General features: G+C 43.6%; 4 protein-coding genes and 1 pseudogene across 12 annotated transcripts in view; 3 read left to right on the top strand and 2 right to left on the bottom strand.

Annotated features, from left to right (window-relative positions):
• The window catches only part of LOC137383482 (general transcription factor 3C polypeptide 1), a 67,836-nt gene extending 41,673 nt beyond the window's left edge, over nt 1-26,163 (top strand). Inside the window, exons 20-37 of one of the 2 annotated variants that reach the window (XM_068056459.1) lie at nt 725-872; nt 1,186-1,321; nt 5,960-6,038; nt 6,878-7,066; nt 7,504-7,664; nt 8,796-8,938; nt 10,485-10,566; nt 11,141-11,253; nt 12,014-12,076; nt 12,873-12,966; nt 14,300-14,472; nt 14,925-15,209; nt 17,436-17,683; nt 19,118-19,404; nt 20,555-21,251; nt 22,627-22,687; nt 23,871-24,063; nt 25,757-26,163. In XM_068056459.1, coding sequence (XP_067912560.1) covers nt 725-872; nt 1,186-1,321; nt 5,960-6,038; nt 6,878-7,066; nt 7,504-7,664; nt 8,796-8,938; nt 10,485-10,566; nt 11,141-11,253; nt 12,014-12,076; nt 12,873-12,966; nt 14,300-14,472; nt 14,925-15,209; nt 17,436-17,683; nt 19,118-19,404; nt 20,555-21,251; nt 22,627-22,687; nt 23,871-24,063; nt 25,757-25,966 — 3,362 coding nt within the window. In that variant the 3' untranslated portion in view covers nt 25,967-26,163. Of the gene's footprint in view, nt 1-724; nt 873-1,185; nt 1,322-5,959; nt 6,039-6,877; nt 7,067-7,503; nt 7,665-8,795; nt 8,939-10,484; nt 10,567-11,140; nt 11,254-12,013; nt 12,077-12,872; nt 12,967-14,299; nt 14,473-14,924; nt 15,210-17,435; nt 17,684-19,117; nt 19,405-20,554; nt 21,252-22,626; nt 22,688-23,870; nt 24,064-25,756 lie in introns of those variants that run through there. The other variant, XM_068056460.1, reaches the window with a different exon arrangement.
• A 27,891-nt stretch (nt 26,164-54,054) lies between these two features.
• On the top strand, nt 54,055-79,740 carry LOC137383621 (putative protein MSS51 homolog, mitochondrial). The gene is made up of 6 exons (XM_068056775.1): nt 54,055-54,227; nt 58,402-58,557; nt 59,992-60,116; nt 62,739-63,302; nt 78,848-78,941; nt 79,518-79,740. The coding sequence occupies exons 1-6, from the start codon at nt 54,055-54,057 to the stop codon at nt 79,738-79,740; spliced, it is 1,335 nt and encodes a 444-aa protein (XP_067912876.1).
• A 25,120-nt stretch (nt 79,741-104,860) lies between these two features.
• Nucleotides 104,861-519,506, bottom strand: septin12 (septin 12). Of its 8 annotated transcripts, XM_068056451.1 has the most exons (11): nt 519,452-519,506; nt 481,441-482,844; nt 261,141-261,332; nt 188,824-188,952; nt 164,037-164,118; nt 161,444-161,581; nt 146,203-146,320; nt 144,378-144,473; nt 134,366-134,462; nt 120,905-120,956; nt 104,861-105,650 (listed from the first exon to the last, which is right to left on the bottom strand). In XM_068056451.1, exons 1-11 carry the CDS (start codon nt 519,504-519,506, stop codon nt 105,500-105,502), a joined length of 2,514 nt encoding a protein of 837 aa, XP_067912552.1. In that variant the 3' UTR covers nt 104,861-105,499. The 8 variants fall into 8 exon arrangements, with proteins under 8 accessions (XP_067912552.1, XP_067912556.1, XP_067912559.1 ...); XM_068056455.1 differs by lacking the exons at nt 481,441-482,844; nt 519,452-519,506 and adding an exon at nt 340,096-340,202; XM_068056458.1 differs by lacking the exons at nt 481,441-482,844; nt 519,452-519,506 and adding an exon at nt 322,994-323,062.
• LOC137383721 (U2 spliceosomal RNA) lies at nt 452,045-452,175 on the bottom strand (annotated as a pseudogene).
• A 41,626-nt stretch (nt 519,507-561,132) lies between the features above and the next one.
• Nucleotides 561,133-566,204, top strand: LOC137383699 (myeloid-associated differentiation marker homolog). Its single transcript, XM_068056873.1, has one exon. The coding sequence runs from the start codon at nt 561,229-561,231 to the stop codon at nt 562,102-562,104; it is 876 nt and encodes a 291-aa protein (XP_067912974.1). The 5' UTR covers nt 561,133-561,228; the 3' UTR covers nt 562,105-566,204.
• Nucleotides 566,205-576,716: the final 10,512 nt, after the last annotated feature.

Raw genomic sequence — 576,716 nt, 5'->3', positions numbered from 1 at the left:
GAAAAAAATGACAAATACAATATTGTGTACATTAGTAGAGGGATGAGGTAAAAATTAAGAGGTTGTACTGTTGCTGTGTAAGGTATTACTCAAACCTTATCTGGCATCCTGTATGTGATTCTGATCACCAAGCTTAAAGGATTCTCTTTAACAGTTTACAGTGGTGAGCAGCAAAGATTGTTGCAGTTATCAGGGATTTAAATTATGTGGAAACACAACCGAAGTTCAGGCTCATTTCCTTTGGAAAAAGGGAAACCTTGAGAAAACCTAATTGGCCTTTTCAGTATAATAAAAGGGATTGATAAAATTCATCCAGGGAAATTCTGATTACACTCATTTAAAAATTAGGAATATAAAAACACGTACTGGAAATGCACAGCAGGTTAGTCAACATGTGGAAAAAGAAGTTTCTATTTCCAATTTGCAGCAATTTCAATTGTTTTTTTTTTAATTTAAAAAAAAAGGGAAGTAATCCAGGTAGTTTGACAGAACTTGTACCCACAGCTTGAATGTGAAAAGTTATCTGGAAAAGTCTTTGAAGCAAATGGTATAAATGGGTTCAATAAACAATTAGATCCACTTAAGGAGTAGATTATTTGAGGGATGTGGCAAATGGGTAGGTAGACAAAGTTGATCTGTCAAAAGTGGACAGGATCATTGGGCCAAATGGCCTTTCCCTCTTTCTAAAAGTGCTTACAATTAAAGCATCTGTTTTTATTTTCAGGAGTTATTCGGTTTCCTCGTTTAAACAGAAATGGTGGTCAGGCAACACAAGAGAGAGCAGAACACGCTGTGCTTAACTCAGTGACGGAACAGGACACAACTGCTAAGAGCACCCTGGAGCACAAATGTTCCCTGCTGGAGTACACCGCGTGCGTATTGCTTTTAATGCATGCAGTCAAATCAGAGTTCATATTAGTCTGTGAATTATTCAAATGAAAAAAAACTATCGTATGCTGTTCAGTTTGTTCGCTGTTCCCTACGCTTTCACCAGTAGATTGGCAGTATTCCTGAAATATGCAGTACATAACATAATTTAGTTGTGTGCGTGAGCGCTCTCTTTCTCTCCCACCGCTCACCATTCATCCTGTAAAATTACATTGAAGGCAGTTTGAGTTAGTGTTAAGTTTCAGATTGGAACCGGCAAATGTTGCTTTTAATGATTTCTATCCTCAATCTCTCCAGGGGTAGTCGGAAGTTGGTGGATGATGGGAAACTACCTGGGGATGGTCTTGGAGCAGCTGGTTTGGATTCTAGTTTCTTTGGCCATCTGAAACGAAACTGGATCTGGACCAGTTACATAATTAATAATGCTAAAAAAGTAAGTGTTCGATACGTAAACAGAAATTTTGCAGTTGACATATCTTTTTAACAGGATATGGTGACTTAAGAGTTGAATAGAGCCATAGTTCAGCTGTCTATCTCTGCATTTAACCACTTTAGCAGCCAGGTGATAATAATTGAAAAACATGCAGAATTATCTCTTACATATTCATCTTCGTGTGATGCCATCAGTAATGATTCAAAGTCGTTGTCCTCTTCGGGGAGGGTTTTTGAGACACCACCGCAAATAAACTAAATGTATTGTCCGCCCACGCGATTTTCCTTTTTTCCTTGTTTTGTTTACTACCCTTATTCCTTTTTCCCCTGCTATCAGTACTTGTCACATTAAACCAGCTTCTGCAATACAGCATCCACTTCGGCTGGCTAAGAAAATAGGTACATGCTACAGCCAGTTCCACTAACCTCTTTCAGAAGTCTTGCTGACATTTTAAGATAGTGGCAAGTTGTGGATTAATGTGCCTGAATTCTGAAGGGGGAAGAGTTTCCTGTTCTATTCAGGGCTGGAGCCTGTCACTTCACCACTACTTTTGTATTATCAATTTGTACAAAAGGTTGAAGGAAGCTGCCTTGAATGACTGAATGTCATTGCAAAGTGCAGAATGACTGCAGCAATACTTACCTAAGGTTGCTGAACACTTAGTCATTCCCCTCATCCTTTTCCTATCACAGTTCCAGGCTTTAAATTGCCTGAGAAATCTCGTTATGATCTGTGACTCGGGCTTACTGAGTGTTTACCCTATAAACACCTGTCAAGCAGCTGGAAATTTAGTTTCAATGGCCTCCAGTGAGTGAAATTCAGAAACTAGATTCAGCCTTTTTACTTTGGGTACTGCAAACATTGATGTGGAGTCGAGTAACAGAAAACTAACAGTACAGATTATTGACACTATTATCCCTGTCTTTATATTGTGAAAAGGCCTGAACAGTACATATACTCTGTAACACTGGTTGAAATGAGTGGGTTGAATAAAATAGGTGGGCAAGCAGTAAAATGACATGTAATTTAATGGAGATCAATATAAAATACTGCCCATAGGAAGAATAAAAATAAGCAACATGCATACTCCATGAAATGTGTTGAAATAGTGAAGGAATAAGCAGAAAAAGACCTAGGAGTCTTAGCCGATTCACTGCTCAACCAATGCAGAGCATCAAGGAACAAAGCCAATAGAACAATGAACTATTGACAGAACAGAACAACGCCAGTCAGAGGGAATTGGGACCAAGCTACAGTGTTCTGGTTATATTGCAACTTGCCTACTGTGGTGAATTCTGGTCGCTGAGGCTCAGGGAAGACATTCAGGTACTGGTGGCAGTTTACAGAATAGCTAAAGGGTGATCTGGGTTATGGAAAAAGGCTGGAAAAATTAGGCTTCTCTGCCTGGATGGGAGGCATCTAAGAGGTGATCTATATGTCCACCAAAGAGTTAAGGAAGTGGTAAATCTGCAATATTACTTTGTTAAATTGTAACGTCTGGATTTTGTTCTGAAGACCAGGGTCCCAATGGTGGGCTGGAAGGTGTGAGAGACCCAGCCTCGGCCCTCCGTTGGACCCCCATTGCAGGTTATCGATGGGCAGGCAATTAACTGCCCAAAGTTGGGGACTCAGTCCCTTTAAGTGAGAGCTGCGACCTCCAAGAGCTGCCAGCCAATCAGAAGGCCAGTAGCTGGTCGCCACATTACCAAAAGGATGTAGATGCTTTGGAGAGGGTGCAGAGGAGGTTCACCAGGATGTTGCCTGGTATGGAGGGCGCTAGCTATGAAGAGAGGTTGAGTAGATTAGGATTATTTTCATTAGAAAGACTGAGGTTGAGGGGGGGACCTGATTGAGGTGTACAAAATCATGGGAGGTATTGACAGGGTGGATAGCAAGAAGCTTTTTCCCAGAGTGGGGGATTCAATTACTAGGGGTCACGAGTTCAAAGTGAGAGGGGAAAAGTTTAGGGGGGATATGCGTGGAAAGTTCTTTACGCGGAGGGTGGTGGGTGCCTGGAACGCGTTGCCAGCGGAGGTGGTAGACGCGGGCACGATAGCGTCTTTTAAGATGTATCTAGACAGATACATGAATGGGCAGGAAGCAAAGAGATGCAGACCCTTAGAAAATAGGCGACATGTTTAGATAGAGGGTCTGGATCGGCGCAGGCTTGGAGGGCCGTAGGGCCTGTTCCTGTGCTGTAATTTTCTTTGTTCTTTGTTCTTAGCTCTGCAGTACCACTGGGAGCAGTGGCCTCTGCTGGTACTGCTGGAGACCCTGCAGCACCAAAGAGTCCGGAGACCCTGGGACAGATGACTGGGGGGTGGGGTTGCTGGGGCCATTTATATAGGCCCCGGAAACTGGGTGGGCGGTGGGGTTAGTGAGGATGCGGAAGGGAATCTTCCCAGGGCAGTGGCGATCACTGCCGGGGGGAGCCTTCCAGGGGCCCTGGATTGCCCCCAAAGGAGGGAACCCCACCCCCAAACTCCGCTAGGCCCAGCTGTGGGCATCAGTAGGCCTAGGGTGGGAAGGCCGTCCTCGGTCTTCCCTGCCTCAGACTAAATTAAAAGGTGATGACACTCCACCTTCCGATGCAATTTTATGGGCTCCCCCCACCCCCTCACGTCTGTTCCCATCACAAAGGGGCCCATAAAATTCAACCCTAAGAGTAGAACAAGGAAACTTAGATTCAAGCTAGTAAAAGTTAAATTTAGATCTGATGTCAAGAAATTCTTTATGCAAAGGTTGATGGTACATGGAGTAGATTTCCAGGAAGAGTAGTGGAGGTGAAATCCCTGGAATCTTCTAAGAATAATTGGAGGTTGAAATGAGGGAATCTTTCAGGATGAACTGATAAGTTAAATGGCCTTTCTCACCCCTAACTATCTTGTGATCGCCACCACTCTACCTCGCTTTCCTTCTTTTAAGACCATAAAACCTACCTCTTCGAGTAAGCTTTTGGACCATCTGTCCTAATACCTGCTTACGTAGATCAGTGTTAAATTTTGTTTGGTAATGCTCCTGCAAAGCACCTAGGCACTTTTTGCTATGTTAAAGGGGCTATAGAAACATAAATTGCAGTAGGGAGAAGAAAATCCCCAAAAGTGTGGGTGCGAGAACACAGCCCTGTTTCACGCCACTTAGGATAGGAAAGGGGTCTGATGAGGAGCCACCATGTTGAATTGTGCCTTTCATATTGTCATGGAATGAGGTGATGATACTTGGTAGCTTTGGTGGGCATCCAATCTTTTCTAGTAGTCTGAAGAGACCACGTCTGTTGACGAGGTCAAAGGCTTTGGTGAGATCAACGAAAGCAATGTAGAGGGGCATCTGTTGTTCGCAGCATTTCTCCTGTATCTGACGAAGGGAGAACAGCATGTCAACGGTTGATCTCTCTGCACGAAAGCCACACTGTGCCTCAGGGTAGACGCGCTCGGCCAGCTTCTGGAGCTTGTTTAGAGCGACTCGAGCCCGTCTAAGAGCGAAGTCGAAAGTACAGAAAGTCCTCATCAGGGAACTCCTCTTTGCTGACGATGCTGCCTTAACATCTCACACTGAAGAGTGCCTGCAGAGTCTCATCGACAGGTTTGCGGCTGCCTGCAATGAATTTGGCCGAACCATCAGCCTCAAGGAAACAAACATCATGGGGCAGGATGTCAGAAATGCTCCATCCATCAATATTGGCGACCACGCTCTGGAAGTGGTTCAAGAGTTCACCTACCTAGGCTCAACTATCACCAGTAACCTGTCTCTCGATGCAGAAATCAACAAGCGCATGGGAAAGGCTTCCACTGCTATGTCCAGACTGGCCAAGAGAGTGTGGGAAAATGGCACACTGACACGGAACACAAAAGTCCGAGTGTATCAAGCCTTTGTCCTCAGTACCTTGCTCTATGGCAGCGAGGCCTGGACAACGTATGTCAGCCAAGAGCGACGTCTCAATTCATTCCACATTCGCTGCCTCCGGAGAATACTTGGCATCAGGTGGCAGGACCGTATCTCCAACACAGAAGTCCTCAAGGTGGCCAACATCCCCAGCTTATACACACTACTGAGTCAGCGGCGCTTGAGATGGCTTGGCCATGTGAGCCGCATGGAAGATGGCAGGATCCCCAAAGACACATTGTACAGCGAGCTCGCCACTGGTATCAGACCCATCGGCCGACCATGTCTTCGCTTTAAAGACGTCTGCAAACGCGACATGAAATCCTGTGACATTGATCACAAGTCGTGGGAGTCAGTTGCCAGCATTTGCCAGAGCTGGCGGACAGCCATAAAGGCGGGGCTAAAGTGTGGCGAGTCGAAGAGACTTAGCAGTTGGCAGGAAAAAAGACAGAGGCGCAAGGGAAGGGCCAACTGTGTAACAGCCCCGACAATCAAATTTTTCTGCAGCTCCTGTGGAAGAGCCTGTCACTCTAGAATTGGCCTTTATAGCCACTCCAGGTGCTGCTCCACACCACTGACCACCTCCAGGCGCTTACCCATTGTCTCTCGAGATAAGGAGACCAAAGAAAAGAAACATAAGTTGTTGTTATGGCATTCAGCTGTGAATGTAAACAGGTAAGCAGAACAATCTTGTTTTTGCTTTAGGCCAGTTTAAAGGAAACTGCTTCTTTTAACCCCGTTTTTCTTCTTTTATAGAGTCTGAATATCCCTGAGAGCAGCTCAGTAAGATTACAGAGTTTCCTGAACAAACATTCCCTTCCCCTCGGGGTTGCAGGTGAAATATTTATTTTGTAAATGAGCCTCAGCACATTATAGTTCTGGATTAGATTTCTCTAATCTGTTGAGTGGTTATCATATTATCCTCGATTAATGGTATAGAATGAGTTTTGATGAAAGGTCACTGACCTGACTCTGCTTCTCTTTCCACAGGTGCTGCCTGACCTGCTGAGTATTTCCAGCACTTTCTGTTTTTATTAATGGTTTAGAACCCTGATATGATCATCATTAAATGTTGAAGTGAGACTGGAATACATTCTGGAAAATGTCAAGAGTCCAGAATGTTGAATAAAAACTTTTAAATTATATTATGCATGCCTTTTAGTGATTTTAAGATGAAGTTCAAGATGAATACAGTTTTTGAAGAGCTTTAACCTGCATACAAATCCCTCTGATGTTGACAAGGTGGAAAAGCATCACAGATAGTGCCACTGAAAATATGGAAGCTGATTTGTGTCTCCTTTTTTCTTGGACAAATCAGACTTAGTAGCATCAAATTTTATGTCTTGCAAGCTGGAACATTCTGATGACCAAACCTGTTGACATAGGACAAATGTCATGATAAACCATGCATAATCACAATCAAATTAGCATGTACTGGAGCCAAATCGAAAATGTATCTACTTTCCAAATCAACTTGAAATATTCTAACTGGATTGAAATTATTCAGAAATCTTCATTACTGCCTTTTGTTTGAAAAGTGAGATGCTGATCTTGTGTATTATTGAAAGGGATGATGGGAGTGAGGTCGAGATAGTGCTAATAACAATTACTTCATAAGCAAAGGCTTCTGCAGTTTTTAATTGCTTTTTATTTCTTATGGGTTTTTTGATCCAGGAAATAAATTCAGTATGTTGGGGGTCCTCAGGTCTGCGCATGGACCTCTTGCTGAGAGAAAGGAAGAAATTCGAATTGAAAAAGAATGCAATGTGGGCAGAAACAAAAGAGTAGCTGGTGGAAAAGGACAGAAAAGGAAACAAGTTGAAAAGGAGAGTGGGAAGAAACAAAGGAAAAAGAGAAAGAAAGGTGAGGTTTCATCACTGCCTCCTTGGCCTTTTAAGCTCTCTTTTAAAAACAGAAGAACTATTATTTCATTGACTGCCATAGGGTGAAAATCGTCTGAATGACTATTTATGTTTTGTTAGTTACTTTATTAGCCAAATTGTATTTGGAGTTGCTTGTGGTAAACTGGAGGATGTACAACGTATTATTCTGTTGCTGAGGAGGGAGTGCTTTGTGTCCCATGGATTGTCTCTTTAAAGCCACAAGGTTTTATTGCTGTATATATTCCAGCCCGGTAGAAAGTATTTTTTGTTGCCAACTAAAGTACAGTGCCTGAAGAGAGTGAATATTCTGCATAAACATTTAATTAAAATTGGGAAGTAAACTGGGGTTCTCTGGCTTCAGTGCTCTCCTGCTTAATCGATGTTGTCCCCACTAATATACCTCACTGATATTTGCAGAGGAAATACCACAACAGGGAAAGACAAAGAGATTTCGCTTCCAAGATGATACTGATAGGAGTGCGCTGCGTCGCATGACTAAACTCCGTGTAACATGGACTGCACAAGAAGACAGTCTGCTTATGCTTTGTCGAGTAGCCAGCCATGTTCTTAACAAAAAAGTAAGGAATTAAATGTGTATTTTTTGAAAAATGCATAACATAAAATAATATTAATGGTCCAGTGAGTTATTGCACTGATCTCTTAACCTCTGAGACCTGGATTTGATTCCAACACTAATTTAATGGGATGAAAGTTTCTGCTGTCTGAAGTCATGCTAGTTCAATGTGAAATGGATTGTCGTCTTTACCCAGTTCCAAATGGATTTGGCCATATATCATAAAGCTCCTCAGATTTGAACTAAATTGGTAATCTCACTTAAGAATAAGGATGCCACATGTGGGAAGTGGATTCATGATGGTTGGAGTTAAGACAGGTTGGGATGGAGTAGAGGGTTTTTTTTTCTTTGCCTACAAGAGAGTATTTCTTTTGGGCCACTGTTCAAGTGGTTGGTTCGGAGAGCAGGTCATATGATGCGTGAGCTTATCCTCAGACTGAAAAAAAAACGAGAAACAAAAAATGCTTCAAACTGCCTTTTCAAATTAAAATCACCTTTAACCTGTTTACTAAACTGCATTTAGTGATAATTCTATGCAACACATTCAGTCCTATAGGGCACCTGTAATGCCAAGGATTGTCCTCATTGCTGTTGAGAATACTGTAGGAGCAGATATAGGCTGTTCATCCCCTCAAGCCAATTCAATCAGATGCTCCCTATGTGTAACTTAATTTGCATTTACTCCTATACTGAAGAGCTGCTATTAGCATTTTCATACGTACTGTTGTAAATGTTTTCATGCAGAAAACCTAAAAATAATGTGGTAATCTATTTTGTTAATTAAGAAATTTTCAAAGATACCTTGAAAGGACTGCAGTCTGTTGGCTGATCATGCAGGAGGGGTTCCTTGTCATGGGTTGAGAACTCCAGCTTCAGATCCCAATTATTACAGGTATCCATACCCATGTCTTCTCCAGATCTTAACTGCCTGTCTTGGGCATGTTCTTTCACCAGATGTGGGGAGAACTCATAGCAATCAACATCTCATCACTTAAACAAAATGTCCTGGTGGTATAGGCAGGAGGAGAGTGCCATTTTAAACAGGCTGTGACAAGACCAGGAAATTTGCAACGGTCAAACTGGGTTAAATACGAACTTACACAATTTTGAAAACTAAATGTCTTGTTGCATTTAGGTGAAAGGACCCTTTATTCCTTGGCAAACAGTGAGAGATGTCATGCACGATTATCTTGAAGTGGCTTTGGATAAAACATCCCTTGCTGTAGGCCGTCGATCCCGCTACATCCTCAAGAATCCACAGACGATGCTTAACTATAGGTGAGACCACTACTACTGAAGAGTAAATAGTGACAAATAACAGTCAGAAAAAGTGCATCCTTTCTGGATGTTGTAACATTGGATAGGTTCTGAAAACAAATCTACAATGTGGTGTTTTAGAACAGAAAGTGAACTTTCTTTGTAACTACCAATCTAAATCCACATTTGTCTAATCTTGCACTTCCCCTATGCTGTCTACATAGATGTTTTTACTGGTCAGGAGCAGAGACTTTACAGGATTCAACTACTGAGTCATACAAGCAATAGTTCTTGAATTGCATTCATTTTATATTACCTGTATCAATTAAAGGACCAATCTTAAGAAATTCAAGAGAACCCTTTTTCTTTCTGCACTCTTCGCACCCACCATATTAACAGTTGCACTCAGGAAACCCTTAATTTTTTGCCTTGAATAGTCAAACATAGGCCAGTGATCAGTTGGAACATTTTGTAACTGAGAAACGGCTAATTTTAAATAGAATAACTCTTCCTTTCAGCCAATTGCAATATGCATACCTGTACAACACAATTTGTTTGGGTAGTCTAAATACAGCTCCAAAGTGGCCATAGTCCTACAGCACAAAACTGACCCTAATTTAGTACTAATTGCAGTAACATCCAGACGGACCTAAGGGAAATGTGGGAGAAAATGTCTTGAGGTTGGGGCAGAGTAGAGGCAGCTTTTTATACTGCATCTAGCTTTGTCATCTGGGGGTTGTTTGCTCATACTAGGTGTCTGAAATTACTTCGTACTCATATGTTATATTTTGAGAAACATTTTTACTGAGGAATCAGTGGTGCTCCTGAGTAATGCCTTCTGTGCATCACCATGTCCTGGGACCTTTAGTGCCACTCCAAGGGTAAGATTATGTAGTAGTCAGGCATTTTCTTTGCAGTGAGTACTGAAAGGAGAGTCACATAGACTGTTTTCACATCCTTCTTGCTCCCCAGAATCACTGCTGTTGGCAGAAGCCAGTCCATCCTCTTCTGGCGGTGGTAGGGGTTGGTGGTGGTGTTGTGGCGGTGGTAGGCGTTGGTGGTGGTGTTGTGGCGGTGGGGGGGCAGGAGGAGGGAAGGAAAGAGGTACAACACCACTGGAAAGTCCAACAAGGAAAAGCCGATAAATACCTTTTAACAGAAAAGGTAGACTTGGCCTCTTTGATCTTTCTAATTCAACTGATGTCCCTGAGATGATATTCCAACAGATGTGGTTATGAAAATTATGTTAATTGTCGAAGATGATGCATTTAAGAGAAAGCTAAATAGGCACATGAGGGCGAAGGGAATAGCAAGATATTCTATTAAGAGGGCTGGGATGAGGCTTATGTGGAGCATAAATGCCGTCATAGGCCACTTGGGCTCAATGGCCTGTTTCCGTGCTACAGACTCTATTGTAATGATACAGTCTGAAACAGAATATTACATGAATCACAGCTGGTTGAATAAACACTACTTCCGGGTTCTCAAGTGTCTAGTACCCACTGGATATTTTAGTGTACATTTTACAGTATTAAATGTTTTACTCATTCTATTTTGATGTTGGCAGAATTTGTCTTGCTGAAGTCTATGAAGACCATGCTTTAATCAATGAAATTATGAATAAAAAGAACAATTATCAGGACGGCAAGGTAAACCGGCATACAGCTGTGCATTATTTTCTTTCAATGTGGACCATTGGATAATCTAGAAAAACGAATCTTTGTATTATAAATACAGTGTCAATTGAAGCATTGCAGACAGCATCCAAAATAATATAAAACTGGCAGACAATTTAGAATACATCCTTGAAATCTCTCCCTGTTGTCAAATGTTCTCAGTTGGTCCAACTAAGATACTTTTGACCTAATCACCGGTAATGATGCAACCTGGCCAATTGTGATTTTTCTGATTGTTCATTGGGTGAGAAATAGGTTTCATGTGATGAGGCCAAATTTTCTGGATGGAAGTCCCAGCTCCAGATTGAACCAAAGTCACTGACCCAAGGGGTTCACACTTCCTTGAGCTGGTGAACCTGAGCTCTGCCTAAGGAATGTTCAAAGATTCCTTTAAAGGACTGCTAGTCTGTTGGTGAGCCATGCTTGACCATGGCTGGAGGGGTCTTTTTTATTTCTTTCTGTGCTATTTGTGGATGGCACCTGTCAGAAAACTATGTCCTTTCAGTCAGATGCTTTTGTGTTAAAACAGCTGCTTGAAATTGTGCAGGTTTGTGAAGAGGAGTTTAAAGAATTTGTAGGAAGACTGAGGCAGAAATTCACCTCCACAATAGGATCAGGAAATATTGAAATTCCAGATACGCTGCAGGAATTATTTGTCAGGTAGGGTTCTGATTACAGATTTTTATGTGAAACTATATGTATCTGGTATAATGAAATAATAGCATTTAATTTTGACTCTGCAGCGCTCTCTGTTTACAATGTGCTCCCAGTAGTGTTGCGAGCACGTATTTGTAAGTTATGAGGGTTTGTAAATAATTATCATGGTCTTTAAATTTAAATGGAAGTTTCAATACTAAATTTAAAAATTGTTTTCTGATCACATTACATGCCTATGTGTTAAGTTTAATATCTTCCAAGTGCACAGTAGGGTTTATCAAAATATTTTACATGGGAGAACCAGGTGTCAAACCAAGTATATGTGGGGAGTTTAATTTTCTTTGGATTCTAACAATCCAAAGCAATGTCTTAAATTTGGAACAATTCCATGACCATATTACATGCATAAAATTTCAGTAGCTAAATGTGGTGAGTGAGAAAATGCACTGACTGGCATCAGCAAGCTACATGTTTAATCTCAATTTGAGTGGAGTCTGGTTCCTTCCATGAAATACTCCAAAATGAGTTCCTGGTATCAGTCGAGTCCATCTGCAAGACATACTGAGCACGCGTGAGGTGGTTCCGATGCTGATGGGAATATAGAGCTTTGGCGTAAGCATTCCTCTACCCTTTCTGCTGCAGTAAGGCCCAAGGCGATGGAGAAAAGAGAGCTTGTAAACCTGGGGGTGAGGTAACTACAAGGACTGCTGCTTTCCTTCTAAATACACGTTCTTCCTTGTTTTGGATTTTATTCTTTGCCCAGGTTCAAAATATTAGTCGTTGGAGAAGAAGGGAATGAAAGCCAGAAGCAGGATGACATTAAAAGGTAATTTATTCACTGTTCTTGCTTCAATGCACATTTTCAAAGATCGGGTATAGATATTGAAATGCAAGCAGTACTGTAGCAAGACAATGCAATTAACTGAATATCACCTGGAAAAACAAAAGATTCCTGTATTTATGAAAGGCAGTTTCTGGTTCTGGTAGTTTTGTTGTCTAGCACAAGTGGAGTTAGTGTACAGAAGTAATAGACATCTGAAATGCTACAAATCATTACAGGGGAGCAATACAACTGGAGAGGTGCTTTTGGTCTGAAGTTCCTCCCCCTCCTCCAGCAAAAAAAAAACACTTTAAGGGGTAGAATGTCACTTAATGTGATAGTGAAAAATGGGTGACCGAGTTGGCAGTCCATTTTACATCATCTCCCATTTTTGCTGTCCATTGATTTCAATGGAAATTAAAATCAGGAGAGATGTAAAGCAGGCTCTCTATTCATTATCACCCATTTTCCAGCCACACAATATGTCCCTTAAGAGTGGTAAGGAAGTCACCGGGAATGTAAAGAGGAGGCACTGTTTTGTCCATTTAAAAAGAACAGTATCATCAAGAGTTGGCACAATAAAACTGAGCAAGTTTTGAGAACTGCAGTTGACAGCAAAAGAAGGGTTTGAAGTAAGTAGATTGTCTCTAGCTGGTAGTGGTTCATTGGCTGCAGCCTCCTATTCTACATTCTATTGGTAAACCAAGCAGTATAAATTGAGTTCTTTTTCTGTATAAAATGTACTGTGTGTCAAACTCATAGATTTGAAGTAAGCTTTACTCTTTTTTTTTTCCTTTTGTAGCATCGATGATATCCATTACTTGGTCCTGCAGAATTTCATTCAGAGCACTTTGGCTCTCTCGGATACACAGATGAAATCATGCCAGTCTTTTCAGGTATTTATGTACCTGAGGTACTGAATCTCATTCAAATTCACATGGCTTTAGTGAGCACATTATCTTTTTAATTCTGAATCAGACTTCTTGTAGGTCATAACTTAAATCATATTTAAGTAAAGAAAGAACGACTTGCATTTATATGGTACTTCTCATGACCCCTGGATGTCTCAAAGTGCTTTATAGCCAGTGAAGTACTTTTAAAATGTAGTCACTATTGTAAGAAATGCAGTAGCCAAGTAGTGCACAGCATGATCCCACAAACAGTAATGTGATCATGACCAGATAATCTGTTTATGTGATGTTGATTGAGGGATAAATATTGACGGGGACACTGGGGATAACTCCCCTGCTCATTTTCAGAATAGTGCTGTGGGATCTTTTACATTCATTGAGAGGGTAGACGTCTCATCTGAAAGACGGCTCCTCTGACAATGCAGGACTCCCTCAGTACTGCACTGGAGTGTCAGACTCAAACCTGGAATCTTGCAACTCAGAGGCAAGAGTGCTACCAACTAAGTAAGATATGGTGGGCCTCATTACTATGCTACTCCATCTGCCTGTCTGTCACTGACCCTGTAATAGCGCTGAGTAATGCATATTGAATAAAGAATTGGTCAAAAGATGTAGTTGCTCTGTCAACAGCTTAGCTGGTTAAGGTGGTGAGCAATTGAACCAGGTAAATTACAAGTTCTGTTGAGTTAACTGGCCTAATTAACAGAACCTCAACACCCCTGGGTTAACTCGGGGATGGCAATCTGAATGTGAGGTTGTCCATGAGAGGACTAGATTGAGCTCAGCTGTGGTATTGCTCACAGGCATAGAGCCCACTGACAGTCGCTGTGTAGATTCACACAAGGAAAATCACAGTTGTTGTAGTAGGCTGCAAAATCATAGGATAAATCGCTGGCCCAAATTAGTTCAGTAGCTAGGCTGAACACTTAAACTTCCTTCTATCAGTCCTCCAAAGCACAGTGCATTTTGTGTCCAATGACACAGTGAGTGGGCTAGGTGTCCTTCCACTGGAAGGATAACAGCTTCTCCCATACACAAGCACCCTGTAATGTTCTTTTTTTTTTTCTCCTTGTCATGGTAAAAATAACTTAAAGTCTGGGGAGTGTATAAGTGGTAAAATACATTTAAAAAGAAACAAATCGTAGATTATGATGCCAAGGGTTTGCAGAACTGGAAAAATAAGCCATGTCCTTGTTATTGTATATTAAGACTGATTTGATTCTAAATAACTTTTTAAACTTGTGTTAAATCAGGATGGAGTCCGTGTTTAGTGTAAATTGTGTATTAGTTATATTGTGTAAAACTGTTATTCCTCTAGACCTTCCATCTATACAAACAATATCAGGATGATGTACTGGTGAAAGTGTTCCTTGAGTTCCAACAACGAAGCTTAGTAAACCGTCGCAGGGTCAGTAAAGCTTTGGGTCCCAAGAAGAGCCGAGCCTTGCCCTTTGCGCCAATGTCTTACCAATTATCACAAACGTACTACAGGTATGTGGTGGAACTGCTAAAACTCCAAACATTTGTCAGTTTTGGTTTTTATGATCTGTACTTAATGTGAGGTGTTGATTTTGTAAACTGCAGCAGAGTATCACTGGATTTAGTATGTGGTGAGTTACATTTAGTGTAGTTAATTAGAAACCTACATTTTTGAGCACTCACTTAATTTTTGGAATTTATTTCAATTAAAAATTTTGAAAGTGCAATTTGATTTTGTTCAAAGGTTTACCCCAAATTGCAGTTCTCCAAGATTACACAGATAGCTTCAAGTATTGAACTACTGTGTAGGTCAGGAGTGGTGCGACATATCTTCTACAAGAGAGAAATCAATGTGATTGCTGTAAAGAAACCTTCGCTGTCTGGTTGATGGGCGATGCCTTCATTTTTATATACACAGAACTCTTCAGCATTTTGTAATGTTTCATCTGGATGATTTGTTATAGGAACTTCGTCTGGCGGTTTCCGAGCAATATTTGTTCAGAGTCGTATAATTTTGTTCAAAAGTTGAAGACTGCAGGAACGGCAGACATCCCCAACACCTTTTCATTTCAGGATAATGAGATCCCTGTTGAGACAGAAATGGTCACTTACCCTCTGGATGGAAATGGTGGCTACTGTGTAGCTACAATATCCTTGTTTATCCTTGGTCTGCTCTCTTTCCACGTCTCAATTCCTGAGCAGATTGTGGTTGTGGACAGCACGCTTGTAGACAATGAAGTTATAAAAAGGTAAGGGGGATCTGGTTATTATAAATATTGGCCCTCCCCCAGCTCTCCATCTATAACTGTATTTTGGATACCTAGTATTAATTCTGTACATCTTTGTAAATCCTACTGTTGTTTCTGTATTTTTGTAGTTCTGTTGCCTGTGGGTTCGGACTTACCTCTAATATGTGTTCAGATACCTCTTAAACTGAGTGAGAGGTACCAATTTCAGATCAGAATTAACTTCAAAGCTAATGCTTTTTTGCAAACCATATTAATTCTACATTTATAATTGGAAGTTTGTCTTTTTTTTTTAAGTTTCTGGTGGACACCCTACTGCTTTTCAGAGTTATTTTTGCACAAAAAAATTGAATTTTCCAATAAGTTCAAACCAGGCTACTTAAATAAAACAGCAAAGTGAGAATTTAGTGTTTTCTTTTTTAAAATTATCAAATTATTTTAATTTTGCAACTTTGTATTAAGAGTGGACTCTAAACTATCTACTGTATGAACATAAGAACTAGGAGCAGGAGTAGGCAATTCAACCTCTCGAGCCTGCTCCGGCATGCAATACGTTCATGGCTGATCTCATCTTGACCTCAACTCCACTTTCCCGCCCGTTCTCCATAACCCTTCAACCCATTACTAATTAAAAATCTGTGTCTCCTCCTTATATCCAGGTAGTTCAACATTTTACTCATCACTGAAATAATGTGCCTAGTTACAGGTGTCATGAAACCTGTCTATCACTGCGAACAAAATATTGACAGAATAGTCAGTGCAGCTGACTACAAATCTATACAAATAAGCAGCATGTGCAGAATTTAAATGTGTAGCTTACTGAACAGTGGTAAGGAATCAGTATGAAGAAGTATTGGTCTTTTTGTTTCTAGTTTTTTGTTGTATTGTGCACAATCCGTTATTTTGTTGCTGTGTTGCAGAATTCAGAAATGAACAAGACAGGGAGTGAAAAATAGATAAATCATGAAGAACTTATGGTTGGGTAGATCTGTACTTAAGTTTTGTTTTTGCAAAATATTTTTCCTGCATCAGCTCAACTGCAATAATTTTGATGAAAGCAAAATATTGCAGATGCTGGAAATTTGAAATAAAAACATACAAAACAAAGTGCTGGAAAATACTCAGCAGGTCTGGAAGCATCTGTGGAGAGAGAAGCAAAGTTAATGTTTCAGGTCAGTGACCTTTCATCAGAACTGGCAAAGGTTAGAAATGTAATAGGTTTTAAGCAAATAAAATGGGGGTGGGGCAAAAGAGAACAAAAGGGGAGGTGACGTTAGGACAGAGGGTCACAAAGAATAACTGACAAGTAGATCATGGAGCAAAGGCAAAGTGTGTGTTAATAGTGTGGTGAAAGACAAAGCGTTAGTGCAGAGAGGGTGTTAAATGACAAAATAATGAACAGCCCTGGCCAAAAGCACAAACATGAAAAAAACAGTGGGTAGGCACATGGTAAAAAAAATTGATGAAACAAACTAAAATTCATTATAAGCAATGCGGTCTCCCCTACATTGGGGAGACCAAACACAGATTGGGTGACTGCTTTGCGGAACACCTCCGCTCAGTCTGAAAATATGACCATGCGCTTTCTGTCGCTTGCCATTTCAACACACCACCCTGCTCTCATGCTCACATCTCTGTCCTGGGCTTGCTGCAGTGTTCCAGTGAACATCAACGCAAGCTCGAGGAACAGCATCTCATTTACCGATTAGGCACGTTAAAGACTACTGGACTGAACATTGAGTTCAGTAGTTTCAGAGCATGACTGGCTCCCCATTTTTATTTTTATTTCATTTTTATTTTAATTTGTTTCATCATTCAATTTTTTTACCATGTAAATGCCCACTGTTTTTTTTCATGTTTGTGCTTTTGGCTAGGGCTTTCATCATTCTGTCATTTAATATCCTCTCTGCACTAACACTTTGTCTTTCACCACACTAAAAAAACACACTCTTTGCCTTTGCCCCATGATCTCCTTGTCAGTAATTCTCTATGACCCTCTGTCCTATTGTCACCTCCCCTTCTTTTGTTCTCTTTTGCCCCACCCCCACTTTATTTGCTTAAAACCTATTACATTTCTAACCTTTGCCAGTTCTGATGAAAGGTCACTGACCTGAAACATTAACTTTGCTTCTCTCTCCACAGATGCTGCCAGACCTGCAATAATTTGAGTCTTAAATTTATTGATTGTTGTAAGGAAATGATTGATTTAACATGCTTTGGTATTTTTAGGTTGGGGAAGGAAGGTCTAGATGACTATGAGGATGATGATCTGGAAGAAACCGGAAATAAGCCCAAATTTGAAGTGAAGGCTCCTCAAGCCTCGCATACTAATTACTTGCTAATGAGGGGGTATTATGCACCAGGCATTGTTAACACACGCAATCTCAATCCAAATGATAACATTGTAGTCAACTCGTGTCAAGTGAGGTTAAAGGTTCGTTCAACACCAGGCCTTGGATGCTTGAGCACCCATAATAGTGAGTCGCTAATCTTTAGAATACTATTTCTTGTTTTATCATAGCCATTTAATCTGTCAATTTAAATATTGATCTCTCTTTTTCATCCTAGATTATGCATGTTTTTTTTTTTCTTTCCAGCTGGTTGTTTTCTACCTTTTTGTGCTTACCTTTTCACTCCACACACATGACACTCAAATAAAGTTGTAAGAGCTTCCTGCCCAAGTTCAGACTGACTGGAAAGCTTTTGATAATAGCATTGCTGTAAATGTTGTGAATTCTGATGTGAATGCTCGGATCATACGATAAACCATTAAAATGTTGGAGATTACCTGCACAAACCGGCAACTGCATTTGCAACATGTGCAGGTATAGAGACAAGGTGGGCTCAGATGTGTGATCAAAATTTATGAAAAAGAATTGCAAAGACATTTAAGTTTTTTTGCTTTGTAGGATACACCGAACCAAACAAAGTACTCTAATTATATCTACTTTTTTTTTCTCTTGTTTTGGTTTAAATTTACTTGTTAGCTTCCAGTCCTGTGGTTTGTCAGCATAGTGTTAACCATTAATCGGAGCATTCAGGAAGACACAGTGTACATCCAGTATCTAGTGCATTCTCCAATGGTGATTAGATAAGTTGCATAGCAGGTCAGCATTTGATTCATAAAACAGTAATTAACAAAACCTTTCTAAGTGGCCAAGAGGACTGTAGGGCCCCAGTGTACAATGGCATCATTGAAACAGGTCTACCAGACCACTAGTTTTCCTGCAAACCTCCAGATGGAGTGTCACATTGTGGGGGTGGGGATGGTCATTATTAAAGCGAGAGGTGTAGAAAACTACAAGAGTAAACTTGCTCTATTGACAGAACTCAGCCTGCCGCCATTATCGACTTGGTATACTTTGTAAGATGGTTGCCTCAGTCTGAAACTGACTGACTTTATTTTTCAATGCAGCTTTAATGCGTAGCCACTGAATATTACTAATTTGACTAACAAGTGGATTGCTAGTGGTAGTAAGAGTTTACTGAATTCTGTGGGATATTGGTTGTTCTATATTTTGTTTACAAAGCCTGTTTTAGAGCAGGATGATGCACAGTGGAAACTGTTCCATTCTTCAAACCCAGCTGGTGATTTTTTTTATTGGGTTCCCATGTCTTATCCTTGTTAGTTTCAAACTTAATCTTTTCAAAAAGCAAGTAAACTTCTCCTCTTACAAGAAAATACATCTGTAATTTTGTCATCTCAATTCTTGGAATAATATTTGCAATGTTTTTGTACCCACTTTATTTTTTTTATGAGCAATTTGATTCTTCAGTTTGGTTTTTCTTCAAAATGTAATGTGGCTTTTTTCCCAAAGTGACCTGTTTCTGAAGGGTTTCTGTTTCTAAGATAATTGCTTTGATAAATGCAGTTAAATCCTAACTACTTTTAACCTCCTCTTTCAAAACAGGTTTACCTGCTTTGTTCCAATCAGCTTCAGGGCCAGATGTTCTTCCTCGGTCATTCACTAAGGTGTTGAGGCCCAGCACTGATGCATATGTTGGAGAGAATGTTAAGAAGCAGTTTGTAGAGGAGCTCGGGTATAGTCCTGACGACCTGACAGCCGTGCAGGAAATCTCCAGTGCAGTTGAAGCGTGTTCTACCTTTGGGATGGAGACAGCAAAACTCGGCAAGAAATTTATTCAGTATGAGGAGTCACTGAATGGAAGAACCAGGACTTTAAAGCAATATCTGCAGGTTTGTCTTAAATACAAAATATTCATTGTCTTAAGGGGCATTTATCCAATTGCTGGGTGTCCAAATGTTTCTGATTTTAAATAAATCTTAGTCTATGTGTTTATAAATCTTAAAATTACCTGCTGATGAGTCCAGTATAAATCAGTTGGCTAAGATAATGACTGCATTTTTTGACTTGCTAATACTTTGACATAAAGTAATGCTAAAGTTTGCTGTCAAGCAATTTGGCATTATGGCCAATGTGTGGGTACTGTAAGAAATATTTTTTAGTGTCAGCTGTGGCATAGTGGGTAGCACTCTCGTCTCTTAGTCAGAAGGTTGCATTATATAAATGTAAGTCTTTTGTTTTAATATAATGTGCCTGTTTTTAGGACAGAAATTTAAATACATTATCACCTGTGCCAAAGCATTAATAAGCGCAGGTCTTGCTAACCTCTGACTTTTTTATTGTCCGGATCTGGGTTTCACTTGGCAAAGCTGGCATTTATTGCCCATTCCTAGCTTCCCTGAGGAGGTTGTAGTGGGCCACCTTCGTAGTAGTTTGATACAGCTGTGCAGTTTGCTAAGCCACTTCAGTGGGCAGTTAAGTCAGTCATGTTCCAATGAGGTTGCCATATTTTGTAATAAGTTTCTACTATTTTCAGCCTAAGTGCTAATAGCATCTCTGACAAGGGGAAATTCATTTTTAGCTACTGTCTGGGTAAAGGGTAATTAGGAATGGACAATAAATGCTGGCCTAGCCAGCGACGCTCATATCCCGTGAAAGAATAAAAAAGGGCACTCCTGGGTTATCCATAATTGCTTCAAATCAACCTATTACATGGAGTTGTTTGAAAAATGTAGAGGAATCTAAAGTTATTTGGTAGCGCTTTATTTTCTCTGCTGTTTGTGTTTTCTCTTCTAACTGCTCATCCCATCATCAAAATTAGCATCTGTTTTCACACTGTACCCTTCAGGACATCCGCAGTCAGCTCAAATGATTGCAGGAGTTAATAGTATTCTTTGCTATTTAAAATGATGCGTTAGAGTTACTGTCCAATCCTAGTCAAAGGGTGTTTTTATAAATATGTTTAAAAACTTGAAGAAAGATATATTTGCAGTTCTGCTTAAAGAAGTTTGATTCAGCACAATATTTTCTGTCATCTTGCAGGATTTGATTGCGTTAGATCAAATGGTAGAAGTTGGTGGCTCGACAGCGCGGCTGGTTGCAATAACACACGCTCACCCATGGCTGCTTCATCCATTACATGTACGGAAAAGTATCAAGAAAACTGTGCCAACAAGTCCTACTGAGGTGGGGTCCAGAAGTAGCACTGAAGTAACCCATTCAGAATTCAGTGCAAAGGGCATTGAGGAAAGTACAGAGGACACTGAAGAGTTTAGGGACAGTATAAAACCTGATCCTACCACAACTGGCACAGAGAAAGAAATTGAGCAGCACACATTGGAGTCCACTACTGTACAGAATGAGGCTGTTCAGTTAAGTAATATACAGGCACTAACTGGAAATAGAAAAAGGACCATTGAGGAAATTGAAGGTGAAATTGTTGACTGTGGCCTTCCTAGTAAAATTCCTCATCGAGGAAATGAGCCTTCTGAGTTAAGGTGGGATTCCTCAGACAAGGGGAAACATCTAGACAGCATGATGGATAAAACAAAGGCTGACTTCCCTCAGCACTACACAGGATATAAACTAATCAAATCTCTAGACCTGCAGAGTGGATCAGGAAAGGCAGATTTTGAACAAGGTCAGGATGAAAATCAAAATAAAGATGGAAGCCATGAGGTGTTCAGCTCTTCATATGACATTAAAGGTCCAAACATCTCTTCAGCAGCTAGCCAGCCAGGTAAGCAGTCGTGGGGGAAGATGTGAAAGTACATTTGAGATTTTCCCAACACAACCCTGCAGCATGTGAGGGTCAGACTGAAGCCACTGTACCTGCAGATGGGCAAGTTCTGCTTAAGGAAAAGAAATCTGTGGTGGGTAAAAAGTAAGCAAGACAAAAGTTTTCAAGTGAGCAAGGTTCAGGACAGACCCAAGCTTCAGGAAGAAGTTAACGTCTACAAAGCTTACAGCACATAACTTGCACTTCAGCACATTAGGGGAACGTTGAGTGTTACTTAAAACTAGCCCAGCTTTTGAAATGTTTAGTTGATTGTCATTTGCAGCTTTGTTTATCAGTACACTTTCTGTCTTGTGTAGTATTTTTGGTGGGATGGGCATGGAGAAGAAACTCTCCTCAATTTTACAGTGCTGCTTGAATTTTATCAATGTTTGTTTCCTTGAAATATTTTTATCAAACTGTAATATCCTGCAGCAATCATGGCATTAAAATATTTGTAATGGGTGGGAGTAATATATAGGTACGATCCTCAACCTGCGCTCAATCCAATCTCCGAACCAGCTGCAACATCTCCATGAGAGACGGGGATGAATTAGAGCAGAGAATTGTGGCTCGGTGAACTGCAGCTTCCCATGGTGACTGGCGCTGTTGAAAGTTTGAGAGCAAGCTGCCCGCCCCTTTTCCCCAAAGATTCAGAATTCAGAAAAAAATTTGTTTTTGGAAACAAGTGTTAAAGCAGAGCCTAAAGATTTGTGACCATTTTTTCTTCTCGCTCGACCACTTACACTGTCACCAGAAATCAATTTGTTCTTTGGGTTGGCTGCAGCTCCATCGCTGTCCTACCACGCATTCATTGAAATTGTTCGGCACCTTTTGCAGGAGCTGGATTTACTGAAGGAATAATGCCAAAGAGGGACAGACAAGATTGCAGATCTTCGTTAAACCCCACAGGTTTATGCGGCATCTTTTTTCTTTTTAATCCATTAGTTTCCTCATTCTCGAGGTTCTAAGCCAAATTTGCTCTGCAACTGACTATAAAACTACCCAAAAGTAGCTCCCAGTAACTGTCTTGCTCAGTGCCATTTTTCCCCTGCCTGATGGAAATGCGCTGGTTCTCCCTGCCCCCTGCTCAAGTGCCATGACACCAAACTACTGTGTACCACACACATTTTTATTTTCTTATATTTTTTCCCCTGTTACTTCTGGGTAATAGAAATGTTCAATCCCTGATTTAATTTATGAAGAATGTGGGAATGGAGAGAATCAAAATTACATTTAAATATGGTGTTCTTGTCGAAAATCACTTGAATACTTTTAGGTTCTTTTTCTCTTTGCAAGTAGAATTAAAATTTAAGTTGCCTTTAATCTTTCCCTGTAGGAGATGATACAGTTAAGGAGAATGTCAAAGTGGAAAGTACAGTGCAAACCCAATCGGACAGGTTGGTGCTTAACATATCACAGCCTTTCTCTGTTAATTGGAGAAAAAAAGGCTTTAACGAGGATACTGAATCTGAATTTGTGTGCTTGTAGAAAAATGAAGTGTGCTTATGCTGTATTTAGACCAGATCTAAAATTATTTGGACCAAGCTGGCACTGTTTAGCCCGAAATGACCCAAAGAGTTCTGATCCAAAGTTACTTTGGCTGCCAAATGCAAACTATTATGCAAGCTGGAAAAGGTATCAATTTAAGGAAATTCTAGCAGATTGAGCAGAGACTTCCATGTCTTACTCTACGCCACAGAATCTCAGGCCAGTCCTTGGGTGACATCTCACCAACCTTGCCAACCTGTCTTCCAGGAGGAGGTACTATCATGGGATTCTCTAATCTCAGCCAAGGAGATCCAAGCAGCAGTACAAGTCCATGTTAAAGACCAAAATCACCCTTTCCATAAATGGCAGACAAATCCAGCTGGAATGCTGATGCTTTGAAATGAATGTAGTTGTTAAGCGGTCTTGGTCATTCACTCCAGAATTTCAACTGGTGAAGTAGAAACTCAAATTTCATTGTGTGACCAATATCAGGGACAATTCTGCATTGCACCTGACTTGTACTGTAGGGCAGCATCAGTGGAAGTGGTGGATTTTTCTATCCTTTTGCATTCATTGTGAGCCTTGGGCACTCCTAGGTCAAGTGTGGAATGAGCCAGATGCGGAGCATCGCTCCCTCTGCTTTGTCTCAGTAGTGTGGCTTCAGGCAAACCACAGAAAAAATGTCTCCTATTGCACCAGTGTCATATTTTCCACAACCATTTCCCTTGTGCTCTCCCTGAGTAAAATTCTCATTTAAATTGAAGTGTAGGCAGCTTTGTGCTGTGAAACCAGGCCTACAACAGGCAGAACTTAAACTGTCCAAATACATTATCTGGGATCTTTACTTCTCCAGAGAGGGGCGACTCTGAGAGACTTTTATCCGATAGTCTGAGCTTGGTTTGAACCCTGGCCCTAGCAGTGAAAGTATCGTGTGCCAACTCCATCCCAATAATTTCCTTTGTTGCTTGTAAGCCAGAACAAGTGCAAGCTCATCATTCTGATTTGCTATTGTAACTATTGTACGTTACATTTCCTTATACCAAACAGTCACGGCATTTTTATGAAGTAACTTTTTCCGGTTGCATCTTGCAGTGAATACGAACAAATTAGTTTTGTCTGCCATCCTTGGAGGATTGTTGATGGGAGCCTGAATAAACCTGTGTGTAAGGGAATGCTCGAAGCTGTGCTGTATCATATTATGACAAAACCTGGGATCACAGAGCAGAAGCTATTAAGTTACTACAGTGCTGTGCTGCAGCCTGTTATTATACTGGAATTATTACAGGTAAATATTGCTTTGTTTTGGATACAGGAGTATAGTTTGAATTGCAGTGGAATCTCCTTCCTGACTATTTCATAGAATTTTTGTAAGAATCACTGCTTCATTGCCAAACCTGCTAACAATCTCCTGTCAATCTTAATCAACTTTATAGCCCATAAAAGATGAAATGAATGTAATTGTTCCTATTGGATTTATTTTTATTCCCATGCCTTGCCATGCATGGTTGGGCTTTTTATTATCTGCCAATTTCCATTACTAAGCAGGTGAGTCTTTACATAACACGTAATGGAGGTTCCACAGCACTTGTAAATTTATTCCCTTATTATTTCTACATTTTATAGTTTCAATTTGGCAGTTGTGTTTATCAGATTCCACTTTCCCGTAACTTGTGACTGAATAACCCAATGTTTTCATGAATAGAATTTTGAAAAGTCATCCCTTACATGGGAGTAGGGGGCGCATCTTAGCCATATTAGTAGCAAACGAAAAGGAAGACTTGCATTTATATAGCGCCTTTCATGACCTCAGGACGTCCAAAAGTGCTTTACAGCCAGTGAAGCACTTTTGAAGTGTAGTAAATGTTGTAATGGAAGAAATGCAGCGAGCACTTTGTTTATGGGAGCTTGCTGTGCGCAATGTGATAATGGCCAGATAATCTGTTTGTGAGATTGATTGAGAGATAAATATCGGCTAAGACACTGGGGAGAACTGTTCGAAATAGTATCATGGGATTTTTTTTTAACGTCCATCTGAGAGAGTAGAAAGGGCGTCTGTTTAACATCTCACCCAAAAAACGGATTTAGATGAGAAACATTTGGATAAGGAAATATTCTTATTCAATCCATCAGTTTCTTTATGTTCAGAAGCGACTCAGTTTGCTTGAGTTGTACCAAAGTAAACCCATGAATATTGACTGTAAAAGCTAAGAGGAAAACCGCATCTGGCAGAAGTTGTGTAAAAATAGATTTATTCAATAATTGCCTCTGACAACCTTTTTTTTATGGTGATGGTACAAAAGTGAGGCATTTCAGACATGAGTCAATCCTGTAGTATTGAGTGCAGTTACAAAGACTAGAACAAAAGTATGATGACCTTTGTTCTAAAGTTTTCACCTTCAGAAGTCAACAGTAGTAGCTTGTTGGTGAAACACCTGTTGACTAGATTACATATGATAGTCATTTCTTTGCAACTAAACCAAATTGCTAGGCAGGATCATTTCACATTTCCATTGGTTCTGTAAATGGGGATCTATTAGGAGGCGAAGAGCCTCCTAATGGCAGCTGGCAGCTGTCTATGTTTTGTTGAAAACTGATGTCATTACCCCAGACTACATACTTAAGTTATTAGCAGGAATTAGGAACTAGGTGGTGATTAAAAGAATGTTTGGCTTAGGATGGTTTAATTCCTGTTCATTTAGCTTATCTGTTTCAGAATCCATTATTTGATTAATTGGAGTCAAAAAGAGCTCTGTCCCAGAATTCTGATTACAAAAGCTGAGATATCTCTTATGGATTTCCAGTATTTTGTTTTATTGTATTAAAATGTTTGTTGAGAGATTGCAATCTTCATCTGTTGCTAACACAATATCTAATTTCATATTGTAACCATTTCTACTTCCCATTACTGACTGGGGATTGAACTTAAATTTTATGTAGAATGGAATTTTCTCACTTTGAATTTCTGCTCTCCTTAACAGGCTCTAGAAACCATTGGCTGCATTAGAAAGCATTACCTAACCAAAGCCAAGCCCGTGTCCTTGTTCTCCACTCCCACAAGTGCTTCAGAGTTGCAGGGTTGCAAATTGTCGGAGAGTTGTACTGTTTTTTATGAACCTACCATAGACTGTGTTTTAAGACTTGGCAAAGTCTTTCCACTTGAACCGAACTGGAACAAATGGATACAATAATACCACAGTTTAAGCATTACTTTTCATTGTTCACATGAAGGATGTTTTCCACAGGTGCTGACCTCTCCTACAGAAATCTCAGAAGTTTGCAAACTTGCACAACCATCTGGCACTATATCAAAATGCTGAAGTTAAATTTAAAGAGAAATAACACTGGATTACACTCGGGAGTGAAGAAATAAATGTTTTTATTAAAACCTCTAGATTGTGCTTTTCAAGTTGTCGTGTACTTCATGTTTTCTTTAATTCAGATGATTTGGCTATAGTATATTAATTTTAGTTACACATAAAATTCCTCAATTGCTGTTACAGTACATGGCTCTTTTGCTGTAGGGTTGTATTTCACAGTCGAGAATTGCTGCTTTTGGTAATCATAGAAGCTACAACAACTTATATTTATATAGCATCTTTAACATAGTAAAACATGCCAAGGTACTTCACAGAAGCACTACCAGCCTAAAATTGACAGCTAGTTAAAAGAGATGTGAGGACATTAAAAACTGAAATTGCTGGAAATATTCAACAGGTTAGGCAGCATCTGTGGAGACAGAAATAGTTAAAGTTTCTGGCCAACGACCTTTTTGTCTGAGACATTGACCAAGCTTTTGCTGACTTAAAAGGTTGGTTTTAAAGACTGTTTTAAAGGAGGTGAAGGGGGAATTGCAGAGCTTGGGGCCTTGACAGCTGAAGGCACAGCCCTTAATAGTGGGTGCAGAAAGACAGAGATGCACAAGAGGCCAAAATTGGAAGAACGCAGAGTTCTCAGAGTTGTCGAGCTTGAGGAGTTTAGAAATAGGGAGGGGCTAGACAATGGAGGGATACGAAAACGATGAATTAAACCAAGGCGTAGGCGAACCATGAGCCAGTGTAGGTCAGCGAGCTCCAGAGTACAGGGTAAAGAGGGCTTTCAGAGCTAGGAGCTGGTAATTTGACAGATACCCTGGCTGACTTGAATAGGTTTAGCCAACTGAGTGTATCCAGAACAGTATGTACTATACAGACAAATAAGAGTAGCCTCATGGATTAAAGGACTGAATGTGATGCCTTATTCATCAGTCTGGGAACCAATGTTGCAGTTTTGGTACAGTATGCATGACTGCTGATTACATAAATCAGGCTGAAACGTTGCACGAGATTTTGTTTAGGATGGCTTAACATTAAGCTTGTCCCATCTTAGCACAGTGTACCTTCCGCATATGATCACCAACATTTTTCCCCCACCCCCTCCCCCTCCATAGACACGTGCACACATATGCAGAAAAAGGCAGAAATGAAACAAATGCCTTGTAATGAATTGTCCTTCATGACATGAGTTTTGTTTTCTTTTTGAAAGCTTAGAATTCTGTGTGTGTTTTAAAGAGTGTGAAAAAGGATTTTCTGTGCACATTAGAGGAGGCGGTGGCGTAGTGGTATTTTCACTGGTCGAGAGACCCAGGGTACATGGGTTCAAAACACACCATGACAGGGGGTGGAATTTGAATTCGATTAATAAATCTGCAGTTTAAAAAAAAAATATAGTCTAATGATGGCCATGAAACCATCGTTGAGTGTTGTAAAGACCCATCTGTTTCACTGATGTCCTTTAAGGAAGGAAATTTGCTGTCCTTACCTGGTCTGGCCTGCATGTGACTCCAGACACACACCAATGTGGTTGACTCTTACATGCCCTCTGCAATGGCCTAGCAAGCCATTCAGTTGTATCTAACCACTACGAAGTCAACAATGAATGCAATCAGATGAGCCACCTGACATCGACTAAGGCACCAGAAACGTCCACGGCAAACCTCACCCTGTCGACCCTGCAAAGTCCTCCTTACTAACATTTGGGGGCTTGTGCCAAAGTTGGGAGAGCTGTCCCACAGACTAGTCAAGCAACAGCCTGACAGTCTTACTCACGGAATCATACCTTGCAGACAATGTCCCAGACACTGCCGTCACCATCCCCGGATATGTCCTTTCCCACTTGCAGGACAGACCCAGCAGAGGTGGCAGCACAGTGGTATTCAGGCGGGAGGGAGTTTCCCTGGGAGTCCTCAACATTGACTCCGGACCACATGAACACTCATGGCATCAGGTCAAACATGGGCAAGGAAACCTCCTGCTGATTACCACCTACCCTGACCCCATCAGTACTCCATGTTGAACAGCATTTGGAGGAGGCACTGAGGGTGGCACAGGTGCAGAATGTACTCTGCATGGGGGACTTCAATGTCCGTCACCAAGAGTGGCCAAGCTGGCTGAGTCCTAAACGACATAGCTTCTAGATTGGGTCTGCAGCAGGTGGTGAGGGAAAAACATACTTGACCTCATCCTCACCAATCTGCCTACCGTAGATGCATCTGTCAATGACAGTATTGGTAGGAGTGACCACCACACAGTCCTTGTGGAGACAAAGTCCCATCTTCACATTGAGGATACCCTCCATCGTGTTGTGTGGCACTACTACTGTGCTAAATGGGATAGATTTCAAACAGATCTAGCAATTTAAAATTGGGCATCCATGAGGCGCTTTGGGCCATCAGCAGCAGTAGAATTTTACTCAACCACAATCTGTAACCTCATGGCCCGGCATATCCCCCACTGTAGCATTACCATCAAGCTGGGGGACCAACCCTAGTTCAATGAAGAGTGCAGGAGGGCATGCTAGGAGCAGCATCAGGCATACCTCAAAATGAGGTGTCAACCTGGTGAAGCTACGACCCAGGACTACTTGCATAACAAACAGCATAAGCAGCATGTGATAAAGCTAAACAATCCCATAACCAACGGATCAGATCTAAGCTCTGCAGTCCTGCCACATCCAGCCGTGAATGGTGGTGGACAATTAAGCAACTAACTGGAGGAGGTGGCTCCACAAATATCCCCATCCTCAATGATGGGGGAACCCAGCACATCAGTGCGAAAGATAAGACTGAAGCATTTGCAACAACCCTTCAGCCAGAAGTGCAGAGTTGATGATCCATCTTGGCCTCCTCCTGCAGTCCCCAGCATTACAGATGCCAGTCTTCAGCCGATTCAAATTACTCCACGTGATATCAAGAAACAACTGAAGGCACTGGATACTGCAAAGGCTATGGGCCCTGACAACATTCTGGCAGTAGTACTGAAGACCTGTGCTCCAGAACTTGCCAGGCCCCTAGCCAAGCTGTTCCAGTACAGCTACAACACTGGCATCTACCCGGCAATGTGGAAAATTGCTCAAGTATGTCTTGTACAAAAAAGCTGGGCAAGTCCAAACCAGACAATTACTTCACATCAGTCTAGTCTCGATCATCAGTAAAGTGATGGAAGGTATCGACCGTGCTATCAAGCAGCTCAGCAATAACCTGCTCAGTGATGCTCAGTTTGGGTTCTGTCAGGGCCACTCAGCTCCTGATCTCATTACAGCCTTTGTTCAAACATGGACAAAAGAGCTGAACTTGAGGTGAGGTGAGAATGACTGCCCTTGACATCAAAACAGACGTCGAACAAGTATGACATCAAGGAGCCCTAGCAAAACTGGAGTCAATGGGAATCGGGGAAAACTCTCCACTGATTGGAGTTGTACCCAGCGCAAAGAAAGTTGGTTGTAGTTGTTGGTGGAAATCATCTCAGCTCCAGGACATCACTGCAGGAGTTCCTTAATGTAGTGTCCTAGGCCCAACCATCTTCAGCTGCTTCATCAATGACCTTCCTTCAATCATAAGGTCAGAAATGGGGATATTCACTGATTTGCACAATGTTCAGCACCATTCGTGACTCCTCAGATACTGAAGCAGACGGTGTAGAAATGCAGCAAGATTTGGACATATCCAGGCTTAGGCTGATAAGTGGCAAGTAACATTTGCGCCACACAAGTGTCAGGCAATGACCATCTCCAACAAGAGCGAATCTAAGAATCTCCCCTTGACATTCAATGGCATTACGATCATTGAATCCCCCACTATCAACATCCTAGGGGTTACCATTGACCAGAAACTGAACTGGAGTAGCCATATAAATATCGTGGCCACAAGAGCAGGTTAGAAAGTAGGAATCTTACAGTGAGTAATTCAACTCCTGACTCCCTAATGCCTGTCCACCATCTACAAGGCACAAGTCAGGAGTGTGATGGAATACTCTCCACTTGTCTGGATGGCTGCAATTCCAACAACACTCAAGAAGCTTGACATTATCCAGGACAAAGCAGCCCACTTGATTGGCACCCCATCTACAAACATTCACTCCCTCCACCACTGACATACAGTGGCAGCAGTGTGTACCATCTATAAGATGCACTGCAGCACCACACCAAGACAGCATCTTCCCATACCCACGACCTCTACCACCAGAAGGACAAGGGCAGCAAATGCATGGGAACACCACCACCTGCAAGTTCCCCTCCAAGCCACACACCGTCCTGACTTAGAACTCTGTCGCTGTTCCTTCACTGTCATTGGGTCAAAATCCTGGAACTCCCTTCCTGTCATGCAGGCCTCCACCTACCAAGAATGAGGCACATTAATTTCGCCACATGGACTTTAAATTTCAAATAGTTGCTGGGAAGAAGAGAAGGCCTGTGACAAGGGGTTGCCTGACCCCCTGGCAGGAAAGTAATTTTTGCATATTAACTGACAGTGCTTGGAACAAAGGAGCTAACTCCTGCTCCAACTCAATCCACAAACAGACGTGGTCAAACCAGTTAGTCACATGACTAACCTGCTTGGCAGTCTGGATTTTTTTCTGAATTGTACAATTTGAACTGAAAGTCTGCAGAAAGCTGTTTACTCCTGGATTGAAAAGACCTCTCCTCACTGGCTTGCCACAACCTCTCCTGTCTCCGACCATCTCTTTCTCACAGAACTCCAAAACCCACTGAAGACACATGAACCCCAAGAGAGAAAAGTTTCCTACAGTGAACAAGGTTTAAGAAGAATACTGGGTCCCAACGAAAAGCAAGATCTACTTACAATCAAGGACTCTACTGTGAGCTTGAAGAACCGTAACAACAACTCTCCAGATATTGTCTCAAACTTTTCCACTTTATTTTTCTTCTGCTCTTTTCTGTCTCTATTTGCATGTGTGTATCACATATGCATGCTAGCGAGGGCACATCATGTATCTGTAGACGCCAACCGAATTAGAGTTTAAGTTTAATAAGTTTCAACTTTTCTTCTTTAAATTAAGAAAGCCTGTTTGTGCAGGTTTCTTTGCCTTATAATTGGAAAGCGGTGAACAAGGATTCACTGAGGGGGAGCTAAAAACACAGTGTGTTTAAAATTAAACCATGTTACAGTAAGACCAGATGAAGGCTGAAGGGGAACCCTAGACCTCTTTCTCACCTGTTTTTAACTCTTCCAAACAGCACTGTGGGTGTACCTATCCCACATGGACTGCAGTGGTTCAAGAAGGCAGCTCACCACCATCTTCTCAAGGGCAATTAGGGATGGGCAATAAATGTTGGCCTAGCCAGCGAAGCCCACATCCCATGAATGAATAAAAAAATAAATAAATGCTGATACTTGATGTTGGAACTGAGTGGGACAGATTGCAAGACATCTGTGCCAAACAACCGCAAGGAAAATGACAAGTCACATGACTTGATTGTTAGCGTTTCAGTTTCACTTCTGCATTTTAAAAGACCAGTGAACTGGAAAGGCAGGAGGCAGAACAAACTGGCTGGAACCTGTTTTTTGCAGACCAGAGAAAAAGGCTCCTCCCTGAAAAAGAAGTCTTGCCTCTCTTGTAAAAAGAAATTCTACATTTGAGGTGGTGACTTTGGCCTGCCTGGAGAGAGAAAAGACCCCTGGAGAGGAAAAGACCCATGAAGAGTTGCTGCTCTCTGTGGAGGAAGGCTCCTTTGCTGAGAGGAACCCCTGCATTTTAAAAGGTAGCAGAATCCTATTGCCTCCAGTCTCTGAAAAATCTCTGCCTCAGGAGTGATTCCTGTTGCCTCTTATCTTTTAGGAGATCCTGAAAGCTCAAGAAAGCTTCCATTGCTAGACTGGTATTTCAAAACCCAAGTAGACCTGTTGCTACACCCTTTGCTGAAAGATCTGTTTGACGCATGCTGCAGATGAAGTGCCATGAACACCTACCCATCACAGACTCTTTATCAACCTCGCCTGGAGAAACTTCAAGTGGCATCCGACTATTCAACTCTGGGACACCACATCGACCCGGAAATATCCTACCAGAACATGACAACCTTAACAATTTTATTGTTCCTAAGAAAAAGTTGTAACCCAAAACATCCTTTTAAAATGGGTTAACTGTTTTTGAATGTATGTGTGTGTACATGAGTGTTAGGAAGTTTGAAAAGAATCTTTTCACATTTTTAAAATTCATTTATGGGATATGGGCATTGCTGGCTAGGCCAGCATTTATTGTCCATCCCTAATTACCCTTGAGAAGGTGGTGGTGAACTGCCTTCTTGAACCGCTGCAGTCCATGTGAGGTAGGTACACTCACAGTGCTGTTAGGAAGGGAGTTCCAGGATTTTGACCCAGCAACAGTGAAAGAACGGCGATATAGTTCCAAATCAGGATGGTGTGTGAATTGGAGGGGAAGTTGGTGGTGTTCCCATGCATTTGCTGCCCTTGTCCTTCCTGTTGGTAGAGGTCGCAGGTTTGGAAGGTGCTGTCTAAGGAACCTTGGTGAGTTGCTGCAGTGCATCTTGTAGATGGTACACACTGCTGCCACTGTGCATCGGTAGTGAAGGGAGTGAATGTTTGTAGATGGGGTGCCAATGAAGCCAGCTGCTTTGTCCTGGATGGTGTCGAGCTTCTTCAGTATTGTTGGAGCTGCACCCGTCCAGGCAAGTGGAGAGTATTCCATCACACTCCTGACTTGTGCCTTGTAGATGGTGGACAGGTTTGGGGAGTCAGGAAGTGAGTTACCCGCCGCAGGATTCCTAGCCTCTGACCTGCTCTTGTAGCCATAGTATTTATATGGCTACTCCAGTTCAGTTTCTGGTCAAAGGTAGCCCTAGGATGTTGATAGTGGGAGATTCAGCAATCGTAATGCCATTGACTGTCAAGGGGAGATGCTTAGATTCTCTCTTGTTGGAGATGGTCATTGCCTGGCACTTGTGTGGCATGAATGTTACTTGCCACTTATCAGCCTAAGCCTGGATATTGTCCTGATCTTGCTGCATTTCTACATGGACTGCTTCAGTATCTGAGAAGTCACGAATGGTGCTGAACATTGTGCAATCATCAGCGAACATTCCCATTTCTGACCTTATGATTGAAGAAAGGTCATTGATGAAGCAGCTGAAGATGGTTGGGCCTAGGACACTACACTGAGAAACTCCTGCAGTGATGTCCTGGAACTGAGATGATTGACCTCCAACAATCACAACCAATTTCCTTTGCGGTAGATATGACTCCAGCCAGCGGAGAGTTTTCCCCCGATTCCCATTGAATTCAGTTTTGCTAGGGCTCCTTGATGCCATACTCGGTCAAATGCTGCCTTGATGTCAAAGGCAATCATTCTCACCTCACCTCAAGAGTTCAGCTCCTTTGTCCATGTTTGAACCAAGGCTGTAATGAGGTCAGGAGCTGAGTGGCTCTGGCAGAACCCAAACTGATCGTCACTGAGCAGGTTATTGCTGAGCAGGTGCCGCTTGATAGCACTGTCGATGACACCTTCCATCACTTTGCTGATGATTGAGAGCAGGCTGATGGGGCGGTAATTGGCCGGGTTGGACTTGTCCTGCTTTTTGTGTACCGGACATACCTGGACAATTTTCCACATTGCCGGGTAGATGACAGTGTTGTAGCTGGACTGGAACTGCTTGGCTAGGGGTGCGGCAAGTTCTGGAGCACAGGTCTTCAGTACTATTGCCGGAATATTATCAGGTCCCATAGCCTTTGCAGTATCCAGTGCCTTCAGTTGTTTCTTGATATCACATGGAGTGAATCGAATTGGCTGAAGTCTGGCAACTGTAATGCTGGGAACTTCAGGAGGAGGCTGAGATGGATCATCAACTCGGCACTTCTGGCTGAAGGGTTGTTGCAAATGCTTCAGTCTTATCTTTCGCACTGATGTGCTGGGTTCCCCCATCATTGAGGATGGGGATATTTGTGGAGCCACCTCCTCCAGTTAGCTGTTCAATTGTCCACCACCATTCACGGCTGGATGTGGCAGGGCTGCAGAGCTTAGATCTGATCCGTTAGTTATGGGATCGCTTAGCATTGTCTACTACATGCTGCTCACGCAGTTTGGCACGCAAGTAGTCCTGTGTTGTAGCTTCACCAGGCTGTTGCCTCATTTTGAGATATGCCTGGTCTACTCCTGGCATGCCCTCCTGCACTCTTCATTGAACCAGAATTGGTTTCCTGGTTTGATGATAACGGTAGAGTGGGGAATATGCTAGGCCATGAGGTTACAGATTGTGGTTGAGTACAATTCTGCTGCTGCTGCTGTCCCAGAGCACCTCATGGATGGCCAGTGTTGCATTGCTAGATCTGTTCGAAATCTATCCCATTTAGCACAGTGGTAGTGCCACACAACACGATGGGGGGTATCCTCAGTGTGAAGGTGGGACTTCGTCTCTACAAGAACTGTGCGGTGGTCACTCCTACTAATACTGTCATGGACAGATGCATCTGCGGCAGGCAGATTGGTGAGGACGAGGTCAAGTATGTTGTTCCCTTGTGTTGGTTCCCTCACCACCTGCCACATTCCCAGTCTGGCAGATATGTCCTTTAGGACTCAGCCAGGTCGGTCAGTAGTGGTGCTACCGAACCACTCTTGGTGATGGACATCGAAGTTCCCCACCCAGAATACATTCTGCACCCTTGCCACCCTTAGTGCTTCCTCCAAATGGTGATCAACATGGAGGAGTTCTGATTCATCAGCTGAGAGAGGGCGGTAGGTGGTAATCAGCAGGAGGTTTCCTTGCCCAGGTTTGGCCTGATGCCATGAGACTTCATGGCTGCAGCGTCGATGTTGAGGACTCCCAGGGCAACGCCCTCCCGACTGTATACCACTGGACCACCACCTCTGCTGGGTCTGTCCTGCTGGTGGGACAGGACATACCTGGGGATGGTGATGGCAGTGTCTGGGACATTGTCTGTCAGGTATGATACCGTGAGTATGACTATGTCAGGCTGTCGCTTGACTAGACTGTGGGACAGCTCTCCCAACTTTGGCACAAGCCCCCAGATGTTTGTAAGGACGACTTTGCAGGGTCGACAGGGTGGGGTTTGCCGTTGTTGTTTCCACTGCCTAGGTCGATGCTAGGTGGTCCGTCCAGTTTCATTCTGTTTTATTGACGTCGTAGTGGTTAGATACAACTGAGTGGCTTGCTAGGCTATTTCAGAGGGCATGTAAGAGTCAACCGCATTGCTGTGGGTCTGGAGTCACATGTAGGCCAGGCCAGGTAAGGACAGCAGATTTCCTTCCCAAAGTGCATTAGTGAACCAGATGGGTTTTTACAACAATCGACAATAGTTTCATGGTCATCATTAGACTATCTTTTAATTCTAGATTTATTAATTGAATTCAAATTCCACCTTCTGCTGTGGTGGGATTTGAAACCATGTCCCCAGAGAAATACCCTGGGTCTCTGAGTTACTAGTCCAGTGACAATACCACTACGTCACCACCTCCCCAAGAGTTATCTCCTTACTGTTTAAGACCTAGTTTATTATTAAATAGTTAATTTTGTCGTTGTTTAAAGAAACCTGGTTTGGTGTGCTTTATTCTGGAGAACAAATAGTTTGGTTATTTTCCAGTAGGTGGGAAACTTTATTAATATGCTATGACATGTGGAGTGGTGGGACTGAATTAACAGTGCAATACTTCCGCCCTCCACTTATTGAGCTCAAGGGCAGTTGTTGGAATCACTGTGTAATTAATGTGTAAATTGAGGATTTTTTTTTATTCAATGAGCAATTTCAGCTGATGGCTATTATGTCATAAAATATTAATTACTTTGGTGACTTCACCATGTAGGAAGTTCTTATTCTCATCTTCCGCATAAAGTAGTGAAACAGAGCAATAAAATTAAAGGATCTTGCTTTACCAAAAAAAAGAGAGGTGCAGCTGTAGCTGGTGAAGAGAGAATTTTGGTGAAGCTAATTGAGCAGGTCAGTGCATAAAGAGAAAATACAATTTAAAAATGGAGATTAGAAGTTCTAACAAACCACAACTATGCAATATCTTTTTAAGATAGTCATTTATTGGGGTCCAGGTGGAAAGAACAGATGAGCTATTTTAAGTCCTTAAAGGGATGACTCAGTCGGTGCAGTGCCCAATTACATCCACCTTCAGAAAGGAACTGTCTCCCTATAGATTAATGGAAGGACTAATTCAGTAAACAATTAACCCTGACCAGAATGGTCAGTAGGACCTCCAAAAAGGAAGAGTTTACTGATGCTGTTTACACCTACAACCCCATCTCCTCACCATCGCTATGTCTCCCATCACTGGAGAACTCCCAGTGGAAAATATTGAGAATTACACCCAGACGATCTTGTAAGATAACGTCTGTGGGGGTGGTTGTTCCCACTTGAGGCCTGAATAATTGATTCTGAACAGACAATGTTCAGCAACAAATTACTGCGCAGAAAACGCTAGAAAACAATCGCAAGGTCGAGCAGCAACTAAAGAGAGAAACAGTTAATGTTTCAGGTCAATCACAATCAATGTTCAGAACTTTTTAAAACTCAATAAAGTTGTTGCTAGTTTGCTTTGGCACAAAACTAGTGAACTTACTTTAATGGTAGATGCACAGAATTAGAATTTCTTATAAAGGTTCAGTGCCCCAGGTATTTTTTTTAAATAGCCACTGAAATGATGGTAATGTCCTAATGTAATTAGAGGTGAAATATCATTCAAGGAATGAGTAAGGTCTCACCTAAGGAAGGTAATCTAACATTCTATCAATATGAACGGTTAGGAAAAAAATGGAGACAAATTAGGGCTAAGTACTGTTTGCAGTAATTCTCTTACCACATACTCCCGGAGGCACACAGAATTCACAGTACAGAAATGGGCCATTCGGCCCAACTGCTTTATGCAGCATATGAACCTCCGCAACCTACTTCATCTAACCCTATCAACAGAACCTATTCCTTTCTCCCTCATGCACTTATTTAGTTCTCCCTAAAAGGCATCTATGCTATTTGCCTCAACTACTCCATATGGTAACTGGAACGCACTGCCTGAAGGGTTGGTAGAGGTGGGACCCTCACAACATTTAAGAAGTATTTAGATGAGCACTTGAAACGCCATAGCATACAAGGCTATGGGCCAAGTGCTGGAAAATGGGATTAGAATAGTTAGGTGCTTGCTGGCTGGCACAGACATGATGGGCTGAAGGGCCTGTTTTTGTGCTGTATAACTCTATGACTCTATAACTGCAACTCCTCAGATACTGAAGAAGTCCGTGTAGAAATGTGACAAGACCTGGACAATATCCAGGCTTGGGCTGATAAGTGGCAAGTAACATTCGCGCCACACAAGTGCCAGGCAATGACCATCTCCAATAAGAGAATCTAACCATTTCCCCCTAACACTCAATAGCATCACCATCGCTGAATCCCCCACTATCAACATCCTAGGGGCTACCATTGACCAGAAACTGAACTGGAGTAGCCCTATAAATAACGTGGCTACAAGAGCAGGTCAGAGGCTAGGAATCCTGTAGTGAGTAACTCACCTCCTGACTCCCAAAGCCTGTCCACCATCTACAAGGCACAAGTCAGGAGTGTGATGGAATACTCTCCACTTGCCTGGATGGGTCAAGCTCCAACAACACTCAAGAAGCTTGACACCATCCAGGACAAAGCAGCCCACTTGATTGGCACCCCATCCACAAACATTCACTCCCCCCACCACCGACACAGTGGCAGCAGTGTGTACCATCTACAAGATGCACTGCAGCAACACACCAAGGATCTTTAGACAGCACCTTCCAAACCCACGCCCTCTACCAACTGGAAGGACAAGGGCAGCAAATGCATGAGAACACCACCACCTGCAAGTTCCCCTCCAAGCTGCACACCATCCTGACTTGGAACTATATCGCCGTTCCTTCACTGTCGCTGGGTCAAAATCCTGGAACTCCCTTCCTAACAGCACTGTGGGTGTACCTCTCCACATGGACTGCAGTGGTTCATGAAGCCAGCTCACCACCACCTTCTCAAGGGCAATTAGGGATGGGCAATATATGCTGGCCTAGCCAGTGACGCCCACATCCCATGAATGAATAAAAAAAACTCTGTGCTGGCACAAGTGGCAGCATGACTCGAGCCCAGCTCCACAGCACCAAATCCTACAAATGTCTTGCCATAAAATAACTGTAGTCTGGATTCATATTGCAAATTATGTGTAAATCCTGACTTGTTTTCTGGCATTGCCTCCCAGTCTGACAACAACTCAATTTTAAATTCTCATCTTTGTGTTCAAATCCATGGTCTCACCCTACTCTATCCCTCTAATCTTCTACAACCCTCTGAGATCTCTGCACTCCTCTAATTCTGGCCTCTTGAGCATCCCCGATTTTAATCATTCCACCAATTGGCAGCATTAACCAAGGGGCTGAACATCAACCTGAAAGTGAGAATCGTCACAACGGTTATTTGGAGGGTGTTTCTATACGGAGCAGAGACATGGACCCTGTGCAAGGCAGACATCAAGAAGTTAGAAGTTTGTGAGATGTAGTTCTGGAGACGAATGTTGAAGCTTGTCAGAGGGGGTGACAACCAAAGTGCTCAGAAGGGTCAAGGAGAGTTGTTCCATCATTGATTGGTCATACCATCAGACATGAAGTCTTGCCAAAAACAGTGATTGAAGGTAGAATGGAGGGTAAGAGATAATAAGGAAGAGACTAGCAATGCTAGATATGGTGAAGGAAGGACAATACGAGTATCTAAAGAAAAGAGCCATAGACAGACAGATGTAAGAATGGGGCAAAAACCAGCCAAAAGGCAGAATACCAAAGAAGAAGACTATTGGCAGTGATGTTTCAGCTGCCTTTGCCTGAGGCTCTGGAACTCCCTCCCTAAACCTCTGTCTCTCTCTCTTCCCCTTTTAAGTCGCTGATGAAAACCTGTCTCTTCAACCAAGCTTTTGGTCACCTGTCCTAACAGCTCCTTAAGTGACTCAGTGTCAAATCTTGTTTGATAACACTTCTCTGAAGTGCCTTGGGATGTTTGCCTGTGTTAAAGGCGCTATATGAATACAAGTGTTATACTCAAAAAGTAAAACTAATCTATAATTAACTGCAGGGCCGGATATGGGATAAAATCGTGCTATCACACTCATCACTATATGAAACTGAATTCCTTTAAGACTATTAGCCCGAAGCTTGAAAGTGAAAGTTTAATTCATCTATGGATGAATTTTAATTCTGATATACATTTTCCTTTATGATACTTTTATTGCTTTTATTGAGCTGCAGCAAGTTTTGTGATGCAGGGTTCTGGAACATGTACATAATTTGACAGCGTGTTTTGAACTTGAAATGTCAGACTGTGTTGCTCACTCAGCAAGTGACAGCGGTGATTTAGGACACTTTGGCAAATCAGACCCAGGAACTGGTTGGTGGCTATTGGTCAGTGTGGGTTTTTTTCTACTCCATTAGAGAACCGTATATCTTTACCACGCTTCATCTTGGTAAAACCCAATCAGTGTCGAGCTCCAGAGTATTTTGGGGGGTGCTTACTTCAGGATCACTGCACTTGCAAAAGAATTAAGCTCCCCATCTGGCGTTGCCATCAGCACTGGGAACTGCAAGGAATTAGACACAGAACAGTAAGTAGCATATTTTCATGCAAACTATTGCGTTCCACACTCCGATTGGCCTCATTACTAATAATGACGAGGAGCTTAGCTTCCAGAAATTAAATAATAGCAATTTGACCTTAATTGGGAGCCCTAACCTCTTCCAATTTAATTGTCTATTGCTCGGAAATTTAAATCTTTTGCTTGTAGAACACATGAGCAATCGAGAAATAAAATGGTTTTAAAAAAATCACCAGATAACCAATCTTATTTATAAGCAGAAAATGCTGGAAATACTGAGCAGCATCGAACTTATTTCAAATTTCCACAGTATTCTCTTTGAATCAGCCAATTTCATTTGATTAGTTTCTAAATATTTCAGGTAAAGAAATCTGTCTTAAGTTATACGTTGACGACCAAAAAAGGTCCCTTTGTCACAAAGATGTGCTTCAGTGTTTGCTGAATAGAGAACTGTAGAGTATTATCGCATTAAATAAAGAATAAACCTTTTTTAAATGTTACTTTAAATGACTAACTCGCGTGTGGGTAAAATCAGTGACGAGGATTTCACACTGAGAGTGCTGATCCTTTTTAAAGGGCTGTTGACAGTCTTCATTGCAATGCATGAGGTTCCTGACAGGGCGAGTGTTCCTTTCCAGCAATAGGAGATTGCTCTGGTCGTTATATGCAGCGACCACAGTTAACCGAACTCCTAAATAACCTGTTTGTATTTTCACTGTACACAGGGAGCAGACAATGAACTTGTGCAAACCTTCTCTTGGAAATTTAAATGCAAATTACCAGTTTGGTGAATGTTTCTGTCCAGTTAAACCTGCAGAATTAATGGTTTTCACACAAGTCTCGCACAAGGTTGTGCCGATTGCTCCCATTCACTAACCCACCACCCCGGAATAAAGACGTATCTCCATTTCGCTGCATTTTTGTGCTCGAATTATATTTTAAACGGTCCAAAGATGGATGGATGTGAACGGTCACCGATTCAGGAGAATATTTGGGAAGAACAGTTCAGCGTTTTGAAACTGAAAATGTACTTGTGTAGTTTTATAGAGTTTTTTTAAAGACCTGTTTCGATCAGTTCTGTAAAAGTAATCGCAAGGTAGTGGAGGAGACCACAAACACACTCAACAAATATGTCAAAAGGGTGGTAAAGTTTACAGATCCATGAATGGGATGAGGTTTTACTGAATCCCCTGTGCGTTAAATCCCTCAGTGCCCCGTACCCTGAAACCTCAGCCCAATCCCTCAGTCCCGCTGTGCTCCCCATCCCTCCGTCTCACTGTGCTCCCCATCTTGCAGTCTCACTGTGCTCCCCATCCCTCAGTCTCACTGTGCTCCCCATCTCGCAGTCTCACTGTGCTCCCCATCTCGCAGTCTCACTGTGCTCCCCATCCCTCAGTCTCACTGTGCTCCCCATCCCTCAGTCTCACTGTGCTCCCCATCCCTCAGTCTCACTGTGCTCCCCATCCCTCAGTCTCACTGTGCTCCCCATCCCTCAGTCTCGCTGTGCTCCCCATCCCTCAGTCTCACTGTGCTCCCCATCCCTCAGTCTCGCTATGCTCCCCATCCCTCAGTCTCACTGTGCTCCCCATCCCTCAGTCCCGCTGTGCTCCCCATCCCTCAGTCCCACTGTGCTCCCCATCGCGCAGTCTCACTGTGCTCCCCATCCCTCAGTCCCGCTGTGCTCCGCATCCCTCAGTCCCACTGTGCTCCCCATCCCTCAGTCCCACTGTGCTCCCCATCGCGCAGTCTCACTGTGCTCCCCATCCCTCAGTCCCGCTGTGCTCCGCATCCCTCAGTCTCACTGTGCTCCCCATCCCTCAGTCCCGCTGTGCTCCCCATCCCTCAGTCCCACTGTGCTCCCCATCCCTCAGTCCCACTGTGCTCCCCATCGCGCAGTCTCGCTGTGCTCCCCATCCCTCAGTCTCACTGTGCTCCCCATCCCTCGGTCCCACTGTGCTCCCCATCCCGCAGTCTCACTGTGCTCCCCATCCCTCGGTCCCACTGTGCTCCCCATCCCTCGGTCCCACTGTGCTCCCCATCCCGCAGTCTCACTGTGCTCCCCATCCCACGGTCCCACTGTGCTCCCCATCCCACGGTCCCACTGTGCTCCCCATCCCTCAATCCCACTGTGCTCCCCATCCCTCGGTACCACTGTGCTCCCCATCCCTCGGTCCCACTGTGCTCCCCATCCCTCGGTCCCACTGTGCTCCCAATCCCTCAGTCCCAGTGTGTTCTCAATCCTTCCATCCCTCAGTCCCACTGTGTTCCCACTCCCTCAGTCCCACTGTGTTCCCACTCCCTCAGTCCCACTGTGCTCCCCATCCTTCAGTTCCACTGTGTTCTCAATCCTTCAATCGCTCAGTCCCACTGTGCTCCCCATCCCTCGGTCCCACTGTGCTCCCCATCCCTCAGTTTTGCTGTGCTCCCCATCCCGCAGTCCCACTGTGCTCCCCATCTCGCTGTGCCACTGTGCTCCCCATCCCTCAGTTTTGCTGTGCTCCCCATCCCGCAGTCCCACTGTGCTCCCCATCTCGCAGTCTCACTGTGCTCCCCATCCCTCAGTCCCGCTGTGCTCCCCATCCCTCGGTCCCACTGTGCTCCCCATCCCTCGGTCCCACTGTGCTCCCCATCCCTCGGTCCCACTGTGTTCTCAATCCTTCCATCCCTCAGTCCCACTGTGTTCCCACTCCCTTAGTCCCACTGTGTTCCCACTCCCTTAGTCCCACTGTGTTCCCACTCCCTCAGTCCCACTGTGCTCCCCATCCTTCAGTCCCACTGTGTTCTCAATCCTTCAATCGCTCAGTCCCACTGTGCTCCCCATCCCTCAGTCTCACTGTGCTCCCCATCCCGCAGTCCTGCTATGCTCCCCATCCCTCAGTCTCGCTGTGCTCCCCATCCCTCAGTCTCACTGTGCTCCCGATCCCTCGGTCCCACTGTGCTCCCCATCCCTCGGTCACACTGTGCTCCCAATCCCTCAGTCCCACTGTGTTCCCACTTCCTGAGTCCCACTGTGCTCCCCATCTCTCAGTCCCACTGTGTTCCCACTTCCTGAGTCCCACTGTGCTCCCCATCTCTCAGTCTCACTGTGTTCCCAATCCTTCAATCCCTTCGTACCACTCTATTCCCACTCCCTCAGTCCCACTGTGTTCCCACTCCCTCAGTCCCACTGTGCCCCCCATCCCTCAGTCCCACTGTGCTCCCCATCCCACGGTCCCACTGTGCTCCCCATCCCTCAATCCCACTGTGCTCCCCATCCCTCGGTCCCACTGTGTTCCCACTCCCTCAGTCTCGCTGTGCTCCCCATCCCTCGGTCCCACTGTGCTCCCCATCCCTCGGTCCCACTGTGCTCCCCATCCCTCAGTCCCACTGTGTTCCCACTCCCTCAGTCTCGCTGTGCTCCCCATCCCTCGGTCCCACTGTGCTCCCCATCCCTCAGTCTCGCTGTGCTCCCCATCCCTCGGTCCCACTGTGCTCCCCATCCCTCGGTCCCACTGTGCTCCCCATCCCTCAGTCCCGCTGTGCTCCCCATCCCTCAGTCCCGCTGTGCTCCCCATCCGTCGGTCCCGCTGTGCTCCCCATCCCTTGGTCCCGCTGTGCTCCCCATCCCTCGGTCCCATTGTGCTCCCCATCCCTTGGTCCCACTGTGCTCCCCATCCTTCGGTCCCACTGTGCTCCCAATCCCTCAGTCCCACTGTGTTCCCACTTCCTCAGTCCCACTGTGCTCCCCATCATTCAATCTCACAGTGCTCCCCATCCCTCAGTCCCACTGTGTTCCCACTCCCTCAGTCTCGCTGTGCTCCCCATCCCTCAGTCTCGCTGTGCTCCCCATCCCTCGGTCCCACTGTGTTCTCAATCCTTCAATCCCTCAGTCCCACTGTGTTCCCACTTCCTGAGTCCCACGGTGCTCCCCATCCCTCAGTCCCACTGTGTTCCCACTTCCTGAGTCCCACTGTGCTCCCCATCTCTCAGTCTCACTGTGTTCCCAATCCTTCAATCCCTTCGTACCACTCTATTCCCACTCCCTCAGTCCCACTGTGTTCCCACTCCCTCAGTCCCACTGTGCCCCCCATCCCTCAGTCCCACTGTGCTCCCCATCCCACGGTCCCACTGTGCTCCCCATCCCTCAATCCCACTGTGCTCCCCATCCCTCGGTCACACTGTGCTCCCCATCCCTCAGTCCCGCTGTGCTCCCCATCCCTCAGTCCCACTGTGCTCCCCATCCGTCGGTCCCGCTGTGCTCCCCATCCGTCGGTCCCGCTGTGCTCCCCATCCCTCGGTCCCGCTGTGCTCCCCATCCCTCGGTCCCATTGTGCTCCCCATCCCTTGGTCCCACTGTGCTCCCCATCCTTCGGTCCCACTGTGCTCCCAATCCCTCAGTCCCACTGTGTTCCCACTTCCTCAGTCCCACTGTGCTCCCCATCATTCAATCTCACAGTGCTCCCCATCCCTCAGTCCCACTGTGTTCCCACTCCCTCAGTCTCGCTGTGCTCCCCATCCCTCGGTCCCACTGTGCTCCCCATCCCTCGGTCCCACTGTGCTCCCCATCCCTCAGTCCCACTGTGTTCCCACTCCCTCAGTCTCGCTGTGCTCCCCATCCCTCAGTCCCACTGTGTTCCCACTCCCTCAGTCTCGCTGTGCTCCCCATCCCTCAGTCCCACTGTGTTCCCACTCCCTCAGTCTCGCTGTGCTCCCCATCCCTCGGTCCCACTGTGCTCCCCATACCTCAGTCTCGCTGTGCTCCCCATCCCTCAGTCCCGCTGTGCTCCCCATCCCTCAGTCCCGCTGTGCTCCCCATCCGTCGGTCCCGCTGTGCTCCCCATCCCTCGGTCCCATTGTGCTCCCCATCCCTTGGTCCCACTGTGCTCCCCATCCCTCGGTCCCATTGTGCTCCCCATCCCTTGGTCCCACTGTGCTCCCCATCCGTCGGTCCCGCTGTGCTCCCCATCCCTCGGTCCCGCTGTGCTCCCCATCCCTCAGTCCCACTGTGCTCCCCATCCCTCAGTCCCACTGTGTTCCCACTCCCTCAGTCTCGCTGTGCTCCCCATCTCTCGGTCCCGCTGTGCTCCCCATCCCTCGGTCCCACTGTGCTCCCCATCCCTCGGTCCCACTGTGCTCCCCATCCCTCAGTCTCGCTGTGCTCCCCATCCCTCGGTCCCCCTGTGCTCCCCATCCCTCGGTCCCACTGTGCTCCCCATCCCTCGGTCCCACTGTGTTCTCAATCCTTCAATCCCTCAGTCCCACTCTATTCCCACTCCCTCAGTCCCACTGTGTTCCCACTCCCTCAGTCTCACTGTGTTCCCAATCCTTCAATCCCTCAGTCTCACTGTGTTCCCAATCCTTCAAACCCTCAGTCCCACTGTGCTCCCCATCCCTCGGTCCCACTGTGCTCCCCATCCCTCAGTCTCGCTGTGCTGCCCATCCCTCGGTCCCACTGTGCTGCCCATCCCTCGGTCCCACTGTGCTCCCCATCCCTCGGTCCCACTGTGCTCCCCATCCCTCAGTCTCACTGTGTTCCCACTCCTTCAATCCCTTCGTACCACTCTATTCCCACTCCCTCAGTCCCACTGTGCTCCCAATCCCTCAGTCCCACTGTGCTGCCCATCCCTCGGTCCCACTGTGCTCCCCATCCCTCGGTCCCACTGTGCTCCCCATCCCTCAGTCTCACTGTGTTCCCACTCCTTCAATCCCTTCGTACCACTCTATTCCCACTCCCTCAGTCCCACTGTGCTCCCAATCCCTCAGTCCCACTGTGTTCCCACTCCTTCAATCCCTTCGTACCACTCTATTCCCACTCCCTCGGTCTCACTGTGCTCCCCATCCCTCAGTCCCACTGTGCTCCCCATCCCTCGGTCCCACTGTGCTCCCCATCCCTCGGTCCCACTGTGCTCCCCATCCCTCGGTCCCACTGTGTTCCCACTCCTTCAATCCCTTCGTACCACTCTATTCCCACTCCCTCAGTCCCACTGTGCTCCCAATCCCTCAGTCCCACTGTGTTCCCACTCCTTCAATCCCTTCGTACCACTCTATTCCCACTCCCTCGGTCTCACTGTGCTGCCCATCCCTCGGTCCCACTGTGCTCCCCATCCCTCGGTCCCACTGTGCTGCCCATCCCTCAGTCCCACTGTGCTGCCCATCCCTCGGTCCCACTGTGCTCCCCATCCCTCGGTCCCACTGTGCTCCCCATCCCTCGGTCCCACTGTGCTCCCCATCCCTCAGTCCCACTGTGCTCCCCATCCCTCGGTCCCACTGTGCTCCCAAGCCCTCAGTCCCACTGTGCTCCCCATCCCTCAGTCTCACTGTGCTCCCAAGCCCTCAGTCTCACTGTGCTCCCAAGCCCTCAGTCTCACTGTGCTCCCAAGCCCTCAGTCCCACTGTGCTCCCAAGCCCTCAGTCCCACTGTGCTCCCCATCCCTCAGTCCCACTGTGCTCCCCATCCCTCAGTCCCACTGTGCTCCCCATCCCTCAGTCCCACTGTGCTCCCAAGCCCTCCGTCCCACTGTGCTCCCAAGCCCTCAGTCCCACTGTGCTCCCAAGCCCTCAGTCCCACTGTGCTCCCAAGCCCTCAGTCCCACTGTGCTCCCAAGCCCTCAGTCCCACTGTGCTCCCCATCCCTCGGTCCCACTGTGCTCCCCATCCCTCGGTCCCACTGTGCTCCCCATCCTTCAATTTCACAGTGCACCCCATCCCTCAGTCCCACTGTGTTCCCACTCCCTCAGTCTCACTGTGCTCCCCATCCCTCGGTCCCACTGTGCTCCCCATCCCTCGGTCCCACTGTGCTCCCCATCCCTCGGTCCCACTGTGCTCCCCATCCCTCGGTGCCACTGTGCTCCCCATCCCTTGGTCCCACTGTGCTCCCAATCCCTCGGTCCCACTGTGTTCCCAAGCCTTCAGTCCCACTGTGCCCATCCCTCAATCTCACAGTGCTCCCCATCCCTCAGTTTCGTTGTGCTCCCCATTCCTCAGTCCCACTGTGCTCCCAATCCCTCAGTCCCACTGTGTTCCCAAGCCTTCAGTCCCACTGTGCTCCCAATCCCTCGGTCCCACTGTGTTCCCAAGCCTTCAGTCCCACTGTGCTCCCAATCCCTCGGTCCCACTGTGTTCCCAAGCCTTCAGTCCCACTGTGCCCATCCCTCAATCTCACAGTGCTCCCCATCCCTCAGTTTCGTTGTGCTCCCCATTCCTCGGTCCCACTGTGCTCCCCATCCCTCAGTCCCACTCTGCTCCCCATCCCTCAGTCCCACTGCGCTCCCCATCCCTTCCACACTGTGCTCCCCATCCCTCAGTCTCACTTTTTCCCCATCCCTCAGTCTCACTGTGTTCCCAATCCTTCAATTCCTTAGTACCACTGTGTTCCCACTCCCTCAGTGTCACTGTGCTCCCCATCCCTCAGTCTCACTGTGCTCCCCATCCCTCAGTCTCGCTGTGCTCCCCATGCCTCGGTCCCACTGTGCTCCCACTCCCTTAGTCCCACTGTGTTCCCACTCCCTCAGTGTCACTGTGCTCCCCATCCCTCAATCTCACTGTGCTCCCCATCCCTCAATCTCACTGTGCTCCCCATCCCTCAGTTTCGCTGTGCTCCCCATCCCTCGGTCCCGCTGTGCTCCCTATCCCTCGGTCCCACTGTGCTCCCCATCCCTCGGTCCCACTGTGCTCCCCATCCCTCGGTCCCACTGTGTTCCCACTCCCTCAGTCCCACTGTGCTCCCCATCCTTCAATCTCACTGTGCTCCCCATCCCTCAGTTTCGCTGTGCTCCCCATCCCGCTGTCCCGCTGTGCTCCCCATCCCGCTGTCCCGCTGTACTCCCCATCCCTCGGTCCCACTGTGCTCCCCATCCCTCGGTCCCACTGTGCTCCCAATCCTTCAATCCCTTCGTACCACTCTATGCCCACTCCCTCAGTCCCACTGTGTTCCCACTCCCTCAGTCCCACTGTGTTCCCACTCCCTCAGTCCCACTGTGCTGCCCATCCCTCGGTCCCACTGTGCTCCCCATCCCTCGGTCCCACTGTGCTCCCCATCCCTCGGTCCCACTGTGCTCCCCATCCCTCGGTCCCACTGTGTTCCCAAGCCCTCAGTCCCACTGTGCTCCCAAGCCCTCAGTCCCACTGTGCTCCCAAGCCCTCAGTCCCACTGTGCTCCCCATCCCTCAGTCTCACTGTGTTCCCACTCCTTCAATCCCTTCGTACCACTCTATTCCCACTCCCTCAGTCCCACTGTGTTCCCACTCCCTCAGTCCCACTGTGCTCCCCATCCCTCAGTCTCACTGTGCTCCCCATCCCTCAGTCTCGCTGTGCTCCCCATCCCTCGGTCCCACTGTGCTCCCCATCCCTCAGTCCCACTGTGCTGCCCATCCCTCGGTCCCACTGTGCTCCCCATCCCTCGGTCCCACTGTGCTCCCCATCCCTCGGTCCCACTGTGTTCCAAAGCCCTCAGTCCCACTGTGCTCCCAAGCCCTCAGTCCCACTGTGCTCCCAAGCCCTCAGTCCCACTGTGCTCCCAAGCCCTCAGTCCCACTGTGCTCCCCATCCCTCAATGCCACAGTGCTCCCCATCCCTCAGTCTCACTGTGTTCCCACTCCTTCAATCCCTTCGTACCACTCTATGCCCACTCCCTCAGTCCCACTGTGTTCCCACTCCCTCAGTCCCACTGTGTTCCCACTACCTCAGTCCCACTGTGCTCCCTATCCCTCGGTCCCACTGTGCTCCCCATCCCTCGGTCCCACTGTGCTTCCCATCCCTCGGTCCCACTGTGCTCCCCATCCCTCGGTCCCACTGTGCTCCCAAGCCCTCAGTCCCACTGTGCTCCCAAGCCCTCAGTCCCACTGTGCTCCCCATCCCTCAATGCCACAGTGCTCCCCATCCCTCAGTCTCACTGTGTTCCCACTCCTTCAATCCCTTCGTACCACTCTATTCCCACTCCCTCAGTCCCACTGTGTTCCCACTCCCTCAGTCCCACTGTGCTCCCCATCCTTCAATTTCACAGTGCACCCCATCCCTCAGTTTCACTGTGTTCCCACTCCCTCAGTCTCACTGTGCTCCACATCCCTCAGTCTCGCTGTGCTCCCCATCCCTCAATCTCACTGTGCCCCTCATCCCTCAATCTGTGCCCAGCCCTCAGTCTCATTGTGTTCCTAATCCTTCAATCCCTCAGTCCCACTGTGCTCCCCATCCCTCAGTCCCACTGTGCTCCCCATCCCTCAGTCCCACTCTGCTCCCCATCCCTCAGTCCCACTGCGCTCCCCATCCCTTCCACACTGTGCTCCCCATCCCTCAGTCTCACTTTGCTCCCCATCCCTCAGTTTCACTGTGTTCCCAATCCTTCAATCCCTCAGTCCCACTGTGTTCCCAATCCCTCAGTCCCACTGTGTTCCCAATCCCTCAGTCCCACTGTGTTCCCAATCCTTCAATCCCTCAGTCGCACTGTGCTCCCCGTCCCTCTGTCGCACTCTGCTCCCCATCCCTCAATCTCACTCTGCTCCTCGTCCCTCAGTCTCACTCTGCTCCCAATCCTGCTGTTGCCTGAACCCTTGAGAGGTGGGTGAAGGAAGCCTTTTTTAAAAATCCCAATGTGGTGGGTGTCGCATTTATGGATGGAGATGGGCAGCAAGTTTGTGCACACCATATTAGGTGGTTGGTAGGCCTGATTGTGCCCGAGAAAACAGGCAAAGGTCTTTGTTTTAAATATGATGGCACAAGCCAACCATCGAATCCTAATGCTGAGTGAATGTTAGCAATGTAGAATGCAACACAAGTTTTCAGTGTGGGGGATTCGGATCAGCAAGGTCCAATGGTGAAACAAAGGTTTGGTGTGGAAGATGCTGCTTTCTGATTGGTCTGGGATCAGCTACACATTTACAGCTTTGGACAGTCTCCAGGACTCGGCACCAACATGACTTCATTGCAACAACAAATATATGGAGCAGCTGCCAAATGTTACCGAATCAGGAAAATATTTACAAGCATCAAACACAGTCCAGCATCTCGAAATGTCTTTGGAATAGGATTATCTTACTGGCTTACAAATGTTTTCCATGGGTTGTTATTTAGGTCAGTAAGAAAATGTTAAGCTCATTATGCTTTGTGTTTAACACACCATTAGCTGGATCTCAGTGGGTAGTATCCTTGCCTCTGAGCCAGAAGGTTGTGGATTCAAGACAAGATATTTGAGCAAAATATCTAGTCTGACGCTCCAGGCCAGTCCGAAAGGAGTGCTGCACTGTTTGGAGGTGCCGTCTTTTAGATGTTAGACTGTCTGTCCTCTCAGGTGGGCGTAAAAGATCCCATGGCACATTCCGAAGAAGAGCAGAAGAGTTATCTGCGGTCTCCTGGCCAATATTTGCCCATTCTCCAACATCATTAAAATGGTTTATCTGGTTATTATCTCATTGCTGTTTGTGGGAGCTTGCTGTGCCATGTTTCCTACATTACAACAATGACTACACAAGAAAAGTATTTTATTGGCTGTAAAGCATTTTGGAACGTCCTGAGGTCATAAAAGGACTAACAAATGCAACCTTTTCCAATATCATTTTTTTTTAATGAGTTCCTGGGATGTGGGCGTCACTGGCTAGGCCAGCATTTATTGCCCATCCCTAATTGTCCTTGAGAAGGTGGTGGTGAGCTGCCTTCTTGAACCGCTTCAGTCAACGAGGGGCAGGTGCACCCACAGTGCTGTTAGGAAGGGAGTTCCAGGGTTTTGACCCAGCGACAGTGAAGGAACGGTGATATAGTTCCAAGTCAGGATGGTGAGTGGGTCGGAGGGGAACTTGTAGGTGGTGGTGTTCCCATGCTTCTGATGCCCTTGTCCTTCTAGGTGATAGAAGTCGCAGGTTTGGAAGGTGCTGTCTAAGGAGCCTTGGTGCATTGCTGCAGTGCATCTTGTAGATGGTACGCTACAGCCATTGAGCGTCAGTGGTGGAAGAAGTGAATGTTTGTGGATGGGGTTCCAATCAAACGCTCTGCTTTGTCCTGGATGGTGTTGAGCTTCTTGAGTGTTGTTGGAGCTGCACCCATCCAGACAAGTGGAGAGTATTCCATCACACGCCTGACCTGTGCCTTGAAGATGGTGGACAGGTTTGGGGAATCAGGAGGTGAGTTACTCGCCGCAGGATTCCTAGCCTCTGACCTGCTCTTGTAGCCACGGTATTTATATGGCTACTCCAGTCCAGTTTCTGGTCCATGGTAGCTCCTAGGATATTAATAGTGGGTGATTCAGCGATTGTAATGCCATTGAATGTCAAGGGGAGATGGTTAGATTTTCTCCTGTTGGAGATGGTCATTGCCTGGTATTTGTGTGGTGTGAATGTTACTTGCCACTTATCAGCCCAAACCTGGATATTGTCCAGGTCTTACTGCATTTCTACAAGGACTGCTTCAGTATCTGAGGAGTGGCGAATGGTGCTGAACACTGTGCAATCATCAGCAAACATCCCCATTTCTGACCCTATGATGGAAGGAAAGTCATTGATGAAGCAGCTGAAGATGGTTGGGCCTAGGACATTATCCTGAGGACCTCCTGCAGTGCTGTCCTGGGGCTGAGACCTCCAACAACCACAACCATCTTCCTTTGCGCTAGGTACGACTCCAACCAGTGGAGAGATTTCCCCCTGATTCCCATTGATTCCAGGGCTCCTTGATGCCATACTCGGTCAAATGCTGCCTTGCTGTCAAGGGCAGTCACTCTCACCTCACCTCTTAAGTTCAGCTCTTTTGTCCATGTTTGAACCAAGGCTGTAATGAGGTCAGGAGCTGAGTGGCCCTGGCAGAACTCAAACTGAGAGTCATTGAGCAGGTTATTGTTAAGCAAGTGCTGCTTGATAGCACTGTCGGCGACCTCTTCCATCACTTTACTGATGATTGACAGCAGACTGATGGGGCGGTAATTGGCTGGTTTGGACTTGTCCTGCTTTTTGTGTGCAGTACATACCTGAGCAATTTTCCACATTGCTGGGTAGATGCCAGTGTTGTAGCTGTACTGGAACAGCTTGTTTAGGGGTGCGGCAAGTTCTGGAGCACAGTGACATCATACTAGTCTACCCTCAGTCGGTAAGTGATGATGCAAATACTATTTCTGGAAACAAATTGCTGCTTTCTCAATGTTTTTTGATACATTTAACACTATTGGAAATTACCCTTACTAGCTGGAATCAGAATAACATATAGTTAGTTGAACTGATACCTGGGGCAATTTAACATTAAGCAACTGCAGGCATCGGTATGGTTGAGGTGTTGTTTGAAGGTTGTAAATGATTATTGTCTGGGTTGAATGGTAAAGCATCAGGAGTGTGCAAATTCCACCTAGGGTGCAATTGGGAAATTGCTCCCAAAAAATGCTGTGCTCGTCTGGCTGAGGTGAAATTGCATCCAAGTTTCTGCTCAGACTTATTAACATAAGCCGGAAAGTAAAGTATCTCATAAATCTGGGAAATCAAGCAACGTAATTGAATGTAATCGATTTGTGATTGGTAAAGAGCCAATGGGGCTTCCAGGTGCTCGGGTGAAGGTAATATAAAAGGGGCAATGTTTTAAAATTAGAGGTCGCCCTTTTAGCACTGAGATGAGGTGACTTTTTTTTCTAAGGGTTGTGTGACTTCGGAACTTTCTGCCTCAGAAGGTGGTGGAGACGGGGTCATGGAATATTTTTAAGGCGGGGTAGATAGATTCTTGTTTGGCAAGGGAATCAAAGATTATCGGGGGGAGATGGGAGTGTGGAATTCGAGACAGAAACAGATCAGCCATGATCTTGAATGGCAGAGTAGGCTAGAGGGGCCGAATGGCTTACTCCTGCTCCTGCTTCCTATGAGCCTGTGACAATGTATCTCTGCCCCGCCTCTAACTTCCACATCTGTATTTCCCACCACAGTTATCTCGTGGCCTCTGAGTGCAAGTGCCAATTTTGTATTAAATTGGGGGCATTTTTTATTTGCTGATGCACAGTAGGAAATGAATTGGGAAGATACAAAGTTTTTATTACAACCACATTTATACAGTGCCTAAAACATTCCAAGGTGCTTCAGAGAGCAATTATCAAACATAAACACAATATAGATGGGCTGGTAAGATGGGCGGAGCAGTGGCAAATGGAATTTAATCCTGAGAAGTGTGAGGTGATGCACTTTGGGAGGACTAACAAGGCAAGGGAATAATATCCTCCCCGATTGCCTGCCCCTCTTCCGCGGTTACGTTCGCGCTTGGGTGTCCCTGGAGAGGGAGCATGCGGTGTCTGCCGGTACGCTTGAGGCCTTCCACGACCGGTGGGCACCGCAGGCACTGAAGTGCATCATTGACGCTGAGAATGGCATTTTAATTTGAGTTTTTTGTTTATTTATCTGTTTTTAATAAAGTTATTTTAAAAATGTAAATATGTATATAAAGGGGCCCTGAGGAATAATGGCCCCGTGGACATGAAATATATAAAAGGGGCCTGGGGTATAAAGGCCACCTTCAAAAAAAAAGAGAAAAAAAAAACGGGGTTAGATACAAAAAAGAGAAAAAAGAAAAAAAAAGGGAATAATATAATAGATGACAGGACCCTAGGGAGTACAGAGGGTCAGAAGGACTTTGGGGTGCTTGTCCATAGATCACTGAAGGCAGCAGCACAGATAAGGTGGTTAGGAAGGCATATGGGATACTTGCCTTTATTAGCCAAAGCATAGAATATAAGAGCAGGGAGGCTATGATGGAGCTGTATAAAATGCAGGTTAGGCCACAGCTGGAGTACTGTGTTACAGTTCTGGTCACCACACTATAGGAAGGATGTGATTGCTCTGGAGAGGGTGCAGAGGAGATTCACTAGGATGTTGCTTGGGCTGGAGCATTTCAGTTATGAAGAGAGACTGGATAGGCTGGGGTTGTTTTCCTTGGAGCAGAGAAGGCCGAGAGGGGACCTGATTGAGGTATACAAAATTATGAAGGGCATTGATAGGATAGATAGGAAGAAACTTTTTCCCTTAGCGGAGGGGTCAATAACCAGGGGGCGTAGGTTTAAGGTAAGGGACAGGAGGTTTAGAGAGGAGTTGAGAAAATAAAGTTTCACCCAGAGGGTGGTTGGAATCTGGAACACACTGCCTGAAGGGGTGGTAGAGGCAGGAACCCTCACAACATTTAAGACATATTTAGATGAGCACCTGAAATGCCATAGCATACAAAGCTACGGGCCAAGTGCGGGAAAATGGGATTAGATTGGATGGGTGCTTGATGGTCGGCGCAGGTGCATTGGGATGAAGGGCCTGTTTCTGTGCTGTAAAACTCTATGACTCTAAAATGTGATACCAAACCACAATAAGGAGATATTAGGACCAAAAGCAAAGTCAAAGAAATGTCTTTAACAGTAATACCTGTTTTTTACCTAGGCTTACTAAAGAGAGACAAGCAACATGTTGCGACCAAAAGTCATCAAAAAACCTTCCACAAGGAAGAAGGCTGATGTCCTTAGTGCTGATGGGGTCTATACAGATACACTTGGATTTGTTGCTATGGATTGCAACGTCCCAGGACTCTCCAAAGTTATCCTTTCGAAGTTAAATTTGCAAAGCTATGATGATTACAGGTGAAATGCACTTCTTTTAACGTCCCATGTTTTATGAAATAAAAGTTTGATTTTTTTTTGTGGGTTCTTTCTTGTATGAATGAAACTTCCCTTAACCTGTTTTCCCATTGGCTGCACTTGTTATCACAATTATTTTTTTCCCAGCTACATTTGGAATTTTCTTTTTTATAATTCCAATTCCCATCCTTAACAGTGCTTCCCCTCTAATGGAGCTTCATCTATGACCAGATTCATGCTGAGGAGGTTAGAATGCTGCCTCACTTATGGGCTCTGTTGCTAGGAGAGCTATGGCAGTACTCTCGGATAACCCACTATTCAGGTCTTCTCCCTTTTGGGAATTACTGATCCTGCTCCCCACTTCCTCTCCTCCCACGGAGTCTTTACTTTGAATTTATGATTGAGCCATCTGACACTTCCAGGCAGCAGGTTAAGCATGACAGCGCTCCAGGGTTGTCTTGGGATCTCTAGGAAAGAATTATTATTCTCCTGAAATAAAAACAGAAAGTGCTGGAAACACTCAGCAAGTGTGGGGAGAGAAACCGAGGTAACGTTTCAGACCAATGACCAGCACTGGAATAAGTTCGAAATTCAACAGGTTTTGAACAGATGCAGGAGAAGGGGGCAAAGAACACAAGGGAAGGTCTGTGATGGGGTGGGAGACAGAAGAGATGGAGTGACAAAAAGGATGATGGTGCGAGGCAAAGGCGGGTGGTAATGGGAGAAGAAAAGAAATAAAAGATGGATCTAGAAGAGGTGTAAATGGCAACAGCAGAATCATCACCAACAGTAGCTGTCTGAAAAAATGGGAGCACTGGTTGTGATTACATCTGGCAGGGTATGGATTGCAGAAAGCAGCAAGAGCAGTGGTCTGAGGAATGCTGAATAAACACTGTTAAATCTCTAACTTTTTCCAGTTCTGATGAAAGAACCTGAAACCTGAAATGTTGGGTGTGATTTTTAATTCACTCAAAATTAAAATCGTGCTCCTTAACTCTGTTTGTCTCTCCACAGATACTGCCTGATCTGCTGAGCATTTCCAGCATTTTCTGTTTTTATTTCAGATTTCCAGCTTCCACAGTATTTTGCTATTATATTAATCTCTGGGAGCAACTGGGGAGAAAAATCAAAGGGGCATTAAACAAATTGTGTGTCTGTTTTTTTAATTTTCTTTGAACCTGTTTATTTATTAGTCGTAAAACTAATGGGAATTGGCAAGAAATATAAAAACAGTAAGAGCTTCTACGGGTATATAAAAAGGAAGAGTGTAGTTAAAGTAAGTGTGGGACCCTCAGAGGATGAGACTGGGCAATTAATAACAGGGAACAGGGAAATGGCAGATAATTTAAACCAATATTTTGCATCGGTCTTCACGGTGGAGGATACTATAAACATCCCAACAATAATAGATGAACAAGGTGTAAATGGGAGGGAGGAACTTGTAACAATCTCTATCACGAGGGAAAAGATGCTTGGCAAGCTGCTGGGACTAAAGGTAGACAAATCACCAGGACCTGATGGCCTGCATCCAAGGGTTTTAAAAGAAGTGGCTGCAGAGATAGTGGAGGCATTGGTCATAATATACCAAAACTCACTGGATTCTGGTAGGGTGCCAGCGGATTGGAAAACCGCTAATGTGACACCTCTATTCAAGAAAGGAGGGAGTCAGAAAGCAGGAAACTACAGTTTAACATCAGTCATTTGGAAAATACTAGAGTCCATTATTAAGGAAGAAATAGCAGGACATTTAGAAAAAACATAATACAATCAAACAGAGTCAACATGGTTTCATGAAAGGGAAATCATGTTTGACAAATTTGTTAGAGTTCTTTGAGGATATAACAAGCAGAGTGAATAAAGGGGAACCGGTAGATGTTGTGTATTTGGATTTTCAGAAGGCATAAAAGGTTATTGCACAAAATAAGATCTCAGGGTATTGGGGGTAATGTGTTGGTATGGACTGAGGATTGGCTAACACACAGAAAGCAGAGAGTCAGGATTAGTGGGTCTTTTTCAGGTTGGAAAGCCGTAACTAGTGGGTGCCACAAGGATCGGTCCTAGGGCCTCAACTATTTAATATCTATATTAATGACTTTGAGGAAGGGACAGAGTGTAGTGTATCCATAATTGCTGATCATACAAAAATAGGTGAGAAGGCATGTTGTGATGAGGACACAAAGAATCTGCAAAGGGATATAGATAGGTTAAGTGAGTGGGCAAAAACTTGGCAAATGGTGTTCAATGTGGGAAAGTGTGAGGTCATCCACTTTAGTAGGAAGAATAAAAAGGCAGATTATTATTTAGATGGAGAAAAACTACAAAATACTGAAGTACAGAGGGATCTAGGTGTCCTTGTAAATGAAACACAAAAAACATGCAGATGCAGCAAGTAATTAGGAAGGCAAATGGAATTTTGGCCTTTATTGCTAGGGGGTTGGAGTTTAAAAATAGGGGAGTCTTGTTACAACTGTACAGGGTGTTGGTGAGGCCACACCTGGAGTACTGTGTACAGTTTTGGTCCCCGTATTTAAAGAAGGATATTCTAGCATTGGAGGCAGTTCAGAAAAGGTTCACTGGGCTGATTCCTGGGATGAAGGGGCTGTCTTGTCAAGAATGGCTAAACAGGTCAGGCCTTTATTCATTGGAGTTTAGAAGAATGAGAGGTGATCTTATTGAAACATATAAGATTCTAAGGGGGCTTGACAGGGTAGATGTTGAGAATATGTTTCCACTGGTGGGGGAATCTCAAACTAGGGGACATAATTACAGAATAAGGAGTCACTCATTTAAAACTGAGATGTGAAGGAATTTCTTCTCTCTAAGGGTGGTGAATCTGTGGAATTCGCCACCTCAGAGAGTTGTGGAGGCTAGGTCACTAAATGTATTTAAGGAGGAGGTAGATAGATTTTTGAAATCTCGGGGAGTCGAGGGTTATGCGAAACCGGCCCCAAAGAGGAGTTGAAGCCTGGGACAGATCAGCCATGATCTTGTTGAATGGCAGGGTAGGCTTGAGGGGCTGAATGGCCTGCTCCTGCTCCTATTTCTTATGTTCTTGTGAAAAAGTGCTGTTTGACTGGGCAGGGCATCTGTGATGTGAGGTGATGTGTTAAATACTATAGCCATGGTGCACCAGTGATGGAGGAGACCAAGTCTGAGTGCGAACATTGTGGGTTCAAGTCGCACTCCAAAGACTTAAGCATATAGTCCACACGACACTTCAGCGTAGTACCAAGAGACTCCTGCACTGGAAGAGGTGCTGTCTTTCAGATTCAATGTGTGCCTTCTGCAAGATGCACTGCACCAACTCACCAAGGCTTCTTTGACAGCAGCTCCCAAACCTCTACCACCTAGGAGGACAAGGGCAGCGGGCGCATGGGAACACCACCACCTGCAAGTTCCCCTCCAAGCCACACAGCACTCACACTTGGAAATATATCACTATTCCTTCAATGTTGCTGAGTCAAAATCCTGGAACTCTCTTCCTAACAGCACTGTGGGTGTACCTACACCCCAAGGACTGCAGTGGTTCAAGAAGGCAGCTCACCACTACCTTCTCAAGGGCAATTAGGTTTGGGCAACAAATACTGGTCGTCTTCCCTCTCAGGTGAGCATAAAAGATCCCATGATGATATGTGAAGAGATGTGCACGGGAGGTTGCCTCGTGTCCTTATCCAACAAGCGTTGAAGTAGATTGTGGGGGTCAGTTAGCTCAGTTGGCTAGACAGCTAGTATATAATGCAGAAAGATATCAACAGTGTGGGTTCAATCCCTGTACTGGCTGTGGTAGTTCATTGAGGTTTGCCTCCTTGCCTTGCCCCATGCTTGAAGAGTGGTGACCCTCAAGTTATACATCACCAACTGTCTCTCTAATGGGGTGAGATTCCTTTGGGACTATGGCTAGAACAAGCAAGAAGTAGATTGTAATGTGACACATTTATTGATTCCATCTTTGGTGCTTTGGTCAATTTAGCAACTGAAACTCTGAAGAAAATGGCAGTATCATTAATCACTCCCTATCCAATTGAAATACACTGTATCTGAAAATTGTTTTGTGGAAAACCTTGTGCTTACAATTGACTTTGATGCAATGAGTTGATTTTTGGTTTGCTGTTGTCATATTGCTAGTGGGAAGTTTCTATTCCAAAACTCCACCATTTTTGAAATTCTGTTGGTACAGAGCAGCTTTGGAGGGAAGGAAACCTGCATCGGACTGTGGAATCCGTACTTACCAGGAGATGTTCCAGAAGATGGAGGACACGTTTAAATTTTGTGCAGAGTGCAAGAAGCTTCCGGAAGCTCTGTCAGATCCCAGAGCTCTTCGACGCTGCAAAAGGTAAGTGACAGCAATCTAAGAAAAGAAGAATCTCGTTGAGTGACTCAGGTCAGTACATCAATTGGTAACATGTGGATTGTCTCTCAGGCTTTTCCCTGATCAGTGAGTTCCCAATCTCAGTCAGGACTAATCAGGAATGTGCTAATTGGAAGAGACGCTGCCTTTGAAATTGCATTCAACTGCTCTTAGTGGCCAATTTAGAACAGTTGAAGCCTAAGAATAAGTATTTACCCCTCAGGCTGAGAATAGACAATACTACAGAGAGAAGCAAGAAAGTGATAAACTTCCAAATGGGGAGAGGAAATCAATTCCATTGAAATGAATATTGCATGGACCGACTTATATTTACCTATCTCTCTCCACAATGGTAATGTGCGAATCAGACCAAAATATTTAAAAGAAAACTACTGATTCCAAAGATTTTGCATTTACTCAGCATTTGGCCCTGAAATTCTGAGGGTGGGGTTCTGCCAATCCCCCACCCTAACTAACAGAATCCCCAGAGAATTGGTATAAAATGGCAAAATATGAACAAAGAATGCTGAAAATTCACTGCAGATCTGGCAGCATCTGTGGAGAGAGAAACAGAGTATAAATGATGAGTTTACATAATTCTGCTAGCTTCCTGCTGGAGTTCATTTTTTATTGTTTAGCCTACATAGTGAAACCTCTTGTTAAAATAGATACTTCCCATGTACTTGTTGGAAAATGCACCTACATAGACATTGAGTGAGGACAGGGATGGGCTTAGTTCTGCTGGTATAGTGAACTGTCGGCACTTGCTGTCTGGGCTCCAACACTAATTTACTCCCCTGTACCGTTGGCGCAAGACTTTTATACTCCATCCTCCTTGCAATAAAAGCCAACATTCCATTTGCCTTCCTAATTACTTGCTGTACCTGCATGCAACTTTTTAATGATTCATGTATGAGGACACCCAGATCCCTTTGTACTGCAGCAATCTCTGTCTTTTTAAATAATATTCTGCTTTTCTATTCTTCCCACCAAAGTGAACAATTTCACATTTTCCCTCATTATTCTCCATCTGCCAAATTTTTGCCCACTCACTTAACCTATCTATATCTCTCTGCAGACTTTTTATGTCCTCCTCAAAACTTGCTTTCCTACCTATCTTTGTATCGTCAGCAAATTTGGCTACAATAATCTTGGTCCCTTCATTCAAGTCATTAATATAGATTGTAAGTAGGTGGATGTAAATTTGGATGTAAGTCTGGATAGTACAAAGTTGGTGCAGTCGTACAGTGACCTGCTTTATTAACTGATATTTTTTCCTTTAAAAATCTTGATTTGGCACAGACAATGTATGATTTAGCACAATGGCAGCAGGGGTTAGTTGCAAAAATTAGAAAATTTGTAATTGAGAAAAGCTAATGAAAAATTGCAAATGACTTCCATGACCATTTGGAATTGCAGATGTCAGAATGTCTATTACTGCGGAACAGAATGCCAACATGCAAACTGGCCAGTGCACAAGAAGTTATGCAAGAAATTAAAATGGGCAGCAAGTGACAGACTGGTTGAGTGGCTGGTGTTCACAGGTACTGAAAAGTCTGTTAAGCATTGTTTGAATTTCTAACACTAGCACTAATCCCTTTCCACGCATAAATCAGACTGGGAACATGGGACTTAATTTCTGCCAGCATTACAATCTTAGGGAGGTAAAACATTCTGGTCGCTTGGCTCTAATACTCTGAGAACATTGGCAAATGTGCCAGACAGGAGATAAGGAGATTTTATTTTTAATGCAGTGAGTTGTTATGACCTGAAATGCACTGCCTGAAAGGATGGTGGAAACAGATTCAATAGTAACTTTCAAAAAAGGGATATTGGATAATTGAAATTGAAAAATTTGTTGGGCAACGGAGAAAGGGCAGGGGGGAGTGGGACTAATTGGACAACTCTTTCAAAGAGCTGGTACAGACATGGTGGGTTGAATGGCCTCTTTCTGTGCTGTATGATTCTAAGATAATGTTGTAAAGTAGCGGGTTTCTATTTTTGTATTGTTGGCACGTTTTGAACAATATTTTGTAAATAAAGATTAGCCGTAGTACAAGATAGCAGTGCTCCAGCATATAGTGACATGAAGTCATAGGTTGCGCGTCAGTGCCTATGATATCCTCTTTTATTGGGTTAACAGTCATAGAGTCATTATGGCACAGAAGGAGGCCATTCAGCCCATTGAGTCTTGAATGTTTTATTGAGGGACACAGTGAAATGGTTATTGGCCATAGGAATGGAGGGAATCAGAAGGGGGAGAGGAGAGGGAGCCAATCCAGCTTATTCTTGCAGCTCTTCACAGCAGATTAGTGAATGGTATTGGTAGATATGAGCTGAGTACCTGTAACCACCTATTCAGCCAGGAAATGAGATGGAGCTCAAGGAGATTTAAAATAAATAGTAAATGGGATGATGCTAAGATGCTACAATTAGGCCCAGAAATCTAAATTAAGGTTCTCTTCCTGTTACGACCGGGTGAGGAAGGGGGTCTCAGGCTCCCCTCTACCCCCTTTCCTGGTTTAGCCATAACAGGGTTTAATTTTTAAAACACAGTGCTTTAGCTTCACCTCAGTGAGTCCTTACTCACTGCTCTCTAATTGTAATTGTAGATGAACCAATCAGACAGGCTTTCTTAGCTTTAAACAAGAAAGGTATAAGTTTATTAACCTTACCACTCTCAGCTAAAATGATTCAAAATATGTGACACAACCACGTTAGCATGCATATGAGATAAATACACATCTAAATAGATACAGAGGAGGAGAAAGAATTAAAGGGGGACGGTTTGGAGTAGTAGATGGAATTCTGTTACTGTTTTTAGTTTTGCTGTCAAGTCTTTGGTTGGAATTGCGGTCTTGTAGTTCTTGCTGGGGCCCAATGCACACTTTCAAACTTGCTTCTCTGGTACCAGAAGGCTGAAGAAGTCCTCTGTCTTTAGGCTTAAGTTGCTTCTGTGGGTCCCGAGGACTTTGCTAGAGAGAGAGAGAGGCACGGAGATAGCTTCCTTCTCTTTTGTCTTTAAATTACAGTCTGTTCAAAACCTTTCTGTGAGGTACAATTCAACAGTTCCCAGTCTGGCCAGCAGGTTAGTCATGTGACAGCTCTTTGTTTGAAACAGCATCATCTGCGAGGGTTGTTGATTCTTCAAAGCTTACTAAACACACTTGGTGGGGGGAGGTGGGTGTGGAGTGCTGGCTGTTACACAGGCAAAGGCTCTCAATGTCCTTTGATCATCACAAAACCCACCTCGCTAATTGAATCAGGGAGCACTCCCATTGTCTCTCTATGCAGCTATCTCACGGGATGCAAATGTGCAGCCATGTTTTAGCTGTTCAGCTCTGTGATCCTTTTAAACAAGTTATGTTCAATGTCCAGTAAAAAGTTCAAGTAGTATTCCATATGATAAAATTAATATGTTTCCATTTGGCAGGTGTGGTTTCCGTTACACCTCCCATCAGATAAACATCCAGTGCTCACTAGCTAGGCCCACTTATCCACATGGGAAAGGAACTGGTGTGGGCTGAAGTCTGTGCAATCAGACACCAGGCAGAGTCAACGCTGCTGGGAGATGGGTGATGGAAGTGGCAGGGTGGGAGGGCTAAGGAGGAGAGCAAAATGAAAATATTGGCACCTAGCAAGTCTCTATGAGCAACAGAAACAAATGGAATGAGCTCTTGTCTTTGCTGATGGGAAATTCTAGAAGTGGCTGAGGGGAGCTGGAGAAGCCAATAAATTGACATCCAAAGCATTTTGGCCGCCTTTCATCAGCTCACCAGTATAACTCCAGTGGAAAATATGGGTCTAGGAACTTGCTGTGTGGGGAATTCATCCAGGCTGTCAGGGCATGACAAAGCAAAATGAAAATAATGCCCTGGGCAAAGGAAAATCAGAGGGCGAGGCAGCGAGTTTAAAATTAACAGATTCCTCACATCAAGTTGCTAGCCTGCCCAATTGGGAAGCGATTGATGTGTGGGATTGGGAGAGCAAATCATTTACCTTTTGAAAAAGTGACTACAATCAGTAACTCTCATAAATCGGAGCAGTTTGTTCATTCGAAATGGCACAGCCCCTCTCATCAGTATTTGCCAAAACTGAATGACCCTCTGGTTTGTTGAGGCCTTTAACTTTTAAGCCATGCGATTAAATTTTGTTTTACTCTCCAGGTGACATTCCTTTCCCTAGTGGAAACTGGATGAAAGTTGTATCTGAGGTGAAAGGTTGGGATGATTGGTTCTTGATGCAAGAGGATCTCGAGGCCGAACTAAATACCGTTCTCAACTGTAAGTACATGAAGATACTGTGGGAAAATGCAGGGAAACCACAGCCTGAAGATGAGGAGCTTTTGCAATCCATCAAACGGGTGACCACTGACTTTCAGGCAAGGCCAGTTACTATTGGATTAGGCCTGCACAGTTTTGGCATTGACCCATTAGAAAAGCCCATCACCATTCATGTCATTGGTGCCTCTCATACTGAAACCCTGAATGCCAGACTTACAGACTATGATGAGCTTGATCACATGTTTCCAGGCAACAAAGGAATTGAGGTTGTCATGATTGGGCCTGAGGTGGTGGCAGGGCCAACCGTCAGGCCCCCCTTGCAGTCTTCTGCTGGCAGGGGTCGGGTGTACCTGAGTGGCTGGAAGGGACTGTACCACATGTACTGGGAGACGATGGTGGAGTCCGGACAGGCTGCTCGGCCTAGTTTGGTGGTAGGATTTCATCCAGGTGAGTTGAAACTTCTTCCAACTAGAAGCTCCATTAAAGGAACAATGTCTTCTGCTAACTTTTCTTTTTTCATTTGTTTACAAACACGGCTCGTGTAACATGCACTAACACATCCCTATGTGGAATGTGATTTTAGCAAAAGTGATGAGGTGCAGTCCATCCTCCCAAAGCAAGAAAATATTTACCAGACGTTTTTTCAGAGGCCATGACCCTTTAAGAACCAGTCTCCAGGCGTAACTTTGGCGGGAGATGAGTGAAAATCCCAGAGAATGACCTGCAAACGGCCTTCTCCACAGATTCCTCAAGATTCCTGCTGAAGTTGTGGGAGTCTGGGAGAACCACTGAGGAATTTCAAGGTCCAGCTGTAACCACTCGTCATCCACCTCCCAGCGACAGCTTACAAAGAAAAAACTTGCATTTCTATACCGCCTTTCACAACCTCAGGTTGCCCCAAAATGCTTTACAGTCAATTTAATTGCTCTTGACATGTAGGAAAAGCGGCAGTCAATTTGTGCACAGCACAGAGTGACAAATGATTGCCAGGACACGAGGGAAAGCCTCCCTCCTCTTCTTCAAAATAATGCTGTGGGATTTTTTTACATCTAAGTTCACATCAAGTTAAGGCAGATGGGGCCTCAGTTTAATGCCTCAACCAAAGACGCTGGAGTGTCAGCCTAGATTTTGTACTCTGGACTGCGACCTTCCGACTCAGAGGCAAGAGTGCTACCTACTGGACCACAGCTGACATCTTGGTATTGAACATACAAACTGGTATTGTCAGAGAATTGAGAGCAGAGCACCCTTTGCATGAAGGTGGTACATGGCATGGGGAAAGGATCAAAAAGAGTGGGTAGTGGGGAGTTGGGCAGTGCGGTGGGTAGACTTTGCCCTTTCAGCTCTAACTCTTGATATCAGCTCGGTTCTGCGTGACAGGATGAAAGTCGTGCTCTCGTGAAAGAATTTTGGGGAATCTGAATCCAGCACAGATGAGTCCACAATTTGGCACGCAATATTTAGCACTTGAAATGGATAATTAAGGCTCTGCGGCGTTAACATAGCAGGAATGTTGTGTTACGCAGCAGTGAGTCCCTCTATTCCTCATTGGACCGATAATATTACCCTGAAACCATCCTTGAAGGGTACTGGAGAGCTGAGACACTGCAACTGTCTGGTTATCGGGGACTGAGAGCTGCCAAGCTTGCAATGTAGAAATTCACTCACATCACTTACATATCCAAGATGACAATAAGCGCCTTGTAATCTTTTAGAGGAGTCACACATAGACAAATCTGAACAAAATGGATAAGAAGGAAAACCATTAATGATGAAAATCTGAGATAAAAACTGAAATGCTGGTGATACATAGCAGGCCAGTCAGTATCTGAAAGAGAAGAATAGATTGATATTTTGTCAAAGATGCTTCACGGCCCAACCACGGGAGTTCTGATGAAAAGTCATTCTTAAAATTTTAACCTGGCTCTCTCCTCAAAATGGCTTGCCTTGCATTTCCAGATGTTTCTATTTTTATGTAACAATATGAAGTGTGATTATAATGGCTCAAAGAATTGATCATCACTAACACAACTGAATGTTTGTTTTCTGTATTGATTTCCTGTGTTTAAATAATAAATATGAATATGGAATATAGAAACAATTGGGCATCATATTCGTCAGTTTTACTCAATCTATTCAGTCAGTTTCTATTTCCTATATTGATTTTTAAAATGAATACCACTGAGATATTGAGAAGGAATTTTCTCAGAGCTCCTTTTGTGCTGATGCATTAATTTTACGCATGTAAACGGGGTTTGCTCCGCACTGCCAGTGAAGTTATGATTGGGAATAGCTTCGAGGAAATTCCCAGCCATTGTCCTTCTCAGACGTTCCTTCAAAAAGAGGACGTATTTCTTTCCAGTTCTCTTGGTTTCCGAGCCAATATTTATCCTCTAACCAGCATCACTAAAATAAAACAGATTATCTGCTCAGTATCACATTGCTGTTTATATGTGTGTAAATTGGCTGTCACACTTTCCACATTACTACACCTCCCTGCCGCTGGGCTAAAATTTTGGGTCATCTAATGAAAAATCGGGTGGTATCCACATCCTCATTTCAAATTCCACGCTACCCCTAAAGGTACTTCCCCTGCTCCAAGTACAATGACCTAGTCCATGACCAACTTCCCACAGCAGACTTTCCAGTTTTCTTCAGCGATGCAGCTGGGAGCAGACAATCTCATGCCAATCACACTTGAACAACTCGTCTGTCCGACGCTTCAAAATGTCATTGGCTGTAAAACGCTTCAGACCATCCTGAGGTCATATCGGCACTGTATAAATGCAAGTTTTTCCTTCACTTTCTATTTCTCAGAAGTTTGGTTTGGAACGTTCTTAAGCACACAATTGGGTTTCTGCATGTGTGTCAGACACCTGACTGAGTAGAAGAATGAAATGGCTCGGTGAGCTGTCTGCTATTCTGCCCAAGTGGTCCTTCTTTGCGCGAGAGCTCAGCAAGTAGGCTGATACACCGTTTCTAGGCTGCCCCCGCTGGCCTTGGTAAACCCAACAATTTTACTGTGGCTCTGCCACTGGTTGACCTGTGCGCCAGCAATCAGAGAAGCAGCGTGGCACCAAACTAATGTAAACGCAGTTTAACTTAGCCCAGATTACAAACTCAGGACCTTCCTGAACGGAATGGTTCTGCACTGCATCACATGTTGTATTAACCCTGGACAACCCGCTCCCGCCTTTGTCCCCAATATGATTTTACGTTTGAAAGTGTTCCTTTCACAAATAAATGAGCTCACATTTCTGCTGCTGATTTGTGAATGGCTGCAACAGATGCAGAAGTTTATAGGTACACAGTTAAGTCCATAGCCAAAGTGGAGCAATAAGGCCATCAAGCTGACAGGCCATAATTTACCAACGGTCTGAATTATGCAGCACATTCCCAGGGCATTACAAACCCAGATGGACTGGTCTATCTACAGAATTGATGAGGCAGCTCCAATTGGGTTGACATCATTCTAATCCCTTCTGACTTTCGCGATAATTGAATTGCTCCACTGTTAATATTACAAGACGTTTACAAATAATAATAAGGACTTAAACTTGCATGTTTGCCCTGAGCAGACATTTAGTTCTGTACCATCATTGAGCATTAGCAAAGACAATGAAACAACACGAAGGAAGCAAGTGGGGATCGTGCAGTTAAACACACAGAACAGCGGGAAACGTTGAGCAAATAGTGATCATGGCTAAGAGTTTCACACAACCCCACAGGACAGACAGGTTATTCAAGCATGATTGGCATGAGATTGTCTGCTCCCAGCTGCATCGCTGAAGAAAACTGGAAAGCCTGCTGTGGGAAGTTGGGCAGGGACTAGGCCATTGTACTTGGAGCAGGGGAAGCACCTTTAGTGATAGCGTGGAACTTGAAATGAGGATTTTTCATTAGGATTTAGAGGACCCAAATTTTAGCCCACAGGCAGGGAGGTGACAAGAAGTTTTCTTTAACCTCTTCCGAGATTCCCAGGGAATAAGATGCACTGGAAACGGCGAGGAAAATGGCTACGTGTTCGCTGAGATAATTGCCCCAATTATAAAGGTAGTGGCTTGTGTGTGTGGGGTGGGGGCAGGGGTGTTTTGGTGATCCCAGTCGGGTGGAAGCCTGGGGACATGGAGGCCTAGCTGACCTTAACAACTGCGCCTCATCACCCTAACTTTCCTCAGAGTCCCACCCCCACTCAGCTCGATCCACTAGTTAGTGGACGGCAGTGGGGAATTGGCAGCTGGAGGCCACAGCCAGGGACCTGCAGGGCCAGTCCATTGTTGTGCTGAGGGTGGGGTTCAGGAGGCAATCGGGGTGAGGGGAGGCCTGTGGTTAGCCCTGGAATGGATTGCTGCTCCTCCAAGACCACAAGGAAACCTAAAATTACATTGGAAAACTTACCTGCCTGGGCCTGTGCCTGGGCCTGTCTTGGCCCATGAGCCACCTCCCAGCAGGTCTGGTCTGACAGGGGAACAGTCATGGTTCCCTTCCCCTACTCAGGCCTCTGGTCGGGTTTGCATATTTAAAGGGGGACCCCCTTTCCTTCCTATGGATTTCCCGTGAACCATTCAACTAATTTCTCAGACATTTTGGATTGCAATTTTGTTGTCTTAAACTAACTTTTCCAGGTCCAAGCAAGTAAACATTAATCAGAAGCGATAGGAGGAGTGGGACTTTTGTAACCTTGTCCTGTTTTGAGGCATAGAACCTTTGAGCAAAGCATAGGGTAGTGGGATGGTGGTTGATGGTGAGTATATCGACTCACAGAATGTACTGGAAATTCCTCTGTGACCTATGTCCAGTTTTGGACTCACGTCAGAGTGTGAGCTGTAATCTTCTTCTTTGGCCTCCTTGTCTCGGGAGACAATGGGTAAGCGCCTGGAGGTGGTCAGTGGTTTGTGGAGCAGCGCCTGGAGTGGTTATAAAGGCCAATACTAGACTGACAGAATCTTCCACAGGTGCTGCAGATAAAATTGGTTGTTGGGACTGTTACACAGTTGACTCTCCCCTTGCGTTTCTGTCTTTTTTTCTGCCAACTGCTAAGTCTCTTCGACTCGCCACACATTAGCCCCGCCTTTATGGCTGCCCGCCAGCTCTGGCAATCGCTGGCAACTGACTCCCACGACTTGTGATCAATGTCACAGGACTTCATGTCGTGTTTGCAGACGTCTTTAAAGCGGAGACATGGACGGCCGGTGGGTCTGATACCAGTGGCGAGCTCGCTGTACAATGTGTCCTTGGGGATCCTGCCATCTTCCATGCGGCTCACATGGCCAAGCCATCTCAAGCGCCGCTGACTCAGTAGGGTATATAAGCTGGGGATGTTGGCCGCCTCGAGGACTTCTGTGTTGGAGATACGGTCCTGCCACCTGATGCCAAGGATTCTCCAGAGGCAGCGAAGATGGAATGAATTGAGATGTCGCTCTTGGCTGACGTACGTTGTCCAGGCCTCGCTGCCATAGAGCAAGGTACTGAGGACAAAGGCTTGATACACTCGGACTTTTGTGTTCCGTGTCAGTGCGCCATTTTCCCACACTCTCTTGGCCAGTCTGGACATAGCAGTGGAAGCCTTTCCCATGCGCTTGTTGATTTCTGCATCGAGAGACAGGTTACTGGTGATAGTTGAGCCCAGGTAGGTGAACCCTTGAACCACTTCCAGAGCGTGGTCGCTGATATTGATGGATGGAGCATTTCTGACATCCTGTCCCATGATGTTCGTTTTCTTGAGGCTGATGATTAGGCCAAATTCGTTGCAGGCAGCCGCAAACCTGTCGATGAGATTCTGCAGACGCTCTTCAGTGTGAGATGTTAATGCAGCATCGTCAGCAAAGAGGAGTTCCCTGATGAGGACTTTCCGTACTTGGGTCTTCGCTCTAAGATGGGCAAGGTTGAACAACCTGCCACCTAATCTTGTGTGGAGGAAAATTCCTTCTTCTGAAGACTTGAACGCATGTGAGAGCAGCAGGGAGAAGAAAATCCCAAACAGTGTAGGTGCGAGAACACAGCCCCGTTTCACATCACTCAGGATAGGAAAGGGGTCTGATGAGGCGCCGCTATGCTGAATTGTGCCTTTCATATTGTCATGGAATGAGGTGATGATACTTAGTAGCTTTGGTGGACATCCAATCTTTTCTAGTAGTCTGAAGAGACCACGTCTGCTGACGAGGTCAAAGGCTTTGGTGAGATCAATGAGAGCAACGTAGAGGGGCATCTGTTGTTCACGGCATTTCTCCTGTAGCTGATGAAGGGAGAACAGCATGTCAATGGTGGATCTCTCTGCTCGAAAGCCGCACTGTGCCTCAGTGTAGACACATTCGGCCAGCTTCAGGAGCCTGTTTAAAGTGACTCAAGCGAAGACTTTCCCCACTATGCTGAGCAGGGAGATTCCACGGTAGTTGTTGCAGTCACCACGGTCACCTTTGTTTTTATAGAGGGTGATGATATTGGCATCGCGCATGTCCTGGGGTACTGCTCCCTCATCCCAGCACAGGAAAAGCAGTTTGTAGAGTGCTGAGAGTATAGCAGACTTAGCACTCTTAATTATTTCAGGGGTAATGCCGTCCTTCCCAGGGACTTTTCCGCTGGCTAGAGAATCAATGGCATTACTGAGTTCCGATTTTGTTGGCTGTACGTCCAGCTCATCCATGACTGGCAGAGGCTGGGCTGCATTGAGGGCGGTCTCAGTGACAACATTCTCCCTGGAGTACAGTTCTAGGTAGTGCTCAACCCAGCGGTCCATTTGCTTGCGTTGGTCAGTGATTGTGTCCCCTGATTTAGATTTGCGGGAGGCGATCTTCTTGATGGTTGGCCCAAAAGCTCTCTTAATGCCATCATACATTCCTCTGATATTTCCTGTGTCAGAGGCCAGCTGAATATGACTGTATAGGTGTTGCCAGTAGTCATTTGCGCAGCGCCTGGCTGTTCTTTGTGCAGCACTTCTGGCTGCTTTAAGTGCTACGGATGTTAACTTGCTGGGGGCTTTCTTGTAGTTCAGCAGTGTAATGCGCTTAACGGCCAAGACAGGTTCCAGCTCTTCAAAGTGAGATTGAAACCAGTCTGCATTCTGCTTCACACGTTTGCCATAGGTGGTCATAGCTGACTCATAGATGGCGTCTCTGATGTGGGCCCACTTGGTCTCTGCATCCCCTGTGGGAGTGTTTTGAAGGGCTTTTTCAAGTGAATTTAGAAATTTTTGTACCAGCTGTGGATAAGAAATTCTGCTTGTGTTGATGCGCGGGTGGCCCATCTGCTTGGAGTGATGCAGCTTCTTTGGTTTGAGTCTAACCTTGCTGCACACCAGGGAGTGGTCGGTGTCACAGTCCGCACTGTGGAAGCTGTGTGTGGTTTGAACACTGTTTAAAGAGGCTCGCCTTGTGACGATGAGGTCCAGCTGGTGCCAACGACGTGATCTTGGGTGCCTCCAAGAAACCTGGTGACAGGGTTTGTTGTGAAAGAACGAGTTGGTGATGCAGAGGTTATGATAGGTACACAACTCAAGCAGTCTCTGTCCATTCTCATTCATCCTTCCAATGCCATAGCGCCCAAGGCAGAAGGGCCATGAGTCATGGTCGGCCCCAACCCTGGCATTAAAGTCCCCCAGCAGGAACAGATGTTCTGTATTGGGGATGCTACTAATGATATTATGGAGTTCCTCGTAGAACTGGTCTTTAGCTTCAGGTGCGGAGCAGAGTGTTGGAGCATATATGCTGAGTAGGTGTACTGGGCCAGAGGCGGTGAACAGTCGGATGGACAGTACGTGTTCTGAGCCATTTGAAGGTGGCTCTATCATGCTGAGCAAAGAGTTTCTGATGGCGAAGCCCACTCCATGCTGTCTTGGTTCTTCAGGATCCCTACCCTGCCAGAAGAAGGTGTAGTCTTGTTCTCTTAGAGATCCGCTCGCAGGGAGGCGTGTCTCCTGAAGTGCTGCAATGTCCACATTGAGTCTACTGAGCTCGTTGTTAATGATGGCGGTCTTCCAAGAATCGTTGATTTGTGTAAGGTCTTCCGACAGGCCAGGACACATAGTTCTGACGTTCCAGCTTGCAAAACGAAGGGCTGGTACCTTCTTCACTTTTTTGGTCGTGCTGTTTGATGCGGTGTTACAGTCCACTTGTCGGGCAGTGACCCTGAGCTCCAAGCACCCATTGAAGCAGGTGGACTGTGGTGGGACAGAACCTTACTGACTGGCGGCTGTCCGGTTTGAGGTGGGCGGTAGCTGTCCAGTGAGGTGCGATGACCTCTCCCACCAACAAAGGCAACCCGTGGCGCCCAATCTCTATGCCAATTGAGCTGGACTTATAACCTGTAACTGCTGCTTTCCGTGTTGTTTCGGTCACTGTGAGGCGGCTATGGAGTGACCTTTCCATGGCGCATGCCTGGGCAAATGTATGGGGGTTGTGAGTTGCCCAAGCGTCAAAACCCCCCTCTCGGCCTTTCTGGTGGGGTCCAAAGGAGTGCAGAGCACGACGTTTATATCCAAGATGGCTGCTGGGCTGCAAGCTCCCTAGGAAGCTCCCTTGCTGTGCAACTCTATCCATGGCCATCTGCTCCCATTCTTAGTGCTTTCTCCCCCAATCTACCCTCTTAAACTGTTTAAATTCCCCTGGCTTTTTAATCAGTACATTTTAGCCCTAACTATGTTAACAGCTAGTTTAATGTTTCCTGGGCCCACTGCCCTCTCCCAGCCATACCTGCTCTTTGCTTTCTTCATTGAGCACTGAATTTTGCTGAAATTGACATCCAGTTTTCTGGACGCCTAGTCTACACTTCTCTACCGGACAAAATTGCAAAGTACAGCTGGTGATACTCTGATCTTCTATCCTGTTGTCTCCATCGTCCAGAGCGTCTGCGGCCACGGCGTGTGGTAAGTCCAGTGCAGAGAGGCAGAGAGGAAGGAGCAGCGGAACCCTAGGGTAATAAGACCTAATACAGAGGGAAGCATTGGGAAAAAGGTGCCCCCGAACACATAAAAAGCCACGACCCGGCCCCAGTTGACTCCATCGCGGAACGGCTCCTCGGCCACAACGTCAAAGCGCCCGCAGGAGATGTGCGGCTCGTAGTGCATCTACAGCGCAATGTCGGCGAATTTCTGCTGTCGCCCACCTCCCGGAGGACGCGGATGAGCTGTGACTCCTAGCTGCAAAGTTCTAATGAAGATATGAAACAGGTTGCAAAGCAGACCCCTGTGGGACTCCACTGGTAACATTCTCCCAGGCTGATGACAATTGATGTGCGGCAGTGGTTCTGTGTTGGGTTATGAACCATTCCCCTTTGTCATCTCCATTCGTAATCCTTATGAGGAATCCTGTTAAACACAGCAGCAACCAACACACCAGGCACAGCGAGGTTTTCTGGGATGGTGGGAACTGATGAAATGATTTATTACCTGCACTCCTTTGGACCCCACCAGAGCTGTAATATGGCCTCATTAATCTTTTGCTCTTCTGAAAACTCCATTCATTATTTATAAGAAATAGATGATTTCAAAATCAAGTCAGTCAACTGTTGTAGAAGCAAAAACTAACTTCTAAAATGCTTGCCACATGGTGACCCATTCTCATTCTGCACTGGTTTCTGCATTTGGTCAATTTGCTTTACCTTCGTACTTATTATAAAGTGTCAGCTGGACGTGCCCAGTCTTTGATTTCATTGACCTTGGAATATTCTCACTGACCCTAACTGCTTGGGAATGTGTTAAAAGGACAAGAGGGATCAGTACTTCTGGCACGGTTAACATGTCATCACTGTACAGTGCGAGGAAAATTTGCACCATGGAGTAATGCATTATTCTGTAATTATCGAAGTGATCCTGTGATGGATACTGAACATTCCAAGCATTGAATCATCATAGTCTGACTGCCCAGGCTTTCCACTCAAGTATAGCATTTAATAATCTACCAACAAACAAAATAGCTCTCTTGTGGACATTGTAGATGAAAGAAAGATTTGAATTTAAAATAGTGCTTTTCATGATTTCACAGTGTCCCAAAGCACTTTACAGCCAATGAAGTACTCTTGAAGTGTAGTCACTGTTGTCTTGTAGGAAATACAGCAGCTAATATGTGCACAGCAAGCTCCCACAAACAGCAGTGAAATAATGACCAGATAATCTGTTTTTGTGTTATTAATTAAGGGTTAAATATTGGCCAGAACGTGAGGGATATTTCCACTGCTCTTCTTTGAAATGTGCCCATACCCTTGAGTTTTGTATTTGGAGTGTGCCAGGCCTATGACTGTAGGCTCTGCCACAACTCACACTTCAGCAACAAGATTGAAGCAAGCCAGTTCTTGTGGCCAGTAATAATAGTCTCACTATTTTGCCTCAGTGTGAACAATCATTCTCCAAAACATGGATCATTAATTGGGAATAGTACCACAGTTAACACTAGCATTAGCTGTGGCTTACTGATAGCAGGTCTATCTCTCAGTCAGAAGGCTGTGGGTTCAGGATCCACTCCAGAAATTTAAGCAAAAAATCTAGGCTGACACTTCAGTGCAGTTCTGAGAGAGTGCTACACTGTCAGAGGTGCCATCTATTTTAAACTGTCAGGTTTCTCAGGTGGACATGCAGGTTGAAGAAGAGCAGAGATGTTCCGGGGCATTGGGACCGGTTCTGGGGAAGGTGGGACCTGTACAAGCTGGATGGTCTGCACCTGGACAGGACTGAGACAAATATCCTTGCAGGAAGGTTTGCTAGCGCTGTTGGGGATGGCTTAAACTAGATTGGCAGGGGGATGGGAACCTGAGCTCAGTCTTAGATAGGACAATTTCAGGGCAGGGAACAGGATGCAGAAAATTAGCAAAATTAGCCAGTGACTCTTAAATGCAGAACAAGCAAAGGTTAAAATGTGTGCAACACAGGAACTTGGCAGTGTTAAAGTGTATTTATTTAAATTCAAGGAGTATAGTAAATAAGCTGATGAGTTGAGGGCACAGATAGACACATGGCAACACAATATCATTGCTCTCACGGAAACTTGGCTTAAAGAGGGGCAAGAATGGCAGCTCAACATTGCTGGATATAGAGTTTTCAGGTGTGATAGAGCGGGAGATAAAAAGGAGGGGGTGTAGCATTATTAGTTAAGGAATCAGTAACCACTTTGAGGAGGGATGATCTGCTAAATGAATCATCATACAAGGCCATATGGGTGGAGCTCAGAAATAAAAAGGGGGCAGCTACATTACTGGGAGTGTACTATAGACCCCCAAATAGTGAGAGGGAGATAGAAGAACAAAAATGTAGGCAGATTTCTGAGTGAAAAAACTTTAGGGCAATAAAAGTTGGGGATTTCAACTACCCCAATATCAACTGAGATACAAACAGTGTGAAGGGCACAGAGGGTACAAAATTCTTGAACTGCATTCAAGAGAACTTTTTTAACTAGCACGTAACAAGCCCAACAAGAGGGTGTGCAATTCTAGATTTAATCTTTGGTAATGAAGCTGGGCAAGTGGAGGAAGTAACAGTGGGTGACCATTTTGGAGATAGTGACCATAATACAGTAAGTTTTAGTATAATCATGGAAAAGGACAAAGATAAAACAGAAGCAAACGTTCTAAATTGGGGGAAGGCAGATTTTACGAAACTGAGAGGTGACTGGCAAAAGTGCACTGGATACAGTTACTTGAAGGAAAATCAGTGGCAAATCAGTGGGAGGCATTCAAAAGTGAGATACTACAGGCGCAGTGTAGGCATGTCCCCATAGAGATTAAGGGTGGTACTGCCAAATCTAGAACCCCCGGTTATTTAAAAGCTTACAGGGTAAGTTAAAGCAAAAAATGAAAGCATATGACGATCACAAATATCTTAATACTTTAGAAAGCCTAGAGGAGTATAGAAAGTGCAAGGGGGAAGTAAAAAAGGAAATTAGAAAAGCAAAGAGAGGACATGAAAAATTATTGGCAGGTAAAATCAAGGAAAACCTGATGATGTTTTATCAGTGCATTAAGAGCAAGAGGATAACTAAGGAAAGAGTAGGGCCTATCAGAGATGTACAGGGGAACTTATGCATAGATGTAAAAGATATGGGCAGGGTTCTTAATGAGTTTTTTGTCTGTCTTCACAAAGGAGAGGGTTGATGCAGACATTGTAGTTAACGAGGAATAGTGTGAAATATCAGATATGATAAGCATAATGAGAGAGGAAGTACTTGAGGGTCTGACATCCCTGAAAGTGGATAAATTACCAGGTCCAAATGGATTGCATCCCAGGTTGTTAAAGGAAGCCAGGGAGGAAATAGCAGATGTGCTGAGGATCGTCTTCAAATCCTCACTAGATACAGGATGATTGTACCAGATGATTGGAGGTCTGCGAACGTTGTAACATTGTTTAAAAAGGGTGCAAGGGATAAGCCAGGTAATTATAGGCCAGTCAATCTGACCTCGATGGTGGGTAAATTGTTAGAATCTATGCTGAGGGACAGGATAAACTGTCACTTAGAAAGGCATGAATTAATCAGAGATAGTCAGCATGGATTTGTTAGGGGAAGGTCATGTCTTATAACTTGATTGAGTTTTTTGAGGAAGTGACAAGGAGTATTGATGAGGGTAGTGCAGTGGATGTGGTTTACATGGATTTTAGTAAGGCATTTGGTTCGGCCCAGCATGGCAGACAATCCCTGTGCCTGAATGGTGAGGCCTAAGGCATCCCTGATGTTAGGCCAATGAATCGCCACTGAAGATCAGTCTGCTGTTGCTGAATGAGGAAGGGTGAGCGATCAGGCTTTGGTCGAGTTGCCAATTCTGATTTAATGTATTTCTGGAGGTATTGTCCATCCTGACCCCAGAATCCTGCCTTTGGTTACCCAATATGTCCATCCTCGCGAGGCACCGTCTTACTACACCAATCAGAAAGCAAACAGCTTCGTTACCCGATTGCATGATTCTTGACTGCCTTTTTTCTGCATGTCCAATATTTTTACAACAAATAAATAAGTTTTAAGGAAAATGAAAAAAAAATCGTATCTTAATACTGCAATAATTTTTCTCCAGCGCTACTGGCTGGAAGCTGTGTCCAGAACTGAGGGGGTCAATCTTTGACCAGGAGTTAGATAGCGGTGACCATGTTGGTGTGATCAGTAACCGGGTTGGGAGTGATTGGTAACCGGGTCAGGAGTGATTAGTAACCAGGGGGGATGATCTGTAACACATTTGGGGGTGATTGGCAGCCAGTGGAGGATGATTGATGACCAGGTCAAGGGTGATCAGTACCCAGATCGGGAGCATTGGTGACCAGTTGGGGAGGTGTGGAGTGGCTTGGGTTCTTTTAAAGTGTGGTCGGGAAGGTCACTCTGTCTCCTGCAAGCTCTATGATCGGTTAAGCATACAGGGCGTTCCTGCCAGTCAATGCCACATGACACAGAGTTCGTTCAACACGCGGTTAATGAAGTGCTGGGTCTACAGGATGAGCAAGACCCTAAAAAATAGATTTCAAATGAGCACATGGCATAAAGGCGAGAGAGCCCAGGAATTATTTTACAGAGGGAGACATGTCTGGCAGCCAGTAATAAAACAAGATTTAATACTGATAGTAAACCTCTATAAATAAGCAAGGAGAAGGAGAGAGTCGCTATCATGTGGCATTCTTACAGGATTTCATTTGGTCTAAAATTAAAACTGGAAATTTTAAGTGACACTTGACACTCCGGTGCACTGTCAGTGGCCGTGTGTGCAATGTTTTACTATAAATTCTGTATTTACATGGAATCTGTTCAGTTGTCGGAATCAGTGATGGTGATGGCCACAGTTTTATATGATGAGAATGAAAAGTAAAGGTTCGCTCCTCCTGCCAATTGTGGTTAAATACATCCAGATACAAAAACGACAACTGCAAAAGTGTATCAGTTTTTTGTGTGTGAAGCTTCGGCTTAGTTTTTCCTGATGCTTTCCTCCCTGGTCTTACCTGAGCCTCTTTGTTTAAGGCATTGTAAGTCCTGTTCTGAAGCCAGCCACTAGGTGCTGTACAAGTGCTGTCCCCCATATCCTATGACTCTTCCGAGGGAAACGCCTGCCCACAATAGCACTGCTGAGATTGGTGACTCACGTTGTGAGTGAATGCAGAGAGAACCCACATCTTAATACTCAGTGGCGCATTCAATTCAGCGTCCCAATATGACTCGTGCTTTTCAATACCCCTTTGATGGCAGTTTAACAGTTGGTATGTCAGCACACTTTACCTTGGATCTGTTAAGATAATTTTGATCTAGGGAAGCTCCCAATCCCATCCATGCCATTAGGGACAAGTACCAAGTAGAGATCAAGCAATTTACCCACTTGAAATTCTTATACCTGTGTTCAATTCCCTCCTTGGCATCCCCCTCCCTATCTCTGTAACCTCCTCAGCCCTACAACACTCGAAGATCTCTGCCGCCTCAAATTCTGGCCTCTTGTGCATTCCCTGATTTCCTTCATTCCACCATTGCAGACCATGCCTTTAGTTACCAAGACCCCAAGCTCTGGAATTCCCTTCTTGGACCTCTCTGCCTCACTACCTCTCTCTTCTCCTTTAAGTCACTCCTGCTGACTCTCCAGTGCACAGTCAGAGGTGCCGTTTTTCGGATGAAAAGCTAAACTGATGTCCCGCCCGCCCTCTTAGGTGGATGTGAAAGATTCCAAGGCACTATTGCCAAGAAGAGCAGGGGAGTTATCCCTGGTGTCCTGGCCAATATTTAACTCTCAATCAACATCACAAAATAGGTTATCTGGTCATTATCACGTTGCTGTTTGTGGGAGCTTGCTGTATGCAAATTGGCTGCTGTGTTTCCTACATTACACTAGTGACCCCACTTCAAAAGCACTTCATTAGCTGTAAAGCACTTAGGGGCATCCTGAGGTCGCGAAAGGTGCTATATAAATGCAAGTCCCTTCTTTTCTTTCTTTAAAACCTACCTCTTTGACCAAGGATTTTGGTCACCTGTCCTGATATTTCCTTACACGGCTCGGTGTCACATTTCGTCTGATAACACTCCTGTGAAGCGCCTTGGGATGTTTTATGACATCAAAGGCACTATTATAAATGTAAGCTGTTGTTGAAAGAGGAACGGTGGCAATGGTTAGAGACAAATGTTCTGGTGGGGGGAGGGGCAACTGGTCTGAATCTTAGTCATTGTCATAGTCATAGAGATATAGCACTGAAACAGGCCCTTCGGCCCACCGAGTCTGTGCTGACCAACAACCACCCATTTATACTAATCCTACATTAATCCCATATTCCCTACCACATCCCCAACATTCTCCTACCACCTACCTACACTAGGGGCAATTTACAATGGCCAATTTACCTATTAACTTGCAAGTCTTTGGCTGTGGGAGGAAACCGGAGCACCCGGCAGAAACCCACGCAGTCACAGGGAGAACTTGCAAACTCCACACAGGCAGTACCCAGAACTGAAATCGGGTCGCTGGAGCTGTGAGGCTGCGGTGCTAACCACTGCGCCACTGTGCTGCCCCGTGGAGGTAAAATGCAAGGGAAAAAATGTTTATTATAAGTAAATTGTGATGACCAACTAATTCTAATATAACTTTCCTAGAGGAGAAAGCAAGTTCACACCCATGTTCTGATTGAGTGAGGTTCATGAGATTCACTGTGATTCTCAACTGAGCACTGTGGGTCTGGAATTCTCATTCTGTCCCCTTGACTGAAGTAAAGTATGTTGAGGATGTACAGTGTAAAAAAAGAGGAGGGAAAGCTGCAAAAAAATTACAGAGAATTTGTGAAGAAATCCCTATTGCATGACAGGTGGAGGAGATTGTGTGATAGCCATACTGAGAGAGGGAGGAATGAGGCTGTCTTTATAAAGAAAGGAAGCCAAGATCTTTGACTAATTTTTATAGACAGTATTGCCTGGGAGGTGCCAACAGTGCCAATAAACTGAATCAATAAAGAATTCCATTGCCTGCATTGAGTAATATGCATGGTTCAACATTTTTAGGAGCCATGTGTGTTGCTGGGCAGTGATCTCAGTGTTTAATTGTGTGCCTGCTCTCTCCATGCCCAGGGTTCCATGCTTCACAGGGCCTGACTGAGGGCTGGCTACCAACACTGCTGCTGCTGAGGGACTACAAGATCCCATCTCTCTTTACAGTGTACAGGTAAGCGCTCCAGACTGCAGTTTTAACATTATAGAATCATGGAATGGTCACAGCATAGAAGGAAGCGACTGTGCCAGCTCTTTGCAAGAGCAATTTAGCTAGTCCCACTCCCCCAGCCTTTCCCTGCAGCCCTGCACATTTTTGCCCTTCAAGTTCTTATCCAATTGCCTCTTGAAAGCCATGATTGAATCTGCCTCCACCACATCCTCAGGCAGTGCGATCCAGATCCTAACCGTCCGTGTCGCTTTTGATTTGTTTGCCTTTCACTTTAAATCTGTGTCCTCTCGTTCTCGGCCTTTCCATCAATGGGAAATATAACTGTATTTCAGACACATGAAGGACATATCTGAGGATTGGTGATATGTGATTGTAATTGGATTTTGACATTTTTTCCAATTGGTCTGGGGAAAATAGCCATTCATGGCCTTCAGCTTCCTCAGTGCCAATATGGAAGTCAGATTCAGTTTGATGGATGGCTGCTCTCTGACGAATATCACATGTTCACCACGACAGTCCTGAATGCTGTTTGTTTCCATTTTGTTCCCACATTAAACTATTAACCATTTCTGTTTGCAGTGACCAGGAATTGAAGTATTCCCTTCAGATCCTTCAGGAGCTAGAAACCAGAATCATTGGTTATGGAACAAATCCTTTCGCCTCCCTGAAGCTAGAACAGGTACAGTCAAATCCCAACAAGCAGCTAATCAACAGCAACTCCAGCTATCTGATGTTCCATGGATTCACAGAGTCCATGGAGGGAATGGGCATGGAGGACCTGGGACAAGAGGATTTCCCTTAAACACAATCTGAGTGACAAGCGCACTTGTAACAAAGAAATTTGATGGACTTTCTGTAGCAATGATAAATACCTGGTTTTATTTGAAACTAAGACCCATTGTCCAAGAAACCAAAAATTGCCATTTTATTTCAGCAATCATAGAATCATAGGAGGCCATTCAGCCCTAGTGTTTTGCCAGGTCTTTGTCTGGGTAGAGCTATCCAATTCATCTCTCTTCCCCGCTCTTTCCCCATAGCCATGTATTTTTTTCCTTCAAGTATTTATCCAATTCTCTTTGGAAAGTTACTATTGAATCTTCTTCAACCACCCATTCCAGCACATTCCAGATTACAACAAGACGCTGTGTTAAAAAAAAGCTTTCCTCATGTCACCGCTGGTTCTATTATCAGTCACCTTAAATCTGTGTCCTTTGGTTGCTGACCCTTCTTCCACTGGAAACAGACTTTCCTTGTTTACTCAATCAAAACTGTAATGTAGTATTCTGCTGTGTTCTTAAGTCTTCATTAAATGACAGCCACAGGCTTTATATTTAGATTCAACAAAAACACTATTTATTGTCTTCTGTATCTACATTTCATGAACTGTACACATTGCTCAGGTCCAGGTCTTTTCCTCGCTGCTGTGTGTGTGCTCTGTGCAAGCCACGTGTTGAGTGTGTCTCTCAAAATTGTGTCTCCTCATATATATATGATGATGTCATCAGTTATATCAGTGGCCTGGTCTCTTAAAGGTATGGTTTCAACAATATGGCAGCAGAATAAGGCGGGCCATCAGGATTCTCTGGGCTATTGAGAGCCAAAGACGAAGGGAACCCAGCTGACCTTTTAAGTTGAAATCCAATCAAAGACAATCCTGCCGAGCCTGAACTAGACATTGACTACCTAAGTTGCCTATGTGGTCACACCGTGCCTAAGGCCATGATGATAGATGAAGTAAAAGAAGAAACAGGGAAAGATGAAATGCTACAACCTCTCATCAAAGCCTTACAAACACAGAAACATGAAGATTGTAAACACCCTGATGTAAAAGTGTACTAATCATGGAAGGATGAGTTCACAGAACAAGACAGACTCATATTCAGAGGCAACAGACTTGTTCTCCCTACATGTTTAAGGAGAAAAACAATTGAGATTGCGCATGCAACCATCAAGGGACTGTAAAGACAAAAAGCCTTCTGCGAGAGAAGATATGGTTCCCTGGAATTGACAAAATGGTAGAAGAAGCAGTAAGAGAATGCATACCATGCCAAGTAGCCACAAATGAAGGCACAGAGAAGCCTGAACCACTTAGGATGACACGCTTGCCTGCAAGGCGCTGGAAGGAAGTCTCAGCTGTTTTTTCTTTAGGACCTTTACCCTCTGGTGAATAAATTTCAGTCGTAATAGAGACTAGAGCAGATATCCAGAGGTACAAATAGTGGCATCGACATCTGTAAGAGAAAGTCTACCTAAATTTGATACTGTCTTCGCAAAACAAGCAATACATAATACAGTAAGAGCAGACAATGGCCCACTGTTTACCAGTCATGAATTTGCTGATTTTGCTATTCATTTAAGATTCAGCCGTTGAAGAATCGCCAAGAGCGAATGGAGAGGTAGAACGTTTTAATTGCACCCTAATGAAAACCATACGAACTGCTCACGCTGAAGGAAAGAGCTAGAAACAACAACTTTTCAGATTTCTAAGAGCCTACAGGGCAACCCCTCATTTGACTACAAATATATCACCAAGCTTCACTCTAAACGGAAGACAGATAAAGTGCGAACTGCCACAATTCACACCTACTCAACCCTACATGCACTCAAAGGAAAGCTTGAGGGATAGACAAGAGTAAAAAAACAGAGGATGAAGAAGCATGCAGACTAATGGATGCATACAAAAGATAACAAAATAAAAGGAGGAAACGATGTCTTGGTGCGGCAAGAGAAAACGTTGAAAATTCGCTCACCATTTGACCCAAGAGTGCTCACAGTAATTCTGAGAAAAAAAAGCATGATCAGAGTGAAGAGAGGAAACTACATTGGGAAGAGAAATGTAACCTTCTTCAAAGGAGTTGATGCTAAAACAATTCCAGAAGAAAATTGAAAAAATGGCTTCGATGACTTCACGCCTGTGACAAATCAACACGCAGCTCAGCCAAATCAAGCGCAGTTGAGATTGATACTGCAAGATCCACACAGAAGATCATTGAGACCTCACCAATTACCTGTAAGATTTAAAGACTATGTCATGCATAGATGATGAAGGCAGCCAGGCGGGAAAAAAAGTCTGGTATTGAGGGTGATGTGCCTGAAACCTCTTCCCTCCAAGTTTTCAAACTTCAGTCCAACTAAGTTTTGTTCAATATAATTTTGCATGATTAAGTAGCGAGACAGTAATTAAGTTTTCAATAAAAGGGGGAAACTTTAAATTTAAAAAAGGGGGAAATGTGAAGTAGTGTAGTGGTGACTTCACCTTTAAGAAACTGTACCTTTAAGAGACCAGGCCACTGTTGTAATTAGAGACACCATTTTGAGAGATACCCACAACACATGGTTTATATAGAGCACACATACCAGCGAGGAAAAGACCTGGACCTGAGCAACGTGTACAGCTCATGAAATGTAGGTAAGTAAGACAATAAATAGTGTGTGTTGAATCCAAATATAGAGCCTGCGGTTGTCATTTAACAAAGACTTAAAGACACAGCACAACACGACAAAAACCTTACATGTTTCTGAGCACCTCTGATGAGTGAAACCATTGCAGACCTACAAGTCCAAACTGACTGAACGTAGGGGAGATTGCTGTATTCGTTCAATTGTAGTGGTTATGCACAAAATTCAACATTGAATCAGTTCTCCAGATCTCCCTCGAAAAAGTAGGAAAACATTGCCTTCTGCTTGGACACACTTTGGTGTCATGTTATTCTTGTCTCTATGCCTAATAACCAAGCTGGGACCAGAAACATATAATTTGGGCAAATGTTTATCTTCAGGAGTGGACAAGTATCCAAATAATTTATTCATATACTGCAGAAACACACCACGCAAAAGGAAATGACCCTGAAACCCGTAAAGGATAAAAACACAGTCCTCAAAAGGGTCATGCTGTCAGTGTCTTCTTTAAAGATTATCTTCATCCGTCTGAATGACTCCCTGGTCCTATAATCTTTCTCCAGAGAGTGGTTAGAATGTGGAACTCGCTACTACAAAGAACAGTCAAGAAAGATACCAAAGAGGTATTTAAGTGGAAGCTGGTAAGTGCAAGAGGGAGAAAGGAACAGAAGGTCATAAGAACATGAGAAAATAAAAAGTAGGAGTAGGCAATAGGGCCACTCAAGGGTTTGACTTATGTTGATGGAGTGAGGTGGGAGGAGGCTTGTGTGGAGCATAAAGACCAGCATGGATCAGTAGGGCTGAATGGCCTGTTCTATATTGTAAATTCTATGTAATGATCTGCACACTGGTACTCACTCAGTCCTACTGTGTTTATATGCACTTTAAACAAGCTCCGAGGTTGTGTGGAGCAGGCATCTTGTGTAGAATGTCCCCTAAAGCAATATTATGAAATTTCACCAGTGACACCATGAATTGACCAGAATTTATTTTTCATCCATGCAATATTTGTTGGACATTATGTGCCAGTTTAGAGGAATAACCCATTTAATAGAGTTTTTTTGGGAATTATATTACTTATGTTATAGGTCACCAAAAAACAAATATATTTTCTGTTTGACTGTGCAGTGTGAGTTCTAGTTTGTAGCATTCAGGAAAAAAAAACCTCATGGAGCAATACTAGAATATACTTCTGATAGAAATATAGATTGTTGTATACACCTAATGATTCATTTTGCAGAATTGTTCTGAGCTGGGGAATAACCTTGTCTTTGATCATGTGCTCTGTTGAAAGTGCCTGTTCTCTAACTGCTTACGAGGACAATATGGCAGTAAGTAGGATATAGTCTGACTGTTTTTCATAAAATGTTATTTTATTAGTTATGTTACTTTACAGCCATCCTATGACATATTAAATTACAGAGTTGAATAAGATTTTGCTTAATATACCCAGAATGACCCCAACAGGGACATACGAACATACATACGAACATACGAATTAGGAGCAGGAGTAGGCCACTCGGCCCTTTGAACCTGCTCCACCATTCAATAAGTTAATGGCTGAACTGATTACTCCACATTTCCACCTACCCCCGATAACCTTCCACCCTTCAATCTAAACCAGAAGAACAAGTAACAGTACAGCACAGGAACAGGCCATTCAGCCCTCCAAGCCTGCGCCGATCTTGATGCCTGTCTAAACTAAAACCTTCTGCACTTCTGGGGACCGTATCTCTCTATTCCCATCCTATTCATGTATTTGTCAAGATGCCTCTTAAACGTCGCTATCGTACCTGCTTCCACCACCTCCCCTGGCAGCAAGTTCCAGGCACTCACCACCCTCTGTGTAAAACACTTGCCCCGCACATCCCCTCTAAACTTTGCCCCCCACAACTTAGAACATAGATAGAACATTATAGCGCAGTACAGGCCCTTCGGCCCTCGATGTTGCGCCGACCTGTGAAACCATCTGACCTACACTATTCCATTTTCATCCATATGTCTATCCAATGACCACTTAAATGCCCTTAAAGTTGGCGAGTCTACTACTGTTGCAGGCAGGGCGTTCCACGCCCCTACTACTCTCTGAGTAAAGAAACTACCTCTGACATTTGTCCTATATCTATCACCCCTCAACTTAAAGCTATGTCCCCTCGTGTTTGCCATCACCATCCAAGGAAAAAGACTCTCACTATCCACCCTATCTAACCCTCTGATTATCTTATATGTCTCTATTAAGTCACCTCTCCTCCTCCTTCTCTCCAACGAAAACAACCTCAAGTCCCTCAGCCTTTCCTCGTAAGACCTTCCCTCCATACCAGGCAACATCCTAGTAAATCTTCTCTGCACCCTTTCCAAAGCTTCCACATCCTTCCGATAATGCGGTGACCAGAACTGCACGCAATACTCCAGGTGCGGCCGCACCAGAGTTTTGTACAGCTGCAGCATGACCTCGTGGCTCCGAAACTCGATCCCCCTACTAATAAAAGCTAACACACCATATGCCTTCTTAACAGCCCTATTAACCTGGGTGGCAACTTTCAGGGATTTATGTACCGGGACACCAAGATCTCTCTGCTCATCTACACTACCAAGAATCTTCCCATTAGCCCAGTACTCTGCATTCCTGTTACTCCTTCCAAAGTGAATCACCTCACACTTTTCCGCATTAAACTCCATTTGCCATCTCTCAGCCCAGCTCTGCAGCCTATCTATGTCCCTCTGTAACCTACAACATCCTTCGGCACTATCCACAACTCCACCGACCTTCGTGTCATCCGCAAATTTACTAACCCACCCTTCTACACCCTCATCCAGGTCATTTATAAAAATGACAAACAGCAGTGGCCCCAAAACAGATCCTTGCGGTACACCACTAGTAACTAAACTCCAGCCATCAACCACCACCCTCTGTCTTCTTTCAGCTGGCCAATTTCTGATCCAAAGCACTAAATCACCTTCAATCCCATACTTCCGTATTTTCTGCAATAGCCTACCGTGGGGAACCTTATCAAACGCCTTACTGAAATCCATATAGACCACATCCACGGCTTTACCCACATCCATCTGTTTGGTCACCTTGTCAAAAAACTCAATAAGGTTTGTGAGGCACGACCGACCCTTCACAAAACTGTGCTGACTATCTCTAATGAACTTATTCTTTTCAAGATGATTATAAATCCTATATGTGGGGCGGCACAGTGGCGCAGTGGTTAGCACTGCAGCCTCACAGCTCCAGGGACCCGGGTTCGATTCTGGGTACTGCCTGTGTGGAGTTTGCAAGTTCTCCCTGTGTCTGCGTGGGTTTTCTCCGGGTGCTCCGGTTTCCTCCCACAAGCCAAAAGACTTGCAGGTTGATAGGTAAATTGGCCATTATAAATTGTCACTAGTATAGGTAGGTGGTAGGGAAATATAGGGACAGGTGGGGATGTTTGGTAGGAATATGGGATTAGTGTAGGATTAGTATAAATGGGTGGTTGATGGTCGGCACAGACTCGGTGGGCCGAAGGGCCTGTTTCAGTGCTGTATCTCTAATTTAATCTAATCTCTTATAACCTTTTCCAACATTTTACCCACAACCGAAGTAAGGCTCTCAGGTCTATAATTACCAGGGCTGTCTCTACTCCCCTTCTTGAACAAGGGGACAATATTTACTATCCTCCAGTCTTCCGGCACTATTCCTGTTGACAATGACGACATAAAGATCAAGGACAAAGGCTCTGCAATCTCCTCCCTGGCTTCCCAGAGAATCCTAGGATAAATCCCATCTGGCCCAGGGGACTTATCTATTTTCACACTTTCCAAAATTGCTAACACCTCCTCCTTGTGAACCTCAATCCCATCTAGCCTAGTAGTCTGTATCTCAGTATTCTCCTCGACAACATTTTCTTTCTCTACTGTAAATACTGACGAAAAATGTTCATTTAACGCTTCCCTATCTCCTCTGATTCCACACACAACTTCCCACTACTATCCTTGATTGGCCCTAATCTAACTCTAGTCATTCTTTTATTCCTGATATACCTATAGAAAGCCTTAGGATTTTCCTTGATCCTATCCGCCAATGACTTCTCGTGTCCTCTCCTCGCTCTTCTTAGCTCTCCCTTTAGATCCTTCCTGGCTAGCTTGTAACTCTCAAGCGCCCTAACTGAGCCTTCACATCTCATCCTAACATAAGCCTTCTTCTTCCTCTTGACAAGCGCTTCAACTTCTTTAGTAAACCAAGGCTCCCTCGCTCGACAACTTCCTCCCTGCCTGACAGGTACATACATATCAAGGACATGCAGTAGCTACTCCCTGAATAAGCTCCACATTTCGATTGTGCCCATCCCCTGCAGTTTCCTTCCACATCCTACGCATCCTAAATCTTGCCTAATCGCATCATAATTTCCTTTCCCCCAGCTATAATTCTTGCCCTGCGGTATATACCTGTCCCTGCCCATCGTTAAGGTAAACCTAACCGAATTGTGATCACTATCACCAAAGTGCTCACCTACATCTAAATCTAACACCTGGCCGTGTTCATTACCCAGTACCAAATCCAATGTGGCATCGCCCCTGGTTGGCCTGTCTACATACTGTGTCAGAAAACCCTCCTGCACACACTGGACAAAAACTGACCCATCTAAAGTACTCGAACTATAGTATTTCCAGTCAATATTTGGAAAGTTAAAGTCCCCCATAACAACTACCCTGTTACTCTCGCTCCTGTCGAGAATCATCTTCGCTATCCTTTCCTCTACATCTCTGGAACTATTCGGAGGTCTATAGAAAACTCCCAACAGGGTGACCTCTCCTCTCCTGTTTCTAACCCCGGCCCATACTACCTCAGTAGACGAGTCCTCAAACGTCCTTTCTGCCGCCGTAATACTCTCCTTGATTAACAATGCCACACCCCCCCTCTTTTACCATCTTCTCTGTTCTTACTGAAACGTCTAAATCCCGGAACCTGCAACATCCCTTCCTGTCCCTGCTCTAACCATGTCTCAGAAATGGCCACAACATCGAGATCCCAGGTACCAACCCATGCTGCAAGCTCACCCACCTTATTCCAACTTAAACCTATGTCCCCTAGTAACTGACTCTTCCACCCTGGGAAAAAGCTTCTGACTATCCACTCTGCCCATGCCACTCATAACTTTGTAAACCTCTATCATGTCGCCCCTCCACCTCCGTCGTTCCAGTGAAAACAATCCGAGTTTATTCAACCTCTCCTCATAGCTAATGCCCTCCAGAGCAGGCAACATCCTGGTAAACCTCTTCTGTACCCTCTCCAAAGCCTCCATGTCCTTCAGGTAGTGTGGCGACCAGAATTTCACGCAATATTCTAAGTATGGCCTAACTAAAGTTCTATACAGCTGCAGCATGACTTGCCAATTTTTATACTCCATGCCCCGACCGATGAAGGCAAGCATGCCTTCTTGCCTACCTTATCCACCTGCGTTGCCACTTTCAGTGACCTGTGGACCTGTACGCCCAGATCTCTCTGCCTGTCAATAATCCTAAGGGTTCTGCCATTTACTGTATACTTCCCACCTATATTAGATCTTCCAAAATGCATTACCTTACATTTGTCCGGATTAAACTCCATCTTCCATTTCTCCGCCCAAGTCTCCAACCGATCTATATCCTGCTGTATCCTCTGACAATCCTCATCACTATCCGCAACTCCACCAACCTTTGTGTCATCCGCAAACTTACTCATCAGATCAGCTACATTTTCCTCCAAGTCGTTTATATATACTACAAACAGCAAAGGTCCCAGCACTGATCCCTGCGGAACACCACTAGTCACAGCCCTCCATTCAGAAAAGCACCCTTCCACTGCTACCCTCTGTCTTCTATGACCGAGCCAGTTCTGTATCCATCTTGCCAGCTCACCTCTGAACCCGTGTGACTTCACCTTTTGTACCAGTCTGCCATGAGGGACCTTGTCAAAGGTTTTACTGAAGTCCATGTAGACAACATCCAATGCCCTTCCTTCATCAATCATCTTCGTCACTTCCTCAAAAAACTCAATCAAGTTAGTGAGACACGACCTCCCCTTCACAAAACCATGCTGCCCCTCGCTGATAAGTTCATTTGTTTCCAAATGGGAGTAAATCCTGTCCCGAAGAATCCTCTCTAATAATTTCCCTACCACTGACGTAAGGCTCACCGGCCTATAATTTCCTGGATTATCCTTGCTACCCTTCTTAAACAAAGGAACAACATTGGCTATTCTCCAGTCCTCTGGGACTTCACCTGTAGCCAATGAGGATACAAAGATTTCTGTCAAGGCCCCAGAAATTTCTTCCCTTGCCTCCCTCAGTATTCTGGGGTAGATCCCATCAGGCCCTGGGGACTTATCTACCTTAATGCTTTGCAAGATGCTCAACATCTCCCCCTTTTTGATAACGACATGACCCAGACTATCTGCACTCCCTTCCCTGGACTCATCATCCACCAAGTGCTTCTCTTTGGCGAATACTGATGCAAAGTACTCATTTAGTACCTCGCTCATTTCCTCTGGCTCCACACATAGATTCCCTCCTCTGTCCTTGAGTGGGCCAACCCTTTCCCTGGTCACCCTCTTGCTCTTTATATACGTATAAAAAGCCTTGGGATTTTCCTTAATCCTGTTTGCCAATGACTTTCATGACCCCTTTTAGCCCTCCTGACTCCTTGCTTAAGTTCCTTCCTACTGTCTTTATATTTTTCAAGAGCTTCGTCTGTTCCCAGCCTTCTAGCCCTCATGAATGTTTTCTTTTTCTTTTTCACTAGGCTCACAATATCCCTCATTATCCAAGGTTTCCGAAACTTGCCAAACTTATCCTTCTTCCTCACAGGAACGTGCTGGTCCTGGATTCTAATCAACTGACGTTTGAAAGACTCCCACATGTCAGATGTTGATTTACCCTCAAACAGCCGCCCCCAATCTAAATTCTTCAGTTCCTGCCTAATATTGTTATAATTAGCCTTCCCCCAATTTAGCACCTTCACCCGAGGACTACTCTTATCCTTATCCACAAGTACCTTAAAACTTACGGAATTATGGTCACTGTTCCCGAAATGCTCCCCTACTGAAACTTCGACCACCTGTCCGGGCTCATTCCCCAAAACCAGGTCCAGTACGGCCCCATCCCTGGTTGGACTATCTACATATTGTTTCAAGAAGCCCTCCTGGATGCTCCTTACAAATTCTTCCCCATCTAAGCACCTAGCACTAAGTGAGTCCCAGTCAATATAGGGGAAATTAAAATCGCCCACCACTACAACCCTGTTACCTTTACATATTTCCAAAATTTGTCTACATATCTGCTCCTCTACCTCCCGTTGGCTGTTGGGAGGCCTGTAGTAAACCCCCAACATTGTGACTGCACCCTTCCTATTCCTGAGCTCCACCCATTTTGCCTCGCTGCATGACCCCTCCGAGGTGTCCGCACGCAGTACAGCTGTGATATTCTCCTTAACCAGTAATGCAACTCCCCCACCCCTTTTACATCCCTCTCTATCCCGCCTGAAGCTTCTAAATCGCAGAACATTTAGCTGCCAATCCTGTCCTTCCGTCAACCAAGTCTTTGTAATCGCAACAACATCATCGTTCCAAGTACTAATCCAAGCTGTAAGTTCATCTGCCTTGCCTGTTAAATTTCTCGCATTGAAACAAATGCACTTCAGACCACCAGTCCCGCTGTGCTCAGCAACATCTCCCTGCCTGCTTTTCCTCTTCGTCTTACTGGCCTTATTTACTAGTTCCCCCTCATTTATTTCACCTGCGGTCCTACTGCTCTGGTTCCCACCCCCCTGCCACACTAGTTTAAACCCTCCCGAGTGACGCTAGCAAACCTCGCAGCCAGGATATTTGTGCCCCTCCAGTTTAGATGCAACCCGTCCTTCTTGTACAGGTCCCACCTGTCCCTGAAGAGATCCCAATGATCCAGATATCTGAAACCCTCCCTCCTACACCAGCTGTTCAGCCACGTGTTTAGCTGCACTATCTTCCTATTTCTAGCCTCACTGGCACGTGGCACAGGGTGTAATCCCAAGATTACAACCCTGGAGGTCCAGTCTTTTAATTTTCTACCTAACTCCCTAAAATCCCCCTGCAGGTCCTCGTCACTCTTCCCGCCTATGTCGTTGGTACCAATGTGTACCACAACCTCTGGTTGTTCACCCTCCCCCTTCAGAATGCCCCCTGTCTGTTCAGAGACATCCTTGACCCTGGCACCAGGGAGGCAACATACCATCCTGGAATCTCTTTCACATCCCCAGAAGCGCCTATCTGTGCCCCTGACTATAGAGTCCCCTATAACTATTGCTCTTCTGCGCTTTGTCCCTCCCTGCTGAGCAACAGTGCCAGCCGTGGTGCCACTGCTCTTGCTGCTGCTGCTGTTTTCCCCTGATAGGCCATCCCCACCAACAGTATCCAAAACGGTATACTTGTTAGAGAGGCGGATAGCCACAGGGGATTCCTGCATTGACTGCCTGCCCCTTCTAGCGGTCACCCATCTATCTGCCTGCACCTTGGGTGTAACCACTTCTCTAAAACTCCTGTCTATGACGCTTTCCGCCACCTGCATGCTCCTAAGTGCATCCAGTTGCTGCTCCAACGGATCCATGCGGTCTGTAAGGAGCTGCAACTGGGTACACTTCCTGCAGATGTCGTCGTCCGGAACGCTGGAAGCGTCACCGACCTCCCACATCTCACAGGTGAAGAACTTTACCCCTCTAACTGACATTTCTAGCACTAATGAATAAACTAATCTAAAATAAATAAATACTTATTAAATCCTTACTAAACTATTAAATCCTTACTAAAGAAGTGTGACAATAGAGGACCTGACGTGATTGCATCTGTAGTCTGTTCCTACAATCTAACATGGCCATTCAGGGTATATTAAATGTTAATAACTCATTGAAGAAATTATTAAATATGTTAAAAAATCTGTGCAGTGAAACATGTTTTCCTGACTTAACCAGAGTCTTTGTGTAGTACAAGATGAGATGGTGTGAAATAAAAACAAAAAGTGGTGGAAATACTCAGAAGGTCAAGAACCATTTGTGGAGAGAGAAACAGAGTTAATGGCCAGGATTTTACTAATTTTATCGGGACGTAAAGCGGGTGAGAGGCGGAAATTAGACAGCGATATCGTCAAGGCTATCCAATTAACGGCCGATAGGTGCGGGAGTCAGCTAGTTAGGAGAGATGGTGGGGGAGGAAGAGGAAGTGTTGTGTAACACAAGGCTGATGCCATCTTTAAAAGGCAGCCAGCAGCCCTGGAGGAACCTGAGAGGGAGCACTGGCAACTGGAGTGATCAGGAAATGGCAGAAGGCAGAGCAAGGACAGAACCCAGGTTCTCTGATGCCTCCCTGGAGCACGGGTTCAGAGGGAGGTCCTTTTCCCTCGAGAGGAGAAGATCAGCTCACCAGACACAAAGGGCAAGGATGGAGATAGCAGAGGAGGTGAGCAGTGTGAGGTGGTCCCACATATGTGGCTGCAGTGTAGAAAGAGGCTCAATGACCTGAAGTGTTCTAGCAAGGTGGTGGTGATAATAATGATGATGATGATAATGATGTCATAGGTCCATCTCGGAAGATGATGGACTGCGCCCGGGATGTATGTCACTTCTGGATTGAACATCGCCTATTGTCGCTGTAGAGGCCGAACACATAGCTGGAATGTCCTCTCCAGGGCGCAGGTCAAAGAAAATAGAATGGAGACCCTGAGTTGCTCATGCATCAGGACCTCCGTCTCAGCATTGCTCGTATTGTCCAAAGGAAAAAAAAAACAGTACTGTTTGGTACCAGCTCTGCTGCAGGAGTTGCCAAAATGACAGATGACTGCCTGCGGAACTCCTCTCTGGATTTTCTGTCGGGGTTTGCTCCCTTTGTCGCCTTCTCTCTCGAGACACCCACAGGGCAGTGAGGCTATTTACCCATAGCTGCGGGTCTGGTTCGTGGGCACCAGGGTGGAACCACACATCGGAGGGCCTGTGTGCCAAGTGGCAGGGAGGTCAGGCCTCCTCCGAGTCACCTGTAGTTTAGCCTGGGAACGCGAAGTACCCAGTTTATGCATGTTTCCATGGGGAGGCACTACATAGGGCTTGCTGATGGAGAGGCTAAGTACTGGCAGGGAGAGGCTTACATACTCAGCTCTCTTTTTCACAATTCTTGTATTGCTAGCCAGCGGTGAGAGCTGTAAGCAAGAGGTGACCAGCAGACTAACCGCTATGCACCACCCACTACGCTAGCACACTTGACGCATCACATCAACTGGAGACACACAAGGAAGGTGAGTGCAGCGCATAATATTAAGCTCACAGCCTTAAATGTGACCAATGATGAGTATGAATTTCGAGAAAAGGGGTGCCCACCCAGTCACCGGCAATGCCCAGGCAGCAGCATAGACTGCCACATGCATGGGAGCCTCTCCGTGGAGGACACCAGTCAAACAAGGCTAAACCATTACTGAATGGCTGCATGCAGGAGATATCCCTGAGGCACCATGGTGAACAGTTGGGCTGCTAACAACATAGGTGTGGTGCATGTTGATGGGTGAGTAACAATGTATATTTATTTATAGGCTTGAAGGTGAAGAGAGCTCAAAATGCACAAGAAAGAGCAAGAACGGGAGTCAACATCCTATATATGGTGATCCTCATACCAATGGAAGAAGAGGCATTGGAGCTGGGAGGCACGGAGGCAGGCCAGGCTATTGCTGATGGTCAGACAGGTGTGGAGCCCCGAGAGAGTGTGTGGCATAACGGATGGACACAAAAGACCATCTGGTGAGCACAAGGCATAGTGTTCATGTGTGCACCACTGGTTACATGGAGCTCCAGTCAGAAGGACATGTTGGAACATGCATTGTGTAATGTAGTGCAGTGGTGCCTTCACCTTTAAGAGATTTGACCTTTAAGTGACCAGGCCACTGATGCAATTGATGACATCATCATATATATACAAGGAGACACCATTTTGAGAGAGACACTCAACACATGTCTTGCAGAGAGCACATGCACATCAGTGAGGAAAGGACCAGGACCTGAGATCATGCAATGTAGTTAGGTAAGGCAATAAATAGTGTTTGTGTTGAATCTGAACATAATACCTGCACCTATCATTTAATGAAGACTTAAGAACACAGCACAACACTACACATTGCCCTCTCATCACATCTTTCTCTTGCAGTTTACTTACAAAAACAGGCAGCTGCGGAACCAGGGGGACAGACTTCCACCTCTGAGGAGGAGGCGGACAGCTCAGAGAATGCAGCATCACATCATTCTCCTGTATGCTCCCTCCACCGGTGCAGATACTCTCATGTCGGTAGGCAGTCACGCACAAGTAGCAAAGCGGTCACAGTCTCTTGAGCACAGAACGGATGCGTCCAAGCAGCTGATGGAGGCAGTAACAGTTGGGGTTATTTACACTCGGAGGACTGTGGGAGGGCCTGGCAATGTTCAGCTTCAGGCTGATGACAGCTGCTGGAGTCATCAACAAGGCGACAGATGCTGGAGGTGCAGCGTGATGTGCGTGACCATCTAGTGGAGTTTCCAGAGTCTATCCATACCCTGACACAGACAATGTAGGAGACCATCCAGGCCATGAGTGCAACCATGTCTCTGGTGTGTGCGTGCATGGCTTCCTCCATTAAGAGAATGGCAATCTTCTTGGAGAACAAAACCCAGTAAAACACCAAGTGGATACTGGAGATGCGCGCAGACCTGCACGTCATCACCACCTCCATAGGCTCTGTAGAGCAATGGCTGAGCAAGAGGGGACGAGACGCTTGGGGTCATCAGGTGAGCAGGAAGGGACCAGTGTGCCCTAAAAGGATGGAGGAGCGGCTGCCTGAAACACCTCGGGGCACCTCTCCGAATGCTCCTGAGTGGACGGCAGGTACTCTTTCCCTCTGACGGTGACCCCAACTCCTCCTGAAGCTGCGATGACCGAGGCCGTTCCTGCACCTGTGCAGGAAGCCTCAGGCAACCAGAGGACAACCGCAATGGCCATTGAAAGATGTGGAGAAGAAAGGTGAGCAGCCTGTCTCCACCTCAGCTGACAATGCAGGGGAGCACCATGTAGGATCACCCACAAGCTTGTGAGAAAGTCTACCTAGCTGCACTTGGGTTTCATGAGGATATATTATGTAGTTCCATGTGACCTTGCTATTTATTTGTCTTTAATGAATTCTGATATGCTGCACAAGAAGAAGTATCCTTTACTTATTTACATACTACTGGGCTATGAACAGATTGATGGCTCTCGCAAAGGGTGTGTTGGGAGGGACCTTACCAAATTAGGTCAATGTGATGACAGGTTCAGGGGATGGTAAGGGCATTCAAGGAAAGGGCAACAGGGCTGTAGAAGGTGGAAGATTTATTTAATTGAATGGGTTTGTAAGGAAAGCTTATGAGGACGTAAGGGGGGCTACAAAGGGATATAGATAGGTTAAGTGAGTGGGCCAAGGGTCAGAGAGGACACTGTACCAGAATGCCTCCAGTGTGCCAAGTTTGGCATTCCTCCAGACTGCTACTGCCACTGTTTACTCATTATCACCCTCCCTGCAATGTCAAGTTGCCACTCACAATGGCTGCCGACTGCATCCAAGACTGAGCTTCTGCCTCCTTTTATAGCTGGCGAGGCGCTGATCTCCATTGTTCGTGTTGCCCCTCGCAAGATTTTTAAAAGCTGGTAAAATTGCAGTTAATTGCCTGTGTTTAACAGGCTTAATTACCATCCTGTCATCTTCAAGCACAGCCTTTATCGGCCAGCATGGTCATCTCTGGGAATATCCCCTAAACATGTCAGGCTTCCCTCCCAACACCGTACACTGCCATTTTAACCTCCCCTCCCGCCTCCCAGCCCATCTCCATTGCACTGACAAAATTCATCCCAATGTTTCAGGTTGATGATCTCTCATCAGAATGAATCAGTCAGAGCTGGTGTGAGTTCTTTAACCGTGTCTCAGGAAAGTTGGTCCCTCTTTCATCCATCTCCAATCTGCAATCACTTGCCTTTTACAATGGGCTCTGCTTCAATTGCAGGCTGGGGAGGGGGAGGGGGAGGGGGAGGGGGAGGGGTCACCCTTCAGTTTGAACAGAACTGTACAGATGTAAAAATGGCTCCCGATTCGCTACGGTCCCTTTTACACTATTACATAAAGTCAAGACCTTCCCAAATCCTGTGAAGCCAGGAAGAACAGGAATGGCCCCTCAGACCATCGGAATCACAATCAATCCCACTCCCACCCCCACAACCTCCGATTGCCCCACCTTCTGGGACTTAGCTGAGGGCCAGTGCCTGTAGAGGGGTGTCCAGCAACCGCAGGACCACTGATCCATCGCTCTTTGGGCCTCTTGGTGAGGGTGTAGGCTAATTGTGCAGCACCGAGTTCGCTTGACTTTAATATTGATTTTAAGGTTCCCAATTTGCAGAGGACAATTAGATAGAAAAATGGGGCAGAAAACACCAGTGCCATTTTTTTGCTTTCCTAAAAACCGATCCCGAATTTCCTCACAGGGTTTGGCCTTTCCCACAGTCCACCAAGTCCTGAGTGACCTCATTTCCATATGTGATCATGAAGGCCAGTAGTTCCTCTGCTCTGAGTTTCCTGCTGAGATTTATAAGGCTGAGCTGGACTCAGGAAGCGAGGAGTTTCGGAATCTGAAGAGTTTGGACAAGTTGTCTGCCGCGGATACCCAGAATCTCTACCTCCTGATCCCTCGAGGAGGTGTGATTCTGGGAAGTTGTGGGCATTCTTTTTGGTGCCTGTGTGCTGTGCTCTGCTACTTTGTTTGGCTGTCTGTGTCAGCTGCCCCTGTAATAGATGTTCTCAAAGTGGCACAAAAGACTCATGAGAGATATGGTCAAGCTGGCAGCCAGTCCAGTGAGTGAGCTAGGCCCTGCTCCACCAGCCTGCTGGTGAAAACTTCAGCTGCAGCTGTCCCTTTTTAAAGGCGGCACTCAAATTTCCATGCAGCCCAGTTGATTTCATCCATTTTACACTGGATTTACATCAATCACTACTCCAACTGATACGCAAATGAGCTGAATAACCAGCACAGCAACTGACCAGATATTTTATATAAAATAAAAACAAGAAATGCTGGCCACACTCAGCCGGTCTAGCAGCATCCGTGGTGAAAGAAACAGAGTTAACCTTTCAGGTCAATGAACTTTCATCGGAACTGGAAGAGACGAATGGAAATTCCGTCGGAGAGAAGAGCAGAACCTCTACATTCTGGGCAGTTCCTGGAAGAGAAGTAGGAGTGAATGAAACACTAATAAAACAGCATTTTCCTTTTTATCTTGTATTGTTGATTAGGTTTTTTACAAAGCTAATTTTCTTTGTTATGAATTACATATTGGGCATAATATCCCATCTATTTTGGGTGGCCTAAACAATTACAGATCACACTGATCGTGTAAGGAAAGTGATTCTTCCAGGCTCAATATGGTAAAATGCACTAATGGCTCCCCCATGTGGGTGAGCAAAATTTGTAGGTAATTTCACCCCGAGCTTTCCATATTGACTAGATTGCTGCAAATGTCTTTTGTAAGTGTAAGGAAAGTAAATCTTGTACATTACATACCGATGCAAATGGTTTCAATTAAAATCAAGTATTTGTAACATAATTGAATGAAACCCTCTTGTAAGTTAATAAAAGCAAAATACTGCAGATGCTGGACAACTGAAATAAAAACAGAAAGTGCTGGAAATACCCTCTGCAGGTCTGGCAGCATCTGTGGAGAGAGAAACAGAGTTACCATTTCAGATCTGTCACCTTTCACCTGGTAAGTTAGCTGGGAGGAACAGGGTTGTTTACATGTAACGCCTTCTGTATTTCATTAAAGGCAAGTGTGGCAGTTCTTTTTATCTTTGTGGGTCATTTAGCCTCATATCAGGGACATGTGCATACCCACCGTCACGTTCAAATCAATGTTCCATTACTTTGCATAGATTTCACACTGCAGATAGACAGATCTTAATGTTTTAGGATTTATCCCCCAGTGAAGCCTTTTCTAAATCTTCATACAACAAATCGGCCTGTAAAAAATGTGAGCACAAACGCAGTTGAGTTGCCTGAATTTTGTGGCCTGGGCCAGACTGTGAGGGCCCATGGCAGGGACGATAAACTGAGGCTCTGTCTGCTTACTCGGGTGGATGCAAAAGATCCCTCGGCGTTATTTTGAAGAAAAACGGGGGAAATTCTCCCTGGTGTCCTGGACATCATTTATTCCCCCAACTAACATCACAAAAACAGATTATCTAGCAACTGTCACATGCTACTTGTGGGAGCTTGCTGTGTGAAAATAGGCTACTGTGTTTTCTACATTACAAAAGTGGCTACACTTCACAAGTATTTCCCTGACTGTTAAGTTCCTTGGGGTGTCCTGAGGTGGTGGAAGGAGATATGTAAACGCAAGCTCTTTTTTTTCAGATATGGGATGGAATTTTACATTGGGTGGGAGGTCCTGCCCACCGGCCAAAAAGTCGGTGGTGAACCCGCCTCCGCCGGGCCTGGGGAGCCAGGCTGGAATTTTCTGCTCCCCAGGACCTTAATTAGTCTTGGGCAGGACTTCCACCTCCTTGAGGCAGGACGTCCCGCCTAAGGCAGCTGCTGGCCAATCGACTGGCTGGCGACTCTTAGTCCCAGCAGTGCCACTGGGAGTGGTGGCCACTGCTGGGACTACACCCAGCCATCGGTGGCAAGAGGAAGGACGGCCCCGGAAAGGAGGTATGTTTTTAGGGCCTTGCCAGGGACAATCGGCCGGGCCCCTGTGACGCAAGGGGGGTCAGGGGGAAGTGTGGTGCATTGTGGGGGGGTGGTTGGGGCTTCAGGGACGGCCCTCTGTGAGGCACAGGGTGCCCGATCAGGAGGGCATTCCCCCCCCCACCCCCAGCCTGCAAGAAGGTTGCCTGGTTTTACCAGGCGGGGTTCTTGGGACCTTTGCCTCCCACCCGCCGAAGGTAAAATACCCGCGGCGGTGGGAGGAGGCCCTGAAGTGCCAGTTAATTGGCCACAAGGGCCTTGTTTGGCCTGGGGTGGGTGGGCCGTTTCTCGCCACCGACTCGCATAAAATTGCAGTGGGAGCAGAAGGGGGGTCAGGAACGGGGTCACCAATCTCACCACCAGCCCGCTTATTGGGGGGGGGGGGGCCATAAAATTCTGGCTCTGCTGCGGCATTATTAAATAAGCTGATAGCTTTTAAATTATAGACAATACATACTTTGTTAATGAGTTGCTTCAGACTGCCAGTTAAATGTACATTGTAGTTAAGAACATTGTTGCAGTTTACCAATGATATTTAGTATTACTTTTCTTCATTTACTTTTCTCTTGTCTTTAGATCCCTTCTAACAGTTCATTGTACTCCTCAAGTGATAGGAAAGCATATGCTTCCAAACATCTGAGTACCATGTGGTGAAATTGATCACATATTCAATCATAATTCCAGAGAACAGTGGCTGGGAAGTTTTCATGTAAATGCTGTGTAATTGGATAGTTGGTTTCTATTTAAATTTTTTTTCTACTTCTCTTACCAATGGATCTTGGGCCACTGAAATGTTGTAATTATTTTACTTAAAACATTAGCCTCCGAGTTCAGCAGAATTTCATCACCTTGTCCAGGAATTGTAATTTACATTTTTTTAAAAAAATGATGAGCAGCGTTATTTGTACACTCTTTCTTAATTGTCAGTCTAAAGCTCATTGTGTTTTGCCATAGAAATGTTAGCTGCCCTTTAAAGTGGTTAATAGCCCATTTCATGTCAATACCTTTTCCACCAGAAATGCCATTTGAAGGCAAAAAAGGATATTACAAAAAAATTGACTGCTCGAAAACAGTTTCTCCTGATTGCTATCCAGTGACTGGATTCAGCTGTGACACCCTCCAGAGTCGAATAGCCCACCACCACTCACTGCCTGGGCTTATGCATTAAAAATGGCCACTTGCGTGAGAACCGTGGTGCAGAATCCGACCGGCAACTTCGAGGGCAGCAGAGCACTGGAGGGAAGCAAAAGTGAGATACTCTCTTGTTTGGTAGAACAGCTTTGTCAGGTTTCCAGTTTAACATAGGTTCATGAAAGAATAAACACGACTTAACTAGCATACAGAATTTTATTTTGATCATAAAATGAACATATAAAATCTATTTTTTTTCTGATTTTTTTATTCCCCATAAAATGTAAGAGAAAGCTTAAATTTTGATAAATATGGAGTGTAAGTAAAAGATTACCGTATGTGCAAACATGGATTTAACTGCAGACTTCTTTTTGATAAACACAAGAGTTAAAACAAAGCTTAATTCTAGGCAAGGTGGAGAAGCTTTAATTTAGGACAGTACAGAAGGTGCTGAATCACAGTCAAAAGTCTGCATTTAACAAGACGATCTTTCCGCACACTGCCCAGTTTCTAGATGTTAGTGGGTGTCAATCCCTTTGGGCAGTGCCATGCAAAGGAAAAGCAGATTTATTATAAATGTTACGTTAACAGTAATTGGCAAGTAATACATTTGATAAGCAACATAGTACCCTGTTGGGATTGTCTGAACCAACAGTTTTCTTTAAGACACATTTCAAAAAACTTTTATTGACCATTAGGACAGAAACTCCAGCATAAAACTTAAAAAGCTTCAATTAAAACTAACATTAAAAAAAATACAAATGAATGTTCAATTAAGTCACTGACCACATTCTCATACGGCCCTAAATTTAGGCCTGTCTTGTCAAAGAAAGAGCTCCCAATTGCAGTGTAGCTTGGTAAATTAAAATATCTAACAATTTCAAACAGACAAGCAGAATAATAATCCATTGTTCAAAAGGCAATGACATCGCCAGATCTTTTCCATTTTGTTTCCCATTTCATTTGAATGAAACGATAAAAAAAACACAAAGCAAGTTTGTGTTTGTTTTGCATTTATTTCTGTCACTTTATAAGGTGCATTTATCCATGTTTGAATTCACACTTTAAGGCTGTTTGCAGGACCCAATTAGGACAAATGAGGACAATGTTGCTGGACCTTTCCAAACTTCAGTCAGAGATTCTGCAATGTACTGAAGGTCCTGTAGATGTCAGTATTGCAGGTCTGAAGGACTAACTAATCCCAGAATTTACCTGCGCTTCACAGCTGATGCATGAATTGAGGCTGTTCATGAAAACAGCTACAGGTTTCCATCACACAGTTAAACAGAAATAGCTCAAGACCACAAAATACTCATCATTCAGTGGTACTCGGCTATATGTTTAACAGGGGTAACTTCAACACACGGCTCAATACTTTGGAAAGATATCCCATCTTGCAGTAATACCTGTGTTGATTGAAAGCTACAGTATGCTAATATACACAACCATCCAACGCCATTGCTTCACATAATTCAAAAAAAGTTCATTAGTTCTGTGTAAAGCATATTACAGTGCTCCTCAGTATGTTGTTTTACTGGGGATGGGGAGGAAGAGGGGAGATGGGTGGATCAAATGCAGACAATGAATGTGATGGAGTAGACCCCGGGGGGAGAAACCCATCAAGAACAGGAGGAGAGATTGTTTAAACAGAGGGGCAAACTCTCTTGCGAGAACTATGTCTGGTCAATGTATAAAAGCATGTTCTATGAATTAATAACCAATTCAGCTTTCTTTGCTGAATTTAAGGAATTTTCATTTTGTTTTATTTATCCATATTTTCCCCTCTTTCCCCCTCCTATATTTTTTTTCTGGTTTCTAAAAATGGTTCCCACCAGAACAAAACAAAACATCATCTGCTTTAAAAAGCATACACAGGAAGGCAAGAACATAAAAAAAATGGCATTTGGGGGGGCATGACCTCTGACCTCAGTTCATCTGTTCCATGAATGTCACTTTACAGAGCACTCATTAAAGTCGCACCTCCTCAATGCCTAATCTGACAATTATGGATCGCAAATGTTAGAATTCACCAGAATCTCCTTGTAAAATAGCACTGGCCAGCTACAGAGATGATATATATTCTGCATATGCTAAAAGATGTGGGGGTTGCTGCCTCAGTCTGCAGTGCAATGAGAGATGTAGAAATAATTTTCTTTAAATTCCATCACTAAATTTTAACATTTACTGAATTAACTGTTACTGTAGCCTTTGCTGACCTGTTTGTTGACTATTAATTTACGCAGCGGTGGAGATGCAACTCAGATAGTTACTACTCCGATTGTGGTGGTTTAGAATGGTTTTCTATAATGATGAACTCCCATCAGGAATGCCACACATGCAGAACTGCGGATGTAGAAAAGTAATTTGCTAAACATTCAACACTTTGCTTTTTATATTTCTAAGTGTTGAAAGCCTCTCAGACTGAAGTCTCTTTGTTACAATTCACTAGATCAGTTTGATGAAGCATTCCTAACAGATTGCCCCAATTGCACTTGTCTCAGCAAGATATACATGATGTATTTTATAAAAAGGTAAATCTAGACACCTGCTGTGCCCAGAAGATGAATTGGAATGAATGTTTTCAAGAGGGTAAATAAAATCTCTATCCATCTGCTAACAGGTAGAATTTGTGACTGTGTTGGGAGCGTGGTGGGGAGTTGGTGCTGTAATGAGTGTCCAACAACAATGGATGATCAATCCTCACTATAGCCAGGTAGCCTTTCAATCCAATAGAAGAGCCATCACGTTGAATTAATAACCAATTAAGCTCTCCTTTAGGACTTTTCATTTTCACTCTGGAAATTGGAATATGGGAGGTATAGCCCTTTAAAAGGACCGTCATAGTTGAGTGACCAAATGCCCTGTAATCCATTGTGGATAAGGTTAAAACATGTCTTTCATACACATGGATTATTAAAAGCATAATATTTCCGAAGGGTTTGTGATTGGGTGATGGAATTTTGTTTTTTTGGGCTTCATTTTAAGAACATATCATCCGCTTTTTCACTGGGCGATTTGGTGGAAATGGCTCAAGCAAGGAACAGCAGATCACCTGTAACAATTACCCCTTAGCCACACCCATTTTGTGACATCGATTGCACGATTGAGCAATAGCTAAGCAGTTTCGGCTTCCCCAATGAAAACCGCAGTTAAAAGGTTTCTCAGCTTTTTAATCGGAGTTCAAAATCCAGAACTTTGCGGAATGACAATTCAATCCTGGGCAAGTGGATGAAGTAACAGTGGGTGACCATTTTGGAGATAGTGACCACAATACTGTAAGTTTTAGCATAATTATGGAAAAGGACAACGATAAAACAGCAGTAAGAGTTCTAAATTGGGTGGGGGGAGGAAAATTTTAAGAAACTGAGAGATGACCTGGCGAAAGTGGACTGGATACAGCTACTTGAAGGAAAACCAGTGGGAGGCATTCAAATGTGAGATACTACAGGCACAGTGTAGGCATGTCCCCACTAAGATAAAGTGTGGTACTGCCAAATCTAGAGCTCCCTGGTTATCTAGAAGCTTACCGTTCAAGTTATAGCAGAAGAAGAAAGCTTATGACGATCACAAAAATCTTAATACTTTAGAAAGCCTAGAAAGTGCAGGGGTGAAATAAAACAGGAAATTAGAAAAGCAAAGAGAGGACATGAAAAATTATTGGCAGGTAAAATCAAGGAAAATCCAAAGATGTTTTATCAGTACATTAAGAGCAAGAGGATAACTAAGGAAAGAGTAGGGCGTTTCAGATGTACAGGGGAACTTATGCGTGGATGCAGAAGATATGGGCAGGGTTTTTAATGAGTGTTTTTGTCTCTGTCTTCACAAAAGAGTGGGTTGATGTAGACATTGTAGCTAAAGAGGAGGAGTGTGAAATATTAGATATGATGGGCATAATGAGAGAGGAAGTACTAGAGGGTCTGACATCCCTGAAAGTGGATAAATCGCCAGGACCGGATGGATTGCAGCCTTGATAAAGGAAGCCAGGAAGGAAATAACGGATGCGCTGAGGATCATCTTCAAATCCTCACTAGATACAGGTGAGGTACCAGACGAATGGAGGTCTGCGAATGTTGTAACATTGTTTAAAAAGGGTGTGAGGGATAGGCCAAATAATTATAGGCTGATCAGACTGACCTTGGTGGTGGGTAAATTGTTAGAATCTATTGAGGCACAGGATAAACTGTCACCTAGAAAGGCAATGATTAATCAGGGACAGTCAGCATGGATTTATTAAGGGAGGTTCGTGTCTTACTAACTTAATTGAATTTTTTGAGGAAGTAACAAGAAGGATTGATGAGGGTAGTGCAGTGGATGTGGTTTACATGGATTTTAGTAGGCATTTGACAAGGTCCCACATGGCAGAGTTTGCTCAGTAAAATGATACAGGGGAATGTGGCAGGTTGGATCCAGAATCGGCTCAGTGACAGGAAGCAAAGGGTAGTAGTCGACGGATGTTTATGTGAATGGAAAGCTGTTTCCAGAGGCATTCCACAGGGCTCAGTGTTGGTTCCCTTGCTGTTTGTGGTATATATTAATGATTTGGACTTGAATGTGGGAGGCATGATTGGGAAATTTGCTGATGACACAAAAATTGGCCATGTAGTTGGTAGGGAAGAGGATAGCCGTAGACTCCAGAAAGATATCAATGGTTTGGTTCAGTGGGCGGAAAAGTGGCAAATGGAATTCAATCCAGATAAGTGTGAGTTAATGCATTTGGGGAGAGCAAATAAAGCGAGGGAATACACAATAAACGGGAGGATATTGAGAGGGGTAGAAGAAGTGAGAGACCTTAGAGTGCATGTCCACAGGTCCCTGAAGGTGGCAGGACAGGTAGATAGAGTGGTGAAGAAGGCATATGGAATGCTTTCCTTTATTGGCTGAGGAATAGAATACAAAAGCAGGGATGTAATGCTGGAACTGTATAAAACTCTGGTTAGGCCACATGCCTTTAAGTATCCATTAGGCGACTGGGTTAAGAGTGGATTAGAACCATAAAAAAATTACGGCACAGAAGGAGGCCATTCAGCCCATCATGTCCATGCCGGCCGAAAAAACTAGCCGCCCAATCTAATTGTGTACAGTTCTGGTCACCAAATTACAGAAAGGACATAATTGCTCTGGAGAGAGTACAGAGGAGATTTACAAGAATCTTGCCAGGGCTTGAAAGTTGCAGCTAAGAGGAAAGATTGGATCGGCTAGGGTTGTTTACCTTGGAACAGAGGAGGCTGAGGGGTGACTTAATTGAGGTGTATAAAATTATGAGGGGCCTAGGTAGAGTGGACAGGAAGGACCTGTTTCCCCTGGCAGAGAGGTCAATTACCAGGGGGCACGGGTTTAAGGTGATTGGTGGAAGGATTAGAGGGGACATGAGGAAAAATCTTTTCACCCAGAGGGTGGTGGGTGTCTGGAATTCACTGCCAGGAATGGTGGTGGAGGCAGAAACCCTCAATTCTTTTAAAAGGTACCTGGACATGCATCTGAAGTGCGGTAACCGGCAAGGCTATGGACCAGGTGCTGGATGCTGGGATTAGATTGAGCGGCTAGTTTTTTCGGCCGGCACGGACATGATGGGCTGAATGACCTCCTTCTGTGCCATAATTTTTCTATGGTTCTAATCCACTCTTAACCCAGTTGCCTAATGGATACTTAAAGGCATGTGCCTGGCAATTGTGCAGGGGTGGGGAAAGAGATTAACAGAACCCCCAGAAAGGGAGGGGTTGGGGAAGAAAGCGAGAGAGAGAGGGTGTAAAGGGATCAAGGCTGGAAGTTTACAAGGACACACATGAAGAGCACAGATCTTTTCTTTAGATACTAAACTGCAGAGCTTGATGTGAGGCTTCTTCTAGCTTTTGTGAGGTCGAGCACTATTTAGGACAACAAACTGGGTCATCAATACTGCACCACCAAGAGCTACAGAAATCCGTTGTGCAATACTGCAGCTGAACAAAGAACATCGGAACAAATATATATACTGATCCTCTTCTAGGTACACCAGCTTTATGTTTTAAGCTCCCCCTCGCTATTGACAGAATGGAATACAGAGACACCGTGATGATACGTAACCTCATACCTGAATTATAATATTCTTTCTGTAACCACCCACCCCCCCCCCGCCCCATTAAAAGATCTACATAGAAATTTTCATTCCCCACAGCCTTCCTTTAATACACAAAACACTTTTGTCTCCAGTTCTATTTGAAATACAAAAACTGTACAATGCAGAGGAGATGGTGAAAGCAAAGTTTATTCTTCGTTGGTGGGGCTGGCTCTCAGAGACTATTCTCCAGGTCTTCTTTGGTGGCTACATAGTTCTCTTTTGGCAAACCCTTAATAATGCCGTTGCTTTCATTTAATCGTTGCACTCTGTAGGTCTCGTAATGGATCCTGTGTGTGACGTCTTTCAGATCTTGGAGGTGAGACCTTAAGGTACAAGTAGAAACAATAAAATCAGTCGGCGACAAAAAGACGAGAGACATAGAGTAGCACCATACTGTCTTCCTGAATTTTCTGTGGTAATGCAATCAGAGTTTTGTATCAAAGCAACACCCAAAGCACATTAATATTGCAGTTATACCTCCCACTCCCGACTCAGCTCCAATATAGTCACTGAAAATGAAAACTGGGCTGGAGTCTAACAGGCGGCCGCTGAGATCCTGCCCGTTTTGTGCTACAGCTCATGACAAATTTCTACCCTGTGCTTCGAGAATACTTTGATATGCAAGTTGTATTAAAAATTCACTGAAACAGCCTTACAGGTCGCAGCGAGAAATATTTGTTATTTGTGTGAAAATGAGTGATATGTCACCGATGTAGTGTGCACTAAATATACAATCTGCCAAATGTGATAAATATGCACACATTTATTGTTGATGTTAAAACACGCTGGCTGCCCATTCCCAGTGAGTTGTTAAGATCTTCTCTTGGTGAACCATGAGCTGGACCACTGTTTGTAAAGTTGTCACTCTCAATTTCTTTCTTCATTCTTGATACACTGATATTCCATTATGTGTCTGCCTTCCGTGATATTTTCCTCCACTACTTCAGTTCCAACTTCACTGACACAGCACCATTCTGCTGCAGCAAGTTGGCACTAGATCCCCAAATTGTCCAAGCTCCTGCTCCACAGAACGACAGGAGGTGGCCACTCGACACTTTGTGACTGTGCTAGCTCATTGTGAGCGCAAACCAAAGTGAATTCCACTGCCTTGCTCTCCCCTCTTAGCCCTTTATGTTCCTTGACTTCAAGCTCAGAATATGAGCAACTTCAACAGGGAGACATTTTCTTTAATTAAAATGTTTCTTCAATTATTATCCATCCCCTCCACCCAGCAACGTGCACATTGGTAATGTTGAGAATGATCATAAGATCATAAGAACTAGGAGCAGGAGTAGGCCGTCCGGCCCCTCGAGCCTGCTCCGCCATTCAATAAGATCATGGCTGATCTTTTCGTGGACTCAGATCCACTTACCCGCGCTCTCACCGTATCCCTTAATTCCTTTATTGTTCAAAAAGATATCTACCTTAGCTTTAAAAATGTTTACTGAAGTAGCGTCAACTACTTCACTGGGCAAGGAATTCCATAGATTAACAACCCTCTGGGTGAAGAAGTTCCTTCTTAATTCAGTCCTAAATCTGCTCCCTCTAATCTTGAGGCTATGCCCTCTTGTCCTAGCTTCACCTGCCAGTGGAAACATCCTCTCTACTTGTATCTTATCTATTCCCTTCATAATTTTATATGTTTCTATAAGATCCCCCCTCATTCTTCTGAATTCCAATGAATATAATCCCAATCTACTCAGTCTCTCCTCATAAGCCAACCCCCTCAACTCCGGAATCAACCTAGTGAACCTCCTCTGCACCCTCTCCAGTGCCAGTACATCCTTTCTCAAGTAAGGAGACCAAAACTGCACACAGTACTCCAGGTGCGGCCTCACCAGTACCTTATACAGCTGCAACATAACCTCTCTGCTTTTAAACTCAATCCCTTTAGCAATGAAGGACAAAATTCCATTTGCCTTCCTAATTACTTGCTGTACCTGCAGACCAACCTTCTGCGATTCATGCACAAGGACACCCAGGTCCCTCTGCATAGCAGCATGCTGCAACTTTTTACCATTCAAGTAATAATCCTTTTTACTGTTACTCCTACTGAAATGAATGACTTCACATTTATTAACATTGTATTCCATCTGCCAGACCTTTGCCCACTCACTCAATGTATCTATGTTCCTCTGCAAAGTTTCACAGTCATCTGCACACTTTGCTCTGCCACTCATCTTAGTGTCATCTGCAAACTTTGACACCCTACACGTGGTCCCCAACTCCAAATCATCTATATAAATTGTAAATACATGTCCCGCATGCATAGATCACTGAATACAATATTCTAACCTTCTTCATGATGCTATAATCTGCCAGCATCTAATCCAGACATGAACAACTTTTATTTATATAATGCCTTTAACATAATTATACATCCCATGGCACTTTACAGGAATGTTGTAAAGCAAAATTAGACACTGAGTCACATAAGGTGATAGTAGGGTAGATGGCCAAAAGCTTGGTCAAAGAAGTAGGTTTTAAGGAGCATCTTAAAGGAATAAAGAGAAGTAGTGAGGCAGAGAAGTTTAGAGAGAGAATTCCAGAACTTAGGGCTCAAGCAGCTGAAGGCTTGACCACCAATGGTGGAGCGATTTAAAAGCAGGAATCCTCAAGAGGCCAGAATTAGATGTGTGCAGATATCGGAGGGTTGTGGGACTGGAGGAGATTACCGAGATAGGGAGGGGTGAGGCCATGGAGGGAGTTGAAAACAAGGATGAGAATTTTAAAATCGAGGACTATTGCTTTACAGTTCAATCATCAAGGAATGGGCAATCTCTACCAATCAAAAGTCCATTGAGAGCCGTATTCTCAGAATGTCACTTTCCCCCTTCACAGCTGTACAAAAATGTATGTCATGATTGTGTTTGAACATCAAAGACATGCACAGCTGATAAAGTAAAGTGAATAAGGGCCCGGTGTGGTTAAGAAGCCACTTGACTCTGACGCAAATCTTTATCAGAAAGTAGTGGATACAGCTCTGTTTTATTTGTTATTGTCGCTGGAGAACCTGTCCTTACAGCCAAAGGCTAAATTTCTTGGTCAATCCATGATCCACCTCCATGGCACCTGACCCCAATCATTTCCACTGGAAAAGCAACCCTTGTTCCTCACAAAAAGTTTGGTCCAAAGATTTTTTTTTAAATCACAAGAGAGGGAGTATCTATTTTTACACATGTCCTGTCCTCAAAATGATTCTATTTCACATCATCCTGAAATATTTTTGGAGCAATTCGGATAGGAATATCGTGGGAGAACTGTAAATGTATTAATGCTCTCATAGGTGTTTTGAAGAATCTAATGGAGCAGAGACTGAGACTGGGAGCTCACCGTGAGAAATTTTAAGAAGAAAACATTCTGTTTTGCAGCAAAATCCAACAGGAAGGAAATTTGGGCGGTGTGTAAAACGAGCAGCTGATTGGCTATTGTCCATTGGGCGCTACTGCCCAAGAATGATTTATACCCAGATAAGCTATTATGATTTTCTTCTGAATTTGGCAAGGTTATACTGTTGAGGGTAAGCTTTATGTTGTGAGGAAGGTTATGCTGTGATTGAAGGAAAGGGGTATGTTTCCACCTTAGCAGAGATTTTGAGTGCTCGGTCTGTAATGCAATGTCCAATGCATTATTATGTGCTGTTAAGCCCAAAGAAAGCAAACTTCACTCTTTCTGAACAAATTTTCGAACAGTGCAACATGATACGATGCCATAAATTTTATTCTGGAATATCAGACTAGTTATGCAATGAGGTGATCCCCTGGATTATATACACTGTAGACGTTAACATATGGATCAGGGTAAGACCTATCAAGTTTGTTTTAGATAAATTTTCTGGAGCCACATTTTTCTACTGACTTCTATCTTTTCTGTGTCTTTGGAAATTCCTCTTGGTTTGGTAACTGAGTGATACAGGAGTTACTGTGGCTGTTAATAATACAGTAACAGATAGTGATGCACATGAGGTATGGAGGGCAACTGGTAGTGAATCATACAAGTAACTTCTCCAAGTTCCACACTTACAGATTTTGTACCTTTTGTACAAATGAGTTTAGAAAATGATTCTCTTTCATAATCTAATAATCACTTGCAGCATTCTTGTAGTTCACTGTCTGGCACCATTTTACTGTTGGTAAGCCCAAAATTTGCATGTGACAGGCCTGTGCTTTCGTTTCAGCTTATTAGCTGTTTTGCTCATTTAAATTTCTAGCTTGAAAATAGAGATAAAAGTTGATTTACATCTAGGTTATACTGGTTCTCATGCCTTCCACTCATGAAATGGCTGATAATTCAATACATAAAACACTGGAAGATGTGGCTTTCTGTTCGAGCACTTAATAGTCTCTTGTGAATTTTCATAGGAATTCATTCTCTACTTAATTTATAGTGGGCTAAAGAAAACCCCCCTCCTGCTCCTTTGTGTGTGTAGTTCTGGTTGCCATATTATAAATAGGATATGGAGGCACTGAGAGAATGTGAAAAAAATTTACAAGGATGATACAGAACTGCAAGGTTATACTTATCAGGATAGGATAAACAGACTGGGTCTTTTTTCTCTTGAAAAAGAGAAGGCTGAGGGTGACCCAATAGAGCTCTTTAAAATTATGAAAGGTTTCGATAGAGTAGACCCAGAGGCCATCAATATGAGATAGCCAAGAAATCAAACAGAGAATTCCCAAAAAACATCTTTACCGAGAGAATGGTGAGAATGTGGAACTTGCTACCACAGTGAAAAGTTGAGGGGAGGAGTACAGATTCATTTAAGGTGCAGCTATACAGGCATGTGAGGGAGAAGGGAACAGAGAGTTATGTTGATAGAGTTAGATGAGGAAGGATGGAAGGAGGCTCAAGTGGAGCATAAATGCCAGCATGGACTGTTTGGGCCAAATGGCCTGTTTCTGTGTTGTATATTCTGTGCAATCCTATGTCATTGAAAAACTATTAATATAAATTAAACAGGGAAACCATCAGTGAGGATACCATTCAAGGAAATTACGTTGAACGTGCAGGAATGTTGAAAAGTTAATTTGCAGGTAATAAACTTATTAAATGTGCTCCTGTCTTAGTACATGGTGAATCCTGTACAAATTATTACCTGCATTGAATAGCCCCCAGTATCAAACAGTACTGAAGTCAGAAATTATTTAAAAAAGTAGTTTCTTATTCTCTGCCACTACTCCAAATAATCTTCCTTAGGCGAGAGAGTTAGCCCAGTTTGCAGAGACTGCACCAGATAGCTAAATAATTTTACATCAGTGCAAGAGGGGATCACTCCAATAACTTGGGGGAAACTTATAGATACTGAACCCGTCACGCTCACGCAGTAGCTATGGGACCCCCATCTCAGGTGATATTTCATTGCAACCATAAACAATCAGCCTTCCTTCCTGAGCAGACATCTTCAGCCAGACTGGAGAGGGATACTGAACAAAGGCTTCAGAGTTCTGCATTGTTGACTTCATCTTTTACATTAGGCATACCTAACGCATTCTAACATCTGGCATCCTCGTCACCCCTACCTCCTGTCTTGGGGGATTGCTGAAAGGAGGATCTGTATTAAAGAAAACGCAGGAACCACTACAAATGCTCAGGGAATACTAAACTGACACAGGACTAATCAAGGTACTCCGCAACTGAATGTGTTGTGAACTATACTCGGGCGGACGGTCACAAGAACCTTAAATACAAACAAAATACAGGCAGCAAACGAGTTTAATAGCTGAGCATATTCAGCAATCCTCCTGTTGGCTAGAGGAATTATACAGAGTGAGGACACAAAGAAAGGCCTTGTCTACAATGAAATGTGTATGCCATCCTCTAACCTATTCTCAACAATTTGAACATTTGCCCTCAAGCCTTCAGTGTACTAAACAAGTAACCCTTATGAGAAACAGTATCATCCTTTTATATTTGAGGCTGGCAGGAAGATGACTGCTGAGTAATATTTGGAAGTGTGGATGGTTGGGAGTGAGTAGTAAACTTGCAGTTTAATCTCTGGTGTGGGGCTCTCCCGTTTTATAGAAATGGTGTGATTAACATTCAATCTTTACCAGATAATATTTCCCATATTTTAAGCTTTCAATATAGTTAAAAGTGAAAGGAGTATTTCATGGAAAGCAAATCCTCCAACCAGGTGTTTTGATCTTGCACCAATGGTGTGCCTGTTGCTACATGTCATTAAAAATCATCACACCTCAAAGCCTCAGCTATCCGCACTGCAAACAAATGAGGATTTCTTTCTGCCAAATATCGAATTGATTAAACACAAACAAATCAAGTCCAGTTTGATGTAGTCCAGTTTCCGGCCTAATAAGAGATGGTTGTGGAATAGGCCAGTAAAAAAAAAGTGTGAAAGAAATTGGAAACAACAAAACAAAAAGGAGAGATTTACAGAAACCATTCGACAGAGTAAAAGACAGTACAATAAGTAATAGGTGGCAGTTACAGAGAAAGCAATGGGACAGTCAAAAGGAACACCACAAGTGGTTAAAATAGGAATGAAGTACACATAAGGGCTGCAGATGGGGGGTCCCGGTGGCGGGCTGGAAGGTGGGGAGGGGTTGCAGAGAGCCCGCCTCGACCCTCCGTCAGACCCTTGAAGCCATTCCACTGCGGGCAGCCAATTAACTGCTCACCATCAGGGACTCAGTCCCTTTAAGGGAAAATCTCCCGCCTCCAAGAGCTGCTGACCAATCGGATGGCTTGCAGCGCCACTGGGAGCAGTGGCCATTGCCATTACTGCAGGAGACCCTGCAGCATCGAGGATGTCCAGAACCCCGGGAAAGGTAAGCTGGGTAGGGGTCGCTGGGACCTTTCAGGCAGGTCCTAGCAACGGGCTGGGGGTGGTGGTGTTGGAGTGGCTCTCTTCCGAGGGGGGAGGGGAGCAGTGATCACCACCTGCAGGCCCTCCAGGGGAGCTAGATTGCCCCTAAAGGAGGGACCCCATTAGGAGGCTGCAAGGCTTTAGTTGGTGGCATCTCTCCGTGGCGGCGGACCCCTCTGCCTTCCTCAAAATTGAGATGGAGGCAGGAAGAAGCCCTTAAGTGGCCGTTAATTGGCCACTTAAGGGCGTTAATTGGCCTGGAGTGAGAAGGCCATTCTCAGCCTTTCCTGTCCCGGACAAAATGGCAGGGGGCCCAGGCAACATCGGAACAGCTCCCTCTGCCATTTTGTTCACCCCCGGCCTCTTGTGCCCACCTTGAAGGGCAAATAAAATTCTGCCCGGGGTTACAGGAAGAGATATTTATCATCATGCTAGCAATACAATGGAAGATAACTACACTGTAATACACTGAGCATTGCATAGTATAACATCTCTGTCATTACATAACATATACTCTGACTCACTGTCAACAGAACCACATGAGATTGGCTAGTTATTATTGGGTTTAATTGGCTTAGAAATTGGTACTGTGGGAACGTCTTCACTCTGTAGGAGTGAATCAGGTCAAAGCGGTTTTATTTATACATGACAGTACTTACATAACACAGCTTTCTATAGCTGTGGAACCCATGCGTCAGGAGCTGGCAGCATTGGTACAATGTAAAAGTAGTTTCAATCTATTAATTCCGCATTCATTTTACTATTGTGCCCAAAGAGTGCAGAATCAAAATAGAATGGAAGTTTAGGAGGGTAATTTTAATTAGGTTTCATGTTTTCTTCTGTGATTAGCAGATGGTTGAATATATGATACTTGATTGGCGCAAACTTATGATTGAATAGTTAATGGATAACTACAATTTATCTTCACCAATATTCCTTATCCAGAGAACGAGAGAGGCTCCAACCATTTTCATCCTCTTGAGCCTTTTCCCGCCCAAAACTAAGGCAGACTCCTGTACCTTGCCCAACTGACTATCGATCAGTAGAAATTTCAAATTCATAAAGACAAAATGACTAAATACGCAGAGAAAATAATAAGAAACGGCCAACACTGTCTTCATAAGGGAAGACTGTGCTTGACAAACCTGATAGAGTTCTTTGAGGAGGTGAAAGATATATTGGACAGGAGAAATGCAATGGATGTGTTGTACATAGACTTTCAGAAAGTCTTTGACAAGATATCATATAGGAGACTACTGGAGAAGATTATGGGCATAGAATTGGAGCATGGTAGAAAACTGGGTTTAAAAACAGGCTAAAGGCAGTTTCTCAGAGTAGTTGGAAATGGGCAGCATTCTGTTCTGGGACTTCTGCTCAGTATATACCAATGAATTGGATAGATGGCTGTAGGGAGCATGTCCAAATGTGAAGATGATACCACAATAAGAGGCACAGTAAATAATTCTGAGGACTAAAGGAAGCTGATAAGATGATGCAGTGGGCAAAAAAACAGCAGCTGAAATTCATTGTCAGTAAATGTGAAGTGCTTCATTTTGGTTGAAGAAAAGTAATGATATATTTTGAATGGGGGAAATTGAGGTGATATGATAGAGGAGAGGGAGTGGGGGTTCAGGATCATAAGACATTAAAAGCAGCACTTCAAATGAATAAGAACATTAATAAAGCTAATGGAATATTGCGTTTTTGTGGTAAAATGCATAGAATCTAAAAGTTGAAATGTAATTGTGAATTGATATAAAAACTTAAGACCACAATTCTGGGTACCATCGTATAGGAAGGATGTCGAGGTAATGGAGAGGGTACAGCACAGATTCACTGAGAAGCAGTCTGTATGAGTAAATAAAACTATGAAAAGACATGAACATTTGGGACTGTTTTCATTAAAACGGAGGAGATTATTTGTTTTTTGATGGAGGTGCTTAAAATGAAGAAAGGGATAAGACAGATCAGATGGAAACAGACTGTTTCCAGTTATTGAGGGGATGAAGAACAAAGAGTCTTGGATTAAATGTTAGAGATTTCAGACAATCCCTTTACATGGATTGTGTGAAATACAAAATCAGAGTTAGTGATTGAAGCAGAGACCATGTCAACACTTAAGAATAGATTAGATAAGTAGTTGAAGGAAAGGGGGAATAAAGGACTATGTGAACAGAGTGAGCACATGAAATGAGGGCCACTGTTCAAGACAAGGGCGAACAACAACACGGGTTGGTTGGGACGATGGGTCTATTTACAGGTGGCTGCAATAGAATATCTCAGTCAGCAAAGCAACTGGCTGGAGAATTCCAGAGTAATGAAGTCCTTGGCTGCTTCTATACTGGTGCTGTTTAGCTTGGCTTCCAGGAGACCAGTCCCTGTGAGTCGGCCTTGGGGATTTGTACTGCTAAATTTGGATCCCCCTATACCGATGGTAGAACTGCAGACCTCAAAAAAGCCAAGCCTGCTCCAAGAATACTGACACCAGACGTAACGCTGTAAACACCAAGCGCTAGCTTGTAGACTCCAGTCTCCTGAAGTCTGAACTACAACATGTCAGTATAAAAATGCTTATAGACAGGTTATAACCAGTGCCAAAAGCAGTCCTTCAGCAACATTACAGCTGGATGAGACAAAGTGCAGTGGTAACACCTGCATTATGTCTGCAAACAATGGAATTAAAATGAGTGTTTTTTGATGTGTTTCTAACTGCTTTGTGGTTCTTCTTTGGTGTTGTGATAACACACCAATGAACTTAATTCTCACTTGTACCTCTCAGTGTAATAATAAGGAACTCTTCCCCTTCTTCTTCTTTCTTTGGCCTCCTTGTCTCGGGAGACAATGGGTAAGCGCCTGGAGGTGGTCAGTGGTTTGTGGAGCAGCGCCTGGAGTGGCTATAAAGGCCAATTCTAGAGTGACAGGCTCTTCCACAGGTGCTGCAGATAAAATTGGTTGTCAGGGCTGTTTCTCAGTTGGCTTTCCCCTTGCGCTTCTGTCTTTTTTCCTGCCAACTGCTAAGTCTCTTCGACTCGCCACACTTTAGCCCCGCCTTTATTGCTGCCTGCCAGCTCTGGCGATCGCTGGCAACTGACTCCCACGACTTGTGATCGATGTCACAGGACTTCATGTCGCGTTTGCAGATGTCTTTAAAGCGGAGACATGGACGACCGGTGGGTCTGATACCAGTGGCGAGCTCGCTGTACAATGTGTCTTTGGGGATCCTGCCATCTTCCATGCGGCTCACATGGCCAAGCCATCTCAAACGCCGCTGACTCAGTAGGGTGTATAAGCTGGGGATGTTGGCCGCCTTGAGGACTTCTGTGTTGGAGATACGGTCCAACCTGATGCCAAGGATTCTCCGGAGGCAGCGAAGATGGAATGAATTGAGACGTCGCTCTTGGCTGACATACGTTGTACAGGCCTCGCTGCCGTAGAGCAAGGTACTGAGGACACAGGCTTGATACATGCGGACTTTTGTGTTCCGTGTCAGTGCACCATTTTCCCACACTCTCTTGGCCAGTCTGGACATAGCAGTGGAAGCCTTTCCCATGCGCTTGTTGATTTCTGCATCGAGAGACAGGTTACTGGTGATAGTTGAGCCTAGGTAGGTGAACTCTTGAACCACTTCCAGAGCGTGGTCGCCGATATTGATGGATGGAGCATTTCTGACATCCTGTCCCATGATGTTCGTTTTCTTGAGGCTGATGGCTTGAGGCTGATGTCACTGTCTAATAAGGAACTATGCTGCAGCATTGTAAGAGATATAACAGCCTTGTGTATGTAACATCAGGCTGGCTGGTTTCTGTTTGATACTAATATTAGTTGGCTATGAATCAGCCAGTTAGTATTTTTCTTGTCTTGACCACCGCGTACGTATAGAATACTTCACTGCACCTTGTACGTGCTTGCAATTGATTGAATTTAATTATTTGGGTAATAAATGTAAACCACTATTTACCGATGTGCACAGGCTTTGTGTTTTGCAGCAGAATATCAAGTGAATGCAATTTATTTTTCATGAATTAGTTGTCTAATAAATTATTGCAGAGATTGTGCCATGCAAAATCTAGCTTTTTGAAATAAGATTCACATTTATCATGACAGACACAAAGTAATGTCAAACAAGTTAACAGATAACCATAGGCAAAGGAAATTTGATATCTCAAGGCACAGATCGCAATGGAAGAAATCAGTACTTTAAGAAGTGGATCTGGATGCTGTCAATGATATTTTAAGGGAGATCAAGTCCATCTGTTTGAACTTTTACCGCTAAAAAAAACAAGTGAATAGGATTTTCCTTTATTAAAATGTGTGGAAAAGGAGCACAGGCCTTAATGAAACCAAAATAGGATTTGCTGCTAGATCTGCATTTATGTAAGTTAACAGCAAAACTAGCAGTTTGCCTTGAAGTTCTGTATGCATCTGAAAGTGATTAAAACAGAATTACAGACGACTGCTTTAGGGAGGGAAAACAAACAGGGCCAAAACAATGTCGAAACATGCCAGACTGCTGGAGGATTGGGGCACCATAAGTTCTATTAACTGTTTCACAATATTATCACTGAAGAGTCGGGAATGTAGTCTTTCAATTGCTGTAGATATCAGCATCTATCTAAATATCAATGTGTGTCCTTCATTGTCCAGTAAAGTGCTTTGGGACATTCTGAAGTCACGAAAGGTGCTATATAAATGCAAGTCTTCCTTTTTGTATCATTTAAAATCTATAATTAGCATGCAGCTCTAGTGTCACACTTTAAAGCATCGCATCCCTGTGAGGCAACAAATTGTGATCGTCTCAATTGCCCATTTATCTGTTGAGTTGTCAAATATCAAATTGACTACCTTTCAATGAATCAAAAATAGCAAAAAGTGGCAACAAGGAATGAGTGACCAGTGGTAAATGGAACCATCAAATGACTCACGTTTTGAGGGTCAGTCAGCCTGGCATTGACTATAAGTGAATTGAGGTAAAAACAGAAAGGGCTGGAAATAGCCAACAGGTCTGGCAGCATCTGTGGAGACAGAAACAGAGTTAACATTTTAGGTCTGTGACCTTTCATCAGAAGTTCTGATGAAAAGTCAATGACCTGAAACTTTTACTCTGTTTCTCTCTTCACGATGTTGCCAGACCTGCTGAGTATTTTTAGCACTGTCTTGTTTTTATTTCAGATTTCTAGCATCTGAATTATTTTGCATCTATTGAGGTGCTGTCCCTAGACACCAAACAATCGGAGAAGTCTCCTTGGGCAGAGCTAAACCAACAACAACTATGAACCCAATGGGAAGTAAAAGGAGAAAATATATCTTTCATAATCATGTAAAGAACTGAGAAAAAGGAGGATGGTTTTGGAAAAGGAGAAGGAAAGAAGAAACAAATTTGCATCTTACCTAGATAATGCAGGGCCACCTTGGGAGGTAGAGGCAAAAGAAATTTCTTTTCTTTTGGGCCTCCTTATCTCGAGAGACAATGGATACGCGCCTGGAGGTGGTCAGTGGTTTGTGAAGCAGCGCCTGGAGTGGCTATAAAGGCCAATTCTAGAGTGACAGGCTCTTCCACAGGTGCTGCAGAGAAATTTGTTTGTCGGGGCTGTTGCACAGTTGGCTCTCCCCTTGCGCCTCTGTCTTTTTTCCTGCCAACTACTAAGTCTCTTCGACTCGCCACATTTTAGCCCTGTCTTTATGGCTGCCCGCCAGCTCTGGCGATCGCTGGCAACTGACTCCCACGACTTGTGATCAATGTCACAGGATTTCATGTCGCGTTTGCAGACGTCTTTAAAGCGGAGACGTGGACGGCCGGTGGGTCTGATACCAGTGGCGAGCTCGCTGTACAATGTGTCTTTGGGGATCTTGCCATCTTCCATGCGGCTCACATGGCCAAGCCATCTCAAGCGCCGCTGACTCAGTAGTGTGTACAAGCTGGGGATGTTGGCCGCCTCGAGGACTGTTGTGTTGGAGATACAGTCCTGCCACCTGATGCCAAGTATTCTCCGGAGGCAGCGAAGATGGAATGAATTGAGACGTCGCTCTTGGCTGGCATACGTTGTCCAGGCCTCGCTGCCATAGACCAAGGTACTGAGGACACAGGCCTGATACACTCGGACTTTTGTGTTCCGTGTCAGTGCGCCATTTTCCCACACTCTCTTGGCCAGTCTGGACATAGCAGTGGAAGCCTTTCCCATGCGCTTGTTGATTTCTGCATCTAGAGACAGGTTACTGGTGATAGTTGAGCCTAGGTAGGTGAACTCTTGAACCACTTCCAGAGCGTGGTCGCCAATATTGATGGATGGAGCATTTCTGACGTCCTGCCCCATGATGTTCGTTTTCTTGAGGCTGATGGTTAGGCCAAATTCATTGCAGGCAGCCGCAAACCTGTCGATGAGACTCTGCAGGCACTCTTCAGTGTGAGATGTTAAAGCAGCATCGTCAGCAAAGAGAAGTTCCCTGATGAGGACTTTCCGTACTTTGGACTTCGCTCTTAGACGGGCAAGGTTGAACAACCTGCCCCCTGATCTTGTGTGGAGGAAAATTCCTTCTTCAGAGGACTTGAACGCATGTGAGAGCAGCAGGGAGAAGAAAATCCCAAAAAGTGTGGGTGCGAGAACACAGCCCTGTTTCACGCCACTCAGGATAGGAAAGGGCTCATTATAGCGTTAATAATTAGAAATAAAAGGTTTTCACCGGGGAAGAACAAAACAAATTGCATCATAGGCAAATATTGTCATGTGGTTGGTAAATTTAGAATATATGAAAAACCTTGGCCCTGAAATCCTACAGGGGTTCTTTTTGTCTCCCGCTGTATCTCTGCAGGAAGACCAGTGACCCTCCAGGAAAAGTGGCTGTTAGCAGCCACCTAGGCCATTTTCCTGCTGGAGCTACAACAGGAGATCAGTAGAACCTTTATGCTTTTTCTGCACATTTATATATGCACCTCTGGTGTTAGCCTTCCTCATTATAACTTCGTATGCCAACATTTATAAGGCTGAATATAGTGATATCGTTATTCCTGGCCACAATGGAGACGATTGGGTAAATTGCCCGTCAATCGCATCTAGGGACTGCACTTGTAAGTTACTGGGATTGATTTTATGCACAGAATTTGTAACTAACCTCCACTCTGCATTTAGTGGGAGAAATAATCCTGCTTTTATCGGGAGACTTTGCTGCAATTTCGGTCATGGGCTCTATTTCTTTCAAGGGTTCTATTAGCTGTAGTTCATAGAAACCTTTCAAAATAGACTCTGTTTGTTGAGTAAATTGAATGTTTGCTGTCCTGCACTGATGATATAGACTTTGTTTGCTGTGTCAACAGACTTTACTGTAAAATAGACTGTTTACTTTAAGTCCTGTTGTAAGTCCCAACTGGCCTTCAGCTCACTGGCTAACATAGTGGTGTAAATACTCGCTTTGTATTAGGAGACATGTCCGCTGGATGGAAGATACTCGCATACCCAAGGACCTTCTGTATGGTGAGGTAGTGGGGCCAGACAACCAGTGGCTTGCCCAAAACTCTGCTTCGAGGACACGTGCAAGTGTGACATGAAGACCCTAAGTGTTGATTATCGCACCTGCGAGTCACTAGCTGGTGAAAGAGGGAAATGGCAACACATCCTGTGGACTGGTATATATTACACAATGACCAGTTGCTACAGCAGCTTGGCAACAGGTGCCAACATCAAAAACAACTCGCAGCATCACTTCTGTCAGAATCTGCCTCTCAGGGATTGGCCTTCACAGCACCAAGAACAGACAACCCACCTAAATGGATTGTTTGCTGCATGTCCATCATCTTTCGTAGATGGAAGGAATGCAACCAATTATAATAGAAACTACCTATGCATCTTGTGCTGTAATTTTCTCTCACAGGCCCGTGAGTCTTTGAAACTCTGTTCCTCAAAAGGCGGTGGAAGCAGAGTCTTTGAATATTTTTAAGGCAGAGGTAGGTAGATTCTTGATAAGCAAGGAGGTGAAAGGTTATCAGGTGTAGGCGGGAATGTGGAGTTGAGGTTACAATCAGATCATCCATGATCTTGTTGAATGGCGGAGCAGGCTCAAGGGGCCGAGTGGTCTACTCCTGCTCATAATTCGTATGTTCATAATTGCATCATCCCACCAGCATTGGTGCTATAGAACCTCAACTTTGCATCTCCCAGCTCCTCAATCTGTATTGCAGTGAAACTCCTCCTTCTCGGCTTCACAAATTGCTGCAGGTATTGTCAAACTATTTTGCAAGAAAAATAAACAAGGGTGGACTGCATGACTTGAACATGGGGACTAAATTACATCTGTGTGCCCTTGTCAAAATTCGCTTCTGCCCTCTAGCTCCTCTTTCTGCAGTACACAGCCTTCAAACCCCATGTGCAACACCACAGATCAGCCTGTATATCTGTGAGGCCTGTAACTTTCACTATCTGTAAGGTACATAATATTTTAATTGAGCCACTTGCAATATGTTGCAAATTTGTTGTGTTATAGCAACGAATGAGTTGCTGTTGTGCTATAGTGCCTCCCCTGAGCAATGCCACAGGAGAAGTACTAGTATTCTCGCTAAAATGTGAGTGCTTTTACTCTTTATATTTTTCCACAGATTGCTTCTTTTGTGCCCATGTAGTCCGACGACTGGAGATCTGGATTCGTTTTGACTGTTGAGAATATTCATTTTGAAAGCACTGAAGATTTGAGATGCGACTTTAACTGTACAAACGATGTTGCCAAATAGAGAATGGTTTTGCTTAAAGAACTTGAGGCTCTGCTTACCTGATCAGTAGGTCCCTTAGATTTGCAAATTCACAGTGTGCGCCGTTTTCAACTGGAAGAGGCAAAGAGACCAAATCAGCAAGCATCCAGTGAATCAATATAATTTTCATCAGGGTTCACAGCAGAACCTCCTATTAAATAAACATTAAACCACAGCAAAGACATTGCCATTATATTTGTAGTTTGAGCCCACATTGCTCTCGTACAATGTGGAAAGGATAAAGGTCCTGATTTGATTTAATCTTCTAAATTATGCAATATGGGAACTCAGGTCCCAATGTTCCTCCAAACATATAATTATAAGAGAGCTAAACTTTATTCTATTACCGTTGGGGGAGAGGTGTGCAGTTCTTAGTATTTACAGTTTGAATCAGAAACATGAACTGTACTGTGTACACTTCAGGGCACCACACTATAGGAAGGATGTGATTGCACTGGAGAGGGTGCAGAGGAGATTTACCAGGATGTTGCCTGGGCTGGAGCATTTCAGCTATGAAGAGAGACTGGATAGGCTAGGGTGTTTTCCTTAGAGCAGAGTAGGCTGAGGGGGGAACCTGATTGAAGTATACAAAGTTATGAAGGGCACTGATAAGTTAGATAGGAAGAAACTTTTTCCCTTAGTGGAGGGGTCAACGACCAGGGGGCATAGATTTAAAGTAAGGTGCATGAGGTTTAGAGAGGATTTGAGGAAACATTCTTTCACCCAGAGGGTGGTTGGAATCTGGAACGCACTGCCTGAAGAGGTGGTAGAGGCATTAACCCTCACAACATTTAAGAAGTATTTAGATGAGCACTTGAAATGCCATAGCATACAAGGCTACGGGCCAAGTGCTGGAAAATGGGATTAGAATAGTTAGGTGCTCGATGGCCGGCACAGACACAATGAGCCAAAGGGCCTGTTTCTGTGCTCCATAACTCTATGACACTATGTGAATTAGGCACTGAACTGACATAGATTAGCTACACATTGGCAACTTCATGGCTCACTGGTAAAAGCATTTTAGCAGCAATACGTAAATTCACAGCATGCAAATAAAGAGCAACCTGCAAATTTCTTCACGAGACAGTCCTTAAAAGGCACCAGGCATTTGTAGGACTAACAATGTAGTGTGATAGAAGTTGACAGCGTTAAGAGAGAGAGAGAGAGATACAGGTATAACTAAGAGCTTCACAGCATGGGTTGAATTTAATGGGCCCCCTGAGATGGGTTCAGAGGAGGGGGGGGGCCCATAGAATTATGATGTGAGGCGGGGGATGGAGGGCCCGGCACCTCCCCATCGCAATGCAATTTTGTCAGTGACAGGATAGGCTGAAAATGGCCTTCCCATCCAGAGGCCAACTGACGCCCTGAAGTAGCCTATTAATGGCCACTTAAGGGCCTCTTCCTGTTGCCACTGGGATTTAACCAGCAGCGGGGGGTCCTCTGCCATGGGGAAGTGGCCCAGTGAAACGAGAACTCCCTGCGGGCTTGGGGGGGGAGGAGATGGTCGGCCTCCTCCGTGGGTAATCTGTGGCTCACAGATGGACCCTGCTGCAAAAACCTCCCTGAACCACCCTCCCCCTGCACTAAACGCCCACCCTCATCCCCCATCACCAGGGCCTTCTGAACTGGGATAGGTGACCCCGCCTCACTCACCATGTGTCCCGGCCCCAGCGCTGGGCCAGAGGCCAAAGTGTCTTGCAGTACTGGCAGTGACCATTGTTCCCAGTGGCGCTGCCGATACTGCTGAGCCGCTGGCCCGCTGATTGACCATCAGTGCTTGGAGGCAGGAACCCTGTCTTTAAAGGGGCAGGGATCCCAGCGCCCACTCTGTTAACTGCCTGGGCACCATAGAATTGGCTGGGGGTCTCCAGCTGGCCGAGGTGAGATTCGCCCTGCCTTTTCAGCCCAGCGCTGGGAGCCCCAGTGTGGGCACATGTGTGCATGCAAGCATGTGTGCCTATGTGTAGGGGGAGAAGTGTGAGCACGCTGCATAAATTCTTCTCAACTAACTGAAGAACTACACATTGAGAACCTATTTTCACGTATCCACGACCATGCCATGAAGGCAGCATTCCAGTAATTCTCTGAATGTGGCAACAGGAACTATAATAATGGCCTTTCTCAATCACGTGCACAAGTTGCCCGACCAGCATTCACTTAAGGCACTAACATTAAATGCTTCTATTCACGACTGCTGAAAGACAGATTCTACCAGCCAGCCAACTCTACAGGCCATCAAGCTTGAATAGAATATCAGAGGACGGTGTCCCGAGGCAGCCACTTTAGGAGTTTGAATTTGAAACAATTCTTTGCTGTTGTTACTATTCTGTCACATTCATAATTCTGATCTCCAGAGTTTTGTTGTTAAAATATTAGCATTAATTTTTACCTGACATGTCCAGAAAATTGAAAGGAAAATATTAATTGTTCATATGCAGGTTTTTCCTTTGGAGGTTTTACATTTTATTCAGCATTAATCTAGCAAGTTGTATAGCTTATTTATTTAAATAAAAAAAAGTCATTGTCTCCCCACAGGGGCATGAATGAGAATGGGAGTCAGAATGCAAGACAAAAGCTACTGGCACACACTAAACCGACAGAAATTATCCGTATTCTAATTTTCTGGACTACCACATCACCACCTTAGACCTGCCTGGCTGTATTTCAAATGTACCATTGACATCCACTGAAGCTATAGGGCTTATTTTATATTTGAGAGCTTCCATTCTTGGTCGACAGGTTTTACTAAGTGGAGGATGCCTTCGGGGTCATAGCTATCCTGTAGGACCCCGGGTTAAAGGTATTCATGAGGCCCGAGACAGGCAGACACCTCAGCCGCCTATTAAACAATGGTGGAAAGATGGCTATGGAGTAGAAAACCAACAATAACACCACTGCTTTGATTTTAACTCCAGTGCTGCACTTCCCTGTGCAGGGAATTAAAATGCCTCATGCTGTTTGCGTGGATTTTCCCCGAGAGCCTTGGTAGTTTTGCTTGATTCTTGATTTGTCTTCTTTGAAGGGAAATTTGTCATCCAGCTTTCTAGAATGCTTCCATGTGAGCAGCTGGCTCATATTATACAAAACTGTCAGACATTTAAGACCCTTTCTAACAGGTTTTATTGACAGGTGAGCAACTCACCAAGGCTTCATCGACAGCACCTTCCAAACCAGCGACCTCCACCACCTAGAAGGACAAGGGCAGCAAATGCATGGGAACACCACCACCTGCAAGTTCCCCTCCAAGCCACACACCGTCCTGACTTGGAACTATATTGCCGTTCCTTCACTGTCGCTGGGTCAAAATCCTGGAACTCCTTCCCTAACAGCACTGTGGGTGTACCTACCCCAAATGAACTGCAGCGATTTAAGAAGGTGGCTCACCACCACCTTCTCAAGGCAATTAGGGATGGGCAATAAATGCTGGCCTGGCCAGCAATGCCCACATCCCATGAAAGTTTAAAAAAAAAAGAAACAGGGTGAGTTTTAACTATGACCCCCAAAATGTTGACTTTATCAGCTGTAAGGAAGCTCAGCTTAACCAGAATCAAATCCATGTTCTTCAGAGCCCAGCACCTCATTTACTGACTGCTGCATCTTATTGGATTGACAGATCCAGAGGATTCAAGGACATTTGTGTGTTGATAACAGTGAATTATCCCACAAGTGAAGGTGGATCTAATCATAACCATACAACATGGTCTGTTCTGTTTATGCTGCACAGTTTGGGTCAAAAGTCAAAGCTCAAGTTCATGAAATGCATTTACTTTCAATAAAATATATTTACAGGTACAAGCTCCTGAACTGCCAATCTGGAATTAATTTGTGTTGAACCGTTACCTCCTGACTACCATCTGTCACCCGAATCCACATTAATCCTGTACAACATATGTCTTAAAGCATTTCCCGTGTTCAAGAACCGACATTAAAAACAAAATCAGAACATTGTGGCATATTTTCGATATTACTCGCATATCTTCTGTGTGAATGCAAAATTGGAGCATTTTAGGAGTTTTTTTTGTTCAAGGTTTCAATCAATGTTTTGGTCGGATGTTGGTTTCCACGGAAACTGAAGAGCACCAGGCGATGTGTTCTTATTTGCCTCAAGGTGACACATTGCTGTGCCCAGATGGTGTGGCATTTGTATTCAGCAGGTGTTGTTTGATAGTTTTGCCTGGCCAATTTCATGGAAGAAAAAAAAATAATGTTGCTCACATCTTTCAAATCAGTGACAAAGTAAAATGTGTAGAATTAATCTGTAGTTTCATATCAAAATCAGCTCAGGAGTTAGAAAACTCTTGACAATGCAGTATAACAATATTGAATCATGCAAAGACAATTTTTTAAAGGCAGACCTGACAGCTATATATAACCATATCACCTACACACAGTACTTGAAACATTATAGAAATAAAATAAAGGCTTGTGCTTAAGGGGAGGCAGTAGCGTAGTGGTAATGTCAGTAGACTAGTAACCCAGAGCCCAAGGCTAATGCACTGGGGACATGGGTTTGAATCCTGCCACAGCAGATGGTGGAGTTTGAATTCAATTAATAAAAATGCTGGAATTAAAAGCTAGTCTAGTAGTGACCATGAAACCATTGTTGATTGTTATAAAAACCCATCTAATGGTCCTTACATGTGACTCCAGACCCACAGCAATGTGGTTGGCTCTTAAATGCCCTCTGAAATGGCCTAACAAGCCACTCAGTTGTATCAAACCACTACAAGTCCTCCTGGACGGACCACCCAGCATTGACCTAGGCACTGGAAATGACAACAGCAAACCCAGCCCTGTCAACCCTGCAAAGTCCTCCTTACTAAACAGCAGCGGGCTTGTGCCAAAGTTGGGAGAGCTGCCCCATAGACGAGTCAAGCAACAGCCTGACATAATCATACTCCCAGAATCATACCTTGCAAACAATGTCCCAGACACCACCATCACCATCCTTAGGTATGTCCTGTCCCACCTGCAGGACAAACCCACCAGAGGTGGCGGCACAGTGGTATACAGTTGTGAGGGAGTTACGCTGGGTGCCCTCAACATTGACTCTGGATCCCTTGAAGTCTCATGGCATCAGGCCAAACATGGGCAAGGAAATCTCCTGCTGCCCCCTCTTGGCTGATGAATCAAGCTTCTCCATGTTGAACACCAACTGGAAGAAGCACTGAGGGTGGCAAGCCCACCAAGAGTGGCTCAGTGGCACCATTACTGACCGAACTAACTGAGTCCTAAAGGAAATAGCTGCTAGATTGGGACCGCAGCAAGTGGTGACAGAAAAATCTACTTGACCTCGTCCTCACCGATCTATCTGTCCATGACAGTATTGGTAGGAGTGACCACCGCACAATCCTTGTGGAGACAAAGTCCCGTCTTCACATTGAGGGTACCCACCATAATGTTGTGTGGTACTACCACCATGCTAAATGGGATAGATTTCAAACAGATCTGGCAACTCAAAACTGGGCATCCATGAGGCGCTGTGGGCCATCAGCAGCAGCAGAATTGTACTCAACCACAATCTGTAATGTCATGGCCCAGCATATCCCCCACTCTACCACTACCATCAAGCCAGGAGACCAACCCTGGTTCAATGAAGAGTGCAGGAGGGCATGCCAGGAGCAGCACCAGGCATACCTCAAAATGAGGTGTCAACTTGATGAAGCTAAAACACAGGACTAATTGCACGCCAAAGAGCAGAAGCGGCATGCAATAGACAGGCCTAAACGATCCCACAACCAATGGATCAGATCTAAGCTCTGCAGTCCTGCCATATCCAGCCATGAATGGTGGTGGACAATTAAACATCTGACAGGAGGAGGTGGCTCCACAAATATCCTCATCATCAATGACAGGGGAGCCCAGCATATCAGTGCAAAAGACAAGGCTGAAGTATTTGAATCCATCTTCAGTCAGAACTGCCGAATGGATGATCCATCTCGGCCTCCTCCTGAGGTCCCCAGCATCACAGATGCCAGTCTTCAGCCAATCCGATTCACTCCGCGTGATATCAAGAAATGGCTGAAGGTACTGGATATTGCAAAGGCTATGGGCCCTGACAACATTCCAACAGTAGTACTGAAGACTTGTGCTCCAGAACTAGCCACACCCCTAGCCAAGCTGTTCCACTACAGATAAAACACTGGCATCTACCTGCAAAGTGGAATATTGCCCAGGCATGTCCTATGCACAAAAAGCAGGACAGGTCCAACCCGGCCAATTATCACCCTATTAGTCCACTCCCAATCATCAGCAAAGTAATGGAAGGGGTTGTCAACAGTGCGATCGAGCGACACTTGCTCAGCAATAACCTGCTCAGTGACGCTCAGTTTAGGTTCCGCCAGGACCACTCAGTTGCTGACCTCATTACAACCTTGGTTCAAACATGGACAAAAGAGCTGAACTCAAGAGGTGAGATGAGGTGAGAGTGACTGCCTTTGATATCAAGGCAGCATTTGACTGAGTATGACATTAAGGAGCCCTAGAAAAACTGGAGTCAATGGGATTCGGTGGAAAACTCTGGAGTCATACCTAGCACAAAGGAAGAAGCTTGTGGTTATTGGAGGTCGATCATCTTAGGCCCAGGACATCACTGCAGGAGTTTCTCAAGGCAGTGTCCTAGGCCCGAACATCTTCAGCTGCTTCACCAATGACCTTCCCTACATCATAAAGTCGTAATTTAGGATGTTCGCTGAAGACTGCACAATGTTCAGCACCATTCGCAAATGCTTCGATACTGAAGCAGCCCATGCCAATATGCAGCAAGACCTGGACAATATCCAGACTTGGACTGATAAGTGGCAAGTAACATTCGTGCTACACAAGTGCCAGGCAATGACCATCTCAAACAAGAGAGAATCTAACCATTTCCCATTGACGTTCAATGGCATTACCATCGCTGAATCCCCCACTATCAATATCCTGGGTGTAACCATTGACCAGAAACTGAAGTGGACCAGCCACATAAATACTGTGGCTACAAGAGCAGGTCAGAGGCTAGGAATTCTGCAACGAGTAACTCATCTCTTTTCTCCCCAATGCCTGTCCACCATCTACAAGGCACAAGTCAGGAGTGTGATGGAATACTCTCCACGTGCCTGGATGGGTGCAGCTCCAACATTCAAGAAGCTCGACACCATCCAGGACAAAGCAGCCCCCTTGATTGGCACCCCATCCACCACCTTCAACATTCACTCCCTCCACCACAGACACACAGTGGCACAGTGTGTACCATATATAAAATGCAATGCAGCAACTCACTCAGGCTCCTTCGACAGCACCTTCCAAACCTGCAAACTCTACCATCGAGAAGGACAAGTGCAGGAATTGCATGGGAACACCACCACCTGCAAGTTCCCCTCCAAGCCACACACCATCCTGACTTGGAACTATATCGCCGTTCCTTCACTGTCGCTGGGTCACTCCCAAACAGCACTGTGGGTGTACCTACACCCCAAGAACTGCAGCGGTTCGAGAAGGCAGCTTACCACCACCTTCTCAAGGGCAATTAGGGATGAGCAATAAATGCTGGCCTAGCCAGCAACGCCCACATCCCATGAACGAATAAAAAAAACTAATTCAAATGCTTCAGTGCTTGTCCGAAAAATAACAAAGCAGAATGCATTATTAAGCCTGTCCAGTCTTCATTTTACAGTCTAGTTTGCTAACACAGCACTAGATTTTCTGCAGTTTGTTGATGCAATATTTAATACTACCCCAGTGTGCCTGCTAAAGGTTGCTGACCACAATTGCGAATGTTCTCTGAAAAGAAATGTGACCGACTTACCCTATCTGATTTTCAGCTTGAAATCCTCCCACATATTTTGTCAATTTCACAGTTATTAAGTCATTTGTTCATCTCTCCAGAATAAGCTTGCTGTAAAATATAGGTGCAATCTCTATGGTGCTGAGTACAAGCTAATCAGTAACCGTGGGTGTAAGAAAGAATGTTTGTCCAGTTTGAGCTTTGTATTTACATTGGGCTTCCATTTACAATGTACTAAAATGCCGGGTGGTTTGGGGGGGGGGGGGGGGGGAAGCTGCCCAAAGACCACCAGTTAGACCTGAAGTCCCACCTTGCTCCATTATGTTCACAGAATATCTGTTGCATTCTTTGTCCTGAAAAGCACCCACAATCTAAAGCTGTGACTTTTAGCTGCTGAATGGGCCCAGTCCGAATGTGTAGTCTGCACATTTTTCATCAATGACTGGCATGCACACTGTTTGAATGAAGGAAAACAGCAGAGAGAGAGAGAGAGAGAGAGAGAGAACACTGCGAACAGTAAAAGACAAAAGAAGAAACAAATATTCCAGTGTTCCTTTTTAGAATAACTCCAGCATTTTCCACAGTACAGCAACAAAGGGAGATGAGAGGCTGGATATTTATGAAGATTTCCTTACTGCCTCTACAATGAGCTCGTTTTAGTTTTAGCCGGCCATTAAGCAATTTTGAAAGGAAATTGGCAGGGCCTTGAACACGCTTCAAAGATACAGTACAGCATCAAGACATGAGACCTTTGCTTTAAACCATTAGGTTATGTCAGTACTTTAACATACTGCTTTCCTGTTGCTTTTAATGGTAGTCTCCTGGGTGGACATTTAGTGAGTAAAGGTCAGTGTAAACTATTGTAACAGGCATCTTGAGCATGGAGGGCTTTTTTTTGCAAGTTAAGTTAATTTGTGGTACATGTAGATTTCTTTAGGGGGACGTTCATTACACTTTTTAAAGCGTTGATTTAACACCGTTTTCTGTACAGATTATGCAGGAGATTCTTACATTTCAATAGTGATGATACTTCAAAAGTGCTTCATTGGCTGTTAAAGCACTTTGGGATGTCCTGAGATTGGGAAAGGTGCTATATAAATGTAAGTATTGCTTTCAGCTCAACATTGTGAAAGTTGCCGTTAGTTTCAGACTGGGTCAATGCGGATTATCCAAACGTACGTGACTTGTGGTGGTCACACCATGGCCACGGTGCATTCTTCAGGCTATAGCTGAAAAGGCATTCTGAGGAATCTAACAAACAGGGTCTTATGACCATTAATGGCGCTCGTTGAGTCACTCTAAACTCTTGGGTGGTATTCAAATCTGACTGAAGAACTGCTCACTGGTTCAGCAAATGCACACCCTAGTCTGATGATCCTTACTCTCAATTAAACAGGAGAGAATTGCTGCCCTTGGAAAACTTTGGCTCTGAGGAAACAGATTTAAGGCGATTGGTAAAAGAACCAAAGGCAATACAAGGAAACATTTTGTTTACACAGCGAATTGATGTGATCCGGAATCTACTGCCTGAAAGGGTGTTGGAAGCAGATTCAATTGTAACTTTCAAAAGAGAATTGGATAAATACTTGAAGGGGAAACAGTTGCAGGGCTATGGGGAAGAAGCAGGAGAGGGGGACTAATTGAATACTTCTTTCAAAGAGCCAGCATAGGCATGAAGGGCTGAATGGCCTCCAGCCTAGATTATGTGCTGTATCACTCTTTGATTCTATGATGATTCTATAATATACTTCTACAAGGGACTTTGTAAACAAAGACATCATACTTTGGAGCTTATAAAAAAACTTTAATCATATATTATGTATTATGCATATGTAAGCTTTCTGAGTGGAGTAGTTTGTCTGTTTCTTAGTCTGGTTTGTTGCTGTAGTATATATAGCGGAGAGGCACTAAATGGACTGCTCTTTGAAAGAGCCAGTGCAGACTCGACGGGCCAAATGGCCTCCTTCTGCGTTGCACTATTCTATACAAACCATAAAAAAGATGGAACAGCAGATTATTTAGCATCTAAATTTATGTAAGGCCCCATTTGACACATTCACCTCACTTTGTCCCCCAACTGCTGATAGACCTGCTGTATATTCCCTCCAATTTCTGTTTATATTTTATAGTTCCAGAATTTATAGCTTTATCTTTCTTCACATTGTAAGGAGCTTTATCATATTGGAAGAACAACTCTCCAGTTTGGGAGTATTTCACTGGGAACATTAGATGAAAGTGATCATTTGCTCAAGTATTATTCATATATATTATTATTAAAGAATAGCTGGTTGAAAGGAACTTGTTAACAGATCTGCTGCTTTATACAGACCACTAAAGAATGTTTGAAATAGCCATCTTTAGGTAATACTGTGGCTTTATCAATGAATACTGATGAAGTTTTTTTTTACCAGCAAGTCAGTCTAGAAATGCGATATTGAGGTAGAAAGACATGGCACGTTCATATCAAATTCCTATGTCTGCTATTTAACAAAGGTGTTAACTAGTTTATTTTAAATAGGTTAACTATTCAGAGACAGAGTGAGCTTGGATTAATATACAGCCTTTCACATCCTCAGACTGTTCCAAAGTGTTTTACACTGTTTTGCAGCTAATGAAGCACTTCAGAAGCGTCATCACTGTTGTAACAGGCAAATGCGGCAGAAAATTTGCTCACAGCAAGGTCCCTAAAACAGCAATAAGATAAATGATCAGTTAATCTGTTTTTAATGATGTTGGCTGAGGGACCAATTTTGACCAGGACACTGGGAGAACTCCCTTGCTCTGCAGTGGGATCTTTTGCATTCACCTGAGGAATCTGGCCGCACTTCAGTTTAACATCTCATCCAAATGACAGTACAGCACTCCCTCAGAACTGCACCGTGAGTGTTAGCCTAGATTATGCACTCAAGTCCTGGAGTGGAACTTGAACCTACAATCCGAATGTAACTCCTTTATTCAAAAAGGGAGGAAGACAAAAAGCAGGAAACTACAGGCCAGTTTGCTTAACATCTGTTTTAGGGAAAATGTTAGAAGTTTATTTATTTAGAGATACAGCACAGAAACAGGCCCTTCAGCCCACTGAGTCTGTGCTGACCATCAACCACCCATTTATACTAATCCTACATTAATTCCATTACCCTCTCACATCCCCACCTTCCCTCAATTCCCCTACCTATACTCGGGGCAATTTATAATGGCCAATTTACCTATCAACCTGCAAATCTTTGGCTGTGGGAGGAAATTGGAGCACCCGACAAAAACCCACGCGGTCACAGGGAGAACTTGCAAAGTTCCCACAGGCAGTGCCCAGAATCGAACCCAGGTCGCTGGAGCTGTGAGGCTGCAGTGCTAACCACTGCGCCACTTTATTATTATTATTATTAAAGATGTCATAGCAGGGCACTTAGGAAAAATTCAAGGTAATCAGGCAGAGTTAGCATGGTTTTGTCAAAGGGAAATCATGTTTAACCAATTTATTTGAGTTCGTTGAAGAAGTAACATGTGCTGTGGATAAAGGGGAACCCGTGGATGTACTGTACTTAGATTTCCAGAAGGCATTTGATAAGGTACCACATCAAAGGTTATTGTGGAAAATAAAAGCTCATGGTGTAGGGTGTAACATATTGGCATGGATGGAGGATTGGCTGGCTAACAGGAAACAGAGAGTCGGCACAAATGGGTCATTTTCTGGTTGGCAAGATGTAACGAGTGGTGTGCTGCAGGGATCAGTGCTAGGGTCTCAACCTTTTACCATTTATATAAAAGGCTTGGATGAAGGGACCGAAGGTATGCTTGCTAAATTTGCTGATGACACCAAGATAGGTAGGAAAGTAAGTTGTGAAGAGGACATAAGGAGGCTACAAAGAGATATAGATAGGTTAAGTGAGTGTGCAAAGATCTGGCAAATGGAGTATAATAATTGATAGGTTAATTGGCCATTATAAAATTGCCCCTAGTATAGGTAGGTGGTAGGGAAATATAGGGGCAGGTGGGGATGTGGTAGGAATATGGAATTAGTGTAGGATTAGTATAAATGGGTGGTTGCTGGTCGGCACAGACTCGGTGGGCCGAAGGGCCTGTTTCAGTGCTGTATCTCTAAACTAAACTAATTGAAAATGTGAAATTGTACATTTTGGCAGGAGGAATAAAAATGATGCATATTATCTAAATGGTGAGAGATTGCAGAGCTCTGAGATGCAGAGGGATCTGGGTGTTCTAGTGCATGAATCTCAAATGGATAGTTTGCAGGTACAGCAAGTAATTCGGAAAGCTAATAGAATGTTATGGTTTATTGTGAGGGGAATTGAATACAAAAGTAGGGAGGTTATGCTTCAGGTACACAGGGCATTGGTGAGACCACATCTGGAGTACTGTGTACAGTATTGGTCTCCTTATTTAAGGAAGGATGTAAATGGGTTGAAGGCAGTTCAGAGAAGGTTTACAAGGCTAATACCTGGAATGGTTGTCTTACGAGGAAAGGTTGGACAGGCTAGGCTTGTATCCGCTGGAGATTAAAAGAGTAAGAGGGGACTTGATTGAAACGTATAAGATCCTGAGGGGTCTTGACAGGGTGGATGTGGAAAGGATGTTTCCCCTTGTGGGAGAATCTCGAACTAGGGGTCACTGTTTAAAAATAAGGGGTCACCCATTTAAGACAGAGATGAGGAGACATTTTTTTTTCTCAGAGGGTCATGAGTCTTTGGAACTCTCTTCCTCAAAAGGCGGTGGAAGCAGAATCTTTGAATATTTTTAAGACAGAGGTAGATAGATTCTTGATAAGCAAGGGGGTGAAAGATTATCGGGGATAGGCAGGAATGTGGAGTGGAGGTTATGATCAGATCAGCCATGATCTTATTGAATGCTGGAGCAGGCTCAAGGGGCCGAGTGGCCTAGTCCTGCTCCTACTTCATATGTTTGTATCTTCTAACTAACTGTGCTAACATATTTGACAAAGCAATTCGATATTAACTTGTTGAGCCTTTGTATAGTAACATTGCACAATATAATATCCAGCGTATGAGCACAACATATTTATTTTCCATAAACCCCTACCACTATTATATAGAAAACATAATCTTCAGAGTCCAGTTGGCTGGTTTCTCTATCTTTGATCAAGATAATGCATTAAAACTTGAGCTCCTTAACACATGAGAATGCAGGCTGAGGGATTATCGTTAGTGGTAATTACTTAGTTTGGATAAACCAAAGATTTTAATTTCTGCAGAAACATTCCCATTAAAAGTCTTTTACTGTACAGGATAATTTACTCTGAGATCTCTGAAAAGCCTCTAGGTAATACACCTATCGTGGGAACTGTAAGTTGAGCAGACATCTCTGTTCTGTTGAACAATGTAGGTGAGTCAGTGAAAGCAGTGCTGCCAGTTAAAGTGAATGTATTGCTCTGAGCCCTAAACTGCTTTTCAAGCTTCACCTCCATAGCAGGAGGTTCCAGCAAAACGACAGGTATGGCCATTGTGACAATCACATGCTGCTGAATAAAGTTGTGCACAATTTCTTTTTAACTCATTAGTTGGTGCAAAATATAACCAGGGTATAAGAGTATGGTTATTGCCTCTGAATTCATTATTTCTCAGAGGTGAATAATTACTTTATATTTGATAGCTGTTGGTTTTGACCCAGAATTAAATTGACTTTTGTTAACATCAATATCCACAGATCATTGATTGATTGATATATTCTTGGGTTCTTTTACCTTCGATAATTCCCCACTTGGTTTTCCTGCCCAAAATCTTTTTCCCATTCACTTGATGTTCCTGGTCAGTACCGACAACGGCAAAGGGAATTTTTTCCTGTAGGAGGGAAAGCACAAAACCAGGTATTATTACTATTTTTTTTTAAAGAACATGCGGTTACACACCACCTTTCACAGCCTCAGGATGTCCCAAAAAGCTTTACAGCCAATGAAGAACTTTTGAAGTGTAATCGCTTTTGTAATGTAAGAAACACTGTAAGCTCCCACAAGCAGCAATGTGATAATAACAGATAATCTGTTTTCATGTTGTTGGCTGGGGAGTGCCGTGGGATCTTTTGCACCCACCTGTGAGGGCAGACGGGGCCTCGGTTTAACGTCTCATCCAAAAGATGGCACCTCCGACAGTGCAGCACTCCCTCAGTGCTGCACTGGAGTGAGAACCTGGATTATATACTCAAGTTCCCGGAGTAGTACTTGAACTCACAACCTTTGTACTCAGAGGCAAGAGAGCTACTCACTGGGCCACACTTGAGCACATCAGAGGGGAAATTGGGATAATAAATAAGTCCTTGGATCTACCAAAATGTCAATGCCTCTCAGATGAAGACAACTTCTATTCCTAACTTGATGCTAGGAACTCTCCTGGTTTGGCAGGGAACAGTTCCTTCAGACAAGGAGGCGGGAAATTGGCTGCAACAATCACTGTGGGGTAGAATTGCTCTGACCACAAATAGCAACATTACAAATGTGCTCAAAAAGAACCTGTTTATGATTTCCCCTGTTCTGATTTAATGCTGTGACAATATCCCAACTTATATCCCCTGTACACCTACCTTTTAGAAAACAAGTGCTTAATGAAACTCAGACATGTATTTCCAACAAAATAATTCAGTTACTTGACTCAGTAATTGCACATATTGATGATGTTCAACCCAGGGTTATTTCTCCATTACGTTACTGTCCCCTTTTTTGCCAATCCCACCATTAGCTGACTAAACTGTGGAAATTTACAGCACTGAAGGAGGCCATTAGGCCCATCATATCCATGTTGCCTCTTTGTGAGAACAATCCAAAACAAATCCCACTGCTCTGCATTCTCCATGGCCCTGTATCTTCCTCTGCTTCAAACATTCATCTGAATTTTCCCTTATTAGCGGCAATGTCTGCACCTCGGCCAGTCCCTGTGGCAAGGCATTCCATTCTCCAACAATTCGATGCATAAATAAACTCTCAACTTTTCACTCTTTTAGTGACAATTTTAAATCGATTACCCTTATTACCAACTTCCCAATCAGGTTTGAAATCACCCCAGTGTCTCAGCTTGCTCCTTCTTACAATTTCTCATCCTGGTGAATCTAAGCTGTGCACTGTATAAGGCTATAACGTCCTTTCTGTAATGTAGTGCCCAAAATATCACACGTTATGCTAACTGTGATACACCAAAAGACCTGGCCCAGTGTCCAACAGTAATTGTCTATTAGTGGGTCTCAGGACGATTGGCTGATATAGGGAACTCAATGTGTGGGAACCATTAATCACAACAACAACTTGCATTTATACAGCACATAGTAAAACGCTCCTAGGTGTTTCACAGGGTTGTTATCAGAGAGAATTTGACACCAAGCCTTGTAAAGAGATATCAAAGGTGACCAAAAAGCTTGGTTAAAAAGTTAGCTTTTAATGAGCAACTTAAAGTGGGAGAGAAGCTCAGTGGGCTTTGAAAAGGGAATTCCAGAGCGTAGTGACCAGACAGAATCTAATCATCTCCCCTTGATGTTCAATCACAGAATCACAGAATTGTTACAGCACAGAAGGAGGCCATTCAGCCCATTGTGTCTGCACCGGCTCTGAGAGCCATTTCCCCACCTTCTCCTCATAACCCTGTACATTCTTCCTTTTCAGGTAACTAATTCCCTTTTGAATGCCTCGATTGAACTTGCCTCCACTGCATTCTCAGGCAGTGCATTCCAGATCATAACCACCTGCTGTGTGAAACAGTTTTTCCTCATGTTGCCATTGCTTCTTTTGCCAATTACCTTAAATCTGTGCCCTCTCGTTCTTGATCCTTTCATGAGTGGGAACAGTTTCTCTCTATCTACTCCATCCAGACCCCTCGTTATTTTGAATAACTCTATCAAATCTCCTCTCAGCATGTTCTTTTCCAAGGAAGACAGTTCCAACTTCTCCAATCTATCTTTGTAAATGAAGTTCCTCATCCCTGGAACCATTCTCGTGAATCTTTTCTGTACTCTCGCCAATGCCTTCACATCTTTCCTTAAATGTGGTGCCCAGAATGGAACTCAATATTCCAGCTGAAGCCGAACTAGTGTCTTATACAAGTGCAACATAACCTCCTTGCTCTTGTACTCTATGCCCCTATTAATAAAGCCCAGGACACTGTATGCTTTGTTGACCATCTCTCAACCTGTCCTGCCACCTTCAATGACTTATGCACATATACACCTAGGTCCCTCTGTTCCTGCACCCCCTTTAGAATTGTACCCTTTATTTTATAATGTCTCTCCATATTCCTCCTACCAAAATGTTTAATTTCACATTTCTCTACATCGAACTTCATCTGCCATTTGTCTATGTCCTTTTGAAGTTCTATACTATCTGCTTCACAGTTCACAATGCATCCAAGTTTTGTATCATCCACAAATTTTGAAATTGTGACGTACACCAAGGTCTAAGTCTTGAATATAATATATATAAGGGTCCCAACACTGATCCCTGGGGAACTCCACAATAAATCTTCCTCCAGCCTGAAAAACATCCATTAACCGCTACACTTTGTTTCCTGTCACTCAACTAATTTTGTATCCATGTTGCTACCGTCTCTTTTATTCTATGAGCTAAAAGTTTGCTCACATGTCTGTTATGTGGCACTGTATCAAATGCCTTTTAGAAGTCCATGTACACCAGATCAACAGCATTGCCCTCATCATGCCTCTCGGTTACCTCTTCAAAGAACTCCCGCAGTTGGTTAAACATGATTTTCTCTTAACTAACCCACATTTGTCCATGTAATTATTAATTGTTTCTAGAAGTTTCCCCATCACCAAAGTTAAACTGACTGGCCTGTAGTTGCTGGGCTTCACTTTACATCCTTTTTTGAACAAAGGTGTAACATTTTGCAATTCTCCAGTCCTCTGGCACCACCTGTCAAAGGAAGACTGGAAAATTATGGCCATTGCCTCCGCAACTTTCACTCCCACTTCCCTCAGTATCCTTGGATCAGTATCAATGGCATTATCAAGCTGAATGCTCCGCCATTAACATCCTGATAGTTACCAATGACCAGAAAATGAACTGGACCAGCAATGTAAATATTGTGATCATAAGGGCAGGTCAGAGGCTGGGAATTCTGCAGCGAGTAACTCACCTCCTGACTTCCCAAAGCCTGTCCACCATCTACAAGGCACAAGTCAGGAGTGTGATGGAATACTCTCCACTCACCTGGATGGATGCAGCTCCAACAACACTCATGAAGCTCGACACCATCCAGGACAAAGCAGCCCGCTTGATCGGCACCCCATCCACCACCTTCAACATTCACTCCATTCACCACCGACATACAGTGGCAGCAGTGTGTGCCATATACATGATGCACTGCAGTAATTTGTCAAGACTCCTTCAACAGCACCTTCCAAACCTGCAACCTCTACCACCTAGAAAGACAAGGGCAGCAAATGCATGGGAACACCATCACCTGCAAGTTCCCCTCCAAGCCGCACACCATCCTGACTTGGAAATATATCATCGTTCATTCAATGTCGCTGGGTCAAAATGCTAGAACTGCTTCCCTAACAGCACTGTGGGTGTACCTTCACCACATGGACTGTAGCAGTTGAAGGCGGCGGCTTCACAGCTTTCTAAAGGGCAGTTAGGGCTGGGCAAATGATGCCCACATCCCAAGAATGAAGAAAAGACAGCTTACGGCATGACCATGAATGGTTGAGAGGCGGAAATCGGGGACGTACAAGAGGTCGGAAGTGGAGGAGCGCAGAGATCTCGGAGGATTGCATCACAATTTTTAAATAGAATTCAACTTTAATTTGTAAAACGATCAAATTGTGGAAGCTGCTTTTATTGGTAAGTAAGTTTGATACTTTGCGGAATATATTTGTCAGCCTGGCAGTGATTTACAGATATGGCTAATTCTTCTTCTTTATTGTCTGTCTATTCAGCCAGGAGAACTGAGTAAGCTACCTTTATCATTCCACATTATACAGTCTGGCAGGCAATGTTTCTGGGACTTCTCAAGTCAGTGTAGCAAATTTACATTGTCAGATTGCTGCAGAAACCAGCACTAATCAATTTGACTAGCTTAGATTTTTATATGATGGGTGTTTACCTCATAACTTCAACCTTTCTATTTACGACAGGGCCTCATGAAGATTGTTATTATTCACGTCAAAAGTGTAGATCTGATTGTGATTAACCCAGACATTTTTAACCTGGTTTTAATCAGATTCAGTTAAAGATATGACAGTCTGGCTAATGCACACAAGAACAGATATTATAGTATGCTGGAAAGAAACAAAGTGCAGTTTTAATATGCTCATCCCTGTTAATTGCAAAACTATTTGCATTGTTCTGTTCAGGATTATCTCTGATATCTATACAAATGTTGGTGTCTTGCAGCACAAACAGTAAGTTGAAAGAATTCAAGAGTTACTCTCAAATGCCAACGATCCTTTGTGTTTGATATCCTGTGGATGTCTGATAGCCTGAATGCAAATGTGAGAGGTATACATTTGATTTCCTCTATTTTTGGATTGAACTTCAAAGGAGTTTCCTACAGTGACTACTCTTCAAAAATACTTCACTGGCTCTACAGTGCTTTGAGATGTCCTGAGGCTGTGACAGACACTTTCTATATGTAAGTCTTTCTTTTGAGTTGAAATGTACAGCTAGGGCACACTTGAGCCAATAGAGGTGATTGGTGGCATAGTGGTATGTCATAGAACTAGTAATCCGGAAACCCAGGCTTAGGGACACAGGTTCAAATCTCACCATGGCAGCAAGTGAAATTTAAATTCAATTAATTAATAAAAATCTGCAATTGAAAGCTGGTCTCAGTAATGGTGCCATGAAACTATCATCGATTGTCGTAAAAACCCATCTGGTTCACTAACGTCCTTCAGGGAAGGAAATCTCCCGTCCTTACCTGGTCTGGCCTACATGTGACTCGAAACCCACAGCAATGTGGTTGACTCTTAACTGCCCTCTGAAATGGCCTAGCAAGCCACTCAGTTGTCATGAGTAATTAGGGATGGGCAACAAATGCTGGCCTTGCCAGCAACACCTACATCCCATGAAAGAGTAAAGAAAAAGCTGTCCCTTCTGAAGCCATGATAGGGGCGGGAGGCTCTATGAAAGGTTAGTGATAAACCATTGTGTAGAGTTATCATCAGACCCAATATTAATGTTACGTGTAGTGCCAGAAATATGACTGTTATTTTCTGTATTTCAATGAGGAACAGCTAAGGTTTGTATATTACTTTAAATATGCAGTGCGTCTTTGCTACTGTTTACTTACCTACTTATTGTTAATATAAATCTATTCGGTAGTTTATAGCCAGAGTCATGGTCTGACACAGCGTTTATTCTACCACTTGTCAAAATAAAGGCGATCACATGTGATCCAGTAAGCCAAATACAGTAACAAAGATTTCTGTTCAACACTCTGGGCTCACTATAATTATCCAAGTATTAGGCACACTCTTTTTTTTAAAGAGAGTGAGGGCTTGTTTACTGTAGTGGTCTTTGGCACTGAACAAAAGAAATGGAAGAGCAGAGAAATGCCAGATATGTCTTGGGAGAATGGCGCTCAAACAGACACCCTTAACTTTGCACGCAGATCGTCCCTAGTTAGGTTATCACTTTCTCATCCAATCCCTGCTGAACCCCCAATCCTCTCTGATAAAAGTGAGGAGAGAATCTGTGGTGTCATATTTGAGATCCGACTGCAAAACGCGAGACCCACAATAGCGTGGCTTTCTGATGCCTTTGGGTCTCCATAGACTCTCACTTGATACTATAATGTGTGATGCTGACTGATGAAATACGATGTGTTTCCAATTGATGGCTCTTTGCAAGCTGTGGTTTTCTGGCAATAACAATTGCATACTTGATCTCAAGTTACAAAACTTCCCTTCAACTATAAAAAATGCTACACTGCAATGGGTTGGTGCTCTAATATTAATACACTGCGCCCCAGAACAATATGATAAAGGTACGCTCTCGTGATTTCTCCAAAAGTAAAGTTCACAATCTCAGCTGTGCAATGTTCCAAGTAGGATTAATCATGGCAGGAGGGTGAATCACCTCATTGTGTATTTATTTTAATGACGAGATATCATCTACAATACATGAAAAATCTTTTGGCAGTGCACACTTCCGAGCAACTTTTCCCATTACAAATTCCTATGACATTTATAATGGCAACTGTCTATGTAAACCTTTCTTGCTGTAATTCACCCTTGTGACAATGGTGGCACTCTTTTAAGGGAGGGTACAATTATAGCCCGATGTGTTTTACATAGGCAGTTTGCATTATAAATGTGGACATTAAAATTTATAATGGAGAAAGTTGACAGTAAGTGGGTGTAAAATTCATAACAAAGGAACAAAGAAAATTACAGCACAGGAACAGGCCCTTCGGCCCTCCAAGCCTGCGCCGATCCAGATCCTCTATCCAAACATGTCACGTATTTTCTAAGGGTCTGTATCTCTTTGCTTCCTGCCCATTCATGCATCTGTCTAGATACATCTTAAAAGACGCTATCGTGCCCGCGTCTACCACCTCCGCTGGCAACGCGTTCCAGGCACCCACCACCCTCTGCGTAAAGAACTTTCCACGCATATCCCCCCTAAACTTTTCCCCTCTCACTTTGAACTCGTGATCCCTAGTAATTGAATCCCCCACTCTGGGAAAAAGCTTCTTGCTATCCACCCTGTCTATACCTCTCATGATTTTGTACACCTCAATCAGGTCCCCCCTCAACCTCCATCTTTCTAATGAAAATAATCCTAATCTACTCAACCTCTCTTCATAGCTAGCGCCCTCCATACCAGGCAACATCCTGGTGAACCTCCTCTGCACCCTCTCCAAAGCATCTACATCCTTTTGGTAATGTGGCGACCAGAACTGCACGCAGTATTCCAAATGTGGCCGAACCAAAGTCTTATACAACTGTAACATGACCTGCCAACCCTTGTACTCAATACCCCGTCCGATGAAGGAAAGCATGCCGTATGCCTTCTTGACCACTCTATTGACCTGCGTTGCCACCTTCAGGGAACAATGGACCTGAACACCCAAATCTCTCTGTACATCAATTTTCCCCAGGACTTTTCCATTTACTGTATAGTTCACTCTTGAATTGGATCTTCCAAAATGCATCACCTCGCATTTGCCCTGATTGAACTCCATCTGCCATTTCTCTGCCCAACTCTCCAATCTATCTATATTCTGCTGTATTCTCTGACAGTCCCCTTCACTATCTGCTACTCCACCAATCTTAGTGTCGTCTGCAAACTTGCTAATCAGACCACCTATACTTTCCTCCAAATCATTTATGTATATCACAAACAACAGTGGTCCCAGCACGGATCCCTGTGGAACACCACTAGTCACACGTCTCCATTTTGAGAAACTCCCTTCCACTGCTACTCTCTGTCTCCTGTTGCCCAGCCAGTTCTTTATCCATCTAGCTAGTACACCCTGGACTCCATGCGACTTCACTTTCTCCATCAGCCTACCATGGGGAACCTTATCAAACGCCTTACTGAAGTCCATGTATATGACATCTACAGCCCTTCCCTCATCAATCAACTTTGTCACTTCCTCAAAGAATTCTATTAAGTTGGTAAGACATGACCTTCCCTGCACAAAACCATGACATGAATATTACTCAATTGTTATTTTAAAGCCTTAAGGCACAATTTTTGAAGGCTGTTGAACAGAAACCTGTGCAATGTGATCAACTCAAGCAGGTTTGAAATAAATGGTTCATTTCCTCGGTCATGCTACTTTACTCCTGATTTAATATTTATTGTGCGAGTTGATGATACTTTACATTGGCACCAGTCTCGACAGCCTGAACAAAATGCTCAAGAAACAAAGCGTGACTTTTATTTATTTTAGCCGACTGAGGCTGAGATTGTAATATGAGTCTCCCTAGTTCTGAAGAGCCACGTTAGCTCACATCTTTCTGCAATGTTGCATGTTTGGAATGAGTTCTGCATTTATTTATTCAGAAGGTGAAGTTAGCCTTTTATAACACCGCTGAATTAAAAAGAACAGCAAAATTCAGCCTCTCTGTAGGACTGCTACCGTTGCGAAGAATTTGTGAATATGACCTTGGAGTTAAGTATAAAGCTCCAGGGTAATTTCTGACTTAATAATTCTTAATTTGTATCACAACTATATTGTTAGCAATTGAAATGATTAGGTAAGTTTAAAATTTTACTCCCTCCAAAAATATTTATGGTTTAGTGGAATGGTCAATGGTTTCCATTGAGATCCCTATGCTTGAAGTGTTTTCACAATGTTGGGATACAGTGGGGAGTATAGCAAAGGCATTGTTCCAGCATCGGGCCAGAATGTTTGTATGTTAATTGTTACAAAATACTGGTATGAAGTGGTGCAGTGGTGTCCACCCTTAAAGATCACTTCCTGCTATGTTCAAATCCTGCTTGTATTTAAACTGCGCATTTTCAACTGGATTTGTCAGCTATACTGGTGAGCACACTGGGCTCCACGTATCGAATTCACTCTGGCTTACTGCTTTCAGTCCTCAGCACAACTCTCTCCTCCCCGAGGTGCTCTCAGCCACAATTTGGATCAGAAGGTGCAATTTTATGGTACCATGGGGTAGCTCTCAGCCCTAAAACAGCACTCCGAGTGCAGTCAGCCTGGACTAGTCAAAACGCTAGTGAGCACTACTGTTAAGAAGCAGGCAGCACTGAGCAGCAATTAAGTCTGCTGACTTGTGAAGGGGTAGAAGCTCTGATGTGATGGTCAGGCTGTCTACAATTAGCTTCAATGCGGCCGGGTTAAAGGAAGGTAAAGAAACAATCCAGTGTGCTCAGGTATGACATCCTGCCCAGTTAAATAACCCATTGACACATACAATTGAAGCTGCCTCATCAAGAAAGGCCACCTGAACCAGGTAAAGAAAAAGAGAGAACTTTGTACTTTGATAGCACTTTTCACAACCTCAGGACGTCCCAAAGCACTTTACAGCCAATGAAGTGCCCTTTCTTTTTGAAGTGTAGTCATTGTTGTAATGCAGGAAATGCATCAGCTAATTTGTGCACAGCAAGATCCCACAAACAGCAATGAGAGATATTGACCAGATAATCTGTTTTAGTGATGCTGGTTGAGGGATAAAATATTGGCCAGAACAAATAAAAATAAAAAAAAATAAAAAAAACTGAAAATAGTGCCATGGGATTTTTTACGTTCACCTGAGAGGGCAGACGGAGCTTTGGTTTAATGTCTCATGCAAAAGACGACACCTTTAATAGAGCAGTGCACCCCCCAGTTCTGCACTGGAGTCTGCCTAGATTTCCTGCTCAAATCTTTGCAGTTGAACTTTGAGCCATGACCTTCTGACTCGGAGATGGGAGTGCTACCCACTGAGCCATGGGTTGACAGCTTACAGGTACAGGAATGGCATGTGACTACAGAACCATACATGGTCATGAGAGTTTTCTGAATGAATGAGGAGGGAAGAGATAGATTACTGTAGGGAGGGAATTATTTTCTATCTTGTAAGATGTAGTTGGTTTCCTTACTTTTCTGTTGTTTTTGGCATAGAGGAAAAAGTGGAAGAAAACAATTCAGAGGAAGGCACAAAACAGCCTGTAACAAAAGTGATCGCAGTTTGGGATCACCAGATGTAATGACCCAAGGTTCAGTTATCCACTGGGATGTAACAAACTAAGATTCAATTATCCACTACTGTGCTCCCAATGAAGATATTTTATGCACACTTACTCTTACTGTATCGTTTAGTAATTTGTCCTCAGAATCTTCATCAAACTCTGTTTGGGGGTAAACACTAATGGAATAGTTTTTTAGGTCTTGTCGAATCTGAAAAACAATGAAGACGGCTGAGATTAAAGGCTGGATTGGAAGATGTTACTGTGGTGAGTAATTATCGACACATTCATTAGCACTGTTAGCCAAGGGTAGAAAACCAGGGCTCAAGAAAGAAAAAGGTTTACGAGATTCATAAAGCATCTAGATATGACAAGTATATAATTTTACAAAAAACAACATTGGGTCCTGTCTGCACAACATTGTGGTGCCAGCAGGGCTCCCGGCACTGGGCCGAAAAGGAGGGGAGAACTCCTCCTCAGCCTTTCCAAGCCCCCGGCTGGGAGCGGTGACCACTGCCGGTACTGCAGAGGCCTTGGACCCAGGCCCAGCACTGGAGACCCAGACCTCTGGTAAGTGGGCCACAGATTGCCCACAGACGAGAGAACCCTCCTCCCCCCCCCAAAGAGCCTGCAGGGAGGGTGCCTCGTAGTATTGGATGACCTCCCCACATGGCGGAGGCCATCCCCCCCCCCCCCCTCCCACCGCTGCTGGTTAAATCCCAGAGCAGGAAGAAAAGGCCCTTAAGTGGCCATTAATAGCCCACTTAAGGGCCTCAATTAGCCTCTGGGCAGGAAGGCAGCCATTGGCCTCTCCGCCCCTGACAAAATTGCTTGGCGACGGACCCTCCATGTCCCATTGCAATTCTATGGGCCCCACCCCCCTGCCTCCAAACCCGCCTCAGGGGAGCCCATAAAATCCAGCACCTGGAAGGTGGAGAAAGTAACACTGCTATGCAAATTACAGTATACGGGACATGACAGGAAACTAGTTGCATGGGGAGAATGAATTTCCATGAGCCAAACTGTCTTGTCTCAACCCACACTGCTCTTATGTTTAAAGGCAAAGCTGGGCAACTAACAAGAGCACGGGCTAGGTGGGGAACCATATGGCATCTGAGGAAGCTGTTCCACTGTGGACAGACTTGAAAATCTCCCCTTGCATTAAACTCAGCATCCCAGCCAGCTGATCTCACATACTCCCATTGACTGGCATGCTTTCTCTGAGGCCCCCACTGGTCCTATGTTAATGAGGTTGTCGAGCTAATTTGCCATGGTCTTGCCACTGGCATGTTTAAGTAGGTGCCACACCAGGATCGTGTCCGGTTCAAATTCTAGGCCAGTGTTTCTGGCAAAGCGAGATCACTTCAGATCTGTGCCGATGTCTGTGTCCATAAGGGCACCCTGAGCTGCCAGGCATCCCTCCTCTGGTCTTCCTCTTCTTCTGAGCATGGTGGATTCCAGTGGGATACACACTGGCGGCAGCAATTGTGCTGGGCATGCTTAAAAAAAGGGAACATCTGGTATAAAGGCACATGAAAGCCTAACTGCCAAGAGGGGAAAAAAACTAGCTCTGTTTTGTGAAAAATATTTTCTAACTGAACCAACTGAATGTTTCTAATAAAGAAAAGATTCAAATAAAAGAACTAGCCTCATCAAAAGGTTTTCCTTAGTTCTGGGCAAGATGAACATAGGCCAATTTTTAAATCAGCAATGAAAATAACTATTTTCAAGAAGCTGTAGAAGAATGCATCATTAAAACACAAATCTCAGGCATTAACCAATTCTGGATTCAGCTCACTGTGAACTGCCACAAAACTATTCAAAGTGGCTAAACACATGATTGTCAAGAAAAACCAACAGCATTTAAGCATGGTAAGAACTCAACAGCAGTGAATAGACAATGTATACGAGCAGTATAGTGAACAGTACCATATACATACCCTTTGTTTAAATTCTCGTCTCTCATCTAAGGTGAGTGTATCAGCTTTAGCGATAACTGGGACTATATTGACTATTTTGGCTAGACGGTTCATGAACTCTATATCCAGTGGACGTAACCTGAAAAACAGGGGAATAATACATGATTTGTAGCACTATCAATTGGCGATATCAGATTTGTCTTTTCACATTTCCAGGCTCTCTCTACTACAGAAATAAAGTTATTCCTGACCTTGACAGCTGGTAATTTACACAACATTTACAACAAAACTTGCATTTATATAGCACCATTAACATAGTAAAAAATCCCAAGGAACTTGATAGGAGTCATTGTCTAACAAAAATTGACATCCAGCCAACATAAGGAGATATTAGGGCAGGTGACCAAAAGCTTGATCAAAGAGGTAAGTTTTGAGGAGAGAGAAAGAGTAAGAGAAAGGAGAGGTAGAAACAGAAGTGGAATTGGGCTCTGAAGAAAAGAGGTAGTGAGCTCTGATATAACCAGATGAAACCGTGATAATAAATCAAAGGGTGGGCTTAACTTGCATTAATGAACATTATGAGGGATTAAAGTGGCAGCTGAGATTATTTCTAGTCTTGGCACTGTATCCTCAGATTAGTCAAATACTTTTTAGTAGGAAGACAGCCATACACTGATGGTACCTCTGACAAGTAAATCAGCAACGTTACAGTCTAGGTATGTGCTGGCTTACTTGAGAGGCAATATGGTCCTTTGTATTCATTCCACCTTTTGAGCGTGAACACTGTATAATTTCCAGATGTTCAATTTTACTCAAAGACCCTCATCCCTTGACTTGTTTCCACAGACAGCAAGATGAAAAGTGTATTATGGAGATGCTTATTACTAATCTCGCTATAATGCATACATTTATTAGGTATATCTGGTTCCAACTAACTTGATTCTGTGGGAGGCACCAAGAGTACTAAAAGACCATATTGCCTTTCACATTATTTCCCGCTTAGGAGCGATTTTCTTTGTCAAACCTAGAAATGACAATCAAGCTCAAAGTTAGAAGCTGTTGGAAAATAATGCAATCTCAAAAGAAATTAGAGTAGCTTGCATCAGACTGACAGGATTTTAGTCTCTAAGGTTTGCACAATGGCAGCATGTCAGTGCAACTCGCTGACAGACTGATCCTAAACATGGAAAAGGTTAAGTCACTGATGATATTCCAGCCAGGAGATGATTCTTCAATTTGACGCAGGTCAGATTCCTATTATCCCAGCTTCATTGTCAAAATTTATCAAGCCAATAATCTCAGCAACTGGGTAGCGCACGAAGAAAGTCTATTTCAATGCTCCACACCAGGTGAGGGAGATTTTCTAGCGAGGGTCTACACATTCTCGGATAAAACATGTTGCAGCATATTCTTGCTAAGTCTGAAGGTTACTGCAGGGTTACTACCCCTCACTCAGTTATAAATTTGCATTGACTGCTCAATTTTCACATGGTCTTTGGACAGAGTACAGAAAAGCCATATTAAATCAACATTACCAGCTCAGGGAAAAATGTTACTTTGGACTGTCCTTTCTTTCATCAAGTGTGTGCCCTGATACGTTACAGATTCAGAGATTGGAAGGTGTGCACTAGCTTAGGGTTATGCTTAAAGCACTTAATTAATGTTGGCTTCTAAAACAAACTACTGTTAATACATACAGGTGCTATTTATCTTTCTGGATTGGAGGATCCTTATTTTTCCCCTCTCGTGCATTGGAATCAAACTTACTGTTATGCCAATGTGTTTTGTTGAATGATAATTTTCTTTAATCCACTGACTGGAGATCTGAATTTATAAAGACATTTAAAAAAGAAAAGCTACAAGGATGACTTTGCTGGCAGTTTAAGATGGCTACCTAATTTGCAACACTGTATCCTACACTGCAATGCTATGAGGAGGGAGACGAAATGTCTGCTCAGCAAGAACCAAGACCCAGGAAGTTTTTTAGCAAGAGAGAAATACTGCTAACTGCTATGATTGAATGACTGAATGACTGTCATGTGACAAGCCCCTCCCCATCTGTGGTTTTAAGCTTATGTCTTTCTGCAGCAGAGAGAGGAGAAGCAACTGGACTCTGACACATGCAGACCCGAGTAGGGGTCTCTCTCTCCCCATTCCAGCTTGAAAGCTTTCAAATCCTGCCTGTTGACTCACCACCTTTGTATACTCTGGCTACAATCAGAAACCCAGTTGGAGGAAATCATCTGCATCGCTGTCTCCAAGAGATCTACCGAACCAGTCATCTACCTCTTTAAACTAAAAGCGTCAAGACCACCGAATTCAGCTAGAAGCCAGCCGAATCACCAAATGCCACAGACTGTATACTCCTTTTTACTATAGACTCTAATGCAACTAATCGACCTTTCCCCACTCTGTAACCTATTTGTGTTTGTGTAAACCTGCAGAGTGTGTGTGTGCGAGTGAAAGTTGGCGCATTTATGATTTTTATTAGTTATTAGTTCGGTTAGGTACAATAACGTTAACCTAAGAAAACCTGTCCGATTACTTACTTGCTATGATCATAACAAGAACCAATAAAACACCTACTGAACTGGCCAGTACACCCACTTCAAGAAAGAATTAAACCTGTTGTGGTCAAACAAGGAGAGGAAAAAGAAGGAAGCCCTTCAACCCCTCCTCACTTGACTGTAACACTTACCTTTAATAGTTTTCCCACCCACCAGAATTTATGACAGTGTTTCATAGATTGATACAATGACAGCACCGAAACAGGCCATTTGGCCCATTGAGTCTATGCTGGTGCTTTGGTGTAATGTGATGCAATATACATTGGAAGCACACAAGAAATATTTAAATCAATTGACTTTGCATTCATTCAGTGCCAAGGTCAACTCATAAATGTGCAATTGTGCACAGGGCCTGATGAGCAGCCATCCTGGTGCCTCTGCATGGGCCCCTTACATCAAATATTCAAGATGCGATATTCTAGCTTGTTTGTGCTTGTCTTTGGATTGCCAAACCTTTTAATGGCTGATGAGCGAACTTTGATAGAACTGTGCAGAAGTCTACAGTTACAATTGGGTTACCTTCCTGAGCCTGATCATTAAGAGAAAACAGTACAAATGAAAAAAAGTGGAAAACATGGAATGAGCTCAGAGACGCAATGAGCTGTGCTGTAAAATTTCTACATTTCTGTGTTTAATATGAAGCCAAATTATTGTGTTTCCTATTCACATATCCACTTTACATTTCTCGATTTAAACCTACAGTGCCATAGTTTCATATTCTTCAATATGTAATTTAGTCCCATCCCTTTGCTACTGTTTTGTAATATTAATACTGTACATAACATACTCAGTTATATTACTGCACAGGAAAGATACAGGTGTTAACAGTGCGACACCACTTAAAGTGGCAGACTCCTTCCGCTGAACATTTTTTTCCAATTGCTTATTTTGAAAACTGATCTATTGCACCATCTATCATCTAACTGTTTTCACCTTGAGGTGAGTCTACCTGATCACAGCTAATGGGCTGCTTCCAGGCTAGAGGAGAAATCGAATATGCTTTGAAGCTCGTTTGCAAGAGCAGAACTCTTTTTTTCTTAAATACTTGATTGAACTAGACAACAGATCCTCCGTCGTATTTTGTCATCGAATCTTATGGGCTGGAAGCAGTCTCCCCAATCTTGGCCATACAGTTAAATACACAGCCATCTTCATCCATCGGATCCTGCAAAATTATCCTTGGAGGACTGACAGTGTGTTTTTCTGAAAATATACTCAATTGTTTTAAGAGGCTGGAATATTTAGAAAATATTGTTACGACCAGGTGAGAAAGGTGTCTTGGGGTCTTTTACTGTCTTCACCTGGTCTTACTGTAACAGGGTTTAATTTTTAAACACACAGTGTTTTGAGCTCCCCCTTGGTGAATCCTTGTTCAATTCTGGGTACTGCCTGTGTGGAGTTTGCAAGTTCTCCCTGTGTCTGCGTGGGTTTCCTCCGGGTGCTCCGGTTTCCTCCCACAAGCCAAAAGACTTGCAGGTTATTAGGTAAATTGGCCATTATATAAATTGCCCCTAGTATAGGTAGGTGGTAGGGAAATATAGGGACAGGTGGGGATGTGGTAGGAATATGGAATTAGTGTAGGATTAGTATAAATGGGTGGTTGATGGTCGGCACAGACTCGGTGGGCCGAAGGGCCTGTTTCAGTGCTGTATCTCTAAACTAAACTAAACTTTCCAATTATAAGGTAAAGAAATGAGCACAAACAGGCCTTTTTAGGTTTAAAGAAGAAAAATGAAATTTATTAAAAGTTAAACTGAAACTCAAATTTGGTTAACGCCTACGGATACACGCCGCGCCCCATGCTAGCATGCATACGCAATACACATGCAAACAGAGACAGAAAAGAGCAGCAGAAAAATAAAATGGAGAGGTTTGAGGCAATATCAGAAGAGTTTCTTGTTACTGTGCTTCGAGCTCACTGTAGTCCTTTTGTAGGTAATTCTTGCTTTTCGTTGGGGCCCAGTATTCTTAAATCTTGTTCACTATAGCAGACTTTTCTCTCTTGGGGTTCATGTGTCTTCAGTGGGTCTTCAGTTCCGTAAGAAAGAGATAGCAGCAGACAGGAGAGAGGTCTTTTCCAGTCCAGCAGCAAACAGTTTTCCCGAGTTCAAATTCTCTGTGGCAAGTTCAAATTCAAAAAACCAAAGGCCAGTTAGTCATGTGACTAAACTGGTCTGACCACTTCTTTTGTGTATCGGGGAAGTATGGACTGGGTCCCTTGTTCCAACACTGTCTGCTAGTATGCAAAAAAGGCCTTTCTGGCGAGGGGCCTGGAAATTCCTTGTGATAGACACTCTTTTCTTCCCAGCACCAATTTTAAGTTTTAATGTTTATGTGGCGAAATATGTGTTCCATTCTTGGCAGGTGGGGTTGGCTTGCCTGACAATAACTTTCTCGGTTTTTATTTTTCCATTTAGTCCAAATTTCTCCTCTCCGAGACAGAGACTCCCACTTAACTAACCGTTCTTCAAGTGTAAGCTCAGACAGTGAGTGTTGGTGGACTGTTCGAGTTATTTGAGTGCATGGCAGAGGGAGGCCCTTGGATGCCCGGTCTCCACAGATGGCCAGCTTTTCTGCCCATGTCTGGTGGGCAGTTTGCTGGTGAGATATAAATAAGGACCAGGAGTTAAAGTAACCTGGACTTCAAATGGATGATTTTGGGCTGGGGGGAGCGATGGGGTGGGGGGAGGGGGGAGTGCGGGGAAGGGTAAAGAGGATGACGATTGCCTTGTCTGGTCAAAGCCAGCTTCTAGTTAAAATCCTCCCCTGCGTCATGTGTAACATAGGTATTTTGCTACATAATTCGCTGGAGGATCTTTTCCCCCTCAGTTTCTTCCTCATGGAATATTGCACAGCCCTGGTGAACTTTCCTTATAGACTGTCTGCTCCTACTTTTGTTACGACTGAGGCTGGAGGATTGCACCGTCTTTCTCTAGTTCCACTTCTCCACAGATCACAACATATATTTAAATGTTTTACCAGTTACCGATACGGCCAATTATATACTTTATTTTTTTCAGAATAAAATCCACCAACCAGGTTTCTTTAATGAACAACAAAATTATTAAATTATAAAACAAGACTCATTCAGTAAAGATGCAAAGCATTAACATGCAGGTTGAAATATGAAAGCTCCCCACATTCTCACATAACACACACACACACAAACAGAGGTTTAAAAAATAGAAGTTTATTCTGTAGAAATCTCTTTACCTTTGGCCAAATACTTGTTAACTCTTGAAAGAAAAAAGGACCAGATATGCAAGGTTCTCCGCTGGCCCTTTTAGTTTGGCATCCAGATTCTCGTAGACAGCTGTCACTGGGATCCTTTATAGAGCATTTCTCTTCAGGCAATGTTGAGGATTAGTCGGCAGGCTTTTCAGGAGAAAATGCAGCATCAGTTTCTCCAGTCCACACACTGGATTCTCAGGATTCCTCAAAGGGGTGGACAAGGATGAGTTGATGGCTTCTCTCTTAGTAGGCTTACTCCCAACTGAACCAAAACAATATCCAAATCGAAACCAACTCTTGACCACCATAAATCTTGACATGTCACTTCTCTGTAAACAACTCCCCAGTCACTAAGGCTCCTGCTGCTTACTTAGCTTACGACATGTGACATCCAGTAGGGGTTTGTTTTTAAACAAAAATCTCAAGTCCTTCCAGAGACTTTTTACAAAAAAAACAAAGTCTAGCATCTATGGAATCTCTTAAATCTTTCAAATTAATCCATTTCCACGAGACCTCAAAAAATATTTTAAAAATGGAAGCACTTTCATAACACTTTATATCAAACCAGTCACAATCTTGTAGTAGTTTTATTCTATTCCTAGAAAAGCTGTGAAATTTGCACATTTCCTGTGGGCTCTTACTGTTTACAAATTTACCACAATGTGACAGTTTCTGCTGCAGAAAAAGCAATGCATAGTATTGAAAATCATCACACTTCAGGCCTTGGTCAGTTCTGAGCAGTTCTTTCACAGTGGAGCGACACTGGGCGTAGGGAAAATCAGTTGACCTCAGTGGAGACTCTCCCACTACATGCCAACAATGAACTGTATTCGCCCGTGTGACTTAATGATAAGGACGTGTTAAAGGCAATTATGGATTGAAATGTTTGAAAGCTCATGAGTTCTTTAAGTACCAATTGACACATTTCTATCAGTACAACGAGATTAATAATCTGTCAATGTTGAATATGAAACTGACAACCAAGATTACAGACAGATTGATGTCAATGTAGTCAGTACAGTAGCCAGGGGTACTTATAACCCATTTTTCACAAGTTAGATCAGCTCGTTACACACCTCTCATGTTTTTCCTTTCCATCTGTTTTTTGATCTACCCCAGAGTTGTACAACATACGGCCCCTGAGCCAGGATCCAGCCCGCAAAAGGTTTCCTTCCGGCCCGCGGGTGTAAACTGTACCCGGGGCCGTTCCTCATCCTCACCAGGGGTCCGTGACTGGAGATGAGAAATTCTGCATTGTCAGACTGGCTTTTAAAAAAGATCGCAAATCAGTTTCACAGCTGACAAACCCTAACATCGGGAACAGCAGTTTCTGATCTTCGGACAGATTCGGGGTTTTTTAAAAGGCCGCCAGAAAACCCCGAATCTGTCTGAAGTTCAGAAATTGCTGTTCCCATGTCAGGATCCGTCAACTGTGAAACTGACTTACAATTTTTAAAAACTGATCAACCATCTGCTCTCTGCAACTGTCAGGGAGGAAGAGAAAGAGGGGGACGGGGTGGGGGCAGAGAGAGAGAGAGCAAAAGGGGACAGAGAGAGAAAGGGGACACAGAGAGAGAGAGAGAGAGAAAATGGGACAAAGAAAGAGAGGGGGACAGAGAGAGAGAGAGAAAGGGGCAGAGGGAGAGAGAGTGAGTGAGTGTGATCAAGATCACTCCTGACATCCACCCAGAAAACTCTGCATTGCTACAACGAGTGTGTGGGCAAACATTGACTATTTGTGCAAGCAAAGAAATGCCAGGCATCTCACCACATCTGTGTCCAACATAGTGACAAGAAAGTAAGTCAGTAAATTAGTCTCATTTAAAGCTTCTTCACAAAAATGCACCTTTGTTGTCGTTTTGATTAACAGTAAGACAAATTTCAATGCCTTTATCTTTCTGAAATTATCTCACTGGCGCCTCATGTAAGGCAAAAATTGTAATGTGGCCCCCCACACGAAAAGATTGGATAACCCTGATTTATCCTTTTTCACAATCGCAAGGTTATTCAGCATTACAGAAAGTGTGTTAATAATGGCTATATAAAATGAACTAAAATTTAACATAACAGAAATTATCGACAGTGACTAAAGACTAATAACACACAGACTATATTTTGCACTATTTTTGAGGAATGCATAGAGTGGATTGATGACCTTCGACGTTACAGATGGACATTCTTGGGTAACTGGTTTGTGGTTCAGTATTAAACAAGAGCATCATAGCACTGACAAGCTTTTCCCTCTAGCCATCTCCACTGATAACGCTTAAGGTTCAACAAGGTCCAATTCCTTTGATTTGCCACTTTCAAGTCACTGAGGCAGTTGAAGACTATTCGGGTTTCCATGTTAAAATGGCAGAAGATAAAGGCAGATAAAGCCCTCACAGGGCATCAAGTATTCTTTGCCCCTGTGCTTAAACACACACTGGGATTATACAAGAAAATAACAGCTTGTCAATTGGTACGTGACAGCTTTCATTGAAAACACTTGAGATGTTTGCTTTGCTGGGCTTCATGTTCGAAATTTTGGTGAAAACTGTACTTTGCTATCTTTGGCCTTTCTTTCTGAGGAAGAACACTGCTATGTTTGTTTCCTTTAGGAATGCTAGCTTCTTGGCTTGTTCACATAGTAACAGATGAGAGTATTGAGGTTGATGTTGTATATATTGTCTGTCAAAAGGCATTTGATAATGTACTACATAACAGATTTGCCTGCAAATTTAAAGCCTATAGGATTAAAGGGGCAGTAGTTATGTGGATACAAAATTGGTTAAGGGACAGAAAACAGAGATTACAGGGGCATGGTTGTTTTTCAGACTGGAATAAGTGTGCAGTGGCGTCCCGCACTATTAGTGGTATTAGGACCATTGCTCTCTTTGATACATATTAACAACCTGTACTTGGGTATTCAGGGTATGAAGTCTAAGGTTGCAGATGGCACAAGACTCAGAAATGTAGTAAACAGAGAAGAGGATAGTAACAGCCTTCAGGAGGACATAGAGAGATTGGCAAAATGGGCAGACACGTGTCAGATGCATCTTAATGCAGAAAAGTGTGAAGTGACTCATCTTAGGTAGGAAGAATGAGAAGAGGCAATATAAACTAAATGGTACAATTTTAAAGGGGGGTAATGGAACAGAGAGACTTGGGGGTGGGGGTGGATGGTGGTGGTGGTTGTGGTGGGTGGTGGTACGTACACACGTCTTTGAAGATGACAGAACAAGTTAAGAAGGCTGTTAAAATGGCAGCTGGGATCCTTGGCTTTATAAATATAGACATGGAGTACAAAGGTGAGGGAGTTATGCCAAACATTCATAAACCACTGGTTAGACTCCAGCTAGACACCTGAGGCTAATTCTGTCCACCACACTTCAGGAAGGATGTCAAGGCCTTAGAGAGGGGATAGAGGAAATTTACTAGAACGGTACCAGGAATAAATGACTTCAGTTAAGTGGAGAGACTACAGAAACTGAGGTTGTTCTCTTTAGAAGAGTGAAGGTTAGTGGGAGATTTGATAGAGGTGTTCAAAATGAGAAAGAGCTTTGATGAAGTAAATAAGGAGAAATTGTTTCCAGTGACAGAAGAGTCAGTAACTAGAGGACACAGATTTAAGGTGATTGGGAGAACAATCAGAGGCAACATGAGAGAATTATTGTATAAAAATGCAGAAAATTGTTATGATCTGGAATGCACTGCCTGAAAAAGTGCTGGAAGCAGATTTAATAATAACTACCAAAAGACAATTGGTTAAATACTTGAAGGGTAAGAATTTGCAGGGCTATGGGGAAAGAGCTAGGAAGAGGAATTAATTGGATAACTCTTTCACAAGGCCAGCACAGGCATGATGGCCAAATGTGATGTATCATTCTATGAGCCACACTATTAAGCTTTATTTTTGGAATATTAGTAATAAATTTAGAAGAGCTACAATCAGGCATGCATTTGTAAAAACTGGATTTTATATATTTGTATTTAGTGTTATATTTTTCCTATATTGATGGATTCATTGGTGAAAAGGCTAAATTTTTCTTTATTCTGTAACTTTTGCAACAAAGTTTGCAGATATCTTTGAGCACATAATCCAGGTCCACACTCCAGTGCAGTACTGAGGGAGTGCTGTACTGTTGGAGGTGCCATCTTTTGGGTAAGTAGTTAAATCATGAACACAACACAAGAGCATAAGAACTAGGAGCAGAAGTAGGCCATTCGGCCCCTCGAGCCTGTTGCGCCATTCATTAAGATCATGGCTGATCTGATTGTGATCTCAACTCCACTGCCTGCCCCCCATAACCCTGGACTCCCTTGTCAATAAAAAAATCTACCTATATATGCAACGACCCTGACTCCAATCCTCTCTGGAAAAACAGAATTCCACAGACTAATGATCCTCTGAGAGAAAAAAATTCTCCTCATCTCCATCTTAAATGGGAGACCCCTAATTTGTAAACTGTGTCCCCTAGTTCTAGAGTACCTCACAAGGGGAAAGATCCCCTCAGTATCCACCCTGTCGAGTCCCCACACGATCTTAAATGTTTCAATAAGATCGTCTCTTATTCTTCCAAACTTCAATGGGTATAGGCCCAAACTGCTCAACCTTTTCTCATAAGATAACCCCATCATCCCAGGAATCAGTTGAGTGAACCTTCTCTGAACTGCTTCTTATGCAATTATATCCTTTCTTAAGTAAGGAGACCAAAACAGTACTCCAGATGCGGTCTAACTAAGGCCATGTACAGCTGTAGCAACACTTCCCTACTTTTATACTCAATTCCCCTTTCGATAAACACCAAAATTCCATTTGTCTTCCTAATCACTTGCTGTACCTGCATACTAACTTTTTGTGATACGTGTACTAGGACACCCAGATCCCTCTGACCATACAGTTCTGCAATCTCTCTCCATTCAAATAAGATACAGCTTTTCTATTCTTCCTGCCAAAATGGACAAGTTCATATTTTCCCAAATTATATCCATCTGCCAAATTTTTGCCCATTCACTTAACATATCTAAATCCCTCTGTAGACTCTAATGTTCTCTTGACAGCTTACTTTCCTACCTACCTTTGTGTTATCAGCAAATTTAGCTATCATACATTTGATCCCTTCATCCAAACCATTGATATAAATTGTAAATAGTTGAGACCTCAGCACTGATTCCCATGACACTCCACTAGTCACATCCTTCCAAACTGAAAATGAACCACTTATCCCTAATTTTTGCCTCCTGTTAGCTAATATGTGACCCTCTACACCATGAGCTCTTATTTTGTGTAGTAACCTTTGATGTGGCACTGTGTCAAATGCCTTTTGGAAATCCAAGTACACCACATCTACAGGGTCCCCTTTATCCACTTTGCTTGTTACTTCCTCAAAGAACTCTGATAAATTAGTCAAACAAGATTTCCCTTTCACAAAACCATGTTGGCTCTGCCTGATCGCATAATGATTTTCTAAATGGCCTGTTATTACCTCATTAATAATGGATTCTAGCATTTTCCCAATGGCAGATGTTAGACTAACTAGCCTATAGTTTCCTGTTTTCTGTCTCGCTTCTTTCTTGAATAGAGGTGTTATATTTGCAATTTTCCAATCCGCTGGGACCTTTCCAGAATCTAGGGAATTTTGGAAGATTACAACAAATGCATCCACTATCTCTGCAGCCACTTCCTTAAAGACCCTTGAATGCAGGCCATCAGGTCCAGGAGACTTGTCAGCCTTCAGTTCTAATAGTTTTCCCAATACCTTTTCCCGAGTGATTGTGATTGTTTTAAGTTTGTCTACAAGGGTGGCTTGAGTCTGACTGTTACAAATAAATGGTTCAATTATAAAGAACAACAAGATCTTTATAATCTCGAGATTTTCCCCTGGTCTTCCATCCTCTACTTGGCACTGTGCAACGAAGAGCAGAGAGCTTTTCTGATGTTCTGGACACTTCCCTCAACAGCTGCATTTGCCTATATAACACTCACTGCACTTCAACACAACTGACTGCATGCAAAGAGCTTCAAGACACTTTCGAACTGTGAGATAAATACCACTTTTTTCCCTTTTATAACTTCTAGATATTCAGAACTTTGAAACAGCTTTGTACTGAGTTCAGATTCTCCAGTAATTGCCTCAAGACCACCCAACTCATTTTCTACATAAGCAAGCGTGCAAGATGGAATCCAGCTTAAAACACCCTCGTGATTTTATATATTAGTAATAAACAATTTGCAATGCATTTTTGGCAGCGTCCCATCAAGTTCTACCATGGGAGCATGAGGAAACTATTACATGTGAAATTTGGCAACAGGATTCACAAAGCTAGACTATAGCTGGCAAGGGGAGGCATCCAATTAAAAAAAAAACATGTGATAGTCCTAAACAGGGTATTAAAGAATTAGTAAGTCCTTTAAAGGAGAAATCGTGATGAAATAGTTGACAATCAAGATGTGTAAAATAGATACTTTACAGCTGTCTTCACAAATAAAGACTGATTAAATTCCAGATCCAGCCATTTTGGCCCAAAAATATCTATCGCACAAATATCCAGCTGTAGTTCATTTGTCATAAAAAATAAATTAACTGTCTACAAGGCAAATGGGCTGGAGGTATAAGAGTATAAGAAGGCATGGCAGAAGGCGATAAAGCTCATTAACTCCATTCATTACACTCCCCTACTCCTCAATGAATTATCATGTTTGGAAACAGTTTCAATAATAACTTTCAAAAGGGAATTGGATAAATAGCTGAAGGGGAGAAATTTGCAGGGGCTATGGACTAGGACTAATTGGATAGCGCTTTCAAAGAGCTGGCACCAGCACAATAGGCCAAATGGTCCCCGCCTGTGCTCTATCATTCTATGATTCTAAATACTTGTTTACTGGAGTAACGCCTTTCTTGTGCATATTATGATGCATCAGAAAAATCCAAATAAATAAACTCAAACATACAGTTTTCTAGCTTTAGTTAGAATAATGTACAGATTTTAACAAAAACTACTTCAACATCATAATTCTCTTGGAAAAAAATAGTAACCAATTCAATTTTCTCTGAACTCTACAGTCATAACGTAGAGCAGTCCTGCTATACTACATCGGATTAGAGTTTGCTAGTTCTCACCATTAAAAGTCATATATGAAGGATGTCCACTTTGGTGAGGTGAAGGGTGGCTTACAGCCATGCACTGTATCACAGCAACGAGTCAATAGCCTAGAAATTGGTCCATGCTGTGCCTGTTTTTCAGGCGCGACTCGGACTACTAAGACCCCAATATGGCAGGCAGGAAACGCACACACATTTCCGGCCACCCGCCATCTGAAGCAGACGTTAGGCTCTTTGCAGATGCTTGGTATCATCTCAGTGAATCTTTTCTGCAGCCTCTCCAAGGCCTCAACGTCCTCCCTAAAGTAAGGTGTCCAAAGCAGGACAAAATATTTCACCTGCAGCCGAAATGACGGTTTGTATTGGTTTGCATTACATCTTAGCATATACCCCTATTTATATATCCTAGAATCACATATGCTTTTCTTTAACACCTTAATCAACTAGTCTTCTAACTTTTAAAGAACTTCTCTGCTCCCTTATTCCTTAGCTTTTACCATTTAGTATATAAATGTTGTTTGAAAAACTGAGTAGATATCATGTCATACACAATTCTGCCACTATTGGGAAGCTGAGTCCCTTCAGAACCCCAGGATGTCCTAAGATGGTTTACAGCCAGTGAAGTACATTTGAAGTGCAGACACTATTGTATTATAGGAAATGTGGCAGCCAATTTGCGCACAACAAGCTCCCACAAACAGCAATGCAACAATGTGCATTTATATAGTGCTTTTAATGAAATAAAACAATAATAAAATAATCAATGATCAAATAATTTGTTTAGATAGGTGAGTGATTGAGGGATAAATATTGGCCAGGATCCCAGTGAAAACATCCCTGCTCTTCTTTGATATAGTGCCATGGGATCTTTTACGTCTACCTGACAGGGGTAAAGGGGCCTTATTTTTATGCCCCATCTGAATGACGGCACCTCCAACAGTGCAGCACTCCCTCGGCACTGCACTGAAGTATCAGCCTGAAGCACGGACTCTCAACGAGGGCTTCCGCTAGTAGGCTTCAACGGGCTGCCAAAAATAACCAGATTAAAAAAAAGACGGACGTAATAATAAACCATTCAAAATCGGAGTTGGGACAAGTGGTGGATGAGGTGCCTTGTCAATCAAAGGTCGTTTCCCAATGAGAGTGAATCAGAGGCGGGGTTGTTCTGCATTCACACAGGTTTTAGTTGGAGTGTAGAGTGAGAAAAAAGCCCACAGGTCCCGGCATGAGGCAGTATGCGGAGGGAGACCCCAGAGGGAGGGAGGGGCTAGAGCAAGGAGATAAGATACTGAGTCCTTGCCTGGCAAACAGCACTGAGAATCAGTGCCTGAGAGAGAGAGAGACAGACAGGGAGAGTGAGAGAGAGAGGAGAGGCCGTGGCTTAAAGTTTCTTCACTTGCTTCCCCAGTGACATGATTCTATGTGCATCAAGTTGGTTGGCAAAATTCTCAGCGTGACCATGTTTTCTTCGCACTTCTGATTTCCCCTTCGTTCCGCCTCATGAGTGTGACTGCACTCTCTCACTGCTCCTCCCCCTACAACCTCCACCCCCACTCCCCAATTGATTTACTGTCTGTTCTACCATTGGGAATTAGAATTCTGAGCAGTAATGTATTTATAGAATAGACAGTTTAAAAATTGCTTGCTTAAGGTACCAAGAATTTGCAAACTGGAAGGATAATAATGTGAGGTATCTCTGGACACTCAGATTGTGGAGAAAAGAGAGAATCGCAGCTCAAAAACTGGAGGATAGCAGTCAAGTCATAAGTAAAACAAAAATAATATATACACTTCATTGTATAACTAATTTTTATACAGAAAAAAATACTTGTGTAACGTTTTGGCTGGGGTGGTGGGGGGGGGGGAGCGTCTGTGGAATTTTTATAACATGGGGTGGGGGGGGGGAGCCTCAGAAGCAAGAATGTTAAGAACCTCTGGGCTAGATTACATGCGCAAACCTCTGGAGTGGGAATTAAAAGTACAACCTTTTGACTCAGAGGCAAAAGTGCTGCCCACTGAGCCAAGGACAAGCCAAAGTAGAGCTGCTGTTAAGTAAACAGTGGGTGCAGGTCAGAATGTTGATTAGCGAGGTCAGTCAGGGGATGGACCTCCTGACTCTTGTGCCAATTAAGGTACTTCAATTGCCTGGGGAATTTTGTACATTCCAAATGAAGGCCTTTGTTTTATAATACTTTTTTTTTTGACGGACAGAAAGTTTAAGTAGGGCACTTGGACTGCAGCAGGAAATGTATGCTGGGCACACCTTTAATATCTACTGCAAAACCTCAAAGAAAAATAGCGCACAGCTTTACAATCTTTAATAAGCCTTACAGAAGGTTAAAGTCAGTTATTAAGAGAGTCTCATGATATTATACATACCAGTGTCCTGTAGGAGGCACAAAATATACACAACAGTGTACTCTAGTATCGGGAATTCGCTTTTTCCGGTTGATATTAATCTCTTCTCTCAGGTACTTCTCATACTGTTCATTAATGTATTTCACAATTGGTTCCCAGCTGTAACACAGGATTCTTTGATTATAAATATCTCAAGGTTCAGTCAAAAGAGCTGCTGTTTCACATTCCTGAGCACCTAATCTGGAAAGGTGACAAGTACTTCTTGTTCTCCAGTTAAAACCCCTCACCGTTTATTTGAAAATTACTTACACAAAGATCGAAATCAAAAGATCAAAGCACTAAGATCTGTAGAATCGTAAATTCACAAATCATATCTCCTAAGCTTCCCGCTGGCTTTCCCTCTTTGTTCAGTGAGGATGTTGTCAGAAAGGCAGCATCTAATTTACTTATTACAGGTAAACAGTTTCTCAGTTTTTTCTGCTGCTTACTTCACATACAGATGCTCAGATGTTTTGACATCATAAACTATTGTTGCATTAGGGTTTTGTGCTGCAAATTATAATCTGATTAGATTACAGATTTGTAAATGTCAGGCATTTAAAATGACTACCCCTTTGACATCAGCCATGTGAGTCTAGGTTGCCACATCCTGTGCCAAGGTCTATTTTCTGCTCATACTTGCGTAAGAATACTGGCAGACTAAAAGCTGAAAATACTCAGCAGGTCAGGCAGCATCTGTGGAGACAGCAGAGTTAATGAGCTGAATTTTATGGGCCCCCTTGAAACAGGTTCAGAGGCGGTGGAGGGGGGGGGCCCATAAAATTGCAACGGGAGGTTGGGGGGTGGGGGCAGAGAAGCTCGTTGCCACACAATTTGATCGGGGGCGAAATAGGCCGAAGACAGCCTTCCTTCCCAGGGGCCACTTGAGGCCCTTAATGAGCCTATTAACAACCACTTAAGGATCACTTCCCATACCCACCACCTGTCGGCGGTTGGAGTGGGGGGGGGGGGGTGTGGTCCCTTTGTCACATGAGGAGGTTGCCCAATAAAATGAGGCGACCTCCCTGCCGGCTTGGGGGGGTGAGGGGATCCTCCTTCCATGAGCAATCTGTGGCCTACGGAGGATCCCCACCGGCAAACTAACCACCTCCCTCGACCCCCTCGCCCTGTACAAAACATCCCCTTCCTCTCCACCCACCCCACCCCCTCGCCAGGGCCTGCCGGACTGGCCCCAGCAACACCGCCTCACTTACCCGTGGACTGGGTTTCCAGCACAGGGCCTGGAACCACAACCGCTGCAGTTCCGGCAGTGTCCACTCCTCCCAGCGGGGCTGTTGATACTGCTGAGCTGCCCCACCTGTGATTGGCCAACAGCTCCTGAAGACGGGATCCCTGTCTTTAAAGGGATGCGGATCCTGGTGCCGGGCTGTTATTTGGCCTGGTGCTGTAGAATTGCCCTGCCTTTGTGGCCCAGCGCCAGGAGCTTCAGTGTTGGCACAACATTCAGCCCAATGTTTTAAGTCAATGACCTTTTATCAGAACTGTTCCGATGATAACTCACAGATCTGAAATGTTGGGCTGAACTTTATGGAGCCCCCTTGGGATGGGAGCGGAGGCGGGGGGAGCAGGGGTGCTGGGTTACAAAATTACATTAGCAAATGGCGGGGCGGAGTGCCCGTTGCCTTCCAATTTAGTCTGGGGTGGGTAGGCCAAGGATGGCCTTCCCACCCAGGCCAACTGAGGCCCTTAAGTGGCCAATTAAAGGCCACTTCCCAACTCCACCTCAATTTAAATAAAGGTTGAGATTGGGGGAAGCCTTCCGTTGGGGGCAATCCAGGGCCGTCCCCGTGGCAATAACCGTTCCCTCCTCTCCTCACCCCGTTGCCGGGACCTGCGTGAATAGCCCTGGCAACCCCAGCCCCATTTACCTCCCCTGGCGTCTCCGCTGCCCTCGGTACTGCAGCACCTCCTGCAATACTGACAGTGGCCACCGCTTCCAGTGGCGCTGCTGGTACTGCAGAGCTGCTGGCCTTCCAAATGGCACTGCCGGGACCCCTGTCACCAGACAAAATTCAGCCCGTTAACCCTCGTTTCGCTCTCTACAGATGCTGCCAGACCTGCTGAATACTTCCAATATTTTCTGTTTTTATTTCAGATTTCTGGCATCCACAGTAAAAAGCGGGCATAGCTGGTACCTCAAAAGAATGACAGTTTAATTTCCAACAGAACTGGCAGTCAACACAAGTACAACACTTTCATCACCTAAAATATTGGAATTCAAAAAGGCTTTATCAAAGTGTTTTACCCATCTCCCACTCTGAGTTCCAAGGAAGTCTATCATCAGACCTTAGTTGCTTCCATTGGATAAGTAAGATCAATTGTTAACCTTAGTGCTCAACATGTAGGAGTAAGTTATGCCCTTTCTTGGCTGGAGAAGGCAGAATCTGCGAGGACTGCAGTCCTTTGCGAGCAGTCTAATTTTATACTGAAATTGTTGATTTCGATGGTTTAAATTGCTGAATGGTCACTATTGAAAAATCATTCAAAAAGTTCAAGTAGTTATCAAACAGGCAAATCACCGCAAGGAATCTAATGTTAGAGTCCGTTAACCTACCAGTTTTCATTATTTATTTGATCTCCAAATCCTGGTGTGTCGATAACTGTCAGATTTAATTTTACTCCTTTTTCTTCAATAACTAGAAGAAAAATTTAAAAAAAACACATCAGGGCAATTAGACAGATGGAGTGAACAACGCAAGGAGAATAAAAATAGCATAATGTCCACAGTAAAGAGAATCCAGTGTTTAATGGCCTCTTTCTCCCCAGGCTCAATAATATTACATATAGATTAAGTATGATAATGCGTTTCCCTGTCACTCTTGCTTCTTATTTTTATAATTATTAGTTAAGAGCAAATAATGAACTTACAGGGTTTTTAAAAAAATCATTGACCCCGAGTTTGCTGTGGTGATCATGGTGAAACTGACAACGTTCGTCACCATTACTCCAGTGAAACCGACAGCATGGACTGCAGTGGTTCAAGAAGGCAGCTCACCACCAACTTCAAGGGCAATTAGGGATGGGCAATAAATGGTGTCCTAGCCAGGGCCGCCCACATCCCATGAATGAATAGAAAAAAAAACTTTGTTGAATGAGATGTAAATGGGTTTTAAACAGTGTACTAACTTCATAATTACTGCTAAATACCCTCACTGGCCCTGAAAAGCTAATTTTATATTTGTGGAATGTCAAATTTCTCCATAACAATAATAATTCAGCATATTTTAAGAAAAACATGCGTGATTATCAAAGTGAGGGATGTTTGGACTGAGGACCAGAACACTTTTCCCATTTCAACCACCCTGTACCATCCCTCTGAAATCTGGTATAGTAAGCTTCAATGCTGGCTAAACCCTGTTCTGTTCTGTCACAACATCTCTCAGTCCCAACCACAGAAAAGCACCCATTGCCACATTTCAGTTGCCATTTACCATAGTCATCCTGCAGCTTCACTAAATGGGACTGCCAAATTTATTGCTCATTTAGGCACAGCTCTGTGCTACGGGACTATGGGACTACACTTATTAGAGACTCACATCGTGTAGCACCAATATAGCCAATGATTATAGGAGAGTTATCCTGTCACTCAAGGCTGGTGTTTCGGTCAAGGTGGATTCCAGCTCAGTTCTCGAAACTAATAACCCAGTTGCTAACCCACAACATCATCTAACCTCCCTCCCACCCCGTTTTCAGTATAGTTTCGTTTCTAGACTTAGTTAATATACTAAAAGGCTTAAAGTGACAGTGCAAAGTAAGCTGTCAAGTCAATGCAGAAAGATTTAAGAATGCATGAAAATTATTTCCTGACAAAATCAAACAGTTCCTCAAATTGTATGCAGAGCATCTACAAGAAGCTCTGGTTCAGTAAGAACATACAAAAATTAGCCGTCCATGTCTCCGCTTTAAAGACGTCTACAAACGCGACATGAAGTCCTGTAACATTGATCACTATGTCGTGGGAGTCAGTTGCCAGCGATTGCCAGAGCTGGCGGGCAGCCATAAAGGTGGGGCTAAAGTGTGGCGAGTCGAAGAGACTTAGCAGTTGGCAGGAAAAAAGACAGAAGCGCAAGGGGAGAGCCAACTGTGTAACAGCCCCGACAACCAATTTTTTCTGCAGCACCTGTGGAAGCGTCTGTCGCTCTAGAATTGGCCTTTATAGCCACTCCAGGCGCTGCTCCACAAACCACTGACCACCTCCAGGCGCTTACCCATTGTCTCCCGAAACAAGGAATCCAAAGAAGAAGAATGGTAAATAAGTTTTCAACAGTAGGTCTCATCTATGCCTTTGTTACCCTTAGACTTAACTTTTCTAATGCTCTCCTGGCCAGCCTTGCATCTTCCACCTCCATAAACTCTGAGAATCATGTACTAACTTGCACCAAATCCTCTTTATCCATCACCCCTGTGCTCACTGATCTACAATGGTTCACAGTTAAGCAATGTCTTGATTTTAAAAGTGTGGTCCTTGTTTTCAAATCCCTTCATGGCTTCACCCCTCCCCATCTCTGTAACCTGCTTTAGCCCTCTGACATATCTGCGCTTCTCCAATTCTAGCCTCTTATGCATACCCAATTTTAATTGCTCCACCATTGGTGGTCATGCCTTCAGATGCCAAGGCCCAAGTTCCCTCTCTAAACTTCTCCGTCTCTTGACCTCTCTTTCCTCCTTTAAGACATTCCTTAAAAACTACCTCTTCAACCAAGCTTTTCGTCATCTGTCCTAATGTCTTGTCATGCCAACGTACTTTAGTGAATGATAATTTTCTTTAATTCACTGACTGGAGAGCTGAATCTAATTCTTTTAAAGAAATTTTTAAAAAGGAACTGATAAAAGATGACTTTTTCTAGCAGCTTAAGATGGCTACCTAATTTGCAAAACTGCATCATACATTGCAAGGCCTGTGAGGAGGGAGACAAAATGTCTGCTCATCCCGGCAAGAACCAAGACCCAGGAAGTTTAAGGGAGTTGTTTGTTCTTTTTCTTTTATGTGACAAGCTCCTTCCAATCTGTGGTTTTAAGCTTGCTTTTCGCTGCAGCAGCAAGGAGGAGTACCTGGACTCTGGCTTGAACAGACCAAAAAGGGGGTGCCCTTCTTTCTCTCTCTCTCTCTCCATTCCAGATTGCAAGCTTCAAATCTTGCCTATTGACTGACCACCTTTGCATACTCCGGCTACAATCATAAACCTCGTTGGAGGAAATCATCTGCATTGCTGTCTCCAAGAGACCCACCGAATCCGTCATCTATCTCTTCAAACTAAAAGCCTCAGGTCCACCAAATTTAGCTAGAAGCCAGCCAAATCACCAAACTCCACAGACTCTACACCTTTTTTTCCTATGGACTCTAACTCGACCAATCTACCCTTCCCCACTCTATAACCTATTTGTGTGTGTAAACCTCTAGAGAGAGTGTGTGTGTGTGTGTGTGTGTGTGTGTGTGTGTGTGTGTGAGTGAAAGTTGGTGCGTCGTTTATTACTTTAATTAGTTTGGTTTAAGTACAATAAAGTTAACTTCTTTCTTTATTAAACTCAAGAAAACCTGTCTCATTACTTACTTGCTATGATCATGACAAAAACCAAACACCTACTGAATTGACCAGTACATTCACTTTAGGAAAGAATTAAACCTGTTGTGGTCAAACAAGGAGAGGGAAAAGAGGGAAGCCCTTCAACCCCTTCTCACTTGACCGTAACAGTCACCTTATGTGGGTCAGTGTCAAATTGTTTTTGGTAATGCTCCTATGAAGCACAGTGGGATATTTTACTAAGTTAAAGGTGCTATATAAATGCAAGTGGTGGTTGGTATGTGTCAAATCCTATTTCCATAGAGTTATACAGCACAGAAACAGGCCCTTCGGCCCAACACATCTGCGCCGACCATCCAATCTAATTCCATTTTCCCGCACTTGGCCTGTAGCCTTGTAAGCTATGGTGTTTCAAGCGATCATCTAAATACTTCTTAAATGTCTGGGTTAGGCATCGTGCAATTCGACAATCCAAATCTGAAAAGCATTTCTGATTCATTCGGGATCTGAAACTAATAGATTTGTGTGCAGCATACCAAGTGTGTTTTAGGTTCAAGCATTCATTTACCTCTACCTGTCCAAGTTGTTACCTCTCACGTACAAATGTACGAGCTGCATTTTGAATAGGTCACGCAGACAGAAATAGATCAATTTCAGCACATAGTTAAGACCAGACTTGTAACTCAGTATTTCTAGCTATCCATCCTACCAATGATTGGTGTTGACAATTAAGTATCTTGATCATGGGTCTTCATTTGAATTTGGTAAGTACCCTTTGAACTAAAGCTGCCTGTTAATCTGGCTGCTGTGAGTGCTGACAGATCACCATGGCAAAAAAGAAAAACTCAGTTTAAATCTGGCTTCAGTTTTGTTGAGGGCGGAGGTCACCCAAATGGTATTGACTATTCTATTGTTCCTTCAACGTTCTCTAGAATGGTTATCGTAATGTACATTATGGATATCTTCTCTTTCAAATATATCCCTCATCTACTTGTCATTGTACTTGGAGTAGTTTATATTTTCCAGCACAAGAACAATCTTCAAGCTAACTACTTGGGAGCTACCTCAGACACATTAGGAGGAAACTTTAGGTGTCTGTCAATTAATCTAATGAGTCAACTTGGAGCAGAACAAAACTAATGTCAAGGTGTTTTTCAGAAATGAAATAACTTCATATTTAATCTTTGTTGTTTGCAAAAGTTAACAGCTAAATTTATTTAGAGAAACAGCACTGAAACAGGCCCTTCGACCCACCGAGTCTGTGCTGACCAACAACCACCCATTTATACTATCCCTGCAACAATCCCATATTCCCTACCACCTACCTACACTAGGGGCAATTTATAATGGCCAATTTACCTACCAACCTGCAAGTCTTTTGGCTGTGGGAGGAAACCGGAGCACCTGGCGAAAACCCACGCGGTCACAGAGAGAAATTGCAAAATCTGCACAGGCAGTACCCAGAATTGAACCCGGGTCCCTGGAGCTGTGAGGCTGCGGTGCTAACCACTGCGCCACTGTGCCGCCCTCATCATTGTTTTACAGTGGTTCAAGCCAACTTTATCCGCACTAATTACATTTTCTTTTGAACAAACAAGGTAGTGATTCGAAATTAGAATTGCAGTGAAATTATATGGAGATCTAGAAATGAACTACATTACTCTAAGTGGAAAGAAAGAACTTGTGTTTATTTAGCACAGCCAATGAAGCACTTTTGGAAGTGGATTGCAATGTAGGAAACGCGGCAGCCAATTTGTGCGCAGAAAGCTCCCACAAATAGCAATGAAATAAATGACCATGATGTTGGTTGAGGGATAAAAGTTGGCTGGGAATCCAGGGAGGACATCACTGCTCCTCTAAATAGTACTCTGGGCTCTTTTATGCCTATGTGAGCGGCCAGATAGGGCCTCGGCTTAACATCTCTTAAAGGCAGCACCAACAGTGCGGCCCTCCTTCAGTACTGTACCGGAGTGTCAGACTAGATTATATGCTTCAGTCTGTGAATCAGAAGGTTGCATGGTCAAGCCCCACTCCAGACATAAAAGTGCTATCAAGTACATTGTTTAGATATATAGGATGTACTCACACATTCTCAGATGCCATTTCTCCAAGTCCTTTTTTAACCATCTATCAGTATCCCTTTTCTATTGGGTTAGATAGACGATATGCTGTTACCCTCCACCTAAGCCACTCTCAGCTATTTAATAGTAGACTCCCAAGAACAGCATGAGTTAACATTCCCTTCCAGCTTTCCTTCCTGCTCCACTATCTCTTCAGTTAGCATTCTAAATACATGAGGGGAAGTTCCATGTAGTACCTATGTCCTACCACTCTAGGGTGCAATGGTCTGCGAAACAGGTGCTGCTTTACTGAGTCCACAATCAGCACATACCTCTGGCATCATTTATTTATGTCTTGGCTTAGAAGAGACAAAACAGATGGTGAGCTTCACAGTCAATGTAACAAGACACAACTGGAATTAGAAGCATTTTGAAAAGGAAAGCCCAGCATGCTGTTAATTGGGACGTATACTCAATCACTTGCTATTCAAAAAGGATGTATCGAGGATTCGCAAGACACGTTGAAACGCACTGCTGTTTTGGGTTGTGTTTGTAATGAAGTTATTCACATCTGTGATAAATTTTGGCCAGTGCTGGGGAATGGAACACACTTCTAACTTTGTCCAAACCCAATGTCAGCCCACTTGCTATTATCCCTATAGGTGACAGTGCATTTGTGCTCACTTTATTGTGGTTTTTTTATGCTCTGGTGTAGGCAAGTGTGACCCACAGGAGATTTTTGGCGTAAATTCCCTATTGGCAAGATCAGGATAGAAATTGGTGTGCAGTTCAGTGTAATTTCTGTATAAATACAATCTGGGTCTGTATAGCAGATATGGGCCTGTTGATTCGCGTTCACAAGTAACTGGATTGGCAGAGGCAGTTTTAATCAACCCACATCACCATTAAATACTAGCGACAATTTGTTGAAGTAATGTGAATTCTTCAACGTCAAATGCAAATCAACTTGTTTGCAGACCAAAATTAATCTTCACAGGAAAAATAATTGGAGTGTCGATAACCAAAGAATTTTATACCTCTAACCCTCTCTACAAAATCTTTGCATCCAAACCCTGTAAATATTTCTCTGCTTTTACACACATTCAGTACATAAAGGTTACGAAGACATAAATGTATGTGGTTTGCCTTTGTCATGCCATAGGTAAATTGGCCATTATAAATTGCCCCTAGTAGAGGTAGGTGGTAGGGGAATATAGGGACAGGTGGGGATGTGGTAGGAATATGGGATTAGTGTAGGATTAGTATAAATGGGTGGTTGATGGTTGGCACAGACTCGGTGGGCCGAAGGGCCTGTTTCAGTGCTGTATCTCTAAAAAAAAATTTCCAAAACTCAAAGGGCAAAGGTGAAGGCTGCCCAAAATAAATTCACACAAAAAGTTAGTGGTAGAATCAAGATGTATATTTCAAGTTTTTTTTAGCAGCTGTACTGACGACCTAAGAAAGTCCCTTAGTGCAATATGTAATGCACTAGATGAGTGCTAAAGTGCTTTGATGAAATGAGGGACATAGCTATTAAAGGATCAAATCTTTAAAGGAACCTGCCACAAACAACTCATTGTTAACACAAGTCAAAGCAGCACCAATGGTTACTTTCACCCAGTCATGCTGATCAATGGCCAATGCTTACAGAGATGACACTCAAAATGTATTTATTTTTGATGCCAGAGGTATGTACTGCAAGTTTTTGGCTCTGGGAGGAAACCAGAGCACCTGGCAGAAACCCATACAGTCACAGGGGGAACTTGCAAACTCCACACAGGCAGTACCCAGAACTGAACCCGGGTCGCTGGAGCTGTGGTGCTAATCACTGCGCCATTGTGCTGCCCATTCAATATATTAAAATAGGGCGGCGCAGTGGTTAGCACCGCAGCCTCACAGCTCCAGCGACCCAGGTTCATGCCTGTGTGGAGTTTGCAAGTTCTCCCTGTGTCTGCGTGGGTTTCCGCCGGGTGAACAAAGAACAAAGGACAAAGAACAGTACAGCACAGGAACAGGCCATTCGGCCCTCCAAGCCTGCACCGATCTTGATGCCTGCCGAAACTAACACCTTCTGCACTTCCGGGGCCCATATCCCTCTATTCCCTTCCTATTCATATATTTGTCAAGATGTCTCTTAAACGTCGCTATCGTATCTGCTTCCACCACCTCCCCTGGCAGCAAGTTCCAGGCACTCACCACCGTCTGTGTAAAAAACTTGCCTCGCACATCCCCTCTAAACTTTGCCCCTCGCACCTTAAACCTATGTCCCCTAGTAACTGACTCTTCCACCCTGGGAAAAAGCTTCTGACTATCCACTCTGTCCATGCCACTCATAACTTTGTGAACCTCTATCATGTTGCCCCTCCACCTCCGTCGTTCCAGTGAAAACAATCCGAGTTTTTCCAACCTCTCCTCATAGCTAATGCCCTCCAGACCAGGCAACATCCTGGTAAACCGGGTGCTCCGTTTTCCTTCCACAGCCAAAGACTTGCAGGTTGCTAGGTAAATTGGCCATTGTAAATTGCCCCTAATGTAGGTAAGTGGTAGGAGAATGGTGGGGATGTGGCGGAGAATATGGGGTTAATGAAGGATTAGTATAAATGGGTGATTGTTGGTCGTCACAGACTCGGTGGGCCGAAGGGCCTGTTTCAGTGCTGTATTCCTGAATAAATAAATAAATATAGATTTTAAAATACTACAGTGCCAATTTTAGTAAGCTTATTTTGAATGTCTCTTCAGTAATGTGTTTAATATTCATGATGCTATCCAGCCAATCCCTCAGGGAATGGTAAACTATCCATATAGTTACACAGGTATAATCAAGGAAGCATTCATTGATGTCTGCCCTCTCAGGTGAAATGTTAAAGACCCCTTAGCACAATATTGAAGAGCAGGGGAGATCTTCCCAGTGTCCTGACCGATATTTATTTATCCATCAATCAACGTCACAAAAACAGATGATCTGGCCATCATCCCATTGCTGTTTGTGGGATCTTGCTATGCACAAATTGACTGCTGCGTTACCTACAACAGTGACTATACTTCAAAAGTAAAAAGTACTCTATTGGCTGTAAAGTACTTTGGGACACCCTGAGGTCATGAAAGGCGCTATATAAATGTTAGTATTTCTGTCTTTTGATCTGTACTACATTTATGAATACTTTACGTGAATGCCAAATAGCAAAATTTAAAATATAGTATTTGTTACCAAAATTTATGCTTTTTTTTTTAGTTCTTTAAAAAGGGTTAGGCTCAGATAGGAAGAACTGTGCCTGTGGAATCATACCCCAGCAAAAATCAACGATTTCAAGACAGAAAGCGAGGGGATGGGAATGTAGGCTGGAAAACAAAGAAACAGGGGGAAAAAGGAAAATTGATACAAGTTTGAACAAAACAAATATGAGATCTGGCAGTTTTACGAGTGTGGACCATTGTCACCAAGTGGACCATATTCATTAGACTGAATGAAAAATGATTTTCAGAGATCCACTGTTTTATGGATATTGTCGCAATCCTTCATTGAGAACTTGGCAGTGACAAATGGTGACGAGGGACTGACACACTGATTTGGGGCAAAGGTTAATAGGATCCAAACCAACCTCTGGATTTAAAGGGAAGAGATCAAAAATAGGTATAAAAACAAGATGCCAATCTGGTCAGTGTTTAACGATTCACTGTATTCAAATTTTGTAATCCAGCATCTAAGTTTGCAGGTACTATGAAAACAATTTATTTTTTAAAAGAAAATTCAAAAGCTTTCTAAGTGAGAACAATGGGAGCATTCCTTGAAACTCTGAAGTCAATTTCCTTCAGTAACAAAAACATATTGTGGGAACAAAATGCTGGGTAAGACCAGAGAAATGTGAAAATGGGGGAGGGGGGGGGGGCGGAATAAGATGTGCACCCAAAATATACAGACCTGACAAGAGCCAAAAACAGAACCACAAGGCGAAAGAAAGAACTTTGTAATTATATAGCGTATTTCACGAATTCTTCAGGGCCAGTTAGGTATTTTTGCAGTGTAGTCACTGTTGTAATGCAAGAGGTGCAGCAGCCAACTTGTGCACAGCAAGATCCCACAAACAGCAATGAGGTAATGACCACATCATCTGTTTTCCTGGCTAAGACTCCAATGAGAAGTCCCCTACTCTTTTACGAATAATACCACGGGACCTTTTACATCCACTTGAACCTTTCAACTCAGAGGCTTCTATACACAATGTCCGCACATAAAGGTAATGCCAGCTTAAACATAGGACCAGTAGCTGCCTAACAAAAGTCAGATGCTGTAAGGGCCCCAGGACAGAAACCTTAATAGGAGTAACTATGGTCAATCAGACAAACTAGGGCAAACAGTAGGATAGTAAGACTATTTAAGTCCATTTTTTAATTGTAAAAATTGTAAATTAAGCCTTTCGCCAACACAAACTCAATGAACAAACTGCTCTTCTGCAGCATTCACCTGCATTTCAATTTGGGCTACTCGTTTTGCTTGAATAACAACATTCTGTGAGCAACATTCACAGACACAAGTCCATGAAAACAGTTTATTTTTAAAAATGAACAGAAAAGGCAATATTTAAAGTTAACTTCATTATAGTCGGAACTGAGAGATTCTTAGTGCTTCTGAGTTATCACAACTGTCTTGCGAAAGGATTCAACATAATGTCACACAGACCTAAACTGCAGAAAGACACAGCAACTTCAAGGGAGAACTGTTCGATTTGATTTTGTGGAAGCACACCAACTGAATCATAGGGTCATGCTGTGGACCTTTGCATGACAAGTGAGATTCCATTCTTGTCACATTTAAACTCAGCAAGCAGTAAACTCTCCCAATATGGACAAGGACACAGTCTTTTGGTGGTGAGCCAATTGGTGTTTTAAATCACAGGGCAACACTTTCATATGTTGCAGAACTATTGTGATTCGACACTTTTGGAATGCGAACACACAATAATTCATACACATTATAAAACCCTCTGGGACAAGTGTCTTTAAAACGAATTTTGGCATCTTTTGAAAATTTGGGCAAGAAATTAATTCTAATATTGATAAAATATCCAGCGGGAGGAGGACTAGTGGTCTGGATTGTACAGTTAGAATTACATACTTGGGCCCAAAACTAAGAATATATCTAAGAGTTCTGGTCTGTGAGTTTTTGCAAAATGGTTTTCCTGAGGAACCTTGCACACTTCTATAATGAGTTCTTTATGTTGTCTTGTGCAACATAAATGAGATGCGTGGAGTCTAGTTTGCTCAAGGCCTCTCAGGTTTATTGACAGCTAAACTAGTATGTACAGTACAGAGCAAACTACCTACAGAACCTTCCTCTAGGTGTTACAGTTGCATAGTGACTAAGCTTGTAGTCACATGACTACATCCTGGTACTTAGCTCATTAGCATACTGAGATTTTAAAGGGCCATCACCCTTAAGGTGATCATACAACAACTTAACAGGCTGCTAGGATGTGGGGGGGTGGGGGGGGGGGGTGGCCCCCACAGAATTGCAACGGGAGGCAAGGGGGCGGAGGGCCCATCACAATGCGATTAAGTCGGGAGCAGGAAAGGCCGAATAAAGCCCTCCTGCCCTGAGGCCTATTGAGGCCCTTAAGTGGCCTGCTTTTAGCCACTTAAGGGTCTCTTCCCGCCACCATTGGAATTAAGACAGCAGCGGCAGTGGGGACGGGGCCTCCACCCCATGGGGAGGTTTCCCAATAAAATATAAGGCAACCTCCTTGCAGGCTTGTGGGGTTTTTTTGGGGGTGGGGGGGTGGCGGCTTCCTCTGTGGGCAATCTGTGGCCTGCCGGACTGGCCCCGTTGACCCCACCTCACTTGCCTCTAGTCTGCGTCTCCAACACTGGCCTGTTCCCAGGCCACCTGTAATACCAGCAGTGGCAACCGTTGGTGGAGCTGCCAATACTGCTGAAATGCCACCTCTCTGATTGGCTGGCAGCTTTTGGAGGAGGGATCCCCATCTTCAAAGGGACAGGGATCCCTGCACCAGGCACGTAAATGCCTGAGCACTGCGGAATCACTCTGGGGTAGTGGGGGGAGCTCCAGAATGGTCGAGGCAGATTTCCCACCGTCTTTCCCGCCCGGCACCAGGACCCCACTGGCGTGCCTTCACCCAGCCCATCAGGTGACTTTGATAACCAATGCATATTGCAGTGCTGCCTCAGAAACAGCAGGATTATATACAGTAAGGTATGATTTGTACCCATTGGAGGCACTGAGACCCATGTCAGGAGGGGCTGAGATCCACCTCAGGAAGTGGTTTCACTTCCTGCCTCTGAAGCCAAGAGTAGACGAAGAAAAGCTGCTCCCATTAGCTGATGCTACAAGAACTGGGGGACACAGATGTAAGGTTTTGGGCAAGGGCTATTGAAAGGGTGTGAGGAAGAACACTTATACTCAGCGAGTGGTAATGACCTGGAACTCGCAGTCTACAAGGGTCATGGAAGTGGAGATGATCAATGATTTCAATAGGAAATTCAATAGGCACTTGAGGGAAATAAACCTGCAGGGCTACAGGGATAGAACAGGGCAATGGGAGTGACTGGATTGCTCCACAGGGAGCCGGAATAGACTCAATGGGCTGAATGGCCTCTTTCTGTGCTATAATGACTCGATGACTCTGGTGATGCCAATGGCACACAGCTGACATCAGCAGCAGCGGCATGAGGCTTATTATTTTATTCTAGTCACGCACAAGCCAAGGCTTTGGTATTGCTGCCTTGCACAGAGGTCTCTGCTGCACCAGGAAGGAATTGCAACCAGAATGACCAAGTTACAGATACAACTTTGGAATACCTGCACCACCTTAAGGTGCAAATCTTCCTCGTGCAGTTCTTCTGGTGTTGCTGAATTTGCCTCACCATATAAAAATGGGCATTATCACATTTGAACGAGCTTGCTGTCTGCAAATTGACTGCCATGTTTCCTACATTACAACAGGCTCTACACTGCAAAAGTACTTCATTGGTAGTAGGGCGCTTTGGGATGTGCTGAGGTTGTGGAAGGTGCTTTAGAAATGTAAGTCTTTTTTTTTTCTTCTTTCTTTCAAATATGGCAAACAGGAATCGAATTAGATTAAAACATAATACATTAATATCACATTTGCTGCTGCATTAAATTTCCTGGCAGCCAATATGCTAAGAGTAAAGCAGTTTGGGTAATAGGTTCCAATAAGAATTGAATCAGTCTTGAAAGATCTAAAAGTGTGGATGCCCCTTTAAAAATGTAACTTCCCTCGTTTCCCCCCCCCCCCCCCCCCCCCTTTTGGGTCATGGGACCCAGCAATACAGCTGCATCACTTTGTAATTGAATTTGTCAGTGTGTTGGCTGTTGGCTGAGGCTTGTACTTAACAAATTAGAGCTTACCACTCAACTTGGCTATCTGGTGCAACTTATCAAGGGAAGAACGACTGATATTTCATCCACATTAAAGCGTGTCAGCTAGATAAGGCCAGAACATCAGCGTGGGAAGCTGTGAAAGAATCCAGACCTCACCCCGTCACTCACCCTCCCACCAGCAAAACAGTGGGTGGGAAATGAGTGATGGCAAAACAGGCGTGGCATTCTCCCATCCCCAATCTTAACAGCTTGCAGCTGGCAGACTCAAATTCCTTCCTCGCACTGTGTAAGCTCCACTCCCACAGCGGCATTATATTATACAAACACGTGCCAATTATTTATGTTAAATGCAATCATGCCATGTACAGGATTTACATAGATGATGCCAGAACTTAAGAGGTTATAAGCATCAGAAAAGACTGAGCAGGGTGGGGGGGGGGGGGTTCTTTTTTTTTAGAAAAGGGTGCAGTGTCAGGGCAGACGTAGACATGTGCCCACTTGTGGGGGAGTCCAAAACTAGGGGTCATAAATATAAGATAGTCACTAATAAATCCAACATGGGAATTCAGGAGAAACTTCTTTACCCAGAGAGTGGTGAGAATGTGGAACTCACTACGACATGAAGTAATTGAAGCTGCAATGAGTTCTTTTTATGTCGTCTGATGCAATGAGATGCGTAAGATTCAGTTGGTTGAAGATCTCAAACAAGTTTACTTACAGCTAAACTATTATACACAGTGTCACGGACTTCTATTTATTTTCTCCTTGGATTAAAAACAGTGTGTGCCTTTAAGACTCTGTTGGAAAACAGTGTGCCTTTAAGACTAAGCACAGGGTGCCTAGGCCACAGCAAGAGAGAGGGGTCGCATGGTAGAACGTTTCCACGTAACTATGTAAAAACCAGCTGAAACCAGTTTTTGAGATACTCTTCAGCGAGGCGTGCTACTGAAGACAAGAACTGTCTATTCTCTCTCAGCAGAAATTCTACAAGGAACTACAAGCCAAGTTAATTGCCTAAGGAGAAAAAAAGCCTTTTTTTCCAAGAGTTCATTTGTATTGCTGAGAGTAGCAAAACTCATTTTCTTTACTTCCAAGCCAGGAAGTATTTGCTTCAAGATTGAATTTCTCTTGACTGATTGTATTTTCTGAAATTCGCCTGTGGCCGAAGTGTTTTGAATGCCTATTAAAAACAGACTATTTCATCAAATCCATATGGAGACCTTGAGTAGCATTTGATTATTTTCACATTAGAATACCTCACCCATCAGGAATGTAGCCCACAAAGACTTATTTATTCTTAAGAAACAGTTAATTTTTAAAACATTTTAAAAAAGAAATCGGTTAACCATGATTTTTGAATGTGTGTGTGTGAATGGGGGGAGTTAGATTTAAAATAAGAAGTTAGAAAGTATTTGGACATTTGTTTATCTTAATAGTATTTAAGATTTAGTTTTCATAAATAGTTTTTCTGGTTGGGTGGGAAAACTTTAATAGTATGCTGTGGCCTGAAGAGTGATGGGACTGAATTGACAGTGCATTGCTCCCGCCTCGGTCGCAACAACAGTGGAGTTAACTATTTACAAAACCTGCCCCTAGGTGTTACAGTAGCAGAGTGACTCAGACTTGTCGTCACATGACTGCATCCTGGTTCTTGGTTCATTAGCATACTAAGATCTTTAAGGGACATCAAGCTTAAAGGCAATCGCACAACAGAAGCAAACAGCATAGATGCATTTAAGGGGAAGCTAAATAAACACACGACTGAGAAAAAAATTAGAAGGCTATGTTGATGGGGTGAGTTGAATTAGTATGGGGGTGGGGGGGGCGGGGGAGGTGGCTCGTGCGGTGCATAAACACCAGCATAGACCAACTGGGCTGAATGGACTGTTTCTGTGCTGTACAGTCTATTTAATTTCACTGTGTTCGGGAGACGCTGTTGACAGTAAAGCAGTATTGAATTGGTGTGGTGCTTTCTTCAACAAACAAGAACTAACAACAGCTGTATTTACTTTAATCGACTTGATGCAGTGCCACCAGCAATAAACAATGGCACGTGAAAAATGTTTGTTTATAGGGAATCCCTCCTAGTGGTTGCTCAAGGGTGATCTCTTAATGCAGTTGCTCTTTATCTTTTAGTATTTAGTTCTTGTTTAGTCAGCAGCACATTTCCACAAACCACTGCAGAAATGAGATAGAAACCCTGTTTTGCTACATACAAAATCCAATGTTCCTGCAGTGTTTCTCTGTCAAATTCTGAGGGTGGGGATTTTAACTGCCAACAGTTGGGTGGCAGGACACCACTGACCTCAGTTTGTTTCCTGGCTGCCTGCGATGGTACACGACCTGTGGCAATCTTAACGGCCAGGCCCACTTCCCACTGATCCGGGTGGGAATAAGCAGGAAGTGGCTGCCAGCGTCTGGAAAATCCCGCAGATCTTAGTCACCCAATAGCACTCAGGTCAGTGTGGGGAAGGTGGCACCATGATGGAGGGAGTGGGGGAGGGTCTTGCAATACGGCAGGCCCGAAGTAGACCTAAACCTTCTTTGTAGTCCCACAGAGGAGAGTTACCAAAAAAACTCTTTCGGAGAGGCTCTTTTTGGACAGTACAGGCCCAAAGGAAAATCAGCTGGGAATCTGGGACCTGTGACAGATGAGGAATAGATGGTTGAAAGCAGGGAGAGATTTTTACTCATACCTCTCCACACTACACTAAAATCATGAAGCAACATGCTAGCACTCCAACATACCGAAACAGGAAGTTACCCACGCACTAGGTAGATAGTGGTTATTAATAGCTTCAAACAAAAATCTTTTTGAGCAGCATTTCCTTTTTAAACATCCCTTCCCCAAGGCTTCAAATGGAGAAATACTGTTATGCACGGTGAAGGATCAAACCATACATTAGGTTTAGAAAGGGGAATAAAGGGTTTATTTATTCTGTCCCAACACTGCAGGAAAAGTTATTGTCTGCATTGCATCTAGTGGATGCGTGCTGTTACTCACTGGATAGGGAAATATTCCCCTCAGTGTTTTCATCACCCCAACATCTGAGCAGCTCACCCTTTAAGATCAATATGAATGTTTAATTTTCCAAACAAGCCATCCCTTTGACCTCTGAATGAGGCTGATAATTTAGTACCAAGATATGGGCAGTTTGTACTGGAGGCTCTGCCCAGTCAAGAGTTGACACCAAAGATCATTTCACTTCGAAACCTTTTCGAGAGAGAGTAAATCTTCATATCCAGGTTTGAAGCCAGGTCCCAGAGCATAAAGACAATGTCCTGACTCCTCCTCAGTTACTTTATAATACTCATAGAATCCTACCACACAGGAGGAGGCCATTTGGTCCATTGTGCCCATGTTGACTCAATGAAAGAGCTACGCAATTAGTCCCATTCCTCTGCTCTTGACACTAAAGTAACAATTCAGCTTCCAGAATTTAAGTAAAGCATGTTCAGGTATTCTGTTATTAACCAAAGATCAATGGCTTTTAAAACCCTGAATAAGCTGGTTGACAACAGACAGCTTGTATGGCTGAAGCTCTTTGTAGATTGAGGGTTTTTTTGTCACCCTGTGCAGGTACAAGTCAACTCTTGCCAGACTAAAGGATTTTTCACAGAGCACATTTAAAGGATGATCTGCAAACATCTATCCAACAATTATTGGAAAATAGTTATTTTTTCAAGGTTATGCACCACCTAGTTGTTAAATACAGAATGCTTTGTGCAATGTGACAACTCATACCCACTCCCCCAACAGTGGGGCTACACCAGTGTGAAGACACGTCTGTTTAGTTACCGCAGATTCTATAGACTGTTAAAACTGACCACACTGGCGCCACTGAATCAAAATAATTAAAGAGGTTGCCTATCTCACGTCAGTTATGGTTTCACAGCTTTCCGCTACATGCAGAGCATACGTAAACTCGGTCGCATTTCACTTAGCAGCTTGGAAATCCTCCCGTGTGAGAGAGACTCTTCTTTTAGAATGCTGGTACTCTCTCGCTCAGCAGTTCTGCTGATAATGAAGTCACTCTTCAAATGTATATTCAGCCTACACCCTGTGAAAATACCTCCCTACATCAACAGAAAGGCTGTCACAAGGAAGAGTGGCTTTACAATAATGTTTGTGAAAGGGCCTAGAATCTCGGAACTCTCTCGCCCAAAAAGTTGTTGAGGCTGAGGGGGACAATTGAACACTTCCAAAACTGCAATTTATAAGTTTTTGTTAGGGCTGGGTATGAAGGGTTATGGAACCAAGGCTGGTGAATGGATTTAAGATTCAGATCAGCCATGATCTAATTGAGTTCTTAGATAAAGGAGATATGTTTGCCTTCCATTTTAGTGAATAATTACATAATACAGTGCTTTTAGTTTTACTGAGATTATGAAAGCAGGACACCTTTAGTAAATGATTTATCACTAAACGTAAAATATTTTGAATCTTGACCATTTAATTCTTGTTATTCAATTTCATAAATTAAAAGGCTCGGCCAAAGGTTCAGCAAAAATCACTTAGGCTTAACACAGTAGTTCCTTTCCTATAGGAACAGAGACATCATTTTAAATACTGCTTTTGTCTAAATCATTGTGCAATTTAAATATCTACATATATGTCGAAACATATATTCCGGGTCACTGATTTCTTGTAGGGATAAATAACTGGCTTCAGAATTGGAGCTTTGCCTTGACCTACTGTGAACTGTGCAAACTCATCCGAACCGGAGATGGGCGCTGGTAGGTTTCATTTGAAGATCACTAGAGTTGTAATTCCAAGATTTGGTGAGTTGAAAGTTTAATTTATCCCACTGTCTCTAATTATATTTCTGGACCCTTACTGTCTCTGCCAGCAATCTTTGCTTACTGAATGTGGATCCAATAGCTTTTCCAGTATTAACTTCTACTCAAGACATAATGTTCAATGTGCGACTAGATTATTTAGGTGAGAGACATAAACAAAGCTGCCTTAAACTTCTCAGTTTGCGAGTAACTTCTGAAAAGCACTAACTGAGTGCTAAACAATTCAAAAAAAATCTAAGCTTACACTACAAGTAGTCACTTCATATAGTTAAGAACATAAGAACATAAGAAAAAGGAGCAGGAGTAGGCCATTCAGCCCCTCAAGCCTGCCCCGCCATTCAATAAGATCATGGCTCATCTGTCCCTGGCCTCAACTCCTCTTTCGGGCCTGTTCCGCCTAACCCTCGACTCCCTGAGATCTCAAAAATCTATCTCCTCCTTAAATGAGGTAGAGAATTCCAGAGATTCACCACCCTCTGAGAGAAGAAATTCCTTCGCATCTTAGTTTTAAATGTGCGCCCCCTTATTCTGTAGCTATGTCCCCTAGTTCGAGATTCCCCCACTAGTGGAAACTATCTACCCTGTCAAGCCCCCTTAAAATCTTATATGTTTCTATAAGATCACCTCTCATTCTTCTAAACTCCAATGAATAAAGGCCTATCCTGCTTAGTCGTTCTTGATAAGACAACCCCTTTACCCCAGGAATCAACCTAGTGAACCTTTTCTGAACTGCCTCCTTCTTTAAATATGGGGACCAAAACTGTACGCAGTACTCCAGGTGTGGCCTCACCAACACCCTGTACAGTTTAACAAGACTTCCCTATTTTTAAACTCTAACCCCCTAACGATAAAGGCCAACATTCCATTTGCCTTCCTAATTACTTTCTGCATCTGCACGCTAACCTTTTGTGTTTCATGCACAAGAACACCCAGATCCCTCTGTACTGCAGTATTTTGTAGTCTTTCTCCATCTAAATAATAATCTGTCTTTAGGCAAGCATCTTCCTGCATTTGGGAAGGTGTGCAGACAACCCAATTCTAGGCTGCATGCAATTTTTGTTGCTTGTTTCACGATTCAATTTTTTCCTCTTCGTTGAAGGAAAGCCTCTTATTTCTCATTGAGACCTGAATGTATATCAGATTCTGGGCAAACATCCCACACATAACTGCCATTAATGCAGTTCCACGACTGTCCAGCAAGAGTTGCCATTTCAGATAGAGTGATGCAACCAAGGTCAGCTCAGCAGAACACTTGGTTGAAATTTAATAACATTCACCTAACTGAGGCAATCCAAGTCTTCGCCTTCTGTTCCTGGTGCTTTGTCGCAGGCCACTTGATGATACAATGAGAGCAACATAGATTGATTCCTCCCTATTAACCAAGAGGAGTGGTACAGTGGTTAGCACTGCAGCCTCACAGCTCCAGCAACCCAGGTATGGTTCTGGGTACTGCCTGTGCAGAGTTTGCAGGTTTTCTCTGTGACCGCATGGGTTTCTGCCAGGTGCTCTGGTTTCCTCCCACAGCCAAAGACTTGCAGGTTGATAGGTAAATTGGCCATTATAAATTGCCCCTAGTGTAGGTAGGAGAATTGAGGGAAGGTGGGGATGTGGTAGGGAATATGGGATTAATGTCGGATTAGTATAAATGGGTGGTTGATGGTTGGCACAGACTCAGTGGGCCAAAGGGCCTGTTTCAGTGCTGTATCTCTCTATGATTCTAAGAGGAAATTCTGCACTCTCAATCAGGACATTCCTATCTGCAAAATAACTGGCAGGAGGTGCAGTTCAACTGGCTCAAGATTAAGAGCTTCCATTTCTCAAGAGAGAATGCACACTGAGATTAATTAAATGGATTAGAGTTTAAGACTTCAATGGGTTTGGAACTGGTGGTGTTTTGAACATGGAATAAGTGTTTTCCTATGTCTTTCCAGAGCAATCTTAACTGATTCACATTAATTTAAGTTATTGCTGGATTACACATTTCTAATAGATTGCAATCTACTTCAGTGACTGCAAACATTTACTTGCCTGCAATCATATATTTCTACCTTATTTTGTATAGAAGGTTTATTTTCATTTTTGGCGAGAATTTGTGGTCGGCATGACGTTGGTGTACCAATAAAACAGGCATCGGCAGATGTTGCTGCCAGAAAATCTTGCCAAAAGAACACAGCTTGAATGCAAAAAATTCAGTTCGACATTAAAACAGATAGCAAGGAGGGATTTCAAATTGGTAATTAATCATTGCACGCAGATGATAGGTGTTAACCTCTTGCACTTCACTCTTGCAACTTGTGGCATAATCCAAATACCTCGGCTATATGACCATTTTCTAAACAATCCCTGGTGGTCCATTATTCTGTCTACTTTTGCTGCTGTGAGCTGTCACATGATGAGTTAGTGATGACAGTACCGGCCATGTTAGACGAGGAAGCACTGCATTTGTAATATCCTTTAGATCACATCATAGAATGATACAGCACAGAAGGAGGCCATTCAGCCACTGTGCCTGTGCTAGCTCTTTGGTATATCCAATTAATCCCACTCCCCTGCTTTTCCCCCATAGCCATACAAAATTTTCCCCTTCAAGTATTTATCCAATTGTCTTTTGAAAGTTACTATTGAATCTCCTTCCACCAGTGCACTTCAGATCACAACATCTCACTGTGTAAAAAAAAATTTCCTCATGTCGCTCTGATTCTTTTGACAAATCACCTTAAATCTGTGTCCTCTGCGACCTTTTTGCCACAGGAAACAGTTCCTCCTTATTTATTCTGTCAAAACCACTCATGATTTTGAGCACCTACAGAACTCAACTGTTACTCACTCCTGTCAGAGAACAGTATGTGCAGAAAAGTCTGTACAGACAGCAGAAACTGTAAACTGGGTTGAATAAACACTCAGATTACAATGTTTACAATTGGCACCAACACCAAGTGATGAATGACATGACCCCTGAGGCACTCCACAGCTACTAGCTGTGTTTCATAAGCTCACGTGTTCCCACATGTAAGTGCAAGCACGTTTGTAATCACAAAGCCAGTCAGAATGGAGGTCATCAAGCGTGAAGCTCATCTTCATATCATGCTCTTTGATTTCAATGATTAAGGGGTATGTAAACACTGACAAAAAGCACTGAAGCTTCATGCAATACTGTTCAACTGTGAGAAGCACACAGGTCCTGAAATTCTGTGGGGAATCCACTGCTCTTCCACTGTAACTCTGGTGGGAAATTGGTATGACCCCAGGGAGACCGGGAAAATGGCTTCAAGTTCTTGGAAATTTCTGTCATTCTCCTTTCAGAGTTATGGCAGGACACCATTAGACCCCTGCAGAAATTCAGGGCCATCTACTGTGGAATGTTATCCTAAGATCAGGAGTAAACAATAAAATTATGTGCCCGCATCACTGTAATGTTTGAATCACACAGTTCTTTATCCCTATTCAGTATAAGCTGTGGCTCAGTTGGTAGCACTCATGACTCAAAGTCAGAAGGTTGTGGGTTCAAGTCCCACTGCAGGACTTGTAAACAAAAATCTAGGTTGACACTCTATCAGACAATGAGATATTAAACTGTGGCTTCGTCTGCCCTTGTGGGTGGATGTAAAAAGCCCTGTGGTACCATTGCAAAGAGGAGCCAGGAAGTTATCCCTGGTGTCCTGGCCAATATTTATCCCTCAGTCAACATAAAAAAAATAGACTTTCTAGTCATTGTCACATTGCTATTTGTGGGAGCTTGCTGTGCACAAATTGGCTGCTGCATTACCTACATTACCACAGTAACTACTCTTCAAAAAGGTATTTAATTGGCTGTTCAACAATTTTGGACGTCCAGAGGTCTTGAAAGACGTTAGAGAAATGCAACTCTTACTTTCAGATTCAACTTCATAAGAGTAGAGAAGTGTATATATACTCAAACAGGAAAAAATTGTAGAGCTATGTGGAAACAGCAGGGGGAGTAGGACTAATTGGAAGCTCTTTCAAAGGGCTAGCACAGATAGGATGGGCCAAATGACCTGCTTCTGTGCAGTAAGTTTCTATGCAACTATCTTCTTACAACATACTATGTGTTTCCATCTATTAGATACATTGACCACTTGGTCAAATCCCTCCAGCTCCATGACACTTAGAGCCAAGTTCTTCAATCTCTGGGTGAACGCAGATGTCAGCAAATCCTTTGGTACAAATCTTTTCTTTCAGTTAGATTAGACCCATATATAAACTGGTGAGGAATTTTCAAATGTTTCTGTGTGGGGAGCCATGCAAATACTCTCAGGTGTATTCCTGGATGGGTGAGAACTGAGATGCACTGTTGACTGTACAAGATATTGGCACAGAGATTCCATGGGGGTCTTCCAGTTCTCCCACATGGCTGTGGTGGGATATTGACAGAGCCCCTGGTTTTAAAGTGGAGCCAGGAGGAAAGCTCAACCAAGTAACATTCAAGTAAGTATTCTTTTACTCCCTTTAAGAACCACTGGTATACTGATTGCTGTGCAGCTAGGAAAACCAACTGCAGCATGCACAGCACGTGCCGCCACGCAATTTGGCAAACAGGCCACCCAGCCCTGTCAATTTGTACAGGCAATTTGCCTACTGCCTATTTCAGGCAGACATCCTGGACGACTACGGTGTGGACTGAGTGCACACACACCATGCTGAATCCTTCGCTGCCTGTTTCTCACACAACAAATTGGCATCATGCAATCAAATGTCTAGGCCGAAGTGTCTACGCCCAATCAGTGAGCGTAAACCACGTACCCTACAGTGTGAACGGACTAGACATGAAGAGGCTAAATAAAATAGCAATGGGACCACTCTAAGAATGTAACGCAGCAATATTTAAAAATGTTTGTACAACAACGAAACGTGTGGGATACCAAGTTGCTTAAACAACTCCTCCGTTGAGCTGGCAGACATTTAATTTAAAGCTTTTGAACTTTACAAAAGTACACAAGGAGACTCAAGTTTCAAGAACAAATTAACCTTTTGTTTTAATGTAGAATTCTGCTGATTTTACTTTCTGCTCACAAAGGGGATGACTGTGCTGGGGAAGACAAGACTCTGCCCTATATGTCAACCTGTGTCAGCATCCAGCACCAGCAGGTCAAATAAAGCACAGGTCAGATGGAGAGTAAAGCTTCCTCTGCTCTGATCCTACAATGCCTTTGAATCCCAGCCTCAGGGCAGTATCCCTACAATAGTGTGATTTATTTTCTCTCTCTGCTTCCCACACCACTGATCATAAAGCCTCTCTCCGTGAGATTTGGTACCAATTTGTGGTGCACAAAAGGAACTGGGTTGAGACTAGTGAAGTAGTACAACCTTCAGAAAAGAGACTTTAACCATCAGTCCATAAAAGATGGAACTTGAGGTCCTACAAATGAAAAGATGGTGTGGTAACACACGGGTATGCATCAGATCGCCATGACTCAAGTGATGAGTGGACCATTTCTGATAAAATTGGAGACAAGCAAAATCATGATGATGTCATGCCATTTGCCTCTTCACTTCTGCCCCTTCACTTTGCACTCCCCTCCTCAACTTCACTCTTCCCACCACTCCCCACCCCTCCCCCCCCCCCCCCCCACCCCACTCTCTCCTTGTCTTCACCCCTGCATGTTTGGTTTTCATCCACTTCTGTCTGTGTCGCTTCTCTCTCTACAAGTAAATCCTGGTGACACTCGCACCGTTCGCTATGGGGTGGGGCAGGTTGCGTACACAGAGAAAACACTGAACAAAATTCAGACTTAGGCATCACAGAGAAGCCAGTCTCTATATACGTCTGCCTTTTACATGATTATTTAAATCAGGGGTGAATATAAATTGTGACAAAATAATGCTTTTGAGCAAAACCATACTTAACAATCTGTGTGTTATATTATCCTCGTAAAAGTTAAATTCTTTTACTAAACTCTCATTATAAATCAATGGCTGTTGAATGAAATAGGTTTTCTTCAAATGTTAATACAGACAAAAATATATCCCTATAGCTAACAACCTTGCAAATTAAAATGTTTTCAGAATTTTTGTATATAGCCTCTAAAAGACTACATAATGCAACTCAATCGCACCCATGCCAAATTCCTGCATACAGTATTTCAACAGAAGTGTTCACCTGTTTATTTTAAATAGGTCAAGGCCCTTTGTTAACAAAATGGAGAAGGGAATTTGATACAAACATGTTGGCTTTTGTATGATAACATCAGTCACAATGATTTCCAGTTTTATATCTTCAATGTAGTGTTGACACCACTGGCTTACTATTACCATTAGTATTGCACTACGGCAGGAAGCTCCATGGCTACAAGGCACAACACAGAAAGTACATAAGAAAATAATAGGAGCAGCAGTAGGCCATTTGGCCCTTCGAGCCTGCTCCACCATTCAATAAGATCATGGCTGTCCAGATTGTAGCCTTAACTCTACCTTCCTGCCTGACCCCCATAATCCTGGACTCTCTTGTCAATCAAAAATCTGTCCAACTTAGCCTTGAATATATTCAATGACCCAGCCTCCACTGCTGTAGAGAATTCCAAAGATTAGTGACCATCAGAGAAGAAATTCCTCCTCATCTCCATCTTAAATGGGAGGCCATTTATTTTAAATAGTGCCCTCTAGTTCTAGATTCACCCACAAAGAGAAACACCCTCTCAGCATCTACCCCTTCAGAATCTTATGTGTTGCACTAAAATCATCTCTCATTCTTCTAATTCCAATGAGTATAGGCTCAACCTGCTCAACCTTTCCCCATAAGGCAACCCCTTCATCCGAGGAATCACCCAGTGAACCTTCTCTGAGCTGCTTCAAGGCAAGTATATCCCTCCTTAAATAAGGAGACCAAAACTGCCCGTAGTAATCTGGATGTGGTCTCACCAACACCCTGTACAGTTGTAGCAAGACTTCCCTACTTTTATACGCCATCCCCCTTGTAATAAAAGTCAACCTTCCATTTGCCTTCCTAATTACTTGCTGTAGCTGCATACTAACGTTTTGTGATTCAGGTATAAGGACACCCAGGTACTGTAGCATTCCGTAGTCTCTCTCCATTTAAATAATATTCTGCTTTTCTATTCTTCCCACCAAAGTGGACAATCTCTCATTTTCCCACATGATTCACCATCTGCCAAATTTTTGCCCTCTCACTTAACCTATCTATAATCCCTTTGCAGACTCTTTGTAACCTTCTCACAACTTGCTTTCCTAATTATCTTTCTATCATCAGCAAATTTGGCTACAATAATTTGGTCCCTTCATCCAAGTCATTAATATAGATAGTAAATAGTTGAGGCTCCAGCGCTGATCCCTGTGGCAACCCACTAGTTACAGTTTGTCAACCTGAAAATGATCCATTTATCCCAACTCTCTATTTCCTACTGGTTAGCCAATCCTCTATCCATGCTAATATATTACCGCCAACACCATGTGCAGTAACCTTTTATGTGGCACCTTACTGAATGCCTTTTGAAAATCCAAATACACTAAATCTACTGGTTACACTTTACCCACTCTGCTTGTTACATCCTCAAAGAATTCTAATAACACTAATAAGCTTGTCAAAGGCTCCAGTAATATGGCAGTGTGGCTTCAGATAAAACTTACTGTGGCTAATAGTCTGTAGCTCCACAGTTCTGGGGATTCTTTCCACATAGTTGGGCGTGCAAGACTTCCGACTGACTTTCGACTTGAACAAGGTGTTCACTAATGTTGACTTTCCGAGCCCACTTTCACCTGTGTCAGGAGAGAAAGAAACATTGCTAAAAAAAGCAGCATTTATACTTTTTTATATATTGCTAGAGAGTTTTAGCTCATAAAAGCAGTGACAAAAACAAAAATGAACCACATATATTGGTAGTCTGATATCAACTGTGACTTCAATATGAACAAGTATTTTCCGAACTATTTACTCAGCAAGTCCAACCAATTTCTGTCTTTCCATAGTGACAATCCAAAGGGGAGAGGAAGTCAGCTTTTGTTCAAAGTGCTTGCCATGTCTACTTAACAAAGTGTAGGTTACTTATAAAAATATTTACGGATATTTATGAAAAAAAATTCCTGGAGCCAACATTTTGGGGCTCCTTGCCTCCAAGCCATTCCTATGACGAACTATGTGCACCTTGGAGATGCCTCGTTCATGTTGCTGGGAACATCGCTTTGAAACAGCCTGGGTGCACACTTAGAACTGCACGAGCCCAAGGAAGCGCACCATTTATCACTGCCATGTGTTCACAGCAGGAACAGAGAGCAGGTCTTCCCCAATCTCTGACCTGCATTCGGTGGGAGGAAGACACTAAGTAGAATCTGTTTTCCCACTGAAAGGGAAAGTTGGAGTGAGCACCTCCCAGCACTCAATTCAAGGGGACTATTGGCAAAAGGCCAGAATCAGGTTACATGATAGCTTTGAGTTGGCAGGAAATGATCTTATGTTATGGTAGCATCCAAGTGGAGAGAAGAAAATTCCAAAAAAAAACTGGAGATAAAGAAACTAAATTGACTGACAATTCAGGTCTCTGGGTCGATTCCTACAGTGCTTTATTTTTTTTTTATTTGTTTCATGAGATGTGGGCGTCACTGGCAAGGCCAGCATTTGTTGCCCATCCCTAATTGCTCTTGACAACTGAGTGACTTGCTGGGCCATTTCAGAGGGCAGTTAAGAGTCAACCACATTGCTGTGGGTCTGGAGCCACAGGTCTGCCAGACCAGGTAAGAATGGACCCAGGTGGGTTTTTAACAATGATCGATGATAGTTTCATGGCACCATTACTGAGACTAGCTTGCAATTCCAGATTTCTTTTCATTAATTGATTGAATTTATTAAGTAATTGCATTTAAATTCCACCAGCTTCTGTGGTGGGATTTAAATCCATGCCCCATGGCATTATCCTGGGTCTCTGGATTACTAGTCCAGTGACATTACCACTATGCCACTGTCTCCCCTAAATGTGCTGATCCACTACCCCACCCACCCACCTACCCCTTGCAGGCACCAATAGTGGGCACTGTGCCACTGGTATCAGTGATCAGGGACAAGGAAGGGTCACCCAGACACTCTACTCTAGATCTCTTTCTCCTGGTTGAAAGTCCTGCCAAGACACACGTGCTTAGACTTGCATGCGAAGATTGACTACCTTCCTGAGGAATGAGAAGGTGTCAACCCCCAAAAAACTGGACCCCATCAGGAATTAATACTTTCTGAAGAGGGGAAGCAATTGGCTAAATTGAATTCAAACTGGAAACTAAAACTCAATAGTTTTAGTATTGTCTAGATAATACAGACACAATTCAATAGCTTTTTTCTTTAAATAATGTCACAGAAAATATTAAACCATTGGAGTTAGAAATGTGATTAAGGCTGTCACCGGATATCAAACAGCCTTAAATGCTAGGGATCAGTAATTAATGTTCAACCAGGAAAATGATAACCCATTATCTATGTTTAAAGAGCATCACATAACATTAAATTAATCCAATCTTTGATGCTATTTATGCCAGATGTTTGACAGTAACTGTTAAATTTACTTTGTTAACCAACACCTCCGATTTACATAAAACTTACCTGCCACTCAACAGCATTTCTTTGGAGCCTCAGACAACTTGACAAAGCTCTTGTTAGCATACCTATAAGAAACTACCTGATCAACTCTTTCAAGAACGCTTGCATATCCCTCTTAGCTGCTCCCTCAATTCAAATCGCATCATCAGCATAATCCAGTTAATTTAGTTGACTTTGCGGTTAAGGTGTTTAATTTTGGAAATGGTTCAAATGCTCACCGGTGTCTTAGTTACACCAGAACGTGTAAAACAAGCAACACCATCAATTCCTATTTGGGACAAAGTCTTTTCCTTATTTGCTTTCAACAAAATAATCAGTACTAATTCAATCGGGCTCTGAGCTTGACATTTAAACATAGATGTTACCAGTTTTCACCAGCCAGCAGTCCTCTACAGGACCATTGCAATATAACAGTCCTGGATCTTTTCTGTCCACAAGACACACCATGGGTGGAATCTTATGAGTGCTGTGGTGTACCCGATGGTGGGACCAGAGCTTGTTGTAACTTATACATCCACTGCAATTCCAGTTCCCCACGCAGTTTTGTATGTAAATTCGCCATGCGGAGACAGGCAGGGGGAACACGTGGGATCATGCAGGGGTGGCCTTTCATTCATGGAACCCACTGACACTGCCCCAAGCACCATGATCGCCACAGATATAAAACATTCTGTGCTTCCAGCCTCAAGGGTCAGCAGCCTTCCTTTCATGTATCTTCAGACTAACAAATTAAAGATACTACTTAAAGCAAAATGTTTCTGCCTTCCTTATTTTGCGAAAGTCACCACCAACTTCACATTATTTAGTTTACCTGAAGCCAATGTGAAGCTCATGGCAGCCAGCAGGCAACGTCCCGCCCCATGGTTTAGTGATACCTCCCTGCAGGTTCTGCTCCAGGCTGTCAGGGAAAGGCGGGACGTTCTCACCAAGGTGGCCTGGATGAATGTAGCAGAGGTCTCGAACTGTGGGGGTCATTTGTAGAACATGGGTGCAGTGCTGCAAGGGCATCAATGACTTGCTCAGATCAGCGAGGGTAAGTGGTCCTGGCGAGGCTGCTCTATTGTTTTATTCCGTGGCTTCATGTCTTTAATGCAGTGGAATGCATGAGCAGCTTTGGTGCCATTCACTTAATGATGTTGTGCCAAGATGAAGATTGGCATTGTTTATGTGATTGGATGTGTTGTGCAAAAACCACTGCAGGATGAGTGATGTTAATGCATGTATGCAATGATTGCGATGCATCATTTGCCACGTCATTAAATCGGCACTGTCTGCTGCAGGATAAACAAAGCCACAACCAGCATGAGTGTGCTAGTACGGGATGAGGGGTCCCTGACATAAGGCTGCTGACCATGGCTGAGGAGGTGGCATCGGAATTCGTGAGAGAGGAGGGAGGGTAGGCCGAGTGGAGATGGCGAGGCAGGAACCACATGGTGTAAGGATGAAGAGTCATCTCTGCTCTTGATGCTAATGTCAGGGTAGCACCTAGATGTAGTGAGAGAAAAAGGAAATTGAAAGTTTTTGATCATGAAGGCAGCACAGGTACTGTGAAAATTGCCACGATTGAGAAGATTTATAAAATTTGATCCACTCTAGGTAATGTTTTGCTTGGTTACAGATGGATACAAAGATGTTTTTTGGAGGCTTATGGCAGGAGGGCAATGATGTTTTCAAAGCATCTCAGGAAATGCCCAGTGTCCATATCTCATTGGAATTTGAGCCTTCACTCTTCAATGATGGCTGTTTTCCTGATGATTATTAACTTTTTCCAATACTGTCATGCCTTACATTTGTTTTCTATGGTCATAACTTAACGCTGCTTGCAGTGGTGTGCAGTCGCATTCATCGTAGTCCGTAGATGATTTCAAATGTCAATCACATGAAAATGTAGCAACGCTTTGTTAAGATTGCAGTGATGAATAAGACCTCATGCAAAAGGGAATTTCTGTGTGGAATTGTTATGTTTCTCCTCCCTTGGTGATGTGGCTTATTGTTGGCTGAAACATGAATCACTAAGGTGCTCGCTGATGTCCCTTGCATGTCTCTCCATGGCCCTCAGATCGATGATGGCATCGTTATCATTGTTGTCCTCACCCTCTTGATAGTCATCTTCATGAGGGCTGGTGTTCCTCCGCCTGCAGAATGTTGCTGCATCTAACTGCAAGGTTGTGCAAGGCACAGCAAACAATTATTCATGACACCCTCTCTGGTGTGCACTGAAGAGTCCCTCCAGACTGCTCAAAGCAATGGAATCCCATTCTCAGCATGTCAGTGATGGCTCTGGTGGATGTGTGTGCAGCATTGTACCTCTCTTCAGCAGCACTTTGGAGATGGCGTACTGGTGTCATCAACCATGTACAAAGGGGAGTAACCCTTGTCACCCAGGGTCCATCCAGTTACTTTAGCTGGTTCCTCGAAAACTGCTGGCAGCTGGGAGATCCTCAAAATGTATGAGTCATGACAGCTTCCTGGGAAACATGCACAAACATGCATGATACGTCTCCTGTGGTAGCAAACCAGTGCACGTTTAAACAGTGGAAGCCTTTGCGATTGACAAAGACAGCAGGCTGGTCCCGGGGGTTCAAATGGCCACATGAGTACAGTCGATCATCCCTTGCACTCTAGGGAACCCAGCGATGGCGACGATGGCCACAGACCTTGCTGCCTGGCTGTCCTTGTCCACAGATAAGTATATGAAATCGCTGGCATGTTGAAAAGGGCATTGGTCTCCTCTTTGATGCATCCGTAGGTCGCAGACTACAAAATGCAACATATGTGAAAAATTGAGTGCAGCAGTTACCTTGAGGGCAACTGGCATGGGATTCCCATTGAAGACGAGCAGCTGCGGGTCATGTTGCAGGATCCTACAAATTTCTGTGACCAGTTCATGTGACATCCTAAGGTGTCTCTGGCATTGCCTCTGACATTTGTAGGCAATTTGTCCTTGTCCTGAGGATGCGATGACGTGCCAGTGCACATCTTCGATAATGCCATGCCTGGATGATATCATTCGGAGCTTCCTCACCTTCCTGTCTGCCTGTTGCTGATGCTTAGGCATCATGAGCTGAGGGAAAAGAGCCCTCCTTCGTCTCTCCCTCTGCTCATCTTCCTGTGGTACTAGATAAATTGGGTGTATGAGACCTATGTCGCTGTGGCTTTGTTGAACAATAAATAAGCAGAGCATGGCGATTCAGCCCTCTGTTGACACTGAGCTGAAACATTGAGGTAATGAACAGCTCCCTTATATCTGCCTTCAAATTGCAGCCAGGTAGAAGACACACCCACTGTCGTTTGCCTCCACCCACTCTCCTTGCTCTCCTCGAGTGTCCACATGGTTTCCATTATTGTTGGAGAAAATGGTGCATGTGGAATTCAGGGCAAGTCTCCCCAACTTCCAACCTCCTCCTGCAACCTTCCAGCTTGAGCCCATCACCCTTGACCTACCCAATGTTACTGTTACCCTTCCCTCGGTAACCATTGAGCCTCCCCCCATTACCATGCACAGTGTAATCATCAATTTATTCATGCCATCCTTCCCCCTGTTCCTATCGACATGCTGACTTACTCTTGAACCTCCTCACATCGAACTGATCATTGTTGCAGAGTCCCGCTCCCTTCCATATGAAACTGTCAAACACCCACCCATTAGTCTTCACCTTCCCCCCTACATAATCCATTTTCCCCATTGACTGTGACCATTCCCTCTGCTAGCCAGTACCTTCAACTTGCTCCACAGCTCTCCGGCATTGATAGCACTCATCCCTCCCTTTAGGTCCTTGCCAAATATCTTCACACTGTACTGATCTAATCCACCCACCACCCCTGTGGCCAACAACATGCATCTTCACCATCAACATCAACCATTCAACAACCTGGACACACCACTCCACCCTCTCCTGCTCCTCCATGCACCCGATTGTCCCACCCTCCCCTCCCCAATTACCCTCTCCTGCCCCTCCATGCACCCGATCACCCCACCTTTCCCTCCCCGACTACCCTGCCCTGCTCCTCCATGTAGCCCATGGCCATGACTTCACTGCCATTCTCCGAGAAGATTCACTCTTGCTGGAGGCAAACATCCATTCCAATGCTGGCATTAGTTTAGTGGATGAGTTAAAGCGAGAACACAGACTTGAGTCTCAACTGCACAAACCCGACTGCTGCATGCCACGTTGAAACAATCGCGAACCGGGTGGCACAGGAATATCGCTCATCGTTCACTTAATCTGGCAGGTAGGACTAAATTGTAGCTATGCATATGTAACGAGTATTCATGTTATTAAATGAATGCAAAGCTACAATCCGCCACAGTGCTGGGGGAACCCCGGAATGCCGCAAACCCACACCGACTTAATTCCTCTAAAATATTCTGCTGTCAGGAATCTGAAAAACACCTTCTGCCTAATTATATCACCCGGCATGCCACCAAATCCAAAGTGGCGGAGAGCATAAAATTCTCCCCACCATTCCTCAACACCCCTTCCCCCATAAAACTATGTATTTCCAAATTCACTGCCACTATTTTTAACCTTTACATATTGCCAGAGCACAGCTTCCTTCTCTGCAATCTTCACAGCCACATTGACAGCTAGTCCATATTCAAACACAGGAATCACTTTAATATTGCATCAATTAACATATTATGCAACCCAATAATTCTCCCAATCTCCACTCCACTCTATTCCACCAAAGGAAATTTCCTTTAGCAGAGAGGTCAATAACCAGAGGGCAAAGATTTAAAATAATTGATAGAAGGATTAGAGGGAAGTTCAGGAGAAATGTTTTCACCAAGTGGGTGCTGGGCGCCTGGAACTCACTGCCTGAAAGGGTGATAGAGGCAGCAACCCTCATAACATTTAAAAAGTACTTGATATGCACTTGAAGTGTTGTAACCTACAGGGCTACGGAACAAGAGCTGGAAAGTGGGATTAGGGGAGATAGCTCTTTCTCAGCCAGCACAGACACAATGGGCTGAAAGGCCTCCTTTTGTGCCATAAACTTCCTATGTTTCTAAAAAATATGCACACTGCGAGGAAATGTCAAACATTTTAATTTCTCTCCTAAATATAACCTGAAATGATTATGAATTGATCTAGCACACGAGGGGTCTTCTATATAAATAAAAGCAAAATACTGCAGATGCTGGAAATCTGAAATGAAAACAGAAAGAAATACTCAGCAGGTCAGGCAGCATCTGTAGAGAGAGAAGCACTGTTAACGTTTCGGGTCTGTGACCCTTCATCAGAGGGGTCTTCTATAAAAGTTGGACAGTTCTCTCATTTTTGAAATGGATTAGAGCTGGGTGTTCATAATGTACACTTACAGTTAATATCTGAAGCTCCATCAAAATTGCTATCAACGTGCCTTTTTTTTCTTTACGAGCACAGTTTTACTAGATCTGTTGTTTAAGTAACTAATAAATTTGCCTCTAGTAATCTAGGAACGAATCCTGCCACACTTTCTTTGGCTCACAGATTTATTTTACTCAGGGTCCTGAGTTATGAAAAAGGACCCAGATATATCACCTCAGTCAAGTTCCGGTCGAACTCCTTATTGGACACTTACAATGATTACTAAATCCACACATCATACGATGTACCTGCTGATTATGTCACTGGGAAAAAGCTCCTTAAATCCTATCAAACATTTTTCAAGCAAATTAGTTCTTATTGCATTGCAGTATTGTGAACTGCACCATAAGACTAACAGAAGCTGACATGACGTCAATAGTTCCACTGTGTCGATGAAATGAGCAGAAAAAGTGTCACAAGAATGGTAAATCATTATGCGCGCTATAATTCGCTTAACTTCTCAAGACCGCTATTAGATTTGGTCACGGAAAGGTTAGAATTCCAGCAACATCTTTTAATAGACAATGTACATCAGACTCTTGTGCTCCTAGTGGAGTAGAAAATAACTCTGCTGGCAGGAGGAGCAGACCCAGTACGACATGTCCTAACTTCCTGTGAGACACTGCACAACCAGCGTGGGAACAATCTCACTGTCATGACACAAACAAACCAAAAAGGCTAAAGGCAAATTTGTCAATGACAGCATGTATACTTAATGCATTATTAAACACTGCCGCTTTATATAATTCAGTCCACTGCACTGAAAAGCTCAGACTCGTTGCCAAACATAACATAACTCTATGCTACCTGCTCGGTTATGAAGACTTAAATGAGAGCATGGCACATTTAACTGGTTATAATGAATGCTCCAGTTAAATTTTGAACCAGATTAAGGCACAGTCTAGTGCTTTAATTCAGCTGATGTCCCCAATTTTAACAGAAAACATGCTGGAGCATTCATTACCAACCATGACTAAACAGACAGTACTGAGTTACACCAGCTTAGCTCCTTATTGAAATCTGCCCTTTTATCACACACTGAAGTCTATTCTCCAGCAGTAGGTAGAACCGATTATATACTAAAAATCGCATTATATGTGTGTCGCAAGAAATACATTGTCTCCTGCTTACGTGTTAAAATAAATTCTGATTCTGCCCAGCTTTCTTATAAGAGTGAACTCAATTAGACTGGACTTACTGAAACCCCAAATGTAAATCTGCCTGAGGATATGGAGATCATGGACTGACTCTGAATTCATAAAACTGACAAGATAATGTGGAGAGCCACCACAGCTATGAGCAGCGTACAATGTGTGAGACCACATTAAATGCTCCACAATTTATGAATACCTGAATGATAATTAAGACTCAATATTAAAAGTGCATTGTCTCGCTTTGTTGGAAAGGTAGGGGGTGAAAGAGAATCATCTATGAAAGTTATTGGGTAAACAGTTATAGAGTCATAGAGTTATACAGCACAGAAACAGGCCCTTCAGCCCATCGTGTCTGTGCCGGCCATCAAGCACCTAACTATTCTAATCCCATTTTCCAGCACTTGACCCGTAGCCTTGTATGCTATGGCGTTTCAAGTGCTCATCTAAATACTTCTTAAATGTTGTGAGGGTTCCTGCTTCGACCACCCCTTCAGGCAGTGCGTTACAGATTCCAACCACCCTTTAGGTGAAAATTTTTTTCCTCAACTCCCCTCTAAACCTCCTGCCCCTTGCCTTAAATCTATGCCCCCTGGTTATTGACCCCTCTGCTAAGCGAAAAAGTCTCTTCCTATCTAACCTATCAATGCCCCTCATAATTTTGCATACCTCAATCATGTCTCCCCTCAGCCTTCTCTGCTCTAAGTAAAACAATCCTAGCCTTTTCAGTCTCTCTTCACAGCTGAAAGGCTCAAGCCCAGGCAATGTCATGGTGAATCTCCTCTGCACCCTCTCCAGTGCAATCACATCCTTCCTATAGTGTGGTGACCAGAACTCTACACAGTACTTCAGCTGTGGCCTAACTAGCATTTTATACAGCTCCATCATAACCTCCCTGCTCTTATATTCTATGCCTCGGCTAATGAAGGCAATTATTCCATATGCCTTCTGAACCACCTTATCTATCTGTGCTGCTGCCTTCAGTGATCTATGGACAAGTACACCAAGGACCCTCTGTACTTCCTAGGGTCCTACCATCCATTATATATTCCCTAGCCTTGTTAGTCTCCCAAAATGCATCACCTCATACTTCTCAGGATTAAATTCTATTTGCCACTGCTCCACCCATCTTAACAGCCCATCTATATCGTCATGTAATCTAAGGCTTTCCTCCTCACTATATACGACACCACCAATTTTCGTGTCATCTGCAAACTTACTGATCATACCTCCTGTATTCAAGTCTAAATAATTAATGTACACTACAAACAGCAAAGGACCCAGCACCAATCCCTGTGGTACACCACTGGTCACAGGCGTCCACTCGCAAGAACAACCTTCAACCCTACCCTCTACCTCCTGCCATTAAGCCAATTTTGGATCCAATTTGCTAAATTACCCTGGATCCCATGGACTCGTACCTTCTTAACCAATCGCCCATGTGGGAACTTATCAAAAGCCTTACTGAAGTCCATGTAGACTACATCAACTGCTTTACCCTCATCTACACATCTAGTCACCGCCTCGAAAAATTCAGTCAAGTTAGTTAGACACAATCTCCCCTTGACAAAGCCATGCTGACTATCCTTGATTAATCCCTGCCTCTCCAAATTGAGATTAACCCTGTCCCTCTGAATTTTTTCCAATAGTTTCCCAACAACCGATGTTAGACTCTCTGGCCTGTAATTACCTGGTTTATCCCTGATACCCTTCTTGAATAATGGTACCACATTCGCTGTCCTCCAATCCTCTGGTACCTCTCCTGTAGCCAGAGAAATTTGAAAGTTTGTGTCAGAGCCCCTGCAATCTCCTCCCTTGCCTCACATAACAGCCTGGGATACATCTCACTGGGCCTGGGGATTTATCCACTTCTAAGCTCGCTAAAACAGCTAATACTTCCTCCCTTTCAATGCTAATATGTTCAAGTATATCACAATCCCCCTCCCTGTTATCTACACCTACATCGTCCTTCTCCATAGTGAACACAGATGAAAAGTAATCATTTAAAACCTCATCTACGTCCTCCGGCTCCATGCACAGATTGCCACTTCGGTCCCTAATGGGCCCTACTCTTTCTTTGGTTATCCTTAAAAAGGATCTTATTATAAGGTCACTATTGCCTGTGGTACTAATCCTGGACTATTTCCCAGAGTTGGCAACTTTTATTCTTAACCTCTTTTTCTCCTTTTTTAAAAATTTATTGATACAGCGTTGAAACAGGCCCTTCAGCCCACCGAGTCTGTGCTGACCAACAACCACCCATTTATACTAATCCTACATTATATTCCTACCACACCTTCCCTCAATTCCCCTACCTATACTAGGGGCAATTTACAACGGCCAATTTACCTATCAACCTACAACTCTTTGGCTGTGGGAGGAAACCGGAGCACCCGGTGGAAACCCATGTGATCGCAGGGAGAACTTGCAAACTCCACACAGACAGAACCCAGAATCGAAACCGGGTCGCTGGAGCTGTGAGGCTGCGGTGCTAACCACTGCACCACTGTGCCACCCCTTTCCTGAAGATATTCATGGCTCTATTCCAAGAAGAGCAGAGAGTTTTCCACAGTGTCATGGAATAAACGTATGCCTCGACCAACAAAATAACTTGCATTCATATAGTGCCTTTGACGTAGTAAAATGTCCCAATACACTTCACGGTAATTTGACACCGAGCCACATAAAGAGGTTTTTGGACAGATGTCCAAAAGCTTGGTCAAAGAGATAGGTTTAAGGAGCATCTTAAAAGAAGAGAGCGAGGTAGAGAGGTTTAGGGAGGGAATTTCAGCTTAGAGGCCTAGGCAGCAGAAGACATGGCTGCCCATAAAGCAATCATTTATCTGCTTGTGGGAGCTTCCTATGTGCAAATCATCTGCCACATTTATTACCAATGAGAGCAATGCAAAAATATTTTATTGACTGTGAAACTTTGAATTTCATTAGGACATGAAAGATACAAGTTTGTCATCTTTATCTGGAAGTCAGTATTGCGTCGGGCTCAATATTGTTATAGGTTTATCTTCACTAGAAAGTTCAGCCTCTTTGCGATGTTCATTGAGTTAAACTCTGAATCTTATCCACACGCAGAGCTTTCCCACAGACCGAGACATGAAGGAACAATCATCACCAAACTGAGGAGCCTTTTGTTTGTAAATAAATGGCCAGTTTAAACTGCCAGTGTATACAGGCTAATCATAAGAACATAACAGCATAAGAAATAGGAACAGGAGTAGACCATGTGGTCCCCCAAGCCTGCTCCACCATTCAATACAACCACACCTGATCTTCTCCCTTAACTCCACTTTTCTGCCCACTCCCCATATCCCTCAGTTCCCCGAGTACCAAAAATCTGTCTATGTCAACCTTAAATATATTCAACGATGGAGCATCCACAACCCTTTGAGTGAAGAAGTTTCTCATCACAGTCCTAAACCCTTTATCCTGAGACTGTGCCCCTGTGTTCTAGACTCCCTAGCCAAGGGGAAACAGCCCCTCAGTGTGTACCCTGTCAAGCCTCTTCAGAATCTTGTATGTTTCAATGAGATCTTTTGGAAGTTCCATGACACTTACTAGTTTGATGATTGCACAACTATAAATGCAGAGATTTCAATTTTTACATTAAAAGCGATACTTAGCCTGAGGCTGAGTACAGAAGTACTTGGGGTAAAATTTCCACAGGGGTTCTCCTGAGCTCCCAATGTAACTTTGGCAAGGAGAGACACTGTAAATAGCTGCTAACGCCATCTCTCCATGGTTTCCACTCTTTCACCAGAGTTATGGCGATCTGAGTGCCAGTGTTTTTTTTGCCTTCCGCTTATGAAAAGCAATCACTTTTCTGAACAGAATCTTTGTGGACTACAGCTGGGTGTTTTTCAATCTAAGCGGATGTGTTCCTCTGCTGGCACAAAGGAGGCCCTCCTCGATGGAGTGTGTTCAGTAAGAGTTGCTGATTGCAGTATAGTCTGTGTGATAAGGGCCAGTATCCTGAGAGTCTGTGCTTGTATTTCTAAAGCTACCTCAATGGAAAGGGTTGGAAAATTCTCAGCAAACTCAAGAGCGAGATGTAGCATAACTACTTTTAAAGGCGCAGACCACAGGCTGCGACTAGATCAATTCCACTGCAATCAGTGAGTGCTAGTATGTTTAAGCATCCCCCTTCTGTGATGTTAATGGACTCGCACACCATGCTCGACCAATAAAGGACACCATCACAAAAACATTATGGATTTTCCCGATCTTGGCAACACCCTGATGTCAGGACCCTGCTTGAGGTTTGAATGCGCCTGTCATGAAGTCCCCCACATGACAAAAATGAGGTATATTAATTTTGTCATATGAACATTAATTTTACACTGTTGCTGGAGTGAAGAAATGACTTGTTTAAAGAGATCATCAGACATTTAGCTGGATAACATTTGCATACTAAGAGACAGTGCTTGAAGAGACAAAGCAACTACTCCCTGTTCCAATTAACCCAAATGGACTTTGATCATCAGACATTGAAGGTGCAAGAAAGCTTGCATTCCAGTGTCTGCTAAGATGGAAAATCCACAAACGCAGGAGTGGTTAAACCAGCTGGTCACATGACTAACCTGCTGGCCTAGGCTTTTTGAACTACACACAAGACAGTTTGAAGACAGACTGCAGATTGCAACTGAACCTGGAACAAGAGAGCCTCTCTCCTGGCTGGCACTCTCTCGATTTCTCAAAAACCTCCGGACCCACTGAGGTCACTTAAACCTCGAGAGAAAAGACTCCTACATCGAAATAAGTTAAAGCGTGCACTGGGCCCCAACGAATGGCAAGACTTACTTGCAACCAAGGACTCCACATCGAACTCAAAGGACTGTAATTACAGCCCAGCTATTGCCTCAAACCTTTCCCCTTTGTTCTTTCTACTTTCTCTGTCTCTATCTGCGCGTGTGCTTATTGCGTATGCATGCTAACATGGTCGCGTCGCGTACTCGTAGTCATTAACCAAATTAGAGTTCAAGATTAATAAGCTTCCACCTTTTGTTTAAATCTAAGAAAACCTGTCTGATTGATTTCTTTGCCTTCCAATTGGAAAGCAGTGAACAAGGATTCACTGAAGGTGGGGGGGTGGTGCTGGGGGGTGGGGGGGGAAGAGCTAAAACACAGTGTTTTTAAAAATTAAACCCTGTTATGGTTAAACCAGGCAAAGGCTGAGAGGGAACCCCTAGACCCCTTTCTCACCTGGTCATAACAGCACCGAACATCAGCATTTTGCGGGTGGCAACCAATTAATGGGTCACCTCCGCGATATCCGTCCAATTACGAACGGTGGGTGTGATCAGGTGGCAGGTGTTAGAAGTAGCGGGCCCCATTTAAGGGGCACCCCTCTGGATTCAAAGTGCAAGCAACCAGAGAGAATCAGCCCTGATGCAGCAGTCTATCAGAGCAGTGGTATGGAAGTCTGCCATGCTAGGGCAGTGCCAAGGTTCACCGAGACTTCATGACAGAGGTGGTCTGCACCAGGCGGAACATTTTGTTTCTGGAGAGCGGCAGGAGGAAACCTGCCGGGCAAACAAAGGAGGTATGGCTGGAGGTCACCAGAGAGGTCAGCAGTCCCAGCATGGTTAGTAGGACTAGGGTCCAGTGCAGGAAGCACCAACGACTTTCTGTGTTCTGTCAAGGTTAGTGTGAAGCAAAGACAAGCTGTCAGCCGTGCATATCACAGAATCGTTACAGTACAGAACGAAGCCATTCGGCGCATCGTGTCCACACCGTCTCTCTGAAAGAGCAATTCCCTCAGTTCCATTCCCCGCCTTCTCCCCATAACCCTGCACATTCTTCCTTTTCATGTAACTGTCTAATTCCCTTTTGAATGCTTCAATTGAATCTGCCTCCACCGCACTCTCAGGCAGTGCATTCCAGACCTTAACCACATGCTGCATGAAAAAGTTTTTCCTCATGTCACTTTTGCTTCTTTTACCAAATACTTTAAATCTGTGCCCTCTCGTTCTCAATCCTTTCATGAGTGGGAACAGTTTCTCTCGATCTACTCTGTCCAGACTGCTCATGATTTTGAAGACCTCTATCAAATCATCTTTCAGCCTTCTCTTCTCCAAGGAAAACAGTCCTAACTTCTCCAATCTATCTTCACAACTGAAATTCCTCATTCCTGGAACTATTCACGTGAATCTTTTCTGTACTCTCTCCAATGCCCTCACGTCTTTCCTCAAGTGCAGCACCCAGAACTGGACGCAATACTCCAGCTGAGGCCGAACTAGTGTCTTATACAAGTTCAACATAACCTCCTTGCTCTTGTACTCTATGCCCCTATTAATAAAGCCCAGGGTACTGTATGCTTTATTAACTGCTCTCTCAACCTGTCCTGCCACCTTCAATGACTTATGGCACATATACACCTAGGTCCCTCTGCTCCTACATCCCCTTTAGAATTGTACCGTTTATTCTATATTGTCTCTCCATGTTCTTCCTACCAAAATGAATCACTTTACATTTCTCTGCACTGAACTTCATCTGCCACTTGTCTGTGCATTCCACCAACCTATGTCCTTTTGAAATTCTACACTATCCTCCTCACAGTTCACAATGCTTCCAAGTTTCGTATCATCAGCAAACTTTGAAATTGTGCCCTGTACACCAAGGTCTAGGTCATTAATATATATCAGGAAAAGCAAGGGTACCAAGACTGACCCTGGGAAACTCCATTCCAACTTTCCTCCATCCCGAAAAACAACCATTAACCATTACTCTTTGTTTCCTGTCACTCAGCCAATTTCGTATCCACATTGCTACCCCCGTCCCTTTTATTCCATGAGCTACAAGTTTCATATCTTACAGGGACGGCGCACCTCTGAGCAGGAGGGCCTCAAAACAGGCAGTGATTAGGTACACCGAGGGGATTACTGCCCACTGCCAACCCTCACCTGAGGGAAGGGAACAAAGTGATCTAAGCTTCAGAGGATGGTAATGTAAGCCCTGGACAAATGCAATGACAAGAACATCACTTCTGATAGTGAATCAGGATGGGCAAATGGGAAGGTTAAGTTCATCCTTACATTGCAGGAGAAATGAGCACACGACAGCTGCTAGAGGAGATATTCAGGGGTGCAGTGGCCAACCTGACAATCTTGACACTCATGGAGGAGGAGGCCCTTGACATTGCAAGGGTAGCAGCAGTGCAGGCAGTTGGGGATGATGAGATTGGTGTGAGACAGAGGGAGAGTGGAGTTTACTGAATGCTCCATGTATGTGCTGGGGAGCAACTTTCAACTCTGCAAAGTTGTTTCCAGTGAATACCACTTGATGTGCAGGAGGATGCCTGCTGAAGTATCTGCTGAGACGAAGGAGGTCGAGTAACTGATGTTTCCTCTCTTACACAGGATCGATGCTGGAGAATCAGCAGCAGACGCTGAGTGTGGAGGTCATGGCCACCTCAGAAGGTGACTTGCACTTTGAAAAATCACCGTCACAGGAGTCAAGCGCACCCTCCTCCGGTGCAGATACACGCACGTCGGTGGGGCCTTGGGCGACTTTAGAACGGGTGGCACAATGTGCGCATCACGGCACGTGAGCAGCAGCAGGTGGTGGAAGCAGAGGCCACTGTGGGCAGTCCCCATTGGAGGACGGAGGGCAGCCATGCTTACCCAGTTGGAGATGCTAAGCCTCGGGGGCTTGTGGAGCAGCAATGGGAGATGTGTGGATATCTGGACTGGCAGAGTATCTTGAGGCAGTATGGTCCCTTGCAATGAAAATGGAGGAGTCCATTCATGACACGAGCACTGCAATGTCTCAGGCAGATGAGCTCCTCTATTGATAGAGTGGCCGCTCTCATGGAAAGACACATGCAGCAGTCCATCAAATGGATGCAGTAGCAGTGAGCTGGCAGGAACAGATTGTATGATGCATTCTGTAGCATCGATGGTGCATTGCTGCATGCATGTCCAATCAGGTGTCCACACCTGGTAAGTGCGGACCTGTTGATGGGCCGTGAAAGGTCTTGGGCAGAAAGGGATGATGTAGATGGTGCCACTACTCAAGGGATCCCATCTTCTGAAGACACCCCTTCCGCCCCTCTGACTGAAACACACGATAAGCCTCACACCCCCATAACTGAGGCCGTCCCTGCACAAATGCCATCATGCGCATAGTGACCCCAAGGAAGGGTGCCACGGGCATCTCAACCACCAGGACACCCTCTTGAGCAGCCTGCCTCCACATCTGCTCTAGCCCCAGGGGCAGCACCATGTAGGAACTCTTGCAGAGAAGCAGCATTAGCATCACAAAGGGGTTCACCTGGGTGCACATTATAAAGCTTTTGTTAAATCCATGCACTTTAATATGAGTAAAATGACTATGTTTGAAAAGCGACATTTGTCGTGTTGTTTGTTGTGGGTGACAGCGACATGGTCACTAGGTCCTGCCTGTGTGTGAGGTCTGAGAGTGCCATATAGCCATGTGCTCTCGCAGAAGATTTGCTGCATCATGAGTGCTAAACCCTATGAGAAGCGGATCTGTCCTTGCACTCAGGAGAGGTGCTGCTATGCATAAACTGGTAGTCTATTTGAGTCTTCCATTGGAGGATCTTCCCTACTCAGGGGAATTAGGGTGTCCCAGGCTTCCCTGCCATCATGGTCACTATGTCATTGCACAAGTCCAATCTCTGGGTTATCTTGACGTGCCTCCAGTTGATACTCCTCATGATCCTCATCCTCTGACAAGGTGGCATGTTCTTCCCTATAGACCTCATCCAGTTACACTCCTCTCTGGATGGTCATGTGCACAGTACGACCACAACAATGCGCATCGGTCAAGGCACCGACTGGAACCACATCTTTCGGAGGCCGATGGTCTACTCAATGGTGGCCCTTGTGCTAAGATGGCAACAGTTGTATTGCTCCTGTGCCTTAGTTGTGGGTTTTCGCACAGGGATCAGCAGCCTCTCTTTACCAGTACCCCACGTCCGCCAGGAGCCATCACAGAGCCTGTGTGGTAGAATGAACAGCTGCAGCACCTGCGAAAGCCTCAGAATGAATGAATCGTGAAAGCTGCCAGGAAACCTCATGCACACCTGAATGAAAGGCGTACGATGGTCGCACATGAGCTGAACATTTTATGAGTGGAAACCCTTCCTGTTGATGAATGCTCCAGTCTGAGATGACGGGGCTTTGATGGCACCATGTGTGCAGTCAATCACGCCCTGCACCTGAGCTAATCCTGTCATTGAGGCAAACCCCAAGGCTCTCCGTGCCTGACTAGCCACATCTCTGCTGACGATGACAACATCAGATGCCGTCACAAAAAGTGCACCCGTCACCTGAGTTGCGCAGCTGTGGGTGGCCGATTTCGAGATCCCATAGAGGTCAGCTGCTGACCCCTGAAATGAGCCAGAATCTGGAAACATCAAGGTCACTGTCAGCTTGACAGCTACTGAGCCTTATGGCATTAGGTTATTTTCCAGGGTGTGCACAACTCAGCCAGAATCTGCCTCAATAGGCAAAGCCATCAGCAGCACTGCTGCTTCAATGTGCTGATCCTCTGGCAGTGCACTCCATTCCCCAGGTATCCCTTTTTTGGTCTCTTCTGCCCTTGACCACCAACCTCTACATCCATGGGCACCTTGTGACTGCCTTAGTTGCTGGGGCTGGTGCTCCTCCCCACTGCTCCAGCCCACCTTTGGCCCCCATTATCAGAGACAGCGTCAGGAACTAGGACCTCAGCTGTCAAACTTCCCTGGCAAATTTATGAAAGAGATGATCTCCAAGACCCACCCTCTCAGTCACCAATCCCAATGGCAGGTTAGTGGATGTGCATGAATGTCTGCAGGGCCTGTTTAAAAATGTGCACTGCACAATACAGAATAAATAATTTTTCTACATCTATCCTATTTGCACATTGGAGTGATACCTAACCTTTTGTAAACTGCAGTGATAACATTGCATTCACAGTACAAAAACAGGCCATTTGGTCCAACAGGTCTACACACCAGTGTTTATGTCCCACTGAAGCCTCCTTTCAGCTTAATTTTACCAGGGTAGCATCAAGTCAGAGAATATATCAAACCAGAATAACACCATACAAATACCATTTAAAGACAGGCCAAACAAGTTACGGCAAAACTGTATTCCAAATAGGTTATTTAAAGACATTCTTTGAGTGTTAAGGAGAGAAAAAACAACTAAAGTGCAATTACACAAGGGCACCCGATAAACAGACAATGGCTTTCTTCCACAAGCTCTATAGAATGTGTGGGGGGTGTTTTACGATGAAAGATTTGGTAACATGAAAGCAGTTTGCAGTGTGCTTACACTGAGGAATTCGAGGCTGTGAAGTAGATAGGGTCAGGAGGTCCAGATCAGATTGGGCCCAGGTCACTGGAACAAAGTTACTGTGCATCAAACTAAGCACTCCACATTATTGCTTTGTACCATCTGAATTGTTTATATGTGTACAGACCTTGGGCACAATCTGGGGTGATATGTGGACACAGAGCTGTCTGTTAAAATGCAAATAAGCGGAGTCAATTGGTTCACACTGGGAAGATAAAACGTTGAGGATCTTAAATAAAAGTCTTTTCATTAAATGGAATGGTGAGTTTTATCTATATTACCATCAACAATAGCCTGATAATTACTATTAATCTTGATGTTCTCTGGGATCTTATATAAATACATCAAGTTGATCATCGAAAAAAAATGTTTTTCATCATTTTTTTAAAGAAATCTGAATTCACAAATATTCTACATCATAAATAGTCAATAATTCAATCTCAAGTTTAAATGTTGATCAAGCAACTTATGCTTTGCTCTGGAAGTTTATAACATTTTTTGACCACCCACCCCCCACTTACACAGCTGCTAAAACAGTGACAGCCATCAATGCTTCTATTGCATGCTGATTAAACTTTCTTCAGGTTACCTGACAACTTGTTGTCACTCAGGATTTAAAAACAGTACACGAGAATCATGATGAATTGCTTTAAAAATAGTTGCCTAACATTTGTACTAGAGTTTCCAAGAGAAAACCAATAACCAAATGTTGGACGTCCTGTCACTGTGTTTCACTACTCAGTCAACAATCTATCCCTTTGCAAGTGTCTTTTTTTTGATCCATTTATCTTGTTTTGTATGTAGTGCACGAATCACATAAAAATTTAACACGCTGGACAACTTGCCTGCCTTCTGAAGCTAGAAGCATGATGGATCTAATCCTCTGACACACAATGAAACAAGGGTCCACGCTCTTTTTGAGTGGCTGGCCATCCACAAGTGATTGAGCAGCTCCTGTTTGAGCACACGTTACCAGGACAAATGTACATTCCTCTCATGTCGTCATCTCTATGGCTAAAATATTAGAAAGGATGGAATAATAATGAGCCTTTCAGACCAGGGGGAACTCGCTTTCTTTGACTCAAAATCTGTCGTTGAGCTTTGCCTTTTGATTCACCCTTCGATTATTATATCCAGATAGTTCAAGTGGCTTTCAAATTCAAATGTGTGGTCTGCCTATGTTAAATGAAAAGAGACTTCTTAATGTGAGCTACAAGACAGAAAGACATTGAAGAGTTCTGGGTTGTCATAAACTGTAAAAACAAAGCTGTAAGAGTTTATCAATGTTGTGAGTTTCAAATAGGCTCAGAGGTATTGGTTAATACTTCTGACACTGACTACCAGTTTGATTACTTCAGAAGCACAGGAGGTAAGGAAACTGGGCAGTAAATTTACATGTACGAAGCAAAACTGTGAATGACTCAGATCGAAATGATATTGTGTTACATGATTTAAACTGAACTGTACCTCATGTCTCAAAGGGAAGTCAAAGGAAACCACATGACTCAAAGTGATAGACTATCATGTGACTAAAAGTGAACTGATACCAGGACAAACTAAACTGATCGCATCCCTTATGCACTAAACTGATGTAAAGTGATGGTTTATGCTAGGAAATAATTTGCATGGCTCATGTCCTTAGGATTTCCTTCTTGCTGGTAAAACTTAAATGAAATGGCATTGCAGCCAATGGCATTATCCCTTTATCTTGTTTTCTAAGTGGAGCATGAATCACGTAAAAATTTAACACTGGAAAACTTGCCTGCCTTCTTAAATTAGAAGCATGATGGATCTCTGTGGTATAATAACTACGAACAGACAAAGACTAATGATGCAACATCAAAACTACATTAGCGCTACAGAATAAATACTACTGGCGTTGTATAACATTTAGCAACACAATGGGAATATACGTTTTTTTTTGCAAACTGGTTAAAGACACAGCAAGCAGGAGTCAGAAGAGGCAGAATAAATGGTTAGATTAGAAAACAGTGGATCGAAGGATCTTATAAGGAAATGTTCTGTCACAAGGGGATAACAAATCTAACGAATCTACTCCTGGCACATGCTGGGAGCCTAGGAATAGAAGTAGGCCATTCAGCCCCTCAAACCTGTAACTGCTCCACCGAGCCCATATTGCAAAATCCTGCATTCCCACCCTTAACTTCAATGGACTTCAAGGCCTGGGAGTGTGAAGCTTTGGCGATAATCTCTCCCAGCTTGTCCCAGTAACAGGTCCATTGGGATTTTTATACCCAAGAGTCTGTTTCGATTCTCCATAATAGATGAGTCATACAGGTCAGGGAGATCCAGGGTTTGATTCTGGGTCTCTACTGAGTTTAGCTACCTCAGTTGGTGTGATGGTAGCAGTGCTCCAACTGGCTTTAGCATGCCTGGCCGAGTGAGGGGAAAATCAGCCAGGGTTCTTGCTGCCAATACCTATCCAGTGACCATGCAGCAATGCGCCTGTTTTTGACTTTGGTGAGAACAGGAGCGGCATCAGCTATGATGCCAACCCCACTCCCACCCCATGCATGTCAAATATCATTATCAAGGTTCATATGCAAATATTACCCACTTGACTGAGGTACTGCAAAGTGACCACTGACTGTTAGTACTGTCTCCAGGTAAGGAAGGGGAGATGTGTGTGGAGAAATTCGATGACAGGAAAAGAGAAATCAGAATAAATTCTTGTTTTATTTCTTTAAAAACTCCATTGCAGCAACATAAGCCATGAGAAAGTATGTTTTGCTACAATGGAAAGTAATTAGGAAAGATACCAAGATATGTGCCCCATCTGGAGGTTGGGGTTGAGAGGGCAAAAGGATCATTGACATCTAACACTTACTGTATACTGAAAAGTGAAGAAAGGTTTAAAGCGGAACACCTTCCTGAATTTTATATAGGGGTAAGTACAGAAACTTACAGAAAGAGCATTTTATACCAAAAGAAAACTGTATGATACCTACAAAGGAAAAATAAACAGTTTGTTGACAACACTGGTTTTAGCTGCCTGGGCTCTAAATTCTGGAATTCCCTCCCTGAATCACTCTGCCTCTCTCTCCTCCTTTAAGACACTCCTTAAAACCTACCCCTTTGACCAAGCTTTTGGTCACCTGACCCAATATCTCTATGTGGCTGGGTGTCAAATTTTATCTAATTAAGCTCCTTCCAAGTGCCTTTATTACATTAAAGGCGCTATGTAAATGCAACTGTTGTTTTATTTATGTTGAACGATTTTCCGTTACTGAAGGATATTACAATGGAACATTCCAAATGAAGATGCAAACTGAAGTATTGATAGGTTTGGAACCTAAACGTAATGATGCTGGAATGAATTGCCTTTTCTTGCTTCTGAATAGTAGTGGAGTTGATGTTAGGACATGTTCTAACTACATTTGTTACCTTCAATGCTAACAGTACAGCTCTATGCTCTGATCTTATTTTACAGCTCTTGTTGCATCTAATTGTTTAGTAGAGACACTTAAGGCAAACCACAAATCATTAATGTATATTCTGCACATTGACGCTGTTGTTACTAGAATCACTAACAATGCAAGTCTACCACCCACAGTCTCTCAAACAACAGCATATTACAAAATAATATTAATATTCTGAATTTCCGACTGCCCTGCCAGGACCACCATGTTGAACGTGGGTGGACTGACAAAGTTACAGCTGCATGTTGGAGTTGCCTGAACTAATTTCCCACTCTGTAGTACTTCACAGTGGCACCCTTTGAAAATGTGCTTAAAGTACACTAAACCTCTCTGCCCTCCAAATTCTAGACACATAAACCTTTGTTATAACATATGAACTTCATTATGTGCCTAAAGTTGTCTGCCCTTGAAACCACATCAAATATTGTACCTGACAGGGCCATAGGTATTAAGTCTACAGTAAACGCCCTCCTGTAGGCCTCCAACTATTAACACCTAAACAGGCCACCACTGGGTGAAAAAGGGAGCCACCTTACTGGCACTTGTGATGTTTGGAGATGAAAAGAATAAGTCAATTGTTTCGCATTTGTGGCCCGCAGGGCACCAAAAGTCTCTGCAACCACAGGGAAGGTAGAGAGAATTCTGGAGAACATTTATTTGACTGTCTAAGTCAGAACAGGAGCCTTCAGCCATGATTCCATGTCCCTTAATATCCTTGCCTACCAAACACCCGCCAATCTCACTTTTAACATTTTTTATTGACCCTCCACTTTCAAAAGTTTTCTTTTTGCAGGAGAGAGTTCCAAATTTTCAATGCCCTTCCTGATACAACCCCTGAATTGCCTAGCTCTGATTTTAAAGTTATACCTCCCTGTTCTGGACTCCCACAATAGTGAACATAGTTTCTCTCTATCTACTCCATCAGCTCCCTTACTGAACATATCAATTTCTTTAATCGACTTAAACAAACAACCCCCACCCTCCCATCCCCCCATCCCTTAACTTTCTATATTCAGGGGAATACAAGCTTAGTTTACGCAATCTTTTAGCCCTATTATCATTTTGGCGATCTGCACTGCACCCCCCTCCAAGGCCAATAAATTTCCTTGCTGAGATGGGGTGCCCAGAACTGAATATTATGTTTCATATGGGGTCTAACCACAGCTCTGTACAGCCATAACATAACTTCCAGCATTTTGTATTCCAGCCCTCTCGAGATAAAGGTCATCATTGCATTAGTCTTTTTAAATTATTATTTGTACTTGTCCACTAGCTTTTAGGTAATGGTGATTTCTGTCCACGGACCTCTAAATCTCTCTGTTCACCCACAGTTCCTAGCTTCTCGCCATTTAGAAAATACTCTTATCTTTCTTGGGTTCAAAGTGGATTCATGCATTGAGCTGCTTCTGCCACAGTTTGGCCCATTCATAAATTTCTGCTCCCAGCTAGGCTATTTACTGTGCCACGTATCTGTTCCTTCATCCAAGTCATTGATAAATATAGTTAAAAGCTGCAGCCCCAGTACAAATCACTGGAGGAAATCACGTGTCACATCCTGCAATTTGAAAATATACCCATTATCTCGACTCTCTGTCTCCAATTTCCTAACCAATTCCCGATTCAACCCAACAGGTTGCCTTCAATTCTATGCAGTGTCATTTTTATTAACAGCCTCTCCTGTGGAACCTCAGCAAATGCCTTCTGGAAGCCCATATAAATAACATCCATTCACACTCCCTTATTTATCATGTCAGTTACCTCCTCAAAATTTCAATTTGCTTTGAATGAAATCACTTACCCTTTTGCAAATCCATGTTGGCTCTCTTTCTGATCAGCTCATATTTGTCAAAATGCTCAGTCACTAAAAACAGATCCTAGTAACGTCCCCACAACTGATGTTAGGTTAACAGGCCTATAATTTCCTAGTTTATTTCTCCTACCCTTGTTAAATAATGCTGTGATTGACAACTTTCCAATCCAAGGGGCCAATTCCTGAATCAAGAGAGTTTTGGAAGATCATGACCAATGCTCCCTCTAAGATGCCCACATGTGCAGCAACCCTCAAGGTACCGTGCAGGCCACTGACAAGTTGTCCCATTTAAGATAACACGCGAGCCTGGCCATGCAAAACAATGTAACCGCACATTGAAATGAACATTTCCTGCGTACAACAAAACAATAGAGAGGTAACATCGATTGTGACTAATGTATCAACAATGTCCTCACCTACTTTTCTTAATACCCTGGATGGAAGCCATCGGTTCCTAAAGTTTCACCTTTCTTTAATCTCATTACTTTCTCTATCACCATTTTCAGAAAATTAATATTGTATCCAGTTAGTTTCTCCCCATGATTATTTTTTAGTTTTCTTTAAATCTCTGGTACTTTATCCTCAACCTCTACTGTCAGGACGGATACAAAGTAACTATTTAGTAAGTCTGCCATTTCCGTATTTAAAATTACAATATCATCTGTGTCTGTCATTAAGGGGCCTACATTCTTCTTCGCTAGCCTCTTTCTCTTAATATTGAGTCTATCTGTAAAAGTAAATCATTTCTGCACACCATATGTTAGCAGTGCATAATATTTCTTGGTGGAATTCAATATCAGTTAAAGCAGTTAATGTAATTATGGTGCTCAAAAACCCACTCATGTCCCCTGCTGAGCTCACCAGATGCCCGGGGCAAGAGTGGAGATAAGCACTGTAAGTATTAACACCATCCGTCAGCAACGTACTCTGCTGTTGCAAACAAAGGTAAACTGATTGAACAATGTTTCTCACGGTAATACTTCTCAAAGAAATCATAGAAAAGGCAAGAAGAGACAGAAAATCAGACCAGGATTTTCTTTTCATCAGCTTGGTGCCTGTTATAGAAAGAAACCCAACATTAGGATAACTATGAAATCCACAGGTAGAGCTTCTGTTTGCCCTTGGAGAGACATACTCCACCTGCCCAAGAGCTTAGGGCACAGGTTGGCAGAGCCAATGCTGAGGTAATGCCCACCGCTGTAAAGTCCAGGTCTTCATGTGAGGGACCGATATTATGGGCCAGAGGAAACCCTTTCATTGCATTCCTAGGAGATCTGAATCACAGTGCCTTTTGCGGCACAGTGGCGCAGTGGTTAGCACTGCAGCCTCACAGCTCCAGCGACCCGGGTTCAATTCTGGGTACTGCCTGTGTGGAGTTTGCAAGTTCTCCCTGTGTCTGCGTGGGTTTCCTCCGGGTGCTCCGGTTTCCTCCCACATGCCAAAGACTTGCAGGTTGATAGGTTAATTGGCCATTATAAATTGCCCCTAGTATAGGTAGATGGTAGGGAAATATAGGGACAGGTGGGGATGTGGTAGGGAATTAGTGTAGGATTAGTATAAGTGGGTGGTTGATGGTCGGCACAGACTCGGAGGGCCGAAGGGCCTGTTTCAGTGCTGTATCTCTAAACTAAACTAAACAACCTCACAACCAAAGCGCTTTACAACCACTGAATACTTTTAAAGTGTTGACATTGTTGTAATTTAGGAAATGAAATGGGGAGGGGGAGGGGCAACACAGGGGTGAATTTCTCAGGTCCCGCAGAGGGGGGTTAGGAGGCGGGACTAGGAGCAATGTTGGAAAATCGCCCACTGAGTGGCTTTCTAGGCCATTTCAGAGCCAACCACATTGCTGTGGGTCTGGAGTCACATGTAGGCCAGACCAGGTAAGAATGGCAGATTTTCTTCCCTAACGCATATTAGTGAACCAGATAGGTCTTTACAACAACCCAGTCGTTTCATGGTCACCATTACTAGCTTTTTATTCCATGTAACTGAATTTAAATTCTCCAACTTCCGTGGTGGGATTTGAACTCACGTCTCCAGATCATTAGGTCTTCTCTGGATTACCAGTCCAGTAACATAACCACTAAGCCAGCAGACCCGTAAAAGAACAACACCAAGCCCTGTCATGTCAGTGAAAGTATTCAATCATTAACTGCTTGTGTCATCCAAGACTTGGCAACTAAAATAGCAAAGAGGTTCAAACAGTGTTAAAAATGCAGAATTAGGGATCTACAGACAATATTACCATTTTAACGTAATTCATTACATAAGGATGAATATAATTAGTAAATGCGGCTTTTCATAGATAGCAAAACATCTTCCCATTTATGTTTCCCAGAAAGGGCTTTCAGCAACATTGAGGCTTTGGGGCATATTGTGGCTTGGTAACATAACAAAGCTACTTTCTTAATGAGGTCCATCTGAAGATACAGATTTCCATGAAAGGTTGTATTTCTATTTTCACTATTTAGTTGTTCAACATTTTTTAACATTTATGGATAATAAATGCAATAACTGGGTCATGTTTGAAGTTGCAGTACTTGCACATTTATTTTCAATTATTATGATATAAAACATATTGGAATGCATGCTTGACCTGTATTTTTAAGTAATTTTTTTATCCATTCATGGCATCGCTGGTTAAGGCTGGCATTTGTTGCCATCCCTAATTGCCCTAGGAAAGTCAGTGGTGAGCCTCCTTCTTGAATACAACTGAATGGCTTGCTAGGCCATTTCAGAGGGCAGTTAAGAGTCAACCACATTGCTGTGGTCTGGAGTCACATGTAGGCTAGACCAGGTATAGACAGATTTTTTCCCCTGAAGGACATTAGTGAACCAAATGGATCTTTTTTACACACACCATCCTGACTTGGAACTATATCGCCGTTCCTTCACTGTCGCTGGGTCAAAATCCTGGAACTCCCTTCCTAACAGCACTGTGGGTATACCTACACCCACATGGACTGCAGCAGTTCAAGAAGGCAGCTCACCACCACCTTCTCAAGGGCAATTAGGAATGGGCAATAAATGCTGGCCTACCCAGTGATGCCCACATTCTATGAATGAATTTTTAAAAATCTGGGAGTTTGATCGTCGCCATTACTGATACTAGCATTTATTCAATATGGTGTGATTTGAACGCATGTCCTCTGAATCACTAGTCCACTTACATTACCACTATGCTACTGTAATTAACTGACCTGAGTTCCACAGATCATTACAATAGTTTTTAAACCCTTGTCTTTTGTCTCTTTCTTTCTATGAAGCATTCTGCTTCAATCAGTTTAATCTCTTAAAATATACTTGACTGCACTGAATTGTACAAATGGATTCGGACTCTTAATTAGATTCTATAGAATTTTACCTTGTGATAGAACAGCATGTTACAATATGTCTATCTTTTCATGTCAATTTATCGATATATCTCTGCACTATTACTGAATAGTCACAGTTAAGTGTTCTTACTGCACCTCTGTCAGATCCACATGATCAATAATTTCAAATAACGTCAGCGCCCCAAACAGTATTATCACTATTTTTCCTCTGTTCCTTTTACTTTTGAGGGGAAAATCTCAACTGTGCTTTAAAATTGAATTTATTTGGAGAAATTATATTAATCTTCATTAATAGTGTAGTTTAAAGTAGATTATAGAAATGTACAAAAGTTAAACACTTGTAGTAATTAGTTGTAAATAGCTTCTTTACGGCAATCCATCTTCTTAAACCCCTCTCCCCTGTCCCCTCCACCTTACCCTCCAACAATAAGTGCGAGGACATATTTGTCACCAAGATCGAGACCATCTGATCAGCTGCCTCTGTTGCATCCCTCACTTCCACTAGCCCACTGGGCCAAACTTCCTCGAATGCTTCCCCCTGCCCTAGCCCTGAACTCACATCTTTCTCTAGTTTCTCTCCTCATGCCCTCTCTGAGCTCATCTTGTCCATACGGACCCTCATCCTGCTCCCTCGATCCTATTCCCACTAAAATGATCACCCAATTTCCTCTCCTGGTCCCTAGATTAGCCAATATTGTTAACTGCTCTCTCCCTTCAGGTGTTGCCCCTCTCTTCTATAAATCTGCTGTCATCAACCCTCTCCTCAAAAAACCAACCTTTGACCACGCCATCCTTGCCCCCGTCTCCAGCCTCCCTTTCCTCCCCAAGGTCCTTGAATGTGTTGTCACCTCCCAAATCTGTTCGCACCATTCCTGGAACTCCATGTTTGAATCTCTCCAATCAGGTTTCCACTCCTGCCACTGTACAGAAATGACTCTTAGCAAAGTCACAAATGACATCCTATGTGACCGTGACAAAGGTAAATTATCCCTCCTCGTCCTTCTCGATCTCTCTGCTCTCTTTGACATGGTTGACCACACATCCTCCTCCAAAGCCTCTCCAGCTGGGTGGGATTGCTCTCACCTGCGTTCATTTTTATCTATCCAATTTGCCAGATTATCACTTGCAGTGGCTTCTCTTCCTGTTCCCGCACTGTTACCTCTGGTGTACACCAAGGATCTATCCTTGGCCCCCTCCTATTTCTTATCTACATACTGTCCCTTGGCAACATCATCTGAAAGCACAGCATTAGTTTTCACATGTATGCTGAAGACACTCAGCCCTACCTCACCATCAACTCTCTTGACTCCTCCACGTTGCTAAATTATCGGACTGCCTATCCGACATCCAGTATTAGATGAGCAGAAATTTCCTCCAATTAAATATTGGGGGACTGAAGCCATTGTTTTTGATCCCCACACCAAATTCCGCTCCTTAGCTACAGATTCCATCCGACTCCCTGGAATGCTGAGATTAAACCAGTCTGTTCATGACCTTGGTATGACATCTGATCCCGAGATGAGCGCCTGACCTCATATTTGTGCTATCACCAAGACCGCCTATTTCCACCTCTTTAACAGTGCCCTACTTCACCCCTGTCTCAGATCATTTGCTGCTGAACCCCCCATTCATGCCTTTGTTACCTCTAAACTTGACTATTCCAATGCACTCCAGGCCAGCCTCCCACATTCTACTCTCCGTAAACTTGAGATCATCCAAAACTCTGCTGCCTGTGACTTAACTTGCATCAAGTCCCGTTCACCAATCACTCCTGTGCTCGCTGACCTACATTGGCTCCTGGTCAAGCATATCTTGATTTCAAACTTCTCATCCTTGTTTTCAAATCCCTCAATGGCCTCACCCCTCCCTATCGCTGTAACCTCCTCCAGTCCCACAACTTTCCAACATATCTGCGCACCTCTAATTCTGGCCACTTGAACATCTCCGATTTTAACTGCTGCAACACTGCTGGCTGCAGTTTCAGTTGCCTGGTCCCTAAGCTCAGGAATACCTCCCTACACCACTCCACCTCACTTTCCTCCTTCAAGACACTTCTCAAAATCTACCACTTTGACCAAGCTTTTGGTCATCTGACCTAATGTCTTTGTGTGTGTTTGTTTTATAATGATCCTGTGAAGAGCCTTGGGATGTTTTATTAGATTAAAAGGTGCTATATAAATACAAGTTGTTGCTGTTTACATAAGTGAAGAGAAGAGTGGACCAGTGGAGTGAGCAGCATTGAAATAGGCCAATCTGGATTTCATTTGGACTTTGTGTGTACACACATCTGAAAACATGCACACTATAAATCCACAGAGGGCTCTAATAAACCAAATTGGTCGAAGCTTTTGAACAGCAGCAATTATAACTGAACAAAGGATGCACAATCAAAATCATGGGAAGAGGAACTGGGGATTAATAAAATAAAAGCTCATTAACAAGGAATGATGGTCCCAAAGTCATACCAAGCGACAGTGAATAATAAAGCTCAACTCTGGGAGGAAAGCCATTTTTGGTAACGGTCCCACATGGTCTTTGTATAACTGATTACACAGATGGCCAATGTGATATTGGAAGCAAAAGTGATTCATGACTCATCAGATAAGGCCACTAATATGTTACAGATCATTCTGAAATGGATTTCCTTTTAACATCATTCTATCAATTTAATGTGACTTCTTGTCAATAATACTTACAGTAAAGGCAGCAACATTTTAAAAAAAGCAGTGTGTTATTGAATTGGAGAGGGAGGTCAACAGCTTCTGAAAATTAGCTAATCAATCCATAATTACTTGATTACATTTGCCATGCGACCATATTTACAAAACTATGCTTTAAAATTTACCCTTGAATGTTAATCTGCATGAAATGGCACTTTTAAGGGCGACCATACGGGAAATACAGGAAAAGAGGTAAAGTGTCCGATAAGAAGATGTTCCCGCACCTCAAAAACACTGTTACCAACAAAATGTGAAGTGAAACTTCTGTCTGGCTGTACTTCTCAGTAGTGTGTGAAATTTTAAACGTAGTTTCCTAATTTTCACATTCATGATGCAACTAGCTTAATTAAAGGCAGGGCCCTGCTTCCTCTTCCAACTCTGCAGATTCTTTTTGTAACAAATATATTAAATTTCATCTTCTGCTGTGGTTTGCAAGACCAGATGTTTCAAAGACAGTCAGGGGAGCCACACTGAGGGATGCCCCACCTACAGAAATAAGCAGTTCCTGCTGTGTGCCAGTGAGTGAGCCAACTGGCCTCAGATACCGAGTTTAATGGGAGCTCCTTAAACTGCTTTCTGATAATTTCTTTGAGTTTCATTTTGTTCTCTTGTCCTGGCTGCTCGTTATTATCACACACCTTAACTAAAACTCCACAAAAAAAAAAAATGGTAATAATAATTGCTAATATTACAGTAATTTCAAAAGGCACCCCTTCCCACTGCCCCCCCCCCCCCCCCCCACCCACTGCCCTGGAGGTCATATTTCCTTTTCTGCTCCGTTTACAATAACAAGTAAGTTTTTCACAGCTGGCCCATTTAAGTTAATGGTGCATTAATAGACTGCTGCAGAGCAAATTACCTCAAGTCTTACATTTCTGATTGCTGCTTAAATAAACTACATTTTATAAATGATAAACTGTTCTGGAAATATTTTTCAAATGCTCAATACTAATTTTACTACAGGAACTTTATGTTTCCTGCTTATATTTCATTAATGAACCCCTTCACTGCTGGCTAACTTTTTAAACTGTGTTAACTTTTGATCTACCAAAGAAACTTCTGATACGTAAAAAAAAACTCTTAAGTAATATATTATTTTAGTGTTATCCTAGTTAATCTGTAATAATAATTAAGGGCAAAGGGTGTTTGATATATTGTATACTTTCAGAACAAACAGAGGGTTATCTTCTATAAACAAACACACTTGGTGATTAAAAGCATTCTCTTAATAGTAGCAAATACAATGAAGTGGACAAGTAAGAGATGAAAACATTGATTCATTGACAGAAGGATATGTTGAAAGCATTTTCTGATAAGTGATAATCTTTTCTACTTTGACATCTTACATCACGATGCCTATGCCAACATTACATTAGTGGCTATCAAGTATGGCATCCAAAAGGTCGCACCCTTCGCGCCATTTTTTTTGAGTCACAGAAAAACAGCTTCTGCTTCATCACCATGCGAAAGATGAGGGATGTTAACCCTCTGCCCTGCTTCCAGTGTCCAAATAGCAATGCAGAGGGAAAATGGGCACTAATCTTTGGCTCCCATCTTGCTCCTAAACAGCACTTCACATAAACTTCCTCATTATAAATTTCATACAAATTAATGTCAGAGACCTTTGCACTCATGCTTCCTTCAATAACATAGGGTGCATTTCACGGGCAAACTGCTGCCTACAAAGAATGATTCCAGAGCGTGAAATTGGGTGTGGACAGGAATGCAAAACAGTCAAGAATCGAATTTTCTGACTTTTATACACCTGATAATCAGTTCTATGAAAGTCTTAAAATACCAGAATGTATTTACAGCACAGAAATAGGCCATTTGGGCCAACAGATCCGTGCCAGTGTTTATGTGCCACACAAGTCTCCTCCCATTCTTCTTCATCTAACCCCATCAACATATCTTTCTACTCCTTTCTCCCTCATGTGCCTATCTAACCTCACCTTAAATTCATCTGTGCTATTCACCTCAACTACTCCTTGTGGTAGTGAGTTCCACATTCTAATCACTCCCTGTGTAAAGAAGGTTCTCCTGAATTTCTATTGGATTAGTGAATATCTTATATTTATGGCCCCTAGTTTTGGTCTCCCCCACAATTGGAAACATCTTCTCTACATCTCTCCTATCAAACCCTCTCATAATCTTAAAGACCTCCATCAGGTCACCCTGCAGACATCCCTCAACCTTCTCCTTTCTAGAGGAGATGGAGAGATGTGTGCATAGTGGCAATGTCACTGGACTAGTAATCCAGAGGTCCAGGCTAATGCCCTGGGGACATGGGTTCAAATCCCACCGTGGAAGCTGGTGGAATTCAATCTCAATAAAAAAAAATCAATTAATAAAAAAAATCTGGAATTGAAAGCTAGTCTCAGGAATGGTGCCCTGAAACTATCATCGGTTGCTGTGAAAACCCATCTGGTTCACTAATGTGCTTTAGGGAAGGAAATCTGCTGTCCTTACTTGGTCTGGCCTACGTGTGGCTCCAGACCCACAGAAATGCACTCTGAAATGACCTACCAAGCTAGTTACCTTCTCAAGGGCAATTAGGGATGGGCAATTAATGCTGGCTTTGCCAGCGATGCCCACATCCCATGAAAGAGTAAAAAAAGCAAAGAGACAGAGTCTGTACAGTCTTTCCTGATGCATCTAACTTCTCAGTCTGGTGTCAACCTTGCAAATCTCTTTTTGCATCTACTCCAATGCTCTATAACCTTTCTATAATGTGGAGTCCAGAATTGTGCACAGTACTTTAAGTGTAATTTAGCCAAGGTTTCATAGAAGTTTAACATAACTTGTAGATTACAGTAAATGTGACTCTGTAGTAGCTGTGCATGTGTTCAAACTGTAAGTATAATGACATTAAAATCACAACCGTAGTTTTCCCAATGTTGTTGAATTCACCTTGCAATACACAAAGAATGAACCCACCCACTCCCAATGGGAATAGTTCATAATATGTCAAACTGTCTGGTAAACCTTTTGCTGCCTCTTCACAAATGCATGACATGACATGAATCACATTGAAACAAACCAGCGTGTCTCTAGTATGTCATGAATGCTGCAATGAACATTCTTGGTGTTCTTCATTCCCAAACAAAATAAGATTCGTCAAACACTCGACTCTAGTCCTGCTGGCAGAGATTTTGCCCATCTCAGCTTTTACTCTCTGGATTCTCTTCATGATCCCTGTGTGCCATGCTTCACCTCTCCAAAAGCCTCTTCAAAATTGACCTCTTGGATCACCCTCCCCAACCTTTGTATAGTTTCTGCTCAGGTATTTGATTGCTGATTTTTGAACGTACTGCTACATTACAATCTTGATTAAATGTAATAAAAGCAAAATACTGCAGATGCTGGAAATCTGAAATAAAAACAGAAAGTGCTGGAAATACTCAGCAGATCAGGCAGGATCTGTGGAGAGAGAAGCAGAGTTAATGTTTCAAGTTCAGTTGAAAGATCACAGACCTGAAACGTTAACTCTGCTTCTGTCTCTACAGATGCTGCCTGACCTGCTGAGTATTTCCAGCACTTTCTGTTGATAAACTGTAAGTTGTTGCTGAAGACCCTTTAAGTTGCCTAAGCCACATAGATAAGAACGAATGCACTTCAGTTCAGAACTCTACACTGCTTAGTAGAGAATAATAAACAATGAGTTAAGAAAGTGCATAATTCAGAAACTCCTCAGTATTTCAATGTTCAAGTCTTCCTCCCTTTTTGCAAATTAAATCATCAACAAAACCTTTATAGGGAACGATGTACTCTGGCCATTATTGATAGAAAAATTGTAAATAGGATTTTTCAAACCCACATTTGTCCTTTGCTACAAATAATAATGGAAGATTCGGTTTCCAAAAATATGCTCGTTCCAATTTAGTCGTTCAAAGTGCAACTCCCGCAGAAGTATTTTGCTAACAGTGAACAGACTAAAGGCACATGTCAATGAGAGACAAATTGCTAAAAATTTAGAAAGTGTTTGCTCAATTATAAAAGCAGACACAAACTTCAACCTTTTGGTTTCTCTTCCACATCTCAAAACACAAAAATGAAGGCCTGAAAGATCATAGTGCTCCAAACTTTACCCCTTCATTTTATGGGATTTCTTCTATGAATGTCGATAAAGGGTAAAATTCACCATTTTATGCAATGCTTTACTGCACCAATAGTTTTTGAATGTATAGTCCACGTGCTACTGTTAAGCGTACATATGGGCCTTAAATAAACACTGCGTTGATAGCATTGGGAAAATCCCAGTTGGTTACAGAACAGCAAAGAGACAGATAAATCAAAAGCACCACAGAAGGGAGGCAGGGTTAATTAAGGAAGGAGAGACTGAAGAATGATGTTGGAAGGGAGAAAACAGAATGGGTAAGAAAATCTGTCAGCTGGACTTGTGCAAGATGTGCAGCAGACTCTCATTCTATGATCAAGCAGTTTCACTTGCATTAAAGAACTTGGGATCCAGAAATTAAATTTTGAATAAAGAATCACAATATATAAACCAAAAGGAGTGTATAAAGTTTCATCACATAGTTATTTAAATAATTTGCAATATTTCCTCTCTTTATGAATGGAAACATTCAAAACATAGTATTTGAGGGAAAAGGAAATTAACTGGAAGCTTTTCAGAGGTGTATCAAATGTGTGAAGTATTTAAATAACCTTTCCAGTATAAATATAAGAATTTCTCAGGAAAAAATCTTCAAGCTGCTATCATGTTGACCCCCTTTTGATCTAGTTACCGCTGTCTATTTTGTCTATGTAGCTGTCTGTTTTGTAAATGATGTCCACAGTGTAAGGGTAACCCCAGGGGGAATGTCTATTAAAGGAATCCAGTCAAATACCATCTTGTAAAAAAAGATGCCAACACTTCCACTGGATCTTTTCAGGAGGCTTTTTTTTGCCAGAGGATAGATGGATGATCGTTCCCACATAAGTGCTGATGGATACGATAAAAAACTTCATTGGTCAAGCCATCAAAGGCAGAACAAAACCGGTTTACAGTATTGACCAGACAAACTGCTGATGAATGTATCCTGTTGAACAGTTAACACATCTAAAAAGTACAAATCTGGGTCAACTGACATCGCAGCTGTCACAATCAAATATACTCTACAACATACATTTATATTTTTTTTGGTTTTGATTTTGTCCGATTATTTCTCCCCTTTCTAGTGCCTATATAATTAATTCCTTACAAATTGTGGACGCAATGAAAAAAAAACAAGGGAAACAATCCGAAATGATTAGGAGCAGGTCAGTCTTTCCAGCTGGCATTGTGGCACAGGCAAGGGAAGGGGCCTGTCACGTTAATGAGGGAACAGAATCTGACCCATTGATTATTTCAAATGTTACTGGGTTCATTGTTTTTAATGCTAACTATCTTAAAAGAAAATTGTCACTTTGGCCTGCACCTTGTGTAAGTTCAGGCCAGGCCTCACCCACAAAGGAACAGCATGAGATCCCAAGGCTATTTTCACAGGGGCAGAGACCCGGATCAATTCTCAAGGTGTATGGGCAAGGAAAAATGGGTCTTATGCTGCCATCACGCTATGATGCTATCACATCACAGCTGTTCGCTCGCTCCCCTTCTCTTCTTGTACCCACACTGTAGAAGGCCACATTTGCACATTGGTCCGTGATCTGAAGTTTAGGTGTTAAATGATTGGATTCTGGGGAGTTGAACTCCCCCAGCAACTCCAGTGCGATTGTTAGTATTGTTCATCATTTACATCACACTGCAGTGTCACTAGCACTGACGTGTGCATGCACCCTTAAAAGACTATTCTGCTTCACAAACCTTCTGGACTTCTTTGAGCACAAATAAGGTGAATACTGTACTGGAGCTCCCTATTCGGACTTTCAGAAAGTCTTAGACAATGCTCCATATCAAAGACTTATAATAAACTTAAAAAGCTGGTCAGCCGTACAACCATTATCTTTCATCGTATTGGCACTACTTAATATTTTAGGTCGCTAAATTAGGCCATCCCTTAAAACTTCACCCTCAATTAGGAATTTATGTTTTTCTAACTGACATTGGAGCTAATCTGCCAATTACATTGGAACCATTCTCACTCTCTTTTCTGCATCCTCAATACATGTACACCCCTTTCAAAGCATGTTGATAAAAGCTGTATACTGTAAAAAAAAATTGCATCTATATAACGCCTTTCATGATCACAGGGCATTCCAAAGCGCTTTACAACCAATGAAGTACTTTTGAAGTATAGTCACTCTTGTAATGTAGGAATCCCAGCAGCCAATTTGCACACAGCAAAAGCTCCCACAGACAGCAATGTAATAATGATCAGATAATCTGTTTTTGTAATGTTGATTGATGATCAATATTGGACAATAAACTGGGGATAACTCCCCTGTTCTTCTTCAAAAGAGTTCCCTGGGATCTTTTACATCCACCCAAGAGTACAGATGGGGCCTTGGTTTAATGTCTCATCCAAAAGATAGCACCTCCAACAGTGTAACACTCCTTCAGTACTGGACTGGGATCTCAGCCTTGATTTTTGGGCTCAAATCCTGGAGTGGAGCTTGATCCTGCAATCTTCTGACTTAAAAGCAAGAGTGCTCCCAACTGAGCCAAGACTGACACTGTTGTAGAAATAAATATACTAGTGGTGTTCAAAATGCAATTAGTTTGCAATGGTCAGTAATTCACGTATTGGACAGATAAGCTTAAATGGGCCAAATGGCCCTTTCTTGATTTTTAACTTTTTATACATTATGCTTTTAACTATTTTTAAAAACCCAGTGTTCCATGTTTTCCCTTGGTGTCTTAGCAAATATTATCTGCCTTGCTGTTGTTTCCCAATTGCAATAGTTGTCCTGAAGGGTGTTCAGAGTGGCTGGATATTTAGGATGTTGCTAGGCAACAGTGATGCTGTTAAGTCCCTCTGTGCACATCCTTATTGTTTAAAGCATTTCTTCTAATTTGCTTGCTTATGATCTTTTTTACTGTTTAAACTGGATATCAAGTTGCATTATTCCACACCTGTGATGGAGAAACTCAACCAAATAATATTCACCTCTTGAGTTTTAAGACAAACCTCTTATTTTACAAATTGTGGTTAAAAAAAAAAATGAAGACAGGAAACTAAGCATGTCATTGGGTGACTTCATTCATGTTACGATCATAAGAAATAGGTGCAGGAGTAGGTCATTCAGCCCCTCGAGCCTGTTCCGCCATTCAACAAGATCATGGCTGATCTGATTGCGGTCTTAGCTCTACTTTCCTGCCGGCCCCCATAACCCTTGACTGTTGCATCATTGTATACAATAATATTTTGATGATTTACACATTTACAAAAAAAAGTGTCCAGCTGTTTATGCTGTAATCCTGCAACATAGCCCTCCAATTACAGGCATAGGCCACTGTTGTATTTATCTTGAATTTGGGGAATTCAGTGGCAAAGTAATGAATGACCTTGAGTTAAGGGCCAAATCTTCCTTTAATCAAATCTTTGTAGGCATTCCTACTGTACGGTTGTGACCAGAACCATCATATAAATATACATCTATAGTTCTACAATCAAACAGATTATGGACTTGTATAAGCTCTCTATTCATTTGAAGGCTGGGTTGTAAGTGCACTCACAGCTGTGCTTTTGTACATGTTACTGGCCTCTAACTAACTGCAGACCACACACAACTGCAATCCCCCCTCGACAATTAGAAGTATAATTACAGGACAATGTGAGCTGACAATCAATAATATTACAATGCTAAGCAAACTCATGTAAGGCGTTACGTTAGAAGACATGTCGGCAAAAGGTTTGGGATCTTGGATAATATTTAAGCTGGTGAAGCTGAAATAGTGAGCCATCCTTCCACAATTGCTGAAATTCAACTCTAACCTGAATTATCAACCGCAAAGCTAATAAGATACTATTGTTTGGGAGATTGTAATCTGACTTCCAAATTCTCATTGAATCATTGTGATTTTTGCATTGTTCTACTGCTGGTGTCATGGGTTTGACATCAGCTGTGTTCTGTCTATTTTTCTTCAACCTGTGACATCATTCTGTGGAACAGTTCACATAAATAACATAGGAGCTGCTACACAAAAACGGATCAAGACCCGTATAAAAAGGAGCAACATGACTCGGGGGCAAAATTAGGGAGTAGGTTCATAATTTTGAACTGGAGTAATAAGACATCATTAGATGTGATCATTTTAAATTGTTCAGCATCTTACTTTAAACCTCATTGGGATTAGATGGCTGTAGGAAAACTCAAAGGCATTTTGCTGGGAGACATTTAGACGACAATAGAAAACTTTTTATCAAAGCACCTACTGTCAAAACTTCGAGTCTTTGCAAAAATGCTTCTTCCTGTCAACAATGCTGCAGTCAGCACTAATCTTCCTTTCATTCAATTCCAATTAACACTATGGGGCTTCAGATGAAGGACATTAAACACGTCAAAGTATCTGAAACAAAATCAAATTGGTACTTGCCAAAAGGGAAAGAGAGCAGCATATGTTTCCAAACAGTTGGGACATGTTCAGGAAACCACAAGGTCTGTACTTTTGACTAACAGCAAAGTTAACACAAGGTACTTAAAGTATTCCATGACATTGGCACCTCTAATGTGAGCTCCACATCAGTTTTACCAGTGGATAGCGATGCACTGAAAAGCCAGTAATGAACACATCTGTTCTTTTGTGACACATAAAAGAGTTTTCTTTTGCAACTTCGTCACTATAGAAACTACCAAGTATGGCTTTTCCAGTTCAAATGCTGTGTGCGCAGAAAGAGAAACAGAATAAATATTAATGTTGTTATGTTGACTAATTTTACATCTTGTACCATTGCAAACTGTTTGGTCGCACTTTGACGTCTGATTAAATATCATGTCATGCAGGTTAAGCTTGTGCATGCCCAAAATGTGTCATTGCTAATTATATGCTGGGTTCTGGAGTTTCCTGGGGGAAGAGAGGGGGTTGTCTGTGCTGGAACCGACATTATAATTTATGCTAGTTAATTGAAACTACTGTTGAAGTCAGCTTGCATTGTTGACTAGTGTTACGACCAGGTGAGAAAGAGGTCTACAGTTCCCTTTCAGCCTTCACCTAATCTTACCATAACAGGGTTTTCTTTTTAAACACACTGTGTTTGTAGTTCCCCCTTGGTGAATCCTTATTTCCAATTATAAGGCAAAGAAACCAGCACAAACAGCCTTTCTTAGATTTAAAGAAGAAAAGTTGAAATTTATTAAACTCTAATTCGGTTAACACCTACGGATACACAACACACCCACACTAGCATGCATACGCGATACACACATGCAAATAGAAACAAAAAAGAGAAGAAAAATAAAGTGGAAAAGTTGGAGGCAATATCTGAAGAGTTTTTGTTATGGTTCTTCAAGCTCACTGTAGAGTCCTTGATTGTAGGTAGATCTTGCTTTTCGTTGGGACCCAGTATTCTTCTTAAACCTTGTTCACTGCAGGAGACTTTTCTCTCTTGGGGTTCATGTGTCTTCAGTGGATTCAGAGGCTTGTGAGAAAGAGATGGGAGCAGACAGGAGAGATCTTCTCGGTCCAGGAGCAAACAGACACTCTCCGAGTTCAAACTGTACAGTTCAGAAAACCCCAGGTTGCCAAGCAGGTTAGTCATGTGACTAACTAATCTGGCCACGTCTTGGATTGTATCACCTTAGCAATCTCTGGAATGCTCCTCTTACACACAATACCTGGTGATCAAAGTCCATTATGGGTTGAATGTGTCAGGGAATGGTCCTTTGTCCTTCCAATCACCGTCTGTTAATACACAAATGTCTTTTCCAGCCACGGCTGATCTGTTTAACAAGTCCTTTCGTCACTCCAGTAACAGTTTAAAATCAATATTCATGACACAATTAACGTGCCTTATTCTTGGCAGGTGGGGGCCTAGCATGACACTAGTAACATGCACGACAATGTCCCCACAACTAACAATACCTGTATAATGTGGGATCCAGTATATGGATGCACAGATCAGATCCCTCGACAAAGACACTAGCCCTGAAATTTCACAAGCCTTTAGGTACACTTCCACTGTCTGGCAGGAAGTGAAGGTCCTAAATGTGGGCTGGGACCTGGACATTCAGGGCAGTGCTCTTCATTGGAGTTTAGTGGGGGGACAGGGGGTGTCCTGAACATAACATAAGAAACAGGAGCAAGAGTAGGCCAATGGCTCCTTGAGCTTGTTCCACCATTCATGGCTGATCTTCAACCTCAACTCCACTTTTCCAGCTGGGTGAAACCGCTGTCTACCCTACTTCCAATCGCCTGCATTGAAAACTTGCCCCCTACCTCTTCTTCAAGATTAGACAATTTTATCCCTATTCCAGTTGCTTACAAAGGGTCCAAAGAGGTGGGAAAAGAGAAGGGTGAGGGAGATTGATCCTTACCCACAAGTCATAGATAACAGAGTTTCAGACCTATGTGGGAGGCCAGGCACCTCAGCTACACCCTGTAGTAGTGGCTGTGCCTCCCTGACTCACATAAATGAGGTGCTCTCCCACTGACACAGCATACTCTGTCAGGGTAGCTGGGTCTGAGAGAACAGTCTTCAGCACATAAGTAAATGGTGGGATTCAGGAGGACAGCCATGTTACTATCAGGTCAATTAATTCATTGCTGTTTGTGGGATCTTGCTGTGCACAAACTGGCTGCCGCATTTCCCCAAGGCATAATAAGGGCTACACTTTAGAAGTATTTAATTGGGTGTAAGATCACATAAATTCAAGTCCTTTCCTTTCTAAAACGTTTTACCTCCTGCAGCATACAAAGTATTTCCCTCCTTCAGTATGAGCAGAGACGGTTGGGCTATTTAAAAAAAAACTTTACGGCTCTTTCCTTTTCTATTGCATTGGTGAATCTGATGTCTTTGTTTACTCAGCAGTGGGTTTTACTGGTGTTTAGTTATGTCGTCAGCTGGACCCCAGGACGCCAATAAAACAATTTCCATGTCTGAATGCAAGCTTTACCAAGGAAGTGCACTACTTAAGAGTGGGAAATGCTACTGGGGTAATTACCTACCTGAGAACAGCAGTGAAATCCCTGCAGCACAGGAAATAAATTATACACTTGAATACACTGATGTGGGAAATTTTATTGAGGTTTTAGTACATACAAATTATATTTTACATGGGTTGCCAAACTGCATTACAAACTGAGTTTTTCCCGTTTGTTTGACTAGGCCCCCGTGCTCAGGAATTCGTGCCTTCTCCTTATTTAAGGACCTTCTCCATTACAAGCTTTTGGCTACACCCCCACCCCTTTTTTTTGATTATGCCTCTGACATCACTGTGCAGTGTCTTAGGACCTTTCCCTGCACTAAATGGTGCTATATAAATAGATGCTGTTGATAGTATTATTGTGATGTCAAAATAAAAGCAAGTCAGAGGAATGCAATATCTGTTAATCATAATCAAAACAAACTCAAAGAACATTCATAACCTCCGAGTGTTGGTTTTGCTGCAGAAAAGCTACTTTAAAACTCAAAGTCTTAATCAGATGTACCATCGAGTTAATACGAGTGTCACAATGAAATATGTCACTGGAATTAGACTTCCTCTTCGGAACATTTGTCCATATTCAGTTTGTTGAACCCATTATTCAGCTTGCGCACTAAACATGATGATCCAGTGCAGAATACGGGTTACCAGTGTTAATTGTAGATCAATTGTGTTTAATTATATGCTAATGGGTAAGCGCCTGGAGGTGGTCAGTGGTTTGTGAAGCAGCGCCTGAAGTGACTATAAAGGCCAATTCTAGAGTGGCAGACTCTTCCATAGGTGCTGCAGATAAAATTGGTTGTCGGGGCTGTTACACAGTTGGCTCTCCCCTTGCGCTTCTGTCTTTTTTCCTGCCAACTGCTAAGTCTCTTTGACGCGCCACACTTTAGCCCTGCCTTTATGGCTGTCCACCAGTTCTGGCGACCACCTGGCAACTGACTCCCACGACTTGTGATCAATGTCACAGGACTTCATGTCGCGATTGCAGACGTCTTTAAAGAGGAGACATGGACGGCCGGTGGGTCTGATACCAGTGACGAGCTCGCTGTACAATGTGTCCTTGGGGATCCTGCCATCTTCCATGCGGTTCACATGGCCAAGCCATCTCAAGCGTCGCTGGCTCAGTAAGGTGGATATGCTGGGGATGTTGGCCACCTCGAAGACTTCTGCATTGGAGATCCAGTCCTGCCACCTGATGCCAAGGATTCTCCGGAGGCAGCAAAGATGGAATGAATTGAGACCTCGCTCTTGGCTGACATACGGCCTCGCTGCCGTAGAGCAAGGTACTGAGGACACAGGCTTGATACACTCGGACTTTTGTGTTCCGTGTCAGTGCGCCATTTACCCACACTTTCTTGGCCAGTCTGGACATTGCAGCGGATGCCTTTCCCATGCGCTTGTTGATTTCTGCATTGAGAGACACGTTACTGGTGATAGTTGAGCCTAGGTAGGTGAACTCTTGAACCACTTCCAGAGTGTGGTCGCCGATGTTGATGGATGGAGCATTTCTGACATCCTGTCCCATGATGTTCGTTTTCTTGAGCCTGATGGTTAGGTTAAATTCGTTGCAGGCAGCCGCAATCCTGTCGATGAATCTGCAGACACTCTTCAGTGTGAGATGTTAATGCAGCATCGTCAGCAAAGAGGAGTTCCCTGATGAGGACTTTCGGTACTTTGGTCTTCACTCTTAGACAGGCAAGGTTGAACAACCTACCATCTGATCTTGTGTGGAGGAAAATTCCTTCTTCTGAAGACTTGAACACATGTGAGAGCAGCAGGGAGAAGAAGATCCCAAACAGTGTAGGTGCGAGAACACGGCCCTGTTTCACATCACTCAGGATAGGAAAGGGGTCTGATGAGGTGCCGCTATGCTAAATTATGCCTTTCATATTGTCATGGAATGAGGTGATGATACTTAGTAGCTTTGGTGGACATTCGATCTATTCTAGTAGTCTGAAGAGACCACGTCTGCTGACGAGGTCAAAGGCTTTGGTGAGATCTATGAAAGCAACATAGAGGAGCATGTTTTTCTGGCATTTCTCCTGTAGCTGACGAAGAGAGAACAGCATGTCAATGGTGGATCTCTCTGCTTGAAAGCTACACTGTGCCTCAGAGTAGACATGCTCAGCCAGCTTCTGGAGTCTGTTTAAAACAACTCGAGCGATGACTTTCCCCACTATGCTGAGCAGGGAGATTCCACGGTAGTTGTTGCAGTCACCGCGGTCACCCTTGTTCTTATAGAGGGTGATGATATTGGCATCGCGCATGTCCTGTACAGCTCCCTCATCCCAGCACAGGCAAAGCAGTTCATGGAGTGCTGAAAGTATAGCAGGCTTGGCACTCCTGATTATTTCAGGGGTAATGCCATGCTTCCCAGGGGCTTTTCCACTGGCTAGAGAATCAATGGCATCACTGAGTTCTGATTTTGCTGGAACCTGTCATAGCCGCTAAGCGCATTGCACTGTTGAACGACAAGAAAGCCCCCAGCGAGTTAACATCTGTAGCACTTAAAGTAGCCAGAAGCGCTGCACAAAGAACAGCCAGGTGCTGCGCAAATGACTACTGGCAACACCTATGCAGTCGTATTCAGCTGGCCTCCGACACCGGAAACATCAGAGGAATGTATGATGGCATTAAGAGAGCTTTTGGGCCAACCATCAGGAAGATCGTCCCCCTCAAATCTAAATCAGGGGACACAATCACTGACCAATGCAAGCAAATGGACCGCTGGGTGGAGCACTACCTAGAACTATACTCCAGGGAAAATGTTGTCACTGAGACCGTCCTCAATGTAGCCCAGTCTCTGCCAGTCATGGATGAGCTGGACGAACAGCCAACAAAATCGGAACTCAGTGACTGTGATCACAATCAACATTTTCCATGAACCATGAACAAATTCTTGCAAATCAATGTTGATTGCTATATTAACCTAACTTCGTATTACTAATTTTTGCTACTCTGTAGTAGCAGTTGTAGAATTATAGAAATTTACAGCACAGAAGGAGGCAATTCAGCCGATTGTGTCCACGCCGACCGACAAGTTGCCATCCAGCCTAATCCCACTTTCCAGCTCTTGCCCGTAGCTTTGTAGTTTATGTACTTCAAGTGCATATGCAAGTACTTTTTTAACGTGATGAGGGTTTCTGCCTCTACCAGCCTTTCAGGCAGTGAGTTCCAGATCCCCACCACACTCTGGGTGAAAAATAATTTCCCTTGAATCCCTTCTAAACCTTCTACCTCTTACCCTAAATCTATACCCTCCAGTTATGGGGCCCTCAACCAAGGGGAATAGGACCTTCCTATCCACTCTATTTAGACCCCTCATAATTTCACTTCAATTAAGTCTCCCCTCAGCCTCCTCTGTTCCAAAAAACCTCTCCTAGCCTATCCAATCCTTCCTCATAAACAATTATCCTGATATAGACTGGGATAGTAATAGTGTAAAGAGCAGCGAGGAGGAAGAGTTTAAGAAGTGTGTTCAGGAGAATTTTCTAGATCAGTATGTTTCTGGCCCAACGAGGGAGGAGGCATTGCTGGATCTAATTCTGGGGAATGAGGTGGGTCAAGCGGATCAAGTGTCAGTAGGGATACATTTAGGGAACAGTGATCATCGTATCATAACGTTTAGGTTGGCTATGGAAAAGGACAAGAAGAAATTCAGAGTAAAAATAATTAATTGGGGGAGGACCAACTTCAATAGGGTGAGAACAGATATGGCCCAGGTAAATTGGAATCCAAGATTGGTTGGCAAAACTGTAACAGAACAATGGGCTGCCTTTAAAGAGGAGATAGTTTGGGTACAGTTGAGGTACATTCCCACAAGGAGGAAAGGTAGGACAAGCAAGGCCAGAATATGTGGTTGGAGATATGGTGCAGGAGGGAGGGCTTTAGATTCCTGGACATTAGGATTGGTTCTGGGGGAGATGGGGCCTGTCCAAGCCAGACAGGTTGCACCTGAACAGAGCCGGGTCCAATGTCCCTGAGGATCGATTTGCTAGTGTTACTGGGGGGGGTTTTAACTAACTTGGCAGGGGTGTGGGAAGCAGGAGGTAATATTAGAGAGGAAAAACAAAGTGAACCAAGAAATGGGAGAGACAGATAGAAAAAGAGTTAGAAATAATAAGGTACTAGGTGGGATCAGAGTAAGAGAGAATGTGATAAGGTCTAAGTTAGCCTTATTGTGTATGCATGCAAACACACGCCGTGTGGTAAATATGGTTGGTGAGTTGCAGGTGCAGATAGCCACATTGGAGTATGATGTCATGGTAATAATGGAGACCTGGCTCAAAAAAAGGAAGGGCTGGGTACTAAATATTCCTGGATACAAGGTATTCAAGAGAGATAGGGAAGGAAAGAAAGGAGGAGGGGTAGCAGTATTGATTAAGGGAACATTATGGAGAGAAAGGATGTCCTAGAGGAGTCAAGGATAGAATCTATTTGGTTAAAGTTAAGAAACAATAGAGGTACCATCACATGACTGGTTATATTCTAGCCACCAACTCACAGGACAGATATAGAGGAACAAACTTGCAAGAAAATTACAGAGAGGTGCAAGATGTATAGAGCAATTCTAAAGGGGGTGCGGGAGCACAGGGACCTGGGTTATATGTGCATAAGGAGGTGGAAAGGCAAGTTGAGAAAGCGATTAATAAACCATACAGGATTGTGGGCTTTATAAATAGAGGCATAGAATAAGAAAGTTATGTTGATCCTTTATAAAACACTGGTTTGGCCTCAACCTGGAGTATTATGTTGAATTCTGGGCATCGTACTTTAGGAAGGATGGGAAAGCTTTAGAGAGGGTGCAGAAAAGATTTACAGGAATGGTTCCAGGGAAGAGAGACTTCAGTTATCTGGATAGATTAGAAAAACTGGGGCTGTTCTCCATAGAGAAGTGAAGATTAAGAGGAGATCTGATAGAGATGTTCAGAATCATGAAGGGTCTGGACAGAGTAAACAGGGAGAAACTGCTCCCAATCGCTGAAGGATCCAGAACCAGAGGACACTGATTTAAGGTGATTGGCAAAAGAAGCAACGGCGACATGAGGAAAAATGTTCAGCAGGAGGTTAGGATCTGGAATGCACTGCCTGGGACTATGGTGGAGGCAGATTCAATTGAGGACTTCAACAGAGAATTGGATAATTATCTGAAGAGAAAGAATTTGCTGGACTATGAGGTAAAGTGGAGGGGAGTGGGACTAGGTGAGTTGTTGCTGAGAGCAGGCACAGACACGTTGGGCTGAATAGCCTCCTTCTGTGCTAACCATTCTATGATTCTCTGTTTCTGTGCTGGCCTACAATTTCTCTCTTTCTTTATTTCTCTCTCTATCTCATTGCAATAATTACTTCCGCTACTAAAAAATTATATTAGGATGGATCATTAATAAAACCAATTTTAATGAAATATTATTGAATTTTGAATGACACAAAGTTTGAACTATTCTAACTTACTTTCATGGATTAAAGTATTAAATATTACAAATGTTTCTCCCATAAAATTTTGCCCTGTTCGACCCTGTGCTTCAAAGACCACATCTTAATCATCACCAACACTGTTACTTCACAACATTGTCCGCCTCTGCTCCTCTCTCAGTCTCTCTGCTGAAAGCTTTATGTACATATCTTCACTCCTAGTCTCGACTATTCTAATGCTCTTTTTGCCGACCTCCCATCCCCCTCCCTCCATAAACACTAACTTGGCCTAAACTATGATGACCCATATCTTGCCCTGCACTAAGCCTGCATTCACCCATCATCCTCAGTGAACTTCACTGGATTTCCATCCCTGAAACCATTAAATTTAAAATCCTCAATCATATCCAGAAACCCACCCATTGCCTTGCCTTGCATGACCTGTTAGGTAATGGCTGGCAGTTAATTTAAGGATCATCATTCTGTTCCTGTAATGGCACGATTATAGAGGTACTTTAGAACATTGTAGAGCCTGCAGTGCAGAGTTATTCATCAGGCTCTGAGACACTCTATGAACAGTCATGCCTGTACGCATGCACGGATCCACGCACCATCTGACTGCTTTCAAGTGCCTTTAGAATTAGCGAAGATTATAAAGTTCCGAGCAAGTTCAATGGACCACCTGGGACCTTTGTAAAGTTGGCTTCACAAGTAGTTGCAATTAATGCCAGACTACCTCTTTGAGGGGTCCCTCACCTCTTGCCAAAATGCAATGCTTCCTCAGTTTGGCAACTTCACTCCCTAGTTTCAGTGAAGCCTTTTACATTGATGCAACTTGAAAACCAGGTTGAACTGATGCAAAAGAAATACTATGGCTTAATAGGACTATCAATCAACCACTTCAGCCAGCCAATTTTCAACATGAACAGAATCATTTGACTGAATTCATGCCTTGTAACTCTGCTGCCAATTATCATCTTAAATCTTTTCATAGGAATTAATATTGTACATGTAAGTAAACATAATTATAAAAGATATACATGATCCTTTCACTCCTTTTGCGTAAACTCAAATAATCAGACCATCTGTTAGATATGATTATTACAGGGTTCACAGTAATGTGATATGATGAATATTTTTACAGTGGAGCTTCAAATGGGTTGGATCAGTTACAAAAGCGAGGCCAAGAGACATCTGTAAAGATTGCTAGGTAACACATCCAAAAAACATGCCCTGGCCAGGACAAGTACTTTTTCTGTGAGGAGAGAAAGGCTTCTAAATATACAAATACATTAAAGTGTTCAAACCTCAATGTGACTTGGTTATTGGGAAAGGCCAAACAGTATTTGAATCAAATCGTTTTCTGTATATCTACCATTTATAGCCATTTAACACAAATAAAAATTCTTGTACAATGGCCAGGATCCACAAATGATATTATCGCTACAGAAACTCAAAGTGCCATCCAAACATAACATGAATGGAGCACTCTGAAAACACATATAAAAGTAAACTTTACATTTACCCGGGGAAAAGTTCCAAAAGAAAAGCCTTGAACCCTGTCTTCCCTGATTACTTTAATTGCAAAATACAACATTGCCAATACAAACCTCCTTGTTGCTGGCAAATGTCATGTCATAATTTAAATCTTACATCTTGTGGAAAATATTGCTAATATGGCCTGAGGTCCAACATATTGTTTCCACACCAATGTCAAATAAAAATTCTTTCAAACTGCTAATCTGGAGATTTAAATTGATTTAAAAACAGTGATTTTCCCAAATGTAAGATTGTACCTGTAGTGAAATATGTGCTGAGTCCAACTTCAATCCAACTGTAATATCACTGCTATCTAATCTTCACTTTACTGGGAAATTCTGGGTATTGTATTCATCAAATAATTACAAACTAACGTTTAACAATATCACATAATGGCAAAATCAAAAGGATTAATTGCCATGGACAGTTAATACACAACTGAGAAGTGATTTGTGTGCCGCACCAATGCTCACTGGCTGACTCATGGAAAATGTAAAATTACTGCAGAACAACTTGATGGGTTTAAAATGTCTATTGACCCTAAATGTCCGAAGCTGGGATAGTATCAACCCATTTCTCACTGCATTCAAGTTCATTGTCCAAAACTGGCTATAATTCGACAACATTATTTCAAAAAGACACTCACGATAAGAGAAGCAAAGGGATGATTTTCTGCCCAGAAGAAGTGAGTGCAAATTGCGTCCTTGGCATTTGGGATACAGTCTGTGAGATTTCCCAAGTCTGCTCACATTAACAATTATTGATTGCTCCCAGCACGGGCTGCATGGAGAGAGAATATTCATTGCTCCAGCAGATTTAGAGAGCTGGGATGACAGAGAGCACCTTTGAAGTAACACAAGAGCAAAGTACCATGAAGGCTGGAAATCTGAAATAAAGACAGAAAATGCTAGAAATATTCAGCAAGTTTGGCAACATCTATGGAGAGAGGGACAGAGTTGACGTTTCAGGTCTGTGACCTTTCATCAGAACAGTTCTGGTGAAAGGTTATCAAGCTGAAACATTGGCCAGTATTTTCTGGGCCCTTTGGCAACGGGCTGGGAAGTGGGGAGGGCTGGCAAAATGGCGGGGGAAGATGTTGGGTAGGGAGCCCGATCCCTTCCTGCTACCCTGCCACATTGCCAGTGGCGGGAAAGTTGGTGGATTGATCACCCGCCAGGTGACCAATTGAGTCATTTAAGCGGCCAATTAATGGCTACTTCCAACCTCCGTGGGCATTTTGCCCATGTCAGGAGGGCCCAGTGTACCCTGGTGGGCTCTGGGGCAGGAGAAGCCCATCTTTTATGGGCACTCCATGGCCCAAGAAGGCGCCCCCCCACTGGCAACTGCTGCCCCCATGGCAACGGCGCTGGTGTTTCATGGCCCCTGGCTTCCCCCAATTTACTTCAACTCTCCTTGATGCCACTGAGCCGACCTCTCCCTGCAGCTACAGCCTTAGCAATGGCCACCAATAGCAGTGGCTTTGCTGAGCTGCCGGCCCTCTGACTGGCTTGGCAGCTCTTGGGGGTGAGACACCATCCTTAATTGGACAGCAGCCCCAGTGGCAGCCTCTTAATTGACCACCGCCAGCAATATGTTGCCCCGGGTTCCACCGCCACCAGTAATATGTCCCCCCCCACCCGCCAGGTTTCGTCACCCGCCGAAGCAGGGTCACCTCCCGCTTTCAGCCCCGGGATTTCTGCCGTCTCAAGAAAATTCAACCCATTAACTGTTTCTCTTGCCACAGATGCTGCCAGACCTGCTGAGCATTTCCACTATTTTCCGTCCTTATTACCTTGGAAGTGATCTTGAGGGAGGTGCAACAAAGGAGAGTTGCCATCTTTGGGTTAAAGGCACACACTATCCTCAGAAGTCTGCTGTATGTACTGTCTGGGAATAGGTGGCAGGGCAGGCAAATTCCATTCACAACAGGCCTTTCTTAATCAATGTTTCCAAGGTGCAGAAGGTAAATTCACTCTGGTGCCACTCTACACATCTATTGGCTTTATTGCAAATAGGAAAAGATTAACACGTTGAGGAAGGTTTGGTCCAGGTAGGCATATGCTAAGTGTACGATGTGTACTGCATGGCAGGAGCTTATGCTTTCACATCAACCAGCTGTGTCATCACTTGATGTACAGACGATGATTGGGGAACTATTCAGGCTTTCTCACACAACATGCACCGGGAGTGAAAAACAATTGGATCTTGGAACATGCCATGGGCTTGCCATTTAGACATGAATGCTAGATGGGCCACCATACACAGAGAGGTTTGAAAATTTAACTTGTGCATGAACTGCAAAAATTTCCATTCTGCTCCCAGAAATGAAACGCAGAACTGTGATGTATTATGTCTTACAGAGTTAATAAAAGTTCAGAGTAAATATGAGACATTGGATTAAGTAATTATTTAATAAACCTCAGTTTTGCTCTTATCCAAGGGTCGGCACTCAAAAATCAGGCATTTAAATGCCTGGAATTTTAACAAGCAAAGGAGACAAAGAGAGCTCTGTGAATTTAGTGATCTGGTTATAAGACATCATGTTGAAAACTGTCAAATGCAATAAGACACCAATGGATCCACACAAATATGGAGCCTTGTTTGTTCATCAGTGCCACAGCAATGTGCTCATTTCCAAAGCAATTTGAAATTGTTGGGTAAGAGTCCAGAAAATATCTGGCCAGTGAGCTCCAAACCTTCAAAATGTTGCTGAGCAGGAATTCCAAACTGTAATTTAACCCAGTTTCTGGTATGACATTATTCAGAACGTGCGGTTGAATTAAAATCCTTCAGAGTGCCTACACTCCGGTTCTACTGGCAGAGCACAGGAATCCCATTTGATTCAATTGCACTTTACATCCTTCCGGATTCAACATCCAGTTCAAACATTTCAGATCATAACCACTGCTCCTAATTTTTCAGACCACAGCTGCTGATAATGGTTCTACTGTTCAAATTTAAAGCCATTCACTGTACAGGTTTCCCAATGTTACAGAACTTACAAGCCTATTTGTGAAGAAGACACTGAGACCAGGAAGCTTAGGTAGAGACTTTTTATTACTTGCCACAAAGCTTACTTCTTCACTCGAAACAACCAACCAGTGCTGGGTGGCTCTTGTTTATAGATACACATTTGAATACAATTAACTAATTAACACCCAACACCTGTTCACACTATTACCTTGAACTACCAGGTGTTTATCATCCATTAACAGAACTCAGACCCTAACACCATCTGATAAGGGGCAGGTCAAGAGAAGTCAGTGAATCCAGTTCACGATCTGCACTCACCACATGCAAAGTATTATAAGTGATGTTTGCTCCTGGACATTGTTAATTCATTGTCCCTTTGGTAAAAGTGCTACAGCCACAACAATTTGCATTTCTACAGCATCTTTAATGAAGTTAAATGTCACAAGTGTGTTACCAAACAAACAAATCTGACACTGAGCCACATAAGGAGATACTCGGACTAAATAATTGGTCAAAGAGGTAGGCTTTATGGAGGAGAGGGATGTTATGGGGCTGGAGGTGGTTACAGAGATAGGGATGCAATTTAAAATGAAATAATAATTCGAAGGCATCAGACTGCCAAAGCTGAGTGAGCAGAAGTTTAATTTGAAAAAGGAATGACAGACACTGCAGAGCGGAGCAACCAACACCTTAAGGTAGATTGTGGGACGAAAGGAATTTTTATTCCATCGAGCTGTCGTGCTGATTGGCTTGCACTGAATTTTTTTTTATCCGTTCACGGGATGTGGGCGTCGCTGGCCAGGCCAGCATTTATTGCCCATTCCTAATTGCCCTTGAGAAGGTGGTGGTGAGCTGCCTTCTTGAACCTGCAGTCCATGTGAGGTAGGTACACCCACAGTGCTGTTAGGAAGGGAGTTCCAGGATTTTGACCCAGCGACTGTGAAGGAATGGCGATATAGTTCCAAGTCAGGATGGTGTGTGACTTGGAGGGAAACATGCAGGTGGTGGTGTTCCCATGCATTTGCTGCCCTTGTCTTTCTAGTTGGTAGAGGTCCAGGGTTTGGAAGGTGCTGTCTAAGGAGCCTTGGTGCATTGCTGCAGTGCATCTTGTAGATGGGACACACTGCTGCCACTGTGCGTTGGTGATGGAGGGAGTGAATGTTTGTGGATAGGGTGCCAATCAAGCGGGTTGCTTTGTCCTGGATGTTATCAAGCTTCTTGAGTGTTGTTGGAGCTGCACCCATCCAGGCAAGTGGAGAGTATTCCATCACACTCCTGACTTGTGCCTTGTAGATGGTGGACAGGCTTTGGGGAGTCAGGAGATGAGTTACTCACCGCAGGATTCCTAGCCTCTGACCTGCTCTTGTAGCCACGGTATTTATATGGCTACTCCAGTTCAGTTTCTGGGCAATGGTAACCCCCAGAAAGTTGATAGTGGGGGATTCAGTGATCGTAATGCCATTGAATGTCAAGGGGACATGGTTAGATTCTCTCTTGTTGGAGATGGTCATTGCCTGACACTTGTGTGGTGCGAATGTTACTTGCCACTTATCAGCCCAAGTCTGGGCATTGTCCAGGTCTTGCTGCATTATTACATGGACTGCTTCAGTATCTGAGGAGTTGTGAATGGTGCTGAACATTGTGCAGTCATCAGCGAACATCCACACTTCTGACCTTATGATTGAAAGAAGGTCATTGATGAAGCAGCTGAAGATGGTTGGGCCTAGGATATTACCCTGAGGAACTCCTGCAGTGATGTCCTGGAGCTCAGATGATTGTCCTCCAACAACCACAACCATCTTTCTTTGCACTAGGTATGACTCCAACCAGCGGAGAGTTTTCCCCGATTCTGATTGACTTCAGTTTTGCTAGGGCTCCTTGATGCCAAACTCGGTCAAATGCTGCCTTGATGTCAAGGGCAGTCACTCTCACCTCACCTTTTGAGTTCAGCTCTTTTGCCCATGTTTGAACCAAGGCTGTAATGAAGTCAGGAGCCGAGTGGCCCTGGTGGAACCTAAACGGAGCGTCACTGAGCAGGTTATTGCTGAGCAAGTGCTGCTTGATAGCACAGTTGATGACACCTTCCATCACTTTACTGATGACTGAGTGTAGACTGATGGGGCAGTAATTGGCTGGGTTGGACTTGTCCTGCTGCTTATGTATAGGACATACCTGGGCAATTTTCCACATCCGGGTAGATGCCAGTGTTGTAGCTGTACTGGAACAGCTTGGCTAGGGTCACAGCAAGTTCTGCAGCACAGGTCTTCAGTACTATTGCCGGAATGTTGTCAGGGCCTTTGCGGTATCCACTGCCTTCAGTCGTTTCTTGATATAACGTGGAGTGAATCGAATTGGTTGAAGTCTGGCATCTGTAATGCTGGGGACTTCAGGAGGAGGCCGAGATGAATCATCAACTCAGCATTTCTTGCTGAATACTTGAGTTCCAATTGAAATAAAACCTGTAACTCACATGCAGCAGATTTTGCTGCTTGAGAAAATGGCTGATTGAAATGTTAAGTCAATGTTATTATCACTGCATCAATTAATTGTCAGTGGGGTTAAAGGAAATATATTACAGGCTCTTTTAACCATTTGTCTTACATCCCCACTGGAAACAGGAAGGAGTACTTTCCCAACCCCTGTGCCGCTGGTGCAGGCATTGTAGAGCATCATAGTTTGCAGACAACGCAATTCTGATCATCTCAATTTCCAATTCCTCTCTCTAGCACTCTCCCTACATTATTGACCTTTAGCTCTTCCCTACAACCATCTCAACTCGGTCTCCTTTCTTCTTTCCTTCACTACTGTGGCCACCTTGCCATCACGGTCTTTCTCCTTCGATTTCCACTTCAGCAAATCATTTGCTCATTGAACATAGGAACACGAGGAGGCTATTCAGCCCCTTGAGCCTCTTCCACCATTCAACTAAATCGTGGCTGATCTGTATCATAACTCCACTTACCCACCTCTGATCCTTAACCATCAACTAACAAAAATCTATCAATCTCAGTTTTGAAATTCTCAGTTGACCTCCAGCCTCAACAGCCTTTTGGGGAGAGAGTTCCAGATTTCCATTACCCTTTGTCAGAAGTAGTTCTTCCCAACATCACACCAGGGGAAATAGTTTATCTCTATCTACCCTATCAACTCCTTTAATCATCTGTAAGGAATTGATAGGGGAGGTAGAAACAGTAAACAGCTGAGTAGACACATATGAAGATGCAGTGATGGTGTTTAATTTGTGTTCCAGGAACCTCTGTGATTTCAGAACTACATGGGAAATTCTGATGCCTCAGTTCAGAAAACAAGCACAACAAACTTTTAAAGAATTCACTGAGATTCTCACTGTTTCAAGGAAAAGCCATCTGTCCTTCGCAGTTCACATGAAAAATCTGAACCATTAACTCCAAATGAAGCAATTGCTTAAAATGTGTCAGATGAATACCATCTGCGAGCAAAGCGATTTCATTAGAACACACTGCTATTCCTCCAAAACATTCTCCAATTTCTCTCTGGTATTGCCCTGGTGAACATATAATCTATCAGCAGCTGTAACGGCACGTGCGCACGCCTATAGCAGCCTCAGTTTATCGAATTCAATTAAACTACGCAATGTCTCATTTATAGCATTAACAATCACTTAACGCACATTATGATTGAGTTTGCTTTTAAATGGAAAATTCCTGCAGTGTGTTTTTGGCACAATTTGCACAGTGTGTGATACATTGTAACCAGTTTTACTTTGCTGGCCAATTACTGATTTATAACACAACACATTTTCTTAATGTGAATTCAATTACACTGAAAGCTACAAAATGGTATATCTGAGTATCTGGTCAGATATTGCAATTAAACCCACTTATTATGTTTGTGAGACTGGAGCCATTGGCATCACTGATGAGACATCTGGGACAGTTTATGGAAGTTTGGCAAGGATATGTAGTAAAATAGCATAATGTTGTAATAATGCAATGCGTCTTAGAGTACATCGACAGGCTGGTGGAATAGGCAGACACATGGTACATGAAATTCAATGCAGGAAAGTGTGAGATGATACATTTTGGTAGGAAGAATGAGAAGAGACAATACAATTTTAAAGGGGATTTGAGATCAGAGAGACCTGGGGGTGTTTGTGCACAAGTATTTGAAGGGGGCAGCATAAAAATATAGAAAAATTGAGAGTACAAAAGTTATGCTAAACCTATATAAAGTGCCAGTTCAGCTGCAGTAGGAGTGCTGTGCCTAATCCTGGGCACCACTCTTTCGGAACGAATTGACGGCTTTAGAGAGGGTACGGAAGAGATCAAAGATGAGGGATTACAATTGTGTGGATAGACTGGAGAAGCTAGGGTTGTTCTCCTTACAGCAGAGAAGGCTAACAGCAGATTTAATAGAGGTGTTTAAAATCATGAAGAGTTTAAATAAAGAGAAACTGTTTCATATGGCTGAAAAGTTGGTGATCAAAGGGCACAGATTTAAGGTGATTGGCTAAAGAACGTTTTTTTCAAAAATTCTTTCATTGGATTTAGGCTTCACTGGCTAAGCCAGCCTTTCTTGACCATCAAAAGATGGTGGTGAGCTGCCTTCTTGAACCGCTGCATAAGGAAAAGCTTTTTTGTATACAAGTTGTTAGGCTTTGAAATGCACTGCCTGATAGGGTGGTGAAAATAGATTCAACAGCTGCTTTCAAAAGAAAATTGGGTAAATACTTTGAGAAAAAAAATGCAGGGTTAAGGGGAAAGAGTGGGTGGAGTGGGACTAACAGGACCGCTCTTTGAAAGAGCCAGCACAGACTTGATGGATTGAATGGCCTCCTTCTTGCTGTATTATTCTATGATTGTAGGATACAGGTTTGCCTTCCTTGCCCAAGTTCCTGATCTCAGCCTCACCACTAGGGAGAGGAAGGGGGGCAAAATCAAAGATGCACTCTTGTGTACACCTCACAGCTGATTACTGAATATTTTGGCAGGAACCTAGGATCAGTTTATTTTGTGTAACTCTTGCTAGAAGTTATTTTTCACACCTTTTAACCTCCCACTACTTCTCCTCTTCCTCGGACTAAAATGCTTTGCATCTGTCCACTAGAAGGTGGCCCGAAGTCACCTTAATCAACTTGCCCTTTGATTTACTTTCCTCCCTTTGGGGATGTACCTACGCTCCATTATATCCAAACCCCAGCAATCCATTTGAGATGGGTAACTCACTCTGTGAAATGCAATGGGAACACCACCACAGTGTTATTCACTGTTATACCATACCAACGGACTGCCAAAGAAAAGTACGATCTGTTGTTGTTTCAACTTTAAGAAATCCATTGTGAAGAAACAGTCCGCATAAAACAATACTGCCCCCACACCCACCCCCCCACCCACTGCCCCTCCCCGAACCAAATTTAAAGATTTTGGAAAGCTGAATTGTGCTGAAATAAATTGAATTTGATGTGGGAGCACGGCATAGCATAGTAGAAGTCAGGTTCAAACCATATGCTCCTGAGTTCTTGATTTTAGCCACATTGCTGCAGGGAGTTCGTAGAATCATAGAATAATACAGCACAGGAGGCCATTCAGACCATCACACTCATGCCAGCTCTTTGGTCGATCAATCCAATTAGTTCCACTCCCCTGCTCTTTCCCCATAGCCCTGTAAATCTTTTCTCCAAGTATTTATCCAATTCCCTTTTGAATTTGCTTCCACCACCCCCTGAGGTAGTGCATTCCAGATCACAACAACTCGCTACATAAAAAAACATATCTCCTGGTGTCGCCCTGGTTCTTTTGCCAATCATGTTAAATCTGTGTCCTCTAGTTATTGACCCTTCTGTCAGTGAGGTGCTAGTGCCTCCCTTAGGATGACAGGGAAAAAAAGGAAAGTTGGTTTCTGCTGGAAACTCTGGCAGATGCCTGGCATTATGCGACTCTTTGGCACAGGTGGTGTAATGTCTGGGAAGCCCAGAGAAACGGTTGAGGAAATAGAGGAATTTTATTCCCTTAAATTTAAATATATTTGTATTTTACTTTGACATATCAAGGAGCTTCTTCTCTAACTTTACATTTACAGCTTTTCAGACATTCCATATAATGCCATAGTGAGGAATGTGCAGATTTGCAAGAGATGACCAACAGAAACAATAAGCTAAGGGCAGCAAGTTGAAGGCTAGAACAGACTACAGTTGGAGGCTAATAGGAAATCAAGGGGAGGGGCAACATCAGAACCAACAGGGTGGCACAGTGGTGCAGTGGTTAGCACCGCAGCCTCACAGCTCCAGGAACCCGGGTTCAATTCTGGGTACTGCCTGTGCGGAGTTTGCAAGTTCTCCCTGTGACTGCATGGGTTTCCGCCGGGTGCTCCAGTTTCCTCCCACAGCCAAAGACTTGTGGGTTGATAGGTAAATTGGCCATTGTAAATTGCCCCTAGTGTAGGTAGGTGGTAGGGAATATGGGAATACTGCAGGGTTAGTATAAATGGGTGGTTGTTGGTCGGCACAGACTCGGTGGGCCGAAGGGCCTGTTTCAGTGCTGTATCTCTAAATAAATAAATAAAAATAAACAGAGACCAAAGAGGGCCAAGACCTTCTGCTCACAAAGGGGCTACATAGCATGGAAATGCCCTCCCCAACCCCCAACCTCTGCAAAGCGAGGATGGAGCACAGAAACAATACACACCAAACGGTTAAGAAAGAACAGGGTGAGATGTTTTGTCACCCAGCCTCTCAGGAATTGCAAAAAATATGTACACTCCTGACAATTCCAAACCCATCAGACCCATTCTCAAGCCCTGCCCCCTCTTCCTTACTCCCACTCCTTCAAAAAAAAAAAATTCATTACATTGGAAGGGGAGGAAACCAACTCTCAAATGCAGCATTCAAATTAGAAGGCTCATGTGCAGCTTAAACTGGCATGGTCTGGTTGGGCTAAATGGTCTGTTTCTGTGCTGTTAATTCTTTGAAAGGGCTATGCAAGTTTCAGATTTTATTGGATGACAAAATAACATTTTTGATTTCACAAAGTTGAAATAAAAAAGTAAAATTAATTTTGAAAAAGAGAACATTTTTAAAATCTTTAAGTATCAGCTTTCTTTGAAAGATTTAGCCTGAAAAATTTAGTAAGCCTTCCAGCTGCTGGGGTCAACAACATTGATTAGGTGTAACTATTAAGGTCAACTCAATTTTCCCAAGGGAAGAGTTTTCCCTGAGGGTAAACTGATCTCAAAGACAGCCTTAAAATGACTTCCTCTATTAAACAGGATTTCCAGTTGTCATGTGGGATGTGATGGAATATTTTAGAAAAACATATTAGACATCTCGCAGTCCAAGCAGGATTCTGAAAGTTGAGATTTGTATTGGGAATTGCTGAAAGTATAATGTACTCAGTTAACATTAACAATTGTAAATATATCATTTTGTATACCATTACCTAAAATCATTTTCAAAAGGTCTTACTAATATAAAGTCTTCCAATGCAAGTACTAAATGTATTAAGATACAGTAACTGTAGACGTGGAAAAACTTCAATGCCAAATGCAAAACCAATGCAATAAATCCTAAGGCAAATGTCAATTACTGCACTTTATCTCAAGATATCAACTCCACTAATTCTACTGAAACATAAAAGAATCAACGAATAAATTTTTAGTGTGGTGAAATACATCTGTTTTGATGGGGAAATTTCCCTTTGCTATTTATAGTAAAATCATTCTTTTCATTCAACTTTTTAATCTTAGCTATAACTGTTACTTGCTCATAGAAGAAAATTTCTAATGTAAGGAGCAGATAATGAGCACAGAAGAAAGAAGCATGGGGATCAGTGGAAGATGGAAGAAAGGAACTTGTTAGAGATGCAGGAGTTGATAATGATCCTGACAGGTGAGCATGAGAGGGCTACAATTTTAAAGGGTGCTTGTACGAGCAGAGAAATAGCACAGGAAATCAATGTAGCAAATAGGTTTTAGCTATTGGATAGCGCTGAAAGAGAAGAATTGAAACAATGATGATATCATGAATAACAGAACCTGGGAAATCTGGTTTATGGTACAATGGACATAAGCGTGTCAATCAGATATCAGGTTATATCGCCAGAATCATCCACCATTTCCTATCTTACTTCAGTGACTACACTTCAAAAGTACTTCATTGGCTGTAAAGCCCTTTGGGATGTCCTGCTGTCATGAAAGGCGATATATAAATGCAAGCCTTGCTTTTTTCCCCCCAGAATAAAGCTAATGCTGAGATGTGCCTAGAGTACAGTGATACCAGTGCAGAAGGCATAAGTTAACCATACTGTAATACACGTTGAGGGTCTGATGTCTAATGCAGTTGACTTTTGGTACACGAATACCGGATTAATGGGAAATAACTGATGCAAGACTACTAAATTTTGGAGTTCTGATAAAGTTCATTGACTAGAAACATTAACTGTTACTCTCTCCACAGATGCTGCCAGACCTGAGCATTTACAGCATTTTATATTATATTTTGGATTTGGTTTAAATAATGATGCCTCTAATAAAATAGCAGGGAAGGGAATTTTACACAGTGATGATTTGGATTTTACCTGCATGGCCTGAACTGGCTTTCTTAATCTAGAATATTTCTGCAAGATAACATTTGGCACTTTTTTCTCAACAAGAAGCTGGCAATTTGAAACCCAGGCTGTTTCCTGTGATGACTTGGAGTGTTAGCTGGTAAATAAAGGTAGGGTGCTTATGGACAATCTCAAATACTTCAAGCCATTATGAGATAATAACTCGCTTGCAACACCTGGGAGACCAGGCGTGCTCCATTCCAAGGGCTTAGTAAAGACAGGCGTGTGGGAGTTACCTGCTCCCACATCAAAGGGTAGGCGTTCCACTCAGTACAACAGATTGATCGTTCGGTGGGCCTAAAACCCCCTCTTACTGACTTAAGGAGGAGCTGTGCCCTCACAGCAGCAGTAAACAGCTTTGTAAAAAAAAAAGTCAAAGCCAACTAGGTATGAAGAGCTTAGCTACGGAATTACCAAGTTACGGCAATTCTTTTTACCATGTTTGGTCTCTGCCCCCTCGTTCCCCATCGGCCCAGCAGTGGAAGCAATCTTTCACTATATTGATTATATAGGTATGGTCGCATTATGGTTATGCTACTGGACTAGCGGTCTGGTGATAGGAGTTCAAAACTCTCCGTTGCTGAGGAGTTGAAATTCAGATAATTAAATAAAAATCTGGATTTTTTTTATTCAATCGCCAACATTTATTGCCCACCCCTAATTGCCCTTGAGAAGGTGGTGGTGAGCCATCTTCTTGAACCGCTGCAAATCCATGTGGTGTAGGTGCATCCACAGTGCTGTTAGGTTGGGAGTTCTGGGATCTTGACCCAGTGGTGCTGGTGGAGCTGTTTGTATCAGTAATAGTGACCTTGAAACCACAAGATTGGCAGAAAAATCCTTCTGGCTCACTAATGTCATTGAGGGAAGGAAATCGGCTGCCCTGACCTGGTCGGGCCAATATGTAACTCCAGACCCATGGAAATGTGGTTGACTTTGAACTATCCTCTGAAATGGCCTAGCAAGCCACTCAGTTGTACTCACTCCACACATAGGCAGGGATTTTATCTGGGCAATGGGGATCTTGACCACTGGCTAAAGCACCGGCAAGAGCCCGGCATCACCTCCTCTGAGGAGGCCTACCACATTACATGCCAATTAGGCACTTAAGTGAACAGCAGCGGGCCTTCTTCAGGATCAAGGACCCTGGCGCTGGAAGACCCACCCCTTGAGAGCTGCTGGCCAATCAGAGGCTGGCAGCTCTTTCACTGAGCAGCGCCACCACAGAGGCAGTGGCTGCTGCCAGTATTGGATTCACCATAGCCATTGGACCCAGGCCACAGGTGAGTCAGGGCAGGAGGGGTTTCACGGGGTAGGGGTCACCGGGAAGGAGCGGATGGTGGGGGGTCGGCAGCAAGGGCTCCCCCCTTCCTGTTCCAGATCCCTTGTTCAGGCACTAACTGCCTTTTAACGAGATACCCCACACCTCCGGAGCCGGCACGCAACCAGCTCTGGTTTGCTTGAAATGATTCCCGTGCAGCGATAGGCCTGTTCGCTGCTGGGCTGATACCCGTGGAGGAGGGATGAGGCCCTTAATTGAGGATTAATTGCCCACTTAAGAGCCTCAGTTGGCGGCGGGGCGGGAAAGCCGTCCACGGGCCTTCTCGCCCTGGACTTAATTTGGGTGGAGGTGGGAAGCTGGCAGGCCCCTCCATTCCGCCACCATCCCACCTGATTATATGCTCTCCCCACCTCCAAAGTCACTGTGAGGGGTGGTGGAGCATAAAATTCCCCCTATGGACTGTAGCGGTACAAGAAGGCAGCTCACCACCTGCCCACCCAAGTCCCAATCCCAATTCCCCTTCCCTAGTCTCCCTATCACACCCATGACCCCCATTCTCTCGTTCTCTCTCTCTCAGACTCCCAGTCCTGTCTCTCTCTCTCTCCCTCCCAACTCCCAGTCCCGTCTCTTTCCTGACCACAAGCCACTCTCTCCACCCAGCCCTGATCCACAATTCCCCAGCCACCCCGAGACACCCACTTACCTGCCCAAATCCCCTGCTCATCTTCTTGCAACCCAACCCCGCACTCCTCTCCCCGCTGTCTCTCATTCTCTCTGCCTCCATCACCCCCTCCACCGCACCCTCACCCGCCACAGACTGCTTGCTATTTCTCTACCAGCCGGTCCCAGTTTCATTCACCCCTCAGCGGGGGCTGTCTCCACACTAACGGGGAGGTTACATCAATGAGTCAGAGGCTTCTCTGTGGTGGTAGCCACCCAAAGCAGAGTGGGGAGGGGGAACTGGTTTTCTATTGTGGTGAACAATTTACAGGGGGAAGTTCTGCTGGAAAATTCATGCTCCATTCCCGGAGATTCTGGAACAATCCAGCAGGGTTGTCAACCCTCCTGCACCCTTCGTACACGGAATATTGAAGTCTTGAGAACTAGCCGGCTTTCAAAAAAGCAGTGCATTGCCAATTTATTCCATTTTGACAAGAGGATAGATTGCATTTGCATCCCATGTGAAATTGGCGTATCATCCCTGTACATTGTACTTTGCATCATAGCTCCTTTGATTTTGTGCCAACAATGTCAGTTCGTGCTGTCATGACAACTGAATAATGTTTATAGTCACTGGTAGCATTCACTTCACATTAAGAAGTGATTGCTGTCTCAATAAGATGAAAACATTATCATTACAATAAGCTAATCAGGAGAATCTCATCTAAAGCATGTTAACAGTAGCACAGTGAATTTGAAAATCTGTCCATTAGGTTTGCATCCCAAAATGGTAAAAATACATTCGATGGGAGCTAATCAGAAAGAAGGAATTGGGGTTAACATCATTTTCAAGCCAGCAGCTAAAAGTTTGCATTTTAATGTGGGCAGCTACCTTTATGAGCTGGTTTCAATCCATAATTACGTAATTCTAATGCAGTAAGAGAGATACATTCTGAAGATTAAGGGGATTTAAACCAGCAGCTTTGAATATAGATTCGGCCAAGATTACGCCTCACATTGCAATTCACATGGTCCAGTTTACCGTCACAGAACAGGAATAAGATGAAAATAATTAGGACACACGGGGGTGAATTTGAACTTGGACGCAAGTGCAAACCGGGTAATGGCGTACCAGAAACCTGTTTTATACCTCGCTCAGTTTGCTTGCCCATTCAAGTCAACAGAAGAGCGAAGTCTGGGAGGGTGTAAAACGTGCTGCCGATTCATTATGACCCTGTTTCTAAAATCCTTTTCTTCCCACACACTAATTTTCTCCCCTCCCTCCTGTAGGTATTACTAGGGGCACAGTTCTACAGACACTAGTCACCCTTCCGTATATCATGTAGGGGGCTCTTATTCACGAGTGAGCCTTAGGGCTGAATTTTACTCGCCCCTCGACGTTGGGGATTGTGGCGGGGCAGCCTGGAAGATCCTTCCGGGAGAGGCCCGCCACGAGCCTTGACGCCAGGAAGGCCCCGCCTCATTTTACCAGCCTCATGGCTGCCTCTCCACCGCATGGCGCTGGAGACTTTATTTAAATATGTTAATTAAATGTAAATGAATGACTAATGAACTACCTTGTAGCGACGGCCGTTCCACATCGATATTCCGGCCGGTTGCCAGAAGTCCCGCGCCTTCGGATCTCCATTCCGAAATATATTTTCATAAACATTCAGAAATATTTTCAGATCGGGTGGGGAGAGGGGGGGGGGGGGGAATGCAAAGACTTACGCAATTGGTGGAGGGGGGTACTGTGAAGGGGTTGAAGGGTAAAGTGGAGAAAGTTCGGGGTGGGGGGGGGGAAGGTCATTATTTTGGCTGGAAAGGGATATTTAGCTACTGATTACTCATTGGGGAGGGGGGGGGGTGGGGAGTGGGAGAGGGGATTTAAACTGATAAAGTTTCAACTTTAATTTTTTCCCACCTGTCACTTTAAACATTTAAATTAAACGGAAGGGCCTGAAGCCCTTTAAAAATGGTGTGGTTCTTGCGCAGTGGCACCGGACACCGTTGCCGGGGACGAAGCACCTGTCCCCTTTACGTCATTGGGGCCAGGTGTTCCACCCCCTCCATGTAAATGAGCCACCGCGCTAAATAGCACGGCGGCTCATCGGCGTACGTCTCGCACGTACGCCATGTCTTTTTTCATGCTTGCCGCCGAGATCGGGATGTTGAGAGTTATTGTAGCCACACTGTTAAGTTCAGTTGACTCATCACTAACAGGGAAGGGGGGAATGTGGGGAGGGCAATGGGGTTTGGATTTGATATCCTCCTAGTCTCGACAGCCAACAAAAACTTGCATTTATTTCGTGTCTTTCACGTAGTAAAACATTCCGAAGAGCGTAATCAAACACCGGGCCACATCAGGAGATATTAGAACAAGTTAGCAAAAACTTGATCAAAGATTTTAAGGAGCATCTTAAAAGGAGAGAGAGGTGGAGAGGGCTAGGGACTAAATGGTTAAACTCGGTGACCAACTGCGACATTGTTTTTTAATATGTGTGTGTGTGTGTGTGTGTGTGTGTGTGTGTATTGTACCCGAGTTTGAGCTTGGAGTTTGTCAGTTATGCAAGAATGATGTTGCAGTAAATCAAAATATCAAAATTCCTGGCAAGCGGCCTTAAAAAAAAACATTTCACTCCCCAACCCCACTTTTATCTTTTCTCTGAATGGACCAACACAATGGTTTCTTCCCTGGCCATTTGCAGTTTCTGTATTGTATGTAATGGGTCAGCACACACAGACCACCAACTTGTTTAACTCCCGAAGCAACTGTGTCGTGGAATTTCTGATCTGTGTCTACGTGCCTGAGGCACTCATTTCCAAATGGCGTCTCGAGATGCTTCTTTCCACCAGCACCCTTGACACTTCATCATCATCATCCCAGAGTTCAGATCTGGTACATCTGGATTTCTTAATATATTTGGAGGTTTTCCCTATAGATGTGTTTTCTATTGTACAGTAATTATATTAGAATTAATGATATTATAAACTATACCTCCCCCCCACCAATGGACTTATTGGCAAGGCACTCCCTAACTAACCCCTATTAGCCAGAAGTAATCAAGGTTTGATTCCTAATCTATGCTGCTTTAGCTGTTGACAGTTATGCCAGCTATTGGGTATAATTGAATTTAGCACTCCTGGACTAGGATGGGGAAAGCAGTCAAAATTCCCACTCCCGATCAATAAACAGTGATCCTACACAGGAATGGACATTGGACGAGAGTACTCATTTGCATTTGGCTCTGATGACACTCACTGTGTGGGCTCACAAATGAAGAATGGTTTCCTGGGAAAGGTACTGGAGGATAAACGATGCCCATGAAGCCTGCCCAGAGAAAGGTGACACAAAACGTCAATACCATTAGCACTGTCCACAGGAACCGGCTACAGTGCAGAAAGAAGTTTCACGATCTGACCAGCACTGCCCGACTCTCCTTCACACCTCTTAAACTTTCTACATATTTTTGCAAGATCCGACCTTTGCCTCAGCAATCCTTCCCTTCCCCCTCACCATTGGTCCTCTAATGACGGGTGAGGGGGGGAGGGGAACAATTAATGCACTTCCTTTTTGCTTACACTTGTACCTGCAGAATCTGCTACTGCTCTCACAACTACCTCTCCCTCTTCGCCTCATTTGCAGCTTCTTCCAGTCATCATGAATTATGATCAGCTGCCACATACATGTTGGAAGCTCTTGCCCAGGGCACATATTAACCCACTTCTACTCTTTTTGCAGGGGAAACTGGCACAGAATACGAAGGAGACAACAAGCATAGAAGGAGATCGCTTCACTCTTCAAGCACTGGTACCCATCGAAGAGGCCGCCATCTATGTTACTAACAGACAAGGGAGATGCAACATTAGGATGGCCACACATTGTGCTGCATTGAACTGAAGCCCGTCTGCTAGTGCTGCTAATTGTTGTCACTCGTCCCTTCTCCTAGGTCTTGCAGGAGAACAAATGAACTGTAGAATCCTCTCAAAGATACAGTCATTGATTTTCACCCTTCCAATCACCAGCAGAGAAACCTGCACCCTGCATGACTTAAGGAGTTAGAGAGTCTGTACCTGGGATTTCACTGAGCATGTAAATAGGAGCAGGTAGAGGTGGAGAGGGTTCAGGAAACAGCTCACTGGAGGGCCAGCTCAAAGGACAGAGATGCAAACTTTAGGGGTCCAACAATCAAAAGGATGATAATTTTTCTGCACCAGCAATTTCTGAATGCATTGGACTGCCTGTTTCCAGAACATGTCTGATAGTATGGCAGAGACCACTACTATCTTGTTCTTGTGCATGTCATCGGCACCCTGCAGTTAATCTATAGGGCATATGTTCATCTCAATGGATGCTGCCCTTGAGTAACCTTGCAGGTGCTGGTACCACTAGTTATAGATCTCTCAGGGATGCACTTACTGGGGTGTGCAAGCTCTGGGGTTGGCCATCTCTTCTGTCTTGTTCAGACTAGAAGACACATGACTAAGGATTCAGATCAACAGATCTTCGATCTTCTAATATCTGCACTCCTACAGATCAATAGGCACGCTGATCTGTAAACCGCTGCAGGGTAGTGCGATGGGAATAAAATATGAGACTCTCTCTCATAATGACAATGCATCTAGACCTTTGCGACCCTCCTCAACCAATGTCCCATTAGAAAGTCATCTGGAACCAGACTGCCCAGCAGATGCCAAGTTGCTGTACTCTGCAGCTGGCCCTGTCATGCCCAAGGCCCTCGTGGTCACCAACCACAAGGAGCTCAAGCACCTTGGCTAAGTAACAGCCACTTTCCATGTTGCAGCCAGTGGGGAGTGCCTTGTCGAAGCACTAAAATAGCTAAGAGAGCACTTAAGACAGGAACTAGAGGCTACAGCACAGTGACAATGAGTGAGTAGGCACTTGTGTAAGCCAACAAGTTCAAAAATGCTTTTTGAAATCTGAGATCAATCTTGATTTCAATGGAAATAAAAAGTCAGGCGAGATGTGAAATGGGCTGCTGACTCGCTATCCCTCATTTTAAGCTATCGCACAAAGCCCAGATCTACTTTGCAGAGAGAGTTCCTGCAAAAACAGGTGACACTGTCATGTTAAAGAGAGAGCATGAGAAGAGACTGGCAGCTAGCATTAAAGGATATCCCAAAGTTTACTATAGGCATATAAATAGTAAAAGGGTGGTATAAAGGAGGAGTGGGGCCGATTAGAGACCAGAAAGCGGATTTACACATGGAAGCAGAGGGCATAGCTGAGGTCTTAAATGAATACTTTTCATCTGTCTTTACCAAGGAAGAAGATGCAACCCAGGCAATGGTGAAACAGGAGATAATTCAGACACTAGAAAGGTTTAAAATTGATAAAGATGATGTATTAGATAGGCTGTCTGTACTTAAAGTGGATAAGGCACCAGGATCGGATGAGATACATCCAAGGATACTGAGGGAACTGAGGGTGGAAATCGCAGAGGCACTGGCCATAATTTTTCAGTCTTCCTTAGACCCGGCGGTGGTGCCAGAGGACTGGAGAATTGCAAACGTTACACCCTTGTTCAAAAAAGGGTGTAAAGATAAGCCCAGCAACTAAAGGCCAGTTAGTTTAAACTTGGTGGTGGGAAACCTTCTAGAAAAAATAATTCGGGACAAAATCAATAGTCACATGGACAAATGTGAGTTAATTAAGGAAAGCCAGTATGCATTTCTTGAGGGAAAATAATGTTTAACGACCTTGCTGGAGTTTTTTGAAGGGGTAACCGAGAGGGTTGATGAGGGCAATGCTGTTGATGTATTGTACATGGACGTTCAAAAGGCGTTTGATTCAGTGCCACACAACAGACTTGTGAGCAAACTTGTAGCTCGTGGAATAAAAGGGACGGTAGCAACTTGGATATGAAATTGGTTGAGTGACAGGAAACAAAGAGTAGTGGTTAATGGATGTTTTTCGGGATGGAGGAAGGTTTGTAGTGGAGTTCCCCCGGGGATCAGTGTTGGGACCCTTGCTTTTCCTGATATATATTAATAACCTTCACCTTGGTGTACAGGGCACAATTTCAACGTTTGCAGATGATACGAAACTTGGAAGCATTGTGAACTGTGAGGAGGATAGTATAGAATTTCAAAAAGGACATGAAGTTCAATGCAGGAAACTGTGAAGTGATTCATTTTGGTAGGAAGAACATGGAGAGACAATGTAGAATAAAGGGTACAATTCTAAAAGGGGTTCAGGAGCAGAGGAACCTAGATCTATATGTGCCATAAGTCATTGAAGGTGGCAGGACAGGTTGAGAGAGCAGTTAATAAAGCATACAGTATCCTGGGCTTTATTAATCGGGGCATAGAGTACAAAAGCAAGGAGGTTATGTTGAACTTGTATAAGACACTAGTTCGGCCTCAGCTGGAGTATTGCGTCCAGTTCTGGGCGGGGCAGTTGAGGAAAGACATGAGGGCATTGGAGAGAGTACAGAAAAGATTCACAAGAATGGTTCCAGGGATGAGGAATTTCAGTTATGAACACAGATTGGAGAAGTTAGGACTGTTTTCCTTGGAGAAGAGAAGGCTGAAAGGTGATTTGATAAAGGTATTCAAAATCATGAGGGATCTGGACAGAGTAGATAGAGAGAAACTGTTCTCACTCGTGAAAGGATCGAGGACGTGAGGGCATAGATTTAAAGTATTTGGTAAGAGAAGCAAAAGTGACATGAGGAAAAACTTTTTCACGCAGCATGTGGTTAAGGTCTGGAATGCACTGCCTGAGAACGTGGCGGAGGCAGATTCAAATGAAGCATTCAAAAGGGAATTAGATAGTTACATGAAAAGGAAGAATGTGCAGGGTGATGAGGAGAAGGCGGGGGAATGGAACTGAGGGAATTGCTCTTTCGGAGAGCTAGTGCAGGCACGATGGGCGTAATGGCCTCCTTCTGCACTGTAATGATTCTGTGTGATTCTGTGATATGAATATCAATTTGGTTTCTTTGAAACCTGTATAGTATTACCACCAATATGCCAAGCTTATGGACCAAATTACTTCTGCTTCTAGGTCTTAGCATCAGCAGTGGAAACCTTTTACTGCTAAGGGGTTTTATTTTGAATCCCAAGAGGTAAACAATAGTTTAAACTATTTACAAAGTGCGGCAGCGTAAACCATAAAAATCGATACTGCTCTAAATTTCTCACTTGCTGCAGGTTTCTACTGATGCTGGTATGACCTGGGAGCAGACGTATCTTGATCCATAAGCTTGGCACATTGGTGGTAATACTATACAGGTTTCAAAGCACCAAACTGATATTCATGTTAGCTAATATTATAATGTCATCTGTTTTTACAGAAACTCTCTACAGATAATACATCATAAATACCATTGGCTCCAAATGAAAGTCTGTTCTGGTATGTGATATAAATGGCATAATTGAGGCAGCAGTTATGCTCATCAGATGGTCTCTTCTCTGTTGTACCACCTCAAAAGCAAATGCATTGCAGCAGCACAACTGGGTTGAGTTAGATAGAATACAGTCATGGAAGAGGAGGCTTATCCATCCCAATGCGGTTTATGGGCTTACGCAGGTTAGTAAGGCCTCAAGAAAACAAAGCACTGGGGTTCATTTCTAGAGGGATCAAATTGAAAAGCAGAGAAGCTGTGTTAAACGTACATCAAACCTTGGTTAGGTCACACTTGGAGTACTGTTCTTCACGTTATAAAAAGGATGTAGAGGCACTGGAGATAGTGCAAAAAAGACTTGATAGGTATAACCTCTCTGTTCGGTATCATTCTATCAGAAAAGATTGAACAGGCTGGGGCTTTTTTCTACAGAAAAGAGAAGACTGAGGGGGGTGACTTGATAGAGACCTTTAAGATTATGAAAGGGTTGGTTGGGTAGACGGAGAGAAGATGTTTCCACGGGTGAAACCAGGACTAGGGACCATGAATATAAGATAAATCCAATAGGGAATTTAGGAGAAACTTATTTACTTAGAGATTGTTTAGAAGGTGGAACTTGCTACCACAAGGCGACTTGCATAGATGCATTAAGGAGAAGCTGGATAAAGGAATAGAAGGATGTGTTGATGGGGTGAGATGAAAAAGGGTGGGAGGAGGTTCATGTGGAGCATAAACACTAGCGTGGACATGTTGGGCCTGTTCCTGTGCTGAAAATATTTTGTAATGTCTTGCTAACCAATTTTCTCTATTGCTCCAAAGCCAAAGCCACTATAAGCTCATTACGTACAAGTTACGGGAGCACAATGGTGCTAAAAGACTGCCAACCGTTATAAGTATAATATTCTGCACTGGGGTCCCAGCCTGTGCCATACCAGCAGCCATCACATCATAGTTAACAGATTTGATTAATAAGGAGAAAAAGACAAGATGGAGGCAAAGATTGCTCGCTTAGTTTTCCATCCAATTGTAAGTCTCTCATCTATCTGTTGAAGCAAGGATTAAAATAGTCAAAATTGAAGTGTTTTTGACACTCACACCTCACTTGGAAAACTAAAATATTGTGCTGTGGGGGGAGGGGGGGGGGGGTTCTAATAAAGACTCACCCAGTGCAAACACAATGCCTTTCTACTGTTTCTCTAAGTGTTACTGTGTTAATTATGAGGGGAAGATGGCCATTATTTGTAAATTTATAAATATTCAAATAAAGATGAATTCATTAATTATGTTCATGGTACACAGGTTTGCCTCAAAAAATTACTGTAGGCTTTAACAAAAATGTGAGACAAAATAGAATATGGAAATACTGGAGATTCTCAAAAGAGTGTGCATTTGGTGGAACTGCCTGTCCATCTTTAAATTAAGCCTCCAGAAGATAGATACCAAGTGTTTAGAGCACATCAATCCATAATTAAGTCACAACAGAAATGATTTGTTTGAGTCTTGACACTTATACAATTTCTATTTCCTCAATACGAACACACAAATTAAGAGCAGGAAAAGGCCACTCGGCCCCTCTAGCCTGCTCCACCAATCAATTAATTCATGGCTGAACTGATTACTCCACATTACCATCTACCCCCGATAACCTTTCACCCCCTTGCTTATCAAGAATCTATCTACCTCTGCCTTAAACATATTCAAAGACTCTGCTTCCACCACCTTTTGAGGAAGAGAATTCCAAAGACTCACGACGCTCAGAGAAAACATTTCTCCTCATCTCTGTCTTAAATGGGTGACCTCTTATTTTTAAACAGTGACCCCTAGTTCTAGATCCTCCCACAAGGGGAAACATCCTTTCCACATCCACCCTGTCAAGACCCCTCAGGATCTTATATGTTTTAATCAAGTCGTCTCTTATTCTTCTGAATTCCAGTGGATACAAGCTTGGCCTGTCCAATCTCTCCTCGTAAGACAGCCCACCCATTCCAGGTACCAGTCCAGTAAACCTTCTCTGAACTGCTTCCAACACATTTACATCCTTCTTTAAATAAGGAGATCAGTACGGTACACAGTACTCCAGATGTGGTCTCATCAATGCCCTGTATAGCTCAAGCATAACCTCCCTACTTTTGTATTCAATTCTCCTCGCAATAAACGATAACGTTCTATTAGCTTTCCGAATTACGTGCTGTACCGGCATACTAACCTTTTGTGATTCATGCACTAGGACACCCAGATCCCTCTGCATCTCAGAGCTCCGCAATCTCTCACCATTTAGATACTATGCTTCTTTGTTATTCCTCCTGCCAAAATGAACAACTGCACATTTTCCCACATTATACTCCATCTGCCAGATTTTTGCCCAATCAGTTAACCTATCTATATCCCTTTATAGCCTCCTTATGCCCTCTTCACAACTTACTTTCCTACCTATCTTTGTGTCATCAGCAAATTTAGCAACCATACCTTCGGTCCCTTCATCGAAGTCATTTATATAAATTGTAAAATGTTGAGGTCCCAGCACAGCTCCTGGTGACACACCACTTGTTACATCTTGCCAACCAGAAGATGACCCATTTATGCCTACTCTCTGTTTTCTGTAAGCTAGCCAATCTTCTAAACATCCCAATATGTTATCCTCTACACCATGAGCTTTTTTTTTGCAATAACCTTCGATGTGGCACCTTATCAAATGCCTTCTGAAATCTAAGTACAATATATCCACCAGCTCCCCTTTATCCACAGCACATGTAACTCCCTCAAAGAACTCCAATAAATTGGTTAAACATGATTTCCCTTTCACAAAACCATGTGGACTCTGCCTGATTACCTTGAATTTTTCCAAATGCCCTGCTATAACATCTTTAATAACAGCTTCTAACATTTTCCCTCAGACAGATATTAAGCTAACTGGCCTGTAGTTTCCTGCTTTCTGTCTCCCTCCCTTTTTGAATAAAGGAGTTACATTCACTATTTTCCAGCCTAGCAGAATCTTCCCCGAATCTAGGGAATTTTGGAAAATTAAAACTAACGCATCAACTATCTCACTAGCCACTTCTAAGACCCTAGGATGAAGTCCATCAGGACCTGGGGACTTGTCAGCCTGCAGCTCCAACAATTTGTTCAGTACCACTTCCCTGGTGATTGTAATTTTCTTGAGTCCCTCCCTCCCTTCCATTTCCTGACCTACAGCTAATTCTGGGTTGTTACTTGTATCCTCAATAGTGAATTGGAAAGAATATAACTCGTGCCTTTCATATTAAATTTACTCTATAAACCCCATTAAATATGCATTAAACATACATAAAAAAACTGGACACTGCACAATTTCCATTATAATCAATGAGGTAAATAAATTTTTTAGGGCCTGCTCCCTTCTGGCCCCCACAGTTATAATTACCTACAACCATGACGTTGAACTCAAATCCTGTTTTCATGGCTTTACGCCTCATCTGATCCAGAACTGCTTCAATGCCCACATATCCAAACAAATCTTTTCCAGTGACATCCGTCTTAAAGTCTGCCGAACAAACAACTCCAGTCTCCTGCGTTCTCTCTGCCATATTTGTTTTCACCTCGTTTAGTTCTAATCCTGTCAAAAAAAAAAGTAAAAACATTTCAGTAATTCAGTCACTCCAGGAACTCCTCCTCGGTTGTCAACAAAGCAATGGGCATGAGTACATACATTACAAAGTGCTGAACACACCCACAAGAAATGACCCCAGGATCCATTAGCTTACTCATTTTCTATTAAATTAAAAAATGTCAATTACAGTACAGTATTCCCGTATATAGTAATGAATATATCAGCCTGACGAGAAGGCTGTGATCTAGTCCGAGGCTCAGATAATGTTTATAAACCACAAGTGTGAAACTCAAGACCTTTATTCCAAATCTGAAATACAGCTCTTGGTATCTTGTGTTTTATAAATATATGCAGTTTCAATTTTTAAATACGTAATATATATGTACATGATTGGGGGACAGGTTGAGCAGTATTTCTGTCTTTGATCAGCTTTTGGCCCATTTGTGCAAAAGGAGATCTGCTTGGACACCAGCTGAAAACAGTCGCGGACATTTAATTAAATGCAAAATACTGCAGATGCTGGAAATCTGAAATAGAAACAAAAAATGCTGGAAATACTCAGCAGGTCTGGCAGCATCTGTGGAGGGAGAAGCAGAGTTAACGTTTCAGGTCAGTGACCTTTCATCAGAACCTTTTCACTGGCATATCTGGGAAAATCTCTTAAGTGGAAGGCCCATTTAAGTGTACAGATTTTTAAAAGCCCAATCATGGAAACTTGTCCTGTCATGCCTGTGGTCTTATTTGGGTATATCATTATTTAGGTATATCATTTCACAGTCTGTACAAACAAAATACAGCTAATGCTGGGTTGTTACTAATATCCTCAATAGTGAATTGGAAAGAATATAACTCGTGCCTTTCATATTAAATTTACTCTATAAACCGCATTAAATATGCATTAAACGTACATTAAAAAACTGGACACTGCACAATTTCCATTATAATCAATGAGATAAATACACAAGTTTAATTTTTCCTTTTACAAATATGGATCCATGTATTGTTCTTTAATAGTTCTCTAACCGACATGGCCCCAAGAAATATGTACTATGGAATCCTCTCCACAGCCACACCCAAGGATAAATGGTGGATTAACAAAACAAACAAAAAAACTTGCATTTATATAGCACCTCTCAACCTCAGGCCATTCCAAACGCTTTACAGTCTATGCAGTACTTTTGAAGAGTTGTAATGTAGGAATGTGGCAGCCAATTTGCACACAGCAAGGTGATAACATCCAGATAATCTGTTTTAATGATGTTGATTGAAGGATAAAATTGGCCAGGACACCAAGGATAACTCCCTTGCTCCTCTTTGAATAGTGGGATTTTCTACATTCCCGAGCAGGCAGGTGGGACCTTGGATTAACCTCTCCCCTGAAAGACAGCACCTCTGATAGTGCAGTGCTCCCTCCGTACTGCCTAATGTCAGCCTACATTTTGTGTGCAAGTTTCTGGAGGTTAAAAGGTATACATGGCTAAAAAAGGGCTGCAATGCAACCATCTATCGAGCTCGCATATATTTGTATTTTTAAATATGTTTTTGTATGATGGTGTAGTGTCACATTTTGGATTATTCTTCTCTGACCACTGCCTCCTACTGGACAATGTCACTTACTGGAAGACCAGAAGGTTGGCAAGGGGACATGGAAGCTGAACATGAAAATGCTGACCCTGGAAAACATTGGGGAACTCCATAGGCTTTACAAAGGTTGGAGAACCGTGAAGCCCCTATTTGAGTCCCCGACACACTGGTGGGAAGACATCAAGATGAGCATCAAGAGGTTCTTCATTCTCAAAGGTGCTCAGAGAGAGACAGAGAGAGAGAGAGAAATGTCCTGACTCTGGAAAAGCATGCAGAACCTGCTGCTGCCACAGTCAATGCGGGTCGATATCAAGCAGGATCTCCAAGGAGGTGAAGAGCCAGCAGGCCTCGCTCTTGGCCACGGAGGCCTCCAAGATCATCTTCCCATCCAGAGTCAGCTCCATGGAGCAGGATGAGATGTGCTCACGTCTCTTCTTCCAAAGGTACTCAGAGAGACCTCTGTGATCAGCAGCCTGAAGGAAGAGGACGGCTCGGCAACGCATTTGCAGCAAATCCTTTTATGCTGGGCTGTATGATATGAAGCCCACTGACAGCACGGCCTCCCAGTCCTTCCTGTCCTCTATCATGGAGGTCTTGGATGTCAGTACGGGGGAGAGTCTGGACAAATCGCTAACTCTGAACGAGCTGACAAAGGCCATTCGAGTTGTATTCAACTCTGTGGGACTGGATCAGCCCAAGGCCTGCTGGAAGTGTACAAGAGTCTGCTTCTGGCTGGCAGCATGTCAGAATCTATGACGTCTACAAGGGGAGAGTGGAGAGGGGAGAGGGAAGAAATCAGAAATTGGCAGCCCATTTCACTGTTTAATGAGGACCACAAAATTCTGTCCCAGGTCATCTCCAATCGGCTCAAGTCTGCTCTGGAGTTGGTGATGCTCTCTGATCAGACCTGCACTGTATCCGGCAGGAAGAACTCTGATAGGTGATCATATTCCTGAGTAGCGTGAGGCAATGTGCGGGATGGGGGTGGGGGGAGGTGGTGGACACCTGCCTCATCAGTTTGGACTAGGAAAAGGCCTTTGACAGAATATCGCACACATACATGATGGACTTGCTCTTTAAAATGGGGTGTGGGGAAGAAATCCGCAATTGGATCCAACTGCCCTACACAAACATCAGTAATGCAGTTTCAATCAATGGGTGGGAATCGGAAAGCTTTCCAATCAAATCTGGAGTCAGGCAGGGCTGTCTTCTTTCCCCTCTCTTGTTCATGTGCTGTATCAAACTCTTTGTCGAGTCCATCAGGAAGGATATGGGCATAAGAGGGGCAACAATCCCAGGCAGCGGAGACCCTCAGGTCAAATCCTCCCTGTACATGGATGATGTCGCCATCTTCTGCTCAGATCTGCTATCGGTTCGCAGACTGATGAGCATCTGTGACCAGTTCAAACTAGCCTCAAGAGCCAAAGTAAATCACAGCAAGAGCAAAGCCATGTTCTTTGAGAACCTGGCCAACTGATCTTTTGTCCCCTTCACCGTAAGGTCAGACTATTTGAATGTGCTGGGGATATGGTTTGGAGGGGCCGGGGTGTGTGCCAAAAACTGGAAGGAGCAAATAGCCATGGTGAAACAGAAACTTGGCATGTGGGAGTGCACTCCGTCTCCAATGTGGGTAAGAATCTGGTCATTAGATGTGAGGTGCTCTGGGTGTTGTTGTACGTGGCGCAGGTCTGGCCCATACTCCACTCTTGTGCCGTCACGGTCTCCCGAGCCAACTTCCACTTTATCTGAATATCAAAAATGGACTAGGTCCGCAGGGACACGATGTTCAAACCTCTGTATAAAAGGGGGAAAAAGACATACCCAATGTCGGCCACATCTTGATGGCCATCTTAGTGTGCGGCTGCAACAAGCTGTGCGTAGACCCCCAGTACGCAAACACCAAGTGTCATGACATGCTGAGCTTCTATCTGTCCCCAGTGTTGCGAAGGATGAGTCTGGCCATGTTGCCACAGAACGCTCCATTCAGTTGGACCGTGCCTTACCACCTATCCCATGGAAAAACCTGTGCAGAGAAACATCTTTGACCTCAAGTCCATCAGGCAGGGGCCAACATGTAACCTCCTCGAGGCCCTGCAGGAAAAAGAGATCCTGTCAGATGGTTCCTCGAGCAGACTGTCAAACTCATTTGCCAGAATGCCTCATCGCCAGAACTTTCAAACAAGCACCAAGACGCAGCTTGGCTAGTGGTGGGAGAGGCCCTTCCCGTCAGATCTTTCCTGCATGCCAGGAGTCTCACCGCCTCCGCACGCTGTCCTCAAGGCGACTGTGGTGGGGAAGAGACCATCGCCCACCTCCTTCTGGAATGTGCCTTTGCAGAGCACGTCCACAAAGAGATGCTGTGGCGTTTGTCCAGGTTCATCCTGAGCAGCTCCCTAATGCAGGACTCTGTGCTCTACGGGCTGTTTCCAGAGACGCACACAGAGTTAAATATCAACTGCTGCTGGAGGACTATCAACCCGGTGAAAGACGCTCTTTGGTGTGCCCGAAACTTGCTGGTGTTCCAGTGCAAAGAGTTGTCCACGACCAAGAGTTGCAGACTGACACATTCCAAGGTTCAGGACTACGTGCTGAGGGACGCACTAAAGCTTAGGGCAGCCGCCACAAAGGCCCAATGGGGAAAGACCACTGTGTAAGGCCCTCCTGCCATTGTATACCGAGAGGCTGGAGAATCTGTAAAACCCTTCAGGCTGTGTGAACTTGGAATGTTTGACATGGAATCTAAATGTACATTGTAAATATAACCTGAAATGGCAAGTGTAGTGAGGCATGTCATGCACTGTATTGAAACTGATCTGTATTGCACTTTACGTAATGTCAAATTTGAACTGCTATGTAATGTATTTTTACAAATGTTATGAAGGTATATTTTTGGAAAAAGAATATTTTTGCTTTAGTCAACTTAATTAAAACTTCCCTTCCCCCTCAAAAAATCATGTATGGATGCCACCGTATGGAAATGAAAAATCAGTATTATTATTTATAACCAGCTACTCTGGTACCTCTCCACTGAGAATGGTCAGGAATACTCAGTTAATTACACTCACCCTACAATTATTCAAGACATCTTACTCACAGTACATTGCTCAGCACCAAATTTCTGTTTCTTAGCTGCCTTTGGGCAACGATTGAGAATATTTATATTCTGTCGCACTGTATAATTTCCCAACATCTGATTTGCATTTAAAAGTTAGTTGACCTTGGTGTGTTTTTCCTCCCCTCTTGGTCTCCCTGGCTCCACACCTCCTACTAAAATGGTGAGCTACCCTCTCCCATTGATGCTCCATAACCATATAGCAGGACAAATGATTGGTCGCTATGCAACATATCCTGCGATTTTTACCTGACAACTCAACCTTTCCAATCTGCCTCTCTATTCACTCCCACTTAAACTTTCATCAGCAGCAGGTTTTAAAGTGCCAGTTTTCTGCCTCTCTGCTTAACAGTGAAGGGAATCTTCGGCTGGTTACTGTAACAGCTGGTTTTGGAGTCGGCAAGTGCTTAGCTCAATTCATCAGCATTGTTTAAATTACAATCTGAATTAAAGTGCCAGTGAACAAACTGGAGATGAGCACCTATTGTAGCAATTGGGGGCACAAGAGTAGCCCGATGAATAAGGCTTACCATGGAAACAGGAAAATAAAACAATTGCATTTCTATAGTGCCTTTCATGATCTCAGGGCATCCCAAAGTGCTTTACAGCTAATGGGGTACTTTTGAAGTGCAGTAACTGTTGTAAAGTAGGAAACATGGCAACCAAATTGTTTTCAGCAATCTCCCACAAATAGCAATGTGATAATGACCAGATAATATTTTTTTGATGTTGGTTGAGGGACAAAAGCTGGCCTGGACATCGGGATTAACGTCCCTGTTCTTCAAAATTGCACCATAGGATCTTTTAAACCCTGAAAGAGCAGCTGAGACCTCGATTTAGCATGTCATCCAAAAGGCGGCACCTCCGACACTGCAGCTTTCCCTCAGTACTGCACTGGAAAGAAATTGAGGAATGTGATCGACAATCTAGAATTTGAACTTGGCTCTAGCAGACAACTGTTCACCTCAGGAACAGGCATCCCCGCATCTCCCTTCGGCTGCAGAAACCTACATCACAGATGCATGCAGAGTCCAAAATAAAAACTGTGGCATCCTCCATTCCCCCACACCACATACTGAACCCATTTAATCTCCTGGAAGTGAACGAGGCCAGTATACCCATTATCAAAACAGCAATTACAAAGGATTGGAAAATGCACTTTAGGCATGATACACGAGAGCTCTTACTGATGGGCCCACTTGGCCTCCATCAGTACTGGTTTTCAATAGCTCCACAGCTGCAGACGGTAACTAGGGTGCCTTCCGGATGATACTGATTTCAGTGAGGGATCTGGAGTTGTCAGTGATGATCTTCTGACTTCTGGATGAAAACAGGCAAGAATTATGTTGAAGCAGCCACAGCCCCTGCCCAAAGGCAGCGCGGGAGCCCTGAGCAAATTACTACTGGTGTTCCTTGGGAACCTGGGGAGGGGACGCCAGGTGCCAATCTCTCCCTTGCATTTCCCTGCCCTCCAACTGCTCCCACTGAATGATGCAGCTTTCACTTCCAAAGCTCAGAGCAGGAACTAAGTGAAACCAGGCCTTGAAATCTGACACTGTGCCCAATCTGTGCTCTTGAGGTCTTTTATTATTGAAGGTGACGGCACAAGAAGATAATTAGACGCATCTCAGCATGAAGATATCCACCGGCCAAGATCCATTTCTTCAAGATTCCATCAAGGCTGATCTAGGTACAGAATATTGAGGATGGACACAGGAAGTGTCAAAACAGGTTCCCCCTAAATCTTATTGGTTACATTATATTTGTTCTTAAGCATTCAAAAATCTAATAATTTTGTTACTGCCCTGGGATCTATTATGACCTTTAACTCTCCCTTCCACAACGCACAACTGAGCTGAGCTGCTACAGCTTCAAGATTCAGAGAATGCAATCTCTCAGCTTCACGGCAAAGATGGCAATGCAGGGGTTCTCACGTTACAACCCTGCCTTATTGTAGCCCTCACCCTAAATCCCAAAGCCTTGTGTGAGCCGCAAAAATGTGTTGCTGTTGCCTCTACCATGGGGGTTGCTAAGCAACAAAGCACAAAACTGCTGCTATGGAACCTGTGCGTTCTTTTTATTGCTGGATTTCAATCCAGGTGTTTGATACTCGAGACCGTGAAACCACAATCCTCATTGATGACAAGCCATGGAACAATTTACATGGTAACTTAAAATTTAACCTCGTGCAGTTTTGAAGTCTTATCGTGATCACCAAAATGAGAGACACTTCCGGCTTCTACTTGCTATCTCAGTCACATATTAATTAAATATCCATAACAACCAGCCAGTAATGGCACAGGCATGATGGAAGTAGTTGCTTTTGTCAGTCAAATATTGCAGGCATTGTAAAACACCCCAGGGTTCAGATAACAGCCAGTTTACAAAAGAAAAACAGATGCTGTAATCTCAACATTCTACCTCTGACCCTGATTGTATAATAGCTTAGGATGTTATTGATAACAGAGGCCAAACAAATACTGTAATGGACTGCATGCAGCAGGTAATGTAGAGTAAGGGCAATCATGTGCAATGGGAATCCGCTTTCAGAATTACTCTTGGTCTCACTGCATAACTGAAGCAAACACAAAATAAAACCCTCTGTTCTGACGAAAGGTCACCGACCTGTAACGTTAACTGTTTTTCTCTCCACAGATGCTGCCGGACCCGCAGAGTATTTCCAGCACTTTCTGTTCTTATTACAGAATAAAAACCCAATCAATCCACCCCGTTTCCATTGTTACATTTGCAGGCTTTCACTAGGTGAGTGATAATGGGCGTCAGAGACTTTGAATCCTGGCCACACGGGATTCTGGATTAACTTGGAGGCTTCAAAAAGTTGAGGAGAGAAGCAGAGGCAGCCTTTCAAGATGTTGAATTGTGGATTGAGGTTTCTGCAGCCGAAGGGAGATGCGGGGATGCCTGTTCCTGAGGTGAACAGGCATTGTTTTAGCCATGAGCAGATGTGAGGAAAGAGGAGTTCAAGGTCAAGTCCAAGTCAAGTTTTAGCAATTGGCCCAGATGTGGCAAGAGAGTCAGTTCAGAGCTGAGTCCGATTTAAGTTAGTAAGATGAAAATACAACCAAATAAAAGGGTAAGTTTAAACTGCTTGAACACTATATTGACCAGTACTAAAAGCAGTTCTGGATATAAACCCTGCTGATCTTGCTATTTCATTGGCGTACAGTAAAGACAGCAAGCCAAACATACCATGGGAAACTTTTCAATACTGACCCAAAGCTCCCATGTTAATTATTAATTCTGTTGTCTTAATGGTGGGAAAAGAGAATTTTGGTGAACGGTAGGGAGTAAATAGACAAAACATGTGAAATTCCCCTCCCATGTTAATGTGTGTCTGAAGGACACAAATCCTGCACTGTGGAAGAGAAGACAGGCACTTAAAAAAGAGCCATTTTGATGGTGCGGTGATCAGGCAAACACCATTGCCCTTTCATAACCATTATTCAAAAACAAAATCATTGGTTACCTCCATCCCTCCTCTGCTGTGGAAACCTCAATCCACAATTCAAAGGTTAACATCTTGAAAGGCCACCCTTCTTTCCCGCTTCACCTTAACCTTTACCTCACAAAGAGAAGCTTAAAATCCACTGCAGATCTGGAGGGGCTGCCAATCCAGTTGGCCATCTTTTAATGAGTGGCGGTGGTTTGGGCTATGTTGGTTATATAGTACCACAGCTTCAATCTGAAATTACCCTTGACTATCAAGTCTTTCCGACTTATACTCTTTAATTTTATACTAGAGCAAATCTATTCCAAAGCTGCTGTGGCAGTACAAGCCTTTGATCAATTGTGGTACCAAGGTTCACACCCACGGTTCCCATACAAGAGAGGTTAGCACTGTGATGTCACATTTTAAGATAATTGGCAAAATAACTGGGGGAGGGGTGGGGGGGGGGGGTTGCGGGGAGGGGTGCGTGGGAAGACGAGGAATTTTTTTTAAATGTTGAGAGTTGTTGTAATCTGGAATGCATTGCCTGAATGGGCAGTGAAAGCAGATTCAATCGTAACTTTCAAAAGGGAATTGGATAAATACTTAAAGAGGAAAATTTGCAAGGCTATGGGGAAAAGGGTGGGGGTGGGTGAATATGACTAATTGGATAGCTCTCAGAGTTGGCACAGGCACGATGAGCTGAATGTCCGCCTTCTGTGCTCTGTGTGTTTATGATGACCTTATAAGCACTACCACTGGTGATAGTCACAACATCCTTAGTAATGCTAGAACAAGGCAGTAATATTGCTTTCAGAGGCCAGAGAACCACTAGGAGAGGTGGCTGCCCCCATATTGCTGTGCTACCTGCTATTTATGTACTGGCTGGAGACAGGTGGAGCACTCAGCTCATCTTTATGGGCCACAATGCTGGTTCCCTCTTGGTTGGCCTGAATAGACCAAGCCTGGCTCCCGGGGATAGTCCACAGTGGCAAATGAAAATTATTACAGTTGTTTTTGTCAATCCTGCGGTTGGTGATGCATGATCGATTGCACAATGTAAGCAGAGAGTTACAGAATTTTTTATGTTCATTCGTGGCATGTGGGCATCACTGGCTGGGCCAGCATTTATTACCCATCTTTAATTGCTAGGCCATTTCAGAGGGCAGTTAAGAGTCAACAACATTGCTGTGGGTCTGGAATCACATGTAGGCCAGGCCAGGTAAGGACGGCAGATTTCCCTCCCTAAAGGGCATTAGGGAACCAGATGGGTTTCCCACATTTACGATGGTTTCATGGTCACCATTAGACTAGCTTTTTAATTCCAGATTTATTAATTGAATTCAAATTTCAGCATCTGCCATAGTGGGATTCGAACCCATGGCCCCAGAGGACTAGCCTGGGCCTCTGAATTACTAGTCCAGTGACATTACCACTACGCCACCGCCTCCCCAAATGCGACAACAACAAAATAAAAACACAAAATGCTGAAAACACTCAGCAGGTCTGGCAGCATCAGTGAACAGAGGAACAGAGTTAACGTTTCAGGTCGATGACCCTTAGTCCGAACTCATGTCTGAGGAAAAGGTCATAGACCTGAAATGTTTGCTATTTCTCTCTTCACAGATGCTGCCAGACCTGCTGAGTGTTTCCAGCATTTTGTGTTATTATTTCAGATTTCGAGCATCCGCAGTATTTTGCTTCTGTACTACTGTAACAAAAAACATGACTGAAGCATACATCTGATACTACAGATGCTTATTACATTGGGAAAAGTCATTCATTCGTTATGCAGTATTCCTGCCATCAATAGGATTCTCGAATATAAAAGACCTCACCTCCAACAACCCATTGAAGTCAAGAGACCCACACCGAGCTGCTTTCAGAAACCGTGCCATTTCTATCTGCTTTATGAATTTGGAGAGGTGCTGGTCTTGTGGCCTGCAGATTTGTGGATGCAAATTCCTTGGCCTACATTTAGACTGCCAGAGATTGGGAAGTAAATGTGGGAGACCTACAGAGGTCATGGGACTCCATCAGAGCTCTGCTTTCCTAGTTGTGAACAGTAGGATTTTAATTACCCTCCGCACAGAGCAATATAAACGTGTTGACTTCATATGGGTCGCTGAAGAGAGTTTAAAGGCATCATTCCTGGCACCAAGTTAAACAACATACAGTAAATGACAGCATGCCGACAATTGTCACATACTCGCTATTACAAAAGGCACTATTTGGAATCAGTCTTTGTACAATCCCTGATCCTAGGAAATTGCAAATTTCCACTATCACTGTAAGCAGATTGCATAAAAACAGAAGAAATAGGAGCAAGAATAAGCCAGACAGCCTCTCAATAAGCCATACAGCCTCTCAATAAGCCATACAGCCTCTCAATAAGCCAGACAGCCTCTCAATAAGCCAGACAGCCTCTCAATAAGCCATACAGCCTCTCAATAAGCCAGACAGCCTCTCAAGCTTCCTCTGCCATTCAGGTAATGGCTGTACTTCCACCTCAACTCCATTTTCCCGCTAATCCCCACTTCCCTGGATTCCCATAACAACATTGAGGAACATTGCAAGAGATGATAACACAATAAAGAAATGAAGTTTTAAAAGTGAACATCAAAATCTTGATTATATAGGATTACATTTTCAAAAAATGATGTGCCACAAGACTTCAAAACACACACAAAGAATACAGCAAGAGTGTAACCCAAGCCCCATCTGCAATCTTTTGCTTCTGTAACAGCCCCAGCCCCACACCTCCTGCACCATCTGTTCCCTAACCAGAGCTCTCTAGGCTTGACTTCTCTGTTCGGACCACTAAAGCAGCTTCACGCGTGTTGTGAACATATTGACAAAAACCTTATACAGATGTACTATGAGACTGAAGTTCAGCAATTAGTAAATAGGATGAAAGCACACAACAGCAAAGGCAATATACAGTTAGTGAGACTCAGGCAACATAAGGCCCAGCTTCCTTCATCACTGCCTGCTGAACAATACCTAGCCCTACACAGCGGTTTAAATTACTATTCATTTCATCTAGATTAGCACCAAATTGAGGTACTCTTACAATACACAAAATGCCTTGTCTGAGCATGACGATCACATTACACAGAAATACTGCAGCATTTTAAGCGAGCCAAGTTTTTTTTTTTGCATATCCCTCAGATGCTGAAATGTCACATTACCATGGAGCCACAATCAAAGAAAAGACTCGGTCTATTGTGGGAGGATCACAAAGCTCTTCGCTGGACTTACCTTTCCTCATCCGCGAGATTTTTCTCTCTCTCTCCACACCCACCCCTCAATTAAACAAGTACGGTTAGTCTGGTCACACTGATGATTTTTGGTCGGGCTCACTTGTGTTTGTATCTGTAGCCTATAGCAGTCGCAAATAATTATTCCAGCACTGAGCAAAGTCTTGCAAATGATGAGCACAAGAGCTGCTTCCTGGCTTCTATTTGCAGAGCCTCCCCTGGTTGCTGCCTGCATCACACTCATGACTCGAATAGTAATAAAGGCCACATCAGGCTGTGAGCGCCCTACTGAGATTTCTCAGTTCCCCTTTTCTTAACAGGTCCCTATTGCCTTCATTGTTTGAATGCATTCACTTGAAATTATCTGGCCAACGAGTCCCATTCAACCTAAAACTCAAGCATCTGGCAAATGAGGACAGAGCCTCCAAGCTCACACAGCTTGTAGTCCTGCCTCTTTATGGACCAAAATCTTACGAGGCAGCCAGGCACAGTTTAACTGAAAGATTCTTGGCAGTAACTGCTTACACTCAGTTTTGTTCTTGCCCGAGAAAGCATCTGCCAAAAGATACATTATAAAAGACATCAACACCTTTGGTTGAATTTCCACTTTTACTAATTGTCAAAATATCAGACTAAGTTGGGCAGTCGGACTGCTTCACCAGTTTACCCCCCATCTCCCTTTCCCAGGCATTAAGAGTGACAATTACTCTGACTGGAGATTCGTCTCAATAATTTGCTTCTTCTGATTTATTTTGCTTTAATTCTTCTTTTTGATGTTGAACTGATCGATTTACCATCTGTTTAAAAGATAATGGCTGTAAGTAGTTAGAGCAGAGGTTCGGTGATAATTATTCCAGCACTGACACTGTTATTCCTCAAAAGAAAAGCCAGCGATACAAGCGGTGCCACAACATGAGGGTAATTATATTGAATGCAAGATTTGATTTAGCAAAAGATCTAAATAGTGCAGCTCAGTTCTGATCGACTTTCTGCCAACATATTAAAGGCAACAGGAAGAAATTCTTCTTCCCGGGCCACAATATAGAATATCATTGCAAGTTAGGAACAGACTTGTTCGTTAAAGATTCAGGTGACGCCGAAGCGGTTGCTTGAGGCTTTGACCCTGCACGAGATTAGCAGCAGCCTAGCTATTATAGTGCATGAGCTAAGCAGGTGAAACCAGTGCATGTATCATTGGAGTAACAGCAGAAACGTGGTCAAATGTAATACTGATCCAGAGAAACCTGTGGTGAAAGCCACTGGCAACAAGCTCAATATAATATAAACTTTCATCCTGTTTTGCCATTTTCATTCGTAAACATTTTCACAAGATGAGTAATGCCGTTGCACTGGAATAATCAACGCCGTTGCACTGGAATAATCAACGCCGTTGCACTGGAATAATCAACACCGTTGCACTGGAATAATCAATGCCATTGCACTGGAATAATCAATGCCGTTGCACTGGAATAATCAATGACACTGCACTGGAATAATCAACGTCGTTGCACTGGAATAATCAACGCCATTGCACTGGAATATTCAATGCTGTTGCACTGGAATAATCAACGCCGTTGCACTGGAATAATCAATGCCACTGCACTGGAATAATCAACGTCGTTGCACTGGAATAATCAACGCCATTGCACTGGAATATTCAATGCCACTGCACTGGAATAATCAACGTCGTTGCACTGGAATAATCAACGCCATTGCACTGGAATATTCAATGCTGTTGCACTGGAATAATCAATGCCGTTGCACTGGAATATTCAATGCTGTTGCACTGGAATAATCAATTCCATTGCACTGGAATAATCAATGCCATTGCACTGGAATAATCAATGCCATTGCACTGGAATATTCAATGCCGTTGCACTGGAATAATCAATGCCATTGCACTGGAATAATCAACGCCGTTGCACTGGAATAATTAATGCTGTTGCACTGGAATAATCAACGCCGTTGCACTGGAATAATCAACACCATTGCACTGGAATAATCAACGCCGTTGCACTGGAATAATCAATGCCATTGCACTGGAATAATCAATGCCACTGCACTGGAATATTCAATGCTGTTGCACTGGAATAATCAATGCCATTGCACTGGAATATTCAACGCCATTGCACTGGAATAATCAACGCCATTGCACTGGAATAATCAACGCCATTACACTGGAATATTCAATGCCGTTGCACTGGAATATTCAATGCAGTTGCACTGGAATATTCAATGCAGTTGCACTGGAATATTCAATGCAGTTGCACTGGAATATTCAATGCAGTTGCACTGGAATAATCAGTGCCATTGCACTGGAATAATCATCGCCGTTGCACTGGAATAATCAATGCCGTTGCACTGGAATAATCAACGCCGTTGCACTGGAATAATCAACGCTGTTGCACTGGAATAATCAACGTCGTTGCACTGGAATATTCAATGCTGTTGCACTGGAATAATCAATGCAGTTGCACTGGAATAATCAACGCCGTTGCACTGGAATATTCAATGCCGTTGCACTGGAATAATCAACGCCGTTGCACTGGAATATTCAACGCCGTTGCACTGGAATATTCAATGCCGTTGCACTGGAATATTCAACGCTGTTGCACTGGAATATTCAATGCTGTTGCACTGGAATAATTAACGCCATTGCACTGGAATAATCAACGCCGTTGCACTGGAATATTCAATGCTGTTGCACTGGAATAATCAACGCCATTGCACTGGAATAATCAACGCCGTTGCACTGGAATATTCAATGCCGTTGCACTGGAATAATCAACGCCGTTGCACTGGAATATTCAATGCTGTTGCACTGGAATAATCAACGCCATTGCACTGGAATAATCAACGCCGTTGCACTGGAATATTCAATGCTGTTGCACTGGAATAATCAACGCCATTGCACTGGAATAATCAACGCCTTTGCACTGGAATAATCAATGCCATTGCACTGGAATATTCAATGCCGTTGCACTGGAATATTCAATGCAGTTGCACTGGAATATTCAATGCAGTTGCACTGGAATAATCAACGCCATTGCACTGGAATAATCAATGCCGTTGCACTGGAATAATCAACGTCGTTGCACTGGAATAATCAACGCCATTGCACTGGAATATTCAATGCTGTTGCACTGGAATAATCAACGCCGTTGCACTGGAATAATCAACACCATTGCACTGGAATAATCAACGCCGTTGCACTGGAATATTCAATGCTGTTGCACTGGAATAATCAATGCCATTGCACTGGAATATTCAACGCCATTGCACTGGAATAATCAACGCCATTGCACTGGAATAATCAACGCCATTACACTGGAATATTCAATGCCGTTGCACTGGAATATTCAATGCAGTTGCACTGGAATATTCAATGCCGTTGCACTGGAATATTCAATGCAGTTGCACTGGAATATTCAATGCAGTTGCACTGGAATAATCAGTGCCATTGCACTGGAATAATCATCGCCGTTGCACTGGAATAATCAATGCCGTTGCACTGGAATAATCAACGCCGTTGCACTGGAATAATCAATGCCGTTGCACTGGAATAATCAACGTCGTTGCACTGGAATATTCAATGCTGTTGCACTGGAATAGTCAACGCCGTTGCACTGGAATATTCAATGCCGTTGCACTGGAATAATCAACGCCGTTGCACTGGAATATTCAACGCCGTTGCACTGGAATATTCAATGCCGTTGCACTGGAATATTCAACGCTGTTGCACTGGAATATTCAATGCTGTTGCACTGGAATAATTAACGCCATTGCACTGGAATAATCAACGCCGTTGCACTGGAATATTCAATGCTGTTGCACTGGAATAATCAACGCCATTGCACTGGAATAATCAACGCCGTTGCACTGGAATATTCAATGCCGTTGCACTGGAATAATCAACGCCGTTGCACTGGAATATTCAATGCTGTTGCACTGGAATAATCAACGCCATTGCACTGGAATAATCAACGCCATTGCACTGGAATATTCAATGCTGTTGCACTGGAATAATCAACGCCATTGCACTGGAATAATCAACGCCATTGCACTGGAATAATCAATGCCATTGCACTGGAATATTCAATGCCGTTGCACTGGAATATTCAATGCAGTTGCACTGGAATATTCAATGCAGTTGCACTGGAATAATCAACGCCATTGCACTGGAATAATCAATGCCGTTGCACTGGAATAATCAACGTCGTTGCACTGGAATAATCAACGCCATTGCACTGGAATATTCAATGCTGTTGCACTGGAATAATCAACGTCGTTGCACTGGAATAATCAACGCCATTGCACTGGAATATTCAATGCTGTTGCACTGGAATAATCAACGCCATTGCACTGGAATAATCAACGTCGTGGCACTGGAATAATCAATGCCATTGCACTGGAATATTCAATGCTGTTGCACTGGAATAATCAATGTGATGAAAGACTCTGGAGTTGGCCTCAGAACTTCACAAGTATCAAAGCTTAAAACAGCTCCAGTGTTGATTTGTTGGGTGCATGTCTGTGGGCATTGAATGCTCTCCAGCCGTGATTACAGTTTTGAACAGAAAAAAAAAGAAATGTTCTGCTGCTCTCTCTCTCAGGACTTAGATATCTGTCATTTCAATTGGTCAAACATCTCATTTCTCACCTCCTGTGTCCCACTCTGATTTTCCTAGAATTTGGCCAAATGCTTTGATGCGAATTTTAATTCATAACCTTTCAAAGCTGAAGCAGCAGCATTGTTTCTGGTAAACTAACATCTTTTTGTTGTAATCTATAGAGACCTTCAGCATTCATTTGAATGCAAATCACTTTCACGTACAGAAATACGCAAATTATTTAGTTAATATACTGTGAAGCATGGTTTTTTAAGCAGAGCTAATAATACACTTGCTTTATTCTGCTGTGGTCAGAGGCTTGAGTTTGAAGGATCTATTTTGAAGAGCTTGCAGATTGCTGACTTCTCGAATACTTCTGATCAGCATCTAACGGAGAACTACCAATTATCTCCCATGTTTGAAAGCAGGGCTTGACTGAATACCTTAAACCAACAAAGTTCACCTCCAAACACGAGGCCTCATTCTTAATTAAAGACCTCCAGAATCAGTCACCCAGTCTGGCATCAATTTTACCTTATCTACTTTTATTCATTCATGGGACATGGGCATCATTTATTGCCCATCCCTAACTGCTCTTCAGCAGGTGGTGGTGAGCCACCTTCTTGAACTGCTGCCCCCAAGATATCCCTTGCTGAGGGGAGGCTTGTACCTCGGGAGTCTCCTCTCAGCAAAGGCAGACATTGACGATGAAACTCAGCATCGCCTCCAGTGTGCCAGCGCAGCCTTCGGTCGTCTGAGGAAAAGTGTGTTTGACAACAAAGATCGCAAACCTGGCATCAAGCTCATGGCCTACAGGGCCTACACTGCAGCCATACTACTAAAGTAGATACAGAAACTGTTTCCTCTGGTTAGGGAGTCCAGAACAAGGGGGCATAACTTAAAATTAGAAAACTCAGCCATGCGAGGGCAATGTCAGGAAGCACTTCACACTAAAATAAAAGCAAAATACTGCAGATGCTGGAAATCTGAAATAAAAATAAGAAATGCTGGAAATACTCAGCAGGTCTGGCAGCATCTGTGGAGCAAGAAGCAGAGTTAATGTTTCAGGTTAGTGACCTTTCATCAGAACTGGCAAAGGTTAGAAATGTAATAGGTTTTAAGTAAATAAAGCGGGGGTGGGGCAAAAGAGAACCAAAGAGAAAGCTTTTCAAGGTCACAGAGAATGTCCTATCAACACCTCTTTGGTTATCTTTTGCCCCACCCCCACTTTATTTGCTTAAAATCTATTACATTTCTAGCCTTTGCCAGTTCTGATGAAGGGTCACTGACCTGAGATGTTAACTCTGCTTCTCTCTCCACAGTTGCTGCCAGACCTGCTGAGTATTTCCAGCATTTTTTGTTTTTATTTGCAGCACTTCTTCACATAATGGGTAGTGGGAATCCAGAATTCTCTGCCCCAAAAAGCTGTTGAAGCTAGGGTCAATTGAAAATTTGAAAACAGAGATGGATAGATTTTTGTTAGGTATGGGTACTGAGGAATATGAACCCAAGGTGGGTAAATGCATGTAAGATACTGATCGAATTGAATGCCAGAACAGGCTCAAGGGGCTGAATCACCTACTCCAATTCCTATGGACAGCATATCATCTCCCAGTTGCAGATTCAGCTTCTAGCTATCGGTTACAGTGATTTAACAGAACTTTAATTGTAAAACCGTAACAATGGCAAAATTGAACTGTCAGATCAGCTAGGTGACAGGATCACAAATGCCTTTACAGGAAGTTTAAAATAAGTAAATAAAAGTTAATTTGCATCCATTCTCTTTCAGTCTTACTTTCTTGGAATGGAAAATAGGACGCATAAGTTGATTAAAAGATGGACGGAGGGATGAAAAGGATTTAATCACAAAAGAAACAAATAAAATATAACTTCGTAAAAGAGAGATGGCTGGAGATGGATTTGCATGTGGCGAGGGTATACCTTCCTGCTATATAAAAGCAGGTAACCTTCTGCCAAGATGACCCAGAAAGCAATGGTGAACAAGGTATTGGTCCTATGCCAGTAACTCTGAGGCCAGGCAAGGGTCTGTGGCTTGAGATGGGACAGAAGCCAGTATTCAAATGGAGTATAAGTGAAGCTGGAAACTAGAGTCTGTTCGGAGTGGGGTCAGATGCTCTTTTCCACTATTAAAAAGCTTGACATGGTGGATGCTGAGAGGTTGTGTCCCCTGGCTGGGGAGTCTAAAACTTGGGGTCACAGTCTCAGGATAAGTGGTCGGCCATTTACACAGAGATGAGGAGAAATTTCTTCTATCATAGCGTTGTGAATCTTTGGAATTCTCTACCCCAGAAGGCTTTGGATGCTCAGTCGTTGAGTATATTCAAGACTGAGATCGATAAGATTTTTGGACACTAAGGGAACAAAAGGATATGGGGATAGGGTGGGAAAGTGGAGCCAATGTAGATGATCAGCCATGATCGTATCGAATGGTGGAGCAGGCTCGAGGGGTCATTCGGCCCACTCTTGCTCTTATTGCTCATGTTATTAGAATTTACTGAAATAAATCTGGCAATGTGCAATGTAACTTTGGTATAACAACTACCTTTGTTCAAATGTAACACATGTGATGATGGATCAAAATGTTTTTATTCACCAGACTTTACATAATAAAATAATGACCATTACTCAGTCAGAAATGAGACAAAATTTACAAAAAGGAACTCCTGATAACTTCGAAGGTGGATTAGCCTAAAAAATAATTATTCATCTTATATCCTCTCAACAATTTGTACCTTTAACAACTTATATTTCTATAGCACCTTTAACTTAATAAAATGCCCCAAGACAGAGGAGCATGAAACAAAATTTGACAGTGAGCCACATAAAGACATCATAGAACAGGTGACCAAAAGCTTGGGCCTAGAGGTCGGTTTTCAGCAGCACCTTAACAGGAGGAGAGAGAGGTAGTGAGATGAAGAGATTTAGGGAGGGAATTCCAATCAACGGGCCTCAGAAGCTGAAGGCACAGCCGCCAGTGGTGGAACAATTAAAATCGGTGTTGGGTAAGAGGCAAGAATTTCAGCAGTGCAGAGATCTGTGTAGGGCTGGAGGTGGTTACAGAGATAGGACAGGGTGAGGTGAGGCCACGGTAGGATTCGAAAACAAGGAGGAAAATATTGAAATTGAGGCGCTGCTTAAGCTGGAGCCAATATAGGTCAGCGAGCGCAGGGGTGATGGGTGAATGGCACCTGTTGTAAACCTGATGGGTGCACAGAAGAACGTTAGCAGCAGGAAGTGGCTTTGTCACATATCACAGCAATATCACTTCTACCAAAGAGATAACGGTTGCATATGTTCAAGCGTGTAACTGAACATTTCACCAGTCATTGAACAGATCAAGTATACAATAATTCAACACTTTTTACAATCAGTCATCTATTCATATCTGCTTAAGTTTGAATGATTTCAGTTCTGTTTACTGATGTGTTATGTCAGCAGACAATCTTGTTTCTGTTCCCTCAACAACATAAACAATGCAACTTTCTGATTAATGGTGCTAATCTTTAAAAGCATACCAACAGTTTGGTATTTTGTTCTGTCAAACACTGAAACAGTTCAATCTTTTACAGTACTTTTTTTTTAAAGACCATAATTCTAGCCAATCTTCATTGTGGAGAATGGAACAATACAGCAAATCCTACCACAAGTATAAGGAACACAAAAGATGAACTGGCTAGGCGCATGTTTCCACTCTGCACACTGCAACTCATTTCCCTATAGGCACCCAGCCAGAAAAGTCTGTCTGTTGAAGAGTGACACAAAACTACTACAGACTGCAGTAACTAACTACCTATTACTATAGTCTGATGAAGCAGCACAAAACAGTTAACATGTTACCATATCCTTACCTAGATTATCCAAGGTCTTGTGAATGCCTTCTTCCTGCCAGTGCCTTGACTGCTACAGACTGCAGGCTATTAAGACACAGCAGTTTTAATGTATGGGGTGTGTGTGTGTGTAGCCACAAGTACTCAATATTAAAATGATGATGCACTTCCTCTGGTATGAATCTCTCTTTCCTGTTAATCTCTTACATTCTGGATGACAACATGTAGTACAGAACAGGAAAAGTAGCTTTAAAGTGAAACTGAAGCAAGTTCCGGAGTACTCCAAGGCAGGATGAGTGTAAAGCCATCACACATTTCTCTGATTTAAAAAAATATATATTTTGATGGGATGTGGGTGTCACTGGCAAAGCCAGCATTTGTTGGTCATCCCTAATTGCCCTTGACAACTGCGTGGCTCGTTAGGCCATTTCAGAGGGCAGTTAAGAGTCAACCACATTACTGTGGATCTGGAGCCACGTGTAGGACAGACCAGGTAAGGACAGCAGATTTCCTTCCCTAAAGGACATCAGTGAACCAGATGGGTTTTTATGACAATCAATCAATGATGGTGCCATGAAACTATTACTGAGACTAGCTTTCAATTCCAGATTTTTTATTCATGAATTAAATTTAAATTCCACCAGCTGCCGTGGATTTGAATCTGTCGTGGGCATTAGCCTGGGCCTCTGGATTACCACTTCAGCATTGCCTCCCCAGCTTGAACTATATTTAAGGAAAGAATTCACATTTATATTGCACTTTTCACAACGGCAGGGTGTCCCAACGTGCTTTCCAGCCACTGAAGTACTTCCTTGAACAAAAAATGTGGTCACTGCTGTATTGTAGGAAACGGGCAGCCAATTTGCACACAGCAAAATCCCACAAACAGCGATGAGATAATGACCAGATAATCTGTTGTAGTTATGTTGGTTGAGGAATAAATATTGGACAGGACACCAGGGAGAACTCCTGTGCTTCTCTTCGAAATACTGCCAAAGGATCTTTTACGCTAACCTGAGAGGGCAGAAAGGGTTTAATGATTCATCAGAAAGACGATACCTCCGACAGTGCAGCACTCCCTCAGCCTAGATTTTGTGCTCAAGTCTCTTGAATGGGCCTCGATCCCCACAACCTCTGACTCCGAAACGAGCTATAATACACTGCTATGAATGAGCGTTACTCCAAATCTTTCACAAGTAAGTTAGACTTCGCAATACCACTCCTGCTGGTGTATCTTACACCTTTTCTTCCTGAGGGCTTAATATATCTGGTGCACACACAGAAGCAAGGAAGAACGGAGAAAGTAAATTGCTTGTGATTATTTTTGCTATGAAAAAGTTTGGGTGGACAGGTAGAATTGTAGATCTTACTGGAGAATTGCACCAAAATATTGTATTGTGTTGTGGAGGTACACTCATCTAGTTTTAATTGTGAATTGTAGCTCAAGCAGAAATCTGGGCCTTGTAAATTGATCTCACGCTAAGGACTGGGGCAAAGGGTTCCCGCCTATTACCTCCATTTTGTGACCGCCTGCATGTGCTGATGTCGGGCAGAGAACCAGATCAAATGCGACTGTGACCCCGTCCCACAATGGGTGAATACCAGGTCAACACCCCCACGTCTGGACTCAATGTGAAATATGGATACTTAAATGAGGTACCAGCTCCTGCAGTAACCCACCCCAAGTGAATTTATGCCTTCAAAAACAGAATGGAGGAAAGGGCAAGAAACCAGACAGGATCAAAACAAGAAGGTGAAACAAAAAGACCATTGCACATTGTAGTGGCTGGGTACATTGTGATGGAAGCAGATAATGCAGCAGACCGGGTGTTGACATTGACCCAGTCACACCCTCATTATGTTAATTGTTGCTACCTGCATGCCAGCAGCTACTGCAGATTCACACAGGCAGAGGTGACAAGATGCACAAGGTGAGCACTGTAGAGAAAAATAAACAATGCGTGCTTCTAAATGTACAGCCCCTCAAAGGCTGCCACTGAAAAAAAATTTTGCAAATTGCAGCCAAACTTCTCCTGATACAGCTCTCGGCCAAAGAACGCCTCGATTTTAAAATTTTCATCTTTGTTTTCAAATCTATCCATGGCCTCACCTCTCCGCATCTCTGTAATCTCCTCCAGCGCTACAACCTTCCGAGATATCTGTGCTCCTCTAATTCCAGCCTCTTGAGCATCCCCGATTTTAATTGCTCCACCATTGATGGACTTGGCTTCAGCTGCCAAAGCCCTAACTCTGGAATTCCCTTCCTAAACCTCTCTGCCTTTCCACCTCTTTCTCCTCCTTCAAGAGACTCCTTGAAACTTAACTCTTTGATCTGGCTTTTGGTCAACTGACCTAATCTTATGTGGCTCAGTGTCATATTTTGTTTTGTAATGCCTCTGTAAGCACCTTGGATATTGCATTACTGTAAAGGCACTATATAAATAGAAGTTGTTGTTTAAAAAAGGAACTTGCATTTATATAGCACTTTTCACAAATCCAGGATGTCCCAAAGTACTTTACAGCCAACTAAGTACTTTTGAAATGTTGGCACTGTTTGCAATGTTGGAAATGCAACAGTCAATTTGTACACAATAAAGTCCCACAGGTCTCTGATCTGGGACTTGAACTGACAAACTTCCAAGTCAAACAAGTGGAAACTGTACTAAAGAAATGTTTACACCTGGACTGTCCATTGCTAATTGTGAAATGTTTGCTCCTTTCCTGTTTCCACCTGTAGCATATTTGTTTGTAATGTCTACAATCTTTTAAAAAAACATTGTAAAATAAGACTGAATACAAGGGTGTGGTCTAATCATAGTGTTAAGATGGCATCACAATCTGAGAGTGAAATTGAGGGAGTTTATCATTCTCTGAATCTTGATTAAATTACAACCATGAAATTGATGCTTGAGGTCCAATTTTAAAAAAACACTACAGGCTGGATTTTTCTCAAGTCTGGTTTGACTTCTGCCCAGACCTTGCTGTGACCCCCATCTCCAAGAGTTAAGTCTTGTTAAAGATACATAGGAGACTCTTGGGAAGTCAGAATGTAGGTGCAATGTAGGGAGGAAATTTGGGTGGGGCGAATTCACGCAAGTAGCAGAGCCAGCCTGACCTCCTACTCTGCGTTGATCTTCAATGATGCTTTACAAATATTGCTAAAGAAAAAAGAAATGTTTCCCAGGGGATCAGTTTTAATTGCCCTGCCTCAGTGAAAACATACCTCACTTGGAGAAAGTAGAGTGATGATGCACTGGGACAACACCTGAGTGTAATGTCATGTAGTAGTGACTTCACCTTTAAGAAACTGTACCTTTAAAAGATCAGGCCACTGATGCAACTAATGACATCACCATACATATATAAGGAGGTACCATTTTGAGACACACTCAATGCATGGCAAACAAAGAACACACCCACACCAGACAGGAAAGGACCTGGACTTGAAATCATACAACATATAGAAGACAGACAATAAATATTGTTTGTGCTGAATCTGAATATAAAGCCTGCAGTTATAATTTAATGAAGACTTAAGAACACAGAGCACAACACTATGCTGAGCTAAAGGCACTGGGCTATTGAAATTGAATAGAAATTGTCTTATATTCCCTGCATATGAAATTAAGGAATGGTCAGATTAACGTGTTTGAAATTATGAAGGTGATTGACAATGTAGTCAAGGAGCAGTTCATCCTTCTAGTAGGAGAATCCTGAACAGGGGGATGGTATTCTAGAAATTAAACTAAACCAATTAAAAGGAAAACTTTGCTACACAGAGGCTGTGAGAATGTGAACTGCACTGTGCCAGATGGGCATAGATTAAAGCCAAATGAGGTGTTTGAAAAGGTCCCTAATCGCGGGGAAGGCCTGCCGCTCTCCACTGAAGTGCCTAATTGGCATTTGATTTGGTGGGCCTTCCCCAGAGGAGGTGACGCAAGCTCCCACAGGCGCTTTTGCGAGCGGTCGAGACCCCTGTCGCCAAGACAACATCCCAGCCTGTGATGTTGCTACAAACGTTAATTTTGCTGCCGTGGAAGTTACTTAGCTGCCGAGAGTTGTCCTATTACTTGATTGACCCCATGCAACTGCAACAATCTTTGAAAAACAATTTTGAACTCTAAGTAAAACATTTTAGTAGCCTTACTTTTGTTTGCCTTGCCCTCCTTTCCACCATTCTCAATTATTGTGAAGCTAACCTTTCTCCTCCTGTGCAAATATTTTATATTTTCTATATTTTTGTTCAAGAGATGATAAATGAAAAATAAACAAGGAATTGATCTATCTTTTTATGGTTTATGGAAATTGTTAAATTTTATGATGCATGTCTCTCTTATTCAACTTGATAAAGTAGCAGCATTTTAGAGCCAGTGTTAATACTTGTAGCTGACGCAAAGATCTGAATTTGTGTGTCGGGTCGGGAAACAGGAGCCTGGACTATTTCCAGGTCCCAAACCTGCCCCTGGAGGAGGGGAAACTGCCACTGGTTGGGATTTTCACAGAGGCACCCCGTTAATTGGCAACGAATCCCTCTATAGGGCAGCCTTTTGGCTGCACAGCACCAAGGCAGGCAGGGAGCGCATCTCGGCCTGCCTGGAGCCTCGCACCCCGACCTCATGCTGGGTGCATGCTTCCAGGCAGTTAAACCGACCCCCCCACATTGCCTCGGGAAACTGGAGGCTAACTGGAAAATTCCAGTCGGCCTCCTTGAAGTGCCCTTAACAAGGCTCTTAAGCTTAATTGACTACCTGCTATATGGGAGTCCGTAACCCTGCTGACGCCGAACCTGCCTTAGCAAAAATGGCCGATGCCGGGAACGGTATCAGAAAACCGGCACGGTCTTTTCGGGCTCCGTCTGCTTCTGTTCTTACCCTCAGCAGGGCCTGACCATTCAGTCCAATGAACAGAATGATACAGCACACAAGGAGACCAGTCAGCTCATTGTGCCATCGAAAGCTGAATACACCAACTTATTCAGTTTGAAAGAAAAGCTTGAATTTATATCGTGCCTTTTACTACCTTACAACATCCCATAACACTTTATAGCCAATTAAGTATTTTTTGAAGTGTGGTCATGGTTATAATTATTTTTCTATTCATTCATGGGATGTGGGTGTTGCTGGCTAGGCCAGCATTTATTGCCCATCCATAATGGCCCTTGAGAAGGTGGTGGTGAGCTGCCTTCTTGAACCGCTGTAGTCTATTTGCGGTAGGTACACCCACAGTGCTGTTAGGAAGTTAGTTCCAGGATTTTAACCCAGCGACAGCGAAGGAACGGTGATATAGTTCCAAGTCAGGATGGTGTGTGACTTGGAGGGGAACTTGCAGGTGGTGGTGTTCCCATGCATCTGCTGCCCTTGTCCTTTTAGTTGATAGAGGTCGCAGGTTTCGAAGGTGCCGTCGAAGGAGCCTTGGTGCGTTGCTGCAGTGCAAATTGTAGAAGGTGCACACTGCTAAAGTCCTGCTACCCGACCCGAACCCGACGGGACCCGACATGTGTCGGGTTCGGGTTGGGTCGGGCCCGTCTTCTGGATCCGGCTTCCGGGCTCGGGCCGGGCCGGACACAGATGGTAAGTGCTCCGCCAGTAAGTATTAAAAATAAAAAAAAATTTAGCTGAGCTGGGAGTCTGGGACGAAACTGAGTCTGTGCAGTGAGCGAGTGACGACACTATGACGTCACGCATGCGCTGCAGCTTCCTGGAGATTCCCAGTCGGAAGGTAAGTAAAGGGATGGTTGGGTTGGGCTCGGGTCGGGTCGGGTCGGGCTCGGGTCGGATTCTTTTTCCCAACCTAAGCAGGCCTTTACACACCGCTGCCACTGTGCGTCAGTGGTGGAAGGAGTGAATGTTTGTGGATGGGGTGCCACTCTTGGTGATGGACGTTGAAGTCCCCCACCCAGAGTACAATCTGTGCCCTTGCCACCCTCCGTGCTTCCTCCAAGTGGTGATCAACATGGAGAAGTACTGATTCATCTGCTGAGGGAGGGCGGTAGGTGGTAATCAGCAGGAGGTTCCCTTGCCCATGTTTGACCTGATGCCATGAGACTTTATGGGGTCTGGAGTCGATGTTGAGGACTCCCAGGGCAACTCCCTCCTAACTGTATACCACTGTGCTGCCACGACTGCTGGTGGGACAGAACATACCCGGGGATGGTAATGGCAGTGTCTGGGACATTGTCTGTAAGGTATGATTCGGTGAGTATGACTATGTCAGGCTATTGCTTGACTAGTCTGTGGGACAGTCCACCCAACTTTGACAGAATCCCCCAGATGTTAGTCAGGAGGACTTTGCAGGGTCGACAGGGCTGGGTTTGCCGTTGTCGTTTCCGTGCTGAGGTCGATGCCGGGTGGTCTGTCTGGTTTCATTCTGTTTTATTGGTTTCATAGTGATTTGATACAACTGAGTGGCTTGCTAGGCCATTTAAGAGTCATTGCTGTGGGTCTGGAGTCACATGTAGGTAAGGACAGCAGATTTCCTTCCCTAAAAGACATTAGTGAACCAGATGGGTTTTTACAACAATCGACAATGGTTTCATGGCCATCATTAGACTAGTTTTTAATTCCAGACTTATTAATAGAATTCAAATTCCACATTCTGCTGTGGTGGGATTCAAACCCATATCCCCAGAGAAATACCCTGGGTTACTAGTCCAGTGACAATACCACTATGCCACTGCCTCCCCTGTAGAAATGTTCGCAATGCAGCAGCCAATCTGCGCACAGCCAGCTCCTATGAACAGTAATGTGGAAATAAGCAGATAATCTGTTTTAGTAATGCTGATTGAGAGCTAAATATTGGCCAGGATACTGGGGTGAGCTTCCATGTTCATCTTCAAAATAGTGATGTGGAATCTTTTCTGTCCACCTGAGTGGGTAGATGGAGGCTCAGTTTAAGGTCTCATCTGAAAACAGCACTTGCGACACTACAGCAATCTCTCCGTTTGAGTGTAGTGTGTTAATTGCACTAAAAATCGAAACAGATAAGTGTTACGGCAGCGTACATATAGCCTTTTGTGCGAAAGACATCCTACTCGTAGTGTGGATCAGTGACTTCAATTTAGTACAGATATCCATGAGGGAGTCAAATCTGAAATGAAGTCCCAACTTTTTTCAGGTATTCATAAACTTTCAAGTAATAAATTCATTCCTCGAGGAACCGTTCTTGAAAGTGAGTGTTACTCGAGCAGAAACCTGTAATAAATTTTCTCATTGCATGTTTTGTACTGGTTTAATCAAAACTATGATTTAAAAATCGTACTGTACAGTCTAGTCCTCTTAATTCCAAGTTGCAATTATCTGAAATTATATCTTTAGCATTAATTTCCCATCTTCCTGTTACTGCACTGCTTATTTAAGATAATTCAGTGTTTTAAGCACCAAAAATAACAATCAGGATTACATTGTATTTCATGGTGTAGGCAATTAATGAGATGATGTGACATTATTAGTCAGTAATGACAACTTGTTTAGATATTTATTTCTTTATCACTATTGTCTTTTGCTTACTTCCCACACCCATGTGATAATATTTCCACCAAGAAAACCCCTCTTGATATTTGAACCACTTATTTCCTATTTACTATCTCCCCACCCTTATATAATGGACAAAACTTGTCAAGAGTAGAATACGGACTAATACTTTCAGTGCTGTAACCTTTTATGGTTTTATAAAACAAATCTTACCCCTGGGCTGGTGTCATACATATGTGCTGTGCAATGGATTCTGATGTGGCTCATTTAGTTTCTAGAAGTCATTTTGTAATCAACTGCAGATTGATTATTTAATCTTCACATTACTGATGCATCGCAGACTGTTAATTATGTGGGAGTGTCACTGTGCATGAAGAACATAAATCAAATTGAAAATCAATATGTTTATTGAAACAATCTCACCTCCATCTAGAGCAACCACACTGCAAAAAATACTTCACTGGTTGTAGAGCACTTTGAGAAGTTCTGAGGTCATGAAAGATGCCAAATGGGAACCAGCCACATAAATACTGTGGCTACGAGAGCAGGTCTGACTCACCTCCCGTCTCCCCAAAGCCTGTCCACCATCTACAAGGCACAAGTCAGGAGTGTGATGGAATACTCTCCACTTGCCTGGATGGGTGCAGCTCCAATAACACTCAAGAAGCTCAACACCAGCCAGGACAAAGCATCCCATCCACCACCTTAAACATTCACTCCCTTTACCACTGATGCATAGTGACAGCAGTGTGTACCATTTACGAGATGCACTGCAGTCACTTGCCAAGCCTCCTTCGACAGCTCCTCCCAAACCCGTGACCTCTACCACCTAGATGGACAAGGGCAGCAGGCGCATGGGAATACCACCACCTGCAAGTTCCCCTCTAAGCCACACAACATCCTGACTTGGAACTATATCGCCGTTCCTTCACTGTCGCTGAGCCCAAATTCTGGAACACCCTCCCGAATAGCATTGTGGGTATACCTACACCACACGGACTGCAGTGGGTGAAAAAGACAGCTCACCGCCAACTTCTCAAGGGCAATTAGGGATGTGCAGTAAATGCTGGCCTAGCCAGTAACACCTACATCTCATGAATGAATAAATAAATGAATTTTTTTTTCTTTTTCTTATGCACGCAACTTAAAAAAGCCGACATTTTCCAGTATTGCCTGAAATTTGTCAGTATAGAGGTGGTTGAGCAGGGAAAATGGGAGGGGGGAAAATGCGAAAGGGAAGTCCACCAGTAGATTACCACACCATCCCCCCCCCCACCCCCACTTAGAATACCCTTTGCAAGTTTTCTCCTTCAACTCCCGAAGATCTTGACCATTGGCAGTTTGAACTCTCTATTCCACAAAACAAAAATTCTCCTCAATTATTTTTAATTCTCTTCCCTTAAGCCTGTAGAGCAATGACTGATGCTAGGTAACATTGCCACAATGGAGAAAAACCATTCAGAACTTTCCCAAAGTTGACATTCTTCATGTGTATGCCAAGGTCATTGAATATTGGTGAGCTTTTTGATAATGTGAGGTATCAGAGCAAAGACCATATACTGTTCACACTGGTGAGATTCTCCCAGATATCGATCAGCAGCTGAATCTCTGGCTGACATTTCTCCTGCCATAGCCCAGGGTATGGAGGGTAATCATCTTCGCCAAGGTAAAGTGATGTCAGCATGGAGCAAGTATTGACCCTGCAATCTTCTAGGTCTGTACAGCTACAGGCATACATGAATGAACCACTGAAGCAGTCCCACATCACAGAATCACAGATCAATGCTTAAACCTGGATGTGTGCTTTTAAGTCATTGGGGTTGCAAAACAATGTTTCTCGGCTGAGTAACACAGTCCCCAGCATGTCCATTTTGAAAAAGAACTCACTTCCTATTGAAAGGAAGTGAATAATGATGCTCCATTCAAAGCTAATTAACTTTTTAAAGTTGTTGTGAAAAGCAGCAACTTACAGATGAAACATGGAACCAAAAAACACAAGAAAACAAATCCTTTTGAAAGTAGAATGATTACTAAAACATCACTAATCACTGCTGCCTGCGCTGCAATTATGGAGCTGCTGCCTCCTGAATGGTGTAGTGTTGTACACAGGATGATCACACGGCTGAGGTAGCTTTCGTCACAGCAGTCAAGTTAAATACCTGTGAATTCAGTTGGAAAATGGGGATGCGTTGATATCAGCTGAGCTCAGGATAAGCTGTGATAAAATTCCCACATCTCACTCTCCATGGATGAATAAATCGGCTGAAACTCACAATCTGGACTTACACAAGATGCACCTATGCAAAGTACTGGGAGTGCTGAGACATGTCAGTATGAATCATTGCATTTAGGGAAGGGATGGGAGAAAATTAAGAGAAAAAAAATTGCAGCTAAATGTTTATCTTCCCAATTAGTCAAATTCTATTCATTGTCATTGGTCTCTTAAAAGCTCGGATATACCAGCATCATTGGCTTGATATTGGATCAAAACATATTGTTCATTGTCTGGCATTTGAATGACAACTTCTGGACAATCTGATGCCAGTGAGGTGAAGTGCAAATCAGCATCATTGAAATTACCTTTCACCGATATCTCTTTCAATGGTTTTTATTACCTCTTTGACTGCAACGAGATAGGAGTAGGCTGCTCAGTTTGACCAGCTAATGGGGGTTTATTTGTGGGATTAGGCCGAATGGGTCTTTCTGTTGTTCAGCTCGGCCTGAATCATCTTTGTTCTGCTTGGCTAAAGAAACATAACACAGAAGTCAATGGCTAAGGAAAAGACTGTTATCCTAATGACCAGCCTGACTGCAGCTTTTTCTCATAGGTCACAGGTTCAACCCGATCTACCCACCTCTGATCAGGAACCAAAGAATTTCCAATGAACAGTGTTTAGACATTACTCGTAACAATTGACTTCTCTCTTCTTTGTTCACGGGATCTGGTCATGCTGGCTAGGCCAGCATTTATTAAACCATGCCTAATTACCCTTGAGAGTGTTGAGGGCACAGATAGACACATGGCAACACAATATCGTTGCTATAACATAACCTTGGCTTAAAGAGGGGCAAGAATGGCAACCCAACATCCCTCGATATAGAGTTTTCAGGTGTGATAGAGAGGGAGATAAAAAAGGAGGGGGGGTGTAGCATTATTAGTTAAGGAATCAATAATAGCTTTGAGGAGGGATGATATGCCAAATGAATCAAATGGGGCCATATGGGTGGAGCTCAGAAATAAAAAGGGGGCAGTTACATTACTGGGAGTGTACAACAGATCCCCAAATAGTGAGAGGGAGATTGAAAAACAAATATGTCGGCAGATTTCTGAGGGCAAAAACTTTTGGACAATAATAGTTGGGGATTTCAACTACCTCAATATCAACTGGGATACAAACAGTGTGAAGAGCACAGAGGGGACAAAATTCTTGAACTGTGTTCAAGAGAAATTTTTTAGCCAGCATGTAACAAGCCCAATGAGAGGGGATGCAATTCTAGATTTTGTCTTCAGTAATAAAGCTGGGCAAATGGAGGAAGTAACAGTGGGTGATCATTTTGGAGATAGTGACCATAATACAGTTAGTTTTAGCATAATCATGGAAAAGGACAAAGATAAAACAGAAGCAAAGGTTCTAAATTGGGGGAAGGCAAATTTTACGAAACTGAGCTGGCGAAAGTGGACTGGATACAGCTTCTTGAAGGAAAATCAGTGGCAAACCAGTGGGAGGCATTCAAGAGTGAGATACTACAGGCACAGTGTAGGCATATCCCCACAGAGATTAAGAGTGGTACGGCCAAATCTAGAGCCCCCGGTTATCTAAAAGCTTACAGGGTTAAGTTAAAGCAAAAATAGAAAGTTTTTGACAATCACAAATAACCTAATATTTTAGAAAGCTGAGAGGAGTATAAAAAGTGCAGGGGTGAAGTAAAAAAGGAAATTAGAAAAGCAAAGAGAGGACATGAAAAATTATTGGCAGGTAAAATCAAGGAAAACCCGAAGATGTTTTATCAGTATATTAAGAGCAAGAGGATAACTAAGGAAAGGGTACGGCCTATCAGAGATGTACAGGAGAACTTATGCGTGGATGCAGAAGATATGGACAGGGTTCTTAATGAGTTTTTTGTCTCGGTCTTCAAAAAGAAGACAGTTGATGCAGACATTGTAGTTAAAGAGGAGGAGTGTGAAATATTGGATACGAATAGCATAATGAGAGAGAAGTGCTTGAGGGTCCAACATCTCTGAAAGTGGATAAATCGCCAGGATCGGATGGATTGCATCCTAGGTTGTTGAGGGAAGCCAGGGAGGAAATAGCGGATGCACGGAGGATCATCTTTAAATCCTCACTAGATACAAGCAAGGTACCAGATGATTGGAGGTCTGCAAATGTTGTATCATTGTTTAAAAAGGGTTCAAAGGATAAGCCAGGTAATTATAGGCCAGTCAGTCTGACCTCAGTGGTGGGTAAATTGTTAGTTTATCCTGTCCCTCCGAATAGATTCTGTCACTTAGACAGCACCTTCCAAACCCGCGACCTCTACCAACTAGAAGGACAAGGGCTGCAAATGCACGGGAACACCACCACCTGCAAGTTCCCCTCCAAGTCACACAGCCTCCTGACTTGGAACTGTATCATCGTTGTTTCACTGTCGCTGGGTCAAAATCCTGGAACTCCCTTCCTAACAGCACTGTGGGTATACCTAACCCAAATGGACTGCAGCGGTTCAAGAAGGCAGCTCACCACCACTTTCTCAAGGGCAATTAGGGATGGGCAATAAATGCTGGCCTGGCCAGTGATGCCCACATCCCATGAATGAATAAAAAAAAAAATCTAATCAGGGATAGTCAGCATGGATTTGTTAGGGAAAGGTCATGTCTTACTAACTTGAGTTTTTTGATGAAGTGACAAGGAGGATTGATGAGGATAGTGCAGTGGATGTGGTTTACATGGATTTTAGTAAGGCATTTGACAAGGTTCTACATGGCAGACTGGTCAGTAAAATGAAAGTCCATGGGATACAGGTAGAGGTTGGCAGGTTGGATCCAGAATTGGCTCAGTAACAGGAAACATAGGGTAGTAGTCGACAGATGTTTTTTGACTGGAAAGCGGTTTCCTGTGGTGTTCCACAGGGCTCATTGTTGGGTCCCTTGCTGTTTGTGGTAAATATGAATTATTTGGACTTAAATGTGGGAGGCATGATTGGGAAATTTGCTGATGACACAAAAATAGCCGTGGAGTTAATAATGAGGAGGAAAGCTGTGGACTCCAGAATGATATCAATGTTTCGAATGAGTGGGCGGAAAAGTGGCAAATGGAATTCAATCCAGGAAGTGTGAGGTACTGCATTTGGGGAGGGCAAATAAAGCAAGGGAATATACAATAAACGGGAGGATATTGAGAGGGGTAGAAGTGAGAAACCTTGGAGTGCATGTCCACAGGTCCTTGAAGGCGGCAGGACAGGTGAATAGAGTGGTGAATAAGGCATATGGATTGCTTTCCTTTATTGGCCGAGGTATAAAGTACAAAAGCAGGGATGTGATGCTGGAATAAAAACAAGAAATGCTGGAACCACTCAGCAGGTCTGGCAGCATCTGTGAAAAGAGAAGCAGAGTTAATGTTTCGGGTCAGTGACCCTTCATCGGAACTGACAAATATTAGAAAAGTCACAGGTTATAAGCAAGTGAGGTAGGGGGTAGGGCAAGAGATAACAAAGGAGGTCTAGATTGGACCAGGCCACATAGCTGACCAAAAGGTCACGGAGCAAAGGCAAACAATATGTTAATGGTGTGTTGAAAGACAAAGCATTAGTACAGATTAGGTGTTAATACACTGAATATTGAACAGCAGCAAGTGCAAACCTGAAAAAAAACAGTGGGTAAGCAAACTGAACAAACTAAGATGAAATGAAATAAATGCAAAAAAAAATTGTAAAAAATGTAAAAAAGAAGAAAAAATAACTAAAAATGAAAGTAAAATGGGGGGCTGTCATGCTCTGAAATTATTGAACTCAATGTTCAGTCCGGCAGGCTGTAGTGTGCCTAATCGGCAGATGAGATGCTGTTCCTCGAGCTTGCGTTGATGTTCACTGGAACACTGCAGCAATCCCAGGACAGAGATGTGAGCATGAGAGCAGGGCGGAGTGTTGAAATGGCAAGCTTCCGGTTGCTTCCGGTTTTCTAATATTTGTCAGTTCCGATGAAGGGTCACTGACCCGAAACGTTAACTCTGCTTCTCTTTTCACAGATGCTGCCAGACCTGCTGAGTGGTTCCAGCATTTCTTGTTTTTATTCCAGCATCACATCCCTGCTTTTGTACTTTATACCTCGGCCAATAAAGGAAAGCAATCCATATGCCTTATTCACCACTCTATCCACCTGTCCTGCCGCCTTCAAGGACCTGTGGACATGCACTCCAAGGTTTCTCACTTCTACCCCTCTCAATATCCTCCCGTTTATTGTATATTCCCTTGCTTTATTTGCCCTCCCCAAATGCAGTACCTCACACTTCCTGGATTGAATTCCATTTGCCACTTTTCCGCCCACTCATTCGAAACATTGATATCATTCTGGAGTCCACAGCTTTCCTCCTCACTATTAACTACACGGCTATTTTTGTGTCATCAGCAAATTTCCCAATCATGCCTCCCACATTTAAGTCCAAATAATTCATATTTACCACAAACAGCAAGGGACCCAACAGTGAGCCCTGTGGAACACCACAGGAAACCGCTTTCCATTCAAAAAACATCTGTCGACTACTACCCTATGTTTCCTGTTACTGAGCCAATTCTGGATCCAACCTGCCAACCTTCACCTGTATCCCATGGACTTTCATTTTACTGACCAGTCTGCCATGCAGAACCTTGTCAAATGCCTTACTAAAATCCATGTAAACCACATCCACTGCACTATCCTCATCAATCCTCCTTGTCACTTCATCAAAAAACTCAAGTTAGTAAGACATGACCTTTCCCTAACAAATCCATGCTGACTATCCCTGATTAGATTTTTGGTTTGAAGGGTCACTGACCTGAAACGTTAACTCTGCTTCTCTTTTCACAGATGCTGCCAGACCTGCTGAGTGGTTCCAGCATTTCTTGTTTTTATTTCAGATTTCCAGCATCCGCAGTATTAAGCTTTTATTATGATGTGATGCTGGAACTGTGTAGAGCGTTGGTTAGGCCACAGTTGGAGTATTGCGTACAGTTCTGGTCACCACAATACAGAAAGGACACAATTGCTCTGGAGAGAGTACAGAGGAGATTTACAAAAATGTTGCCAGGGCTTGAAGGTTGCAGCTATGAGGAAAGCTTGGATAGGCTAGGGTTGTTTCCCCTGGAACTGAGGAGGCTAAGGGGTGACTTGATTGAGGTGTACAAAATTATGAGGGGCCTAGATAGAGTGGACAGGAAGGACCTGTTTCCCCTGGTGGGGAGGTCAGTTACCAGGGGGCACAGATTTAAGATGATTGGTAGAAGGATTAGAAGGGACATGAGGGGAAACTTTTTCACTCAGAGGGTGGTGGGTGTCTGGAATTCACTGCCAGGAATGGTGGTGGAGGTAGAGACCCTCAATTCTTTTAAAAGATACCTGGACATGTACCTGAGGGCTATGGACCAGGTGCTGGAAGGTGGGATTAGTTTGGGTGGATAGTTTATTTGACATGATGGGCTGAATGGCCTTTTTCTGTGCTGTACTTTTTCTATGGTTCTATGGTGGTGATGAGCTGCCTTCTTGAACCGCTGCAGTCCATCCGGTATAAGTACATCCACAGTTTGGGAGTGAGTTCCAGGTTTTTGATCCTGTGACAGTGAAGGAACAGCAATATATTTCCAAGTCAGGATGGTGAGTGAATTAGAGGGAAACCTGCATGTGGTGGTGTTCCCATGTGCCTGCTGCCCTTGTTCTTCTCGACACTGGAGGTTATGGGTTTGGAAGACTGACATGGGAAATTAGGTTATGGATTTCTAAGTGCATGTGACTATGATCTATATGCCCCATACTGAAACCTGCAAAAGTTATTCTGAATTCATTTGTAATTTTGTATTCTTAGTACTGTAATGCAACTGGAATCTTCCAGTGATGTTAATGGTTGAAAGTAATATAAGTTGACTTCCACATGCTTTGACTTAGTTTTATATATTTGATAAGAAGAAATGTCTTCATATTTGAGTATTGACTTTTAGTTTTTAAATTACACCCACACCTTTGTCATAGATAGAGAGATACAATACCGAAATACACCCTTCAGCCCACCAAGTCCGCACTGAACATCAACCACCCATTTATACTAATCCTACATTAATCCCATTTTTTCCTTCTCACATCCCACCTTCCCTTAATTCTTCTACCACCTACCTACACTGGGGGCAATTTTTATAATGGCCAATTTACCTATCAAACCACAAGTCTTTGGCATGTGGGAGGAAACCGAAACACCCGGAGGAAACCCACGCGGTCACAGGGAGAACTTGCAAACTCCGCACAGGCAGTACCCAGAACTGAACCCGGGTCGCTGGAGCTGTGAGGCTGCATTGTCCATGACAGTGGAGAAGATGGACTCAAATGGACCAGTAATTACTATGTGTCTCTGGAGGCCTTGGGATGTTTTACTAATTAAAGGCGCTAAAGAAATGCAAGTTGTTGTTTCCAAACACATTGAAGACTGCTGGGAATTTTTATGGCTCATATAAATCATAAAGCAGTAAAAGATGCGCCAGGCATGACAGAAAATCTAAATTTTGTATCTGCCCCAAAAATCACTCACTACTTAAAGTCAGTGTTCCACTGCCAGATCATATTCCTGTAATTTCATAACTTCATTAGCAGCATTGCCAAAGTTTGCAGTTTTGTTCGTTTGTTGATTTTATACTGCTGTGCTATAGATGTTCAAACTGCTCCATGAGGGCTTCCGAGGTCAATAGATTTTTGCCCATCTCAGAGTCATGTATGGCATACGAGGAAGCCATTTGGCCCATTGAGTCCATGCTGGCTCTCCAAGGAGATTTAGAACATTAGAACATTAGAACATTACAGCGCAGTACAGGCCCTTCGGCCCTCGACGTTGCGCCGACCATCTGACCTACACTATTCCATTTTCATCCATATGTCTATCCAATGACCACTTAAATGCCCTTAAAGTTGGCGAGTCTACTACTGTTGCAGGCAGGGCGTTCCACGCCCCTACTACTCTCTGCGTAAAGAAACAACCTCTGACATCTGTCCTATATCTTTCACCCCTCAACTTAAAGCTATGTCCCCTCGTGTTTGCCATCCTCATCCGAGGAAAAAGACTCTCACTATCCACCCTATCTAACCCTCTGATTATCTTGTATGTCTCTATTAAGTCACCTCTCCTCCTCCTTCTCTCTAACGAAAACAACCCCAAGTCCCTCAGCCTTTCCTCGTAAGACCTTCCCTCCATACCAGGCAACATCCTAGTAAATCTCCTCTGCACCCTTTCCAAAGCTTCCACATCCTTCCTATAATGCGGTGACCAGAACTGCACGCAATACTCAAGGTGTGGCCTCACCAGAGTTTTGTACAGCTGCATCATGACCTCGTGGCTCTGAAACTCGATCCCCCTACTAATAAAAGCTAACACACCATATGCCTTCTTAACAGCCCTATTAACCTGGGTAGCAACTTTCAGGGATTTATGTACCTGGACACCAAGATCTCTCTGCTCATCTACACTACCAAGAATCTTCCCATTAGCCCAGTACTCTGCATTGCTGTTACTCCTTCCAAAGTGAATCACCTCACACTTCTCCGCATTAAACTCCATTTGCCATCTCTCAGCCCAGCTCTGCAGGGATTTAGGGATTTTTTGGTTAGCTGACACAATATTTGTTGGGCGTACCTGTGAGTGTGTTAATACTTGCAGGGGACCTCCTCACATGGAAATGTTTGAAAACCATTTTTAACATACATGAGCCAGAAGTGGGTAAGAGTGAAAACATTCTTTCCCCATGAATTAGTGCACTATTGCAATAGTTAATGAGATTGAGAGCTGGCAACATTGATCAGATATGCCACTAAGCAAACAATGCTGTGGATAACTCCTTTCTTACTGTCTAGCAGCTCGGTCAGCAGATTTGAAATTTCACAAACGTTAAGTTCTTTTAAAAGGGATCCATAGACTTTCAATGACAGGAGTTTCAATGGGCTTCTCCTGTGATTTCCTGTCACAACTTTAGGGGAGGATCGAAGAAACAGCACAGTGGTGCAGTGGTTAGCACCACAGCCTCACAGCTCCAGCGACATGCGTTCGATTCTGGCTACTGCCTGTGCAGAATTTGCAAGTTCTTCCTGTGACTGCGTGGGTTTTAGCCGGGTGCTCTGGTTTCCTCCCACAGCCAAAGACTTGGAGGTTGATAGGTAAATTGGTCATTATAAATTGCTCCGAGTATAGGTAGGTGGTAGGGGAACAGAGGGAAGGTGGGGATGTGGTAGGAAATTGGGATTAATGTAGGATTAGTATAAATGGGTGGTTGATGGTCGGCGCAGACTCGATGGGCCGAAGGGCCTGTTTCAGTGCTGTATCTCGAAATAAATAAAAGCCCTCAGGTACAATAGGTTTAAAAATCAACAAATTAATAAAATTGCTGACTTCAGAAATGCTGGTATGAAGTTGTGAAATGACAAGAACAAAAGCTGGCAATGCAGCATTCCCAACTTTAAGTAGTGAGTGAATCTCGGTGTTGATGGAAAATTATAAGAATGCCGCCTGTCTGGGGATTCTGCTGGTCTCCTGGTTGAGATACCCGCAGAAATTCCAGGTGTATATCTTTATTCAATTTGCAATAATCTGTCCAACTGCACAGCCTAGACCAGTAGGAGGCCACTCCTACTGACGTTCCAAGTGCAGACACCTTGGGGTAGATTTTCCACTTTGGGTGCAATCAGAAAATTGCGCCTGAAATTGCACTGGTTAGGTTACAGTTCAAGCTTCCGATAAAATTCATTTGCATAATCGCAAATGTAAGATCAATAATGAACCAGCACATTCAGGCAGTGAAATAAAATGTAATTGGTTCTATTTTACCTTCCATTGTAAAGTATTCCTTGATATATTTAAGAGTGGTAACCTGATGCAGTTTGATTAATATAGTTGAAAATGCGGTTAATAAGCTTTATTAAGAAGGGTGGCCAGACATCCAGCTGTGAGTAACCTGATTTAAGATCGCTGGCAATTTAAAAAAACTATACTGAACTATTTAATAGTTTCAGTAGTGTCCATGAGACAGATTCTTAGTAAATTGAGTATTTATTGATATGAAAAAGCTTTCAAAGCATGTCTACTAGTGCCTGTAAACTTAAGGAAAAAAATGAGCCCAATTGGAAGAGCCTTCCCAATCCAGTGGAAAATCGCTATTTTGACCCAGGGCTGTGGCCAATTTTGTGGAAGGGGTCTGATTTAGGCTAACCGAAACTTAAAACAGCGGCAAAGATCGCAGAACCACCAAGCGGTTTTGGAGGTAACTCACATACGTTTAAAATCCCCCCATTTTTTGCTCTGGTGCAGCCGATTCTGCCTGGATTGCAACGATAATAGTAACGCTAAAACTCGACTCCCCGCTTGTACATTGTGTAACCATTGCAGAACATTTCAATACTAAGTTTTAAAACAACCATTCGGCTTTATGGAACTACAAATGAGTCCAAATTCAATACTTCCTATTGTTCAGAATGGCTTTGCCAAAATTAACCCATGGAAATTAGTCACTCCAATAAATCTATTACTCAATTAGAAAGAGTACATTGAGGTTGCCCATAGGAACAGGAGCAGGCCATTTAGCCCCTACACACACACACACACACAAAGTTGAGAGAGTTTCATCTCCTGTACTGAGTTCCCGCCGCTGCTTTGAACTACATGATATTCGTGGCGCAGTTCAGGAAGGCAGGAGAGAGTCGAACAATACACAGGCTTCCCAAGAAAGAACGAGCTTGCAATGATCAAGCACCTTTCAGGAAGTAGTGCCTTACAGCCAATGTAGTACTTTTGAAGTGTAGTGACTGTTGTAATATAGGATATGGGGCAGCTAATTTGCACACAGCAAGCTCCCACAGAAAGCAATGCAATAATGCTGCAATAATCTGTTCTTCATGATGTCAGTTGAGGGATAAATATTGCTTGGACCACAAGGTTCTTGTTCTAAATAATGCCATGGAATCTTTTACATTGACCTGAGCACACCCACAGGGCCACAGTTTACCATCTTATCTGAAAGATGGCACCTCTGACAAAACAGCACTCAGCAGCACACTGGAGTATCAGCCAAGATTACAGGCTCCAGTCTCTGGAGGGGGATTTGAACCAACAAACTTCTGAATCAGAAGCAAGAGTGTTACTCACTGAGCCATTAATGCCATTATAAAAATGGGAGAAACTAGCCCAGAACATTAAGGTGCAGCGCTATATGAACAGAATGCTTTCTGGTTGACAGCATGCACGCGAGGCACCTCTCAGTTCAGAGTGCTTCTGCTAATATTTGGAATGAGATCTTCTTGATAGGTTAGGAATCTTGTTGTGAATTTGATGTAAACAAATACAGGATATATTAAAAAAGCAGAATAGTGACTTAGAAATATTAGGTATTTAAATTTTTTTTTAAAGATAAAGTTTATGCACACACAGAAGTTTTCAGATGTTTTTCTACAAGTTAGTGGACACTTCCTTACGGAAATCCGTGATATTCCTTTTATGAAAACAAACTCAGGGCTCATGGCCAAGAACTAATGCATCTTGTGAAGTCTAATGATAAAAGCAGGCAAAAGATGTTAGATGTTGTTCACATCAATAGCAGTTTGATGCAGTTGATGATGCAAAGAATCAGTTGTAGCTTGCAAGAACTATGATAATCTGAAATGAGGAGAATAATTCGAATTGGGCCACACTGATGGCATGGAATAATGAGATTCGGTCTCCCAGGTCAGGCCACAAAGCTTTCAACCAGTGCCAAGAAGAATCAACCAGGCTTCTGCTAGATTTTAATATATGTTGGGCCAGTTGGTAAAAGCTTTAAAAAGCAAAGGATAATGGTGGATGGCTGTTTCTGTGACTGGAAGGCTGTTTCCAATAGGGTTCCACAGGCCTCAGTACCAGGTCCCTTGCTTTTAGTCATCTGTATCAATGCTTTGGACTTGAATGTAGGGGGGTATGATTAAGAAGTTTGCAGACGATACCAAAAAATGTCCATGCCATTGATAATGAAGAAAAAAGCTGTAAACTGCAGGAAGATATCAATGGACTGGTCAGGTGGGTGGAACAGTGGTAAATGGAGTTCAATCCGGAGAAGTGTGAGGTAATGCATGTGGGGAAGGCCAACAAGGCAAGAGAATACACAATAAATGGTAGGAAACTGAGAAGTGTGGCGGAACAGAGTGACCTTGCAGTGTATATCCACAGATCCCTGAAGGTGACGGGTCAGGTGGATAAGGTGGTCAAGGCAGCATACAGAATACTTGCCTTTATTGGCCGAGGCATAGAATATAAAAGCAGAGAGGTAATTCTGGAACTGTATAAAACACTCATTAGGCCACAGCTGGAGAGGGTACAGAGGAGATTTACAAGGATGTTGCCCGGACTCGTGAATTTTAGTTAGGAAGATTGGTTAGACTAGGGTTGGTTTCTTTGGAACAGAGGAGGTTGAGGGGAGACCTAATTGAAGTGTATAAAATTATGAGGGGTCTAGATAGTGGACAGGAAGGCCCTATTCCCCTTGATTGATGGGTGCATAATCAGGCGTTATAGATTTAGGGCAAGAGATAGGAGGTTTAGAGGGGATTCAAAGGGAAATTTTTCACCCAGAGGGAGGTGGGGATCTGGAACTCAGTGCCTGAAAGGGTGGTAGAGGCGGAAACCTTCATACTATTTGAAAAGTGCTTCGATTTGCACTTGAAGTGAGGAACCTACAAGGCTACAGACCAAGGGTTGGAAAGTGGGATTAGGTGGCTGGCTCTTTGTCATCTGGTGAGGACATAATGGGCTGAATGGCCTTCTCTGTGCTGCAAATTTCTATGATTCCATGATATTAACCAAATGTCTTTTTTTTGCTGTGGAAAATGAGTTAGCAGAATGGGTAGGCTATACTGACTGAGGGTGAGAGTTAATGGCCCTTTTCAAAAACATCAAACAACAAAATTTAAAATTTTGGAAATGGCCCTTTGCAATTTCACCTGTCTAACGCATGTCAGTACGAACATCCAAAACTGATGGACAGGAAAAGAGAAGCGGGTCCATCAAGCTGGCCGCAGGCCATGATGGCAGGAGCACCATGGCTGGACACTTCTGTCACCTCCCCACCCCTGCCACCACCACCATGTGGGAAAGAAAACAAAGAGAAAAAGACAGGACCAAATAAGGGGAAAAAATACTCTGGAAAATTCCTCTCAACACTGCGCGTCCCCCCACCAATGACACTTGGGCTATCAAAATCAGGCCAGGAGATCACAGAGACCAAGTATTATCTATAAAGCCACTTACTTTTTATAAAATGGCAATCTCTGCCTCAGTCTAGAATTAGTCCAGCTCAGACTTGAAGGCATGCAGACAGCCAGCACCCATCACAGTGTATTCCAGAGCCTCACTTTTCTCTGGGAAAAGACGACCCGCCCAACATCTAGTCTATGCTGACTCTGACACAGTTTAAACTCGTGTACCCTGGACTTGGCCGCTGTGGCCCACATTCATCAACTGCACTGGATGTGCTGCCCTCATCATTTCTCCGAATGGTATCCTTGTTGCTGGTGTCAAGTTAAACAAACTGTGTGCATTTTAAATACCTTGTTAGTGGCAAAGATTAGGAAGTTGAAAATAACCCGTGGCAGGAAGGACTTCAGATATCATCCCCAAGAAAATCCAGTCGAATATGTTCCAGTGAGAACAGGAAATTCCGGATGGCTCGTCATATTGCCAAACAGCATTCAGCCAAAAAACAAACCCTGCCCAGTGCTAATGACTGACTCCAGGCTCTGAAAGCAGCTTTTCTCACAACACAGCACATTTTTACATGTGCCTGCAATAGTAACCCAGCTGTTGGCATTTCCTCTGGTGACACGGATCTGAATCAGAGATTGCCTGTTAGAACATAACCTCTGGGTGACAAGAGGCTTGGACTCTGAAAGTCCTGGAGCTGGGGCAGGCTGTTACATGACTCACAACCAGCAGGGGAGTAAATTTTGAGGTCGGACCCAGAACCGCCAGCATTCTATTCCTGTTCAGCCCTGTCAGAGATCCCAGCAGTTTCAGATTGGTCCCATAATATCGCACCCATAAACAGGCGGATGGATGTATTGCATTAGCATATAAATGAATAAAGGACATTCCTGTTCTCCATCTTCCCCCAGCCTCCTGCTTCCCACACATCTCCCTCTCCCCTCAACTTCTCTAGGATATAATCATGCCTTAGCCTTAAACAGAAGACTTCAGCTTCCCTATAAAGCAAATTCTGAATTTAGCTTGGATCCTATGGCTTGTGCACTTGGACTTCCAAAAAGGCATTTCATAAAAATTAAGCTCAAAAGTTAGAGTTAAAAAGTTAAGCACAAAGCTGCAGAGAATCATAATAAAACATGGACCTGGATGAGAAATTGGCTGAAGGATAGAAAACAATGGTTACAGGAGTAATATTGGGGTGGGAGGCAGAACTGAGTTGGGTTCCTCCAGGGCTCAATGTTGGACTCTCCAGTGTTTCTAATTTACGTCAACAAATTGGATTCAAGAATCCAATGCAAACTGACCAAATTTCCAGTTGATACCAAACTAAGAGGGGCAAATATTTATATTTAACCCGAGAGACTGAGTGCTGGTGGAATACTTGAACCACAATACCATCGAAACCAAGCTTCATCCAAATGTGTGCATGGACATCACTGGCTGGCAGTCAGGACCTCAAACTTGGCTTAGTTTCCATCCCTAGTCAGGAAATTCTGCAGCCAACTGCAGTGCCCCCTTCATGCTTGTGGCTGAATACAGAGCAAGGATCAAAGCTGGCATCCTCTTGTTCTGTATGGCACAGTGCCACTTTCCTGCTGTGTATTTACGCAGTGAAGCATCAGGAATCTATTAGCGAGAATTTTAACGAGTCGGCTACGAAGACATTTTTCCCACTTTCAGGCTTGGACTACGTTACGAAGCTTTAATAACATGATCAACTATGAACCACAACAGTACTTTATAAATTAATTTGAAGGCAAAACCTTATCACAGCATTACATTGCACACAAAATAATGAAAAGCCAGCATACATGACCTGAGGAGCCAGTGTCTCATCTCACAACCTGAAGTTATCTTGACCATATAGTTTTATATCACAGCCTTGATCTGATTTTCAGGGTTGAAGCTGCCGAATGGGAAATCAGGAGATTTCCTGAGAGCTCCCTGTGAATTGTTCTATCACGCCTGTATTATGGGCACTACCTTTTCCTTGAAAATTCCATGCCCTTTCAGGAGAGCCAGTCTGTCCCGGTTCGTTTTACCTACGTACGTATATTACGCTACATATAATAGAAGGTAGCTCTTGGGCATGGTGGACTTAAAAGACAAACCAGGGCAGCGTCATAAAGATCTGGATACATACTATTGGCGCCTCTTCCTTAACACCTGAAATGATTTCAGGATGATATGCAGTTCAGTTAGCTGAGCTTAATGACTGACAGTAAAACATTATTGGTCCAGGTTTTGTGGCAAAAATTATGGAGAGTGTGAATTGTATAATTGTTTAATTATATGCCGGTCCAGGGCATTAATTGGGATTTCGCTTGAGCACATATAAAGAGACACTTATTGAAACTGTGGTGTTGTTGAGTTAGGAGATGTATGCTTGCAATGTTTCACTCTGTAAATAAATGCAAGATGGAGTAAAGATTGGCTCCAGTTACTATCCTTCACCAACTGACTTTCTGGTTTAATCTCACTGTTCTATCAGCACTCACCATTAAGGAGTAAACTGGACAGCAAATTTCAATGTCCACACATGTGCAGTTAAATGCAGAAGTCAGGAAGTGCTGTCCAAGTTGCTCTGCAGAAACTTCAACACCGGGACCTCGCTGAGAGACTCGGCATTGAAATACATAGATGGCATGAATTTGCAGTACGATGTGATAGATATCCACTAAACACATCAAAAAAAGTTAGGCCTTGTCCATTCAACGACAAGTGAATTTTTAACAGTGTGATATGTTAATTACTGCTAAACAGCCACTCTGGCACTAAATTAATTATTTACTAGGGCAGAGGCTTATTCCTTCAGATTTTAATTATTGTCGGAGATTTAACTCCCCAGGGTGGGGATTGGAACCAATCCCGCCTCCCCCACCCCCGTGAATGGATATCGATCCCCCCACAATATCAGGTATTGGACCCCTTCCCCCACTGATTCCAGTTGCAGCTGCAAGCTTCCTGCCTACAGCTGTGGCCTGGTCTTCAGTGCTCCCCATCCTCCTGGGAGCTAAGTCTGTCAATCAGGCTGACTTCTGGGTGGGGATCCTGGCAAAGAAAAGGGACACATACCGTGGAGTTAAAAATTCACAGCATGCAGGGAAACCCAAATTCTGAATCTCCTGTCTGAAAGCCCATCCCGCGTCTATGCAACTCATCCATCAAGATCAGGACCCTGCGTGTCTCAGTAAGGATTCTTTGATCTAGTTGGATAAGGAGACACACCATTGCTTACCCTAAGCAAGATCCCCCTGTAGAGGGCTCTGTGCTGTTCTGGCTCTAGAATAACCACAAGTTCCAGTGCAAAAGTCCATGGAAAGTTTGAGGGCAAGTTTGTGTGTAGTAAACGTTAGTGCTGCTCATATGCCACTGACTGCAAAATTCAGGCCATTATTTATTATTAGAGGACCCTGCTCTTCCAGAAGCAAGCATTTTTCTAGCGTCATATAAATGCAGAATCTTGCGCTGAGAAATCAATGACTTTCCTGTTTTTGCTCTGTAATGTCAACATCAAACACTCCCAGGTCAGAAAAGTTCACTGAATTTTTAGTAAACAGCAATGGAGAGTGTATGAAATGTTTGTCCATCTGAGCTGCAAAAAGCAGCCAGCAGTATAAACTCAGCTTGTGTAGACACATTTGGGACACAAAATGGTTGGTAGTGAGCTTCCTTTCGCGATACACCTCATTCAATTTGCCTTTCCAATGACTTGAGTATATACAGGTAGATCCACCCCTGCCCCGTTTTGCAACCCCAAAGTTGAATTTACCCCTCCCCCCAGCGTTTGAAGCGCTAGAATGCCGGGGCCAGGTGTTGGTAGTTACAGATTTGTCATGAGTGGTGGGAGCAGTTAATATCAAACATGCTGGCTTAAGTCTCATCGTTTTCTTACATCATATCGCTATGACTACACTAAACTGGCTTGTGAGCATGCGGAGAGTTGTACAATAAAGTTACCATCAGTTCCTCTTAGTCTCAACTTCAGTAAAGTTCTTCACACACAGAGACACACACACACACACACACTACACCTGCCAAATGAAAAATATTAATGTTGTCATATGGAATACTATTATTTGAACGCTTACTGGACATTGAACATAACTGGTTTTAAAAGACCACAGAACAGTGGCTGAAAACATGGCTGCACATTTGCATTGTAAAAGACAGTTGCATGGAGAGACAATGGGAATACTCCTGAATTCAATTAGCAAGATGGGTTTTGTCAATAGTTATGATCAAGAGACATTGAGAGTCATTGACTGTGCAAGAGCCAGAATTCCATCCCTGCATCCCACCCACCCACAATGGACAGTGTCTGGTAAGCTTGGAGGAATCCATGAACCTCGCAGGAGAGGCTGATTCAAACAAGGAGCTAGTCACATGACTAACCAGCTGGCTAACCTGGAGTTAATTGAATTGTGCTCACAGAAGAGTTTTTGGAACAGACTGCAATTGAACTTCAAGGAGGCAGGTCTCCCTCACTCACGTCAAAGTTCCAGGGACCCACGTAAGTAACTTAAGCCTCAAGACAGAAGACCAGCGAAACAAGTTTGAAAGTGTGCACTGGGCCCCAAAGAGAACAACAAGACTTAACTTCAATCAAAGACTTTACATCCAAGCCAAAACCAGTCACTGAACTCCATCTATTACTTCAAACCGTTCCCCTTTAATCCTTTCTCCTCCTCTGTCTCTATTTGTGTTTATCGTGTATGCTAGCATGGTCACGTTGCATATTTTTAGTAGTTTTAACAGAGTTAGAATTTTAAGGTTAATAAACTTACACCTTTCTTGCTTAAATTTGAGCAAACCTGTCTGGTTGATTTCTTTGAAATTACAATTAGAGAGCAGTGAGCAAGGACTCACTGAGGGGAAGCTAAAAACACAGTTTTTAAAAGTTAAACCCTGTTATGCTCAAACCAGAAAAAGGCTGAGAAGGGAGCCCTAGACCCCTGCTTCACCTGCTCGTAACACACACAATTGGTTTCAGGAAATAGAAACTTGTTTCATGTGGAGCTCATACAGCCACAGACAGAAAAGGCTGTAACACAGTCAGTCTGTGTTGGATTTGAACTCGGGAGTCCAGAATAGCAAGACTGGATTCTGATGCACTGCAACACCCTGCCCTTCTCCAGTAGCCAATACTTCCAAGGTCCTCTCGCACTGGCTTTTGTTTAGTTCACATTCTAAAGACTGGTGTCCATGAACTGCTTGCCTGACCCCAAAAATCTACAGGAATGTTACCCCCTGGAGGCTGCCAATCCTCTCCAGTGCTGACCCCACCATTAATTTCAGCTGAATCTCTCAAATTTCCACCGGTGGCTCAATCACAACTGTCCCATGTAACTCCAGTAGTGTGCCAGAGGGCTTTGGAAATTAGGTGTACAGCCTTCTAAAAGCCAAGATTGGCCAAATATTCCAGCAGCAGGATGGGAGGGAGCAGTAGGTAAGTAGGGAAGTGTTTGGTATAGTGCGGACTGGTGGGTAGCTGTAAAATCATGTCTAATTTTTGTGGTACGATGACATGTAGCAATATTACTCCCTATCGTACTGAAAAGCTGGAGGTTTTGATGCAGTATGTGCACTTTAAAAGTACTTCCTGTAAGATGTAAAGTGTATTCACTGTTGTAACGCAGCAGTGCCCCTACTTGTGGTGATTGTGGTAAATACGTGGAGGGAGATCATTATTCAAGTCAATACAGTCACCCAACTCCCTTGAAACTAATTGCAAATGAGAAAGAGATATCTGCTGGAATCAGAAGGAAGGTAAGAACTACCTTTGCACACATTTATTGTGGAACCCATGAAGCATGGCACAAACTTTAACTGGAAGCTACCTCATCCTCTGAAAGTACCATTTGAAGCACAGTCAGAAACCACTGCCCTTTTGCCCACACTCTTTCATTGTGCTGAAGATACTGTTACGATGAGGCAGGAGGAGTGCACTGTTTATTCTAGTTCCACTTCTCCACGGGTCACAACATATATTTACATTTCTTCCCACTTTCCCAGAATGAAACACACCAACCAGGTTTCTTTAATAAACAAAATTATCAGTTTATTATAAAACAAGTCTTCACCAGCAATGAAGTAAAGCATAAAACACACAGATTGAAATATTAAAGTTCCCTCTTTACCTTAGCGCCGCCCCCCCCGCACACACACACACACACACACGTTGTTGGCCAGGGGCTGCAAGAAGTACAGAGTCTGTTATAAACTGTTGAATTGCTCGTGAACTGAAGTAACCTGAGCTCAGACACTGTTGGATTGCTTGTGAACTAAAGTAACCTGAGCTCAGACACTGGCCTGTGCTGGTAAAAACCAGTTTGAACTAATTAATTTATGTGAAAGACAAGGGAGCGAGCACAAGACACGGAGTGATACCGGGGTCTTTGGGCCTGGGCCAATAAGGAGAAGAAACGAACAAGGTGAGCAGGCCTAAACCAACAGAAAAGAGACAGCACAGTTCGAAGCGATAAGAAAGAGAATAAGTATGGAGAATCTCGGGCATAGAGCCAGCGAGAAACTCCGGAGACCAACCATCGCGGAAGTGGAAGACCCTGTGTGAGCAATGCGGTGACGACGTAAAAGAGAGAGAGAACGGAACGCCTGGCCAGTGTCAGCTCTCCCCCTTTTCAGGTATTATCCTTTGTTTTCTGTGACTAGGTCAGGGAAAGGTCAGAGGAACCTAGTGGGTGTGCTTATCGATTCTAGCTAGCTTTGTTATTAACTGTATAACCCAGTTTGAGTTGCATGCTTTTGTCTAACCAAGTGTATAAGCCTTATTCTTATATTGTACAACAACGTGAATAAAGTAAATTGATAGTTAAAAAAAAGGACTGAGTTTCCTCCTCTTTGTACTAAGCGATTAACCGTAGCCGGTGGATCGGGTGGAGGGTGGCTCTTTTGTAACCCCGATATCCCAAACACCCAGCCTGAGCCTGAATTAAGAGGACTTAGTCCCACGTGATGGCCAGGATCAAGTGGGTGAAGGGAATAAAGGGGCCAAGGGGGAGTTGACTCCGTGCCACGGTTTACAACGTTAACTGGAAAAATAGTCTCTCAGACTTTAACTTCAATCATGGATATTACATCAAGGGCACACAGGACAGTATCTGTATCCCATTTATTGATAACTATACTTCAACCGCCAGCACCCCCCTCCCCCCATTTCTTTCTTCCCCTCTGTATCTGTGTGTGCACCTCTCGTATACATGTAAGTGTGGTTGCGTCACGTATTTGTAATTTTAACCGGGTTAGAGTGATGAGGCTAATAAACTTACATCTTTCTTGTTTAAACACAAGAAAATCTGTCTGATTGGTTCATTTGCAATTGTAATGAGAGTGCAATGAGCAAGGGCTCACTGAGGTGGTAAGTTAAAATCACTGTATTTTCAAAGATAAACCCTGTTACGGCCAAACCAGAGAAGAGGCAAGAGGGGAGCCTGAGTCCCCTTCCTCACCTCGTTGTAACAGTACATTTACATTTAATGTAAAACATTCTCTGGTGCATACAGCCCCTCAGTATACTATTGTGGGAGGGCCTTACACAGTAGCCTTTCCCCATTGAGCTTTGGCGGTGGCTGCCACAAGCTTTTGTGCATCCCTCAGCACATAGTCCTAGACCTTGGAATTTGCCAGTCAGCAACACTCGATCATTGACAGCTCTTTGCACTGGAAGATCAGCAAGTCTCAGGCAGACCAAAGTGCATCTTTCACCGGGTTGATAGTCCTCCTGCAGCAGTTCGGTGCTTCTTCACTGGGCTCGGCAATCAGGAAAGCAGAGGTTTGCCCTGTTCCCTCGGACCATCCACCCAATGCTTCTTCACCTTCAAGTAATGTGGGCACCATGAATGCCCAACAATGAAGGCCTCATGGGTGCTTTTTGGACAACCGCCACTGATGTGCATGATCACTTCAATGTGGCCAGCTATCACCTGGAAGTTAATAGTGTGAAACTCTTGCTCTTCATGAAGGCCATGGGGTTGGCATCAAGACCCTAAAGTCCACATGGGTGTGACTCTTTGCACCCAAGGGAAACCTGACACTTAGAGAAGGTTAGGTATCTTGCCCAGCTGATGACACAGGAAATTGAGGAAGTTGTTGCTGTTTGTAAAACATAGTGGTTGTCACTTCCCTGATGCATATGTGCTTTGCAGACTGCCTGCTGTGGCCTAAGGCTCTTGGTAGCTTGGAAGGATGTGGTAGCAGGAAAACATTGTGGTGTGGTTACCTTCACTTCTCTGGGAAGTATGCCTGATCCTGATGATGTGTGCAGCTCATTGAGCAGCAGATAGCACAATCTTGTGGCAGCTTAGCTTGTGAAGTGGAGGCAGTGAAGGTCCTGGGATAGTGACAGGTGAAACTGAAAAGCCTCAGATCATTGCAACATCTCAAACTTGCATTTATATGGTGCCTTTAACATAGTGAAACATCCCAAGGAACTTCAGAGGAGCGTTAACAGACAAAATTTGACACTGAGCCACATAGGACACATTAGGACAGGTGACCAAAAGTTTGGCCAAAGAGGTAGGTTTTGAGGAGTGCCTCAGAGAGGGAGAAAAAGAGAGCACGAGCAAGAAAGATGGGAGATTTAGGTATCAATCTAACTCTGGCCTCTTGTTCATCCTGGGTTTTAATCACTCTACAATTGGCAGGTGTGCCTTCAGTTGCCTGGGCCCGAAGCTCTGGAATTCACTTCCTAAACTTCTCCAGCTCTTTACCTCTCTTTCCTCCTTTAAGATGCTCCTTAAAACCTTCCTCTATGACCAAGCTTTTGGTCATTTGCCCTAATATCGACTTATGTGGCTCAGTGTCAAATTTTGCTTCATAACGCTCGTGTGAAGTGCCTTGGGACATTTTATGATGTTAAAGATGCTACATAAATACAAGCTGTTGTTGTAGATCAGATAGTTGGTCCATATAAACTGTACAATGTGCTTTACGTATAGTTTCCAGAATGAATCCTCATTTATAACCAGCCTGCAAAAATCATCAGAACTTTAATGAGATAGATTTTCTCAGCACCACAAAACCTTACTACATAATTTTTAAAACTTGGTTTCCCCAGTAAACTCAGATTGAATACTTCCATTTGGACTGTATCTTGCTTTGCAAAGTATGAGTTACTTGGAACAGCTGAAATATTGTTCCGATATTGACTGCCCAAAGGTTTGCTCAGCTTGGAGGTATGTAAATTCCATTCTCAAGGCAGACTTCAATTCAGTATCTTCCTAAAATAATTATCTGACACACTATACTCCAAGTCAAAGATGGGCAAGTATTCTGTACTTGGCTATGCTTTTAGTAACTAATTCTCAAATGGTTTTGATGATTAAAACTGGTTAACACTGCAAAGCTGAAGGAGCCCTGTTGCTTTTCACAGTTGGCTTTGTTTAATGAATGCTATTTGTGAGTGCGATATTAAAGCCCCTAGAAACAAATCTTTGCTCTAAAAGCATTTTAAACTGCAACATTGCCAACTCTCAATTCTGCAAGATAGGACAATTGGGTCATTTGCGCAATCTGACTGTTTCTGCTCACATCAAGATAAAACCTTTCAGTGAGTGTAAAAGGAGGTACTTGTAGGGTGCTGTTTGCACATGTAAATAAATAGAGGCACAGAAAGACAAACACTAGTTCAACCAATGGACCTCATTCTGCCAGTTTTCACAATATGTGCTGAAAGATCTATCTTCTGGACAAATTCCTGTTTACTGCAGAGATGTTTCCTTAGTTTCATGACGTGTTGGCTCTTTCCAGGCTAAATGCAAACGCTGGGCGGCTTCATCATCAGCTGAATTATCCCTATTTTTGTGTGTTTTTTTTTCCATTCACACCAACCCACTCCTCACTAAACAAAAGCAAAATATGTCTGGGAAAAAAAACAGAAAATACTGGAAATACTCAGCAGGTCAGGCAGCATCTGTGGAGGAAGAACTGGCAAAAGTCAGCGATATAAGAAGTTTCAGTTAAGTACAGAGGCAGGGAGAGTGGGGAGGGAGGAAAGAACTAAAAAAGGTCCAGGATAGGTAGGAGAGATTAAATGACAAAAAGGATGATAGTGCAAGCAAATGAAGATGGTAATGGGACAAGTAACAAAACAAAAGATGGGTCTAGAGGTGTAAATAGCAACAGCAGCTGCTGCTATCCAAACTAAATGGGAGGTGTGATCATGCTCGGAAATTGTTGAACTCAATATAGAGTCCGGAAGGCTGTAAATTGCCTAATTGAAAGTTAGGGTGTTGTTCCTCAAGCTCTCAAAATCTGGCCTCACTACCAATCTCACCTCTCCAGGAAGATGGTTGGAGCTTTGCTCTTATGCAGCTACTAATGCTGGCCCATAACCAGTCATTAAGAAGTTCACACGAGCAGTTCAGAATTTATTTTAATCATTGCTTTCTGGCATGAGCATTTTCAAAGACAGAACAAAATTGTAAATTGTAAGATTTTTCCAATAATTAATCTGCTCATGGCATGTTTTCAAATGCGTCGCAAAACAGTACTTTTAAATAAAAGTCAGCCAAAGATCAGATCAGACGATTTCGGGGCACGTCACCCCCTTCTGCTTTAGGGCATAAAACATTGCCAGGACAGAGCGAAAAGTTGAGTGAGGAGGACTACAGGCCTGCTGCGTTACCTGCTCAACTTGCGTCTAAAGATGAAAATCTGTCCTTAAGTGTGAAGACTTTATCCTGAAACAACATGGGTTAGGTTGCACCTCAAGTATTGCTTTCACTTCTGGTTACTGAGGCACAAGGAAAACAGTCAACCCTGGTAGAGGCCCAAAGAATAGTCACATGGTTGCTTCTTAATATCGAAGCACTGAAACAAGAGGAAAGCCCACAAAATAGCAGGCTCTTCAGCCTTGCATCTGAAATAACCTTAAATTTGTATACAAGATGCTAAGCAGATAAGTGATGACTGCAGGACAAAGAAACGCAAGTGCAAACCGGTAAAAAGTAAGTTCAGAACTGGCGACAACATGCACTCCTTTACATAAAGAGTATTCAATACTTGCAGTGGCATTTCAGGTAGGTCAATGGAGGCAAATGCTTTGGAATCCTTCAAGAGGCAGTTTAGGTTCTGTGTTGATGGGGGAGCTGGGGAGGAAGGTGTGTAGGTTTCTATTGAACAATGAATAGTCCCCCCACCACGCCTAGCTGTCGTCACGCTTGTGATCTTTCTGAATGCATCAACAAGTCCGAAGAATAATACAGGTAGACTTATTGCTTTTTTTAAAAAAAAGAAAAGGGGTCCACAGTGTTTCTGCAGTGCCAAAGTGCAATTTAAATGTTACATTTTTCAATAAAACTTCTCTTACTTAAACACTCCAAATAGAAAAACAAATGTCTGTGGTTCTAATTATAATGTCATTATCACATTGCTGATTGTGGAACCTTGCTGTGTGTAAATCTGCTCTGCATATCCTGCATTATACTTCAGAAAAGTACTTCATTGGTTGTAAAGTGCTTTTGGATGTCCTGAGGGTGAAAAAAGTGCTATAAATGCAAATCTTTTTTTTTAAACAGTGCTCAAGAACAGATGATATCAGCTATTTACTAAAATATTAGTTTCTCTGTACTTAACCACTACAGGTTTCAACAGTTCAGAGTCCAGGAAACAAAAACAACATGGGACATAACACATCTGTCCGCCAACTTCAATCAACTGAGCATTTTTTCAGTGCATTGAAAATAGTTACACTTACCAAGTGAAATCCACAGTAAAGTAAAACACTGCACATACTATACTTCCCAAGACCATGCCATGAAATAACATTTACTCGCTACTGCATTTAATCTCTGGCAAGCGACTAATCGAAATGCCATAAATTTTAATTTCCTTCAAATTGGAATTTCTATCACAGCAGTTATTCATGCATTGTCGAGCAAAAATGTCCGGCATGTTTTTGACTATAATGACAACTCTGAATTTTTGGACCACAAGAATTCAGAGCCAGAAGTAATGGTAAAGAAATGTCAGTGCTCATGACCCAAACTTTTCTCCTATAAACTGGAATTGCTTCAAGGAAGTAGATCTACAGTTACTTATTGAAGGCAGGGTTGGTAGGATGTGAGAGCAGTGCCGAATGAATCAAACATCCTGTATATTTCCCAGGACTGACACAGCGTTCTAGTACAGGGATATTACAGAGAATGGCAGCTGCTGGTATACTAATGCAAGGGCGTCCAACATCTAACCTGTGGGCCAAGTCCAACCCATAAGCTCCTTTTATCCAGCCTCTGAAGTCCCACCCTAGTACGTTTCACCATTGCATGCTTATGTGCAAAGTCAGTTCAGCCACAGTCTTTTAAACTCCCTGGCACCAGAGAACAACTTAAATTCATATACCGTCATTACTGGAGAATGAAAAGTCCCAAGGTGCTTCACTGTTGCATAAGGAGACGTTAGGAGAAGTGATCAAAAAGCTGGTGAAAAAGAGATTTTAAGGATGATCTTAAAAGGAAGAGAGGATGTAGTGTTTTGAAATTGCAATTGCATTGTGTACTCTAGAAGCTGCTGTAGAACACACATGCCAGCAAAGTGAAACTAAAACAGGAATAAAGGAGAAGCCTTTGTGTTCAGCTGCTGCAGTCTTTGTTTTTCAATCACTGCCTCATACCCTATACCAAACTCAGCTAGAACTCACTCCAGTCCAGTCCCGAGGACATCACTCTCTGCAGTTAGAAAGTTTAGGGAGAGGATTGCAGACCGTGAGGCCTAGGAGGCTGAAGGCACTGCCACCAATGTGGGAGCAAAGAGAGGAGAGGACGTACAAGAGTCAGATGACTGGAGAGTTTGGAAGTGGGGGAGGGGGGGGTTGTAGGACTGGAAAAGGTTGCTCCTGATTAGTGGGTTTGTATCAAATTTTTGCATCAGTCGTGATGCAGCCTTTTCCAATTTCCCACTCCCAAGCAGCTTAAAGAGCTGAGGTAAAATCTTCCTAACTGGAAAGCCCTGGGGAGGGGGAGAAGAGGAGAAAGACTATAGGAGGAAAGGAGCGAAAGAAAATAGGGGTAGGGATTAGGGCATAAAAGGTCAGGAGAAGTAAACAGGGAGGTAGTGGTGGAAAGCACAGGAGAGATCATGTGATGTGTGTCTGAACGGTATTCTGCAATTTTTGTGTATGATGGATCTTACATTTCTTGTTTATGTTAGGTCACAATTTTCTGTGACTGGGGATCTTGCAATTTTCATGAATAAGAGTTTGAACGTTCTGTTACGAGGATCCTTGCATTTCTGTGTAATCACATGCAGCTCACTCACTGGTTTAACACAGGTGTCTGGCTTCCAATTCCAAGAGGTTGGACAGCCTTCCAATAACTGACTGCATTGATCATTATTGTGTTATAAATTTACCAAATTGTACCTTAATACTGTGGTACCTCACACACAAGTCAACCTTTCACTCTTCAGGCAACAGTTGCAGAACCTTGTCTGTTAAAAGATTTTCTTTTCGCTGTCAAATATGGAAAATAATCAAGCTCTTTGGCTATAAATATCATTTTCATTAAGACACAAGTCGTGTACTTTACTCCTGGGCTCCCATCAGTCACAGAGCCACAGCCCAATGCACAAGCCACACATTCCAGGAATTAAACTTTCACTGCCAGAATGGCAGCTTCTTTAAAATGGATAAAGCTGGGTATTATTTTAATGATTAGTTTTCTGTTATGTCCAGACTGGCCAAGAGAGTGTGGGAAAATGGCATACTGACTCAGAACACAAAAGTCCAAGTGTATTAAGCCTGTGTCCTCAGTACCTTGCTCAACGGCAGCGAGGCCTGGACAACGTACGTCAGCCAAGAGCGATGTCTCAATTCATTCCATCTTCGCTGCCTCCGGAGAATCCTTGGCATCAGGTGGCAGGACCGTATCTCCAACACAGAAGTCCTCGAGGCAGCCAACATCCCCAGCATATACACCCTACTAAGCCAGCGGCGCCTGAGATGGCTTGGCCATGTGAGCTGCATGGAAGATGGCAGGATCCCCAAGGACACATTGTACAGCGAGCTCGTCACTGGTACCAGACCCACCGGCCGTCCATGTCTCCGCTTTAAAGACGTCTGCAAACGCGACATGAAGTCCTGTGACATTGATCACAAGTCGTGGGAGTCAGTTGCCAACGATCGCCAGAGCTGGCGGACAACCATAAAGGCGGGGCTAAAGCGTGGCAAGCCGAAGAGACTTAGTAGTTGGCAGGAAAAAAGACAGAAGCGCAAGGAGACAGCCAACTGTGCAACAGCCCCGACAACCAATTTTATCTGCAGCACCTGTGGAAGAGTCTGTCACTCTAGAATTGGCCTTTATAGCCACTCCAGGCGCTGCTTCACAAACCACTGACCACCTCCAGGCGCTTACCCATTGTCTCTCGAGACAAGGAGGCCAAAGAAAGAATTTTCTGAAATTCCTACTAGCAAAGCAGAAAAATTGCATCAACGATTGAATGTTGCAACTTTAATGTGAAAACATGTCTTTATATTCTGCCACTGCTGGTTCCGTTATTACTTACTCTGTTCACTCAACAAATAGGTTCCAAAAATATATTCTATACTAGCAATTCTCTATGTATCTCTACCATAACAACTAGCCACAAGTTACATAGTGCCTGCAAATCACTAAACAGAAAAATATCAAATGAAAAGAAAACACTTTAAATTCAACTTCAACCCCATATACCCATTCCTTCTACAGACCATATGCACACTTAGCCCTGCCAACATTTCTTGCTGACCCTTGCCTTCCACCAGAGATACTCAACTGAAACGCTGGAATCTCTATTGACCAGACTGTTTACATTATTCAACCACGTCCATAGCTCTTTGGCTGCATATAGTCTCCAGCCGTAAGACAGTGCAATCACTGAAACCTTCCTACCTCTGGCTCGCCAGGCAAAGATAAGTAATACAGAAGAATGTGAAGAGAGGTCACTTTAATTAAGAGACATCAGCACAGTAATGTATTCCACCATCATGCTACACATCTCAGTCTGAATTAGGGTTTCCAACTCTGGTTGGACATATTCCTGGAGGTGTCATCACATGACTCCAGCCCCCAATTGCCTCCCCCCCCCTACTCCTCCATTGGTCGCCCAACATGTCTATCCTCATATAATAAAAGCAAGATACTGCAGATGTTGAAAATCTGAAATGTCTATCCTCATGGTGCCCTGCCTTCCCACACCAAGTGGAAAGCGAACAGACTCATTACCCAATTGGATGATTCCTGACAGTCAAACAGCCCTTTTACCCATGTCCATTTTTATTTTGCAAGAAGAATTTTTTTTTTAACACTTTGGTCTTTTTTTAATTGCACATAGTTTTCTCCTGGAGTTGCTCACAACAGTGTCCTGGAGATTTGTCTTTCATTCTTGCAGACTCCTGGCAATCCTGGAGGGTTGACAATACTGGTATGAGTCCCCCCTTCCTCTCGTGCATCAGGTTCAGCAGTTCTCAGTGAGACCATGAGATGGAATGTTGTTGATAGTGGAGCACTCCCAATTAGGATGATGAGACATCAATCCTGAGCAACAAATCATGCAGCCCCATTTGCTGATGATGGATATGAAATGGTCAGCAGCTTATATTGTCTGACTTCCCAGCTACTGGCTGGCAGTGTGCAAGTAGATAAGCAACAGATATGGATGAGTAAACGTGTATGTTTCCATTTTTTAAATCAAAGCTTCAGATCAAAGGAATCTTAAGCTACATGATTGATAATCATTCTGTTGTAAGACAAGTCCTATTTCAGATCAGCAACTGGAAAAAGGCCTTAGTTAAGGATAAACTTATTGGTGGCTATGAAGTGCTCAGTTATATCCCTTTAACATTTCCTCTACAAGCACGAAACATTTTATCTCTGGTTATTAAATCACATGGTCTGCCTGTTGCCAATTGTCAATCATCAATTGCCTCAGCAGCAGCTAAATGGTCAGCGTGAAACTCGAGGAGAATGCTTCCCATTGGAATTCCAATAATGTTATTTTTCCCCCTCGTATTTTGTTGAATTGGTCAGCCTAATGTTTGGAGGCAGCCATGTGGATTGCACACGTGCTACATCTATATTACAACGTACATGAGTACTTATAAATGCACACTCTATTCTTAGGTTTTACCAGTGATGGGTCACAATAACTCATAGCAAGATAACCATAACAATTTTCTATGCATTTTATAGCTAGCATTAGCAAGATTTAATTCCACTGACAGCTAAACATTGACAAAACCTTCATAAGTTATAACTCAACAGCTTCTCCTGTAGGATCTTCAAGGACCTGTTCCATCAGCCTGATCCATTTACATAGGTGGAAATTGAGACCCAACCCAACAGAGGTTGGATTTTTAAATGAAAGTGTGTTTACTGGGCACGGCAAGGTGATAACTTAGCTTTGAAACAGAATAGTAAAAGAAAACTAAAATGAACATTACTTTGTTATAAGCCTAATTTTTTTAATTCATTCATGGGATATGGGTGTCGCTGGCTAGGCCAGCATTTATTGCCCATCCCTAACTGCCCTTGAGAAGGTGGTGGTGAGCTGCCTTCTTGAACTGCTGCAGTCCTTGGGATGTAGGTACACCCACAGTGCTGTTAGGAAGGGAGTTCCAGGATTTTGATACAGTGACAGTGAAGGAATGGCAATATAGTTCCAAGTCAGGATGGTGTGCGACTTGAAGGGGAATTTGCAGATGGTGGTGTTCCCATGCATCTGCTGCCCTTGCCCTTCTAGGTGGTAGAGGCTGTGGGTTTGGAAGGTGCTGTCAAAGGAGCTTGGGTGAGTTGCTGCAGTGCATCCTTTAGATGCTATGCACTGCTGCTACTGTGCACCGGTGGTGGAGGGAATGAATGTTGAAGGTGGTGGGATGGAATGCCAATCAAGCGGGCTGCTTTGTCCTGGATGGTGTCGAGCTGCTTGAGCATTGTTGTTCTGGAGTGTTGCCATCCAGGCAAGTGGAGAGTATTCCATCACACCCCTGACTTGTGCCTTGTAGAAGGTGGACTGGTTTTGAGAAGTCGGGAGGTGAGTTACTCACTGCAGAATTCCCAGCCTCTGAACTGCTCTTGTAGCAACAGTATTTATATGGTTGGTCCAGTTCAGTTTCTGGTCAATGGCAACCCCCAGGATATTGATAGTGGGGGATTCAGTGATGATAATGCCATTGAACGACGAGGGGAGATGGTTAGATTCTCTTTTGTTTAAGATGGTCAGATTCTCTTTTGTTTAAGATGGTCATTGCCTGGCACTTGTGTGCACGAGTGTTACTTGCCACTTATCAACCCAAGTCTGGATGTTGTCCAGATTTTGCTGCATATGGACATGGGCTGCTTCAGTATCTGAGGAGTCACGAATGGTGCTGAACACTGTGCAATCATCAGTAAACATCCCCACTTCTGACCTTATGATAGAGGGAAGCTCATTGATGAAGCAGTTGAAGATGGTTGGGCCTAGGACACCAAATTACAATCACCAGAAATATTTGTATGGCAAAAAAAAGTTTAATGTTTGTTTTAAAAAGGCATGTCTAGAACTTGTCTAAGTATTTGTCTGAGCTACTTTTTATATTGTGAAGTTATCAAAAAATATTCAAATTACAAATGAGTTTGACCTTTTTCAGCAGTTAAAGTCTAATTTTCAACAATTTCCTCTCCTTATCCTTGAAGGAGGCTTACATAGTCTGTAGAATTTTGGAGGTGCTTTAGACTGGAGTTATACTGCTCTCTGTGAGAGCTCAATGATTTGTGGTGAGGCCTCGTACCTCAGGGCTTTAACATGCCTGGCAATTTTCCAAGCTGCACTGCTATTTTTATGTTGATAAGCACCTGAACCACTTTTCATTAACGTAAAAGTGGTAGGAGAATAAAAGCTTATGGGCATTCAGGACAAATGGGACACTTTAAGATGAAATTAAGTTTAACTTGTTTCTCTTGAGGTCAGAATCAATCCCATCCCAGCATCCAAGGTGCTGTTCCAATTATGTTGCTACGTCAAGCATCTCCTTCTGCCCTAGCCAAAAACTTGCTCCACTCACCACTTAGCAAGAACCTATTTCTAAATGAACAGCTGTTGAAGGCTTTTTGCGAGCATGTTAGTTTCAGACGCTTCAGTGCACACTGGCACCCTTCGAAACAAAATAAAATTTACATTTTTTCTTCATCCTTTCACCTTTGTTGCTATTCGTATGTCATCACATTTATGGCCGGGATTTTCTTTCTTCCTGTTTCCTAACTAAACATCTTTTCCCTACCCCCTATTAGATGGTCAGTTGAAACACTGCTACAGAAACAGATTGTTCAATAGAGTATAACCGTGACGAGGCACAAATAGGAGCAGCAACCCAGTGCAAGCATCTGCAGAGGACAGCACACAAAGAACTGTTGTCTAAAACGGAGAGAAAACAGTCAAAACACTGACTCCACTAAGGTTTCAGGTTTGCAGTGATGTGGCTGTTCCCGGCAATCAACTGCAGATGCCTTTTATGACCGTCAATGCAGCAACGAGAATGACCAGATATTAACTCTTTCAATACTGAAAGACTGCTACAGACGAGCACCACGTACTTAAATATTTCCCCTTGCAGGGCAGCACTGCTCTGGATTGCACGCCTAGTGTATGTGGGTTGGGACCAATGTGCCTGCGTGATGAACTCGCAAAGTTGGCATCAGGGACACTGTGCAGTAAAAGTGCTTCCACGTAGGGAGGAAGTCAACTGAGGCTACCGTTGTGCACTTGCTACAGATCAAGTGAGGTGGCACTAGCATTACTCAATATACACATTAGGCACATTCATATCCTGCTCATTTAGCAGTAAGTGTGAGTTGTACAGGGTAGTGAAATCAAATATATCTTTTGTCACCCTAATAGTATGGGTGGTATCACTAACATCTTAAACAAATGATGCATTAATGCTAGTCTTTTTACTGGACAAATGCATGTTTAAGCATGAACTAAATATCACTTATGTTTAATTTGGTTCAAGTTACAAATTCTCAAAACTGTGAATAAATTACACAAAATTTAGATATAACACAAGAATTTCAGCAAAATGTTACATTATCACCTATCAATTTGACAATCTTTGATAATTTTGTGACTCCCAGAGAGCTTCTGCATAAACACAATTGGCCAATGAAAAGAGTTAGCGTGTTGCTTTGCCTCTGATTGAATAAAGATAAGAAAGTCAAGCGCTATATCACAAATTTGTTTTACTCTTACTTAGTACAGAGCAGAGCTATGTACGGCTGAACCACAGTCAATCATTTGCTTGCTCCAGTCCACATAGGATGTGTCACTCCACATGCCCTAGACCCAAACTGAAGGTTGCGGAGGAGGTACAGGATTCACTTGGCTATTGCTAAAGCTTCTTCCTTGAAAACTGAAAATTATGTTTAGGTTTGTTTGAACAGAATAAATATAATCTTAAGTCAATACAAGTATCCTCAATAATTGTTTTCAATTTCCTGAATGCTGTAGTTCTGTAATACACTCCTACTTTAACTGACCAATAACACACAACAAAAGAAAATGACAGTAATCACTAGAGCTGCTGTTTAATAAGGAAAAAGCTTGCTTCCTTTCTGGAAGCTGCAGGTTATTTCCAGCATAAAGGGCTAAATGGTTTGAGATATTTTTTTAAAGCAGGAAGAATGTGGTTTTAAAACGCTTCAAAAATATTATATACAGAGCTTGTTCTTCAGCATAAAACAGACACCCTCCACTTTTTAGGTCCCGACCTGGACAAGATGTAAGGAGATAACCTATTTCCAGCCACTCCAGCTGGTTCTAAGTAGAAGCGTGAGGAATCGCGTGGGTTAACTTACCTCGTGACTTGCTTCTCGATGGAGAAGTGCTTAGTCCTGGCTCTGATGGGTCTGCTGAGACTAGCAACTCACCTTGCTGGGACTCATGGCCACAACTCTGTCGGTGTTCAGTCTGGTGTGCATTACACTCGATGCAGCATAGTCATGTCCTGAGTACAGATTACATTTGGAGAATTTATACAAGATAATGAATCACTTGGTAACTTTTGCAACAAAAGTCCTCCTCCTCTTCACGTCACATGATGGAGTGTCACTGGAAATTTCGATGTGACAATTGCTGTGTGTTGGATGGTGGTGATAGCAAAAGAAACAAATTCAACAGTGACCCTTGGTAGGGATATTCAAGGAAGTGAACTGGAACAAAATCAAGAATGCATAATACCATTAGGAGAATAGTAGTTGGCTGGTGCGTAATGTTAAACTGCAACAGAGGGCCTGGATTTTGTTGCCTTTAAAAACAACTTCAACTTTGTTCTTAAGTCTGTATTCATCTGCTTCCTTCATGGTTTTGTAACATTTCAAACCAGCAGCTTGTTCTCCCTCAGTGTAATCGATTCCCCTTCCCACAGAACTTAAAATTAAAAAAAAAGCAAGCAAGAACAAAATGTCAGGACGCTTGAACCCTGTGCAAGCTCACCTGCTGGTCATTGGAGCAATCCCAGTCAGCCTTCTCCCTGGATGGGACGTGCCCCTATAGGAGCCCCAGCTGAAAACTGAAACTCACTACCCACGCAGCAGGCAAGTTCACATTTCAGCCTTTGCAGCTCAAGCTGAAACACATAAGTGAAGGAAGCAACTTTTCCTCGAGTTCCTTCCATTGGAACCCTTTCCACAGCCCAATACTGAGAACAAAAAAATATATACTGCGATATTTGCTGGGAATCACTTAAACGCTGTAAATTGCAAGGAGCAATTTGTTTTCAAAGAGCTAATTGAAGGAGATGGTAGCTGTTAAGTGTTGACGTGAAAGCTAGTACAAGTATGGTTAAGATGTTTCTTACTTTTTTTTAAACTGTAATTAAACCTATCCTATCATATTAAACCTGTTCTATCATTGAAAATCAGATTATTTCTGTATTATATTAACTGGGCACAACTTTGTACTTGAATGGGGCAATATTCCCAATACAAACATTGTAAAATGTGCTATTTTTATGGTAGTGAATGAGAACTATCAATCCCCAAGAGCTCCTGGTCTTTTCCAATAATTGAGAGATAATCAAGAATCCGATCTCAGGGGCCTCGCCAGCTACTCCCCCGCCAGCCCCTCACCCTCTCTGCATAGTGTGTAATTTCAGTTTAATCCAACACAGAATCATTAGCACCTCTGCAATCAAGTGGAAACATGTGAACAGAATCTATAAGTGGGGTATATGAATGGCATCTGGACAAATCTATTATATCAATGCAAAGGGTGTTGTTCATGTAAAGTAACTGAATTTTGCTCATATACATTTCCTCAATTGGCACTTTTGAACCTCAGTAGGATGCTACAAAATAATTAATTTGCAACCAGCGAGAGCCCATTTCTCCATGAACTTTCCATGCTACAATTTGAAGCTTTCCCTTTGGCTTTCTCAGCCAGATTATCGACATCCCAAATCTCTTTTGTGAGGAATATTTACCCGAAAATTTCTTTAATCTTTGCTTCTTGCCGATATTTCAGTTTGTGTATACAAGTTATTCAGTATTAAAGCTAGATAGTTTTATTATTCCAATATTATTTCTATTTAGATTGGAATATTGAGGCCTGACCATGATGACCTGCATAGCCAAATAGTCTGACACACACATTTTCAGATCACATGTAAAAAAGTAGTCAATAGGGCATGTCATAGGCAACAAACTGCTGCCTGTACTGTGCCCCAGGAAGAGTCGGCACCTTCAGGAGAGGTGAGTAGGGGTGTTTTCTCTCTGTTTGGGATGCTCGTAGGCACAGTGGCTAAACAGAACTACGACCATACTAGACGGCCTGAAAGGGTGAGAGGTAGAAACCGTCATCACATTTAAAAAACACTTGGATATTCACTTGAAATGCCGTAACCTCCGGGGCTACAGACCAAGAGCTGGGAAGTGGGATTGGCTGGCTAGCTCTTTTACAGCCAGCACAGACATGATGGGCTGAATGGGCTCATTCTGTGCCATAAATTCTCAATGTTTCTAGGAGATTCTTGCTTTACAGAATGCAGATGTTAATCAATCTTTCCTCTGCTCTGTGTCTCCAACATTTACTGTTTCCCTTTCAGGTTTCCAGCAGTATCTCTTATTTACACAATCCCAAATCGTTCTGCTCCATTTTTAATCAATGGAATGCCTATGGAGTTATTGAGTTACGGAGAACTTAATAGTTTAAAGGGTGGAAGAATTTGCTCACAGAAAGGAAACACCTGTAACTCTGATACTTGCCCTTAGATCTACAGTGATTACAACTCACAATGTATTTCCCACAGCTAATACACAGGATATTGCTTCATTGGCCAAATAAAATTTGTATGGTGATAGTTCCCTTAGATTGTTGCAGAGATAAGGATCCAGGACAACCAGCCTGTTGAATGAAAATGGCTGCCAACCTGACGTTCTAATAAAGTCTGTTGTACTAAATTCTTTTGGCTGTAACATTTGCGATGTATCCACCAATGCAGATCCCGAACCGAGAGCACTGACTGCCCTAGAATGAAAGAGAGAAAATTGCCCGAGTTCTTAAGGCACGAGTTTTTTTGATGACTTTTAATTTTTCCAGCAATACTTCAGCACTAAATATAACCTTTTCATAAAACAGCAGTGTTTGGTTGCATTTTGTCACATCTTTTGTCTGTTGACTGTTTCTCACTTGTTGGTGTGTAAACCATAATCTACTAAAACATATACTGAGTAGCAATATAAGAATTTAAGTTCTGGTAAAAGAAAATCACTAATAAAGTGAAATAAACAGGCCTCGTGCCTGTCTAGTTATAAAATTGACATTATTGAACATCCCGTCGAAGTTTTTTGTCTTGCACTCATCAGGACAGACGCAAAAATGCCAAATTTCAAAGGAAGCAACCATTTATAGCGCATGAGAAAAGGGTGCTGATTGGTTGGCAGTTGCCTACCCCTGCTTACTACCCCTTGCACATTTCCAATACATAGATGAAATGTTTGTTATATTTGAATCTGCATGTAAGAGTTTCCTTACACACCGTAATGCACTCCATCCCACTTTCAAATTCACCTTTGAAATGGAGCAGTCTAATGAGCTCCCTTTCCTCAAAGTGCTGGTTGAGAAATCCGCTAATGGGTTGTCTACTACTGTCTACCGCAAGTCTATCTTCACTGGTCAATATACGCAGTGGGATTCCTACAGCTCCATGTGCTATAAGCCTGGCTTTATTGGCAATCGCGTAAATAGGGTCTGAGCCATTTGCTCACCATGCAAGCTTGACTCCAAAATAGGGTGCATCAAAGCTATCTTGTGGAATAATGGCTACCCCAATCAGATCATTGCTCATTGTGTATCGCGCATACTCATGAATGGGCCTAAGACTGCACACTTTTAGACCTGAAAATGTTTAAGGCAAAATATCTGAAGCCAAGGATGCCCCTTGAGCATTGACTTTCAGCTGTTATAAGGGAGCAAATTACCCTGGAAGGGTAAGGTATCTCAAAAACTTGAGCAGCAGGTGAAGCTAGCCACTTCACGCTGCTACTATGCAGTAGCAACACAAGTGGTATTTTCCACTAACAGGATGCTACCGTCAAGCCAAGAAGTAGTTCTGCCCACCACACAAATGAGTGCCAGTGCGATGCCAGGTACATAGACTGTACGTCCCAATGACTGGTGGATCATATCAAATAGCACATCCTTTTGATTGTTCGCAATAGGCAGAGTACTGACCTTACTCAAACAGCCCATATATGCATAACTCAGAACGTACTGTCCAACGTTAGATGTGATTCCTTGATGAGACAGCACTTACTGAACAATCCCGAGTGTGCTAAGAATTACGCTAACAACCAATTTAAGATTATCAGTTGGGCTCACAATGTGGCTCACTTACGCTTGCTAGAAGCTACGTACATTCATACGCAGGGACCTGTTCTCTGCAGGCAAAGGGAACACGTCCATCGTTGCAGCTTTTTAAAAATTAAACAAAGTGTGGGGACAGTAGTTCCCTGGTGCATTCTTCATGGCAACGCCTTGACCATAGTTGACTTACTAATCAGCATCCTTTTCTCATGCTGTGTAAATTGTTGCTCCTTTTGAAATTTGGCATTCTTGTGTCGGTCCTGATGAGCGCAAGATAAAAAGCTTCGACAGCATGTCTCTTTTCTCAGCAATACTCAAGTTCTGTACTACCAAGTGACTCTATTGAACATCCCTTTCTGAACTTAATGATTTGTTCCATCTGTAATAATCCACCAAACCATGTAATATGTATATTCAACACAAGCCAGTGATAAAGAATAGTTGGAATTCTCTGAAATGTGAACTATATTTGGTTCTTATAATCAAATATTTCAATTAACTTCATCAATGTAGGTGTAAAGGATTCAGATGATTCCCATGAGTAATAAAAAAATGAATATTAAATGACCCAGCTGGATTTACATATGTTTGAATGTCTGATCTGGGTTTAGTGGGTTACCGCACTACGGGGTGTGGTATTGAACTACATACGAATTAGGAGCAGGAGTAGGCCACTCGGCCCCTCGAGCCTGCTCCGCCATTCAATAAGTTCATGGCTGAACTGATTACTCCACATTTCCACCTACCCCTGATAACCTTCCACCCCCCATACAATCGAGAAGGTCTCCAGATCAATCTCAAGTCTGTTTGATCTCAGCTGAAGTAGCAGTAAAGAAAGACAGATTTGCATTTCTATAGCACCTTTAATCACCTCAGGATGTCCCAAAGTGATTTACAGCCAATGTTGTACTTTTGAAGTGTAGTTGCGGTTATAATGCAGGAACTCTAGCAACCAATTTGCACACAGTAAGCTACCACAGACAGCAATGTGATAATGACCAGATAACCTGCTTTTGCAATGTTGGTTCAGGGATGAATATAGTCCAGCACACCGGATAACTCTCCTGCTCTTATTCAAATAATATGATGGGATCTTTTGCGACCACCTGCGAGGGCAGATGGGCTATGCAGTTTCTCATCTGAAAGACAGCGGCTGGGATTTTATCCGGGTGGCAGGGTCTCGACCTCCGGCAAAGATGCCGGCGAGAATCCTGCGTCACCCTTTCTGTGGGAGGCCTGCCGAATCAAGTGCTGATTAGGCACTTAGCTGGACAGCAGCAGGCCTTGCATCAGATCAAGAAGCCCAGCAACGAAAGTCCTGCCCTCAGAGCTGCTGGCCAATCAGAGGCCGACAGCTCTTTAACTGAGCAGCACCACTGCCTCCGCTGAGCACCCACCTGAGACCTAGGAACGGCGCTTGACCCAGGCCACAGGTAGGACAGGGCGGGAGGAGTCTTGCAGGGTGTGGTTCGTGGGGGAGGGTGGTATAGGGGTGCCAGCAGCAAGGGCAAGAAGGTGGCTCTCAACAGGCCCCTACCCCTCCTATTGCTGGCTCCTTCGTTCAGGCACTAATGCCTTTTTAACGAGAGTCACCCCGCCCCTCAGAACCGGCAAGCAACCGCATTGGTTTTTTTGCCACGCTCTCCTTGTGGCGACAGGCCAGCCCACCGCTGGGCTAATTGCAGTGGTGGGACAAAGTCTCTAATGGAGCATTAATTGCCCACTTAAAGGCCTCAATTGGCAGTGAGGCCTTCCCGCCCTGGACTTAATTTCGGCAGAGGGGACCCCCACCACCATCCCACCCAATTATGTGCTCTCCCTGCCTCCAAACCCGACGCGGAGGAGAGCATAAAAGTCCCCCCAGCACCTCCAACAGTGCAGCACTCTTTCAGCCTAGATTATGGGCTCAACTGTCTGGGTGGAAACTTGAACCCACAACCTTCCGCCTCAGACACGACAGTGCTATGACTGAGCCATGGCTGTTGCTGCACAATTAACCATAGCGCTCCTGGACTAATCACAATTCAGTAACTTGCGCCTGAACATAATCTTTTATTAATAAATTAAAACATAAAGCTGTGGAAGTTTGTCCGTTATGTTGTGGGACAGTTCGCTGCAGTTGTGCAAAGCTATGCACCCTCAGTAACATTACGCTGGCTATGTTGTAATATATACTGGATATCCTTTGACACAATTATGCAAAGTTGCACAGCCTCAGTGATAGGAGACAGAACAGTCATGAGACTGAGCCCAATGATAAAAGGGCAGACAGGAAACTGAGCAATACAGTCTGAAGAGACTGAGGAGATGGGCGGGAGAGTGACAGATAGAGTCCAAAGAGACTGGGGGAATTAAGGGGAAGAGTGAGGTATTTTATAGAAAAGAGTAAACAGCAAAGAAAGAAGTTTTTTTTTTATTCGTTCCTGGGATGTGGGTGTCACTGGCTAGGCCAGCATTTATTGCCCATCCCTAATTGCCCTCGAGAAGGTGGTGGTGAGCTGCCTTCTTGAACCACTGCAGTCCATGTGGGATAGGTACACCAACAGTGCTGTTAGGAAGGGAGTTCCAGGAGTTTGACCCAGTGGCAGTGAAGGAAAGGCGATATAGTTCCAAGTCAGGATGGTGTGTGGCTTGGAGGGGAACTTGCAGGTGGTGGTGTTCCCATGCATCTGCTGCCCTTGTCCTTCTCGGTGGTAGTGGTCGTGGGTTTGGAAGGTGCTGCCTGAATAGTCTTGGTGTGTCAAATGCTGACTTGATGTCAAGGGCAGTCACTCTCACTTCATCTCACGAGTTCAGTTCTTTTGTCCATGTTTGAACCAAATGAGGTCAGGAGCTGAGTGGCCCTGGTGGAACCCAAACTGAGCATCAGTGAGCAGCTCATTGCTAAGCAAGTGCTGCTTGATAGCACTGTCGATGACGCCTTCCATCACTATACTGATGATTGAGAGTAGACTGAAGGGGCAGTAATTGGCCGGGTTGGACTTGTCCTGCTTTTTTGTGTGCAGAACATACCTGGCCAATTTTCCACATTGCCTGGTAGATGCAGTGTTATAGCTGTGCTAGAACAGCTTGGCTAAGGGTGCAAGTTCTGGAGCACAGGTCTTCAGTACTATTGCCAGAATATTGTCAGGGCCCATAGCCTTTGCAGTATCCAGTGACTTTAGTCGTTTCTTGATATCACACAGAGTGAATCAAATTGGCTGAAGACTGGTATCTGTGATGCTGGGGACTTCAGGAGAAGGCCGAGATGGATCATTAACTTGGCACTTCTGGCTGAAGATTGTTGCAAATGCTTCAGCCTTATCTTTCGCACTGATGTGCTGGGCTCCCCCATCATTGAGGATGGGGATATTTGTGGAGCCACCTCCTCCAGTTAATTGTTTAATTGTCCACCACCATTCACGACTGGATGTGGCAGGACTGTAGAGCTTGGTCCATGTAGATTAGGGGGAACGGCGAGAGACCAAGAATTGAAGACTTGAAGTGCACAAAGAAAAAGACAAGAATTTTGATATTGGTATAGATTAACTAACAGGGATTGGTTTGCTCTACAGAGGGCTGGCAGTGACTCAATGGGCCAAATGGCCGTTTTCTGTGCCATTATGGCTAAGTAGAGTTTAAGCCCAATGGAGCTTAGTGGAGGAATATGATAAACAGTAAAAGGATCGAAAAATCACTGGAAAGGACAGCCTCAATTAAAGTAGCACTTGAGACTTGAGAAAGGCAAGATTATTTATCGCTTGTGATTGAAGACTGCATTTACTACTTTTAAGTAATTGCATTTATTTTACACATGGAGCATTAGATATCAGTAACTTTGATCAAAAATCTTTGAAATCCACATTTGGAAACAGTGACCGTCTAGCAGTTAATAATGATAGCACACAGCAGGTCAGGAAATAACATACGGCCTGCGTAAACCTTCAATGGCCTCTTCATACTGTGTTTATAAATACTACACCACACAAATAACCCCAAGGTCAACTTATAAAATGAAAGTGCTGAGATTGTATTTCCTGGTTTCATTTCTCAATCTTTTTTGCTTGCATTTTGGTGGGAGTATTCACATTCTCACAGAACGGTACCTCACACACACCGTTGCTGAGATTATTTGTTGCCATGCAAGTTGTGGTTACCATACAGTTTGCACGGAAGTGGCTGACTGTGTCAAGTGTATGGTAATTATTTAGTGTCATACTCCAAAAACAAGGGCCTGGATTTGCCCACAAGCTGAGTTGTAAAGCTCAGGGCACCTCTGGGCCACGCAAAGAGGAAATAAAATTGGCTAGAAATCCCACTCCTGATTGCTGAACTTGTTGGGAAAATGTATACCTGTTGAGTGTTTGGTGAAAATATAATCTAGCTTGGCTGTAGGGCTTTCCAAGTTGAATGACACACTAGCGCTCTCAGTTCACATGCGCAGAATGGCCACTTGAGTGAGGTCCCATGGCAACGCCACTGTCCATGAAACCATATCTCAGCAGAAGGGAAGAATGAGGCAAAAATCTGAGGTGAGACAACATGAATGCGTGGTTTTGGGTAATATACCATAGCCAAATTCTAGTGGATTGTCCCATTAGCTCAACTGGTTAAGGCAGTGAGTGAGTGAGCTGTCCAGATCACAAAGGTCTTGAATTCAATCCAAGGTCTCGCTTGCCATTTCAACACCCACCACCCTGTTCTCATGCTCATATCTCTGTCCTGGGATTGCTGCAGTGTTCCAATGAACATCAATACAAGCTCAAGGAACAGCACCTCTTTTTCGATTAGGCGCATTACAGCCTACTGGACTGAAAATTGAGTTCAATAATTTCAGAGCATGACTGGCCCTTTTTTATTTTATTGTATTTTCTTTCATCATTTTTTTTAAACCATGTGCCTGCCTACCGGTGTTTTCATGTTTGTGCTTTTGGCTAGGGCTGTTCATTATTCTGTCATTAACACTCTCTTTGCACTTTGTCTTTCACCACACTCTCTGCCTTTGCCCTATGACCTCCTTGTCAGTTAATCTCTCCAGCCCTCTGTCCTATCACACACCTTCCCTTTCATTCTCTTCACTCCACCCCTGCTTTACTTGTTTAAAACTTAAGACATTTCTAACCTTTATAAATTCTGAAAGGTCACCACCTGAAACGTTAACTCTGCTTCTCTCTCCACAGATGTTGCCAGACCTGCTGAGTATTTCCAGTGTTTTCTGTTTTTATTTCAGATTTCTAGCATCCGCAGTATTTTGCTTTTATATCTGTGTTTAGTTACCTGATTTCATTCAGGCCAGCAGTAATGAGATTCAATTGCATTATATGAAGTGGTTACTCCAAAATATTCTGTTGGCATTGCATAATCTGTATAGCCATAGTTACTTAACAGTATAGTACAAACATTCAAATAAATCGGATGTCACTGCCTATTTACAGTGATCATTCAAAAGCTATACAAATACACGTTGTTGTTGATGTCAAATTGGCACAATACATCATCTACCAGTGGATATTCCATTGCCCAAATTTCTGCTTCCTCCCTTCCACATGAGAAAAATGGACAATATCCAAACAGGAAAGTAAATACTGAATAGAATTTGTTTGGTTCTACATACTATAATATTTAAAGGTTTGACTTTATGCCCAGCAGCTCAGCTTCCTGTGCCAGGAGTACATATTGGGAATTGGTTCATTGTAATGGATGGAAAATCTTGCGAACCACACTAATCTCCACATCCAAATTGCCAATCTTTTGTTCCCAGCAGAGTAAAGCTCTGTACCGAGCTCAAATGTCTAAGCATCAACCATTTGTACTTATTATAGCACCTGTAAACAAAGCAAAAGCATCCCAAGTTGCCTCGCAGAAAAGCAAATGGATTCTCAGCCAAAGGAGGAGATTGGTAGGAGAGGTGATCGAAAGCTTGGCCAAAGGCATGGGTTTTAAGGAGGCTTTTCAGTGAGGAGGGGGAGGTGCAGAGGCAGAAGGGTCTTGGGATGTGAATTCCACAGCATGGGACCCCAGTAGTGTTTAACTTCATGTCTACTCTCACTGTGAGAAAATATTCCACACAACATCACTGGAGGTAAATCTTACAGAATTCTTCCACATTTTTAATAATCCTTTCCAAATATTGATCATCAAGGGCAGAGCTGTTAATACTGTTTGAGGGGGGCGGGGGTGTCTCTCCTTCCCAAAATGTTGCCTCCTTGTTTAGCTCAGTTCCAAAAACATCTTTCCATTCTGCCATATAGGGAGCATTTCTTCATCTGAGAGACTGGAAAAAATGCACCAGCTTGATATGTGACTGAGGGCACGGAAGCCCGTTCACCCAGTGTTCATACACATACACTTCAGGAGGGGTTGTTGGATAGTGATCAGGAGTAGAATCTCTAACTGATTTCCCCTGCCATGATCCAACATGAGGTACTGCTACCAATACCCTGGATGAGAAAATCCAGGAGTGCAGATTGTGAATTCAATCAGGACCATTTCTGGTCTGTGTCGTTTAGTTGCTCATTGGATCTACTCACTGAGCTATCAGAACAGCCTGAACAGATGTTTGGATGAGGGTCTCTTTAATCTTCCTGCGTCATTATACTAATCAAGAATACATTTTTTCTTCCTTTATTTAAATGTTTCCATCATTGTCTCCACCACACATCCCACTCTTACTGCTTCCCCAAACTTATTTCTCAGGCCTGAATGGTTTAAATCAGGAGCAATCTAATCTTTAAATATTCAAAACAGCCTAATTTCTAGGAAGCAACAGCCTGCCGCTTTGGTGACAGACATACAGCCTTTGCCAAATAAAACAGCAACATTTTCCTAGATTGGTGGATCAACCATATTAACATCCTGCCTTTAGCACTTCACGCCGGAGTCTTTGGCAGCTTCGGGACTCTGAAGAACTTGGGTCAGGTCAATTTTCAGCCCTTAGCTTCCTGCCCAGCGCAGCACAGCTGTGCTGTCAGCCTTTCCCGCTGTCGTACAGTGTAAATACAACAGCTGAGGAAAATATTGCCCGGTGCCCGAGCTTGCCAAACTTTGACTCTTCTCCTGGATTCTACGTACAAAAGCAAAAATTGCTGATGACCAATTACAGGCACCATTCCCCATGAAACTTGAGTGGTGAGGCTGACAGCAAGTAAAAGCCAGACTGCTCACAGCACATGACTTCCTTTTAAAAACGGACTTCCTCATGAAACTATCTTCATCACAGTTTGATCCAAATTGAAAATAGTTTTTGGCCAAATCCATTGGGAGGGATATCTAAATCTTTAATTGCTGATTTTAATTTTGCAGTTTGTGTGTTTATAGGATGTATTTATAACCTTGGTAAAAGTTTCACTAATCTCATCGCTGCTTTTTGAAAATGAATGATAGGATATAGAGCTAAATTAAAAAGCCGAATGAAGTGTGGTTTTAGTTCCAGAGTGTGGAAGGAGATACCAAACATCCATTGCTTCCCACTCACATGCTCAAATTAAATCTATCCTTTATCAGTCCAATCTGCTTAATGTACAGCTGTTTCTCGGTTGATAAGAAAAAGTAGTGGTATATAATCTATATATTATAAAAAGCTTTTCTTGTCTATTACTTCACACTTCCTGAATCACAGGTGTTGATTCAAATAAAGGGAATAAATTAATAAATTAATTTGTAACATTTTCTGTTACAAATACAGGAAGTAAACCAATCAACTCATCCAAAGTGTTTTTCAAAAGCCTTTTAGCCATTCTTCCTTTCTGGTGAACACAAATATCTAGGAGCTGAAAATAAGATTTGTAAAATTGCATGTTTGTCAAAACCAGAATTGAACTTGCCTATAAATGTTATGCCTTCAAGCCTTTTTATTAGCAATTTTTCTATTGGTCCACGGATTATGAGCATCACTGGCAAAACTAACATTTATTGTCTATTCCTAATTGCCCTTGAGAAGGTGGTGGTGAGCTGCCTTCTTGAACTGCTGCAGCCCCTCCGGTATAGGTAGGAAAGTCCAGGATTTTAACCTGGAGACGATGAAGGAAAGGCGATATATTTCCAAGTCAGGACGGTGAGAGATTTGGAGAGGAACTTGGATGTGGTGGTGTTCCCAGGTGCCTGCTGCCCTTGTTCGTCTAAACCACTTTCAAATATATACACATTGTGTAGCTGGTTCAGGAAAGGCAGTTATCTTTGAATTTAAAACGTGAAGTTATTTAACTCCAAGTCTTGGCAACTGGTCAAGTGCTTATAAGTGGCTGAACTCTTCATTGATTTGAAATGACAGCAGAATGCAGCCCAGCCAAATTTCAGTGAGCCAAGTGGAACCTTCACAAAAATACAGGATGGATGAGGTCGCTCTTGTTAGAGAATACTACCAGAAAGAAAAGGACTCATTTCGAAAAACTGGAGAATAGATTTCCTACTGTAAATATATGCATGAATGTATTATTATTAAATAGCCACTTACATCATTTAGTATATTTTTTAATAGTTCAAGATGTTTCCACTTGCAAGGGAAACTAGAACTAGGGACCATGAGTATAAGATAATCACTAATAAATCCAATAGGGAATTCAGAAGAAACTTCTTTACCCAAAGAGTTCTTGGAACGTGGAACGCACTACCACAAGGTGTAGTTGAGACGAATAGCATCGATGCATTTAAGAAGCTGGATAAGCACATGAAGGAGAAAGGAACAGAAGGGTATGCTGAAGTGTTAGATGAAGAAAGGTGGAAGGAGGCTTTTGTATAGTATAAACATCAGCATGGAAATGTTGGGCTCAATGGCCTGTTTCTATGCTGTAAATACTATGTAAGACTACACAAAATTAAAATTAGGTCTAATGTAATGCCCTACTGCTTTTGAAGACGAGAACAATCGTGTGAAAGCAAAAGATAGTAACCATTGGCTTAAATCAATTAAAAGTTGTTCTAGAAAAAGGAGTAGGCCACTCAGCCCCTTGAGCCTACTCCTCCATTCTATTAGATCATGGTTGATCTATATCTTAATTCCATCTTGGTTCTGTAACACTTAATATTCTGAACCATAACACTTAATAAATATTCCATTTGTTATCTTGGGCCTACAACTAAAGCATATCTAGCTATCAAGGCTAATGAAGACACTCGCAGAACTTATAGGACGTTGGGACTCACCAATGAGAGTGATCAAAAACACAGAAGAAAAAAAACAAGTGTAGAAACGAACCAAAACTGTAAGACTGTCCTCCCCCACATCTACACCCCAGTAGTCTCACCCCTTTGCAACACCATGACCTCTGATTCACCATGTGCAATGCCACAGGAAATCCAAGAGTATATTTCAACCTTGAACTGGATTCACACTATATTTTGGTATTACTTGTTGCTATGGTTTCCAATTTTGTATACTATTAATTTCTGTTTTTGTACAGTACTCTTTCATTTTTTTAAAGAAAGTTTTTGTATATTGTGCACAAAGCTGGCAGAGGGCAGTCCCTTCAAAATACAATGCCAGTGTCGGACAGACTTGTCGCAAGGCTACTGTCTGAAGGAGTTCCAGTAAAGAAAGGCAGGCTTGCATTTATCTAGCAGCTTTCAAGATCTGAGGTCATCCTAAACTGCTTTACAGCAAATGAAGCATATAGTCACTATTGGAATGCAGGAAGTCAATGTATGCACAGCAAGCTCCCACAAAGAGCAATGTGATAATGGCCAGAGGTGTCAGTTGAGGGGTAAGTATTGGTCAAGACACTGGAAATAATTTGCTTGCTCTTCTTTGATATAGTGCCATGGGATCTTTAAATCCACCTGAGAAAGCAGACAGGGTTTCGGTTTAACACCTCATCTAAGACAGAGCCTCTGACAGTGAGAGCTTAGATTTTGTACACAAGTTTCTGAAGTGGGACCTAAACCTTCTTCTGACTCAGAGGCGGGAGTGCTAATCACTAAGCCATGACTGACACTATGAAGCACACGTAGCTGACAGCGTGTGGCTTGTTTCAAATTATAGTGACATTTTCCGAGAGTGCTGCTATACGTTGTGCACAGCTAGTGGCAACAGCTATCAAAGGGTAGCGAGTGTTTTATCATTGTAGTGGATTTTCTTTTACATGAACACCTGTAAAATAATAAAATTTCTCACAACCTCAGGCTGTATTTAAGATTCCATGTTCGCATCAATGAAAAGCAGCTTTGGATGTAAACTGACAACATCAGTATAACTCAGCTGTCAGGTCTTGATCTGATGCCTAAAAGCACACCAACTTGAGTTTGCACCAGTTGCTGTATAACTCCAGCTTAGTGCGATGCTGCATTTTAAGAACGCCTGTGTAGCCACTGGAGTGCCTCGGCAATTTTACAACTTCACATTAAAAGCATATCTGTGAAATGGGGAAAGGGATTTCCGAAGAGAGCCTGCACATACAGTGCTTCTTTGTGGCTGGGTTTACTGCAACCTGGATAGATTCATAGCTAATAGTATAACTCCGATCTGCTGGATACATATTACAGATACCAGTGCCTGCAGTGTAATTGCAGCCTTAGGTACCACATGAGAGGCAGGCAAGTAGTTCACAAAATAATAGACAATTTCACATTCAGCCAGTTATAACTAGTCTAAATACCAGAATGCTATCATGTTTTGAAATACACAAGCTAATTCATTCTGAAATTTAAAAAAAAACTTGAACTGAATTTTTCTCCCTGCAGCAATAGATTTGGAAACACTTGAAGCGTCAACTCACAAATTTAGCTAAAACCACCAACATTAAAACCTTCAATGGAATTCTCCCCTGATGTATCGTCCTTCCCTTTTATAATGGTTAAAGCTTACACAGATATCACAACTAAACCACACCAATATCTTGAAAATCAAACATAGCAGGGGCGAAATTGGTCTAGGCCGAAAGAGACTTGTAAGCAAATCAGCAGCCAATTTTTCACTGATTATCCTCCCACTGAACTATAGTTTAGACTCATTTCCTAGTTTCACTGTTGCTTTTACTTAGTTTGAAATTAAAAATCTTGGCAATATTTTCCAAATTAATGGAAAATAAAAACTGGCACTACGTATAACAGGCAGACAGCTCACTGTGAGCCCATTTCACACTGCTGGCATAGATCAATTTCACCCCTAGTGTCTTCAAGCTAAAGTCAATAGAAGCTCATCAAAACTAAAGGAAACATACTTTTTCATAATTAGAAATACTCGTTTGAGCTCAAAACACTCAGTATCACAAACTTAATTGCTCATTTTACAACTCAAAAGTACAAGTTAATATTACAATAGCTAAAGCTCCCATTATGTCTCTATTAGATGGCTGTTTGAGCGTCTCAGTCTCTGGAAATGTGACAGAGCAAGCTGATAATTGTATAGCAATTACCTGTGGAGACACATTGACCAGAAGAAAATTGCAACTTTCAAATATAACAAGCTTTTAGGTGTTGTTGTCAGGGGAGTGCGAACAAATGTGTGAACAGTTCTCATCACGCTGTTAGTTAGGTTGGTATGAACACTGCTGATTAAACTCAGACAATGACAATTGCCATTGAATCCTGTGGTGGGGAGCAAAAACTGAAAGATGACAATGTAACTAATGTCTAAATTAACTGCAATATTGTTTAGCTTATACTGAATTAATGGTTTATGGGTAGCCCAGTGCTTGGCCCAGCCCAGTCTTTAAGGTTGACTTTGCAACTATTCCAGATGATTACAGGTTTCGTCTTCCCATCACCACTGGGATGTGGAATCAGCACATGGCTGGTTTTCTCCCCCTTACAGACACATTTCACCTTGTTGTGGTAGAAAAACTACTAGTCTGGATGAATAAACAAGACAAACTCAGCTACTGGAATGGATCTTAAATATAATTGTTATTGTTTATGAAAATGCTTCTTTTTAAAAACAAATACCACTGAGGGTTTTTTTTTCAGTTTATACTTTGCAAGTGAAGGATGTCCTGTGTTCTGCTATCAGTGCTGGAGAATATTTTTTTCCTCCTTTTTAGAATCCAGTGTAAGCATTAAGTCCAAGAGAACCCCTGAGTCAGATGCAGCAGTGGATGGATGCTGAATAAAGCTTTCTCTTGCTTTGGGTCAATAATGCCTCAGCGACCACCCTTGTTACGCATGTGTGTCATTTCCATTGCCAGCTACCCTTTTAACTGGAGTGTGATTGCCAATTTAATGCCACATTATGGCAGTTTTGTTCTATAGATTTGCACTCGCCAAGCATTTCAATGAGATTTCCCATGCTGTTTTCATTTAGGACCCTTGCAGTCAGCTCACTCAGAGAGGATACCTTCATCACCTCAGCCTGGGCTGAATTTAAATTTGAACCCAAGCCCAGAGATGAAAAGGTGGTGTTCTCTCCCTCTCAGTTCCTTTCATGCCATTTTATGTTCAGTATACACTGAATTCTACCTCCACAATCCTTCCGTAAAATAGTACACACACCTTAAAATCGTACAGTTATAAAATGTTACTCACTGGCCACATAAATGATAACCAAAGTCAAAATGTACATTAATATCGAGGAGGCATTGATAATGCACTGTAATCTATTCAGATAAGTCAACAAAAGTAGTTAATTTCAGTATTTTAACCTTGAACAGCTGAAAGGGTATAGCTACATTGCTGATAATAGCTAGATCCAGTAACCAATAGTTATTCCAATTAGTACACTACTGAATACAATATGTTCTTGGAGAACTACCAATTTTTTTCTGATAAGCAATTTAGGATAAATTACTGGGTAATAACCCCACCCCCCCCCCCCCCAATCTCATACACTAAAGTACTCAAAATTTGTTCTCGTTGGAGCATTGCAGCACTAATACTACTTCCTCTCCACAGATTTTTAGTTCTAGTGAAGTTAAATCTTGAATACTAAAGCACTGTACAGAAACTGAACAATGGAGTGCTAGTGTTAAAGATTCTTAGCAAACTACTGTAAACAGCCCTTAATATTAAGCAGGAGACAAACTAAAGCAGCACAATTTTTCACAAGCAGCATACAATCTAAAATATCTATGCAATCAATGAAGTTTTGCCCAGGCACACACACACACCAGTGCCATGTAAAGCACCACAACCACTGTCTGCCTCAAATGCCCTCATTAAGCAGCACATGTGTCATTAACAAGCACAACTATCTAACAGTACAAACATCTACTCTTCAACATTAGATCATCTCTTTAAGCAACCAAGTATGGGCAGAACTTACCTTCTTTAAGATCTGGCTCTTCTCCCCTGCAAATTCTTACAGGAGGTACAATGTAATATTGCCACTATTTGCTTTCAGAAGTGAAACGGAGTGTCTCTAAGCAGTGTGCAAACACAGGAAAGCTGCAACAGGAAGCACTGAGTTACTACACTATTTGCACTCCAGAGGAAGTGGGAGAGCATGTGGGGACTTCAACAATAGCATGTAACCCTATGTCAAAATCTCATTAAATGACAGGCTCCTATTCAAGAAAGGAGCCAGCATATGGTTGAGTCCTGGAAACCACAGCAACACGGCAAAAGAGTGTTTAGATCAGCACTAAACAGAATAGCAAATCTGGTCATTTGTTTTTTTAAAAAAACTACCCCACCAAACCTCTGTTTAGGAAATTAAAGTGGTTTTAGAATTATAGCTTTCCGTACTCCAGCTTAATCAAGAGATCACCACAGGGAGCACGTATGATTCCTCAACCTTTGAATGGAAAAGCCTGCTTTACTGTTTTGTTCTCCTTCCATCTTTCACTCTCCGTGGAGAGTCTTTAGGAAGCTATGGGATGCCCACACATCTTTCTTCATATGCAAATACCACTCTGTTTTCACTAAATCTCTGCTTTCCCCCCCCCCCCCCCCCCCCCCCTTTGCCCTGACAATGATTGAAGTCATGGGGCTGTGTAAATGAGCACTCGCTCCCAGAAGCTGCAGGATGGCAAAAAATAAAGCTGAAACAATCTGACTGGTGAGAAATACTGCCGGAAAAAAAATCATTCGAACTTCACATCTTGTTTTAATATAACGTCAAACATTTCCTGTTAATGATTAATGCTGGAAGGAGCAGACTCCACAAAGAATGACAACTGCTCAGAGCTGCTTGACTGAAAATGCGGCATGTGAAGAAGATTAAGCCAAACTATTTCTTGTGCATTAATTCAGTTTTTGCAGGTTATTTTCTCCATCAGTTCAAACAAAATGTGACTGTTAAGGCAAAAGCAGCTCAGGTTAAAATGAGAGAAGTTTGGATTATCTGTGAAATCTTTTTGCTGTTGTACTGTTAACTGTATTCAAGTATGTTTCCCATTACAAGGTCACAATGCTTTTCAGAACAAGTTTGTTTCAGTGTAATTGGGCAGATTCATTTTAATTAAAGCTCGAAAACTGTACCGGAGATGAGCTGACATTCTCAATAAATCCCTTTTCCCTAATAAATCCCTCTTAAGGATTAAACTACAATCTGTGTGGGTAAATGCTAGTTGAATGGATTGTAGATGAATAAGGCCGTTAGTATAACTGCTTGACAAAAATGCATAAATTGTTAAAATGTGATTACCTTTGCGAATGATACAAGTTACTATTTTGCAACATAACAGTGACAAGTCTGGTATCCACTGCAAAATGCAACTTAGTATTGCATCACTGGCTTGCTTTTATTGTTCGTATTAAGACTTCTCTCATCCCTTGAGCAAAAATGTAATGTAAGATAGCATTAAGAAATCATGGGCCACAGGCAACCCAGGCAACTGTACCAAGTAACTTGGTTTCTGTCCTGATTTGCAGCGGGAACTCTAGGACAGCAATGACTCAAGTGTTAAGTTAAATACAAAACCGTGTTACGTATGTATGATAAAGATGAAAATGGTAACACCAATTTGGTATTACCAGAGAACCTAAGTTATTACAACCATTTAAACACACTTGTATGACATTCCTGTGCCATAACTGTGAATACAATTCAAAAAGTACTTCATTGGCTGTAAAGCGCTTTGAGATGCCTGGTTCTCCTGAAAAGAGCCATATAAAATGCAAGTCCTTCTTTCTTTTATTCCTCCAAAAGCAAAATACTACCGATGCCGGAAATCTGAAATAAAAACAGAAAATGCTGGAAAACACTCAGAAGGTCAGGCAGCCTCTGTGGAGACAGAAACTGAGTTAACGGTGTGAATTTTCCCTTGGGCACGGGACCAAATGAGCAATGGGATTGGCACAGGGTTATCCCTGGAGGCCAGCCTCCTAATTGGATGTGAGCTGGGAGGCGGCCAGTTAAGGATGGCTGGGTGGGCTGCCAATGAAGCCGGCCCAATCAAAGACCAGCAGCTCTGAAGCCTTGGCAGACCCACCGAGAGAGGTGGGCACTACTGAGGTAAGTCAGGGATAAAGAGGGAGCCTCAACATGGATGCGCCCTTGGAGATGTAAGTTTGAAATCAAAACAGGGCAAAGCAGGCAGGTCCCTCCAATTGGAGGGAAACCCCTGCGGATGACACATTGGGGCTGCAGGAGCTCCCTTTTCTGCCTGCGGCCCCCTCTTCAGGCCATGGAGCCTCTGGCTCTGACAGTCCCCTGGACTGTTGCAGGAAGGCCACCTTCATGGAGCTGTTGGCCTCCGCATATGACAGGGGGCTTCTCTGCTGCCGGCAAGATGCTGGCAGGCCATCTAAATTGCCCCTATGGTGATGAGCTGCCCACCTTCATTCAGTCGATGCAGGTCCCTGCCCACGCTGGGAAACATCCCTGGTAGCGTGAATGCGTCGAGGAGTCGTCCCGACTCAACTCCCCGATATTTTCCAGACCATCCCCAACTCCAGGCCCCCCACCCCAAGGCCAGGAAAATTCTGCCCAGCCTTTCAAATTGATATCCCAATGAAAAGCCATCGATCTGAAACATTGGGCTGAGTTTTCCCAGCCCAGCGGAGGCAGCTTTGGAGGCAGGCGGAGTGGAAATTAGGAGTGCGCCGCATTGGTTTGGCTCCACAACGGCTTCCTGCCTCCGAGCACTTTTCACGGAGGCGGGCTTGTAGTGGCAGCAGCTACTCACACAGCAGTGCTGGGTATCCAATTAAAAGGGGAATTGAGCCCTATTTTTTGACAGTGCCGGTTTTGTGAGTGGCGCATGGGCTCCCTGCGGTGACCACTCGCCAGCTGGTGAACCTCTAAGGTTGGTGATGAACTCAGCAGCAAATGGCAAAGCTGCTGTCTGCCCATATCCCAGCATTGCTACTGAGTTCTGAAATAGTGGAGACGGACATCCCCGATGACCAGACGCATGTTACTTTCCAGCTGCTCCACAGACGCTGATGGCGGCTGCAGTGCCTCCCCTGTTGCTCCATCCGTCTGGCCCTCAGTAGCACTCCTGTTGGTGTCACTGTGCGGGCAGCCGGCCTCCACTGGAGTGCACCACGATGTCTTGCGCCCCCAACCTGGGAATCCGCCCACCGTCGCTAATTGAAGGGCGAATGCAGACGCAGCCTGTTAATTGGCCACCTCCTATAAAATGAGGCAAAATGCACAGGAAATGATCCCAGTATTGGGTTCCCGACGCCCGTGGAAAAATTCAGCCCATTAACTCTTTTTCTCTCTCTCCATAGAGGCTGCCTGACCAGCTGCGTGCTCCCAGCATTCGCTGTGTTTGGAATGACATGCCTCTGGGCTGCAGTTTACTGGGAAAGACTGAAGAGGTTGGGGCTCTTTTCTCTACAAAAGGAAAAGCCGGGGTGTTACCTGATAAAGATCTTTCAAATTATGAAGGGATTTGATAGGATAGATGTAGAGAAGATGTTTCCACTTGTAGATTGTCTAAAACTAGTTAGTGGTCATAAATATAAGGCAGTCACTAATAAATTCAAGAAGGGATTCAGGAGAAACTTCTTTACCCAGAGAGTGGTAGAATGTGGAGCTTGCTAAGACAGGGAGTGGTTGAGGCTATTAGCATTTTAAGGGGAAGTTAGACATGAGGGATAAATACATAGAAGGTTATGATGATTTGGTTAGATGAAGTAGAGTGGGAGGAATCCTCGTGTGGAGCCTAAACATCGACACACACAGCAGCTGGGCTGATGGCCTGTTTCTGTGCTGTACTTTCAATATAGTTCGATGTACGTAACTCAATTTAAATAATCAAATTACCAGCCACTTTAAAGTAGCCGACCGAGGAATGTCATGTGCAGGAAACATTTGATTACAAATACTGGAAAAAATCATTTCTCAGCTATAATGTTGTAGTCTAACAGTAAAATATTGCAAGTTGTGTGGGGCGATGTTGGTTGTGGGGGAGATGTTGGTTGTGGGGGAGATGTTGGTTGTGAGAAAGTCTACCTTCTTTGCTTCACTGATAATGTCACCTGGCAATGCCCTATGTGGGAATTACCTGAAAGGCACCACTGCTAGGATAGTGAAGGAACTGACACAAGATTCTAGATTTGATTCCCCAGACCATGTTGAACTTAACTACTGCGCCGGTAGAGACAACACACTGATCTCAGCAACCCTGCAATAGGGAAGGGAAAAAGTCCCCTAGTGTTCCTGCTTATGACAGCTATCCTGGTGTAAGTGAGTGTGTGTGAACACTGGGTGACTTCTATTCCACCTTCCAGTCCCATCCTATCTCCAGTCAGACCTTGGGCAAGTTCAAAATTCGAACCACATTATGCTATCATCACTTAGAATCATAGAATAGCATATCACAGAAGGAGGCCATTCATGCCATTGAGTCTGTGCTGGCTCTTTTGAAGAGCAATCCTATTAGTCCCACTCCCCCTGCTCTTTCCCCTTATCCCAGCAATATTTTCTCCTTCTGGTATTTATCCAATTCCCTTTTGAAGGCTACTGCTGAATCTCTTTCCACCACCCTATCCAGTGCCTTCCAAATCTCAACTACTCATTGCATAAAAAGGTTTTCCTCATGTCGCCACTGGTTCTGCTGCCAATCACCTTAAACCTGTGTTCTCCGGTTAATCGACTCTTCAGCCACAGGAAACCGTTTCTCTTTATTTACTCTATTTTAATTGTTCATGATTTGAAACACTGCTATCAAATTTCCTCTTAGCCTTCTTGGCTCTGTGGAAAACCACCCCAGCTTTTCCAGTCCATCCACGTAACTGTAATCCTCTATCTCTGGAACCATTCCAGTAAATCTCTTCTGTAGCCTCTCCAAAACCTTCACGTCTTTCCTAAAACGTGGAGCCCTGAATTGGACACAATACCCCAGCTGGAGCCAAACTAGTGCTTTACTAGAGGAACTAGTCCCATACTCTACCATCACAAAAATAAAAAGTCTTCCATTCAGATGGAAAATAATTAGTTAATTGCTGTAAGCTTTACCACTGTTTGAAATGTGTACTACTAGCCTCTTTAAAGGGGTAAAGACAGTGTCTGGTATCGCAAACTATATGACTAGAAACTGTCCGAGTTTGAGTTAACTGACCTGAATGAGGGCATTTTTAAGGGGTGCTACAACTAACTTCAACACCCCGAGAGAGATAACTCTCACACCTTCCCCTTATCCACTGACTCCCCCAGCAATCGTGTAGATGTCAGGTGAAGAGGAGATCAGGCTAACTATGAAGCACTCATGGTCGAACAGCCCAACACTAAGTCATGGTCCAATAGCCCAACACTAAGTCTTTGGATTTGCAAATGCAGATTAGCAACCATGGGTAAAGTACCAGAGGAATTCCGGAGTCCATGGAACTGAATCCCACTAACAGCCATCACCTTTGATGAGAAGGAAAAGAAATTGGAGAGAATAAAAAAAATCTGTTCCACAGCCTGCAGTCAGATTCTCAGCCTCACATCTACTGTCAGGTCTGTCATACAATGTAAAAAGAAACTGATTCAAGTTACTCCATGGAAATGTTTCATAGCAATGATAAACATCAGAGACGGAATCTGGTGATGTAAATTCAGTTTTAAACTGAGCAGGTTATTCACATGAACGTGAAAATCCCGACTGTCCAGGTTACAGCTGCACAGAATTTTGGCTTCGACAGTCCTCTCATTTGTGCAAATGAAAATTAGCTTACAGCTCCCCCCTCACTGACACTGACCCTGCCCCTGGGCACTGCTCCCTCCTCACTGACACTGACCCTGCCCCTGGGCACTGCTCCCCCCTCACTGACACTGACCCTGCCCCTGGGCACTGCTCCCCCCTCACTGACACTGACCCTGCCCCTGGGCACTGCTCCCCCCCTCACTGACACTGACCCTGCCCCTGGGCACTGCTCCCCCCTCACTGACACTGACCCTGCCCCTGGGCACTGCTCCCCCCCTCACTGACACTGACCCTGCCCCTGGGCACTGCTCCCCCCTCACTGACACTGACCCTGTCCCTGGGCACTGCCCCCCCATCACTGACACTGACCCTGCCCCTGGGCACTGCTCCCCCCCTCACTGACACTGACCCTGTCCCTGGGCACTGCTCCCCCCTCACTGACACTGACCCTGCCCCTGGGCACTGCTCCCCCCTCACTGACACGGATCCCGCCCCTCAGCACCGCTCCCCCCTCACTGACACTGACCCTGCCCCTGGGCACTGCTCCCCCCTCACTAACACTGACCCTGCCCCTCAGCACTGCTCCCCCCTCACTGACACTGACCCTGTCCCTGGGCACTGCTCCCCCCTCACTGACACTGACCCTGCCCCTGGGCACTGCTCCCCCCTCACTGACACGGACCCCGCCCCTCTGCACCGCTCCTCCCTCACTGACACTGACCCTGCCCCTGGGCACTGCTCCCCCCTCTGCCACTGACCCTGCCCCTGGGCACTGCTCCCCCCTCACTGACACACACCCTGCCCCTGGGCACTGCTCCCTCCTCTGACACTGACCCTGTCCCTGGGCACTGCTCCCCCATCACGACACTGACCCTGCCCCTGGGCACTGCTCCCCCCTCACTGACTCTGACCCTGCCCCTGGGCACTGCTCCCCCCTCACTGACACTGACCCTGCCCCTGGGCACTGCTCCCCCCTCTGACACTGACCCTATCCCTGGATACTGCACCCCCCTCACTGACTGACCCTGCCCCTGGGCACTGCTCCCCCCCTCACTGACACTGACCCTGCCCCTGGGCACTGCTCCCCCATCACTGACACTGACCCTGCCCCTGGGCACTGCTCCCCCCTCACTGACACTGACCGTGCCCCTGGGCACTGCTCCTCCCTCACTAACACTGACCCTGCCCCTCAGCACTGCTCCCCCCTCACTGACACTGACCCTGTCCCTGGGCACTGCTCCCCCCTCACTGACACTGACCGTGCCCCTGGGCACTGCTCCCCCCTCACTAACACTGACCGTGCCCCTCAGCACTGCTCCCCTCTCTCTGCCACTGACCCTGTCCCCGCCCCTCGGCACTGCTCCCTGCCTCACTGCCGCTGACCTTACCCTCGCTCCTCGGTACGGCTCACCCTCACTACCACTGACCTTACCCTCGCCCCTCAGCACTGCTCCTGCCTCCCAGCTTCAATGCCTCTGACCCTACCTGCCCTCAGTCTCGTGCTGACGTGAAAGAAGGCCTGGGCGTGAGATTCATCTGGAGGCTGGTCTCTGGTAACCAGGTAACCAATCAGATTTGTGGACATGCCAGATACCATAGAACATAAGCAATAGGAGCTGGAGTAGACCATAAGGCCCATCGAGCCTGATCTGCCATTCAATAAGATCATGGCTGATTTCCTACAATCAACTCCACTTTCCCGCCCAGCTCTCCTAACACTTGGAGTCCAAAAACCAATCAATCTCAGCCTTGAATATACTCAACTGGATCAAAATCCTGGAACTCCCTCCCTATCAGCACTGGGTTTACCTGCACCAGATGGACTGCTACAGTTCAAGAAGGTAGCTCACCAGCACCTTCTCAAAGGCAATTAGGGATGAGCAATAAATGCCGGCAATGCCCTGATTTCGTAAATGAATAAAAGAGAAACAACTGGGCATCCACAGCTCTCTGGGGTAGAGAATTCCAAAGAGTCACAACCCTCTGAGTGAAGAATTTTCTCCTCATCTCAGTGCAAAATGGCCACACCCTTTTTGGCAATCTTTTAGATTTATATAGAAAGTGGATGGGTGAAATCATAAAAGAAATGAGGAAAGCAAAGAGAGGGCATGAAAGAATATTGGCAAGCAAAGTCAAGGTGAACGCAAAGATGTTTTATCAATACATTAAGAGTAAGAGGATAACTAAGGAGAGAGTAGGACCCATAAAAGACCAAAAAGGTAACCTATGTGTAGGGGCAGAAGATGCTGGTATTGTTCTTAATGAATACTTTGCGTCAGTCATCACAAAGGAGCGGGACAATGCAGATATTGTAGATAAGGAAGGGGAGTGTGAAGTATTAGAAGTGATAAACATAGGAGAGAGAGAGGAAAAATTAATGGGATTAGCATCCTTGAAAGTTGATAAATCACCAGGCCGGATAAAATGTACTCCAGGTTGTAAAAAGAAGCAAGAGAGGAAATAGCGGGAGGTCCGACCATCATTTTCCAGTCCTCACTGGATACAGGTATGGTGCCGGAGGATTGAAGAACTGCTAATGGATCTCTGTTTAAAAAGGGAGTGAGGGATAGACCGAATAATTACAGGCCAGTCAGTGTAACCTCAGCAGTGGGCAAATTATTGGAATCTATTGAGAGACAGGATAAGTTGTCACTTAGAAAGGCACAGGTTAATCAATAGAATTGTTAAAGGAAGATCTTGTTTGACCAACTTGATCGAATTTGAAGTAACAAGGAAAATAGATGAGGGTAATGCTGGTTAAAGAGAAAATTAACACAATAGTGAGGAAGGATATTAGATCTGAGAATGTGGAATCTGTATGGGTAGAGCTGAGAAACGCTAGGGGCAAAAAACGTTAGTGGGGGTTGTATATAGATGTTGGGAATGGCAATAAACAGGAAATTAGACACGTAAACGATAAAGGAACATCTGTAATTATGGGAGACTTTAACCTGCATATAGATTGGGCAAATTAAATTAGTCACAATACCATAGAGGAGGAATTCATGGAGTGTGTACGGGATGGTTTTCTGGACCAATACGTTGAGGAAACAACTAGAGACCAGGCCATCCTAGACTGGGTATTGTGTAATGAGAGAGGAATAACTGACAATCTAGTTGTGCAAGACCCCTTGGGGATGAGTGACCATAATACGATAGAATTCTTCATCAAGATGGAGAGTGACGTAGTTGATTCTGAGATTAGGGTACTGAATCTTAAAAGGAAATGACGAAGGTATGAGGCGCGAGTTGGCTATGATGGATTGGGAAATGTTACTTAAAGGGATGACGGTGGATAGGCAATGGCAAACATTCAAAGAGCGCATGGATGAACTGCAACAATTGTTTATTCCTGTCTGGCGCAAAAGTAAAACGTGAAAGGTAGCCAAACCATGGTTTACAAGGGAATTTAGAGATAGCATTAGATCCAAGGAAGAGGCATACAAATTTACCAGAAAAAAAACAGACCTGAGGACTGGGAGCAGTTTAGAATTCAGCAAAGAAGGACCAAGGGATTGATTAAGAAGGGGAAAATAGAGTACGAGAGTAAGCTTGCGGGGAACATAAAAACTGACAGTAAAATTTTCAATAGGTATGTGAAGAGAAAATGATTGGTGAAGACAAATGTAGGTCCCTTATGGTCAAAAACAGGGGAATTTATGATGAGGAACAAAGAAATGGCTGACCAACTAAATGCATACTCTGGTTTTGTCTTCACAAAGGAGGACACAAATGTCATACCAGAAATGTTGGGAAACATAGGGTTTAGTGAGAGGGAGGAACTGAAGGAAATCAGTATTAGTAGAGAAATGGTGTTGGGGAAATTGATGGGATTGAAGGCCGATAAATCCCCACAGCCTGATAATCTACATCCTAGAGTACTTAAGGAAGTGGCCCTAGAAATAGTGGATGCATTAGTTGTCGTCGTCCAAGATTCTATAGACTCTGGAACAGTTCCTACAGATTGGAGGGTAGTTAATGTAACCCCACTATTTAAAAAGGGAGGTAGAGAGAAAACAGGGAATTATAGACCAGTCAGCCTGACGTTGGTAGTGGGGAAAATTCTAGAGTCCATTATCAAAGATTTTAAAGCAGAGCACTTGGAGAACAGTGGTAGAACCGGACAGAGTCAGCATGGATTTACGAAAGGGAAATCATGCTTGACAAATCTACTAGAATTCTTCAAGGATGTAACTAGTAGAGTTGATGAGGGAAGCCAGTGAATGTGGTTTATTTGGACTTTCAGAAGGCTTTCGACAAAGTCCCACATAAGAGATTAGCATGTAAAATTAAAGTGCATGGGATTGGGGGTAGTGTATTGCAATGGATAGAAAATTGGTTGGCAGGCAGGAAACAAAGAGTAGGAATAAACAGGCCTTTTTCTGAATGACAGGCAGTGACTAGTGGGGTACCGCAGGGATCGGTGCTAGGACCCCAGCTATTCACAATATATATTCATGATTTAGGTGAGGGAACTGAATGTAATATCTCCAAATTTGCAGATGACACAAAACTAGGTGGGAGCGTGAGTTGTGAGGAGGATGCAGAGAGGCTTCAGGGTGATTTGGACAAGTTGAGTGGGTGGGCTAATGCATGGCAGATGCAGTATAATGTGGATAAATGTGAGGTTATCCACTTTGGTAGTAAAAACAGGAAAGCAGATTATTATCTGAACAGCTATAAACTGAGAGAGGGGAATATGCAACGAGACCTGGGTGTTCAGCTACACCAGTCGCTGAAGGTAAGCATGCAGGTCCAACAGGCAGTAAAAAAGGCAAATGGTGTGTTGGCCTTCATAGCGAGAGAATTCGAGTACAGGAACAGGGATGTCTTGCTGCAATTATACAGGGCCTTGGTGAGGCCATAGCTGGAATATTGTGTGCAGTTTTGGTCTCCTTATCTGAGGAAGGATGTTCTTGCTATAGAGGGAGTGCAGCGAAGGTTTACCAGACTGATTCCTGGGATGGCGGGACTGATGTTTGAGGAGGGATTGAGTCGGTTAGGATTATATTCACTGGAGTTCAGAAGAATGAGGGGGGGGGATCTCATAGAGACCTATAAAATTCTAACAGGACCTGACAGGGTAGATGCAGGAAGGATGTTCCTGATGGTGGAGGAGTCCAGAACCAGGGGTCATAGTCTAAGGATACAGGGTAAACCTTTCAGGACTGAGATGAGGAGAAACGTCTTCACCCAGAGAGTGGTGAACCTGTGGAATTTGCTACCACAGAAAGCAGTTGAGGCCAAAACATTGTATGTTTTCAAAAAGGAGTTAGATATAGCTCTTGGATCTAAAGGGATCAAAGGGTATGGGGCAAAAGGCGGAACAGGCTACTGAGTTGGATGATCAGCCATGATCATAATGAATGGGGAGCGGGCTCGAAGGGCCAAATGGCCTACTCCTGCTCCAATTTTCTATGTTTCTATAAGAGCAGGGAGGTTATGCTGGAAATGTGTAACTCATTGGTTAGGCCACAACTTGAGTACTGTGTGCAGTTCTGGTCACCTCATTACAGAAAGGATGTTATTGCACTAGAGAGGGTACAGAGGAAATTTACAAGGATGTTGCCAGGACTGGAAGAATGCAGCTATGAGGAAAAATTGGATTGGCTGGGGTTGTTCTCCTTGGAACGGAGAAGGCTGAGAGGAGATCTGATTGAAATGTACACAATTTTGAGGGGCCTGGATAGAGTGGAGGTGAAGGGTCTATTCTCCTTAGCAGAGAGGTCAGTGACGAGCGGGCATTGATTTAAAGTGATTGGTGGAGAAATTAGAGGGGAGATGAGGAAAAACCTTTTCACCCAGATGGTGGTGGAGGTCTGGAACTCACTGCCTGAAAGGGTAGATGAGGCAGAAACCCTCAACTCATTCAGAAGGAGTCTGGATATGGACCTTAAGTGCCGTAATCTGCAGGGCTCCAGTCCAAATGCTAGAAGGTGGGATTAGAATGGGTGGATTGTTTTTCGGCCGGCACAGACACGATGGGCCAAGTGGCCTCTTTCTGTGCCTTAAACTTTCTATGATTCTATGTAATATAGATATAGATAAAAGGATTTGGTAAATCACAATATTAATACACATACCACTTTATAAATAACGCATGAGGCTTGCTGTTCATTAAAAGGGCAGCGATGTTTAGATGTAGTGTTTTGCTGGGATTATGTAGTCACTTCACAAATGTTACCTACCAGGAGAAGTGACGGGGCTGCGATTTTATAAGGATACATCTACGACAAGGCTAAGTTCCAGGAGGTCAGTTCTATGTCATTGGGAGCCAAGCAAAAACAGAGAGCAAGAAGCTTTGCATCATAGAGTACGGCAGGCTCAACCTCAAAGCGTGGGCCTCTAGCTGCCAGATTAAACTAGGTTCCCTTCCTCGCCCAGGTGGCTCAGATCTTGGGAGAGTCATTGCTAGGGTGGGCTGGGAGACTAGGGATGTGGTGGCAGAAACAAATGAGTGGCTGAAGTCTGTACTGGGAGGGAACAGGGAGGCCAATGCTGGGGTTGCAGAATGTGATTTTGGCTGTCAGCTTTGGTGTTGGTCCCAGAAAGATAGATATAGGCACAATCTACTGCCATTAATTCAAAGATATTTGCTCAAAAAGCATTTAATTATCCATTGAATGGAATGAAGCAATTTTAATATAAGAATACAACAGCTCTGACTTCAATTCAAATTCACAGATAATATGAAGGGACAAGTTGCATTTGTATTGTATCTTTAATGTGGTAAAAGATCCCAGGGCACTTTACTGGATCATTAACAAAATTTGACCCTGAGCCACTGAGATATTAGGACAGGTGACTAAAACCTTAGTCAAAGAGGTAGATTTTAAGGAGCATTTTAAGGGAGGAGAGAGAGGTAGAGAGACAGAGAGGTTTAAGGAGAGGATTCCAGAGCTTGGGACAACTGAAGGCACAGCTGCCAATGGTGGAGCGATTAAAATCAAGGATGCGCAAGAGGCCAGAACTGGAGCAGTGCAGAGATCTCGGAGGGTTGTACGGCCGGAGGAGGTTGCAGAAATAGGGAGCAGCAAAGCCAGGAAGGGATTTGAATGCAAGGATGAGAATTTTAAAATCAAGGCATTGCTGATCTGAGAGCCAATGTAGGTCAGCGAACATGGGGATAATGGGTGAACAGAGCTAATGCGAGTTAGGATACTGGCAAGAGAGTTTTGGATGAGTTTAAGTTTATGGAGGGTGGAAGATGGGAGACCAGCCATCGGCACAGTGGCGCGGTGGTTAGCACTGCAGCCTCACAGCTCCAGCGACCTGGGTTCAATTTTGGGTACTGCCTGTGCGGAGTTTGCAAGTTCTCCCTGTGACTGCATGGGTTTTCGCCGGGTGTGCTAGTTTCCTCCCACAGCCAAAGACTTGCAGGTTGATAGGTAAATTGGCCATTATAAATTGCCCCTAGTATAGGTAGGTGGTAGGGGGATTTCAGGAAGGTGGGGATGTGGTAGGAATATGGGATTAGTGTAGGATTAGTATAAATGGGTGTTTGATGGTCGGCACAGACTCGATGGGCCGAAGGGCCTGTTTCAGTGCTGTATCTCTGAATAAATATAAATAAGTGCGTTGGTATAGTCAAGTCTGGAGGTTAAAAAGGCTTGGATGAGACCTATTGTTGAACTATTATTTACCATTGTGATGCTAATTTATTGTCTGGTCTTACTGAACCAGAGCTTCTTGTAGACGTTCTGCGTAAAGTTTGAGGAACAGTTTGATTTTGTCAGAACATTCTTCACTCTTTCTGCATTGAGTTGGCATTCTGTGCACCAAAAATTGCAGCTTGCTTTACATAGTTGATATATTAAAAGGCTTAAAGTGACAAAGTCTAGAAACTAAACTATACTCAAAACAGTTAAGACGGGGGTGGGAAGGAGGTTGGATGATGCTGTGGGTTAGACACTGGGTTATTAGTTTAGAGAACTGAGCTGGAATCCAACCCTGACCAATGCACTAGCCCTGAGTGATGGAATAATTGTCCTCTAATTGTTGACTGTAATAGTCCTACATGAAGTGAGTTTCTAATGAGTGTAGTCTTATAGCACAGGGCTGTGCCTAAATGAGCAATAAATTAGATGAACAGGATTTGGTGCTTTGAATTAAGGAGAAGCAGTTGGTAGGTCGATAGGTACAAGACTATTTTTGTGGGAGGCTGTTGCGGAAGACCGTGGAAATTCAGCACTTACACCATTTCACAGAGTTAACGAAGGAAACTCCAGAAATCCTCACAGAATTTCAGGGTCACATTCTTTGTGTCACTTGAAACAACATCGACAATATTGGGTGATACCAAACTCTGTGAAACATAAACTGTACCGTGCTGCGACAGGGCAAAGAGATCTCATGCAACATGAACAGATACATAAAATAAAATATCTTTCTATTAAACAGTGGTGCCATCTACTGAACATAGCAGTGATTTCACCCCTTCATTCAATAGATGTAACTGATTTGATCAAACAGTTCTATAAACACATATTTCAAAAAAAAAAGGAAAAATAAATAGGGGGTGGGGGAAAAATGAAAACTGTAAAGGTTCTTTAAAGATGTGTAATTGTGGCTTGCTAATCTTTTCCATATTTGTCAAAGATAGGCTACAAATTCTCAGTGATCAAGATAAATGCACATAATTTTTTTTTAAATGACAATGATAATGCGTAAAAAGTGATTAATTACTCTGGATTTTGTACTTGTGCAAGCTCGATCAGAAGATTTTACCATCATTCCTAAAGAGGAGGTGCCATTACTAATTAAAACCAACATTAGTGGTTCTTGTGTAGTGTTGCTCAAAGGTAGTTTGAGGTCTGAAGCATGCAGGCCGAGAAATCTATGGATGCGTGGGAAGGCAGATTACATGCCCTGCGCAGTGAGGCCTGAGGAGGGACTGATATTGGGCCTCAGGTCTCATTTAAATGCAGCCAGGTTAGGAGGCTGGGGACTGGGGTAGGAGGCTAGGTGGGGGAGGATAGGAGGCTGGTGAGGGTGGATAGGTAGCTGGGAGCAGCAGTGACCTCTCTTTAAAGGTGCAGTTTAATTGTTTGACCTCATACTGCATCGTTCACTCGCCAATCGGAATTGACTTTCAATTTAGATCAGGTCAGATCTCAAGCTGAAATGTTTTTTTTTAAAGTGTGATTGCTGAGGTTTCTTTCTTTAAAGAAATCCAAAGCTAGAAACTGTATGACTGCTGTGCCAGTGACCGGAGGTCGAGGGACTTCCTCTGTACGTTACAAATTACTTGCTTCTTTGCATGAGACCTGCATATAATTAAGTCTGATAGAGTAAGTGTGAGGTCACAGAAAGGGAATTCACAGCCATTCCATTAAAAAAACTGCATTAATAATATAGATCAGGATTTGTATTTTCAATTCAGATCAGTCCGAGCTCCTTCTGTCACATTGTGCCCATAATTAACACACGCTGCCTGTGGAACTGTTAAGCAGCTGGAGGCGAGTGTGAAAACAGGATGCAGTTCACTCAAACCACAGAGACAGAAACTAGCAAGAGCTCAGATCAACTTGTCCAACTAACTAGACTTCCTATACAAACCACAAATGACCACTATTATTTGAATCCACTGCTTTTAACCTGTCAGGTTGTTAATCTAAGAATTACAACACAGGGCTGGCTGCCTGCAATGAATCTGGCCAAACCATCAGCCTCAAGAAAACAAACATCATGGGGCAGGACGTCAGAAATGCTCCATCCATCAATATTGGCGACCACGCTCTGGAAGTGGTTCATCATGATGCATTTTGGAAGATCCAATTCAAGAGTGAACTATACAGTAAATGGAAAAGTCCTGGGGAAAATTGATGTCCAGAGAGATTTGGGTGTTCAGGTCCACTGTTCACTGAAGGTGGCAACGCAGGTAAATAGAGTGGTCAAGAAGGCATACGGCATGCTTTCCTTCATCGGACGGGGCATTGAGTACAAGAGTTGGCAGGTCATGTTACAGTTGTATAGGACTTTGGTTCGGCCACATTTGGAATACTGCGTACAGTTCTGGTCGCCACATTATCAAAAGGATGTGGATGCTTTGGAGAGGGTGCAGAGGAGGTTCACCAGGATGTTGCCTGGTATGGAGGGCGCTAGCTATGAAGAGAGGTTGAGCAGATTAGGATTATTTTCATTAGAAAGACGGAGGTTGAGGGGGGACCTGATTGAGGTGTACAAAATCATGAGAGGTATAGACAGGGTGGATAGCAAGAGGCTTTTTCCCAGAGTGGGGGTTTCAATTACTAGAGGACACGAGTTCAAAGTGAAAGGGGAAAAGTTTAGGGGGGATATGCGTGGAAAGTTCTTTACGCAGAGGGTGGTGGGCACCTGGAACGCATTGCCAGCGGAGGTGGTAGATGCGGGCACGATGGAGTCTTTTAAGATGTATCTAGACAGATACATGAATGGGCAGGAAGAAAAGAGATACAGAACCTTAGAAAATAGGCGACATGTTTAGAGAGAGGATCTGGATCGGCGCAGGCTTGGAGGGCCGAAGGGCCTGTTCCTGTGCTGTAATTATCTTTGTTCTTTGTTTGTTCTATCAGTAACCTGTCTCTAGATACAGAAATCAACAAGCGCATGGGAAAGGCTTCCACTGCTATGTCCAGACTGGCCAAGAGTGTGGGAAAATGGCGCACTGACACGGAACACAAAAGTCCGAGTGTATCAAGCCTGTGTCCTCAGTACCTTGCTCCATGGCAGGGAGGCCTGGACAACGTATGTCAGCCAAGAGCGACGTCTCAATTCATTCCATCTTCGCTGCCTCCGGAGAATCCTTGGCATCAGGTGGCAGGACCGTATCTCCAACTCAGAAGTCCTCGAGGCGGCCAACATCCCCAGCTTATGCACACTACTGAGTCAGCGGTGCTTGAGATGGCTTGGCCATGTGAGCCGCATGGAAGATGGCAGGATCCCCAAAGATACATTGTACAGCGAGCTCGCCACTGGTATCAGACCCACCGGCCGTCCATGTCTCCGCTTCAAAGACGTCTGCAAACGCGACATGAAGTCCTGTGACATCGATCACAAGTCGTGGGAGTCAGTTACCAGCATTCGCCAAAGTTGGCGGGCAGTCATTAAGGCCGGGCTAAAGTGTGGCGAGTCGAAGAGACTTAGCAGTTGGCAGGAAAAAAGACAGAAGCGCAAGGGGAGAGTCAACTGTGTAACAGCCCCGACAATCAAATTTTTTCTGCAGCACCTGTGGAAGAGCCTGTCACTCTAGAATTGGCCTTTATAGCCACTCCAGGCGCTGCTCCACAAACCACTGACCACCTCCAGGCGCTTACCCATTGTCTCCCGAGACAAGGAGGCCAAAGAGAGAACAACACAGGGCTTTAGTGATCCTGTTGCCAACTGTAAGGTATATGGTTCTTAAAACAACATGTATTTGCATAGCACCTTTAATGTAATGAAATGTCCCGAAGCACTTCGCAGGAGTGTTATAAAGCAAAATCTGACACTGAGCCATGTAAGCAAATACTAGAGAAAACGACCAAAAAGGTCAAAGAGGTAGGTTTTGAGGAACAGCTTGAGGGAGGAGAGAAAGGTAGAGAGGTTTAGGGAGGGAATTCCAGAGCTTCGGGCCTCGGCAGCTGAAGGCACAGCCACCAATGGTGGAACAATTAAAGTTAGGGATGTTCAAGAGGCCAGAATCAGATGAGCACAGCCATCGCCGAGGATTGTGGGGCTGGAGGAGATTACAGAGATAGAGAGGGGCAAGGCCATAGAGGGATTTGAAAATGAGGATGAGAATTCGGACACTACAGTCACACCTCTTTAATTAAAAATTATTTTTACCTCAATAAACCTTAGTTTTGATCTTCAGTGAAATGACACAAAAAATGTATAAATTCCAATGAATTGGCTTTGATAATGTGCCAGACAGGCAGATCATAAATCTTCCAATAATCTAATCACACAAGCAGTGCTATCTTGGTATGCTGACTCAGGCATCAGCAGATTTCAACAACACAATCTTACTGCTCCTGTGTTACACGATAGTGCTATGCAGTGTTTTTAAAGACATTTCTTAAACCCAGCTTGATGTGCTGCTTACAGCATTGGATCTAGTGAAAACAAATTATATTGGTTTTGGTAATCCAGTGCTGCTATCAATCTGACAATTCAACACAGTAGCAACTTTATATTACTTATGATCAACAAACAAAATCCAGCCTTCACACCGTGCAGATACAAGTAACGGCAAGTTATTTCTTAATTATGACATCCTATTTACAATTGCAGTGCACAGAAATGAACATTATTCCATTACTAGTTACTGTCAATTCAGTAATAGCTACTGCAAGGCAGTTCCTAGTCCGTTCCCGCTGTTCTGACAGCCATGTACTCTGAATACTTCTGATTGCGGTCCGCCACAGCTCCCTCATTAATGTCGTTTCTCATTTCTTACCATTTGCTTTTCCACAGGGTCCGTGAAGTGCCGTATCACTTATTTTGGAAAACCTGATGCAATGCAACAGTGTCCATCAAGACCAACACATTACAGGAAGACCCACCCCCTCCCCCCCCCCCCCGAAACTAGGAAATACCATAAACCACACCTAATTAGTCACTGTGATTTGTCAGTCTATTCCCATCAGTTTCCAGGAAACAAGAGCAGAGCATCTCCCACACAGCTGCCAATTTGACTGTTATCACACCACCGTTGAGTCAGTTTTAGATAAAAGAGTTGAAATACAGGCAGAGGAAAGATTGGCACCAGCTCTTTCTCCCTGTTTTAACACACACAAAAAATCACCGGCTTTTAGTTCCCCAAGGTTTGAGTGTAAATAGTTTCCTACTTTCCCCACAAAAATCTCAGTTTGAAAATCGTATTAATTGATTTTTTTAAAACAACATTTCACCAAAAATTTCTGTTGCTTGCAAATCCAGAAAAATATTGGGCCAGAATTGCAGCAGTAATGAATAGGCTTACCCCACCCTTGCTCTCTTCAGCTCAAAAAATACAAAGTTGCTGCAAATGCGAGCTGATACCGGTGTAGCGAGGGAAACAGGGCAACTGGGGTCTGGTGAATGAGGCAAGCAGCAGGATATCTCCTTAACCAATGAGATAAAAGGATTGGGAAATAAATAGTGGAAGGCCAGGAGGATCAATTAAAGAGGGTGAATTCAATGTCAAATCAGGTGCGGAAAGTGAATTAACGTGAGGGAAAGAACGATTTGATTGAGAGAAGATAAAGACAGGAAAGGAAGATTTATTTTTAAATGACATTTTAAAAATATTCTTGAAAAATTCAAAACCTGACGGAATGAGATTCCACACTTCTAAGTTAATTTTCAGTGTCAGAGAGGTTGATTGGCAGTCATTAACCATTATCATGTCGTTAAAGGGGTACTTAGGCTTACTTAACTTTTTGTGGTAAGTTTAATGGGCAGTTAATGGGCAAATGCAGCAACTTCCTAAAAATACAGGAGGCTGAGGGCGAGATACTGTTTTTGCAAAGCTAAGGGAGGAGTGGTGCAACCTTGTGTTTTCACAATCAGCCTAGCTGCTCTTCGCCTGAAGTCGCTGTACCATTTACCCATAAATAACAGACAGCACCATTAGCCTCACCATTATTTTGACAGCAAATTCTGGCCCATTGTTCCTCCTCTTGGGGGTCAACAACCTTTCCTTTCAAACCGACTTATAATCCTATACTTGGGGCCTAGATTTTCATACTGAGCACAGACCAAGTGGACATCAGGTGGTGCAATAGCAGCAAAGTGCAAGTCGGCTGATCTGACATGATCTTCCAGTGTCAGCCTAGTTATGGGAATTCCTTTATGTTTTATGGGGCAAACCAACAAAATGGCTGTGCCAAAAAACAGTGACACAGAACTTTTTCAACAACTCAGTGCGGACAAAAATGCTTGCAAAAAAAAAGCCTGCTTGTTTTCGATTTCCTAACTTAGAACAAGCAATTTATTGAAATACTTCAACACTTATAACATAGTCAAAACCTAAAGCATTATAAAAACACAATGATTTTGGTATTTCAATTATCTTCAAGTTATTCTTTAACTGTTGCAGTATTTAGTTAGAATAATTCATTTTCAAGATCCAACTTCACCAAATGATTTCTCTGTTGTTGCGGTTCATACTAAATTAGTTTCATGTACATACACAAGAAGAAAATCAATTAACTAAAGCCAGATCAATCTATCTCAGGCGGACATTTAACAGCCTGGCATGAGTCATTTACACTCAGGATCTGAATTGGAATAAGCCGTTTCCTGCTGCTTCAGTTCAATAGATGTGGTCCTAGATTTTATAGAATGAACTAATAATGTCAGCGACAATTGGCAAAGTTAACACTGTGTAGTTGTGTATCCCAGTTCAATTTTATCAATGGTGGTATAAAAGATTTCCAAATCACCACAGCAGGTGACAGTCTTGCAAATTCCTATCACTGCAGCACCCTGGTGCAATGCTGATTTTTTTTTAGCTATTCTGTGGGCCTCTCAGCAATATCAACAACAGCTCCACCTACATGCTAGTGTAATATAAAAAAAGACTCGCATTGATATAGCACCTTCATGATCACAGGATATCCCAAACAACTTTTGAAGCAAAGTCATGTAGAAAATGCAGCAACCAATTTGCACATAGCAAGCTCCCAAAAACAATGGCGTGATTATGACCAGATAACAATGATGATCAGTAATGCTGATTGAGGGATAAATATTGGCCTGATCACCGGGGAAAACTCCTCTGCTCTTCTTCAAAATAGTACCTCAGGATTTTTTATATCCACCTGAGAGAGCAGACAAGGCCTCAGTTTAAGCACTTCATCCAAGACACAGCACCTCTGACAGAGCAGCACACCCTCAGTACTGCACTGGAGTGTCAGACTAGATTTTTGTGCTCAAGTCCCAGCAGTGGTACTTAATCCCATAACCTTCCAAGTCAGAGGTAAAAGTGCTACCAACTGAACCACAGCTAACAATGGCAGTACATCAATAATTCATCCAACTGAGTATCTGTTCTCTGCACAAAAAAGAGAAATTATTCCCAAACAACCTTTATCCATTGCATTTGTTAATATTGTTGAAAAAATGTATCCAGTGAGGGTGGTCTTTGTGCCGTGTTTTTTTAAATTCTTTCAAGGGATATGGGCGTCACTGGCAAAGCCAGCATTTGTTGCCCACCCCTAATTGCCCTTGACAACTGAGTGGCTTGCTATAGGCCATTTCAGAGGGCAGTTAAGAGTCAACCACATTGCTGTGAGTCTGAAGTCACATGTAGGCCAGATCAGGTAAGGAGAGCAGATTTCCTTCCGTAAAGGACATTAATGAACCAGATGGGTTTTTATGACAATCGATGATAGCTTCATGGCATCATTACTGAGACTAGCTTTCAATTCCAGATTTCTATTAATTAATTTAACTTATATTCCACCAGCTGTCATGGTGGGATTTGAACCCCATGTCCCCAGGACATTAGCCTGGGCCTCTGAATTTACTTGTTCAGTGATGTTACCACTACGTCCACACAGCCGTTTGATCATCGTGAAATACACGGGCTACATTGCACTACTGCATGGAAACATAATCCCTGCTGATATGCACAATATCATGCCTCAGTCTCGCTATTAAATAACAGCCAACCACTGAACATAGTCCAACGGAAAAAGAAAGTTTTCCATTAGCGTCAGCTTAAATCTGCATGTGTGGCACCTTTTGTTTTCGGAAGGGCTTCCTCATTGTTATTTTAAAGTACTCAGCCATGATATACGATTCTAAGCTTTGATGACAAGCTCTTTGAAACAATTAAATATAATCCGTACACCTGCCAAGTGCCATTGTTAACTGAAATTTGGATATGAAATGATGCAATAACAAAGACCCGAGTGTAGCTGTAAGACTTTGGGATACAATAAATCTAAAAGAGATCACTATTCTATGCTGAATGTGGCTGAAGCATTATGAATAAATATTCTCATTACTGAAACTTTACACTACAACCTGAGCGCCTCAATTTACTTTGATGCTAATATGCTAGTCACTGTATGGCAACTATTTTACTTCTACATGGATCGTTTTCACTCTGTGGTCTCTCAAATTTGCAAACAAACATTTTTACAGGCTGGCATTGCTCAAAAATGGAGAGATTGCCCGAGAAAAGTCCAGCCCTCAAAGTGGACTAAATTTCACCAATATATTTTTTGTCAATGTTTATTCGATTTCTATAAAATAGAATACGTGTCGGGGACTAGTGGCTCCCACCATAACACACTTGCACTGCCACCAAACTGGTTTCTTTTCTATAAAGTACTAGTCAACAGCACATATCCTTTATGTATTTAATGTCTGTAACATTTGTGGTTATGAAATATTGATCAGATGCACTATTAAGTGGCTTAAAATGCTTTATCTTTTTCAAGTAAAGGTGTTAATATTGTGAGAGACTGACACGAATGCCTCTGGGCTCCTGCATAATCATGTCTGTAAATTATCTTAATACGTACTAGTATTATTGCTGGAACCAGTTCTTTGGCACACTGATGTCCAACACTCCACTGAATTTTTCCATGTGCAAAATTAAATGAGCCTCCTTCTCACTTAAGTAAAGACTGCACGAAAACACTGCTGAATTAATTTTGTCTGTGAAATGGCATGGTGGCATGGCATATTTATGTATTGACAGAATGTGCAATAAATTGGCAGGGTGCTCACTGCTAGTATACTGATGAAAACTCAGGAAAGGTTTATGGGGTCAGAAAATATTTTCAAAAATCTATCCACAATCCTTATTACTTACATTGTGTCTGCCACCAGCTTTTAGAAAGAAAAGACAAGCTTCCATTTTTATAGTACATTTCACCACTTCAGGACTTCCCCAAGCTTTAGCGCCAATAAGTTTGTTGGTTAATTAGTTATCAGTAGGGCTTGCAGTGTGGCGCATTTGCGCATACTGGAAACTACATGTATTAATACACAGGGCCCAGAAAGAATACGTACAAACATTGTGCCTGTTTCAGCTAAACAAAATAAATGACAGCCATTCGCTGGTTCATTCCTCAGGGTAATGCCTTGACCAGTGTCAAGCTGCCTGGTTTAAATTTCGAATAAAGCTTGGCAGTTAACTGTCAGTCACCATTAATTGATGCATTCTCCATCGCAACAACCTCTACCAATCAGAGTTCACTTGCCAAACAATCAGCCCTCTCTTCTCATACAGTATAAGGTTGTTTTCCCTTACATTGGTATTCTTGCGGATTGTCCTGATGAGTGCAAGACGAAACGTTTCGACAATATGTCTCTATTTTCAGCAATAGTTAAGTTCTGTACTACCAGATGACTAGATCAGAAAAACTTGCACTTATATAATGCTTTTCATGACCACTGGATATCTTAAAGCACCTGACAGCCAATGAAATATATCACCAATTAAATGCATCACCAATGCTGCTTGGGGTGAGGGGGTTGTTTGCCAAGTTTTCCTCCTTCCCTGAGAGACAGCAACTCATTGTACACAATATTTATCATCTCATGTTGCAGCTGAGAATTGGGGACCTGCCTAAAAGTATCAGCTCAGTTTGAATGATAGTTAAGGCTGAGATCATCGAGCAGGTTGCTGATCCTATTAAGCAGTTTCTCCAGAAAATCACTAAGTTTTTCATTACTCTTCATTTTTATTTTTCTCCTTCACAATACAGAATGCTAATACCTCAGGATGGTAAATGCTCCTAACATAGTATCTCACATTCAAGCATTTTCCTATTAGTTCATTTGTATTCAATGAATTGTATGTTTTTGAAAGAAAGATAATTCATCCAATGTACTTCATATTGCTTACATAGAGATACCGCAGAACCAGAAGCTAACGGAACTCACGTGACACTGGTACTTGAAACTTAAGTTGTTAGCAACAGTTCTGCTACAGGTCAGTAACAAACCTTATGTTTTTTGTGCTGTTTTATCTTACACGGATATATTTAGAACAGTGCAAATGGTCTGCATCAAGTTGTGCAGCCCTTCTTACACTGTTTTTTTTAATTCATTCATGGGATGTGGGCATCACTGGTTATGCCAGCATTTATTGCCCATCCCTAATTGCCCTTGAGAAGGTGGTGGTGAGCTGCCTTCTTGAAATGCTGCAGTCCATGTGAGGTAGGTACACCCACAGTGCTGTTAGGAAGGGAGTTCCAGGATTTTGACCCAGCGACAGTGAAGGAACGGCAATATAGTTCCAAGTCAGGATGGTGTGTGACTTGGACGCAAACTTGCAGGTGGTGATGTTCCCATGCATCTGCTGTTCCTGTCCTTCGAGGTGGTAGAGGTCGTGGGTTTGGAAGGTGCTGTCTAAGGAGCCTTGATGCGTTGCTGCAGTGCATCTTGTAAATGGTACACACTGCTGCCACTGTGCGTCGGTGATGGAGGGAGTGAATGTTTGTGGATGGTGTGCCAATCAAGCAGGCTGCTTTGTTCTGGATGGTGTCGAGCTTCTTGAGTGTTGCTGGAGCTGCACCCATCCAGGCAAGTGGAAAATATTCCATCACACTCCTGACTTGTGCCTTGTAGATGGTGGACAGGCTTTGGGGAGTCAGGAGGTGAGTTACTCGCTGCAGGATTCCTAGCCTCTGATCTGCTCTCGTAGCCACGGTATTTATATTACTCCAGTTCAGTTTCTGGTCAATGGTAGCCGCTAGGATGTTGATAGTGGGGGATTCAGTGATGGTAATGCCATTGAATGTCAAGGGGAGATGGTTAGATTCTCTCTTGTTGGAGATGGTCATTGCCTGGCACCTGTGTGGCACAAATGTTACTTGCCACTTATCAGCCCAAGCCTGGATATTGTCCAGGTCGTGCTGCATTTCTACACGGACTGCTTCAGTATTTGAGGAGTTGCGAATGGTGCAGAACAATGTGCAATCATCAGCGAACATCCCCACTTCTGACTTTATGATTGGAGGATGGTCATTGATGAAGCAGCTGAAGATGGACATTACCCTGAGGAACTCCTGCAGTGATGTCCTGGAGCTCAGATAATTGACCTTCAACAACCAGAGTCATTTTCCTTTGCGCTAGGTATGACTCCAACCAGCAGAGAGTTTTCCCCCAGATTCCCATTGACCCCAGTTTTGCTAGGGCTCCTTGATGCCATACTCGGTCAAATGCTGCCTCGATGTCAAGGGCAGTCACTCTCACCTCACCTCTTGAGTTCAGTTCTCTTGTCCATGTTTGAACCAAGGCTGTAATGAGGTCAGGAGCTGAGTGGCCCTTGCAGAACCCAAACTGAGCATCACTGAGCAGGTTATAGAGTCATCGAGTCATAGAGTCGTACAGCATAGAAACAGGCCCTTCGGCCCACCGTGTCCATGCCGACCATAATGCCTATCCATCCCACCTGCCTGCATTAATTCCATATCCCTCAATGCCATTCTCATTCAAGTACCTGTCTATATGCCTCTTAAATGTTGCTACTGTTCCTGCCTCCACCACCTCCTCAGGGAGCTCATTCCAGATACCCACTATGCTTTGTGTGAAAAATTTACCCCTTTGATCCCCTTCAAACCTCCCTCTCACCTTAAATCTATGCCCTCTAGTCCAGAAGCTGGCCGAGCGCGTCTACCCTGAGGCACAGTGTGGCTTTCGTGCAGAGAGATCGACTATTGACATGCTGTTCTCCCTTCGTCAGATACAGGAGAAATGCCGTGAACAACAGATGCCCCTCTACATTGCTTTCATTGATCTCACCAAAGCCTTTGACCTCGTCAGCAGACGTGGTCTCTTCAGACTACTAGAAAAGATCGGATGTCCACCAAAGCTACTAAGTATCATCACCTCATTCCATGACAATATGAAAGGCACAATTCAACATGGTGGCTCCTCATCAGAGCCCTTTCCTATCCTGAGTGGTGTGAAACAGGGCTGTGTTCTCGCACCCACACTTTTTGGGATTTTCTTCTCCCTGCTGCTTTCACATGCGTTCAAATCCTCTGAAGAAGGAATTTTCCTCCACACAAGATCAGGGGGCAGGTTGTTCAACCTTGCCCGTCTAAGAGCGAAGTCCAAAGTACGGAAAGTCCTCATCAGAGAACTCCTCTTTGCTGACGATGCTGCTTTAACATCTCACACTGAAGAATGCCTGCAGAGTCTCATCGACAGGTTTGCGTCTGCCTGCAATGAATTTGGCCTAACCATCAGCCTCAAGAAAACGAACATCATGGGGCAGGATGTCAGAAATGCTCCATCCATCAATATTGGCGACCACGCTCTGGAAGTGGTTCAAGAGTTCACCTACCTAGGCTCAACTATCACCAGTAACCTGTCTCTAGATGCAGAAATCAACAAGCGCATGGGTAAGGCTTCCACTGCTATGTTCAGACTGGCCAAGAGAGTGTGGGAAAATGGCGCACTGACACGGAACACAAAAGTCCGAGTGTATCAGGCCTGTGTCCTCAGTACCTTGCTCTACGGCAGCGAGGCCTGGACAACGTATGACAGCCAAGAGCGACGTCTCAATTCATTCCATCTTCGCTGCCTTCGGAGAATACTTGGCATCAGGTGGCAGGACTATATCTCCAACACAGAAGTCCTTGAAGCGGCCAACATCCCCAGCTTATACACACTACTGAGTCAGCGGCGCTTGAGATGGCTTGGCCATGTGAGCCGCATGGAAGATGGCAGGATCCCCAAAGACACATTGTACAGCGAGCTCGCCACTGGTATCAGACCCACCGGCCGTCCATGTCTCCGTTATAAAGACGTCTGCAAACGCGACATGAAATCGTGTGACATTGATCACAAGTCGTGGGAGTCGGTTGCCAGCATTCGCCAGAGCTGGCGGGCAGCCATAAAGACAGGGCTAAATTGTGGCGAGTCGAAGAGACTTAGTAGTTGGCAGGAAAAAAGACAGAGGCGCAAGGGGAGAGCCAACTGTGCAACAGCCCCAACAAACAAATTTCTCTGCAGCACCTGTGGAAGAGCCTGTCACTCCAGAATTGGCCTTTATAGCCACTCCAGGCGCTGCTTCACAAACCACTGACCACCTCCAGGCGCGTATCCATTGTCTCTCGAGATAAGGAGGCCCAAAAGAAGAAAGAAGAAGTTTTAGTCACCCCTACCATGGGAAACAGACTCTGGCTATCTACCCTATCTATGCCTCTCATAATTTTATATACCTCTATCATGTCCCCTCTCAGCCTCCTTCGCAGACCCAGCCTATCCAATCTCTCTTTATAACTCAAGCCCTCCAAACCAGGCAACATCCTTGTGAATCTTTTCAGCACCCTCTCTAGCTTAATCACATCTTTCCTGTGCGGCGACCAGAACTGCGCGCACTACTCCAAATACGGCCTAACCAACGTTATGTACAACTGGAACATGGCGTCCCAACTCTTGTACTCAATGCCTCGGCCGATGAAGGCAAGCATGCCATACACCTTCTTCACCACCCTGTCTACCTGTGTTGAGGTTATTGCTGAGCAAGTGCTGCTTGATGACACTGTTGATGACACATTCCATCACTTTACTGATGATTGAGAGTAGACTGATGGGGCGGTAATTGGCCAGGTTGGACTTGTCCTGCTTTTTGTGTACAGGACATACCTGGGCAATTTTCCACATTGCCGGGTAGATGCCAGTGTTGTCACTGTACTGGAACAGCTTGGCTAGGGGTGCGGCAAGTTCTGGAGCACAGGTCTTCAGTACTATTGCTGGAATATTGTCAGGACCCATAGCCTTTGCAGTATCCACTGCCTTCAGTCGTTTCTTGATATCACGTGGAGTGAATCGAATTGGCTGAAGTCTGGCATCTTTAATGCTGGGGACTGCAGGAGGAGGCCGAGATGGATCATCAACTCGGCACTTCTGACTGAAAATTGTTGCAAATGCTTCAGCCTTATCTTTTGGTAGGTGGTAAACAGCAGGAGATTACCTTGCCCATGTTTGACCTGATGCCATGAGACTTCATGGCTACAGAGTCGATGTTGAGGACTCCCAGGGCAACTCCCTCCCTACTGTAGACCACTGTCCCGCCATTTCTGCTGGGTCTGTCCTGCCAGTGGGACAGGACATACCCAGGGATAGTGATTGCAGTGTCTGGAAGGTATGATTCCGTGAGTATGACCGTCAGGCTGTTGCTTGACTAGTCTGTGGGACAGCTCTCCCAACTTCAGCACAAGCCCCCAGATGTTAGTAAGGAGGACTTTGCAGGGTCGGCAGGGCTGGGTTTGCCGTTGTTGTTTCCGGTGCCTAGGTCGATGCCGGGTGGTCCGTCCGGTTTCATTCCTTTTCATTGACTTTGTAGCAGTTAGGTACAACTGAGTGACTTACTAGGCCATTTCAGAGGGCATGTAAGAGTCAACCACATTGCTGTGGGTCTGGAGTCACATGTAGGCCAGACCAGGTAAGGACAGCAGATTTCCTTCCCTAAAGGGCATTAGTGAACCAGATAGGTTTTTGCAACAATCGACAATGGTTTCATGCCCATCATTGGACTAGCTTTTAATTCCAGATTTATTAAATTCAAATTCCACCTTCTACTGTAGTGGGATTCGGACCCATGTCTCCAGATCAATACCCTGGGTCTCTAGGTTACCAGTCCAGTGATAATACCACTACGCCACCGCCTCCCCCTCTATTCAGTAGAGCAAAGTCACACATGTGTTTATTTAAATGATGAGGACCAATGGGACACCGGGTTACAGTTAATCTGCTAATGATAGAAAGTTGATATGATTGTTAACTACCTCCTACAATGTATCTCACACTAAATGTCTATCGAGTACAGCAGCATAGTGGTTATATTACTGAAATAAACAGAGGCTTTGGCTAATGATCTGGCAATAACAGCTAAACTCCCATAGTAGCTGGGGAATTTAAATTCAAATAATTTACTAAATCTAGAAAAAAAAACTTCAATCAGTAATGGTGACCATGAAACTACCAGTTTGTCATAAAAACCCGTCTGGTTCACTCGTCTCCTTTCGGGAAGGAAATCTGCCGTCCTTACCTGGTCTGGCCTACATGTGACTCTGGACCCACAGCAATGTGGTTGACTCTTAACTGCCCTCTGAAATGGCCGAGCAAGCCACTCAGTTGTATTCAAGCAGGTGGCTTACTGCCACTTTCTCAAGGGCGATTAAGGACAGGCAATAAATGCTGGCCTTGCAGTGACACACACATCCTGTGAATGGATATAAAAAGTGATAAACTGATGGCAGTTTGCTTTTGTAACTTGATCATTTTGTGTCGCTGCAGAGCAGCAAGCATTCTCCAGTGATGTAAGATGCACTTTATAACAGCACCGTAGTCTGACAAAAATGCTTTACATGCATGAGTAAAAATACACATTCGGAATGAGAATCTAGTACCGGAGTCCAGAATATTACTTGTTGTCTTTTAAATGCTGACTTGCAGAATGGAAAGATTTATTCGCATTTAGCAGCCCTGCAGCTGAATCCTCAATCACCCACAGTAATTAACTTGACCGCTTTGACTTACAGCCCCGAAAGAAAGCTCGGTCCAGCTAGCACAATCAAGCTTTTATTTAAAAACTCCTATGCTGACTTTCTCGCATACTTTTCAGGAAGCACATATTTTGTTAATTAATTGTGGGGAGGGGGAATAAATTGAAACAGGGCAGTTTCAGACTCCCATAGTGAGGCATGTCTTGTGACCAAGAGTTTTGAGAGTCAATCTTGTGCCAGGTTTCTTTGGTTGAGTTACACTGACCTACCTGCCCGTCAGCTGTCTGAGGGCAGTTTGAGCATGACTCCCTTCCTAACTTTCCTATCTTTGCTTGGCACCTCCTCAAGGCAGTCCAGTTCCTTTTGTTGGTTAGACTTTGAAAACTGTTATTAATCCCCACCAAAGTATCCTCAACATCACAACAGTCTTGCAAAGATCAGAAAGTTGAAATATCACTATTCCGGCCAATCCAATATAAGTTGGAAGCAAATAGCTTCAGTATTTATTAAACTGAAGTTTAATTTTAAAAAGATGTCATCTCAAATTGGTAATACTGCTTGATCTCGGCAGGGAACTCTTTGGGATGGATTGACATCGTCAGCACCTGGTCAATAATCTGGCAGAATGGATCACCTGATAAAAATGATTTTCATTCCAATGAAAGCAACAGAATCAAAATCAGACGGGGTCTATATCGGGTGCACCATCCGCTAAACCAGGTTACAGACCCGGCGGTTCAGAGGAAACTCTACCCTATTGTTTTTCTCTCACTCAAGGGTTGCAGATCACTGTACCAATATTTAATGCCTTCTACTTTGGGTTTGTTGCAGAACAATTTTAACTATAAATAGCTCCATGTGATCCCTTTGTGAAGGCACAAGGCGCGATTTCGGGCAGTCTTGTTATTTGCCTTTAGAACTGCTTCTCGAAATCCAAACCTATCAGTTGAAAGCAGTAGAACTTTGTGGAGACCATTTCACATTTTATTGCAACATTTAAACAAGCTTGAACAATTCAGAGTTTAAGCTCACCATCGGCTGAAATATTATCTGCTTTTCAGAACAAGCTCAAACCATGTCTTCTTCTTTGGCCTCCTTATCTCGAGAGACAATGGATAAGCGCCTGGAGGTGGTCAGTGGTTTGTGAAGCAGCGCCTGGAGTGGCTATAAAGGCCAATTCTAGAGTGACAGGCTCTTCCACAGGTGCTGCAGAGAAATTTGTTTGTCGGGGCTGTTACACAGTTGGGTCTCCCCTTGCGCCTCTGTCTTTTTTCCTGCCAACTACTAAGTCTCTTCGACTAGCCACACTTTAGCCCCGTCTTTATGGCTGCCCGCCAGCTCTGGCGAACGCTGGCAACTGACTCCCACGACTTGTGATCAATGTCACAGGATTTCATGTCGTGTTTGCAGACGTCTTTAAAGCGGAGACATGGACGGCCGATGGGTCTGATACCAGTGGCGAGCTCGCTGTACAATGTGTCTTTGGGGATCCTGCCATCTTCCATGCGGCTCACATGGCCAAGCCATCTCAAGCGCCGCTGACTCAGTAGTGTGTATAAGGTGGGGATGTTGGCCGCCTCGAGGACTTCTGTGTTGGAGATACGGTCCTGCCACCTAATGCCAAGGATTCTCCGGAGGCAGCAAAGATGGAATGAATTGAGACGTCGTTCTTGGCTAACATACGTTGTCCAGGCCTCACTGCCATAGAGCAAGGTACTGAGGACACAGGCTTGATACACTCGGAGTTTTGTGTTCCGTGTCAGTGCGCCATTTTCCCACACTCTCATGGCCAGTCTGGACATAGAGAGACAACCATGCGCTTGTTGATTTCTGCATCTAGAGACAGGTTACTGGTGATAGTTGAGCCTAGGTAGGTGAACTCTTGAACCACTTCCAGAGTGTGGTCGCCAATATTGATGGATGGAGCATCACTGACGTCCTGCCCCATGATGTTCGTTTTCTTGAGGCTGATGGTTAGGCCAAATTCATTGCAGGCAGCCGCAAACCTGTCGATGAGACTCTGCAGGCACTCTTCAGTGTGAGATGTTAAAGCAGCATCATCAGCAAAGAGGAGTTCCCTGATGAGGACTTTCCGTACTTTGGACTTCGCTCTTAGACGGGCAAGGTTGAACAACCTGCCCCCTGATCTTGTGTGGAGGAAAATTCCTTCTTCAGAGGACTTGAACGCATGTGAAAGCAGCAGGGAGAAGAAAATTCCAAAAAGTGTGGGTGCGAGAACACAGCCCTGTTTCACGCCACTCAGGATAGGAAAGGGCTCTGATGAGGAGCCACCATGTTGAATTGTGCCTTTCATATTGTCATGGAAAGAGGTGATGATACTTAGTAGCTTTGGTGGGCATCCAATCTTTTCTAGTAGTCTGAAGAGACCACGTCTGCTGACGAGGTCAAAGGCTTTGGTGAGATCAATGAAAGCAATGTGGAGGGGCATCTGTTGTTCGTGGCATTTCTCCTGTATCTGACAAAGGGAGAACAGCATGTCAACGGTCGATCTCTCTGCACGAAAGCCACACTGTGCCTCAGGGTAGACGCGCTCGGCCAGCTTCTGGAGCCTGTTTAGAGCGACTCGAGCAAAGACTTTCCCCACTATGCTGAGCAGGGAGAAACCATGTACGTGCTAAATAAACACACCAAACCAAGTAATTCCCTGTTGCTGCAACAATCCCTCTTCATAACCAGCAAGATACTTCAGGTAAAACAACTTACTGTAATTGATTTTAAAACAACTAGAAAGATTATTTGGATACTGGGAATGCACAACAGTAGACACTTCCAGTAGATTACGAATACTGGTGGGTAGTCCAAGCCATTCTTCTTTTTAAGATTGGATCACAATTAATACAATAAACATAGCATGACTAGTTGGTGTATAAGTGGCAACTTTTGTTTTTACATTCTAAACTATTCATTTCCTGTGACATTGCTCAGATAAAATAACAATAAAACACATCTGTGAGTAACTGTCCGATAGACTGGCACTGGCTAAGTCTAACTTCCTGTTTGTTTTTAGCTCGGTCTCCCCTCTCCCTCTCGGTTCACTCTGTATGCTTATCACATACTGTAATTTTGATGTCTTCGTGTGTTCCTGTCTCCGACCATTTTTTACTCTGCTTAAATCTCACTCGAAGCAGATCTGGGAGTGAGGAAATGGACTGCAGCTTTACAGAACGCTAGCGTCAATTCTGGAAGTGAGGAAGGGAAGGTGATCAATACAGATACAAAGCTCCAGATAGATATAAGCTACAAATACACCATGTATTTCAAAGAGGGTCATCAAATTAAATAAGATATTAAGAAATTCAGTCAATGCACAGACACACAGAATAACCAGGGGAGCCAGCTTTTCATTGATCTGCAAAGTAAATTCAATTGGCCCACATGGGCCGAGCGACAGAAAATTGATTAGCTCTCCAACATTTACTGGAGGAAATTTGCTCTCCGAAGCAAAGTTGTCACTTATTCTCCATACACTGTGACACAAGCAATTTTTAACATAAGCACTTTAACCACATTGTCGCTGAGCCATTACACTGGGTAATGTTGCCAGATGAATGTTTAACTTATTTGTCTGATATCCCTCTGGTTTAACAGATGCGCTCATCAATTTCAAGTAAAGAGGCTACATTCTTGAATTAAAATAGAGGCCTGACATCGTAAAATGAAAATGCTAAGCATTTGAATGCTAATATCTGCAACACTCATTTCTAGACCTTTAAGTGAGTTCAATTATATAGATAGCAAGAGAGACTGGACTATAAATAATGATGCCAATCTATCATCAGAGATGTCAGTCTATCATGTTTGATGTTTTGCTGGCGAGACCAGAACTAGTAAGTTCATAAATGTAAGACAGTCACTAATAAATCCAATAGGAAATTCACGAGCAACTTCTTTACTCACAGAGTGGTTAGAGTGTGGAACTTGCTACACAGGGAGTGGTTGAGGTGAATAGTGTAGATGCACTTAAGGGGAAGCTGGATAAGCATGAGGGAGAACAGAGTAGAAGGATATGTTGATGGGTTAAATGTAGAAGGGTGGGGGGGAGGCTCCCACTCAGCATAACCGCTGCCATGGACCTGTTGGGCCGAATGGCCTTTGTTTGTGCTGTAAGCGCTTTGTAATGTTTGTTTCCTCTAAAAACGCTTATTCATTTCATCTAAAATGCATGGTATAGCATGCAGTTTATATTTGCAGTCTTCTGGAAAGTATTAATTTATCTCGCTGTATGCAAAAGTGAAGCAATTTTTTTGTATTCTGATCTAATCATGTACACCATTGTTAATGAAAATCTGTCTACTTTCAAAACTGCTAATCAGATATCCTTGTCTGGCCTTACGTTTGTTGACATGTTAAATAAATCAATGCTTGCCGTAGCCAAACAGTTGTCTCTGAATATTCATTTAATTTCACTAACTAAGTTTTCTTTTGCCAATTGTTACCAGTTAATACCCTATTGAGTACAAGTCATTGGTGTATAATCATACCTAGGAATATGCCAACCAAATTTTCTCTCTCGCTGCTCTGCTGTGCTCAGCGTCTGCTTGTGAACTCGGGAAGCTTCAGTAAATGCTTCCTTACAAAGTGAACAATCAGTCTGAGGTGAGAGCAGTTAATGAGGTCACAATCAGATAATAAAGTGAGGGACTGTGGGACATGATAACCCAAAGTTAATTCTGATTTGAAATCATCCATTAGCAATATGCTCTCTTCAAGCGCCAAATCAACCTGTGTAAAAATTTTAACGGGCTTGACCCGGTAAATATTGACAGGATGCTTCCCTTGACTTGGGAGACTAGAACTAGGGAGACACAGTCTCAGGATAAGGGGCCAGCCATTTAGGATTGAGATGAGGAGAAATGTTTTACTCAAAAGGTTGTGAATCTTTAGAATTCTCTACTACTGGGTGTTCAGTCATTGAGTATATTCAAGGCTGAGATCGATAGATTTACAGATACTAAAGGAATCAAGGGATATGGGGATAGTGCGATTAAGTATGGTTCACAAATCCTTTAGGGAAGGAAATCTGCTGTTCTTACCTGGTCTGGCCTACATGTGACTCCAGACCCAAGCAATATTGTTGACCTCTGAAATGCCCTCACAAGCCACTCAGTTGTCAATTCGGGATGGACAACAAATACTGGCCTTGCCAGCGATGCCCACATCCCATGAAAGAATAAGAAAAAAGTGGAGTTGAGGTAGAAGATCAGCCATGATCATATTGAGAATGGCGGAGCAGGCTTGAAGTGCTGTATGGCCTACAGTTGCTCCTATTTCTTAATGTTCTTATGTTCTCTACTTAATTATGTGAGAAATTCAGCATCAAGTGGATGGAAAACAATTACCTAAGGAGACATGAAATTGGTTCTCGTTTTAAGACAATGGGTTGGAATTGTTGAAAGTCTGCAACAAAAGTGTAAAACTATCCCATGGATAACTTATTGTAGCAAAGTTATTGCATTTCCTATGGTGTGGCTAATAGGAAATTGGGGGATATGCTACCGCTCAAGGTTCCTTTCCTTTCTCCTGTTTTCTGTATATGCTTCAGGCTTTTAGGCACTTGAAGGGCAGTCTGACATAGGGAGACATTCAGGGGGTGGGGTGGGGAGTAGGAGGGTGGTTAAGAAAGACAGACATCTCTTGGAATCATTTCTAAGTACTTCATGGTAGTTATTTTGGTGAAAGACACTAATGGGTACTGTGCTAAGACACGCCTGTTTCAGAGTCTGGTTTTAGAACGCAATTTTGGTCCTAATTGATTACCATAATTTTAATTTACCTGGAGGCACTAAAGCAGAGACAGCTGCAGTTTTAGCACTCAAGTGCTGATTAGACACAATTTCCGTGGAGCATTATTTATATGTGGGCTCCACACATCCACTTTCACTGAAGGTGTGCAGTGGGCTGGTTGAGTCCCAGCCACACATTTCAGTATGGATCAGAGACCAAGTGTGAGCGTGCCTGGGTTTTCCGATGCGGCAGCAGAGGTACTAGTGGAGGAGGAGGGATATCCTGTACCCAGAGTGGGGAAGGAGTCCACCTCACCTTCCTGTCCCTCCCTCCTGCAGCAGCTGGTGCTGCTCTGCCTGGCTTTATGTTCTCCTCCCATTCCTCCTGCAGACCAAGGGGGTCCCTGAGCAAGATACCCGTGACCAAGCTCTGCCTTTCTCCTGATAACTCCTACAGTGTTCAATAATGTACAGTAGCACCGAACTTACTCTTCTTAGGTGAAGTCCTCAGATAATTTCCAGAAGCAAATGTTAAGCGTGTTGAAGTCTTGACAAAGTGTTCCAGAAAGTCACCCAGTGTGTTTCAAAACTCCTCTTCAAACCTCCAGCACCAAATGGACCGTAAAAGATGATGTATCTTTAAGTAGTGCTCAAAATCTTCAGCAATGACTTGTTTACTTCCAATCAGCGGGTCATTGTTAGGAGAGGGCACTAGTTCAAGTGTTAAGCACCAAAATGCTGTGCAGCTTCCTTAATGAGTGCTAGCAGGCAATTTAAGTGGCAATCAACCCCTCAACAATCCTCTGGGCTTCTGTTCCTCACATAAATTTCAATTCCTTTACCAGGATGTTGTCTTGCGCTAAACACAGGCTGAACAGGCATTTCAGCTTAAGCCCCCATCTTGGCCACCTCAGAGACTAGAGTGCCTGAAATATCCAGGGAATATCACTGTAATTGGCATCATGCAGACATTAGATTTATAGTAAACATTATGTGCACAGCAAGCTCCCACTGAGATGAATGAAGTTAATCATTTTGGATATTGGATGGGACACCAAGAGTACTCCCTGATCATCGTCTTCGGTGAACAATGACACGACATCTTTAATATCTACCCGAACTAGAATAGGTTCCAGTTTAATATTATCCAAAAGGATGACACTTCCAACAATACAGAATTGCCTCTAACCCTACGGTGCCCTATCTCAATGTTCTCTAATAAGAACCTGTTATTTCTGTCAGTCTGAAAAATTTAGAGCATTAAATCTCAATCACTTGTCACATGTTTCTGAACTTAAAATTTTTAAGGCAAGGGGAGTGTGATTGGTCCATGCCAGCCACGTGAATCGGGTTCATAGTGAATCAGCAGCCGATTCTTCACCGTGTCCAATCTTCCTTCTGCTGAAGTTCACAAAATGATGGTTCAAATTTTTTTTGGAGACTCATTTTCTAGTTTCACTGTCGCTTTTTCTTAGCTTGAAATTAAAAATCTTGGCAATATTTTAAAAGTCAATGGAAAATGGAAACTGGCGCAGGCTGCCGATTCACTACAAGTCCATTTTGCACTGCTGGCATAGACCAATTTCATCCTCAAGTTGTACTATGTTGTGTGCAATGTAGCACTGTTAGTTATAAAGGGCTTGAATAATATGTTAACTTGAAATCAAATGCCCTTGGGAGGGAGACAAATGCTTTATTGATCCAGAATTAAATCAAGAAAATGCTATCTCTGCAGTCCACAGAAATAGTCCAGCCAGAAATCACTTTCTTAGAATTATTTATTCCTGCAGCGATTGTATAATGGGAATAAAATGTGTCAAATTAGGTCATTCTTTGTGCAACCTAGCTATTATAAACAGCATGTATCCCTGTGGCATCAGATTAAGACCAGAGCCTCTGACGAATAAGGCCACAGTGCCATGCAGCGAACGTTAATTATGATGACTTAGAAGGAGTTTATTGTATGAAACTTGGGCACATCTAGCAGCAGAAGCTTTATGTGACTTTAGAAAATACCCTCAACCAACTGGACACTATTTAGAATAGAAGCAGCTCTGAAAGGCCTTGATAATTTACTTGAAATAATAAGTCTCTCTCGTGTGAGTTTTAACCTCATGTCACTTACATTAAGCCACAAATTTAACATGCACAGACAAAAAGGTTTCAAAATTTTCAAACCAATCAAGCCCATCCTGTTTCTCCATGAAAATCATGGCTATAGTTCAGACAACTTTGCATGTCCCAACATGTAATCAGCTGCCACATATTAATATTGATGAATCGAAGAACTCTAGGACTACAGTGAAAACTCCCTAGTGGTCATTTTAACAGCAGAAATACATTTCCATCCCTGACAACAAAAGATAATAGCAACCATAAGACAACAGCCCTGAATTTCCTTGGGGACTTTACCCTCCATCTGCAGTAACTCTGCAACATCAGCATCAGTCCATAACCTCTAATGAACAAAGTCAGACAAAGTGACATGCAGTGAATGTTAATTGTAATGAATCAGAAGTTTATTCTACAATGCTTAGGTAATACTAGCTTTGTGTGGCCAGAAAATTCTGCCAATAAATCATATAGTCGAAGAAAAAAAAAGAGACTTACACAACCTCAGGATGTCCCAAACGCTTTAGAGTCAATGAATTAATTTTTTAGGTGTCGTCACTGCTGTCATGTGGAAAGCTTGGCAGCCAATTTGCACACATTTAGCTCCCACAAATAGCAATGAGTTAATGACCAGGTAATCTGTTTTTGTGATGTCGGTTAGTTCACAAACAGTGCTGAAAAGCCTAAATAATTTATGGAGATTTATGCTGCTATCTTCGGGGAATCAGTCAGTCCCCTTCCAGAGTTTCTCAGGAGACCTACATAACTCCCATGGAATTTCAGGGTCACTTGCCTCCCTACTACTGGCACAATTACTTCACAATGTGGAAACTGGATCAACAACCTTAAAGCTTGAGGCCATTGTGTTGGGCCTGTTGTGGGACCATCTTAAGAGGACCACCTTAAGATGCTTAAGTGAAGATCACCAAAGGAAGTGATGTTGCATAACACATGACCAGGGAGTTGGGGTGTAGCCCAACAGAGCGAGCTGTGTAGATGTGCTCATACAGTAGCCATAAATATATTAAAATATATACATAATGTTCTAGTTTAAGTTACAATAAAAACCCACGTATTCTTTAGATATTACTTGGGGTCCTGCGAATCTTACATAGTTCACATACCAAAGGAACAAGTAATATTATATGGTGGCAACATTTGAGATTTATTTTTCTGAAGACCACCAAATATTACATCGTGGCAACATTTGATTTTTCTGAAGAACACACCAAGAGAGAATACAGAACAGCCAATTGCCTACCAGGAGTGGCTGATGACTCAGGTTGGCAGGAGACCCCACAACATTGTAGCAAGCTAGGACTGCAGGCAGGACTCTGGGAGGTGTTGAAACTCTTGAGTATGGCAGGCAGTTACAAGGGGAACGGAGTTTTTAAACTAATCTGGCAGTGGGTTGAAAATTTTGAAAAGCAGTAGCTGAAGCTCTTACTGCTTTAGTTTTCCCAGGTTTTTTTGCATTGTGGGAGAGGCCTAAACCGAAAAGAGCAGCAAGAGCTCAACAGCGCCACTGGAGGCCTAGTACAAAATAAAAAGCAGCTGCCAGTACTGCAAGCTGTGGTGCTATCCATAGAGGAGAAAAACTGCTCTCAGTTTATAAAAAAGCTCATATTTAAAATAAAAGGACAAGCTGTGTAAATAAAAGCAGCTTTAGGCTCACTCTTAGAAGGGGCAGGCCTGCCTAAATGAACCTGTCTAAAGAAGGAAACACAAAGCTGTACCTGTGAGACAGAAAACGTGTAAAAGAAGTGTGCCTGCAAAAAAGAAAACCTGTAAAAAGTGCTATATTTATAAAAACGCAGGATCATCCAGAAAATGGTTTTCAGGTATCCAATTATGGATTGGAAGGCATCGGACATAGTGTCTGAAAACAGCATAAGGAACTGTGTTTCCTGGATCAAGACGTGAGCGAACCAGAGAAACAAGTTGTAACAATTCAAGATCGCACTGGGCAACAAGGGCCTGAAATGGATCAACACATCAGGATTGTAGCTGAGGATCAGAAGGATCCTAGCAAGCTATGGACATGCCTGGAGGAGCAATTCAAGGTAAAGATTAATTTCCAAGTATGTAGGCTTGACTTAGCAGCAAAGACAAGATGAGGCCACTGTCCAGTTTGTTACAACGTGCCGAGCAAAGCTCAAGAATGCAAATTGAATTGTTAAAACATGTTATAGAGCTAGTAATCGCATTAACCCACTAGAGACCTTTCAAAAAGACCTGCCAGAAAAGGAGAAAGGCACACCATAGAAGGACTACTCAATGATGGAAGGAAATTTGAAGCCATCCTGGCTGGGTGCCAACTGTTACAAGCATTGCGGTAGACTACAACAAATCGGTATGTTAATCAAGGCTCAGAAGTCTGCTGAGCCTTGTGGCAACTGTGACCTGACTCACCCAATTCACAGTTGTCCAGCGTACCAGGACCAGTGCAAAGCTTGTGGCATGCAAGGACATTGGGCAAGGCAGTGCAGAAGGCCAAGCTCAAATACTACACACAAGAATGGTGACAGATCACATGCAACGAGAACGTTTGCAAGGCAGGATGGCAAGTGCAACAAAAGGTATGCCTTCAAACAACTAAAGCCCAAGCAGGGACATCAGGTCAGTAGAGACAGATTGTCAGGACAACATGGATGAAGAATGCACTTGTGCGAACAGTGAGCAAGCATTTCACATAGTTAATTTGGATCAACATTTCAATGTTATTACGAAATCTGAGGCATTTGTCATGCTCGGGATTACATGTCCGCAGAAGGAAGGCAAGCATAAGCTCAGAGTGAAAATTGACACAGCAGCAAGTACAAATATTCTGCCCATTCATATATTGATGAACATGTACTTAAAGAAATGGGAATATCATGGTATAACCCACCACAGCTAGGCTGACTGCCTACAATGGTTCTATATTAGGTGCATTGGAACGATAACTTTGCAGCGCAGCTATGGGAGCTCCGAATGCCTACCAGCTGTCGAAAGACTTCCTGTATGCAAGATTTATGAATTATCACAATACATGAGGTCAGCACTGCACAAAAAGGTAGAACAAGGTTGCAACATGGAGTACATTGAGTCAGTTAGAGACCTGAAACTACTTTACCTGGTCAGGTTTGATGCAATCGGCGATGTCAAGGGTGATGCCATATTGCACGTGAGGGAGGATGCAGTTCCTACTATCAACACGCCATGGAAATGCAGCAGCACATTCAAGAGAAGCTTAAAGTGGAGCTGGCTGAGATGGAGCGCAATAGAGTCATGGAGTGCACCAGCATTCCGATTGGTGCCATTACCTGAATGCTGAAGAAAGACGGCCATCTCAGGATTTGCTTCGGCCCTTGAAAACTGAATTTAGTCCTCGAGATGCCTGCATAAAATCCTGATCCTGGAGTAGCTGAATCCTAAGTTCACTGGTGCTAAGTAATTTTCAAAGCTCGACGTGACACATGGCTACTGGTCTGTCCATTTAGCCAAAAGGTGCCAGCTGCTCACAATGTTTAGACCACCATTCGGGACATACTGCTTCAGACAGATACCATTTGGTCTGTGCGTCAGCCAGGACATTTCCAATAATACATGGACAGGATAATGGAAAATGTCCCAAGATGTATCTGTATAGCCGACTGTGATGAAGTGGACCAAGGCAGAGGATGACCGAAACCTGCACTTGCTAATGCCAGCTGCTCGTCATGTGGGCCTTCTGTTTAATAGTAAGAAATGCCAGGTCAACATTGGGCACATCAACTTCTTTGGGCCAATATATTCTGCCACAGGAATACACCCACTCACAGGTAATATCAAAGATGTCAGAGCCACGCCAATTCCTTAGGAACGGAAAGACCTACAACAGTGCCTAGGGCTGTTCAGCTTCTTGGCTCCATACATCTACAATCTTGTTGAGCGGGCAGCACTGCTCAGGGAACTGCTGCATAAAAATATCCCTTACTTGTGGCAGGAAGACCACCAGCAGGTGTTTGAGTCCTTAAAGTTAGCTCTGTCAAGTAGAGACAACGTGCTACAGTATTACGACCCAACCAAAGAGACCACGGTCGAGGTCAACACGTCCCAAAAGGGATTAGGCACCTGCATCATGCAGGAAGGGGAGCCAATCGCCTTCACATTGAAGAGTTTGCTGCAAAGCCAATCCAATTATTCTAACATTGAACGTAAAACATTAGCTCTGGTTTTTGGGGTCACTAGGTTTCACACATATTTGTTCGGAAAACATTTTACCGTGGAGACTGACCACAAGCCACTTGAAACCATATGGCACAAACTACTCACAAGTGCTCCTCCATGGTTGCAGAGACTATTGGTGAAGGTCCAGGGCTACGATTGTGACGTCCGATATAAACCGGGCAACAAAATGGTCACATCAGACACCCTGAGCATGTTGCCTAACCCGGATAAAGATGCAGATGTCTCGCTAGATTTGCATGTCCATGGTGTGGATACTGAGATTGAGGATCACCTCCAGATCGACCTCAAGAGTTTTGATCCTAATTATTTAATCAGAACGAGCTCTTGGCCAATGGAGCTTGCTGGGAGTGTACTACAGGCCTCCAAACAGTCAGGGAGAGATAGAGGAGCAGATATGTAGGCAAATCTCAGAGAGGTGTAAAAATAATAGGGTAACAATAGTAGGGGATTTCAACTTCCCCAATATTAACTTGGATAGTTTTAGTGCAAAAGGCTAAAAGGGGGCGGAATTTTTAAAGTGCATACAGGAGAGCTTTTTGAGCCAGCACATAGAAAGTCCTACAAAAGAAGGGGGGGTACTGGACCTAATCTTAGGGAATGAAGCCGGACAAGTGGTAGAAGTGGCAGTGGGGGAGCATTGAGGATAGTGACCGTGATCTCTGTAAGATTTAAGGTAGCTATGGAAAAGGACAAAGATGGACCGGAAATAAAGGTACTGAATTGGGGGAAGGCTGATTTCAATATGATAAAACAGGAGCTGGTCAAAGTGGACTGGGAGCAGCTTCTTGTAGGAAAGTCTACATCAGACCAGTGGGAGTCATTCAAAAAGGAAATGGTGAGAGTTCAGGGCCAACATGTTCCCGTAAAGGTGAAGGGTAGGACCAACAAATCCAGGGAGCCCTGACTGTCAAAGGATATACAGGATTGGATAAGGATAAAAAAGGAGGCTTATGGCAGATTCAGAGGGCTAAAAACAGCGGAGGCCCTAGAGGAGTATAGAATGTGTAGGGGAGTACTTAAGAAAGTAATTAGGAGATCAAAGAGGGGGCATGAAAAAACACTGGCGGGCAAGATAAATGAAATTCCCAAGGCGTTTTTAAGTATATTAGGGGTGAGAGGATAACCAGGGAAAGAGTAGGGCCCATTAGGGACCAAAGTGGCAAACTGTGTGTGGAGCCGGAGAACTTAGGTGAGGTTTTAAATGATTACTTTTCATCTGTGTTCACTATGGAGCAGGACCATGTAGATGTAGAGATCAGGGAGGGGGACTGTGAGATATTTGAACAAATTAGCATTGAAAGGGAGGAGTATTAGCGGTTTTAGCAGGCTTAAAAGTGGATAAATCCCCAGGCCCAGATGAGACATATCCCAGGCTGTTATGTGAGGCAAGGGAGGAGATAGCAGGGGCTCTGACTCAAATTTTCAAATCCTTCCTGGCCACAGGAGAGGTGCCAGAGGATTAGAGAACAGCGAATGTGGTACCATTATTCACGAAGGATATTAGGGATAAACCAGGTAATTGCAGGCTAGTGAGTCTAACATCGGTGTCAGTAAACTATTGGAAAACATTCTGAGGGACAGGATTAATCAAGGATAGTCAGCATGGCTTTGTCAGGGGGAGATCATGTCTAACAAATTTGATTGAATTTTTCAAGGAAGTGACTAGATGTGTAGATGAGGGTCTACATGGACTTTAGTAAGGCTTTTGATAAGGTCCCACATGGGAGATTGGTGAATAAGGTAAGAGCCCATGGGATCCAGGGCAATTTGGCAAATTAGATCCAAAATTGGCTTAGTGGTAGGAAGCAGAGGGTGATGGTCGAGGGCTGTTTTTGCGATTGGAAGCCTGTGACCAGTGGTGTACCACAGGGATCGGTGCTGGGACCCTTACTGTTTGTAGTGTACATTAATGATTTAGACGTGAATATAGGAGGTAGGATCAGTAAGTTCGCAGATGACACGAAAATTGGTGGTGTTGTAAATAGTGAGGAGGAAAGCCTTAGATTACAGGACGATATAGATGGGCTGGTAAGATGGGCGGAGCAGTGGCAAATGGAATTTAATCCTGAGAAGTGTGAGGTGATGCATTTTGGGAGGACTAACATGGCAAGGGAATATACAATGGATGGTATGACCATAGGAAGTACAGTGGGTCAGAGGGACCTTGGTGTACTTGTCGCTAGATCACTGAAGGCAGCAGCACAGGTAGATAAGGTGGTTAGGAAGGCATATGGGATACTTGCTTTTATTAGCTGAGGCACAGAATATAAGAGCAGGGAGGTTATGATGGAGCTGTATAAAATGCTAGTTCGGCCACACCTGGTGTACTGTGTACAGTTCTGGGCACCACACTATAGGAAGGATGTGATTGCACTGGAGAGGGTGGCGAGGAGATTCACCAGGATGTTGCCTGGGCTGGAGCATTTCAGCTATGAAGAGAGACTGGATAGGCTAGGGTTGTTTTCCTTAGAGCAGAGAAAGCTGAGGGGGAACCTGATAGAGGTATACAAAATTATGAGGGCCATAAATAGGGTAGTTAGGAAGAAACTTTTTCCCTTAGTGGAGGGGTCAATAACCAGGGGGCATAGGTTTAAGGTAAGGGGCAGGAGATTTAGAGGGGATTTGAGGAAAAAAATTTCACCCAGAGGGTGGTTGGAATCTGGAACACACTGCCTGAAGAGGTGGTAGAAGCAGGAAACCTCAACATTTACAAAGTATTTAGATGTGCACTTGAAATGCCATTGCATACAAGGCTATTGGCCAAGTGCTGGAGAATGGGATTAGAATGGATAGGTGCTTGATGGCCAGCATGGGCACGATGGGCCAAAGGGCCTGTTTCTGTGCTGTATAACTCTATGACTCTCAGTCCTTTTTGAAGTGTAGTCACTGTTGTGATGTAGGAAACCCAACCGGGAGTGAACAGGAAAAATTGCAAGTATTTTCAACAAGAAACTTCTATTAAACTTAAAGGCTTGAATATGTTAAGGAGAATTGAACACACTGTGTTGGTTTTGATTTCTGATAAACTTTAATTCTTACCCAGGATGATCAACAAGGAAGAAGACTTTCTCAATGTAAACTATATGCAAAGAAATCACCAAACAAGAACATGAAGTGAGATGTTTAAACAGACAAGGCAGCTGCCGGAGCAGATTGTGCATACTGCACCTGCGGCTTTTCAGAATTAGACTGTAAACAGTTGCTCTGTAATTATAAATTCCATTGACCAGTGGCACAATGTGAGGAATGATGTTTCCAAGGAGTGATTCATCCACAGGCATGATTCCAGAACAAAACTGGTTACATCTGCACAGACATGCTGTTAATATTATCCTTTCTTCGTATTATTTCACTGCAAGCGCCAAAAGAGAATGACATTTCCAATAATACAGTAAGCCCGTCCAACTCTTTCCTATTTCCCCAAATTATAACATTGATGGGGGAAGATTTTGTTTGTGCACTGGTCATTGCTAACTCCCAAAACCATTATATAAACGAGTTTATGACTTTGAGAACATCTCACTCCTTGATTCGAAACGCTGGGGAGTGAAATTTGTCTTTGGGTGGTAACTAAATGGGCACTAGCAAAGCAGAAATCCATTTTACACTCCACCCTTTTCCAATGACATCAATGGGAAAGGTAAATCGGGAAGAATGTAAACAGGATTCATTTGCACCAATGTGCTGGAACTAAAAATCCTATTTAAAAGCAAACTCTCCCCGCTTTGTTTCAGCTTTTATTACTAGTGAATGCGTTCAGTGAAACCAATTACTGCACTATGTAATGCTTGAGAACATCATGGCTCCACTTTGTAAAGGCAGCGAGTAAAGGTGCACAAGACAGTGGTACAAAGCACCACAATCCTGAAGTATAACTGATTCCACTGTAGCATCCCAGCTTCATTCCATCCTAAACCCATGAGCCGTTCAAGCCTGAATCCCTGCCTAGCCTTTAGTCCCAGATGACCCCCAACTTCCTACATTTTCACACTCTGGCCCCGAAATGCCTGTGTTGGGAGCGACGGCATATGGCGGGATTTGCACCTATGCAGGACCAGGAGTTTATGACGGGGCCCACTTATGCTGTTCCGCTAGAGAAGCACCGCCACCCCCCCCCAGCAGAAATTCCATTCAGTTCCAAGGAACACTGAAGAAAGCCCCACCCTCACAGTCACAGCCATATGCAAATGATGGGATGATATCATCCACAAATCCAAAGACAAATTTAATGTAATCCGAATTCAGTTAAGTATTTTAGCTGCTCTGTCCATGCATGATTATTTTAATACATGTTGGAATTCAGAACGAATTTAGAAAAGATTAGATATACTTCAAGCAATTTGAAACAGTTTCCTGAAAATTCAAACACTAATGGAAGGAGTAGGTGGAAGGAGGATTGTATGAAGTATAAACACTGATGTAGACTTGTTGGGCCAATAGTCCCTTTCTGTGCTGCAAAATTATATATAATCCTTAAAAAAAAGACTTGCATTTATATAGCGCCTTTCCACATCATACGTCTCAAACCGTTTTGCAGCCAGTGAAGTACTTTTAAAGTTTAGGCACTGTTGTAATGTAGGAAATGCAGCAGCCAATTTGCACTCAGCAAACTCCCACAAATATCAATATGATAATGAACAGATAATCTGTGTGATGTTGATTGAGGGATAAATATATTGCCCAGGACACCGGGGTAACTCCCTTGCTCTTCTTCGAAATAGTGCCATGGTATCTTTTACATGCACCTGAGAGAGCAGACAAGGTCTCAGTTTAACGTCTCATCCAAAAGCAGGCACGTCTGGCAGTGCAGCACTTTCTCAGTCGGGCACTAGAATGTCAGTCTTGATTTTTGTGCTACCAACTGAGCTACAGCTGTCACAGGATTTCTACTTTTCCATCCACCTTTGAGAATGCATGTCAGTGTTTAAAAGGTACAGTTTGCCAGGATCCATCCATCGAACTGGAAGGACTTGTTAAAGGGACACTGAGATTGCTTGTGGAGACCTTCAGTTATACACATCTTGGGACTCGCTGCAGATATTGCAACATTTATGCTTCTAAATTTCAATCGACAGCAGAATTGTAGATCATGTTTTTCCTGGGTCTACAATTCTGCAACTAGTGTCATGAAACTGTTTCTTTTTTTCTCCTCGGATTAAAAAAAGTATATGCCTTTTTTAAAAACAGCGTACCTTTAAGACAAAGAGAGAAGCTTTTGGATTTCTGAGGCACAGTGTGACAGCTGCATTTTGTTACCTAGGCCACAGCAGGAGAGAGAGGTCACATGGTATAATGTTTCGATTTGCTGTGTGTAAAAATAGCAAAAACCTGCTAAATCCAGTTTTTGAGCGACTCACCAGTGAAGTGTTCTATTGAAGAACTTTCTATTTTTCTCAGCAAAAATTCTACAAGGAGCTACAGGTCAAGTTAATTGCCTAAGGAGGAAATAACTGAAGAGACCATTTGTGTTAATGAAATAAAGTTTCAACTGTCAGTTTTTAAAATTCAAGTTGTCCTATTGCTGTGCTCATAGTTGAAAGAACTGTTTGATGCCTGCTGTAGCCGAAGTGTTTTAAATGCCTATGAAGAACAGACTATTCCATCAAATCCACATGGAGACTGAGTAGCATTTGATTATTTCTACATTAGAATACCTCACCCATCAGGAATGTAACCCACAAAGACTTATTTATCTAAAGAAACAGCTAATTTTTAAAAACACCACTTTTAAAATCAGTTAACTGTTAGTTTTGAATGTATGTGTGTGAATGGGGAAGTTATAAGATCTTTAGACATAGCTTTATCTTAATAGTGTTTAAGATTTTGGTCTGTTTTATTCTGGGGGTTACTAGAGGGTTTTCCGGTTGGGTGGGAAAACTTTAATAACATGCTGCGACCTGTGAAGTGACGGGACTGAATTGACGGTGCATTGCTCCCGCTTCGGTCGTAACACTAGGATAAGGGAGCCAGCTTCAGGCACGTAAATGGTTGGACAAATGCTGGTCTCTTTGAGAATCCAAATTCGAAGCAGCTTTTGATTTGTTAAGATAATATATTGCACACTTTTATTCAAGTATTTGTCTTTTTGCCCAATCCCCTTTTTAATTGACATTCCACAGCTGAAACTCAAAATTTAGGTAACACTGAGATTTTTGATTAGGATTCAAAGTAATTGAAACCCCAGACAAGATTAAACATCACCCTGCATACAATACATAATAGGTTATTATTCCTAAATTCATAATGAGAAATATGCAGTAATGAGAAATATGCAGTAACCTTTACTGTGATAAAGACATGGTGCATGATACAACAGATTGCGATAATACAATAAAAGGTTTTACTCTGATAGAGTCAACAGCGATGTGAGAGGATGCAAGAATGGAAAGGCATAGTACAAAATCTGTGCATGGACAGATATTTTAAGATACTGACGTGCTTCTAACTATGGTACAATATTGGCATTATTTTCCAAATGTAGCACAAAGACTTTCTATTCTCTGAGGGTGAGGGGTCTGTACTTCGGTTACAACACAAATGAGAATGCTTGTATAAGTCCTCCACTGTTCCATGTTGTGATTCAGTAGTGGGATTGACACAATCCTTTCACCTCTGGAACCTGGGTTCAAATCTAGTCTAGACTGATGGATGAAAACCACCCTCTCTGTTTGGGTCCTAACAAAGAGCAGGGGCAGTGCAAATCCAGTTCCTAATGGGGAAAAGCTCAAGGCATGAAACTGTTCCAATTTAGCATTAGTTTGCAAATTAACTTAGAGGGCTTACGACAGTCGAGTGAAATAAGTCAGACAAGTGCTGACAGGGATGCTCTTCTGAAGTTGAGATGAGGCACTTTGTTGGAGCAAAGTAGAGACAGCTTTTCTCTACTTGACCATGTTGAAATGTGCTCGAAGCTGATCTTGGATTCCTAGAATGGAAAATGTTCAATTTCTCAGCACCGGCATCATATGCCTTTGAGCAGAAAAGTTCAGGCACACAGAAATGATCAACGTTACTGCCTTAAACTTGCACTTTTCATTTATGTGCTACTCCTGACAGTGAAAAGTAAAATACAGGAAAATTTTCTGTTCATTTTTACAAATCTGTAGCAATGTTTAGGCTTCCAACAAAGCTGAACACTGCCTTGTATCAAACCAGCACATCAGAGCATGAGTAGAAGCTATACACATATTATAAGCATAACAGTATTGAGAAGCAACATATACATATCAGACGCAAATTATCTTACAAATATTTTCGGACAAGACCCTACACCATGCAACACCATGTTAGAACAAGGAGCTAAACTATAAGATGCAATGATCACTGCTTATGGGCAATAACAGGCTGTAGAGTGACTGCTGGCAAACATAGAACTTTACACAGCACAGACATTTTTAGCTGCCCGGTAAGCCTTTCAATTGATCGTAATAATATCTTGAAAATAATTTGCCAAGATATTGCAGTCCCAAAACAATATTAAATACCATATGCATGCAACAATGTAGTCACCTGACAGGGTAGCTCAGATTTTACAGAATCAAATAGTCAAAGGCAAAAATTCAATAGTCTGCCTACATAGAACCCAAAATAGTCACAGCACAGAAACAGACCATTTGGCCCATCAAGTCTGCACTGAAAATGAAAAGACTTGCATTTATTTAACACCTTTCACGACCACAGGATGTCCCAAAGCGCTTTACAGCCAATTAAGTACTTTTTAAGTGTAGTCACTGTTTGCAATGTAGGAAACGCAGCTGCCAATTTTCACACAGCAAGCTCCCACAAACAGCAACAATGACCAGATAACCTGTTTAAGTGATGTTGGTGTTTTTTCTCCCCCGCTTGATCCGCGTAATCTAATCCCATTCTCCTTCTCATTCCACATATTCTTTGATAGTTTTCTTTTTCAAACAACAAATTCCTTTTCAAAAGAATTCATGGTTCTGCTTCAATGTCTTGTGACATGTTCTAACCACTTATAAAAAAATTCCTGCTTATCTTCCCTTAACTTTTTTGTGCTATTACCTTGCATTTGTGCCCTCTTATTATCATCTCACTGAAAATAATCTGACACTATTTTAAAAGACCCTAACTTCTCAAGTCTCTTTTTATGCATATAACCCCTCATCCCTGCTAACATCCCAATAAACCTGTGCAACATATCTTCTATTACTTAGATATCCGATCTAAAATGGAGGTGTCCAAGCCATTCACAATACTCCAACTGAGACTTAGCTAAGTTCTTGTACAAGTGCAACAATGCTTACTTTTTTTTCTGCAGCTGGATACTAAATAAATGCTTCCAATTATATTTTGGGGGGTAATTGACTCACACTGACACCTATAATGATCGATGTATCTGCACAAAAAGGTTGCTCTGCTCCTCGAATCAATTTAAAATCTTACCATTTAAAGCATTTCCTTTCCCCTCTCTTCCAAAATGTATATGTTGAAGTGCATATGCTACATAGATGCCCAACGATAGGCTACCATTGAGTAATCTCTCAGATTTTCGCAATAATTGTCAAAACTTTGACACCATGCAATTTGGTGTGGTCAATAACTTTTAATATTTTGAGGGTAATAGTGGGGGAATTTTATGCTCTCCCCCGCGGTACGTTTGGAGGTGGGGAGAGCATAAAATCGGATGGGATGGTGGCAGTGGTGCATGGGGGTTCCCACCGCCATCCCGACTCCGCCAAAATTTAGTCCGGGGCGGGAAGGCCTGTGAACAGCCTTCCCTCCCTGCTGCAAATTGAGGCCCTTAACTGGACAATTAATCCCCAATTAAGGGCCTCATCCTGCCGCCATTAGCCATGTAGTGGGCAGCCCTGTCGCCGCACAGGAAGCACGGCATGAAAAACTGTGCAGGTTGTTTCCTGGCTCCGGGTTTGGTGGGTGGGAGGGGCGGGGGAAGGGCTTCCCTCATTAAAAGGCACTCAGTACCTGAAGAAGTGACCCAACATCGGGAAGGGGTGGTGGCCCGTGAGAGCCAACCCCCACCTTTGCTAGCGACCTCCTACACCGGCCTCCCCCGTGGCCCCCATCCTGTAAGACACCTCCCACCCTGACCTACCTGTGGCCTGGGTCCAGCGCCACTCCTGGAAGAGTTTTTTTTAATTATTCATTCATGGGATGTGGGCATCACTGGCCAGGCCAGCATTTATTGCCCATCCCCAATTGCCCTCGAGAAGGTGGTGGTGAGCTGCCTTCTTGAGCCGCTGCAGTCCATGTGGGGCAGGTACACCCACAGTGCTGTTAGGAAGGGGGTTCCAGGATTTTGACCCAGCGACAGTGAAGGAATGGCGATATAGTTTCAAGTCAGGATGGTGTGTAGCTTGGAGGGGAACTTGCAGGTGGTGATGTTCCCATGCATCTGCTGCCCTTATCCTTCTAGGTGGTAGAGGTCGCGGGTTTGGAAGGTGCGGTACAAGGAGCCTTGGTGCGTTGCTGCATTGCATCTTGTAGATGGTACACACTGCTGCCACTGTGCGTCGGTGGTGGAGGAAATGAATGGTTAAGGTGATGGATGGGGTGCTAATCAAGTGGGCTGCTTTGTCCTGGATGGTGTCGAGCTTCTTGAGTGTTGTTGGAGCTGCACCCATCCAGGCAAGTGGAGAGTATTCCCTCAAACTCCTGACTTGTGCCTTGTAGATGGTGGACAGACTTTGGGGAAAGCAGCTCTCCAAGGGCGGGACTTCCAACAATGGGGTCCTTGATCCTGTGGAAGGCCCACCGCTGTCCACTAAAGTTCCTGATTGGTACGAGATTCAGCAGGCCTTCCGGAGAAGTGACGACGAGGGGATCTCAGCGTCACTTTTTCCGATGTCGAGACTCCCATTGCAAGCATAAAATCCCAGGTAATAGTGTAAAAATGCAGCCGCACATTATACATCTTTCCTGATGAAAGTCAATGGAAATTAAAATCTTTCATTCTCAATGGAAAATCGGGAGAGATGTATAATGCGTCTGAATTGATATTGCCTGTTTTACACTTTCATCTCAAATCAAAATTACCCCTTTTTTGTCAAAAAAGCAGCTCTCTACTAACAGATTTAACTTTTGTAGACAAATCAAAATGACATTTTAAAAACGGTTAAAGAATGACCCACAACCTCATAGTATACGATACAGGAGTGCAGTCTCATATTTTATAACCCATTTCATTTAGTTAGCTGTCAAAGGGCATTAGTGAATCCAGTACAAACCTGCCAACCAAATATGCAGTAAAATTCAATCTCCCACCTTCTTATAAAATTCCAAAGCAGCACTGTAATTAAAATTTTTCCTCAATTTTATTCCCCAGTCACACACCCTGGACACCTGTTGCAAGCACAAGTGGATGTTTGTGTGTATGTCTGAAGTTCAGCCTGAGGTAAAATCTTAGCCAAACCTCTATTGATTTTCTCACCATCACGATGACTGGTCTGAATGGGGAAATTGTGACAGGGGGATGGAATTTTAACTCTTGGATGGGAGAGTGGCCTAGCAGGTGGCCAGCCCATTCAGGAATGGGAGCTAAGGGTCCAGCTGATTTGAATGTTAACCGTGGCTCAGTTGAAAGCATTCTTGCTTCTAAGCCCAGAAGGTGGTGGGTTTGAGTCCCACTCCAGGACTTGAGTATAAAATCAAGGCAGATGCTCCAGTGCAGTACTGAGAGAGTGCTGCATTGCCAGTGATGCTGTCTCTCACATGAGGCATTAAACTGAGGACCTCTTAGGTGGATGTAAAATACCTATTGGCACTATTTCAAAGAAGAGCAGTGCAGTTATCCCTGGTGTCTTGACTGATATTTATTCCTCAATTGACATTAAAACAGACTATCTGGTTATCACAATGCTGTTTGTGGGAGCTTACTGTGTGCAAATTGGCTGCTGTGTTTCCTACATTACAACAGTGACTTCAAATGTACTTTATTGGCTGTAAAACTCTTTACGACATCCTATGGTTGTGAAAAACATTACACAGATGCAAGTCTGTTTAAAGGGCTGGGCCTTTAGCATGCTGCTAGCCCAGTTTCCAACAAAACAACCAGTAAGTTGATGGGAAGAGGCCACCCAGACATTAAAATCGGGCATCGAAGAGGCTGCAGGCGGTGCCAGAGAAGTGCAGGGATGGGAGAGGGGGCGGGATATTAACAATTCCAGATAATAAAGCAGTTAGGGAACTGGGCAGCAAGGGCTAACCAGGTAGTGAAGGTCTATACTTCCCTCGTGGGGCTCGGAGGAGTTCAGGCCTCAGAGTAGATGAGCCCATCTTCTCTCTAGATTGGGAAAAATATCCTGAAGAAAATGGGGGAGTTGGGGGTCGGGGGGGGGGATTGGAATCATTAAAAATAAGGCAACAGTTACTGAATCTACATGATAGTGGTGTTATTTTTGTGATTTTTCAATCCAAATAAGTAGAACCACAGTTTAAGAATAATCCTAATTGTTTATTTTTCAGCAGAACAGGTTTAATCTGATGTGGATCTCAGCAATTGTGCCGTCAATTTTAACATAAAACTCAAGTATGTCTTGGCAGCCACTGAACACTTGCTCTCCAGACACAGCTTGTTCCACATGGTTGGCAGGCCCATGATTTGTTTTACACCAGTGACACACTGGAAAATTACTTATGATTTATGCCAGACATAGAACAAACCATCTGTCTCCAATGTCAAACAGCACAACATTCCTGTAAATGCATTTAAAAATATATTGCATCACAGCATAATCGGTGTTTTTGTTTATACCATTATGACATTACACCAACTGAAAACTAACAGGCTTGCATAATGTCTTGTTAAATTGAGATAGCCTGTGTATTTGAAGATGTTCACATTGAAGAAAGACTTGCATTTATGTAGCACCCGTCAGCACCTCAGGATGTTGACTGGAGTGTCAGCCTTGTCGCTCTTTACACTTACAAGGCAGCTGTGGCTTGGTTGAAAGCATTCTTGCTTTTGAGTCATAAGGTTGCAGGTTCAAGTCCCGCTAACCATAAAAATCATGTTGACACTCCAGTGCTGCACCGTTGGAGGTGTTGTCTTTTTGGATGGGATATTTAAACCAATGTAAAAGATTCCACAGTAGGGAGTTATCCCCTGTGTCCTGGTCAATGCTTATCCTTTATTAACCTCAGGAAAATAGATTATCTGGTCATTATCAAATTGCTGTTTGTGGGAGCTTGCTGTGCACAAACTGGCTGCCACGTTTCCTTCATTACAACAGTGATTACACTTAAAAAGTATTTAGTTGGCTGTAAAAGCCCTTTAGGACATCCTGTCGTTGTGAAAGGTGCTATATAAACGCAAGTCTTTTTTTTGTCAAGGAAGAATGGACAAAATCCAGATGTTTTTCTCTTTAACCCAGCTACAGAGGTATTGCCCACTTTGCAATCCCCACCGGCTGTGATTATTGCCTACACTCAATCCCCACCGGCTGTGGTTATTGCCTACGCTCAATCCCCACCGGCTGTGGTTATTGCCTACGCTCAATCCCCACCGGCTGTGGTTATTGCCTACGCTCAATCCCCACCGGCTGTGGTTATTGCCTACGCTCAAACCCCACCGGCTGTGGTTATTGCCTACGCTCAATCCCCACCGGCTGTGATTATTGCCTACGCTCAATCCCCACCGGCTGTGATTATTGCCTACGCTCAATCCCCACCGGCTGTGGTTATTGCCTACGCTCAATCCCCACCGGCTGTGATTATTGCCTACGCTCAATCCCCACCGGCTGTGATTATTGCCTACGCTCAATCCCCACCGGCTGTGGTTATTGCCTACGCTCAATCCCCACCGGCTGTGGTTATTGCCTACGCTCAATCCTTACCGGCTGTGGTTATTGCCTACGCTCAATCCCCACCGGCTGTGATTATTGCCTACGCTCCATCCCCACCGGCTGTGGTTATTGCCTACGCTCAATCCCCACCGGCTGTGATTATTGCCTACGCTCCATCCCCACCGGCTGTGGTTATTGCCTACGCTCAATCCCCACCGGCTGTGATTATTGCCTACGCTCCATCCCCACCGGCTGTGGTTATTGCCTACGCTCAATCCCCACCGGCTGTGGTTATTGCCTACGCTCAATCCCCACCGGCTGTGATTATTGCCTACGCTCAATCCCCACCGGCTGTGGTTATTGCCTACGCTCAATCCCCACCGGCTGTGGTTATTGCCTACGCTCAATCCCCACCGGCTGTGGTTATTGCCTACGCTCAATCCCCACCGGCTGTGATTATTGCCTACGCTCAATCCCCACCGGCTGTGATTATTGCCTACGCTCAATCCCCACCGGCTGTGGTTATTGCCTACGCTCAATCCCCACCGGCTGTGATTATTGCCTACGCTCAATCCCCACCGGCTGTGGTTATTGCCTACGCTCAATCCTTACCGGCTGTGGTTATTGCCTACGCTCAATCCCCACCGGCTGTGATTATTGCCTACGCTCAATCCCCACCGGCTGTGGTTATTGCCTACGCTCAATCCTTACCGGCTGTGGTTATTGTCTATGCTCAATCCCCACGCTGTGATTATTGCCTACGCTCAATCCTTACCGGCTGTGGTTATTGCCTACGCTCAATCCCCACCGGCTGTGATTATTGCCTACGCTCAATCCTTACCGGCTGTGGTTATTGCCTACGCTCAATCCCCACCGGCTGTGGTTATTGCCTACGCTCAATCCCCACCGGCTGTGATTATTGCCTACGCTCAATCCCCACCGGCTGTGGTTATTGCCTACGCTCAATCCCCACCGGCTGTGATTATTGCCTACGCTCAATCCCCACCGGCTGTGGTTATTGCCTACGCTCCATCCCCACCGGCTGTGGTTATTGCCTACGCTCCATCCCCACCGGCTGTGGTTATTGCCTACGCTCAATCCCCACCGGCTGTGGTTATTGCCTACGCTCAATCCCCACCGGCTGTGGTTATTGCCTACGCTCCATCCCCACCGGCTGTGGTTATTGCCTACGCTCCATCCCCACCGGCTGTGGTTATTGCCTACGCTCCATCCCCACCGGCTGTGGTTATTGCCTACGCTCCATCCCCACCGGCTGTGGTTATTGCCTACGCTCCATCCCCACCGGCTGTGGTTATTGCCTACGCTCCATCCCCACCGGCTGTGGTTATTGCCTACGCTCCATCCCCACCGGCTGTGGTTATTGCCTACGCTCCATCCCCACCGGCTGTGGTTATTGCCTACGCTCAATCCCCACCGGCTGTGGTTATTGCCTACGCTCCATCCCCACCGGCTGTGGTTATTGCCTACGCTCCATCTCCACCGGCTGTGGTTATTGCCTACGCTCAATCCCCACCGGCTGTGGTTATTGCCTACGCTCCATCCCCACCGGCTGTGGTTATTGCCTACGCTCCATCCCCACCGGCTGTGGTTATTGCCTACGCTCCATCCCCACCGGCTGTGGTTATTGCCTACGCTCAATCCCCACCGGCTGTGGTTATTGCCTACGCTCCATCCCCACCGGCTGTGGTTATTGCCTACGCTCAATCCCCACCGGCTGTGGTTATTGCCTACGCTCCATCCCCACCGGCTGTGATTATTGCCTACGCTCAATCCCCACCGGCTGTGGTTATTGCCTACGCTCAATCCCTGCCATGTCCTACCTGACCTGTCTGCAATATGTTTTCGTTATGCTTTTACAGGAAGTGGGCATCGCTGGTTAGGCCAGCATTTATTGCCCATCGCTAATTGCCCTTGAATTTAATATGGTTGTCCATGATGCCTCCTCCATTGCCTCTTCTATATTGCCTAGCTCTATGGGACTGCACTTCAACTCCTACCAGTCCCAGTGGACCTAGCACATCTCAGCAATGGTTTATCCTGACACCTTCACAGGGTCACCTCCACAGTCGCTCAGGAATCTATCCTTGGCCTCCTTTCTCCATCAACTACAATCATCTGTGGATCAAAAGTCAGATTCCATGTGTATGCTTACAGCATGCAGCTCGACCTCTCCATCATTTCTCTCCCGTTTCTGTGCTGTCAGACTATCCGACATCAAGTCACCGAAGAGTCACTCCTCTAATTGGACATCAGGAAGATCAAAGGCATCATGTTGTCCCCACCATAAACTCTACTCCCTTGCCACTGACTCCATCCGTCTCCCTGGCTATTCACTCAGGCTTGTTTCCAGCTCTTCAACAGTAACTGTCTCAGTCCGTCTCTCAGCCCTTCCTTTGCCAAAACCCTCAGCTCTGTATTTGTCACCTCCAGACTAGATGTATTCAATGTTCTCCTTGCCAGCCTCCACACTCCATAAAATCCAAATGGTTCCAAATGCAGTCACCATATCACCCGTATCCTTATCTTCAAATCCTTCCATGGCCCTTCCCCAACCTTTCACCGCAACTTCCTTTATCACCCTTTGGTTGTCTAAATCTGGTCTTTTATGAAACCCCCCTCCCCCACTGTGCCCCACCATTGCTGCTGGATCCTTATGTCTTACTGTCTAGAACTCCTCCCACCCCCAAAACCCTTCTGCTGTTCCTCCTCTCTCATCACCTTTCAGAACCTTCCCAAAATCCTTCAGTGACCCTTCCCAATCTTCATTTCATCGCTCAGCATCCAATCTCTTATCTTTTCCATTTTTTCTGCCCCCTATGTAAAGTGCCTGGGGCTATTTTCTATGTTAAAGGCATTAGATAATTGCAAGTGGTTATTTCATGTACTCAACTGTTGATAACCTGGAACGAATGCAAATCAATCATTAATTCTCTGTGGATATCATCATGCTCCAACTATGTCAACTAAATGCAGTGCACTCATCACCGACATCTATGATGTTGTTCAACGCGAGCCAAAAGTGAATCCAAACCAGAGTCAAAACACAATTTGAAAAAAAAATGAATAAATAGGGCTGATCTCAAGAGTTCAGATAATAATAAACTGTTGAAGCTTTGTTCTCCCGATTACAGCATTGTGCATGGTAATCCCTCACAGTTATCCATTACTCTCCAACTGCTTGTTGAAGATATATGTGGGATATGTGTCACCTAATGATGCCATGTACACCTTAAGCACAATAGTCTTCTCTGAAAGCTCTTCTCATAGTAAAGGATAGGTCAAAAGGAACATTTCAATGACTCCATCCCCCCATGTTGCAATATTGTTAAATTCCCTGTTTCACTCCTACACTTAATAGGGCAGCAGCCTCATGAATAGGGAAGGCAAAGTGGGAGATAGCCTTGTCATGCACAAATAAACCCATTACGTGCTTTCATTGTAGTCTCCAACATTGCATTCTGTGCATGCAAATAAGTGAAAAGTGGAGTCTGTCCCAGTTTAATTCTCCAACAAAAATCCTGAACAGGTAAAATACTAAAATTTAGCCACCTTCCATAAATAGCCTGGCTGATACCATAAACTGAATTTCAGCCAATATCATCGGCTTAGCCTCTAAAATTATCCAGTGCAACTGTTCATTTGACGAGAAGTATGAATTTGGCAATTGCAATGTCAGTATACAGATGAAACTACAATGATATAAACACATACACTCTTGTAATCACCTCTAAAGCCAATTAATTGTTTTTAACGTATCGTAAATTTAAAACAAATCAACCATATCTCCAAGGAGGTGCCCATTCTGCTAGTGCTAGCCGTGACTGAGTTGGTAGCACCCTTGCCTCTGAAGTAGAAGGTTGTGGGTTCAAGTGCCACCCTAGAACTGGAGCAGAACAATTGAGCCTGATTCTCCAGTGCAGTACTGAGGAGTGCTGTGCTATTTTCTGGATGCGATGTTTAAACGGAGGCTCTGTCTGCCCTCGCAGGTGGACATAACTGATCCCATAACACCATTTGGAAGAGCAGGAGAGTTACTCCTGCCATCCTGCCAAGCACTTATCCCTCAATCAATATCCCAAAAAGAGATTATCTGGTCATTATCACATTGGGATTTGTGGGAGCTTTCTGTGTGCAAATTGGCTGCTGCATTTCTTACATACAACAGTGACTGCACTTTGAAAGTACTTAATTGGCTGTAAAGTGCATTGGGATTAGCTGTGGCTGTGAAAGGTACTATATAAGTGTAAGTTTTTCATTTAAAAAAAAATCTTCACCTTTGGATAAGCAAGGAATTCAGTTTTTCCTTTAAGTTATGAGGATTTATGAAAATTCCAGGTAACTATGCATAATTCTTTCGTGACAGCCACAGACTGTGCCTTGGTGTCGACAAACACCATGAAATATTACACAGATGCTTGAAAGAAAGAAAGGACAGACTTGCATTTATATAGCATTTTACATGACCTCAGGACATCCCAAGCACTTTACAGTCAATAAGGTTTTTATTTGAAGTATAGTGACTGGTGTAATGTAGGAATGATTCATAGGCACTATCATTGGACTCTGTAATCTGGGAATGCCACATATGGGTAACAATTACCTCTGTGTGCCATGTGTAATTGTGAAGTTTTTTTTTTACTTGCACTTCCCCTTCCTGCATTCCCCACCCCCAAGTTCCTCCCCAAGACGTTTTGCTCGTGGTGATGTGAAATATATTGACCAGCATGTTGAAACGGGACACGTGACCTGGGTAAATCGGGAGTAAACTACAACCTGATCAACGCTTGTGCTATTGACTGTTGGAAGTATGTGACAAAAATTTTAAATTTGAGATCTGCCTTAGATAATGGGTTCTCTTGGGTTTAATGATGCTGCTCTTTCCCGTATGTTCATGAATGTGTCCACTGTCCAACATATAATCTAGATGACGTATCCGGCCGCTAGGATCATGGATCAGATCCAGAAGTAGTGGCTGGAGAAATGGTAATTTTCTTACATCAGATCCATAGCATGAGGCAATTAAATTTGTTAACACATTCCAGAGAGGACTTTGGGTGCAATGTTAGAATGGCTTTCCTGACAGAGCACAGCATGAGGTTGTAGCTGACTAGGTTGGGCAGTTGCTGGGTAGGAGGCTTCTGGTTTACATTTTAGGGGGCTTGAATGACAGATCAACTGTTCGATCCTTGGATAGAGAGAGCTGGCCCAGAGGTCAAGTCTGGTTTCCTATCTAGTTGGAATGCAGTCTTCAGAAATCTGGGTGGAAGACAGACACAGTGGGAGAGAATTCTCTCAAAGTTAGTGATGGCTGATTTCAGAGACTTCCTAGTCATCAACTGATCTTAGCCATCAACAGGGATAATGTAGCATAATTTATTTTTTTAGGTTATGAAGAACATCATGAAATAATTTGAAATTTACTAAATTTTATTCTGTTCATTCACATTACCATGCAAAATAAATCCAACTCATTAAAAGATACAGTAGTCCATCTTCCAGAAGATAGGAGAAAGACCTGTAAGAGTATACGTGCCAATATGGCATCCAGATCACACAACAAGGGGTGTCAGTGAAACGAATCGTATTATTGTATGACTAGACAATGCGCAGTGATAGTAAATGCCTGATTGACCCAGACACTTACAGGAGTGTCCAGTAATGCTGAACCTCAGTTTACACACCCATCATCACTTTACCAGCACTGAAAGAGTGATGCTGGTGTTGCTCCTTGAGTGCAGCTGTGGTGTCAGGGTGTGGCGTAGTATTAAAGTCTTCCATGGTGAGGAGTAATTTTTCCCTGCATGCTCCTGGGTGAGCTCAAAGTACCTCTGCTTCCACTAGTAGTCTAATAGTTAAGGGTAACAGTGGATCCTGATAATCCTTCTTGTACGGTTTCAAGTCCAGACATGTTCAGCAAAGTGTCACATCCCATGTTACAGTGTGGACTGAAACAGTTTGAGTTACTCATCATAACATCTGGTTTGCTTCATATTGGACCTCTGCTGACTTCCTACACTGTCTTGATACTACATTCAAATTAATAGAACGTGGGCTGGAAGACCAGAATGAACAAACTGCACCTGTATTCTCTAGAGTTTCGAAGAACGAGAGGTGACCTCATTGAAACTTACCAAATTCTTACAGGGCGTGACAGGGTGGATGTAGATAGGACGTTTCCCCTGGCTGGTGAGTCTAGAACCAGGGGACACAGTCTCAGAATGAGAGGCAGGCCATTTAAGATGGAGATGAGGAGGAATTTCTTCACTCAGAGGGTGGTGAATCTTTGGAATTCTCTACCCCAGAGTGCTGTAGAAGCTCAATCATTGAGCATGTTCAAGACAGAAATTGATAGATTTCTGGATACTAATGATATGGAGATATAGAGATAGCGTGGGTAAATGGCATTGAGGTAGATGATCAGCCATAATCCAATTGAATGGCAGAGCAGGCTCGATGGGCTGAATGGCCTACTCCTGCTCCTATGTTCCTAAATTGACACATTCATTTTTAACTAATGCTCAAGCCCTTGGCAAACCAAAAATATGTTAATGTCAGGTCTGTGATTTAATGCATCAGCTATGGCTCAGTTGGTACCATTCTCACCTCTTATGGGCTTGAGTCCCACTTCAGAAACTTGAGCGCTAAATCCAAGCTGACGTCCTAGTGCAGTACCGAGGAGTGCTGCACTGTTGGAGGTGCTGTCTTTTGGAGAGACATTAAACTGAGGCCCCGTCTGACCTCTCAAGTGGACGTAAAAGATACCAAAACACTATTTCAAAGAGAAGCAGGGGAGTTCTCCCAGTGTCCTGTCCAATATTTATCCCTCAACCTACACCATTAAAAAAATTATCCGATCATAACATTGCTGTTTGTGAGATCTTGCTGTGTGAAAATTGGTCTCCATGTTTCCTGCATTACAACACTTCAAAAGTACTTCATTGGCTGGAAAATGCTTTGGGATGTCCTGAAGTCATGACAGGTGCTATATAAATGCAAGTCTGTGTTTCCTTTATTGTATTACAGGAATTATTTTGGGAGTGTGGGCAAAACATACACCAACTGTTTTGTTAATGCTGCCACATAAATTACTAGGCATTAATACCCAGGCCAAGCACCAACTCCAAAGCAGAAAGTAAGTTGCTTTATGTTTAAAAATCACCAGTTTTCCAACATGTGGAATTATTCTAAATTGGTTTTCTTTACATGACACTCCCCAGAGATGGTTTGGTGTCTTACTTCCTGCAGCACTCTGTAGTATAATCTACTTATCACTGTCTAATAGTGAGCAAAAACAGAACTGATGTTGTTCAGATTAGAAATATGTTTGAAAAGTAAAATAGCTATTTCCTTCCTCGACATGACCACTGACTTCCTAAATTAGAACATTGACTATTAGACTATGAATGGGATTGGGGATACTTTGAGATCACCCAAGACCAAGCACAGAAAGACTACTCCTCACCTAGGAAGCCTTTAATAAAGTGTGCCATGCCCTGACATGGCGGCACAGTGGTTAGCACCGCAGCCTCACAGCTCCAGCGACCCGGGTTCAATTCTGGGTACTGCCTGTGTGGAGTTTGCAAGTTCTCCCTGTGTCTGTGTGGGTTTCCTCCGGGTGCTCCGGTTTCCTCCCACATGCCAAAGACTTGCAGGTTGACAGGTTAATTGGCCATTATAAATTGGAAATAGTTTATCTTTATCTAGCCTGTCTTTTCCTGTTAATATCTTGAATCTTCGATCAGATCACCCCTTAACCTTCTAAATTCTAGCGAAAACAGGCCTAATTTGTGTAATCTCTCCTCGTAACTTAACCCCTGTATTCCAGGTATCATTCTTGTAATGTAAGTGGAAGTCCTGTAAGTGGACCTTGTGATCTGTACAATCAGGTGTTTACCATCATTGCCCAATGACTAGTCATACTATAACAGGAATCATCTCGTTGACACCCCTCATTGTGTGATTTGGATGCTCCGAGTGCTGCTTATGTCGCTCTGGATCATGACTTTGCTCAATGTGCAATTAAACAGAATTAAATAAATTACTGATGAAATGTGAAATAACATGGATGCAAGTGGGGTAACTAAACCAATGGAATCTGACAGCTTCATAAACCACAAGAGCAATTTGCATCAAACAGCACCTTTCACAACCACAGATCGCCCCATAGCACTTTATAGCCAATGAGGTACTTTTGAAGTGTAGGCACTGTGATAATGTAGGAAGCACAGCAGCCAATTTGCACACAGCAAGCTCCCACAAACAGCACTGTGATAATCAGCAGGTGAGCGCTTTTTTAAAGCAGCATTGGTTGAGGGATAAACACGGGCCAGAACCACAGGGAGAATTCCTTGCTCTTCTTCAACGTAGTACCATGGGATCCTTCATGTTCTGCTGAGAGACCGGCTGCACACTCCCTCACCATCACACTGGAATATCAGCCTGGATTTTTGTGCACCAGTCTCTGGAGTGAGACTCGAGCCCACAACCTTCTACCCGAGAGGAGGAAGTGTTAGCGACTCAACCACAGCTGATACAATGGCCACTTGAGGGCACTTGACATCCTTGGAACCAAACCACAAAAACAAATCAAAAGAAGGAAGAAGAAAAATTTCGCCACAATTTTTTTTTGTTTAAAAACACCCCCAAATTTATGTCCACTAAGCTCTGTAGCTCCCTCTGCCTCGCACACAATTTCCAACTGAGAGAATGGGAAACAGCCTGTTCTCATCTCAAGTCACTTGGACCAGATGATAGGTGTAATAGTGGTATGGATTGATTCCCTAGCTGATCTTTCCAATATCTCTGTCGAGAGGAAACCTGCACCATCGCTGGTAGTCCTAACAAGGACTGCAGCAGAAATAGAGAAGCTGTTGTCTTGGCTGGGATGGGGGTGGGGGTGGGCATGGGGGTGGGCATGGGGGTGGGTGTGGGGGTGGGCATGGGGGTGGGTGTGGGGTGGGGGTGGGCATGGGGGTGGGGGTGAGGGGGCAGAGACAGCAAGATACAGCACATGTGGCGAAGAATCAGCAGTTTCATATTTCTAATTAATCCTCTATAATCAGACATGTTATATAAAGTTAGGCAAAGGTTTTCATGAGGGACTTTCCACGCTTTGCAACTTATAACAAATTCAGAACTACATTCTTTATAAGCAAGTTTAAAGATTTGCTAAAAACAGACAGCAGAAATCTTCCTTGCCATAGTAAATCATGACTATTATTCTGCTACTGTCTGTCAACAGCAACGGGAAGAAGGAATAATGGAGCTCTTTATTTAATGTAACTTCAATAAACGAAAAGTAACTATTATGTCTCTTCCCCAATGGAAATAAGGAGTACTACTATAACTAACACCCTCTCCTGTCACAAACCTAGAGAGAAAGAAAGACTTGCATTTATATAGTGCTTTTCACGTCCACCAGGTGTCTCAAAGCACTTTACAGCCAATGAAGTACTTTTAAAGGTAGTGTTACGACCAGGTGAGAAAGGGGTCTGGGGTTCACTCTCAGCCTTTGCCTGGTTTAACCGTAACAGGGTTTAATTTTAAAAACACCATGTTTTACCTCCCCCTCAGTGAATTCACTGCTTTCCAATTGTAAGGCAAAGAAATCAGACAGGTTTTCTTAGATTTAAACAAGAAAGATGCAAGTTTATTAATCTTAAACTCTAATTCGGTTAACGACTATGAATACGTGACGTGACCACGCTAACATGCATACATGACAAACACACACACAGATAGAGACTGAAAAAGAAGACAGAAGAAAGGGGAAAAGTCTGAGGCAATATCTGTATTATAATTACAGTCCTTTGAGTTTGTTGTGGTGTCTTTGGTTGCCGGTAAGTCTTGCCATTCATTGGGGCCCGGTGCATGCTTTAACTTGTTTCGAGGTAGCAGTCCTTTCTTGCGAGGTTTAAGTGACTTCAGTGGGTCCGGAGGTTTGTAAGAAAGCGAGAGAGAGCGCCAGCCAGGAGAGAGGCTCTCTCGTTCCAGGTTCAGTTGCAATCTGCAGTCTGTCTTCAAACTCTGTGTGTAGTTCAAAAAGCCTGGGCCAGCAGGTTAGTCATGTGACCAGCTGGTTTAACCACTCCTGCGTTTGTGGATTCTCCCTCTGAGCAGACACTGGAATGCAAACTTCCTTACACCTTCAATATCTGGTGATCAAAATCCATTTGGGTTAATTGGACCAGGGAGTAGTTGCTTTGTCTCTCCAAGCACTGTCTGTAGTATGTAAAAATGTTTCCAGCCACTGCTGTGTTTTCTTTAAACAAGTTATCTTTTCAGTCCAACAACAGTTTAAAATTAATATGCCTCATTCTTTGAAGGTGGGGTCTTTATGACAATCTATTTTGTGATGCTGATTGAGGGATAGACTCCCTATTATGAAGCCTCTATTATCTCCCACTTAGCATCGCACTGACTGGTACACGTACGTACACACGTACGTACACACGCAAGCACACGCACACACACGCACGCACGCGCGCACACATGCGCACACGCATGCACGCACACACAAGAAACGGGATTTTTAAGACAGCTTTAGTTATAACCTGGTTGGGAAGGAGCACAGACAGTTCAAGTATCATAGCTGCTGATTTGTGAAGGTGTCTCAAATCAAAATCAGAAGCTACTGTGCACTGGTGATGTGAAAAGAGTAGATCTGCTTCAACAAGGGATGGGTCATTGTTTTTTTGAGACCATCGGCAGTTTTGATGAAGCAGGCAGGAGTAAAGTGTTAATTGTATATCTATTGTTTAATTATATGCAGGTGCAGGGCATTAATTGGTATTTATAAAGAGACACTTACTAAAACTGGGGGGGGTTGAGTTAGGAGGTATATGTTTGTAATGTCTCACTCTGTAATTAAATATAAAATTGAGCAAAGATTGGCTCCAGTATCCTCCTTGACCAACTGACTTTCTGGAATATACCCCAAAGCAGGGGTGTGATGTCAAGATTACATAGGCCAATCAATGGAGGGCATATGCCACCAACCCAACATTTTTGGTATAGGTGATGACACCTCTCTCCAAATTCTGGACATATGCCCTTTCCTTCCCCCCCTCACCCTTCCAAACCCTGGATGCGCAGTTCTGCTTTTGCCAAGAGTCTGGTTTCAACTGAATTAGCAGAGTGATGTGTTTCGGGGCAGTTCCTAGCTTCTCATTTTTTTTCTCCACAAATTCATGCAGAATGCTACGCATCTCCTCTTGAAATTCATGTTAGTCCTGAGTAAAGAGAGAATTATCAGCTGGGATCTTCCACCACTGTTCTCACTAACCCACTCATAATGAAAGACCTTTTAAACATGTTGCCCTTGCTATCAAAGTATCTTTATTTTAATTGGTTTCTGAACAAAAGCTACTTGTCTTTTTTACTTGCTGACCATCTCTGGCCTTGTAGAGTTTAAATATTCCTTCAGTATCCACCATTCAATATCTTATATGTAATAAAAGTTTCCAGTACTCTGTAAAGCCCATTACATTGCCTTTAAGATAATTGGCAAAAGAATCAGAGGCAGAATTTATTTTATGCAGAGTTGTTATTATCTGGAATGCATTGCCTGAAAGGGCAATGGAAGGGGAAATATTTGCAGGTCTATGGGGAAGGACAGGGGAGTTCGACGAATTGGATGGCTCTTTCAAAGATCCAGTACACGCACGATGGGTCGAACGGCCTCCTTCTGTGCATTTTATGAACAGTGACTACACTGCAAGAGTATTTCATTGGCTGTAAACTGCTTTGTGACGCCGAGGTCGTGAAAGGTGCTAAATAAAAGCAAGTCTTCCTCTGGTTCGCAACTTGCTGTCACAACAACTTTAAAGTGCCAAATCTCTCAAAGATAACTTCATTTATATCAATGTTTAAACTATTTTTAAGGAACAGAATTAATCTCAAAATACATTTCCTAACAGAAAACAATATTTTTTTTAACAAAATTCCCATGATTGAATGGGGTGCCAATTCTGACAGTCCAGGCTGACAAAGATTATTGACTTTGCAAATTATGGGGAGGTCACCTCTGGTTGCGGGATGATACCCAAAGGGTCCATGCCTTCTAGAGAAAAAAATAGGGTAAAAATTGGCAGAGAAAATTGGTGAGTTAAAAAGAGGTACGTGCACAGGCATATGTGGGCGGGTGAAGATAAGACTGCACTGCATAATGCCTGCTAATAGCTGAATAGCCTAATAGTTACTGTCTAGAGTCATGCAGAGATGGCACTATCAGACAGCATGTCGGCTCACTGGGATAGGAGTTGACATTCTTGGGGGAGGAGAAAGGGTGAAAAAGGAAAATGAATTCAAAAGAAATGGGGGCAGAACCCAAAATCATAGCTTCATGGATAAAGCTTCAGTCGTGCGTTTTATTATTTCAATGTCATCTTCAGTGTCTCAGTACACGAGCTGACAGCTTGAAAACTGCTTGGAACAGGATATTAAGAGTTTCTCTTAACCTTCAGCAATCTAAGAGTTAAAGTAGCCATCTATTCTTGCTACCCCCGACACTGGGGTAAAGCCCAGTGCTTAGTGCCATCGTCACAATCATGATGATAAAATCAAGAACTTGCACTTAAGTTGTTGTCATACTTTTCAGATACAGGGAGTCTTAAAAGGGCTAGCAAAGGGAAGTGTTTTTGGAAGAGAGTTTCACATAGCAGGAGAGAGGTGGCTGAAGCAACAGCCTCCAATAACGCAGTACAACATATGCCTCCTCTCCACTCTAAATAAACAGGTTCTTTGAATCACTGATCACAAACAACAATTCTTTTATTATCAACCTAGCAATTCACAGAAACCAAAAAGTGAATTGCCTCCCTTCAATAATTGCACAATTTCCTCAGTTTCAACATCACTACCTACAAAGTAAGTGGTTTTGTCCGTTAACCAGTTGTTCATTTTTGTTAATTTGAATTCAATTAATAAATGGAAATGAAAGGAGAGGCTAACTCTTTAGCACAACAGCTGAAGGGCCAGAAAAGCCAAGATACCATTTTCAAAACTGACTTGTGCCTTTATGATAGACATGAGGGGTTAATTCTCAGGGGTGTTCAGTAATGTGCGAACTAAATGTGATACCTGCTGATTCCACTGGGCTACTGTTGACCATGGGAATCTACACCATGTGACTGATATCAAATTTTGCCACGCAAGTTAGTTGAACTATCAAATAGCAAAACATTTTGATATAAACATGCAAAAACAAAAAGCTTAATAAAATAAATGGCAGCCAGGACTGAAAGTTTCACAGTTCAAAAAAAAACATTCCTGCATCATCCTTTAACTAAAGAGCTAGATATTGGTTTGTATAAGGGCTCAAAAGATTTATCCAGTCAGCAACTAAGCTTGAAAGGCCAGGAGGACCCTGGCTTGAACACAGTTGGTGCTAACTCAATAGATCTCGGTAAAGATGGAGGAAGGGCAGAAAATTGCCCAGGATCCCTAGCTGATCACAATCCTGTGGTATGTGCTTGAAGGCATGTGCAGGCCTCGAATGAGGACAGCATTGACATTGACTGTGATGTAAAAAAGACAAAACCAACACTCGTGGTCAAGACATCCAAATGAGGCCTGGGATTGACTCTCCTGGGAGTTGCGTTCCTGGCTGGCCACTCGTGCTCCCTGATTCCCACCTCCAAGTTAAAGTTGAGCCCACTGTCTTGGCCGTTTCACCGAGGTGTTGGAGAACATCCAAGGAGTGGCAGTGCAGCATCAATCAGCATCTTCAGGAAAGGAGGAGGGAAAACTAAAGGAGTGGGAGGAGGCATAAGTAAAATACTTTTCAGTTTGCACCAGTTAAGTCAGCGAAGCAAATCCCACTGTTCCACAGCTGCCAACCTCTGGCACGCAACAGCAGCAGCCTGGTGTGGATTGGTCATTTATCAGTATACCGTAAACAAAATATCAAAGAACAATTGATGGAAATGTAAATCAGAGTCAACTTGCTGATGAATCATCTGGGCATGGACAACATGCAGGACCCGGGGAAACATCCATTCTGATCCTATTCTACAGGAGGGAACAGGCAGCACTGTGATGAAAGAAAGACTGAAACATATTTTTGGTCTGGGTCATTAACAGAGCAACAAATGTTAACTAGACTTGGAACAATCAGAATGAGGTTAAATTACATCACTGAGCAGAACAAATGCACAGTGAGCAAGGATGGGATCTTGTCTTCAGAATGTTAATGTCACAACCATCAAATCACCATGACAATCAGCACCATTAATCAGCTGGTACAGTCATTGTTATGATGGGATAATGCATCATGCACAAAAGCAGATAAGTTGGCTTCTGCACAAGTGCAAAAATCAATGCAAAATGAAAATAGCAGGCTGTGTTAGAGACAGTAAGCCAGGAAATACTGCAATAAAATCCAACATCAAAGCCAGCTGACTCAGACGGTCAGAAGCACCAAGACCGGAATTTTACATTGGGTGGGAGGCCCCACCCACCGGCCATAAAGTTGGGGAAGAGCCCGCCTTCACCAGGCCTGGGAACCACGTCAAGATTTAACGTGCCCCAGGCCCTTAATTGGCCAAGGGCGGGACTTCCACCCCTCTGAGGCAGGAAGTCCTGCCTAATGGAGCTGCTGGCCAATCAGCAGGCCAGCAGAGCTCAGTCCCAGCAGCACCACCGGGAGTGGCAGCCACTGCTGGGACTGCACCCAGCCACAGCAGGATTGTGGATACCATCCTGAAAAATAGGTAAGTGTCCATCGCCTCACCAGGGGCAATCGGCTGGGCCCCGCAAGGCAAATGGGGCCGGTTGGGGTGGGGATGGGGGTGTCCAATTGGTTCTTCCACGATCACAGTAAAGGAAAAAGGCAAAACACTAACGGAGTGGTCAGCACAGCCACTGTTGAAAAGGAATAAACCCTGTTGCGGTCAAATAAGAGGAAGGTGCAAGAGGGGAGCCTGAGAGCCCCTCCTCAGCTACCCGTAACAGGAGTTACATAAGTGCAAGTCTTTTTTTTCAGTGAAGCAGCAGAGGATGAAATTTAACGCAGCAAAAAATAACTGTCTTCACAGGAAGGAGAAAGAAGAGCAAAAAAATTTCTAGAAGAATAAGTTACATTAAATTCACTCAGGGGATTGAGCAACATAAGACAATCATTCAGTTTTACTCGAGTTCATCCAGTTACCCTAAATTCTAACAGGAATACAAGTCTTCAGAAAATAAGTGCAACTTTCAAACATTCTTGGAATATACAATGAAGTAAAACTTAGCTGCAATACAAAGAGGTAAACTTTATTCAGATGTAATGGATATTATGAATAGTTTGTGCTTTGTTGTAATTAGTAAGATAGTCATGCATTTATATAGTGCTTGTCCCTCAAACATTTCAAAGTGATTCACTTGAAATCAGCTACCTCAAAGTACAATTAACTGGTGCAATGTAAACATATGCAATAGCCATTTTGATTTTGTGTTGTAAAAATATCACAAACGTTAATTTTATAAAAGCTGTGTCAATCAATTTTCTGACTGAAGGTGTTGGTTGAGGGAGAACTGTTGACCAAGGCATCAGGACAACTCCCTGATACTCTTTGAACAGTGCCATGGAAACAAAAACAATCAGAGAGATAGGCAGGAGAATCTGGCCTGAAAGTGGACATGAGAAAGAGGAACAGGGAGGAGGGAACGTGATGAAAGTCAGTGTGGTGAAGAGACAGGCAGGAGATAACACAATAAAGATCAGAGTGGACAGCAAGTGAAGAGGACCTTGACAGATTACTGTGAGGGAAAGGAAAAGCGGCAGAAAATGTGATGATAGGATATTGGATGTGTCAATTTTATAGTCAGGAGAGAAAATAGCATCAAAATGGATGACAGCGTGGTCTGCAGTGAAAGGATATCTCTGTTACAGTGGTACAAGGTTCATGTTAAGAGAATTGAAAGCCTTGTCAAAAAAAGGAAATAGCCCATTCCTTCTCAGACCACAAACATGAACAAGTGGTATATATAAACCTACAAACTGCAAGAAAAAAATGTCCATTCACTTCCAGACGATCCTACAGTCACCCAATTCGTTCCATATTGTAATGTTCTTGGGTTAATCAAAATGTGTTTTGTACATTTTGTTCAGGTGATTTAGCACATTATACAATCAGCGGCTCCGCATTTTAAAAACAAAACACTGCGCTGTCTCTTGCAGGATTGGCGATGTAAAGGTTGAATGGCAAGCTATTCTAAACAGTATCACGGCAAATTTCCTACTGATGACTCATTGCTGAACAAAACACTCAAGGACTGAGAGATGACACGATTACACACACAAGAAAATGTGAAATGGTTGGATCTGTTGGTTTGATCTTTCATTCAGAGTGGATCATTTAGCATGCACATACAATGTACCATATGGTTGGGCGTGAGAGAATATGTTTGGATTAATAAATTTGGCATTTGTATAGATATTTGTGCGATAGTGTCACTGAAAAATCTTCTCTGTTTTATTGCTTGATGTGCTTAGAATGGGCCATTGGACAGAGTCCGAAACGTCCTTCAGTGAAATGGCAATGTCGCTGTTTTGCTCATTGGACAAACTTGAAAAGGGAAGATGAAATATTCCCCCAAGACTGGCCACATGGATGAGGTGCTAGGGGACTGCCATGGACCGCAGACCAGTGCTGCAGCATGAGCCATGAGCCATCACTTTCAGGAGAAGGGGGAAGAGGTTACATCTGGAGAGGAAACGCTGACACACTGTTGAGATTTAAAACAGCCACTTTGAGGAGGGACTGGAGAACTAGCAGCTGTCATACCCCAACATGACAGAAAGGGAGAGAGGTATAACATAGAATTAAAGTATCTTGGGCAATAGTACCAGTCAGGCCCACCATCTTTGCAGCATTTCCAAAGCTCGGATAGTGAAATATCTTTCATGGCATAGACTTGGTTCCTGGAATGCCTGTCCTCCACTGTTGATTGTGGTCCATGGAGCAGACACAGCAGAGGAAAAGGATGTTGGACAAATTTAATGATGGAAAAGCCAGCTTACTATAAACAGGAAGATATTACACTCAATGGCTGGAATTTAACTTTGGGTGGGAGGCCTCACACTGGCCGAAAAGTCGGCGGTGAGCCTGCCTCTGCCGGGCCTGGGGAGCCAGGACGGGACTTTTCGTTCCCCCGGCCCTTAATTGGCCTTGGGTGGGACTTCCACCTCCTTGAGGCAGGAAGTCCCGTCTAATGGAGCTGCCAGCCAATCAGTGGGCTGGCAACACTTGGTCTCAGAAGCGCCACCAGTAGCGATGGCCATTTCTGGGACTACACCCAGCTTCAGCAGGAAGAGGAAGGATGACCCCAGAAAGAAGGTAAGTTTTTGGCGCTTTGCCAGGGACAATTGGCCGGGCGCCGGCGAGGCGGGCAGGGTGGGGGGCTCGGTTGAGTGGGGGGGGCTGTGGAATTTGTTGTGCGTTGTGGGCTGTTGGGGCTTCGGGGGTGGCACTACATGGGGCACAGGGTGCCCGATCAAGAGGGAACCCCCCCCCCTCCCTGGAGGCCGTAGTGTTCTTAGGGCCTTTGTCGTCCACCCGCTGTGGGTAAAATACCAGTGGTGGCGGGAGGAGGCCCTTAAGTGGCAGGTAATTCTGTAATTCAGTAATCCTCTCTATCAAAAGCCAGTCTTTATTACATTTCCAAAGTTATGTAGACTGGAGGATGCTGCAAGCTTTTTTTTTTAAGCTTAAAAAGAGTAAATTTATGGTAAAATGTCACTCCAGCTGTTGAAATAAGACCCCACAGAAATGGTGCATTGTTTATCATTGGGGGGCCTTGGCACCTGATGGGTGTAATCTCACAGTTGGCTTTAGCAGATTCCTATTGGCAGTCTTCGGGGCATCAGGACCCCATCCTATTGGGCACTGAGGCCGAGCTATTACTTGGCCTATAAAGTGCACCAAAACACAATAGGTGCGTACTTTCAGGGTTCTGAGCACATGTAAAATTATAGGTAAAATCAAAGCTTCAGTGCCTGAACAGTGAGGGTGAGCCATGAAATTCTGAAAATATTTGACCTGGGTAGTTTTGACCTTTTAGAGCCATCCACCTTAGCTGATTCTGAAGGACATAGGCCGGAATTTTACGGCCCCCCACAGGAGCGGGCTGGTGGTGAGGGGGGGTCTGAAATATTGAGTGGGAGGTGGGGGTTGCTGTTCCCGACACCTTCCTGCCCCCGCTGCAATTTTACGCGGGGTGGTGGCAGCGAGAAACGGCTGCCTGTCCCAGGCCAATCAAGGCGCTTAAAGTGGCTCATTAACAACCACTTAAGGGCCTCCTCCCACCATTGCTGGTATTTTACCAGTGGTGGCCGGCCAACAAAGGCTCCCGGAACGGCCTTTTTGCAGGTTTGGGGGCCCCTCCTGATCTGGCACCCTGTGCCCCATGAGGGTCCCCCTAAGGAGGGTCCCCAACATGGCCCAACTGCCCCCACTGGACAACCTCCCCCCACCCTCCCTCCTAACCAACCCCACTTGCCTCACCGGGACCCGACCGATTGTCCCCGGTGAGGCCCCAAAAACTTACCTTGTTTCTGAGGCTGCCATCGCTCTTGCTTCTGTTAGCTGGGTGCAATCCCTGCAGTAGCCACCACTCCCAGTGGTGCTGCTGGAACTGAGATCTACCGGCCTGCAGATTGGCCAGCAGCTCCATTAGGCAGGACTTCCTGCCTCAAGGAGGTGGAAGTCCCACCCAAGGCCAATTAAGGGCCCGGGGAGCATAAAATCCTGGCGTGGTTCCCCAGGCCCGGAGGAAGCGGGCTCACCACCGACTTTTTGGACAGTGGGCGAGGCTTCCTGCCCTATGTAAATTTCTGGCCATAGCCTCAAAGGGCTAATCTCATCCAGGCACCATCTACCATAACCTCATTTCCCTCTGTTACCAAGAGGAAATGGTGGCTCTGATGGGCCAGCAGCCCTCGATGTGCTGCTGCAGCTAATAACAGCTGCCCCCTGACCTCGATACTCACTGCTACTTTGTGCTGGGAGGGCTGCAACATAATGCTCATTGGCTGACACCACAGAACCGACAATGAGAAACTCTTGGCTCCAAGGTACAGCACATGCACAATTCACTACAATCCCAACAGATGCTACACTAAAACATACTGTTTACACACTACAAAAACCTGAAGCCCTTTTCACAGTCGACATCAAGACAAATCATCCTGCACAACCTCAAAACAAACGGCACTGACATTATAGCAACATCATCAAAAATACACAAATGCTGAAGCCAGTCCCTACGGTACCTGACAGATCCGTGAGGGTATTCTCAAGTGTGACCTTTACTGTGTAATATTTTAAAAATCTAAATACACTTAGAAATGTGGCACAGAGCAAGTTTTGAATTTCAACACTGCAATATTTATTTCATTCACTTTAAAAAAACAACATCTATTCAGAAATATAAATATAAAAGAATCAGTAATAAATCCAATAGGGAACCTTCTTTAACCAGGGAGTGGTTAGAACACAGAATTCTCGAACACATGATTGCTGAATGAATAGCATAGATGCCTTTATGGGGAAGCTAGATAGACTGAGAAAGGAATAGCAGTTTATGCTGACAACTCTAGTGGTCTGACAGCCTCTTAAACAGCGCATGTATTTAATCTCTTTAAGGAGTGCTCAATTTTAATATTATCCCATCTCATCCATACAAATTGATGCAAGTACATGGACACTGCTGAACAAAGAACTAACCTTGTACTTGAAATACAATTCTTCCTAAACCTACCTGAAGAGAGTTGAATAATGTATTAACACAGCGGCTTTTGAACTCTTCTGTATCAATATTGAGACATAACCAGGCAGTAGTGTCTTAACGTCCAAAACACAGTGTCAGCTGGTCAAAGTAAAGCGGGACAGAAAAGCTCAGAGACCTGACAGCAGGTGACCAGAAATCTGATCACCTCACAGATCCCCTGGGATCCCGTAGGGCTCAGGGCCCCAGCCTGAAAACCTATCGGGCAGTTGTTCCCACAATAGCTACACATACTTCTTCTTCTTCTTTGGCCTCCTTGTCTCGAGAGACAACGGGTAAGCGCCTGGAGGTGGTCAGAGGGTTGTGGAGCAGCGCCTGGAGTGGCTATAAAGGCCAATTCTAGAGTGACAGACTACACATACACATTCTGCAAAAGCAGGTATATTTCACTTCTTCAATACTCAGATGCAACTCTTTTCACTAAGTACCATAGCTGTTCTCTGCAATGAAAATACATAAAACAGAGCTACCCCACTGTCCCTTTACTAGTCAGTTGCTGCTGAGGTTAATACAACATGCGTGGTTGAGTCAAGATGTACTGCTATCTCCTCATTCAAGATTGGCATAGAGCCAGATATAAATGGAGTCTACTAGCTCCACACTCATACAGTACCTGCAGTATAGCTTCAGAAAAAAAGTCCAAATTGTTCTTCAGTAAGCAACGTGACTTTTGTTACCACTTGATTCCAAAAATCAAAAGATGTTTGCACTGCTCCACTATGAAATAGCCTGTTCCATTGAAGAATGTTCACTTTAACAGTCCTTTATTGTACATATGTTAAGATCACAGATTCGTTATATTTCACTCAGTATTCAAACAAAAAGAAAACAATACTTCCCCTAATCCCCGCGGATGTTTTCCTCACAAGGCGGTCATGCACTGAGTGGCTGTTTGCAGCTGGTGGCCAAATGATGAAAACCAAATCCATCCAACATCTTACTCTAATAGACCTAGGGTCGGGAGAAAATTTGAAGCTGCCTAAACATGAAGGAAAACGATTTTCAATTCTGATTATGAATGCACCACTTATCATAGTACTTGAAAGGTTTTGAAGGACCAAACAAATTTATTAGCACATATTTTCTCCTTGTCCTCTACTCCAGACCCTACTCCCTGGCAGCTTAAGTTTGAGTCATTTACTGAAATAACTCAGATACAAAAACTGCAGCATAATCTCACAAATAAAACTAAAAGATTAAGATTGTGGACAATGGAATTCAGTAACAATTTAAATTTCTATCTTTCAGCTGATTAAATATTGATGACTCCTAATACATTAAAAAATATATGTATTAAATAAGTTGCATATATGGTTAGACAATCTTTCTTCAAGTATATTTTCCTTCAAATGTTCTCTTTTTAAATTCTCTCTTCTAATTCAGTTTGGGGTGTGGTCTATAGGCAAACAGGATCTCACCTTGTCCGATTGTTGGCAGACAATTCAACTGTAGACATTTCAACTGCAGTTTACTGTAATTGATGAATAGATTCTTTCAGGCACTCCAAGCTTCTACTTGTACACTTCTGAATCAGAATCTAACCCATCATCAGCTTTAACAATCACTGAAACTCAGCTGCCCTCAAAAGGCAAAAGGCATCAGTTTCAAACCTGGAACATTGATCAAAGCCAGAATTTTAACCACCTCCAACCCCCCACCCCCAGGATGGCTGGGGTTGCCGTGCCCATTGCCTACCCACTTCTGCTGGTATTTTACCAGCAGCAGGTGGCCCATCTGCCCAGGGGTCAACTGAGGCCCTTGTGGCTAAGTAATGGCCACTTAAGGGCCTCTTCTAGTGGTGGATGGTCACTTCACCACCTGTGGAGGCCGCCCAGTAAAACCAGACCTCCCTGTGGCCTCGGTGCAGGGGGGGAAATGGGAGAGGGGGAATGGGGGGAGGGAAATCCCTCCTGATCAGGCACCCTGGAGGGCCCCCACAACAGCAAGCGACAGCCCCACTGGACGACCCCTTCCACCTTTGCAATCGACCCCCACTCCTCCTTGCCAGGGTCTGCCCCGATTGGCCCCAGTGATACCTGGACTCCAGACCTCCTCGATGGCTGCTGCTCTGTGGACTGCTGCAGTCCCAGCAGTGGCCAACACTCCTGGTTCTGATTGGCTGACAGCTCTTGAAGGCAGGACATTCTGCCTTCAGGCAGGTAATTCCCAGGTCCTGAAACCCACATCTTCTGACTCATAGCAGAGCATTCAACGAATTGGACCAAGCTGACACTTGATGGAACATTGTACAACAGTTCCTGTAAGATAAACTAATAAGAAAACACAAAGGCCAATCACAACGGGTAACACATATGGCAGCGAATGAAACGAGGACATTTTTCATTAGTGCAAAGAATGGTAAGAGGAGATTTAATAGAGGTGGTGTTCAAAATTATGAGATGCTTTGATAAAGTAAATCAGGAAAAACTACTACCATTGGTTAGTGAGTTGGTAATTAGAAGGAATAAATTTAAGAGCATCAGAAGTATGAAAGGAGAGTTTCAGAACTTTTTTTAAAAAGAGTTGAACATGAGGTGCCTTACTAGAAATGGCAGTGAAAGATTTATAACTTTAAAAAAAGAATGGAAAAATATTTGAAAAAGAAAGCATTTGGAGTATTGGAAAAGGGCAGGGGAATGGAACTATATGGATAACTCTTTTAAAGAGTCCCCTCAAGCATGAAGGACAGAATGGCCTCCTCCTGTCCTGTATAATTCCATCATTCCAAGTCATTTCCCATACTGACCTAAATTTACTAAGGAGATGGATGGGTTCATGAATTAATCAAATTCACATCCTGGCTAGTCGGCCATGGTATGGCATTGATGTAGAAGTCTCTGGGTTAGATTGCCCCTCCCTTTCCACTACGAATACACAGATGTCTCAAACTAGTTGGGTGGGGAAAGATAAGATTTCGGAAGGATAAAAAGCACATTCAATTTTTGAATTCAACTAACAATTTCCGAAGTTTGCTTTCAACCTAAGCAAGTTCAAAAGTGAACCCAACCTATAGTCAGGTCACTGTCCATGTTTTATAAACTGTCTGAAACACCTGCTTAAGTTTCACGAAGCTATTATCCAACATGCACTACCGTAAATAGCTTTCTGAACAGAGAAACCCAATATCTTCACGTTTTAGAGGAATCTAAGCAAAATCCATTATTTTGAGTGACTCCATCCAATTTTATTGTGACTCAAAGCTGATGGTTATGTCTATCATGACTTTCTAATACTGAGCTTCTTGCTGGGCAGGAAGCAAGACTAGAGAAGGTGGGTTTGTTCTCCTTCGAGCAGAGAAGATTAAGAGGAGCCTTGACAGTCAGAATTATGAAGGTGTGGATAGAGTAAATAAGAAGAAACTGTTTCCACTGGGAGTGTTTGTAGGTGGTTGCAGGGGCAGGTTGGGGGGGGGGGGGGGGGGGTGGTGGTTGATGGGAATGCCAGTAATTAGAGGACACAGTTGTGAGATAATTGGCAAAAGAACCAGAGGGGAGAGGGGAAGAATTTATTTATGCAGCATGTTGTTATCTGGAATGCAATGCCTGAAAGGTGGAAGGAGATCAAATAGTAACTGTTAAATGGCAATGGAATATATGCTTAGAGAAGAAAACATTTACAGAGCAAAAAGAGCGGGGGGAGTGGTGGGATTAGTTGCATTGCTCATTTAAAGAGCTGGCACAGACATGAGGGCCGAGTGCCTTCCTTCCGTGCCATACAATTCTGTACAAGTGCTTTGATCTCAGTTAACTGTGGACTTTGCTTGCTTCCTTACTGAGTCATCTCCAGTGCTGGAAATCAAGGATTAAATATTATTTTATCAGGGTGATTGTAGAAAAGATTATTGGTCCTAGTTTAACTCATTGGACTAGATACTAACACTGACTTTTCCTCCTCTTCATCACTATCAGCATTTATTTTCCATCTTACTAGCAGTATTCGCAATGTGTTTTCTATTTGATTTTTCTCGGCTCTTTATTTGCGAACATCCTCAAAATGATACTTAGAGGTTTCGGTCATAAATAAATAATCTACTAAATATTGAAAGCGATGTATAGGCCTAAAACTAATGGCACTGCACCTTTAGGTGGTGCTGTAAAGCTAATGATATGCAGCATGTCGAATCGGCCAATGAGTTGGAGGCAGGGCGGGACATATGGCAGGACTGACAGCAAACAGCAAAGCAAATATAAAAGCAAACGACGTCTATTTACAGAATCTATTTAAAAAGAGTCTCTACGAACTGCAGCAAACCGAACCCATGACAGAAACTACAGCAAATTCTCCAAATAAAGGCTGGGTCATTTCTCCAGCAAAAATGCAGTGAGTGGAGGATAGTTACATTTCACATGGAATTAAATAGTAAATAGTATTTACTGCACAAAATTCAGCCGAACTGTTTCATGCTCCATAAGAGCCTCCTCCCACCAAATTACAAATTGACCACTTCTCCAGCAAAATGATCTGCATGTAGGATAGTTGCACAATATAAATTATGTGCATAAAATCAATCCCAGGGACATACAGCAGTGATGGGCAAGTGCCCAATCATCTTCATTCTGGCTGGGAATAATGGTGTCATCTCTATGTAGCTAATGTTATGTGACCATCAACTTATCTCAAGGCTCTACTGTGGCATCTCATTGTGATTCTTTGTCCACCGGGTGGTGTTGCAACATTCCTTTCCTTGGAAAAAGGCAGACTTGTTGGTAAAGGTAAGTTCTCTTAGTCTCCTAATGCCACACATTCCAAAGAACCCACCTACTGTACCGCAAATAAGAAGTTCCTCCCCATCCAAAGGGAAGTTATTCAAAACAATGGAAGGTACAAATATCGGATTAACTAGCAGACTGCCGAGATGCCTAGCAGAATTGAACCCAAAGTCCAAAAGCACCCCACAGTCTGTCAAACACCTTTATCACGGCTGCTTGGAGGGAAGCAGTGTTCAGTGTCTGGCTTGAGCCACAGGCCATTGACACCCAGGAAGCAAAAGCTATCATGAAGCATTGTTAAATGACTGATGGGCATTTGAACTGTCACTGCAGAAGAATAAATTCCCACCCCAGTGAACAGAAAATGTGCATGTGTGTGGAACCCTTGACCAACACTTCCATTCCCCACTCAACTGAGAGAAATATCTGAGAGCTGGCATGGAACCAAGTGGACCTCTCAATTGAGCAGAAACATGGGCAGCAGAGTGAAAATATAATCACCCCATCTCCCCCGCCACAGTGGACAGTAGACAGCTGTGTTATTGCCCCAAACCCCTCCCTCCCACTGAGCATGAAGTTAGGCATTGGATCGCAAACCCACATTTAATCTCTTCAAACCACAAACTTACATAATTCCTCCTCTTCAGTTTGCCTTCCTCCTTCCCTATTTTCTCATCCTTCCTTCGCCCCCACCTCCCTTCTCACCAACCTCCTCCTCCCGCCACATGCACCCGCACCCCCACCGCCACCCCCGCCCCCCCACCCCGGTCTTCCTCCACCCTCCCACTTCTTGGTCCAATTGAATTATTTCCCCACACTCTAACCTTGACAGATCGAATGTGCAATTGGTCTTGACCCTCGATGTGCAACACCACAAAAGGTTGATGGATAAGCAACAATAATTTGAAGAATTTTTGTTTTGTCAACTGAACTGATTTGCACTTTGTGGGATTGGTCCAATGTCTTTGGAATACATTCCCTAAAAGTTCTATCGCTCAGACTAGTTAATTATTGGCCATCAGGGGTTAAAAATCCCTACACCATAAAGTTACACTCACTCATTACATTTAAGTAACACAAAAGGAGACCCCAGCTCTTACAGTCAATTGATCAGCCCTCTATATGGGCATTAACCTGCTCTATCTCAAACTAGATAACTTTGCTGAGGCTTTGCATTATTCACCATGGTGGCCTTCTTCCAAACTCTTCTCAACATTATCAGCTCAATGAGAGGCCTCTTTAGATACTGGGTATGTTTCCGGCATTTGTCGCAGAATCTAACACAAATCCTATCTACGCTAAAGGCCCCAGGAGAAACTCAGACATTCAATTAAATCAACGCGCCAAAACACAGCGCGGTACACCATTCAGAAAACACAGCCTTGTGCAGAAGAAACCATGCCACTGAGGCAGGCAGACCCTGCTAGTCAGAGTAAAAGAACTGAAAATAGCGCACAAGGGTACACTGAAAGGGGACACTCATTCGGAAGTCACATGGGTTTCCCACAAAAAGTTTACTCATGAGACAAACCCCCTCTGATTTCCTGCTGGAACCGGCTACTCTAGACCCAGGTTATGTGATGTATTACAGATTAGGAATGCAGCACTGTTACAATGATAACAGACCATAGAATTACTGTGTAAAATACAAACAAATGAGGTTTAAACTAATTTATTGGTCTGAAAATGTCATGTGTACTAAATAATCGAGGCTCAATCTAAAAAAAAGGCTTCCTTACCTGTAATTCTAATTTAAGGCTGACCTATCTTTCCTTTTCACAATACTCCCTACAATCTTTTCAAATCAGGTTCTAGAATGTGGTTGAAACTGCCGACTCACTGAGTGTTCCGAGTGCCAAAGTTGAACAGAATTGATCTCCATCTTTCTCACAAATAGCGCCTTTATTCAAATGGATGGAACGCAACCATCTTAGAAAGCTTGCACATGGGACAAATGACTGGTTGCTGAACATAGTGACAGTATAAAAGTGATTTACTCTGCTGGTTTTTCTTTTTGACCGTGTTTACAATTGCATTAGAAAAGAGAATTTTTTGTGAGTTGCTTACTGATATCAGTACCCCTAGTGATCACTAGGGGTGATCACGAGGCCTGGACAACGTATGCCAGCCAAGAGCGACGTCTCAATTCATTCCATCTTCGCTGCCTTCGGAGAATACTTGGCATCAGGTGGCAGGACTGTATCTCCAACACAGAAGTCCTTGAAGCGGCCAACACCCCCAGCTTATACACACTACTGAGTCAGCGGCGCTTGAGATGGCTTGGCCATGTGAGCCGCATGGAAGATGGCAGGATCCCCAAAGACACATTGTACAGCGAGCTCGCCACTGGTATCAGACCCACCGGCCGTCCATGTCTCCGTTATAAAGACGTCTGCAAACGCGACATGAAATCGTGTGACATTGATCACAAGTCGTGGGAGTCAGTTGCCAGCATTCGCCAGAGCTGGCGGGCAGCCATAAAGACAGGGCTAAATTGTGGCGAGTCGAAGAGACTTAGTAGTTGGCAGGAAAAAAAGACAGAGGCGCAAGGGGAGAGCCAACTGTGCAACAGCCCCAACAAACAAATTTCTCTGCAGCACCTGTGGAAGAGCCTGTCACTCCAGAATTGGCCTTTATAGCCACTCCAGGCGCTGCTTCACAAACCACTGACCACCTCCAGGCGCGTATCCATTGTCTCTCGAGATAAGGAGGCCCAAAAGAAGTGATCACTGCAAGTCTTCCTCCACAGTACCAACTCTGAATACTTCTGAAGTCACTGAATTACTCACTACTTAAAGCTGTTCAGTACTCATGAAAAATATCCTCTCTCCATCAATGTGTAAAATAAAAATGATTTTTTTTTTAAGTGCTGGAATTTGAACCTGTATGTTCTCAATGGTGGGTGGAGACTAGAGCAGTCCCATGGTGATAAAACAAAGAACTTGCATCTATATAGTGGTTTTCACATGCTTGCGCCATCCCAAAACACTTTATAGCCAATGAATTACTGGTGAAATATAGTCACTGTTGTTTTACAGGCAAGCAAAGTAGCTTATTTGTGCACAGTGAGATCCCACAACCATCGAGAGGCAAATGGCCCATTAATCTGTTAATTGATGGTGTTGGTTCAGGGATAAATATTGGTCAGAACAGAGAGAGAACTGCTTTGCAGTTCCTCCATTTGTGCTAAGGAATCTTTTATGCCTATTGGGCAGGCAAAAGGGAGGTGGGTCTCAGTTTAATGTCTTGTCTGAAAGAAATGATAAATCTATTACTCTGAGTGTTGCAGTTATACTATTATTAATTCAATGCCAAGACCATCTTGAGAACAGTGGTAGACAACAGTGTTATACTTGATCAACGAGAGTGAATTAGTATTACAGGTGCCACCATTCCATATACATACGATGGCACTGTGACCTTTCTGTTACGAACAGGTGAGCAATGTGTCAAGGGGTCTCTTGCTGTCTTCACCTGGTCTTATTGTAACAGGGTTTAATTTTAAACACACTGTGTTTTGAGCTCCCCCTTTGTGAATCCTTGTTCACAGTTTCCAATTATTCGACAAATAACTGAGCACAAACAGGCTTTCTTTGATTTGAAGCAGAAAGATGAAATTTATTAAACCTTAAACTTAACTCCAATATGGTGCGCACCTGCGGATATTCGATGCGCTCACGCTAGCATGCACACGCGATATAACAGGCAAGATAGAGACAGAGAAGAGTAGAAGAGGAGATAAGTAGAACAGTTTGAGGCAATATCTTATTACTGGTTCTCGAGCTCGCTGTAGTCCTTAATTGAATTTATATTCTTGCGTTTCGTTGGGGCCCAGTAATCTTAAAACTTTGTTCACATGGCAAACTTTTCTCTCTTTGAGTTCACGTGTTTTCAATAGCTTCAGTTCCCTGAGAGACAGGCAGGAGGCATTCTTAGTTCCAGGAGAGCACACGGTATTCTACCTGGCAATTCCTTTGTTTGGGATTTCAAATTCAAAAAAGCTCCCAGGGTGCTCAGCGGGTTAGCCATGTAACTAGTTCCTTATATGGAACAGTCTCTTCACATCCCTTGTTGGAGGCTCAAATTTCTGTGCCCCAGCCAGCTAGCCATGTAACTAAAACTAGTCTGACCACTTCTGTGTATTGGGGAGCCACTGCAGAGTCTCCATTGTTTCAACATCATCTGTTTCCATGGAAATGCCTTTCCAGTCAGAGATTGCAATTTTTAAAGTTTTAATGTTCAGGTGGCGAAATAATGTGAGCCTCAGTCTTGGCAGGTGGGGGTTTGCCTGACACATGAGGTTCAGTTCCCCCCCACAAATAAGGCATCTGAATGCTGCCCTACCTATTAATAGTTTTAAAAAGTGCAATTATGCTTGTCACAAATTTTAAAATACTTCCTTTGGTTTTTAAATAAGAAAATATTTTATTGTAAACATCTCTATGCAACGAATGCAATACTCATCCTTGTATTTAAGTCCTCTTCCTATTCCATTTTTTAAATTCATTAATGGGATGTAGGGGTCACTGGCTAGGACAGCATTTATTACCCATCCCTAATTGCCCTCGAGAAGGTGGTGGTGAGCTACCTTCTTGAACCGCTGTAGTCCTTATGGGGTAGGTATACCCACAGTGCTGTTAGGAGGGGAATTCCAGGATTTTGACTCAGCAATAGTGAAGGAATGGCGATGTAGTTCCAAGTCACGATGGTGTGTGCCTTGGAGGGGAACTTGCAGGTGGTGGTGTTCCCATGCATTGGCTGCCCTTGTCCTTCTCGGTGGCAGAGGTCGTGGGTTTGTAAGGTGCTATCTGAGGAGCCTTGGTGCGTTGCTGCAGTGCATCTTGTAGATGGTACACACTGCTGCCTCTGTGCGTGGTGTTGAAGGGAGTGAATGTTTGTGGATGGGTCAAGCAGGCTGCTTTGTCCTGGATGGTGTTGAGCTTCTTGAGTGTTGTTGGAGCTGCCTCACCCCCAAAAACAAACTCTCTATTCCTTTAACCCCATCTTTTTGAGCACCCTCCCCCTTCCTTTGCCTCACCATTAGCGGTCATGCCTTCAGCTGCCTAGACTCCACGCTCTGAAATTCCCTTCCTAAACCCCCATCACCTTTCCAGCTCCCTTTCCTCCTTTAAAAATATCTCTCTGTCAAACCAGCTTCTTTGAACAAGAATTTGGTCACCTGGCTGACCTGCTGTGTATTTCCAGTATCAGGAATTTTTTTTCAGCAGAATACTACCTCCTAACCATGAGCAATGCCACAGGAGGTCTGATAATTAATACAGAACATCAATAGTTTTCTTTGCAGAATGAGCACACTTGACATTTTTCAAGTTAGGCTCTCAATGTAATGACCGATTTCTCAAGTGTGTGCTTTGAACACAAATACTTGTATTTATATAGCTGCTTTAGTAAAACTTCTTGAGGCATTTCACAGGAGTATTATCAAACACAATTTGACAGCAAGTCACAGAGTTTTGCCCACCAGGAGTGAAATCCTCGGAATAGTCCCTCCGATTTTCTGCCTATTTGAAGACTAAAAACCATTATATTATAAATCAAAAGGAATGTAATACCTTAATTTTATTAGGTTAAATTTTAATTCGAAATTGCTCGCTCATAAAATGCAAAAACCAAACCTAATAAATTAACTCCCAGGTTCATGGCATAAACTGAATGGAGCAAGACAGATTTGACATAAACAATCGTGTGGAAATTAACGTCATGCTAACAAGATCATTTCACAAAAGGTAAAACATACTTCCTAGGGGAAACGGCTGCAATGTGACTCTTTTCATTGCATGCCAGCTTTACTTCTGAATGCCTGCCTTCTCAAAAAGGAAAAAAAGGGGGAAAAAAGTATTTACTCAAAGGTTTGCGTATGAAGAAAATGTTCCAATTCCCTAGAAAAAAATACAGCTTGATTCAATAGTCAGACAAATCATCATGCTGACCATCTACAATTCTGCTGCTGCCTTTAGTATTTCAGGAAACCAGCTTTCCAGGTTAGTCTGGTATTACACAATATGGAGTTTTACTTTGATGCACATTTTGATAGTGTATTTATTTGGTTTCCAGAAGTAAACCAAATAAAGCTAGTCATATTTTTTCTTTTGTGAGAATTACATTAATAAAATGATTGTGCTTTATTTAGGCGAGTGTTCATGTTATCTAAAATTAATCATTACAAAGATTGTCCTTCTATCAGTGAGTGACCTATCTCAATACTCCACTCACTTCACTTCTTCTTGTATACGTTTTGTTTCCATGTGGAATAGAAGAAAAATATGCATGCATTTATATAGCACCTTTAAACCCTCTGTGTCCAAAACTGTTTTGCGGCCAACAGTACAGTACTTTTGAAGTGCAATGACAGTTGTAATGCTGTTAGCAATGCAGTTCCAGGATTTTGACCCAGCAACAATGAAGGAGCAGTGATATATTGTTGAAAAAAAGAGGTATGCTGCCGAAGCCTTTTGTTTTGTACTTATCAGAACAGATGCAAGAATGCCAAATTTCAAAGGGAGCAAGAATTTATACTGCTTGAGAAAAGGGTGCTGATTAGTTTGCACGTTGACTCAGATTGGTAAAGGCATTGCCATGGAGAATGCACCAGGGAACTATTGTCCCCCACACTTTTGTTTAATTCAAAAAAAGCTGTTATGCTCATGTGAAGTGCAACAATTGAAAATACAAGAACTCAAACTGAAGAGTTAGAAAAATGAACTTTACTTTTAAAAAGTGTACAATGTGTTGGGAAAAATGGCCACCAAAGGTCAAACCTGTTTATTCAGACTATCTGTCAAGAACAAGAGGATACAGTCCAAGCCAAGAGGTGTCCATTACACCCATCCTGAACACATCAAGAGACATTTTTGAATTGAATGGGTTCCTCTGAAACTAAGAAGGTGTGAAGAAGCCACATCCAGGGCCATTGTCGGCCGAGAGAGAGCGAGAGAGCTAGTGAGAGAGCGAGAGAGCTAGTGAGAGAGCGAGAGTGAGAGACCCAGGACAAGCATCATGAATTCTTGTCCGCTGAGAGCTTGGAGAAATCCAACAAGGCAAAGAAGGTGCCCTGCTGTGAGTTCTACACTTCAACTTGTGTAGCAGAGAAGTGAAAGTGAGCCCCTGCCTTCAGACTGAAATTTTAACAGAGAAATCTACAAACAACCCAGGCCTGCAACTTTAAAGAGAAATTGACCTCCATGAAGATTCAATGTGTTTACCATAAACCCCGAATACCTATCTCACTTCCAACCACTTACGTTTTTCCTCTTTATCTATCTCTTCTTGTGTGCATGCAAATGCAACTGCAACAATTTCGGGATAATGAATATTGCTCAATAAATAATCAATCTTTTGTTTTAAACCTACAAGAAAACCTGTGTGACAAATAAAACACAGAGGGGTTAAAACCCTAGTAACAAAAACACTTGCTGTGGTCAGTTAGTGGGAACCACCTATACCCCTGACTATGTGGTCATAACAAGGTGCAAAGCCTGGACATATTCCTTTTGCCTGTGGAGGATAGGTCCCTGTGTATGAATATATGTAGCTTCTAGCAAGCGCAGGTAAGCCACATTGCGAGCCCAACTTATTTTAAATTGGCAGCAGCCATTGTGTGTACAGGAAGCTCCCAAAAATAGCAATATGATCAGATAATCTGTTTTTGTGACATTGTTTAAAGGATAAATATTGGCCAGGGATAACGCCACTTCCCCTCTTTGAAATGGAACCATGGGATCTTTTATATCCATCTTGGAAAACAGAAAAAGCTTCAGTCTAACTTCTCATCTGAGAGACAGCAACTTTAATACTGCAGCATTCCCTCAGTATTGCACTACAGTATCAGTCTTCAGTTTTGTGTTTAAGTCTCTGGAGTAGGACTTGAATCCAAAGCCTTTTGATTCTACCAACCGAGCCATGGCTGATACCCAGGTGGATGGAACCAGTTGGGAGATGGGGGATGTTGCAGAGATTGGTCAGATAGGACACTGAGATTGGGAATAGTCTGGTTCAACTGGAGACAACAGATGAGATGGGGAATGGAATCAGTGGCAAGGCTGTGGAGTATGGGCATGAGCTGAAGACAATGGCTTCTGACTTTTCAATGACTATATTTTACTGATCAAGTCTTAGTAGTTCCCAAGCTAACAGATTTGCCTGAGAGCACCTTTTAAAGAAACACCTGTTGCCAGGCCACAGTCGGAGTGTCACAAGTTAACTTGCGAGTTAAGGAGCCAGTGGCAACTGGATGATAATCACTATCTCTCATTTGATCTCCAGGTGTCACACTGACTGAAAGGATGGCTAAATAAAACTTCAAGCATGCTTCAGCAGACAGAAAAACCCTGCAGAAGTCCCACAAGACTATTTTCTTATACCGGATGACTATACAACAAAAAACATGCAGGACATCATAATAATGAAAGTGATACTTATCCAAGTGTCAAATATATGGGCCATGTTGGATCTCCTTTTCGATGAAAAGCTATTTAATTGCCTACTGGAACCTTGTGAGCGGTCATTCATTGCAAATGGCCTTAAAGACTGTCATCCTAGCGGTACTAACATAACCTTCATTAAGTATTGGGAACAGCAGAAATGTTTATTTTTTATCTGGATCTTTTCACATAGCAGCTTTGGAAAGGTCATTAATTATATACCTACACCAGTACCTTTCTTCTTTTTTTTCTTTTGGGCCTCCTTATCTCGAGAGACAATGGATACGCGCCTGGAGGTGGTCAGTGGTTTGTGAAGCAGCGCCTGGAGTGGCTATAAAGGCAAATTCTAGAGTGACAGGCTCTTCCACAGGTGCTGCAGAGAAATTTGTTTGTCGGGGCTGTTGCACAGTTGGCTCTCCCCTTGCGCCTCTGTCTTTTTTCCCGTTAACTACTAAATCTCTTCGACTCGCCACATTTTAGCCCTGTCTTTATGGCTGCCCGCCAGCTCTGACGAACGCTGGCAACTGACTCCCATGACTTGTGATCAATGTCACAGGATTTCATGTCGCGTTTGCAGATGTCTTTAAAGCGGAGACGTGGACGGCCGGTGGGTCTGATACCAGTGGCGAGCTCGCTGTACAATGTGTCTTTGGGGATCCTGCCATCTTCCATGCGGCTCACATGGCCAAGGCATCTCAAGTGCCGCTGCCTCAGTAGTGTGTACAAGCTGGGGATGTTGGCCGCCTCGAGGACTTCTGTGTTGGAGATACGGTCCTGCCACCTGATGCCAAGGATTCTCCGGAGGCAGCGAAGATGGAATGAATTGAGACGTCGCTCTTGGCTGACATACGTTGTCCAGGCCTTGCTGCCATAGAGCAAGGTACTGAGGACACAGGCCTGATACACTCAGACTTTTGTGTTCCGTGTCAGTGTGCCATTTTCCCACACTCTCTGGCCAGTCTGGACATAGCAGTGGAAGCCTTACCCATGCGCTTGTTGATTTCTGCATCGAGAGACAGGTTACTGGTGATAGTTGAGCCTAGGTAGGTGAACTCTTGAACCACTTCCAGAGCGTGGTCGCCAATATTGATGGATGGAGCATTACTGACGTCCTGCCCCATGATGTTCGTTTTCTTGAGGCTGATGGTTAGGCCAAATTCATTGCAGGCAGCCGCAAACCTGTCGATGAGACTCTGCAGGCACTCTTCAGTGTGAGATGTTAAAGCAGCATCGTCAGCAAAGAGGAGTTCCCTGATGAGGACTTTCCGTACTTTGGACTTCGCTCTTAGACGGGCAAGGTTGAACAACCTGCCCCCTGATCTTGTGTGAAGGAAAATTCCTTCTTCAGAGGACTTGAACGCATGTGAAAGCAGCAGGGAGAAGAAAATCCCAAAAAGTGTGGGTGCGAGAACACAGCCCTGTTTCACGACAGTACCTAAGGCAGCTTAAAGATAGGTCTCATGATTCAGAGAATTTCCTATCTGAGACACATGAGGATAGTGCAGCAGAATCACACTGGGTTATAACGCAAATACTGTTCCTACCTGGCTGTTATAGAGTCATAGAGAGATACAGCACTGAAACAGGCCCTTCGGCCCACCGAGTCTGTGCCGACCATCAACCACCCATTTATACTAATCCTACACTAATCCCATATTCCTACCACATCCCCACCTGTCCCTATATTTCCCTACCACCTGCCTATACTAGGGGCAATTTACAATGGCCAATTTACCTATCAACCTGCAAGTCTTTGGCGGTGGGAGGAAACTGGAGCACCCGGTGGAAACCCATGCAGTCAGAGGGAGAACTCGCAAACTCTGCACAGGCAGTACCCAGAACTGAACCCGGGTTGCTGGAGCTGCGAGGCTGCAGTGCTAATCACTGCACCACTGTGCCGCCCTTTCTAACAAGCTCAATATACGTGGGAAAACAGTAAAAGATTCCTGGGTTCAACAAACATATTGTATTTCCACAATCTGGAAGGGAATTCTGTCAAACTTTTTCACAGTTTGCAGAATACAATTTGCATCCATAGTGATGCAAGTGATTCATTTTTCCCATTTTTAAATGCAGTATTTTTCCATAGTAATCTTCTGTTTTCCTGTTCATAAGGACAAGATTGTTCCCAGATTTTCTCCCACTTCTCTTTCAAAGTGGTGACTCATACTGGATACAATTGCACAGGTGCCCTCTATTCCTCATGTATGAGTTTAGGCAATGGATGTCAGTCTGACTGAGTTTAATCTTGCCCTGCTTTGACAGTCATATATGCACACCACTGAAGAGATAAGAGTGGGAATTTTAGCCCTTTTTTCCTTTCCCTAGCCTAGGAGACCGAAGACCAGCTCAAGTAACACCCCAACCGCGCACACACTACGATCAGCAAAGGGGTTAACCTGGAATATTCCAGTCTGTATGGCTCAACTCTCCATCAAACAGTGCATCTAACTACTAAGTCAGCATGGCATCATTCAGAAAGCAAGTTTTAATGGTGTGAGATGCAGATGTTTTGCACCAATAGCTACCTTGTTCTCAACATGTGGGCTAAGGCCCAAAATGCACTGCCAGGGTCACCCACCATCTCCAGTTCAAAACCAGGCATTGAGAAGTTTCATTTCTAACACAGTGTAACAGTTCTGTTCCTCCACCATGCAGGTAGAAAAGGGAGGCAAAATCTCAGGATAAGGGGGCAGCCATTTCGGACTGAGATAAGGAGAAATTTCTTCACGCGGAGGGCTGTGAATCTTTGGAATTCTTTACTCCAGAGGGTTGTGGATGCTCAGTCATTGAGAACGTTCAAGGCTAAGATGAACAGATTTTTGGTCTCTCTGGGAGCGGGCGGAAAAGTGGAGTTGAGGCAGAAGATCAGCCATGATCGAACTGAATGGTGGGGCAGGCTCGAGGGGCTGAATGGCCTCCGCCTCATCCCATATAAAATCCTGTGTGTGTGCAAATGTCCTGACCAATTTCCTGTTGTCACGATTCCTGGTCACACTTATATGCCAACATTTAACTCTGAAACTACCCATGTAAAGATTTAGACTGGAAATGCTGCATGTGGGCAATTGTCCGCAGCAATTCAGTTGCAGAAATATAAACAGAAAATGCTGGAAATACTCAGCAGGTCAGGCAGCATCTGTTGAGAGAGAAACAGAGTTGACGTTTCAGATCTGCGACTTTGCGTCAGGACTTAGTTTTGGGTCGGTGACCTCTTGCTAGGACTTAGTTGCAGACTCCGGGCAGTGGTTGGCACTGTGGGGTTGTTGTCTAAAAGTGCCTCCCCTCCGTCCACACCCCCAACTCTGTTGCCATCTTTCTATAAGAAAAGCCATTCATCAGCCAACTGATGAATGCCGCTGAATTACTCAGATCACATAGTGGATAAAGATACTGCCTGGAGCACTAATCTACACAGATCAAAGTTCAGTTTCCAGTCAGTGTTGAATTAGCTGATTTCACCTGTGGGCGGTACAATGGGCCTCAGCACCCCTGGAATGGGGGGAAAAAGAAGGAAAAGGGCAAGTAGGAGTTCCTGCTGCTGCGTGCTTTCCAGTGACAAGTGGGAAGCATATCTGGGTGTGGATGTCAGCTGAAACTGGGATCAGACTATGCTATGATTCTATGTCATGCCCTCATGTCGGACTGATCTAATGACATTCACTACCCATACTCGCACATGATGAATGAGGACTTGGCTGGGGTAAAGACTCCCACAAGAACAAATTTTAAAAAACTATAAACTATACATTGAGTGTCAGTCTAATTTCCTCGCCATATGTTTTGTGCTTTGAGAAATTTGGAAAAAAAGATGCTACTGTGCCTTGAAGCTAACTCTCAGAACAAAAATCACATTTCATGTCCCCTCCACCACCATTCATCACTAGATATACACTGATAGATCTGGCACAGTATTTAATGTGAGCTGCAGTTGCTTTATACTCCTTTCCACCCACCAGACAAGTACGTGGGGAAATTTAACGTTTGGAATGATCCAGCTACTGGAGGCAGCTGGAGTTGTCACTGTGAAGCCTGGTTACATTCAATGGCAGATGGAAGCAAGTCTGAAAAGAAATGGCCCAAGGCATCCCACCTGCTCAACATATGCTCACATCTTATTCATGCTGAAACACCTTTTTTTGGAAAGCGCACTGTGATTCTTAGGAAAAAAAGACTTACATTTACATAGCACTTTTCACAACCACTGGACATCTAGCTCAAAGCACTTTACAGCAAATGAAGTACTTTTGAAGTGTTCTTCTTCTTCTTCTTCTTTGGCCTCCTTATCTCGAGAGACAATGGATAAGCGCCTGGAGGTGGTCAGTGGTTTGTGGAGCAGCGCCTGGAGTGGCTATAAAGGCCAATTCTAGAGTGACAGGCTCTTCCACAGGTGCTGCAGAGAAATTTGTTTGTCGGGGCTGTTACACAGTTGGCTCTCCCCTTGCGCCTCTGTCTTTTTTCCTGCCAACTACTAAGTCTCTTCGACTCGCCACACTTTAGCCACTGTTGTAATGTAGGAAACTTGCACACGGGAAACTCCCACAAACAGCAATGTGATAATGGCCAGATAATCTGCTTTTTGTGATGTTGATTGAGGGATAATTATTGTCCAGGACACAAAGATAACTCCCCTGCTCTTCTTCCGAAATAGTGCCATGGGATCTCTTACATCCACCCAGCAGGCAAATGGGCCTTCAGTTTAACACCTCATCTGAAATACAGCACCTCTGACCGTGGAGCACTCCTTCAGTACTGCACTGGTACGTCAGCATAGATTTTTGTACTGAAGTCCTGACTGGGGACTTGAACCCAGAGGCGAGAGTGCTACCATCTGAGGCACAGCTGAGGCCTGAACACTTATGCGAAATAACAAGCATCTCAAGTTGTCGCACACTCTTCCATGGACTGATTTTCCAGTTTGACTTTCCTATCGGTGTGTACAGTGCACCCCTGCTGATATCAGCTGCATAAACATTTCAAATTTGAGGTAACAGTTATTAACTGAGTACTCAATGCTGAAACAACACAAAAATTTTCCCAAGTCTGTGGCTCCATTTTCAAACTGCGTGACAGTCTCTTTGCTATAGTTACTGATTGTAAATGCCTGTCTTATAACATTTATGAACGTTGGATCACTAAATGATAATTGATATTTTGTGCCAATCTTCAGTGCTGCCTCTGCTAAAAGCACTGAATTTTACCTGGGTACAGTCCCCAGGCATTGGCTACCAGCCAGTACCTAGCCTAAGTGGTCCTTTTTTTTTAATGCACGAGTTTAGCATGGAATGTCCAGAGGTTATTCTGCATGCAAGGCACCACCGGTGAGAATTTCCAGAGATTTATAAGTTGCTTCTGGAGAGTAAAACTGGCATGACAGATCAGCCGGCTGTTAGAGAAACTACCTGATTGAAATCAATGGAAATGAAACTCGGATAGTTTCTAGAAGAAGGCGGCTGATTAGCGACGCCAGTTTTACACTCAGGCAGCAAGTTGAATATCTACCCACCGCCATCCCCCGTGCTTGCTTAACTGATGCCCACAGACATGCACTTGCTAGTAGGAGTGACTGGTCACTGATCAGGTTATTAGCTCTTTCTTCATCTCCTTTGTCCAGGGTTGTTAAATCAGTCGTGGTGCCCCAGGTGCTGCTGCAGCTGAGATCCGTTAAATCAGCACAGATGAAGAATTGATCCTGTGACCTTCTAGTCTTTATGGTTTAAGACTATACCAGGTGGTGCTGCCATTTCAGACAATTGATCTTTTAATTCACCCACCATGTAAAAAAAACAGGAGCCTCAAGACGTTCTAATATTTTTATTAACTTCATTAAATCCTATTCATCTTTCATTACTGGCTTTGATTTTATTGCAGTGATGAATAATGACTACTGCCACACACAATAGCCAATCAAAATGACAATGAAGCTGCAATTAATTCTCCCTGCATCAATTACAGTCCCCGACTATCTTGCTGTTTCAGTGTGTGCCAATGCAAACCATATTTAAGCCAGTGACAGAATTTTCATCAATGACAGTGTTACACAAGAAGAAACTTCAGCGCTTCTGTTACTATCATCACATGTACTCTTCCCATCTGGGCGGGTGTGCAAAAACACGAGCAAAAACTGTGGATACAATGCCTCAAAAGAGTCTTCACTCTCTGTTGGTTGGGCTCCTGCTCTACTTCTCTACAGTCTTTCCATCATAACATTTTGCTCCCTGTCGTTTCCTCTCTTCCTTCCCTCGACTCCCACACCCTGGCGGACTGCAAGTCAGCCGGCCTGGGCTGAGTGGTGTTCTGACCACGATATGGAACACATACTGTCACACACCAAAGTTTGCTCTCTTTGAATATAGGCCAACTAGCCACTCACAAACAGTCCTGAATACAAGCCTGCAATATGTCTAAACAAGTAACGATACTGAAAATGCAGTAGGATATGTATTTGTAACTAATACGGAAACAAATTTATCTGAGTGTTGACAAAAATATTTATTTCCCAAGGGGAATGGAGGGCATTCCCTCCAAGAAAATTTAGATTTTTGATAATTTATTTGATGAATTTTTCAGCACTGAATGTTGTCATCTATAATGGACTAGCTTGCTGTGCAAACACTTCCACAACCTTCCTGGGTTAAAACCATTGGATGGGTAGGGGACTCCACCACTTTACCACCGGAGTTATGGTTGGAGACAAGAGGAGGCCCCATGAAATTTCAGCCCCATTATGAACAGACACTCCACTCCCAGCTCATCCTCCCTCTGATGCCCGCTGACTATTTACTGCACTATTGCTCAGTATTCAGGTTGCACTAGGGGCACTGGCAGCCACACACAACCGATTCCCTCTTTCCACAACCTCAAAGCTGTGGTCCTCATGATGCAAACACTTGGGTTCCTAGGAAATGTCCCCATTGCCTTGGCTTCTCTCAGTCTTTGTCCTACTCAAAATCATCCTCCATTCCAAGCAGTTGAGACAGGAGGAAAGCAAGTGCCCAAATCCAGGATATCTATTGGACAAAACTTTCCAGGGCCCTACATTCCTTGTGGGCCTTGCATATAATTGCATATAATAGGTCAATGAAAATGAAACTCAGGCATTCTTTGATTGATCAGGGAACTCAGTGGGCCCCCAAACTACTTTTTCCTGGTTGTATTGTACTTCTATTTTAACATAATATGCCGCATATTGTTGAAATTAAAATATTATAGACAAAAAAGACTGGGGGTAATATATTAGCATGGATTGAGGATTGACAGAAAACAGAGTAGGAATAAATGGGACATTTTCATATTGGCTGGCTGTAACTAAGGGTACTGTAACAAATCAGTACTTGGGCCTCAGTTATTTAGATGGCAGGACTGTGTAACATATCCACGTTTACTGACGATACTAAGTTAGGTGGGAAAGTAAGTTGTGAGGTGGATGCAAAGAAGCTGCAAAGGGATATAAACAGGTTAAATGGGGGGCAAGAACGTGGCAGATGGAATATAATGTGGAGAAATGTGAAGTTATCCAATTTGGTAGGAAAAACAGAAAAGCAGAATTTTTTCATTTCCTGTATTTTCTGTTTTGATTTCAGATTTTGCTCTTGTATAAAAGTAAAGAAGTTTTACTACAATTGTACGAGGCTTTGGTGAGGCCACACCTGGAGTACTGTGTGCAGTATTGGTCTCCTTACCTAATGAAGGATAAACATGCCCTGGAGGGAGTGTAACGAAGGTTCACTGGTTCGGTTCCTGGGATGAGGGGATTGTCCTATGAAGAGAGATTGAATAAACTTGGCCTATATTCCCTGCAGTTTAGAAGAATGAGTGGTGATCTAATTGAAACATATAAAATTCTGAAGAGGCTCGAAAGGGTAGAACCTGAGAAAATGCTTCCCATAGCTGGGGAATTTAGAACATGGGGTCATAGTCTCAGAGTAAGGAGTCGACTATATAGAACTGAAATGAGGAGAAATTTCTTCACTCAGAGGGTTGTGAATCTTTGGAATTCTCTTTCCCAGAAAGCTCAGTCTTTGAGTATATTCAAGACAAAGATTGATGGGTACTATGTGAATTAAAGGGTGTAGGGATAGTGCGGGAATGTGGATTTGAGGTAGAAAATCCGCCATTCAACAAGATCATAGCTGAACAGTCGCAAAGGGCCAAATGGCCTACTCCAGCTCCTATTTCTTATGTTCTTATGAAACTTACTGCCTGAGGCAGCTTATACAAATGAAGGCATTTTCTCGGTCTAATTCATTGAAATCTTATCTTCACTGCTAGTTCATTCCTTCTTTATTTGTACTTGATACCTGTTTCAAATGTATTTTAATTCTGAAATGACAAGTGATTCAAGACAAAGATTGTGTGTAGAATGTGCAGGTCGCTATCAAAAAATGAACAGATGGTCTTCCCATCAAGTGTGAGAGCCACCTCACGGATTAGCACAAGCATGTTTAAACTGAGCCTGGATTCCAGTGGGAAATTTGAGGCGTAAAGCTGGTCTGAAGCTGGTATTACTTGAAGCACTTGGATAGAACAGTACAAGTAAAGCGTTAGCGTGAGTTCTCTGGACTTGTATTCTATTATTCTGGCTTCAATAAACAGCATTCAATTAGCTTTTATTAAATGCTTCATTATATTGTCTTAAATTTTCTAGAGAGTGAAAGTGACAGATGCTCTATTGTTCCCATGTGTATCTACAGGTCCTTTTACACTATGGGAGTGCAGCTGGAGCTAGCAGCCCAGTTCTGCTTTCAATCATTACCTGCATTTTTAAGCATAAAAAAGAGCCAAGGTTTAGGGTGCAGAAGGCATCACAGACCCAGAAGATGACAGTCAACAAATGTGCTGTGGATTTAAGGCTTCCATTTACCATCAATTAAGTGCAGGGACTGGCCTTTCCAATTTCACTCTAGGTCCTCATGTTACACAGTAGAACTCATACCAACAGAAAATATGAACCAACAGAAAGTCTAAAAGCAGGCAACTAACTTGATCGAATTTTTTGAGTCAGTGACTAGATGTGTAGATGAGGGTAAAGTAGTTGATGTAGTATACATGGACTTCAGTAAGGCTCTTGATAAGGTCCCGCATGGGAGATTGGTTAAGAAGGTAAGAGCCCATGGGATCCAGGGCAATTTGGCAAATTGGATCCAAAATTGGCTTAGTGGCAGGAGGCAGAGGGTAATAGTCGAGGGCTGTTTTTGCAATTGGAAGCCTGTGACCAGTGGTGTACCACAGGGATTGGTGCTGGGACCCTTGCAGCTTGTAGTGTACATTGATGATTTAGATGTGAATATAGGAGGTATGATCAGTAAGTTCGCAGATGATACGGAAATTGGTGGTGTTGTAAATAGTGAGGAGGAAATCCAGAGATTACAGGGAGATGTAGATGGGCTGGTAAAATGGGCAGAGCAGAGGCAAATGGAATTTAATCCTGAGAAGTGTGAGGTAATGCATTTTGGGGGAACTAACAAGGCAAGGGAATATACAATGGATGGTAGGACCCTAGTAAGTACAGAAGGTCAGAGGGACCTTGGTGTACTTGTCCATAGATCACTGAAGGCAGCAGCACAGGTAGATAAGGTGGTTAGGAAGGCATATGGGATACTTGCCTTTATTAACCGAGGCATAGAATATAAGAGCAGGGAGGTTATGATGGAGCTGTATAAAACGCTAGTTAGGCCACAGCTGGAGTACTGTATACCGTTCTGGTCACCACACTATAGGAAGGATGTGATTGCACTGGAGAGGGTGCAGAGGAGATTCACCAGGTTGTTGCCTGGGCTGGAGCATTTCAGCTATGAAGAGAGACTGAACAGGCTAGGGTTGTTTTCCTTGGAGCAGAGAAGGCTGAGGGGGAACCTGATTGAGGTGTACAAGATTATGAAGGGCATTGATAGGTTAGATAGGAAGAAACTTTTTCCCTTAGCGGAGGGATCAAGAACCAGGGGGCACGGATTTAGGGTAAGGGGTAGGAGGTTTAGAGGGGATTTGAGGACAAAATTTTTCACCCAGAGGGTGGTTGGTATCTGAAACGCACTACCTGAAGAGGTGGTAGAGGCAGCAACCCTCACAACATTTAAGAAGTATTTAGATGAGCACTTGAAACACCATAGCATACAAGGCTACGGGCCAAGTGCAGGAAAATTGAATTAGAATAGTTGGGTGCGGGACGGCTGGCACAGACACGATGGGCCGAAGGTCCTGTTTCTGTGCTGTATAACTCTATAGCTCTATGAGTGACACACAGAGGCTGCTGTCCCAAGAGAGGACCCCAGATGCAGCACAAAAATGCCTGAGCTCTACCTCTCCTAATTTAAATCCATTCATTGCGCACTACGTTCCACATACTTTTCAACCTGTGTATGAAATTTAATTTGTCATGTATATTCCAATTGCATTTTACTAATACAGTGTTATGGGCAGCACTTGGATCTAATTTTTCTGTGTACATAGCCATGTGAAGATGTTGGAAGAGGTCTTACTACAAATGTTGAGATATAAAAACCAAAGCAATCACCCTGTTTCTCTGCGATTCCCACCGATCTCCTGCTGAAGTTTCAGTGCAAGATCAGGGAGTTGCTGAGGAAATGTTATTTCCCAGAATGACTTGTGTTCAGTTTTAGTCATTGAGCCACAAAAACACACACTTGAATTAGAAGAGGTAGTGGGAAGAGTAATAAGACTGATCCCAAGCGCAAAAGAGACCTGTTATAAGGTAAAATGAGAGAAGCGGCTAAAGGGGGAACTTGTGAAGCACAAAAAAAAGTCAATGGCATTGGTAAGATAACCTGAATCACTACTCCAAAGTATGCACAGACTGTAGAACCAGGAGGACATAAATGGAAACAGGTAAAACACAATTTTACAGACGATGAAATGTCTTCATTATTAGAGGAATAGTGGCTGTGATATTCGAAAAGAGATTCTCCTACGACTTCATCAATGTAAGTAGTGAATGCTACAACAGACTGATGTTTGACATTCCTCACAAAATGTCAGAAACTAGGAATCACTGTTGGTGATATCAATGGATGAACATTTAATGATTTTGAACTGTATTCCTCCATCTGCCATTTTATTGACAGCATTAACTTATTTAAAAGAAATGTGCTGATGCTTGCATTAAAATAGATTCAGAAATGTCATATCAAATTGTTCTGCTAACACTGTCAACAGTAATTCCGAGGGTCATATTTTAAACACATGAACAGATTCCAAACCAGTCAGCATAGATTAAAAAAGAAAGACTTACATTTATATAGCGCCTTTCACAAGCACAGGACGTCGCAAAATGCCTTACAGCCAATGAAGTACATTTGATGTGTAGTCACTGTTGTAATGTAGGAAATGCAGCAGCCAATTTCTACACAGAAAGCTCCCATAAAGAGCAATGTGATAATGACCAGATAATTTGCTTTGGTCATGCTGATTAAGAGATAACTATTCTTCAGGACACGAGGAATAACTCCCCTGCTCTTCTTTGAAATAGTTTCAAGGGATTTTTTACATCCACCTGAGGGACAGATGGGGCCTCGGTTTAATAACATGCCCAAAAGACAGTACCTCCAACAACACAGCACTCCCTGCGTACTGCATCAGAGTGTCAGCCTGCAATTCTGGACTCAAGTCTTGGATCGGAACTTGAACCCACAACCTTCTAACTCAGAGGCAAAAGTGCTACCAACTGAGCCATGGCTGAACACCAATAGCTAGCAAAAAAGTACATGGTTTTGGCACTGAGCCACACAGATCCCGATAGCCCCATATTTAATTATCTGTCTTATGTTGAGTTAACTAATGTCAGCTGATGGGAGGGACAGAACAAGGACGAGCAATGAGAGCTCGTGATTTGCTGGACCGCCATTGGTTGATGTTATGGTCAGGTGGTAGGGATGTGGGTGGCTTCCACTTTTCACCTCCCAACTGACCGCAACTGTGTTTTGTTAAAAATTGTACATTAGTCCCTGAGTGTTTTGTAGGGTCAAATAAACAGACAAATGACAGGTTCTCCCTTAGGTTAAAGAAAAAGATAGATAACTATTTATTTTAAAAAATTCCCGAAATGGTTGCAACCTTCACCCACTCACGCATTCACAGGTGTTAGACAGAGAGAGAGAAAAGGGTAGGATGCAATTAAAGTCCATGATGATGTGAGTGATCGTGGTTTACAGAAAACTGTTCAATCTTTTCAGGAGCAAAGTCTTTTTTAAGAGGTACAGGCCTGGATTTTCGCAGTCTTGAACTTGCTAAGGTGTTTGAGAGTTCTAGTGCTTAAAACTCAGCAAAAAGTTGGTGGTGTTAATTTAGTTTATGTTCACAGATGGAGTGTCTCAAAGGCACTTTGTAATTTCTCTGCTGTAGTGGTTGTTCAGGACTTGTTCAGCAAGGTTCTTCTATTTAGCCAGATCTCTCTCTCTCAGCTTCTGGCTGGAAAACTGGCTTTCTGTGGTCTTGGTTTAATCTCTCTCTCCAGAGGGTTGCCTTTTAGGGTAAAAAATCCATTACATTTGAGTCTCTGTTAGGTGTCACAGGGCCTCTCCCATGGTGTGACCACACAATAGTCCAGGATATGGAAACCACGGCTATCTAAGGATGTCTGAATGGGGATCATTCTGTTATAATGGTGCTACTTCACTCCTAGTCATTTTAGTTTGGGCTGTGAGACAGTTTGTCTCCAGAACCTTTTGTTAGTTCATTCATGTAGATAAGAGTCATCAATATGCAATGGTGCTCTTTTCAGTTTTAATGGGTTCTCCCCAGAGCTATTTCAGACGAGGTTGATAAGTTTCATCCTCAACAGACAGAAGTGTGTATTATCAATACACGAGGGTCATGTGACCGTTACTCCAATTTTGTCTGTGGTACAAGTGTTCATGTTCTTGTGGTTCAGTTTAACAGTTGACTTTTTATTTTCATAATTCCTCCAGTTCATTGTCTATTTCATCGCGGCTCTTTCCAAGCAAGACAATGTTGAGGGTAAAGACAAAGTTACATTTATTTTTAATGATCACCACAAAGAGTCAGCAGACGATTACAGACCATGCTCTTTTGAGTGAATTAATAAAACAGTGATGAGGTAAAGTTAGTGGGAAACACTGAATGAGTGGAGCAGAATCTGAATATGCTGACAGTAGATCAGGGGTACCATCTTGAATTGACAACTTTTCAAATGCATCAGCAACTAGCAATGTCACTGAAATAGCCTGACTTAACAACTTTCATGCCTCCAATATTAAAAAGTATTTTAATTCAATGCAGCTTGTGGAGTGTTCATGCAGCTGGAAAGAAAGGCTAATGTATCTGGGAAAAGGAATTGCTGAATAAGGTTTCCCCGCTCCCTGCTGATAGTATAAATCCTGGTTGTAAATCTAAGGGCCATGCAGTCGGTTACTGGCAGAGTAAAACAATTTAGGTTTTCGCTTTGCTGCTACATGAACCCCACCCAATAAACAGAGCAGAGCAAATACCGTGACCATGTTGATGGTCTGTACTCATTTTGTCACCAGAGGGATGGGCCACACACACTAAAGACCAATCCAGAAATATCTTGTATTCATTCATTAAAAATAAACATCCTTTCATGTGGTGGTGAATATAGTGAATACTTTGATTCATTTGCATTAAAAAGGAGAAAAATACAACAAATCACTCCAATTACCAGTATGCGTGATGCAGAACCCAACACATCCCAATACAAGATTCCCACAAAAGAATTACACCACCTTCTTATCTACTCCTCCTCTTTGATTTTCACAATTACCTTTGAAACATAACCTTCTCTTCCCCCAACAACCACCCATGTTCCTGTTCCATTTGGCAGCAATGCCTTCACCTCACAACCTCTGGCTGACAGCTCCCTTCTAGGTTCTCCTCCTGCAACTCCAACCGTGGTCGACCACTGCCAGCCCAGCCCCTTCTCACCACCATCTTCTCTCTAACACTGCTTGAAGCCCCTATTTATGAATAGGTGGCTCTTAACGTCCTTTACAAGTTAAAGCTAACTGCTCCAGAATACACTGTTAATCTCCTCACCTTGGTGCTCTGTCTCTTATCCGGATGCTGATTGTACTGACAGGAATTTGCTACCACTTGATCTGCTGCACTGTTATGTTGCAGGAACTCTGCTGATCAGTTGAGATTTTGCTCTGCTACTGCGTGCTGCTGAAGATAATCCTTTTCTTTGTGAAGTCACCTTTTGGGATCCTGTGCAGACGTCCACTGCTGCACTGCCTCCTTGACTGGCAATCAGCTATTCCGCTGGCCCATTACATTGTGCTTCATTGATGAATTTATCAACATCCCAATGCTAATAAAATCCTGGCCAATGGGTGCTTCTCACCACCTCTGCCTCCAGCCCCACTGCTGCTGAAACAATAACTCATGTTTCCATCAACACTTGACTTCTGGCCGCCTTTTATTGAGGTGCATCTCCAGTAGTTGGGGTGGAACTTCTGGCCGCCAGGGAAATGCATCCAGACTGAGGATCAAGATCTCATCTTTCACCCTCCATAAACTCCAACTTTTTAAAAACTCAGCACCCGATATCCTGCCCTATGCTGGAACATGCTCGCCCATGTTGATGTGCATTGTCTCAGTGCACTGAATATGAAATCATCACCTTCAAATCTTTCCATGGTCTCAGCCAGCTACATATCTGCAAACATCTATAGTTTTACATCCATTCCCCATGTCCTTAGTTCCTCCGACTGGCCTTTGCATGTCACCCACCCTTCACCCCCTCCATCAGTGGTAGAACCGTCAGCAGCTGCAGCCCTACTCTCTGGAACTCCCTCCCTAAACCTTTCTGCCTCTCCCCTCTCTCTCTCTCTCTCTCTACCTTTAAGAATCGTTTCAAGGCTAACCTTTACAACAAAGCTTTCTCTCATTGCTCCTGAGCTCTCCCTCCACAGCTTTGCATCCTTTTTTTTTTATTTTCTTCTCTCTCTGCCCCCACCCACCCTGTTAAATGGCTTGATATGCTTTTCTAAATTAATGGCAGTACACAAGTGTAAGCAGTTGTTTTCAACCTCAGTGGTATCCCACATTTTGGGGGTTTGACCCTTCTTCAAGGTATCCCTTTTAAAAGATTCTAGCCCTGGAATATGAAGATTCCAGCAGTGGAACAGCCAGGATACTTGCACATCACCTTGTATCAGCAGCATTGGCTGGATCGCTGTCTCTAATGTTGAGAAATCTGTCTGAGATGACACCTTTTATAGCAGGACAGAAACTAAGTAACAGAGAAGACGCAGAGATTCAAGAATTGAAGAAGTGATGAGACAGACAGAGAAAAGATGAGTTTAAAAGAAAAGAGGTAGAGAGGGAAGCATAGAGATAAAAAAAAGCCAGACGAACAGAATCCAAGCAGAGTCTGAAGATAAGCAGAGGCTGATAAAGGCTACATAGGAAAACAAGAAAAAAGTTTTATTAAGTTTGTAAATCTTGCCATGATAAGTGTGGGGGAAATGTGTAAAAGTGGAATCCAAAGCAAGATTAGAGACACAAAGGAATCAGACTTGAAAAAAAAACAAGAAATGCAGATAACCACAGAGAGGAGACCAGGCAGCTAGAAAAAAGGAAAATGCAAAAGTAAAGAGAATTAAAGGATTAATTTTATTTTCATTTCATATTATAAAATTGTAGGTCAGATTACTGTTAGAGGAGGAAGATAGAGACTTTTTAAAATTAGCTTTTGCATTTTTACACTGATAGTCTCCTCTAGCTCTCTGATTCTAGTAGCCTGCATCATTTCATGTTACTCATGAGGCTTGAGGCAAAGGGTTATGATAGAGTCAAACAAAAAGGTAATTATGATGATTAGGTAAACAAATTCAAAGATGTCAAAAGATCATAACTTTTTTTTTATTTCCAAAATATACCTTATTCATAAAAATCTGAAAAAATTACATTCCCAAACAGTTTAAAACAGCATCAAGTCAAAAAATACAAACAGTGCAAAGGAGATCAGTTTCCTTCTATACAATCATGAGTTGCCTCACAAACCTTCCATTTCATTGTCATGCCATATACATTTTTACATTTACAGCACACAAAATTTTCCCGATACAGTTCGAGGGGTTTCCCATGGATCCAGCCCCTCAGTTCAGCTTGGTGGGGGAACCTTACACAGTGGTCTTTCCCCATTGAGCCTTTGCTGCGGCTGCCCCAAGCTTTAGTGCGTCCCTCAGCACGTAGCCCTGGACCTTGGAATGTGCCAGTCTGCAACATTCGGTCGTGGACAACTCTTTGCGCTGGAAGACCAGCAAGTTTCAGGCAGACTAAACGGCGTCTTTCACTGAATTGATAGTCCTCCAGCAGCAGTTGATGTTTGTCTCGGTGTGCGTCCCTGGGAATAGCCCGGAGAGCACAGACTCCTGTGTTACAGAGCTGCTTGGGATGAACCTCGACAAAAACCACTGCATCTCTTTCCACACCTGCTTTGCAAAGACACATTCCAGGAGGAGGTGGGCAACCGTCTCTTCCCCACCACAGCCACTGCGGGGGCATTGTGCGGAGGGGGCGAGACTTCGGGCGTGCAGGAAGGATATGATGGGGAGGGCCCTTCTCACCACCAGCCAAGCTACATCTTGGTGCTTGTTTGAAAGTTCTGGTGATGAGGCATTCCGCCAAATGACTTTGGCGGTCTGCTCAGGGAACCATCCGACAGGATCCCCCGTCTCCTTTTCCCGCAGGACCTTGAGGACATTCCGTGCAGACCACTGCCTGATGGATCGGTGGTCAAAGGTGTTTTCCCGCAGAAACTGCTCCACGAAGGATAGGTGGTACGGCACGGTCCAACTGCATGCTGCGTTCCGCGGCAATGTGACCAGGCCCATCCTTCGCAACACCGGGGACAGATAGAACCTCAGCACGTAGTGACACTTGGAGTTTGCGTACTGGAGGTCTACACACAGCTTGATTCAGCCGCACACGAAGGTGGTCATCAGGATGAGGGCCACGTTGGGTACATTTTTCCCGCCCTTCTCCAGAGATTTGAACATCGTGTCCCTCCGGACCCGGTCCATTTTAGATCCCCAGATGAAGCGGAAAATGGTTGGGTGACTGCCACAGCGCAGGAGTGGGGTATGGGCCAGACCTGCGCCACGTAGAGCAACAACGTGAGCGCCTCGCACCTGATGACCAGGTTCTTACCCACAATGGAGAGAGATCGCTGCCCCCACATATTCAACTTTTGTTGTACCTTGGCTACTTGCTCCTCCCAGGTTTTGGTGCACGCCCCGGCCCTTCCAAACCATATCCCCAGCACCTTCAGGTAGTCTGACCTGACGGTGAAGGGGACAAAGGATCGGTCAGCCCAGTTCCCAAGGAACATGGCCTTGCTCTTGCCGTGGTTAACTTTGGCTCCCGAGGCCAGTTCGAACTGGTCGCAGATGCTCATCAGTCTGCGCACAGATAGCGGATCCGAACAGAAGACGGCGACGTCATCCATGTACAGGGAGGTTTTAACCTGAGTGCCTCCGCTGCCTGGGATTGTCAGCCCTCTTATGCTCGCATCCTTCCTAATAGACTCAGCAAAGGGTTCAATACAGCAAACAAACAAGACCGGGGAGAGAGGACAGCCCTGTCTGACTCCAGACTGGATCGGGAAACTTTCTGATTCCCACCCATTGATTGAGACTGCGCTACTGATGTTTGTGTAGAGCAGTTTGATCCAATTGCAGATTCCCTCCCCAAACCCCATTTTGGAAAGCACGTCCATCATGTAGATGTGCGATATCCTGTCAAAAGCCTTCTCCTGATCCAGGCTGATGAGGCAGGTGTCCACCCTCCTGTCCCGTACGCAGGCGATCGTATCCCTGAGTACATAGAACATAGAACATACAGCACAGAACAGGCCCTTCGGCCCACAATGTTGTGCCGATCCTTTGTCCTCTGTCAAGGACAATTTAATCTATACCCCATCATTCTCCTTTATCCATATACCTATCCAAAAGCCTTTTGAAAGTCCCTAAAGTTTCTGACTCAACAACTTCCCCGGGCAAGGCATTCCATGCCTCGACCACTCTCTGGGTAAAGAACCTTCCCCTGACATCCCCCTTATATCTCCCACCCTTCACCTTAAATTTATGACCCCTTGTAACGCTTTGCTCCACCCGGGGAAAAAGTTTCTGACTGTCTACCCTATCTATTCCCCTGATCATCTTATAAACCTCTATCATGTCACCCCTCATCCTTCTCCTTTCTAATGAGAAGAGGCCTAGAATGTTCAGCCTTTCCTCGTAAGACTTATTCTCCATTCCAGGCAACATCCTGGTAAATCTCCTCTGCACCCTCTCCAAGGCTTCCACATCCTTCCTAAAATGAGGCGACCAGAACTGCACACAGTACTCCAAATGAGGCCTTACCAAGGTCCTGTACAGCTGCATCATCACCTCACGGCTCTTAAATTCAATCCCTCTGCTAATGAACGCTAACACCCCATATGCCTTCTTCACAGCCCTATCCACTTGAGTTGCAACTTTCAATGATCTATGCACATAGACCCCAAGGTCTCTCTGCTCCTCCACATGCCCAAGAACCCTACCGTTAACCCAGTATTTTGCATTCATGTTTGTCCTTCCAAAATGGACGACCTCACACTTTTCAGGGTTAAACTCCATCTGCCACTTTTCAGCCCAGCACTGCAACCTATCCAAGTCCCTTTGCAGACGACAATAGCCCTCCTCGGTATCCACAACTCCACCAACCTTTGTATCATCTGCAAATTTACTGACCCACCCTTCGACTTCCTCATCCAAGTCGTTAATAAAAATCACAAACAGGAGAGGACCCAGAACTGATCCCTGCGGCACGCCACTGGTAACTGGGCTCCAGGCTGAGTATTTACCATCTAAGACCACTCTCTGCCTTCTATCAGTTAGCCAATTCTTAATCCAACTGGCCACATTCCCCACTATCCCATGCCTCCTGACTTTCTCCATAAGTCTACCATGGGGGACCTTATCAAATGCCTTACTAAAATCCATGTACACCACATCCACTGGTTTACCCTCATCCACTTGCTTGGTCACCTGCTCAAAGAATTCAATCAGGCTTGTGAGGCAAGACCTACCCCTCACAAAACCGTGCTGACTGTCCCGAATCAAGCAGTGTCTTTCCAGATGCTCAGAAATCCTATCCCTCAGCACCTTTTCCATCAACTTGCCTACCACCGAAGTAAGACTAACTGGCCTGTAATTCCCAGGGTTGTTCCTATTCCCTTTCTTGAACAGGGGCACAACATTTGCCACCCTCCAATCACCTGGTACCACCCCCGTCAGCAGAGAAGATGAAAAGATCATTGCCAGCGGCTCTGCAATTTCATCCCTTGCTTCCCATAACATCCTTGGATATACCCCGTCAGGCCCGGGAGACTTGTCTATCTTCAAGTTATTCAAAAACCCCAACACATCTTCCCTCCTAACGAGCACTTCCTCGAGCTTACCAGTCTGCTTCCCACCGTCCTCTTCAGTAATACACCCCTTCTCATTCGTAAATACCGAAGAGAAGTACTCATTCAAAACCTCACTTATCTCTTCCGGCTCAACACACAGTCTCCCGCTATTGTCCTTGACCGGACCTATGGTCCCCCTAGTCATCCTCATATTTCTGACATACGCGTAAAAGGCCTTGGGGTTTTCTTTTATCCTACCCGCCAAGCATTTTTCATGCCCTCTCTTAGCTCTCCTAATCCCTTTCTTCAGATCCTTCCTGGCCAACTTGTATCCCTCCAGAGCTATGCCTGTGCCCTTTTTCCTCAACTTTATATACGCATCCTTCTTCTTCCTAACAAGACTCTCAACCTCTCTTGTCAACCACGGTTCCCTCACATGACCATCCCTTCCCTGTCTGACAGGGACATGCTTATCAATGGCCCCTACTATCTGCTCCTTGAAAAAGTTCCACATTTCGACCGTGCCCTTCCCTGCCAGCATATGCTCCCAACTTATGCTCCTCAGTTCCTGCCTGACAGCATCATATCTACCCTTCCCCCAATTGTAAACCTTGCCCTGTTGCACATACCTATCCCTCTCCATTACCACAGTGAATGCTACAGAATTGTGATCACTATCTCCAAAGTGCTCGCCCACCAACAGCTCTATCACTTGCCCTGGTTCATTACCTAGTACCAAATCCAATATTGCCTCCCCTCTGGTCGGGCAGTCTACATACTGAGTCAGAAAAGCTTCCTGGACATACTGCACAAACACTACCCCATCCAAACTATTCGATCTAAAGAGTTGCCAATCAATATTTGGGAAGTTGAAATCCCCCATAATTACTACCCTGTGACTTCTGCTCCTTTCCAAAATCTGTTTCCCAATCTGCTCTTCCACCTCCCTGCTGCTATTGGGGGGCCTATAGAAAACTCCCATCAAGGTGACTGCTCCTTTCCTGTTCCTGACCTCAACCCACAGTGCCTCAGTCGGCAGATCCTCCTCGAAAATTCTTTCAGCAGTTGTTACACTATTTCTAACTAACAATGCCACCCCCCCACCTCTTTTACCACCATTCCTAATCTTATGAAAACATCTATAACCAGGTACCTCCAAAAACCATTCCTCCCCCTCACCTATCCACGTTTCAGTGATGGCCACAACATCGTAGTCCCAAGTGCCCATCCACGCCTTCAATTCACTCACCTTATTCCTGATGCTTCTTGCGTTGAAGTATACGCACTTTAACCCTTCTCCGTGCCCATCTGTCCTCTGTGACAGTGCTACCTTCCCCAATACCTCACTACACTCTTTGTCTTTCTGAGTGGACCCACTGGTCCCTGGATTACAAGTCCGGTTCCCATCCCCCTCCCAAACTAGTTTAAACCCTCCCGAACAGTACTAGCAAACCTCCCTCCCAGGATATTGGTGCCCCTCTGGTTCAGATGCAGCCCGTCCTGTTTGAACAGGTCCCATCTTCCCCAGAATGCAGTCCAATTATCCAAGAACTGGAAGCCCTCCCTCCTACACCATTCCTGCAGCCACGTGTTCAGCTGTGCTCTCTCCCTATTCCTAGCCTCACTATCACGTGGCGCCGGCAACAAACCAGAGATAACAACTCTGTCCGTCCGAGCTTTCAGCTTCCAGCCTAACTCCCTAAACTCACTTCTAACATCTGTGCCACCCTTCCTTCCTACGTCGTTGGTGCCAATGTGCACCACGACCTCTGGCTGCTCCCCCTCCCCTTTAAGGATCCTGAAGACGCGATCACAAACATCACGGACCCTGGCACCAGGGAGGCAACAAACCATCCGTGCGTCTCGCCTGCGCCCACAGAACCGCCTGTCCGTACTCCTCACCATCGAGTCCCCGATGACTAGTGCTCTCCCATTCTCCCTCCTTCCCTTCTGAGCCACAGTGCAGGACCCCGTGCCAGAGGCCCGGTCACTGCAGCCTGCCCCCGATAGGCCGTCCCCCCCAACAGTATCTAAAACTGTATACTTGTTGTTGAGGGGAACGACCACAGGAGATCCCTGCACTGACCTCTTCCCACCTCTAACTGTTACCCAGCTGCCTTTGATTTGTGGAGTAACGACCTCCGTGTAGCTTCTATCTATCAACCCCTCAGCTTCCCGAATGATCCTCAGTTCATCCAGCTCCAGCTCCAATTCCCTAACACGGTCTGATAGGAGCTGGAGACGGATGCACTTCCAGCAGGTGAAGTCGGCAGGGCCACCGGAGGTTTCCCTCACCTCGAACATTCTGCAGGAGGAGCAAGACACTACACTGGCTGCCATTTCTTTTATTCAATTACCCCTTAGTTAAGTAGCGCGAGACTATCAGAGATCTTCCTGCCGGGTACAGTACAGGTCTGATCGGGGTGAATCACCAACTCCAGAGCAGATTTGACTCGACTGGCTATAACTTTGGACAGAATCTTGTAGTCAACATTAAGCAGTGAGATGGGCCGCCAATTTCTGATTTCTGCCCTCTCCCCCTTCCGCTTGTAGATGAGGGTGATGATGCCTTTCCTCATGGATTCTGACATGCTGCCGGCCAGGAGCATACTCTCGTATACTTCCAGCAGGTCCAGGCCGACCCAGTCCCACAGGGCCGAGTACAACTCGACCGGTAAGCCGTCGCTTCCGGGAGTTTTACTCGTCTCGAAGGACTCGACGGCCTTTGTCAGCTCGTCCAGAGTTAGCGGCTTGTCCAGTCTCTCCCTCCTGCTGTCATCTAAGACCTCTGTGATACATGACAGGAAGGACTGTGAGGCTCTGCTGTCTGTGGGCTTCGCGTCATACAGCCCAGCATAAAAGGATTTGCTGATCCTTAGTATGTCGGACTGCGAAGACGTTACCGAGCCATCTTCTTCCTTCAGGCTGCTGATAACAGAGCTCTCTCTGTGTACCTTTTGGAAGAAGTAACGTGAGCACATCTCATCCTGCTCGATGGAGCGGACTCTGGACCGGAAGAGGATCTTGGAGGCCTCCTTGGCAAAGAGCGAGGCCTGCTGGCTCTTCACCTGTTGGAGGTCCTCCTTGACCTCGACCCCCATTGACTGCAACCGGAGCAGATTTTGCATACTTTTCTGGAGTCGGGACATTTCCCTCTGTCTCTCTCTCGCCCTCTGAACACCTTTGTGGATGAAGAACCTCTTGATGTTCTCCTTAATCGCTTCCCACCAGTGAACTGGAGACTCAAAGAGGGGTTTCATGGACCTCCAACCTTTATAATCCCTTTTGAGTTCCTCAACGTTCTCTGGGGTCAGCAGTGTAGCATTGAGCTTCCACGTCCCTCTGCCAACCCGCTGGTCGTCCTGTAAGTGACAGTCGGCCAGTAAGAGGCAGTGATCGGAGAAGAACACCGGCTTGGCGTCGATGGATCTGACCGTGACAGCACGGGACACAAACAGGAAGTCAAGCCTGGAACGGGCAGACCCAACCGATCTTGACCATGTGTATCTACGCTGCGCTCCGTCTGCAGGTTTGCTGATGGCGTCGTGCAGTTTGGCATCTTTAACTGTTTCTATTAGGAATCTGGACGTAGCGTCCAGTTTGCTGTTGTCACTGCTGGATTGTCCAGCCGCATCGATGATGCAGTTGAAGTCACTGCCTAGGATGACCAGCCTGGACGTCGCCAGCAGCAGTGGGAGCTGCTGGAAGACGGTCAGCCGCTCGCTGCGTTGTACCGGGGCGTACACGTTGATCAACCGGAGCGGAGCGTTGTTGTACATCACGTCTGCTACGAGGAGGCGACCGCCACCACCTCCTTAACTTCGGAGATGGTGAAGTTACCTCCCCGCAGCAGAATACCCAGGCCGGAGGAACGGCAGTCATTACCCCCCGACCAGATCGATGGCCCGTGGGACCACCATCGCAACCACTGCCTGTAGGTGCTGAGGTGTGGCATTCCACACTCCTGCAGAAACAGTAGGTCGGCTTTGACCTTGGCGAGGTAATCCAAGGTTGAAACACATCGCGTAGTAGATTTAATGCTACGCACATTAATTGAAGCAATTCTTACACCCATTTTTTAAAGTTAGTTGTAGCTTCCCATACCATTTGTCCTTGCTAGTCCCAGTCCTTCGGGATGTTCCTGCATACCCATTGTGTGCGCAAGCAGTTTCACGTTGGTTGGGCTCAGAAACCCCTCTTGGTTTTTCATGCAGGGTTTGTTCCACTGGGGTGACATCGGGGGGGTCTTGTAGACAGAAAGGATTGGGTTGTCCTCTGCTGCTTCCCTCTGTTCCTCCTCGAAAACATCACTGCTCCCGGCCTCCCGGAGTTGAGGTGCGCCAGACGTGTCTTTGCTCCCGGTGTCCCGGAGCTGAGATGCGTTGGCCAAGTCGTTACGTGTGGCGCTTTGGGGTTGGGGCACGCCAGGCCCATCACAGCTTCCAGTGGCCGGGGGCTGGGATGCTTTATCTTCCATCTCCTTGGAGTTCTGCCGCCTCTTTTGAAGGGGCTGTCGTTCCAGCATTTCCCCGTCCAGTGAAGAGGCGCTGTTGTAGTCTGTTTCAGAAGGTAGCCTCCTCTTGCCACTGGTTTGGGTGGTGGCCTGTTCCGCTTTTGGATGTTTTTTCTTTGTGGTTTTCCTCTGGACCACTTACCACTGACCTGTTTGTCCATCTGCTGCCTCCTCCTCCATTGATTCTGTCTGTGGAGGAGGGGTTTCCGGGCGCAGGGTAGGTGCTGGGTCGCTGGTTTCAGCTGCCTCCCCCTTCCTTCTCCTTCTCAGGTTGAAGTTGCTCACTGCGGAGAAGGTTGCTTGTCTCCTTTCGAACACCGGACACCTTCGTCGAACCTTCTCCCGGCCTTTCCTTGGACCTTGCCGCCTGAGCATAACTGAGGCAGCGTTTGTGGCAGGTTTTGTAGAGGTGGCCTGCCGCACCGCACAAGTTGCAACACTTATTCTGCTTACAGTCCTTGGTCTGATGGCCTTCCTCCTTGCAGTTCTTGCAAACAACCGTGCTGCAGTTGGCCGCCACGTGACCAGATTTGCCGCAGATGCGGCAAACTCTGGGCTGCCCAGCGTAGACCAAGAAGCCTCGACTTCTCCCGATAGCGAAGCTGGAGGGAGGGTGGATGATGGCTCCACTGGGATCGACCTTCAAGGTCACCTTGACCTGCCGCTTGCTGGACTAAATGGGTCCTTGACATCAGTGCTGCTGCCTGCCACCTCGACGTACCTGGCGAGAAAGGTGAGTACATCCACCACCGGAACATGGGGGTTGTAGAGGTGAATCGTCACCACCCGGTCCCGTTGTGACGGAAGCGTGAAGAGCGGCTCCGCTGTGAGGATCGACAGTGGCGCCCGGTCCCCTTTCTCCTTGAACGCCTTCAGGAACTTGATGCATCCCGCAACGTTCCGGAACGTCACGTCGAAGTATCCACTGCTGGGGAAATCCTGCAGGCAGAAGACATCCATAGCTTGAAATCCGCAGCAATCGAAGAGGATCCTCTTGATGAAGAAGGTGCGATCGACCGGAGCATCTCCTTCTTTCTCCTGCACGACCACCCGAACTGTGTTGCGTACTCCCAGGCCTGAAGCTCGAAGATTGGTTATAGCCATTTTACTCAAAGCCTACCCAGGCTCAAAAGGCAATGATCATGGTCTCTTCTCAACCAAGTAAGCACTGATAAGAACAGATACTACACTTGATCTTAGCCAAAAGGCCGAGAAGCGATCAAAAGATCATAACAGTTAAGTCCAAGAAAAAGTGATATGTGCACCAAGCTCATTCCTCTTGTACCCCAACTCCCTCATCTAACACCTAACTATATTTTGGGCATTCTTATTTTGATGTCACAATTTGTACATTTGTCCTGGTTTACAAGACATATGCATTCCAGTTTTGAACAATTAAGGGTGCATTAGGGTTAGTGTTTGCTCTGGGTTTTCAGACTATGGTCCATACTTCAAAGGGTTTATTATTCCCTCTTGAATTAACATAATTAGTTGCGTCTATGAAGGTGACAAAATCCATGTTTTTTTTAGGGAACATGGATAGACATGAGTAGGGCTACGTCCCAAATGAATAATTTCTGGTCTGTATAAATTTGAAGGTAAGGCAAGGTAAGATGGTTCTGCTGCACAATTTTGGAAGATAGACTTTATCCCTAACTTGCATGCTGTTTCAACATGTTAAAGCAGTATAAATTGGTTTGAGGCTATGAACAAGCTCCATCTGTGCATCATTCACTATAGAACCATGTCTTTGAAAGAAGCCTGTAACATCAATACATATTATATTTAGAAAGGGAAAAGAGAAGAACATTCATACACATAGCCTCAAATGCCCCATAGTTTTTCATAACCAAAAGGATTACTTTTGAAATGGTCATTGTTCTGCAGGTAAATGCAGCAGCCAATTTGCACACAGCTAGATGTAGCATGTCCAGTTAATCTCTATCTGGTAGCGTCGGTTAAGGGATGAATATTGGCCAGGGAGAACTGGTTATTTCTTGAAGGAATATGTTGAGATCTTTGACATGCACCTAGACAGGTGGATGGAGACTCAGTAGAACATCCCATCTGAAAGACAACACCTCCAAGTGTAAAGTTTCCATAATTTGAACCAGTGGAAATGCATGCAATCAAATTACCCCGTACAGATGGTTTTAAAATAAAAAGGTCGCAGTTAAAAGGAAATTGGGATTAGAAATTTTGTGGTGTTTCAATTTTAATATAAGCTGTAGCATTCTAGCATTAATTCAAGGACTGTTGCAAAGTTCATAATTACAGATGATCTTTGACTGCTAATGGTTAATATTTATGAATGCATTACATACCTGCTTTCAAACATCAGGGAAATTTCTGATCTAAGCCATATGATTCCCACCTCTTAGTAAAGGCCAATAATCCAATTTGGCAACAACATGTGGAATTATTTTTTTATAACATTCATGTGGTCCTAAAGCAATGAAAACTAGAGAAAAACTTAATACAAAGTTCACATAAAAAAAGAACTATGAAACTATTCAAAAAGCTATCAAAACATGATAGATACACACCAATAATCAAATATTTTGGAAAATCAAAAGAAGCCTGTTTTGCTTTTTCATTTTAGTAGAAAAGTACCAGGGATGAGGGAATTCAGTTACTTGAAAAGACTGGGGGATCTGGGATTGTTCTCCTTCGAGAGAGAAAGTTAAGGGAAGATGAAATGGAGGTTTCAAAATCATGCGAAATTTTGAGACAGTAAGTAAAGAGAAACTGTTTTTAAATTGTAACTGACAATGATACAAGAGAGTAATCTTTCCAATTGTGTAGGCCTCCATTTAATAACAGTCATTGACTTAACATCACTGGCTGTACCCATCAAAACCACAGCTACATCAATATCGTCCCCAGGATTGAAAGGCCTTAGAACCAATCAAATTGACCTTAGACTATCAATGGTAAACTGATACAAGAACGTATAAAGTACTGAAGCCAGGCACCTAGTCACAAAAATACTAACAGATAATACATAACTAATACCTGAAAATATCCCTATGTTACAGATGCATCAGCTAAAAACAATCGACTGTAGCATGTTCAAACCAAACTTCATTCCTTCATTTCTGTTTTCATTCATTGCATTTCCACTAATTAAGAACGACTATGAAAATCTTTGCTGGTAAAGACTTCCATGTACAAAATCATTGTAATTAAAAACTATTAAATAAAGGGCATAACACCACAGTAATCAGTTTCTACAAGTGTGTCCATTTCAGTCCTGAAATGAAGCCAAGTGGAGCTGGATCTTCAACCGTTGTGCATGTGAACCATTTTCTGGCCAGCCTGTTCAGCTGGCACACAATGGACTTGTCTAAAATAGGTGAGAGGAATCTAGCCATTCTCCTGCTGCTGGATACTCCTTCATCTATGTCCAATTTCCTCTCTCAGTAAAGATCTATGAAGTCCTATGGAATGGCTCTCTCCATCCAACCCCCAGCATATTGAAGCCAGACAAAGAAGCCTACTGCAAATTAGAACCACAGGTCTCTATAGAATTAGTGTGAGCCTTCACAAGATACTCCAACTGGACTTTGTATCTCTGGTGGGAAGTGGGCTCTGCTGATGACAACTCTGGAGTTGCCATGGCCATTAAATCTGATATTGCGACTCTCCTCAATTTGGGCAGATTTTGCTTATGATTGAGAGGAAAATAGAAATGCTCAACACTTCCATGCATCATCCTAACCTGTCAACTGAGCGGTCTCATCTGGTTTCATACATACCTCAAGCTTCTTTGACCCTGTTGAAAAGGGTAGAGAAGTGAAATTTCAAGCCCACGGCCGATGAACACAAGGTGAGAAGCTGGTCCTCATGTGCCAAATTTTGTCTGAGAATTAAATCTAACCACTAAGAAACAGCTCTAACCTTTTGCCTGCACTTTTATATTTAACATCTGGGACTTGGCTGATTTGCATGTCTTGAAATGAATTCTGGCTTCGGGATGGGAGTCAGCTCCAAACAGTGTTAAAGTTTGTACACCTGTAAAGTAGGTCTCCAACATGTTGCATTCACAAGTATCTGTAAAAAAAAAGTTAGCTAATTTACAGCCATCTTATCTGCCTCCTTAATAGCATCAAAGAAACCGGTGTCATCCTAAAAGTTAGTCTGGTTTTATTGTTTGCATTTTTCAACTGCAAAACTTAATTGATTTCAGACTTAAACAGCCCAGATTATTCTGATCTCACTTTGTTGTATTTAATTGTGTAAACATTTAGAACACATCAGGGTTTGTGTGGCAATAAGCACTTTCTTAAATAACTGCTGCTAAATGACAGATGCAGAATACCTCCAGCAGCTGCACCTTCTTATCTTGCTTCTCCTCTCTTTTATAGTCATGTTTACTATAAGGTTAAATCCCCTTTGATCTCACAAATATGCCTGTTAATCATCCTCTTTCGGAGGCTGCTCCCTCCTGCACCCTCAGTTTTACCAGCCTCCTTAGCTTCTCTTTCATCAATGTTGCAAAATCTAGTTGCATTCCCATCATAATAGAGGAAGATGCCTGTTCAACTTGAAATCCAGCTCCTTTCAGCCCAGTCACGCTGCAGCAGGTTTTTCCCATTAAGTTCAATCCCAGGACACTCAGCTTTGAAATGGGACAGCAGGCTGAAATGCGTTCATATCTCCCAGCAGCACTTTACACAGCCAGTATGATCATTTTCCTCAGGCCATAAATCAAACAAAGGTTTCTCTGAGAAACTTTCAAAAACTTTATCTACAAAGGATTCCTTTGTACCTTCCTCACCTTTCTAACCAAGGCCGTTGTACATCCATTACAAACAGGGATTGATAGTAGCGTGGACACAGCCCATCTTCACTTACTTTAGACAATTATGCTTTGAAATATTGCAGTGAATTTTTCAATAAACTATGGAATTTTCTGGAAAATCTGGTGTCTGTAACAGTGTGGTACGTTGTTTGAAATCCTGAAAGAACAGTACACACACACACACGCCATTAGCTTTATCTCTAAAACAACAACAGCCTTGAAATTCATGAGCTCTGGAAGATTTCTGTTCAGGAGTGCCTAATAGTTTGGGGTGGACCCTATCTGCATACTTAAGACAGGAATTTGCTTCCTTCCAGTGGGTGTCCTGCTCAAAAGAGATTAATACAGTGACACGGTGGGAAGGAAGCAACTCGTTATTTTAACTGCTCTCCTGGCCCAGTTTTCCCCAGGTGGGGACAATTAAAAATTGGGGCCTATGATTCTAAACTGGCGTCCATGGAGATGAACAAAAAAAAGCACAAACTTTCAAAAGATACGTTAACTCTATGACTCTATAAGAAATAGAAGCAGGAGTGAGTCACACAGCCCCTCGAACCTGCTCCACCAGTGTCTGCACGGCAGCTGACGGTTCTAGGGGAGATCCAGCAAACTAATAAACTGACTAATAAATCAGCAATAAAGTAATTACTAAAACTAATTTCTAATATACTAATAAATTGATGTTTTGAGGCAGAACAGTCTCTACGAAAACAAGGATTCTGCAGTGATTAAGTGATCGGCAGAATCTCGTAAATAGGTCACTAAGTCAAAAACTTCAATGATCATCTCTGGGGAGAAGCACACCGTACTAGCATTTTTGATACTAAAATATAATATTCCTCAATGTAACACACTAGAAGCACAACATGTGAATTAACTCCAAATTTTCTAACTCTAGATAATAAAACTAGCAACTACAGAGATCATCAGCAAATGGAAAATGTAATGTGTTCTTTATGTTGTCTGATGCAACATAAATGAGATGTGTGGAGTCCAGTTGGTTGAAGATCTCAAACAGGCTTATTACAGCTGAACTATTATATACAGTACAGAGCAACCTATTTACAGAACATTCAGCTGGGTGTTACAGTTGCAGAGTGACTCTGGCTTGTAGTCACAGGACTGCATCCTGGTCCTTAGCTCATTAGCATACTAAGATCTTAAAGGGATATCACTCCTAAAGGCAATCATACAACAGAAGAAGCACATGATCAGGTTGCCATTTGCCTTGTAAACGAGGCATTATCAAAAACAATTTAAATGAATACCATGATGACTTCATTTTCCTATCTCTATAAACCATGCTAGCAGCAAAATCAATAGTGACCAAAAACATGGGCAACACCATCCCCACTTCTGCCTGTACTTCAATTAAAGCTCTTTTAGAGGTCACATGCTAACATAAGAACATAAGAAATAGGAGCTGGAGTAGGCCATTTAGCCCTTCAAGTCTGCTCTGCCCTTCTACAGGATCATGGCTGGTTTTCTACCTGAACTCCTCCTTCCTGCACTATTCCCATCAACTCCCTTAGTATCCAAAAATCTATTGACCTCTGTCTTGAAAATGCTTAACAATTGAGCATCCACAGTTCTCCGGGATGGAAAATTCCAAAGATTCACAAACCTTTGAACGAATTGAGAACCATCCAAAAACCTTATCTGCAATGGATTCCTTCCTCACCTTTCTATATGACCCTTTTATATAATTTTAAACTGCCTAATCAACATAAACATAAGTAAAACGGCTTTTTAAAAAGTTGAACCTGTAACAGGTAGTCTCTGTGCATTAAAAATATTTCTTATAAGGTTATCTTTATATGAAGGAGCAAAATGCTTTAAACCCACTTTTAATTTCAGCAGAGGAAGAAATGGGAGGGCTTGAGACAGGCAAAAGGTAGTCAGAGCTGCCATTTTCTGCTTCCTGGCAGTGAAATTGCTTTCAGTAAATAGGGACCCATTTTACCAGCAGAATAGTGAAACTGCAAATGGGCAAGGCTGCTTTTTAAAAAGGGATTTTGTGCCGCAAATGAGGTATTATAATCCCAGTTTGAACATCTCTACCAATGGTTTCTCTTCCTACTCTGCATTGCCACTTGAGAGGTAAAGTCGTTCTCCCTCATTTACAGGCTGCCCCTTGATGATATCGTCTGCAGACATGGGGTCAGCTTCCATATGTACACTGATGACACCCAGCTCTACCTCTCACCACCTCATGCAACCCTCCACTGCCTCTGTTCTGTCAAACTCCAGTCTTGGTGGAGGTGCAACCTCCTACAGCTAACCATATTAAAGAACAAAGCCAAGGGACTGCTGCAATAGCAGAGGTGACATCTTACAAATGAGATGTTACAGCAAGGCTCTGGGAACCCTCTCAGGCTGTAAAAGATCTCAGAACATTATTCCAAGAAAAGCAGACGTTCTCCCTGGTGTCCTGGCCAATATTTATCCTGTAATCAACATCACTAAAACAGATTAGCTGTTCATTTATTTCATTGCTGTTCGTGGGACCTTGCTGTGTGCAAATTGGCTGCCATATTTTCCTGCATTACAACAGTGATGACACTTCAAGAGTACTTCCTTAATACCCACTTCTTTGGTCACCCTCCACTATCGCCTTCCATAGTTTGGTATCTATATTTTGCTTACCTGTGTGACCTGCCGTGGATATTTTTCTACTTTATGGATGCTATTTAAATGCTTGTTGTTGTATTCATCACTAAGGAGTGGAATAGATTTTTACACTTATTTTCCAAACAGCAAAGCATCAGCTTCCTTAATGCTTTAAGGATGTGGAACTTATTGGTATGTGAACATTTCTACAAGACACATGGCCATTTGCTAGACCTTGAGTCTAAACCTAGGTTATCTTTGACTCCTAGAATAAAGATGTTTGAATTCAATACTATAGATTGGAAGATATTAATATGCCACTTCAGTTACTGTGGTTGAATATCCCCTCATCTAGTTTGACTTCAAATTTTAAGTCAAAATATTTGTGACAAATGTTGGCCAACCTTAGCAGTTAGCAACTAATTAGGAAATTGTCCAACAGAAAGTGGGGTTAAATCTTGTATTAGTGTTAGGGTTAGAAATCAAGGCAGGGTGGTGTATTCATTGTTGATATGTTCAAAAAAACATATGCGCTTGTTTTCATAATGCAATTCAGGGTTTCCAATTGGCCCAGCACACATTGCCTTCCAAGGAAGCGCCTTCAATGACAGTTAAAAGAACTTAAGATGCCCAAAAATGGAGAAGAATGCATGTCTGTAGCTCTCCTCCAACATCTCTTGGCACATCTGGCCATTTCTGTCAGAAGAATTATACTTCAGTGCCAAGTTAAGTGTTTACATTGTCCTACAAGCTTGCAGTAATGCTCTGGTGTTTGAACCACTGCTTTTCACATTTGCCAGAGAGAGATTTCCCCTTGCACGACAATCACTAAGGAGGCTACACCGAGCTTTCATTTAATGAAGTCACAAACATCCACACCAATATAAATTGCTTTAGATTTCTAATGCATGAAAGCTCCTTGCACAACCTGCCAATGGTTTGGTCACTGGAGGGTTGTTTTTCATCATTTTGTTTTCCCAGACCAAAGCCTGACATAAAGGAAAGACTTTGTATTTATATAGCGCCTTTCATAACTTTAGGATGTCCCAAAGCACTTTACAGTCAATGAAGATTTTTAAAGTGTATAGTCAGAGTTGTAATGTAGGAAATGCAGAAGCCAATTAATGCACAGAAAGCTCTCACAAGCAGCAATGTGATAATGGTCGGATAATCTGCTTTAGAGATGCTGGTTCATGGTTCAGGGATCGATCTTACGAGGATACCAGGGAGAACTACTCTGCTCTTCTTCAAAATTGTGCCATTGGATCATTTACATCTAAGAGGGGATACAAGACCTTGGTTTTACATCACCTCGCAAAGGTGGCACTTCAGACAGTGCATCACTCCCTCTGTAATGCACTGGGGTGTCAAGCCAGGTTTTTTTAGGCTCAAGTGTCTGAATTGGGACTTGAACCCACAATCCTCTGAATCAGAGGCAACAGAGAGTGGCCAACTGAAGCACAGCTGACACAACAAATGTAAGCTGGAAGAAAAAAATCCTGCACATCAAAATGTTAACCAACCAACCACACACTACTTCCAGTCATGGGTTTGTGGCTTCGGTTGCTCTGCCAACCCACCAAGATATGGGACATTCACAGAACTGCAGACCTCCAAGACTTGACCTGGCCTGAAAGGGCATTCTTGAGTTTCAAAAAGAACTTTCCTGCTTAACAAACAAGGGAGTTATCAAAAAAAAAGCTGGGAGGGCTCCACATCAAAAAGATGATTAAGTGAAGCCCTGAAGTAATGGCTTTGTTGACCCTGAATGCAATATACATGGGAGTCAAATGCCATTAGGAAGTTTATAACAATAATACTGCAGTATAAACTTAATTAATGTGGCACTACTAACTGTGGGCCAGGAAATGGATATGTAACCGGAAACGTCACTTTTGGCATAAGGAAGGAATCTTAATTAAAACAACACTGGTTCTGTCTCATAAACTGATCATGAAGGAACATAATTAATTTGTGACTCATTGTGCTTTGTGTAAATATGTGAAAATGATAAATGCATCATTCTTTAGCTATTTTGTAAATCACAAGATCATCAGTCCCAAAACTTTGATGACAATGGTATTACAGCATTACAATTGGAAAACCAACTCAAAGACTTAAAACATTACATTTGCTATGTGAAACGCTGATTTTTTTTCCTGAGAGGTGGAATTTAATGTGAATATTGCCCCAGTTACATTCTGCTATGTTGGGTTTTGATCAGTTATTTGTTAGTGAAATACATATACACACTATAGGCTGAATTTTCTTCTCCCGCTGCCACTCCTGGTGGCGGGCGCAAAGGCCCAACATAATACATCGGTTGGGCCACCGACCCCTACAATCACATGGAGGGGCGGGCTTTGTGATGCCGGCAACGGTGTCATCTGCCTGTGCGCAGGCGCTGGTGCCATTTTTACAGGGCAGCCAGACCTGCCAGTACATTTAAATTTTTAAAGGCCGACCCCCACCCCTGCCTAAAGGTGTGCAAAGGAAACCCGACCCCAGTCCGAATGCCGGAGCCGGAAGCCCGACATGACCCGGCCTGAACCCGACATGTGTCGTTGGATCCCATCAGGGTCGGGTCGGGTAGCAGGCCTTTACGTCAATACACGGGTCCCGACATGAGTCAGGTTTGGGCCGGGTTGGGTCGGACTTCCAGATCCGGCATTCGGGCGCGGTCTGGTTTCCTTTGCAGACCTTTACCCCTGCCCAATGCACCGCAATATAAACTATCATCCCTCTCCCATTAAATGTAGCATTTGCCCTCCCCCGCCTCAAAACACTGAACTTCAAGACTTGACCTTTACCCCCAAACTGATCAAAGTACAGAGATCAACCCTTTCCCCGCCTCCCATACACTTGTAATTTACATTTGACCCCACCCCCCTCGCAATGCACTAAAAATAAGTCCATGTGCGCCCTCCCCTTCCCCACCACGGTGGCACAGCTTTCCCTGGGCGGGAAAGTGAAGGTGCGTGAGTGTAGCCGCCACTTCGAAGATCCCGGGCAGCAGGAAAGATTACTTAAAATTTAATTTAAATGTATTAATTTAATTAATTTAAGTATGTAAAGCTGTGTCCCGCCACCCAGCAATTGGTGGGGGTGGGCGGGGGGGTGCTGCCACGGAGCCTCGCCACTGCTGGGAAGATCAGGCCTGGCACTCCCAGCGTTGGACTTGTGCCGGGCCTCTGCCAGAATGATATTCCAGCCCCACCCGCCACGGACCCCTCTACAAAATCCAGCCCTACTAATTAGTTCCCAATTTCTTTGAAGATAAATTTACCTCAGAAAAAGATCATGCATCATACACAATTTTGAAGTTAAATCTTTTAAGTGAAAAGATAAAATACACAGCAACTACAATGAACACACTTTGCACTATACTTAGCAACTGGTAGAAAATCTGCCCAGTATCCTAGTGGCTATAATACTGGACTAGCACACGAAAGGTTGAGAGTTCAAATCCTACCATGACAAGTTATGAAATTGAATTGTCTGCTAACATGAGGGAAAATGACCATGAAAGTTACCATATCATAAAAATCTAACTGATTCACTAATCGCCTTCAGGCAAGGGAACCTACCAATAATAATTAAAAACAAGAAACACTGAAAATACTCAGCAGGTCTGGCAGCATCTGTGGAGAGAGAAGCAGAGTTAATGTTTCAGGTCAGTGACCCTTCTTCAGAACTGGCAAATATTAGAAATGTAAAAGGTTATAAGCAAGTAAAGTGGGGGTGGAGCAAGAGATAACAAAGGAGAAGGTGCAGATAGGAAGACAAAGCATTAGTACAGATAGGGTGTTAACGGACTGAAAATTGAACAGCTGCAAACATGAAATAAAAACAGTGGGTAAGCAAACTGAACAAACTAAGATAAAATAAACACAAAAAATATATAAAAAAAGGAAAAAGAAAAAAAATAACAAAAAATAAAAGTAAAATGGGGGGCCCATCATGCTCTGAAATTATTGAACTTAATGTTCAGTCTGGTAGGCTGTAGTGTGCCTAATCGGTAAATGAGATGCTGTTCCTCGAGCTTGCGTTGATGTTCACTGGAACACTGCAGCAATCCCAGGACAGAGATGTGAGCATGAGAGCAGGAGGTTGCTTGCCATTTCAACACTCCCCCCTGCTCTCATACTCACATCTCTGTCCTGGGATTGCTGCAGTGTTCCAGTGAACATCAACGCAAGCTCGAGGAACAGCATCTCATTTACCGATTAGGCACACTACAGCCTGCCGGACTGAACAGCGAGTTTAATAATTTCAGAGCATGACGGGCCCCCCATTTTACTTTTAGTTATTTTTTCTTTTTCCTTTTCTTCATTTTTTTTTTGTTTATTTTATTTTAGTTCATCTTAGTTTGTTCAGTTTGCTTACCCACTGTTTTTTTTCATGTTTGTACTTGCAGCTGTTCAATTTTCAGTCCATTAACACCCTATCTGTACTAATGCTTTGTCTTCGAACACATCATTAACATATTGTTTGCCTTTGCTCCACGACCTTCTGGTCAGCTATTCTGTGACCTTGTCCTATCTACACCTCCTTGGTTAGCTCTTGCCCCACCCCTGCTTTACTTGCTTATAACCTTTTACATTTCTAATATTTGCCAGTTCTGAAGAAGGGTCACTGACCTGAAGCGTTAACTCTGCTTCTCTCTCCACAGATGCTGCCAGACCTGCTGAGTATTTCCAGCATTTCTTGTTTTTATTTCAGATTTCCAGCATCTGCAGTATTTTGCTTTTATTTAAGGGAACCTACCACACCTATTGAAAGCTAGTATCAGTAATGGTGCCATGAAAGTATTGGATTGTTGTTTAAAAAAACACATCTGGTTCACTAATGTCCTTTAGTGAAGGAAATCTGCCATCCTTACCTGGTCTGGCCTACTTGTGATGCCAAACCCACAGCAATGTGATTGGCTCTTACCTGCCCTCTGAAATGGCCTAGTAAGCCATTCAGTTCAAGGGCAATTAGAGATGGGCAACAAGTGCTGGCCTTGCCAGCGATGCTCACATCCCATGAAAGAATACAAGAAAAACCTGCCGCCTCTGCACTACCTGCACTAAATGGATAAAACTCTTAAAGCCCTAAGGGGAACTAGGGATAGGCAAAAAAATGCTGGTTATAGCACTAGAGAGGAAAAAAGGTGCAGCAGACTCCAAAGTTGGTAAAATCAGCTGACTGTTGATTCCTTAGAAATTCTATCCTGCCCTCCAACGGCGAACTTCCTTCCTAACCCATTACAGGTATGCATTGCAATTTTACAGTTAATTACTGACTTCAATAGAGAAGGGGTGGTGATTACCAAAATTAGAGGCCCCTTAAAGAAAATAAAAGGTGGTATTTCTTTGTCATTGCTTCACAATTCTGACAGCTACATATAAATTATAAACAGGAGCCATTTTCATCGTAAAGTCTTTGCATTCCTTTGTCTCCTTGCTAAACAAACATAATGGCTTAAGTCATAACACAACATAGCCCTGTATCAGTAAAATATCACCTCATCACACGTGCACACCATTGTCACTGAAAATGACTTATGGCTTTTCTTTTTCTTTCCTCTCCAGTGAAGAAACCAGTTCCTGACTAAGACACTTCCCAGTTCCAGCAGTCAGGGTGACATTTAATGGAAAGTAGCTGTATTATTCACAGCTATCATTGGAAGCTATGTGGAATGGCCCAATAAGCTGGTTTGTTTACAAACAAAGTCTCATTATGCCTACATAAAGAAAAGGGGACTTGTATTTACGTAGCATCTTTCATATCCTCAACATGCACTATGCAAGGAATAAGCTGCTTTTCAAACGCAGTCACTCTTGTTAAATAGGCATCCAATTTATAGGCCTCAAGGCCCCGTACACAGTGGGTAAAATAATCTGTTCCAATAGCATTGATTGAGGGAAGAATGTTGGCCAGGAAACAGGAAAACGTTTGGCTCCTCTTCAAATAGCGTGCCACAAAATCTTTTACATTCACCAGACCAAGCGATGGGGTCTCGCTTTAAAATCCCATCTGAAAGATGGGGCCACCAACACTGAAGCACTCCTTCAATACTGTACTAAAGTGTCAGCCTAGATTTTAAGGTAGGTTCTCCTTTCACTGCATCTGGGGCTATTGGATTGTTTGGGTGCAGTGAATAGACAGAATATCAGACAGGAATGAGTGCACACCCTTAACCAAGCAGGCCAGATTTTTCAACCTATTAATTTCCATGGATGAAGAATCTGAGAGACTCCATTATGGACCAGCCAAGATGATTCAATAGTGCCAAGCACAGGAGGAAGAAACCCTGCCCCCCTCAGGTCAACCCCTGAAATGGAGCTTGAACCCATAATGTTCTGAATCAAGAGGTGAGGATGCTACTAACTAAACCAGACAGATATAGCTGAAACAAATGAAGATTGGACAATATTCTGCATCAGTACTTGAGAGGAAAAATCTCCCCTTCTTCCTCAACTATCCTGACAACTATTTGCTTACCTAGTCACAAATCACAAATATATATCTGGATATAAACCATGGCTCTGAAATTCTACAAGGGGTTTCCCTTTTCAGCCGATTCTTCCATTTTCCTGGAGGTACCACCTTCAAAAGGTGCCAAAGTTAAAGAGAGCCTCCTTCCCCTTCCCACCACGGAATTTCAGGGCCACTTAGTTTTTTTTAAAAACACGTCTTCAAAAGACTCTGCAATCTGTATAAACATGCAATCTGTTCCACTTATCTTCCACTTTCTGAATCCACAATACTTAGTCTGGAAATGGGGAACTGGGAGCAGGCAGCAAACTACAGTAAAACTCAAGAAATGTGGGCTTTTCAGCTTTGAAATGGCAGAGGGGAGGGGGTGGGGTACTTATAAATAGTCCTGAAAAGGTAAATCCAGAAATTATACCATGAGAGTAGATCAAGGCAGCACACGTTCTAACTCAGCACTGCTGTCAGGAAGCTCTTGTTCACACAAAGAGTGGGCAACAGGTGGAATGGCTTTTTGGGGTATAACGGTGGAAGCATTTAAAGAAACGGCTGGATGCTGTGATGACGGGAACTGCAAGATTTGCCGTTTATTGTGAATTGTTTAACATGTTCTTCCCAGTTTTATTATAAACCGCAGACAATCTGTGTCTTCTATTTTTATTCTGAACTGGTGGGATAAGTTGACTTCTTTATTTAAATCTATCTTGTGACCTTTATACTGACTAATGGGGTGGAGAGAGAGAGGAGAAAAAAATCTTCTAAAAAAGGGATACAATAGTACAAGAGAAATAGGGAAAGAATACTAACATGCAGTGAGGCAATTAAAAAAAAGACGACAATGATATTCCAGGCTCACAGGACTCTGATGCAAACAATAAAACAAAGGAAAATTAAGAGTAACAAGACATACTGTTACAAACTGCTGTGGTGATTTCCCTTTGCACTCCACACTCCTTGTGTCACTTTAGAGTGGGGCTTGTGTTATATCAAAAGCAGCCTCACAATTTATTTCAGTTTTAATCCAACTCAGAAGTGAATATCTTTAACATACCCATTCGTTATAGAAAAAAATAAACAAATGTTTTCTGTATGTTAGAATATGAGCAACTGCAGAGAGTCAGGAAGAAACTTTGCCTCTGGATACTTTGGGGATGGTACAGAATCCGAGCTGCAAGAGGGGGATTATTCTGCTACTTTATACCAGCTGCAACTGACCCCACTTAAGAAGTTTGACATGGAGCTTACATCAGACAGACAATCTATTCTGGAAATGCAATGAAGTAATAAATCAGTTTCCTTTGCCTGTTTACATAAGGAATGTCTCAAAAAGACTACTTTTCACACAGTAATTTTAAACATCCTGAAGCAGAATCTGCAGATGTAACCATCACAGCAATTAGCTACTATTTACACTCATATTGCACGATTGATAATGTTTTATTTATTTGAAAAGCTCTGCAAGTAACCTGTTGAATTACACTGCAATATTGAGGAGAAAATATTAAAGTATTCAAGAGATGAACGCTGATTATTTTGCACTTTGAAGAGATCCAATCAGGCTTTTGTTACTTTTCGTTTATTTTCTGACAGCTGGCAGAGCTGGAAGATAGAATGGGGGAAATAATGGTGTGGGAATATTACAGACCACTTCCTGTCCAGGACTGGTACTTGAAGCAGGGGATGACAGGTGAAGGTGAGAGGGGTGGGTGGAAGTTTACCTGTTTTTGAGCAGCAGGTGAGGGAACCCACAAAGATCACTGACCTGAAATGTTTAACTCTGTTTCTTTCTCCACAGATGCTGCCTGACCTGCTGAGTATTTCCAGCACTTTCTGTTTTTATTTCAGATTTCCAGCATCCACAGTATTTTACTTTTCGGGGGACGGTAGAATTTGGTTTGCTCGAACTAAGAGTAATAAGCCAAGCAGAAGTTAGGGAACATTTGGGGTTTAGTAATCAGAAATCTGTTACTTGGAAAGTTGAACTGGTGACAGAACAGATAATAAAAATGATTTAATTGGTTTTCAGCAGAACAGACTGTGGAGGGGATGAACTGCTGTATGAAAGAAAACAAATGGCAAGGTCTATTTGAAGGGAAAGAGTGGGGAGAAAAATGAGGAGTGTATATGGGGAAATGTTTCATATTGCATCGTCATTTTAACCAAGAAACAAGTGAAAGACCAAGCACAAGAGTAAAACGGACATGGGTGGTGATGCATGAGGAAGTGTGAGATGGAAAACGGTTGACAGGTCGGCAGTGTTTAATTCATTTTATAAAATGAATTTTAAGTTGGCAGATGATACAAAATTGAGTACAGTAACCAGTAATATTATTTTATTGAGATACATCACTGAAACAGGCCCTTCGACCCACCGAGTCTGTGCCGACCAACAACCACCCATTTATACTAATCCTACATTAATCCCATATTCCCTACCACCTACCTACACTAGGGGCAATTTACAATGGCCAATTTACCTATTACCTGCAAGTCTTTGGCTGTGGGAGGAAATTTGAGCACCCGGCGAAAATCCACGCGGTCAGAGGGAGAACTTGCAAACTCCGCACAGGCAGTACCCAGAATTGAACCCGGGTCCCTGGAGCAGTGAGGCTGCGGTGCTAACCACTGCGCCACTGTTCCGCCCTATAAAACAATCCAAAAAGAAGGACAGGTAAATCAGTGGGCAGAGAGACAGTAGATGAAGCTGAAACACAGATAAAAGTAAATAATGAGATTAGGTGGAAGGAGCCAGAATGTGGATTAATATTAACTGCTAAAATATTTGAGGTAACAAAAATTGGAAAGAGATCTGGGAGCTTTGACAGGTCGATTATTACTCCCATTAGTTCAAGAGGAGGTTAAAAAAATTGGCTGGGAGGTAAAGCGAAGAGTGTGATTTACAAATATATGAAGGTCATGTTGAAGCTGTACCTGCCTTTGATAAGGCCACATTTGGAGTACAGTGCCCAGTTTTGGTCTCCATATTACAAGATATAAAATGATTGGAGCAAGTTCAAAGGAAGCTGCAATGCTTATTCCTGGAATTAGAAGGGAAAATTGTTTGCTATGAGACTTCACTCTCTGAAGAGGATTGGGGGGAACGTGAGAGACGGTTTCAAAAGGTATGAAAAATCTGGATGCAGGAAAGCTCTGTCAAGCATAGGATTCAAGGGACTAAGGGACACAATTTGAAGTGAAGGGTGTCAAAAGAAAATAGGAACTTTAGGCATTTTTTTCAAATGAAGAGTGGTTGAATTGCAGAACAGAAAATCATGATAGGTGTTTTAAAAAATAAATGTATTCTTTTCTATTAAGAAAAGAGATGAAAGGATTATTTGTTCTAGAATCAGGTGAGGAGGTTTTGGAGGGTAGGTGAGATGGAATAATGGTTTTCAGCTGTATGAAATGTTACTCTGTTACTACTGCAGTTACGATAATCTCCAACATTTGACAAAATAGACAGCATGCCCACTCAATGAATTGTGTTGAAACCATTAAGGACAAAGCTGAAAGAATTGGAATCTTAGGGTGCTTGACAGTAAACATTGTGGCCTCGATACTAGACATGATACCAATGCATGGCAGTAAATCAACAAAGCCTATTGAGTGTTGAATTACACAGCTAAAACAGTAGAATTTAGATCAGAGGAGGTAATGTTCAAACTTTATAATGCTCTGATGAAAGGTCATCAATCTGAAACATTAATTCTCTTTCCCTCTTCACAGATGCTGCCTGACTGCTGAGTATTTTCAGCATTTTCTGTTTTTATTTCAGATTTCCAGCATCTGCAGTATTTTGCTTTTGTCCTATAGTGCTCTAGTCAGACTACCCCTTGAATACTGTGTCCCGTTCTGGCCACCAGGAAATGTCATGAGCGATCCAGGCAGCGTAGAGAAGAGCAGCAAGGCTAATCCCTAGTGTTAGGACACCAAGTTATGAGAAAAGCCTGAAGAAAGGCTGGCTTTTTCAGCCCCAAAAGGAGGTGGCTAAGAAGTGATCTTATAAAGCTATGCAGGATTGTTAGGGATACCTAAACATGTAACCCAAAATATTACTTTAAATAACTAGTTACACAGCTTCAAACAAGAGAATAGTACTTTTAGGGCACAGATCAGGAAATTTTACTTCACACACCGTGTAATCAACATGTGGAATAAACTCCCAGATAGGTGAATGCAGGGAATAGCCCTAGAATATTTCAACAAAGCATTGGATGATACAATGGGTGGTGATGGTGGGACTGGGTGTGTGGGGAGTGGCTATCATGATACCTATGGATGGATTAAATCGAAGTGGCCATATTGCTTTGCTAAACCATTATAACATTCTGATCTTGTCAACCAGTTTTAGTCAATTAAATAAAATAGTCCCCTATTATCAAAACAAAAGTACGCCTTTTGAAGATAAAGGTTAGCATCTGCTGTAGAGATTTAATACCAAAATTAATTATGGTTTGTGATAATTTTGGTTTTACTCCTGTCGAATGGCTATGTAAACAAACTGAGCCATTACCATAAAGACAACCTATCTCTTTGAAAACCAAACATTTATCAGGATGAAGCCATGTTCTGAAGTTAACCACAAAGTATTGTACAGCAATATGTAACTAATTAATCAAAATTAGTAGCTGCACAATTTCAAATACAGCTCAACTATAATAATGAAGTATATGTTGGCTTTGTTTATATAATAACTACTGTCTAAATCTAGCTGGAATGCAAGAATCCAGAATGTATTTTTTTTTAAAGTACCAAAGTAGTTCATGCTTATCATCATCCTTACCTGGGCCAACACCCTATAAAATCACTATTTCATGGCTACAACATGGCAAATCGAGATTTCTAAGTTGGTGAGGAATGTTGTGATATCAATGTTAGGGTTGTGAGGAGCTCTGGCATAACTAAAGGTGGAAATGTTTCAGCTAAAAAGGTAAATACTTTTAGGTACTTTCTGGCTAAGTCATTAATACTAATTTATTGTAAAAGGTAAAACTACAGAGATGCAAAAGAAGAAAGTTAACTGAGTAGATGGATGCTATCTAGGAAATGTTAGTGCCAAAAGAGTGTGCACTTGCTCTGACAGGTATATATTTATCTGATCAGTTATCAGATCAAACAATTTGCTCTTTTCTTTTTGCTGACAGCCTGACATCATTGTCAACTGGTGGTCTCAAGAGGGAAAAATGCTTTCATTTCAACTATTTCTGTGCCTAAATCCATCTAAAAACATATAGAATTTCTTATAAAGTGAACTGGATCATTTCTAGGATCTGCAACAATGGGCATCATCCAAACTGTATAGCTTCACAGGAACAATGGGAAACATTCTACATGTGCAGCTTCAGAAGGAAAAATGGGGATTGAATGTCATGGCATTGGAAGTCCAGCTTCTTGTTGTCTAACACAGTATTTCTGGTCACACTGAAAACCAATTCCATAACTAGGACAATGGCTCAGCTGGTGAAAAATCTCATCTGTGATTTTGTCAGTCTGGCCAGGACCATTCCCAATATTGAGGGAAGATCCAACAACCAGCAAAAAAAAAGGGCTAAGTAAATGGGTTGCGAATTATGTCCATATGCAAATGGACCAAATGTGGAAGAACCAATTACAAGTCTTCCTAGAAGAAATTATTGAGCTTTGCTGGCAGGAGGACTTTTCATCAGCTGCATCAGGTGAAATGTTACTTAAGGAGTGTTTTTATGCTTCCAATAGCACATTAGCGGATCCGGGCTGAGGACTCTGCGAGCCGGCTCCGTTGGTGAGACCATTCCAGGCAGCGGGGTCCCCGGGCTGCTCGCAACTCAGAATGAGATTCTCCTGGTTCAGAGTGGCCAGCACACGGTGCCAGCTGGTCCCTGACTAAAACTTCCAGCAGCTCACTTCTCTGCAGCCTGCTGACTAACGCCATCTTTAATTCCTGATCAGCAACAAGAAACGAAGCGTCAGGGTCATCAAGCACGAAGTCGGGGGCCTGGGGATCAGCATCAAGGGAGGCAGGGAAATCAAGATGTCAATCCTGATCTCAAAGATCTTCAGAGCTCTGACAGCCGACAAAACCGAGGCTTTATATGTGGGGGACGCCATCGTGACACCCTAAATACACCTTCCCAGCTCCCCCCTCGCACCCCCTTCCCTGCAACCCCTCCGCTGCAACCCCTCCCCTACCCCCCTGCAGCCCCCCTCGCACCCTCTTCCCTCCAACCCCTCCCCCACCCCCCCCGCACCCCTTCCCCCCACCTCCTCCCACCAGCATCCACCTATCCCTGAGCAGGGGCCCTAACAACCCCACTGCCTTGTGGGTGTCTTGGGAGAGACCAAGGCTAAGGGAATTAAACCCAAACAGAAAATCTGGAGCGGAACCCCGAAGGCGGTCATGTGTCACCTTTGGCATGTTTCCGGCAGTTCCTGCAGCCATACCGGTGCCAAACGTCGTGCTCTGCATTCCTTTGGACCCCACCAGGAAGACCGAGAGGAGGGTTTTGACGCTTGGGAAACTCATAACCTCCATACATCCGCCCAGGCATGCGCCATGGAGAGGTCACTCCGTAGTCGCCTCACAGCAACCAAAACAGCACGGAAGGCAGCAGTTACGGGATATATGCCCAGCTCAATTGGCGTAGAGATTGGGCGCCACAGGTTGCCTTTGTTGGTGGGAGAGGTCATCGCATCTCAGTGGACAGCTACCGCCCGCCTCAAACCGGGCAGCCCCCGGTCAGTAAGGTACTGTCCCGCCACAGTCCACCTACTTCAATGGGTGCTTGGAGCTCAGGGTCATTGCCCGACAAGTGGACTGTAACGCCGCACCAAACAGCACAACAAAAAAAGGAAAGAACGTACCAGCCCTTCGTTTTGCAAGCTGGGTCAGAACTATGTGTCCTGGCCTGTCGGAAGACCCTACACAAATCAACGATTCTCGGAAGACCATCATCATTAACAACGAACTCAGTAGACTCAATGTGGACATTGCAGCACTTCAGGAGACACGCCTCCCTGTGAACGGATCTCTAAGAGAGGAAGACTACACCTTCTTCTGGCAGTGTAGGGATCCTGAAGAACCAAGACAGCACGGAGTGGGCTTCGCCATCAGAAACTCTTTGCTCAGCATGATAGAGCCACCTTCAAATGGCTCGGAACGCATACTGTCCATCCGACTGCTCACCGCCTCTGGTCCAGTACACCTACTCAGCATTTATGCTCCAACACTCTGCTCCCCACCTGAAGATGAAGAGTTCTACGAGGAACTCCATAATATCATTAGGAGCATCCCCAATACCGAACATCTGTTCCTGCTGGGGGACTTTAATGCCAGGTTTGGGGCCGACCATGACTCATGGCCCTCCTGCCTTGGGTGCTATGGCATTGGAAGGATGAATAAGAATGGACAGAGACTGCTCGAGTTGTGTACCTATCACAATCTCTGCATCACCAACTCGTTCTTTCATACTAAACCCTGTCACCAGCTTTCTTGGAGGCACCCAAGATCACGTCGTTGGCACCGGCTGGACCTCATCGTCACAAGGCGAGCCTCTTTAAACAGCATTCAAATCACACGCAGCTTCCACAGTGCGGACTGCGACACCGACCACTCCCTGGTGTGCAGCAAGGTTGGACTCAAACCAAAGAAGCTGCATCACTCCAAGCAGAAGGGCCGCCCGCGCATCAACACTAGCAGAATTTCTTATCCACAGCTGTTACATAAGTTTCCACATTCACTTGAAAAAGCCCTTCAAAACACTCCTACAGAGACTAAGTGGGCCCACATGAGAGGCGCCATCTATGACTCAGCTTTGACCACCTATGGCAAACGTGTGAAGCAGAACGCAGATTGGTTTCAATCTCACTTTGAACAGCTGGAACCTGTCATAGCCGCTAAGCGCATTGCACGGTTGAACTACAAGAAAGCCCCCAGCGAGTTAACATCTGTAGCACTTAAAGCAGCCAGAAGCGCTGCACAAAGAACAGCCAGGCGCTGCGCAAATGACTACTGGCAACACCTATGCAGTCACATTCAGCTGGCCTCCGACACCAGAAACATCAGAGGAATGTATGATGGCATGAAGAGAGCTTTGGGCCAACCATAAGGAAGATCGCCCCCCCCCCCACTTAAATCTAAATCAGGGGACACGATCACTGACCAACAGAAGCAAATGGCCGCTGGGTGGAGAACTACCTAGAACTGTACTCCAGGGAAAAACGTCGTCACCGAGGCCGCCCTCAATGCAGCCCAGTCTCTGCCAGTCATGGATGAGATGGACGAACAGCCAACATTGATTCTCTAGCCAGTGGATAAGCCCCTGGAAAGGATGGCATTACCCCTGAAATAATCAAGAGTGCCAAGCCTGCTATACTCTCAGCACTCCATGAACTGCTTTGCCTGTGCTGGGATGAGGGAGCAGTACCCCAGGACATGCGCGATGCCAATATCATCACCCTCTATAAGAACAAGGGTGATCGCGGGGACTGCAACAACTACCGTGGAATCTCCCTGCTCGGTATAGTGGGGAACGTCTTCGCTCGAGTCACTCTAAACAGGCTCTAGAAGCTGGCTGAGCATGTCTACCCTGAAGCACAGTGTGGCTTTCGAGCAGAGAGATCCACCATTAACATGCTGTTCTCCATTCGCCAGCTACAGGAGAAATGCTGAGAACAACAGATGCCCCTCGACGTTGCTTTCATTGATCTCACCAAAGCCTTTGACCTCGTCAGCAGACGTGGTCTCTTCAGACTACGAGCAAAGATCGGATGTCCACCAAAGCTACTAAGTATCATCACCTCATTCCATGACAATATGAAAGGCACAATTCAGCATAGCGGCTCCTTATCAGAGCCCTTTCCTATCCTGAGTGCTGTGAAACAGGGCTGTGTTCCCGCACCTACACTGTTTGGGATCTTCTTCTCCCTGCTGCTCTCACATGCGTTCAAGTCCTCTGAAGAAGGAATTTTCCTCCACACAAGATCAGATGGCAGGTTGTTCAACCTTGCCCGTCTAACAGCGAAGACCAAAGTACGGAAAGTCCTCATCAGGGAACTCCTCTTTGCTGACTATGCTGCATTAGATCTCACACTGAAGAGTGTCTGCAGAGACTCATCAACAGGATTGCGGCTGCCTGCAACGAATTTAGCCTCACCATCAGCCTCAAGAAAACGATCATGGGATAGGACGTCAGAAATGCTCCAACCATCAATATCGGCGACCACGCTCTGGAAGTGGTTCAAGAGTTCCCCTACCTAGGCTGAACGATCACCAGTAACCTGTCTCTCGATGCAGAAATCAAGGCCTGGACAACGTATGTCAGCCGAGAGCGACGTCTCAATTCATTCCATCTTCGCTGCCTCCGGAGAATCCTTGGCATCAGGTGGCAGAACCACATCTCTAACACAGAAGTCCTCTCGACGGCCAACATCCCCAGCATATACACCCTACTGAGCCAGTGGCGCTTGAGATGGCTTGGCCATGTGAGCCACGTGGAAGATGGCAGGATCCCCAAGGACACATTGTACAGCGAGCTCGTCACTGGTATCAGACCCACTGGCCGTCCATGTCTCCGCTTTAAAGATGTCTGCAAACGTGACATGAAGTCCTGTAACATTGATCACAAGTCGTGGGAGTCAGTTGCCAGCGATCGCCAGAGCTGGCGGACAGCCATAAAGGTGGGGCTAAAGTGTGGCGAGTTGAGGAGACTTAGCAGTTGGCAGGAAAAAAGACAGAAGTGCAAGAGGAGAGCCAACTGTGTAACAGCCCCGACAACCAATTTTATCTGCAGCGCCTGTAGCAGAGTCTGTCACTCTCGAATTGGCCTTTATAGCCACTCCAGGTGCTGCTTCACAAACCACTGACCACCTCCAGGCGCTTACCCATTGTCTCTCGAGACAAGGAGGCCAAAGAAGAAGAAGAAGCACATTACAGCGTGGCCTCTGACAGTTCACTTGCTAGTGGAGATAACCTTATAGTATTAAGATGGCATAAGAAAGAAATCAGGCTTCAACAACTCTGCTGGCGTCCAGCTGCCATATAATCCAAATGTGAATTGTTGAGGGTGGAGGAACAAAACAATTTCATCAAAACAATCTGCATCTTAGAGCTCTGGAACTGATGGCAATCTGATAAAATCAATAAAGATCTTAATCAGAAAGCCACTCATTTGATTATATGATGCATTAAAAAAAAACTTGACAGAACAAGACAAGGCAAGTACACAGCACTAAGAATTTAGTCTATTTGATTGTTATTGAGTCAGGCGTCTTCAAAAGATTCATCCCCCATTTTAACAGGAATCCTTTTAAATGGTGAGGAAGTGGCAGGAAGACTGGCAGGTTAGCGGGGGGATAGAAGATGCAGTTCATTGCAGAGAAATGTGGAGTGGTCCATTTTGGGAAAAAGAACAAAGTGAATGTACGCTCTATATGTGGAGGAATAGAGACCTATTGATACAGATATATTGATCTTTAAAAGGAGAGAGTGCTGGTTGAAGAGACCATACAAAAGGCAAATGGGATTTTGGTTTTATACAAATATAGAAGTGATAAGTGATGTTGAATTGGTATCATTATTCGGGCACAGTCAGATTATTGTGCTTAATTCCAGGTAGCTCATTGTAGGTATACATATATTGGAGCCATGGAAAGGCTACATGGAAAAAAATGAAACCTGGAATGTGTTTTGAACGCTGGAGATTGTCGCATGATGTTTTAAAGAGTGTGATTTTTAATGTAGTGTAAAGATGGAGTCAGAAGAGACAAGTGACCTTGTGTCAACTTTACTTAAGGACAAGACAGGGATCTTGGTTACCAGGACAACAAAGAACCCAGATCAAAGAACTTTTGAAAAGCAGAAGGCAAGGTTGTAACTGCAGAACAATGGGTTTCACCCTCCCAGACTTCCAGGCCATAAAATGCAAATGTGAGTTACAATTGCTAACACCTGGAAACAAAGGAAAGCCCAGGTGACTTTGCTGTGGCCATACCTCTGGGCTCTGCATATTGAAAAAGCAAAAGACTATTGACTTTTGATTCCTGATAAATTCCAACAGACTTTGAGAAGTTTGCAGGCTATAAGGAACACTGGAAGATAAAGACCAGCGATGACAGCCTCAAGGGAGAGAGGGAAAGGAAACACCTGCTCTTTGAACACTGATATAGCGAAAGGTGGCAAAGACTTGGGCCCAATTTGAAATTTAAGGTTTGTGGAGGAAAAAGACCAGCAGGATCACGAGAGATCGCCTTATTCATGGATGTCCAGGTCAAAAGTGCTCAGAAGTGAACAAAGAGAACACTGACTTTGAGAAGGACTGGGAGATCCAACCCACTGCAACTGGGAGGTGTTTGGGACTTTTAGCTGCAAGGATATCATTTCAATGGAGGACTGTGTAACATATAAATGTGGTGTGGGGCTTTAAGTAGTATTAATTAATGAAAGAAAAAATACCTCTCTTAGCAGTTAATACTTCAAATTACAAAGTACAGTTTAGTTAATGGTGATTTTTAGTTTAGTTGTTATAATGAAAGTTTTAAAACATGAAATCTTGTCAGGTAATCCTTTCAATTGGTCTGGGGAGTTCATACCTTGTGTTAAAGTTAACTGTCTCACTGAGGTCGTGACAGAATGGGAGGTTATAGTTATGAGGAAAGCTTTGAAAGGTTTAGGCATTTTTCACTGGATTAGAGAAGGTTTACTGGAGATGAAGCAGGTAAGATTAAAGGGATCTAACATAGGCTTTTAGAATTCTGAAAAGCTTCGAGAGGGTAAATAGTGAAGGATAATTTCGATTGGTTGATGAATCGATTACTGGTGAGGCGCATAGAATTAGAAGTATCCCTACAATGAAGGAGGCAGTTGGAAAAAAGATTCATACAGATTATTAGAAAGTGAATTTTTTGTGCAAATGGCTATTGAGGTAGAGACTATAACCATTTAAAAGGGAACTGAATATAAGAAAGGTATAAAGGACAAGGAAATGCAATTAGAATATATAGCTCTAGTTGAAGAGTTAGCGGTGGTACAAAGTGATGTACCAAATTGTCTTCTGTGCTACAATATCTTTTGCAACGATGGATCGATTCATAATATGGCACTGAGGTAAACAGAACAGGATATTTTGCATGTTCATTCCCTAGTGGCTTGGAGTGCTTTAATGGGCCTCGTCATCCCTGGTCCAGCATTGAGAAATTAAATAATGCCAGGGTGTTTACTCTTGATTGCTATCAAGAGATTATTAGGTTCAGTCCCTACTCTGCTTGGTTCCCAATCTCAGCCCGGCTAAGGAGGGAAATGCTGCTTGTAGCTTCTTCCTGTAGATACAAGACAAATTAGAGAGTCATGATTAAGCAGTTTCTAACAGCACCTGGAGGCCTGTTCAATGACTGGATAGCAGTGGCAGCTAGTCCAGGAAGATCAAAGATGTGAAATAATTTATGAATATAAAATTCTGCTGCAAACAGAAACATTAAAAGTAATGAAAAGAAAGTTAAAAAAACCTCTCTTTTGACCGTCCACAATATCCTCCAAGTTAAAAGTAGTATTCACCACTACTTACAATCCTCGGCCATTTCCACAGCCACTCTGCATTTGACTACTAGGTGGTGGCAGGCAATGGCTCGACTGACTCAATTCAAGGAATGAGACCTTGGAGGTGAAGTTGGACTTGGGCAGGGATGCACAGCAGACGATTTTGCAATGGCCATGTGTTACACATACTGTCCTTTATTCAGCTCTGTTAACTTTGAAAGAACTGAATGTTGGACGTGTTGTATAATATTCACCCAATGCATTTCTGCCTAATTTAGCATCTGCCCCCTTGTCTAATTTCACCCCCAATATTTCCTGTGGGGGTAGCACCTATACCCAACTCAATACTTCCTCTTGTATCACTGTCCAAGACTAGGAGCTCACCACAGCAGGTGATGCCAGAGAGACACATAATGAAAACAGATTGTTAAATGAAGTATGTTATACAATAGCCAATTGCTGAAGGTGATTACCAATAATCCCCCACAAAGGAATTTTATTGGTGCTCGTGCAATATAACTAGCTAGGTCAAACACATTACACGCAAACAAGCCAATAAAAAAGATAATTATCACAAATTAGAACTACATAAAAGACAGAAACAAAACTAAATGAGCAGTGTCTCAATCATTGCTCTTTAATGTGCTAAAATACTTAGAGATTCCACTTTTTCCAAAGCATGAAAATAATAAATGTCACAAAGGAATGTACTAAAAAGATTCATTCTAAGCAAAATCTGCTAATTTCAGACAAATCTGTTTACCTTCCATTTTAATAGGGGTGCAGTGAGTGGGATGGCATTTTCCTGTAAATTTTAATTTAGAAGCTAAGGATTTCTTGCCACATATCCAAAAATAGTAGGTTGTGGCTGATATGGACAGTTACACACTGGTAATCTATGTTAGCTCCTTATTTCAATCACCATCAGTACCATATGTTGCCGAGTTGCAGCATGCACATCACGTATGGTATTCTACGCATGGATAAATCATCTTTTAACAGGGCATATATTACAAACCTGCAATCAGAAAGGAGGTGCAATGTGGCACTCATGTTATAGAAAGAACCTGTAATCATTTCATCACTTGCGCAGGAAAACCTCATTTAATTGCAAAAGCCTTATAATATTCCATTTTCATTAATTTGTATTTCACAATCTTTGCAGGACAAGATTTTTAAAATCTGAGCTCCTCATCCCAGCTGGGACTGGATGGACAATTTATTTAAACAGAGGTGCACAGAAAAATACAGTTACTTCTTGGGCTTTGCAAGGGGTTCTTGGGACTCCTCATCCCAGGCCTTGCCCTCTCCAGCCCTCTTTCACCACTCCCCTTCCACCCCAGTGCAGCCATGTCCTATCAAACTCTGCCTCCTGCAACACTGACTTTATTTAGGTAACCAGACAGCTTTTACCTAATTTGAACTAGTTAGCCCAAGGATATAGGCACAGTCCTTGAAGGTAACATGGGAGCACCCTTGAGGCAATGTAGGAAAAGAATATTTCATCGAATTTTACAGCAGACACAGGCCATTTGGCCCAACAGGTCAATGCTGGTGCTTATGCTACACATGAGACTCCTCCCACCCTATGCATATATTCTTCTATTCCTTTCTCCCTCATGTACTTATTGAATTTGACATGTAATATAATTTGATCTCTAATAATGAAATGTCAGAACTTGCTCACAACTGATGGTAGACTGCTGATGAGACAGAAATAGGCAGTTTGGCAGACAGTGGGGAGGATGCTACAAGATCTGACTAAGATATAGACAGGTTAGCAAAGGGGCAGGCAGGTGGAATTTGTATTTAAATGCAGAAAAGTTGGAGGAAAATCAAGGATTGGGTGTAGAAATTCAATGGAAATGGGGAGTGGGACGAATCGGCTAGCTCTTTTAAAGATGGGCTGAATGGCCTCCTTCTGTGCTGTTTCATTCTCTGATTCTATGAAAGGAGGTGAAGACCTAAGACACCAAATACACAATTACTTGGAGGTGTGAGTACAGTTAGATAAAAACACAAAACAAACCCAACAGCCTTTTTGTTTTATAAATAGAGATACAGGATACAAGACTATAGCAGTTTATGATAAATTTGTGCATGCAATGATCAGTCTATATATAGAGCACTGTGTGCAGTTTTATGCTTGCCATTATAGAAAGCACATTAAAACCAAAAATCTGTACAGCGTTGGATGAGAAACTGTAAATTATGAGGAGACACTTGAAACGTTGGGACTATTTCCATTGCAGCAGAGACGGCCAAGAGGAGATTGAATAATGGGTTTGAAATTATGAAGGGTTTAGAGATTGACAGACCTTCATTCTTGAGGCAGAGACACCCTTCAAGGAAAAAATGAATAAATGTTTGAAGCAGAGGGAGATACAGGGCAACAGAGTGACGGTGGGCTCCATCAGAAGGCCATTACTGATGTGATGGGCTGGAGGACCTCTTATTGTGCTTTAAATCTCTATTCATAGAATAGTACAGCACAGGAGGCCACTCGCTACATCGATTCTGCACTAGCTCTTTTAGAGAGCAATCCAGTTAGTCCCACTCCCATGCTCTTTCCCCATATCTCCGCAATGTTTTCTCCTTCAAGTATTTATCCAATTCCCTTTTGAAAGCTCCGATTGAATCTGTTTGCACCACACGATTTTATAGTTCTAGGTTGAAAGGTCCCACTCTATCCCTTTATGACTACCATATTACAGGTTTAAAAATAAACATGAAAAGATAAGTAAGATTGAAATACACTATGATATCCATTTGTGCAAACATGCACAAATTTGAAGAGTTGTTGACAAGAGGTGATTAAAACTTTTAAGCTCTGTTACTCAACAGTGGTTCTTTTGCTCTAAAAATAATTTAATCAAGGCATTGCTAAATTGTGAAATATAGAACATGTTAATGTCAATACTCTTTTAATCTATAGATTAACTTCATCCATAGTTCGAGAACCTGACCAATCACGAGTTAAGAGCACTTCACTCATGTTGAACAGCACTGAGTATCCTAGATTAACTTTACTCTGGTGGCCATGCAGGCTTCAGCATGGTATTTGCAATCACCAATTAGTTATTGTCAAACAATTGCATGAAAAATGTACTTGCTTTTGTAGTGAAAGATGAAAATTAGAAAATATATGTTGAACAATTGTGAAACTTAAAGCATTGTACTTAGTTAAGCATCATCAAAAGCACCAACAGTAACTGGCATTTATAACAGCATTGCACCACTTCTTAATAAATTGCTTCTTCAAATTATAGAATTGCTGTACAAAAGGCCATTCGTCCCATCAAGCCTGGGCAAGTTTTAGTTCAACCAACACTAATTAATCTCATGTCCCTGCTTTTTCGCTATGTTCTTTTATATCCTTCATTTTCAAATACTTATCTAATTCTCTTTTAACTAATGTAACAGCCTCAACACCCACTTGTGGTAAAGCATTTTCTGTTTACAGAACCTGCTGAATTAAAAAATGTCTTCTAACCACCCTGAATGGCCTCCCCGTGCTTAAATTTTTATGGTTCTTTGGAACAAAAGGAATTTTTTTTAAAAAGGCAATGCATACCACTATAAAAATCTGCAATAGAAGCTTCAAGTACTAAGCACAAATATTTGCTATCTTTCCCTTCAACGAGTCATCTGCCAAATTTCTCCCCGTTTCTGAAGGCATCGTCTTCTTGAAATGCTTCTCCAGATCCGCATTATTCATGTATGAGCCGTCATAGCAAGCGTCGGCAGGCTATTTGACTGCGGGGCTGATCTCAATCCTGTGCTCGCTCTACTTCCACAAATTGTGGACACTTTAAGGTATTAACACATATTTTACTAAGCCGTGGCAAGGAATACTAAAAAGTTTACCAGACATTTTGAAAGCCATTAACTTAACTTGTAATTTTTGCTAATAACTGAGTTTCTCTTTTTAAAGTATGAAACCTGAAATATGAATCTACATCTGTTTATATGTAGATCAGTGAAGTACTTTGTGTTTTCATCATAAAACAATAGGACTCCAACTATATATCAATAGGACTCTAAAGATATATATTTAATGAAGTGCGTTCAGATATGTCTTACCTTGCTTTTTCAGCTGCATGTTTACTTCTGTTTCAAGACTGAGGTCCTGAATTTCCTTCTGCACTTCTCCATCTGTTAGTTCAAAGTCAGGAGCAAGATAGTTTATCTCTAAATCAGCTGATTTTGAGAAGGAAGGATGTCTCTTCAGCACAGATCCCAGATTTTCCTTTTTCTGTGCAGCCAGCATTGGATCTTCACTCAGTACAGAATTTCGCATTAGTTTTGCTTGGAAATCTGGTACAGAGGCTCGAGTAGGGGCAGTGACTTGGACCATCTGTGGCTGAGCCACCAGCCTGAACTGGGTAATTTGATGCATGGATTGAGAGCTGGACTCTGCATTCACAGCAGAAGCAGCAAATTCTTCAGACTGATGCACGTTATTGCGCGCAGAGGTCATGGAGATAGCCTGTTTTGATCTTGCCAAGGAAATTGGGGAAGAACTTGCACTTGTTGCATTCTGGCTAATTTGTGATCTTGGCAGTGGTCTTACTGTCGGGTCAGGAAATATAATCTGGGTCTCCAGAGTTTTATTCATGGAGTCAAGGACATTGTTGGAAAATGAATCACTACGCACAGACCTCGTTTCGTGTAGATTTTGTACAGAATTCAAGCGTAAGCTGGAGAACGTGTCAGCTGACGTGATCCATGGCTCTCTTTGCCCCATTCTTATATTTGGAACTTGGCCTGGTATACTGTTTTGTGGCAACTGAGACCTTGCCACAGAATGCAGAGGTGCACTTGATTTAAGCAATGGATTGGATGATGGTTTGTTCTCCAGAGCCAGGTCTTCGGCTATGTGGAGATCAAGGGATGGATTAGAACCATGATTGACTGTGCCTTCATTCACAGAGCTCACAGATCGGTCTACTTCTAAAGGGAACATGTTGCCCTGTGATGAGTATTTCTTCAAAGCTGGAGATGACACATGGTTTGCTTTAATACCCAAATCGTTGTGACCCAGTGGACTTGGCAAAGAGTTTAATCTTGAAGTAGACGAATATACAAGGCTAGATGTAGAACCATGAAGACTGCCATTATCAATATCAGGTCTGGAAGACTGAGCAAGGCTATTTGGGTTTATTCTATTTTGGAAAGAGGACACACGAGCTAAACTGGCTGCTGTATTTCCATTAGCTCTAGGAAGTGGTTTGGAACCTTGGTTAAAGGATAGGCTTGAAGTAACTTTTTTATACTGAACTGAGCCAGGTGCTGGAATAGAACTTAAATTCCTACTGATCCTCGCAAGATAAGAAGGTGGAGGTGGTGTGCTGGTTACAAAGCTTTCAGTCACCTTTGATGACAACACAGACCCTGGACCAGGAGTAAAATGAGAGTTCAGCGGAGAAGTAGGTGAAAATGGAGGTCCGTCTTCGACATCATCAATTTCAAAAGACCGTTTCAGAGCTGTTGATAGTAAATAGAAATACAAGGTGATTTTAAAAAAATTAAAACACTTGAATAAGATCAGATATTGTAAAAATGTGGCCCAATAGATGCGCAGGGCTCATTAAAGACAACAGACTTTCATCTTGCTCAACATGAGTTTGCAGAGACAGCAATGCTAATTCATCGTGTCACCCAGTAACTATAGCCACAGTGGTACCATTGTGAAGCAGAACACCTTTAGCAAACAATTACATTTTATAAACGGAGGACATTCCAATGAACTAATTGCTCTTCTGTCATACATTTTTATTAGACCAGCACCAAGGCATGGTACATTAATGAACTCAAGAATTTCTACAAGTATAGTAATAAAGCTCTGGAAGAAAAAAGGCTTAAAATTGATCCATGCCACAGAAGGAAGCTGCCATAACTCAGCAAAATGGAGAGTTTACATGCTGTGTGTTTGTACAGCCCACATAGGTGACAAGATAAGTGATAAGCTATTAGTACACAGGTGATAAACTTGATCTCTGTAATGGCGTGTAAGATAACTGGGTCTATATATCAAGTCTAAGTAAATTTGGTAAGTACATACAAAAGTTGTGTCTTAGATAATGCATGTTTCTATGCAATTCAACAAATTCTCCAATGCTGAAATGAATTAGTGCAATTTGTTTTATGCTGACACTCACAATATGTTAATTAGTATAACTGTTAAAACAAGAGAAGCCTGAAACTATCTCCCTGCTTGCCCCACAGACACCAATGAGATAATATACCTCAGTCTAATATATTGCTGTTTTGGGGACCTTTCTGTGTGCAAATTGACAGTTACATTTCCCACGTGGCCGAAAAGTAACCACACTTCAAAAAAGGATTTCATTGGCTGTGTGATGTCCTGAGGTCATGAAAAGCATTACATGCATGCAAGTCTTTCTTTCCTTCAGGTGCAAATTGATTTTATGAGAGACCATCTCAATGCATTTGGATTCAGAAACTCAATGAAATTGGGTAATTCTGCACGATACCAAACAAGGAGGAGCAGTTGATCTGAGAAGACAGCTCAAGAATGAAGAAAATGAATGGTGAAATAATGATCAATGCAATTTAATACGAACAGTTTTCTACTGCACATAGGGAGAAAAAAATAACATAAGTACTCTACAAATGCCATTGAAATAGTTATGGATGATTCTGAAACGTCTAGAGATCTTCATAGATTCAATAATCAACATGTCCAACCACTGTGGACCAGCAAAGCAAATAGAAAACAGTAGAATACAAATCAGAGTTTAATTCTCAAACTGGATAATGCTGTTGTCAGACAACAGCTTGAATACAGTGTCCCATTCTGTTGCTGATACGCATGGCATATGGACACACCCTACATGTATTTCAGTGAAGAGAAACTGATGCAGAATACTTTATTTAAACAATAAATTATACAATGGCTTGCTCTCCAGAACAAGGTCGGTGGATTGTGCTATTCGGAAACATTGGAGAAACTTGGGTGTCCCAATTCCAGGCTGAAAGTTCCAAGAAGTCGTCTCATCAAGGTGCATACTCTAGTAAATTATATAGGAATGGTAGATCCGGGAAAAAAAACCTCACAGGAGTATGACAAGGGGACACAACTTCAAACTAAGGATAATCTCAGGATGCTCTCTGCCCTGAGTGATAAACAGATGAAATATATTTCAAAGCAGTGAAAAGTTCAGGAGTCTTTTAAGAAACAATTGGATATTGTGATGGGAAGAATAGTCGGACCTTTCTAGAAGGATGAGCTGAAATGTGCCAAATGGTTTTTATCATCTAAATTGTGAACAAGCAGCAGCAACAGAAACTGGGAAATTCACAACTAGGTTTCAGCAGGTGATGAGATGCCAGTGTTGGCTGGATTACCAACAGAGGCAAAATACCAAATTAAGGAAATAGGAATATCAGATTCCTCTTTAACAGTCTAGAATCTGCCACTGGTCCTGTACAAGAGTGGTGATGCTCAAAGCAATGGTGATCGGGCCCAGCCAACATGCAGCCTATTAAGGAAGAGAATGGAAATTAAAAACACCACACATACATAGTGTAAAATCTATTTTACTTTTCATTTAGCCAATTCGACCATATACAGAAATTGGCTTTTAATCCAACGGAGACAAATTGAGTAAAATAGCCTCTCAATTAATATATTGTTACGGTGCCGCACAAAAGGTTAATACACAAGGTAAGATCAAATGGGGTTAGGGGCAACTTATTAGCTTAGATAGAGGATTGGCTAACCAACAGAAAACAGGGAGTGGGGATAAATGGGTCTTTTTCTGGTTGGCAACATGTAACTAGTGGGGTGCCACAAGGTTCGGTCCTCGGGCCCCAACTATTTACAATCTACATAAATGACTCGGATGCAGGGATAGAAGGTACTATAGCCAAATTTGCAGATGACACTAAAATAAGTGGGACAGTAAGTTGCAATAAAGAAATGAGAAATCTACAAATGGATATGGATAGATTAGATAAATGGGCCAAAATTTGGCAGATGGGTTTTACCGTGGACAAGTGTGAGGTTATCTATTTTGGTTGGAAGAATAGAAAGGCAAATTTTTATCTAAATGGAGAGAAACTTCAGAGTGCTTCAGTGCAGAGGGATCTAGGTGTCCTCATGCATGAATCGCAGAAAACTAGTTTGCAGGTACAGCAGGTAATAAGGAAGGCAAATGGAATTTTAGTGTTTATTGCTAAAGGAATAGAGTATAAAAGTAGGGAAGTGTTGCTGCAACTGTACAAGGCATTGGTGAGACCGCACCTGGAGTATTGCGTACAGCTTTGGTCCTCTTACTTGAGAAAGGATGTAGTTGCATTGGAGGCAGTTCAGAGGAGGTTCACTAGATTGATTCCAGTGATGGGGGGCTTGTCATATGAAGAGAGATTGAGCAGTTTAGGCCTTTACTCTCTGGAGTTTAGAAAAATGAGAGGAGATCTAATTGAGGTATATAAGATGATTAAGGGGATTGACAAAGTAGACATAGAGAGGATGTTTCCTCTTGTGGTGCAATCTAGAATGAGAGGTCATAGTTTTAGGATAAGGGGTAGCAGATTTAAAACAGAGATGAGGAGAAATTACTTCTCTCAAAAGGGTCATGAATCTGCGGAATTCACTACCCCAGAGTGCGGTGGATGCCAGGACATTGGGTAAATTTAAGGAGGAGATAGACAGATTTTTAATTAGAAATGGGTTGAAGGGTTATGGAGAACGGGCAGGAAAGTGGAGATGAGGCCAAGATGAGATCAGCCATGATCGTATTGAATGGCGGAGCAGGCTCGAGGGGCTGAATTGCCTACTCCTGCTCCTAGTTCTTATGTTACGATCCTGTTAGCTTTTAAAAGAGAAGTCAAACTCCCAGTTACTACTGAAAGAATTATACCACAAGATTTCACGTTCTAAACAAAAAAACTTTGCTGTTCAAGAGTTAAACAAAGAAAAACATGACTACCTTAACACTACAATTTGGAAACATTTATATTTTAAACTTAAAATCTTAACAGAACATGACATCATATGCTTGAAACTCTAAGGGGGGAATTTTATGCTGGCGGCGGGGTCTTGATGTCAGATGAAACTTACGCCGAGATCCCTGCGTCGCCTCTTTTCCGAAGGCCCACCAGAAGTCTTGGCCTTGCAGAGCTGCCGGCCCAAAGCGCCACCGTGAAGGTGGTGGCTGCTGCTGTAGCTGCAGTGACCAGACACTGAGGAGCAGCGCTGGAACCAGGCTGAAGGTAGATCAGGGTGGGAGCGTTCTCATGGGGTGAGAAGGCAAGGGTAAGGGAGTGGCCCTCAGCGGGCACCCCCATTCCCGAAGCCGGGTCCCTCGTTCAGGCACTAAGTGCCTTTGAATGAGGGCCCCCCTTGCCCTGAAGCCAGGAAGTAGCCTGTGTGGTTATTCATGCCATGCTTCCTGTGCAGTGACAGGACCGCCGCCGCATGGGTAATTGCAGCTGTAGCAGGAAGAGGCCCTTAATTTGGGGTTAATTACCCAGTTAAGAGCCTCAACCGGCAGCGAGGCGGGAAGGCCGTTTATAGGCCTGACTGCCCCGGACTAAATTTCGGCGGAGACAGGATGGTCCTAGGGTCCCCCCCTCGTCACCATCACACCCGATTTTACGCTCTCCTTGCCTCCAAACCCACCGTACGGGGTGGGGGGAGAGAAGAGCATAAATTCCACCCTAAATCTCAACAGAACACTCCTGTTTGACTGTTACTTTCACCCCAAGAGTCCCTTATATGTTACCTGATCTTGGCAGTTCATTCATTTCTCCTGGGACCAATCCAAAATGAACCACAGCTCTTAAGAATTCACTTTGATTCCTTAGTTTCTCATCTATCTTTTGCGGCATGTTATCACTTCCCAAATCTGGACTTCCTAGTTTGAGCAAGGGCCTGCCTGAAAACAAAACACCCCTGATTCCTGATGACCTCTTTGCTCCTGAGCCCAGCTGCTTTCAAAGCATACCGTTTTCAAAAAGCCAACTTGCTTTTCTGAAAGCCAACTGCTCGCCAAAAGCCAAATGCTTGTCGTCTGCAAGCACACAGATCAAAACACCAACAAGGACCCCCTGCATCATTTATCTCCAAAGCATGTGGTACATGTGGGATGTCCCAGATAGTAATGTAAACTAATTATTTCCAACCCCAATCTTCTTTGTTCTGGAAATAAATAATTTAAACCTCTGACAGAGGCAGCTGCAGACACATCATCTCCATCAAGAAGTTCAGAGCCGTTCCCATTGTTTCAGGTCTTCACACTTCCCACTATGATCTTACTAAATAAAGCATGGGCCACCCTTTGATTTGTAACTACCTTTGTTGGGTTTGTTTGCCAGCTTCTCAAACTACGTGTTTTCATTTATTTTGCATTAAAAAAATTCAATTCCCAAATTAAAAAGTTACTTCTAGAAAATTAATACCAACCATGAACCAGGTGATCTTAACAATATGAAATTGCTGACCTCAGCAATTTCCAACACACTTGCAATGTCCTTAAGTCTATAGTGTAAACCTGCCCATGAATTTAGTGCCTCCAGCTAGGATGGGTCATTTTGCAGAAATGTGAGAAATTTAAATGAAATAGTGCATCATTAGGTACTCTCCTGAGGTTTTTCTTAAAATTTGAAATGTATTGTTGGGAATGGTTACTGACAATTTCAGTTTAAACATCAATGATTTCAGCCAAGAAAATGCAAAATCAGCCAGAGTTCCCATTCCTGATTGCTATCCAGTGATCTCAGCTGTAAAGTATCCCGGACGGACAGTGGGTGAAAACAGGAACTGCCTCACCTATGATGCACACCATAGTGGAATAAACTGCTGACATTCTCTGCCGAGGCACAAACATGAAGAATGACAAAGCACTGGAAGGAGATTCCATAAAACCTTGAACAGCAGGAATTATTGAGGGCAATACTGACCTTGGGAGCTAATGAAAAAAAATCAGGCGCTATTGGATCAGCCACCCATTCTACATTTCCCGGTGATTATTTCCATTAAAGTCAGCCCTTTGGTCCTTCAACTCCTCCCTTTTGCGCTTCTTATGCGCTCCACCTCACTTTTGCAGAAAGCTTTTTAACTGCTTTGGCCTGACTGCCTAGAATTTTCTGCTGGGGTCTCCAGGTCTTTGTCCACTTTTAAAAGCCTTCTAAAAACCTATTTGTTTCAACCAACCTTTCCGTCAATTTATCCAATTCCCCTGTCATGGCTCTGCACACTTCTTTATTTTAATTAATTATTTTTCTTTCCCCAACTCTCTAAAGGATGTTCTCAGCAACAAAGGCACTATATAAATGCTCTTTCTTAAAGATGTGAAAATGGTCACGTGCAGCATTTTAAGTTGTTAGTAGCCTAAAAGCATTGTAAGTTGTACCACAACCTTCACTAACAGAGACTTGTAGTTCAAGTAATTGAACAGCTCATCATTCCGATCTAGCTGCCGCAGTTGTGCCTATACCACTGATTTCTTAGCCATCAAACCTGTCCTAGTTCTCCTCACTCTGCAGCAGTACATCTTTCACATGGTGCTCATGAAACAGTATTAATCGCAGTTTGATTAAGGTATTCTGACCAACCTACCCCTCATTTCAGAGGTTGCATAGGAAAATTAAAGGCTAAAAACTGAATCTGTGGGAGAACACGGCGTTGAGTAGAAAGGATTCATTAGTAACTTAATCAAGTTTTCATCTAGGTATATATAGAAAGATCATTGGCTCATTGAATTAGGAAAACTGTGAACAAATCTTCCCTAGCATGGATGTTCCTCACCTGAAATTTCCATTGAAAAAAATATTTATAATTTTCTTAGTGTTCCTTCCCTAATACATAAATCTTTGAGTTTTACTGTCCTGTAATGATTTAAACAATTATTACACTGACTACATTCATACTGACTTATGATTTACCATCTGAAAGAAGTCTTAAACCATCCTTACAATATGCCAGTCATGTTTTCCTGCAGATACGCAATACATAGTCATTTATTTTTGGCATATTGCACCATTTAGAATCATACTTTGTGGAATTTTACAGCTTTTCTTTTTCCTGTGGTGTCATTTCTCTCAAATGGAGTACCTACTCACTAATGAGTGCTGTGCACACAGTCTGACAGGTCAAAGTGTTTGAGGTTAGTAATTAGTAAGTCCAGTATTAGCTCGTAAGCAATTCAGTGTCTACAGCTAGATAGAGCAGCATGCTTGTGAAACCGAAGATGAATAGGAAGGCTTCTAACCACAGCATACATCTGTTTGGGGCACCATGTAGTAATGTACAAAACAGAAGCATGAACCATCTATTATATCTATTCAAACCCGAGGCAAGTCAGGACAGAACAGAGCAGTATAGGTTCTCCAACACTAGTCTACAAATGTTACCCAGTGTTTTTTTTAAAAGCAAAGTGATTAATTCAAAACTAATTCAGACAAAAAACATCTCAGTTCAAACTGGTATGTATATCCAATTTGCATAATGAACAACTTCTTCTTTGGCCTCCTTGTCTCGAGAGACAATGGGTAAGCGCCTGGAGGTGGTCAGTGGTTTGTGAATCAGCGCCTGGAGTGGCTATAAAGGCCAATACTAGAGTGACAGACTCTTCCACAGGTGCTGCAGATAAAGTTGGTTGTCAGGGCTGTTACACAGTTGGCTCTCCCCTTGCACTGTCTTTTTTCCTGCCAACTGCTAAGTCTCTTCGACTCGCCACATATGAACTATAATTGTTCAAAGACTGCCATCTCACAAAATATCCCCTACAAGAAATACAGAACAAAAAGGTGATTATGTCTGAAAACTGAGCAGTGTAATTTAGCCCAAATATCAATTTTGCCAACATATTTAGCTCTACTTAACTGGAATCAAAAATGTAAGTGGGGATTCTTTTTCAATATAAAAACAAACCAAGCACAAAGGCATCCATCTGTTGCTTAATATTAAGACATAGATATCTGACAGATAACATAATATTTATAAATATATGGATAAACCCTTATTAGTTTGGAAAAATATGTGAATTTTGCCAAACTTAAAACGAAATGCTTTTCGAAGGTAACCAATTCTTTTATGGAAAAAAGCTTACATGATACACAAACAAAAGGGTAACTACTTAATAAAGTTACAGCACACCCTACTCTAAATGAAGTTCTCCCCCGCACATCACAAGTCAAAATCCCTATCAGCAAACCCACACAAGAACTTTAAAATGGTTCCAGACAGCAGCGTCCCTATTTCTGCATTCCCATATTATAGTCACCAAACTCCCTAACCTTTAGCGCAATGAAACCACCTTAGGATGTCTTAACCACACATAAGCAAATGATTCTCTAAAGTGCAAGAAATAATTTAGAACTCACTTTTGATAAATGTGCATTTTCTGTCAAAGAGTTGGGCTATTTTTGGTCTTGCAACATTAGAACAATGTTCAATATGTACAGTCAGTAATCCAAGTATATACCAATGAAAGTTTTTAGCCAACTAGACCATTTTATAGTTAATCCACTATCTGATAAATGGAAGTAATTTTTTGGTGTATCTGAAATGTAGTCACCTTTAAGTTACTCAGCCACAGGTGAATGTTCATAGATACAGATGTACAGGTTTCAGCCTGCCTAATATGGAAATAACCAAGGGCTACATTTTTCTATTTTTTCAAAAAGAAACTTAATTCTTTAAATTATTATGATTCACTAATAAAATAGCAAGGATATACAATTTTTTTTAAAATGACCAGTTTCAAGTGGTACAGCTTAGTTAGTGGGAGCGGCAAAAATTCAGTCACATCCTCCCTGTAATAATTCAACTTCCAACATGTCCCAGGCAGCTAACAAGCCACTCAACTGGTATAAACGATGAAAAGTTTGTGAATCTAACTCTGGAATGGGCAATATTTTTGTGATGTGATCAACCTGCAAGTTTGTAAAGCCTATTTCACCTTAATTTCATTTTTGAATAGAATCTATTCTCAGAGAAGTGTTAAACCTGGATTAACACTGGAATTTTCTATACTATTAATTCATGCCAGCAGCTCTTAATCCTAGCAGCGTCACCGGGAGCAGTGGCCACTGCTGGGACTGCAGCCCAGCCAACGCCATGGAGCCAGGACTTGAAGTAAGTTGGGCTTGCCTCACCGGGATGTTGGGGGTGGCGGGGGGGTGATCGGTCATGGCAGCGAGGCAAGGGTAGTCATTTGGGGGGAGGGGGCGGTGCGTCTTGGCTACTTTTTCACTAAAATTGGCAAATGTAAAAAAGGTTCGGCTCAAGAGTACAATGATCAAAATTCTTGTGGGATTTAGTGAACAATAATGATTTAACGATGTAACACGTTAACTTTCATGGAACATTTCCACACAATTGGCCCAACAGGTCTAGTATATCCTCTGCCAAAAGCATCTGAGATCGAACATGAAGTTTTAGTGACAATGCATGAAGTCATGCCCCCTCAAAACCCTGCACGTTCGAAAATCTTTGGGCTAAATGATAATGGCTCGGATTTTATGGTCAGCTGCAAATCGACAGCATTCGCCAGTGACCTTGAAGAAAGTTGCCCATAAAGATCTAGCAATCTTTGTGGCGTGGATTTCACCTTTCCTGTTATTAATCTGAGTATGGCACCAATTGTAGGGGATCTCTGGGGTCCAGCAACAGTGATGTCATCAAGCAGACTACACAGTCAATCATATTGAAAAATTTTCACAGACGGCAAACCAGGAAGTAAAATAAAATAAAAACAGAAAATGTTGGAAATACTCAGGTCAGGCGGCATCTGTGCAGACACAAACAGAGTTAACATTTCTGGTCGATGACATTTCAACAGAGGGACAATGTGACTAAATGAAAAATCATCGACCTGACACATTGGACTGAATTTTATGCCGCCCCAGCAGGTCGGATGATGGTGTAGGGGCGGCGTAAAATTGAGCAGGAGGCTCCGGGAAGCCCTCCCGCCTACGGCCAACTTTATGCCGGTCCGTCAGCGGGTGGGGGAGGGGGGGGAATGGCCCGCCCACCCAAGGCCAATCAAGGCCCTTAAGTGGCCAATTAAAGGCCCTCGCCCGCCTCCACGGATACATTACCCGTGGCAAGTGGGAGTCCGGGAGACGTGAAAGGCTGCCCACTGATCGATGCCGGCCTTTCTGCACGCCGGTGAGGAGAGGGGGGGCATGGCAGTCAGGCACAGGGTGCCCAACTGAGGGCAGCCCTCGCCTCCCAACTCACTCCCGGGACCCAAGACGCCCCCTCCCCCCCAAATGACTACCCTTGCCTCGCTGCCATGACCGACCACCACCCCCACCACCCCCCCCCACATCCCGGCGAGGCAAGCCCAACTTACCTCAAGTCCTGGCTCCATGGCGTTGGCTGGGCTGCAGTCCCAGCAGTGGCCAATGTTCTGGTGACGCTGCTAGGATTAAGGGCTGCTGGCCCGCTGATTGGGCCATTAACTCTGCTTCATTCTCCACAGATGCTGCCAGACCTGCTGAGTATTTCCAACATTTTCTGTTTTTATTTCAGATTTCCAGCATTCACATTATTCACTTTTGCAGGAAGTGAAATGCAATGATTATCCTTTTAATCATTTTACAGAGAACAAAATAAAGATTGGGACATACACATGGGATTAAAGATAGAACCTGAAATATCATACAGAAGAGAAGGCCTATTCCAAGGGCTGCCAGACACTTAGCTGAAAAACCTTTGCATACTAACAGACAGTGCTTGTGGAGACATAAGGACCATTCTCTGACACATTCAACCCACAATGGATTTTGATCACCAGACATTGAAGGTGTAAAGAAGAGCATTCCAGAGACTCCCAAAGTGATACAATCCACAAAAGCCAGGACTGGTTAAACTAGCTGGTCACATGACTAACTGGCTGGTCCAGTGTATTTTGAACTAGTCATAGAGTTTTTGAACTCTAAAAAGAAAGACTGTTTGCTCCTGGAGTGAGAAGACCTCTCCTGTCTGCTCCCATCTCTTTCTCACAAGCCTCTGGACCCACTGAGGACACATGAACCTCAAGAGAGAAAAGTCTCTTACATCGAACAAGGTTTAAGAAGAATATTGGGCCCCAACAAAAAGCATGACCTACCTACAATCAAGGACTCTACAGGGAGCTCAAAGAACAGCAACCAAGACCATCTTCAGATATTGCCTCAAACTTTTCCACTTTATTTCTTCTGCTCTTTTCTGTCTCTATCTGCATGTGTATATCGGGTATGCATGTTAGCGTGGGCGCGTCACATATCCGTAGGCGTTAACCCAATTAGAGTTTAAGTTGAATAAAATTCAACCTTTTTTCGCTAACCTAAGAAAACCTATTTGGCTAATTTCTTTGCCTTATAATTGGAAGTAACTGTAGAAGGATTCACTAAGGGGGAAATAAAAAACAGTGTTTAAAATTAAACCCTGGTACGGTAAGACCAGGTGAAGGCTGAGAGGGACCCCTAGATCCCTTTCTCACCTGTTCGTAACACAAGGTAAATCATTTTATTTTGTCTATGAAATGGTCACGTTATTGGTGTAACTTAACCTCTTGCAGGTGGACAAAGGAGGCACACAGACTTATGATTACATGAATTACTCAAGATCATAGGAAACATCCAGCTTACCTTTCTCTGAGGCAACATAAAGTTAACTTTTTTGGTTTTTAAAGTTATTTGAAGTGATTGATGGCCTTGTGTTTATAGGCATCTCCAGCCTGTGGTTTTATGGTGCGGCAGGGGAAGGAGGAGCGGACATTATCTGCATTAAGGAAAAGTGTTTTGTGAAATACTAGCAGATTTCCTGCAGCTTCTTCACAAGTAGCCTGCAGTACAATTGTCATATTAGCTACAACACTAGAGCAGTGTTCAACCATCATCTGTTGTCTTTAAGACCACTGCTCAGATACTGCCTGTGGATGTGCAATTTAAATATGCACACCCTGAAATCAATTACAGGGTAATTTTGAAGCAAGTTTCTGTTGATTGGCAGTTGCTTGTAAATTCCTGGTCTGGGGAGTGGCCAGGTTATAAAAATTGGGGAAAACAGCTGGAAGTGACTAGTGTTCTCTCTATACTTTATAGGAGGAAAGGAAAGAGAATGTGAAGTGCCGTGGATGCATGCTAGATGCAAGATACATGTATGATATATATCCCATCCACCTAGACTGAAATTTTAGCAATAGCCCAAGGGGTTTGCTGCACATGTAATAACAGGTCAAAAGAAATGCAGGATCCTAACCAAAACACTGGTAAAAGCATGCGCACAGCATGTTCTAATGTGCAGATGTGGTTTGATGAAAAAAGTCAAACTTCACTTTACAAAAGCCAAATGCCAAACTACAAGGTAGGCAATGTAAGACTTTTGATGCTTGACAGAGAAAGAAAAAGTAGAGATCCACTGTATAACACATCCACATAGCAATACTTTGTGCCCTATTCTAACATTTGTTACTTATATAAACTAAATGGGCAAGAGGGGGAGGCGATGGCATAGTGGTAATGTCACTTGACTGGTAATCCAGAGACCCAGTCTAATCCTCTGGGAACACAGGTTCACATTCCACCATGGCAGCTGGTGGAATTTAAATTCAATTAATAAATGCAATTAATTAATAAAAATTTGGAATTGAAAGCTAGCCTCAGTAATGGTAACCATGAATCTGTCATCGATTGTCATAAAACCCGTCTAGTTTACTAATGTCCTTTAGGCAAGGAAATCTGCTGTCCTCACCTGGTCTGACCTACATGTGACTGCAGACCCACAGCAATGTGGTTGACAATTACCTGCCCTCTGAAATGACCTGGCTAGCCAGTCATACAAAACTGCTACACAAAAGTTGTAAAGGAATAAACCTAGATGGAGCACCAGAGACAACAATGGCAAACCCAGCCCTGTTGACACTGCAAAGGCTTCCTAACTAACATCTGGGGGCTAATGCTAAAATTGGGAGAGCTGTCCCACAGACTAGTCAAGCAACAGTCTGACATAGTCATACTCACAGAAACATACCTTACGTTCAATGTCCCAGACACCACCATCACTATTTCTGGGTATGTGCCCTCCCACTGGCAGGACAGACCCACCAGAGGTGGTGGCACAATGGTATACAGTGCAGAGGGAGTTGCCCTGGGAGTCCTCAACATCGACTCCAGACCCAATGAAGTCTCATGGCATCAGGTCAAACATGGGCAAGGAAACCTCCTGCTGATTACCACCTGCTGCCCGCCTCCCTCCCTCAGCTGATGAATCAGTACTCCTCCATGTTCACCACTTGGAAGAAGCACTGAGGGTGGCAAGGGCACAGAATATGCTCTGGGTGAGGGACTTCAATGTCCATCACCAAAAGTGGCTCATTAGCACCACTACTGACCAAGCTGGCTGAGTCCTAAAGGACAAAGCTGCTAGACTGGAAAAACCTATTTGACCTCGTCCCCACCAATCTACCTGTCACAGTGCATCTGTCCCTGACAGTATTGTTAGGAGTGACCATCACACAGTCCTTGTGAAAACAAAGTCCCATCTTCACACAGAGGATACCGTCCATTGTGCTTTGTGGCACTACCATTGTGGGATAAAGTCAAAACAGATCTGGCAGCTCAAACCTGGGCATCCATGAGGCACTGTGGACCACGAGCAGCAGTAGAATTGTATTCAACTACAATCTGTAACCTCATGGCCCGGCATAACCCCCACACTACCATTACCATCAAACCAAGGGATCAACCTTGGTTCAATGAAGAGTGCAGGAGGAAATACCAGGAGCAGTACCAAGCATACCTAAAAATGAGGTCTCAACCCAGTGAAGCTATAACACAGGACTACTTGCATGCCAAACAGCAGAAGGAGCATGCAATAGACAGAGCTTAGCGATCCTACAACCAATGGATCAGATCTAAGCTCTGCAGTCCTGCCACATCCAGTCGTGAATGGTGGTGGACAATTAAACAACTAATGGGAGGATGTGGCTCCACAAACATCCCCATCCTCAATGATGGAGGTGCCCAGCACATCAGCGCAAAAGACAAGGCTGAAGCATTTGTGACAATCTTCAGCCAGACGTGCTGAGTGGATGATTTATCTCGACCTCCTCCTGAGGTACCCAGCATCGCAGATGCCAGTCTTGGTCACCGCATTATAGGAAGGATGTGGAAGCTTTGGAAAGGGTGCAGAGGAGATTTACTAGGATGTTGCCTGGTATGGAAGGAAGGTCTTACGAGGAAAGGCTGAGGGACTTGGGGTTGTTTTCGTTAGAGAGAAGGAGGAGGAGAGGTGACTTAATAGAGACATACAAGATAATCAGAGGGTTAGATAGGGTGGATAGTGAGAGTCTTTTTCCTCGGATGATGATGGCAAACACGAGGGGACATAGCTTTAAGTTGAGGGGTGATAGATATAGGACAGATGTCAGAGGTAGTTTCTTTACGCAGAGAGTAGTAGGGGCGTGGAACGCCCTGCCTGCAACAATAGTAGACTCGCCAACTTTAAGGGCATTTAAGTGGTCATTGGATAGACATATGGATGAAAATGGAATAGTGTAGGTCAGATGGTCGGCGCAACATCGAGGGCCGAAGGGCCTGTACTGCGCTGTAATGTTCTAATTCTAATTCTAATTCTAATTCTTCAGCCAATTCGATTCATTCCATGTGATATCAAGACATGGCTGAAGACACTGGATACTGCAAAGGCTATGGATTCTGACAATATCCCAGCTGTAATACTGAAGACTTGTGCTGCAGAACTAGCTGCGCCCCTTGCCAAGCTGTTCCAGTACCGCTACAACACTGGCATCTACCTGGCAATGTGGAAAATTGCCCAGGAATGTCCTGTCCACAAAAAGCATGACAAATCTTATCCAACCAATTACTGACCCATCAGTCTACTCTCGATCATCAGCAAAGTGATGGAAGGTGTCGTCAACAGTGCTATCAAGCGCCACTTAAAACAGCCAGCAACAACCTGCTCAGTGACGCTCAGTTTGGGTTCTGCCAGGGCAACTCTGGTCCTGGCCTCATTACACCCTCAGTCCAAACATGAACAAAAGAGCAGAACTCAAGAGGTGAGGTGAGTGTGACTGCCCTTGACATCAAGACAGCATTTGACCGAGTATGGCACCAAGGAGCCCTAGCCAAAGTGAAGTCTATGGGAATCAAGGGGAAAACTCTCCACTGGTTAGACTCATACCTGGCACAAAGGAAGATGGTTGTGGGTGTTGGAGGCCAATCATCTCAGTCCCAGGACATCGCTGCAGGATTTCTTCAGGGTAGTGTCCTAGGCCCAACCATCTTCAGCTGCTTCACCAATGGTCTTCCCTCCATCTTATGGTTGAAGTGGGGATGTTCACTGATGATTGTATGATGATCAGTACCATTTGCAACTCTTCAGATACTGAAGCAGCCTGTGTCCACATGCAGCAAGACCTGGACAACATTCAAGCTTGGGCAGATAAGTGGCAAGTAACATTCACACCACACAAGTGCCAGGCATTGACCATCTCTAATTAGAGAGAATCTAACCATCTCCCCTTGACATTCAATGGCAGTACCATCAATGAATCCCCCACTATCAACATCCTGAGTGTTACCATGGACCAGAAACTGAGCTGGACCAGCTACATAAATATTGTGGACACAAGAGCAGGCCAGAGGCTGTGAATTCTACAGCAGGTAATCCACCTCCCAACTCCCTAAAACCTGTCCACCATCTACAAGGCAAGGGTGTGATGGAATACTCTCCACTTTCCTGGATGGGTGCAGCTCCAAACAAACTCAGGAAGCGTGACACCATCCAGGACAAAGCAGCCCAGTTGATCGGCACCCCATCCACCACCTTAACCATGCATTCCCTCCATCACCAATGCACAGTGGCAGCAATATGTACCATCTACAAGATGCACTGCAGCAACTCACCACACCCCCTTAGACAGCACCTTCCAAACGTGCGACCTCTTTCACCTAGAAAAACAAGGGCAGCAGACGTGTGGGAACACCACCACCTCCAAGTTCCCTTCCAAATCACACACCACCCTGACTTGGAACTATATCGCCGTTCCTTCACTGTCGCTGGCTCAAAATCCTGGAACTCCTTCCCTAACAGCACTGTGGGTGTACCTGCACCACATGGACTACAGCAGTTCAAGAAGGCAGCTCACCTTAAGGGCAATTAGGGATGGGCAATAAATGCTGGCCTTGTAAACGATGCCCATATCCCATGAAACAAGTAAAAAAACGCATTGAAGTAGCTCACAAAGGAATTTTATACAAGGGCGCATTAATCAATAGGTTATTCAACAAAATTAAACCCCAGCATCAGTAAATACAACATTTTGGCTTATTTTCAGGGCTGACAATAGATAAACATTGTGTTCTGCATTTCACTCCTACTTAAGATATTCATACTTGTGGAGTACTCACTGTTATTAGTTTTACAGACACTTTAAAACAACAAAGATTTGTCTACGCTGTTTTACAAACCTCAAGAGGAGATTTACAACTGCAATTCAAAGGTTAAAGTTCAATGTGATCCAGGCAAATCTTAAATGGTGCCAAAACAAGCTAATACATCATATGTGACCTTGATGCCTAGACTGCACCAGCTACAGCACCAGTGGAATGGGGTAGGCTTCACTCATAAAGGCACCCATTTAACTTCCATCCACAATTCTCCATAGCTAAGATAACTCTTTCTGGAGCAAATATACTGGCGACAAGCACTATGTGTAGAGTTGAAGTAATAATCATGAACAATTAAGCAAAGCTCAGCTCTAGTTTTAGTGTGAATGTAATTAATGCAACACTGATGCTGTTATTCTTTCTTAACTGTGAATCTGTGCCTATCATTCATTCTTCGGAGCTTCCGTGGGGACCTCTCCCTTCCCCGAGAGTTTCCTCTTGGTGAAAGAAAGAGAGTTTCTGCCCATCGTAGAGCTTCACCTCCATCAATGCTTTCTTTGTGTCCTCTGGAAGAGGAAATGCCACAGGCCCAAAACTACGTTGAGTTGGACTCCCACCTCCAGCCAGTGTGCTCCTGCTCTTGCTGATACTTTTAACCAAGAAGTTACATTTTTCTCCTATATATTTACTAACATAATTATCAGTCTCTCCTCTAACTATTTTTTAATAGATTTGCATCATGTGAAATTAACAGAAAATACCATGGGCAGGATATTCCCTGCGGGCTTCAGGATCCCGTGAGTTGACCTCATTGAAACATGCAAGATCCTTGAGGGGCTTGACACGGTAGATGCAAAGAGGATGCTTCCCTTGGCTGGAGAGTTAAGAACTAGAGGTCAGAATCACGAATTGTACATTTAGGACTGAGATGAGGAGAAATTTCTTCAAAGGATTGCATATCTTTGGAATTCTCTACCCCAGAGAGCAGTAAATGATCAATCATTGAGTATATTCAAGTTACAGATTGATAGATTTTTGAATACTAAGGGAATCAAGGGATATGGGGATAGTGCGGGAAGGTGCAGCTGAGGTGGAAGATCAGCCATAATCTTACTGAATAATGGAGCAGACTTGAGCAACAGAATGGTCTACTCCTGCTCCTATTTCTTATGTTCTTATGTCTTTTCCATAAGTTACACCCAGAGCCCTGCTTTTGAGCTATGAACTAAGTAATCACAAAATATTTATTCAAGACAATGTTGCATAATTTAAATTCCATCACCTTCTCACCTTTTCTAAACACATTAACTTGTTGCTGAGGTATTTAACCATAGGACAGAGAGATAGGAACCAGACAAGGCCATTTAGCCCCTCGAGCCTGCTCCACCATTCAATAAGATCATGGTTGATGTGTGACCTAACTCCTCATATACCCACATTTGTCTCTTAGTACCTTTGGCTGACAAAAATCTATCCATCTACCTGAGTTTTAAAATTAAATATTACTCTACCATCAACTGTTGTTCGTGGAAGAGTGTTCCAGGTAACTACTACCCTCTGCGTGAAGAATTGTTTCCTAATTTCACTCCTGAAAGGTATGACTCTAATTTTTAGATTCATCTTCATCTCATCTTTGGCCTCCTTATCTCGAGAGACAATGGGTAAGCGCCTGGAGGTGGTCAGTGGTGTGTGGAGCAGCGCCTGGAGTGGCTATAAAGGCCAATAGCTGGACTTATAACCCATAACTGCTGCCTTCCGTGTTGTTTCAGTCGCTGTGAGGTGACGATGGAGTGACCTCTCCATGGCGCATGCCTGGGCAAATGTATGGAGGCTGAGAATTGCCCAAGCGTCAAAACCCTCCCTCTCAGCCTTTCTGGTGGGGTCCAAAGGAGTGCAGAGCACGACGTTTGGCACCGGTATGGCTGCAGGAACTGCCGGAAACATGCAAAAGGTGACACATGACCGCCTACGGGGTTCCGCTCCGGATTTTCTGTTAGGGTTTACTCCCTTAGCCTTGGTCTCTCCCGAGACGCCCACAAGGCAGTGGGGTTGTTAGGGCCCCTACACAGGTGTAGGAGGATGCCGGTGGGAGGAGGGGGTGCGAGGGGGAGGGGTGGAGGGAAGGGGGTGCGAGGGGGAGCTGGGAAGGGAGCTGTAAGGGGGTAGGGGGGTGCAGGGGAAGGGGGTGCAGGGGGAAGATGGTGCGATGGGGGGGTGGGAAGGGGTTGTGAGGGGGAAGGGGTGTGCGGGGGGGTTTGGTGAGCTGAGAGAGTGGAGCTGGGAAGGGGAAGGGGGGGTGGAAGGGGAAGGGGGGAAAGGGGATGCAAGTAATAAGCCATTCCCTCAGTTGCCACCATCGACGCCTGGAAATCTCATCCGCGTCCTTCGGGAGGTGAACGACATCCTCGGGCGCCGGTACCAGCATTGCCGACAGTGCGCTGCAGATGCTCTCCGAGCCATCTCCCGCGGGCGCTTTGAAGTTGCGGCCGAGGAGCCATTCATGGCTTTTTGCACTTTCGGGGCTTCCCCTCTGTGATAGACTTATTTCCCTAGGGTCCCGCTGCTCCTTCTTCTCTGCAATGGACTTACTGCATGCCGTGGCCGCGAACACTCTAGACGGTGTAGACAGCAGGATCGGAGATCAAAGTATCACCAGCTGTACTTTGCAGTTTCGTCCGGATTACGTTCAATTTCATTGAGAAAACAAAGTGCAGGTATGGCTGGGGGAGGGCAGTGGGCCCAGGTAACATAAACTAGCTGTTAGCTTGTAGTTAGGGCTAAAATGAACTGATTAAAGAGCCAGGGGAGTTTAAACAGTTTAAGAGGGTAGGTTGGGGGAGGAAACACTAAGAATGGGAGCAGATGGCCATGGATAGAGTTGAACAGCAAGGGAGCTTCCTAGGGAGCTTGCAGCCCAGGAGCCATCTTAGATTTTAGATTACGCCCTCTAATTTTAGATTCCTCAACTAACAGAAATACCCTATCTGCTTCCCTTAATATCTTGAAAGTGATTCAAGAAGGCGGCTCACCGCCATCTTCTTAAGGGCAGTTAGAGATGGGCAATAAATGCTGGCTTTGCCAGTGATGTTCACATCCCAAGAATGAATTTAAAAAAAACTTTAACCTTCTAAATTCCAGGGAATACAACCCTAGTTTGTTTAATCTCTCCATGTAGCTTAACCCTTTTTGAATCCAGCTATCAATCTTGTAAATTTATGCTAAATTGCCTCCAAGACTAGCATGTCCTTCCTAACATGTGGTGCCCAGAACCGTTCACATTCCTCAGTGTGCTTTAGCTAGGGCTTTTGTGGAGCTGAAGCATGACTTCGATCCTCTTGTATGGGTCAGTGGAAAATGGCGATTATTCATGGGGCTCAGCCCCAACATTGAGTATTGCCAAGTTATTCCATCATAGAAGGTATCACATCAGGGCCTGATGCAGCCCACCTGCAGCAGCAGAATCCTGGCTGATCTCTCGCCCTTTCTAATGGGAGACTACACTGTTGTTTTTGCTTCCCTAGCCGAGTTCAGCTAACTCCACACAGACTGAGAATCAGACCTGAAACCCGCCTGGCCTGTGTGGCTCAGCTACTCATTGGTGAAGCTTACTGAGCAATCCATCAAACTTCGCATGTTGATGCAACAAGGGTTTCAGCATGTTAGCATACAAGGAGATTGATAGTTGGGAGTTCTAGTCCATTTAGCATCACATGACAATCAGGTAACAAGCCAAGATGTATGAACAAGTGATCTGTTTTAACAAGTCATTCACCTGTCAGTTAAAAATATACTAAACCTTAGATATTTTTTGAGGTTAGCGCAAACCATGATATCTCTGAAAAGTAATGCTCCTTTGTCTGCTTCACTTTATTCAATCTTAAGAGATTGTAGCTCATTTTATCTGAGGAGTAGAATACCTAGATCCATTGCTTCGGGGCCTTTATGGTTATATTCCTAGTCACAGACAAGCCAATCCAAGTTTTTTTTTGTAGGCTGTCAGATGCATATTAGCCCTTTCCTCAAATGAGGATGGCATTTGGGTAATTAGGGTGCCATGCTATCTAAACTAACTGACATAACGAAACTTTAATAGAATCTCCAGGTGAATTCAAGACTAATATTGCCTCAAATGTTGGTATCCTGCACAAAATGGTTAAGTATATGGGTCACTTTTAAAAAAAGGTTGCACACTCTTTGATCAAGAACATTTCAATTTTTGTACAAATTATTTAATGTACTGAGATGATGAAAAAATGATGTTTTTCATCAACTAAGAGGCCAGGTGTTTTGTAATAAATACACTCTCATATGGAACACAGGTTATCTCACAGGCTGTCAGTCACAAGCCCAGAACACAAAGCAAATTCATGGGTTTGGTCTCAGATGCACTTGATCCCCAAGTTTCTCTTCCCTCCTTTCCTCCAGTCAGGCTGATAGAAACAGTTAGCTTGAGTTACATGCTTAAATCCACACCCGGCCACTCATCGGCAATGGGCACTAAGTAATTAGTTGTGCCAATGGATCATTACAACTTCAGAAATAAAAGGAATTTAATACCCAATCTTTCTTTGACATATTCTTAACATTGCCATTAGAGCAATGTGTTTCTTACGCCAACTTTTTCACTCCTGCCCTTCTAATTCTTGCTGGATTGCAGATGCACATGCAGCCCTGCATTTTACATGAGCAAGTCTTGACAGCGTTTCAAGCTATTTGACTATGCAAGGCATTGCAACCACCCAGTCACACCCAATTTCCACATATACAGCCTCTACAGCAGGGGATACTGAATAACAAATCAGGAGTAGGCACTCTAGTCAATGCTCTCCTGCCAGGAGCGCTGAGACCAATTGTAGCAACCCAATATTTGCACCACTGGGCATTGGCTATCTCAGCCAACAGGTTACTGAAACTGAAGCCTGTACGGCTTAGTGCTACACTGCTCTTGCCTTTACTCAGTAGGCATTGGAGGAGTGATTAGTGTCCATTTCATAAAATCATAGAATGATACACACAGGAGGCCATTCAGCCCATTGTGCTTGTGCCAGCTCCTTGGTGGAACTGTCCAATTCATCCCACTCCCCCCCCTGCTCTTGCCCTGTAAATTTTTAAGCAACATCAACTTGATTTGAACGTTTTTTTCAATATGAAAAAGATATAATCAGCACTTTTCATGAGCACGGCACATTGACAATAATTTATTTGAATATCTGATGCCACTTTGATTTGCTACAGAATACAGCATGCAAATGCAATGATTAGTGTTATGAACGCTGGACTTTGTAGTAAAGGCCTGCCACCCGACCCGAACCCAATGGGACCTGACGACGTGTCAGGTTCGGGTCAGATCGGGTCGGGTCGCACTTCCAGGTCCGGCATTTGGGCTCGAGTCGGGCTGGATCAGACATCCTCTATCACCACCTCAGGTAAGTGACTCTAATGTTAATTTACTTTTTGGACTTTAAAGGTGGTTTTGTTAAGATTTATTTTAAGCTTGTGCAGGTAAGGAACAAAGTGAAAAACAGAAGGTAGGTTAACTGATGGTCAGGTCGGGTGCAGGAAAAAATGGAATTACTCGGGCCAGGTCAGGCTTGAGGTTGGATGGGGTTCTGTCGGGCTCGGGTCGGGTCTCATTTGCAGAGCCCAGCAGGTCTTTACTTTGTAGTATGGTTATGTTCTAAAAACTATGATCTTTAATGGAGTGTAAAACGGACACTCAGAGGAAACATCTGACCTCATGCAAAGTCTGCCCAGAGACTAGCTAGGGTTCTTGGTTACCATGAGAACAAGGAAGCTAGATCAAAGAACCTTTTGAAAGCAGGGCACAGCATTGCAACACCTAAAGGACAATGGGTTTCTCTCTCCCAGACTCTCTGATTGTAAACAGGGAGCCAGTGGCTTTAAAATTCAGATTTGAGTTGCAATTTTTAACACCTGGAAACAAAGGAAGGCCCAGGTCATTTTGCTATGGTCAGACTTGTGGGCCGGAATTTTACATTGGGCATGAGGTCCCGCCCACTAGCTGAAAAGTTGGGGCCGAGCCCGCCGCCATTGGGTCTGGGGAGCCACGCCAGGATTTTACGCTCGCCGGGCCCTTAATTGGCCCTGGGCGGGACTTCCACCTCCTTGAGGCAGGAAGTCCCACCTAATGGAGCTGCCAGCCAATCAGCGGGCCAGCAGGTCTTAGTCCCAGCAGCACCACCAGAAGCAGTGGCCACTGCTGAGAATACACCCAAGCCATCGTGAGTGAGGTTAAGGACGGCCCCGGAACGAAGGTAAGTTTTTGGGAACTCGCCGGGGACAATCGGCGGGGGAGGGGTGTGGAGTGTTGTGCGGTGGAGGCATTTGGAGCTTCGGGGGCAGCCCTCCGTGGGGCACAAGGTGCCTGATCAGGAGGCCCCCCCCCCCTCCCCAGCCTACAAGAAGGGCGCCAGGTTTTACCTGGAAGTGTTTTTGGGGTCTTTGCCGTTCGCTCGCTGTGGGTAAAATACCTGCAGTGGTGGGAGGAGGCCCTAACTGGCAGTTAATTGGTCACTTAAGGGCCCTGATTGGCCTGGGGCAGGTGGTCCATTTCTCGCCGCTGTCCCATGTAAAACTGCAGTGGGGGTGGGAATGTGTTGGGAACGGACCTCCCCCCTCCCACCGCCTCCCACTCAATTTTACGTCCCCTCCCCCACCACCAGCCCTTTCATGGGGGGGCGGGTGGCGGTAAAAATCCGGACAGAGAGACAGACAGAGAGACAGACAGCTCTGAAATTGTTTGAGTTTAGGAGGCTCCAGTCACACAAATCAACTCCAAGCAAGAACAAAACAACAACAAGCACTTGTATTTATATAGTGCTTTCAACTGAATGAAACATCCAAAGGTGCTTCACAAGAGTGTTATAAAGCCAGATTTGACACTGACCCACATAAGGAGATATTAAAGCAGATGGGCAAAGGTTTGGCCAAACAGCTAGGACTTATGGAATGTCTTAAAAGGAGGAAAGTTAGGTAGAGAGGCAATTAAAACCAGGTTATCAGTTAAAACCTGCAGATTGTGGGGATTACTTTGGTGATTATGATCAGGCCAGATGCAAGCAAAAACAGTATAATTAATGTTAACAAGCCATTTTTAAACTGTGCCTCAAAGAGGGAATCAATTGGTGAATTAATTTTGGTGTTTAAAAATATATTCTTCTCAACATTGCCAAACCTCATCCAAAAATGGACAAAAGAACTGAATTCCAGAGATAGGTTTAGATAATCCTGACATCAAGGCAGAATTTGACTGAGTATGGCATCAAGGAGCCCTAGCAAAACTGCAGTCAATGGGAATCAGGGGGAAAACTCTCTGCTGGTTGGAATCATACTGAGCACAAAAGAAGACGGTTGTGGTTGTTGCAGGTCAATCATCTCAGCTCCAAGACATTACTGCAGGAGTTCCTTAGGTTAATGTCCTAGGCCCAACCATCTTCAGCTGCTTCACCAATGACCTTCCTTCAATCATAAGGTCAGAAGTGGGGATGTTCGCTGATGATCGCACAATGTTCAATTCTAGTTGTAACTCCTCAGATAATGAAGCAGTTCATGTCTACATGCAACAAGACCTGGACAACATTCAGGCTTGGACTGATAAGTGGCAAATAATATTGCCTGGCACTTGTGTGGCATGAATGACTTTCTCCAATAAGAGAGAATCTAACTGAACTGGAGCAGCCACATAAATACTGTGGCTACAAGAGCAAGTCAGAGGCTGGGTATTCTGTGATGAATCACACTTCCTGACTCCCCAAAGCCTGTCCACCATCTACAAGGTACAAGTCAGGACTGTGATGGAATACTCTCCACTTGTCTCGATGACAGCAGCTCCAAGAAGGTCGACATCATCCAGGACAAAGCAGCCCACTTGATTGTCACCCCATCCACCACCTTAAACATTCACTCCTTCCGCCAGTGTGTATCATCTACAAGAGTCAATGAATCAACTTGCCAATAAAAACAAAAAATACTGGAAATACTCAGCAGGTCTGGCAGCATCTCTCTGGAGAGAGAAGCAGAGTTAACATTTCAGGTCAGTGACCCTTCTTCAGAATTGGCAAAGGTTAGAAATGTAAAAGGTTATTAGCAAGTAAAGTGGGGGTGGGGCAAGACATAACAAAGGAGAAGGTGTAGCTAGGCCAAGGTCACAGAATAGCTGACCAGAAGGTCGTGGAGCAAAGGCAAACAATATGTTAATGGTGTGTTGAAAGACAAAGCATTAGTACAGATAGGGTGTTAACAGACTGAAAATTGAACAGCTGCAAGTACAAACATGAAAAAAAAAACAGTAGGTAAGCAAACTGAACAAACTAAGATGAAATAAAATTACATAAACACAAAAAAAAATTTCCGAAGGGATTGTTCCCTCCGTGACACCCTGGTCCACTCCTCCATTACTCCTACCACCTCGTCCCCTTCCCATGGCACCTTCCCCTGCAATCGCAGGAGGTGTAATACCTGCCCATTTACCTCCTCTCTCCTCACTATCCAAGGCCCCAAACACTCCTTTCAAGTGAAGCAGCGATTTACTTGTACTTCTTTCAATGTAGTATACTGTATTTGCTGCTCACAATGTGGTCTCCTCTATAACGCAAACTGGGTGACGCTTTGCGGAATACCTCTGCTCAGTCCGCAAGCAGGACCCTGAGCTTCCGGTTGCTGGCCATTTCAACACTCCCTCCTGCTCTCATGCTCACATCTCTGTCCTGGAATTGCTGCAGTGTTCCAATGAACATCAACGCAAGCTCGAGGAACAGCATCTCATTTACCGATTAGGCACACTACAACCTGCCGGACTGAACATTGAGTTCAATAATTTCAGAGCATGATCGGGCCCCCCATTTTACTTTCATTTTTAGTTATTTTTTTCTTTTTCCTTTAAAAAATATATTTTTTTGTGTTTATTTTATTTTTCTGTGACCTTGTCCTATCTACACCTCCTCTGCTATCTCTTGCCCCACCCCCGCTTTACTTGCTAATAACCTTGTACATTTCTAATATTTGCCAGTTCTGGAGAAGGGTCACTGACCTGAAACGTTAACTCTGCTTCTCTCTCCACAGATGCTGCCAGACCTGCTGAGTATTTCCAGCAATTCTTGTTTTCATTTCAGATTTCCAGCCTCCACAGTATTTTGCTTTTAATCAACTTGCCAAGCCTCCTTCGACAGCACCTACCAAACCCACAACCTCGACCACCTAGAAGAATAAGGGCAGCAGTTGCATGGGAACCCCACCATCTGCAAGTTCCCCTCCAAGTCACACACCAACCTGACTTGGAAATATGTCACCGTTCCTTCATTGTTGCTGTGTCAAAATTCTGGAATACCCTCCCTAATAGCACTATTGGTGTACTTACTCCACATGGACTGCAGTGGTACAAGGCGGCTGCTCACCACCACCTTCTCAAGAGCAGTTAGGGCCATGCCAGCGATGCCCATGTCCCAAGACTGATAAAAAAATTCACCCATTTGGACCCAAACTGCGGAGATTTACAGATTTGAGGCTATTAAACTGTGGTTAGACAACCAGGTCTGTGCATTGTTTCAAGCTGCTGTCAACCCTGTTTACACACCACCTTTAGCATCACTGCCTGAATGCACCATTATCCTATGTGTTACCACCGAGGCAGGAGTAATGCACTGTCAATTCAGTCCCATTACTCCACAGGTCATAGCATATTATTAAAGTTTTCCCACCCATTGGAAATTAGCCAAATTATCACTTTATTATCCCCCCAGAATAAAACAGAACCAGGTATCTTTAAACAACAACAAATTAACTACTTAATAATAAACTAAATCTTAAACACTATTGAGATAAACCTATGCTTAAAAGACTTTATAACTTCTTATTTCTCTTAACCCTAATACACACACACATATACATTCAAAAACCAACGGTTAATGGTTTTAAAAATGATGTTTCTTCGGAATGGATAAGTAACTAGTTTGTAAGTCCTGGTGATATACGTTCCCGTTTGGTGAGGTGTCCCAGAATAGGATAATTAGATACCACTCAAAGTCTCCAGGCAAGTTTGACGAACAGTCTTTAAGGGATAGGCACTCAAAGCACTTCGGTTGCAGCAGGCATCACACAATTCTTTCAACAAGGAGTATAGCAACAGGTCTATTTGGATTTTGAAATTGGTAGTCTTTCAGTAGAAACTTTACAGAGAATTCCAGCAAACACAAACAGATAACAGAGAGTCACTCCTGAAGCAGAGACTTCTTAGAGTATGGAAGAAAAAAAAAGGAATTTACTACCTCCAACAATACAAATGTTCTTTTCCAGGGTTTTTCTCTCCTTAGGCAATACAGAGCCTGAAGATAAATGTAGTTTTTCTGCTAAGACAGACAGAATTCTTCCTTCAGTATAGAGCATGCTTCACTGATCTCCAGTTCAAACTGGTTATAGCCAGTCTTTACAATACACCATGTGACCTCCTCGCTCTCCTGCTATTGCCTAGGAAACAGGTGCAGCTGTGGGCACACTGTGCCCCTTGGTTTTAAAGGCACACTGTTTTTAAACAGAGGAGGAAAAAAAACAGCCACATGACATATGTCACTGTTTGGCTGGGCTTTAAAACACTTTCCAATTACACATTGCCAACTTCGTATCATGCTAATTGAATCTTTTTTTTAAAAAAAGCTTTGCTCAACCCAGATACTTTAATATAAAGGTAAATGATGCATGGAATGAGGAAAGACCAATTTTAATGTCAAGGTCACACCCTCCCCACAGACCATTTACAATTTACCCCACTGTGGACTCAACCAACCCAGGTGAACATCCAGTAATGTAAAGATTCAGGAAATGTCTCCCATACTCCCAAAGGGTAGCCAAGCCAAATTCCAGGGTATTAATCCCATCTTACAATCCATCCTTGTAGCACTGATCATTCCTCAGTCATGCTCTGAGGAGTACGAGACCCAGGTTTAATGGAGTATTTAGCCACATGGATCCACTCTTCAGTTTTATCCTGAATCTTGTTCTTGCGAAAATATTTTTTAAAGGCGTTAATCAACAAAGCATTGGCTGGGAGTCTATTCCACAAATTCACCAGTGCATAAGGAAAAATAATATTCCTGTAATCTCTCATCTTGATCATTCCTCACCAATCATATGGTTCAATAAACTTGAACACATAAGATGTAATTAAAACTTAGTTTTTTTAGTTTTTACTTTTTAATTATGCAAAATCAGAATAAAAATTCAGGATAAACTCACACGTTATTGATTAGTAAGCAATAAAGGCAAATCTAATGAAGAGCGAGCGCCATCTTAATTTTAAGGAAAACAAACATTTTGAAAGGAGCACATAACCAGGTTTGCTGTGAAATCGATCAAAGACTTCATTACGTTTAATTTTTCTGGAAATTCAACAAACATTTCCTCAGCTTTTAGAGGTAAGGCTCAAAATGAAGACAGCTGTCTTAAAGGTTCCCTGCAGCGCTCACTGTTTTCAAAAGCAACTGCACCAGCGATGAAAGAAACTATCAAATCAAACCAGGAAGGTTCAAGATCATGAAGGAGCTTTTCAGTTACTGAGGTGACAAGCAATTGCTCACTGACAGACAAATGTTCAATCATGAGACTGGACTTATACACTCAGTTACTGAAAAAGTCCCACACAAAACTAACCCTTAATTTTTTTTCTGTTCTTAGAAAAACCTCTTCAAAAATAGTGTAAACAGTTTATAGATTGACAGCAGCTTCCTACAGTTTTAAAAATGCTTGTGATAGACACAGAGGTTGAAATACAGATGGTGCAGAACAGACAGTAATCTGATCGGCCGCCCACTATAAGCTGCACGTGACATTCAGTTGCATTGCAGTCAGTGGAATTAAACATCAAGCGTCCAATCCGACCCCACCTGTTTTACCCAACCGCCCAAGACAAATTTCTACCCAGCCTTTCAATGATCAGTGTATCTGACACCCTCTGAATATTTTATTCAAGAAGTGATTTAATGAATTGAAAGTGAAAATAGATTGCAATGTTGGAATCTGATGGATCATAGAAACCTCACAACTTAGCACCAACTAATGGAAGATTTGACTGAAGTGTTAAATCAATTTGAAGCCATAAGTTGCTCTTAATTCCATTTCCTTTTAGGTTACTACTGCTTTATGAACAAAAATCAGCCATGGCTCAGTTGGTACCATTCTTGCCTCTGAGTTAGAAGGTTGTGGGTTCAAATCCTACTCCAGCATTTCAGCATGAAAATCTACGTTGATACTCTAGTACTGAGGGTGTGCTGTGTTGTTGGAAGTGTTGTCTTCCAGATGAGCCATCAAACTAAGGCCCCATCTATCCTATGGCACTATTTTTGCAGAAAGCAGGGGAGTTATCTCTGGTGTATTGGCCAATATTTATCCCTCAATCAATATCACAAAAACAGGTTATCTGGTCATAATCACATTGCTGTTTGTGGGAGCTTTGTGTGTGCAAATTGACTGTCGTCTTTCCTACATTAAAACAGTGACTGCAAGAGTACTTCATTGGCTGCAAAGTACTTTGAGAGGCGCTGGGGCCATGAACGGTATTATATAAATGCAATTTGTTATTCCTTTTGAAATAATGTTTGTGCAGCCAGCTTTTTAGTAAGTGTAATAGCTGCAATTCTGCTTTACAAGATGTTGCAAAAGAAAACAAAAGTCAGTTTATTTAAATACATATACACTCCATAAGTAATAATTACTTCTCCTTGCCAATTCAACATTATGCTACTTATTGAAATACTTAAAATATCCTGCCTTAGGATAAAATCTTCAGGCTGACTCGATACGAGGTCAGAGTTGATCGTATTAAGTTAGTGAGTTATGAACTAATCCACCCAGGTTTAATATTGTAAACAAATGGACACAAGGAGGATTGAGTCCAGAAAGGTTAAAGAACTTATAATTTTGTGAAGTTAAATATGATCATCTACTGCTGAAAACAAAGCTTATCCATTCACAGGAATGAAGCTAAAATTTTGGTCTGTTTTCCAGGGGGATGTTGAATGTTTAATCAACGGATATGTTACTTAACTTTAAAAGGAGCTAAATTTCGATCAGAAGCCAAACCATTAGTATTTTTCAACTTAATTTACTGTGAGAAGAGATTAATTCCAATTAAAAATCCATCATCCTTAAAATGTTGGATTGATTTCAAAAGCAGTCACGCAGCCAATTATTTATCATGCAGGACCAAATATGGTCCTTCTGGAACAGGTAACGCTATGCAATTTTAAAATATGAAAAAATAAGTGAATTCTCTTTTGCAGACCTTATATGTAGAACTTTGAATCCATACACAATAGTTATAATCGTGCCAGAATACTGAAATGATACATAGCCAAATAGGAATATGAAGAATGTCAAAGCAGAATTAGGGACCACTTATTTCTAGTAATTGGATAACCCAAATTTCACTTTTGTTACTTGGGATTCTGGGATCGTTACTCATGTTCTGTGGAGGATATTCTGTAATTGAATCTAATTTCTGTGAAAACCAGTGCCTGGATCATTTGGAACAAACACTTTTTGTAAAACAAATGCAAAATACTGTAGATGCTGGAAAAACAGAAAATGACAGAAATATTCAGCAGTTCTGGCAGCATCCATGGAGAGAGAAAGAGTTAACGTTTCAGGTGAATATCCCTTCTTCAGAATTTTTTGTAAAGTTGGAATTCCCATCATGATAAAAACGAGCAGACTGCAGAGGCAAACCTAGTTGGCAAATCTCTCCACCATCAGCATACTGTGGCTGCAGCCTGTTCTATCTACAGGACACAACGAAAAAAGTCACCAAGGCTTCTTCAGCAGCACCTCCCTAACTAATAACCTCCATTGCTTATCTGTGAGCACAACACTGCTGCCTGCTTCATAGGAACATAGGAGCAGGAGTAGGCCATTCAGCCCCTCGAGCCTGCTGTGCCATTCAACTAGATCATGGCTGATCTTCTACCTCAATGCCATTTTCCCGCACTATCCCCATATCCCCTGATATCTTTAATATCTAGAAATCTATCAATCTCTGTCTTGAATATACTCTATGACTGAGCCTCCACAGCTCTCTGGGGTAGAGAATTCACCACCCTCTGAGTGAAGAAATTCCTGCTCATCTCAGTCCTAAATGGCCTACTTCTTATTCTGAGACTGTGTCCCCTGGGTCTGGATCCCCAGCCAGGGGAAACATCCTTCCTGCATCTACCCTGTCGAGCCCTGTAAGAATTTTGTATGCTTCAATGAGATCACCACTTCTGTCCCATTGTCATTCACCAGCACTGCCTCCTTTCAGGAAAGTTACAACATGGAGTTGGTGGGAGCAAAACTCCAAATACATCAGCACTGAATATTTATGTGTACACCAACACATTGAAAACTATTCAAAACTAGTCAATAATAAATTACAGATAGACCAAGGATACAGGAGACACAAATATGATTTTCCAGCAATATACTGTGCAGGAATCAATTTGCTCCTATTTCAGATTTCCCTTTAAACTTTGTATGACTATCAAAGAAACTTAATATGAGAGACATAAAAGGGACTTATTTGGATGTAAGGAAGAAATCTCTTCTTAAACCATTAAATACATAATTGTGTGCTCAATGTTCTTGTATTCCACAATAGGAACTGAGATTTAAAGGGTGGTGACAAGATATAGACACAGACTGAGGTGATCTCGTGGAATGGGATTCCTTGCAATGCATCCATTCAGCATCCTAGGTGTTTGTATTCTCACCCCAGGCAGTTCCCAGGCCAGCTGCCAGTTTTATTTCTTCCCTGCTACCAAGGTAGTGTGTTTTAGCCACAGCCTATGCTCCAGCAAATGGAGATAATCAGGATCCCACAGAGCACCCCTGTAAATACAAACATTTGTTAAAACATAAAACATTTAAAAAGCAAAACCAATCAGCAGGTGAGTAAACACCATCGATATTACTCTTCATTTAAACGGGAACCCAAAAGCTAGCTCAGAAACAGTGCAAGTCCTTTCTCTCAGGAGGACTAAGCCCAAGCCGTCCTTGAATGCTGCAGTCTATATATAATCCCTGGTATAAAATATCTTTAGCACTAATAATACTCCCAGCACCAGCCGATGACAGACAGAAAAAGAAGTGGGTTTAATGTTTAACTCCTGTCAAAAAAATTCTAAATTTGAGGCCAGCAAGGAAACTCACTCCAGGCATGTGGGCTGTTAAGGGTTTTACAGCCTGTTTACGTTATGGTCTCTCAGTAGGGAAGCTTTAATCAAACACAACAGCTAGGCACATTTTTTATCACCTTGAAATGTGCCAGGAGCTGAAGCAACATAAATATTGGTAGGTTAGGAATGCATGAACAGGAGCAGGTTATTCAGCCCCTCAAGCCTGTTCTGCCATTTAATGAGATCATGGCTGATCTGTATCTTAACTCCATCCACCTGTCTCGGTTCTATAACCCTTAATATTCGTCCCAAACATTATACCAAGACTCCAGCTTCTCTCTCAAGTGGATGTAAACGATCATGTGGCACTGTTTTGAAGAAGAGCAGGGGATGTCTGCTGGTCATGAAAGACTCTATATAAATGCTAGTCTTTCGTTTTTTTCTTTTGGATAGCCAGAAACTATTTCCGCTGGTTGGGGAGTCTAGGACCAGGGAGCATAGTCATAGGCAAAGACAGGTATATGGAGTTAGTTTGAAGATCATCAATGATCTCACTGAATGGTGGAACAGGCTTGAGGGGCAAAATGGCCTACTCCTGTTCCTATGTCCTAATGTCTTCTCTAGTCACAATGCTAGAAGTGCCAGCTCATATCTCGGTCAGTTTCATCAATTCTCATCTTGTCCACTAGATGGAGAAGTGCAACGAGCAAGCTGTCTATCCAGAGCAGTCTGCAAAAGCTTCATACTCTTCAGTTCACACTATCCGACACTTAAATGTTTACAGCACAGGAATAGAACGACTGGTAAAATGTGACAGACCAAAAACCCTTTTTGAACTATCTGCAAAGCAGTCCGCACCTCTTTAGTTTCAAAGAAGTGCTCAGTGGTAAATACTAATTCAAATATTGCAATCTGATGAAAATGAATCACAAATTAAATGTTTTTAACAGTACGTAAGCCAACTTACATTAGCTAAGGTAGTAAAGACCATGTGGAGTAAAGTCTAGCGAAAGAGACAAAGAGGATTTGCTGTTAGTTACTGCAGAATCCTGGTACAGGAGCGAAGGAAAGACAATGTTTTTGCAGATCAGGGAAGTTTGAAAAATGTTAAATCATGGGGGATTCTGATGACTGTTGATACTGACTTGGAAAACTGCAAAGGATAAACAAAGGAGGGCACATGACAGAGAAATGATGCAGATTGCAGCTCTTTCAGTCTGAAGAAACATATCCAACAAGTTACAAACTGCTGTAATCTTTATGCATGTACAACCAAGACTCCTAAATCAATAAAGATTACCTTACTTCAGTTAAGTAATATTTATATTTTTTCTTTAAAGAAGAATCTTCAAGTAGTGATTTCCTGACTGAAGCATCAACTTCTATCTTTTATAAGTCATGGAAAGTCTTCACTCCTCTGACAAACAGCACTGAAGTATTTTATAGCTAAATGGAGATTTAAATTGTCATAGATAACAGGAACAAACAACAGTTTCTTCCACAATTTTCCTCTGGAGGTTTTAATACAAAGAAATGATTCAGGGAGCAGTAATTTTCTCTAAGCAGGGCCTCAAATTACTCGTAAATTACCCTAATCGTTACACAACAAAATGAAAACTCTGTACAATAAACACTCAGATAACTGAACGGGGATAAGGTCATCTGGAAAAGATATTCATGGTTAGACTAGATTTTTCAAACTGTCTTTTGTATTGATCTGCATAATTAGTTTACAACCAATGATACTTTCTTTGAAAAAAGCAGTTCATGATAATCCTAAATTGGTTCAGTCCAATAAAGTTGCCCGTTATAGGGTGAGGAAGGAGTTAAATGTCCGACTCTATTCATTCCAAATCAGGGTAGATCAGCTTTTCAGCTGCCAAGGGTTCTTTGTCCTCTGCTATAACTTACAAGTAAACAGTTTTATTTGAATTGTCTTTACCGAGAGTGAACTCCTTGTCTATTGAAAAGCTGATCTCACACACATGTGGGTGAGATTTTAACTCATTCAAAACCCATTCACTTCCTCTGACAAACAGCACTGAATAAAGCACAGGGTTAAAATCAGGGACATGTCTCTGATATAATGGAACATCAGACATGTCTGTATTGCAATCTCACCACTCTTCAAGCAAACACCATTAGAAGTATGGCTGATTAGCGAAGTCTTCTGCATTATTTAAAATAAGGAATAATGGAATGCACCTTGGGGGAAGGAGTATTTTACATTGAATGTACTTTTTACCCTTCCACCCCGTACAGTACATCAATAAAAGTTATCTACCTGTTCTGCTACATAGATATTACAGCAATATAACAGTTTGTACAATCTGCCAGGATTTTGCTGGGTTTATCAGTAAACAGCTGCTTTATGGAAAATAGGCTTGCATTTATATGGTGTCGCTCACGATCTAGAATGCCTCAAAGCACTTTAGAGCCAATAAAGAACCTATTGAAGTGTAGTCACTGTTGTAATGCAGGAAACACAGCAGCCAATTTGTGCACAGCAAGCTCCCACAAACAGCAATGTGATAGTATCAAGATAATCAAAAAAGTGATAGTGATTGAGTGATAAATATTGTTCAGGTGGTGATCTTGAAAATAGCGCCATGGGACCTTTAACATCCACCTAAGAGGTGCAGACGAGGCCTCAATTTAGTGCCTCATCCCAAAAGATGGGAAGCAAATATATTAATGCATAGTTTTAATTTTCAGTCAAAGTAACCTATTTTAAAAGCAAATAAAAACAAGAAATGCTGGAAATACTCAGCAGGTCTGGCAACATCTGTGGAGGGAGAAGCAGAGTTAACGTTTCAGGTCAGTGACCCTTCTTCAGAACTCAGTGTTCTGATGAAGGGTCACTGACCTGAAACGTTAACTCTGCTTCTCCCTCCACAGATGTTGCCAGACCTGCTGAGTATTTCCAGCACTTTCTTGTTTTTATTTCAGATTTCCAGCATCTGCAGTATTTTGCTTTTATCTATTTAAAACGCATATGGCTTAAGAGCTGTTCGCTCAACAACTTGCATTAATTTTCACATCAGCCATTACAGTAGTGTGAAATTGCTTGCAATAACTGATGTCCATTTCATTCACCGTCTGCCTTCCCCTTCTGAAGGCACTGGGGTACAAGTCAAAGGTGTGAGCAAGCCCCCCAACACCAACCAAGTTGGAATGTTAGTTGGCTATTCAGCTGTGGAGGGCATCACATCAGAGTCTGATTTTAATGTGTTGTTGTGTAGGGATACAATGTTCAGCAGGAGGCACTAAAGAGCAATAATGAAGGGAAACTGATGTAAAGGAAAAGTGCTCAAGCTGTTATCCAAACTGAGTTCAATTGATTCACTATGGACCAGGGCTCAAACCTGGAGCCTTGTGTTCTGTAGCACTCTATATGGTGCATTTACTCTCTGTCAGCAGATGAGCTCTGTGCACTCCAGTGGTTTTAAATTAGCCTAATACAGCAGAACTAGTTATGTCGATAGACCAGTTTTACTCCTTCAGTACATTTTTGCACTATCAAAAAAAAACGATGCTATTCTTTCTAGATTTATTTAAAACACAAGGCATTTATGGAAAGGTCCATTATTTAGCATTCATGCTTAGTCATTCGTACCTAATAACTGGCAAATGTAAACTTCAGTGAAGGGGGAGCCTCGTCAAAGTATAAAAAACACAAAATGATTGAGAGAAGTTAGAGTTGCATTATTTCAAGAAATTAGGACTGAAAAGTATAAATGGAAAAATTGGTGAATAGTAATTTTAGAATAGACACCAGGAAAAATCTTGCTCAGAAGACTGAGAAGTGTTTGGAACAATCTACCCGGAAAGTAAAGAGAAATAAGAAGCTTGTGGTTATTCACAATCCAGTGATTCTGACGGACAGCATGTACAAAATAGATGAGTATCCAAAAAGAAAGACTAGTATTTATAGAGCAACTTTCATGACCACAGGACTTCCCAAAACTTTTGAAGTATGGTCGTTTCTGTAATGTAGGTAACGCCACGGGCCGAATGACCATTTCTCATACTTGACTTCTGACCAATCCTCCTGCCTGGGTCAAAGTTCATGAGCAAGGGTTGTCCACACCTCACTGGAGATGGACAGACAGGAGTGAGATGTTGTCAATACCTCACAAGTCTCTGCCCCCATCCAACACAAGTATCCTTAATGTGGTTGTTTGCCTCCATGCATTCTCCTCAATGCAGGAGAGTGGGAAATAGTCTTAAAAATATCAGACACCACCACTTTGCTATGCATAGGACTAATCCTACCAGCTTCAAGTCTTGCTAAATGCAGAATATGTTCAAAGACTTCTAGCAAAACCTCAGTGGTCATGCATTTTTAGATACTGCTTAAAAATAACCATATTCCCTGTGCTTATTTCAGATTGGTTTGTCAAGGGTTGATCAGAACATTAAACACTATGAACTGTCTGAAAGATAATGCGAAATTGGAACTAGGGAACATACCCAGGGGCAACTTTAAATGTCTGCAGACCACATAAATTATTACATACCTGTGCTAGATACAAGAGCCAAATAAGCAGAAAATTCACATGTCACACACAACCTCACATCAGCAGCTGAATGTACCACGTTGGTAACGTGGCCAATATCAAATTTCTCTCGTATTTAAACAAGCGCAAAAGTGATGGTCTCTTTTGTATCCCAGAGAGTGTATAGAAGAAATAACATGAATTCAACACATCATACACACTTTCTAAAATGACAGACAAGAGAGATCCACCTGTGACCAGGGAGTTAGACTCAGCAGACACAGCACTGCGCACCGCACTGGAATGTTCTGCTGCATATTACTTAGCTGAAGATTTTACGACAATAAACAACTTGAAGGGAAGTAGTAATACTATCCCTGACTTTGTTTGCATGTCTGTGGTCAAGGCTATAGGATTGCCCCATTCCTTTGAAAGTCTGTAATTGTCACAGAACTTTTCAGGATCAAAGCTAACCGAGAACAGTGATCCACAGTCCCATAGCTTAATGTGAAACTCAGTATTAAAGGCCAAACCACAAAGTTTTAGAGTTGAGAAGCGTTAGAAAACTGAAATCAAACAGTATTTTATGCCATCATGTGCAGCAAGAGCTGGTGAATGGAAGCCATGCAAGCTTGAGAGCTTGGTTGTACGAGTGGAAAGGAGTTAGAAAGAGATGCAGAAATCTGCCTTCCATGTAACGGGGAGTGTTTAGTTAGCATCAAATTACACCTCTCTACCTGCTCACCCCTGAGTCACATCTCCCCCTGAAAACATTCCAGCACTCCAGGCAAAGATAAACCTGACACTAATTGGTTCAGTAACGTGGAAGATTAGAAAATGCAATGAAAGAAAATGAGCAATTTCCCCTCATGTTATGTTCTTTGCTCTAGTATTTTAAATACAAAGGAGCAAAGGCTTCAATTCCTGATAGTATTCCATATTACTTGCAATTTTTTTTGCTGTGAGTTAATTAAGGAGTACAAGTAGGAAAAGAATTAGTTTTAAAAGCTCAGTGTTAGATCACCATGTAGGCACAGACACAGTGTTCCAAATTGTAATACAGACCTTCAAAATCTGACAGAATCCCCTCTAAATGGTCATTCACAGAGAGCTCCGACATCCTGCACGTTATCCACAGCAAAAGAGTTGTCAGAAAAGTTCCAGGCAAAGTTAAGAAACTGCACAGAAACTGGGTGGGCAAGAGCAAATCTAAAGTTTGCAAACTGTTGAGCAGATCAGTTGTTTCCTTGTAGACCCAAAGGTTTTCTCTCTCTCTATCTGGAAGCAGAGCACAATTGTTTGGATGCCTCCTAAGACTCCACATATGCCAAATGCTTTCAGCTGCAAGCAAGGCACAGCTCCCAGCAAAAACACGCAAAGCAAATGGTCTGGCCCTCCCTACACAGATGGGTTAGAGCCCAGCCCCATTAGCAGATTGGCTGGATCATATTCCTGCCTCAGCTACCTCCAGTTGTAAAGGTTTTCTCGGGAGGGGGGGGGGGGAGTGGGGGAGTGGGCCTCCAACTTTAAAGCACATGACCTAAATGAGACTTCAGAAGTTGAACAGTTGGGGGAAACACCTTCAGATCACAGATCAGAAGCAAGCAGTATTTTTTTTAAAAATCATATAAATTCTTCCACCCACAGTAACTATTGTAGTACAGAAGGGAGAAAGGTTGCTGGTCTTTAAATACTCCAAATAATATTAGTAACTGGACTGCACGATGTATCAAATGTATTGAAAATCATCCAACTTTACTGCTTAGTCCATACTTTCTTGGGGGAGAGGGGGGAGAGGGGGAGGAGCGGGGGTGGGTGAGGGGGGGGAGGGGAGCAGAGGACGGGGAGGGGCAGAGGGGGGAGGTGGGAAGAAGAGGGGAAGAGGGGGAGCAGAGGAGGGGTAGCAGAGGAGGGGAGCAAAGGAGGGGAGAGGAGCAGAGGAGGGGGAGGGGGAGCAGGGGAGGGAAGCAGAGGAGGGGGAGGGGTAGCAGAGGAGGGGGCAGAAGGGGGGCAGAGGAGGGGGGAGGGGTAGGAGAGGGGGGGGCAGAGGAGGGGGGGGCAGCAGAGGGGAAGCATAGGAGGGGGCGGAGGGGGGTCAGAGGAGGTGGAAGGGGGGCGGGGGGCGGGGGGCAGAGGCAGGGGGCAGAGGAGGAGGGGGGCAGAGAGGGGAGGCAGAGGAGGCGGAAGAGGGTGGCGGAAGGGGCAGAGGAGAGGGAGCAGAGAGGGGCAGAGGAGGGGGCGGGGGCAGAGAGGGGGACAGAGGAGGAGGGCAGAGGGGAGGCAGAGGAGAGGGGGCACAGGGAGGCAGAGGAGAGGGGCAGAGGAGGAGGGCAGGGGCAGAGGAGGGGGGGCGGGGGTAGAGGAGGGGGCAGGGGCAGAGGAGGGGGGCACGGGGCAGAGGAGGGGGGGCGGGGGCAGAGAGGGGGGCAGAGGAGGGGAGGGGGAGAGCAGAGATAAACAAAATACACACTATAATATATAATGCTAGAGCTGGCCTCCCACATTCTACCTTCCGTAAACTTGAGGTCATCAAAAACTCTGCTACCTGTGTCCTAACTCGCACTACGTTCCATTCACCCATCGGCCCTGTGCTCACAGACCTACACTGGACCCGGGTAAGCAACGTCTCAATTTCAAACTCTCATCCTTGCTTTCAAATTCCTCCATGGTCTCACCTCTCCTTATCTCTGTAATCTCTTGCAGCCCTACAACCCTCCGAGATAGCTACACGCCTCTACTTCTGGCCTCTTGAGCAACCCTGATTTTAATTGCTCCACTGTTGATGGTTGTGCCTTTAGCTGCCGAGACTCTAGCCTCTGGAATTCCCTCCCTAAATCTCTCCATCTCTCTACCTCTTTCCTCCTTTAAAATGCCCTTTAAAACCTACCTCTTTGACTAAACTTTTGGTCATCTGACCTGATATCTTCTGACGTGGCTCGGTGTCAAATAAATGTTGTGTTTCTGTGAAGCACCTTGTGATGTTTTATTATGTTAACGGCGCTATAGAAACACATATAACACAAGTTGTTGTACAGACCTCTAGCAGGGAAACAACCCCACGTGTTGTTCATCTATCTGCCATTTTGTAACTCAGGCATTTATTTTAAACAGCAGTAATTGGACTGCAATAAAAATATGTTCTGTGCATGCCTGTTCATATCAATAACACCAACAAGCCTATAGTTTTGCGATCGACTCCTAAAGGCAGCCCTTTTATAACACATGATGCTGTATAGTAATTCAATTGATTTGCAAATATGAGCCATTCCTGTCTTTTAAAGATCAAATAGGCCATTGCAGGCCTGGTCCCATTACTTCCATCGGCTTTGTCTATTTTTGTGTGTGTGCGTATGTACATATTTTTCCTCCTCTTGGTGATTGACACTTATTAAGTGCTACAGTGATTGAAGCTAATTCTGTTCAGGAGATAGGATTCCCTGCCTCCTCTCTCAATACTCTCAATTATTCCCATTATTTTTGATAATTGCCTCCTGTTGTCCACTCTTGAACATATTGACTGTTCGAATGGTGCACATGGTTTCCTAGTGGGACCTGTGTGAGGACAGACAGTGAATGTAGACAAGCTATTGAACCTGGTGTAACTCTGCTTGGTTGTTACCCTGGAATTGAGCATGGTTACCCGACCCGAACCCGACGGGACCCAACAACATGTGTCAGGTTCGGGTCGGGTCGGGTCGCTTTTCCGGGTCCGGCATTCAGGCTCAGGTCAGGTCGGGCCGGGTCGGACACAGTGACATCCAGGACGTCAAGGCGGGAAACACTCCGCATTAGTCTGCAGTGAGCGATTCTATCCAACGTAGAGCACAAGCTCTTCAAGAAAGTTGATTATATTCCAGTGGTCGGGTCGGGTCGGGTCGGGCGCGGGAAAAAATGAAAGGACTCGGGCCGGCTCGGGCTCGGGTCGGATGTGGTTCTGTCAGGCTCGGGTCGGGTTTCATTTGCAGACCCGAGCAGGCCTTTACCCTGGAAGGTTCATCACATGAATGACCTCCTGCCTCCAAACACCCTGCCCCCCACGCTGCCATTGGTCACCTGACACATCCATCCTCGCACACACACCACCTTCCCAAACTAATTGGAAAGCAAGCAGACTCCTCATTATCTGATTGGATGATTTGCGACCATCAAACTGTCTTTTTCCCATCTCCAATATTTTTGTAACTAATAAACAAAAGTGTTCAATTAAACTGAAAAAAAAATGTTTTGATGCCCTTGTGAATTTTCTCCTGGGTTGTTCATAGCAGTGTCCTGCAGATTAACCTTCAATTCCTGGAGACAAACATGGAAGATGGGCGACCACATCATAACCTCATAGTAAACTGCAAACCTATCCTTAATTAATGCTCACACAAGTATATTTTCCAGCAGATGTTGCTGTATAATGAATAGGATGTGGATCCTCAATGATTTCGCTCCTCTCTATCGCAGGAGCTGATGCTGTTATAGAATTCTTATAGCCAGCCAAGTCAATATAACACATGGAGTAAACTGAGGACCTCCTTCTGTGTGGCTTAGTTACATGTGAATTCTATCGACAGGCTTACAGGGGGAGCTGTTTTTATTTCTAATGTCAGATGAAAATGCAAATAATTTTTTTTAAATGATGTCAGCAATGGGAGACGCACATTGAGGCTTAGTGCCAAGGTGTTCAGCAAATATAGGTTTAACCACATTGCCCTCTGTCCTTGCTCTAACTCCATCAGGTGGACACCAAGTGGAGACCATGGGTGTTATGACCAGGTGAGGATGGGGTCTAGGGCTCCCCTCTCAGCCTATCCCTGGTTTGGCCGTAACAGGGTTTAACTTTTAAAAACACCGTGTTTTTAGCTTCCCCTCAGTGAATCCTGGTTCAATGCCCTCCAATTGTAATGGCAAAGAAATCAACCAGACAGGTTTTCTTAGATTTAAACAAGAAAGGTGCAGGTTTATTGACCTTAAAACTCTAATTCAGTTAAAACTACTAAAAATATGTGACCACACTAGCATGAACACATGATAAACAAGCAAATAGAGACAGAGAAGGAGAAAGGATTAAAGAGGAGAGGTTTGAAGTAATATGGAGTTCAGTTACTCGTTTTGGGATACGATGTAAAGCCTTCCAATGCAGTTAAGTCTTGCAGTTCTTGTTGGGGCCCAGTGCACACTTTCACTTATTTAGCTGGTACCAGAAGGCTGCAGGAGTCTTTTCTCTTGAGGCTGGCGTTACCTCCGTGGGTCCCTGGAACTTTGCGTGAGAGAGAGGGAGAGAAAGAGAGAGATAGGTACTCGCTTCTTCAAGTTCAATTGCAGTCTGTTCTCCGACTATGTGGCACAATTCAAAAAACTCCAAATTGGCCAGCAGGTTAGTCATGTGACTAGCTCCTTATTTGGAACAACCTGCCCAGTGAGGTTTGTGGATTTTCTCCCAAGCTTGGCAGACACTCTCAGTGGGGGCAGGGGTGGAATGCTGACCTTTAACACATTCAATGTCTCTTGATCAAAATCCATCTGATTAATTGAATAAGGGAGCAATTCCATTGTCTCTCTAATTCAACTGTCTTTTTGAATGCAAATGTGCAGCTATATTTTCAGCCACTGCTCTGGTCTCTTTAAACAAGTTATTTCAAATCCAGTAACAGTTCAAAATGTTCCATATGATGTAATTAATATGTCCCAGTGTGGGTTTTGTCACACCTCCACATCCAGCAGAATTAAATGTGATATTAGGAAAGCATTTCATTATTTAAAAAAAGGAGAGAAAGTACAGGAAAACACACAGGCATTTCTCTCATTCATTCTCATTTATTCAGAAATCCTAAAAATTGTTACAGCCTGTCATGAAGAGCCCCAACTGCCAACAATGAGGCATATTAATTTTGTCATATGAACATTGATTTTAAACTATTGCTGGAGTGAAGAAATGAATTGTTAAAGAGATCACCAGACATTTGGGCTGGAAGGACATTTGCATACTAAGAGATGCTGCTTGTGGAGACAAAGGACTATTCCCTGATCCAATTAACCCAAATGGATTTTGATCACCAGACATTGAAGGTGTAAGGAAGTGCATTCCAGGGCCTGCTAAGATAATACAATCCACAAACCTCGCAGGAGAGACTGTTCCAAATAAGGAGCTAGTCACATGACTAACCTGCTGGGCAACCTGGGGTTTTTTGAATTGTGCCACATAGTCGGAGAACAGACTGCAACTGAACTTGAAGAAGCGAAAGGAAAGGACAGCAGTTTTGCAATTAAAGTTGGAACAAGCAAGCCTCTCTCCTGGCTGCCTTCACCCAAGCCACCAGACCCACGGAAGGCATGTACACCTCAAGAGAGAAAAGACTCCGACTTCAAAACAAGTTGGAGCATGAACTGGGCCCCAACGAATAGCAGGACCTACCGGCAACCAAAGACTCCACAGTGAACTCAAAGGACAGTAAATAACCAACAGATATTGCCTCAAACTTTTCTCCTTTATTCATTCTACTTTCTCTGTCTCTATCTGCGCATATGTTTATCACGTATACATGCTAGCGTGGTTGCGTCGCATATTTGTAGTCATTAACCAGATTATAATTTAGATTTATAAACTTTTACCTTTCTTGTTAAAACCTAAGGAAACCTGTCTGATTTCTTTGCCTTACAATTGGAGCAGTGAACAAGGATTCACTGAAGGGGGAGCTAAAAACATAGTGTTTCTAAAATTAAACCCTGTTATGGTTAAATCAGGCAAAGGCTGAAAAGGAACCCCGAGAGCCCTGCTCACCTGGTCGTAACACAGCCTGTCTTTCCTTTGTATCAGTGCTGCTTTAAACTGCCCCTTTTCCCTTGAGGTGGGTCTGAGATAGTTAAGTGTTGTCCAAAGGGGGTTTGAAGTTTCTTCACTATCAGCCTGCAATACGTTGGGAATGGGCTTCCCAATAAACATGTAATTTTCAGGGAGGTTTGCAGTTTGCACATTTCCATGATTGTCTAGGGTGCCTTTGTTCCTGTTGAGGTCTGCAGGGGGAGGGGTAGACTTAATTAGCCCTGGTTTGGAGTTCTGCTCATGAGAGTTGGCAGTGGGTGGATCCACTCTGACCTCTCTTTCAGTGCTTTGATGAGTCATGCAAGGGCTTTTCACTTTCGGGTATGGTTGGTTCCCTTTTCTCCTGACTGTGGGGGAGGATTCCTTGCTAATCTTCCCTTTGTCCTCTGAGACACTCCTGCTTGCAGGTATTTGACCAGATTCTACTACACGCCCCTGTGGCACTTCAACTAGGTGAGGCATCAACCTCAGTTTCTCTGCCCGCTTGAGGACTCTCTTTGTCTCTGCAGGTTTCTGTAAATGCTGTTAGCAACTTTGGTGGGGTGCTTCTGGTGTCTGCATTTACATAGGAGAATGTGGGGTCTAATTTTTCAAACGTTTCAGGGTTGGCTGACCAGACAGTAGGGGTTTCCATTTGGGATTCCCTCTTGGATCTCCTTTAACCTGTCCTCTTTGTCCCTTTTCCCCCTTGCCTTTCTAACTTTTTGCCAGCCCTGTGCCTGTCTGTCCACTTTTGTTCTCGGTTGGGGTCTCTTACAATTCACCAGCCCTCTGCTGGAGGGTGCTCCAAACACCAGTACAGGACTTATGAGTGCAGATTTCACTGTGGGTTGGAGTTTCCCCTTAACTTGGCACACGTGGCAACTCCTACAGTACTCCACCACATCTTTGTGTAGTTTTGGCCAGTCAAACTGCTGTCTTATGTGGACTTTGCTTTCTCGTTTACCGACATGTACAGCCGCTGTAATCTCATGGGCCATTCTTAATATTTCTCTCCGCTACCTCTGCGGCGCAACTACCTGGTGAGCCACGGTCCAGTCCTTGCCCTCAGGTCTGTGGGGAGAACTCCACTTCCTTATCAGTACCTCATTCTTTAAATAGTAGCAATCAGAAACTCCCTCTGCTTCACTTTCAGACTGGGCAGCCTGTGCTAACTCTCTCAATACTGGGTCAACTCGCTGAGACTCAGATAGGGAAGATTCATATAATTCATTCCCTGAGTCCTCTAACTTTCCAAAGAAAGTCTCAGACAGACAGACCTCATGGTCATCTGCCTGCAGTACCAATTCAGTCTTTTCTGGGGGAGCTGGTTTGGTCATGGCCCGATTCACTACACGTTCAGGGGAACTGCAGGGGACCGTCTTCTGCCACTGCCCTGTCTCTCCGACCTCCTGTGGTCTCTCTTTCACCATTGAGGTAGCTACCACCTTCGCCCTCACCAGATCATTACCTAGGAGCAGGTCAACCCCGTCTACAGGCAAATGAGGGACAATCCCTATGGTCACCAGTCCCGAAACTAGGTCGCAGTCCAAGTGCACCTGGTGTAAAGGTACAGGCGTACACTGCCCTCCAATACCATGCACCACCATTCTGGAGTTCACTGCACTCTCTGGGGAAAGGTTAGGCCTTTAGGAATCTAGTGGCCCCTGTGTCCCTGAGGATTACTATGGGCTTGCTTGCCCCAGTCGAGGGGTATGGGGTTACTCTCCCTTCAGACACAAAATCCTGATAACCTTCAGGAATCCTGTTAAATTTTTCTGCACCTACAGCAGTATATTTTCTGGGCCTTACTACTGCTGCAGTTAAGGCCACAGCTTGTTCTGCTGTGCTTTCCATCAGGGTCTTTTCTCCTTCACAGAGCGTCTGTGCCCTGATTAACCCTACAGGTTTTCACTGTAGTTTCCAGCAGTCAGCTCTTAGGTGTCCTGCCTTATTACGTTGGAAGCACACTGGTCTCTGGGTCTCACTCCTACTTACAGCACCTTCCTTTTTGGCTGGAAGAGGGGCCCCTGTGTCTCTTGCTTTTCTTTCTCTCCCAGGAATGCTTGGGCTTCTATCACCTTCCCACTCTTTGTCCTGTTCGGATTTGTGGGGGTGACTAGGGAAAGTTTTCCCCTGGGGAACTGACTTGTATATTAGAGCTAACTCATCAGCCAGAACTGCAGCTTGTCTTGCTCCATGAACGTTTTGTTCTTCCACACGAGTCTTTATGGAGAGTGGGAGAGAGTTTTTAAATTCCTCTAGCAGAATTATCTCTCTGAGGTTTTCATAGCTGGGCTGCACTTTAACAGTCCTCAACTACTGGTCAAAAGCCAGTTGCTTACTTCTCTCAAACTCCAAGTAAGTTTGACCAGCTTGCTTCTTGAGGATGTGAAATTTCTGACGATAGGCTTCCGGTACTAACTCATATGCACCGAGGATAGCATTTTTTGTCGGTTCATAATTTGATGAACTCTCATATGGCAACAGGGAATAAACCTCATGGGCTTTTTCTGTGAGCTTACTTTGTAGCAGGAGAGTCCAAGTCTCAGCTGGCCACTTTAACTGCCTTGCAAGTTTTTCAAAAGATACAAAAAACACTTCCATGTCTCCCTCATTGAATTTTGGGATCAGTTGGGAAAATTTTAACACTTCAGTACACAGCCCCGAATTACTATTCTCCACATTGGCCATGCTTTCACTGGGGTTACTCTGTCGCCCCCTAGTTAACTCAAACCGCCTCATCTCTCTTTCTTCACATTCCTTATGGAAGGTTCTTTCTTTCTCTCTATCCTCTCTCTCTTTTTCCCTGTCTGCTAATTCAAGTTTCCTCTGTTCTAATTGTATCTTTGCTAGCAATAGCCTGTTGGAGTCCATTTCTATCCTTGTATCTGATTCTTCAGATTTGATGGAAAAATGGTTGGCCACTACTCGTAGAAGTTCGGACTTCCTAGCCTTGGCACGGACAGTGATCCCACACTGCTCAGCCATATTCCTCAGCTCTTCCACAGATAGTGCCTTTAACTTATGCCAAGTTACTTCACCCTGGCTTGGGGAGTTACTGGCTTCAGTTGCAGAAATGTTAGTATTCTCGCACACACAACAACAAGAAAACCTGTATTGAAATCTTCTCTCTTTTTGATTGGGATCAATTTGACTTCCCACTTCCAATTTCCCATTTGTCTGTGGGTCAAATCATGGGTGCTAGCCCCCAAATTTATGTTACGACCAGGTGAGGATGGGGTCTAGGGCTCCCTTCTCAGCCTACTCCTGGTTTGGCCGTAACAGGGTTTAACTTTTAAAACACTGTGATCTTAGCTTCCCCTCAGCGAATCCTTGTTCACTGCCCCCTAATTGTAATGGCAAAGAAATCAACCAGACAGGTTTTCTTAGATTTAAACAAGAAACGTGAAAGTTTATTAACCTTAAAACTCTAATTCAGTTAAAACTACTAAAAATATGTGACACGCCCACACTAGCATGCATACACGATAGACAAACATGCAAATAGAGACAAAGGAGGAGAAAGGATTAAAGAGGAGAGGTTTGAATATGGAGTTCAGTTACTCGTTTTGAGATTCGATGTAAAGCCTTCCATTGCAGTTAAGTCTTTGCAGTTCTTGTTGGGGCCCAGTGCACACTTTCACTTATTTAGCTGCAGGAGTCTTCTCTCTTGAGACTGGCGTTACTTCCATGGGTCCCTGGAACCTTACGTGAGAGAGAGGGAGAGAGAGAGAGATAGGTACTCGCTTCTTCAAGTTCAATTGCAGTCTGTTCTCCAACTATGTGGCACAATTCAAAAAACTCCAAATTGGCCAGCAGGTTAGTCATATGACTAGCTTCTTATTTGGAACCACCTGCCCGGCGAGGTTTGTGGATTTCCACCCAAACTTGGCAGACACTCTCAGTGGGGGCAGGGGTGGAATGCTGACTTTTTACACATTCAATCTCTCTTGATCAAAATCCATCTGGTTAATTGCATCAGGGAGCAATTCCATTGTCTCTCTTATTCAACCGTCTTTTTGAATGCAAATGTGCAGCCATGTTTTCAGCCACTGCTGTGATCTCTTTAAACAAGTTATTTCAAATCCAGTAACACTTCAAAATGTTCCATCTGACGAAATTAATATGTCCCATTTTTGGTAAGTGTGGCTTTCGTCACAATGGGGCACTATCTTGACTTTGAGTGATAGTGTGAAACGTGTGATTTTGATTCAGCAGCCCGTCACACATTTCTCCGCTGCTTTAATTCCTCATCCCAGTCACTATCTAAAGTTGAACCAGACTGCTCACAGCCTCAGTGTCCTATTCAATCCTGAACTGAGGTTCTGATCCCATAGCCTCTCTATTATGAAGACCCGTTTGTTTCCACCTCACCCCTGCCTCAGCCCCCATGTCCTCCATGCCTTGGTCATCTCCAGATTTAACTATTCTAGTGCTTTGCTGGCTGACCTGCCATCCTCCATCTTCTATAAACTTCAATGGAAATAAAAATGGAATTTGACAGCATGCTGGAGTTATAGTCTACGCAGTGTTGAGGACCAGTAAAGTGGGTCAAGTTACCTGAAGTGGTCTAACACTGCTGCATTCAATAGTCTTAGTAGAACTTGACTCTAGAGATAGCATCATCAGATTTGTATCATTACAAACCCATCTCTGACCATTCATCTTAAAGCAGGAAGTACTCAGCTCAGCATATTAATACTCTGTTCACCTTGGTTTTCATTTGACATGGGAGGAATATCTGAAATATAACCCTTTTATTGCACATTAGAGGACTAATGGGTTAATGTACTACCTGGTGTCCCACTAAGCAGTACATAGGATGGCCTGGGTTCCATTCCCTAACTGCGCTGAGTCAATTGATCACAGTTACAGCATCCCTGTTTTCAAGTCCCTCCATGGCCTCACCTCTCCTTATCCCTGTAATCTCCTCCAACCCTCTGAGATATCTGCACTCCTTTGCTTCTGGTCTCTTGAACATCCCCAATTTTAATCACTCCACCAAGTTTCCAAGGTCCTAACCTCTGGAATTCCATCCCGAAACCTCTCCGCCTCTTACTTTCTTTCCTCCTTTAAGATGCGCCTTAAATCCTATGTCTTTGGCCAAGCTTTTGGTCATCTGCCCTAACGTCTCCTTATGTGGCTCGGTTTCTAATTTTGTCTGATACTGCTCCCATGAAGCTCATTGGACACATCTCTATATTAAAGGCACTATATGAATATATGTTGCTGTTGTGGGAGAGGAAAGGGGAAAAAACAGCCAAGTTTCTCCCTTCCGATCACTGAGCGGCTGCTCTGTCTGGATACTGAGCCACAATAGGATTGGGCTTCATTGTGATGCCCTCCACAGTACAATAACCTACTGATCCTCACTGTCTCGGCATGCATGACAAATGTGGAATCCTACCCTGGACGTATGGGTGCTGAGTCGGGAGAGACTTTTACAAAGAAGTCAACAAGTAAACTGCTAAAACAATATGCTGTTGGCCTTTTTATGCAAATTGATTGGACAATCTAACATTTTTAGTTGAATGAATACAGTAGAATGCAGTACTTGTGGAGTTTAATGGTCAAGCCATAAAATAAAGCTCGCCGAGAACAATCCCGCAGTAAGCACTGCGGCAGGTTAGCCTAAATTCTTTGCTTTGGCATGTTGGCTGGTACACACAGAGGCAAATCTTAGACGACTAAGTTACTATTCCACAGGGAAAGTGGTATTCCAGGAGGTGAGGGAAGAATCAGTGTTTAGGTGTTCAGTGTTCTGTGCACAACATGCAGCTATTTCAATCCACAGGCCAGTAAGTAGGTTTCACTTGTCTCTCACACACTATAAAGAAAATGCCAGAGATCATTTCTTTTTGTCAAACTGTGTAAACAAGAGCCTTGTGAGATGAATGGCTGCAGGTTAAAACAGACCAGCCTGGTTCACATTAATCTTCCTGCAGTGTTCACTAACATTTTTTCTGTCCTGTGTCCTTTAGCTTCACATTCAAATAGAAAAACAAACATTAATTTGATCACAATTGCAGTTCATACAGAGTAATTTTAGGTAGAGCCGAGAAATAGCGTTCTCTGGGAATAGTTGAAACCTGGGGCATCTCCTCTGTCCCTGCTAAATTACACAAACTGCAGTACATTTGTGCAAATGATTTATGTTCAGTTTTAAACCTCCTCTGGTCTGACGCAAATCAATCTCTCAGCCCAAGAATGCTCAAACTCAATTTATGTTATTTGTTGATGTGCTTATAGTCATTGCTGTGCTTTGGGTATTGCACTGCCATACATACATACAAGATTGGAATTTTGGGCATACTAATTAGCTATGAGTTTCCAGTATGAACCACCAGAGTAGCCTTCGTTGTGATAGATGGTACTCAAAGGAACGTTCACAAAACAGAGTATCTGTGAATGCCAGTGCAATAACAAAATATTAGTTCAAAAAAATGGCCAATTTGACTAGCTGGTCTTTTAAATTAACATTGGCCCAGAAATTGCTGTCAAAGTAACAGTGAGGCTAATGGCGTTCACCGTTATTTATGTGAAAATGACACAGCAACTTCAGGCGAGGGCAGATGTGTGATTAAGTGCAGAGCTCGAGAAGGTGCAGTTGGACATACGCCGCTCTTTTGGTAGCTTTGCAAAAACAGCATCACGCTGTCTGCCTCACAAATCCACTGCATTAAGCAACATGAACATCCTGCACTTGCATGGTTGATATGAAGTAAATGTGTCACAGAAAGTTAAGTCATCATTTCAAGTCAAAGTAGCCTTTAAATGACGTGTTAAATGTTAATTACTGCCGGACAACCTCTCTGATACAGAAAATTATTGCAAGCATGGAGTCTCCTTCCTTCAGGTTTCAATTGCTGGTTGAGTTTTTAAAAATTTCTAACCTTGTCTTGGGCCAGAATTTTATGCCACCCCAATGAGCGGAACGGTGGCGGGGGCGTGGGGGGGGGGGGGGGGCGTAAAATGGAGCGTGAGGCTGCAGGAGGCTTTCCCAACCTGCTCCCGCCTCCGCCGCCCTTTACATAGGGCGGGGAGGGGGGCGATAAACGGCCTTCCAGCCCCAGGCCAATCAAGGCCCTTAAGTGGCCACTTAACGGACACTTAAGGGCCTTGGCCCGCCTCCTTGCGGATTTTACGTGTGGCAAGCAGGCGTCCTGGAGCCCGGAAAAGCTGCCTGGGAAAACCAGGCGGCTGCTGATTGTCCCGGGGCTGGGCCCTGGTCATCAGGCACTGGGTGCCCAATGGAGAGCTGCCCCCACCACCCTAATCACACCAGCACCCAACACGCCCCTCCCCTTCCCCCCAACCGACCACCCTTGCCTCGCTGGGGCCTGCCCGATTACCCCCGGCGAGGAAACCAAAACTTACCTTTCCTCCCGGCACCACGTATTCTTCTATCTTCGGCTGGGCTCCAGACCCAGCAGTGGCCACTGCTCCCGGTGGTGCTGCTGGGACTAAGAGCCGTCTGCCCGCTGATTGGCCGGCAGCTCAATGAGGCGGGACTTCCTCCCTCAAGCAGGTGGAAGACCCGCCTCAGAACAATTAAAGCCTGGGGCTCCGTGAAATACGGAACGGATCCCCAGGCGAAGCGGAAGCGAGTTCGCCACTGACTTTTATGTCGGAGGCCAGCTCCCGTCCGCCCACCGTAAAATTTCGGCCTTGGTCTTTCTTTTCTCTCTCTGAAATTAATTTTTATTCTCCCTCCATTTGTACCTGATTTGACATTGAATTCCCCCATTCTAATTTCCTTGTTCAGACCTTGTGCTGTTCATTTCATAATTGTTCAATCTGATTGGTTAGGGAGATACACAGCAGTTTGTTGTGTTTGCTCAGGTCCCAAAACCCTGGGTACTATGCCATTTCCAGTGTAAAATATCACAGGCAAGGGCAAGTCTACCTAGTGGCGGGCACCATTACCAGCTACAGGAAATTTTGGGCCTCTTCAGAAATCCTTTTCGCTCAGACATGTTGCTGTACCTGCAAATGGCCTCTCCATTCAGTTCCATTATCCCCGTTCTACTCAGTGTAGACTGGCTGTGAACTTGCTGCAGGTTTTCTTAGTTTAACTAAAGTACGAGATACAAACCAAGTAAATCATTAACATCTAAGAGACATCCATACACGGTGGCACTTGCAGAGAAGAGGGTGGAAGCAGAGGGAGAGAGATTTACAGAAAGAGGCAGAGAGGAAGAACAAGAAAAGTCAGAGGAAGATTGTGCAGCACATGACAATAGGAAAAGGTGTGAGAAAGAGAGAGAGGAAAGAGAAAATACAAGATAGAAACAGAATGAAGGAATGGAAGACAAGCATAGAAGCAGCTATAGCAAGAGAGAGCGTTAAAATTAGGGTTTATCGCAGAAACTTCTTGAGTTCAGTGGCATCAGTTGCTCCAGAAAGCGATTTGAATGCCTCACTTTTATAGAATTTCACTCATTCTACACTACATCTACTCATGTGATAGCCTATCCCAGGAATGCATCAATAGCACCTTTGTGTGGATCTGAACTGGATATTTATGTGTTTCACATGTGTTCTTCTTCAATCTTTCAGACAGATGGAGCAAACACTAGGTGATGCAAGGCCTGTTACAGAACCATAAGCTGCTTTATTTCACAACATACAGAATGGTAGTTATTCAAACAATAGAACTTACCTTTACATAATGATACAAGATAAAGAACACGCCAGACTTTTCATCAGTGAGTCATCTTATTTAACTTGAACAAGGTGACTTCTAACTGTTCCTCCAAATTATCTGAGTTATAAAAGCCACTATTTTTGCCTGTTTGTTCTCTGAATGTGGGCAGAGCTACATTTATCACTCATTCCTTGCTGCCCCGAGCAGGACAAATCCAACCTGGCCAATTACTGCCCTATCAGTCTACTCTTAATCATCAGAAAAGTGATGGAACGGGTCATCGACAGTGTTATCAAGTGGTACTTGCTCAGCAATAACCTGCTCACTGACGACTTTGGTCCAAACTGGGACAAAAGAGCTGAACTCCAGAGGTGAGGTGAGAGTGACTGCACTTGACATCAAGGCAGAATTTGACCGAGTATGGCATCAAGGAGTCCTAGCAAAACTGGAGTCAATGGGAATCAGGGGGAAAACTCTCTGCTGGTTAGAGTCATACCGAGCACAAAGGAAGATGGTTGTGGTTGTTGGAGGTGAATCATCTCAGTCTCAGGACATCTCTGCAGGAGTTCCTCAGGGTAATGTCCGAGGCCCTCTTCAGCTGCTTTATCAATGACCTTCCTTCCATCATAAGGTCAGAAGTGGGGATGTTCGCTGATGACTGTACAATGTTCAGCACCATTCGTGATTTCTCAGATACTGAAACAGCAAGACATGGATGATATTCAGGCTTGGGCTGATAAGTGACAAGTAACATTCACGCCACACAAGTACCAGGTAATGACCATCTCCAACAAGAAAGAATCTAACCATCTCCCCTTGATATTCAATGGCATTACCATCACTGAATCCCCCACTATCAACATCCTGGAGGTCACTATTGACCAGAAACTGAACTGGACCAGCCACATAAATGCTGTGGCTACAAGAGCAGGTCAGAGGCAAGGAATTCTGCAGCAAGCAACTCACCTTCTGTCTCCCCAATGCCTGTCCACCATCTACAAGGCACAAATCAGAGTGTGACGGAATACTGCCCACTTGCTTGGATGGGTGCATCTCCAACAACACTCAAGAAGCTCGACACCATTCAGGACAAAGCAGCCCGTTTGATCGGTACCCCATCCACCACCTTCAACATTCACTCCCTTCACTACCAACAACTCAGTGGCAGCAGTGTGTACCATCTACAAGATGCACTGCAGCACAATTCACCAAGGCTCCTTCAACAGCACATTCCAAACCCACGACCTCTACCACCTAGAAGGACGGGGGCAGCAGATGCATGGGAACACCACCACTTGCAAATTCCTCTCCAAGCCACGCACTATTCTGACTTGGAACTATATCGCCATTCCTTCACTGTCGTTGGGTCAAAATCCTGGAACTCCCTTCCTAACAGCACTGTGGGTATACCTACACCCGAGGACAGCAGCGGTTCAAGAAGGCAGCTCACCACCACCTTCTCAAGGGCAATTAGGGATGGACAATAAATGTTAACCTAGCCAGCGACGCCCACATTTCAAGCACAAATTTTAAAAAAGATGGTGGTGGGCCTTCTCCTTGAACTGTTGCAGTCCTTGTGATGATGATGTTGCCAATGTGGTGTTAGGTCGGGAATTCCAAGCCATTGACTGAGGGATGGCGATGGATTAACAATATATGCCCAAGTGAGAATGGTGAATGATATGGAGAACTTGCAGAATGCTATTTTGCTCAGCAGAGGTCTGGATCACTGCCATCTGCTTCTTAGCTGGAATATGAGTTTCTACATCATATTAATTTGGGATGATTTGCTCAAGTTTCAATGAAAAGACCTGGCTATGTAGTCCAGAATCAAAGAACAATGATCCACTATAGCAGAGCAAGAATATTTTCTTCATTTTTAGAAACATCATCTTTTTTCATTGTTGGAATGTGGGTGTCGCTGGCAGTGCCAGCATTTATTGACCATCCCTAGTTGCCCTCGAGAAGGTGGTGGTGAGCCGCCTTCTTGAATCGCAGCAATTAGAGTGCTGAAGGTGCTCTTAGAGAGGGAGTTCCAAGATATTGACCCAGCGACAGTAAAGGAACGGCGACATAGTTCCAAGTCCGGATGGTGTGTGACTTGGAGGGAAACTTGGAGGTGGTGGTGTTCCCATGTACATGTTGTCCTTGTTCTAGATAGTGATGGAGTTCATAGGTTTAGGAGATACTACTGAAGAAGCATTGCTGAGATGCTGCCTTAGCCAGGTTACTGGGAGAAAACAAGTTGTTTGTGTAAAGCAATCGCTCAGAAGAAGGGAGGAAAATAAAGAGGTCAAATCATGGTTTATTGCAGTTGGCTACTCATAGTGGCTAGCTCACAACAGCTCAACAACTAGCTTATCCTTTAGTTTAGGGAATTGTGTAGTAGGGGATACAACTTATAAAATGCGAACAATATTCCCTTTAAAATTTAATAGTTGTGCATGGCCAGTTTTTCAGTGTGCATTCCCTTTAAAGGTTTTTGTGCGGTATTTATAACGGAACAAGTCCTGCGCAGTACCTTCCAGGCTACTGCAGGGCTGCGCATCCATGCAACGTAGCAGAAACGTTAGATGGGAATTTAATTTGAAAAAAGCAGGCTTGACTAAATGCAACAAAATGCAAAGTATAATCCTGCAGCTTTAAATCTGCATTTCATCCAAAACACATTTTTATTTTGTTCTTTAATATAAATCAAAGTGAATTTGGACAACTTTTAGCTTGGTGCATTGTATTTCAAAACAATGTAAATCACACACTAAACATCCGGATACAGGCTTGTAATTTGTATATATCACAACTGTAGGTTGTTCTATGTAAACTGAAGCTAAACTGTTTGAAAGGGGTGAACAGTGGTATTCTTTTTCCCATCCATCTAAATTCTTTTGATCCCGCACCAAAAAAGGACACAGGGCTGGATTTTGTTCTCGTGCTGCAAGGAGTGCAGTGGGTGTGTGAAATGTCAGCCGTCCAGCCTGTGACGTTTGCGGCCGCGCCACCACAATTATACGGTGGGCGGCCACTTAGCACAATGGCAGCGGCCGTCCCCCCCAGTCATGTGGCAGGGTGGCATTGGCAATGCCATTTACAGCATCTCCTGACGTTGGATTGCAGAGTTCAACCCTCCCCCCACAGTACCCACTTTCAGAGATCCCCCCTTTCCCCTGCACATTACCCACTTTCAGAGATCCCCCCTTTCCCCCCGCACAGTACCCACTTTCAGAGATCCCCCCTTTCCCCTGCACATTACCCACTTTCAGAGACCCCCCTTCCGCCCCCCACAGTACCCACTTTCAGAGACCCCCCTTCCCCCCCGCACAGTACCCACTTTCAGAGATCCTCCCTTTCCCCTGCACATTACCCACTTTCAGAGACCCCCCTTCTGCCCCCCACAGTACCCACTTTCAGAGACCCCCTTCCCCCCCGCACAGTACCCACTTTCAGAGATCCCCCCTTTCCCCTGCACATTACCCACTTTCAGAGACCCCCCTTACCCCCCGCACAGTACCCACTTTCAGAGATTTCCCCCTTCCCCCTCCACTTAACCCACTTTCAGAGACCCCCCTTCCCCCCCGCACTGTACCCATTTACAGAGATCCCCCCTTCCCCCTCCACTTAACCCACTTTCAGAGACCCCCCTTCCCCCCCGCACAGTACCCACTTTCAGAGATCCCCCCTTTCCCCTGCACATTACCCACTTTCAGAGACCCCCCTTCCCCCCCGCACAGTACCCACTTTCAGAGATTCCCCCCTTCCCCCTCCACTTAACCCACTTTCAGAGACCCCCCTTCCCCCCCGCACAGTACCCACTTTCAGAGATTCCCCCCTTCCCCCTCCACTTAACCCACTTTCAGAGACCCCCCTTCCCCCCCGCACAGTACCCACTTTCAGAGATTCCCCCCTTCCCCCTCCACTTAACCCACTTTCAGAGACCCCCCTTCCCCCCCGCACTGTACCCATTTACAGAGATCCCCCCTTCCCCCTCCACTTAACCCACTTTCAGAGACCCCCCTTCCCCCCCGCACAGTACCCACTTTCAGAGATCCCCCCTTTCCCCTGCACATTACCCACTTTCAGAGACCCCCCTTCCCCCCCGCACAGTACCCACTTTCAGAGATTCCCCCCTTCCCCCTCCACTTAACCCACTTTCAGAGACCCCCCTTCCCCCCCGCACAGTACCCACTTTCAGAGATTCCCCCCTTCCCCCTCCACTTAACCCACTTTCAGAGACCCCCCTTCCCCCCCGCACAGTACCCACTTTCAGAGATTCCCCCCTTCCCCCTCCACTTAACCCACTTTCAGAGACCCCCCTTCCCCCCCGCACAGTACCCACTTTCAGAGATTCCCCCCTTCCCCCTCCACTTAACCTACTTTCAGAGACCCCCCTTCCCCCCCGCACTGTACCCACTTACAGAGATCCCCCCTTCCGTCCCCCCTCACATTACCCACTTTCAGAGTTCCCCACTTCGCTCACATCTGTAGATTAACCTTAGTGAGAAAGCCCAATGTTAAAACAAATTCAATAGGATAACAACGCATAACGTACCTAACCCTCGCAGGCACTGAGGACTCTCACCTCGTTGACGGCAACTTTTCAAAGACGGGAAAGTGAAAGCACGTAAGTGCCACATGTCATGCAGAAGATCGCGAATGGCTGGTAGGACCGTGGCGATATAATTCTAATTAATGCAAAACATATTTAAAGTACGGCCCGTTGCAGTGCGGCGGAGGTGCCGCCATGGAACTTTGCCGCTGACGAGAAAATCAGAACCCGGCATTACGGTGTCGGGTTCCACGGCGGGCAAATCTGCGCCAAATTTCCGCACCCCACCACCCACCCAACCCCCGCCCCCATAGAACCTGCCTGCAAACCGAGCACAAAATCCAGCCCTTAAGGTTTCACACAAAAGCAAAACACTGCGGATGCTGGAAATCTAAAATAAAGATAGCAAGTGCTGGTTTCACTCAGCAGGTCTGGCAGCGTCTATGGAGAGAGAAACAGAGCTAACATTTCAGATGGAAGGTCACAGACCTGAAACGTTAACTCTGCTTCTCTCTGCACAGATGCTGCCAGACCTGCTGGGTATTTCCAGCATTTTCTGTTTTTTACTTGAAGTTTCACAATTTGATTCCGTACCTTTCAGGGAAAAAATAGTCTCACTTGCTTGAAGTAGTTCCAAATACTCAAGAGGGATTCTTTTTCTTGAAGTATATAATGTTATTTCTGCCTACTGTTGTAAGTATTAGCAATATCCATCATGTTTAAAGCTTTATTGATGCAGTGCATGGCAGTAAAGTATTGCACACATCTGAACCACATAGCCTGGAGGCAGGGAAGTATATTGGATCTTCAAATGTATGTGCATTACTCATGTTAAATGGCATTTCTATTACAAAAATGCCAGGACTGCATGCACATTTTAAAAATGGGACTTCACAATTACTCTTCTAGAATTCAGGGCAAATATTAAGAGCTGGTCTTTTCTATCACAAAGTGACCTCATGTGCTGCATTTATCTTACTGCTGCTGTCCATAGCCGCTCTGACATTGATGACAACTCATTACAATATTACATTAAATAGAATTTTACAGCACAAGCAGGCCATTTGGCCCAAAAGGTCCATGCCGTATTTATGCTGCACACAAGCCTCTTTACACCCTTCCACATCCAACCTTGTCAACCTATCCTTTTATTCCTTTCTCCCTCATGTACCTACGTAGCTTCCCCTTAAATGCAAAAGGCTTTTTATTGTGCTTTTAGTAAAGATAATTTATCATTCAAACTTAAATATTAGAAGCCCTTCCACAATCATTAACAATTTGCATTTACAAAGTGCCTGTGATGTAAAAACAAACACTCCCAAGTCGCTACACAGAGATGCAAATGAGGTGGCACTGCCCTTCCTAGGTGATGTGAGGTCCATCAAAATGGCGGGTTGTTCAAGCACTTCTGGATCTTGAAGGCAACATAAGCATTGCTTTTAAAGGCACAGGCAGCCTTGGTTTTCTGGTTGCCTCTAAGTTCAGTAGATAGCCCTTCCACACAAGATGGCACAATGGGTTTGTTCTCAAAGGTTCATATGAATCTTCCTCAGCTGTTGGGGAATGTGCAATGCGCAGAAACAAAGAAAGAGAAGCAGTAGCACGTGCACAGGGCTTTGTGGGCACAGCTGTATTTTCTATTGATGTAGCTGCTGGAGAAATCACCTGGCAATATAAATTAGGAAGTGTCCACAGCACAGGGAGCCAGGGGTAATACTGCAGAACTGCTCCGAGAAGCCTTAATGTAGCCTTTGCAAGACTAGCAGCATGAGAAGAATCCACACTACTTTATAATAATTGATTATCAATAAGATCCCCAAGTACGTGTGAAAAGGCTGACTCTTGGCCATTTCTCCATCCAGCTCGTGCACAGTACCATTGACCATGTGCTGATGAACCACACGCCAGCAGTAACCGCCATATTACATGTTATGCACATGAACCTCCAGCAATTGTTCCAATACTTCTACCAGAAACGCCCCACAGCCATGTGTGAAACCAATCGAACCATACTCCCCCAGTGCACACATATACATGTGGCCTGTCGGCGCTTTTGTTTGCTGCACTGGTCATATTACACCATTCCCCTAGTGAGCTAAAGCTGATCAACTGACACTGTCACTTGACAGTTCTTTTCCCTGTTCAGCAAATGACTCTGAACAGGAGAAGCAGTGAAGACAGAAGTCCAACAGTTGTTTTTTTAAGTTATCCTGGGAAGATAACTCCTCATGTTTGTATGTTCTAAGAACCCATAATTAGAAAAGCTTGCCTTCAAAGGAAGGTTTGTTCACTATTTATTCAAATACTATTGAATGTTTGCTTTGAAAAGCATCCAAATTGCACAAATAGGCCTTAAGTAGAATATAGTTCTCCACTGTTTTGATGATGTATTAGATATCTAAAAAGGTGACTACAAGATCTTTCCACTCCACTGAATTCAAGTATTCACTAATTTAAGATGATATTATGATGTCTATAGTGATGCAAACAGTGGAAAGGAGACTAAATCAAAAAAAAGCCAACATTTCCAGCTGTGCTTAAGATGTCATGTAGTTCTTTACACAAAAGACACAGTGTTTTGATTTTCTGACCCTGCCCTTTCCCTTGATGGTTTCCCAAAATTATACTGAGCATCAACATCTAAAGATCCTGTCTACAAACCAGCTGCAACTCTCAATTACAATGAGAAAAACATCCTTGAACTTTCACGGGTTATTCATCAAAACTGAACTGGAGACGGCACACCAAAACTAAGCAACTGTTTGTGCAAATCTCTGATTAAGCAGAGCAGTTTTACTAGTCATCAGCAAATATATCACAGGCATTTAGCAGAGAGTTCAGTCTGGACTTAAATACCTGTCAAATATTCAGTGACAAATTTTGTTTGTTAACACTTCTGTGAAGTATTTTACTATGTTAAATGTGCTTTATAATTTTATTTTATTCGTTCATAGGATGTGGGTGTCGCTGGCTAGGCCAGTATTTATTGTCCATCCCTAATTGCCTTTGGTGGTGGTGAGCTGCCTTCTTGAACTGCTGCAGTCCATGTGGGATAGGTACACCCACAGTGCTGTTAGGAAGGGAGTTCCAGGAATCTGACCTAGCAACAGTGAAGGAACGGCGATATAGTTCCAAGTCAGGATGGTGTGCGGCTTGGAGGGGTACTTGCAGGTGGTGGGGTGTCCATGCATCTGCTGCCCCTGTCCTTCTAGTTGGTAGACGTCATGGGTTTGGAATGTGCTGTTGAAGGAGCCTTGGTGAGTTGCCGCAATGCATCTTGTAGATGATACACACTGCTGCCACTGTGTGTCGGTGGTAGAGGGAGTGAATGTTTGTGGATGGGGTGCCAATCAAGCGGGCTGCTTTGTCCTAGATGGTGTCAAACTTCTTGAGTGTTGTTGGAGCTGCACCCATCCAGGCAAGTGGAGAGTATTCCATCACACTCCTGACTTGTGCCTTGTAGATGGTGGACAGGCATTGGGGAGTTGTTACCCAACTGCAAGTTGTTAGCCATTTTAAACTGATTTAATTCATGTTTAACTTCATGGCTGCTGCTGCAGAGTACCGTTTCTTATGCGTGGTCACTGAGGGAACTACAGCTCAGTACTTCCATTCCTCATCAGTCTGATCTTGGGTAGAAGGTTGTATTGGACAGATAGGAGAAGCTCACTGCTGCATCAATGTACCTGACCCAGAGAGAGCAGAGACCTGTGGGAACTCCTGGGATGAAACGAGCTGCTTCATTTTCCAATTTTTAATTTTGCGATAAAGAGGTCAAGTAGTATATTTTAAAATTTTGAATTTCCATTTTCGGTCATAAGTTTCATGTTGCAAATTATGTTACTGACACATTTAACATTGTTCCTCCCTACTAATGATAGGAGGGGGAATTCAAACCAAGGCAGTTGTTGTGAGTAGGAGTTCAATGGTGTGATATCCAAGAGGATCAAGGGAGAAAGCAACAGGACAGAAAGAGGTGGGACAAAGAAGGAAGAAGGAACTATGGAACTAGACTGAGAGTCTTGCCTATAGTGTAAGTGAAACATTAAACTAGACGCTGGTAGGGTGGATGATAAAAGTACCTTCAATGAATAATAATTATTGTACATATCTTTTTCATAACTAGATGGTTTAATTTGTTCTAATGAAACAACAACTGCCATCTGGAGCACAGGAAAAATATTTTTAATTGGTTCACCTAATGGGTCCATCTCCAGTGAACAGCCATTGAAATGCCAGTGTGCATCAGTATTTTTGCCATTCCTGCAGGTCAATCCAATTGCTCAAAAAGAGCTTTAAATAGCTATTACTAGCCAGAACTCAAATTAATTTCAATGGAAACTAGCCAGAGACCTAACATGGACTAATGCAGCACAATTCTCTACATTAAATTTGATCTGCCGTGTGACTGCACATTTCACCAGTCTGTCCATCTCCTCCTGATATGTCAGATTTTTATTATTCATGTGAGCATTTTCCTGCTGGGAAGTCCAAAATGTTGGGTCGGCTTGAGGCTATTTGTGGCCTGGTTCTTGGGAAGGGATATATTCAATCTTGCATGAAACATTTCCACTTTAAAGATGCTTGGATGAACCCAAAAGAAAATGGTGCTGCGATCATAAACTCGCCATCGAAATGTATCAACTTTAACTTTTTTTGTTTTAAAAAGACCAGTTTTAGAGCAGCCCAGTTGTACTGCTTGTTGGGACAACAGCATGAGTGCCACGTTATTGGATAATGACTGAAGAAATGCAGGTTCCATCCTTCATTCCATAGTTCTCAGTCGCAATGTCCTGGAAGCAGGCATGTAATGATATATTTCAAAATATAACAAGTACCACTTAGAATTAGCATGAAATGGATTTACTTGGATAATTACTATATTCCACAACATTAGTTCAGATATCAACGGTGAATGCTCAGTCGCTGAGTACCACAGATTGCGGTGTATAAGTCGACCCAGCGTATAAGACAACCCCATTTTTCCGCTCCCAAAAATCATGTTTTTGCCTATACGCGACATACAAGTCGAACCCCCTTTTCAGCCATGACATGCTATACTTGCATTGACAGTCAGCCTCAATTTTTTGCCCTACAAATGCATGTTTTACTTAACTTAAACTGGGCTCAAGGGATCAAGCAGGCGAAACGGGCAGTGTTATCAAGATGTGTGGGAGTTTAAGACACGCCCACACAGAATTAGCAAATGTTACGACTTTTAGCTTGAAACCAGCTTCATACTTCATTTGTTTTGCAGAACTCAAAACTTTCAGCATTAAAAAGGAAAAATAATGAAATAAAACAACGAGAAAGAAAAATCTCCCAGTCGGCGTGTAAATTTCCACCTTCGTAAATTCCTCTTCCACCTTCGTTTGGAACGTTGAGACTTTTCCTCCCGGAGCAAGTGGCAACTGGCAACTCAACTGGCGAACGACGAAGAGAGATGGGTCATCCAGCAAAATGAATGAAGTATGAAGCTGGTTTCAATCTAAAAGTCGTAACATTTGCTAACTCGTCAAATAACTGTGCTGTAGCGAGGGAATTCGGTGTTAGTGGAAAAACTGGTGCGAGAATGGTAGAAGAAGGAATCCGCGCTCAGGAAGATGCCCAAGACCAAACGCGCCATGAGAACAGGGACTGGTCTGATCTTGAGAAGCCTGTATCAGAATGGGTCCTCAGAAACCGCCAGAATGGTTACATCGTCACCTGAAATGCAATGCGTGTACATGCACTTAAGTGGGCCAAATCAAACCCTGAGTCCAGCAAAGATTTCAGAGCAACAGCGAGTTGGTGTAGCTGCTTTATGGAATGAAAATGTCTAGTGCTGCAGCAGAAAACCATGATTGCTCAGAGACGAACAAAAGACCATGATGCCAAAATTACCAGTTTCCAGCAATTCATTATCAGACTGTGGCAAAATCAAGAGTAACCGTTATACCACATAGGAACATGGATGCAACATCCATGAATTTCAATATGCCCAGCAACCAAACTGTGGGATGGAAAGGTTCAAAAACAGTTCCAGTGAAAACTACAGGACCTGAGAAGACAAGATGCACGGTGGCATTAGCCTGCATGGCCGATGGAACTAAATTAAACCCTAAGGTAATTTTCAAACGTAAAACCATGCCGAACATCAGGTTTCCTACAGGTGTTTTTTGTGCACGTTCATGACAACAATTGGATGGATGAGGATGGGGTGAAGTTATGGATCGATAATGTAGAGAATAGATGTCCCAGTGGCCTTCGTAAAGAATGTAGCTTATTTGTGTGGGACATGTTCAAATTCCCATATAAACAATGAGATCAAGAGGTGCCTGTGAAGAAATAACACCCACTTTGCAGTGATAACAAAGGGTCTAACATCCATAGTTCCACCTTTTGATGTGTGCCTCGACAAGCCATTCAAGGACCATGTTCGCGCCAAATGGAATAGCTGGATGGATGATGGAGAAAAAACCTTCACAGAGAGTGAAAATATGCACGCTGCCCTGCTTGATGTTTTGTGTGGTTTCATCATCAAATCGTGGGATGCTGTTAGTGCACAAACCGTCATCAGATTGTTCACAAAAAGCAGAATATCCAATTAAATGGATGGAGACGGTGATGATTTTTGGAGGGATGATTATAAAACTGAAAGCGCCACATCTGATCCAGAGCAGGATCCTTACGATGATGCCATAGCCAGTGACTCAGAATGAATTCAATGAACTCTTTGCATCGAATGCCAAAGACAATGAATTTGACGGGTTTTAAAACGCTTTCATGGTGGTTGAAGGTGTCTTTGTAGAATTAATTTATTCACTAAACTGTGCCACATTAATTTAATATGAATTACTGGTGTTATTTATTTCACATTTCAAAATGGCAACCACCCACACCCACACCGGCAGATCACATTTTATACTCGACATATAGGTCGACCCCTGTTGTTGGAATGATATTTGGAGGCTTCAAAGGGTGACTTATACGTCATGATCTACACTATATTTAAGACAGCTATCAATAGATTATTGGTTACTAAGGGAATTAAGTGATATGGTGGTAGTGCAGAAAGGTGGTGTTGAGGTAGAAGATCAACCATGATTGTACTGAATGGTGCAGCAGGCTTGAAGGGCCAAATGGTCTCGTCCTGCTCCTATTTCTTATGTAACTGATGTGATTGAATTTCATTTGATTTTACAGTCGGATAAAATATGAAATAAGCATTTTGCTACACATTCACAGGTTAAATGGCTCATTCATTCCTTACTGGTTCCTCAGAATGATAACTCCACTTATTTCTATTTCACCATCTCCGAGTTTGCTATTATGCAACTTATTATAAATTTCTTTCTTACTGAGCAATGAGTTACTACATCAGTGGGAAACTAAACAGTGAGGCGTTTAATCGTTTTGATTTACGTCGCAACCATTTTTCTCCTATGCTGCATTGTATCGTACTGTAAGCTGCCCTTTTGGGCAAGAGCCCATGTTTTCAAAGCAATGGGGACAGTCTGTCTAAATACCTTTAATACATTTATATTGCGTTATGTGATGCTCAAAGGAACTTTTAGATAATTCAATTTCCCACCCCATTGATTGTATTGCTTTGCTTTTCATCTGCAAAGATCTTAGTGAATAGTACATGTCGAAGATGTAGAATGCTCTTTGCGTGAAATACAAAGGGCCTTAAACATTCTTTGACGGTAAATTCCTGAACCTTTCTGTATTTCGTGGTCATTCCTTGTTGTTGCTGCCTTTCGCCATACATGTGTAGATTCAGTTACAACAGCACTAAAAACCGGAAACAATCTCTTTAATTTAATTCACCAGAGCTGAAATTTGTTATGGATTATCACTGAGACAATATTTCTCATGAATATATCAGCATATACCAATTAAAGAATACATGATTTCTGAAGGAAATGAAATGAAAAAAAAATTAAAAACCCAAAATACTATCCTCACATATTTCCAGAAACAAATTACGCAATTGTTCTCCTTAGAGCAGAGAAGGTTACGAGGATATTTAATAGAGGCGTCCAAAATTCTGAAGGGATTTATAGAAGGAGAAACTGCTTTCACTGGCAGAGGGAGCAGTAACCAAAGGACACAGATTTATGATAATTGGCTAAAGATCCAGAGGCAAGATGAAGAGAATTTTCTTTTCTCCACCCAGCAAGTTATTATGATCTAGAATGCATGGCTTGAAAGAATGGTGGAGGCAGATTCAATAGTAATTTTCAAAAGGGAATGGGATATATACCTTTACAAATAGCATGGAAGGCGAGTATTTGGCCCACCATTGCCTGTGCTGGCTCTTTGCAAGAACAACTCAATTCGTCCCACTCTCCTGCTCTTTCCCTACTAGCCAGCAAATTTCATCTTTTCGGAAAGTAAGTATTTGCAGGGCTACGGCGAAACAGCAGAGCGGAGTGAGACTAATTGAATAGCTCTTTCAAAGACCTGGCACAGGTACAATGGCTGCTGCTCTGCTAGATGATTCTATGCGAGCGATATGAATTCATATAAGATCACTCAGCTTTCCAGTAGTGCATAACATTATAGCAATGTACTGCTGCATGAAGTGCCGCTCCCCCCAAGTGGTTGGTGTAGCTTCATGCTCCCATCACTGAATTCCTATCTGTAGCTGTGAAGGGCAATGCCAAGCACTTCTGTGTAAGGGTTGTGAGCAAGTTGTCAGTCTTGGGCCCCTGTTTTGCAACTGGTAGTGGCCACTCTCATGCAGATCCACCAGCAGAGGCCTGGCAGAAGAGGTAACAAATGTGTTACTTGTGGCAAGAGAAAAATAATTGAGTTCAGCAAACAGCCCAAGCTCGTATGGAAAGAAAGGTAGAGGGAACCAGCTGCTCTGCTTTAGTAAAGGCTGCCACCTATTGATAAATCTGTGCTAACAGCAGCATGCAAAAGAAAAGCAACAGCTTGTCTCAGGGGAAAGATCACATCCAGTTTAAAGTAACCATTTGGCATGTTCACAGCATTCCTCAATTGTTTTGGGTTAGTATCAGCTTTAAACAGTGCCAATCTCAATGGTGATTTTTTTTTTAAAAGGGAGAGTGGGTGTCACCACAAACGTGAAGAAAACGTGTGAGGAAACACAACTTGTCAGCCATCACTTTACTTTTAGTGTCAGATTGCAGACCTCTCACAGTCCTGTAAAAATGGTTTGAATGATGTGTTTACAGCATTAAAGCAATAGGTTGCACTTTCAAACCATAGAACCACTGAAAAATTACAGCACAGAAGGAGGCCATTCAGCCCATCCTGTCCGTGCCAGCAAACAACCAACGCTCCAAGTTGGAACAAACAGGCGAAAAAAAAATCATGTTGCAGAATAAAGATTTACCCCATCCGGTCCCACAGATGTTAACATTTCCAGGTTTTCAATTATTTCATGTGATGACTCCACAGAATTAATTTTCAAAATTAAGTCAAGTGAAAAATGGTTTGACTCTCAAAAGGTTCATTAGGTACCTTTTATTTTATTGCCATGAATATTTTATCCAACTGATTCAGCCCCACTGTGCATTTGATTATTTGCGTTCCTTTCTGTATCTTTGCCATTAGATCAACAATCATCTTAATAATAAGTGTTGTAGTACCTCATTACATTTCAAATAGCCACGTTTTTCTATCTACACTTTTGCTTTAGATTGCCATGTAATTTTTGAGTTTCCAGAGCACCTGTGGAAGAGCCTGTCACTCCAGAATTGGCCTTTATAGCCACTCCAGGCGCTGCTTCACAAACCACTGACCACCTCCAGGCGCGTATCCATTGTCTCTCGAGATAAGGAGGCCCAAAAGAAAGAAGAAAAAAGAGCCAATACTGTATTCTCAGCTCCATCCCCTCGTTGAAATGTGTGACTTTCACTGCAGAGAGATGCAGGTTCTTTGCTCTTTGTTGGCCTTTATTTCTTGCTTCCCCTGTCCCTGTTTATCAGATGCACCTTGGTGCAACATTTATTATGTACCTCTCTGCTGTGTGCCACAGTGTTTTGCAATTGCAGTGCATGCAGAACCTAAAGCCCATGCTATGGCACTGATGAGGAAGAAAATCCTCCAATTGCTGCCAGACAGGCAAGTGCATTAAAAAAAAAGTCACTTGTTATTTACCCAGCAAATTCTGGGCCAATTATAAAAGTGCACCACCAGGTGACTGTATAAAGTCATTACATTACGAAATGCAATTTCTAGTCCAGGAAAAAATATCGGTTTACGACAAAAACTTGCATTTATGCAGCACCTGTAACATAGTAAAACTTCCCAAGGCAGCTCGTGGGAGCATTATCAAACAAAATTTGATACTGATTCACATAAGGAGATATTAGTGGCAGAAGACCAAAAGCTTGGTCTTAAAGGAGGAAAGAGAGATAGAGAGGTAGAGAGGTTTCCAGCTCGGCACCTGAAGGCACGACCACTAATTCTGGGGTGATGATACTAAAAAATGCATTAAAAGGGGACTTTTGGTCAATAAAAAAGTGAAAGGGCATATGGGAGGTGCTTTATAAAACACTTGTGCTAGGTTATGGGAAGGACAACTTTTAAACAAGTGTTACATTGGACATATTTGTACTCCTTGAATTAAGACCAGGGCAAATTTCAAGTGAAGAAAGCAAATTCAATATTTTCTGGGTGTTATTTGGGTAGAGCAGAGTTGCGGGACGAGATCTTATCCCAGCAACAGGAGTCTGGACGTCGCGCTGGAAGGTGCGGGGAAAGACTCCACCTTGACCCTCTGTCTGACCCCTGATGGAAATCCACGACAGGCAGCCAGTTAACTGCCTGCCCTCTGGGACGCCGTCCCTTTAAGGGACAAACTCCTGCCATCAGTGCCACCGGGAGCGGTGGCCTCTGCCATTATTGCAGGAGGCCTGCAGAGGCGAAGGCATCGGAAACCCCGGGACGCAGGTAAGTGGGGTCGCTGAGGACAGTCAGGCATGCCTCAGTGGGGGTCGGTTGGTGAGGGCAGGAGGTATTACCGCAGGCAGAGCCATTGTCGCAAGGGGGCCCTCCATGGGGCATGGATTGCCCCCAGTGGAAGGCCGCCCCCCCCCCCCCAGCGTGCCCACAAGGAGTCCACCAGGTCTCACCTGGCGGTGTCTCGACGTGGCGGCAGGCAGGCTCCTTCGACTTCAGTAAAATCAGAGCTGAGGCAGGGAGAGGTCCTTAAGTGACCATGAATTGGCGATTTAAGGGCTTCAATTTGCCTTTGGGTGGGAAGGCCCCCTGTCAAGAAAAACAATATAGCAAATAAGGAATATTAATTCATCAGTTGGAAACTTACATTAAACTTTTAATGGAAAAAAATCCTGCAGTTAAGTTTTAAAAACTGACAGCCAAAAAGACCACGGCAATTTGCATCTGAAACACCTTTTCACATTCCAAGGCCCCCTCCCACCCCTGGAGACAGAGGTCTGAAGACCATGGACCCAGAGCAATAGTGACTGAGTGACTGAATTACCTAAGACTGCTTCATCAGCATGGCATTCAAGGCAATCCTAACACCTTGACTTTGAAAGAGCAAACTACTCCAAGTGTAAATATTGGCATCCTGGGGCCTGGAGAGCCAATGCCAAACCTTGAATCTCATTAGAAGGTTCCAAAGAATAACCTGAGTCAGTCATGTGATCATCTGTCCATCTCTGTGAAAGCTGGGAATCAAGCCAGTAAGTCAGAATAGCAGTGGAAAGGGTGCGTGCCCCCCCCTCTCTCTCCCCCCAGCCCTCCCCAGATATCACCACAAGTTTGAAAACTGTCTGTGACTGTGGCCCCTCCAAGCCTACAGATTGCTACGGGCAGAGACCAAGGGAAGAGAGCCACCTACAAGATTGCCTCAAGAAAGCCTTGAGCCAAACAGGCCAGCCACAAAGTACACTTTGACCAGCCAAAGATTTCAAGAATACAACTTCAGCCGGAAGAGCACCGAATCATCCAATGGCACAGACTGTGTATTTAATTTCTATTTATTCTGGACTCTAATCCAGCCACAAAATCTACTTTTCACTCTGCAATCTATTTGTGTGTGTGTGATTCTTGTGTGAATGTGTAGCCTATTTTTAAAAAAACATTTTTATATTGGGTTTAGATTGTTAAGTATAACAAATTCGCCTCTTTCTTGTTTAAACTGAAGAAAACCTGTCCGATTGTTTCTTTCACAATCACAATAAAGGTAAAAATATAACATTCACTGAGGTGGTGAGCACAACCACTGTTTAGAAAGGAAAAACCTTGTTGTGGTCAAATAAGAGGAAAGGCACAAGGGGAGCCTGTGACCACCCCCCCCCCCCCCCCCCCCCACCACCCCCCACCCTTCTCACTTGGTCATAACAGCACCCACCGCCCCCCCCCCCAGAAGAAATTGCATGGAGGCAAGACAACGTCGGGAACGCTGCCTAACACCACCGCATTCCAGGATTATATCCAGCCCATAATCAAAGACGAGTCATTAACTGGTGCAGCAGAACAAGCTTACCAGGGTTTCACATCCATATTCTATTTGGAATTTAATGGTTAAGCACAAACAGGTGTAAAGGCCAATTTGAAGCACAGGAACTACTATAATATATTGGGTATCCAAAAACCTGTAAATAATTTACAGGAGTGTCATTATATATGCAAACACAAATGCATGTGAACATGCTGTGACAGGAAACTCCTCATGCCAAATGGAAATATTAACTTCATCATATGGAACTTTGCCTGAACAGAACAGCTAGCAGCTGAGATGGCCACACACAATTTGCATATAAAAAAAACAAAGCATCAGGCTGCAGACAGATGTGATTACGCAGCCTAGCCAGAACAATGGGGTGCTCTCTGATTCACTTATCTGGGATAACCGTATCAATGGAGGTTGTCAAAAGCCATTGATACTCATTGATTTTGAAAGAACCAAACTCCCCCTACCAAGTATGTCTGAAAAGCTAGGGGGGAGAGCCTTTGAATTTCAAAAACCATTCCGGAAGACGCTGATTCAAACACAAAGAGGTGGTCACATCACATGACTGCTTGGGCCACTCTGGAGATTTGTGAGTGGTGACTCAGAAGTCAGACTGGAACTGAAATCAAGCTAGGGAACATCTCTCTCCTCTCTCCCTCTCTCCAGTCAAGTCCCAGAGAAGCCTCGGCTTCAACTACTAAGCCACAAACCTACAGCCCAGCACAGCCAGCAACTAGGGACAAGGATAAAGCCCCCTCTTCTGTCTTCCGGAACCTGAGAAGCAAGCCCGAACCATGCACGTAGCCCAGCGAGGACATCAGGAACACAATTTCAACAAAGAAACTCTGGAACTGAGATTCAGTATTTAAATTCCATTTATTACAGACTCTACTCCAACCTCCCAACTCTGTTTTTCCTTCTATAATCTATTTGTGTTTGTTTGTGGCTCTTGTGTGAATGTGGGGAGTGGATATGAACATACGAACAAACGAACGTATGAATTAGGAGCAGAAGTAGGCCACTCGGCCTTTTGAGCCTGCTCCGGCAATCAATAAGTTCATGGCTGAACTGATTACTCCATATTTCAACCTACCCCCGATAACCTTCCACCCCTTGCTTATCAAGAATCTATCTATCTCCGACTTAAAAATATTCAAAGACTCTGCTTCCACCACCTTTTGAGGAAGAGAATTGCATAGACTTACAACCCTCTGAGAAAAAAATTTCTCCTCATCTCTGTCTTAAGTGGGCGACCCCTTATTTTTAAACAGTGACCCCTAGTTCTAGATTCTCCCACAACGGAAACATCCTTTCCACATACACCCTGTCAAGACCCTTCAGGATCTTATATGTTTCAATCAAGTCACCTCTTACTTTTCTAAATTCCAGTGGATATAAGCCTAGCCAGTCCAATCTTTCCTTGTTGGACAGCCTGCCCACTCCAGGTATTAGTCTAGTAAACCTTCTCTGTACTGCCTCCAACGCATTTACATCCTTCCTTAAATAAGGAGACCAGTACTGTACACAATACTCCAGATGTGGTCTCAGCAATGCCCTGTACAGCTGAAGTATAACCTCCCTACTTTTGTATTCAATTCCCCTCGCGATAGATGATAACATTCTATTAGCTTTCCTAATTACGTGCTGTACCTGCATACTAACCTTTAGCGATTCATGCACTAGGACACCCAGATCCCTCTGCACCTCAGAGTTCTGCAATCTCTCACTATTTAGATAATATACATCTTTTTTATTCTTCCTGCCTTTCACATTTCCCCACATTATACCCCATTTGCCAGGTCTTTGCCTACTCACTTAACCTATCTATGTCCCTTTGTAGCCCCCCTTATGTCCTCTCCACAAGTTACTTTCCTACCTATCTTTGTGTCATCAGCAAATTTAGCACCCATACCTTCGGTCCCTTCATCGAAGTCATTTATATAAATTGTAAAAAGTTGTGGCCCCAGCACAGATCCCTGTGGCACACTACTTGTTACATCTAGGCAACTGGAAAATGACCCATTTATGCCTACTCTGTTTCCTGTTAGCTGGCCAATCTTTTATCCATCCCAATATGTTACCCCCTACACCATGAGCTTCTATTTTCTGCAATAACCTTTGATTTGGCACCTTATCAAATGCCTTCTGGAAATCTAAATACAATGTATCCACCGGTTCCCCTTTAACCACAACACATGTAACTCCCTCAAAGAACTCCAACACATTGATTAAACATGATTTCCCTTTCATAAAATCATGCTGGCTCTGCCTGATTAACTTGAATTTTTCTAAATGCCCTGCTATAACGTCTTTAATAATAGCTTCTAACATTTTCCCTAAGACAGATGTTAAGTTAACTGGCCTATAGTTTCCTGCTTTCTATCTCCCTCCCTTTTTGAATAAAGGAGTTACATTCGCTATTTTCCAATCTAATGTAACCTTTCCCAAATCTAGGGAATTTTGGAAAATTAAAACTAACGCATCAACTATCTCACCAGCCACTTCTTTTCACACCCTAGGATGAAGTCCATCAGGACCCTGGGACCTGTCAGCCCGCAGCTCCAACAATTTGTTCAGTACCTCTTCCCTGGTGATTGTAATTTTCTTGACTTCCTTCCTCCCTTCCATTTCCTGATTTACAGCTAATACTGGGATGTTACTTGTATCCTCTATGGTGAAGACTGATGCAAAATATCTGTTCAGTTCATCTGCTATTTCCTTATTATTCATTATTAATTCCCCAGACTCACTTTCTATAGGACCAATCTCACTTTGTTAATGCTTTTCTTTTTTAATTATCTATAGAAACTCTTATTATCTGTCTTTATATTTCTAGCTAGCTTTCTCTCGTACTCTATTTTTACCTTCCTTTTCAATCTTTTAGTCATTCTTTGCTGTTTTTTATATTCTGTCCAATCTTCTGACCTGCCACCCATCTTTGCGCAATTATAAGCTTTTTCTTTAAGTTTGATACTATCTTTAACTGTTTTAGTTAACCACGGATGGCGGGTCCCACCCTTGGAATTTTTCTTTCTCATTGAAATATATCTATTCTGTGTATTCTGAAATATCCCCTTAAATGTTTGCCACCTCATCACTATTGACCTATCCCTTAACCTGATTTGCCAATTCACTTTACCTAGCTCTGCTTTCATGCCCTCATAAGTGCCCTTATTTAAGTTTAAAATACTAGTCTTGGGCCCACTCTTCTCTCCCTCAAACTGAATGTAAAATTCAATCATATTATGATCGCTGCTACCTCAAGGCACCTTAACTATGAGGTCATTAATTAATCCTATCTCGTTGCACAATACCAGGTCTAGTATAGCCTGCTGTCTGGTTGGCTGCAAAACGTTTTGTTCCAAGAAATGATCCCGAAAACATTCTATGTACTCTTCATCTAGGCTACCTCTGCCCATCTGTTTTTTTCCAGTCTAAATGTCGGTTAAAATCCCCCATAATTATCGCTGTATCTTTCTGACAAGCTGCCATTATGTCTTCCTTTATACCCCATCCTACAATGGGGTTAATGTTAGGTGGCCTGTACACCACTCCCACAAGTGACTTCTTGCCTTTATGATTTCTCGTCTCTACCCAAACTGCTTCTACATCCTGGTCTCCTGAACTTAGGACATCCCTTTCTATAGTGTATTTCAGTAATTTTAACCGGTTTTAGAATGATAAGGTTAATAAACTTACATCTTTCTTGTCTAAACTCTAGAAAACCTGTCTGATTGGTTCATTTGCAATTATATTAGAGGAACAGGAGCAAGTGCTCACTGAGGTGGTAAGTTAAATCACTGTGTTAAAAAAGATAAACCCTGTTGCGGCCAAACCAGAGAAGGGGCGAAAGGTGAGCCTGAGACCCCTTCTTCACCTGGTCATTGAGAGAGTGGTTAGCAAAGCATATGGGATCTTGGGCTTCATAAATAGAGGTATTGAGCACAAAAGCTGGGAAGTTATGCTGAACCTATTCATAAAGCTGTGATTAGGCCACAACTAGAGCATTGTGTTCAGTTCTGGTCACCACACCTTAGGAAGGATGTGAGGGTGCAGAGGAGATTTACCAGAATGGTACTAGGGATGAGGGATTTTCACTACATGGTTAGCTTGGAGAATCTGGTGGTGTTCTTCTTCAAGCAATGGAGATTGAGGGGAGATTTGATAGAGGTATACAAGATTATTGTAGGTTTATATAAGGTAGATAAAGAAAAGCAGTTTCTATTAGTTGATGGTACTAGGGGACACACATTGAAGGTTTTGGGCAAGAGATACAGGGGCGTGTGAGGAAGAAAGTTTTTACACAGCAAGTGGTAATGATTTGGAACTCTCTGCCTATGAGGGTGGTGGAATCTGAGATGATGAATGATTTCAAAAGGAAGTTGGATAAGCACATGAGGGAAATAAACTGTGCTACAGGGATAGTGCAGGGAAATGGGACTGATTGGATTGCTGTACAGAGAGCCAGCATGGACTCGATGGGCCAAATGGCCAACTTCTGTGCTATAATGACTGTGGTTCTATGAACACATAACTATCAAAGTGAAGAAATGCGTCTTGGCCCAGATTTTGTGGTCAGCGGTGAAGGAACGGTGCTTGTTGTTCATCAGGTTCAAAGCTGCCCTCTACAGGGGATCTGTGGCATGTGAGTGCAGGGAAAGCAACAACACAGTTCTGCAACCAATCAGACTGAAGAATCCTCACCGTGCCATGCTGAGTATAAACGAGGAAAGATCATTTCAATTGAATTCATTGTAAACTTGTGTACATAAAACAAAATAGAGAGGGAAAGAAAGATGGAATTAAGAGATCAAAGAGACAAAGAAAAAGTAAAAAAAAATTAATTTTAAAACCTCCAGCACCAATGAAATTCTGAAGGAATAACTTGTAAAACTGACTTTTCAGTGTGACAGAAGTTATTTGGCAGTAATTAAGATTTATCATAATATTAAAAGGTCACTTACACCAGAATGCACCAGCCTAATTTTTTCTGCTGTGTTTAGTGGGTAACTAGTGACTAAGTACATCAATGTCACGCTCTTATATGCATTTAGAAACACAGAAAATTTACAGCACAGAAGGCAGCCATTCTGTCCATTATGTCTACACTGGCTAAAAAATGAGCTCCCCAGCCTAATCCCACTTTACAGCTCTTGGTCCATAGCTTTGTAGGTTATCGCACTTGAAGTGCATATCCAAATAGTTTTTAAATTCAATTTCACTGCCGAGTTCATTGGTGAGGTCTGTTATTGTGCAGCCTGTAGAGCAGGATAACTTAGATAGCAACTTCCTGATTTTCACATTTAACTGCACATGTGCACACACTCCAGAAATTGCTGTCCGATTTATTCCATAATATAGTGAGTGCTGTTAGCCTCACTGTCACACTTAATGAAAAATGCCGGTCCTTGGGTTTCAATAAGATACAGTTCAGTGGCGTAACTAAGGAGCTGCAATAAACTAATAAAAAAGGATCAAACGTAGCATTTTATTTTGCCAGGATATTTTTCAGGGAATCTCTGGATCGGCCATCAGGTCTCCAGCAGGTTCGCCGTGATTCGGCAGTTCTTCCGTCGAAGCTAAAGAGGCACTTGGGAGAGTCCCTCCTCAAGGAATTTCCCAGTACCACCATGTAAACAGTCTTTCTATTGAAGTTGCATTGATGATCCATACAGCCCCAAGGAAATTCACGCAATAATGTCGCATCTGACCTAAAGATTGTTTCCTCTCTCACGGCTGTCAATCCCCTGGCATTGCCCTTTTGTGGATCTCATCTTACCAATGGTGGCAGAGACTGCAGTAGGCAACTTACCAGCGTGGCCTAACTTTCCAATTCACCAACACTGAAGAATAGGTTGCCTCGAACAAGAGGCATTTTCCAGTTAAAATATAAATGACTACTTGAAATTATTCGTCTCCCCTTCTAACGCCCCTCCATTCTCTTTCTATAATGTTTACCTTTTCTAGGCTATTTTCAATACTAGGGCTGGATTTTATAGGCTCCCCCGATGCAGGGCCAGAGACAGGGCGGCCATGGTGATGGCGGTGGAGGGCCCAACGCCAGCCCGTCGCCAAGTGATCTTACCGGGGGGCAGGATAGACCGATGACAGCTTTCCTGCCCAGAGACCAAGTGAGGACCTTAAATGGCCTATTACCAGCCAATTAAGGGCCTCTCCCTGCCACCGCTGGGACTTCACCAGCATGGAGGGTATCTCTGCCAAGCGGGGAGGGCACCTTGTAAAACAAGGTGAATTCCCTGCGAGCTTGGTGGGGGTGGGGGGGGTCCCCTCCTCCGTGGGCTATCCCCTCCCCTGGACTGCATGACCACCCCCTCGCCCCCACTGACTGGGGCCTTCCAGACTGGTTCGGCAACTCTGCCTCACTTAGCTACGGTCCGGGTTTCCAGTGCTGGTTCCGAGGCCTCTGCAATACCGACAGTGGCCACTGCTCCCAGTGACATGGCAGATACTGCCGAGCTGCCGGCCCTCTGATTGGCCGACAGCTCTTGGAGGCGGGATTCCAATCTTCAAAGGGACAGAGATCCCAGCTCCTGAAACTTAGATGTATAAAGTCCTGATAGCAAATGGCAATGGAATTCTTTCCAACACAAAGCACTGCATTATGGACTTTGAACAAGGTGAGATGTATGCACAGGAAGGAGAGGTGACTCATACCAGAAAGATTCAACACCCACAAAATAAACAATAATAAATATCAACTCTGCCAATTCTAGTTACTGATTAAGATTTGCAACATTGTCGGTCCAGGCACCCATGGTTCTATCGCATAATAATTTGTGTAAGGTTTCAATTTACTCTTAGGTTTATGCATTTGCAAAGTCAGGGATTAGAATAAAAACCTAACTTTGATAGTCTTCTTATCTCACAATCATCAAATTCCCATTGGTTGAACTTGGATACAGAGTTTGAGGGATCCTGAGCAAGATTAGTCAGTAGGAGCGTCTACCCACTGTCTTCATTCCTCTCCACCATCAGGGCTTCACCCTCTTCCGCCATCCAGCACAAGGCACGACTTAGCGTATCATGCAGCTTCTTAATAGACATACTGAAGTTGAAGAACTAATAATCATAGCCCTGACCCCGATTAAAATGAGGGTGCAGTGGAAGAGGGATGGAGGAGGGGGTGGAAATGGGAAGTTTGAGAGGGGTGATTGGGAGGGGGAGCACTTCCAGCAACTTGCAGCACAATGTATCATGGAGATTAAACAGGCAAGGGCAAGTCAAACTAACGGCAGGCACCATTCATTTACCAGTTACAGCATACTCTGGGTCACATTGGGTGGAATCTTATCAGCTGTGCCGAGGTGGCGTTGGAGGTTGGGGGGGTGGGGGGGGGCGGGTGGTTAATTTTAGAAGGTTATGCATCGGGACGGGTCCCCAACGTGGTCTTGCCAGAGGTGAGTTTATACCAGCACTTGGTACCCACACGGCAGCAATGGGGGCAAATTGTTGACTCTGTCAGGATCTCACCGTCGACAGATGGACCCCCACTTTGAGGCCGAAGCCCAGAAGATGGCTGGAGGCGGCCGTCAAGCAGCAGGCTCGGGGTTGAGAGAGGCCTCCTTTAATTACCCACCACCACCCTGGAGCCGCAAGTGTCAAACGGCCTGGCAGCTGTGACCACAATTTATTTTTAAACATTCTAAAGTGGTCAGAGGGTGCCTCCACCTTGAGTTGCCCTTGTGGTTTCCAACATACAGCAGCAGTGCCCACCACTCCCAGTGGGGCTGCTGCTCGCCCAGAGCCTTGGGCACTTGCATTGGCCCTCATGCCTGCGCAGCCCGCCTGCCGTCATTCAACGGACAGGCATCCCGGAGGCAGCCTGCTAATTGGAAGATCAAACAGGTGCACAGAAGATCAGGCGGACCTCAGAAACCATTAGAGTCGGGACCTGGAAATGGTCCTGTCCCTCATTTAAAAGGCAGTAAGATTCTACCCAATCTGTCTGTCCAGGATAATCTTAAGTACAATTTCAGTCGATGCAGGGCTGCCATTTTTTTTTTATTTGTTCGTGGGATGTGAGCGTCGCTAGCTGGGCCATCCCTAATTGCCCTTGAGAAGGTGGTGGTGAGTCGCCTTCTTGAACCGCAGCAGTCCTCGGGGTGTAGATACACCCACAGTGCTGTTAGGAAGGGAGTTCCAGGATTTTGACCCAGCGACAGTGAAGGAACTGACCATTATCGCTTCAGTGTGCTCACAAGTTAAAATACCATCCCAGCATGAGTAGTTGTACTCATACTAAACTCACTTAGGCTCATATAATTGTAAAGGATTTATTAGTTTATTATTTATTATTATTAGCCCAGGATAGCAGCACCTACCAGCAGCCTTTTACAAGTGCTCAAAGCTACCTCTGCAAATATATTACGTACAAGCCCAGTTCAACTTTCCTTTGTAGACCGAACAGCAGCAGTAATGAATGACAGGTGGGGGCCACTTTTAGTAATTGCGTAAGTATTTATAAGGATAGATTTCAAAGGAATTTGAGAGCGATTAATCATAAGATTGTATCATATATTAAACCAGGCTAATTGATCATACACTCACAGATAACCAAGAGACCTTCACAACTGTATCTTTATGAAGCCCGACAAAGTGGCAGCCAGCAAGGGTAACTGGAAAAAGCAACAATAGCCCAAAGAATTTATCACAACTGTTCGAGTCCATTTGGAGTTTAGCGAGAGCTTTTAGATATCCGTCACAACTCAAATCTAGGTTGGTAGACCAGGTTAACAAAAACAGCAGAACCTGTTGTGCACACAGGAAACATGTCGGGTACAGTACATATCCACGGGCAGATGTGATACACCGTACAACTTTGATATAGGCGTCATGTGGTTGAATCTGCCTATTGAATAAATACTATATCCAGGCACTCCCAGAAACATATTCCATATACCTATGTGCAATGACAAATGTGCAGTATTTTATGAACTCAAACTGTTTTATGACCAAGTTAGTGTGGAACATGAGGACACAAAAACATTGTAGCTTGCCAGAGTACCTGAAGTTATGCTGAAAATATCAGGATAAAGAACAATTCCTAATTTACTCAGCCACTGCCTACCTATTTGGTTTGAAGACAAAAAACATTTGAAGGAAAATGTTTGCTTCAATCCCACCCTGGCTCAGCGCAGTCCCTGATTCGTCCCTCTCTTCCAGTTGGATGCAGCTGGTCTCTCCATCACAGGCACCTAGGTACAAACTGCACAACTGGTTATCAGTGAGGTACAGATGGAAAATGGAAACATTACTTGTGTGCACAATAGGATTGTTCATCCATTTATGTAGAACAAACTCTGTTACAGAGTACACAAAGGAATTCTCTTCTACTGTGAGAAAAATAAGTTAGGTGTTTGAAGTCTTTTGTGCTTCGTTCAGAAAAACAGATGCACAGATGACAATGAAAACATACATGAGATATGGAGAAAAAGAACAAAAGACAAACAGCATGACAGAGGAGACAAAGAATTGGGAGAGAAGCAAAGACTGTTGCAAAGAGAGAGATTTATTTTAAAATACCCACAAGAAGTACAAGAAAATCAACTAGTATGCGTAAGTTTTTTTTCTTTAAAACTGAGCTTTTGTTAGGTTAGGGTATGAAGGGTTATGGAACCAAGGCGGGTAGGTGGAATTAAGATACAGATCAGCCATGATCTCATTGAATGGCAGAACAGGCTTGAGGGGCTAAATGGTCTACTCATGTTCCTACGTACCTACCTAGGCAGAGAAATTAAGCAAAGATACATCTGGAAAACTGTGTCTGTAAAGCTAAGGCCTGTTGCAATTGTATTGTGGTGGCCCTCACACTTTACAATTCTGTTGTGCATGTGTGCAGGAATGATAGCAGTAGACTGTTGTGCAGCTTTATTGCAGCAGGAGTTCACAACTGAGATGGTCCACTTCTGTATTTCAGACTCTTGTCTGTGAACGACTAATTTCACTTCAAAGCTGAATCCATGCCAGATTTTGATCTTATAATTGAAATTGTAATTTGGAAATGACCTGATAATTTTCTTCACCTACCAAAGATTGACAAAAGTTTTGTACAAGCATATTCTGAAAACTGTTAATGAATAACCATTTTTATGATAAGAATGCAAAGAACAAAGAACATCCTTAAAAAAACACGTTGACACAACAGCAAATGGTGTACACAGGGAAATATTTAAGACACACACCTCTTTGTGATATACCTGCCAACTGCGATAACAAATAAACCACCTTTTATATTGGTGTTGTAATGAGATATGACTAATCTGGAAGAATGTTTGAGCAGGAACAAGTCACTCAGTAAGCCTAAGCGTGGATAGGAGTGAAGTCTATCTCAGTTAGTTGCTGCAGACAGTAACATACACTAACTGTACCGTCTCGTAGACTTTCACATTTGCTCAGCAGGATGCCTGTTCAACTGGATTACAAATCAATGGCAAGTCCGGTAGGAATTGTAAGATTCTTTGAAATCTTTCTTTCATGTACAGCATTCAGCCTGGTTGCCCACGTAAGACAATACTCTGGCCCTTATGGAGGTTGGTGCATGTTTGCATGGTGTTTCTCATTTGCAGTTTCAGTTCTGATTATTGTGCTGGAGCTGACGTCCCTTTATATGAGAATTCCGATATCCTGGGATGATTTCACTGCATCATTTGCAATGCTTGCTACGCTGATGAACTTAACTGCCTCGATTATTTACCCTACTGTCTTCCTCGCGTCCGACCAACAGACAGATGAAAAGTTTAAAATAGCCGCCACTGCTATGTCTTGCTTGTGTTTTGTTGCTTACACGATTGAAGTTGGCCTCACACGAGCAAAGCCTGGCGAAATCAGTGGATTTTTAAAGACTACTCCCGGACTCCTGAAAGTGTTGGAAGCTTTCATCGCCTGTATTATCTTTGTGATTGTTGAGGGCTCATATGCAGTGAACAGTGGACGGCAGTGGTGTATGGCGGTGTATTGCATATGCTTTATCATCACCTTTTCCATCATAATTTTAACCATTGCAAAGCTCATTGCGAGACTACCATTTCCATTTGAAAGATTTTTGACAGTCTACAACATTGTGGCTGTACTGATGTACATTACTGCAGCAATCGTCTGGCCTATCTTCTGCTTCAGTAAAAGCTATGGCACACCAACCAGACCATCCGCCTGTGAAAAAGGCAATTGCCTTTGGGACAATCAAGTCATAGCAACTGTTTTAACATTTGCTAATCTTGCTGCATACATTGTGGATCTGGTTTATTCTGCCAGGTTAGTTTTCATTGTTAGAGCATAATTGCTTCCAAAACGATACCCATTAGTGATGGGGAAAGAAGGCCTCGTTGGGTAATCGGAATGTGTATAAATATATTGGATCTTTCCATTCTGCAAGCTATGTTTATTTCTGATTATTTTAATCAAAGCCGATAAAAGTAAATATTCTTCTCTGCTTCCTTGATTGCTCTCAACATGTTTAAACAGGTAAGCCACACAAACTGGGAGGATCCCAAGTTGGATCTTCCTGTGTGTGTTTGTGGCAGATCCCTAGAGACATTATGGTTCACCTTAGCAGCCCAGTGTTCTTGCTTTCCATTGCTATTCAGTAATAACTGCTGTAGGTGCACGTGTATGTGGACATAGGAGAAAGACAACGATTCCGGTTGGCTAAGATTCCGCACCATGGTTGAATAGCGCACCACCATTAATCGGCAAGGCTCACACATAAATAATGGCCACTGGAACCCATGCGGGACTTGTGCTACTGTATTCCAAAAAGCAGTCAAGAAAAGAGGAAAGAAGAGAAAAAGGAGGAACTGGATTTGAAGCGGCGTCTATTGTGCACTATGTTAAATGGTTACTGCTTCTAGATGTTTGGAATATTGGCACCTACAGCGGTTGTAAAGGATAGTAGTGAAAGGGGGAGAAATCAGGCTACCCATTTCCTGATTGCTCTCAAACCATACATGTGTGACTGTCAAGAGAGGATAGGATTCGTCTAATATATTACTGAAAAAAATCAAATTACTGCCAATACATTCCAGAAGTGCTTTTTTGGTATGTTTGATAGTTAGTACTAATCATACTGACAGGTATGGCAAAGATCCTTTTGTTTTGTTAATACTCAACTGGTGGGCACTTGGAAAGAAAATTTAATTGTAATATATTTTATTCAACATAGAATCTACAGCATAGAAACAGGCCATTTGGCTCAGCTAGTCGTGCTGGTGTTTATGTTACACAGAAGCCTCCACCCAATCTAATGACCGCTTCCCACTCTAATTACCTCTTCCTTACCCTGTCCCCATATCCCTGCATTCCTTTTTCCCACATGTATACAACAAACCTCTCCTTAAATGTGTCAATGCTAGTTGCTTCCAGCACTCCAACTAACAATGAGTTGCACATTCTCACCACTCCTAAGTTCTATGATTCTTTATGCAACCTATTAGTGGCGATCTTATAAAACCCTTGTTTCGGACCAAACCACAAGGGGAAAAAATCCACCCTATCAAATACCTTCATCATTGTAAAGAGTTCTTTTGGGAGTCCTCTTAGTCTTTCCCTTTTCTAGACAAAAGAGCCCCAGCCTGCTCAATATTTCCTGATGTTTGCATGCTCTCAATTCTGGTATCATCCCAGTAAATCTTATCTGCATTATCCCTCGTGCTTCAATATTCTTTTTATATTATGGAGATCAGAACTGCATATAGTGGGCAGAATTTAATTCTCCCCTCAGGAGCAGGCTAGGAGACAGGGGGGCAAGGCGTAAAATGGGGAAGGAAGATGACGGGTGGAATGCCCATCGTCTTCCCGACTCTCCCCGATAAAGTCAGAGGCGGGAAAGATTGAGGACAGCCTTCCCACTCAGAGGCCAAACGAGGCCCTTAAGTGGCCAACTAATAGCATATAATGCAACAGGTTTTCTGCATAGAACCCGCACAACAATTCAGTAACAACTGCTGTGGGTGCATGTGTATGTGGACATAGGAAAAAGACGTGGCCCTCTGCCACATGGGGAAGTCACCTTGTAAAACCAGGTGGCCTCCCTGTGGGCTGGTGGGGTGGGGAGGCCCCTCCTGCTTGGGCAATCTGTGGCCCACGGACGTCCCCCCCAGCGGCGAAGGCCGCCCCCATGCTAACACCATCCCCACCCGCCTGCCCTCATCTATCAACTCCCCCCACCACATTGGCCCTGGCGAGCCCGCTCCCACTTCCCTGCAGTCCAGGGCTCCGGCGCTACTCCTAGTCACGGGCCTACATCCTGGTCTGTACCCCCAAGTATCATCTGCAAATTTTGACAACATGGCCTGAATTTTATGGCCCCCAAATGAGCAGGCTGGTGGTGGCGGGGGTGGGCGCAGCCGTTCCCGACTCCCTCCCCCCCCCCGCCCCAGGCCAATCAAGGTCCTTAAGTAGCCAATTAACAGGCACTTAACGGCTTCCTCCCACCACCATGGGTATTTTACCCTCGGCGGCTGGACAGCAGAAGCCTTAAGAACCCCGCCTAGTAAAACCAGGTGGCCTTCTTGCGGGCTGGGGGAGGCCTTCCTGATCAGGCACCTTGTGCCCCATGGAGGGCTATCCCTGAAGCCCTAACTGCCCCCAACGCACAACACTCTCCCCGCCATCCTAACCAACCCCCTGGCTGATTGTCCCCAGCAAGGCCCTAAAAACCTACTTTTCTTCCGGGGCAGTCCTTCATCTTGCTGTCGATGGCTGGGTGAAGTCCCAGCAGTGGCCACCGCTCCCAGTGGCGCTGCTGAGATCAAGAGCTGGTGGCCTGCTGATTGGACGGCAGCTCCATTGGACGGGACTTCCTGCCTCAAGGAGGTGGAAGTCCCGCCCAAGACCAATTAAGGGCCTGGGGAGCGAAAAATCCCAGCCTGGCTCCCCAGGCCCAGTGGAGGCGGGCCCGCCATTGACTTTTCGGCATGTGGGCGGGAGTTCCCGCCCAACGAAAAATTTCAGCCCATAACTCCAATTCCCATATTCAAATAATTTGTGTATATGATATACAACAGCCCTTCCAGCAAGGAACTCTATGGTACACCACTTCCTGCTTTATGCAGTCCGGGAAACATCCTTTATCTCCTACCCTTGTTTTCTGTTTTATAGCCATCTTTCAATCAATTCTGTTATCTGGCTCCTGGATCCATGAGCACTGATCTTTTTCATGAGTCTCTTATGTGGCACCTTATTGAAAGCCTTCTGAAATTGCCCTTGTCTACTCTTTTACATTTTCAAATAATTCAATAAAGTTGGTTGAACATTACCTTTCTTTTAAAAATTCATGCTGACTATATTTTCTACTATATTCTCCATCTCTAAATGTATCTGATCTTTTCACAAAGTTTTTAGGATCTTTCCTTACCACTGATGTAAAGCCAACTGTTCTACAATTCCCAGGGTTAGTTCTCCCTCTTTTTGAGGAGAATTACTTTTGCTGTCCATGTCCTCCAGCACTATTCCTGTTCCGACTGCATTTTTTACATGTACATTAGTGTCACTGCTATATCCTCCCTAGCCTCTATTGAGCATTCATGAGTGAAATCCATCAGGACCCATGGTCTTGTCTTCATTAAGTTTGATTAGTATCTCCTTTCTTTCAATCTTAACTGTTGTAATCACCCCCTTAAATTATTCTACTCTTGTCATTTCCTTTGATTGCCTCCAGTGAAAACTGAGGCAATGTATCTCTTCAGTATCTGTGCCATTTCTCTGGTGAGTTTGCCTTGCCCATCTTTTACTCGTCCTACATCTATCGCAATTCTCCTTTTTTATTTATGCATCTATAGAATACTTCACTAATTATTTTAATATTCTTTGATATTTTAATTTTGTGCTCCCTCTTTGTCAGCCTGTCTTTGATACCTCTTTCCTAAGCACATCATATTCCCTTTATTGTTCATGTACTTTACATAAGCCTTTTTCTTTTGATTCAGTCAATCCTAGCCTCTTTGTTTATCCATGGAATCTTACTTTTGGCTGGTTCGTTTTTATTTTTAGTGGAATGTATTTCTCCTGAACTTTATCAATTGTTTTGAAATTTTTTTTACACATGAGAAAATTTCATTTGAATGTTTTGCTACTGGACTGCAGTAAAATGAAAATGTGAATCTGAGGAGGACATTATTTTATAATATTCAGCATCAGGAACAGATTCATTTTTGCAGATCCTAATGGCAGAAAATGTATACTTAAAGACAGTTGATTTAGTTTGAAATGTCAGAAATGATTTGTAAAAATATCAGATTATTTTTCGTAAAGATTTTTTTTTCCTCCAAACTAAAACAAAATGAACAATGAAACACTTGTCATCATTGCAAGATATTTCTCTCTCTATTATAATATCGTTGGCTTGGATGCTACCCATTAAGCCACATTTTGCTTAAAGCTTCTGGGTTTCTTTTTATATTGCATTAATTTGTGTTCATTCTTGAAATGTTGTGATTAAACTGAAATGAAAAATGAATTAAAGACATTTTTTGTTTTGTACACAACCAAACAGTATAGCAGTTTTTTTGTCTCTTCACGTTTACAACTGATTTTGCTCTGGGGCAAAGCAAAACCCAGAGAGCTCACCAAAATCAGCAATTTACCATAAACAGAATTGCATGCATGAACCCATATCCTGACATTCATGCCGAGGTATCATTACTACTTTTTTGTCTGCTTTGCTTTTAAAATTTTAAGTAGATGCAGTGAATATTTATCAGAAATGTATGACCAGCGGCAGGTCATTAAAGCTCTCCTGTGACATGTGCCATTTCCAAAGTCCAATGCTAACATTACAAAACCTGAGTATTATTGCTCTTAACTAAATGCAATTGGCTGCCACTGTACTGCCTGTAAAATACTGCTAGCAGCTATTCATTTCCAAGTTACTTATAACATTGTGCAGCACAGAATGGTTTGCAAAATAGCTCACAGTAATGGAACAAAGAGCAAATTCGTCGGTCGGTGGAAGCGGTATCGAACTTTTTTTAAAAACAACGCAACAGGAAAGGTTTTCTGTAAAACATCCATCGGACACAAGCATTTGTTGTATGTACTCACTCATACTTTATTAAAGCAAGCATTCTCGAGCAATTCTTCTTAACTGTTTTCATCACATTACTTATTGTCACCTTTGAGAATGATGTTATACAATGCATGGTAATGTTATCTCTTTGTATCACATTTGCAAAAATGTTCCTCCAAATATTAGCATTGCTGCCAAATGATATGCAATACATTAGGCTATTTGTCAAATAAGGTGTCACATTGCATCATAACTGCTGCTGTTGGCTGGAAGACTGATACTACATGAAATGGCCCCATCTGATTAGGCAGAACATAATTATAACTAGTTGGTTGATGAGTAATAGTGCTGATGAGATCATCTTGGTCCTCAGCCAGGATGGTAGGCACCCAACCATCTCTCAGGCCTCTGTTACTCTTCCGTCAGAAGCTTTGGATTGCACAAGATTGATGACACGCACTCCCTTTTCCTCCTTCCTCCCTGTGGAGAGCCAACTGTACAGCATTTCTAGTGCAAACATAAGAAAAAGACTAACTGGTCCACTCAGTTCTGTGCCATCCAGGCATAGTGCTGCCTGCTTATGCCATCTAACCAATCCCCAACCCTCGCACTCCCTTCCCCAGTCACTGAGGCAAAAAGAAAAATAAACTTTAGACCGACTTAGGATAAAATGCTATGAAATTCCTCTCTAACCACTGATGGCAATCACATAAGCTCCAGCAGACTGCAGTAATTGATCCAAATGATCCATAATTATTAGTAGCTAAGGTAAGGAATTGTTGTGCGGGATCTATGCAGAAAACTTGTTGCATTATATGCCACTGCACATTGCTACTTTGCCCTTTCAACAGCATTTCTCTTCTGCCCCTGACAATTACTGTTTTGTATCAAATCACACTGTATAGAATGGGTGTCAGCGCAGAATATGCAGCCACTTCCTAACCTCAGCCACGGCACCAAGCGCAGCCTAAGCAATTTACCTCAGCGAAGAAGTGGATTTCTGAGGATTCATTACACCTTGATGCTTCTGTTCATTCTGTTGACCAGTTAGAGGAGTGCTAAAAGAAACATGAGAGCAGTTTGCCTTCCGATAATGCCATCCAGGGTATGAGAGTGTGACCCAGAGGAGGGAAAAGCAGAGAGAAATCTTTAAGAAAATCACATTGGTGAGAGGTTTGGTACTAAACCGGTTGCAGCATGGTTCCCAATTCGTTCTTCAGAAATTGCTTACTGCTTTGTTTACATTCCAATGTGCAAATTTTAGGTTTGTTGGTAGTGCATGTTTCTAGTGAGAAAATAATTCATTAACTCTAAACACCGCCTGTAACCCAAGTGAGTTAAAGACTTGTATTAGCTATGGATTATGCTGATCCACCATCCAGGGCCCAAATGTCCATCGTCACCTCCAATCATTCCAACCAAGATGATGTTGTGGGAATGCAAACTTTTACTGGATTTAAAATCAGTGAAGTGGGCATGATTTCCTTCACAACATAAAACTGCATGATTAGTTCCACAGTTTTTGCTAGTTCTACTCACCAACTCAAAAACATTAATAAAGATACATAAATAATTTGGGCCAAAATACAGCATAAGCACTATTTTTCGAGTGTGTGGATTATTGATAAACAGTGGCTGTTTCGCCCATGATAATCCGTCCACTGACATCAATGTAAGAAAAGCTGTAGGCAATGCACCCCTGATTTTTTTCAGTAGATCAGTTGCTGCGTGCAAGGCCCCACAAGTGATGTACGGCCCTGGAAAGTTCTTCCTGTGTGTGAATGAAGTGGACTGTGAATCCATGCGTGGGTCTGTGAATGCATCTCTATGGGAGTGTGAGGGACTGGCTGATTACAGTGTAGTAGTGTGTCTGAGGTTTTATCTGAGTGTATACATGTATCTGTGTAAGTATATGTATGTGTTAGCATCTGTGATATATTTATGAGTGTGTGAATAACTATATGTAAGTGTAGAAGCATGTGTCACCAGAGAGTGTGCAAGCAGAGCATGAGATTATGTATACATGTGTGTAAGGAATAAACTGCGTATGTAGGCAATTATAATTGGAGTGCGTGCAGTTTTATAGTATTCTCAAATGCCTTCTCACGTCGACAACATTTTCCTTAAGCAGACAACGGGCTGAATTTTGGCGGCGCACTTTAAAGATGGCGGACCGCCCGCGCGGATCGGCCATTGCAGAGCTGCTGCGATATTCAGCGCAGCGGCACATTTACTTGGAAGGGGCGGAAGCCCCGCCCCTGATGACATAGAGGGGGTGGGCGCGCCATCCCGGCAACGGGTCCAGTGCCACCGTGCAGGCGCCGTCGCCATTTTTAAAGGGCTTCAAGCCCTTACAAATCATTTAAATTTTTAAAGAGAATTGCAAGTTGCATTTAAATTTAAACATTCAACAAAAGATCAAAGCCCCTCTTCCACCACTCCCCACCCCCCACCACACCGCAATGACCAAACAAGTTATTTATCTCCCGCGCCAAAAAACCGTGTTTGCCGGTCCCGGACTTTCACCCCCAATTTTGAATACCTTTGACCTTCAACAACTTCCCAACATCCCCTCAGCCAACAGGAAGAGTTTTCCCGCTCCCCACCCCACTCTGAAAACTTCACTCCTCCCTCCTCCACACCAGCGTTTCGCCTCGGATCTCTGAACAGAGATCTAAAGGTGTGGGACTTCCGGCAACCGGCCAGAATATCGGTGTGGAACAGCCGTCGTGGAAAGGTAAGTAATTATTCAGTGATTTAAATTTATTTAAATATCGAAATTAAAGTTCCCTGAACAGCGGGCGGTCCGCCACGAGGCCTCACCCCGCTGGTAAAATGGGGCCGAGCCTTCCCGGCATCGAGGCCTGTCACAGGTCTCTCACGGAAGGATTTTCCGGGCTCCACCATCAACAGTTAACCATGACAATACTCGTGTAAGGGAATGAGAATGAATCTACAATTAATTAATATACATAGAATTATATAGAAATTACAGCAATGAAACAAGCCATTTGGCCCATCTAGACTGTGTTGGTGTTTATCCTCTACACAAACAATAATTTGAATCCTATCTGCCTGCCCTGTTCCATATGCCCCCATCTCACTTTCTTTCGACCACTTGTTTAACTTATTCTTAAGTGTTGAAATGGTCTCTGCTTCAATCACCAACTCCAGTAGTGCACTCCATAATCTCACAACTCACTGTATAAAAATTAAAATTCTCCTGCTCTGTGTCCTAAATTTTTTATGCTCAACCTTATATGCCCCTCATTCTAGGCCCCTTAACCACTCTGTCCCATTCCATCATCGCCTTAAATATTTCCATCAAATCTTTGAGTATTTGACATTTTGTGATTAAAATCGACCAATGCAGAAAATGCTTGTTACAGGTTTTCTTACTTTTTGTTGGAATGGAACAGTTTTCCAGGAAGAATGAGAGCAGCAGTTTCTCGCTGCTTGGTAAACAGTGTGCAGTCTCGAAGAGATAACTTTTGGCAGGTATTACATGTGGAATAGGTGAGTCCCAAAAGCCCAGAGTCAAATATTTGTTCGACTTCGATAGCCAGAACTGCTCATCATTTAGGACAATTGTCATAACATTTTTCCCCAATTAAAAGACAATGTTTTCAATGAGTACTGACAAAATAATGGCTTACACCATTAAAGTTCTACTGATTGCTAATGAGAAAAAGCTGACAATGGTACATTACCAGTATAGTTGTCTCTTACTTTGCAATGCCTTGAAAACCCTTCTCTCAACTTCTTCACACCTTCTCCATCAGAGTGATGTCTCTACAGACTGTGCCTGTGTAGCTGCTACCTGTCAATCACAAACACAGTCAGAGACTGGAGAGAAAGAAGCTGGTACATTGAAGACACATCGCTTACTGCTGTGTAATTTGAGTTATTTTGCCTTTAAATATGTCTGTATCATGGCAAGCATTGCTGAGTTTGGGGATTGCATTAGATTTCACTGTTTTCACTAAGTTACAGTGCACATTCCAACTTTCTACTTTGGCAGTTCAAACTGCTTTTCTCATAGATACTTAATGATAATGGTGCCAATGTTTATTCAAAGCTGTTTTTCAATTGGTTGAGATAAACTATCTTCATTCATCATTCAAGTAACATTGTCATATCTCCACTATTACCATCATAGAAAATGCCATAATCAGTCACTTTACAAGGACAGTATTACATATTTACTAAAATTAGTGATGACCAAATTAGGTACAAGTTTATAAAGTTTTCCGTACTGAGATAAATGGCTACATTAGTTTCGTTAATGATTGCACAGTGTTCAGTACCATGCCTGACTACTCAGATACTGAAACAGTCAGTATCTACACACAGCAAGACCTGAACAACATTCAGGCTTGAGCTGATAAGTGGCAAGTAACATTTGTGCCACACAAGTGCCAGGTAATGACCATCTCAAATAAAAGAGAATCTAACAATCTTGACATTCAACGGCATTGCCATGACTGAATCCCTCACGATCAACATCCTGAGGCTTACCATTGACCAGAAACTTAACTTGACCAACCATATGCTACAAGAGGAGGTCAGTGGCTGGGAATTCTACAGTGAGTAACTCACCTCCTGACTCCCAAAAGCCTGTCCACTATCTACAAGGCACAAGTCAGCAGTGTGATGGAATGCTCTCCACTTGCCTGGATGGGTGCAGCTCCAACAACACACAAGAAGCTCGACACCATCCAGGACAAAGTAGCCCGCTTGACTGGCACCCCAACCACCACCTTAAACATTCACTCCCTCCACTACCAGTGCACAATTGCAGCAGTGTGTACCATCTACAAGATGCACTGCAGCAACTCAACAAGGCTCCTTCGACAGCACCTTCCAAACCCACGACCTCTATCATCTAGAAAGACAAGGGCTGCAGGTGCATGGGAACATCACCACCTGCAGGTTCCCCTCCAAGTCGCTGTTCCTTCACTGTCATTGGGTCAAAAACCTGGAACTCCCTCCCTAACAGCACTGTGGGTGTAGCTACATCCTGAGGAATGCAGCGGTTCAAGAAGGCAGCTCACCACCACCTTCTCAAAGGCAAGTAGGGATGGGCAACAAATGCTGGCCTTGCCAGTGATTTTCACATCTCACGAGAAAATTTAAAAAATTAGGTACGGAGCTAAATTGCACTGTGCAGTTTGTACTTAAGGCTTTTTAGGATGATGATCCGTTGAGCATGGTTGGGTGGTAGGAAGCTGCTAATTAGCTGGAACATGATAAAGCTCCCATGCTTTTTAACCATGTTGAACAAATTACAATGGGAATAGAATATGTTATACTTTTTATTTGAAGTGCTAAATTGGATCAGTGGTGGCACTCTTGCCTGTCTGAAGATCATGGGTTCAGGCCCCACTACAGGACTTGATAATTATTTAGGCTGGCACGTGGTGCTGAGGGAGTGCCCTCTTTCATATGAGGTATTGGACAAAAGGCACAGATGCAGATTCAAGCGAAATTACATCAATACCTTTGATCAGAAATGCAGGGGTTAAAATGGGCTGGAATATTCTTGGCAATCCAGTCGTGATGGAACACTTTCCTGGATGTATAGCGCCACAACAACACTCAAGGAGCTTGACACCATCCAAGACAAAGAAGTTTGCTTGAACAGCAGCCCATCTACCACCTTAAACATCCCTTCACTACTGGCAGACCATGTTAGCAGCAGCTACTGTTGTGTATTCACAAGAGTAAAACTAACATGAGGTCTTCACTGGGAGCAGCCATGTTGGAACCTTTATTTACACCTCCCAACAAAGAGGGCAGTATACAAAATATGTTAGAATATACTGCACTTCCTCCCCCTTTAAACAAAAACAACTTATACAGTAAATGTAAAATGGCACTTGTACATAATTTCTCAGAATACAATAACGGTAGTCTGAAATTTAACAGATTGAGTTGCATGCCCGTTATTACTGTAATCACAACAAAAACATATATAACTAATAGTTCCAGAGTCATTTACATGTTAAAAAATTGTTTTTCCTTAACACTAGTATGTCTTTAACAAAAATATCATCATTGACAAGAAGTAATGAAAAGAACAAATTATTTCTTCTTCCTTTCTATACACTTTCAATTAACTTCGCTTCTTCCTCTTTCTGTCTGGTTATCTTCTTCCATTTTCATGAGCTTGACTCTGCTCTCCCAATATTTCTGACTGTGTCGACCCTGAAATTTGACTTTGACTACCAACTCCACTTATTGGTTTGGACTGTGAAATTGATTGATTAGTCTTAATCAAAGACCCTCACTCACTTTGCTCTACCAGTGGATTCTGTGATACTGGCAAACTTTCAGTAACTTTGTGACTTTCACTTTCATTCTGATTTCCATTTGGGACAGTAGAAATTTGGACTTTAGAAGGTTTCTCATGCTCTCCCTTTGTCAGATTTCCTCTTTCAAGCAAATGATGTACATGACACTGATGGAGTCTCTCTCCAATCTTCACTAGTTATGTGAATGCACCTGGGGGGAATTTTATGCTGGCGGCGGGAGTCTTGATGTTGGGGTAAAATGACGCCGAGATCCCTGCATCGCCTCTTGTACGGAAGGCCTGCCGAATTTAGTGCCAACCAGGCACTTGACCAGACAGCGACAGGCCTTCTGTTGGATTTAGGATCGCGGTGCTGGAAGTCCTGGCCTTGCAGATCTGCTAGATAATCAGAGGCCTGCAGCTGCAGCACCACTGCGGAGGTGATGGCTGCTGCTGTAGCTGCAGCGACCAGACACCAAGCAGTGGCGCTGGGACCAGGCTCAAGGTAGTGGGGTGGGGGTCATGGGGGAGGGGTAGGGGGTCGGAAGCAAGGGCATGGTGGTAGCCCTCAGTGGGACCTGCCCCCATCCCAATGCTGGGTCCCTCATTTAGGCATTGTGCCTTTAAATGAGGGAATTCCCCCCCACCCCCCTCACCCCACCATCCTGGAGCCAGGAAGCAGCCCGCATGGTTTGGGGTGCCATGCTTCCCGTGCAGCAAAAGAGCTGACCGATGCATGGGTAATTGTGGCTGTAGTGGGACAATGACCTTAATTAGGGATTAATTACTTTGTCCTCCATTCACAGGTCTTCCTGCCCTGGAATAAATTTTAGCGGAGCCAGGATGGTGGCAGGGGCCAAGTCACCAACCCCAGTCACCATCCCACCTGATCTCATGCTCTCCCCGCCTCCTAACTCGCCATGGGGGACAGCATAAAATCCCACCCCTAATCTTTTTACAACTCCAAACACATACTTCTCCTTATCACCTCGGTGGCTTTTCACCATGACTTTCTGACCAGCTCTGAATGCTCTACGTTTCATGCCTCAAGTATAATGATTCATCTTAACTCTGGCTTGCTTTTCTCTTGCTTTGCTACTGATGTCTGACTTAAGCAAACTAAACCTTGTCCTAGGAGCGTGTTTTAACACTAACTCGTAACGTGAGCAACCTGTTTTAGACAGTGGGTTTATTGTGTAAGAGAACAGAAAATTGTCTAGCCTGTGTTGAAGAGAAACATAGAAATTACTGCTGAGCTTGTCACCAGCAAAGAACTCTTCACAATTTGTACACTTCTTTCTGCAGCACCATTCAATGCTGGGTGATATGGTGGTATTAGAGTATGTTTGACTCCATTCTTACTCAGAAATATTTCAGACTCTTCTTATGTAAACTGTGGACCATTATCTGACACCAACACTTCCGGCAACCCATAAATTGCAAACCAACTTCTCAAACCCTCAATAGTTTTGGCACTTGTGCTATTGGGCATCAACTCACTTGCTATATCTATCGACCAATACAAAATATTCTTTAACTTTCACTTCCACAGACATGTACTCATTCCCACTGTTTTCTTGTGTTTGGCCTTGGAATAAAAGGAACTTTGGCTGGATCATTTCTGATTCTGAGACACACTTCACAACTTTTCACCAACTCTTCAATATCTCTATCTACCTTTGGTTACTAAAATTAGCTTTTTGCTACTGCTTTCATATGGACTATCCCTGTGTGCTCTTGATGAAGTTCCTCTAACAATCTCTCTCTAAACCTTGGCGGAATAATGACTCTTAAACCCCACAGGAGATACTCAGTTCATTTCCAGTTGTGAAGTACTCCTGCAATTTCTCATCATCACACTCTTTAGACCAGCCATTAATGATATAATTGAATACTGAGCACCACATCTTTGCAAGTTGCTTCAGACATTTCTCTGGCAGACACTAGCATGTCATTTATGTTTCTTTCTTTCTTTCTTTGGCCTCCTTGTCTCGAGAGACAATGGGTAAGTGCCTGGAGGTGGTCAGTGGTTTGTGAAGCAGCGCCTGGAGTGGCTATAAATGCCAATTCTAGAGTGACAGACTCTCCCTCAGGTGCTACAGATAAAGTTGGTTGTCGGGGCTGTTCCACAGTTGGCTCTCCCCTTGCGCTTCTGTCTTTTTTCCTGCCAACAGCTAAGTCTCTTCGACTCACCACTCTTTAGCCCCGCCATTATGGCTGTCCGCCAGCTCTGGCGATCACTGGCAACTGACTCCCACGACTTGTGATCAATGTCACAGGACTTCATGTTGCGTTTGCAGACGTCTTTAAAGCGGAGACAAGGACGGCCGGTGGGTCTGATACCAGTGACGATCTCGCTGTACAATGTGTCCTTTGGGATCCTGCCATCTTCCATGCGGCTCACATGGCCAAGCCATCTCAAGCACTGCTGACTCAGTAGGGTGTATATGCTGGGGATGTTGGCTGCCTCGAGAACTTCTGTGTTGGAGATACGGTCCTGCCACCTGATGCCAAGGATTCTCCGGAGGCAGCGAAGATGGAATGAATTGAGACGTCGCTCTTGGCTGACATACATTGTCCAGGCCTCACTGCCATAGAGCAAGGTACTGAGGACACAGGCTTGATACACTCGGACTTTTGTGTTCCGTGTCAGTGCGCCATTTTCCCACACTCTCTTGGCCAGTCTAGACATAGCAGTGGACACCTTTCCCATGCGCTTGTTGATTTCTGCATCGAGAGACAGGTTACTGGTGATAGTTGAGCCTAGGTAGGTGAACTCTTGAACCACTTCCAGAGCGTAGTCACCGATATTGATGGATGGAGCATTTCTGACATCCTGTCCCATGATGTTCGTTTTCTTGAGGCTGATGGTTAGGCCAAATTCGTTGCAGGCAGCCACAATTCTGTCAATGAGTCTCTGCAGACACTCTTCTGTGTGGGATGTTACTGCAGCATCGTCAGCAAAGAGGAGTTCCCTGATGACAACTTTCCGTACTTTGGTCTTCAAGAGTGCCAAGCCTGCTATACTCTCAGCACTCTATGAACTGCTTTGCCTGTGCTGGGATGAGGGTGCAGTACCACAGGACATGCGCGATGCCAATATCATCACCCTCTATAAGAACAAGAGTGACTGCAGTGACTGCAACAACTACCCTGGAATCTCCCTGCTCAGCATAGTGGGGAAAGTCTTCGCTCGAGTCGTTTTAAACAGGCTCCAGAAGCTGGCTGAGCGTGTCTACCCTGAGGCACAGTGTGGCTTTCGAGCAGAGAGATCCACCATTGACATGTTGTTCTCCCTTCGCCAGCTACAGGAGAAATGCCACGAACAACAGATGCCCCTCTACATTGCTTTCATAGATCTCACCAAAGCCTTTGACCTCGTCAGCAGACAAGGTCTCTTCAAACTACTAGCAAAGATCGGATGTCCACCAAAGCTACTAAGTATCATCACCTCATTCCATGACAATATGAAAGGCACAATTCAGCATAGCGGTGCCTCATCAGACCCCTTTCCTATCCTGAGTGGCGTGAAACAGGGCTGTGTTCTCGCACCTACACTGTTTGGGATCTTCTTCTCACTGCCGCACTCACATGC

The sequence above is a fragment of the Heterodontus francisci genome, chromosome 24 (assembly GCF_036365525.1).
Source record: "Heterodontus francisci isolate sHetFra1 chromosome 24, sHetFra1.hap1, whole genome shotgun sequence".
Taxonomy (NCBI): Eukaryota; Metazoa; Chordata; class Chondrichthyes; order Heterodontiformes; family Heterodontidae; genus Heterodontus; species Heterodontus francisci.
The sequence above is the reverse complement of the archived record's forward strand: the minus strand, read 5'-3'. Positions and strand labels throughout refer to the sequence as shown.

Bases quoted from the DNA above. Each gene is read 5' to 3' on its own strand.
- LOC137383621 (XM_068056775.1), top strand. From the start codon at position 54,055: ATGTTGCGACCAAAAGTCATCAAAAAACCTTCCACAAGGAAGAAGGCT. The intron at 54,228-58,401 runs GTGAAATGCACT...CTGTTGGTACAG, and splicing joins CAAAGCTATGATGATTACAG to AGCAGCTTTGGAGGGAAGGA. The intron at 63,303-78,847 runs GTGAGTTGAAAC...CTCCATGCCCAG, and splicing joins GGTGGTAGGATTTCATCCAG to GGTTCCATGCTTCACAGGGC.
- septin12 (XM_068056451.1), bottom strand. From the start codon at position 519,506: ATGTCGGAGCTCTCTGTGAATGACCATTTAGAGGGGATTCTGTCAGAT. The intron at 482,845-519,451 runs GTCTGTATTACA...TACTATCAACAG, and splicing joins GATTCTGTCAGATTTTGAAG to CTCTGAAACGGTCTTTTGAA. The intron at 161,582-164,036 runs GTAGGTTAACGG...CCTGTGTTACAG, and splicing joins CAAATAAATAATGAAAACTG to CTGGGAACCAATTGTGAAAT.
- LOC137383699 (XM_068056873.1), top strand. From the start codon at position 561,229: ATGCCTGTTCAACTGGATTACAAATCAATGGCAAGTCCGGTAGGAATT.